At 40.0% G+C, this 485,734-nt stretch overlaps 3 protein-coding genes, 1 long non-coding RNA gene and 1 pseudogene across 8 annotated transcripts; 2 read left to right on the top strand and 3 right to left on the bottom strand.

Moving 5' to 3' along the window:
- Positions 1 to 79,302: 79,302 nt before the first annotated feature.
- VWA8 (von Willebrand factor A domain containing 8) lies at positions 79,303 to 413,030 on the top strand. 2 transcript variants are annotated; one of them, XM_059144520.1, is made up of 45 exons: positions 79,303 to 79,695; positions 92,684 to 92,761; positions 121,095 to 121,225; positions 124,183 to 124,293; positions 136,498 to 136,665; positions 147,498 to 147,662; positions 147,996 to 148,045; positions 149,379 to 149,487; positions 151,596 to 151,700; positions 163,202 to 163,333; positions 165,209 to 165,343; positions 165,433 to 165,510; positions 189,092 to 189,252; positions 191,980 to 192,093; positions 200,863 to 201,031; positions 203,627 to 203,704; positions 210,864 to 210,979; positions 216,208 to 216,314; positions 219,769 to 219,875; positions 230,680 to 230,751; positions 248,305 to 248,381; positions 275,150 to 275,225; positions 277,312 to 277,447; positions 279,763 to 279,882; positions 282,112 to 282,317; positions 283,542 to 283,693; positions 300,014 to 300,122; positions 301,657 to 301,795; positions 303,232 to 303,431; positions 308,993 to 309,103; positions 309,995 to 310,059; positions 310,539 to 310,664; positions 311,778 to 311,887; positions 312,531 to 312,685; positions 316,988 to 317,183; positions 324,408 to 324,489; positions 328,263 to 328,467; positions 369,158 to 369,266; positions 372,400 to 372,556; positions 378,828 to 378,936; positions 392,367 to 392,492; positions 394,156 to 394,314; positions 407,769 to 407,867; positions 409,107 to 409,345; positions 411,626 to 413,030. In XM_059144520.1, the coding sequence occupies exons 1-45, from the start codon at positions 79,533 to 79,535 to the stop codon at positions 411,732 to 411,734; spliced, it is 5,721 nt and encodes a 1,906-aa protein (XP_059000503.1). In that variant the 5' UTR covers positions 79,303 to 79,532; the 3' UTR covers positions 411,735 to 413,030. The 2 variants fall into 2 exon arrangements, with proteins under 2 accessions (XP_059000503.1, XP_059000504.1); XM_059144521.1 differs by lacking the exon at positions 165,209 to 165,343.
- LOC131813947 (COP9 signalosome complex subunit 2) lies at positions 131,835 to 133,642 on the bottom strand. Its single transcript, XM_059144522.1, has one exon. The coding sequence runs from the start codon at positions 133,632 to 133,634 to the stop codon at positions 132,303 to 132,305; it is 1,332 nt and encodes a 443-aa protein (XP_059000505.1). The 5' UTR covers positions 133,635 to 133,642; the 3' UTR covers positions 131,835 to 132,302.
- Positions 145,492 to 145,641, top strand: LOC131814166 (U4 spliceosomal RNA; annotated as a pseudogene).
- LOC131813949 (uncharacterized) lies at positions 412,469 to 443,149 on the bottom strand. 3 transcript variants are annotated; one of them, XR_009347052.1, is made up of 6 exons: positions 442,453 to 443,149; positions 439,460 to 439,812; positions 433,475 to 433,619; positions 431,319 to 431,490; positions 418,331 to 418,586; positions 412,469 to 415,882 (listed from the first exon to the last, which is right to left on the bottom strand). It is a non-coding gene; the product is annotated as an uncharacterized LOC131813949 (long non-coding RNA). The 3 variants fall into 3 exon arrangements; XR_009347053.1 differs by lacking the exons at positions 418,331 to 418,586; positions 433,475 to 433,619; XR_009347051.1 differs by lacking the exons at positions 418,331 to 418,586; positions 431,319 to 431,490; positions 433,475 to 433,619; positions 439,460 to 439,812; positions 442,453 to 443,149 and adding an exon at positions 416,602 to 418,324.
- A 13,751-nt stretch (positions 443,150 to 456,900) lies between these two features.
- Positions 456,901 to 471,158, bottom strand: RGCC (regulator of cell cycle). Of its 2 annotated transcripts, XM_059143963.1 has the most exons (5): positions 470,893 to 471,157; positions 470,200 to 470,385; positions 460,865 to 460,972; positions 458,808 to 458,870; positions 456,901 to 457,291 (listed from the first exon to the last, which is right to left on the bottom strand). In XM_059143963.1, exons 1-5 carry the CDS (start codon positions 470,939 to 470,941, stop codon positions 457,284 to 457,286), a joined length of 414 nt encoding a protein of 137 aa, XP_058999946.1. In that variant the 5' UTR covers positions 470,942 to 471,157; the 3' UTR covers positions 456,901 to 457,283. The 2 variants fall into 2 exon arrangements, with proteins under 2 accessions (XP_058999946.1, XP_058999947.1); XM_059143964.1 differs by lacking the exon at positions 458,808 to 458,870 and having other exon boundaries at positions 470,893 to 471,158.
- Between the last annotated feature and the right edge of the window lie 14,576 nt (positions 471,159 to 485,734).

Here is a 485,734-nt window from a genome sequence, read left to right as displayed (position 1 = left end):
GGGCGCTCCGGGAGCAGCGGGGAAAGCCCGGGCTGGGCGGGTCGGCGCGCTGGCCACCCGAGTCCCGCGAGACGCCCCCGGCACCCCTCTCCCTCTCTCCCCTCCCGGTGCCCGCAGCCCGCGCCCGCCTCCCTCCGAATGCCGGCTGCCGGGGCCGCGAGCACCTCCCCTCCTGCGGGCGCTGAGGCTCGAAGGAAACCGCACCGGACAGTTACCGACGTCCCCGGAGCAGGGGAGGTAGCTGCACTCCAGAGCCGCTCGCGAACCAGCTGCGCCGTATTCTTTGTGATGTTAAAAAGATTGTAGATGCGGTAGGGTTTGAGCTGGAGAGAGTGCTGCCTTTTATTCCTTTATAATGATTAACGGTTTCGTGAAAAGAAATCCTGCCACGGAGTCGATACGCCTTCCAGTTCCAGCAGTACATTCATATTAGAGAAAGGGACTGGTTCCCAGTGAGTGCTCAATAAATGGCAAGTCACCTCCTCCGGCCCTTTGAAAACGTTACAAATGGCGTTTCCGATCATCTTTCTGGCGTGGAAATCGGTTTCCATCTAGTTCCGAGCCAAGAATGGCTTTTCACGGGTTATTCCCTCTCCTGGACTTCCAGGCTCCTTTTATCAGCATCTTCCCAGGGCTCTTAATCATGTCAAACACATTCACACGTTTTTTAAAATAAACTGAAAATTAAGAACACTTACTGGATCCAGTCTGCCTCCAGTCCCCACCTCCTCCCACCTAAGCTTTTTGGGAGATAAAGGCCGGTTCCCATTATTCTCACATACATATCTTAATCTACTACTCATTTTTCCCTGCAGACGTTCTTCCACCAAGGCGGACAAAGGCCATGTGTGGCTTTAAAAATAACCTAAACAATGAGATTGTTGTGGTTTTTATTTTCAGTTCTCTTCTTACTTAACCCATCTGCAGCATTTGTCATTGGAGACCTGACTTTTGTCCTTGAAACTATCTCTTCCACTGGCTCTTCTGACACTTCTGTCTCCAAGTTCTCCAACCATTTCTTGTTCAGCCCTCTTGCCACCTCTTCCATATTGGAGTGCCAAAATAGTCGGCCCTTGCTCTGTTTCTAATGCTGCCTGGTCTGTGCACACCCACCCCTGAATGAATTCAACTACCAACCATGTGCTGATAACTCATAAATGGCCATCCCTACCCCAGATCTCCAGTTCCCTAAAGCCGATTTCTTACAAGAAATTTCTAGCCTGACGTCCCATGGACCTTAAACTCAGCTTGATTAAAACAGAAGGTAAATTTCCTGCCAGCTGGTTTTTCTCTCATCTTATGTTCTCAGTAAAAGTCTTCATAATCCATCTAGTCACCCAAAGGAAAAATCTGAAAATTGTCCCACACAACAGAACATTCCTATCACCCTCCTATCTACCTCCCTCCATTTCACTGTTCTTGCCTGGTTTCAGGTCCTTTGTTTTAAGCCCAGAAATACTGCATTTCTTTCCTTAATAATCTCACTGTCTCAAAGCTGGTGGGACCTCCACCACCACCATCTCTCACACTGTGGCCAAAGTAAGCCTTCTAGAATGCAAAATGGAGTGAGTCATTCCCTGAAGAAGCCCTTCTTAGAGCTCCCCACTTGTTACCTGTAGGATGAAGTCCCAGTATCTTAGCCAGTATCTATTTCTCCAGTCTCATCCAACAACTCTGAGCTCCTCACATGCAGTTACCTGTAAGGCCACTTAATTTTATGCTGTGCTGTCTCATGGGATACCCTATCCAAACACCTGCTTGTCAGGATTCAATGTAAGAATCACTTTGTTATGAAATCTTTTGACCCTGCTGCAGGTTAGAACTAGCCCCTCACTCTGGATGAAATGCACACCCCTCTACCCCCATCACAAGGCCTTGGAAGACTTTATTAAGCTCATTTTTTAAACTCATTTTTTAACATATAGTATCCCTGATGAAAAGTATTATGACTGACTTATCTCCATTTTCCTAGTTCTCAGTACAGTTTCTGATGTATCATAGGTACTCAGTAAAGGTTGAATGAATTAATTATGTGATAGAATTGGAGTTACCATATATTTTTTTAAGATTTTATTTATTTATTTGACAGAGAGAGATCACAAGTAGGCAGAGAGGCAGGCAGAGAGAGAGAGAGAGAGAGGAGGAACCAGGCTCCCCGCTGAGCAGAGAGCCTGATGCGGGACTCGATCCCAGGACCCCGAGATCATGACCTGAGCCGAAGGCAGCAGCTTAACCCACTGAGCCACCCAGGCGCCCTGGAGTTACCATATTTTTATAGCTATGGGAAACCAGTTTTCTGTGTATTATTTCATTTAGTTCTCACAATTCTGCAAATAAAATATTATCATCTTTTATACTGATGGAAATTGAAACTAGGTAAGAATAAAGCAATTTGCCCAAGGTGCCACTGTATAAAGTGCAAAGCCAGGACTATAATCCAGTTGCCTAGGTAAATTCCCTGCATGTTTATCTGCCCATTGTTTTTTCACCCTAAATCTTATTTTGCCCGCTACCATAGTTTTCTTTTTGTTATTGGTTGCCTGGTATATATCTTTTCATCTCTTTATTTCCAACCATTCTGAGTCATTATGTTTTATGTGTATCTTGTAAATAACGGTATTTGAATTTCGGTAGTGTTAACTCATTCTGAGAGTCAGCCTTTTAGTCGTCTATTTTAATCAGTTTTCATTTATCATGTTTATCAATTAGGGTAAAAGGTGATTGTAAGAAAGAGATCCTTCCTCTCTGGCTTCTCCCAATCACAATGTTTATTTCTCTTTCCTGAAACAGTCTTAGGATAAGTGGTCCAGTTTGTTAGGGTGGCCCCTTTGCTCTGGATTGCTATTCTTTCCCCTAGGGCATTGCCTTTATCTACCTGGGAGAAGCCTGTTAAAGGAGTTAGTTCTAGCTCAAGGAAAGAAAAGAGTGAAAAGGAACATAAGCCTGACTTCTTAAGCCTAAATCCAGAAATGACACACTTCTCATCTGCTCATGTGACACTGGCTAGAACTTAGTTATATGGTTACACCTAGCATCAAAGAAGCAGGAAAATGAAGCCATTAGCTGGGTGGCCATGTTCCAACCAGAACTCTATGACCGTGGAAGACAGAGAACAGACCTTGGTGAAAACTAGCATTCTTTGTTACACCAGGAATACCATCTTTGGATTTATTTCCACCTTCTCATTTTGTATTTATTTAACTTTGTTTCTCTTTGCTTTTTTTTTTTTTTTTTTTTTTCATCTTTCTTGCCTTCTATTCCTACTGTTTTGGAATTTTTACCTTTTATTTCAATTTTTAGTGGTTACCTTTAAAATATGAACATTTATACTTATCATCCAAGATTCCATAAAGAGCTTTAACCCCTTCCTTTAAAGATGATCTTAAACAAAAATAAGTAAAACGCCTTAGCTCACAATTCCTATAAACTATGTATTGCTATACAGTATCTTTTTTTAGGTCTTGCATATTTATTTCTTTTTTTTTTAATTATGTTCAGTTAGCCACCATATAATACATCATTAGTATTTGATGTAGTGTTCAATTCATTCTATCTAGTATTTTTTTATTCCCCATGTATCTTTTAGCTCTTCACTAAATTAGTCATCACCATTACTACTTTTATAATTATTTGATTAATTTTCCCAACATATTTTATCAGTGATTTTTCTTACTATTTGCTTTTTGTATCCCATCCTTTCCTTCTGGGCTCAATTTATGTCTGGTGAAGTAGGTTCTTCAGTATTGTTCTTCATCAGATCTGCGAGTAAAATTCTCTGTTTTGTCTCTCACTCTCATTTTATTTTCTCTCACATTTTTGAATCAGAATTTCGTCAGCTAAGGAATTCTAAGCTGGAAACTATTGACTTCAGTATCTTTTTTTTTTTTTTTTTTTTTTTTTTAAAGATTTTATTTATTTATTTGACAGAGAGAAATCACAAGTAGATGGAGAGGCAGGCAGAGAGAGAGAGAGGGAAGCAGGCTCCCTGCTGAGCAGAGAGCCCGATGTGGGACTCGATCCCAGGACCCTGAGATCATGACCTGAGCCGAAGGCAGCGGCTTAACCCACTGAGCCACCCAGGCGCCCTGACTTCAGTATCTTGATGTTACTGTTTAATTACCTTCTGGCATCTACTATTTGGTGATAAAAGGCTGGTCAGTCTCATTATTATTCCTTTATAGACTCTTTTTTCACCATAGTAACATTTTTCTTTTTTCCTTTCTTTTTTTTTTCCAGTTGATGTTTACATTCGTGATTTCTGTCTCGGTGATTTTGTTTTTTAGATAGCTTATTCAGGACTCAATATGCATCTTCAGCCTGAAGACTCAGGTCCTTCTTTAGTTTTGGACAATTTTCAGCACTTAGGTACTTCAAATATTCCTTCCTCCCACTCTCACCCCAAGCGTTGCTTTTTGTTTTGTTTTGTTTTTTTCCTCTATTTTATGTTTCTGGAACTCCTATCAGGTAAGAGTTTGAGTTTCCCTTTTCTCGTGTCTTAATTTTTCTTCCATGTTTCTGCTCTTTTTTCTCTGTGCTGCTCTTGGGTAATTTTCCCAGATCCCTTTGATTCTCTCTCTCAGATTCTCTTTGCAGCTGGATTATATACTCTTTAATATGGGCATTGAATTTTAATTTATTTACATTTATAAAATCTTCATTTCTTTTCTTTTAAAATCTACCTGCTCTTTTTGTTCATAATATCTTACTTTTGTTCTAGAGTCTATTCTTTCCTTTACCCATTTGGACATTTTAAACACCTTTACTTAAAAGTCCTTCAAATTGCTCTAATATATATCACTCTTACCACGACATATACTGAGTAATGTATAGAATCATTGAATCACTATATTGTATACCTGAAACTAACATAACATCATGTTGACTATACTAGAATTAAAATTAAAAATTTAATTTTTAAAAATTGTTCTAATATCTGTAGTTAGCAGAGTATAAATTCTCCCATTTGTTGCACTAGCTAAGTCAGAATTGTTGTGGTATGTTGCCTTGTGCGCTTTCTAGTGTTTTACTGTGAGCTTCTCTTCAGTGGGACTTGTTTTCCATGATGGGTGTGCAGCCTCTGTGAGGTATTACATTTGACCCAGGGACCTCCAAGTTCTCCTGGCTCACTTACATGTCCGGCAGCAGATGCTGGAAGGCTCAAGCAGAGGAAGGGGTTCCTTGGGTTTCTCCATTTCTAAGAGGCTTCTCTGTGATTCTTCTCACTATGGTGGCTTCTGGATATCTGGATTGACTTCTTACATATACAGGATCAGGGTTCATAAGGTGTATGTCAAAAAAGAACAAGCCAGATGGATGGTGTATTCTATTACGAACTCACTTCAGAAATCATACAGTATCAACTTTCACCAAGTGAATTGAATGGAGTTGTCACAAAACCCTGCCCAGTTTCAAGGGTATGGAACATATGGACCTCAAACTCATCAGTGGGAGGAGTATCAAAAATATTTTAAGAGGAACGTTTGGGATGAGGTATATCTACTCGTGCAGTGCTCTTTGGAACATCTGATCTACCACAGTGATATATGTTAGTGAATTTCAGTGTTACATGTCTGGGCAACCAGAGGTTAATTCTCAGATTAGATTATATTCATAGAGGGATATTCCTTCTCTCTGACCTGGGACCTGGAGAGCATGAGTTAGCACCCATGGAGAATCCAGCCAGCTAAAATGCGAGCATAGAGCCTTCTCCACAGTGAAGAAGCACAGGGCTGCCACATCTCACTGCCCCAGATGGATCTTTTATGGAGCCTATTGGAGTCTAACAAAACCTCCCATAGAAATCATCTGACAGAGACTCTCTGCTTAAGGCTTGTACTTGAAGCAAGTTTACAGATTACATCTTAGTAATAATGCACTACCTGAAGCAGGAAATAGAAATCATAGCCTTTGGTCCACTTTATCAAAGTAATGTGGAGCACACACACAAAGAAGTGCGATAGCAAATCCAACTCTTTGCGGCTCACATTGGCCGTTATCCCTGCTGCCTTAATAAAGAGACCCTTCGTGGCTTTTCAGGTAGCAGGGTGCTGCGGGTGTTTTCTACTTATTATAGACCACAACTTAGGCGTACGAATTCTACAGATGATTTTATCTCACTCTTCTGCCCTCATCCCACACAATTTCATGAGAAAAACACTTAAAAAATCAAACATTTGTTGACTATGAATATAGTTAACTAAAAAATACAATTAAGGGAAAAGGCAGGTTTAAAAAAACACAACATATAACATATGTAAATATTATGTAATGATGTATTAAGAAGTTTGGCAGGATATACCTCAATGTGGTTAGTTACTACTGGTGGGCGGGTAGATTCCCCAATCTCTTGTATTTGTCCTTTCTCGTTTTGTTTGATGTCTGGTAAGATTGTGCACGTTCTTTGATTTTCTTATCTTCCCACAGTAAGTATTTATTGCTTTTGAGAGAAAATTATGAACAATTGGTCATAATTAAACTAATAAAAATCATCATATTTAGGGAAATATAAATCCCTAAATGCATAAAAAGGAGATACATTGGGACTAGGAAATAAGGCAGAGGAAAAGTGAAAATAATCGGGGCCTACGGCTATGTCTTCTAGGCCCGATGAGGGTGAAGAATTGGGTCTAGAGTTTAAAAAAAAATGTGACAAATTTCACTGTGATTCAAACTGGGAAATTGTGAGGTTCCCACCAACTGAGCAAAGCCAAGGTTAGGGCTTTTGTGATCTCTGAGAATACAGTCAATGGACTTCATCTGGGTGGTGGCAGGTATCCAGCTACTTTGGATTCAGAGTTAGAGTTCTAGATCTCAGGAAAAGAGCTGTCAAGAGCCAAGTGGCAGAAATCAAGCCAAAGCAAAATGCCGGGAACTGGGACAAGAGACATGAAGGGAGCGCCGACCAGGTGGCTCAGCACCCAGTTCAGTGGTCCTCAGGGAGATGGGAGCAGGGGCCAATAGGCCAGAGAGGGCAATGGGAGCCAGTGGTCAGTGGTAGCCTTCAACATTGGGTGATGGGGCAGTGAATTTGAATAAAACGACCCCAGATTAAGGGACTAATGTTTTTTTGTTTGTTTGTTTTTTGTTTTTTTTTTTTTAGATTTTTTATTTATTTATTTGACAGACAGATCACAAGCAGGCAGAGAGGCAGGCAGAGAGAGAGAGAAGGAAGCAGGCTCCCCACTGAGCAGAGAGCCTGATGTGGGGCTCGATCCCAGGACCCCAGGATCATGACCCGAGCCGAAGGCAGCGGCTTAACCCACTGAGCCACCCAGGCGCCCGGGACTAATGTTTTTACAGTGGTTTTCTCAGAGTAGGTTAAAGGTATTTTCTTTTGGAAAACTGCAAGGAAGAGATGAAGGCAAGAGGGTGAGGTTTGGCACCCCGTCAACACTCACATTGAATGGAAAGCACACGGGATTTGCTGTAAAAGCAAACTGTGATCAAACTCTTGCTCTTCTACTTATTCCTTGAGACCTTGGGCAAATCGTTTCCTCCATTGTAAAAGCAGCATAACGATACCCATTTCTCAGCAGTGTGTGAGGGATAAGTGAAATACTGTACTAAAAATGTCTGGCTTGTCCCTTAGATGGGGGAAGCAGGGTGTTACTTAAGAACAACACCTGGGGGAGGGGGGAGTGCCTGGGTGATTCAGTGGGTTAAAGCCTCTGCCTTCCGCTCCGGTCATGATCCCAGGGTCCTGGGATCAAGCCCTACATTGGGCTCTCTGCTCAACAGGGAGCCTGCTTCCCCTCTCTCTCTGCCTACCTCTCTCCCTACTTGTGATCTCTGTCTGTCAAATAAATAAATAAAATCTTTTTTAAAAAAATGTCTGGCATAATATAGGTGTTTTTTACAAACATAACTAAAAAGGAAAAGGAATTAAGGGAATATGACTTTTATGTCCCACAAATTAGACAAGGACCATCCCCCCTTCATCCCCTCATTAGAGATGTCCTATAATCTTTGAAACTAGCAGCTACTGGAATTAGAAAACCATCTATTTTTTAAAAGCTTCAACATCACAGGTTTTTTAAAGTCCTTTTTAGATAAGTGACACTTAGGTTTCAATCATCACAAAATCCCTATGAGATAATTATTATTATCTGCATTTTACATATGAGGAGACTACGGTTCAGGGATTAAACAGTTTGCCTGCAGTCACAGAATTTGTCAGAGAGAGAGAGAGAGCCAGTTTGCATGGGGTTCTCACCACATAAGAGTCCCATCGAAGAAATGGAAGAAGAATCAGGAAATCAAGAGACCAATAAGGAAAATGGACCACATACACTTCAAGACTTTTGCTGGTGGGGGAGGAAGTTAGTGTTGTTTCATAGCAAAGGGAAGAAAATGTGTGTTTAGGCAAGTGGGAGGGAACTAGTAGAGGGAGACATGATGGAATGCCAAAGAGAGAGAGACAATTCGACCCGGCACGGGTCGAAGAATAAGGCTCATAGAACTCCCTTTCTTCAGAGCCAAGAGTAAAAGAGTCAAGGAAGAGAAACACATCTTATAGGTTAACTGTCGCTATGACCTGACTGGCAGCTAGGTCTAAAGTGTGTTTTCTTTCGCGTTACCCCAGGATACAGCAACGCACTCAGTAAAAAGGTCATAGACTGGCCGAGGTCATTCTTGGTCCTCCCTTTTTCCAGACTCTTGCACATGATGCCTACTTTCCTGGACACTTTCCTTTGTTTGCTTTCCTTGGACTCTGCTTCCGGCTCTACCACCTTCCCATCCAGCCAGGGGCCTGCGCCAGTCTACCTGGGAGCCTCTTCCTCTCCTCCAATTTCCCTACTCTAGCTTTATTAGCCCAGCTAGGGACCTGGAGGATCACAAGCAGAGAATGGGACAGGACCTCAAGAGCCTTTCCTGACCCTGCTGGTGTTGCCTCATGCCCGTCGCAAGCGGGTCCCAGTTGTGCCCAAGCCCAGAGCAAAGTGCACGCTATTTTATCAGTCCAATCTTGCTTCTCTCCCTTACATATCCCTGCTCCTAAGGACACTCCCAGTAGTGCTCTTAGTCAGGCTAGTGGCAGCCTGGGGATCACAAGGATGGTGGTCAAAGAGGTTGGGGAAGGGGAGCCTTTGGGAAATGGAGCTGTTTGCATTTAGTATTTATGGGTGTGGGGGGTTGTGTGTGCCATGTAGCAAGTCAGAGAGGATATCATAGGGCCACTAACCTCGATGTGAAAATCATCAAATGATACCTCTGCTTTTTGTGTCACCAAGAAAGTGTATCAATACCTTGTGTTTTAATTTCTCTGCCAGTAAGAGTTTATTGGACACCAACCTTGTGCAACTCATTAAAATTGGCTTGTTCAGGAATCATATTAAACAGTTCTCATTAGCTAAGTGTCTCTGGTCACAGGTGTGGAACTTTTAGAACTTTACAAACTGTTAGGCTGTTAAGTTAAGTTAACTTAACTTAAGTTAAATCAGTAGTTCATTTAATGCCATATTTATCATTTTAATGTTTTTGAATGTGTTAAAGGAAAATATTTTTCAAAATGTATTTACTCATAAAGTCATAGTTATTCAGTTCATTCATTCATTCGACGCATATGTGTTGGGCACTTACTACCCTTGAGACTTGGGACCAGGGAGATATCTGTACCTTTATAAAAGAGTCTGTTAAGTGCCAAGATGTAGGGATAACCATAGCACATGGAAGTGATGCCTCAAAGGATCTTGGGTCATTAAGGGAGGCTTCCTGGAGGTAGTGACATCTACAGTGAGACTCAACTCTCATGAATTAGCTAGATCAAGTTGGGTAGGGAGGGGCTGGGAGGAAGGAAACTAGTCCTAGGGGAAAAAATGAATTCTTTATAAAAGTCAAGAGGTACAAGGGAGCTCTGCTGGTTCTTTCCAGCAGAAAAGAATGGCGATACTATGGTTAACTGCAGCGTGAGGTGTGAGTATGAGATGAGGAAGCGAACAGATCATGGATTATGAAGGGCTTAGAACAGCAGCAAAGACTTTCCATGTTCACATCTTTAACATGATAATAATAGCAAGCAGCGAGCACATCATTTGATTGATTAATTAATCCTTATAACTCCTAGAAGGCAACTGAGTTTCAATTTTAACAACTTACTATCTTCCATCTTGAATACCCTGATATTATGTCTTCAAAACTAGAGAGCACAGGGACCATTTAAAAAAATATCTACTTCTCTTTTCTAATTTTTTTTTTTAAAATAGAGGCTGAAGGAGCCGAGAATCACAGGAATGATGATTGAAGGGGGAGGGAGCCATGTTGAACAGGCTTAGAAGTCATCTGACTAACCAGTCTGGCATCTTGAAAGATCTAAAAATTAACAGTTTCCTCCAGGGTGGAGTAAGAAATACAAGCTGGGACAGGCTTTACCCTTTGGAGAGCAGGTGGAGGATGAGGTTGGAAACCTATTTCAAACACAAGATTCTTACAATTTCATTTTTTAAAGCACCGCTTTGAATAAAGAAATCAAAGTGAATAAACAATCTCAGGTTCAACGGGCCTATTATTAGAATATGATATTCTTGTCTCACGGTCTGAAAAACACCGTTTCTATGACTAGACATCAGATGAATGTACCTTCAGAATGAACTTTCCTAAAGAGAAATTTCCTGTTGGAATCAGTCAGTGACTAGGCCACAGAATTAGTCATGTTGTTTAATTTGTTTAAGCATATCATTAACAAGATTAAAAGCTTTCCAAGAGCTGGGGTTGAAGGTAAAGGGTTATTAGCATTAAACACACAGACTCCAAAAAATGAAGTGGCGATTTATGAAATTAATATTCTGATGTTTTCTTGTTGATATTAAAGATAACCGCAGATTGGGTTTCTCAGTAAATAGAAGGAAAAACAAACTGATTATCCTGTTCTCCCCACATGGCCAGTCCCCCTAAAGTTTCTTCAGAAATGAAGTGCGGAAAGGGATGGTGTGCCTCCAAATTACTATGAAGCCTTTTTCCCAAACCGTGACGCAGTCCCTTGCGGAGCTGAGGTGGGCTAAGGTTGGTCTAGAGTCAAAAGCCTTCTTTCCTTACTATGCTCAAGGTGAGGAAAGAGCCATGCATAGAAAATAGTTCCCGTTTTCCAACCTCTCCTTAACTCATTTATCTCTACCACAGAAGCTAGTCTTGTCAACCTCACCGGCATCCCCCATGTTGCCAAAAACAAATGGCACTTTTCAGTCCTCACCTAACTTAGCTTTTCAACCATACTTGACCTTTCAACGCACTTGATTACTCCCTACTTTTTAAAATACTTCCTTCTTTTGACTTCTATGTTTACAAAGAACCATGATATTATTCTCATTTAGTTTTTTCCCCACCAACTGGGTACTCCTTCTCAATCTTCTTTGCTGGCTCCTCCTTTTTGGCTCAAACTCTGAATGTTGATGAGTCCCAACGCTCAGTTTTAGGCCCTTTCTCTTCTCTATCTACACCTTCTTTCCAGGTGCTCTTGTTGGGTCTTTCCATTTCAATTATATGGAGAGAACATCTACATATATATTTCCAACCCTGACTCTCCCCCAAGCTCCATTCTCATACACCCACCTTCACGCTTGATATCTCCAACTAGATATTTAATACGCATATTAACCATAACATATCCAAAATAGTTTTCACCTATAACCTGCTTCCCTTTCAGTTCCCCCATACCAATAAAAAAAAATCAATATTCACACAGAAGCTCAAGGGAAAGACCTAAAATGAGTTTTTTCCCCCACAAGCTCTGTCAACTTTTCCTCCAAAATGAATCTATCCAATTTCTAGCTCTCCCTACTTTCCCTTTGTATGAGCCACCATTATCTCTTACTGATTATCACACTGGTCTCCTAACTGGTCTCCTTGCTTCCACTATTGCCCCTTCTGTACAATCCATGTTCTATATGGCAGAGAGACAGAATGCTTTTGTAAAAGCATAAATCAGGGCACCTGGGTAGCAAAGTCAGTTAAGCCTCTGACTCTTGGTTTTGGCTCAGGTTGTGATATCAAGGTCATGAAATTTAACCCCATGTCAGGCTCCATGCTTCATGTGGACTCTGCTTGAGATTCTCTCTCTCCCTCTGCCCCTGCTCCCTGCCTCCCCACCCACTGCCAGCTATAAATAAATAAATAAATAAATATATTTTTTAAGGCATAGATCAAATCCTGTCAGTTATCTGCTTACAATCTTTTTGATAGGGAGTTACATAAAAATGAAATGCCTCATTCCTTTTTACATAATCTCTTTTCAGTGGACTGTACCCACCACCAACAAGTGTGTAATTTAAATGAAAGCAATATTTTGATGTCAGGCTTTAGATTCCCAAGACCCCTAAAGGGGTCTTTGAACTTTTAGTTGTCATGACCTGCAATGCCTCTTCCTCCTCTCTGTGTATCCCAAATGCGTTCTTAGTAGGCTGTCTGAAGTCACATTCCTCCCTCTATAAAACCTCTCCTGAGCAATCCAAATGATCATGTGCTTGATTTCCTATACCCAGAAGATAAATTTCTGGAAGGTAGAGACTGTTTTAGTCCTCTCCCACATTTCTTACCACATTAGGGAATCAAATACACTGTATGAACACTATTCTGAAAATATTTAAAATTCTAAAATTCTCAAGGTCCTTTTACTGTCTCCTGCCTACATTTCTGATCTCATATCATACCACTCTCTATAATTCTCTGTATTCCAGCTACACTGTCCACCCAAACATGTACCTTTTGGTCATTTTTTTAAATTGAAGTATAATTGACATATAATATCCTTTTAGTTTGAGGTTTATACCATAGGGCTTGATATTTTATATATTATGAACATCCCCACAATAAGTCTAGTTGCCATCTGTCACCACACAAAGTTATTACAATATTATTGACTATATTTCCTCTGCTGTACATTACATCCCCATGAATCATTTCTTTTTAAAGATTATTTATTTATTTATTTGACAGGGAGAGAGAGATCACAAGTAGGCAGAGAGGCTTTCCCCCAGAGAGGGGGAAGCGGGTTCCCTGTTGAGCAGAAAGCCCAAGGTGGGGCTCGATCCCAGGACCCTGAGACTAGGACCTGAGCTGAAGGCAAAGGCTTAACCCACTGAGCCATCCAGGCACCTATGAATCATATTTTAAACAACTGGAAGTTTATACCTCTCAATCCCCTTCACCTATTTCACCCATACTCCCAAAATCTCCCATATCTTGTAACTGATAATTTGCTCCCTGTACTTATAAGTCTTCTTATGCTTTATTGGTTCATTTGTTTCATCTTTTAAATTTCATATATAAGTGAAATCATGTGGTATTTGTCTTTCTCTGTCTGACTTATTTCACTTAGCATAATATACTTTAGGTGCATTCATATTGTTGCAAATGGCAAGATTGCATTCTTTTTTTTACAGCTAAGTAATATTCTATTATACATATCTCACATCTTCTTTTTCCATTCATCTATCCATGGACACTTAGGGTATTTCCATATCTTGGCTCCTGTAAATAATGCTGCAATGAATATAAGGGTATATATATATATATATCTTTGAATTGATATTTTTGTTTTCTTTGGATAAATACCCCAAAGTGGAATTACTGGATCATATGATAGTTTTATTTTAATTTTTTGAGGGACCTCCTTACCCACAGTGGCTACACCAATTTACATTCCCATGAACAGTGCATAAGGGTTTCCTTTCCTCACATCTGGGTATTTTGTTGTTGTTGTTGTCTTTTTTGGTAATAACCAATCTGACAGATATGAGGTTGATAACTCATTGCAGTTTTTATTTGTGTTTTCTTGATAATCAGTAATGTTGAGCATCTTTTCAATGTGCCTAATGGCCATTTGTATGTCTTCTTTGGGAAAAATGTCTATTCAAATCCTTTGCCCATTTTTAATAGGGTTGCTCTTTTAAATATCAAGTTGCATAAATTCTTTATATATTTTGGATATTAACCCCCTATTGGGGGTATTGGAGACTTTGCACAAGCTCTTCCTTTTGTGATGCTTCTTCCCCAATTTTCACATGGTTGGTTTCTTACCATTTAGTGTCATCTCCCCTAAGAGGCTATCCCTGCCACTCAAACTAAAGTAGTTTCTCAGTCTCTCTCAATCATTTCCCCTGCTTTATAGTCTTCATAGCACTTATCATTGCCAAATATGTTATTTGTTTGTTTATTTATTTACTAACTGCCTCCCTTCCAAAATGTAAGCATCATATGAGCACATACCTGTCTTGGTCACTTCTTTATTCCCAGCATAAAAGTGTCTGACACATAGTCGATGCTCAATAAATGATTATTGAATGAATACTTTATCACAACGTCTACAAGCCAACACGGTGTAACAGCTGCTATGAGCCAGAGACTGTTATAAAAGTTTTACACATATGCCCTCATTTCCACCCCGGAGCAACGCCAGAGCTAGGTACTACTATTTCTGTACTTTCAGATAAGGAACATGCAGCACCGAGAGGTCACACACCTAGTAAGGAACAGAGCTGGGATTTCACCCAAGAAGCTTCATTCCACAGTCCATGCTTGTCGATACTATATGACATTGCTTGGCTTAGGTTGCTCACCTGTGGCCTTCCCAGGTGAGGAAATGACCCTCCAGCCTGTCAACCCTAACATCGCTGACAGGAGAGAATCCTAAGAGAAAGCAATAAGATATGAGCACTGGGTTCAACAAAAAAACATGCCTACCCGGGCTTGGACTTTATGCCTTTTCTTTTCAGAGTGGAAATGCTCCAACCACTCTGTGCTTTGATACAATGTGCAGGGTATATGGGTAGAGGTCTTCACCCCTACCACACATGGGGGGGAAAAAAAAACAAGGGCCAACATTCCTCTGATTTTTGTCAACTCAGATGGAAGGAGAACAGAACGACTGTGGAAGAAACCTTTTTATAACCTCAAGAAGCTACTGCCTATGAGTTATCCACTCAGGATCCATGAAATGGGGGAACTCAGCTTCCCGATCCCCCCTCATGATCTTACTATACTCTCTAGCCACAGCGCTCAGAGGGCGCCTTTCATCCTCAGAAGTATCTGAGATGCTTCTTCAGTAGAGATTCCAGTTTCCTCTCTGAGATCTTCCCTCTGCCTCTGTAAATCATGTTGAGTCCAGTCGCCAGCCCTAACTGCAGAACAGTTAAATGCCCATGCTTCTTCCAGATCTAATCCCAAAAATCAGTTAGAACGAGATAGGCATTCTTCATCCCCCTTTCATAGGGGGACAGCCTGACCACTAAGTTCTTGAGTCATCACCTCTCTGGATCTTTGTCTCCTTCGACTCCTGTGGTCATGTCTAAAGCTAAGACTGTTTCCTGGGCAACAGCTCCCTGTGTGTTTGTAACACCCAGTGCTACTCTGCCAAAGACAGCCCACTGTTTCTCTACCAACCTGGTTCCCCATAGCCAAGACTTTCAAATACAGGGAGTTTTTTTAGTAATACTGTTGATGGTTTGTTTTTTCATGGTCTAATTTAGTCTTGCCTCTGCCCAAGAAGAAATTACTTTTGCTATGTGGCAAGTCTTCCTATTCTTTTGTATCTGATCACTGATTAACTTTTTATCACCTTGGGACCCTGAAATCCATACCCTCCATCTAGGCTTATTTAATATCCATGGGGGAATCTCGTGAGTCCTGACGTCAAATCATATGACCAACCAAGACTAGCCTTGTTGCTTACTTCTCTGCCTGTATCCACATATAATTATAGAGAGCAGAGATCTGTAACTAGGACCACCTGAGAGCTTATAAGTTCAGAGAGACCAGTGATAAGCCCCAGGTATTCCCATAGTTGGATCCTACTTTGGCACCTTCCTCAATCCTGGATTGGCCCTAAGATATTGGCAAATATAGGAAAACAGTAGGAAGTATTTATAACACGGAATATGACCCAGACGAACCAATCCAGAAGCATTTGGAATAACAATCAAGAGGTCAAGATTCTCATACACCAAGACTTTGTTTATCTGAGGGTGACCAACAGTGACCATACTACTATTACAGATGACCAGCAGTAGGTAACATGCAAGCGAGACAGACAAAATTAGCTAAAGGAAAAAACTGACTACAAGACAGAACTTTAATTTTGTCCATGGAAATGCATAATATCTTCAAAAGGGAAGGGTTCTAGGCATACATATATCTTTGAGTGACATTCCTCTTCTCCTTCAGTGATTTGAACCAAAATCAAGTTCAAACTCTTTCATGTGGTGTCCAAGATCTTCAGTAATTAAGCTTTACTTATGCCCCCTTTTTAGATTATTATTTGCTCACTAGAGTTCCCAGACTCCAGAATTTCCTAAAGGAGAGAAATTTTTAATTGCTAGACCAAGAGGAGGATGCGAAAGTGAAGAGCAATCATTCATAGCTGCCCCAAATCTTTTGAATAACTTTTCCACAGTGTGAGAATTCTCCATACAGCATACCTTCATTCCCAAAGTCCATAAAGCTCAATTTCCCAACCTCTCTGCTCTCTAGGCTTCAGACCTGGAACTGAGGATGAGCCAGTAAGACATATCCATGGGAGATTTTGATCCAGGCTCGTGCCAAGGGGTGGATCCAGCCACAGGCAGTGTGGTCCACGTTAGTAGCTTGTGTGTTGGCTTCTAACTGGATTCTTGATCCTGAGAGAAGCAGCAGCTCACTTGGGAGCCAAGTTTTGCAATGTGGTTCTGGGAGTTCTACCTAGAGTTCAACACTTTAGCCTTTAGGACAAGCTATCTGTATAACTTAATAAGTCCCTTTACACTTAGACTAGCTAGAGTACGTATTTTTGTTTGCAACCAAGGACGTGTCCAAGACAGATGCTTATTACTTTAGTTTGACAAATGAAAGTATTTTAAGAACAAACTGATTTCCCTTCCATTCAGATGGCATCATAGATTCATGCCTGCTTACAACTTTTCTTCTCTGGGGACAAAAAAGGCCAGATGGGAATTATTATTCAGAAATATGTAAATTGGAGGATGCAATGAAGTGAGATGTGGTCCCATATCAGTCCAGGGAGAGTCATGAACATGGAAAGTGGAACCAGAGAACAGTACTAGATTCCTCTAGATAGGTTCAATAAAGGCAAATAGCACAGCCATCTCACTTCCTCTATCTTTCCCTTACTGCTATCCTCTGAACAATACCCAGCCTGATTTCTGTAGCCGGGCTCCCAAAGGAAAGAACTCCATGAAAAAGTGAAGTTATCTTCAGATAAGTTGTCACCACCAAGTGTCTACACCAAAAGTAGTTTATCGCTACAAGATTCTGAATTCATTAGCCTTGATGTTGTGGAAATTTATTTCCTATTAATGTCTTTTCTTTTGAGATCCTTGTCTTGTGTAGAACAAGAAAAAATTAGAAAGAAGCAGAGAGGTCATAAGGAGAAGATAGAACTAGGGAGGTAAGTAGAGAAGAACACCAAGAAAGAGAAGGAAAGAACATATTTCAAGTCTAGGAAACATCCCAGACCAAATTCTCCTTTCTCTTTGCAGAACAAACATATTTTCATGTTTGCCTCCAGTTTCTGGGGGATTAGACCCTCCGTTCACTACCTAGGAAGGGAAACTAGCAAAAATACTGCTCATGGGTTACTGTTTTGAAATACTTCATTCTAATAGCCATCATTTAGGTGATAAATAGACTGACTTCACAGATCCCACCAGAATGAAGCTAATGGAGGTGCCATTTCCTTGAGGTTGCCTTACCTGACCTCTTAACTCAAGTTGATCCTCTTTACAAGCTCACACAGCACTGTATATGTCTTCATTTTAGTACTGATCATTACCTTTAAATAAATAACTAATTGTGCAGAAAGACACTCTCTACTATAGCCATCATTTCATAACAGGAAGGTCTTTCTATATAGTAATAGAAAGAGACAACCTTATTTGGAGAACAGAAATATGTTTTCAAATGTAGAAAAATCATACCTTACATAAAACATACATTTTATGTAAATTTTTTTGATACAAGTTTGTTGATTTTGGTATTTTATTGGACACTGCAAGAAGGAAGAAGAGCTCAATGTTCACCTTGTTTTAGTAATGTGGTTTTTAACAGGTTTACCAAAGGATTTTGATCAAATGGATGCCATAGTCTCACATGATCCAAAAAAATTCTGGATGAACTGAGAAAAGCTATGGAACAACCATCCCTACAATATTACTGCTGCACCTGTCTTGTCCTCAGAGCATCAAGCCAGGTGTCTCGCTGGCCAGGGCTGAAAGAAAAATCCTGCAGAAGACTGTCTGCCTGGGGCTGCCCAGCTCAAGCTTCCCATGGCCCCAAACAGTCAGAAATCCATCTCAGAGGGATGTTGTGGGCCAGAAGACAGGGGATGAGTCAGAATTAGTATGGAACAAGCGTTTGAAGATCACCTTATTCAGTCCCCCTAACTATTCCCTACATATGCTCCTTTCACTCCATTTTCCCTGGGTGTTGAGTTAGGAGCTTGTACTTTGTTCCAATGTAGTGCAGAAGTTTTAAACATTTTAAGTGATTTTTCATCTTCGCCAGCCATAGTGCATAACTATGATATTTTCCAATATAATTTCAAAGTTTAACTGAGGTATTTATAATTTACTTTGGCAGATGCTCTGTAAAGATCATAACGCTGTTCTTAGTTTGTGCATGCATTTATAAATGGCTTTACCATTTGTTGGAAGAGACAAAAACAATCTCTCTTAATTCTATATTACTTGCTTTCTATTCTAAACTTGACTTCTGTAAGACTCAATTCTATACATCAGTCCAATAGAATTAATTCAAATAGAAAGCGCAGTTTACAAATCAGGTGTTACTAGTACATAACTAGCTCTAATCTTAAGATTTATCAAAATGATTTGAAACATCTTCTTAAATAAATATAACAATTTTACAACTGACAGTTGCACACCAATATAAAGATCCAAAAGATAATGACTGAATTGGGTGTTAGAGTTTCACAATCAAATTTCTTGAGGGAAATATTTTAAAAAATCATCTCAAAACAGATGCCCTTAAAAACCACTTGATAAAATTCAACACCCATTCCCAGCAACACTCTGTATAAACTAAGAAAAGGGGGAAACTCTCCAACTTGTAAAAGGGCATCAATCAGAAATAATGGTAAATGTCACACTTAACATTTATCCATTAAAACCAAGAAAGCAAGACAAAAATGTTCACTATTACTGTTATAGACTTTTTTTGTACAAAAATATATAGTAATCACCCATTGTTCTCTTTAAAAATCCTATTCATAATGGTAACAAAATATATAAAATACCTGGGGTAAATGGAAATGTATAAGATTCATATGGAGAAAACTATAAAGTTTATCTAAAGGGCATTTAAGAAGATATGACTGAATCTTACTCTTGTATGGCAAGGCTTAAACATTATATATTTAAATGCTTATGTTATTATAGATTATTTATATAAATATTACATATAATGTTAATTCTCCCTAAGTTGATTTATATAATCAATTCCTAAAACCATTTGGTTACAGCCATCCATAGACATTAACATGCAAAAATGTGTCCAATACATTCAGAAACAACTTATAGAACAATATATACAGTATGATGCCACATTTAGGACAAACACAAAAAAACTGTGTGTGTCCATATATACATGCATACAAAGGATCTTGGGAGGCTGCACAGTAAACTATTCACAGGGTTTTATTAATTGAAAAAAAATTCTAAATATCAACATCTATACAACCAGTTAATATAACCAATATATATATATAATCTATAAACTTACATGTTATGTCACATGTAATCAATCAGTATAATAATATCAATTTACCCAATAAATCATGTACTAAAATTTTATATTTATTGAATATCCATTTCATAATATACCAAAAAGTTGAAGCTCCTTTTAAGATTTTTTGTTTGTTTGTTTTAAGGTTTTTTTCTTTTGAATGCTTTGAGGATTATTTAGCAAATTTACTTAACATATTTGAGGCAAACAAGTAGATTTTGAACTACTAATTGGAACCAGGACCAATGCTCTCATAATTATGAAATCAATCAGAGCATTTCACATTTCTTTGTCATCTCCTTTGTCTTTTCTATTTTGTTTTTTTGACGTGATGACCAAGAGGAAACAAAGACTGAGTATAAATGAAGTCATTTTCTCTGATAAACTATAAATGAGCAATCAGAGTGATACTTCATGACATATACCAAAATGAACTTGGATTGATTAGGGAGTTGAATGAAAATAATCAATTTAGCAATTGTTTCTGACCCAAGAACTAATTTTATAGCAAAAAGAGTGGTGCAATGTCATCATGCCCATGGAATTCACTGGTCTTCCCAAGTGTCCATCATCTAGAGGCCTCTAGGGAATGCTGACATGGTACAAGGTTGGAGACCTGCCTTAAAGGATGGAGTGCACGCTTCAAACCCATGATCAAAGTGACCAACATATAGTGGTGTTTCTCCCATAGCCAGAATGCCCAGTCCAGGAATCAAGGGATTGGGATCTATCCTTTCACGAATGTTTGTTTCCCATCCCTACAACTTAAGGCTCTGCTGGCTTAAGATCATTGTTCTCAAGGAAGTAATACCTCCTTCAAAACCTGCAACAATTTTTTTTTTTAATTGAACTGGAAGTTGAGACTCACCTGGCCATTGGGAGTTCCACAGAATTAACCTGCAGGGAAAAAATGAACACAGGGCCCTCCTCCAGCCTAAGCCCACTAAGAGACCAGTTGGTATCTTTAGAAGTTCAGCAGTAATACAAAATCAAATCCTAAAAGAGTTGATTTAAAATTTAAAGCAATTCAAAAGAAACCTATTGACCCAAAAAAAAATCTCTCCAATTTAATCTGTGAACAGTGATGCCGAAGAAAATCATCACAGAGATCATACTGAAAGAAATCACTGAAACTAACTTGTCCTCAGTTATGAAAGAACAAGAACAAGAGCATCTGAAGAATTATTCCTGGGTATCTCCCTGTTAAATTCTTGATCTATAGAGACATGTGATATTTAATGGAAATAAAGAGGAGATAGAGTTATCATTCAAAGATTCAGAGTAAAAGATGTTTAAATTTATATAAGAGAACATAAGTGGGTCCTAAGAATAAAATTACCATAGATCTCTTAAAAAACATTTGATTCTCACTATAAACCCATCATAATGTCAATATGCTATTTTTTTTATATTAGCTGTTTAGTTTGGGCTTTGGTTGTTGTTCATTTTTGTTTAAGGCAGAAGTCTTTTTGCAAATGTAGAGCCTGAAGGACTATTTTAACAGAATTGCATCTATAAAAGATTGGGCCTATAAGAAGGGACAATAAACTTGAGTGATTTAGATGACGATCACAGGAACAGTAATTAACTATATATATATATATATATATATAAGATTATATATATATATAAGATTATATATATATAATATATATATAATATATATTATATATATATATATAATATATATATATTTAAGATTTTATTTACTTATTTGACAGATAGAAATCACAAGTAGGCAGAGAAGCAGGTGGGGGGGAGGAGGCAGGCTCCCTACCAAGCAGAGAGCCTAACGCAAGGCTTGATCCCACAAGACCTGAGCCAAAGGCAGAGGCTTTAACCCACTGAGCCACCCAGGCACCCAGTAATTAAGTATCTTAAGTAAAGTATTATTGTTACAAAATCTAAGACACAAAAAGAGAACAGTGTGAAAATTGTTTCTGAATCTAATTTAAAGTTTGAAAATACTACTAAAAGATAAACATAATCTTGATCTATACTAAAACTTCATACATAGGGAGCTCAATAAATGTTAAATTCCTTCTTTTCTTATACCAACAGAATTTGGGAAAACACAGAGAAACACAGGAGAGGTCTTGGGGGGGGGCTTGATTTTTATTAAAAAAAAAAATAAAGACAAAACTTATTGGGAAATTCGGAAAGCAATTTTATTGATAAACTGAAGCAAGAGTTGTTTTTTTGTGTGTGTTACTAAAATTATTCAACCATAGGCATGACTCAGCCAAATGAGAGAGAAACCAAATTTAAAAATCTAAAATAAGGAAAGAGCTACAATAACTCATGTGAAAAGTGATTAGGAGACTATTATCTGCAATTTGTACACTAATTTTTAAATCTAGGTGAAAATTCCAAATATAAAACTTCCATGATATAAAATACAGAATTCTTCCAATGTCTCGGGTCTCAAAAATCTTCGCCTCCTTAAAAGTTTGAGATATGGTCAATTACATTGTTTTCCCTTTGTAAACAAAATTACATTGATTCTGACTTCCTGTAAGATATTGCTTGGTTTTCCCAAAGTTTTGGGGGGTCCCCAGAAGGTACTTCTAAGCAGGTGTGATCAGTCCAAGTTCTCACCTTGCTTATTGTCAGGCTCCGCTGATGACATTGCCCTTGCCCTTTCAAGGTAGATCCTCTCAAAGATGATGTTAGGAGAAATTGACATATTTGAGTGAATGGCAGCTCTCTTTACCTGAGTGAAATCTGATAAGGGATGCTCCAGTAAATTATCTGGGGGTAGAGGTAATCCAGAGTTTGTTACGGTCCGTCTTTTGGTTTACATACAGCTCTCTTCCTTCAAGGGACAAACTCTCCAACTCAATAAGACTCATTCATGTTGAGAACACTACTCTCTTTTGACTCTCAAACTCTCTTCCTCATGGCACCTGACTCCTTCTATGGTGGGCTCTCTGCCCCAGGGTCCATGTTTTTCTAGTCACTTATCACCTCTCATCACAGCCCTTACCATCATGACTCATTCACGTGTCAGTTCTCCACATGTTGACATCTGTGTCTACAACTCAGCAAGAACTCATTTCTCCCCAGGAGTCTCCTGGCTTCCATACAAGTCAGTGACGCATGTAGAGGTGAGAAGGGATAGGAAGTACCACTAATCTCCACCCACCTAGTGATTCAAACTTCAGCCAGGACCTAGCTCACATGCTCTGCATATCATGAGGGCCCAGTCAGGAACACAGAACCCACTCTAGGTATTTCAACATGCAAAGCTTAGTACAATGATAAAATGCATGTCAGAGTGTTCATAAAAACCACATTCAACAGAACCATTCTTAACAAACGAACTCTTTTACCAATGAACTCTTAAATGCCAATCCATCAGAAGTTTCTAGCATCAACACACTTGATAGGTGCTGGACATCTGCTTCTTCCTGAAACCCTCCCCTTGCTTTGTTTCTCTGATACTGCTCTGTTCCCTTACCTGTCCAACCACTCTATCAGGCTCTTCATCAGGTCTTCTACTTCTACCTACCTTATCGCTTGATAACTAAATTAATAAATTTAAATTTAATAAATTAAATCCACACTGATTATCAGAAAGTTTTATAATCTGATAGAAACAAACAGTTTTCTTAATTTTTTCATATCTTTCAGCAAGAAAATTTTAGGCTATCAATGCTTAAGCACTGTGTCTCAGAGAGTTATTTATTTAGTTAGTTAGGTAGTTAGTTAATCAGTTAGCTATTTTACTTTGCTGAAGAGGAAACCCAGACTTGGAAGGGAAGTCATGTGCTAATATCTACCAAGTGATCCAGAAGGTCTTACACAAGCCTGATGCCTGGTTCTGAGCTCTGGTTCAAGACAATGGTGCCTCTTCAAATAATAAGCAAATAAATGTTCCCAAGGAAGTGACAAAATGCCATCAGATTTTTTTTTCTTGTCATTTCCTTCTTTCTGTTTTAATTTGCCTATTTGTTTGTCTGTTCGGTGAGAGAGAAATTAAGAAAAAGCCATATACAACATGTATAGGTCTAGCTTGCCCATTTCTTTTTCTCCTCCACCCCTAATAATACTTTAAGTTTTGAAGAGTAGTGTTCATTTAAATAGGTTTAATTTAGTGAGGTTATAATAAAACACACTTATTCACCTGAACATCTTCAGCTCACTCAATAGTATACTTATTTTATAGTGTAACATACAGTGTTATATAGTACATGTACGTATATGTATATGTATATACATACAATATAATATAACATTACAGTGAACACTTGTTCACTGTAAATACCCATCTTATTTTGTATTGGAAAACATGAATTCCCAATTTAATTGACTGCCCATACATTACTTGAATTATTTTAGTGCTAGATGGATGAGTTTTTAAGTCTTTTGTACTATGAAAAAAATAATAAAAATGAGGTGTGATGGCTCCATAATTTGAAAGTAGCCTTCGGGGCCCGCGTGATGTGTGTCTACCCCCCCCACACACAACTTACCTCTCTGGCCTTTTCTTCCTGAGCCTTCCCCTCACTCATGCTGCTCTTCATTCCTATACCTTCAGTGCCCAGGCATGTCCCACTGGAGGACCTTCACGAGGGCTGCTCCCTCTATCTGGAATGTTCGTTACTCAAAAGCCCTTATGACTCACAACCTTGCCTCTTATAAACCTTTGCTCAAATGTCACTTTTCAAGGAAGCCTACTCTGACTGCCCTATTTAGAATTGCAACCTGCTCCTCCCTCCCCGGGCACGTGGGATCTTCCACATACCCTATTCTGCTTTGGTTTTTTCCACAGCACTTGTCATCTTCATACATTCCGTGTAACATTTACGTTCATGCTAATTTTGTGGGTTTCACGGTCATTGTACAGGAATTTGGAGCGAGCTCGAGGTTCACTCCCACTCTTGAGAAAGGTGAGAAGCCATCACCACCTGCTTATTCTGCTCAGAAAGTGTCAGCCAAGGAGAAAGGAAGATGCATTAGGCTCAGGACTCCAATCTTCCAAAGGGGTGGATTTTCTGGATTTTCAGAGCAAGCATTTTGGCTGTAATTTGCTCGGCATTGTGACACCGTGGAAGTCTCACAACCTTCCAACAGAACAGACTAGGAACACCTTTAGCAACAACCCTGGCACTGCTAATACAAATTGTGAGCCCTTAATAATATTAGCAGGACCTCCCTCTCTGGAGAGCATCCGTCTGTATCTATTCACAGGAACTCCGGTCCTTTGGGAGGAAGGCGAGGCAAGCGGTGTCATTTGCTTTGGTCTCCTCTCCTTGCCAGACACACATAAAAGCAAATACTACTTCTGCCTACTCTCTGGAAGAATTTATAATCAGGAATATTGGGAAAGAGGAAGAAGAGAAGACCCTGATTATTATAGATAATCTAATATTGGGAAAGAGGAAGAAGAGAAGACCCTGATTATTATAGATAATCCAAAAATTATTAAGATTAGATTATATAACCAAATTTAGTACTTCTTCCTGAAAAGTACACGATAGAAGATATATCATATTTAATAAATGGTACTGAAACATTTGAAAAAAGATGACATTATATCCCCACCTTATACCTTACACCTGAATAAATTCCAATAAAGTCTAAAATAGAGAAACAAAAAGGAATATAATGACACAGAAATTAATATTTATTTATTAGTAGAGGGGAGTACACTGTTCATTGATGTCATGAAATGTAGAAATGTGCCAATTTGAGAGATTTCATAGATTTTACTCTAATAAACATAAGCTTATTTACAGAAAAAAGACACAAGCAGAGTTAAAGCAAATCAAGAAAACTATTCAAGAGCCTAATTTCTTTCACATGTTAAGATCTTGTACAAATAAATAAGAAAAAAGAATGTTTAGTGGAAATTAGATAGTCTCAGGAAATTAATGAGCAATTTACACAAAAAAGAACCCCAAAAGAAACCAATTTCTAGCTTGACAAATGCCTAGTGCTGCTGAATGTTGTAGGAAATTGATGTTCTTAAATGCTTTTGGTGGGAGTGTAAATTGGCACACATTTTTAGAGACAGTGTGGCAATAAGAACCAAACTGTAAAATGGATATGCTCTGTGATATAGCAATTCTATTTCTAGCAAAGTACACTATGGGTATCTCATATAAATCATCAAATATGTACTTATAAGTATTCTCATTGTTGCTTTGTTTGAAAAGCTGAAACTTGGAACTACTTAAATATCCATCAACAGTGGACTAATTAAATAAACAATAGGATATATTGAGACAATGACATATTATGCAAATGTGAAAACATATGAGGTAAATATACATATCCCAATTTGGAAAAAATATCCCTGAAATTTCACTGACTGGGAAAAGCAAGTTAGAGAACAGTGAGAATGGACGGATTGCACTTGTGGGCAAAAAAAGGACTATCTATAGATATGGTGGGGTAATGCTTTAAAGTATTTATGATTTGTCTCCTGTCCCACCAACCCCAGCAGGACCATTTCCCTCCACCCATGACTCTAGCACTGGGGCAGTCCCATGCCTCAGGGGAGCAAGGCCACATGGAACAGAGAACAAAAGAATCAATTCTCAGCTTTTTAGTTTCAAAATAGACCTTCTGAAACTCTTGGCAGAGACAATAGGTTAAACAATAGCTTTGAAAAAATGAACGTTGATATAAGAGCCAGTTTTCCTGCTTGAAACTGGATAAAATATTACAAGAGAGAAAGGAGAAGCAGAGAGGAGAGCTGGTAGGAACCATACAGGGATGAGGGTCAGTCAGCACACTTGCCACACACCTTGGGCTGAGCCCCAGAGCGTGGGGGTCTAGTTTCCTGTCTAGGACTCCCACAGAATTTTCTTTGCTGTCAGGGAGGGCCCAGGAGAGAGGAGAGACAAGAATAAGTTGTGCCAGGCAGATGGGCCTGGGACAGCCTCACTCACTGGCTTTGCCCAGTGAGCAGTCTCTGGTTTTCCATAAATAATCAACAGCCAGTTGAGACCTCTGGGCCAGCAAGAGACAACCCCATCCGCAGACGTAGCTTAGCAACCTGGCTCGTTCCAGATGTCAATATGGAGGATTGACAGGCAGCAGCAGCCCGGGGCCAGATGTGGTGGTGGGCACCATGATCGATCCCTGTGTGTTCAGAGCTGGGTGATGGCTGGCCATCTCATCTGCAAAGCCTCCTTCCATCCCCCTGGAATCTAGCACAACAATCCAGGGCAGATAGGCAGAGAGGAAGCTCTTCACTTAACTCAGAAAACCTTGAAATGCCTGCGTTTCCCTTGCATTGACAAATATTTTCTGCCACTTGACAGAACTGGGACTCAAAACAAAGATTAAGATGTTATTTTGTTGTTGTTGTCTTTGTTGTTGTTTAAGAGTTTTTTTTTTAAGTCATATTTTTGCACTCCTAAATGTAGTGTCCTGAAAATAATCACGCCTGTTGTGTATAAATATCTGCTTGTTTATAAATCCAGGAAGGTATCCCAGAAATGTAACGGGGGATGCCTCTGGGGAGGAGACGTGAAGGGATGGGAACATCAGGGACTTTTAATTCTGCACTATTGCAATTTATTAGCATGTATTAATTCTATAATAAATCTTAAAAGACCCCATCCGTAAAGTGTTCAGAGAATATGACGTCAAGCAGACAGATAAAGACGCACTTGCACTGAAGCATGATACATCCTCCATTGCAACACCCACAGAAACACAAATGAGATAGGATACATGTTCCTTAGAGGTAACTATGCAAGGTTCAGAGGAATCTCAAGGATCCCAAGATATGTCGTAGGTACAGCATCCAATGAAAACAACCTCCATTAGGACTATTTCAGGTGTTCCCTGAGGACCTGGCCTGTGAGAAGAGGAGCCCAGTGCAGGACTCAGTTCCAGAACCCGGGGATCTCATGACCTGGGCCGAAGGCAGACGGTTAACTGACTGAGCCACCCAGGCATCCACCAAATGTAACTTTTAAAAAGATATATCTGATTGGACCCAGTTTTGCAAATAAGTGCCCCCCACAATTGATCTGTAGCCTTGAAATGGTTTTCATCATGTGAGATTCCCACGGTTGTATACATGAAAGAGTGGAGAATATGTGCCCTTAACTACTGCACTTCATAGTTTAAAAGATTTTATTTATTTGAGAGAGAGAGGGAGGAGCAGGAAGGGGGTGGTGGCAGGGGGTTGGGGGAGAGAGATAAATAATCTCAAGCAGACTCCCCATTAAGTATGGAGTTGGAGGTATTGATCGATCTCAGAACCCTGAGACCATGACCTGAGCTGAAATCATAAGTCGGACGCTCAAACGACTGAGCCACCCAGGCATCCTGCACTTACATAGTTTAAATTGTGCCTCTTCCCAAGAGGGCTGAGTGGAGATACCATTTGAAAACTTTAAACAATGGCAGGAAAGACTCTGTTTTTATTACTATTTCTATTGCTATTATCATCAATATTCTTCTTAATCGTGGGACTGGGTAGGGTGAAGAAATGAAAAATATCATCTGAGCAAAATTCAGACAGATTCTTGGGAGAAATGAATTCCAAGCTGAGGGAATAACAAGAACAGAAGCCACAATGTGGGAGCCTGAGGCATCTGAGGAGAGCGGGAGGCTGCACTGGTCACAGAGCTCACAGGGAGCCAGGCAGGAGGGCGCGATTTCACGGACTCAGGTTTTACCCTGAGCGAGATGGGGAGAGAAGGCTGTGCAAATACAAGTTAGAATTTAAAATCATCACCAGGCGGCTCGGATCTGAGTGGACTGTTGGTGGCAGGGGCAAAAACCATCTTTTAGTGGTTAGCAGAACATGCAAATTCTGGGCCGGGCAAAGTATTTGTCTTTCCTCTCTGGTGCTCCTAAACTGTCTCCAGGTGTCTTATTTTTCTCTTTAAAGCAGGCTTCATTATTTATCATCATTTAATCTCACCAAATAAAAATGGTCAAGAGGGTAGGTAGTAAGTGGGTGATTAGCCCATCATCTTTTACCCCTCTAATTTTCATAAAATAACGTCTCGCAGTTATGACTGAAAGCTACAGGCAGGAAGACCAGCAAGATGGTGGTCAATTAGGAAGGGACCAGACAGCCTTCAAGGATACAGTGGAGACAGAGGAGTCTGGGTTCACTAAGTCTGTGCAGATAGTTAAAGGAGTTCAGAGGCACTCCCTGAGAATTCAAACACTTAACGCCATTTTTTTTTTTTTTAAAGATTTTATTTATTTATTTGACAGAGAGAAATCACAAGTAGGCAGAGAGGCAGGCAGAGAGAGAGAGAGAGAGAGGAGGAAGCAGGCTCCCTGCTGAGCAGAGAGCCCGACGCGGGACTCGATCCCAGGACCCTGAGATCATGACCTGAGCCAAAGGCAGCAGCTTAACCACTGAGCCACCCAGGCGCCCCCTTAACGCCATTTTTAATCAATTTATTATAATTGTATTCTGAAAGCACTGGGTTTCTGTGGAGATTTGGGGATTGCCCTTTGTACATCATGATGTTGTTTCAGGCAGTGGAATTACTGTAGGAAATCATAGTTACTCAGAAGAGGAGGAAAGACTGTCCCCAAGGGTTGCCCTAAATAGAGTAAGTAGTGAGGAGTGATATGTTCTCTGACCCTGAAGAACTTCAAGCCAAAGCTACAACCACTGGGAATCCATGCCTGTTTGCCTACCCCCACAGCCATAACGGAATACCCTAGCCAGGCAGCTTAAACAATAGAAATGTATTTTCTCACAGTTATGGAGGTTGCAAGTCCACGATCCCAGGATTAGCAGGTTTGGTTTCCGCTGAGGCCTCTCTGCTGGGCTTGCAGAGAGATGGCTGCCTTCCTGCTGTGTCCTCACGTGGTCTTTTATCTGGGTGGGTGCATTTCTCATGACTCCCTATGGGTCTGCATTTCCTCTTTTTGTAAGGGCACCAGTCAGATTGGATTAGGGCCCACCTGTATGACCTCAGATAACCTTAACCACCTCTTCAAACACCCTACCTCTAAGTACAGTCACCTTCTGAGGTACTGGAGGTTACAGCTTGGACTTACGAATTGTCTGTCTGAGGCAGGTGGCGGTGGGGGTGGAGTGGGGTGGGCAAGTGACCCATCACACACTTCAGCCCATAACGCAACGATTCTATATGATTTTTAAGAACCACAAACACACACAACTAAAAATGCATTTGTACTCCAAAGAATAAGCATAGAACAGAGATGAAATTCAAATGCACTAAGATACATTCAAAAGCAAAGCAAGCAAAAAAAAAAAAAAAAAAAAAAAAAAAAAAAAAAGAAAGAAAGAAAGAAATGCTTAGTAGTAAATGAAAGAGAACCATTTCACCAAAGAGTTAAATCCCTGTCAAATCATTTCAAGCCAGTGGTAAGCTGGGTTAATTGTCAAATACTTCAGCAAGATCTGGTGGAGGAGTTAACAGCAGTTATTATCTTAAAAAGAACACAGTCTTTTGAAATGCTATTATGTTTTAGAAGCACATAAAAGGTTTCCAAGGAGAGTCCCTTTTGTGTAATGATGCAAATTGAGCTGAGTGGTATGCATCATTTCTGGGGTGACATCTGTGGGTAAAGTCAGAAAAATCCAAAGACTGCATACTCTGTGAAGGTACATTTGCTTGAAGTGGAAGAATTGAGATGCTTCAGAAGATGGACCACACAAAGCTTTGTAAAACAGAGATAATAGGGGGGATATGGCAGGTTTTCGAGCCTTGCAGTTTTCCTGCTGTTTACAAATCACAGATCCAAATACAGATGCATTTTAAGTTTTTAAAACATTCATTTGGTGCAAAACCCCTTTTCTACAGATTGTCTGCTTCCATGAAATCGGCAAGGAAAGGGGTATCTGTTAACTGTGCAGATGGGTTTAAAAGAAAATGCTTTGTGCCAAAGAGCCCTGACTATCTAGATTTTGTGAAAAGAAATTTTAAAAATTCCGGAGAAAGAAGAGTGAAATGAAAAACATTAAAACGGAAGAAAGGAAAATTAAGCTGCAAATTATTAAAAATTAAAAGGCAAAAGGAAACAAATCAAAAGAGAAATATAAGCATGTGCTATGATTGATTCTTACTTCTCCTAAATTACCATTTTGTTTCCTGGCACTAATCCCCTGCGGAGACCAAGAACGCAAAGCTCACTGATTTATGCTCTGTTACTATTATTCCTCCTGAGATTGTTATTTGGGTAGCAGGAAACTAATGAACATTTGCAAATGCCTTGGCAGTGGGTTGTTTTTTTTTTTTTTTTTCAATGTGAATCCATTAAACATCTGCGTTTATTCCATTTGTGAATACACCCTGAGTCTAATAGAGCTCTATATGTATCCAGTCTGAAGTGCCTAGGTGCCACTGTGAGAGCTTCGTAAATAATTATATGCTAGGTTATCACATTATTCAGTAGCGAAGCTTGCTCTCTTTAAAGTTGTTTTGAAGAAATCATCTGTGAAAAGTCAGTGAAAGATTCACTGGGGGTTTTTTAATACTCCTGAACCCAGCCAACTTGGGCTCCTGTCTCCCGTCACCAGTCATGCGTACGCCATCTTGCTCACAAGCGTCCTGAGGAAGTTGAAGACCTGTCAGTGGTGGACCCTCTGTGTATTCCATCTTTTTATCACTGTCTCACAGGTATTTTATTCTAATTGCAACCCCTGAAGAACCATTGTTCTCTTTTGTTCACGGCAAGTCTGAGATAGTAGCTCCCAGAGCCCAAGAGGGGCTTAGTCTCATCATCACCTCAATAGGAATGGAAAGAACAAGCCAAAAGCCCACCCTAGGTCTGTGTTTTACTTTGCAGATGATTTTTTTCAATAATATTCTACATATTCAATGTGCTCTTCAAGTTTTGTATTTTCTCAAAATGAAATGTGTAACAGTAGGAAAAACCAGCACTAAGAAAGGTCATGGAGGCCAAAGGTCTGTCTTCTTCCCTTTTTTCCATAGTTCTTTCTCCTCTGTTTCTCTCTCTCCCCTCTCTCCTCTACCTTTCACCCCAACCGCTTTTTTTTTTTTTTTTAAGATTTTTATTTATTTATATGTCAGAGACAGAGAGAGAGAGAGCACAAGCAGGGGGAGAAGCAGGCAGAGGGAGAAGCAGGCTCCCCACTGAGCAGGGAGCTGGATGCCGGACTTGATCCCAAGACCCTGAGATCATGAGCTGAGCCAAAGGCAGACGCTTCACTGACTGAGCCACCCAATTGTCCTGTACTCCATCTCCTTTTACATATTTTATGTAATGTCTTTTTTTTTTTTTAAAGATTTTTATTTATTTATCAGAGAGAGGGGGGGGGAGAGCAAGCACAGGCAGACAGAATGGCAGGCAGAGGCAGAGGGAGAAGCTTGCTCAGCAAGGAGCCTGATGCAGGGCTCAATCCCAGGACCCTGGGGTCATGACCTGAGCCGAAGGCAGAGGCTTTAACCCACTGAGCCACCCAGGCACCCCTATGTAATGTCTGTTTTAATCCAAGCCCTATGTTGGCGCACTGTGTTAAAGATGCAAAGATGATTAAGGTAAAGCAGCAATGATCATTTAGTATAATAAATGCAACAGCAGAGATATAGACTGGCTACTCTTAGAGCACATCTGCACTTGGGTACCCCACCCTCCTAAATCAGAGCCTGAGAGAAATATTTGGGACCGGTCATGTATTTGGTGGTCTCGCCAGGAAGCAGGGCTGAGGAAGTGTGGAGAGTGAGCAAGAAGGAGAAAAGCTGGTAAAGCCCATCAGTGAGCCATGATAACTCAGGCTACAGCCCCACTGCAGAGCCTCTGAAGAACTATGTAGAAAGCACCTCAGATCACCCCTTGGAGGAACTACCGATTTCCATCCTGTTAATTGGGAGCTGACTCCACAGGTACTAGCCTCTGCCACACTTCCACGTTGCTCCTGCAACCAGGCTAGGCAGTTTCCTGTGGATTCAGAGAAAGCTCTGAGGCAGTGAAGTGCAGAGACACTTCCGAGAGGAGCAGACACAGCCCATGGAGCCATCCCCAGAGAGGCCAGCATGCCATAGGTCACCTGCCACAGAGAGCATCAAGGGGCTCCTAATTAGATCTTGGGGGAGGAAATAGGAGGCTTCCTACTGGAAACGAGGTCTCAGCTAAATCTCAAAGAAAGAGTAGGAGCAAGCAAAGGAGAAAAGAATTAAGGGAGCTTGAATAAAACAGGGAAACAGTGCATGTGGAGAAGTGCATGTGCTTTGATTGGTTGGCTAATATGAAGGAATAGAAAGACATAAATCCAAGGGGCACCTGGGAGGCTCAGTCGGTTAAGCATCTGCCTTTGGCTCAGGTCATACCTGGGATCGAGCCCTGCATTGGGGCCCCCTGCTCAGCAGGGAGTCTGTTTCTCTCTCTCCCTGCTGCCCCCCGCTGCTGCTTGTGCTCTCTCTCTGTCTGTCAAATAAATAAATAAATCTTTGAGAAAGGAAGAAAGAAACAAACAAACAAACATTCAATGCGTTTTAGGCAGTAGACTGACAAGTCTTGTTAGGGGCAATTAGTGTTTTAACAGAAGTAAAAAAGAGAAAGAAATTTCTGGTTAGGATGACAAAGTAGATGGTATAGGGGGAGAGAGAGAGAACCCACTTGTATGGTGAGGAATATGATAAATTTGCTTTGTACGTGAAATGTCTAAGGTGGCTGTAGAACATACAGGCAGGTAGCTGGATGTTTAAAAATATGAGTCCAAAACCAAAAGAGACTCTTAATGTCACAAAAGAAACTGAGGGGGGTTGGGGGGAGGGGTGTAGGGAGATGGTGGTTGGGTTATGGACATTGGGGAGGGTATGTGCTATGGTGAGTGCTGTGGAGTGTGTAAACCCGGCAATTCACAGACCTATACCCCTGAGGCTAACAATACACTATATGTTCATTAAAAAATTAAAAAAATATGAGTCCATTAGATTCTTTCCTTTTTTGCATTTATAAAAACACTTTTGAGTCTATTTAAGCTCTGGGTACATCTGCCATGCATTAAACATCTCTGAGCTCAGGGGAGAGGTGAGGGCTAGGAATACAGATTTACATAAACTCACCCTCAGGGTTTACCCAAGAATGTGGGTATAAGTAAGATCATGAAGCCATAGGATGGGAAATAACAAGAGAAGAGGGTCATGGGCAGAGTCTTGGTGTTTAAATGACAGGCAGGCATAGAGAGAGAACTCTATGATGGATATTGAGAACCTATGGCTAGAGGTATAGAATGGAAGCCATGAGAAAGTGGTAAAGTGGTTGTCAATAGAAGAGAGGCAGTTCAAGAGAGAGAGGGCAACAATGTCAGACACTTCAGGCAGGCCAAGGAAGATAAAGGTGAAACGTAGTCTTTGAATTAGTGACAGGGAAGTTGTCAGGGGTCATAACGTGGTGAACAACTGCTATTCTTATTTCACACCAGGCTCAGGGGAAGGTGCTCTGTGTCCATTCTCTCCTATACTACAATTTTTGCCTGAGTTTGACAGATGAGGTGTGTGGGGGGCACAGAAAGATAATATCACAAGGCTAGGAAATGATAGAGCCAAGACTGACATGTAGGGCATCCGATTCCCAAGACCAGCATTACACTGTCACACCCCCTAGATGGCATAATCTGAAGAAAGGATACCTTTTCCACGGAGACAGGTGGGAGGAAGGTAAGGGATAGGTAGAAGCAGATGTTTGTTGTGTGGAAGTAAAGTAAGCTTTTGTAATTCACATCAGCCTCCGTTCTTTCTATTAAGATGTCCTGAGCAAAGAAGGCCAACATGAAGATATCATGGGGAGACAGGACAGAGACAAAACTTTGGGATAACTCATTGAGGAAGGAACAGACATCTCCAAATCTGGGACTTCAAAGCCCTTCTGTTTTTGAGAACTATCTTGTCTCCCATGCCATCTTTGCAGCTACAGTGGGATCAGCCATGTTATGATTTTTACCCTATACAACCTAACTCCCTTAATAGTCACAGGTCATCCCCTTAGGCTGATGGGTTAAGCTATTTGGGATCCAGCATCAGGTTCAATGCTGTGACTCTGATAGGAAGAGCAGTTGCCCCCACACACTGGGCGATGCATCATGCAGATGATGGAGCAGTCATGTCATCTGTGAATTCCACGCCCACCTGTATACCCTGTCCCTGCTAGCCAGTCCTGCCCAGAACCTTGGTGACACTTGGTAGAGTCTACATGGCTATGTCCACAATGGTGGTGCAGCTGTGCTGGGATGGAGATGCCATGTCTCAATTTGACTTAACCTTCTGAAACCATCTCTCTTTGATCATAAATATAATAAAACATAAAAGCCTGAGGGATGTTGGTGGCTTTGGGTTTTCAAGAGAATCAATACATAAAATATATCCATCCAAGCTCAGAACCATTTGGGAAATAGATACAGACTCAGACACTTAGAGATCAAGATATCATATTGATTCCTGATCAAAGCCAGCCTGGAGATCCTAGCAGAGTATGTGATACATGGGTCTGCTTATGTTCCATCCCTAAATTAAAGAGAATTACCCACCCAGTCATAGGCGCAGCTGCATGCGAGCTGGCTCCCTCCATGGGTGTCTAATCCTTTTAAAACTTATTGCTTGGAGGAGTGGAAAACGTGTGCTCCCTACAGGCTGAGTGATCGCAAAAAGAAAGGAGGAAGGATGTGGCTGAGTCACATAGATTCAATCCCTCTCCCCAAGCTCACAAATCAAATAAATCTTACATTTTTCTGGGGAGACCCTGGAGAGTCAGGCTGCAGGGAAAGGCAGGGAGATGAAGCAGGAAATGGAGTGAGAGTGCCCTGCTCCTCCTGGCACCAACCTCAGCCCTGGGCCTGTTCTTTCCAGGTGAATCAGAGAAGCTAATGAAGCTGCCTGAGAGAGACAGAGACAGCAACAAAGCAGATGAGATATGTGGAGAGAGTCCTGAGAGCATTTGAGTCTCTGGTTTCAGCTGTTCCTCTTACTTGTGGATTTTTCCATTTCTCTGTATTCCACGAAAATCCTATCAATGTCCTCCAACTCGGGCCGTGGTCTTGTTCATTTGGCTGTAATAGGTATCCTCCATGCATTTTTCTCCCAGCAGTCACTGAATTGGACCATATCTGGAACCACAGTATTGCATATTGGCCTGGGTTGCCCATAAAGCAAAGCCTCAAGCAAATGCAGTTCAAAAAGTCACAGAGGGGGCACCTGGGTGGCTCAGAGGGTTAAAGCCTCTGCCTTCGGCTCAGGTTATGATACCAGAGTCCTGGGATGGAGCCCCACATCGGGCTCTCTGCTCAACGGGGAGCCTGCTTCCTCCTCTTTCTCTCTGCCTATCTCTCTACCTACTGTGATCTCTGTCTGTCAAATAAATAAATAACATCTTTTAAAAAAAAAAAGTCACGGAGGAGTGGGATTTAGAAAGCAGGAGTGCAGGACAGGGGAGCAAAGCAGGGAAGTGGGGAGAGCCAATAGAAAGATGCATTCCCAGCTGGTGATTTGCCTTGTGAAACTCAGGGCTGCCCAGCCAGGGGAAAAGGCAGGAAAATCACTTATTGATAGGCTCCAAATCATCCGAGGTTTGCCCCTGCCTTTGCAGGCTGGTGCATGCTGTGGGTTCCCACTATGTCTCCACCTTTGCATCAGCAGTGGAGCCTAGGGTGGGGAACCTGCGCCTGTCTGCTTGTGTTTGCAGGAAAATGGAGCATGCCTCAAACTCGTCATGCCACACGCTGGGAGCTGGAATAAGAGATAGGTGAGGCCAAGAGAACTGAAGTAGGGCCCAAGAAGCATCAGATACAAAGAACTTCTATCCTCATAATGAGATAGATTCAACTATTATAAAGAAGTAACACACTTGTCTCTTAAAGTCATGCTATACATCTCTATTTGGAAACCTAAAAAACCCAACACAGTCCTTATGCAGTTGTAAATAGATATCCTTTTTCTGATAGGTTAAAATAAAACCATCGGTAGATTATCATTGCAAATTATTTTATCTTTAATAATATATCCTTAATATATAAGGCTCTTCCTGCATTCTCCTCACCCCCACTACCCTAACTAGTTATACAAAAGTTAGGTCTTTCTTTCTGTCATTAAACATTTACCAAACAAGTTTTACTAAAAACAAACCAACCAAACAAAGGAGTGACATTAAGATCCCTCCCCTTGACACAATTTACTAACCCCATTAAATGTATAATAAAAATACAGGCAGACTGTCATTTTAAGGACATTCCTCAGCCTAATGGGAACCCAAAGAAAGCACGTGAAAGAGATACCATGGTTGGATGCACAGTATTTAGGATTTATCCTAGATAGATCCTCTAGCAGCCTTAACACCACCGCAACTACAGACTCTTGTTTAAATAACTTTTTCTTTTGTTCCACCAAGTGTTAGTGGTTTCCTAAAGTTGGTTTTCAATAAACTCACTTTCCCCATTAGGCTGTGTAATTTTTAACACCTCCTATATTAAGTCTTCTCAGTTTGAATACGTCAAATGGTCTTTTTTTTTAACCTCCTAAAGGGACACTAATAGACATACACAGGTGTGTGTGTATGTGTGCATTTGGTTAAGATATATCCTTTTATTTGTACTGGTAATATCAAACTGTTCATATTGTTCTCTATTTCAATGTTTTCAATTAATACATTTGGAAATCTTTCCATATTAGCTCATGCGTGCTAGCTACCACATTGATTTTAAGAGCTGTAAAATATTCCCTTAATTGGATATACCATCATTTAAATAATTTAAATATTTATTTAAATAACCAGGACCCTACTCGTGAGCATTCAGTTTTCTTTTTCTTTTTTTTTAAGATTTTATTTATTTATTTATTTATTTGACAGAGAGAGACACAGCAAGAGAGCAAGAGAGGGAACACAAACAGGGGGAGTGGGAGAGGGAGAGGGAGAAGCAGGCTTCCTGTGAAAAAAGTAGCCTGACTCGGGATCCAGGACCCTGGGATCACAACCTGAGCTGAAGGCCGATGCTTAATGACGGAGCCACCCAGGTGCCCCCCAATCCGTTTTAAGATTCATTTATTTATTTCGGAGAAAGAGAGAGAATCCCAAACAGATTCCCCGCTGAGCACAGAGCCTGATGTAGGGCTCCATCTCAGGACCCTGAAATCACGACCTGAGCCAAAATCAAGAGTCACACGCACAATTGGCTAAGCCACCCAGGCAGGCACCCCATTTGGTTGTTTCTAGGTTTTTCACTGTTAACAATGGTTGCAACTAACAGCCTTGTGTATATATATTTGCATGCTTCTGTAAGTAGATTTGTAGAATGACATAGAATTTGGGGTTTGCTCCATTTTTTAAAAACTGCATTCAAGATTCAATCTCTGCCTTGTGGCCTACTTCCGGTAATTGAGTCACAGATTTGATTTTCCACTCGGGAGTCTTGCCTTTCTTTTACCAGCACTCTAATCCCTAAAGCACCAAGATCCTACTCTGCTTTTGTTAGTGCCCTACTGGAGACTCAAATCCTGTATCTGAACCTCTAGGCATCTTGCCATCTTGCCACTTCCTAACAGACTTCTCTGATGTCTACTTGAATCTTGAAATACTTCCCATACTTACATTTTCCCCCATGCTTTGTCTGCCCATTGGGATACCTGTTATATCCCATGGATATCATTTACACTGACTACCAGGTTTTTTTTTTTTTTTAAGATTTTATTTATTTACTTAACAGACAGATCATAAGTAGGCAGAGAGGCAGAGAGAGAGGAGGAAGCAGGCTCCCTGCTGAGCAGAGAGCCCAATGTGGGGCTCGATCCCAGGACCCTGGGATCATGACCTGAGCCGAAAGCAGAGGCTTTAACCCACTGAGCCACCCAGGTGCCCGACTACCAGTTTTTGCTTTAATTTCTGTACACTGCTTTATCTGCTGAACTGGATGGTTTGTATCTGCAAATGAACTTCTTGAAAACATAAAATTACACATTATCCTTTTGTAGCCTCGGGGGCCTGTCTCATGCTAGGGCCTTGTTGGATGCCGTGATGTACTTGCGAATCTGAGGATTATCAAAGATTAGAGGATACAGTGCTTGTGAGTGCAAAGGATACACCATCATTAGAAAGATGCATTTAGGATTAGGGTACAAAAAGGAAGTGGAGAGCACTGTTGAAATAGAATTTTTGCAATCCTTGGGGGCCAGAGAAATGAAACTGATGGTGTTCTTGGATTTTAGTACTACAGTCAAAGGAAAGGCAGAGCTCAGATGGTTGTGGGGAGGGAGCCTAAGAGGGTCTGGCAGTTTGGTATGAAGTGATCAGGAAGGTCATGTAACCTCTTGGGACTGGGAGTGGTTTGAGAAACACCTACTCTGCTCCCACCATTCCCTGTGCCAGAAACCCAAGTGACACATTCCACAGAAGAGTTGAAAGTTATAAAAAAAATCATGGGCTATTTAGGTGAGACCCCCGGGAATAAAAATGGGAGAAATTTACAAGCATCTCACTAAAACTGCAGAGGAAGGAAGTCCTTCAAAATTTCTGTTTAGCAAAGGGTGGTAAATACAGAAAACAGAAAGCCAGTCATTAACCATTGCCAATACTGTGTGTAGAATATCACTGTTAACTACCTTTATTTGGTAAATTACTTGTGTTATTTTAAGAACTATAAAACATTTGCGAGTACTCTTGTATACTTATTCTCACAATTTCAGCCTTCATAATCTTTTTTTTTCCATAAAATCATAAAATGGCTAACTGAAAATTCTTCCAGTGGGTTTTTTTTTTTCCAATGGTCTTTCAATGCCTACAGTCCAGAGGGACAAATACACAGTAAGTCTACCTAAGGAAGATAGTGGCATTTTCTGGTGGGAGTAATGCCTGTGATGTGCCTTGCACATAGTTTGTCCATCTGAACCGGTAAGAGGGGGTAGCCTAGGCCAGGAAATTTCATGAGCAGAAGTCTGCAAACCTGACAGCAAGCTCTGCTCAGGAAGTGCAAGGAGAGAAGGGTTGTTGGAACATAAAGGGTGGTGTGTTTCTTACCTATTGCTGCCTTACAAACTGGTTCAAACTCAGTGGCTTAAAACAACACCCACCTGTTAGCTCAGTTTCTGTTATTCAGGAATCTGGCACATTCTAGCTGGGTCCCCCTTTTAGGGTTTCTTGAGGCTAAAATCAAGGTTTTGCCTGCTGAACCTAGAGGCTAGACTAGGGGAAGATCTCAAGCTGCTGGCAGTCGCAGGACAGAGGTCCGGGATACCTTGCTGTATCTCTGCTGAAGGCTGCTGTCAGCTCCTGGAGGCCGCTCAGTCTCAGGTCCTCACCCTGTGCCCCCTCCATTTCAGCCATGGAGATCCTGCCTCATGGGGGATCCCTCTCACTCTGAATCTCTCTAACTTCTTCTGCCACAAGAAGGAGAAATCTCTCTGCTTTTAAAGGGCTCATGTGATTCGTTTAGACTAGCCTGGACGATCTTCCTATCTTACTGCTCAGTGATTAATAACCTTAATCCCATCTGCTGCCTTCAAGGGCAGAATCTTCGGGAATGCTGCCAAACAAGCAGCAGTTGGGGTGCCTCATTTTGAGTAGATATTGACCACCTGATAGGCATCTAAAGGAAAGCACAGTGGAAGTTAAAAGACCAGGAAACCACATAAAATAAAGTCTGTTGCCTCAGCAAAACTGAGGTATTTTGCCTCAAGTCAAATTTTAAAAGGCTGTCACAGAGGATGGACGGGCTTTACCTCTGCAGCAAGCGGCGGTGGGTGGAAGTCACAGGTTGCTCGAGCGCCGTACAGGACAAAGAACAATCTGTATTTCCTGCCTTCTTTCTATTTTTCAAAAAGGCTCTCGAAACATATTGATTGTGAGAACTTCCCCAAATCTGTGGATTCCAAAATTTCTGAGAGCAGAGCAGATGACTGTAACCAAGGGTCGAAATTGCTTCTTCTTTTCATGCCTCTCTCTATGCTTGGCCAGCCACCTCCCAATGCTCCACTGTTCTATTGGCTTTCTCTTAAAAGGGACTCAAATCACACCCCAAATCACACCTTTGAAGAAAACGGATATGAAATATTGTATGGATATAAAAAGACTCAGAGCCTGGGGCTGCTTCTTTTTGCTCAGCTTGTAGACACATGCTACCGCATAGATGAACTTTGAGGACACGATGGGGAGTGAATTGAGCCTGATACAAAAGGACACATACTGTATGATTCCGTTTACATGAAGTACCTAGAGCAGTCGAATTCATAGAGACAGAAAGCAGAAAGGGACTGGGGGGGAGGGGAAATAGAGTTTCAGCTGTAATGGGGGCAGGGTTTCAGTGGTGCAAGATGAAAAGACTTCTGGGAATGGACGGTGGTGATTCACAACCATCTGAATGTGCTTACTGCCACAGAATTGTGCCCTTCAACATGTTTAAGTTGGTGAATTTTAGGTTATGTATATTTTACTACAATTTAAAAAATGTTTTAAGGAGACCATATTAAGGAGAAGTGATGAGAGTTCCTTAGCAAGCTTCTTTTCCTGGGAAGTCCTGCCGTATCCTTACAGAACGAAAACACTTTGATAGAAAAAAATTTCCCACTCGATTTATGCTTTTAAGAACCCAGAGCTTCAGTCACAGGTTGGCCATGTGTTGGAGCATAGCTCTTTGAACATAGCAAATTTTAACAAATTTGTTTATTCTATTTTGTTGTGTGGTATAGAATGTTGAACAAGCTCTTGATTAGACTGTGGTGTAGAAAGGGAAGCACAAATGCCACAACTTGCTTTCAACAGTCAAGTCTTCAGTGTGAGAGTGGGTGGCACTCTGGACCTCTTCCTCCTCCGAAATAAATGTTCAAATATATAAAGATTAGAGTTCCAAATGCTACCTATCTTCATATTTGTGTGTAGGTGCTGGATTTGTCTTGTTCTAATCACAACCAGAGAGATGCCCAACATGATCAAGTCCTACCTTGAAACAAAAGCTGTTGTACTTGCAATGCTAATCATTATGTTTTCAAGAGAACTCTTATTTTACAGTCTATTTCCAAACTACGGTTAATCCCTTAAAAAAAAAATCCTGGGGGTGCCTGGGTGACACTGTCAGTTGAGCAGCAATCCTTAGTTTGGGTTCAGGTCATGATCTCAGACTTATGAAATTAAGCCCCATGTTGGGTTCTGCTTTGTGCATGGAGCCTGCCTTAGAGTCTTTATCCCTCTCTCTGCCCCTCCCCCACTAAAAAAATCCATTCTTCCTTAAATTTTTTTCTTTTTTTAAGATTTTATTTATTTATTTAACACACAGAGAGAAATCGCGAGTAGGCAGAGAGACAGGCAGAGAGAGAGGGGGGAAGCTCTGTGCTCAGCAGAGAGCCCGATGCAGGACTCAATTCCAGGACCGTGAGATCATGACCTGAGCTGAAGGCAGAGGCTTAACCCACTGAGCCACCCAGGCGCCCTTCCTTAAATTTTCATATGTAACATTAGATTTTAAAATTTCTACCCTGAAACAATTACTAAATTTGACACTGGCATAGTATTTGAAGCTTCATTCTTTCAGAAGCCCCCAAATATATGATTAGACATACCGAAATTCATTTTCCCTGCTTCCCATGCTCATCTTCCCAACACTCGGAAAGATTTTTCAGCAAAGAACCTCATCTCACTGGATTCCATGTTTTCCACAAAAGCCTCTGTTATTTTATGAGTAACCAAACAGCACCAGTATTTTGTTGCAGCTGATGAATAGATCTGACCTGGAGAATAAGTAAAATTTTAGCCTTCGCAAGCGAAACGGGATGTAAAGTAGCTACTTAAAGCCAATATAATATTTACATGAAATCATTTCTGTAAATGATGATGTCCATACGTGTTTATTTCTGTGGCAGGGATTGAGAGTTCCATATTTTCTGATTAGTCGTTTTGGCTTCTGCTGGACTCTGTTGTAGAAGGTACTTATTCTCCACCCTGAAGTCAGAAAGACGGCCGTCTAGGAGTTAAATACGACATCGTGGTTAACTGCAACATGTTCCGGCCTTCACAGAAGGCACTCTCTTCTAGCGCCTGATCTGTTGGCAGCCACAAATCCGCACCATGGCTCCCAGGCCACGGCCTCTATCGCTTGTCCAGGAGCACCAGGAAGCCAGCCGTGTTTGGCTCTGGCCCTTGGTGGGGCTTCATCACTGTGACTCTGCATGTGACTGTGTGTACATGATACAAAATTAGTACGGGCTTAAGGGCTGGAGAAGGCTCTGCTCACTGACCAAATGTTTTAATGAAACATATAATCTGAACTTGGGCTCTGTTCAATTATTTGATTCCTCAAAATTACTTACCTTTGTGGAAACCTGTCCGCAGTTACAATCCAACAGTTATTTTGTCTTATTTTCTCCCCTTGTTTTCTTATTTCCCCCCTCATATTCCCCCCTCCTTGCCTTATTTTTGGCTCTATGCCTAAGCTACAGATTTCTTTTCTTTTTTTATTTTTTAAAGATTTTTTATTTACTTGACAGACAGAGATCACAAGTAGGCAGAGAGGCAGGCAGAGAGAGAGAGAAGGAAGCAGGCTCCTCGCTGAGCAAAGAGCCCGATGCGGGACTCGATCCCAGGACCCTGAGATCATGACCTGAGCTGAAGGCAGCGGCTTAACCCACTGAGCCACCCAGGCGCCCTACAGATTTCTTTTGAGTTCACATTGGTAGCGTACAATATCAGAAGCTGGTTATTTCCTACCTAATTGTGGCATACATCTTCTTCTCTATAGTACCTCTATGTGTTTCTAAGTTTAACTTTTTTGGTTATATTATTTTCTTTCCTTGAATATATGCAGTTATTTTTCCCCTTTTTAAAGAAATCAAGCTGTTTTTTAATTTTAAAAAACTTTTATATTAAAACTAAAACATTTTTTTCTTTTTAAAAAAGATTTTATTTATTTATTTGAGAGAGAGCAAGAGCAAGAACATGGACTGAGGGAGAGGGAGAAGCAGACTCCCAACTGGCGAGGAGGCCAGGATCCTTAGACCATGACCTGAGCCGAAGACAGACACTTAACCAACTAAGCCACCCAGGCACCCCACCCCTCAAAAGTTTCTTTTATCCAGAAATTTTGGGAAGCAATGGGTTAAACAAGCTTTTTTTTTTTTTTTTTTTTTTTTACAGTGTGCCTTTTAGGAACATTTAAAACATCAATCTGCAGTGTATAGCTCTCAGAGTCAGATATAACATGCAGTATTTCTTTTTAAGAAGATTTTATTTATTTATTTGACAGAGAGAGAGGGACAGTGAGAGAGGGAACATAAGCAGGGCTAGTGGGAGAGGGAGAAGCAGGCTTTCCACAGAGCAGGGAGCCCAATGAGGGGCTCGATCCCAAGATCTTGGGATCATGACCTGAGTGGAAGGCAGATGCTTAACGACTGAGCCTGAGCCACCCAGACACTACAACATGCAGCATTTCTAACGTGCCTTTGTATGTTTCCTCCAATAGGACTGGTGTTCTATAAAACACACTTTGAGAAATTTTGGAATATCAGATGAATTCTCGACCTAGAGAAGAGTCTGGCATGTTACACAGTTAGTGAAGAAAGGTCCTGAACACATTTTAGTGGCTTTCTAGGAGCCACTGAAAAACTTCAGAAAAAATCTTAAGGTCCTAGATTGACCATTTCATTAGTTAGCTTCATATGATTTACACAAAGACAGAGAAGACATGGAAATGTGTGGCCCAATTTGAGGGTGGGACACAAACTGAGTGGATAGCAGTCCAGTGTGGCCAGAATGTCTAAGGTTTCCACACAGTAGATATCCTTGTGATACCTAATGGAGAATCTGTTTTCAGCTTGTACAGCGTGGACTGCATGGAGAGCGCCCCTCTCCACCCCACACCAGTTGCTGACTACAGGGAGTTCGGGTGGAAGGGACGGAAGGATAAGTGCACAGGTGTGCCTCTTCTCCTTCTTCCTCTGCACATAATGCTGACCAGAGGCTGGGAGATGCAGCAGCCACACAGTGATAGTGAGAGACAGAAGAAGAACAGCTGATGAGCTAAGGATGGCAAGAGCAAGGAGAGAGCGAGCGAGCGTGGGTCCCTGACAGTCTCCTTGAACGACTGCACTGGCCCTAGACTGCTATATTTGAATGTTTTGTAATGAGACACAAATAAAACCCTATCAGTTTCAGCTACTATGAGTCAGGCTTCATGTTATCTGCACTGGGAACACCTTCTTAACCAAACCAATGCTCCATCTTGGCTGAGAAAGGGCTACTGTAGAAATAATACATCTGTATCATAATGAAACTGAAAATCAGATGTATCTGAGCATAGTTGACAAAACAGTGGGATGGGTCTTCCAGAAGCACAGTTTCCTGAGCTCTGAAAATCTTCCTGGGGGAAACTTGTCCTGCAGAAAGCAGATGCGAGGCATTGTAAAAGCCTGACGCTTTTGTTGGTGGAGGAGGAGGGAACATTATGGAAACAGCATTGATATTCAAATATCAATCTCAAATATTCAATACTGATAATGAAATCTGTTTCCTGACCCAAAACTCATTGGAGTTATATTAGGAAGAGGGGAACCGTAAAAGAAAAGTTAAAGCAGAGAAGCTCACAGCACAAGCTTCAGCTTCCCACCCCCTTCCCACTCTCCCACTTTGGAACACAATGCTGGAAGCTTTAGCATCTCTAAAGCTCTGGTGTGTCCTCAGCTGTTTTGGAAAGCTGGCAGGCCAGGTATGAGAGGAAATTTGTCTGCAAAGCCTGTAAGACATTGTCTGGGGACTCCCAGACGTATTTGGGGGAGTCTTTGCAGAAGGACTTAGAGGTAAGCTGGAAGGGCCAAAAGTCCATTCACCCAAAGAAGTTTGGTAAATGCTATTAACATAACCTTATCTGTACATATAGCCTGGTGAAGTCCAAAGCAATTTCTGTCACAGAATGTGCGGAAGTGCCAGGCACACATGCAGCTTGACCCTGTCATCAGAGCCTCCTCAGGGAGGGTCTCCTCAAGGTGGAAGGCTACAGCACTTAGCGACAGGAAGAGCAATGGATTACAAAGGTCATCTTTCTCTCCATTCTCACCTGCAGATGCGTTCTCTCTTGTAGAATAAGGCACAGGCTGTCTGTGCCATCTTAGGCATTATCTTTGATTCAGGAATTTTAAGAGGAAACCAGGTAAGGCCAAACAGTAGAATGCACAAGTTGGCCGCTTAGAACTGGCCACAGGCTCAGGAAGAGGATCCACTGCGTTTCAGGTAGGTGTCTTCTCCAACTAGTTCAATAGGATAGGCAGACAGAGATCCGGGGGTGCGGGTTGGGGGGCACTCTAGGAGAATGTGCTCAGGCTGCAATAATTCCCTGTATTTCATTTCTTGTAAATCATAGCACAGCAATAGGCAATAGGCAGGACTGAGGTTCATCTCAGTGGGGAAGCTCATTACTATATACCCAGAAAATGAATGGAGAGGCAAGGCTGATATGTTTCATTCCTCCCTCCTCCAGAGTGTGTGCATTTCTTGCCTTGGATTCTATTTGTTGACATACAGAGGATGCTAACACATTTGACAGTTCCTCAGCTCCGCTAAGATAGCAGCCCTGCCAGGCGGGTGGTGCCACTCTGTTGGATTTCAGTCTTCTCTGAAAACACCTGTAGGTCACAAAATCCTTTTTCTGCTTCAGGAGGACAACTAGAGCTGATGAGAACTCAAGCCAGGAAATGGAAATGAATTCAGAAGACTTTGTGGGGTTTTTGTTTTTGTTTTTTTAATTTTTCCTCCCAGAAATAAAATGAAATCTGGGTTTTTGATCTCTCTCTGGTCCACTAAATGATAGCGTTCCTTTTTTCTTTAACTGATTTCCATCTCTAGAGGTCACATATGAACCCATATTTTGTAAGACACACTTGACTTGCCAAATAGAAAAACTGAAAAGAGTCCTATTTCTCCCAATATTGTCCTGGGAGCTGCTCAGTCACTGGGGGTGCCTCTGTTGAATTTCTGAAGAATGGCCAACCTCTTTTCCAAAGTTTTCTACATTCCTATCTGCAATGTAAGAAAGCCTTAATTTCTCCACATCCTTGCCAAGAGTTATCGTGATTGTCTTTTTTCTTACAACCATCCTAGTAATGTGAAGTGGTATCTCTTGGTGGTTTTATTTGCATTTCCCTAAATGATTAATGATGTTGAGTATGTTTTCATGGCTTCATTGGACTTTTAATATCTTTTTAGTAGAAATTTATATTCAAATCCTCCCAATCTTTTTTTTCCCCATGAAATATGAATTTATGGGGTGCCTGGGTGGCTCAGTGGGTTAAGCTGCTGCCTTCGGCTCAGGTCATGATCTCAGGGTCCTGGGATCGAGTCCCGCATCGGGCTCTCTGCTCAGCGGGGAGTCTGCTTCCTCCTTTCTCTCTCTCTCTGCCTGCCTCTCTGCCTACTTGTGATCTCTCTGTGTCAAATAAATAAATAAAACCTTAAAAAAAATAAATATGAATTTATTCATACTGGTGATGCCCACCAAAGACTACCCAGACATAGTTATGGACAAACAATGAAGGGTTATTAGCTGCTATCATGAGGGAGACCTCACATGATGGGGAACCATGGGAAGACTCAGGATGTGGATGCTAGGGAGAGCTTAGTATAGTATATGAGCTTCTGTTATGTGATTTGGGGGAGGGTACAAGGAAACTAGGGTCTGTTCAGGTGCTATCAGAGAGCAGGAGCAATTCAGTAATTAGCTTAATAATTTTGATCTAGGAGCAGGGCTAGAGCTGTCATTGGAGAAGCAGTAGTCACTCACATTAGCTGGGGATGGGAAGATTGGTCATCTTTTTGAGGCTGCACAATGTCTGTGCATGATGTGTGGACTATGGTTTCATAGCTTTATTGGACCTTTATGTCTTTTTGGAGAAATGTATATTCAAATCCTTTGCCTATTTTTAAATTGGATTTTTTTTTTTATTGATAGGTTGTAAGAGTTCTTCAAATATTCTGGATACAAGTATCTTATCAGTTATATGCTTTGCAAATATATTCTCCCTTCTTTGTGGCCTATGTTTTCACTTTCTTTTGAAGCAAGAATTGAGTATAATAGCAAAGTTAAAAGTTAAAATTGAGTATAAGCATACATAAAATTAAAAGGCAACCTACTCATTGGAAGAAAGTATTTGCAAATCATATATCTGATAAGGGATTAATCACCAAAATATATAAAGAACTCATACAGCTCAATAAGAAAAAAAAAAAACCTGATTTAAAAATGGGCAGAAAAGTTGAATAGACATTTTTCCAAAGAAGACATAGAAATGGCCAATTAGTACATGAAAAGGTACTCAACATCACTAATCATTAGGAAAATGCAAATCAAAACTGCAACGAGATATTACTGGCTGGAATGGCTATTATAAAAAAGACAAGAGATAACAAATGTTGGCAAGGATGTGGAGGAAAGGGAACCCACCCCATTTTTTAAGTAGGTTCCACAACCAGCATGGAGCCCAACATGGGGCTTGAACTCATAACCCTGAAATCAAGACCGAGCTGAGATCAAGAGTCAGATGCTTAACTGACTGTACTATCCAAGTGCTCCATGAGAAAAGGGGAACTCTTGTGATCTGTTGGTGGGAATGTACATTAGTATAGCCACTATGGAAAAACAATATGTAGGTTTCTTTAAAAGATAAAAGTAGAACCACCATATAATCCCATAATTCCATTTCTGAGTATTTATTCAAAGAAAACAGAAGCACTAAGTTGAAAAGATAATATGTGCCCCCATGGTTATTGCAGCATTATATAAAATAGGCAAGACATGAAAACAACATCAGTGTCCATCTAGGTAAATGGGTAAAGAAGACATGGTATATACATATATAATGGAATATTATTCAGCCATAAAAAGAAGGAAATCTTGCCATTTCTGACTTTGAAGGGATTATGTTAAGTGAAATATGCCAGGCAGAGAAAGACAAATACCATATTAACCCATGTGGTATCTAAAAACAAAACAAAATTCAAAGACACAGAGAACAGATAGGTAGCAGCTGGGGTGGGGGTGGGTGAGAAGGTAGGTGGAGTGTGGGGGGCAAATGGGTAAAAGTGGTAAAAAGGTACAAACTTTCATTTGTAAAATAAATAAGTTGTGAGAAAGTGATGTACAGTGTGGTGACTGTAGCCTGTAATACTGTATTGTGTATTTGAAATTTGCTAAGAGAATAGATCTTAGAAGTTCTCATCACAAGAAAAAAGGTATAATTATTTGTGGCAATAGGAGTTAACTAGACATATTGCAGGAATTATTTTGCAATATATACATTTATGGAATCATGCTGTGCACTGGAAACTAATATAATGTATGTCAATTATACTTCAATAAAAATTAAATAATAAAAACAGAAACAAAAAAAGAACTGAGTTAAACTTTACACATCCCATTTAAGAGTATCATTCATGAATTAAATAAGGTAGAGAAGGAATTGCAAACCATAAAGAGTGGGTAAAAGAATGGGTGGAAGTGCTGAATCTGGTAAGAAGGTAAGGAGATATGTACCTCAATTTTTATTTCATTTTATTTTAAAGATTTTATTTATTTATTTGACAGAGAGAGACACACACAGAGAGGGAACACAAGCAGGGGGAGTGGAAGAGGGAGAAGAAGGCTTCCTGCAGAGCAGAGAGCACAATGTGGGGCTTGATCCCAGAACCCTGGGATCATGGCCTGAGCTGAAGGCAGCTGCCTAATGACTGAGCCACTCAGGCACCCTCAATTTTTAAATATATAGAGGGCTTCCATGAAAAACAGAGAGCAGACATGATAGGAGTTACTCCCCAAGGAAAAACTGGTGCCAAAGGTGGAAGAACTAGAGCAGATTCAGGGTCAAAGATTTTAAATCGTAGAACTTGTTCAACAAAAATGGGCTTTCAGAGGCGTTCTCTGCAATGGAGGCATCCAAGCAAGAACTTAATGGGTACATCTCAATGATCTAGTGGAGAGAGAATCGAACATTCTATGGGAAGTTAAACTAGATAATCTCTTGGTTTAGACCTCCTGTCTAAATTCTATGATTCTTTTATTTTTTTATTTTTTAAAACATTATTTATTTATTTATTTGACAGAGAGAAAGAGAGAGAACACAAGCAGGGGGAGTGGGAGAGGGAGAAGAAGGCTCCCCATGGAGCAGGGAGCCCCAGGCCAGGCTGAATCCTAAGATCCTGGGATCATGACCCTAGCCAAAGGCAGATGCTTAATGCCTGAGCCACCCAGGCATCCCCCTATGATTCTTTTAAAATACACATTTTCAAATTATAAAAGATAGTATTTGTCAACATAAAAGTTTTTCTCAATCAAGGTATGTGAGAATCTTTAATAGTCAGGTTGAAGTTATTTTTAGAAGTAACCATTGCCCACCCCCACCCCAGCCAAAAGTCATCCAGTAGAAACCGTACTAAAAACCCAGCTCCAACCTTAAAATGTTTGTAGGGTTCAGCATCCCAGTGAAAATAGTATTATATAATTAATAAAGAATTATTTCATAGTACAATAGTGCCTGTCTGGTGTTAAATCACTCAGACAACACTAAACATGAATCTTTCCCGTTTAACTTTTTTTTTTTTCCACCTCTCAGTTGCAGAGGTCAGGTCAAAGTATCTTTATTGAGCAATACTACTCTATTCTGCTTCTGTGGTCATGACAGGTAGAAGGAAATTGCTAAACTGTCCACAAAGCATAACCACCAGGGAATAAAAGGTCCAAAAAACGTTGGTTAAAATATTTCCTGGACCATGCCCCAGAGAATAAAAGAAAAATTCCTTTAGATGAAAAGTCGGGTAACGAGCTTGAAGCACAATAAAGGTCAGTAAAATCATTGTTCATCTTGCTTGGAAAACATACAAAGCCCAGAAATAAAGTCCAGGGGAAAATTGAGCATGAAAAAAAAGAAATCCAAGGATAATTATTTTTACTCCTATAAAGCAGGCTTAGCAATAACTACTCAGTTGTTTGCCCAGGGCGGCTGAGAATTTATACCAGATGAAGACATAATAAAGAATTCCGACTACTTTACTCTTATGGGAAGGCTTGAGTAGCCGAAACAAAATCAGAAGTTGGTGAATATTTTACATTTATGTTCATTTTTATATAAGAAATATGTGAGGGCAGAAAAAATAAAATCCTCAGAGGACCGGAAGAAAGAAAAGAAGATACAACTTTTTAAAAACCAGAGAACGCAGTGGGAACTAGTAGGGCATAGACCATTTCTAGGGTTTAAACAAAGAAGCTTTGCTACAAATTAAAATGCAGCAACAGCAACAAAAAACAGGGACAGTAAAGAAAAGTTAGCTGAGTGACAAGAGCGGGTATTACTCCTAACAAGTTCACCAGAAAGGGAAAAGGATCAAGCGTTCCTTACCTGTAAGGAAATACTTGTAGGAAATAACTGAGGGGAAGCCCAGACAGCGGGAGGAATTACAGGGATCAAAGGGGATCACACAACTGGACTCAAAAATGTTTAGAATTAGGAGGAAAGAGGATTTTAACCTTAAATTTCTTTTAAATAAGATCAGAAAATACTTGCTTATTTAAGTCTTTCAACAAGAAGTCCTGTCATAAGATGGGTGAGAGAGTCAGAAATAAAGTCAGGGGCAAATATGTACTTTTTTTTTTTTTTAAGATTTTTATTTATTTATTTGACAGAGAGAGATCACAAGTAGGCAGAGAGGCAGGCAGAGAGAGAGGAGGAAGCAGACTCCCCGCTGTGCAGAGAGCCTGATGCGGGGCTCGATCCCAGGACCCTGAGATCATGACCTGAGCCGAAGGCAGAGGCTTAATCCACTGAGCCACCCAGGCGCCCCCTTTTTTTAAACTTTACTATTACAGACTCTCGTATTCTCCCATCAAACTTCCTGCGGTCTTGTTTAAACAAATAAATGAGAGTCCTGGTAACACTAAAGGCATCTAGTGATGAAAGGACTATGGCACTGCTCTGTAGACGACTAACTCCCACACCTAAAGCACTGAATTGTTTCAGATCATTAAGATGCCCTTTGACATTAGGCTCAATCATTTAATAGGAAATGGTGACCCAGGAGCTGCATTGTGTCGAAAAGGTTGGGTGGGGGGCAGACATGGGATAGTGACTTAAGTTAAGACACTATTAACTTCTCGAATGGTGTCTTCATTTTTTCATCTGTAAACCAGGGATAAAAAAATCTATCTTTTGGGTTCTCATGGTGCAACTTTGGTAGACTGCAACCCAGGATTAATGGTGTAAATCAGTCCTGGACTTACTACCAGGAACAAGGACGCTCAGAGTGATCCTAGATGTCTTGGAGGGGCCCCAAGGGGTTTGCCTAGGTGAGCTCTGGAGCTGAACTCTGGGGTGCTCTGTTCCAACCTCTTTGTCAAGCTGTCATATTGCTGCTGCTTTGATCAAGGCTCTCCTGAGCTGGCTGTCTCTGCTTTCCCAAGGGGCGGACACTTCCCCATCCCCACAACATGGTGGATATCAGCATGTAACTTTTAATGAGATTTTCTGACATTTAAAGAACATTAGAAAGAAAGTATGACACAGAGAATACCTTCTGTGCGGGTCCAGAGTCATTCCAGGCCTGCTTACAGTGACCATGCCCAACTGTGCGCCGGTTGCTTCCTTGTTGTGGCGTGTGTCAGTTAGACCCTTTGGAAAGCAGACGTGGGCTTGCAGTGCAAAAGGTTTACTGGGGAACAAGAACTGCTGGAAGGAAAAGGAGGGACTGAGATTGGGTGGGAGAGCCACCAGACTGAGCTGCAGATGTGACAAAGCCTTTCTTGTCCAATAGGAGCTCCAGAGCAAAGACTCTTTGTGGAGGTGGGCTTGGAGAAGTTAACAGCGGGAGGCTATCACCTAACCATACTACTTACAGCTGGGCAGGCATCTTTCTTGAAGGGGTCTCTGAGCACTGTGCATTCCTGTGTCTGCACACAGCTCAACCTCTAGGTATCCACTCTAAATCATCAGAAATGCCTCTGCATCACTTGGCCTCCCATGCTAGCCAAACTGACTGCTGACCTAAAAAATGAAAGTCCGAGGTTGATACCTACCTCCTCATGTCTTGCTTCATGTCCCACAGACCTCTCCCTCACATGACTGACAATGGGAAAGTCCATTCAACTCACAGAAACCCTACTGCCATCCATAAGAGTGTGGCTTGTTTAGGGCGAAATCACTAGACGCCTGCCTTCGGCTCAGGTCATGATCCCAGAGTCCCGGGATCAAGCCACACATTGGGCTTCCTGCTCAGCGGGAAGCCTGCTTCTCCCTCTCCCATTCCCCCTGCTTTTGTTCCCTTTCATGCACTCTCTGTCAAATAAATAAATGAAATCTTTAAAAAAAAAAAAAAAAAGAGCGTGGCTGGTTTAATAAGACAATCACACAAATGTCTAATAGTAGAATATTCCCCAAATATGGATTATTGCCTCTTGAAAAGTACCACATGTGGCATTTCAACAGCTAATCCAAATGGCAGTCTGCCAACCTCAGTAAAGATCCTTAACAGTCTTTTCTTTTCATGGGTACCACAATCTTGGAATCCAGTTGCATCCAGAGGCACCTTATTTTAAAAAATAATACATGTAAAAAAGTGCTTTGAGACTCATTTTCTGTGTAAATGCAGGAAATTATCTATATAGTGCCAAATATTTATGGATGTATGAAAACATTCTTGACTGAATTTCTCACTTTCCTTCTAAATATAGCTATCATGCACTTTCAAATAGTGAGTAACCAGCAGAAACATGCCAAAGTTTTAAGAAGAGAGAGTTTAAAGCATTTTCTGATTTTCCTCTTCATAGCATATACTTAATATGGTTAGTCTCGAGCTCAAATGTAGATTTTTTTTCAAAAGTTAAAGTTAATTTTAAGACGTTTGTTCGGAACTCAGAACATACTTTCCATCAAAACAATGCCATAAATGGCATTTACTTTCCTGGGTTAACCCAAAAGACAGAGTACAGGTAAAAATTTACCTCTTCTTCAGTTATAAAATATTCTTTTTTTTTTTTTTCTTTATTAGAAGGTGGGAGGGGCAGAGGGACAAGGAGAGAGAGAATCTTAAGCAGGCTCCATGCCCAGTGCGGAGGTCACATCGGGCTTGAACTCACAACCTGAGATCATGACCTGAGCCGAAATGAACAGCCTGATGCTGAACCGACTGAGTCACCCAGGTGCCCTTGTTATAATATATTCGTAGGGATGTTATGCATAGCAAAACATTTTTTTAAAAGATCGCTCACCTCCTTCACAATACAATTCAACATGGCAACTTCCAGTGTAAAGGAGACTCAAAACATGGGAGCAGAAACTCAAAAAGGAAGAAGGGACAAGGAGAGGAAGGCTAGGTGAGCTTTCCCCCCTCCCCCATGCCTCTCAATTTGTCTTGGCTTTCGCCACTTCCTATGTCCACCAGCCCCTCCATCACCTTGCAAACATAAACCTGTGCTTCTAGGGATGGTGTGAGGGCCGTGATGGGAAGTCTTTCTCTTTCATTCTCCCCTATCCCTCTTTCTCTGGATTCTACCTCTCACTTCCATTTTCTCTTCTCCGCTCCCTCCTTTTCTCAAAAGCCTTCTCTTTTCTTCTTCCTCCCTGAGCCACATGCCCATCGTGCCTTATGTTGTCTTATTTCCACCTTTAAATTCCTCTCTAGTTTATCTCCCTTTTGCATCCATGGCCACTGTGTGGATCAGGCTCTTACCATTTCTCCCTGGCAACCCGCATGGTTGTCCCTGTCTCTCCTCATGTACCCCATCCATTCTCCATCCTGGATGTAAGACAGATTTCATCATGTTGCTCTCCTGCTTAAGGACCCCAATACTTTGGAGATCAAATCTAGACTCATCGCTGGCTCCTGCCTTCCTTTGTGCCTCACCTCTTTACCACACATCCACTCTTTTCATTTGAGTCCTTCCTGTCCCCTCACGCTGGCTTGGGCAGACCCCTGTGAGCCTTCCTTGGGGGTATACCTCTCACTTAGCATTTGTAGTTGCTTCCTTCTGTTTCTGCTACGAGATGGTGAGCACTTTGAGGGTGGACACTAACCCTTTTGTCAGGAGTGCAGTGTTAAAGAATTGAATCCATTCTACTACCGGTTTGGGGCACAAGGACAAGAGGAGTGAGGCCCTGGACAGATAAGAGTGACCAGGAATGATGAGGTTTAAGGGTCTGCTGTAGCAGGAGGGAAAGGGATCCTAGTGAAGAAGGGAAATTCTCAGCACAAGATATAAGAGAGAGCAGGCAGCTGGAGCACAGACAAGGAACTTGGGCTCAATTGGGCACCAGCAACTCGGGAAATTCCTGTACTCTTGTTTTAATGTATCACAGCATCAACAGAAGCCAATGTTAAAAATCAGTTTCACAGCTCAAATGCCCCATTGAAAGCAAATGTTAAATATATACCTTGTTTTAAAAATTCTTCAAAATGCAGTAATTTTTGTGAAAAAAAATTCCCAGGATACATTCCTAAATCATATATATTCTGAAAAATGTACACAATAACATATACATAAATAATGTACCTTCTGAAACAATCTCTTTTGAATAGTGCTTAATAAACATTATTAATAAAGAGTATTAGTTAAGACCCTTTTTTGCTTAGAAGGCAAGGCCCTCCTTCAATCTACAAGGCTTCTGCTCCCAGGCAAATCTTGTTTTTAAAAATAGCACTTTTGACCAGAGTAACGCCAGACTCCTGGTAACAAGAACATTTACCTGGTAACAAGAACATTTCCATTTTTTTCTCCTCTATCTAAACCTACTGACCCACAACAACAACAGTAAAAATCAGTCAAGGCATACATAAATCTAGAGTTTAAAAAGAGAAATAGTGAATGTTCCATTTCATGCTTTAGTACAATAAATATTTAATAAATACAGCAAACAAAAAAATGCTTTCGTATTTTCTTTGGGTGACTGGGTAGGCAGAGGATAAGGAAGGATGAGGAAAGGAACAGAATTAGAAATAAAATGAGAGGAAAAGATGAAAGACTGATAAGCACAGAGAACTCAAGATACAAGCAGAAAGCTAAAAGACAAAAGCCAAACCATATAGGTAGAAGAATTGAGTTTCGGTAGTCAACTGAATGCGAGGTGTAAAAAGAGAAAGACACTGAGGTTTCAAATGTCAGTAGAAGGTTGCACCACTAACCGAGATGAGGAAGATCAAGAGGAGAAGCCTGGAGGGGTGAGGAGGAATGCTAAACTCTCTTCCAGACATACTGTTTGAAGGACCTGCCCCAGGATCAGGTGAAGACTGTATTTCAGGAGCTGGAATGACAAGACTCAGAGCAAGGGACTTGAATTGGGAGTTCATTCTTTTAGAGACCAGCGGTGTGAGAGCAAAAGGAAGAAAGTGCTAGGTGAAGAGTGAAGGAAGAAGAGGTCCACCGTGAATGCTACAGAATGACTTCATTAAACTCTTGTACTAGCTTTATCCAGTGAAATCCGTGTGGTTGAACACCCTGGGGTTTGACATTTGTGGTATATTGATCTCAATGCCTATTTCTAATCTGATTGATAGCTATACTTTGTTTTAATGGCAAAGTGTCTCCCAGATACACACGGAACCAAAGGGAAGAAGTGCATCATTGGCAGCACTTGCTAAATAATGATACTCATTTTTCTCTCCTATACATTAATTATGCAGAAGTTTTTGTTCAAATCTAGATGGTCGATTTCTGTCTTCCCTGATATCAAGTGGTTGTTCTTGCAAAGTAATTGAAAAGTGTATTTTAAAATTTTTTTTAAAAGATTTTATTTATTTGACAGAGAGAGAGAAATCACAAGTAGGCAGAGAGGCAGGCAGAGAGAAAGAGAGGAGGAAGCAGGCTCCCTGCGGAGCAGAGATTCCAACGTGGGGCTTGATCCCAGGACCCTGGGATCATGACCTGAGCCGAAGGCAGAGGCTTTAACCCACTGAGCCACCCAGGCGCCCCATATTTTAAAATTTTTAACCAGTAGGTTGAAAGCTTGCTGAAACTCTTCATTGGGTCAATGTTCAAATTGGTTAGAAAATTATGTCTCCAAGTTTTTGCCCAAATACTTTAGATGTACGGCCATGACAGTTTCAGTAGGTGTCGTGTTTACACTGATGAAGCAACAGATTCACTTCGTGATGAAGACTTGGCCAAACTTGTTTTCAACATGCTCTCTCCATAACACAAGTTCCTTTTGAAAAGTAATTAACTTCTCATTCTTTAGCTCACTCTTTCAGATCTGATTATACCTCGATTGCTTCCCTCCCCAATGTGGCTGATGAAAGAGCACTTACCCAAAAGGTCAACTCTGCCATTTTATGTTTCCTGAGCTCACAATATCAGTACTCTCTTCAATCAGCAGCTTCTTTGCAGGGATTTTTTAAAACCACTTGTCCATTTTTTGAGGATTTGTTCAAAGGTGGGTATTATTAAAAGAGAATGAAGGTAGATATTACAATCCATAAATCCATGCAAGCAGCAGTTTGTGGCAGTATGCTGAAAGCAAGTGAATGAATGAGAACACAAAGGTCAACTTCCTCATTATGCAAGATGTTCCACTCTTCCCTGGAACATTCTGTGTACCTGACATGACACACATCCAGTGGGGACAACAATGTCATTCTGTATACAAATATTAGTAAAGCCTTTAAAGTGACTTCCAAAATGTTAGGGAAGCATAATCTCCTTCTTTTCTGTAGATTTAAAAGTATATAGATAGAATTTCGATTATTTTCTTCCTGTAGCCTGGTAGTTTGTCTTCCAAACCCCCAGGAGGGGTGTGTCCCCACTTTGGAGATGACTGCTTCAGAGCAACAGTGCTCATACTTTAGAGTGTCTAAGAATCTTCTGAAGGTTATTTATTCATTTACTTAGTGAGTTCATTGAGAAATAGTTTACCTGTAGTGAAATTTACCTATTTAGGCATATAGTTCTTGGTGGTATGTAACCACCACCACCACAGTCAAGATGTGGAAAATTTCTATCATTCCTCCCAGAGCTCATGATCTTTTTTTTTTTTTTTTTAAGATTTTATTTATTTATTTGACAGACGGAGAACACACTTAGGCAGAGAGAGAGGTGGAGAGAGAGGCAGAGAGAGAGGAGGAAGCAGGCTCCCCGCTGAGCCGATAACCCGATCTCAGGACCCTGGGGTCATGACCTGAGCTGAAGGCAGAGGCTTTAACCCACTGAGCCACCCAGGCAACCCAAATCTCATGATCTTTTGTAGTCCATCCTCTTCCTCTAGCTGTGGTGCCTGACAACCTGATGTGGATTTCTGTCCCTACAGTAATTTTTTTTTTAATTGAAATGAAATTCTAAAACTTAAAATTGACCTTTGAGACCATTTTAAAGTGCACGATTCAGTGGGTTTTAGTATATTCACAATGTTGTGCAACCATCACCGCTGCCTAATTCCAGGAAATTTTTATCACCCACAAAAGAAACCCCATACCCACGAAGCAGTCTGGAAATATTTATTTTAGAAGCTTGTTCAACATGCAGATTCACAAGTTCCCAAGACTCTGACCTGGTAAGGATGGGGTGAGGCTCTAGAATCCGCATCTTTAACAAGCCCCTAGGCGGTTTGATACAGTTGGTTCACAAAACACATTCTGAGCATCTCTCTTCTAAAAATATTGTTATCACAATACAGCCCGATACCATCTGATTTCAAAAGAGACACACATATAGTAACTGGACTGTTTCCTTAGAAGTATAATCCAAATCTCCCTGGTACTTCACCATTGTCTTCCAACAAATGAGGTCTCCCTAGCTTGAAGAGCTAATTTTTTTTCTTTCCTTAAGCCCACCATTCATTTGGGACATCTGTCTCCTCAATAGAGATTCTTCAGATATTTCTCAGCATCTACAAGGGCTATTTCACATCTTTTTGCTTCCTGTAGTTGCAAAGCCACTTAGAGACTCCTAGTATCACAATTTATGCTGACCATACCAAGAATGGCAAGTCCACAAGAAGGGGTGCTGTCTTTTGAGCCTCCCTAACTTAGGGTGGGTTTCCTGGAAACAGACTTGAGATGGAGAGTTGTGTCGTACACGTGTTTTGGGAGTGCTCTCAGATGACACACAGGTAAAGAAGTAAGGAAGGCAGAGCGATGGAGAGGCCGAGAATTTAGCTAATCCTATGGCCAAATCTCAAGTGGGGGTGGGGGTGCCCTCAGTGTTGTTCTGTATTGAGGCAAGCCCAGCTGGGCCTTTGTATATCTGTAGATGTCAGTCACTGGCCAGGGGCTGCTCTCCAGGAGAGTGAACCATTTCCTGTGGTGGAGAGTATTTTTGTTTTGAAGAGGACCTATTTATTTACGTCACTATTTCTTTTATACAACTGTAATTTCCAATAATAATATTTTCCAGGAAACCAGGTAGTTTTAAATTAACATATTTGAACAAAGAAAATTTTCACAGTGTAATTTTTATTTACATGAATTTTCAAGAGTTTAAATAGTTCTTTTGAAATAAAACTAAGACCACTTATTGAGACCCTGCATTTTTTTTCCTCAAAAACATTGAGTAGAGGAAATTATGCTTATCCTTGTAGTTCAGATCCTTCTAGATGAAGATCTTGTTAACACACTTACAAACACAAACCTGCTTGGTAGAAGATCCACGTTTTCATGGTGAGGCGAGCCTATTTGACATGTTTTGTGGTAAGCAAAGATATTTTCTAGACAACTTAAATCTCTTCAGGAAGTTTTCTCGATCAGTCATACAATTGCTTAGGAGTTGTAGAAGCTGTGAAACATCAGGAAATGATAGTCACAGCATCTGAGGTAGGGGTGTTTAGGGCCCAAAGAGGGTTTCTTTTTCTTTTTCTTTTTCTTTTTTAAGATTTTATTTATTTATTTGACAGAGAGAGATCACAAGTAGGCAGAGAGGCAGACAGAGACAGAGGAGGAAGCATGCTCCCCGCTGTGCAGAGAGCCCGACGTGGGGCTCAATCCCAGGACCCTGGGATCATGACCTGAGCCAAAGGCAGAGGCTTTAACCCACTGAGCCACCCAGGCGCCCCGAAAAGAGAGTTTCTAAGCAGAACACTACAGTATCCACTACAGTCCATTTTTTTGAAAAGATTTTATTTATTTATTTGACAGAGAGAGACATAACAAGAGAGGGAACACAGCAGGGGGAGTGGGAGAGGGAGAAGCAGACTCCCCACTGAGCAAGACCCTGAGATCATGGCCTGAGCCGAAGGCAGACGCTTAATGACTGAGCTACCCAGGCGCTCCTACAGTCCATTTTTTAAGCCACATGCATTTTCATAGTAAATTCCTTTGTCTGGAAATAGCTTACCCAGGATTTTCGTTGGTCTCATTTCTTTCAGAATTTATCAAGAAAAGGTCAATGGGAAGAACAAAAGCCCCTACTTCTGCAGTGAATCTGGAGAATGTACTGATATTTGAGACGGACCTCTTCCTTTGCCCGTTCTAGCTTCCCCTTAACCCCAGCCAGGAGCTATGCTGGCTGCGGTGGCCCGCCTAGGACAGTGACCCAGACTCTCACCATGACCCTGCAGCTTCTGTATTTGTTGATTTCCTATTAAAACGGGGCAACTGAGAACCAAGAGACGCTCACAGGGATTACTTGAGCACCAAACATACCCTACCTTGCCTGGCTCCCATTGTGGAGCAGCAGCTCTTAGCTGGCCCTACAGCTCCCCATCAACCACCCGCCCACCTTGCTGCAACGGGGAGGGGATTTTGACAGAAACTATTATAATACTCCTCAACTCAATGGGGCCATGATTTGCCTTTAAGATGATATAACATGTAACTTGCTTATTAGAATAATTTCTGTGAAAAGGAAATAATTTGGCAAAATATTTCTGAGCAGCCCTGTCCTGACACTCCAAGCTTTTTCCATCAAGAAACCAAAACTCTTCACTGACCCTGAATCCTTGTCTAGCACCTTCCCACCACTTCCTTTTCTTTCACAGCCCAAATCTTCAAAAGACAGTCTATGCCAGCATTTTCCAAAGCATCCAAGGAATACTAGTCCCATGGTATTAAAAAGCAATTTCAGGGTAAATGCATTTGGCAATTTTTAAAAGCTAAGATTTGCTGTTGGCTTTCTACAAAGCAGGCCTATGCTGAGCTTTCAAAGTATAATCTCATTTATTTCATTCAGGCATTCACTCATTCAACAAACATTTATTGAGTCCCTATCATGTGCTAGCCACCATAATAGGTGCTGGGAATCTAATAACACACAACAACCACAGAAGTCGTAGTTTCTACTCCCACAGGGCCCAAACTTAGTGGGAAGACAGGTATTAATCAAAGAATCACAAACAAATGTAAAGTTGCAGTGGTGCTTAATGCTATAAAAGAGAGATACATGGTAGTATAAAAGAATATAATCAGGAAATTGACTTTGTCCAAAAAAGTTATGGAAAATTTCCTTATGAAATTGGAAATTGGTCTGGGATTGGAATAGTGAATAGGATACACACACACACAGAGTAAAAAAATCAGTTAAAGATATCATACAACAAAATGACATGATTCTATTTGCACTTTAGAAAGATCATACTGGAAAGGCTGTAGAGAAGAGATGAGAGAGTGACAAGATTAGGATGAGGAAAATTTAGGCGGTTTCTGCAGCAAACAGAAAAGTTAGCATTATGGTCTAAACCAGGGCAATGGCAGAGGGATTCAGAAGGAAGAGTAGATGGCTATGAGAGAGAAATTTGTCAGGATTTGCTTATCATTTGGATGTAAGAAGTACAGGTATGAAAAGGTTGAAGGGGTACCTAAGGCTTCTAATCTTATTAAAAGATTAAAGTGGGTTACTACTGACTACGATAGAGACAGAGGAGGAGAAGCAAGTTTTGAGGGAGACAGGATGAGTTCAGGTTGGAGTCTAACATACACATGAGTCCTTTAGATTAAGATTATTCGATTTAGGTAACACTGGCATTTTAGCCATTGTCCTGTTCACTGTAGGATGTTTAGCAGTATCCCTAGCCTGAGACCCACTGGATGCCAGGACCCCCCTATCCCCAGACCTGAAAATTAAAAAATGTCTCTGGACATTGCCAAGTACTCCCTGGGGTACAAATTTGTCTCTGTTGAGAATCCCTGGTTTAGATGGAGGTTGTTCCCAGGGTTTCCACTGCCTTGCATATGCTAATGTACTCATATTTGCATCTCTGCCCACACCTTCTCCTGAGTTCTAGACTCACACAATAAACAGCTTAGTAGATATTTCCAGATTGGCTGGGCAAGATGAGGGCCCCATTCAGTTCAGAATGGTATTTACATTCCATCTGCACAAATTCTATCCAGAATCCCGTGCAGGGTGCCAGTTCTTTAAAATGCATAAGGGGGCACAAACTGTTGTCAAATTTTTGTCTGTATAGAGAAATTTCTCTCAAGAAAAAGAGTAAATGAGAAAGGGAAAAAAAAAATTATTTTCAAGCCCTCTTTTTTCCTGGAAGCAATGGCTCCTTAGTAGCTAAATAGGTGGGTTTTTCAGGACCTTGGGGAAATCTATGAATTCAGAAACAGACTATTCTGTTGGCCTAAATTCATGGGTTTAAATGTGTCAAGGAGAATGAATCCTATGTGGGACTGGAGCTGATTCTTTCCCTTCATTTTATTATCTTCTCCAGTAATACAAAGAATATATACTTATTGTAGAAATGCTTAAAACATCAAAAGGATTAAAAAAACTTATAATTATTCATGAACTGCCCACTCATATTCTAGATTTTATATCCTTATTATACATTTTTAAGAAATTGGAATCATGTAAGATAGATGATTTTACTTTCTAGCTTCTTAAACATTATACTACGAAGATTTTATAACTATACTACAGTTAGTTATTCCTACTGAACAATTAGCTCTCCATATTTCAGGATTATAAATAACACCGTACAAAACATTCTTAGACCACCTCTCTGATAACATCCCTGTGTTATCTCCTCAAGCTGGAGTCCTAGAGGGGTATAAAATGTTTCTAGGTCCCTGATTCTTGTTGTCAGTTTGCATCCCGGAACAACTGTACCGCTTTACACACACACACACACACACACACACACACAATGTGTGAGGTGAGTCTCTTACCCTATTCTCATCTTAAATTAGGCAATAAGATTTGAGTTACTGGTCATTTCCTAAGGGGTACAACACCCGTTGTTAAAGTGGGAAAGGAAAAGTGTTCAGGCTCATCTGCTGCCTGGAGAGCCCAGGCCAGGTCACCGGGAGGAGGGATGCGCAGTGAATTTACACCCCTAAACTCCGATATGCACAGTTTCCTCCTAAACCTCCCCTGTCTTAGGGGCATCCAGCATCTTTATGCTGTTTTCCTCTCAAATGTTGCTCTCAAAAGGAATTAATTGATATTAGGGGAAGGCTACATTTCTTAACCATTGATGGGTATTTTTTATTTTTTAAAAGATTTTATTCATTGTCAGAGAGAGAAAAAAAGGGAGAGAGAGTGCGTGGGGGAGCTGAGTGAAGAGTCGCATGAGGGACTCGATCCCAGGTTCTTGGGATCATGACTGGAGTTGAAGGCAGATGCTTAAATGACTGAGTCACCGAGGCATTCCCCCTGATGGGTATTTAAATTTTGGTTTCATTTCTTTTACTTATAAGCACAGTGATCTGTTTCTTCTACCCTTGAGAAAGATGGTAGATATTAACAAGCCTTAGAGGGCTTAAGAGAAAGTCCCCGTTCCTGAAAGACTGAGCTGATCCCAAGAGAGTGAGATCAATGCCTGTAATGTTAAGTAGCTATTCCTGAAACCTGTCTGACCAAGTGTCAGATCAAATGGAGGGATTTAGTAGGTCTGCCCACCACTCCCCAGCCCCCGCCAACGGGGACAGGTAAACCTGTAGATGAGAGATCTCCTTTGTTCTGTTGTTGCTCTTTGGGTTTGGGATTTCAGGCATGCTGTGAGATATCCCTTCTTCTCTTTCACCTTCTCTCCCTTCCTTCCTTCGTCAAATTACAAAAACAACACATGCTTGCTTGAAGCTGCATTTGTTACAACAAGCATGTGTTGTTTTTGTTATTTAAAATAATATCAAAGGAAATAGCATAAGTTTTTCTCTTATCCCTTCCTCCATGCCTCTGAGGTAATTATGTTAACAGACTGGTATGTGACCCTCCATACCTCTCCCTGCACTCACAAGACACGTACCAACATGAGCATGGGGCGGTGCGGGGGGGGGCTGTTCATTTCTTTTCTTTCCTTTTACTATCATGTCTGTTGCTATTATTACTATTATGCCCATTTCTTGCTTTGTTGACTGAACAGTATGCCATGTGTATCATTTCAAGTCAATGCATATAGACTAATTTATTCCTCCTCCCTTTTAAATATCGCTTTCAATTTTTTTAATTTAAATTTTAGTTAACATGCAGGGCAATACTGGTTTCTGAAGTAGAATTCAGTGATTCATCACTTGCATACAATACCCAGTGCTCATTACAAGTGCCCTTCGTACTACCCATCACCCATCTAGCCCATCCCTCAGCCACGTTGTTGCAAATGGTAAGATTTCATTTTTTGATGGCTGAGTTTTATATATATATATATATATATATATATATATATATATATATATACACCACATCTTTATCAATTCATTAGTTGATGGATATTTGGGCTCTCTCCACAGTTTGGCTATTGATAGTGCTGCTATAAACATCGTGTTGTATGAGCCCTTTCAAATCTGTATTTTTGTAACCTTTAGTTAAATACCTAGTATTGCTGGGTTGTAGGGTAGTTCTATTTTTAGCCTTTTGAGGTGCCTCCATACTGTTTTCCAGAGTGACTGCCCCAGCTTGCATTCCCACCAACAGTGTAAGAGGGTTCCCCCTTCTCTGCATCTTTGCAAATATTTGTTGTTTTCTAACTTGTTAATTTTAGCCATTCTTACAGATGTGAGGTGATATCTCATTGTGGTTTTGATTTGTATTTCCCTGATGATGTTGAGCATTTTTTCACGTGTCTTTTAGTCATCTGGATTTCTTCTTTGGAAAAATGTCTATTCATGTCTTCTGCCTATTTCTTAATTGGGTTATTTGTTTTTTGGGTGTTGATTTTGATAACTTCTTTATAGATTTTGGATACTAACCCTTTGTCAGATATGTTGTTGTTTTCCAATATCTTCTCTCATTACATAGGCAGCATTTTAGTATTGTTGATCATTTCTGTCATTTGTGCAGAAGCTTTTATCTTAAGGAAGTCCCAATAGTTCATTTTTGCTTTTGTTTTCCCTGGTCTTGAGCAATGTGTCTAGTAGCAATGTGTCTAGAAGTTGCTCTGGTGGAGGTAGAAAAGGATGCTACTTGTGTTCTCTTTTCAGATTTTGATGGTTTGCTACCTCACATTCAGGTCTTTCATCCATTTTGAATTTATTTTTGTGTGTGGTGTAAGAAAGTGGTTCAGTTTCATTCTTCTCCAAGTGGCTGTCCTGTTTTCCCAACACCATTTGTTGAAGAGACTGTCTTTTTTCTCATTGGATATTCTCTCCTGCTTTGTCGAGGATTAGTTGACCATAGAGTTGTGGGTCCATTTCTAATTTCTAAAAATAAATAGCTTCTAACTGAATGAAGTAATAGATGCACATGGTACAAAGTTCAAATAGTACAAATGGATATAGTGAAAAGTTTGTCTGCCTCCCACCCCAGACAACTCAGTCTTCTTCCCTAAAGGCAACAACTGTGTATAACAACAGGACATTAAGAAGGGTTTTTCCTTTCTCCCTGGAGGTGGAAAGCAGGACCCAGAGCTAAGGACAGAAGCAACATGACTCCACATTCTATAGAGTCCTAGCAACATTTGGAGATGGACACCTTCCCCAGAGCACTTAGCACTCCCAGCAGGCCTTAGCACTCCCAGCAGGCATTGGCCTAACTGCCTAGCATGGAGGAGGAGGGCTGGGGAGGTGAGAAGAAATGAGAACCTCACCATCATCCGGGGCCTTCTGGGAGAGAAAGGCAGTGCTCTTGTACATACTACTCCTCCCACCCCCAGAGCCAAGTGAAGAGGGAAGGGCCCAAGGGAAGGGCAGTGACTGGAGCCGGCAGTGGCATGGCCATTTCCTCATGGCTCTACTCAGCGAGGTTGCTGGAACTTTCCTGTGAATCAGGGACACTCTTGCATGCAGCTGAATGAGACTCATATGGCCTCCCCACCCCCTGAGGGGAATCCCAGCTGCACAGGTTGTGGAATGTGCCATGGGGGCAGGAGCTGAGCTGGCAAGAGCTGACTGGTCTCCTCGGGACACTGTGTGGCAGAGAGGGGCTTCTGAAGAAGATGGGCCTGCAGCCCTTGAAGTGCCCACATTTGGGCAATGGCCACACAGCAGTGATGAGCACAATTAAGCTAGAACAACTGATAAGCAACAAGGAGAGGATTATAATTGTACCACGTAAATAAAGAGACTTTTGTTCGTTGCCCTAGACGTCGTCTTTCTAGTCTTGGGCAATAGCTCTCACTTGGACTAGTAGTACCTTACGAAATTTGTGGAGGTGGTTTTTGGAGTTGTCACAATGACAAGAAACCATTCCTGGCACCGTTGTCAGGGACTAGGTATGCTAGATGATCTATAGTGCACAAATGCCATCTTACTATCTCCCCAACAACCCAGTGTTCTGCTCATTCATGTCAGAAACCTATTCAGACTATCTGAGCCTAGGACCTAACTATGTTTTAAATATAAATATTTTTATATTATTTTACTGTTTATATAACTGTAGAAATATTAAATGCAAAAACAAAGATTGTTTGTAATGTTTTAATATATAGTGAATTTTATTATGCAGTGATTATGGGTTGTGATTTAACAGGACCCCTCTCCAACTATCCTAAACTTCTAGCTAGGGGGTCTTAAGCACACTGTGATATTTCTGCTCTAATCACAGTATCTCACTGGGTTTGTAAAAGGGTCTTAATAAACAGGATAGACATTGAACAGGCAGACATTCTTCCAGGAATCTCCCAACTAGCTTAATGTTAATACCTTGCTAGAGGGAAAACAGCCTTAACTTGACAATGGCAAGGCCTCTAGTATCTTGTAGATGGCTTGTACTTTGGTCCTCTTTAGTATATAAAAGTTCTTTTGAAACCTCCCTTTTCCTTACTTTCCCTAGCTCCAGAGTATATAATCACCACTCCTCAAAATCCCAAGGCAGCAGCTCTTTCTGCCCAGGGGTCCTATCCCAATGCCTTAACAAACCACCACTTTGAACCAAAGATGTCTCAAGAATTCTTTCTTGGTCATTGGCTCCAGACCTCACCCCACCAAATCTCACCTATATTCCAAAACCACATCACCTGGCAATGACTTTTTTATTCCTGAGAGATAATTTTTGAAGCTGTTATAAAATTTATATTTTATTAGTAGATATACTTGCTAATATTTCTATCATTCCAGGGATGGTCAGTGTATTTGGTGTGAAGTCATCCTAAGATGACGAAGTACACTCTCTTCCATTCTTGCCTCCTACTTCAGCTATAAATTACTGTTTATTAAGTCCATTTGGTTCTAAGAAAAATGATTTTTCCATAATATACTGCCCACATATATGGCTATTTCCTCTTTGCTACCTACATGGACTGTTTTGCCCAAGTCTAACCACTTCCATTTCTTCTCTAGCCTCTGTTCCATATTGTCTTCTGAAAATCACCACTAAATAGTACTCATTAGTCATCCACTGTATCAGGTATCATCTCTGTCCTTCAGTCTTAAAAAGGTAAGGCTAAAGAATCTAGCAAAATTGATAAAAATTGACACAAAGTGACTAAAATTAAGTATAAAAAATTAATAATCACTTTATACCCTTTAAGAAGGCTGCTATCAAAAACAAAACAAACAGGGGCGCCTGGGTGGTGTAGTCAGTTAGGCATCTGACCCTTGATTTCTGGTCAGGTTGAAATCTCAGAGCTGTGGGATTGAGCCCCGTGTTGGACTCTCTGCTCAGAGTCGAGTCTGCTCCTCCCCCTGCGCTCTCTCTCTCTCAAATAAATAAATAAATACAATTTTTTCTTTAAAGACAATAACAAGTGTTGGAAGGATGTGGAGAAACTGGAACCTTGCTCACTGTTGTATATACTGTTGTACACTGTTGGTGAGAATGTAACATGGTGCAGCCACTGTGGAAAATTAAAAATTAAAAATACAATTACCATGTGATTCAGAAATTCCACTCCTGGGTATATCTCAAAAGAATTGAAAGCAGGGACTGGAAGAGATTTTCATATACATATGTTTACAGCAGTATTGCTTGTTAACAGCCAAAAGATGGAAGGAATCCAGGTGTCCATCAGGAGACAGGTGGATAAACAAAATGTGGTGGATACATACAAATGGAATTATTTTCAAACTTAAAAAGGAAGGAAGTTCCGCAACACAAGTGTCCATCAATAGATGAATGGATAAGGAAGGTTTGGTATGTATATACCACATATAAGGAAGATGTGGTATGTATATACAATGGAATATTACTCAACCAAAAAAATGAATGAGATCCTGCCATTTGCAACAATATGTATGGACCTGGAGTGTATTAAACTAACTAAAATAAATCAGAGTATTAGATAGACATAGAGATGTCCAATCCCTATATTATACACCTAAAACTAATGGAATAGTGTGTGTCAACTATAAATCAATTTTTTAAAAATTTATAAAAAAACAAACTGTACTATTGTTGTTATTGTTGTTTTGCAAAAAAAAATCACAGAAGGAAATTCTGACATATGTTACAAGATGGATGAACTTTAAGTACATTATGCTAAGTAATAAGAAATAAGACAGATAACTGTGGCAAGTTATTTGCTTAAACATTCTGGGCAAGTGGGTGTATCTGTCATGGCGATTTCAAATGAGATTAATATTTGAATTGGCAGACTAAGAAAAGCAAATTGTCCCCCCTGATGTGAACAACCTTCATCCATTCTGTTGATATTGATGGTCTAAATAGAATAAAAAGGAAGAGCGAACTCCCACTGTCTGACTCTTTAAGCGGGGACTTCATTTGGCCCCTGCATTTAGACTCCAGTGGAAACATCAGCTCCTCTTGGGTTGTAAGCCTGCCAGCTTTTAGATTGGAACCACATCATCAGCTCTCTTGGATCTTTAGCTTGCTGACTGTGGGTCTAATGGTGTGAGCCCATTCCTTATAATAAATCTCTTTGTATCTAAATCTATGTCTATGTATATATTTATATAATTTGTTCTGTTTCTCTAGAGAACCCTAACACGTGTAAGGTACCTAGAGTAGTCACATTCATAGAGACAGAAGGTAGAACCATGGTGGGTAGAGGCTGGGAGCCGGGAGAATGGGGAGTCATTGTTTAATGGGTACAGACTTCCGATTGTGCATGATGAAGTGACTTCTGGGGATGGATGGTGGTGATGGTCATACAATAATGTGAATGTACTTAATGCCCCTGAACTGCATATTTAAACATGGCTAAGATGGTAAGTTTTAGGGCTGCCTGGGTGGCTCAGTGTGTTAAGCCTCTGTCTTTGGCTCAGGTTATGATCTCAGGGTCCTGGGATCGAGCCCCACATTGGGCTCTCTGCTCAGCAGGGAGCCTCCTTCCCCTCTCTCTCTCTGCCTGCCTCTCTGCTTACTTGTGATCTCTCTCTCTGTCAAATAAATAAATAAAAATCTTTTTAAAAAGATGATAAGTTTTGTTATGTGCATTTTGCCACGGTTTTTAAAAAATTTTAAAAATGTTAAAAAACAGCAACAACTAATGGTCTTAACTATTAAACATACCAAAGTTAGCTGTAATGACGACCACCAAATGTAGTGATGTGACTGTGTTATTTCCTAAACTCATTATCCATGGTTTGTATTATGGAATCTAGTATTGGTGGTTGTAAAGGCAGCTATTACCAACCTTTCCTAATTTCTGAGACTTGTTACGAAATGCTTAATGAGCACTTACTTGCCAAGGCATGTGCTAGGCACTTGGGAGAAGATGCTCAACCAGACAGCCCCCTGCCGCTTAAGACCATGTGAAGGAGAGAGACAATGAAAGATGCAAAATAACACTTCTGAGTTGTGATAAGGGCAAAGAGATTGAAAGTAGGAAAGGAGGGGCTACTTTGATACGGAATCAGGAAGCTTCTCTGAGAAGTAGCATTTTAAGCTGAGACCTGAAACTGAGAAAGAACAAGCTATGGGAAGAGAATTCTGGGTGGAGGAACAGCAAGAGTAAAAGCTTGATAATTCCTGAACTACTGAGAAAAGTGGTACTTATACATGGTTGCACACTTTGAATGGTGCTGAATGAAGGGGATTGCCATAATATTACAGATTAATGACACAGGAGATATGGGGCTTTTCAGCTATAAAATAAGAGGTTAATATTCTGTGATAACTAGATGCTTTTGAAGAACTATTTTAAGGAGAAATCATATACAAAAGAAAAAAATTGGGGTGCCTGGGTGTCTCAGTGGGTTAAGGCTCTGCCTTTAGCTCAGGTCATGATCCCAGGGTCCTGGGATTGAGTCCCGCATCGGGCTCTCTGCTCAGCAGGGAGCCTGCTTCCCTTCCTCTCTCTCTGCCTGCCTCTCTGCCTACTTGTGATCTCTTTCTGTCAAATAAATAAATAAATAAATCTTAAAAAAAAAAAAAAAGAAAGAAAAGAAAAAATCTCTGAAATAAATAGAATAGTTTTTGAAAAAAATGGGACAGGTTGCTTTTTATCAATTAATTGTATACACTATTGACTGACAATTTTAGAGGAATCTTATAGACAGTCCTTTTAAGCAGTGAAAATTGGTCTCTAATTTAGCTTCTTAATAAGGTCATATATGGTGAAATGGATTTGTGGTTGCGGTGCTCAGACCAAATTCAGTGTTGGAACAATTGACATAGCAGATATTAACTCAGAGTCAAAGGGTGGTGTTGGGAAAATTGGTCTCCAGAACGCTGGAAAGTGTAGGGTGGAGACCCATGAGCTCACTCTGCTCTCCCTTGCTGGCCTTTGAGATTCAGGGATCGAAAGAGCTTGACATAAATATTTCCTTAGCTAAAAGTACATAGATTGATTACGTTTTTCCTGAATAGGACTTGAATGTAATGAAAATTATGTTGTTAGAACAACCAAGCTTTCCACACTTGGCCACACCCTACCTTAAGCGAGCAGTTGTGCTAGAAGGATGTGGATCCACTAGGGATTTTGGGGGGACAAGGGAAATATACACGTGTGGCCATCTTGCTTCCACTAAGATTTTTTCCTTTGTTAATAAGTTAGGAGCTTGATGTGACTTGCATTTATAATCTACAGCTCATCGTGTTTTCGTGTATATAGACAGGTACTGCAAAGAGATGGATACCAAGGACAGCCACATGTCTCAGCCCAGCCACTCCTGCAAGGCTTCTGGGGAAAAGCTGGCATCAGTCAGACTCTTGAAATTACAAGTAACAAAAGCTAAGTCAAACTTACATTAAATAAATATTTATTTGCTTGCCGATGTCCAAGGAGATGGTTCAGATTTGGCTGATTCAGAGCTCAAAGTATTCTGTTCTCTTTGTCTTAATCATTTGTTTTGCTTTCCTCTTGTCACAGGCAGGTTTTTCCTGAATTATAGCAAATACAGCCTCAGCAGTTCTTGAATTACATGGGGGTTGTAAACACCTGAGATCTGAAGAAGGAAGAGTCCCTGCACCCACAGCCATCCTTGATGCAATTCTCTGTCTGGTGCTGGGTGAAGCTTTGTGGGTCTGAGTCCTACACCTAGCCCTCTGCCTGGGGAGGTGGGACCAGGCCTGGGAGATGCAGGAAAAAGGAAAAATGGTTACTTCCATTAGAAAAAGTAGAAGGGGAGTTCTGGCAGGCATGTATATAAGAGACTATCTAGCAGAGAAAGAAACCAATAAATTGCTCTTTTGGAGGAAAAGGCACAGAAGACTGTTGTACTCTTTTAGAAAAATATTTTTTTTCAAATATAACAAAAGCTATTTATCATAGTAATCAAGACTTCTAGACCTCCCCCATACTGAATTTACATTTAATATCCACTTAAAATCCTTTAAATTATCAAGTTGCCTAATGTCCAAGCTTGTTTACTCAAATTGTTAACATTTCCTGAATACCTATTGTGTGATCTGCTAGATACTCTCCATTTATATTGAATCCTCACAATATTCTATTAAATATTATTTACATTTTACAGATGAGGATATTGAGGCTCAGAAAGGCTAAGTCATCTGCTCAACATCACACAACTAGAAATGAAATGTGATCAGAGCCCAGATTGGCCTGGTTCCAAAGCCTATAGTTTTACTATTTCATGCTTATTCCTTAGTTCAACTTACCTGTTCACAAGGACTTGAGGATCGAGCTAGATAAGTGCACTGGGGGGAAATAACTATGTAAGAGTATTGACAACCTACCGAAAAAGTGTTAATATTCTTAATATGGAGAAAGCACTTAAAATCAGGACAATATTTTAAAAAATCAGAACAATATTTCAAAAACTACATGGAGTATTAGACCAATTAGTGACAAAAGTGCAAATGACTTTTAAACGTGTAAGTGTAATCAAAGGCATAAAACTTAAAATAACTATGTCAGTTTGGGGGTACCAAATGAATAATGATTTTCTTTCTCTTCCTTCCCTCCTACACTCCCTCCCTCTTTCATTCCTTTCTCACTTCTTTTAATTGTGTAAGGAAGGGATCAGGGAAGCAGAGACCCTCATACAAACTGGTGAGAGGAAATACTAGTACAATCCCTTTATTTTCCCCAAATCTAGCTTTTTAAATTATGAGAAAACAGCAGTACCCTGAGGCCCTCTCCCCATCAATCCATTTCCCACAACTGTTTTCAACTTTTTAGCTTATCCCTATTCTTAATAGCTCTAACAACATGATTATATCATTGTTGAATTATATATAAATATATAATTATATATATAAGCATATATAATATTTTGTGAGTTTTCAATTTTAGGTGTTTTCTTGAGTTTTCAGTTTTAGGCACTATCTATTGATTTTTGACTTTGGAAGAGGGGAGTTTAACTCTGTCCTCACTGGTCACTATCTTCCTATCCTTCTAATTCAGCTGTATCATAATTTGGCTAGTTTAACATTCCATGTTTATGTTATTATGACTACATAAATGCCAGTTACAGTTGACCCATATACTACACTGTACCTTTCCTGTACATTGTTTTTCTTGAATTTAATAATTATCTTTTGTTTGTTTATGGGTTTTGTTTTTTCACGGGCTCATTATTAACTCATTAACTAGTGTTGTTTTCCATTTTCTTGACAATATGTAGTGACCCTGCTTTTCTTGAAGTCTCTGAACCTTCTGATCAGATCCTCTGGAAACTGGGAGCTTTTTGGCCTGCTACACAGCTGTCTCCTTTGGCTCTCTCTTCAACAATTAGGAATTTCCTTTTCCTTTCTCCTGTGCCACATTTTTATCTCCCTGCATCAAATGTCTTCCTCTTTCTTGGCTTCTCTCTCTTCCTGAGAAAAGGTACATCAAAATACATTGTTTTTGAGATTTTTACATGTCTGGAAATGTCTCTTTTACCTTCAGTCTTAATTGATAGTTTGGCTGGGTATGTAATTCTTGAAAATAATTTTCTTCCAGAATTTTGAAGGCACTGCTTCTTTGTCTTCTGGCTTCCACTATAGCTGTAGCAGGCAAAATTATCCCCGGGGGCAAATGTAATGTATAGAGAATATACTTCTTGCCCTAATGTAACCCCAAATAAAAAATATGCCAATTATGCATTTAACAAACTTAAATGTAACTCAGTACAAAAGTAAAATAAAAAGTTTTCTTATTGGCATCTTTGTTATGTTTTGATAAACAGGCATGTGGGGTTATAGTGTCTCTCTCTTTTCCCTTTGGCTAGGACTTTGGAAGTCCAATGCTATTCTGATTCTTAATTCTTGATGTAAAGCTTGATTTTCTCTCTGAAAGCTACCAAATGTCTTTGTTGTCAGTTTACTGGAATTTCACAAACAGCTTCCTTTGGCTAAGCCTTTAAATCTAAACATTTGCTTTGCTTCAATATTGTTGATTTCCTTCCCTGTTCATTGTGTTCTCTACTTCAGAAACTCTTGAACTCTGGAACTCATTCATTAGAACTCCCGGACTGGTTCTTTAATTTTTAGACTTTTTCTTTTCCTTTTGTTAATATTTTTCTTCCTTTTTCTGGGGGACTAATGCAGCTTTATGTTTCAGTCTTCCTCTTGAGTTTATTTTATTTCTGCTACAAAAATTAGTCTTTATACATAGCTAAATTTTTTGTTGATTTTCTTAATTTTGTTTTTCAAGTCATTAATTTTTGTTGGTCTTTAGTATTTCTTCTTCCAACTTCCTTTGGATTTAATCTGTTATTCTTTTTTTATACTTAAGCTGAAAGATCAGTCCATTAATTTTTAGCCTCTAAGCACTGTAAAGCTTTAGATCCACATCACAGGATTTAATTGGAGGCATTTTCATTAATGTTCAGTTCCAAGTGCTTTCTAATTTTATTTTCTTCTTTGATCCAGTAGTATACAGAAGCATATCTATTTTTTAAAAAAGTCATAAAATTGATTTCTTGCTTAATTACATTAAGATATAAAATTGTGTTCTCTGTTCTTTGATATTTGTTGAAACTTGCTTTATGGGCTTTAACATTACTCATTTCTGATGTTCTATTTGTTCTTGCAGATAAGGTGCAATTTCCAATTCATGCTTTCTATTTTTTTGTATGTTAATCAAATAAAACTTGTTAACTGCGCTCTGCAAATATCCTATATATTTACTGAGTGAACTTAAATTAAAATTATTGGCTTATATTTTCTTAATAACAAGCAAATACTGTATACTCAGGCATCAAATCCATCTGAGTTTCAGGTAGAAGCCACAAATTCTTTTTTTAAAAAAAATATTTTATTTATTTTTTTTGACAAAGAAAGAGAGACAGCGAGAGAGGGAACACAAGCTGGGGGAGTGGGAGGGGAGAAGGAGGCTTCCCGTTGAGCAAGGAGGCTGATATGGGGCTAGATCCCAGTACCCTGGGATCATGACCTGAGCCGGAGGCAGATGCTTAAGGACTGAGCCACCCAGGGACCCTGAAGCCACAAATTCTTAAAGAAAAAAAAGTTATACCTAGAATCAAGCAGATAGGAGTGATGTCTTATTGTCTACCTCAGCAATTTTTTCACTTAGTCTACCATTTGGCTAATTGTGTAGCCCTTTTCCCACTCTGGCTTTATGCTGGGGTCTTCAAGCTACTCACTCCCTTTTCTGTGTGTCACCTACAGCTATAGTCACCTGGGAGAACAGATGTTTTCAGGGCATCCAGCACCTTTGGTGATTCCTCAACCTCCCAGACTCTTTCTCTAGCTTTATTCTTGGATTTAGAGAATTTTCTCACTTTCTTATAAGCTTACTAATTCACTTTAAATGCTGTTTTAAAACATTTTTTTCCGGCATTATGGAGTACTTTGCATGTGTGCTGGTGTTCTTCCAATATATATTTCTTACCTCACTCATCTCTCTCTTTCTCAGGGTCTCGTGTTCTTGCTCACTCTTATTTCATAAAGGCTACGTACTCTTACATCCTTAACCATGCAAACAGCACTTTTCCTCCTCATTACTGTAATAAGTTTTCACTGATTTACCTGCCTTCTGAATTGACATGCTATTTTATTTCCTTTGTCTCACAGTGTCTTTAAAATGGATTCCATTTTCCTCCTTTTTACTTATTTTTGGATATAGAATATTCCATTGAGCCTGACCTGGTCTTTGCCAACAGAAAGACTGGTTGAATTGTCTTCTGCCCTCTTGTCTGTCCACTCGTGTGCTAGCCAAATCCCCTTCACAGATTTTAAGATCTAGCTGGCTTTGGCTCTTGTGGTTCCTTAGGGCTCCTTCCCATACTCTGAATAGAAGGAGTTCAAGAAAACCTACAGTTCAAAGTATTGTCAGGGCTGCTATTCCTGCCATGTCCTTGTCTAACAACATTTCATGATATAAAGGAGTCGTTATCTGTTCTCTTCTTTTTTCTTTTCTCCAATTCCCTGCTCAGTTTTTATTTTATTTTATTTTATTTTATTTTATTTTATTTTATTTTATTTCGATTGCTTGTAGATAAGGGGAGAGTACTTACAAATTGTTTTAGAAGCAGTGCTGTAGAGGATAAATAGGAGGGCAGCTTTTTTTTTTTTTTTTTTTAAAGATTTTATTTATTTATTTGACAGAGAGAAATCACAAGTAGATGGAGAGGCAGGCAGAGAGAGAGAGAGGGAAACAGGCTCCCTGCTGAGCAGAGAGCCCGATGTGGGACTCGATCCCAGGACCCTGAGATCATGACCCGAGCCGAAGGCAGCGGCTTAACCCACTGAGCCACCCAGGCGCCCAGGAGGGCAGCTTTAACTACAAAACAGAACAATGGAGAGAACTATTACCCAGTTTTGTGACTAAAATGTGCAGCATGCGGGTGATCTCCTATAGGTATTGCGAAAATGCATATTCTTGGGCCTTTTCAGACCTTCTGAGTCAGAATCTCAGGGTGGGGGTGGGGAGTGAAGCCTGAGAATCCACATTTTAACAATTCTCTAGATGACCGGGATGTACCCTGAATTCTGGGAACCACTGGTGTGGACCTATGATTTCTCAGGAGGGTGAATAGTAAAGATGGACGAAGCACCTACATTTTTTTTTTTAAGATTTTATTTATTTATTAGAGAGAGATCACAAGTAGGCAGAGAGAGAGAGAGAGAGAGAGAGAGAGAGAGAGAGAAAAGCAGGCTTCCTGCTGAGCAGAGAGCCCAATGCGGGACTCGATCCCAGGACCCTGAGATCATGATCTGAGCTGAAGGCAGCGGCTTAATCCACTGAACCACCCAGGCACCCGAAGCACCTACCTTTTTAAAACAGCACATGGCAGGGATGGATTATTGTTGAATTTCCCATTCAGTCACATTAATATGGTAGGAAAAATAGTCCTTCTGGACTCTGGAAAAAAGATTAACAATCAATACTAGTTTTTGGTAGTGTGGTTTTAAAAAAGTAGATGACTAGTTATTTCAGTGAGAATTTGAAATTACACAGAGGTTGTGAGAGACATCTTTTAAAACCAAAGACTTCTGGTTAATCTTTCAAACATTGCTGAGGTTGACTTTCTCTAATTCAGACTCATTGCCACCCACAGGCGCTCATTACTGCAAGCAGAGACTATATTCTTACTACCACATAGCCAGAATTTGGTGCTTCCTTTGTTCCTTACTCAATTTGTAATTCATTTCACACCTAAAACATGATGGAAACATCCAGTGACTATGCAATCTGCCTATATGAGGAGGTCCAACTTTCCAACTGCATCAAGCCAGTCAGATTCTTCATTGTATAATGTTTTCTTCCTTCTGTCGTTCTCCTGAGATTATGCCTTTCTCACCTGGCTGGTCTCATTGTCCCTGTCAGGACTTGCTTGTCATGACTTTAAGCCTTTGCTCAAGCTCTGTACCCACTTCTTTGGTTAGCCAACTCTAAAGTAGCATTCCAGGTAAAGCTCAGGCATTATCTTCTCTCTGGCTCAAATTTTTCCTTTACACTGCAGATTTGTCACTCTAAGATATCTTCATTTTCCCATTTCCTGGAGGATAGTATGTAAACTCTTTTACCTCACATACAACATGGCCCCAATTTCTCTTCCTAGGCTTATCTCTACAAACTTTATGTACTTGACCTGCAGACACAGTGACTCACTCTCTGATTCTCAGTCTTGCCATGTATGTCCAGCTTTCTGTACCTTTGTATATGCTCTTCCCTCTGCCAGATACGATCTACCCTTTTCTCTACTTGAGAAACTCTCAAATATCCTTCAAGACCCATTTTAAACATTAAATTCTCTGTGAAACCTCACTGACCTCTTCCTGGTGAAGTACGTTACCCCAGAGTATCTTGAGTCTCAGTATTTTAAACATGGATCTCATTGTATCACAATTCTTCATTTGTAGCTTTGTCTTCAGTACTGGATGGTTGTACACAGTACCTAGGAGGGTACTGTTTATCCAACAGTTTCTTGAAAAATGTTGTTGAATGACTGAATGCTGTAACCTGTCTTGATTTTCCCATTGTCTCAACTCCAAGAGCTCTTAGTGCTTACATCAGTCATTTTGCTCGATTGCCTCACATTGTACTTCTACTCTCTCAGATGTGTGCCAGATTCCAGCAAGATTACATACAGGTGTCCTGATTAGGACTTCACTTTTCCAGCCTCAGTGTCTTCACCTGTAAAATAGAGGATAATAACAGTACCTCCGTCAAAGTTTGAAATGAAGTATTGCATTGAAGTGTTTAGCACAAGGACTGGCACACAGTATGAACACCAACTGGGACAAATATTTCAAACAGCATTACACCTTGCATTCCCATCCTTTCCCCCAGCAGTCACATAGGGCTGTAGCGAAGATATGAGAGCATGCCCGTGAAACTCTGTTGTCATGCATTATGCAAACATTGACTTTTACTTTCACTGTGTCCTCACTAGGCTAGAAGCCGGTTTCAGCCTTCACCTCGTACTTCCTCAGCAAGATGCACAAAGCCTTAGCTAACTCAGCTTTTCTTTTACATCCTCCTATCACCTCTCAACACCTGTCACAGGGTTGACATAGTAGGTGCTCCATATAAAGACAGTGTCAGATCCAGAATTACCAAGGTCTCTAGCTGCCCGGGAAGCCCTCTGCATTCTTTAGTTTGCTTTGTGGTAGGACCTCTTCCGCCTTTGGGCATGTGTGACAGGGAGGCAGCTTTAGACAGTGTCCTACTTTTTTCCTCTTATTAAAGACCTAAGTTATATTTATAGAACTCTTCTACTGCAGAATGACTGAACAAGTGCTTGATTGGGGTCCTTTCTGACATTTTGGCAATTTTTAAGAAAAGATTATTTATTTATCTATTTGATAGACAGAGATCACAAGTAGGCAGAGAGGCAGGCAGAGAGAGAAAGAGGAGGAAGCAGGCTCCCTGCTGAGCAGAGAGCCTGATGTGGGGCTCCATCCCTGGACCCTGGGACCATGACCTGAGCCAAAGGCAGAGGCTTAACCTACTGAGCCACCCAGGCGCCCCAGGCAATTTGTATATATCACTAAGTTGTCACTTTTGCATTTAGAATATAAGAAGAAATATATTTAATGTAAGAATATATATAATATAATAAGAAATGTAAGATGAAAACATGAATGCATGATGAAATAGATATAGAAATACAAATCTAAAAAACAAACCAACCAACAAACCAACTTAGTGAACTGACTAAGGCAAAGTGTTTCAATCAAGTAATACAAAACAAACACCTCACGGAAGGACAGGTAAGGTTACAGTGAATCGAAATCAGTGAAAGTTCCCACAATCTGGAGAATAGGGACGCAATTTCTGAAAGGGACTTGAAGCAACGTACAGGGGAGCGCAATATAGTAAGTCTGGGCCTTTACCCAAGAAAAAAGACTTGCCTCTTAAGAGTCACACCATTCAACGGTCCTAAAACCCTTCGGCACTCCCCGAACTCAAGAGTTTACGCGACTGCAGGGCAAGGACTGGAGGCCGGCCTGGGAAACCCAGGTGAACCGAGGCAGGTGCGGGCCAGCCCAGCCCTGGAGCCCAGGCCCCGCAGCTCCGCCGCACCGCCACCCGGGTGGCGGGCCGGGCTCAGCGCTCCGCCGCGCGGGGTCGTCCTGGGCCCCCGGCGGCGGGTGCGGGACCCCGGCGGCCGGTGCGGGCTCCTGCGACTCGCGCTCCGCAGGATGGGTCCGCCCGCGTGGGCCCGGCCGGCCCGACACCCGTGAGCCGACCGCGCCGGGGGGAAGGAGTTTCCGGCGGACTCGGCGCGGTGCCGCTTCCTGTCCCTCTCGCCGCTCCGCCTCACGCTGCCCGTCCCGGACGCGGCTCGCGTGGGACCCGCTCCCCGGCCCCGGCGACACGCCCGGTGCCATGCAATCCCGGCTTTTGCTCTTCGGGGCGCCTGGCGGCCGCGGAGCCCCCGCGGCGCGGCGCGTGCGGTTGCTCCTGCGACAGGTGGTGCGGGGCAGGCCCGGCAGCGACGGGCGGTGGTCAGAGGTCAGACTGCTGCATGCCGGGGCGGGAGCCGACACAGGTAACCCAGGGACGCCCCTACGGTCTGTGCTGGGGGGGGCCCCTGCGCTCCTCTGCACCCCACTCCCTGCTGCGCCGCTGGGAAGAAGCGCTGCGGGGGGAAGCTCAGAGAGAGAGAGAGAGAGAGAGAGGTTCAAGGCCCGGTCGGTCTCGGGGCTGACTGCTGTGTAGTGCGAGGCCAGGCGCTTGCACTCTCTGGGCCTCTTCTGTAACCCGAGGGAGCCGCGCTAAGGTTTCTGATGACCTGGAATAGTGCATTCCCCTTCCTTCACTGCTTTTACTCCCAGGATGCTGATTTGGATTACAGTACTCTTGGGGTTTACGCAGCAGCCCTCAGGAGTTGTTGAAACCTGGGCTTGACCTTGCCCTCTGAGTCTCAAGGGCCTGGAAGCCGGGCTGTGTCCTGTTCCAGCCAGGGCTAGTGATGACATGGAAGTGTGCATTCTCGCCAAGGATCCCATTGTTACAGTGTTCTAAACGTATACACAAGCCTTTCTAACTTTCCCAGGGGTTTTCCTTTCTCACAGCGCTCACATCTTATTGGAGCTGAACATCACAACTTAATTTTAAAACTCACGACTGTACAATTGAGTCATTGAGATCCAGAAGGGAAAAGTGATGTAAGACCACACAGCTAACAAGTGACTGCTTTAGAATCATATGCTCTAATTCCTAAGCTCAGGTTTTGGTTTTTGTTTCTTTGTTTTTTGTTTTTTATTTTTTTTGGTTTGTCTTGCTTTGCTTTGTTTTTGTTTTGCTTGTTTGTTTAGATCTACCAGAGCTGGTTTTAGGAATCTTTTGTTGTTGTCTTATGTTGGAATTAGAGCATTTGTGCTGGTTAAGAGGAGGGATGTATGTTGTCGCAGCTCTTGAATGGCAGAGTGATTCTAAGCAAGATATCAGTGTCATTGTTGCTTAGAATAATGGAGCTTTTTTACTAGGAAGGTGCAGGTTTCATTGTTCCTCTTGCAACTCTGCCCCAATAATTTTCCTTACCAGGAAGTTTAGGTCCCATACAGTTCGTTCATTCTTTCTTTCTTCCATCGTTCGTTCATTCATTCAACAAATGGTTTTTTTCTTTCTCCTATGTGGAGTTGTGATTTCAAATTTTGCCCCTTTATCTGTTATTGTGACTTCTGTGATGTTTATTTATTTGTTAGAGGTTTTTGTGTGTTTGTTGCTTCTTTGTTGTAGAAATCAGAGAGGACAAGGGTAGAAGTGCAGTGTAATCTCTAACTTAGGTTTTGGAGTGAAACACACAGGTCAGCGTTAAAAAAAATTTGCATTTTTTTTTTGCATTGTCTGGATCTGGACACTTGAGGGTGGGTGGGCTACTCAATTTTGTGTCCCAGTTTTCTTTTCTTTGCTTTTTAAAATTATGTTCAGTTAGCCAACATATAGTATATCATTAGTTTTTGATATAGTGGTCAACAATTCATTATTACTTGCGTATAACAACACCCCGTGTTCATCACACAGCAGGTGTTGTGTCCCAGTTTTCTCAACTGTAAAATGAGGATAAGGAGAGTATATTTGATAGGATTGTTATGAGGATTTACTTATTTCATGTAATTCCTGCCACATATTAATGTTCAGTAAAAGTTAACTTCTTTATAATTCTTTATATCTCTGTATGTTCAGCTATACAGTTGTTTTGTTTTGTTTTGTTGGGAGTTGTTTTGTTTTCTTGGCTTTAGATGAAATGAAACCCGTTTCTTTAGGTCTAGAACTGTCACAGCTAGCTGGGTGGACATGTGGAAAAAAGTTAATTGATATGAACTTAAAAAATTGTTCCTTGTACATGAATAATACATGTTGATTATAAAAACATTAAAAATGTCCTCAAAATTATGTCCAACAAGCCAAAGTACAAAGTTTGCTTCAAATGTGAGACTCATGATCACATTACAGACAACATACTAACTTTTTAGACTCAGTCACTGACCCTAGCAGGATCATACCAGGAGGAATAAATTGTGCTAAACCTACTTGCCTTGTTGTTGCAAGGTTGAAGGTAGGAGGACTATGGATGAATGCAGTTGGAACCTCACCAGAGATACAAACTCTATTAAAACAATTGAGAGCCAAGTAAACAGGAGGCAAGTGCTTGGCTATCCCGGTACATAATGTTGACCATGAAGGTTGGCCTGTATCAGTTTGAACCAGAGGTCATACACCGATAAAACCACAAATAGCACTATGCTGCAATGAATTACAGTTTAGGTTGGAAAGATCCTCCCAGCTGCATACACACATGACCAGTAACTCATCTCTCTGCATGTAGTTGACCTTGCTTGCTAGTGGTTTGGAAAAAGGGCAATAGGTACATAAATAGTAGATTCATGTTATCTACGGTTCTTGTCTCTCTTGGATTGTATGTATGTCTTATTTGTCTTTATTTTCCTTTTGGTACCTGTCAACATTTTGTACGTAATAAGCACCCAGTGGCTTTTAATGCTAAAATTCATACAGGGAAGGAGCAGGAGAGGCAGGAATTGCCTTGTTGGCTTTCAAGATAGGAGCTTTATAAAGCCTTGTAAACAGAAGGAGAAAGTCATTTATGTTAAAAAAAAAAAAAATCCCCATACCTACAGCTTTTATCTTTTGCTGTTGGATAGTTTAAGAATCTGTAATTTGTAAATTCTTTATATCTCTTTATACTTCAATAAATAGTATTTCTCTTAGTTTTAGGAACAAAGAGATTTATAAGGCGGTTAGCTACTGCTAAGATTTTTTTTCCTTTCTTTTTCTTTCTTTTTTTTTTTAACATTTATTTATCAGAGAGAGAACACAAGCAGGGGGAGAGGCAGGCAGAGGGAGAGGGAGAAGCAGGCTCCCAGCGAAGCAAGGAGCCTGATGGACAAGAGTTTTTCAATAAAGATTATTGGTGTTTTCACAGATGGAGCCAAACGAATTGGTTCAGTAAGACTCTGACATTAAATGGGTTTAGATATAAACCCATAAAGCAAAATCAAATGATAAACTTGGAAACATAATTGTATAAATCTACCATGACATGTTTAATAATGTCATTTAATACCATTATTATTAAAAGAATTCACTATTTTATCATTATGACTTTATGTATGAAATACATTTGCTTAAGGAAATATTTAAAAATGCTTTTTGTATAAGAAATTTGTGCTCATTCTATTGGGTATTTACCCTAAAGATACAAACGTAGTGATCCAAAGGGGCACGTGCACCCGAATGTTTATAGCAGCAATGTCCACAATAGCCAAACTATGGAAAGAACCTAGATGTCCATCAACAGATGAATGGATCAAGAAGATGTGGTATATATACACAATGGAATACTATGCAGCCATCAAAAGAAATGAAATCTTGCCATTCGCGACAACATGGATGGAACTAGAGCGTATCATGCTTAGCGAAATAAGTCAAGCAGCGAAAGACAACTATCATATGATCTCCCTGATATGAGGAAGTGGTGATGCAACATGGGGGCTTAAGTGGGTACGAGAAGAATAAATGAAAGAAGATGGGATTGGGAGGGAGACAAACTATAAGTGACTCTTAATCTCACAAAACAAACTGAGGGTTGCTGGGGGGAGGGGGTTTGGAAGAAGGGGGTGGGATTATGGACATTGGGGAGGGTATGTGCTTTGGTGAGTGCTGTGAAGTGTGTAAACCTGGTGATTCACAGACCTGTACCCCTGGGGATAAAAATATATGTTTATAAAAAATAAAAAAATTAAAAGTAAAAAAAAAAAAAAGAAATTTGTGCTCATTATAGGAAAGTGAGATACAAATCCCCTAAGACCTAATTCTCTCATGCAAAGTCATAATTGTCAACTTTTTTGGTGTTAATATTAGCAGATTTTGTAAAAATACATATAATATTTATTTATATAAATATACATTTCCTTTTAAAAAATGGGATCATGTATGTTTTATAATTTTTTTCTTAACCATTATTGTGAACATATTAACAAAGTGATAAATACTGCTATACATGATTAAGTATATATTAAGCTCATGTAATTATATTATTTTACCAGTTTCCCATTCTTAAACATCCATGTTGTCTACCTTTTTTAGTTTATTTGTTTTTTAAAGTAATCTCTACACCCAGTGTGGGGCTTAAACTCAGACCCCGAGATCAAGAGCCAGATACTCTACCATTGAGCCAGCCAGGTGCTGTAGGTAATCTATTTTTAAGTATATAAAAAATACAAAAGACATCTATCCATCCATGATGCATTTTTGTGTGTGTGTGACTTTAAGATTTGATTCTTGGGCTTCAATAGAATTAATGACTTTAGGGAGGGGAATAGGGAACTTCTGCTTTAACTGAGAAATACAGTATACAGGGAAAAACTCCACTATGTTTCAGTCTTAGCTCTGTATTTAGTAGGTATTGAGCTTTGGGAAAATTATTAACTACCCTCAACCTGAAACAGGTTATTGTGACTCTGAGGACACTGTGACCCTTGTATATTAAATAATTTAGCAGTAAAATCCTGAAAGAGATGTTACCTAATAAATTGTTAGGAAGATCTGTGTTGTAGGAACATGCAGACTAACCTGGAATTTGCTGATGTATTTGGTTTTCTCTTGGGTCTAATTTTTGTATTTTAAAAAAATGGTGACACTAAATTAGTGGTTTTTAACCGAGAGTGATTCCCTTTACTCAGGGGAAAACGTGTATAGAAAAACATGGTTTACATGGGCTGGAGGTCCAATGGTTGTAGGCTAGATACAGGATGTTCAAATATTTTTAGGGTTCTCTCTGCCTTTCCCTGTGGTTCCCCCACTTTCCACTCTCCATTTGTTAGATTTGCTTTTTGCTGTATTGGTTTCAGTGTCTGCCAGGATTTCTTCAAGTAGTAGGAGTGAGAGCCCCAGATTTTGATTGTCCTTACAGTTCACACTGTTAGAAGAGGAGAGAACATCTTTTCCTGTGAGGTCTGACAAAAACCCTTGTGAGAACAACTATTGGCCAATCTTGGATCCTGTGCCTAAACCAGTCATTGTGGCCAGTGGAATGTTCTGGTAACTGTTGTGTGTGATACTTATTTCTGGAGGCTTTGGTGCAGGGGTAAAGGGTGGGATGAGTGGTACTCTACCCAAACCAAATGGGTTGGGTTTCCCCACTGGAGAGAGGGATTCCATTGTCAAAAGGAGAAAGAATATTGAGCAGGTAAAACAAAACAGCTGTCTGGTAAAAATCAAGTACATAATATCCAAAGGGGTTAGTATAAGAATAGTATTATTTAAAAGATACTATTGATTATTGTTTGAATATCGAAATTATTTTCTGAGAAACCGTTGGGAAATTCCTTTAATTAGGATCATTGCAAGTGATAAAAGCAAGCCTTATTACTCTAAATGAGCCTTAAATTTAATTTCATTTGGGAGCTTTTATCTTTTGGATTCTTTTCAGGGCTTTTAATTTTCAAGTCCATACTTTCTATACCTGAATAAAATATATATCACTTTGTTGGTAGTAGTATTTATGTGATAGTTTGTGCTATACAGGATTTAGGTTAATCTGAGTTATGTGTGGTTATTTTTTTACATTATTTGTATTAATAAATGTAATTAAATGTTATACAGCATATTTTATAGCAATCTGTACTTGTTAATTCCTTCTTGTTATTCTAATATTTTCCATTATCTTATTAACTAAAATCTTTTTTAAAAATGATTGCATTTAACCAAAATAGTGTATTTGAGGAATGGTATACATTAGTCTCCTCTGCATAAGTTGTGTTACCTATTGTGTTATAAGTATCTTCAATTCTCTTTAGATTAGTACTTATACTACTTCATTCAAATGAATTCTTTACAAATGACTTGATTTCTGAGCATTTTGAAAGATAGGCTGTTCTCAAAGAATACAGAAAATGGGTGAACTAAGGCTTAAAACAATACTCAATAAAACAGTATTTAATTAACAGCTATAATCATTCATTCACATATTCATTTATCAAACATTTATTGAACACCTGCTTGGTTAAAGATATTATTTTTGGCACTATGAGTACAAAGGTGATTAAAACCTGGGCCCTGCCCACAAAATGCTATGGTCTTACAGACTGAACAGTGATCTTCAAACATTTTTCTCACTTCTCTCTTAAAAGGATTTTGCAAATATGTATCCCTTTGTATATTTTGAAGTTGATATCTAGAAATTTTCCTGATAAGAATAAATAGTTCCAGAGTATGGTGTTTTCAGTGTGTTGTAAATATTGACATTTAAAACAAAAATTGCTAACAGTCAAAGTGTATCTTTTAAATGGAATCAGAATACCCTAGTAATTTGTTAGCCACTATCTCTGTTTTGAAAAATAAAGAGCTCTTACTTAACTGTCAGAAAGTTTACGTTATTTTTATCTTCTTGAATTTGTATTTCAATTACACTTACTCCTCATAATTTTATCTTAATATTTTTTCTTGAAATGTTTTGTCTTTATCGTATTTTTCTGCAACAAAAAAAATCTAATGTTAAAACACGTCATTACACTTATGAAAGCACAGTTGTTCAAAAGAATATCAATATGTTTCAAATTTCTAAAAAACATAAAATTTTATGGAAACATACCTGTTAATAACATGAGTGGTGCTTTCTCCCAGTTAAATATTAATTAGCATAATTAATAGTCCCTAATTGTATATTAATTATTGCTGCAGTATGAACTTTGATATATAAGTTTTGATATACCACTATTGCTCAATTCTTTGTAGACTTTTTACTTATGAGCCAAAAATAGTATGTTGATTAACTATCAAAAATGTTGTTTTTAGTTATCTATCAACTGACAACTTGATTATAGCCTTTTCAGCTTTGTTCATAGCAAAGAATTGGAAACCACATGACTTGCATGTAGAGTTGCTGACCTAGCCAGTAGAATCACTCCTGCCTCCATTTCTGGGAGGTTCACTAAGAAGGCTTTACCAAAATTTATCAAATGGCTATGGTTATTTCCTCCCAAAGAGGCTGCTTGTTTAGTCTAATGTACTCAGAAAGAGTTGATAAAATTAACCCTTCATTCATCAGACCTTTGCCAATATAGTTGGTTTTTTCTTTTTCTTTTTTTTTTTTTTTTGAGAAAATGCTTCTCTCACATGTTTAAATACTTTTTCATCAAATTTTAGTTTTTATAATTTAAAAAGATAATCTGTAACTATCAATTCAGTCAGCTAAATTAGAGTTTCTGACAGAAAAAAGATTTTTCCTTTTAGTTCAAATGACTCTTAATATATATTTTAAGGAATGTTTTAAAAGCCACTGAAAGACGAAATGCCACATTTTATAGGCTGGATTACTAGATACAATAAAGACAAGAATAAAGCAATCTAGTAGTTACATTTTTAAATTACCTATTTCTTAATATATGGTTGTATAATTTTGTTCTTTAATATAATTTATAGTAAGTATTAAAATAAGTTATTTACATAATGAGGACTATGGTAGAAGACATGGTATTGTTCTCTTAAATGTGTAGTGAACTTTGTTTATGGGCTTTAGAGAACAGTTAAAGTCATGTATAAAAATCAGAAATAAATTAGTCAGTTTTAGACCTCATGATCAAACTTTTGACATTGTATTTAGTGACATGAAAACTAACTGGTTCAGAAGCTAGTGTAGAACATTTTCATAGTAAGAGTTAGAAAACAATCGTTATATAAGATAAGGAATGACTGTCATCAGAATGAATATTTCATGATGACATTTGAGAATAAATTTTTAACTACCTTTTTGAAAGATAAACATCTGATCTGAAGGAAACATGTAAAAATTTTCTCTGTGGTTTTTATCCAGTGTATTGTGAACAGTTCAATAGTGTTGAAAACTATTTCAGTTATATGGAAATGGATCAGCATCAATATATGTACTGCTTCAAATGTTCAGAGGTGCCTTTGTGTGTGTGTTCATATGAAGAGTGTGTTCTCAAGATAAATGTTGAGAAAAGCTGAAAAACAGCTTACCTTTACATATGTGAAAAGCCAGTTTTTGAAGCTTTCTCTGCTTTGCAGTCTGAGCTCTCTCATCTTGGACTTTTTGACCATATAAACCCTCACTTCCCTACCCTGCTATGTACTATATCTGACACAGGCCAAAACAGACCAGTCATTTCTAAAGCTACTCTTCACTTTTAGTAGGCATTTGTAAGACATGGAGAAACTATTCCCAGGCAGGTGTATGTTAACTTGAATAATTTTTAAAAGAGACTTCTCCTAAACCATAATGTAATATGCCTCATTTATTTAGTCCCCTGGAGCAATGCAACATCCACCAGAGAGAAATAAGTGGGAGGGCTCCTGAAAGGGCCTGTGGGAATGGAGAACCTGCAGGTCCAGTCCTCAGTTAAATCTGTGTTCAGGAGAACACCCGGAAGTGAGGATCTGGAAAACTGATCTCCTTGAGACTTCCGTGCTCTGTACCTTTAGAAATCATGTACCCTAATTTAAAGACAATTATCGTAGTGGAATAGTAGTCAATAATTGTAATACAGTGTGAGAAGCATGAACCAGATACTATGCTAGCAGAAAGACAGGAATGGGATTCTTTTTTTTTTTTTTTTAAAGATTGTATTTATTTATTTATTTGACAGACAGGGATAACAAGTAGACAGGCAGGCAGAGAGAGAGAGGAGGACACAGGCTCCCTGCAGAGCAGAGAGCCTGATGTGGGGCTTGATCCCAGGACCCTGAGATCATGACCTGAGCTGAGGGCAGAGGCTTAACCCACTGAGCCACCCAGGCGCCCCAGGAATGGGATTCTTGATGGAGGTAGAGAGCATGCAGAAGGAAAAGTTAGGGAAAGTTCAATGGGGAGATGAGGATATTTGAGGAGTAGTTGTCTGAAGCAAGATGGGTATGACAGAGATGTGGAAGACCTTTCAGGCCGGGGATAAAGCATCAGTTACTGAGATAGGAATATACGGGGTAGACCTGGTTGGAGTTGGTTGGACAACATACAACAGAAAATCTGGAGTTCTGTTTTTCTGGTATTAAAGTTATCTCTTGAATATATAAATATCGTGTCCAGTAGCTTACTGATAGGTATGGAACTCGGGAGAGAAATCTGAGCCAAAGGAGACATTTAAGACTTAGTTGTACAGAAGTCAGGTTGGGACATTGGCATGGATAAGATGGTTCATGAGAAGCATAGCATGGCAACAGAAGGTGGCTAGAAATATCAACATGGAGGCAGGAAGGACAAATGTCATTTTTCTCTTTGCCTGCAGCCAACATGACTAATCGATCCCTGTCCTATTTCTTAAAAAGTCTAATTTCCATTGTGATTGCTTCTTTGAATTTTTTAGAAGCCTTTTGCTTGATTTCCAAATGTTCAAAAACTTCCCAGTTATCTTTTTGTTACTCATTTTTAATTCCATTTTGATCAGAAAACATACTTTGTATGATTTCAGTCCTTTGAAATTTGTTAAGATTTGCTTTGTGATCCAGCATAAGATCTAGTTGGTGAATGTTTCATGTGCGTTTAAAAAGAATTCCGTATTCTGTCCTTGTTGGGTATAGTGTTCAGTAAAGGTCATTTATATTTAGTGGTTAATAGTGTTTTCAGATCTTCCTATCCCATTTTCCAATTGATCTTAGCCAGAGGCTGAGAAGTGATTATTCTTACTTTTCTCTCCTTTTATTTCTTCTTCTTGCTCTTCCATCAGCTACTGAGATATATTGAAATATCAAAGTATGGTGGTGGATTTATCTCGTTCTACTTTTAGTTCTGAAGTTTTGTTTCATATTTCTCCCCCAGCTTACTCTTTGCTGGGTCACCATCATAGATTTGTTGTGTTCATCCACAAAGGGTCACAGTCCTTTTTAGGAAGCTTTCTACTTACTCCCTCTGCTTGCACTAGGCCCCTTGAGGCCTGGTGGTGGTAGTGGCTTTCTGTTACTGCTGGTCCCAGGGACCTGAGCTATCCTTGCTGGTTTTCGTAAACTCTGCCCCACCTTCACAAATGGTTCTTTTATTGTGCAGCTTGAATGTACCGTCTTTTTGTTGGGCTCCTGATTGATAAATGGATATGTTTAGGAAAAACACTTCAGTCAGTAGGAAAATCCAGTGCAAAAACCTGAAATGAGTATGTGTCTGACATGTTCAAGGAATAGTTAGGAGACCAGGTGGCTGGAGTAGAATAATTTGGGAGGACACTGGCAGGAGATGAAGTAAGAGAGAAGATGGAGGAGCCAGATCAGTATAGCCCTTGGGCCATTGCAACAATGAAGATTGAGTGAGAACTTGAATTACTTGACTCCTATTTTATTTTGATCACTGTGGCTGCTCTGTTGAGAATTAGCTTCAGGTGCAAGGGTTGAGACAGATCTGTCAAGTGGGTAGGAGTTATTGCTGTTTGAATGAGAAAATAAGTCTAAGTAACCACAGACCTTTAACTGGCTTGGGTCAACATTGTGGTGCTAGAGAATATGGTGAGAGGTGGATGATAATAGATACATCTTAAAGACAGAGTCTGTGGATTTTTCTGAGGAGGCTAGAGAGAAAAGTTAAGAATGGCTGTAAGATTTCTGGTCTGACCCCCTGGAGGTATTGAGCTGCCGTTAGCAGAACGGGGGAATACTGTGGGTAGAGCATATTTTGTTGGAAAAGTTTTGAGTATGTCAGGTTTAACATATTTTAGGCATCTCACTGTCTGTTGGTATCCATGTTTGGAATTCTGCGGTCTGGGTTAGTGGAATAAATTTGAGAGCCAGGTATATGTTAGTTGCCTGAAAGGTGTAAGACTAGATGAGCTTATCTGGAAGAGGTGATAGGTGGAATAGAAAAGAGGCCGGAAAAGAGGATGTTGAGGAAAGGTAGAGCAAGCAAGGAAGACTTGGAATCATGGTGAGGTAGGAAGGAAACAGAGGAGGAGAGGAGCTGGGAGAGGGAGAGAAAGGGGGAAAGAGGCAGAATCCTCTGTGGTATAAGTGTTGAAAGGAGGCGGGGCCCCGGTTTTTCCCTGCCAAGTCCGGGCAGCCAGGCTGTGGGTAGTAACCTAGGCTTGGCCAATGAAATGCCCGGCCCAGGACTTTGAGTCATAAGGGAATGATGCAGAGTTTAGCACAGTTTCCCTGTGGCAGGGTCCTTACTAGAAGATGGATCTCTAGACTAAAGATGAGTCATGATTTCTATAACTTAAATAGTGTTTTCCCAACTTTTCTACAGGTCTGAAAAATACCAAAATGAAATGGGGGAAAATGTTGTCCTATGGTCGTGGCATCCCTGGTGTGGATCTAGTGGTGCCGGGGGTGGTGTCTCAGTGAGCCTGTCCTGGAGTGTGACTTTGTGTGACTGCTCTGTTTCTCCATTGCCTTCCCTGCCATGCTGTGGAATAGTTACTAAGCTGAGGTTTTCTGTCACCCTCGCTTTCTGTGAGCTCCCTCACATAACCGCTGTCACCGCAACTCCAATGACTTTTTTACTAAGCTAGTTTGAGATGGAGTTTCTGCTAAAGAAGTTATATGAAATAACTTGGGGGAACCACAGGTTACTTAGAGTCAAGATGAAATGAAGTAACATAAAGAATGTGTCTATAACAATATTTGCCAAGTAACCGGTATTCAATAAGTATTAGCTGATGTCTAGACTAATTTAGAGGAAAAGTCCTTTGATTTACACTCTAAACATACATGTTTTCTGTATTGGAAAGTATAAGTATACCTGTGTGTTTTTTTTTTTTAAACCTTTTTTTTTTTTTAAGATTTTATTTATTTATTTGACAGAGAGAGGTCACAAGTAGATGGAGAGAGAGGCAGGCAGAGAGAGAGAGAGGGAAGCAGGCTCCCTGCTGAGCAGAGAGCCCGATATGGGACTCAATCCCAGGACCCTGAGATCGTGACCTGAGCCGAAGGCAGCGGCTTAACCCACTGAGCCACCCAGGCGCCCAGTATACCTGTGTTTTACACAATGTTTTCTCTCAACTTGCCACATAGCTGTAATACATTTCTTTATCTATAATATATATATATATATATATATATATATATATTTTTTTTTTTTTTATTTTTATTTTTTTTTTCAACAGGGTTACAAATTTCCTCACTTGTGAAGCCTCTGTCTCACATGGTTATTCTGGAAATGTATAAAGTACTTAGAAGATAGTAATCATTCAAAAAATGTTGGCTGCTTGTGTTACTATTACAGTGATTAAAGGCCTTAGTCTCTCCATGTTACCTAACTAGCTCCCAGCTGGCAATGTTGAAAGTTGTGTTTTATACAGCTACTTTTTCTAAGTGTCATTGAGCCCTTTCTAAGTGAAGTCCCAGGTGCAGATGGGATCTCTATATTTATTTTACTGTGGGAGAGAACAAAGCAGAGAGGGTTTGGTTTAGTCCTACACTTTGGAAGATCGGCCAGAAATTAATGTTACTTAAATAAAATTAGCACCAAGGAGAAGTGAGAACTTTTGCCTCTTTTGCTTGTTTCATGTAGGAAATCTTGGCATATAGGCTGGGGCTTTCCTGGAAATATTGCATTTTTGGGTTATGTTGCTAGAAAACTTGAAGTTGTATATAGTAAAAATAAGAATCTATAAGGATGTAAAAAGTTACAATTTGTGTTAAAAGATGCCACCTTATGAATGCTTTGGATGATCTTAAGCAAAATGTATTCTTCTGTATTGTTGACTTTATTAGTATTATTCTTAATGAGAAAATAAGGCTAGTTAATAAAATTCTGTTGTACTTCAGGTTTTTTTTTTTGTTGTTGTTGTTGTTGTTTGTTGTTTGTTTTTTGTTTTTTTTTTTTCCTAATGTAGGGTTTAAAATGTGAATTTTACCCGTGTTTCCCTTTTCCATTATACAACTTAAACTTTGGATACAAGTTTAGAGCATAGTGGTTGACATAGGCTGGTGTGTCTATGGGGCTGAACACAGGCAGAGGTGGGTACATTTCTATAGAGTCCTTCTCTGTAGGTCAGGGCAATCATCATTGGGAAGGGCAGAGTGTGTAGTTTTCTTGTTTCTTGTAATGGTGTGTTTCCTTATTCTCTTTTTAGGTGATACAGTTAATATTGGAGATGTATCCTACAAACTGAAAACTCCAAAGAGCCCAGAACTTGTGCCGCAGAACTACAGTAAGGAATAGTCATTTATTTATGAATGAATAGCTTTTAACTTTTCATTATGGGGATTTTCAAACATATGCAAAACTAGAAAAAAGTATATAAACATGATGTATTTATCATTTATTTTGAACATTTATCCACGTATATCAATCTTTTAACTGACTCCCATTTTTTCTTCTGGAGTATTTAAAACCTATCCCAGACATCCTATCACCTCACCCTTGAATATTTCAGTAAAACATTTTTTTCGTGTACTATTCTTTCATTTTTTAAATTGGGATAAAATTTACATATAATAAAATGCACAGATCTTAGGTATTCATTTTGATTCGTTTTGACAATTCTGTAAAATTGTATAACTGCCAAGATTTATTTTCCTCATCCCTAAATATTCTGTGCTCCTTTCCATCTGCTCTGCCCTGGATGCCAGTGTTCTTGTTTTCTACCACGATGGATTAGCTTTACCTGTTCTTTAGCTGTCTATAAATAGAATCATATGATAGAGTTTTTCTGGGTATGTATTTGGCTTCTTTCTATCAAGATAATGATTTTGAAATTCACCCATATTCCCATACATATCAGTTTGTTTTTAATTGCTGGGTAGTATTGCATTGTATAAATATACTACAATTTGTTTACCTGTTCTGTCGATAGACATTCGGAGGTTTTCCATTTTAAGACTGTTATGAATAAGGTGGTATGAACATTCCTGTACAAGTCTTGTAGTTATAACTTTTCACCTCTCTTGAATAAATAACTAGGAATTGAATTGATGTGTCATAGGATGGATGGCTGTTTAACTTTATAAGACACTGCCAAACAATTCTCCAAGATAGTCATGCTGTTTTACCCTTTGACCAACAGTGATGTTCTATTTCTATATCCTTGCCAACATTGGAATTTCTAGTCTTTCCTTTTACTCATTCTACGAGGTATAAAATAGTAACTTGTGGTTTTTGTTTTATACCAGCATTATTGAAATATAATTAATATACCATAAAATTTAACTTTTTAAAAAAATTTACCTTTTAAAGTGTAGAACTCAGAGGTTTTTAATATATTTACAGTTGTGCAATCGTGCCCCATCTAACTTTAGAACATTTTCATCACACCCAAAAGAAGTCTTGTATCCATTAACAGTCACTCCTTGTTTTGACCTCCAACAACTGTATACACCACTCCCCCAACCCCAGCCTTTGGCAGTCACTAATATATTTTCTGTTTCTGTAGATTTGCCTACTCTTAGTAGTTCATATAGATGAAATCATACTATATGTGGCCTTTGCATCTCACTTTTTTCATTTATTATGTCTCAAGGTTCATCTGTGTTGTAGCATGTATCAGTACTGGATTCCTCTTATGACTAAATAATATTCCATGGTATGGGTCTACCACTTTTTGCTTATCCATTCATCAGTTGATAGACATTTGGTTCGTTTCTACTTTTAGGTTGTTACAAATGATACTGTTACGCCCATAAAAGTTTTCATAAAAGTTTTTGAACAGACATCTGTTTTCAGGTTTTTTGGTTATGTGCCTAGCAGTGGAATTGCTAGGTCAGACAGTAACTCTATGTTTAACATTTTGTGGAATTATCAAACTGTTCTCCACAGAGGCCACCCGGTTTTACATTCCCCACCTGGATGTCTGAGGCTTCCAGTTTATCCACATTTTTACTGACACTTACTACTGCCTTTTTATGATAGCCATCTTCACCAGTATGAGGTGGTTATCTTGTGATTTGCATCTCCCTAATGACTCACAGTCACTTGTTTGCTCAAAATCATGTCACTTCTTTTCTCAGAATTCCTTAAATGAACCAAGGTCACTCCTTACCTTTCTTGATCTAGTCTCAGCCTTATCTCCTGTTACTCTCCTTCCTTATTTCCAGTCACTGGACACAAAATAGATAATTTTTTGTTCACTCTTCAGATTCTTCCACTAGACTATGTGCTCCTTGAAGGAAGATATCACACTTTCATCTAATGTAAGTTTCCAGTGACTCTCCTAAATGACTCTGCCATCTGTCCTCTCCACTCTGTCTCATTTTTCTTTTACTGTATTTTTTTAAGTTATTTTCTCAGTAGTCACTCTAGAGACTACAGTTGACAATTTACCTTGAAACAAACTTGTTCCTATTAATAATAACTTAATTTCAATTGTGTATAAAAACTTTGCTCTAAAATAGCTCTCTTCCCTTTTACTTCCTTTTTGCTATTATTGTCATCCAAAATATATCTTTATATGTTAAAATCTATCATCACAATTTTGTATAATTACCACTATATGAAGTTGTCTTTTAAATCGGAAGGAAAGAATTACAAATAAAAATATGTTTATCCTGTCTTTATATTTACATATGTAATGGCCTTTACTAGTATTCTTTGTTTCTTTGTGTACATTTGAGTTACTATCTAGTTTGCATTCATTTCAGCTTGAAGGATGGAATTCTTTTAGTATTTCTTGTAGGGCAGATCTATTAGTGATGAATTCTCTCAATTTTGGTTATCTGGAAATTTCTTTCTTTCTTTCTTTTTTTTTTTTTTTTTTTTTTGGTAAGATTTTATTTATTTATTTAGCAGAGCTAGAGAGCACAAAAGCGGGGAGAACAGCAGAAGGGCAGGGAGAAGCAGTCTCCCTGCTGAGCAGGGAGCCCAAAGTGGGGCTCGATCTCAGGACCCTGGGATCATGAACTGAGTTGAAGGCAGACGCTTAACCATCTCAGCCATGCAGGCACCCCTAGAAATTTCTTGATTTTACCTTTATTGATAAAATAATAATTTTATTAATATTCTTAATTTTACCTTTCTTGGCTAATAGGTTTTTGTCCCCAGCACTTTGAATATGTCATCTTATTGGCCCTGACCACCATAGTTTATGATGATAAACTGATAAATCAGTTATTAATTTTATCAAGAATCCTTTCTAATGATGAGCCACTTGTCTTCACTCTCCAGATAGTCCATTTGTCTTTGTCTATTGATAGTTTGACTGTGATATGGCTAAGTGCGGTCTCTTTGAGTTAGACTTATTTGGAGTCCATTGAGCTTCTTGAATGTGCATACTAATGTTTTCCATTAATTTGAAGGAGTTCTTTTGTAATCATTCTTCATTCTTAGTTCTTCCCTTCTTTTTTTTTTTTTAAATTAATTAATTTATTTATTTGTCAGAGTGAGAGAGAGTGCGCGCGCCCAAGCAGACAGAGTGACAGGCAGAGGCAGAGAGAGAAGCAGGCTCCCCACCGAGCAAGGAGCCTGACGTGGGACTCGATCCCAGGATCTTTGGATCATGACCTGATCTGAAGGCAGCAGCTTAACTGACTGAGCCACCCAGGCGTCCCAGTTCCTCCCTTCTTTCTGTCTTTCTGGGACTCTCATTATCTTTGCGTTAATATGCTAGATGGTGTCCTGGAGTTTCTGAGGGCCTGTTAATTTTTCTTCATTCATTTTTGTTTCTGTTTCTTAGACTAGATAATGTGAGTTAACCTATTCAAGTTTGCTGATTACTCTGTCCTCTCACGACTGTTGTTGAGCTCCTTTGGTGATTTTTTTTTTTTCAATTCATTTATTATAGTTTTTGACTTTAGAATTTCTCTTTGAATCTTTTTTATAATTTCTGTTTCTTTATTGATATTTTCTGGTGAGATATTGTTGTCATACTTTAAGTTGTTAGACTTTTGGGGGGGTTCTTTGAACAAAAGCTAATTTAAAGTATTTTATACTGAGTTCAGTGTCTGGCTTCCTCAAAGATAGTTTATTGACTGCTTTTTTCTTCTGTGTACGCTATAATTTCCTATTTCTTTGTGTTTCGTACCTTTTATTTTGAAAAGAAGACCTATTAAATAATATAATTTGACAACTCTGGGCATCAACTTCCCTCCCTTGCTTAGGGTTTGATTTTGCTCTAGTTGTTTGTTTAATGATGTATGTAGACTGTTTCTCTGAAATCTGTACTCTTCGTCATATGCAGCCACTAAAGTTTCTGCTCAGTTAGCTTACTGGCCCACCAGTGATGGTACAGAGATTTCTTACATGCCTCAAACAAATCTCTTCTCCCGATTTTGACCATGGCCTGTGTGTGCATGTTGGACATGATTTCCAGCAAAGCTCCAGAGGCAGCTTATAAGTCTGTCTTCCTCCTTGTGCAAAGCTTCAGTGTCAGCCAGAGGTGAGCCATTAGACCCTTCTCAGAACTTTCCCAGACATGTTCATGGCCTTCTAGATTCCTAGACATATACTGTAGTTTTTCAGGCCTTCCTTTGGACATCTTATTCCCAGTTTTTCCTTTAAAGTTGTTTGTTTGTTTTTTTGGTCATCCTTTTGTTAGCTCCAACTGGTTTCAGTGCCTCAGGCAGCTGTGATGTTAAACAGTTGTTAAATTTTTTTTTTTTTTTTTTTTTTTTTTTTTGGGCAAACACCCTGGAGTAGTGTTGTTTACACACTGGGAGCTCTGAGTGGGTCAAATGAAGTCAAATTCTAAAAAAGGAGCTTTTCAGAGAGCTGTTAGAGGAGTCAAGTAGGGATAGTTTTCTAGGGCCAGGAGGATTAGGAAGCTGCAACCCTGTTCTGCCCCCTTCAGTGGTTGCCAGCCTGCTGGTTTGCACCAATATTGTTGGTGGTTGATATCAAGATTACTCCAGAGCTGGGGAGAGAGGTGGGAACAGGACAAGTTAAAAGACTACAAAACATACAGTTCATACAAGGTTCACACATTTTTCTTGGATAAATGCTTGTTAGATTGTTGAAAGTCTCTTGTTAATTTCTAGAGTTCTTAAAAAATGAATTTTGACAATTTTTGCCAGTGTTGCTATTGCTTTTATGAAGGAGTGGATTTTAAGTGGTCCTTGCCTTGCTGTGCCAGTGGTGCACATTTAGTTTACATGTCCCTGATGAGTATGATGTTCAATTTATTTTCCAATGCTTATTGATTATTTATATATCTTTTGTGATGTGTCTGTTAAAATACTTTGTTTATTTAAAAAAGTGGATTTTGCCTATTTATTGTTGACTTGTAAAAGTTCTTCGTATACTCAAGATACAAGTTCTTTGTCATATATATGTATTATAAATACTTTTTTCAGTCTCTCCCTTGCCTAATCATTTTCTCAGAGTTACCTTTTAGTTGGCAGAGGTTTTGATTACATAGAGTTTATTGTTTATTTTTTTGTTATGGTTAGTGCTTATTACGTCTTAGAAATCTTTGCCTACCTCAAGGTTGTGAAGATAGTCTTTTTTTTCCCCCTAAGAACTTTATAGTTCTGTTTTATTTTAAAGGGGTAAGTCCAATTTTAGTTTGAAATATTTTTGACTTTTTTTTTTCATAATGTAGACTTTATTATGCTTTAAATATCTGTAGAGTCTGTATTGCTAGTTCCTCTTTTATTCCTAATATTGGAAATGTGTGGGTTTTTTCTTTCTCTTCTTAATTAGTCTTACTAGGGATTTATCAGTGATAAAAATAGTTTTTCATTATTGATTTTTCTCTATTGTTTATCCATTTGTTATTTCACTGATGTCCATTCTTTAATACTTCCTTTCTTTTATTTACTTTGATTCCTATTCTTTGTCTGACTATTTAAGGTAGACGTTCAGATTATTGTTTTTGTCCCCTTTTTTTCTGATTTAATTGTCCAAAGCTGTAAATTTCCATTTAAACTATGCTTTAGGTCTGCCTCACAAATATTGATATCTTAAGTTTTCATTATTCCATTCAAGACATTTCTAGGGGTCACAGATTTTTTCTTTATTTAGAAGTATGTTGGCTTCATTTTCAGTATTTGGTTTGTTTTTCTTTATCTTACAGTTACTGATTTCTAATTAAATATTAAGGTCAGAGTATCTAATTTAATACTATTATGGTCAGGGAACATATTCTCTAGAGTTCCAGTTCTTTGAAATTGAAATTATTGAGACTTAATGATCAGCATTAAGAGCTCTGTTGGTGAGTGTTTCATGTTATCTTTGAAAAGAATTAGTATTCTGCTGATGTTGGGCGTTGTTGTCTGTAAATATTAATTAGGTCAGTATTGACAATATTGTTCAAGTCCTTTATGTTTTTACTGATTTTATCTACCTCTTCAATCAGTGGCTGATAAAGTGGTGCTAAAACATTCTATTATGATTGTTGATTGTAGATTTGTTGCTCTTTATTCTACTAGTTTTTATTTTGTGTATCTCAGAACTCTCTATAGGTATGTACACACTTATAATTGTTATGTCCTCTTTATGAATGGCCCATTTTATTATTCAATGCTGTCATTGTCTGGTAACAGTTTTTCTTCTTAAAGTTTATTTTGTCTGATAGTAATGTAAACCACACCATCTTTCTTGTGCTAAGTGTTTGTATGGTATGCTCTCTTTCACTCTTTTACTTTGAGCTAGTTTGTGCCTTTATATTTCAAGTGTGTCTTATGAACAGCTTATTTATACATTCTTACAAGCTCTTTCTTTGAATGAAATGTTCAACTCATTTATATTTAATATAATTATTGATGTAGATGTGCTTATGTCGACCATCTTGATTTTTTTTGCCTTTTTGTTTTCTTTATATTTTTATATACATTTTTTATTATCTTCTTTTCAGAGATAATTTTTCCATTTTGTCTCTTCCATTGGCTCTCTAGTTATGCCTCTTTTTCTAGTGTGGTTTGTCCAATAGAACTTCTTGAAGTGATGGATATGTTCTATATTTTTGCTGTCCAGTATAGCAGGAACTAGCCACATATGGTTATTAACCATTCAGAGCATGACCATTGCAGTCAGCAAGGAAAATAATTTTAGATTTTATTTAATTTTTGTTAATTTAAACAAATTTAAATAGTGACGTGTGACTAGTGGGTGCTCTATTGAACAGTGATTCTCTAGGGATTATAATATACATCTTCAACTTACCATAGTCTACTTTCAAGTAATAGGTCTGTTTTAGGGACAATGTGATAATTTTTCAACACTATACGTTCATTTACCTCTCATAACCTTGCTTGGTAGTCTTGCTATCATATATTTTAATTCCATAAATGCTAAAACACCACAATATTGTTATTTTTTACTTTAGGCAATTAGTGGAATTTTAAATTAAATATATATGTATAAAATAGAGAGGTTTTTTTTAAAGATTTTATTTATTTATTTGACAGACAGAGATCACAAGTAGGCAGAGAGAGAGAGAGAGAGAGAGGAGGAAGCAGGCCCCCTGCTAAGCAGAGAGCCCGATACGAGGCTTGATCCCAAGACCCTGGGATCATGACCTGAGCCGAAGGCAGAGGCCTTAACCCACTAAACCACCCAGGCTTCCCAGAGATGATTTTTAAAGTTTTTAATGTCTACCCATGTTTTATGCTGCTTTTCATTTCTTCCTGCAGATTCAGACATTCATCTGAAAGCATTTCCCTTCAGCCAGAAGAGTTTCTTCTAGCACTTCTTTTTAGTAGGCTTGTGATAGGAATTCTCTCGTGTGTTGTCTTTTTTTTTTTTTTTTTTAATATTTTACTCATTTATTTTGAGAGAGAGAGAGAGAGCATGAGCAGGGGGTTGGGCAGAGAAAAAGGAAAAGAGAATCTGAGCAGACTCCCCACTGGACACAGAGCTGAAAAGGGGCCTATGTCTAAGGACCCTGCCATCAGGAGCAAAGGTGAAATCAACAGTCAGTTGTTTAGCCACCTGAGCCAGCCAGGCACCCCTCTTTTTTTTTTTTTTTAAAGTAAGCTCCACACCTAATGTGGGGCTCAAACCCACAACCCTGAGATAAGAAGAGTTGCATGCCCTCTTGACTGAACCAGCCAGGGGCCCCTCATCTGTTGTCTATCTTGACATGTGTTTTTATTTCACTTACCCCCATCACTGGAAATGGAATGCCACTTTTTTATTCTGTTTTTTTTTTTTTTTTTTTAGTCCTTTAAAGATATCATTTTATTGTCTTCTGGTTTCTATTGTTTCTAATAAAAAGTCTGCTATCATTTTTGTTGTGCCCATAGTTGTTATTTGTCCTTTTTCTCTATCTACATTAAAAATTCTTCTTTTCATCTCTTATATTTTAATGAAAAGTTTGGCTTTGATGTACACAGGTGTGTTCTTTGAATTTATTTTCTTTGCTTTCTCTGAGTTCTTAAGTCTCTGGGTTAATTTGGAAATTAATTTGGAAAATTAATTGGAAGTTAATTTGGAAAATTCTTGGCCATAATTAATAATTCTTGGCCTGTTTTTCTTTTCAGCTTTGTGCAGTCTTAGTTTCATCCTGTCGGACGAGTCATTCATTTCTATTAATACACTTTTCATTTTTACCTCCATTCACGTTTTCTTTATATTTTCCATCTCACATGCTTGAATACATTCATGTTGTCCTCCTTTTGCACTAGATATTTTAACATATTTTTCATGGTCTGATAATTCCAGCATCTAGGCCACTTTTAGAACTGCTTTTATTGATTTTTGAGTATGGATCACTTTTATAAAAAATTTTTAAATTTTTTAATAAACATATAATGTATTATTAGCCCTAGGGGTAGAGGTCTGTGAATTGCCAGGTTTATACACTTCACAGCACTCACCATAGCACATACCCTCCCTAATGCCCATAACCCCACCCCCCCTCCCAAACCCCCTCCCCCCAGGAACCCTCAGTTTGTTTTGTGAGATTAAGAATCTCTTGTAGTTTGTCTCCCTCCCTCCCGATCCCATCTTGTTTCATTTGTTTTTTTCCTGCCCCCCAAATCCCCCACGTTGCATCTCCACTTTTTCATATCAGGGAGATCATATGATAGTTGTCTTTCTCCGATTGACTTATTTTGCTAAGCATGATACGCTCTAGTTCCATTCACGTCATCGCAATGGCAAGATTTCATTTCTTTTGATGGCTGCATAGTATTCCATTGTGTGTGTGTGTGTGTGTGTGTGTGTGTGTATCACATCTTCTTTATCCATTCATCTGTTGATGGACATCTAGGTTCTTTCCATAGTTTGGCTATTGTGGACATTGCTGCTATAAACATTTGAGTGCACATACCCCTTTGGATCACTACATTTGTATCTTTAGGGTAAATACCCAGTAGTGGATCACATTTTCTTGCTTCTCTGTTTGTCTCATAATATTTTATTGTATGCCAGACATTGTATATAAAAGAATGGTAGAGACTGAAGTAAATGATATTTACCCCAGAAAAGGGCATGCCTCTTCATCTGCTAAGTCCCATGTTTGTGGAGGTGGGCACTGGAGGAGGAATGCAGAGTCAAACCAGTATATGCTTGAGCTCTGACTGGGCTTTGTTGTAGATTAGTTAGATTCCACTTATCTCTACTTTCAGAGGTACTGAGGAAGAGATCAGGACTTTCTCTTTAGTAATGTCTGTCATGTGAATTCTGGTGAGATTCCAGAGCGTTCTTTATGCTTTATAGCTGAATTTCCAGCGCTACAAACCATGGCTCATTTCTCTTTGCTTTATGGCTATGTTTTTGGTTGCTTGGGAGCTTTGCCCTTTAGTCCTGCATTCTCCTTTCTCCAACCCAGATTTCTCTTTAAGCTGTTGCCCTTCTCCAGCCAAAGGCCATATCAATGAAGGCCAAGTGTGCCACAGAGGAATTTATCTCAGCTCTTCTGCCCGAACATGGTTCATGAGAGCTGCTGCTTTATACGGTATAAAGACGTGAAGTGCCTTGAAGGGATTTCTGTTGCTTTTTCTGTCCCACCCCCAGGCTTCACTGGGTTGTTGCCTTGTATTAACAAAAGGTGCAGTATGCTTCAGAAAGAATCTGTCTCAGTTCTTGCCCTTTGTCTGGTTTTTAGTGTGTACCCCTGTGTACTCAGTGAAGGCCAGGGGGAAGAGTTAGTGGGTAAGTGCCAATTCCTCTGTGACTGAGTCTTTTCAGTAGATGAGTTCATCATCTCAGCTCGTCTGTGGCCATTTTCGGTTGTTGGAAGTTCAGCTTGCTTCTCCTGATACACCTATGGCGGATTTCTTCCTCCTCCTACCATTCTGCCCGGGATGTACATGCTGTGCATCTCTTCTTTCCTTGAAAATGCTCATTACTCTCTAGAATTTAGTTCATTCAGGTTTCTTTGAATTCTTAGCTGTATGGTAGGTTTTAAGAAACTGTGATTTTTACAGATTAACTGCCTTGTTCTCATTGTCAGGTTGAAAGTAAAATTCTCTTCAATTCTCTTCTTCCTAACTAGAAGTGATTCAGGAGCATTTATTTCTAGTGTTCATTATTTAGTGGTTATGCCTAATCATATTATTGTAATTGATAGGTAATCTTTTCTGGGGGTGAGACTAGGGACTTAAATCTTTAATAAGTTGTTATATTTACCTAGAGAAACTTAACAAAGTAGATTTAGAACACCTTACATGATGATTGAAAACACTCATTTTTTTCCTGATTTCTGGACTTTATTTTTTTATTACGAATGTAGCTAACTTTTATAATGAACTTTGGAAGTGAGGAATAATATCCACTCTTGATAGACAGTAGGAAAACCATTATACCTAGTTTGTGTTCTGTATGGAAGTGTCTATTTGGAAGGAAAAGAATATGTTTGAGATTTTGTATGTACTATTTCCTAGATATGGATTTCCCTTCCTTCCTTCTCCTCATCTTCCTCCTCCTCTGCCTTCTTCTATTTCTGTAGTCATTTAACTGCTCTGATTTTCTTGCCAGTGTAGAAACAATCATTTCAACCTTATGGATATATTTTAAGGATTGAATCAGATAGCCTGTGTAAAATGAATAGGAAAATGCCTGGGACGTAGTGCTCAATAAATAAGAGTCCCTGACACAACCATTTACTCAGTCTCCTGATTCTGTACCTTCTTACTTCCTATTGCCCTTATAACACTGTTGAACATGGTTAATACTGAGGGCTGCTATGATTCCGCTTAAAAGATATGTTAAAAACATTTTTGTCTTCATTCAGTCTTACTTTTAAAAAATGAATCTGGAGGGGCACTTGGGTGGCTCAGTTGGTTAAGTGACAACTTTTGATTTTGGCTCAGGTCATGATCTCAGCGTTGTGAGACTGAGCCCACGTCAGGCTCCATGTTGGGCATACAGCCTACTTGGCAGTGTTCCTCTCCCTTTCTCCTGTTTTCTGTCTCTCTAAAAAATAAAGAATGAATCTGGAATCTTCTCTAGATTTGATTTTGAATTTGTCAATAGTTAGGTTGTTTCTAGGATCACACATGGTGGCAGTAGGCTCTTCAAAAAAGCTTCAATCTTCTTTCAAAGATAAAACTTTGAAACAATATGTTTTTATAGTGTTAAAAACACTGTGGTTTTTTATATTGTTATATATTTTTAATATAGTTTTATATATAGTTTTTATATAGTGTTAAAAACATAGTGTGTTAAAAACACACTATGTGTTTATAGTGTGGAAGGAATGTTGTCCTTTCAAGCTTTACCTAGACATGAATCATGGTCATTGCTTGGCTGCTGCCAGCAGGGGATAACACTATTCTTCCCTTTTAACAACTAAGATGGCACTGTGTCTCTCCTATTGAGGGTCTGCTAAAATATTTTATCATAGCTATAAATGCTTAATCATTTGGGAACTGGGGATCTTATTAAGTGAGAGAATGTATGATAAGACTATACCAGCTTTAAGGATTCAAGGGATTCTAGTAACAATATCAATTTTAAGACTTACAAACATATGCTTTGAATGAATATATCTTCATATTTTGCAAATGACTGGCGGGGAGGCAATTTAACAGTAGTTGGCTTAGATCAAGTTCCATGTGTAAAAGGTATCTGTTTTTAAATATAGAAAGACCCAAATATTTTGTTGCCAAAAAAACCCAGAAAAGCAAACAAAGAAAAACCCTCAACATATTCTCTTTTCAAAGAATTTTTTTTTAATTTATTTTTTTGACAGAGAGAGAGAGAGAGAAAGAGAGAGCGCTCACAAGTGGGCAGAGAGGCAGGCAGAGGGAGAGGGGGAAGCAGGTTCCCCACCGAGTAGAGAGCCTGATGCGAGGCTTGATCCCAGGACCCTGAGACCATGACCTGAACTGAAGGCAGAGGCTTAACCCACTGAGCCACCCAGGTGCCCCAACATTTTCTGTTTTAACATACTTTGAATTTCTGTTGCTGTTTTCAGAAATCTTTTATGCAATTAAAAATTTTCATTTCTTTTATGTTTAGGTGTTAGTAGCTTACCCTTTGTAATTTATCAGAAAAGAGTTTATATTGAAAGCAGTTGGATGGTGTATAGGCTTTGGTTTGCTTTTTCTGTGCTTGTCATCCATTCATCATTGTTCCCACCATATTCATAATAATATAAGTATCCTTAGGTATATTATGGTTTGTATATCAAAATAATAGTGCCGTGTTATATCCAGTAGTAAATTAACATTGTCTCTACTAGTCTTTTGTATGAGGAGCTGCACCCTTTTGTAGGGGAAAGACTATTGGGAGTTTGGTTAACCTGAAATAGGAAAAGTGGCTGAGCTACTAAGTAAACCAAAATCTCACATAGCCACATAAGTATTACATGGTTGTTATGTATTAATTGGGGTAGATATATTTATTTATTAGTAAAACATGTTTTGGAGCATCTACTTCCTATATTAGGGTCAAATATTGTATTCTTTCAACTACTTCTCCCTCTCTCAGCGACTGTTTCCAAGATAGAAAAATCATAGCTGTTTGGCTTTACTCTTGCTATTAGATGACTGATTGGAGATTATGGGTTTTGGTTTTGAGAGAAACTAGAGAAACTAGATAGTTACCCCCTCCTCTTTTGGAGTTACTTTTTAAAATATCTTAAAATATTTTGAAAATAGTGTTTTGTTGAATGAAGTTTTGATACCCTGTTGCTTTCCCACCCATATTTATGCTTCAGTTTAGCTCTTTGCTTTTGCATATTTAACATTTTAAAATGAAACATAAATGACAGATTTTTGTTAAGGAAAGGAATTTTAGCAATTACCATCCTCTCTGAAACTCATTTCATAACCAGGAAAGTAGGACCATAAGAAAGAGGTCAGAAGACTAATTAATTAGTAGCAAAGCCCAGATTTCCTGACTTCAGTTTGATTTTTTTTTTTTTTTAATAGTCTGTCCCAGTATTTCTGGCTACTTTAGAGTAAGTCTAGGAATGAAAAGAAAACTGGTATGTTAGGTAACTCTTTTGGAACTTAAGAGTGTAGTAACAATTGAAAATATTGAAATAGTTGAGGCATGGTGGTGCTATTTTATTTCTGTCCTTTCCAAGGTTATTCAGAGCACTGAAAATCAATTGTTGTCTTTTAGTAATTAGGAAATAAAAATCACAGTGTTGTGACATGAACCCCCATATTTAACACCTAATTTAATGGAAGTGGTAGAAATCCTGTTAGCCAACAGAGATGCTATAGACTGGGAATATTCTCAAGTGGAAGTCCAAAATTCAGTTTAAAACCACATGAAAGTGGTATTATGTCATGAAAATAAAATTTCTTAATTCTTTGACCATTTGACTAAGATAATGAATGCTTGAATCTTATAGTCAGTTGTCAGCTTCTCATTTGAATAGTGTTTGACGCAGCATTTACCCCAGTGCCGGCCACATAACAGACAGAGGAGTTGAACTGTTCTTCAGCTTTTTATTATCTAGGTCTTGTCACCTCCTGCCTTAACCATTGTTAACTCCCACTTATCATCTTAGTTCCTAGTCTCTCCCCTGCTAGTGTTGAAGTGAGTAATTGAAGATTTTTGCCTTTTTGAATGAAAAGCGCATCTCAAGGCTTAGATGAAATTGTCAACTGGTGAAAAGGGGTTCCTTCATGTTTTTGTTCTCGGAGTTAAACTATATTATATCAAGCTGATATTTCTTCCAGCTTTGCCTTACAAGGTGATGCTCCAGGGTAGCAGGTTTCAATAGATGATGACTTTAAAGTCGACTTCAGAGTTATATTTCTGCTTCCTTACATAATTTCCTTGTTGCAGTCTGTGAACCAATTATATGTGAGGTCATTTAAGGTTTGCTGGACACATGGAGCTCATATCCAAGCAATTAGGGCCCACAAATGTTTTCTGTAAGAATTACAACATTGTGCTTTAAAAGTGGTGTTTTTGGCATAAGTGTGAAATAGTGTGAAAGGTTTTCACACTATGAGGGGGGAGGAGGGGTGTTTGTAAATAATTTCAAGAGGTTTGAGAAATTCTTCAACATGTAAATGACAGAATAGCATGGAAAACTGTCATTTTTTTGGTCTGTGGATAATGTCGAACAATCACTGCAGCTACTTGGCAGTTTCAATGAATGAGTGGCAAAGCTTACACAAAAGTCCTCCAGGAAGGTGTTATCTAAGATCCACTTACAGAATAGAGACAGAGCTTCAATAATCTGAGGAGCAAAGCCTCCCATCCTGAAGATTTTCCATATCTTCAATAGTTAACTAATTGCTACTCATTACATGAGAACTTACTTGGAGAAAAGGATTTCATTTAAAATTTCTTAAGCTAGAATAGAGCCCTCAAAGGGAAGAGTCCCATCAACCTTTACAACCCTGTGACTTGGCCTGAAGTCTCCTCCAGAGTCTCACAGCAATCTTTATTCAGTGCCTAAATTTTTTTTAGTGTTCTTTCTCCCAGGTACCATGCTAAAGATAACTTAACGTTTCTTGGATCATTTTGTTGCTTTTTATTTTCTGTTGATGCTTTCTGCAACTTTCATTGCAGGTGTACAATTTTTGAACTATGTAATATTAAATAGGCTTCTTTGGATCTGTGTGGTCATTTAACCACTATGGATTACATTATTTGAATGAGAAAATGAATCGAAGTAGTAAACCCCTAAGTTAAAAGTCACATTTTAATGGATATCTGACACATATGATAGAGGATTAATACCCTTAATATACAAATATATCTCAGAAATTGCTAAGAAACACTGTATTATCTGGTAGAAAATAGGCAAAGGATTTAAATAGCCATGCCACAGGAGAGGGAATCCAAAAGGGTATGTTCTAAACCTCTTTAATAGAGAGATACAAATTATATAATTATATAAGAGCCAAAATTTAAAAGTATAATAGGGTGCCTGGATGGCTCAGTTGGTTGTGTGGGACTCTTGCTCAGGTCACGATCTCACGGGGTGTGGGATCAAGCCCTATGTGGGGCTCCATGCTCAATAGGGGAGTCTGCTTAAAGATTCTCTCCCTCTGCCCACACATGCATGTGTGCATTCTCTCTCTCAAATAAATAAATCTAAAAAACCAAAAAGTATGATAATGTCCAGTACCTACATTGACGTTGCTGGTGGAAGTGTGAGTCGATATAGCTTCTTTGGAAAGTAATAAGGTAGTAGCTATTAAAATTAAGAAAATAGGGGCACCTGGGTGACAGTCTTAAGTGTCTTCAGCTCAGGTCATGATCTCAGCGTCCTGGGCTCCAGCCCCAGGTCAGGCTCCCTGCCCAGTGGGGAGTCTGCTTCTCCTTCTCCCTCTGCCCCTTCCTCCCACTCATGCTCTCTCTCTCTCTCAAATAAATAAATAAAATCTTTAAGAAAATAAAATAAAAAAAATGTATATCTTTGATGTAGTTTCTTTGTCAGTTATGTTCATTAAGGAAAAAATCAGTTTGTAAAAGATATTTGTACACAATATGTATTCCAGCATTTTGGTGTTACATAGTGACAAAAACAAGAAGCAATTAATGTATCAGTAAAGGAATAGTTGAATAAATAATTGTTTACCCATGTTATGGACTTCTGCACTGCTAAAAAATAATGTTAGATTTATATCTGTGGATCTTGAGGGTGTCCATGCCATATTGTTAAGCAAAAATTGCAGACTAAAAAAAAGAGTTTTTGGACTTTGGGGTAGTGTATAAAGTCTGATACAATTTTTTCTTTTCTTTTTTTTTTTTTTTTAGCAACTTGAATACTTTCACAGGTATGTCAGATGTCTTTCTGTACACAGAAAAGTATGGAAGGCTAAACTCCAGGTTTTTAATTTTAAGTTTTTTTGAGGGCATTGGGTTAGGAGTGAGGCTGTGAATGGACGGGGTCAAGAGAGATCATTTTTCTTTTTACATTTTTGGATTATTTTCCTTTGTTACAGTAAGCATGTGTTAGATTATAACTTTAAAAATAGCTGATAAAACCCTTATGTTTAAAGTGAAACTTCCTAAAGAATACATCTATTATAACTGCTTTCTCTGTGAACCTGAGTTATAAAAATAAAATGTTCATGCTTTGTGTTTAAAGAACTCAGATTCATCTGACAGGACCTAAAAATTCTTGGTTCTTCTGAGATGTGTTCATAAGTAAAAGTCATTCCTTTGGTTTAATTTTGTGGTTTTGGTTGGTATAGTCTTGTCATAAATATGACCAGCTACCCTAAGGCCAACAAAAATATCTTCAGTAGATTATCACAATGTAACAGTATGTTATGGATGATAAGAACTTTATAAGAAGCTGAGTTGCAAATTGAATTTTGGGTGTTAAATTGTGATAAATTGGTTTGTCAAATATTCTAATAGATATTACCTGTCATATTACTGCTTTCCCTGTGTACCAGTTATTCTCTACCTCCAGAAAGGCTGTTGTTACTTTGCAATGTGGTTTTTCAAACTGTGTAACTTTTTGTTCCTATTACAAAAATAAAACATGATGAATACAAAAAACTTGGGATACTGAAATCCTGAAAAGCAAAAGGATAAAACTGAAATCATATATAAGTCTAATTATAACCACTGTTAACATCTTAATGTGTTATTCAAATCTTTTAAGAAAAATGTTGCCAAGTATAATTTACATATAATGATTTTCACATATTTCAATGTACAGTTTCATAAGTTGTTTTTCTTTTCAGTTTCATAAGTTTTGATATATCAAAACTTATGAACGTTGAATCATCATTAGTCAAATATTGGTCAAATAAATTCATCACCACTGAAAGTGTACTACTCAAGAGGGGTTCCTCCATTTTCTGGGAATCACTGATCTGCTTTGTAGGTATGGTTGTATTTTCTGGAATTTTATACAAATGGAATCATATATACTAAAATATATTTATTATATAAATATATTTATTATCTATAAATATATATTTGTATGTTCACTTTTATTTATATATTTATATATTAATATGTATTATTATATATAATTTTTTTTCTTACAGGCATTTTATATTATATGATTTCTGTCACTTAGCATAATTTTGAGATTCTTTCATGTTGCATGTCTCAATAGTTCATCAGTTTTTATTACTGAGTAATTAGTTTGCCTATTCATTCATTCATCTGTTGGTGGACATCACTGTAACTGTTTTGAGGCTCTTTAAATGAAGGTGCTGAACATGAATGAACATTCATGTGTAAGTCTTTATAGGGACATAATACTTTCTTTTTTCGTGTGTAAATGCCTGAGTGGAATGGTATATCACATAGTAGATATTTAACTTTTCAGGAAACTGCCATTCTCTTTTCCAAAGTAGTTGTGTCATTTTCCATTTCTACCAGCAGTGTATAAGAGCTCCAGTTCCTCTGCCTTCTTGCTAGCTCTTGGTATGGTCAGTGTTTTTAATTTCAGCCATTCTAATAGGTATATAGTGGTATTTCCTAGTGATTTTAATTTGCATTTCCTAGTGATTTTAATATGCACTTCCTAGTGACTAATGATGGTGAACATTTATTTATGTGCTTATTTGCCATCTGTATATCTTTGATGAAGTGTCCACATCTTTTGTCCACTTTTTTATTAGAGCGTTTGTGTTCTTTTGAGTCTTGAGGGTTTTTTTTTTTTTTTTTTTTGATTTAGTTATTTGACAGAGAGAGAGAGAGCAGGGAAGCACAAGCTGCCAAGGGAGAGGGAGAAGGAGGTTCGACCTGGGGCTTGATCCCAGGACTCTGGGATCATGACCTGAGCTGAAGGCAGATTCTTAACTGACCGAGCCACTCACGCACCCAAGTTTTGAGATTTGTTCATACATTCTGGATATAAGAAATTTACCAGATAAAAGATTTATAAATATTTTCATTCAGTTGGCAACTTGTCCTTTAATTTTTTAAATTATGACTTTTGAAGAGCAGCCATTTTGAATTTTAGTGAAATCCAATTTATCAGTTTTTACTTTTATGGATTGTGGTTTTTTGTGTCATACCTAAGAAATCTTTGTCTGATGGAAGATTACAAAGATTTTTTTCTTGTTTTTCTCCCAAATCTTTTCACAGTTGTATACATAGTTTATATTTAGGTCTATTATCCATGTTAAGTTAATTTTTACATAATGGCGTGAGTCAGAGGTCATTTTATATAGGGTGTGGGTCAAAGTTCATGTTTTGCATATGGATATCTAATTGTTTCAGTACTGTTTGTTGAAAAGACTATCCTTTCTCCACTGACTTGCCTTTATACCTTTGTCAGAAATTGTGAGTCTGTTTCTAGACTGTTCTAGTGATCTCTAAACACCATAGTCTCACTATCTTGATTGCTAAAGTATTACAGTAAATCTTGAAATCAGGTAATATTAATTAGTTTTCCATCTTTGTTCTTTTACAAAGATGTTTTGACTATTCTGGGTCCATTGGACCTTTATGATTTTAGAATCAGCTTATCAGTTTCCACAAAAAAAGCCTACTGGGATTTTGATTGGGATTGCATTGAATCTGTAGATTCAATATCTTAATAATATTGAGTTTTGCAACCCATAAACAAGGTGTATCTCTCCATTCATTTAGATCTTTAATTTCTCTCAGTGTTTTTTTTTTTTTTTCCTCTTTGAGAGAGAGGGATGGGGGTGGGTTGGGGAGGGGGGCAGAGGGAGAGAGAGAACCTTAAGCAGGCTCCAAGCCCAGTACAGAGCCAGAGTCAGGGCTCTATCCCAGGACCCTGAGATCATGACCTGAGCTGAAATCAAGAGTTGCGTGCTTAAACGACTGATCCACTTAGAGGTACCCCTTTTGTTTTTTTCAGTGTATAGGTTTTGTGTACATTGTCAGTCATCATTCAAGTATTTCATATTTTTGATGTTATTACTATAAATGGTGTTGTTTTTTTAATTTTAACATAGAAATACAATTGATTTTTTTATATTGACGTTGTATCTTGGCACCTTGCTAAACTCGCTTATTAATTCTAGAGCTTGTTTTGTAGATTTTATCACAGTTCTGGTATAAACAGTCTTGTTATATATAAATAAAGGTAATACTGCTTCTTTTTAATTGGGTGGGGCTTTTTCTTTGTTTGTTTTTCCCTTACTGTTTTTGCTAGTACCTCCAGTAAATGTTGAATAGCAGTGATGAGAACAGAGAATTTGTCTTATTTCTGATTTTGGGGGCAAGCATTCTACCTTTCACCCTGAAGTATGTTAGGCATAGATTTTTCATATATGTTGTTTATCAAGTTGAGGAAGTTTTCTCCCATTTGTGGATTGCAATCAGGAAGTGATATTCCATTTTGTCAGGTGTTCTTTGACATGATAATGTGTTTTTTCTTTTTTAGCTTGTTAACATGGTGAATTAATCGATTTTTTTAAAATTAACATATAATGTATTATTAGCCCCAGGGGTACAGGTCTGTGAATTGCCAGGAATTAATTGATTTTTAAATGTTAAGCTAACTTTGCATTTCTGGAATAAATCCTACTTGGTTATAATGTGTTGTTGTTTTTATATATTATTGGTTTCAGTTTGAGAGAATTTTGTTTAGAATTTTTGTGTCTATATTTATGAAGGATATTGATCTGTAGTTTTCTTTTGGTCCTAGATCCAGGTGCTATAACAAAGCATCATAGCTTGGGTGGCTTATGAAAAACCTGAAACATATTTCCCACAATTCTGGGAGCAGGAAGTCTGGGATGAGGGCACCAGTATGATCGGGTTCTGACAAGGCCCTCTCCTGGGTTGTGGACCGCTGATTTCTTGTATCCATACATGGCAGAAAGAGTGGAGAGACAGAGCAAGCTCAGGTGTCTTTTCTTCTAAAGGTTCTAATCCCATTCGTGAGTGCTCCTAATTACCTCCCAAAGGCCCCACCTCCTAATACCATCACATTGGGAGTTAGGATTTCAACATGTGCATTTTAGAGGAACATATTCAGTCTATAGCACTTTCCTTGTGATGTCTTTGTCAGATTTTAGTTTTCAGGCAGTGCTGGTCTCATAGAATGAATTGGGGAGTATTTCTTCCTTTTCCAGTTTTCTGAATGGATTTGTATAAAATTAGCTTTTTTTCCTTAAATGTTGGTAGACTTCATCTTGAAGGTATCTTGGCCTGGAGTTTTCTTCAAAGGAAGGTTTTTAATTAATTCAATTTCTTTGTTAGATATAGTTATTGAAGTTACCTTTTCTTGTGTTAGCTAAGGAACAGCTGACTTTTTTTTTTTTTTTAAAGAGAGATTGAGTGTGAGTGGGTGGGAGAAGGGGAGGGGCAGAGGCTCCATGCTCAGTGCCGAGCTTGAGTGGGGCTAGATCCCATGACTGCAAGACCATGACCTGAGCTGAAACCAGGAGTTAGACGCTTAACTGACTGAACCTCCAGGTGCCCCAAGAACAGCTGACTTTTTAAAGGAATTTCCAAGTTGTGGAGTGTGTTGTCATAAAAATTTTCACACTAATTCTCCATTTAATATCTGAAGTATCTGTACTTCATGTCAACCCCTATCTCATATTCCTGACCTGACTTTGGTAATCTGTGTCTTCTCTTTTAACATATATTGTATTTGCTTTAGGGGTACAGGTCTGTGAATTATCAGTCTTACACAATTCACAGCACTCACCATAGCACTTACCCTCCCCAGTGTGCATCACCCAGCCACCCTCTCCTTCCCACCCTGCCTCCTCTCTAGCAACCGTCAGTTTGTTTCCTGAGGTTGAGTCTCTTATTAACGATTTATCTCTCTCTCTGATTTCATCTCATTTCCTTTTCCCCTATGATCCTCGGTCTCGTTTCTCAAATTACTCATAGTGAGTGAGAGATTTCACTCATTAGTGAAATCATATGGTAATTGTCTTTCTCTGATTGACTTATTTTGCTTAGCATAATACCCTTTAGTTCCATCCACATCATTGCAAATGGCACGATTTCATTTCTTTGATGGTGCATAATATTGTGTGTGTGTGTGTGTGTGTGTGTGTGTATGTATCACATCTTCTTTATCGATTCTTCTGTTGTTGGATTTCTAGGCTCTTTCCATAGCTTGGCTATTTTGGGCATTGCTGGTCTAAACATTGGGGTGCACGTGTCCCTTCGGATCATTACATTTGTATCTTTAGGGTAAATGCCCAGTAGTGCAATGCTGGGCTGTAAGTTAGCTCTATTTTCAACTTTTTGAGGAACCTCCATACTGTTTTCTCTTCTCTCTTTCCTAATCAGTCTCTCCTGATTTGTCAACTTTATTGATTTCTCAAAAAATAAACTTTTGGTTTCATTAATTTTTAAAAATTATTTTGTTTTCAATTTCATTGATTTAAGCTCTGATCAGTATAAATTTCATTTCTCTGGGTTTCACTTGCTCTTCCTTCTTTAGTATCTTAAGGCAGAAGCTGAGGCCATTAATTTGAAATCCTTCCTTTTTCTCCACACTGGCCTTTAGTGTTATAAAATTTCCCCTAAGTACTCCCTTAGTGGCATGCCATAAATTTGGCTACATTGTATTTTTACTTTCATTTGTTCCAGTGTGCTTGGCAATTTCCCTTTTGATTTCATCTTTGACCCATGTGGTATTTACAAGTGTACTGTTTGGTTTCTGAATATTTGGAGATTTTCCAAAGATTTTTTTTAATTTTCTTTTTAGATTATTTATTTATTTATTTATTTGACAGATAGAGATCACAACTAGGCAGAGAGGGAGGCAGAGAGAGAGGGGGAAGCAGGCTCCCCGCTGAGCAGAGAGCCTGATGCAGGGCTTGATCCCAGGGCCCTGAGATCATGACCTGAGCCAAAGGCAGAGGCCCAACCTACTGAGCCACCCAGGTGCCCCCAAAGGTCTTTTTATTATTAATTTGCAATATAATTTAATTTTTGTCCGAGAATATACTTTGTGTGAGTCAGATCTTATAAATGTACCCAGTGTTTTTAAAAATGACTGTACTTACCTGCATCATTCAAGAAAATATTCGCTATGTACTATTTTGTGACCATTTTCACAAAGCATTATATTATAAAAATTTTCCTGTCTCAAGGGTTTTCTAAAACTTGATTTTAAAAAAAAAGTAACTTAGGTTTTTTTTTTGTAGGAATAGTACATTTATGTGTTTCAGAAACTGAAACAATATAAAAAAAATGCACACTGAGAAATCATAGTTTCACCTGTTTCTATTTACATTATTTGCAACATTATTAGTTGCAGGGGTATCTTTTCTGTATTTCTCTATGCAAATACAAGAAAAAACATGCATATATATACTCTTGTTCCAATATCTCTACACAAAAAATAAACAGCTTGACCCTTAATTATTGTATGTGGATATGCTTCCATTTATTTAATGTATATTGATGTGTTTTTCCTGTTTTAAGAAAAACTAAATGGCTTCTCTATTCTGAGGACCGTGTTGGCCAGTATTGTCTTCTCATTTAATTTGGATTACAGCTATATTGGATCAGACTCATCAGTCTACATTATAGATGAGTGGCTTTATATAAACTGGGCTTTAAATATATGCAGTGTTTTCCTTTGACACCTTCAGAGGACCTTATTGTATTCATTTTGGTGCTAAGCCCATAGAGTAGGTCCTTAACAAATGTAGCTCTGTAAATGATTTAATTTCTTAGTTTGGTTAGCCCATATGGTAAATGATGTAGGTTTCAGTTCTAAATATACTATATGTTGTTTTCCTTGACATCCATCATAGTCAAGTACAGAATGATATGTGATAGGTGACAGTTTAGTAAATGAACATGCACTGAGATTAGGTGTGATTCTTTTGAAATCTCTCACTGTGCTGTGGTAGGAGGGAATGCAGGGTAGTGTGGCAAACTTGGGTTCACATTCTTCCTGAACTATTTTGTGGGATGACTATGGTCAATACAGTGAAATGCCATGAGGAAGTACCTAACATAAGCTCTAGTAGTCAGGGATATGGTAAATGTTGGGTTCCTTTCTCCTTTATTTCTTCAGGGTGGGCTCTAGGTCCAGATGCTCATTTGAGTATAAACCCAGAAGCCCATTCATTACCACCGAGTCCACACTGTGCAGCCCACTGTCTAGGACGCACACCAGGTAGAGGATTTTGCAGGTGAGGATAAGGCTTTAATGTTCTTCCATTCGTGGTTGTCACTGGCTGAGGGGTTTGGCATGACGCTTTACCTGTAATCTTCATAATAGTCATACTTGATAAGTATTATTAATGCTCTCTTAAAAATAAGAAAACTTAAGCCCGGAAGATTCAGAATTCTTGTCCAAGGACACTGATAAAAGACAGGATGAGAAATCACAGCTACATCTGTTTGGCTTCAAAGGCATTTTTTTTCCCCTCCATTATATTATGTTGCCCCTTGGGATGCTTACAAAGCATCACTAGTTTTCAAGGACTTACTATAATGAAATGAGAACTATGTAATTTTCTGAAATTTTAATTTTAATCTTTACATGTATGACAAGTTTAAGTCTGCAGAGGGAGAAAATTATAATTTGGATTCCTTTAATAAACTTATTTTAAAGCCCTTGAATATGCCTGGGTAAAAATAGTACACATTTTTTTTTTTTTTTTTTTTTGTGAAACAAGTATTGGCTGGGGATTGAATAAGGAATGTAGCCCAACATGAACCAGATGTTTTATTTTTACCTAGAGAGGGAAATGTTAGAATATAGGATTAGGCTCTCTGGTTTCATTTTGACATCAGTTTATCATTATATGGCCTCCTGGAAGGTAGCATCTTGTGCCTGAAAACATGGAAGTCAGGGTTTCCTCGTGCACGCAGGGCTGTATTTATATGAGGTTATGCATGGCAGTTTGGCGGTTTGTTTTGCAGATGTTCGTAATGTACAGTCTTACATCTTGTTTCTATTTCTGGAATGCTTTTAAGTATGACTCATGTTTTCTTGAGGCCATCCTAAAAATACAGCTAGTTTCAAGCATTAACGTAAAATACACCACAGACACCACACAGCAGTATGTGATGCTTTCTCTCAGTAGTTTAATACAATTTTTGGACAAATTAAATATTTTCTTTGACATAATAGACTAAAGTAAAAAATAAGTAAGTAAAAATGGGAGTTTTTTTTTTTTTTAAGAGAAACATGTCCTCTCATATCATAGTGTAAAAATTGGAATTTTCAATAAAAGGAGTAAAACATGATATCATAGGCATTCTCAAAAATGAAGAAATAGTATTGATGTCCAGAAAAGCAAGTCCATTGAACTTGTTGGAGCCCCATGAGGTGCATACTTGTAGGGAAAATCTTGGATCTGAAGATAGAGCCTGTTAAAAAGATTTTGGAGGCGTAGTAGGACATAAAGGCTAGAGTGCAAGCTTTGAACTCAGAAGCTTAGGTCAAAGTCCTGGTTCATGCACAGAGCAACTGTGAATAAGAACTTTAATTTTCTTTTCATGAAACTTAGGTAATGAATATTTAAAGAATGCTTATATGGCCCTTACTATTACCAGACACTGTTCTAAGTGCCTAATTTAATCCTCATAATGACCTTATGAATAAGTACCTTTGTTATATCTGTTATACCGATGGAGAAACTGAGCACAGAGAATTGAAATAACTGTTGAAGTTTACATAGCTAGTAGACAGCAGAGTTGGGATTTGAACAGTTTGGCCCAATTCTGTATTCTGACACAGTAGAGTCTGCTGCGTCCTAGGGTTGGTGTGAGTTCCAAAAGAGATCCTGTATGAAAAATCATTTGTATTTTTACCCGGCACATGAAAAAGATGTAATAAATTATTGCTGTTATTATGACTGTTTATTGGAGAAGGACAAAATACGGGAAAAGAAGTCTTACTGAAGGTATAGCATAGACTACAGGGCCAGCTACAGGATTCAGAAGCTGCTTATGTGTATTAAGAAACTTACATAGAATTGAAATGTGGTGATGAGAGCCTTGGATATCTTGACATCTAGCAGATCAAACTAAAGGTAGAATTTCTTCACTACTGATTTGCCTTCCTGACAATTTCATCTTTCAGAAGCTAGGGGAAACGAAGAGGAACTCTTCCTCCAGACTTAATTGTGACTAGTTAGAAATAATTCGGTAGTGGTATGCAAGCAACAGAAACCTTGAAAAAAACCCAAACTCAGACATTGTATTTCTCCGCAAGGGTGCCACTGACATACTGGGCAATGGGACTACCTTGGACATTGTATTAAGCATCACTAAATGTCAGTAGTGTACCAAATTATCCCTCATCCCCCAAAGCTTTTCAACATCTGAAAGTACCCCCAGACATTTCCAGATGCCTTCTGGCAGGCATAGAGTGGTGGCAGTATTGTGGTTAGGTGGGAACCGCTGTTGAGTGGCAAGAGTAAAGGAAAGGATTGCTGAGAATTGTCAGATGTACCTTAGACCAGTGGTTCTCAACACATGAGGATCGTGCTCAGTGGATTCATTCCTGTGAGCATACTCGGGATTATACTCAGTTCCCACTTCAGATAACTCTCCTGCCTTTCTCTCCTGCTTGAGAAAGTACATGGCATATAAAGGGCTCTGTAATTATAGATATAATTGACTCTTCATGAGTTTGCTAAAAAAAAAAAAAGAAAATTATTCCTGTACCGCAGCACTTAATTGATACTGACAACTTGTGAGGGCCAGACCTCTCATTTGATTAGGAACTGCTGCCTTCAACTTTAAAAAAAGTCTTAAAAATGTCTATAGTTCCAAGGTCAAGGCATTCAAAATGGAATAGAACTATATAGAACTTAATGGAGACTGTAATTATGAACAGTTACAAGTAGTTATAAATAATAAACAGTGGGAGGAAGCAGAAGAGACCTACTTGGCTCTACCTTCTAGAACTTTGGAAATGGTCGTGTTTTAAATAGTCAAGTCCAGGTAATGGAAGGTCAGGCACATTGCCAAAGCTAAATACAAAGTGACACCAAACTGTAAGAACAGTGCTGAGAGGGCCTGTGGCCAAAGTAAGCTGAGGTTTGTAAAAACATAAGCAAAAAGAATCCCAAAAGTGTTCATGTTTTTAATTATATATTTGATATTGGCATAAGAAGAGGTAGTAGATCCATGGGATAGGGAACATTGTGTAATTTTATGACAGAGAAGCTAAAGCTTCTTAACTCTTTTATCTTGTGTCATCCTTATACAGCAAGCTGACTAACTCATCTTGAAATAAGAAAGAGTAAACTATATATCACAAAGATGGATTTAGGCCTGAAGTGGGAAAGAAAATAGTTTAAGTGGACATTTGATAGTTATAAATGAGGTCGAGTCTCCAGTCTCAGGTGAATTGCTTCCACAGCATCCTGAAACTGCTTGGTAGATTTTCAGAGGTCTAGGTCTTAGAGCAATGTTTCTCAATCTGTTTTTCATTATTGCTCGTCCAAGGACATTTAAACCCCAACTTGTCTTCCCCAATCTCATGAAATGTTAATACCACAGTTCTACTACATATCTTTTATGTACAGTATCCCTTTAGTGGACAGCAGACCATTGTAACATCTAACGATTTTTTTCAACCCCTTTTCCAAGGACCAGTGTTTGCCCCCTCGAGGGTGATAAGTTCCCTGTGCATGTTGTAGAGGATTCAGAGGACAGGAGAGAAGCCACGCACGTCCACTTAAGTGGTGAATCTCCTGATTTTCAGACATAGAGGCACTTGGTTTGGGGAAGTTATGAGATGCTTTAGTGTGAACCCAGTGACATGACAAACCAACCAGGCTGCCCCCCAAACCTTGTTCTTGATCATTTCACCAGGATAAAGGAAATCAGAAATTTCTCTTTATTTTTTCCCATGGTTAAATGTTAGCTTTGTGGGTGGGGTGGGAGGTAGACTACACTTGTAAAGTTGTGCTGTTGAGGTTGGTGGGGGAAGCACAGCTTTAGCCTTGGCAAGTGTTCTTAGTTTGATCTTTGAATTCTTTTATGACCTCACTGGGTGATTAAACAAAGTGTAAAAATTATGGAATATATCCAGTACATATAAAGGACTTATCTGGGATATATATGTGTGTTTATGTGTAAAATGGAACACAATAATAAAGGAGACACTGTAACCCACATCCAATTTAGGAACTAGAATATTACCAAAAACCATTGAAATTCTCTTGGTTTTTGGTAATATTCTCCCTGAGAATATTATTCTCCCTGAGAATTTCTATGATTCTCTGCCTAGGTATCCATTATCCTGAATTTATCATTCTCTTGTTTTTTTGCTTCTCAAGCACTACTTTATTACATATGTATGGATTTCTAATGAATTCAGTTTGCTAGCTTATTGAGTATTATCAAAACAGTATCATATGAGATTTATTCTGTGACTTAATTTTTTTCACTGAATATCTTTTAAGAGTTAAACATATTGGAAGTAGTGGTAGTTCATTCTGTTTTTGTCATTATGTAGTATTCCTTTATGTGTGTTTTATCCATTTCCAGTCTCCAGTTGTGTTTTTATTTTTTTAAGAATGAGTACGTTTTCCTTTTCTTTGCTGTATTCGGTTTTATCTTGAATGGCATTCTGTGAGTATTCCATCTGTCTCCTGATGTAGAAGGGCAAGAGTGTTTCTTAGATACTTAGAAATGCACTTCCTAGGTCACTGGGTGATTTACAAATGAGCAAACACAAATTAATTATATTAATTCAAACATTTATAAAATGGGTAGGCAGAAGATGAGCAGATTAATGGGTGATTTAATAGTAGACTTAGAAGGGCATTGGAATGAAGTAGTCTACTATTCCCAAGAGTTGCTGTATAAGAATAGACTTAAATAATAGACATCTGAAGATGTCAAGTCACTTAACCTTCTCACTGTGAAGTTTGGTGGATCTCACATCCTATTGACAATTTAAGTTAATAGTTTTCTTCAATTTTTTAAGATTGTGATAATCATTAATTGTCTGGGATGATTTGATCATGGTCCCTTCTTAGAACAAAAGCACTGGACTGTAAAACTGTGATAAAATAACAATTCCAGTGCCTTATATCGCCCTTGAAAATCGCTTTTATTTCTTTAGTGACACTTACAGGTGATCATTCAAATGTTCTTAAAAACTGTTAAATGTGGGATTATGTGCCTGTTTATGAGATCATAAACTTTGTCCTGTTTTAACATTGATAACAATGGTTTTACTATAAAGCAGTGTGAGAATTCGCCAGGTGTATCTATCAATGAGTATGTATGTGTGTACACATAGATATGCTTTTAAAAATATAATACACTAAATATATTGATTGCTTGGAGATTTATATTATAAGTAGTAGTCTGGTTTGCATTTCGTTTTATTTATTTTTTTCCTCTTGAAGTTTCAGACTCTGTGGCTCAATCTGTAATTCAGCATCTAAGATGGATAATGCAGAAGGATCTTTTGGGGCAAGATGTCTTTCTAATAGGACCTCCTGGGCCTCTTCGACGTTCTATTGCAATGCAATACCTGGTGAGCAATTGATTCTTATGGATTCCTAAGGGAACTTGGATTAATTATGTTCTAAAATAAATTAAGAATTTATAAAAATATAAGGATTATTCATTACTCAAAAAAATTTTCAGGTTGATAACCTGTTTAATAAAGATTTTGGAATAAGTATTCTGGGAAGCAAATGTGCATTTATCTTTCATAGCTTTAGGAAATTTTGGCTGCAACTAGAAAGTTCTCAACTTCTGGTAAAAAAGAAATTCAAATTCAGGCAATGAGTGGCAGATTGGATCATAAATTCTGAAATTACAAAACAAAACCCAGTTTTATATTATTCAAGGAATATTTATCTTAGATCCACATCCTAAAATGCCAAATAACTCTCTTGACTTTTTGATGTTGTATAGTCTTCAAGGGAAGCCACAAGTTTGTAAAATATCTCTTATGTGTTACATGCTTTTTTCCCTTTAGATAGAGAAAACGAGTTTATTAAAACTTGCTTACTTTATTAAACTAGCTTACTGAGCTTTATCCAGTTAGTAAATGATGGAGCTAGACTTCAAATCCTTTCTCTGACCTGTTATTCTCTTAAATGTTCGTAGTTCTCTGAGCATAGTTATAAAGTGAATTGAAATATTAAAATCTCAACATAGGTTTAAAAAAATGTATAGGACTATATTTCTACTTTGTCAGGTTTAATACACATTGTTCTATTGATGGGAGGAAGAATGCGATCAGATGAAGTTGTTCTGAAGATATTTTTTAGGATGAAGAGAAGAACTTTGTTTTCAGCTTCCTTGTGTTACTTGATTATTAAAGAATTGATTTCTGTGCTATTGAAATATGCTTTCTGTACTCTTTTATTTTAGTAGTAGATGTATTTTGGTACTTCTAATATCATATAGGGTGAGGATGATAAAAATACAATGGGCAAATAAGAACCTAACTTCTTTGAGCGCATACTTTTCATATTTTATGTGTGTTCCTAGAACCAGCTTGTGAGATATAATGGGTCATTGTAGTATTAGCCTTATTTTATTAATAAACAAGGCAAAGTGGTTTATCTAGGAATGCTGAGTCAGCTGCTGAGAATCCATTCTACCTGGTTCATTACAATGACCACAGTATCTTACTTTGGTTTTGTTTTTGGCAAGACCCTGAAGCTTGTTAGGAATGTGGAATGAGAAAGGCTGGGAGATTACAGGAGTCTTGTTGGTTCAAAAATGCAATATAAGTCTGTAAGTGTGAAACCTGTATTTCTAAAAAAAAACCCCACAAACTTTAAATTATGAAATAGAGCTGAGGCAGCTTTAGGATGTGGAAATACACATAAGAAAGCTTACTAGCCTAAGCTTCCTTGCAAACTCTGCAAGTGGGTACTGTTGCCATTAGATATCAGATCCTACGCTTAGTAATATCCAGAGTAGATGAAGACTGTACAGGCAGAGATTTTGGGGCAAGCCTGCTGAACCAATAAGAAATGAAGTAGAAATAATTTGACAGCTGTGTGTCTTTTATATTTAATCCATGTAGAAGGAATTTTATGATAGCTCCCAAAAAACTCAACAGACCCCTGCTGCCTCCTCCATCTGCTGCTCCTGGTACTGTTGGTGAAGTTGCTTAGACCATCCCTGGGAAGCAGCAGCTGGTGCTTGTCTGGTCTGAGCTGTCAGTGTGGCAGTTCAGGGTGTTACTCTGGTACAAATTAACAATAAGAGGTATGTATGACTTTGTCAACCAGTTTTGACAGGGTTTTCCAGTGACCACATTCAACCAATCAGTGAACCCAACATGATGATACCAGCGATGTGTTCCAGAAGCAAGAAGGAGGTATCCACTAACAAGAGGAGTTGCTGCTTTAATCCAAAAGTGTGCTTTCACTGGCAGTTCATTCTTATTTAGAAAAATATTGTTTGGTATCACCATATCTTCATCATTATATGTGTGTTTTCTCTATTTAAAATGTTTTCTTCTTTTCATACGTACTTGAATTTATGGGTATATGGAAACAGGTGTATATTATAAAAACAAAATGAAAATGACACTATATTTTTATCAGCATTACATGGAGATAAGGCAGAGGGGAAAAAATCCTATTGTATGGACTTATCCTCTTTTACCATGAATGGCATGCTCATTCAATTTTCTTCTTTATACGTCAGTAATTAATTTGTTCTTCCTGTTTAATAACAACATATTGTATGCCTTATTTAACTGGAGAGCAGCATTGTTTTTAATTCAATATTGTAAAACCAAGGATAATGTTAAAAACTTTTTGTATGTAATTGTCACATGCAGGGCAAAAAGACATTAGGGATGCATAAATTATTCCAAAAGAAATGAATTCTGGATGGTTTCCCCTTCAAACCAAAATGCTTGTTTTCTGTGAAAGAATTCTATTTTCCCTCTCCTTCCTCTCCTCCTTTCTTCTTGTCCTTCCTGAAGAGCTGTGTTTGTTTTCTTTCCCTTTTCTGTTGATCTTTGTATTAGTATTCACCTTGTTTTCACACTTGGTTAAGTGTGAACCCAACATATCACATACGGTTGGTAAACTGGTTAATGGACTTAATTAATGTAGATGCCCTTTAAGAAAAAGGTGAACATTACTTACTGAAATGACTATCATTTGTGAAAAAACTAAACAAGTTATTACTTGTGGTATTTGAAAAGAATTCTATAAAAAATACTAAGATTTACAAGACCTGACTATGATTATTATTGCTTAAGAAGTAAATAATTATTAAGTAGTGAACTATTGGATGCAGCAAAAGTAGAGCTCTGAGGAGAGGTACGTGCATGTTTTTCATTAACGTTCAATGTTTTGCATTTTTCTCACAGCTAAGACTCAGAAGGATTTAATTCAGAATTACATTTAGAATGCTCTTCTCTAGGGCAGTAACATTGTCGTATAACTGGCTTCAAAGCATATGTTGGGAATTGGATTTAATTTGGGGACAATTTCACTCTCTGCTCTATAGGAGCTGACCAGACGGGAAGTTGAATACATTGCCTTGTCCAGGGACACCACTGAAACCGATCTCAAACAGCGTCGAGAGATCCGAGGAGGCACAGCTTTTTACATTGATCAGGCAAGTTCTTATCACACTGCAACACATGACTGTTTAGTCCAGGTCTATGCAAAATTGATTTTTAAAGCAGAATAGAGCTAGCCCATGTGATAGTGAAGATAATGTACTGTGCCTTCTCTAGACAGATTTAATTTAGAATTTTGGTTTTCCTGTTCTTGGAAATGCCTTCTTGGTTTAGCACTAAGTAGAAAGTGTAGATGAAATTAATGGTTCTAAAATGTTACCTAAAGATCAATATGCTGATTTCTTAATTTTTAATTGCTTCCTAGTACTTGCACATAGAAATTTGAATTTTTAAAAAGGAATTAAGGAGATTTTAATATAGGAAATTGTCTAGCACATTTAGAAAGTATTCTCCATCTAAAAGTCAGGTAGGTAAAGGTGTATTAAGCATAGTGAAATTAAGTATATACTTCCAGGTACTACATCCTTTCTGGGGGAGAGGTAGGTTCTTAGGTGCAGATTACCAACTAAGATGATATTTTCTCAATATTATAATGAAGCTTGTTGAACATTTCTTCACACTCATGAGCACACTATTTATAATTAAAAGAGTATACACTTAACACTTGAACAATAAGTGGGTTAGGGTTGCTGACCCCTGAGCATCAATGACCTGCATATAAATTTTGGTTCCCCCAAAACTTAATACCCTACTGTTGACTGAAAGCCTTACCAATAACAAACAGTTGATAAATGGATTTTGGATATTATATGTATTATATACTCTATTCTTAGTTAGAAAAAAAGAAAATGTTATTAAGAGCATCAGAAAGAAAACATTTATAATACTATAATGAAAAAATCTGCATATAAGTGGATCAATTTCAGTTCATCAAATTGAATCTGCAAATCTGCATGTAAGTGGATCAGATTCAGTTCAAATGTGTTATACAAAGGTCAAGTTACTATAAGTGTAAAAAAACCACTGAGTGAAAGAATTTCTGGAGACCTGGATATTCACATTGTCTTATAGATTACTTTATTAGTTACAAAAAGGAAAAATATACTTAAGATGGGGAGATTTGGCAGTCTTCCCCTTAAAGGATAGTGATCATACTTAGCATCATGTAGTGAGAAAATCTGAGTTCACATTTCCAATTAAAAAGTAATCCTTTGTGGATGAAGCCCAGAAGTACATTTTAAAGAAATCTGTTTTATTCACCTAGTGCCATGGTTCACTTTGTACATTATTTTTAATTACATGTGGAAAAAAATACACTTTTACAATGCCTGCTTCTTTTCTGAATCTAGGGAGGCCAAGAGTAAGGAGTTGGAGAGAGCATAGAAAACGGAGACTATAGCCGAAGTAGTGGAGAGGGGATATGGGAACAGATTGATTGATTTATCTATTTATTTGTTTATTTAAAATATTTTAATTATTTATTTAAGAGAGAGAGAGCACAAAGGGGGAGGGGGAGGGGAGAGGGAGAAGCAGGCTCCCCTCTGAGCAAGGAGCCCAGGGCAAGGACCTTGGGATCATGACCTGAGCTGAGGGCAGACACTTAATGGACTGAATGACATAGGCGCCCAGATGGGAACAGATTTAATGACACTGAGAGCACTGGGTGTTTGGTAGAGTGTGGATTTAAAAACATATTTTGAATGAATTTTATATCTGGATTGATTGTTGTAATGCAAATAGTGAAGAAGAGAAAATGGACTTTTATATGTTTATTGTTTAAAGGAACCTTAAAACTTTTTATTTCTTGAAACAAATTATTTAGAAAGCACTGTGTAATATTATACTGTGCCTGCCATTTTAAAAAGCATAGTTCTGGATGATATCTGTTTTATAGTTCATGAAATATTTAAAGTGCTATTATAAGTGTATGGTAATATCTTACACTTTATGTTTTCTTGGCAACTCCTACTTTTTATGATGAACATCCGCTATTGGGGATGTAATCTACAGACATCTTCCAAGCCTGTAATTGTGGCAGAGGAACATTGGTCCTTTTCGTAAGATACTTCAGACTATTTGTTGAGATTATATCTGAGTTTCATATTTTTTCTTCTATCTCTTACTATTCTTTATTATTTGTTCATAATCAGATCTAACAGTTCCTTGCTTACATCCATGCAATCCTATTACACCCAAAATAAAGTCTGAACCCTTTAATATGGCCACAGTACTTTGCAGGACCTAATCTTGTCTACCTTAGCTCCTTTCCCTCTTTCCCTTGCTTTCTAGGCTCCTGCTTCATGGCCTTGTTTTCTTAAAAATAGATTGAATGCTTTCTAGCCTCAGAACCTTTGTATTTAATATTTCCTCTGCCTGGTATAATCTTCTCCCAGATCTATATATTCCTGCCTCCTCATCATTCAGATTATAAATTCTCAGAACATTTTAGTAAACACTGATGATGCCCGCACTCCATGCACAATACAGTGCTGTCATATTACACAGTGTGATCCTCAGAGTACCTGTCACTACATAAATTTACCTAATATTTCTGTGTTTCCGTTTATTGTGTGCATTTCCTACCAGAATGTAACTTTCTTGTTTATCTCTGGCACTTAAAAACTGTCTGGAAGATAATTGGCCCTTTTATTTGATGATAGGTTTCTCCTTTGGATAATCAGTCTTATTAAAATTTTAAGTAAATTAACAATAAAACGGTTCTGGATAAGACGAGAGGGCACATCAATAGAAAAGGTATTTATCTTTTTGACATCTATTTTGAGTGATTAGAAGGAATCAATCCCATCTGAGTTCTAGATAGATGAAGTTGCCCAGTAAGAACCAGCTGGTCATATGTTGTTAGACTGAAAGGTCTTTATTTTATTTGGAAATTTCTTTAACTTGTTTAATATTCTTAACCATAATAACAGAACAATAAGAACAATAAACATTCTTAATTTGGTGTTTGAGATCAAGGGAGAGGCAGTATCTTCATTAACCAGTAGGTGATGGCTCTAACCTACGAAGGCCAAGATGGGTGAAAAAATGCCTGTGGCCATCTGGTGGGTCCTGGGAGAGAAAGTTTGGGTTGTTCAGTGTGCCTGATGCATGCACATGTGACTAATGTTCAAGTAATTACTAATTGACTGTTCAGCTGGAAACCTTGACAAAACCCCCAATTCCAAGTTGAGGGTCATGACTATCAACCTTTTCACTTATCTTCATTCACACAAGATTAAGGATGATTGATCATAAAGTCAGAGGTTAAACTGAACTGTACTCCTGAAGGTTAGAATTAGGTTAGTAATTCTATAGTAGGGAATTTGTATTTTCTTTCTGATTAATAATATTATAAATGCTCTTTATAGATATATGTCTATTGATTTCATAAATGCTTTTATAGTACACACATACTATATAGAGAGAATTTCTTAAATGCTCACCAAAATGACTGTTACGTGTCAGACCCTCTCTAGAATGACAGCAAGAGAAACAAATTCCTGTCATCATAGAGGTTTTTTTTTTTTTTTTTTTTTTTAATATTCATTTTTGGAGAAGTCTAGACATTTTCAAGAATAATTCAAGAATTATGTGTATTGCCAAATTGCCTTTCAGAAAGGGTGTTCCAACTCACACTTAAGTCAGCGCACTATGCATGATTGCCTCATGAATTCTTGTCAGCACTGGGTATTTATTTGTATGTACTTTGCCAAATTAATAGGCTTTAATTTGCATTAAAAAATTACTGAGCAGGCTGAGTGTTTCTAATACATTTATTGGCTATCATTCCTATATAGATGTCAATGAATTGAGTGGATATAGAAAAGGAGAAGGGTACCGATGAAGTAAGTTATAGTCTGTTAAGAAAATGTTGAATTTTATACTATGCTTTATATGTAAATATTTGCCAAAACTTATCAATTTGTTCATGTAAAGTTAATTTAAGTATTTTAAGTACTTTTTATATAATTACCTTGCTAAGCGGATTACAGATTAATCTTTTAAAAAAGAATTGGTTAAAGAAGAGAAATAAGAAAATTTATATGATTGGTATTTTGACACCCATGGAGACATAAGGAGAGTTAAAGATATTTTGCTACCACATGACCTGTCCTTTGCCTCAGAAGATAAAATAACCTGAAAAAAATCTAAGTCATTGTTATTTTAACCCTTTAAAATCCTATTAATGTACTTCCCCCCCCCCCTTATTTGTTGACATTCTCTTTATTAATTCTGTTTATTGCCATGTGACTCCAAAGAGCTGGAGTGGAAGACTTTAAATCAATAGAAAATTGCTTGCATTACTCAAGTATGAGCCAATATAAATTAACTAAGCTACAAATAAATTACATTTCGATTTTAATATCTTACTGAAAGGAGACACTGAAGATAATTTGGAGAGTAGAAAGCCAGGATGGGGAAAGTAAAATGATTTTCTTTAACTTTTCCTAAGCCAGGAACTCTTTTCACCTTAGAATCTTATTGATACATTTGACACAATTCTCTCCAGTTCCATAATGTATGAGGTACATATTTAATGTTAAGCATAAAAATGCACTTTAAACAATTATATAGTATTTTAATGTCTTCTTTTCTGTTTGGGGTTATTCCTTTTTTTTTTTTTTTTTTTTTTAAAGATTTTATTTATTTACTTGAGAGAGAGAAAGAGTGCGCACAAGCTGGGGTGGAAAAGGAGGGAGAGAGAGAAGCAGACTCCCTGCTGAGCAGGGACCCTGAAGTGTGACTGGTTCCCAGGACTCTGAGATTATGACCTGAGCCAAGGGCTGATGTTTAATTCCATGAGCCACCCAGATGCCCCTGTTTGGGATTATTCTTGATTCTCTCTTTTTTAATAGAAAAAAATAAGGATTAATCTTTTTTTAATGTGCTGCTTAAATAGTAGAGGTCATCAAAACAACAACTAATAAGTTGAATAACAGTGCTGTTGATAAGAAAATAAGATTTTTATTTTGTCAAAATAGGGAAAAACAGTTACTTGTAAACTTAATCCTATTTGTGGATGCTGAAGCTATTTTCTACATGTAACCACTGTTAAAATAATAAAGTTGTATTTCAGAAGTTTGTTGCTAAATTAAGTATTTGGAATTTGAAAAGCATCACCTAGATACAAGTCTGTTGAGAGTGGCTAAATTTCTTGTTACTTGCACCAGACTCTTTACAGCCATATTGTTGTAATATGTTCTAATTGTCACTTGGACAGTTGGAGAAGGGCTCTCTGTTTATTCTGGCCTCTGTGTTAGTTGGAACTCAAGCCTTGGCTCCTTACCATATTGCCATCTTGCTTAGGCCAACTCTTGTGTACTCATAATTTTTAACTGTTTGACAGATTTATAGAATTTGTTTGAAAAATCAGGGCACATAATATAACACTGTAGGTTAACTATACTGAAGTTAATTTAAAAATCAAGACATAGTAACAACTTTTATTGAGACTTCTGTTGTGCTAAGTGCCTTATATGAGTGCATCTAATCCTCAAAACATCCTTAGGATGGCGATGACTTCCCCATCTTATAGGTAAAGTAACTGAGTCTTAGAGGGCCATAGTCATACAACTGCTAAACAGGAGACGTGGGATTTGAACCAGGATCTGTCCAGTTCCAAAGTTTGTATTCTTTGTATCATATCTATTTCCCTGAAAGAATGACAACGATGATTATGATGATGATGATAACAGCCACCATGACTAAAAGGATGAGAGTATTGACAATACAACAGCTAATCATTTTGTACAGGTTTACTTGAGCCAGAGGTTATCTTTGTTAATCTTCACCACAATCTGTGAGTTAAGCACCATAAATGGTGTGGCTTAAGAAAGAAATGGAAGCTCAGAGAGGTAAAGTGACTAGCCTAAATTGCCCATTGCAGGTAAGTGGTAGAGCACTGACAAATCCATCTGATCCTATTCTGATATTTTAAAATAAAGAACTTAAAATTTAATTATTTTTGTTTTTGTTTGGCTTCCTCAGTGCTGTTAAACTGTAGCCATTCCGAGTCCCTTGAAGCTTTTTCATTAAATTGTTGTTCTATCAGTAATAATTTCTATTTTAATTAGGTCCGATAACTTTAAATTTAATTTCCAGTACTGCTTTCTTTCCTAGATAGTGACAATATACAATACCCCTTGAGGATATTCTCATTTAGTAAATGAGGACACAGACCTCCAGATTAATTGTTTGCCTAGGGTCTTTTATCAAATCAGAAGCAAATCTAGAACAGAGGCTTAGATGGTTTTTGATTTTTAGGTCATGCAGCCTCCTTTATCTTGAAAACCTTCATGCCTACATGTTGGATTGTTAAAACTGGTATGGTTTGTCCAGAAAGATCTTGCTGTATTTTTTCTGATTTCTATTTGAGAAAATTAGGTCTCTGGTAATTCTATAGCTTGAAGGGCAGGAAAGGATCCTTATGGTTGATGTAGTTTCTGCTTTGAGTAACTATCACAAGTATTCATTCTACATAAAATATGTATGCATTGCCCCCTTCTTTTTTTTAAGATTTCAGGAGAAAAAGTATACCACCATTCCTTTATTCAAAAATCCGTATAGAAAATTTTTGAACTAGGGGCACCTGGGTTTAGCCTCTGCCTTCGGCTCAGGTCATGATCCCAGGGTCCTGGGATAGAGCCCCATATCAGGGTCTCTGCTTGGTGGGGAGCCTGCTTCCCCCCCCCCCCCACCGCCTGCCTCTCTATCTATTTGTGATCTCTCTCTCTGTCGAATAAATAAATTAAAAAAAAAAAAGAAAATTGGAAAATTTTTGAACTATGTAGCTTAAGTCATTCATGCTGATGGTTAAATTTGTTCTGTTCTCCTAACAAGTGTGGGCATACATAACTATTATCCTTCATATAAAAATCCTTCCTAAACTTACCTAACAGCATCTTTTAACTGAGAGGTTACATTTTTATTTCATAAACACCAAAAGCCTTCTGTGAGCCAGTTTTGCACCAGGATGACATAAAAGGCAGGGTTCTCACCCCTTGAACCTGAGAATCTTGCTGGGGAGATGAAACAGGCACATGGCAGAACAAGGAGAATTTGAGCATTGTGGCTCTACACTCATGTGCTGGGCAGACAGAGGGCAAAGAGGGCATCGATGCAGACAGGGTAGGCTGTTTGAGCCTCTGTTGGGCACAAAACCTGTAACACCTGTAACAATTTATTTTTCTCCAGCATGTCCAATTAAGTCTGAGACTCACCACATGGTACAATATGTTGATATATTCCAGTACTTAATGGATTTGGTATGTAGTTTTTTTTTTTAACATTCTTCTATACAAAGGTGATGAGATTGCATTACTAAAGTTTGACAGTACTGATTAAAGTATTTTCATACTTTATAGTTTCATACTTTTGTAGACTAAGGAACAATCAGGAAACAAGATTATGCGGATTAGTAACTAGTATTATTTCTATAAACTCAGTGATTCGGATTTAGTTACTAAAAAGTATCTTTTTTTTTTTTTTTTTTTTTTTTACAATTTCTGAGCTGCACTGTTTATTTTGCTGCTTGAAACCTAAGTGACAGTATGCCACTATAATTATGGGGTTTCATCTAAACCTTTACTACACTGCAGGTACAGAAATATACGGACACATTTTTGGAGAATTGACATTTTGCAAAATGCAGCAAACATTTTAATTTATACATGAGAAAAGGAAGTGTTCAAAAGGGTATGCATTTCAAGTTATTGCAGGTTATTTGTGAGAGAATTTCTGCAGGTAAAACATGTTTAAATTTAACCAACAGTAACATGTCAGTGTATTTAAAATCATGACAAAAATCTTCTCTCTGGTCATGTTGCCCATGACAAATTACTATGATGTTGTATATTTAGGGCAAGATGTCAATACAGCATAAATCCCATGGCATTTTGGTTTTCTTCTGGAGATTAAAGCTGTTTTTTCTTGGGATAAATGCAGCAGCAAAACACAAACCAGTTGATCAAAAAAAGCACTTCTGCCATAACTCCAATAATTTTCAGGACACATCAACCGACAGTAGTTTTGCCATTCCCAGTTCTTTTAAGGATTACATCTCTGCACTGTTGCATTAAGTACGTCTGTGAAAGCTTGTTCTCTGTTAAGCCAGTTTACTGACTACAGCCTGGTTGAGAGAATTTAGTTGGTTGGTCCATTTATCTAATGCAGTATATCGGGCACCACCCCTCTTCTGATGATCCAATTCAAGGAGTTGGTTGACTTGATCAATTCGGCCATGAATAGTGTTATCCAATATGCACTGCACCAGCAAGCTCTCCACATCAGCTACATCTATGTTTAACTCCTTAGAAATAAAAGGAATATGTATTCTTGTGTAAGGCTTAATTAATTTTATGAGCACTTGTGTTCTGATGTTTCGCAAAAGCTCTTCAATGTGTTCCCTAATGAAAGGATCATCCATGATGTTGCTGTGATTTGTTTTCAGAATCTTTTCAAATTCAGTGATGTCATTATTCTGATAGGCACTTACTAAATTCGTCATTGCTAGGATTTCTGGGTCATTTTTGTATGGTTTGGCCTCTTGTGAGTCAAATGGATTTATTCCCGATTTCATTAGCATATTTGCTAACACCAAATATTTTAAGCAAGTGGTTCGTCTTGGACTTCCCGATTCGTCATAATTCTTGAAGGCTTCAAAAAAATCAGTGTGTGCCTTTTCAAATTCACCTTCTCTCAAGTGCATTTTACCACCACATTCTCTGATGACTCCCATGATCAGTGGATGAGGGATGGCGGACTTGATGTGAAGCGACTGCTCATAGAGAGCTTTAAGTTTTTTGTTATTCTTCTGTGCCGTGTACATTTGAATTTCCAAAGCATATATTTCTAATAACTGTGTACCTTTTTTCAGGTCATCCTCTCCATCATCAGTCTGGCAAGACTGATGTAACTGGCGTAAAATTTTTTGAAGCTTTCCATATTCTTCTCGTTCTAAATATAATTTCCCAAGCTTTGTGTTTGTCTTAAACCACAGTCTATCATTCTTAGCATCTTTCAAAGCTTCCAGTGTTGTTTCATAGAATTCCTGCAGTAAATCCATCTGTTTAGAAGTGGAGATATAATCAAGAATAGAATTAATGGATTTTTCAGAATAATTTCTCGTGACTGCACTCCGAATATAGGTCAATAGTTGCTTATATCTATTCATCATTTCTGGAAAGTTTGTCAACTTGAAGTTAATCTTAATCATTTGCTTCAGTGCTTTAAATCCCCATTCTCCTTTTTCACCTTCAAGTTCCAACACCTTTTGAAAACTGCTTAATGCTGCTTTTGGGTCATCTTCTTTTAGCGCTTTGGAATTATAGTACTGATTTTCCAAATCCACATTTGGTTCGGAGTTACTATCTTCAGAGTATTCCAAGTCGTAGTCCTCCTCATCATCGCACATGAAATCATCCTCCATGTCAGACATCTTGGCCGGGAGGGCAAAAAGTATCTTTTTAAGGTTTTCTCCTTTTAGCCAGTACTCTTGCCTGCATTTAAAAATTTTAATTTACATATATGTACCGAGTCTATAACCACATATCCAAAGGGCAAGTCAGGAAGAAAGTTAAAAATCTTGGGTGATCCTTTGTGTGTGATTGTTTTCTTTTCAGTCTTTTTCACATAAAAAAAAAAATTACCACTCATAAGTTTATAATCCTCTTTTTATCATATTTGGATCTATTTGCACTATAAAGCATCCACTCATTGCCACTCAAATGGTGTGTAAATAAATAATTAATAAGAAAAAAGTTTAGGGGGATTTTAAAAAATAATATTCTTCATAAAGTTGAGGTAAGTTGTATAATCTTAGATCTCATAGAGTTTTCAGATGGCATGATTCAGTCTCTAACTTCCAGCAGGTAAAATAGGATTATCTTGAGCACAACAGAGAACGAGAGATATGGAGATATGGTGCCTGTTCCAATTGACTCTTTCAGTAAAATGAACAGGGAGTGAAGGAAGGCTCACTTTGAGCCTTCAATGTGCCTCAGTGTGAAGGCTCACATTGAGAAGGTTCAGTGCAGATGAACACATGAACTATTTAGAGGTTATACTTGCGTTGTCTAAGGAATTAGAAATACTGAATTTTGGATGGCAGGAGAATCAATGAGATTTTATTTATTTATTTATTTTAAAGATTTTTATGTATTTATTTGACAGGGTGAGTGAGTGCAAGAAAGAGAGTGCAAGAGTGGGGAGTAGGAGTGGGAAAAGCAGGCTCCCCACTCCAGGGAGCCCAGGTCCCTGGGATCATGACCTGAGCTGAAGGCAGACACTTAACCAACCAAGCCACCCAGGCGCCCTCAATGAGACTTTAATGGAAATCGCCACCAGGAAGAGGGCCTGGTTTAGAAAGAAGTCATATTTGATTCAGAATGTTGAGTTTGAACACGTCTATGGAGATGTTTAAACGGTATTTGGAAATGGGAGCATTGGAGATCAGGAGGAAGGTTGGGATCACATACTATGTTTCTCAAGAAAGAGGAGATAAAGAAAATTTTTAAAACGTTATGTATTGTTATTGCTATTTACTTAATGTAACGTATAACATAGCACCTGTCATATAATGGCTAGTCAGTGAACCAGTGAGGATTTATGGGAGCATGTTAGAGCTTTGCTAATGAAATAACAAATGAGGGAAGAGGAAGGGAAAGGGTAAGGGCAGAGCCTTAGGGAATGCTTGCTCTTGATTTTTTTTTTTTTTTTTTAAGAGGGTGGGAGTCAGAAGAAGGGTTGAGGAAAGCCAGAGGGAAAACCTACTTGGTAAATATCTTAAGACAGAACATGAAGCACAAGAGAGGATCAAGGGAAGAGGGTGGGAGGAAAGGAGAACATGATGATTAAGGAAATGCCTTCTTTTTTTGGTGCTTGCGAGTGAGCAGTTTTAGTAAAATAAGAGTGATGGAGGCTTAGTAGAGGCAGTGTGTATGGGACTATTCCTTATGGGGCTTGAAGGTAAATAGATGGTGTTGAGAGGTATTAGGAGACTATAGGTTTTCTTAAAGTGCAGACATGTTTGTAGAAGAGAAGGAAGTTAAAAGTTCAGTTAAGAGATGGTTGATGGAAGATTTTGGAAAAGGTGAGAGTAGATGCCTCTAAGCTCAAGGTGGAAAGGGCTGGCCTTGGAGATTGTCAAAGACAGAAATAAGAGTAAGGAAGACACAGAGGGATTGTGTGATAGAGTTTAGGAAAGCCATGGAATCGCAATTCTGATGACTTTAATCATCATGGTAAAGTACATAATAGAAAGAAATGAAAAGGACTGGAAGCTTGGCTTGGCAATAACTTCTATAAGAAATGAAGAAAGTATTTTCTAAGTAATAGTGATGATTCAGCTGAGGTTGACCAATGTCAATTTGTAGTGGCTTTTCCTCATGTTTTATCACAGATTTGTAATACAACTGCTGGAAGAAGCAAATGTCCCATCTCTAGAGCATTGTCATTGTCTTCCCCAATCCATCCCATGGACTCATGAATTAAGTACATTTTATAACAAGGTTCTTAAAACAAGAAGCATATTTACTTAGGGTTTAGTAATCAGGTAAGTGATGGCATAGTCCTAGAACAGATAGAGCTGTAACATTATTTCTGATAGCTGTGTAGTAGTCCATCACACTGATTTATTATGGTCTATTTTGCCAGTCTTCTAGATTGGCATTTGGGGTTTTTTTTATTTTTGTTTTTGTTTTTGTTTTTTTTAAATTATAAATCTTTCCATCTATGTTTTCCTGACTATTCCCTTAAGAAAAATTCCTTGAAATAGAATTGCTGGATTAATGAACATAACCATTTAAATTTTTGAAAATACCTTGCCATTTATTCTCCATAACATTGTCATTTTGCACATAGACCAATCGGGAATGAAAAGCGCCAGTTTCGTCTTAACCTTACCAACACTAAGTATTACTATTCTTTTTTAATCTCTGCTAATTTGAAGTTCTAAAAATATATTGTTTTACCTTGCAGCTCTTTATTAACCAGTGAAATGGAAAGTATTTTATTATGCTCATTTGCATATCATAGTGATATTATTTTCTTAATCTGAAAAATTCTTTTTATATTAAGTGTATTTACTTGGTCTTTGTTATGTATGTTATAAACATTCTTTTCCTGAACAGGCATACAACAAATTCTACTGCCTAGTAAAACTAGACTGTGAAGGTACTGATCATCTGTGGCTGCATTAATCGCTTATCTCTTACTTCTTCACTTACTTGCATTACAAGTAAAATTAAGCCATGCTCTGGCATCTTCCATATTCTCATATTGCTTTTGTCTCTTGGAAATAGTGTGCAGTCCGTGCAGCCACAGAAGGCAGAACCCTTGTTTTGGAAGGCCTGGAAAAGGCGGAGAGGAACGTTCTGCCCGTTTTGAACAACTTGCTGGAAAATAGGGAGATGCAACTTGAGGATGGACGCTTCCTGATGTCCTCAGAGCGTTACGACAAACTTCTCCAAGTAAGAACAGAAAAATTCAGCTCCTTTGTCTTGGCTCCTGAGATGTAGGAGGTGCCATTTGTGGTGAGACATGCTTGTGTGGGCACGAGGACAGCGTTCAGGTGGCTCGCATCTGTGGCACACTGCTTAGCTCATGAGTTTGCAGTTTGACAAGTTTTTCAGTTTGCAGATCCTATTAGAAGACCTCCCAGATTTTTTTAATGGCTTTTTTTTTTTTTTTTTGGCCTATGTAATAACTATTTGTTTCTCTTTTCCCCCCCTCCTTTTAATTCTTTTTTTTTCTCCCTCCTTTCCTATCTTCTTCTCTGTCTCCCAACAACCATGTACCAGAAGTCTAATGGCTTCTAGATGGTGCAAGAAAGATAAAGCTGAACTGAGTATAGTTCTTGGCCTCCAGAAGCTCAAAATCCAGTAGATATTGACAGAAATGAAACATATTTAAGAGATACCATGACGGTCCAAGCTGCCTGGATCTGATGCCTGAGTTGTTGTAAATACATGTCATTTTCATTCTGGCTGCCCTGCAGTGGTCCAGGATCACTTTAAAACATGGGGCAGATTAAAACTGTTCTAAACCCTCTCCTCACTCAAAAACCCAAAGGCCTTCCAGTGCAAAACAGATCTTGTCTGATCTGGGCCCTTCCCGCCTCTTTAGCCGTATCTCCTGCTGTCCTTGTTTATTCACTCCAGAGGATAGTATTGTCTTTACTGTACCTTAAACCCACCAGGAAGGCATTCTCCTAGTGCTTTGCAAGTCACTTTGCTCTTCCAGATACCTGGCTTCCTTCTATACCCCTTCAAGTTTTTGGTCTAGTGTTACGTTCTCAATGAAGCCTGCTCTCACCCACCAATTTGACATTGCAGTGTCCCCTCTGCCCTCACGCTCCCTGATTCTGCTCTATTTTTTCCTTAGTCTTCTAACATCCTACAGGAATTATTTCCTTGCTGTGTTTTTAGTTTTTTATTTGTTTTTTTGGTTTTTTTTTTTTTTTTTTTTTTAGTTGTTGTTGTTGTTTTTTTTTTTTTTTAATTTGACAGAGATCACAGGCAGAGAGGCAGGTAGAGAGAGAGGAGGAAGCAGGCTCCCCACTGAGCAGAGAGGGCTCCTAGGACTCTGGAATCATGACTTGAGCTGAAGGCAGAGGCTTTAACCCACTGAGCCATCCAGGTGCCCCGCTGTGTTTTTAGTTTATTCACTGCCTCCCTCTGCTAGATTACAACTTCTGCTACCAGGGATTTTTGTTACCAGTGTTATCTCAAGCTCTTAGAGCAGTGCCTGGCACTTAGTGGCTGCTCAATAATTATTTGTTGACTGAATGAATCAGTGCAATAAAATCTTTACATGCTGTGATGCAAGTTGATAGGAAGAAAGTGTGGGGCCCTTCGGAGACTTTGGGGAAGTTGTTCAGGTAATGTCACAAAAGGAGGAGAAGACAACCCTTGCCCATTCAGCGCCGTCTGTGCTGTACTGGAGCTCTCGGGCTCCAGAGTTCAGGGGTTGATGTCTCTGCCTCTGCATTCTAGGATTCCGTCTCTCTGACACTTGTGCAGTAGAAATACATGGATGGGAATTTTACTGCCCCAAGTAGGTTACAAATTGCTCAAGAGCAGAATCTGTGTCTCCTTTCTTCTCGATACAGCTGATGAAAGCCCAGGACACACTAGGTACTAAATAAGAGTTGTTGACACCAGAGGGTCTGATTGAACTGATGCTCCATGGCTGGTAGGACCAGAAATAGCTCTTTCTGATTCCCACTGTGTGAGTCTTTTCCCAGAAACCTGTCCTGCTACCCTTTTAGCAGTCTGTTTCTTTATTGTTTATAGGAGTCTCTAGATGGTGTTTTCACTGTTAGATATAGTTGTCTTGTTTTGGAACTATCTGAAGATGACATCATACTAATGTAATTAGAAGAGGATAATTGAGGGTTTAATCAGTAAGAAGAAAATTTATTCATTCATATTGTTAGAGTTAATTTACTGAAATGAAAGATATGTTTATTATTCATTTATTTAAATTTACTTTAAATTTTAATTAATATTATAAAATACAAATTTAAATAAATGTAAAAATGTAATTTATATTTATTATTTTTATTTTTATTATTTTTTTTTATTTTTATTTTTTTTTTAAATTTTTTTATTTTTTTTTTTAATTTTTTATAAACATATATTTTTATCCCCAGGGGTACAGGTCTGTGAATCACCAGGTTTACACACTTCACAGCACTCACCAAATCACATGCCCTCCCCAATGTCCATAATCCCAACCCCTTCTCCCAAACCCCCTCCCCCCGGCAACCCTCAGTTTGTTTTGTGAGATTAAGAGTCACTTATGGTTTGTCTCCCTCCCAATCCCATCTTGTTTCATTTATTCTTCTTCTACCCACTTAAGCCTCCATGTTGTATCACCACTTCCTCATATCAGGGAGATCATATAATAGTTGTCTTTCTCTGCTTGACTTATTTCGCTAAGCATGATACGCTCTAGTTCCATCCATGTTGTTGCAAATGGCAAGATTTCATTTCTTTTGATGGCTGCATAGTATTCCATTGTGTATATATACCACATCTTCTTGATCCATTCATCTGTTGATGGACATCTAGGTTCTTTCCATAGTTTCGCTATTGTGGACATTGCTGCTATAAACATTCGGGTGCACGTGCCCCTTTGGATCACTACATTTGTATCTTTAGGGTAAATACCCAATAGTGCAATTGCTGGGTCATAGGGCAGTTCTATTTTCAACATTTTGAGGAACCTCCATGCTGTTTTCCAGAGTGGCTGCACCAGCTTGCATTCCCACCAACAGTGTAGGAGGGTTCCCCTTTCTCCGCATCCTCGCCAGCATCTGTCATTTCCTGACTTGTTGATTTTAGCCATTCTGACTGGTGTGAGGTGATATCTCATTGTGGTTTTGATTTGTATTTCCCTGATGCCGAGTGATATGGAGCACTTTTTCATGTGTCTGTTCGCCATCTGGATGTCTTCTTTGCAGAAATGTCTGTTCATGTCCTCTGCCCATTTCTTGATTGGATTATTTGTTCTTTGGGTGTTGAGTTTGCTAAGTTCTTTATAGATTCTGGACACTAGTCCTTTATCTGATATGTCGTTTGCAAATATCTTCTCCCATTCTGTCAGTTGTCTTTTGATTTTGTTAACTGTTTCCTTTGCTGTGCAAAAGCTTTTGATCTTGATGAAATCCCAGTAGTTCATTTTTTCCCTTGCTTCCCTTGCCTTTTGCGTTGTTCCTAGGAAGATGTTGCTGCGGCAGAGGTCGAAGAGGTTGCTGCCCGTGTTCTCCTCAAGGATTTTGATGGATTCCTTTCGTACATTGAGGTCCTTCATCCATTTTGAGTCTATTTTTGTGTGTGGTGTAAGGAAATGGTCCAATTTCATTTTTCTGCATGTGGCTGTCCAATTTTCCCAGCACCATTTATTGAAAAGGCTGTCTTTTTTCCATTGGACATTCTTTCCTGCTTTGTCGAAGATTAGTTGACCATAGATTTGAGGGTCTATTTCTGGGCTCTCTATTCTGTTCCATTGATCTATGTGTCTGTTTTTGTGCCAGTACCATGCTGTCTTGATGATGACAGCTTTGTAATAGAGCTTGAAGTCCGGAATTGTGATGCCACCAACGTTGGCTTTCTTTTTCAATATCCCTTTGGCTATTCGAGGTCTTTTCTGGTTCCATATAAATTTTAGCATTATTTGTTCCATTTCTTTGAAAAAGATGGATGGTACTTTGATAGGAATTGCATTAAATGTGTAGATTGCTTTAGGTAGCATAGACATTTTCACAATATTTATTCTTCCAATCCAGGAGCATGGAATATTTTTCCATTTCTTTGTATCTTCCTCAATTTCTTTCATGAGTACTTTATAGTTTTCTGAGTATAGATTCTGTGTCTCTTTGGTTAGGTTTATTCCTAGGTATCTTATGGTTTTGGATGCAATTGTAAATGGGATTGACTCCTTAATATCTCTTTCTTCTGTCTTGCTGTTGGTGTAGAGAAATGCAACTGATTTCTGTGCATTGATTTTATATCCTGACACTTTACTGAATTCCTGTATAAGTTCTAGCAGTTTTGGAGTGGAGTCTTTTGGGTTTTCCACATATAGTATCATATCATCTGCGAAGAGTGATAATTTGACTTCTTCTTTGCCGATTTGGATGCCTTTAATTTCCTTTTGTTGTCTGATTGCTGAGGCTAGGACCTCTAGTACGATGTTGAATAGCAGTGGTGATAATGGACATCCCTGCCGTGTTCCTGACCTTAGCGGAAAAGCTTTCAGTTTTTCTCCATTGAGAATGATATTTGCGGTGGGTTTTTCATAGATGGCTTTGATGATATTGAGGTATGTGCCCTCTATCCCTACACTTTGAAGAGTTTTGATCAGGAAGGGATGTTGTACTTTGTCAAATGCTTTTTCAGCATCTATTGAGAGTATCATATGGTTCTTGTTCTTTCTTTTATTGATGTGTTGTATCACATTGACTGATTTGCGGATGTTGAACCAACCTTGCAGCCCTGGAATAAATCCCACTTGGTCGTGGTGAATAATCTTTTTAATGTACTGTTGAATCCTATTGGCTAGTATTTTGTTGAGTATTTTCGCATCTGTGTTCATCAAGGATATCGGTCTATAGCTCTCTTTTTTGGTGGGATCCTTGTCTGGTTTTGGGATCAAGGTGATGCTGGCTTCATAAAATGAGTTTGGAAGTTTTCCTTCCATTTCTATTTTTTGGAACAGTTTCAGGAGAATAGGAATTAGTTCTTCTTTAAATGTTTGGTAGAATTCCCCCGGGAAGCCGTCTGGCCCTGGGCTTTTGTTTGTTTGGAGATTTTTAATGACTGTTTCAATCTCCTTACTGGTTATGGGTCTGTTCAGGCTTTCTATTTCTTCCTGGTTCAGTTGTGGTAGTTTATATGTTTCTAGGAATGCATCCATTTCTTCCAGATTGTCAAATTTATTGCCATAGAGTTGCTCATAGTATGTTCTTATAATAGTTTGTATTTCTTTGGTGTTAGTTGTGATCTCTCCTCTTTCATTCATGATTTTATTTATTTGGGTCCTTTCTCTTTTCTTTTTGATAAGTCGGGCCAGGGGTTTATCAATTTTATTAATTCTTTCAAAGAACCAGCTCCTAGTTTCGTTGATTTGTTCTATTATTTTTTTGGTTTCTATTTCATTGATTTCTGCTCTGATCTTTATGATTTCTCTTCTCCTGCTGGGCTTAGGGTTTCTTTCTTGTTCTTTCTCCAGCTCCTTTAGGTGTAGGGTTAGGTTGTGTACCTGAGACCTTTCTTGTTTCTTGAGAAAGGCTTGTACCGCTATATATTTTCCTCTCAGGACTGCCTTTGTTGTGTCCCACAGATTTTGAACCGTTGTATTTTCATTATCATTTGTTTCCATGATTTTTTTCAATTCTTCTTTAATTTCCCGGTTGACCCATTCATTCTTTAGAAGGATACTGTTTAGTCTCCATGTATTTGGGTTCTTTCCAAACTTCCTTTTGTGGTTGAGTTCTAGCTTTAGAGCATTGTGGTCTGAAAATATGCAGGGAATGATCCCAATCTTTTGATACCGGTTGAGTCCTGATTTAGGACCGAGGATGTGATCTATTCTGGAGAATGTTCCATGTGCACTAGAGAAGAATGTGTATTCTGTTGCTTTGGGATGAAATGCTCTGAATATATCTGTGATGTCCATCTGGTCCAGTGTGTCGTTTAAGGCCTTTATTTCCTTGCTGATCTTTTGCTTGGTGACCTGTCTATTTCAGTGAGGGGAGTGTTAAAGTCCCCTACTATTATTGTATTATTGTTGATGTGTTTCTTTGATTTTGTTATTAATTGGTTTATATAGTTGGCTGCTCCCACATTAGGGGCATAGATATTTAAAATTGTTAAATCTTCTTGTTGGACAGACCCTTTGAGTATGATATAGTGTCCTTCCTCATCTCTTATTATAGTCTTTGGCTTAAAATCTAATTGATCTGATATAAGGGTTGCCACTCCTGCTTTCTTCTGATGTCCATTAGCATGGTAAATTCTTTTCCACCCCCTCACTTTAAATCTGGAGGTGTCTTCGGGCTTAAAATGTGTTTCTTGGAGGCAACATATAGATGGGTTTTGTTTTTTTATCCATTCTGATACCCTGTGTCTTTTGACAGGGGCATTTAGCCCATTCACATTCAGGGTAAGTATTGAGAGATATGAATTTAGTGCCATTGTATTGCCTGTAAGGTGACTGTTACTGTTTATGGTCTCTGTTCCTTTCTGATCTACCACTTGTAGGCTCTCTCTTTGCTTAGAGGACCCCTTTCAATATTTCCTGTAGAGCTGGTTTGGTATTTGCAAATTCTTTCAGTTGTTGTTTGTCCTGGAAGCTTTTAATCTCTCCTTCTATTTTCAATGATAGCCTAGCTGGATATAGTATTCTTGGCTGAATGTTTTTCTCGTTTAGTGCTCTGAAAATATCATGCCAGCTCTTTCTGGCCTGCCAGGTCTCTGTGGATAAGTCAGCTGCCAATCTAATATTTTTACCATTGTATGTTACAGACTTCTTTTCCCGGGCTGCTTTCAGGATTTTCTCTTTGTCATTGAGACTTGTAAATTTTACTATTAGGTGACGGGGTGTGGGCCTATTCTTATTGATTTTGAGGGGCGTTCTCTGAACCTCCTGAATTTTGATGCTCGTTCCCTTTGCCATATTGGGGAAATTCTCCCCAATAATTCTCTCCAGTATACCTTCTGCTCCCCTCTCATTTTCTTCTTCTTCTGGAATCCCAATTATTCTAATGTTGTTTCGTCTTATGGTGTCACTTATCTCTCGAATTCTCCCCTCGTGTTCCAGTAGCTGTTTGTCCCTCTTTTGCTCAGCTTCTTTATTCTCTGTCATTTGGTCCTCTATATCACTAATTCTTTCTTCTGCCTCATTTATCCTAGCAGTTAGAGCCTCCATTTTTGATTGCACCTCATTAATAGCTTTTTTGATTTCACCTTGGTTAGATTTTAGTTCTTTTATTTCTCCAGAAAGGGCTTTTATATCTCTCGAGAGGGTTTCTCTAATATCTTCCATGCCTTTTTCGAGCCCGGCTAGAACCTTGAGAATTGTCATTCTGAACTCTAGATCTGACATATTACCGATGTCTGTATTGATTAGGTCCCTAGCCTTCGGTACTGCCTCTTGTTCTTTTTTTTGTGTTGAATTTTTATGTCTTGTCATTTTGTCCAGATAAGTGTAAATGAAGGGGCAAGTAAAATACTAAAAGGGTGGCAACCCCAGGAAAATATGCTTTAACCAAATTAGAAGAGATCCAAAATCGTGAGTGGGGAGAAAGGGGATAAAAAGAGGTTCAAAAAGGAAGAAAGAAAAAAAAAACAAAAAGAAAAGAAAAAAAGAAAAGAAAAGAAAAGAATTTTTAAAAAAAGAAAACACCTAAGAAAAATGTAAAAAAGAAAAAATATATATATTAGATAAACTAGTAAAAAATCGTTAAAAAAGAAAAAGGTAACAGTTAAAAAAAAAAAATTTTACCCGAAGGCGAGAAAAAAAAAAAATGAAAAAGAAAAAATTAAATTAACTGCAAGACTAAAAAAAATCACAGGAAAAAAGCCATGAGTTCCGTGTTTGGCTTTCTCCTCCTCTGGAATTCTGCTGCTCTCCTTGGTATTGAAACCGCACTCCTTGGTAGGTGAACTTGGTCTCGGCTGGATTTCTTGTTGATCTTCTGGGGGAGGGGCCTGGTGTAGTGATTCTCAAGTGTCTTTGCCCCAGGCGGAATTACACCGCCCTTACCCGGGGCCGGGGTGAGTAATCCGCTCGGGTTTGCTTTCAGGAGCTTTTGTTCCCTGAGCGCTTTCCGTAGAGTTCCGGAGGACGGGAATACAAATGGCGGCCTCCTGGTCTCCAGCCCGGAGGAGCCGAGAGCCCAGGGCCCCACTCCTCAGTGCGCCCTCAGAGAACAGCGCCCAGCCCTCAGAGAACAGCGCCCAGTTACTCCCGTCTGCCTGACCTCCGGCCGCGCTCCGAGCTCACCGAGCCTGCGACCGGTTCAAGGTAACACCGAGCTGCGAGCTTACTGTCGGCTCTGTCTCTGTAGCCGGCTTTCCCGTTCCAATACCCGCAAGCTCTGCGACACTCAGACACCCCCGATCCTTCTATGACCCTGCGGGACCTGAGGCCACGCTGACCCCGCGTGGGCTTCGCCCCGGTTTAGCCTCTGGAGCGATGTCCCTCAGCGGAACAGACTTTTAAAAGTCCTGATTTTGTGCACGGTTGCTCCGCTGCTTGCCGGGAGCCGGCCCCTCCTCCCGGGGTCTATCTTCCCGTCGCTTTGGATTCACTTCTCCGCCGGTCCTACCTTTCAGAAAGTGGTTGTTTTTCTGTTTCCAGAATTGCTGTTCTTCTTCTCTTCGATCTGCCGATGGATTTTCAGGTGTTTGCAATCTTTAGATAAGCTATCTAGCTGATCTACGGCTAGCTGAAGCAGTCTCAGCTTGCTACTTCTCCGCCATCTTGACTCCTCCCCCTATATTTATTATTTTTAAAGTAGGTCAGTGTTATGCAGAACATTTTCTCATTAGATACTTTCAAATTACAAAAGAACTATTATTGGCTCCTATATCATTATTTAGTTATTTGGCATTGTTCGTAAATGATTTGGAAAAGAATACTCAGATATGGGATCATTTTTTTAAGTGTGGTGTTTACTTCACGATTAGAAGTTTGATATATTCTTTATTTGTGTTAGAATTTTATGCAAAGTTATTGAACCTGTTACTTTGGTTAAGAATTTGAAATATGGGGTCAAAAGAGTTTTAAGCTTTGCACAGTGGCAATATCGTAGCGATTGAGGTTTATCTGAGGCACGATTATTGCTAATTGAAGAGTTTTAGTATACAAGGAGTGTTTATTATTGAGAAGGATGTACTACATTGTTTTTTCCCAATGTAAGTATCAGTATACATGCTTAATTTTCATTGGTAAATATCGTTACTATATTCATAGAATCTGTCTCCTAAGAACCTCAGAGAAGATAGGCAAGATCCCTTCACAAAACACCACCACCTTAAGACAATTTCTATGATAAGAGGATTTCGGTACCATAATTTAAGTCCTGTTTATTTCTAGTTAGATTCAATATACTCAATTTGAATACTCCAAAATTTTAATGGTTTCAGAGAGGTGATTGTAGTAGGATTTTGTTATTGTGGAAACAGATACAATCATTTTGTATAAATTCTATTTATATCCTGATGATCTTTTTTGGGTAAGTGGGAAAGAAAAATATTCAGCTGTCTGAAGATGATGCTCTTGGTTTCTCAGGTAGGGCTAGATGCTGACTCTTGTCCTCCAGTGCATGGTGATATAGTATCTCTGTAGTCTGTTGATGAAAGTGGGGTCATAATTTTGGTTATGCTTGAAATAATCATTCATTATATTTTTAAATGTTTTCATGCAGTCAATTAACAGACATTTGTCCTATTATGTTTAAGAGATAATAAGTCCTCTCGAGAGCTTGGCTGCAGCATGAAGTGGTAATGGACAGAAGTCAGATCCTTGCATGGGATACAGTGGAGGGGGACAAAACTGGTTCTGATGGAGGGAGGGATTAGAGAGTGATGTTTTTTGTGCTAAGCTTGAAATGATGCCTGTGTTTATGCTGTGCAAAGTGGAAAGGGTGTTTCAGGCAAGTGGAGCAGCATTGGTCAAGCAGCATGATGTGTCTGGAGAGCCACGGTTGTGAGATGTGGCGGAGCACAGGGTCAAGGAAGGCAGGCTGGGTGTGCAGTGCTTGCTGGGACCGAGAGAATAGGACATGACTCGAGCCAGGAAAGTCCTTGAGTGTCGTGTGAAGAGCTTCTACACAGTTATATGGGTCGCATCCCCTGCGGATATGCTGAAAGCTGAGGGCGTACACGTTCATATAAGCTTTGTAAGCTGTACAGCTGAGGACAGTGAAGAGCCATTGTTAGGGTCAAGCAGAGAGAGAAGGAATGAGATAACAGGTACCTACTTGGACCAGTTGCTTTTGCACTGTTATATTTAGTTTTCCCATTAGGCACAGTAATTATTGATGACAAAGCTGAGAGTCAGAGGGCATAATAACATGCCCTTGGTCATGTTTACACCAAGTGCTAGAGCCAGGGTTTGTAACCCCAGACCCTGTACTGTTTCCAGTCTCAACTCTACCAGATGCAAGTTGTAGGGCCATGGGCAAGTTATAGAATTCCTTTGAACATTAGTTTGTTCATCCTTAAAAATGAATTAAATGTTTATTTGCATTCTGATAAAAGTTAAGTGAGCAAAATTCATTGAAAGTACTTACATGTAATGAGTTTTCAATACATGGTAGTTGTTACTATGTATTCATAGTTACTATGTATTGATATCTTGGCAGAAATAGACCCATAAACGTGGTTGTCTCTTTGAGGTCCATGGGCACTCTCTACTCAACCAGTGAGTGGTCAGTCCCTCTAGGACTACCTTTTACATTCTCTGGTCTGAATCAGTATTATATTCCTTAGACTCTTCACTCAGTTTCTCCAAGTTAATGACCACAGCTTGGAGATCTGACGACCCACTTTGCCTTTGTTCCTTGACTGTTAGCTGCTTCTCTGTTCAACGCCAGTCTTCATGGTATGAGCCTTCCTGGCACCCTGATCCTGATTTCACTTTGCTTCCTTCCTTGAAGGTTTGGTTTTGAAGCTTGTATTTGGTTCCCAAGTACAATTTACTCAGCAATCAGGGCCTAAATTCCTAAGCCTGGCAGTTCTTGCAGTTGTAATCTGCATCATTTATGCTATAAGTTTGGATCTTCTTTCAGGATCATACCAAAACAGAATTGGATGCTTGGAAGATTGTTCGGGTCAGTGAAAACTTCCGCGTCATAGCTTTGGGCTTGCCAGTGCCTAAGTACTCTGGGAATCCATTAGACCCCCCTCTCCGTTCTCGATTTCAGGCCAGAGATATTTATTATCTACCCTTTAAGGTAAGTATGAACAAGGATAATTTATTTCTTAAACAGATTTTCTATTTCTATTTGGTTACTATAAAAATGTTACTATGTTTTTATGTCCCTCTCAGTAGTTAATGGAGAGAAAAAGAGAGTGAAGAAAATCTCTGGAAACTAGGAGAAAAATTATTGTGGCATTATCTATCTGATGGATTAAAAAAGGCTAACTTTTAGAAAATGACATATATCAAAAATTATTTTTTTTTACTATTACTTAGTGTCTACTTAAAGTTTGAAGTGTGCCTATAAAAGTTTCCCTTTAGTCTGTTACATTCCTTATTGATTTGGTATGTTTCTATGTTATTTTAGGACCAACTTAAACTGCTGTATTCAGTTGGAGCCAATGTTTCTGCTGAGAAGTAAGTATTTTAGCCACACATACACACATACACAGATACACATACACGTGCACACACACACACATTTATATAAATATCTGGACACTTCACATCAAATTTATTTATTTTGTCCATTGATGAATTGGTTAATTCATCCATTCAATAAATACTCTTTGAAGAATTTTTTAGTAGTTGCAGTAAATGCTAATGATAAAGTTAATAAGACATGATCCTTGAAGGCAAGAAATTCAAGATATGGTAGAGTTTAAAGATATGGGACTGTATTAGTTTAATATTGTATAGTAGGGGCCATAATTTCAAAAAGGCATCAGTATTTGAGATGAATAAATACACTTTTGCCAGATAAAGATTGGAATTAAGGAATTCTGAGAAGTTATTTTTAAAGCATGGGGTATGAGAGTGTATGCCTTGTTCTTGAGGCTAATAGAAAGCTCCTTGTGGCTGGAATTCAGGTTTGCATTGAGAAGGGTGGGAAGGGAGGCTGGCAGGATAAATGTGGGCCAGGTTGTGGAAAGTCTCACATATTGTCATATTTTAGAAATATATCTGGGGACTCCTGGGTGGCCCAGCCAGTTAAGCATCTGCCTTTGGCTCAGGTCATGATCTCAGGGTCCTGGGATCAGGCCCCATGTTGGGCTCCCTGCTCAGTGGGGTGTCTGCTTTTCCCTCTCCCTTTGCCTCTTGCCCCAACTTGTGCTCACTTGCTCTCTCTCTCAAATAAATAAAATTTTTAAAAAATCTTAAAAAAAAGAGAAATATATCTGTATATTTAATCAGCTTCTGAGTTTTATTTATTTATTTTTTAAAAGATTTTATTTATTTATTTGAGGGAGACCGAGAGAGTGGCAGAGTTGGAGAGGGAGAAGCAGATTTGAGACCGGGCTCTGTGACCCAAGCTGAAGGCAGGCACTCAACTGGCTGAGCCATGCAGGCACCCCAGCTTCTGAGTTTTAAATGGAATATTATAATATGAAGCTGTTGTTTCTTGAGAATTTAATAGTAAGTATCATCTTTTAGATTAAATAAGTTGGTTCAGCTGTTTCATATTTTAAAAATGAATACATTTTATATATTCAAGCTATTAGGATAACATTTAACATCACTTAATTTTTTTTTGTTTGTTTAAAGATTTTATTTATTTATTTGATAGGCAGAGATCACAAGTAGGCAGAGAGGCAGGCAGAGGGAGGGATGTGAAAAGCAGGCTCCCTGCTGAGCAGAGAGCCCGGAGCAGGGCTGGATCCCAGGACCCTGGGATCATGACCTGAGCCAAAGGCAGAATGCCACTGAGCCACCCAGGTACCCCTAACATCACTTAATTTTTCTCCCCTAGAATTTCTCAGCTCCTGTCCTTTGCTACCACTCTCTGTTCCCAAGAATCTTCTACTCTTGGACTTCCAGATTTTCCTTTAGATAGTTTACCAGCTGCAGTTCAAATCCTGGTATGTATAAAATAAATTAATGATATGTATAACCAAATTAATGATGTGTATATTTTGTGGCAAAAAGTACATTTAAGAGCTAATCCTTGGGGATTGACCACTTCAGTTTGTCTTGTTGTATTTTATAAATATTACAAGACCTGAGCTTACTTGACTGCAGCGCAGTAAACTGTACAGAGCCCAGCTGCGTATTTTGAGCCCTTGAAGAGCTTCCAGCTTTATTGGGAGTATCAGGGGGAGGCAGGCAGATGTGCAGCTCAGGGAAAAGTCCACAGACGGAGGGAGGACTCAGCCTGAAGAGACACGAATTGCTGGGAGAGGCATGTTGCAGGTAAGCTTTGCCTCCACCTGGCCCACTGAGGCAGGGAGCTGGGGCGTTCACACTTGGGCACCAGCAGTCATTGCTCGTCACAAGGGACACTGATTTCCAGGCACTAGCTGCTCTCTTGGCCTGGAGCAGAGCTGGCTTCAGGACTTCAAGGGTAGTCTTCTTTAATAGCCCTGCCTCTGCTGGCTGTTGGAAGGGAAGGGTGAGAGGCTTAGAAAGGATAAAAACAGATCTGAGGGCTTTGGTGGAGCATAGACATTGTCCACTACGATTTCGAAGAGATCATGACGGTAGTGTCAAGAGTGGTGGAAATGCCCTCCATACAGGGGGCACAGCTCGTACAAAGCTGTTGAATCACAAAAGGGCTTGTTAATTTTGAAGAATGCTGAGTCCTATTGCTAGAACAGGCATGTATGGTGAAGAGAGAGGTTAGAGCTTTCGTGTGAAGTGTTTGCATGGTGAGTGCAGTTGTCTGGATTTTGTAGTGGGGAAGAAGGGGCCCACTAGGTATTATGAAGTAGGTGAGGTGTATAGTAATCAGTTATATATTGGAGGAAGATACCTCTGCTGGCAGGGAGGAGGGATGGGGAGAGCAAGGTGGCATAAGGGGGAAACTGTAACCATTAGTGAGAGATTTTGCTAAGGAGAGCATAATCCCAGGTAGTAGGGATCCTAAAATAAAAATAAAGTAAAATAAAATAAAATAAATAATATATAATAATATATAGTAATAAAATAAAATAAAAATAAATCCAAGAGATTTATTTCTAAACTATTGTTGCTATTTGTTTATATATCCTGAAACTGAGTAGGTTTCACAGGTATTGTTTACATTGCTCTATATATTTAGAACAGGATTTCTCCTCCTATTTATCATATCTCCTACATTTTGTTCTTTTTGTTTTTGCTTGAAACTTTTTACTTTGACAATTCCCAAATCTAAAAAAAAAGTTCACAAATAGTAAAATGAATACCCATAATCCCTTCAACTAGAGTCACTAGTTTTTAGCATATTGCCACATTTAATTGCCATCTCTCTTTTTTTCTGAACCATTATAAAGGAAACCGTGGTCAGTATTCTTATATACTTCAGTGTGCACCTTATAAGAAGTAGGACATTCTGCATGACCAGAACCACTAATCATACCCCTCAACATGTTAACAGTAATTCTATAATATCGTCTGATAGACATATAGCAAAATTTCTCTAGTTGTCCCTTTTAGTAGATTTCTGAAAGCAGAGTGAATGGAATTGAGAAAGCAGTTTGATTTGGGGGAAAGTTTTGAGAGTAATAAAAACCTTCTAGCTTGTAATTTATAACTGTGAAAGTAAGTACATTTGTGTATGAGAGTAACTCAGATTAGGAATAAAAGTGAAGGAGAAGGTACTTTGGGAAGAGTATGGTAGGGAAATGTGTTCAGACATTTAGTTTCAGATATGCTGAATGGGGGTCAATGGGATATCTAGATTCCTGTCTGGGTAATTGCGAGTTCAACTCTATAGCTCAGGAAAGTAGGCAGGATCAGAGACAGAGACATGAGAGCCATTAACAGATAGATGGCAAGTGCAAGGTAGGAGTGGATGAGCTTACCCAGGGAAAGGGTGTAGAATAGGAAGAGAAGAGGAAGTAATGAATATTTACTTTTATAGACTTCTAGAAAATATGAGAAACCTATTGTTATTATTTATAAGGCAATTTCAGTGTCATAGGCATTTCAGATAAATTTTCTGTGATTGTTTTAGATGTTCCTCATTCCTATGTATTTTTGCTCCTAATAGGATTCCTTTCCTATGATGTCAATCAAACATGCAATCCAGTGGCTTTACCCATACACTATTTTACTAGGACACGAAGGGAAGATGGCTGTGGAAGGTGTTTTAAAAGTAAGTATCTTGGGACACCTGGGTGGCTCAGTTAGTTAAGTGTCAGCCTTCGGGTCAGGTCATGATCCCAGGGTCCTGGGATTTAGTCCTACATCAGGCTGCTTGCTTGGCAGGGAGCCTGTTTCTCCCTCTGCCTTCAGCTCCCCCTGCTATGCATGCTCTCTATGTCTCTCTCTGACAAACAAATAAATAAAATCTTAAAAAAAAAAAAAGTATCTTATATGTTAACTAACTTGAATTTAAATTAAAAAAAAAAAAAAGTAAGTATCTGCTTTGCTTTCCTTTCCTTTCCCATGTCTCTTTTCATCCCTTCTGTTCCCATCTTCCCATTTCTCGCTTCCCCCTCTTTCCTGCTTTTTTCTTTCCATCTTTCTTCCTTTCCCTTGCTTTTCCCTCTCTTTTTTTTCTAGGCATGGAGGCACTGGCAGGCCAGTGATAGTGAAGCATGTACAGAGGTGACTGGTGTGGTTGGGATGTTGACTACATTGAACAAAAAAAGTAAATCAATTGAGCAGATGGGTCAATATATTGAGGATTATGAGAGCTGTGTTATTTACTGTTGGAAAAATAATTTATAAAAGTAGAAAGGGAGAAGGAAAGAAAGACTGCTGTGGTGTTAGATTGGAATTGGAGAAATCAGAATGAACTCTTTTTTTTTCAATATATATAAACAGAGTAATAGATACAGATAGTGTGTGTATATGTGAATGCAAACCCATACTTTCTAGTTCTCTCCTCTACAAAGGCCTAAATTAAACTGACGATCCAGTGGCAGTAATCATGCCAATTGCCGAGACATTGGTTTCTAAATACCACACTTTCTAAACTAAAAGTAATCAGGACTCCTAGGAAGTAGGGCTGGTTCGGCATCAGCACAGGGGAAGTATACAATGAAATGAACTGGGATCATCTTACTGTGCCAGAAAGTAAGGAAATGCCTACTAAATGATGCTGATGTGCCAAAGTTACAGAGGAACCAGCTTGAAGTGGCTCCCATAAGTATCAAAATAAACAATGATAACTGTTGATTATAAGCCATTGAACAGAATAGGAATCTCTAAGTTCATATTGATATAAATGAATATATAAATACAAGGGGAAGAAGAAAAATCTCTTGAATAAATGCAGAAGGAATTATATAAACAGAAAAATCACCATTTGGCAACCATCAGTATGGTAGTTGATTTAGGCAGAAGGTCATCAAAGGTTTTAAAGCTAGTGGGTGGAGGTTCTGTGAAGGATAGGATATTGGGGTGCCTGGGTGGCTTAGTCAGTTAAACATCTGAGTCTTGATTTTGGCTCAGGGTCATGAGAGTGAGCGCCACGCGGGGCTCCACACTCAGCAGGCGTCTGCTTAAGATTCTCTCCCTGACCACCATGCGCACACAGGCACGCACACACTCATATTCTCTCTCCCTCTCTTCAAATAATAAATAAATATCTTCCCAAAAAAGTATAGGATATTGATATAATGTAAGAATATCTCCTACCAAAATACTCAGTTGACTACAAAACAAGAAAATGATAACTTTTATGGTAAATGCCAACTTGACCAGGTGGAACAGATATTGTGTCCGTCCTGAGTGTTGAGGTGAGAAGAGCTCAGCCTCATTTCAGGGATGTTCTGGATAAGGATTCATGATGTGAATTTGGCCATTAGAAAGTATGGTATAGATCTAGGCTGAGGTTTATAATGAAAGTCCTGTATTTTTTAGAATTATCCACTCCATAAAAGAGAAAAAAAACTGAGGAAACTACTTCAGTTTGAACCTGACTAAAGAGATATGATAGCTAAATGCAACGTGTGCTCCTACGTTGGATCCTGGACCACATGGGAAAAAGTGACATTGGTGACAGAGTTAGTTAAACTTGAATATCTGCTATAATGTGTTTCAAAAAAAATTAAAAACAAATATAACTAATCAATTATTAACTTGCAAGTAAGCGCTTTATATAAAACTATGGAAGTGGCTAATGAAGTTATTTTTATCTTAAGTGGTTCATAATATGGAGCATGATTTTCTTTTGAAGTATGCATAGCATAATTTTCTTATTATATTGTTTAAAATAGTTTTCTAAAGGGCCGGTCACAATATATGATATCTTATAACTATATATTTGAGCATGTTGACTCTTGGCAGATCGACTTACCCAAATTAATTCCTTTTTATGAAAGACAGTTTTTATTTTTCTTTTACAGTTTGGCTTACGGAGTAGGTAGAATGTGAACACTAGGTTTTTTTCTATGTGTATAGGCCCTTCATTTTCTGGAGGCCAGGATTTTACCGCCCTGGGCAAATAGAGTGGTGTTTGTTTCTCCTCTATCCCAGAATCTACAAAGAGGGTACACAAAGAAGTATTCTTTATGTGGGTAGTAATAGTGAGAACTCAGAAGTAGATTCTAGGTGCTTTAGCAGGTTTTTCTCCACATTATCAGCTAGCCAAAGAAATATTATTTTCATTGATTGTTGGTGTCAATAACAATATAATAATAATAATAGTAATAAATAAAACTTATAAAAAGCTCTTCCTCATAGATGCTGAGAACTATAGTTGGGGACAGACTCTAAATGAAAAGCATAAAGAAGCAAGGGGAAAAATATAACTAGTTCACTTTAAGATTTATTCTCAGCACTGAAAAAAAGAACTAGAATTCATCTTTAATTTAATCAACATCTGAACTAACCTGGCATTGGTCATTGAAATAGAGCACCTAGTGTTTAAGAAAAAGGTGGTGATTCCTGATGTGCTCTCTTGATGCCCATCAGCACAGTACCCAATTCCCATGGAACAAGGGTAAATAGTCAGGGATAAAGAAAATGTCATGGGGAGGTCTGATAAAATGAAGCAATGTAAACTTTTTTGTGACACAACTGAGAGAAGATATTCAGTGCCTAGAAGAGTCAGTTATGAACAAAGGTATTTATTTTTATAAAGAAGCCACTTGGATGTGTTTCCGATCTCTGATTTCAAAACTAGTCCTATAAATTAGACTTCTAATGAAGATGGCAGAGTAGGAAGATCCTAAGCTCACTTTGTTCAGTGGATACAACTGGATAACACCCACATCAGTGTAAATAACCCAGAAAACAATCTGAAGACTGGTAGAACACACTCTCCGCCCGCAGCTAAATGTTGGGAAGAAGCCACATTGAAGTGGGTAGGGGGGCAGATATGTGGCAGGGGTTACATGGACCTGGGAGACTGTCTTTGGCAGAGAGGGACACCTTGGGCTCAGAGAGGGGAAAAGAATAGGCCATCACATGAGGTACCCCAGGCACCAGAGACCTGCACAGGGAACATTTGGCTTTGAAAACCAGACGGGCTGATTTTGTGAGTTCTTAAAATTAGCAGGGCTTAACACCTGGAACTTGGAAGATCTGTGGGCTCAGCTCTGGGAGGGTGATAGGAATCTGAGTGCTCACTCTTAAAGAGACAGTATACCAAATAGTTCCACAGAGATGCAGCATTGAAACAGCAGTTTGAAAAATACTGGGGTATATGGGAGGGAGATTTGTTTACTAATTTCAGAGCATGTGCTGGAGAAATAGGGGTGCTTGGAAGACCTCTCCAAGAGCAAAATTGCTGGCAGGTATCATTTCTTTCCCCCACTTCCCAGCCTAGATACATGGACACCTTCAAACACCAACACACCCTACCTAACTTGGTAACAGTGCGCCCTGCCCTGTGTTCTGTGGACACAGCTCCTCCAAAACATCTTGGCCATAGCACACCCAAAGTAGTGCCACAAGTCTGGCAGTGTGCAAGCAGCTCCAAGAGGTATGAGCACCACAACAAAGTGACTCTTGCTCTGAACTGCCCCAGATGGCTCCAGCCTGGTCCACTAACAGCACAGGGATCAAACCTTGCCTACAACAGGAAAGGAGAGCCACTGCAGATGACTGGATTGGAGGCAAAAGTGGCTCCGCCACAACAGTAGAGTGCACACAGTACACGTTGCCAGGTTCTGGTGAACAGGGGACTTTGCACCACAGGGCACTATGGCGTCTCTTCTTCGTAAGGCCACTGCTTCTAAGAGCTGGAGATGTAACTGACTTTCCTGAAACATGGAAACAGATGCAAAGAGTTAGACAAAATGAAGAGACAGAGGAGTATTTCTCCAATGAAAGAACAAGACAAATTCACAGCAAAAGAGGTAAACGAAATGAAAATAAGTAATAGAGAATTTAAACTAATGGTCATAAAGCTACTCCCTGGACTAAAGAGTGGAGGACCTCAGCAAGACCTTTAACAAAGAGATAGAAAACAAAAACCAACCAGAGATGAAGAATTCAGTAACTGAAATTAAAAATACATTAAGTGGACTAAATAGGAGATTAGAGGAAGCAGAAGAATGAATCAGCGGCCTGGAGGACAGAGTAATAGAAGGCAATCAAGTTGAACTAGAGAGAGAAAAAAATAATAGAAAATGAAAATGGGGAACTGAGCAACACCGTCAGGCATAATAACGTTTGTGTCATAGGGGTCCCAGAAAGAGAAGCAAGAGAAAAGGGGGCAGAAAATTTATTTTGAAGAAATAATAGCTGAGAATTTCTTGAATCTGGGGAGAAAACAGAAATTCAGATCAGGAGGCACAGAGAGCACCCAACAATATTAAAAAAAAAAAAAATCACTCACCACAATCAAGGGTGATTCAATATAAATCAATCAACATGATATATCAACATCAATAAGACCAAGGATAAAAACAGGATCATTTCAATAGATATAGAAAAAGCATTTGACAAAGTACAAATCTGTTCATAATAAAAACCCTTAACAAAGTAGGTTTAGAGGGAACATGCCTGAACATAATAAAGGCCATAAATGAAAAGCCCACAGCTAACATCATACTCAATGGTGAAAAATGGAGTGCTTTTCCCCTTAGATCAGGAACGCAAAAAGGATATCCACTCTTGCAACTTTTATTCAACATAGTGCTGGAAGTCCCAACCATAGCACTCACACAACAAAAAGAAATAAAAGGCATTATATTGGTAAGGAAGAAGTAAAACTTTCACTATTTGCAGATGACATGATATTATATAGAGAAAACCCGAAAGACTCTACCAAAAACTACTAGAAGTGATGAATGAATTCAGTAAACTCACAGGATACAAAATCAATATACAAATATCCTTTGCATATCTGTACACTAAGAATAAAGAAGCAGAAGTAGAAATTAAGAAGGCCCCATTTACTGGGACGCCTGGGTGGCTCAGTTGGTTAAGCAGCTGCCTTCAGTTCAGGTCATGATTCCAGCATCCTGGGATTGAGTCCCACATTGGACTCCTTGCTTGGCTGAGAGCCTGCTTTCTCCCCTCTGCCTCTGCCTGCCACTCTGTCTGCCTGTACTCGCTCTAGCTCCTCTCTCTGACAAATAAATAAATAACATCTTTAAAAAAAATCCCATTTACAATTGCACCCCAAATTATAAAATGCCTAGGAATAAACATAACCAAGGAGGCAAAAACACTTGAACTCTGAAAACTATAAAACATTAATAAAAGAAATTAAAGATGACACAAACAAATGGAAAACCTGTTCCATGTTCATGGATTAGGAGAAAAAATATTGTTTAAATGGTCATACAACTCAAAGTAATCTACAGATTTAATGCAGTTCCTATCAAAATACAAACAGTATTTAGAACAAGCGATCCTAAAGTTTGTATGGAGTCACAAAAGACTCTAAGTAGTTAAAGCAATCTTAAAAAAGAACAAAACTGGGATCACAATCCCAAATTTCAAGATACATTACAAAGTCATAGTAATCAAAGCATTATGGTACTGGCACAGAAATAGACACATAGATCAAAAGAATAAAATAGAGAACCCAGAAATAAACCCGCAATTATATGATCAATTAATCTTCAACAAAGGAGGCAATAGGCAGCGGGAGAAAGACGGTCTCTTCAACAAATGGTGTTGGGAAAACTGGAAGCTACATGCAAAAGAATGAAACTGGATCACTTTCTTACATATTTAAAAACAAACGCAAAATGGATTAAGGACCTAAATGTGAGATCTGAAACCATAAAAATCTTGGAAGAGATCACAGGGAGTAATTTCTCTGACATCAGCCATAACAACATTTTTCTAGATATGTCTCCTGAGACAAGGGAAACAAAAGCAAAAATAAACTATTGGGACCTCATCAAAATAAAAAGCTGCTGCAAAGCAAAGGACACAGTCAAGAAAACCAAAAAACAAACTACTTAAATGGGATAAGATATTTGCAAATGACATATTCAATAAAGGGTTCGTATCCAAGATAAATAAACAGTTTATACAACTCCCCCAAACAACACCAAAACCCCCAAACAAACCAATTTAAAAATGAGCAGAAGACATGAACAGACATTTCTGCAAAGAAGACATACAGATGGCCAATAGACATCTGAAAAGATGCATGGCATCATTCATCATCGGAGAAATGGAAATCAAAACCACAGTGAGATATCACCTCACACCTGTGAACATGGCTAAAATCAAATACCCAAGGAACAGCAAGTGTTGGGAAGGATTTGGAGAAAAAGGAACACTTACACAGTGTTGGTAGGACTGCAGACTGGTGTGGTTATATATACAGTGGAATATTTATTACTTGGCCATAAAAGAGAAAGATGTTGGCCATGGGTGAAGCTAAAGAGGATAATGTAATAAGACAAGTAAGTCAGAGAAAGACAAATACCATATGATTTCACTTATATGTGGGGTTTAAGAAACAAAACAAATGAACAAAGGGAAAAGAAAGACTAATAACCAAAAACCCGACTCTTACCTATAGAGCATAAACTGATGATTACCAGAGAGGGGTGGGTGGAATAGGTGAAGGGGATTGAGGGTACACTTACCATGATGAGCACTGAGTGGTGTATAGAGGTGTTGAATCACTATATTGTACACCTGAAACTAATATAACATTGTATGTTAACTCTACTGGAATTAAAATCAGCTAGTCATACAAATGAGTTAAAGTTATAGAATACCTTTAAGGAGTTGAGTTTTCTAAAGAAAGTAGCTAATACTCCTTCATTTTGTTTTATCTTTATTTTGACCTTTATAATTATGGGGAATAGAGAAAAATGACTGAAGGTCTATATTACAAACAAAAACCATCTAAATTTCATTTCAGAGTCTTAAAAATGAAAAGGGAATGATATTACTTAGATAAGATTAGAAAAAGTGGTTATCTTTTTTTGCATTAATAATGTATATAGCTAGTTAAGAAACAGTACTTCTTTTTCCAACTTCTTAGTAGATAAATAAGGGTGGGTGGAGAGCTTAAATTCATTCATCTGAACCTAAAGAACTTTCATTTTATACTATTATTGCACACTGATACATGCAACTAGATCAGAATGTTAAATCACTCACCTTAAAAATGGTAGCAGTCTAGTGATTGGTGTAATTTTTGTTATCTGTCCTGGACAGTCCATTTGGCCCATTTGTTATTCTAAGTTTCTCTATTTTCTCAAGCTAATATTCACAGAAAACCAAAATTTTATATGTCCTCAAATAATTTTGAATTTAGAGGTGAAAATTAAGGCAATATTCTTGAATTGGAAAAAAAAAAATACTGAACTAAGAATTAGAAATATCTGTTGTAATAGCAAACCAAGAATGTACATATGTACACATAATAACTTTTCCTTGATACTCATTTTCTGACCTGCATTGTTATAGAAGTTAATGGATAGTTGAATGTGAATTAGATATCCATTTGAATTCAGGAAAAATTATTACTGAAAATGCAGTCAGCTAAAATTAGGAAAACCTTTTTTTTTTCCTAAGCAAGCTATAAAAATAGCTAAAATGTCTTTCATTCCTTGGATAGTACTCATCATATGATGTTGATACTCTGAAAACATGTTTCTGTATTCATAAAATTACTCCTAGATTTTAGTTGACATCTTAAAGAAAATACTCTTCCTCTGAATCTGCTATCCTTTGAGAATGGTATACTTTTCTTACAGTGTAGTAACAAGTACATTTGTCTTCTAGTACCATGTCTTGGCTCTCAGTCCTTCTTAGGTAAGACTGAGTGGGTCTAATAGACTTGAAAACATGGGTATAGATCTGGAGGTGTTTTGATATTAAAGATAATACTTGAGAGTTTGTAAAGTACAAGTGTTAGTTGAATTGGTCACATGGATGGAAGAACCAAAGAGGAGCATATATGGTGAGAAATCCTGCCTGAAGATTGAACACTAGAAGAGCCAATGTTTAAGGATTGGACAGAGTGCCAAGAACCTTCAAATAAGGCAGAGGAAGAGCAGTCAGAGCATACAGATGGTTTGTAGTCTCAAACTGGATTAGATTATTTAAAAAGTGAGCATAGAAAATACAAAAGTTCCACTCCTGAAGTACCCTGATGTGTACTGGTCAGGTAAATGAAGAAAAAGAAGAACCTGCCAGAAAGACTGAGAAGGAAGGAGCAATAGAATAGGAGGAAAACTTATTTATTTATTTAGTCAGTTAGTTTGGCAAATAGGGTATTACTGGTGAGCTTAGCAGGAACAGTGCTCATGGAGTGGTGGGAATGCCAGCCAAGAAAAATCAGTGGGCTGAATAGTAAATCAGAGATGAGGAAAGGAGACAGTGATGATCTACTACTTGTAAAATAAGTTTGGTGGTGAGAAGCTGGGTCACTCAAGGATTATGTAGAATCAAGAAATGACATTTTGTTTGTTTCTTGAAATGGGAAGACAAACATCTTCATAGGAAGGAAGGATGTAATCTGTGGAATACATGGAAAATATCTATGGAAATATGGTCTGGGAGAGACAGGAAAGACGTTTCCAGAGCACCACTGTGCCTTGGTTTGGAAAGATCGAAGAACATATTTTTCTATCCAGCATCTGGAATGATGGAATTATCGTTAACTGAGAGGGAGAAAGCAGACTTTCAGTGGCTTTTCATTCACTCATAATTAAAGCAGAAGTCCTTTCTACAGAGATGGTGGGAAAAGAAGTGAGGATTGATGGAAATATAGAAGATTTTTTTTTAAAGATTTTATTTATTTATTTGACAGAGATAGATCACAAGTAGGCAGAGAGGCAGGCAGAGAGAGAGAGAGAGAGAGGAGGAAGTCCCGATGTGGGACTCGATCCCAGGACCCTGAGATCATGACCTGAGCCGAAGGCAGCGGCTTAACCCACTGAGCCACCCAGGCGCCCCGAAATATAGAAGATTTTTAAATTAAAAAAAAAAAAAAGAAAAGAAAATATAGATGATTTTGAGGATTAAAGGGAAAGGATTTAATTTGATTGTTCATATAACAAACGTTTATTGATCACTGACTGTGTCCCATGTATGATTCTAGGTTCTGGAGGTTTGGAGTAAACCAAATAGATACATTTTAATTTTGCTGGTGGAGTTTATATTCTAGCAAAGAATGGAGGAGTATGTGCCTGAAGGCTCTGTGGTTGGTTGGAGGAGACCTGAAGATGACCTGCTGACACAGGAATGAATTGGTTCGGATGACTCCTAAGGGAGAGTAGTGTTAGTTTGTATTAGTTGCTGATTGGCTTTGGGAAGGAGCCTAGCAGAAACCAAGGGCTACATACTTGTTTGGTAGCCAGGAAATAAGGTATGGAGAATTTCTTTTTTAGTGCTCCACAGCCTAGAAAAAGGTATAAAGAAAATGAATACTTTGGAGGGACAGGATTGGGAATTGTGAGGGAGAGTATGGAGGCTTTGCAGATCAACATATAATTAATATTTCCTTTTATTAAATTATATTTCATAGTTCAAATAACATAATCTGAAAGAAAGTGTTTAAAAAAATACATGAGAATTGTTTGTTTAATTGACATTCCAGAATAGGAGCTACTCATTAATGTTAAATGGTAAAGTAAATGAACTTTGGTTTATTTGATATTCTACTTCTTGCTAACATGTGGTCTGTGAGAATTATATATGTATTTTATTCCTCAGTTACCTTTTTGATTAACAGTCCTTTAAATTTCCTATGCCAGCAGATGGTAATTCATCTTGCAACTTGAGTTCTTTTACTATCTTAGGGTATTCTAGCCTACTATTTTGATTCTACTGAAATATTTTAGCTTGAATTATTTATAAGGACATAACCAGTTATAGCACGTGGTTCAAGGCATTAGTGTTCCTTTTGGGAATACAAGTGCTCTGCAGTCAGTCTTTTATGAAGTTAGGCTGACATTATTATAGGTGGGGTTAAGAACATGCCTTTAGCTAATATTTGTTTTCTTAGAATTTAACAGTTCTGGGTTCTAAATTCTAATGAATTTAATTACTTTAATTACTTGACTAAGGCCTTACTCCATTGAACCTCCCTTTAAATACAGTGTTAACTTTTTTTTGCATGAAATTAAATTGTCAATAATTGTTATTGTCTATAGCACAAAAGGAGCCCCTACCGAATTATGTGATACTCTGAGAATTTGCATGTATAAAAGGCATACTACATAAGACTTACATTTTTTAATGGTAGCACAAATAGACAATTTTTCTTAGGCTTGGGTAAAGGAATAAGTATTGTCCTAAGTACTTCTGACATCAAAAAGACTTGAATTGGGTTGTTTGACTTAGAACATTGAGCTTGAAGATAATTTCTTCCCCTAAATCTATTTTCTGGATTTGGGTCATTCTGCTGAGTAAGCAGTGATCTGTTCTTGCATTGAGGGTCAGTTCTTTCACTATAGTGCTAATGTTCTAAAACTAAGGTAGGATTTTGACGGGGGTGGGGACCATTTCTGCCTGTTAAATACTAAAAATGAGTTAATCTTTTCATATCTAACATGCTGTTATTCTAGGGCATAGGATTTAATTAATTTTCAATTACTATTCTCATTTTCCATAAATTTGTATTCTTTGTGTGCATTCTTTATATAACCAGCTGGAATGAGAACTATAACCAAGAATTAGAGCATTGATAATTGGTCCACATGGAGAAAGAATCAGTGGTCTTGGTGTTTTACATCCAGTTTGACAAATACTGAGAACATACACCAAAGCAGGCACTGTGCCAGATACTGTGGAAGACTGTTAGAATTTATTGTAATCAGTTAGTCTAACCACACAAGCAAACAGCGGAATGGTGTCCAGGAAGTTCTGGCTTCATGAATTTCAGGCAACATTAACGTAAGTTGATTTAAGAAGTCAACCAAAATAAGTCTTATTTTACTTTAACATGTTGTCAAGAGTCTCATCGTCCTTTCCAGGAAACTGGAACCTTTGATTAACAAGAAGTGTAGGCTGCAGACTGTTACCAGCTCAGGAGTTCAGCGACTCCCTTTCCTGTCATTTAGTAAATTTTAGGAACTATTTGCATATCACCTGAGTAATTGGCTTAAGGAGAATGGCATTTGTAAAAACAGGAAGAAAGTTGTCATTACTTTTTTACCTCTACTTTTATACTATAGAGTGAGTTTCAGTTCTAAATGGTATCCAGAAAACTGGATATCCAGCACTAACACTAAAATAAAAAGTAAATCACACAATTTTCTTGTAATTTTGTAGCGCTTTGAACTCCAAGATTCAGAAAGCTCTGTGCTTCCTAAAGAGGTGGTGAGAGTGGAGAGGCTGACGGAGAGTCCTGCCCCCCAAGCTATGGTCACTGTCCAGATAGCAGACAAAGAGGTGACCATTCAGGTAATGGGTTGAGCTTGATACTTTCTAAGATGTGCTTTGTTCTGCCCATTTTTATGACCTAATTTGGTTTTTGATCTCCTTGTAAACCTCTGGTTCTGTAGGGTCACATCTGTATATCTGTATCTTTATCTATCTGTGTCTCCACAGTCATGTATATTTGTAAATTGGAAAAGTTCAGGAAAAACATAGGGATAACCTTTCATCGAAAACCAAAGTTGACTTCTGGGAAAATCATATCAAGTACTGAATAAAGCATTGTGTATTCCAAGCCCTTGGTAAGAAATAGTGTTTTCAAACATATTTTAGGAGCTAAGGAACACTCTTTTCAAATAAAATCGTTCTTAGCTACATGCACTATTTAAAAGAGGAGCTATTCTAGTTGTGCAGTGTTTAGAAGAAGGGAAGGATATTTGGTCACAGAACTCCATCTGCTTGCTCTGCCTCCCTTTCTTGTAACCCTTTGAGGGCCCTGAGAACCCCAAGAAGTGATGAGATACTGTCCCTAGAAAACAGAGCATGAAAAACATAGACTTAAATGAATTGTAAGTGAATGTAGGAAAGAAAAATGCTTGCCTTATGTGTCAGCGCACACTTTAATTATAAACTTTCAATGTGCTTTAATGGGATATTATTAATATTTATTAATGTTGCTGTATTTATTCATTCGTCAAATTGAACGTTGATTATGTCTACTATAAGCCAGGGTCTGTATTAAGAATTATTAGTGCCCACTCTGTATTAGTCACTGTATTTGTCTCTTTGCATATATTATGCCACTAAATCCTCCAATAACCCTGGAGGCAAGTTTTATTAGGTCCATTTTATAGATTAGAAACTGAGATGTAAAGAGGGTAATCAGTTCACTCATGATCACTAGGTAAGAAATGTCATAGATGAGATTTCTAAACATGATCACTTTCATTACACTCTTCTGTCTCCTTCAGATGAATGACCTTTCTAGGCTGATGGTCTCAATAGAGACAGATGAGTAAGGGCCGCATTGGAATGTCTGTGGAGATATAGAATGACCTGAGTCTTGAGGGATGACGTAGGAATTCTCTAGTGACTCAGGAGTGGAAAGGTGATAGGACACTTTAGGCAGGTTAAACAGTATGTCCAGAGGCATGAGATATGAGCAAGATTTCATTATTTACTTCCCTTTGGTAATGGCTTTCTGACCTCATTGCCTTCAGGCTCTTCCAGTCCACCTTCTATGTCAACACCAGAATGATCTTTCCTAAACTCAAATCTGATCTTGTCGTTTTCAAACTTACAGTTCTGTAGGGTTCATGTTGTGTACAGTATGATCGAGTCCTCAGCAGAACAAGGAAATCTTCTCACTGTAGGGTCCCCAGGAGACTAATAAGGAGTAGTTGGGAAACAAAAGAAGTAGGTGTGAGGGATAGGAAGAGAGATTCTAAGAACAGGTGCTTCTGAGTGGTAAACTCAAAGTGGAAAAGGATTTGTAAACATGGATTTTAGAAATCAGGAGATCATTGGTGACTTTGGAGAGTCCCAGTAGACTGACTCTAAAATTCAGTACTTAGCACTGGAATTTGGACAAAAACCTTCATTTTCAAGTAGTGATATTATTATTATAAGTTATAAATAGCCTAAAAATGACATGATTCTTATGAAAATATTTGACAGCACTGGGCTTTAATCTTAGAGAGATGATTGATTTGGAGGGCTGATGGTAATGATCACATCTGTGAATGAGAAAGTAGTTGTTGCTCTATTGAAATATCAAAACCAGTATAGAATTGAATTGAGCAGGGAATTATTAGGGGCTTCTAAATGGCAGTTATGTGCTTCCTTTTACTAATGCTTTGAGAAAAACATATGCATATTATATTTACTTCTCTTTAATTATAGGTGCCAGCTGGGACCAGGCCAGTAAATCAGCCTTGTACATCAGACCATTTTATACAAACTTTAAGCCATAAACAACTACTGGCTGAGATGATGCAGTCTCACATGGTTAAGGACATATGTTTAATTGGAGGAAAAGTAAGAATAGCAGTTTCACTGTAGATTTCTCTTTGCTGGCTTTTGGATATTTTGACTTATCCCTTGAATGATTGTATTTCCATTTGTAGGGTTGTGGAAAAACGGTCATTGCTAAGAACTTTGCAGATAACTTAGGATACAACATAGAACCCATCATGCTCTATCAGGTATGAGACTCATTGTTAGCACTTGGATTATGAACATACATATGTGGGCCATCAGTAGAACTTAATGAGTATTCTTCCTTGAGTTATGACCTGTTAATTTTGATGTATATAAATAACAACAATCAAATTGGGATACAATGATAATTATTTGGAAACTTTTGAAAGTGCATTTTAGGAGATCTCATGTGCACAACATATCGGGGTCTGCTTTTCAAGAGAGATGTAATTTATCTGCATGTGCACACAAACACAGAACACATTTAGTAGTAATTTGAAAATCTAAACAAAATGGCAGATAATTAGGTATTCATTGAATAGACTATTTTTTATTATGGAAAAATACATAAAATTTACCATTTTAATCATTTTTAAGTATATAGTTCACTGGAATTAGGTGTTATGTAACCATCACCACTATCTATTTTCAGAACTTATTATTTTCTTTCCTGTATCTCCCTCTCCCTTTCACCCATTTTGTCCTTCCCTCCACCCCCTCCCCTCCGGCAACCACCAGTTTGTTCTCTGTGTTTACAGGTCTGTTTCTGCTTTTTGTTTGTTTATTCATTTTGTTTTTTAGATTCCACATGTAAGTGAAATCATATGGTATTTGTCTTTCTTTGTCTGACTTATTTCCAGAACTCTTGTATTCCAAGTTCTATATTCATTAAACAATAACTTTCTACCCCACCCCCCACCCCCACCCCAGACTCTGGTAATGTCTGTATTACTTTCCAGTCCTTATGAGTTTGCCTATTCTAGTTACCTCTTTTTAAATAATATCAAACACTTTTTGTCATTTTGTCTCTATTTTACTTAGAATGATGTTTTCAAGGTTCATTCATGTTATAGGACATATCAGAATTTTATTTCTTTTCATGGCTTGATACTGTTCTATTGTATGGATATACTACTTTTTGTTTATTCAGATGTTGATGAAAGCTCTGGTTGTTTCCACCTTTTGATTATTGTGAATAGTGCTACTGTAAACATTGGTGTATGAGTACCTATTTGAGTCCCTGCTTTTAGTTCTTTTAGGTATATACCTAGAAGCGGCATTGCTGAACCATATTGTAATTCTGTGTTTAACTTTTTGAGGAGCTGTTAAACTGTTTTCCATAGAAGCAGCACCGTTTTGTATTCCCACCAGCAGTGTGTGGAGTGGTAACTCCTTGTACTTTTGATTTGCATTTCCCTGATGACTAATAAGATTAGGTATCTTTTGATGTGTTTATTGGCTGTTGTATGTCTTATTTGGAGAAATGCCTATTCAAGTTCTTGCTTGTATTTCAATTGGGTTGTCTTTTTGTTGCTGAGTTGTAGTTCTTTAAATATTCTGGATATGGGCACCTGGATGGCTCAGTGGGTTGGGCTGCTGCCTTCAGCTTAGGTCATAATCTCAGGGTCCTGGGATCGAGTCCCGCATTGGGCTCTCTGCTCAGCGGGGAGCCTGCTTCCCTCTCTCTCTCCCTGCCTCTCTGTCTACTTGTGATCTCTGTCTGTCAAATAAACAAATAAAATCTTTAAAATATAAATCTTTAAAATATATATATATATATGTGTGTGTGTGTATATATATATATATTTTTTTTTTCTGGATAATAACCGATTTTCAATCATGATTTGCAGATATTTTCTCCTATTCTGTAGATGTCTTTTCACTCTTAATACTATCCATTGATGCACAGAAGTTTTTAATTTTGAAAGTCTGATTTATCTTTTGATTATTGTTGCCTATGTTTTTGGTGTTATATACCATAAATCTTTGCCAAGTCCAACATCATGAATTTTCTCTCTGTTTTGTTCTAATGTTATAGTTTTAGGTCTTACGTTTAGGTCTTTGATCCCTTGGTCCATTTTGAATTAATTTTTGTATACAGTGAAAAGTAAGGGTCCAACTTCAAATCATTTGGATGTGAATATCCAATTTTTCCAGCACCATATGTTGAAAAGTCTTTTCCTCATGGGATAGTCTTGGCATCCTTGTCAAAAATCAATTGACCATATATGCCAGAGTTTATTTCTGGGCTTTCTCTTCTATTCCCTTTGTCTGTCTGTCCTTATGTCAGTTCCACCCTGTTTTGATTGCTATAGCTTTGTGGTAAGTTTTAAAGTCAGGAAGTATGCAACCCCAACTTTGTTTTCTTTTCCAGGGTTGTTTTGGATATTCAGGGTTCCTTGAGTTTCTATTTGAATCTTAGGATAAGTTTTTCTATTTATGAAGAAAAGTGCTATTGAGATTTTGAGAGAGATTGTGCTGAATCTATAGATCACTTTGGATAATATTGTCATCTTAATATTAAGTCTTTCAATCTGTGAACATGAATGTCTTCTCAGATATTTGTCTTCTTTAATTTCAGTAATGTTTTATAGTTTTCAGTCCATGAGTCTTTTATCTTCTTGGTTAAATTTATTCCTAAGTATTTTTGAATAGATTATTTTTGTGAATGTACATGTTGCATATAGTATGAAAAAAGCAAACTTACAGTTGGTAATTTTATAGAGTAGAATTTTCTCGCATGTATTTGTTTGTAATGATACCTCCTAAGATATTTTTATCCTGCTAATTTATTGATTCTATATTTTAGTCTTTGGGTGGTTATGATATCTTTTTACTTCTAGTAGAGTCTCTGTTTCTATTCTTTGAACAATTTTTGAAGTAGATGTGATATTATTAACTTACATTTTAGGTTGTATTTTGCATTTTTTGTTTATTCTTTAATTAAGCTTTCTTATTGTTACTGACACTAAATATACTGAACATTAAGATTATTTTTATTTTTGAGAAATGACATTTAAACCAGTTACTTATTGTGACTTTGGGTTATAGAAAATGTTGGCAGTTCATATTTCAGAGTGTTGAGAAGATTCCTTTCTGTGCTGCTTTAGGTTACTTTGTGCCTATTGGTTGAATTGGCCAGAATTTAAATAAAATCTATGAAGAAGCATATGATCCAAGTTTATGAAATCATGAAGAAAATAAAGGTGATGAGATTAAAATAGTAGCCTTGGTTTTTAGATATAAACATGTAGAAAAAAGAAAATAAATTTCTACACTGTACAGGAGATGGCAAGTCTTGGAACCCACTGAAAATATATTTTGAAATGAGTTTCTATAAATTGATTGTAGACCTACTGGCTTTTTAAAGAGAATTAAGGAAATTGGGAGAGGGAGTTTATCTTAAACTTTAATGTATGGAAGATGCCATGAAGAATACCCTGCCGTCATATAGAATCACTCCTCTTGATGTCTGCAGAGATCAGAAAGCAGATGGTTAGCTCAGTGTGCTAGTTCATATGTCTCTGCCCTTACATAGCTCATGTTAGAAGTGATCTGAAGATGGCATTTTATCACCTTACCAAATGCTTAACTATCACCTTTCTAATTTCCAATGCAAATACTTTTCTACCAAATAATGGGTGGGGCCCAAATCATTAATTATTTGTCACATTAGTTATATTTTACTCTCTATTTTATATTCCACTTAAAGTCAAGGATAAATACAAGCCTAATCTATTTCCCAGGTGCTACTGCATTCAACTCATATGGAGAAAACCTTTTGAGGATGATACTTCTTTTCTCTATAACTCCAACCTAATTTATTATTACTATTCTAATTTGTTTTTTCTATCTTTCTAAAATTAGACACATTATTATTTTCTCCACATTAAAAAAAAAAAACTGCCATTCTACTGAAAGCTGAAAATAATTTAGCTTTATAAATTTTTCCAGATAATACTGTTTCTGTATTAGGTTTTTGTAGTCAGTTTATGGTGATTTGGTAGTGCTTAATTATCCTAAGATTATATGCTTGAACTGTGAAAACTATGGTCACCTTATTCTGCTATTCATTAAAAAGAAGAACCAAGCAAGAGAGTATATATGTATTCACCAATTCAAATCTCAGCTCTGCTGGAAAATTACCCAAAGTATCCTGCCAGCGAGAATGTTTTCTTTATATGTGAAAGAATTACTTTAAGAGACCAAGAACAGATTTCTTATATATTTTTGGAGAGTGACAGCAAGCTAATAAAAATACTATTTTAATGTTTTTTGAGGGGGGTTGTTTGTTTTTTACTTTCTTGTTCAGTTTGTTGATTGATGCATAAACAAAGCTAGGAAAATTCTACCATTAAAGATTGGGGAAACTGGCACAGAGATAATTATGCAAATTAATTGCATATTCTGGAAACCCCTTTTCTAATTTTGCTTTTCTTCTAGAAATATCTAGAAGAAAAGTGGTTTCTGAAAGCATAGACTTCAGAAAAGGATAAAGAAATATAAAAATGTAGGTGAGATTTGATTCCCTCCCTCTCCATATAGATTCTTTCCTGAACTGGATCAAAGCATAAATTAGGCACTGTATGGTCATCTGCAGTTTTGTAAACTGTTAATCAGTTGGTTTTCATGATAGAAGCCAAGCTCCTGAGATCAAATATAAGACCCTTTTTTGTTCACATTTTCATATGTAGAGCTCATTGATCTCTATGGGAGAGAGGAATTAATTTAATAGAATTAAAGATGGGTTTGGATTTTATAATAACATAATCTATATTAATGAAAAATTTCTGAACGTTTGAGCCAACATAGAGAATTTAGTGGGATAAGTAATCCAACATCTGTTTTCCTAGAAGATGTGAAGATTTCGCTGTTATTTGTACATGTATAAAGCTACACTTAATCTGTGGGTTTTGCTTTATTTTTAGACTTGGCTATTTTTAGAACTGGATTTCATATGAAGAAAAAGAAAAACAGAGCCTTAACACAAATTTGTGGCAGTACATAAAATAAGTTTTATAATAGGTTATAAAAATCTTAAATCACTTGGCTCAAGTGTTAGGTCAGATTCTTTTAACTGGTTATTCTTTTTTTAGTGTTGAAGCCAGTGATTTCATAGTACTGAAGAAATCCAAGTTATTATTCTTTTCCTTCACAACAGATAAAGGCGTGTTTCCAGATTTCTTTCCACACCATCATAAACAGCACCAGATCTGAGATATCTTTCTTTTGTTAAAGTACTAGTTGGATGAAAGCCCAGTCAACTCCGATAAAAATTTTAAGAACAAATAAGTTTATGGCACTTTTAATGAAAATAATCACTATCTAAAACATACTGAAATGTTAGAGTCATTTTTAATTTTTAGCTAAGTTTTTCTTCCTATAGCTAAACTCAAACCAAATCCTTTTTTCTATCTTCCGTCTAATCTACAATCTCTACTTCTTCCTGTTTATCCAAATACAGTGGAAAGTATCCTCCTTTCATTCTCTGTCCTTTGTTGTTACTGCTCTATGTCTTGGATTTATTTACTCACTTCTTGTCTTTGCCTTGACTTTGTACTTTTCTCTCATCAAGATTTTAAGATAGCTGTATTCACTTAAATGATTAATATTTAACCTTGAGGCTGACTTTCTACATGATTCCGTGTAGCTCCTCTTGTTTTCTTGATTCCATATTTTGCTACCATCTGTCATCCTTCCTGTCTTCTTTGTATTTTTTTCTTTTCCCACCTACTAACCTTCATAAGGCCATCAGAGATTTTACTTACCTCAGCTCCTTCAAATTTCTTCTATTATAAAATTTATTTTTAAAGAACAATATATGTCATCATCACATAAGAACTTGAAAATGGTTGACTTGAGTAATCCTTTTCAACTCCCAGGATTACTAAGGCTCCTGTCTCATGTCTTCTTCAGATTTTTCTTTTTAATGATGTGGCTTTGACTCCTACCTCCTTTGAATAGAATGTGCTTTGAAATTTATTGCAGTCCATCAAGGTATAAAATTTAGTGCATGTAAACATTTAAAGATTAACAGAATAAAATTTCCCTTCTAATTTGAAGGGATGTTTTTATTCAATATGATTCCATATTTCTTGCCTGTAATGTCAGAGTCATGCTACGTGGACCAATAACTAAATGTTGTTTGCATAATTTCATAGATAAGTTATTGTGCATTATGCTATTTATAATTACAAAATTATAAGTATTATACATCGTACGGAATAGTTACCTCAGTAAATTTCATCAGGGTACTAATAAGCAGGAGGCAGTTGCACACACAGGGAATTTTACAAGTCAAATTGTAAAGCCACAAACTACAGCTGTACTCCACAAGCTACTTCAGAAATATATTTTATTGGAAACAGAGTATAAATGACAGATATCATTTGTCATAAATGACAGGTGTCAGATATCACCATTTTTGGAAAAGGCAACTCAAGATTATGCTCAGCTAATTTCAAAGTGGCCATTGTGTTTATTGCCTGTGTTTATTTATTACATTTCTTCATTTTAGAAATGAATAATGAATACAACTCATATACATCAAAATTGTTTTTAGGCACAGGTATCATTTCTTTCCTTAACTTGTTTTTAAGATTTTCACATAGTGCTTATGCTTTATTTTTATGTAAAAATGCCACAAGCTTTATTATCCATGTTTTGCAGCTTCAAAGAAATGAAGTAATAACGTCTCTAATTATTTGAATGCACACTTCATACCTCAAACACACGGGAAAGCTAGTTGTTTCATGCAGAAGTTATATAAAGAAGCAGTTTTAGAGTGCTAGCTAATTACTTCAATAAAAAGCCAGTCTCTTGTCACTTTAACAAGAAAAAATATCCATCAAACATATAATTTAAACAATAGGTTGAATCAGAAGATGTGGTAATATAATGGGAGGGTTCTGTGAACATTTCTAAAAACAATCTGTGGCTGTTATTTAGAACTGAATATATACTCTCTTCTTCTGGAGATTTAATTCAGGATGTATTTAGAAAACAACTCATTTCTCTCTTCTAGTTAGCCTGAACAGCATGTTTATGCACATTCTGTTACTGTCTTCCTATTCCTTTTATGGGCAATTAAGGGCTTTTTTTTAAAGGAGAGCCAAACAAAGGGGTGATATTACTCTATATCAGGGTTGATGACCTCTTTCTTTAATGGGCTGGATCATAAATATTTGGACTTTGTGGACCAAGTGGACCCTCTTGAAACAACTCAACTCTGCTCTTGCAGTAGTAAAGGAGCCACAGGCAATCCGTGACTAATGTATCTGTGTTCTACCTTATCACAGTTTTGGTGTTTTTTTTTTGTTTTTTTTTTTAATATTAAATTAGGGACACCTGGGTGACTCAGTCAGTTAAGCTGCTGCCTTGGCTCAGGTCATGATCCCAGGGTCCTGGGATCGAGTCCCACATCAGACTCCTTGCTCAGCAGGGAGCCTGCTTCTCTCTCCACCTCTGCTTGCTTGTGCGTGCTCTCTCTCATTCTCTCTCTCTCTGACGAATGAATAAAATCTTTAAAAAAAATATTAAATTAAATTTTTATTTATTTATTTGAGAGAGAGAGCAAACATGAGTGGGGGGAGAGGCAGAGGGAGAGAGATGAGCAGACTTCCCACTGAGGAGGGATACACGGCTTGATCATGGGACCCCGAGATCATGACCTGAAGGAAGGTGGATGGATGCTTAACAGACTGAGCTACCCAGGCACCCCTTTGGTGTTTTGTTTTTAATTCAGGTTTTGGTTTTTGTTTTGTAATTGAGGTGCAATTCACGTATAGTAAAATCATACAGTAAAATTTGTGTATGTTGCAAATGACAGACACATTTGGTCATATAACCACTACCACAATTGAGATAATGGAACAATTACATAAGCTTAAAAAATTCCCTTGTGCCTCTTTGTAGCCACTCCTCCCTGACATGAGTAACCACTGTTCGGTGTTCTCTCTCTATTTTGCCTTTTCTAGAATGGCATATAAATGGATTTAAACAGCCTTTTGAGTCTGGTTTCTTTCACTTACATAATGCATTTGAGATTCATCAGCACTGCTGCATGTTTCAGTAGTTTGTTCTCTTTAATTGCTGAGAACCCTATCACATTTTTCTAAAGATTTTACTTATTTATTTATTTGAGAGAGAGATAAAGATTGAAAGAATGAGTAGGGGGAGGGGTAGAGGGAGAAGCAGACTCTCCGCGGGGCAGGATGCCCATCGTGGGACCAGATCCCAGGACCTTGGGATCATGACCTGAGCTGAAGGTAGAAGCTTAACTGACTGAGCCACCCAGGTGCCCCCCTTATAACATTTTTATTGATGTTTGTGTCAGTACTTCTGTGTGTTCCTGCTACCGTAGCTTTACTTCTGGGGCTCAGCCCTTCTCACCTCTGTTATCAACTCTTAACTTTCTCGGCTTTCCACCCGTGTCAAGTCTGGGTTTTTCCCAACCTATCGTTCCAACACTGAAGTTTGTTCTTTCTAATTTTCCCCCTGCTTTAAGCCTTTGAATCACTTCTAATAATTTGGAAGCTAATATTCAAATTCTGTTGCTTGGCACACTGCTTTTTTTTCCCCCCGGCCCGTGCAAACCTTCCTTCACTGGGTTTGAGGCTTCAGCCCGTGCAGCTAACATTCACCTTTTAACTCCAGACATACAGAATGGTTTATGGTCTCCTGGGCGTGACTGGCTGTGTGAGGCAGCCATACTTTCTTGCTTTGTTCATGCTGTATGAACCTCCTTCTGTGGGCCAGTTTGCTTACTCTTCAGAGTTTAGCTCCACTGCTGCTATCTCTGCATTTTCTGGTAAGTCCCCAGTTTGATTTATATGTACTTCCTGTGTGTTTTACTGGATCTTAAATCTATGGTTCTGTACTATAATAATACTGTATTTCATGCAGGCCAGTATGCCATCAGTTGTAAGACATGCCATTATTTTGTGTTCTGCTAAGAAAGTCATGCAGCAAATAAAATTAGGACATGACTTTATCAATTAGCATTTTTATTTTATTCTTACTGAAAGAACTCTTTTAGACTTAATTTAGGTCATGTATCTCTGGTGCATGCAGAAAAAGGAAAATATAAATGCAGGAAATGCTGGAAACATTTTTAAAACTTCTTTACCTTCAGTCTGACTTTTCTAAAGCACTTTTTGGTTCAGCTATAAAGGTAGTATATGTGTTTAACATACTATTCTCTGCATCTTCCATGCTTTGTCAAGAACAGAATGCTCTTCCATGATTTCCAGCATATTCTTCAAAGTTGCTGATAGCTGTTTGGATTTTGATATTGGTCTTAACTTTAACAGAAGGGATTGACCGAAATGTTTTAAGGCAATAGCTATGACTCATATTCTTTTCCCAAGTGGTCTTTAATTTGTTGACCAAAACATGAATGGATTATAGTTTCCCCTTTTCACCACAAGTAGATATACAAAACCAGGTTCAGACATGGGCAGAGAATAATTAGCTGACCAGCAGCTGTATTAAGATTCTGTCCGTTGAAGGTGCATCCTGATTTAAAAAGTGTGTATCTTGAAATTGATGGAATTTAGCTATTTGTCTCTCCTATCATTTGCAAATTCCTTGGGGGTAGGACAATGTGCTGTTTGACAATATGTTCCTTTCGTGTGCATATAGTAGATGTCAAGATGAAAAAGTAAAACTTAAAAATTCTGTATCATCTGTGAATTTTGTAATAGAAAGTGTAAACTAACTAAGGGCAGATACCTTTTCAAAAGTGATCTTTCTCATTCTTCCTCATTGTATTTGCATATTATTCCCTCATATCTAACCAATGCCCTATATACAGATAATTGGTTTTATTCCCAATATTTTATAATCACACACGAAGTTGCAGTTAATAACCTTGTGTGTATGTGTTTTTTCGTTATTAGAAGTGTATCTTAAAGATTTTTATTTATTAATTTGAGAGGGAGAGAATGAGAGAGAAAGCATGAGAAGTGCTAGAGTCAGAGGGAGAAGCATACTTCCTGCTGAGCAGGGAGCCTGATCCCGGGACTTGATCCCGGGACTCCAGGATCATGACCTGAGCTGAAGGCAGTCGCTTAACCAACTGAGCCACCCAGGTATCCCTAGAAGTGTATCTTCAGGATTAATTCCTGCCACCCAGGTATCCCTAGAAGTGTATCTTCAGGATTAATTCCTATAAGTGGAATTGTGAGGTCAATAGATAAATGCATGGGTAGTTTTGTTAGGAATTGCTAAATCTGCCTCTATAAATATGATACCATTTTGCTTTCCCATCAACAATGCCGACAGACAGGGCTACCAAGCTTTTTAATAGTTGCAAGTTTGATACTTCAAAATGGTATTAAGGAGTAGTTTTAGTTTGTATTTCTTATATTAGGAGAGAATTGAAAATCATTTTTCTTTCTTTCTATTTTTAGACTTAATTTATTTATTTGTCAGAGAGAGAGTGAGAGAGAGAGAGAGAGAGTGAGAGCACACAAGCAGGGGGAGCAGCAGGCAGAGGGAGAAGCAGGCTCCCCACTGAGCAGGGAGCCTGATGTGGGACTCGATCCCCAAATCCTGGGATCATGACCTGAGCCGAAGGCAGGCACTTAACCGACTAAGCCACCCAATGTATCTCTGAAAATCATTTCTAATTTTAAGGGACATTATATCATGTCTTTTCTTACTAAATTACCTATTTTTTTTTTTTTTTGCCCATTTTTCTATTGAGTGGCCTTTTTTCCTTTCTGTTTTTGAATTATTAATGTGTTAGCCATTTTGCTTTTTGCCTGTGATATATGCTACATGTATTTTCTCTCAGTGTCACTTGCTCTTTGGCTTTATTTTTCTTTGCCTCATAATAGTTTTATTAATATTTTGTTCTATTGCATCTAGGTTTTGAGTCATGGGTAGAAAGTCTTTCCTTATACCCAGGTTATGACAGAATTCATCCTTGACTTTTTCAGCTTCTAGATTGGACTCTCTCCAGTCCTCACACATAATGCCTTCTGTTTTAGAGCCAGCAGCAGAGCACTGAGTCCTTCTCAGGCTGCCCTCTCTCCCTCTAACCCCAGCTGGGAAAGGTCCTGCAGCTTCACGGACTCATGTCATAAGATTGGACCCACATGCGTAATCAAGGATGATCTCCTCTCCTCAAGGCGCTTCATTTAGTCATATCTGCAAAGTTCCATTTGTCATGTGGACTAACATATTCACAGACTATCAGACATCTTTGTGTAGGGACATTATTCTGCCTACCACCCTGACCATTTTAGAAGATCGCATCACTGAAGGTATTGCCATTCATGGTATTTGAGTTACAAATATAGCACACCTACATCAGCCAATAGAGTTTTCATATCCATAGTGATTCTCTCTAGCTGTAAGCACCCAACTTCAACATTATATTTTTTGGTGTAGTTGTGACCGCTTATTGGTTGAAGTTATATAGTATTTTATAACAAGTTATTTTCCTTGTACTAAAGGTTAGGCATTGTCCTGTATTTTTATTTGAAATTATGTGTGGAGGTGCATTGTATTGCCTGTGGATTTTTTCAAGCTTATAAAGCAAATGTTTGAAGGTATTGTTTGTAAAATAGGGATATTAGGCCCAACAGAATTGAGAACCAGTGGGCTAGACCACGGCACCATGCTTGGCAAGAAGTAGATATTCGCGGAAATATGCAGCATCTTAGCAGCTTAGGAAACCTAAAAATATTTTAAGTGGAAGGGCTTTTATTTTTATGTATGTCAGGGATAGGTGTGATTTTTCAGACATTGTTCTCATTCTCCCCATAAAAACATTTAAGAGCTTTTCTATTTATAGTGTCCTATAATGTAGAAAAAATGAGATAATTATTTAGATCAACCTGATTTCTGAGAACAAGTTCTTATAGAATAAAGCAGGAGACTCTATTTTGAGACAAATTCATTTCAGTTCTAGAATTATAATTTTCTATGTATTTCTGTGTTTTTCCAAAATAAAGTTTTGTGATGATATAATAATCTCTTTCTGTAGCCTCTTTGAAGTGATCAAAGTGATTTACCAAAAGTTAACCAAGTAGTTACTCTAAAATATTCCAGTAAAGTGGAATTTCCTGACTTTCAAAATTAAGGATGAGAAAGGTTAAGTGCTAGAGTTTATACCTCAAATTACCCAAAGCTTGTACAATAGTTTCTAGCTTATTCATTTTCAAGCCTTTTTTTTTTTTTTTTGCCTTCTAGCTTGTACATCTTTAAAAACAATAAGCAGCAGACAATGAGGCTCACTCTGAGATAAGAGGGAGCTGGGTTGAGGCCCTACACTACCATCTGTTTTTATTTGGAATGCTTTCCCTCACATTAGCTTGATTTGCTTTGGCATGCCAGTGTTGTCACATCAGTTTGTTTTTCAGTATTGGTCTGTTTTTCTACTTGCTAGCTTTTTAAAAACAACATAATGGAATGGAGGAATTTCAAAAAATCAATGGTTGTCTTCAGCTGATAGAACTCCATGTCAACCTTGTGTTATTTTTATAACCGAAACTTTGTAAAATGCATCTTAGGTTCTCATTTTGACAGAGACACAGTCAAAAGTTGTACAAAGTTATGTATTGAAAAGGCAAGATATTAGCTGGTTTAACTCAATAGTCCTTTCAACTTATATATTGTAAAAAATGCAAAGTACACATTAAAGTTTAACTGTGCAACTGTAGAGGTTCATTTAGAAGGAAGAGTCTTATGTTACACTAATTTGCCATTTAAAAGGCCATAGGTTTTATATTTGCTTTTTAAAAAAATATCAAAATTTGATATTCCATCTTTTATAATTTTTTTGAACTATGCACTGGACTCCTTATTTAATTGAAACTGTGTACTTCTTAAGTAGTAGACAAAATCTTTTGTGTTATCTTAACAAATTTAGTTATCATGAGGTATTTATTAGATTTGTAACAACACAGTAGGAGGCCTCTAGGAATGTGTATAAAAATAAACATTACAATAAAACCAAATCCATTAGTCCAGGGAAGAAAACAAGTGACCAAGGAATCCTACCAAATAAGGAACTCTAGCCTGAAAGGTATTTCATTTACCATCCTTGGTGATCCAAAAACATGGGATCTGTAAGCTTGAGGGAAGGATTTGCAAATTTGGGGATTCTCTGTGGAGTACCTCCGAATTTAAGGACACTGTGTAATGAAATCCAGCACTGTTGGTAAGAACACGTCGTTACACTTGATCATCTCTGTTAGTATTTTTGTTTTAAATGTACTTTGCAGTAATTTTGATTAGGGTCCTGGGGCAATTTTATTCCTTTTAATTTTTTTATTTGAGTATAGTTGACACAATGTTACATAGCTTCAGGTGTACAACATAGTGATTCAACTTTTCTACGTGTTATGCTATGTTCAGCACAAGTATAATTGCCATTATAATAGTGTAAACACTATTACAACATCACTGACTATATTCCCTATGGTACTACTAATTTCTGGGTATTTATTTTGTAACCTGCAACTTTACTGAATTCATTTATCACTTCTAATAGTTTTCTGGTGAAGTCTTTTGGGTTTTCTATATATAGGATCATTTTATCTGCAGATAATGACAGTTTAACTTCTTTATCAATATGGATGCCTCTTACTTCTTTTTCTTGTCCGAGTGCTATCTGTGGCTTCAACTTCCAGTACTATGCTGAATGAAAATGGTGAGAGTGGGAATCTTTGTCTTGTTCCCAATCTTAGAGGAAAGCTCTCAGTTTTTCACCATTGAGCACAATGTTTGTGGTGAGGTTTTCATATATGGTCTTTATTACATTGAGGTATATTCCCTCTAAGCCTACTTTTTTGAGAGTTTTTTTTATCATGAACAAAGGTTGAATTTTGTCAAATGCTTTTTCTGCATCTATTGAGATGATCATAATTTTTATCCTTCATTTTTTTAATGTGGTGTATCATGTGGATTGGTTTGTAAATATTAAACTATCCTTGTATCCTTGGAATAAATTCCACTTGATCACGATAAGTGATCCATTGAATGTATTGTTGGATATTGGCCTGTGATTTTCCCTTTTGTGGTATCTTTGTCTGGTTTTGGTATCAGGGTAATTTTCGCATCATAGAATGTATTTAGAAGCTTTCCTTCCTCTTCCATTTTTCAGAATAGTTTGAGAAGGATGGGTACTAACTCTTCTTCAAACGTTTGGTAAAATTCACCTATGAATACATCTAGTCCTAGATTATTACTTTTTGGTAGCTCTTTGATTACAAGTCCAATTTTGTTACTAGTAATTAGTTTGTTCAGATTTTCTACTTCTTCCTGATTCAGTTTTGCAAGATTGTGTTTCTAAGAATTTATTCATTTCTTCTGTGTTGTCCAATTTGTTGACATATAGTTTTTCATCGTATTCTACTATAATCCTTTCTGTGGTGTCAGTTATTACTTCTCTTTTTATTTGGGTTCTTTCTCTTTTTTTTTCTTGATGAGTATGGCTAAGGGTTTCATCGATTGATTGATTGATTGATTGATTTTTGGTCTCTGTGTCATTTGTTTCTGATCTGATCATTATTATCTTTTTCCTTCTACTCACCATGGGTTGGTTTGTTCTTCTTTTTCTATTCATTTAGGTGTGAAAAGTTATATTGTTTATTTGAACTTTTTCTTGTTCCTTGAGATAAGTCCATATTGCTATATATTTCCCTCTTAGGACTGTTTTTGCAATTTTGGACCATTGTATGTATGTCATTTGTCTCCATGTATTTTTTTTTTTTTTAGCTCTTCTTTTATTTCTTCATTGATCCATTGGTTATTTAATATTTTCTAGCCTCCACATGTTTGTGGTTTTTTCAGTTTTTTTTTCTTGTGATTGATTTCTAGTCTCCTACCATTGTAGTCAGAAAAGATGCATGGTATGATTTCATTATTCCTACATTTATTGAGACTTGTTTTGTGGCCTAACGTGTGATCTGTTCTGGAGAATGTCACATGTGCTCTTGAAAGGAATGTGTCATCTGTTGTTTTGGGTGGAACATTCTGTATGTATCTGTTAAGCTCATTTGGTCTAATGTGTCATTCAAAGACACTGTTTCCTTATTGACTTTCCTTACATCCATTGATGTAAGTTGGGTGTCAAGTCCCCTATTATTGTATTGCCATTAATTTCTCCCTCTGTATTCAGTAATATTTGTTTGATGTATTCAGGTCCTCCAGTGTTGGGTGCAGAGATATTTACAATTGTTATATCCTCTTGTTGGAGTGATCCCTTTATCATTTTGTAATGCCCTTCTTTATCTCTTGTTACAGTCTTTGTTTTAAAATCTGTTTTGTCTAAGTATTGCTACCCTGGCTTTATTTTTATTTTCTTTCATGTCCATTTGCATGGTAAATGTTTTATTTCATTTTGTATGTTTCTTCATGTCTGAGGTGAGTTTCCTATAGACAGTATATAGATAGGTCTTTTTTTTTTTTTAATCTGTTATGTCACACTGTGTCTTTTGATTGGAGCATTTAGGCCATTTATGTTTAAAGTAGTTATTGATAAGTGTGTACTTATTTCCATTTTGTTCATAGTTTTCTGGTCATTTTTGTAGTTCTCTGTTCCTTTCTTGCACTCTTTCTTTGTGATTGATGAATTTCTATAGTATTGTGTTTGGATTTCTTATTTACTTATTTATTTATTTTGGTATATATTATACTTTTGGGTTTATGGTTACCATGAGGTTCATTTATAACATTCTAAATATATAGCAGTCTATGTTAAGTAGATAGACACAAGCTCAAATACATTTAAAAAACCCCTTTTTTATTCCTTCCTCCATGTTTCATGTATTTGCTGTTATACTTTATATCTTTTATTCATAATATTCTTATGAAAATTAATTATGGCCACTTATTTTACACCTTTAAGTCCGTAGAGCAATCTTTTAAGGGTCCTCAGGATTTTGTAGTTATCGAAGATCATGGCAAGAATGAGTTTGCTAGAGGTTAATGAGATTAGTGGTGATGTTATATATCTATAATCTTTTTATGTGGAGTATGTCAAAAAACAAAAGAAAGAAGGATATAATTTAGATTTGATTTTGAAATTCACAATTTTTGTATGTACAGTGTATTTTGCAAACATTTTATTCTTAGAAATAAAAAGTAAATACATCTCTCAGCTTTATTGTCTAGTTGCCTTTGGTGATTCTGAAATGCTTTGGTTTTCTATTTTTACCCTGTTAAAAAAATATAACTACTCAGGATCCAAACCACTTTCTGAACGTGTAGAACTTTATTGCTGATTTACAAGCCATCTTGTAGGAGAAATAGGACTTTCTGAGGTATTTGAAATGAAAGCCATTTAACAAAATCATAGAGACAGTCAAAAAGGACAGCAGGGCACCTGGGTGGCTCAATTGGTTAAGCATCTGCCTTCAACTCAGGTCATGATCCCAGGGTCCTGAGATTGAGTTTCGCATTGGGCTCCTGCTTAGGAGTCTACTTCTGCCTCTCTCCCTTACTTGTGTACATGCTCTCTCTCTCTCTCAAAAATAAATAAATAAAATCTTTTTTTTTTTTTTTTTTTTTTTTAAGAAAAAGGACAGCAAAGGGAAAGGTATTCTTTGGCAGATTTCATTTAGTGCTTCTGCACCATGTTTATCTGTTCCACTGTTGTATCCTCAGCACCTGGAAGAGTTACTTGAATGCAATAAGCAGTCAGTATATGAAGGAGTGGATAAATAATTCTGAAATATATACATTATTTTTAAAGGACCAGCTAAAATCTGACCTTTGCCAACTTTTCTTTACCAATCCCTACCTGCTTCCATATTATCTTTACTTTAAATCCTGAAATAAGAATTCCTTGTTGTAGAGCATTGTCACTTGTCTTCTTTTAAAATCTTGGATTGTTAACTTAGACTTATTGTTAAATTTCAATTTCAATGTATTTGTATTTTTTTTTCTTCATTCGGGTTCTGATTTAGCTGTTATTTATCAAATACCCACTAGGTGCCAGACATCTCATTTAATTCTAAAGTTGTTTTCCTCACATGATCCATTTATCTTATTACAAGGAAGTGGCAGATTTGGATTGAAACACTGCTTTCCTCGTACTGTACCTGCTACTCCCACATTGGCCCACCAGAAGGGGTTTTAGTGTGACTAAATAAGCCAAATGCCGTATCTGTTTCAGGTGTCTTTACTGAATTTTGAACTGGTTATTAGTACTTATGACAACCTTGATTTTTATATCTTGTTACTTGCTTCTTAAAAATTTGTTTAAGATTTTATTTGATACAAAGAGAGATCACAAGTAGACAGGGAGGCAGGCAGAGAGAGAGGGGGAAGCAGGCTCCCTGCTGAGCAGAGAGCCCAATGCAGGGCTTGATCCCAGGACCCTGAGGCCATGACCCAAGCCGAAGGCAGAGGCTTAACCCTCTGAGCCACCCAGGCGCCCCTTGTTACTTGCTTGTAAAAACTAATTTAATGTAAGGCAAATATCATTCCGAATATTTAAGCTAGAATTGATGGCAACTTTCCCATGTGTTCTAATAGAATCCTACCCTTGTGATAAAATGCAGCCAAGTTTGCTGTACCATCTGAATAAAATGTGGTTCTTCAGTTTATGTATTCCTGGGGTTCTGCTCAGTAACATCTCTGCTTTTTCCCTTTCTTTTGGAAAGTCTTTTCACCCTCTTTCATAGACTTCGTTGTTCATGAACATTTCTGCACAAGCTTTAATAAGTTGGCTTGTTAAAATAATATTATCCTTAGGTTGTGGTTTTTGTTGTGGGCAATAGAGTCCATCCTGGCTATCTAGTACTGAGAGGGACTTAGCACTGGGTATTAGGTAGCTATCAGAATTTCTGGGAGAGACAGGGAACGATGTTTAGATTTTACCCAGTTAGGAATGAGAGTGAGAGAGCTTCAGCCATGAAGCCATGGCTGCCCTAGAACAGGTTCCCTAGAGCTGGCTGCCACCTCCCTCTCATTGCTCATTGCCACTTTTTTTTCAGTTCCCAGATGTGTGCATGTGCGAATGCTTGGTAGAACCTGGGTTATCCACAGAATTTTAGTTGCAAAGCATCTAAGAAATAATATTTCTTATTTTCTAGCCTCTGTAGTATAGGAAGGTTAGAGGGGTGTTTGGTTGTGTATCTTCACTGAATACATAGGACATTTTCTGTACATATACTGACCTTGACCTATGTTTTATTTTGCAACTTTATTAAGATGTTCTTTTGTTGGATCAGTTGTTAGTGAGACAATGGGTTTGACTTCTGGTTAGCTTTGGTAAGAAGAATTTTGTTCTTAGAATTCTTAGAATAAGTGCTCATAGAATAAGTGTGTAAGCAGAGGAGATCATCTTGACTAGATCCCACTGGTTATAATGAAGAGAGCTACAAGTGATCCAAAAGCAGCTTCTTCCCATCCATAGCAGAGTCAATTAAAACAATCATGGCAGGCTTATGTATACTTCGTGGTATACATAAAGGAAGCATTTATTATACATGTGATGAGTTAAAAGTAGGTCTTTAAGAGAGGAACTTGGGGGAGAAGCATGGAAAAGTTTATAGATAATTTTACAATATATAAAATGAGAGGCTTCTTTAAGATCAAACATAAATGACACTGAGGAATGTTGGCAGCATGCCTTGCATTCTGTTCACTGAGCATGCTTAGACTCTAAAGAATGGCTTCATTTCTATTCTGGGACCTAAAAATTATTAACATTCTATGTTTATACAATGTTTATGTAATATTCTGCCGCTAGTAGGTATGGACATAATTAATGCCTTATTGCAAAATTGATGGCTTACATCAGCTAGCCTTGGTGTATTCGTTGTTTCTCTTAAATCTGAGATTATCTTAATGTTTATACTCTACGGGCAGGATATTTTTGGCAGGATATTTTTGCTTATTTGAGTGAAACTTATTTGAGACAGACCTGGAAAGCCCATAGAATTTCAGCTAGTATCTTTTGGGTGAAAAAAAAAAATTGATAATACTTAGCCCAGTCAAAAAAATTTGAATGCCCACAGTGTATATTTTTGATTCAGAAAGAAGAAAGTGAAAAATCATATCCACCTAGAGCTATAATTATTGTTAGCTAAAACATCTTTATTTTAATCTTTTACACATGTGTACAAAGGTATTATTTGTTTATTTATTACTATTTTTTTGTTGTTGTGTTATGTTAGTCACCATACAGTACAGTGCTAGTTTTTGATGTAGTGTTCCATGATTCATTGTTTGCGTGTAACACCCAGTTCTCCATGCAAAGGTGTTTTTAAACCGCAGTGGAGACTAGCTGTATTTGGGGGCATTTTGGAGAGTGCCCCCAGAATAAGGCTAATTCTAGTCTTATTTTAGCCCCTTGACCCACAAGATGTTTATTGAATTTATTTCATCAAACCAATGACTTACATCCAGTTTTCTCAAGGAAATGTCAGAAAAATTAACATATATCATTAGAAGGTACTAAAAACATATAAGGTACATAATTACTTTAGGGTTCAGATCTATGTTTTCTGATACATTTCATGCAGCCATGCTTCTTATTTTAATGGGACTTTTTTTCAGTAGGGTTTCTCCTTTGCAAATCAAAAGAGCAAAATTATAAAAAATAAAAATAAAAAATTCCAAATGACACTGAATTAAGAAATATGTGGATGTTTTCCAGGGATCTGAATGAGAAGGTGAGGTGTTCAAGGTTAGACAATGGTAGTGCTAAAGGAACAGAATTTCATGTCCTGTTGTTTTAAAAATTTTAAGGAAATACAGAAAGAGGAAATGGTTCAGGCTCTATGATATCATTAGTACTATTTTTACTCTCTTAAGTTCAAGAGTTTCAGAGATAAGAAAAATATATGCAAAAATTGGGACATTCATCTTTTTTTATTTTTATTAGTGTACTTTCAAAATAATCATAGGGAGTAAGCACACTCTTTTTAAAATTTTGCTCCAGGAAGAATAAAGAAATGATATATTTTTAGCAATTTCTTGATACAGTATATATTAAAGTAGATATGGATATTACAACAATTTCACAGTACTAAAATCCAAATACTCTATAAGACGGAGATGCTGTTACTCTATGTTAAAGGTTAGTTTATTATTGAAATTAATTCATATCGCTGACTCATTCACACTATGCTAAAAAATTCTGTCAATAGTTAGGTTTGATTAGGTTCAGTTGCCCAGAAGTTCTCTTTTATTTTGGTGTTCTTGCACTATCACACAATCAAAAATAATTTCTGATTTTAATTCATATTATGGAAAGAGGGGGCCACTATCTCTTTAAGGCAAAGCAGGAATCTTCATCTTTGCTCTCTATACAGGAATTTAATTACGAAACCTAGCAGCTTGTATTTAAAAGGAATGCTTTTTTCTTTCTCGCAGAAAAGTTTTTATTTTAATGTGAAGACATACTGGAAGTGAAGAATGACTCTTTTTTACCACGAGAATATGAAAGAGTTTAGGTGGTAAAACTGGACTGAGCTAGTCTTGTAGGAAATGCCAAGTGTTTTCCATTTTTTACTCCTGTGAGGATTGAACAAAGGGAGAATATTTCTGGTCTGTGGTTGTGGTTGGCATTAGCAGTGCTGAGCTCTGTTGATCTGTTAGTCCTTGGTGTATTGCAAAAAATAATCATACTATGTTCAGAATAATGGAGTCTCTAACTGCCGGGTTGTAAAAGAAGAGTCCTGTGTACTGGTTGTCTTTCTCATCATCTTTACTGGTAAATATTTACTCATTTGAATGAGGCAGCTATTGTGGCCAGTGTGTGAATTAACAAGATATGAAAGGATTTTGGCATCATCAGCCGATGAATTAGTGCTTTTTCATAGTGTGTGTAGAACGATGATGCAGGATATCTTGGTATGAGATTAAGGAGTTTTCTCTGTTGAAACTTTAAAAAATGTTACCAGTTGCTAGCCTCAGCTCCATATGGGTCTGAACTTCTCATGCTAGAGTCATAGTCCTTATCTTTTCCTGGGCCCATGCAAAAGACTCAAGAGCTAAAATGGGTCAGGATACCATAATTTTCAGTGTGAAGCTGGCATTTTCAAAACTAACGCCCATTCATTTCTTTAAAAATACAGTATCAGTGGGATTCTTTCTTCATGTTACCCCTTCTCTGAACACCAGTAGGAATATTTGAAGGAAATAAGACTTACTCTTTCCTCTTCTATCTTCTTTTTTTTTTACCTTTTAATTTATACTGTTTTGTTATAGACTTCATAATGTCCTCGTGTAATCTGATAATTCTTACTAGAATAAGAGAGGGGTGTAAATAAGTAGGATGAGACCCAATTTCACACTGAGTTCATATTTCTGCTTTAAAGTCATGTTTCCCACCTGGGGGACATTTAATTTTATCATCTGTGTAATTAATGTCTAGTAAAATCCAGGTGGTAAGCCCCACCATGGATCTACTGAACCCAGGTGTTGGGGTGATGGGGCATATGCTTATGTATTTTCCAAAAGTTTCCCCTACTATTTCTGATGTATCTTTGATTTAGAACTACTGTGTTAAAGCATGTTTTATATGTGCTTTATTCCCTAGAACAATATATGATGTAACTCTATAGTGAATATTTTTCTGAAATAATTACTACCAAGAGTTTTCTTTAAATTTACCTGTTTTTATATTAATTTTAAAAAGATTTGTGTGTGTATTTGGTTGTTTTCATAATTTCATTATGAGAGTAATTTGCAAACATTTATTTTGATTTGTCCTATTTTTCTTGCACAGGAATTCCTTTCCTGGTTTTTGGGTTTTTTTGTTTTTGTTTTTTTTAACCTTACAAGATTTTATTTATTTATTTGAGAGAGAAAGAGAGAGAGCACAAGTGGGGGACGAGGAGAAAGTGGACATAAGGCAAGGAAGAATTAGACTTCCCACTCACCAGGGAGCCTGAGGTAGGGGATGGTCCCGGGACCCCAAGATCATGACCTAGGCCGAAGGCAGATGCTTAACCAACTAAGCCATGCAGGTGCCTCACCTTTCCTGTTCTTATGTGGCATACCCATGAGTAGAAATAAACCATCTCATTAAACACTGATGATAGCGCTGAATTTAGTATTGCAGATATCATTGGCAGCTTGGAATGCCATGCTCATATAGTTTGCATAGAGTTTAAAGTTCATTTAAAAAGTTAAATAAAATTAACGAATTAAGCCAAATTTTGATAATGTGTCAAAGCCAGACCTTTAGGGCTGGGGGATTTGGTGAGTTTGAATGTTATTATTCTCAAGTGTCTTTGTGATTCAATGTAAACCTATTTATATTCCTAAGTCAGTACTTTTTTAATAGTGACAAAATTGAAATAATTAAGACTTAGAGTTTTAATCTTGGTTTCAGTGTAGATCTGTTGCCATTGTGAATATAAGCAAATTTTTTTAATTTTCTTTTTTTTTTTTTAAGATTTTATTTATTTATTTGACAGAGATTACAAGTAGGCAGAGAGGCAGGCGGAGAGAGAGAGAGGAGGAAGCACGTTCCCCACCCAGCAGAGAGCCTGATGTGGGACTCGATCCCAGGACCCTGAGATCATGACCTGAGCCAAAAGCAGAGGCTCAACCCACTGAGCCACCCAGGCGCCCCTAGTTTTCTGTCTTCTTTAAAATGGAGTTGGATATTGGGCACCTGGGTGGCTCAGTGGGTTGAGCCTCTGCCTTCGGCTTGGGTCGTGATCTTGGGGTCTTGGGATCGAGTCCCACATCAGACTCTCTGCTCAGCAGGGAGCCTGCTTACCACCCCCCCCATCTACTTGTGATCTCTCTCTCTGTCAAATAAATAAATAAAATCTTTTTTAAAAAATAACAAAAACTGGAGTTAGATATCAAAGAATTTACAAAAGACTGAATTTTTGAATAAAATTGATGGTAGAAGTTGAAATTTTGTTTAATATAAGTTACACAACAGTTATCTGAAGCTGAGAACAGAAAACAAACTAGTTATCATTAATACATATAAGAAAAAATTGTTGCAATTACATGGCACGCCAAATTTTTAAAAAATGAACATTTTTATGCCACTGCTATTAATAGTTTGCTTGAATCTGTCACACTGTTTTAGTGTTAGTGCATTGTGTGTGTGTGCTTTTAAAAATTGCTTATGGAAATGCCTGGGTAGCTCAGTTGATTAAGCTCTGCCTCTGGTTCAGGTTATGATCCCAGGTCCCTGGGATCAAGTCCCATATCAGGCTCCTTGCTTAGCAGAGAGCCTGCTTCTGCCTCTGCCTGCTGCTCTCCCTGCTTGTGTCATCTCTCTCTGTGTCAAATAAATAAATAAAACCTTTTAAAAAAATTGCTTATAACTGCCATGTTATTGTTTGTCAATTCCTGTACCTCATCTGATGACTGTCCTCCTCAGTGTCCTGCATTTTCAAACCTCTTTAAATATATGGAGTCCCTAGCATGCATGGCCTTTCAGGAGGACTCACTACAAGAAAAGGGCTCCAATTGAGTTTGTGTGGCCTCTCATTCTTAAAAAGGAACCCGTACAAAAATAAAGATGATTGAATTAAATTTCATTATAGTCAAGTGGCAATGACTGCCGTCATCTGTGTAGATATCAAATGAACATTTTAAAGGGGGGGGGGAAGCTAAGTTAAAAAAGAGTGCTGGAGGGGGCCCTCACTCTTACTGTAATATGTGAATGAGTAACACGAAGAACTTCAAATGACCAAGAAAAGCTTTTGAATGTTTTTCTTTTTAGCGGATTAGAGAAGGTGACTTCCCAGTTGTTATATGGAATGTTTTGGTCAGAGTGGTAACTGTAAAGCTAAATAAGCTACCGTCCATCTCTTTTGAATTCACCCTGCATTTTCTTTGGTGGGTGCTGGGACTCGGGTTTAGGACATGACCGCACGTGACCTGCTCCAGCAGAGATATACTCTTCCCAATGGAGACACTGCATGGCGGTCCTCGCCCCTTGTGAACGCTGCCCTGGAAGGAAATCTCGTCCTCCTGGATGGCATCCACCGGGTCAACGCGGGCACACTTGCCGTATTGCAAAGGTTTGTATGAGTCACACACACAGAAAAACTCCCCATGTAAACAGTAGACATGGAACCCTGTCATCATTTTTTTTAAGCTGGGTCACGTAGATCACAAGAAACTTACTTATGTATCCAACCAGAACTGCAGAGGCTTTTATTCGTTGTAAACACAGTACAGTAAAACTTCCAATACTGAGGATTTGGGGGGAAAAAACACTGCTGTGGCAAAGTTCTCTGAGTTAGAATTGAAAAAAGAAAACTTTTAGGTAGTAATTTTGAAAAACTTCATATATACTGATTGATACTTACAGTAAGTCCCGCAGCTCACGTTTCTTGCAATTTGTTAGTCACAGCATCACTGTTTACAAACACCTTGTGAATCATAGATCTAAATTACTGGTTAATCCTGTTGGAATTTTTTTTGAGAGGAAAAAGTATAGTTCCTTATATAAAGTGTGTAAGGGAGGGGCACCTGGGCAGCTCAGTCAGTTAAGTGTCTGCCTTGGGTTCAGGTCATGATCTCAGGGTCCTGGGATTGAACCCCACTTTGGGCTCCCTGCTCAGCAGGGAGCCTGCTTCTCCCCTCCCTCTGCCTCTCTCCAGCTTGTGCTCTCTCTCTCTCTTTCTCTAATAAATAAATTTAAAAAATAAAATGTGTGATGGATGTTTGATGATATTTTTATATAGACTAAACTCACTTTGTGTTTATAAACTTGAACATTGTGTATCTGTCGTTTCCTTATTTCAATTTGGGTGGAGAAAAATTCCCAATTAACTTCTCTAGAATATAATGTTAAGAGAAGACTTTTATGTATAACTTTCATGGGAAGTGTTTCTATCCTGTCTCATTTTGAAAGATTAATGATACCAATTTTTTATTTGATCTGTTTTGATTCTGTCACTTCTATAGTTGATTTTTAACTATGAATAATCCGTTTCCCCAACCAACTATTCAGTTTCTTGTCCTTGACAAGATGCAGATACTGAGTATATTTAAAAATTCCCCAAACAGGGATGCCTGAGTGGCTCAGTGGGTTAAGCCGCTGCCTTCAGCTCAGGTCATGATCCTAGGGTCCTGGGATTGAGTCCTGCATCGGGCTCCTTGCTCAGCAGGAAGCCTGCTTCTCTCTCTGCCTCTGCCTGCCGCTCTGCCTGCTTGTGCATGTTCCCTTTTTCTGACAAGTAAATAAGTCAAATCTTAAAAAAAAATTTTCCAAAAACATTGTGTTACTCCTTATTAAACCTGAGAGCATTTGAAAGTGATAATCACAAACTTTTAGTGACTTGCCATAAATATTCCACAGATTTACAGTAGTTTTTTTTCTCCTAAACAGATAAATACAGACACAAACAAAAATAATACTTACTCCACCCCTTTTATCGGTTATCTGTTGCCTATTAGGCCAAGCACTTAGGAAAAGGAGCAGCTATCTTTAACTGAGTCCTTACTCTCTGCTGGGCGTTGTGCTAGGCCAGTGCCTGTCAGGCTCTTAGCCATGGAATCACCTTGTGGCGATGCAGCTTAGAAATTACTGGTGCCTGAGCTTCACCTCTCGAAGTTCAGATAGAAGTGATCCATATAAGTGAGGTCTGAGCACTGGCATTTTTAAACCCTTCCCAGAAGATTCTCATGTGCTGCCAAGACTAAGAACAATTATAGTAAGCATCTGCCTTACTCTAGATGTTTAATTTTCACAGCAATACTATGAGGTTGGTATGACAGCCCTGATTCTATAAAAGAAAAACATTTAGAGACATGGAGTAGTAGTGCTCCCCTCCCCAGGCACTCCGCTAACAAGGTACAGAGCTGGAATTGAACACAGATCTGACTGTTCCACCGCCCATGCTCCTAACCCCTGCATTATGCAGTCCCCCCCTCCCTCCATGGCCTCAGTGCTTACCAAGTGGGGCTCGTGTGGGGCAACTGTAACGTAGCCATCAGGAGACTTCAGTGGTTGGTGTGCAATCTAGCAGTAGTGCTTTTCAGCCTCTGCAACATCTGGAAGATAGTGCTATTTGTGCTGTGGACGGTTAGGTCACCATCAGAGTTGGTATATGAAATAGCACCACTTATTTCATTTTAAAGATTTTTGATGTTTTCAATCCTGTAATTCCAAAGACAGAAATATGTTGATCATACTATACTACCCCTTCAAGAGTTATGTTAGACTCCGGGTGTGTACCGCCCGCCTTGTTCATCAGTACACACCTCCTGTTATCCTGAGTCTCCCCTTTAGCTGCTGCTTTTCATCTCCTTCCTCCATCCCCTTTCCAGCTCCTCCTCATTCTTCTCCTCCCCACTGTCCACATGTAGTAACCATGACTACTGCTCTCTGGTACAGAAACCAGTAATTTTGCCAAGTATAACAGCACTAGCCAACTTGAAATTTCAAAAGGTGCGTCTAACAAAATTGTTAGACTCAATTGCCCACAATAATAGCCACGATTAAAATGTTAACTGATTCTGGGGTGCCTGGGTGGCTCAGATGGTTAAGCGTCTGCCTTCAGCTCAGGTCATGACCTCAGGGTCCTGGGATCGAGCCCCGAACTGTGGCTCCCTGCTTGGAGGGAAGCCTGCTTCTCCCTCTCCCACTCTCCCTGCTTGTGTTCCTTCTCTCAATGTCTCTCTTTCTGTCATACAAATAAATAAATTCTTGGGGGAAAAAATGTTAACTGATTCCACCTCTAGTGACTTCAGTGTTCGAAACCGATGAATTTGTTCCCTGACTTTTCCCTCTCCCTTAGGCTGATCCACGATCGGGAGCTAAGCCTCTACGATGGCTCCAGGCTGCTGAGAGAAGACAGGTACATGCGTTTAAAGGAGGAGCTGCACCTATCTGATGAGCAGCTACGGCAGAGGTAATGTTGGGTGCCTGGCTCTAATTCTCATGGTCGGATGGGCCTTCTTTGTATTCTTCTTTGGAACCTAGGGTCAAGCCAAGCTAACTTCGAATCATTTAATTATTTTGTGTCTTGAGCAGGCTCCTAATCTGGCATTTCTTACAACTTGGGTTTGCTACCCAAGATGTGTTCTGCACTCTCAGCCTTACTTTCACATGTGTGTAAGAACAGTAGTTCTAAGAAGGTAATCCCCCCTCCCCTTGTCCTAACAACTCAGTTTTGGCTCCATACTTTGTACCCCTTCAGGAAAAAAAAAAAAGCCTCATAATTTATTGGGCCCTACCTTCTAAGAAGTGATCAGTTATTACGGAGGTAAGCCACCTGATGCAGGATTACCCTTTGTGGCTTACTTACACATTCCTTTCAAAAATGTCCAAACCAAATGCTACATATGAGTCTTGACTGTATCAAGAAATAAAATGGAGACAGCTAGAAAAGATACTTTGGAACAATTGGAAAAGTTTAAATATGGAAGATATATACCACCTGATATTGAGTTAATATTAATATTCCTAGATATCATAATGGTATTCTGGTTTTGAAGGAGAATATTCCTCCTCTTGGGAGATGCACACTGAGCTATTTAAGGGATAATATAAAAAGAGGTCAGTGACTCCCTTCCAGATGTTTCAGGGGGAAAAAAAGGACATGCACATGTGTGTACATGTACACAACACACAGAAAGAGCAAGTGGGAATGAGAACACAAGGTGGTAAAATCTTCATAGTTGGTGAAATCTAGGTGAAGGAGAAAATAGGTATTCATATTCTATTCTTTCAAATTTTCAATGTGTTTGAAAAATGGCAGAATATTTCTTCTAGCTAAATACTACTTTCCTTTAGAGAAGGTTTGGCAAACACAAGTTTTCTGTCTCCTTACATTTCCATGGATATTTTGACGTAATTAGAGATTGTTACCTTGGCAAATACCTAGTCACTTGTTACCTTGACAAATACGTAGTCACGTGATTGAATCTTACTCAATTGAAGCTTCCCCTTCCCACAAAGGGCTTGATGACATATTTAACACATTAAAATTTTACAAATGATAATTAAGTGTATTTTTTATTGTGTTTCTCTTTTAAGGAGAGTTTTGTTTAAAAATTTTCTTGGACATATTCTGTAGGGAGGACATATTAAATTCCTTACGACCTCTGTATAAGTGATTTTAAAAATTCACTTGATTATACATAGCTATAAATGCTTCTGGGATACACATCATCAAATTCCTTTAGCCCAGTAAATAGTTTGGTGGAGTGTCTAGGGAGGGAAGTTTTAAAGATCCCTCTCATTTCATACCTTTACTTTAACAGTTAGCTTTTGTATATTATGTGAGTGTGAACCACACATCAGGGAACAGTTTATATTTTCAGGGAGCTGAATCAAAGCAGCTGGGCAGTGGCTCTCGGCAAGTCTGCTTGTCAGGCTCCCTTAGGACTTCGGCAGCACTGTATCTGTAGTCTGATGGCCAGAAAATGACAGCTCTCTTCCCTGAGAAGTACCCAGGTTCTCCCTAATGGTTGCAAGAGGTTTTACAGATGAGAACAGTTTCGGCAACAAAGTGGCCCTGAGCATCGTGTTGAGGTTTTGGCTCACACCGGTTAGAAGTACTTCCTTCTTGAAGCGCCCCATCTTCATCACTGTTGATTGTCATCACTCCTCTGAATACAAACCAGGCTCAGTTCTATTTCTAGAGGCCACTCTGAGTAGATAGAAACAAGCCATAAGAACATTAATTGGTTTTTATTTTTATTTTTGTTTTAATTTTGTATCCTTGTTGATCATGCATGAAAGTTGAGCCAGATAGCTTTTTCAGGGCTTTTTATGAAAAATACCAGTCCTCTATCATCTGCCCTCAGACACTTTCCCATTTCCTACAGCCCAGAGACTACTCCTTTTATCTTTGAGGTGTTTGCTTTTTCATGTACTTACCTCTGTACCATTAAATAATATACTTTTTTTTTTTTTTAGAATAGTTGACATACAATGCTACATTAGCTTCAGGTGTACAATATGGTGATTCAGCAAGTTTATACATCCCGCTATGCTCACCACATGTGTAGCTACCCCATCCCCATACATCACTACTCATTACTACTGCAATATCATAATATGCTTTCATTGATACTTCTTGATTTATTTTTCAGTGTTAGGCCTTACTGATTGATTTCTTCCTATGGAAAATTAAGGTTTAGCTCATTTTACCACTCCTCCTCCCAGTACATATATATACTTCCCATCTCTCATTCTTCCTGAGTAGTTGTGGAATAATTTTCTTTAGAACTTCACTCAATGTCTGCATGATTATCACAGGATAAGGACTGTACAACAGCTGAGTCGTTTGGTAAACTACAGTTGTTTTTCCTTTCTTGCATACGTTTTATTTTTCCTAAAGTTAGCGATTGCATACATATGAAGAGAGGCAGATACAGAGATAAATAATTACAATGCAGCTTTTAAATGTTAGTTTGAGATCTCTGCAATAATGTTATGGGAACACAGAAGAGGAAGTTGACCTGTTTCCTGTAAATTTATCCCTTTTTCATCCTAGACGCTTTCCCTCTTAAATAAATCTCTCAGCATGTTGAGGCACAAGAGGCTTTTATCAGTTTCATCTTTGTCCCATAGCGCGTTCCTACCAGCCCTGATCTGTACCTGCTGCCCTTCGTACTTGTAGCTCACATGTCATGCTAGATCTCTGTCCATTCCCACTTTCCCATTTTCTCTGGTCTCTTCTTTTCGCAACTTTCATCAGTTAGATGTTGAACCTCCTGGGCTGACCTTCTGATTTCCTGTTCTTTCTTAATGATCTGTCAGTTTGTCAGGCCTTCACTGACTTTCAGACACAAGATGTCTAACACTTGATTCTCCTCTTTCTGAGGTATTTTCACCAGTTGAAAGTCTAATTCCTTTCTTATCAGTATTCCTCCTCTTTTTGCCTGAAAAACACACTATTTTCTTATGATTGTAACCATTTCATTGCTAAGTAGTCATGTTACAGAATCTGCTTCACTCTGATGAGATGGTTAGTAAATTTCTTTCTTTTCTGGCTAAGCTTGATTAATTTTGTGGCCCATTTTTGACTTTCTGAGAATAAATGTGTTCTCTTTTAGGATTACAATAGATTCCAATAGGGTGGAATACAGTAAAATTTATGCTAGTTGACAGTATTTCTTTCAGGGCTGTGTTTACTAGGCAGAAAGCTGACAGGTTGACCAAAAGGACATAGCATAGCATAAAGTGGGGTCTTTGTACTCACTGAGGAAGTTAGTTCTTCATGAGTTGCTCTTATAAGTAATGTGACCCATTATCTAACAAGGGTTGATCCTATATGCTGTGCATATCTAATATGCCACTCCTGGCATTAGCATTCGAACTATAAGTTAGAAACTCATCATCTGAATCACCTATCCTTTCATTTTTCTGACCTAAGCACAGAATTGAAGTTCAGCGAAATAATTATTTCAGATAGTCTTTAAACAAACTCAGCTATTAATGCTTTTTTCCTTGGAGAATTGTGAGACAGCAGAAAAAGTCAAAGTTAAAATGAAGGGAAAGCAGATTTAAGAGCTTCTTTGTCTCTAGACCCAGTTTGGTAAATTTCCATACCTATTTGTTTTCAGATGGGAGTCTTCATATTTATATCTAGCAGGACTCCTTTAGTTACAAGTAACCCAAAAAAGTTGAATTGTTGCAACAGGAATTTATGGGCATTTCACATGGTCAGAGGAGAGGCATGGATGCAGTTGGGCCTCAGGATAGACTGGAACTTAGGACTTTAATGTCCCAGGACGTTGTTACTCTATCCTTCATCTCTTTGTCTCGAATGTCGCAGTACCTGACACATAGTAGACCACTTAGTAAATGTGTTTGAACAAGCGAATAAATCTTAACTTGCGGAAATTCTGGGAAACTCGAGGTAAAGGTATTTCTATTAATCTGGTTTTAGATGACCTTCTGAGCTAGTATGCTTTCTTTTATGAACCTACTAACAGGAATACTTTGCCTTTATTACAAGTCTGATACCACAGGGTCTCATAATTAACAGCTACTGTCAGTGGGCTATGGTCCCTTTCAGCTTTATAGTGTGAAACCCAATTTCTAAACAGTTGTTTTTGACTCCTTTGCTGACCTATTCTAATTCTTCACCAAGATCATCTGTCTTGATCAGAACCCTCTGCAGGCATTCTTTGCAGGTAATTACAAAGCCAATATGCCCTTAGATATGGCATCAGAAATGTTAGCAACTTTCCTTCTCTTGTTGCAAGTCACCAAGAATCAAGTGGGCACGGTGGTTAGAAATAGCATGATGGCCATGAACACCAGACATTATGCCTGCATTTCTCACAGGAAGTAAGGACCAAAATAGAACCGCTTCCTTTGATGAGAAAAACTTCTTTGGGGAAAGGGGGAGTACAAATATTATAGGCTGCTAAATGTGTCCCTTCCTGCCGTTGGTCAGACCATATATGAGGAGACCAAGAGCCTGTGCATTACCCATTGTTTATTTTGCCAAGAAAGAACTTACGGTTATCTCAGGGAAGCAATAAAGATTAGTGGCCTAGTCTCAGTTATAATTATATATGTTCTAATGTTTTTACATTTTTATCATATATTTTATTTGTATTGATTGTGATTGAACACTGAAAACAGTTTATAATCTCCCACTTTTTCTTGACCAGTGATGAATCATAATTGGACATCAGGTGTAATCCTTGATTGATTAGCTTCTCTGGACCCTTTTATTTCTTACTCCTATGCTTGAAAACAGGTAGGATCTGAGCATTCTCTCTTGCCTTCCCAGAAACCTCAGCATCTTATTGCTAGCAAATTAGGCCATGTAAGTTTTTAACAAAATTCAAGGTAGATCCAGGATTTTATGCCCAAGTCTTTGTGTTTGATTCTCAAAATAAAGAGCCCTAAGCAAATTCTGATTTTGAAAAAGAACCATTTTTTCCAAACTCCATGTCTGTGAAGAGTCTGATCATTATTATGTGTTTTGGTTTGGTGTTTTTGATAGAGAGGATGCACCTTCTTTAACATATTCATTCCAGACCACATTTAGATTAGCTGCTCTGCTTTTGGGTGAAAAACCATTATTCCCAGTTCTTATCAGTTACCTTTCTTTTGTCCTTGCCATCAAAGGTCTTCAAAAAGCTTCTTGTAGTGATGTCTCCTAACAACAGCAATAACATTTATTTATTTATTCAGCATCTGCTCTCTTCCAAGTATCACCCTAGACCTTGTGTGGTATAAGGATGAGTAAGGAATGTGTCCATGCAGTTTGCTACATTGCATAGGAAATAAAGGTGAAATACAGGCTGCATAGCCTGTAGGTTCAGAATGGAAACACTAGTAATAGTGTAGAAGGCCAGTTACAAAATCCTCTTCTGGCTTATGATTAATGTCTTTATAAAAACTTTCTGTGCCATTCTTTCAAATTCCTACACATTTGACAAAAATTACCCTCTAATTTCCTTTTCTATGTTAGAATCTTTCTTCTTTTATTGATCGCTTTTTTGAGCTATAATAACATGTAATAAACTGAATATTTAAAGTTTTCAGTTTCATAACTTTTGATATTCATAGATACTTATGAAACTATCACCACAGTCAAGATAATGAATATGTCTATGACACCCCCCCAAAAAATGTCATCAGACTCCTGGGGAATCCCTCTCCCTTGACCTGTGTCACCCTCCTCTCCCACTCCTAGGAATCTGCTTCCAGTTACTTGATACATCTTATATTTTCTAGAACTTTATATAAATGGGATCACACAGTATATACTTTTTTTTGTCGGCTTCTTTCACTCAGCATAATTATTTTGAGATCTTTCCTGTTGTTATGTATATCAGTAACTTACTCCGTTTTATTGCACTGGAGCAATGGAAGCAGTGGCGAGCGCTTTACTCTCTAAAACTTACATTTACGCCCCCAGACAAACATATTGACCTCCATATTTTCACTTTAGAAATTGTTTTTTTATAAAGAGCATTTTGCTTTTTCAGTCTTTAATCTTTATGAAATATTTACTTATCTGAAGCTAAGCCATAGCTTTGGTTTCATTTGTTATTCGTTGTGAAATTAAAGTTAACCTTGGTTTTAACTTTTGACTGTGCTTGTTTCCTAATTCTCAACTATTTACCACTTACCCAGCCATCATATTACATGCAGTAAGTTAAATCACCTGAAAGTACATGGCAGATCCTCAGGAGTACTCTGCTCTCCAACTTTCAGACGTGGAGATCCTATCATTATCAGGAAATGACTTTCCATATGACCTATTTATATGTAAGGAAGCCTTTGGGGGAGACCTAGCAACACAACGGTCCTTATCCTGTTATTCAGTAGTTTGCGGTTGTTTTTATAGTCAGTGTACACTGCTCTGCCTGACACATCAACTGACCACTTTAAATTGGGCCAGCTAGAGTCAGTGTCCAAAAGCAAGCCAGGGACAGTGTATGTTCTAAGCAATGATCATCACCTATTTAAATTCAGACCACCTAGCTTGCTGTCCTGTGGCTTGTTCTTATGTTAATTGCTCTTCTAGTCCTAAATTCACAGTTCAGCTGTGGTACCTGCTTCCTGATCTTTTAAGGACATAAATTGGACTTCCTCCTTTGGCTTATGTGTTGGATTTTGGCTTTGTTTATTCCCTGATTTAGTATCCCTCATTATCTTGATTAAGAAACTACATCTGCAGATTTAATTTTGTGCAGTCAGATCACACAAAAAAGGCAGCTCTGTCTCTCCCATCTTCTTTTGTCCCAGCTAGGAAAGAGGAGGATCAAGGATGAATCCAACATCTGTTTTTGGGCCCCGGAGCTGAGTTTTCGGGAATATGGCAAACCACTTGGCAGAAGTGGAAAATGGAAAAACCTTCCCTTTTAGTTTTTAGATCACAGAATTTTCTGTTTCTAGATTCTTTCGTGTGACTGTCTAATTGCTGGCAGTCCTCAGTCAGTGATCATGCTATCCTCAGGACTTTCAGATTCTCCTCATGTTGTTTTTCTTTCCTGTTTTCCCAGAACAACTCCTTTGGACAGATCATTCCCATGCCCTGCTTGAATATCTGTAAATAAGGATTTTTTTTTTCCTACCTAGCAAAATGAAGTGGTATCTGGTAGCTTTTATGAATACTTCTAGACCTTTCATATGACCATTCCTAAAAACTGCTTCTCCCTGGTTTGCAAATTATGGTGTGGCCTCTAAAATTACAGATCATATAGTCAGGGACTCAGTTTACTTACCTGTTGTATCGGGAGGGCATTTCTTATCTTAAATCTTCAGAGTACTTATCTGATTTTCTCTACATATATGGTACCTCCTGATATTCTAGCTGTTAATCACTTAGCTGTTGGGTTCTGTTATAATAATTAATGGCAATGAATAGTCCATTTCTGAAGAAATGCCAGTTATGTACCTGAATTTTTATTTTTGTGAAGATCTTGGTGGGTGTTTGCATTTTATCTTTTGTTTCTCATAGCAAGGATGATATTCCCCTTTAAAGTTATATTTCCACTGGGGTTTAGAGGACAATTAATAAAAACTGACAATATCACCCACATGATTATATCATAAGGGGTGTTTAGTCTGTCTCCAAAACATACTCAAGTCATTTTGCAAATGATGGAAAGTCTTAACCTTATTCTTCTATATGTCCTAGAATATTCACATCCTCAGATTCCCTAGCAGGGATTTATAAAAGAGGTCACTTTAAAAACAGTATTTCTGGGGTGCCTGGGTGGCTCAGTCGGTTAAGTGTCTGCCTTTGGCTCAGGTCATGATCACAGGGTCCTGGGACTGAGCCCCACATGGGACTCCTTGCTCAGTGGGGAGCCTGCCTCTCCCTCTGCCAGCTGTTCTCCCCGCTTGCTCACTCTCTCCCTTGCTCACCCTATCTGAAATGAATAAGTAAAATCTTTTTTTAAAAAAAATCACAATATTTCCTATAAAATGACAAAAGAGTGAATTATATAAAAGTTTAATTTTTTTCTATCTTTTGAAGACCTAAGTATTCTTATTGTCAATCCAGATTTTAAATTTAACCTAGCCCCTTATGCGGCTCAAATTTTTCTGTGTTGTGAAAAATGTTTTCATCCTGGATCTTACTCCTTGGTCTTTCTCTGAATGACATAGAGTGGGTTCCTTGCAAGACAGGAGATATTTTGAATAAAGAGAAGGAACCTAGGTAATGAATATGAACTGGATGGAATTTTGTCTCAAGGGACAATGGAGAAAATTTACTGGAAACATATCCAGATAGTGGTTTGTGCAGGGATAGAGATCATCTGTGCAAACAATACATCATGTTTTAGTAGTAGATGACTCTTTTTTCCTTTTTTTTTTTTTTTAAGATTTATTTATTTATTCGAGAGAGAGGAGTGAGTGGAGGAGTTGCAGAGGGAGAAAGCGAATTTCAAGCAGGTTCCACACTCAGCACAGAGAGTCCAGTGTAGGACTCGATCTCATGACCCTGAGATGATGACCTGAGGTAAAATCAAAAGTCGGACTCTTAAGAACAAGCTACCCAGTCACCTTTCTTTTTCTGTTTTAATAAGTTCCTAGGATATCCTGATTTTTTTCATCCTGATTTTATTCTGTGGGTAATGGCTCTGACTATCTTAACAGCAGTAAGCTTATTGTTACCTAGGCTTTAGCTACCATGACCTAATTTCTAATAAGAAAGTTTATGTTTGTTTGTTTTATTATTTTTCCCTTTTAGATCCATTTTTCCTGTTCACCCCTCCTTCAGAATCATCGCCTTGGCAGAGCCCCCCGTTATTGGAAGCACAACACAGCAATGGCTGGGACCAGAATTCTTAACTATGTTCTTTTTCCATTATATGAAACCACTTGTCAAAAGTGAAGAAATTCAAGTGATAAAGGAAATGGTAAGAGTAAGGCTACCTCTAGGCTGTTGCGTTCAGCTATCGGAGCAGAGGTGGACATTTCTGGCTGCTTCTTCCCGTATACTCCCAAATTTCCTGATATAATGGTTCTCACACTTAAGAATTTTTCAGAATCGCTTGGAGGGCCTGTTAAAATGCAAGTTGCTGAGTCACTAGGTCTGGGGCAGTATATGATAATTTGCATTTCTAAAGTTCTTCGGTGATGCCCTTGCTGCTGATCTGGAGACCACACTTTGAAAACTGTGGATGTAAGCTGTCTCTCCACTTTCCTCATGTGGAGGCAGTTTTAGGATTCATTTTCCTTCTCTATTCAACCAGAGATGACTATTTTCAGTTCCTAATCCAAAGGGAGGCCAAATATATTTTAGTTCCTTAGATTTTAGAAAATACGAAGTTGCCCTGTTCCCCTCAGTACTGTATGGTATCCTGTACTTACTAGTAATCTGGTGGCGTGCAGTGTGTGCAATGCATTATTTCAGTGTCTGCCTTAAGTGCTTCACACTTCTGGAGTTCTAGAACTGCATTGTTTAAAGTAGCACCAGCCACATTCAATACACTTTTTAAAATATTTTATTTATTTATTTGACAGAGATCACAAGTAGGTAGAGAGGCAGGCAGAGAGAGAGGAGGAAGCAGACTCCCCGCAGAGCAGAGAGCCCGATGCAGGGCTCCATCCCAGGGCCCTGGGATCATAACCTGAGCCAAAGGCAGAGGCTTTAACCCACTGAGTCACCCAGGCACCCCCACATTCAATAAATTTTAAAAGTTCAGCTTCTCAGTCATATTTCAAGTGGTCAGTAAACACCTGAGGGCTTTTGACTACCATATCAGACAGCATAGGTAAAGAACATTTCCATCTTCGCAGAAAGTTCTATTGGGCAATGTTGTTCTCAATCACAAATAATTAACCTTTTGCATAAATATATTCATTCCCTTTGAAATACCAGAACAAGTGGATTAATTTTAGGTCTTGTGAGCTTGGTGGTGGATAAGGGCATAGGCTTTAAAGAGTCAAACAGCTTACTTTTAAATGCCAAATGCCAAACTGTTCCTGGGTGGCTCAGTCGTTAAGTGTCTGCCTTCTGCTCAGGTTGATCCCTGGGTCCTGGGATTGAGCCCTGCACTGGGAATCCCTGCTCAGCGGGGAGCCTGCTTCTCCCTCTCCCGCTTACCCTGCTTGTGTTCCCCCCCCCCCCTCTCTCTGTGTGTGTCAAATAAATAGATAAAATCTTTTTAAAATAAATACATAAATAAATAAATGACAGATCCATTCCTTATCAGCTTCCAGATCTTGGGTGAATTACTCAACCATAGTTTCTTCTATGTTTCTTCTGAAGTTGGGGATAATACTGCTGCTTGTACGCAGGATTTAAAGAACGAATAAGATAAAATATGTACTGAAAAGAATGTAGAATTTTCAAGTGCCTGTTACTTATATGACCAAAGAAATCCTGAGCAGTTTCGTTCTGAAGTGGTTACATTATACCAGTCATTATTCTGATATCTCTCTGACCTTTTTAAATTAAAATTATAAAACATGTCATTGTTTCAGCTTAATTTCTCATAATTTAGTTCAGTTAAATATTTAATTAAAGTTGTCACAGTTCAAGCAACCAGCCTGTATTAGTTAGGCAGCTATTCTCCAGAATTCATTGATAAACTGATTATTCCCTTAGTTATGTGGTTTAAAAGTCCTTGAAAAAATAAACAGCGTGGGCATCCATTCTTTGTTGCAGAATACCTATGTCACTTGGGAGATAAAAGATTACTACTAAGTGAAGGAAGGAGTTTGGTTTTAGTAAGAAAAATGCTTAAATTAGAGTTTAGAAAATCTTGCCAAAGCTAACGAACAGGGAAATAATTATAAAATGTTTTTTATGGGTATACTTTATGCCAGTTTTTAATTGAGTTAGAGGCTCCTTTCAGTTTTATCCTGGTGATGGAATTATAAATGAAGAGTGGCTTGGTTTCAACTACCTGATTGTTAAAGAGAAAGAAGAGGCATAAGTGTTTCCTGGGAAAATGAATAGGCAGATTTATCCAGGAGTTAAACATGTTACCCATTACCAGAGACTTTTTTTTTTATATATATTTTATTTAGGGGCACCTGGGTGGCTCAGTGGGTTAAGCCTCTACCCTTGGCTCAGGTCATGATCTCAGGGTCCTGCTCTCTGCTCAGCGGGGAGCCTGTTTTCCTCTCTCTCTCTCTGTCTGCTTCTCTGCCTACTTGTTATCTCTCTCTCTCTCTGTCAAATAAATAAAATTTTAAAAAATATATTTTATGTATTTGTTTGACTGAGAGTGAGAGAGGGAACACAAACAGGGGCAATGGGAGGGGGAGAAGCAGGCTTCCCACCAAGCAGGAAGCCCGATGTGGGGCTCAATCCCAGGACCCTGGGATCATGGCTCAGGTCATGGCTCAGACACTTAACCACTGAGCCACCCAGGTGCCCCACACCAGGACTTTCTTAAAAATATAATTCTAATATTGTTTGCCAGGTAGCCAGAATTTCTGGTTGATTGATCAGATATCCCCACTTAGTCTTTCTGTCTTTTCTCAATTCTCTCATAACATAGGTCCCAAATATACCTCAGGAAGCTTTGGACAGATTGTTAACATTTACACACAAACTCAGAGAGACACAGGATCCCACGGTAAGTCTGGGTTTTTTCCCATAGGATTTTTTGTTGTTGACATGCTGCTGCTTTATGTTCTCAGAGTTTAATGCTTTAAAATCTATTTTTCAAACTGGTATTTTTATCTCTTATGCTGTGCTTTGCCCTATGCATATATTTTACCCTTTCGGTGGTTTGAACACTGACTTCAGCTACTCATGGTTGGCCTCGTAGAAGAAAACTAGCTTTAGAGCTCGGTGATCCTAGCGGTTCGGTTCTGGCCCCTGATCTCCTGTGCTGAGCAATCTCATCTAGTCTTATGGCTTCAAGTGTGACCTCTTCTGTTAACGGTGACCTCTTTCTCTTCAGCTTCTAACTTCTCTTTTCTCATCGATTCTATGTTTGTAATTGTGTTTCCTTTCTGGGATGGTGTAAGGGTAGAAAACATTTCCCTTCTTTTCTTCTATATTCTTTGGCTGGCCTAATGATTACATTCACACGAGACAGACCTATTGGAGAAAACCCAATTTAATTCCATTTGTACAGGGCCCCATAAAAATATTAGACTTACAGCAGTGATCAAAGCAGACAGCTTTTATACTTTAGACAGACAAGAAGTTTGTAAAGAATTAACAAGACCAGGAAGTTTGGCCTTGAGGTAGTAAATGAGGGACGAGGTAACAAAGTTTGTTTATATTGCCATCTTGGCCCTGGGTTCCTTATTGCTGCTGATAAGGATGCCTCCCTCCTACCCGCCTGGGACAGAAAGGGTTCCTTTCATAGGGGAGATTTATTTCCTGCTTTTGGGGGGCAGAGGAGGGTTAGAATGTCCTTCTTTTAATAGCTGTTTCTTATGCAATGTTAATTGAAATTAACAAATACGTCAAAATGGCATATTTTGGGGTGGCATATCCTGCCCCTCCACCCCTTTGAAAATTTTTTGCCTAACTTTTATTTTAGCGTTCACAGTTGAAAACGCTTTTGCACTATAACCAAAATTTCCCCCTGCTGTCAAAAATCCAATACCCTCAATATAATTCATACCGTATTGGGGTGAAATGAAAAGATTTTCAATCTGAGGTTTTTAAGCAATAATTAATATTTTAAATAGACCAAGGCAAATTATGTATTTGTGCACAAAGGAATAAAAGGACTAAGGAAATATTATTTGCTTTGGGCTGGAATTTTAATACTGAAGTGTGGTTATATCATGCCATCTAAAGCATGGTTTGTGATTATATGTGCATTTGGAGAGCAAGAGATGAAGAACTAATTCTTCTTTAACAAGTACAGTTTGATAAGCAAAGTCTTTTAAAACACAGGGCACATGGGGAATAAAAAAGAGGGACTTGGTGTTTAAAAAGTTGGAAACCACTGCATCTGTTGGAAGGATCAAGGACTGTCACCAACTGTGAATTTCAGTGTTCTCATCTCTAAAATTCAAGTGCCATATACTTCACTTCATAAGGAGGTTATGATGTTTAAACATGAAAATGTGTGTGAAGAATCTCTTTCTTAGTAGCTGCTTAATAAGTGGTAGTTTTTTTCACTTCCCAACTGGCTATTCTGAGATCACTATAAATCCAACATACCTTGTCTTTCCCCCTTTAAATCTATTTGTATTTCTTATTTAATTTTCTGGCTGCCTTAATACTCTGTCTCCTTGCTTTCCCATGATCTCCACTTAACCTCATAGCAGACCTCATCAGTTTAGCATCATGATGTCTCATCCATTCTCTTACCTATTGCCGGTAATTGTCCTAGTATTTGGTTTCATCATCTTTTGCCTGAAATACTGCCCTTTCCTTTTGACTGCCGTCACCACCAATAGTTCATTCCTCATGTGGCCTTCGATTATTTTCCTGGGCCTGTTATAACAAATTACCATAAACTGCTGGTTTATAGCAACAGAAATTTATTTTCTCGCCATTCTAGGTGCCAGAAGTTTGGAATGCGTATTACTGAGTTAAAGTCGAGGTATCAGCAGCACTCCCTCAGGGGCTTAAGGGGAGAATCTGTACCTTACATTTTCAGGTCCCAGTGGCGGTCAGCATTCCTTGACTTGGGGCCTCATTATCTTAATCTCTGCCTCTATCTTCAGTTCACCTTCCCTCCGATGTGTCAGTTCAGACCTCTGTCTGCCTCCCTTTTACAAGGGTTCTTGTGATTACATTTAGGGGCCACCCAGATAATCCAGGGCAATTTATTCATCTCAAAACTTTTAATTTAATGTGGTCTGCAAAGTTAACTTTGCCGTATGAGGTAAAACTTGCACGTTCCAGGGATTAGGATGTGGATATCTTTGGGGAGGGGACCATTTTCCAGTTTTCACAGGCCCCTTGTTGATAGCCCCTGGGATTGATAACTTCATCTCCAGTTTGTCCATTACTTGTTCTTTCTCAGCTACACCATTCTCTCTCTTGTTCCTTGAACGCACTCATGTCTGCCTCAGGGCCCTTGGCACTCAGTGTTTCCTCTGCCTAGAGTGTTCTTTCCCAGATAACTCCAGATTTGAATTTGCTCCGATGTCACCTTTTCATCAAGGCCTGCCTTACGTACTCCATTTATAATCACCTTTCCCTGCCCCCTATTTCATTCCTCTCTCTTTTTCCTCTTAAAAGTTCTTTGTAAGGCTTATTACCCTTTAACGTAATATATGCTTTACTCACTTTTTTTAATTGCCTATTTCCCCTCACTCAAATTTAAGTTCCAAGAAAGCAGGGGTTTTTTTGGTCCCTGCTGTATCCGCAGCATCTGGAATTTCGCCTGCTGTGTAGTAGCTGGTCAACAAGTGTCTGTTAAGTAAATGAATGAATGGCTCAGCCATAGTATCTCTGGAGGGGCCATTCCTGGATCCAGTTCCTAAGTCCTCCCCCCTCATTAACTGTTAAGGGATGAAGGACTGCCTGCTGAATAAGCATGCCCACCCAGTTCCATCACACTGCATGCTGCCTTTCTAGCTTCCCTTCCTACAGCTTCTCCTGAAGCACCCTCAGCCCTCCTGCACTTCCCTTCTCCCTGCTTGCCATGCCTGGCCTATACCCAGATGCCTCCGTTGCCAGGGACGCCAGGACGCGCTTTCTCCCTGTCCCCTTTCAGGTCTGTCTCAGCCACTCAGACAGCAGTAACGTCTCTCTCCAGTGTGCTCTCCTAACACTTGACTTAGGACTCTGTTACCGACCTGTGGTAGCTATAGCACGGGTTTATTTTCATCTCTTCAGTTAGTACTTGAACTCCCTGAACACAGTGTCATTTATTCTTCTTTCTCATTTTCTAACCTGGTGCCAGGTCCTTAAGAGACACATAACAAGTGTTTCGTGGATGAATGAATAAAGTGATTAAATAATTGCTAATTTATTAGTGCATTGTCCCTAGAGTTTGCTCTCCCTGAGAATAGTATATTTTCATAAAAGGAATGATTCTTGAAGAGGAAGAAGAGAAAATTTATTGAAAAAAATTTCTGATTAGATCCTTCATATTTTTAAGCTGAATTACTGTAACTCATCATGCTAATACAAAAAACCTTTGAGGTATGCTCTTAAACTCCACATAACCATGGTAACTAAGGGAAATGTGCTCATATCCGCACACTCTCTTTTTTCAAGATAAAACTGCAATTAGAAATTTAATGCTATAAATGTTAAACACATGAGGGATTTTCTAATAAAGTTCATTCTCAATTTTTAATTGGTAATGTGAGAGCAGAAATAAGCAAACCCTTTATTCAACACCTTACATGGCTTGACATAAAGCTTTGCTATGGTTTTTATTTATTTATTTATTTTAACACTGGGTGTTAATTGTAAAGCATTTCGGTGTTAGTAACTGAGAAAGCTGGTATTTTTCAAATTCGTGAGATGTCCTTACTGATCACTGGGATGAAACATGAAGGCTGTATTCAGTGTCCTTCTTGGGTGAGGCTAGAATAGTGTACGTTACACGAGGAAGTTACTGTATGGCCAATTGTTGGGACTCTTGTCATGAGAATCCTCAGGTTGGAGTGATTTATCAAACATTTTCCGTGATTAAAGTAGGAATATTTTGTGGGTCCACGTATTCAGAATGGGAATTGCTGAGTCATATTTCACTTCTGATACTTTAAATCATACTGGCTCAAATAACCTTATCCTTCTTTCTCATATCTATCAGGCGCCAAATCTCTGAAACGTTTGTTGATTCCTTCTCTCCACTCCTTTTTGCCAGTAACCTTATTGCATCTTATCATTTTATAGACAGATCAGTGCGGTAGCTTTCTGTTTCCTGTCTCAGTTCTCTCTGTCCTTCAGCTACTTTGCTTGCTACCACCAGATTAATTGTTCTAAATTCATATTACCACTTCGCACATGACTAAGTCCTGTTGCTTTTAGGAGTAAGGCCAAACTCCTCCAAGGGTCAGTCCCAGGTCTTTGCTACTTAGGACTGAGTTTTCCAACAAGACCCTCTAGTAAAGCTGAGCTAGTTTCCTCACATTTCTGCATCTATTCCTGTTCCTTTTGCTCTCATGCCTTTGTTCATAGCATTTCTTGTGCCCCGCTTGAACATTTTCATTTTAAGCCCCTCTAGCAGTTGTCAAGTGCTTCACTTATTTTGGCATTAAATTGTATGCTATTTTGAATTACAATTTATGCTTTCTTATATTTAAATATTGTCTCCATGTCTAGAATGCAAATTTCTTGAAAACAAGGATGAACCAAATGTTTGCTTATAAATGGGTTCTTTGAGACATAGAATGTGTTTTTTAATAGAAAAAGGGATATATCACAAATGGTGATCATGCTCCCAACCTAGTCCCCAGAGGACCATTTATTCTGTGTTGTAGCTGAGATAGAATATTAACCACAGCACACCAGCACCTCATGGAGCTGCAAAATACACACAGGAGGAGAGATCCCTGCCCTTTGTTCTTCCTTGGGACCTACTGAGATCACCTTAATTGAAATGCTGAAACAAGCCAGTATGCAGTGTGTCTCCAGCATCTTGGCACCCTCCCACCATCCATCATGAACCCTCTGCGAACTTTACGGAGTCCTCTTCTGCATTCCCTTAGGGGCTCAGGGCCACAGTACTCCCCCCATCACTCCCGTGACATTTCACCCTGGCCTCTTCTTTAGGATAAAGGGCGCGTTGCTTTGAAAGTTCTTCTCTCTTCTGGTTTTTAATGAAAACTGCTGTCTCCCAATGCTGCTGATCTAAATTGGGAATTAATCCAATAATAATCTGATGCATTAAATTCATACTAAAATGCAGGTCACATCCCCTTCCTATGTTAGATTTTTTTTTTTTTTCATTTTGAAGAGGCTGACTTTTAACAATAATTGCTGACATTTGTTGAGCACCCCTGCGTCTGACCTCTGCTAAGTGCTTTAGAACAATTTTCTTTTCTCTCTCTTTTTCTTTTTTTAGTTTCAAGTTTCTTATTTTAATTCCTATTTGTTAACATACAGTGTAATATTAGTCTCGGGTATAGAATTTAGTGATTCAGCACTTACATACAATGCCCAGTGCTCATCACAAGTGCCCTCCTTAATCCCCGTCCCCTATTTATCCATCCTCATCCACCTCCCCTCCAGCAACTCTCAGTTTGTTCTCTATAGTTAAGAGTCTGTTTTCTGGTTTGCCTCTTCTTTTCCTCCTATGTTCATCTGTTTTGTTTCTTACATTCCACATGTGAGTGAAATCATGTGTTGTCTTTCTCTGACTGACCGACTTCGCATAATATTCTCTAGCTCCTTCCATGTCACTGCAAATGGCAAACTTTCATTCTCTTCTATGGCTCAGTAATACTCCATACACACACACACACACACACACACACACACCCCATACCTTCTTTATTCATTCATTAGTGGACGTTTGGGCTCTTTCCATAATATGACTATTGTTGATAATGATGCTATCAACATTGGGGTGCACGTATCCCTTCAAATTGGGATTTTTGTATCCTTTGGTTAAATACCTAGCAGTGCAATTGATGGATTGGAGAGTAGATCTACTTTTAACTTTTTGAGGAACCTCTGTACTGTTTTCCACAGTGGCTGCACCAGTTTGCATTCCCACCAATAGTATAAGAGGGTTTCCCTTTCTCTGCCTACCCACTAACAATTTTTGTTTTCTGTGTTGTTAATTTTAGCCATTCTGACAGGTGTAGGGTGCTTTCTCACCATGATTTTGATTTGTATTTCCTTGGTGTTGACTGATACTGAGCTTTTTTTCATGTGTCTGTTAGCCATCTGTATGTCTTCTTTGGAAAACTGTCTATTGATGTCTTCTGCCCATTTTTTAACTGGATTATTTATTTTTTAGGGGTTGAGTTTGGTAAGTTCTATAGATTGTGGATACTAACCCTCATAACAACCTTAAAGGTAAAGGCGTTTTTGTCACCAGTTTAAAGATCAGAAAACTGAGGCTTGAAGATGTTGAATAATCCATCAAGCTAATGCATGGGAGACCGGTTTGTCTAATTCCAAAGCTGATAAACTTTGTCATTACATTACGCTGCCCACCAAGATAACTTCAAAATCCCATCGATAAATATTTACTGGTACTCACATATCCTGAGTTGTGTACTAGTAACTCTATTAATGGGATTTCTTATTTTTTGAAGAATAAGAAAACAAGGTGAAATTCTTCTGGCAGTGTAAGGGAAGGATTTCAGACTGCAAGCTGCCACCCACGGGGCAAACTGGTTCACACCTCTGTGGTTAGCAAACTAAACTGTCCACGATTCCTTGTCTCCATTTTTGAAGCCATAGATTTACCTAAAGCTCTGAGCATTTTCAGACTGTCTGAACAGTTCAGCTTTGTGTAGGCAGGGGAAAAAAGAATAATTAGTTAATGGTTCATAAAAGCTATTTATAAGTCAGGTATGGCCTGTATTGTGTAACATCTTTCCTTCATTCATCCTCTTCTCCACCCCCCAACCCAAAAAACATGTATGAACAGCACTTAGTATAATGAAAGCACTAATATATCACTGATAAACATGTTTATAGATTTAAAAAAGAAACTATCTGTAAGGCTGCCTTAAGTGTAAATTGGTTTTCATTTATTTTTATTTGTAATTCATTAACAGTATGTATGTATTTGATGCTTGGCCTTGTCCTTCAGGAATAATGAATTCTGCTCTCACACCCACCTAAAGGGACTCTTAGCCAAGTTGAAACAAGACTCTTAACAGTCTGTCTTTGCCTTTTGATAGGCACAGTCACTGGCAGCATCACTTTCTACCAGACAGCTGTTGCGGATTTCTCGTCGGCTGTCACAGTACCCTAATGAAAATCTTCACAGTGCAGTTACTAAAGCCTGCCTTTCCAGGTAACTGTGTTCTCCTTTCTCAGTGTATTCAAGTTTCTGGGTCTTTGCTAACAGAGTAATGTAAGTTTAATTAATAGTACCCACACATCTGAAGAAAGTATTGCCTGAATATTTCAACCTCATATTTCAACCTCATATTTAGGCATCACAACAATTTTTTTTAAAGATATTACTTATTTTACAGAGAGAGAGAGCACAAGCCAGGGGAGTATCAGGCAGGAGAGGGAGAAGCAGGTTCACTACTGAATAATGAGCCCAATGCAGGACTCGATCCCAATTTGGCATTGGAACTTTCAATAATGAGCCCAATGCAGGATTCGATCCCAATTTGGCATTGGAACTTTCCATGCTTGACTCTACTCCCTACTCTCCCGTTGCCTAAACTTATCAAAGCTAATATCTTTTCAGTCTACACTAATATTTCTTATACTTTTTTGGAAATTATTATAAAATATTGGCTGATAGAATTTTCTTACAAAATCACTCTTGCATGAAACTATTTTAAAAGGGTAATAAAGGCAGCAGAGGTATCTGGGTGGCTCAGTCAGTTAAGCCTCTGCCTTCAGCTCAGGTCATGATCCCAGGGTCCTGGGATGGAGCCCTGCATCAGGCTCCCTGCTCAGTGGGGAGTCTGCTTCTCCCTCTCCCTTGGCACCCCCACCACCACTGCTAGTGCTCATGCTTGTCATCTCTCTCTCTCTCTCTCAAATGAATAAATTAAAAAATCTTTTTAAAAACAAAGAATAATAAGGATTAATAACAATGCCCCAGAAGCTCAGATTTCTTTTAGACTCTTTTCATATGATCTGCCAATTATTTTTGTGGTGGTTATGACTATTGTCCATTTATTCCTTGATTTAAAAAAACAGGAATTAAAAGAACCTATTCTCAGCTTAGGAGAATCTGAAATTGCCCTCTATCAATTTCCAGTTTAGCTGACAATTTTTCTTATAGTGAAAGTATGCTTCCTGTGTTGCAAATTAAATTTGTTCTCTCTGTGGTGTATTCAGGTAAAATAAGGCTCCTTTCTAGTGTCTTTAGAGTAATTTTTTTAAAACTAATAATTATGAGAAATAATGGAATTGGTTCTTCTTTTCTTTTAAGTAGAAAAATATTAGGCTTCCAAATGAAAATTAGAAAAAAAGCACTTCAGTTGCTTATTTTTCGGCATCATGATGTGAAAAAAAATATATAGACAGAGAGATAGATTCATTACCTACCCAGTATTTTCTTAGTCAGAATCTTAGTCTGACTAAGGGTCACTAAATACCCTTAGTCAGAATGGGTATTCATGTGTGTTAATAGGAATAAATATTCAATACTAACCAATGTAAACAGTTTTGGAACCTAAGGGGAAATAATATTTTAGATATCAGAATGAAATAATCATACCCAAAGGATTCTACAAACTGTTCCAAAGAATAGACAGTGAAAACAGCAATTCACTTTGAGTCTAGCATAATTTTGATACCTGAACCAGACAAGAATAATATATGAAAGGAAAATCATAAACCGGGAAATATTTTAAATCATGAGCAATTTTAAATTATTTCAAGAATGTGAAGAAAGTTTAATATTTTTTAGTTCACTATATTAGTGAACTAGAAATTAGAAAAAATATTATTTTAAAAAATGAATAAAAAGGATTTGATAAAACCTAACGACCAAACCTAAAAACAAACCAAATTCTTAGTAAACCAGGAATATTCTTAGTAAATCATGAAAAGAGGGATACTTCTACAATCTGATAAGAGGTATATACCAAAAATTTAGAGCAAACATCTTTATGATAAAATATTCATATTTCCTTTAAAGTTAGGAACAGAACAAGAATGTCACCTTTTTGTACTTTCAGCCAGTGCATTTGCCCAAAGTTATCTGATTGGCTAGATTAAAATTATATAGAATTATATAAATTATATAGAATTATATAATATATATATAAATTATATAGAATTATATAAATTTATATAATTATATAAAATTATATAAAAACCATATATAAGTCATTAGAAAAATAGAATTTAGTGAGATTACTTATAAATCCAAATCAGTGATATTCCTATATTCCACTAACAATCAATTGAGGAGATTTTTAAAATCACCCCATTTGTAATAATAGTAGAAAGCTTTGAGCACCTAGAGCAAATCAAATTACATGTAATATTTTTATGAAGAAAAGCATAAATCTTCATTGAAAGTTGTAAAGGACTTAGGTAAAAGGGAAGCTATACCATGTTCATGGAAAGGAAGCTTCAGTATTGTAAAGCTATTTTACTCCAGATTTTATTTTTATTTTTATTTATTTATTTTTTTTTATTTTTAGAAATGTTTTTTTTTTTTTTTAAAGATTTTATTTATTTATTTGACAGAGATAGATCACAAGTAGGCAGAGAGGCAGAGAGGCAGGCAGAGAGAGAGAGGGAAGCAGGCTCTCTGCTCAGCAGGGAGCCTGATGCGGGACTCGATCCCAGGACCCTGAGATCATGACCTGAGCCAAAGGCAGCGGCTTAACCCACTGAGCCACCCAGGTGCCCTACTCCAGATTTTATATAGATAGCTATGACCTAGTCAGATACTACTAAGGTTATACAGAATTTGACAGGCTGATCTCAAAATTGGCCTGGAAATAATAGCAAAGGAGATTTTGAGGAAGATTAAGGTGTTGTACTTTTTCTTTCTGATATCAGGATCCATCATAAAGCTATATTCATTGTTATAGTACGATATTGGTGCAAAGAATGACAAATAGACTATTAGAATAGACTACAGAGACCAGAAACAGGCCCACATACATCTGTAGGAAGTTAGCATATATCAAAAGTAACATTATATAAATCAGTGTGGGAATGGATGGACTTGTCAATAAATTATTTAAAAATATCCATTTTATGCCATACAAAAATGTAAAAACCAGATATATGACAGAAACACTGTAAGCCGCTCTACAAATTGTAAGCCACAGACTAAGAGATGTTTGATAAGATTTGGAATCACAAAAGGATTAGTATTCAGGGACTATAAAGTATTCAAATTATTGAGATGAAAGACTCAACCCTAAATGGGCAGAGGATGAGTGCGCATGCATAGAAGTTAATTCAGATGACCAAAAAATATTTGAAAAGATACAGGGAAATGAGATTTAAAGCATTAATCAGCTATAATTTCAAACTTCTCACTTCTCTGACAATGACATAGTTAGCCTGAGTTAGCCTCGGGGAACATCTTCTGTTCTTGTGTTTCCCATAATGTGGTTGAATCTTTCTATAGTTTTTTTTTTGTTACAACCAAGATCATAGAGATTGGAGCCCTTCGATTGTATTTTTGCTGTAGTAAATGAATATAATGATGATAATGACTTTTAAAAGGCACTGTGATGCTCATGATGATAAATAAACTTGAAAACTTCACAGTAGGATATGTATTTGCTTTTGTTCTGGGAAAGTAGGATAGATTAATGATATTTCACTTATTTACTCCCTTATTTTACAAAAGGCCACAAGGGGAGGAAAACGCAAGCAGAAAATATCAGTGAGCAATGGAAAAAGAAGCCATTAACTAGAAAAAATTGAAAGCTAGAAAAATAAAGGTTGACCTCATATTACCTGACATACTTCCTTGTCATTTGTGGGGTGAGTCAGTATCTTTTAAAATGTAAATTCTAGAGGTAAACATACTTCAGCTTCCATACTACCTCTGATTATTTGGTAGTGCTGTCTGGGTGTGAGATTGAAAATAACTCTGAAACATGTTCAATGTCAGTAGGAAAGAGTATCATATTGGCAAGCAATGTATGTCACTGACGTTGGAAGGGAGGCATTCGTGCCTTTTTTGCTGTTCTCTATAGGCTTTGGAGGACAATCTAGAAAGGCTCCAGTGTGGGGACAATTGAGGGTGTGTTGAGAGAAGACTATATGGATGTAAGAGGTTTCTGGGACTAGCACACAGTCCAAGCTTGAATGTGTAATTGTCACTCAAGGTAGTTTGACAGGAAGTAACAGAGAGAGCTGCAGAGCCTAATGTCAGCAGGCCAGACTCAAGTTTATGGTCTAGTGCGGAGGAGCAGGTCGGGTGGGCAAAGTGCCAAGATAAGGACTCAGGAAACAAGATAAAAGCCCATTTATTGGGTCTGAGAGATAAAGTAAGGCATTGGTTTTAAACAAGGCAACAATCTGATGAAGGGCCAGAGATGCACATTAGTAAGTCTTACTTGATGCTGTATTGATGAGCTACTGACCCAGAGTGATAGAAATCCTCCCATCATAGCCTGGAACCAGAACGAGGAGGTAGCTGGGAGATAGGGTCAGCTATGTCGATTCTATCACACAGACAGGAAATCCATCAGTTCCTCACACACTCATTCTTTTGCCTTCTCGCTCACACCGGCATCTCTTTTATTAGAGCTTATACTCAGGGCTGTGGAAATCACCACAAAGGATTTTGAGCTATGGAAAATCTAAGTTAGAAGTGTGATGTTCTTAGTATGTTTTCTTGGGATATCGTGGCATGTAGTGGTTAGTTTATGGTAGTATAGCACAGGTAATAGGTTAAAAATCATTTTTGCAAGCTCCCTTGGGATCATAAATTCCAGATACAGTTTTATTTGTGTGGGTGGGAAACTCCATTTTCATGATCTAATAAGCCCATGATGTTCATACCATCTATTTGTAGATGAAGAATGCCTCTGTCACTCACCAGATCGTTGCTTTGACAACATACATATAGAATAGACAGGCTGTATAATCCTAAATTGAATAATTTGTGTTAAGAAGTAAACCTCATTAATTCACTTCCACTAATTTGAATTTGTGATTGCTAAGTTGGAGCCAATTCAAATGTTGTTTTATCTATTTAAGAAAATTTGATAATCCAGTTAAACAATTAAACAAGATTTATGAGGTCTACTAAATCCATTTTGAAAAGAAAATCATTTTAAGTCTTATTCTGTAAGATTTGTATGTACATGAATACTGCTAATTACATGTAAGTTTTGTTAAAGGAGATCAACAGATACTCTTCTTCACAGGTACTTGAAGTTTATATTTATTGCAAAATTTTTTACTATTTGGATTTCACAGCTCAAAACTAAGCTTCCTTAATTGGTTATCTTGAGATAGAGAGAGAGGAAGAAGAAGAGAAAGAGAAAGTTTGTGTGTGCACATGCCAAAAGCTCTTTAGGAACCACAGAAAGCTTTGACTTTATCATTCTGTCCTTCCTGCCCCACCAGGTTCTTACCAAGCCTTGCAAGGTCAGCGTTAGAAAAAAACTTGGCAGATGCTGCGATAGAAATAAGTACTGATAATAATCAGGAACCAGAACTGGAGGATTACAAATGTAAGTATTTGACTTGTTTCTTTTTTAAGTGAAATAATAATTACCAAACATTTGTATTATTTATTATTTTAATTTAAATAAAAATTGGTTTTGTTTCCATATACTTTGTTTTATGTACTTGGTTGAAGAAATCAATCTTTATTTATTTTTAAATTGAAACCCATTTACCAATTAAATCTTAGAATATTTGCTTAATTTCAGAGCACCTGGGTGGCTCAGTTGGTTAACCATCTGCCTTTGGCTCAGGTCATGATCTCTGGGTCCTGGGATCATCCCTACTTAGTGGGGAGTCTGCTTCCCCTCTTCCACTACCCCTGCCCCCTGCTCATGCATGTGCACACGCTCTCTCTCAAATAAATAAAAACTTTTAAAAAAAGAATATTTTCTTTATTTCAGTGCATACCAGATACAGGTCCTCCTTCAAAGAGTCGCAGTTGACACAAACATATTCATGGCTCTGAAAATCCTTGCTGTAAAGATAACGCCATGATTTGGTTTCACCTTTTCTTCCCCCCAAATATATTTCACCATAGGATCTAGACTTCTCCTTCCTTTACATAACATTTACATTTTGAGGACCACTAGTCCTGTGGGATATGTTCAGGAAACTGTTCTAGGTTCATTTAAACTATAGTAATATTTAGAGTACCACTTCATGCCTTCTTACTCTCCCATTTCCACTCATATTGTCTTTTGTGGTACTTTTTTTATGGATAACCATAAGTATTTTGAATTTGGGGAAGATTTAGCTCTTCTATAGAAGTTCCCTATTTTTCAATTAGATCCCAACAATAGGTTCTCTACTGTTTGAGATTAATACCTGTTCTATCAAAAATCCAATGTGGGACCCCTCTCTAATGAGGACATATTGTGGCTGTCTTTGTAGTAGCTGTTTTTAATAGTTGGGACTACACTGAGACAGGAATTTGTGTTAAAGAAATGAGATGACTTTTTTAGAGTAAAATTAAAAACTCCACCTACTGATGGATCTGGGTATACATATGCAGAGCCAGCGCAAAGAGACAGAACCACTCTGGGATCTGTTGACTCGTAGAGTTACTTGACTGAATCTCTTAATACATATCCAGCGATGGACCGAATTATTCTGACTGTAGACTGTTCAGTCTTGGTAACGGGCCAGTGTCAGCAGTTCCCATCTAAGCCTTGTGTAGGGAATAAGGAATCTAAGAGACTGTTGATTCATCTGGTACCATTTATCTTTAATGTCATCTCTCTTGAGGAGGATTTATTTAATGCACTCTCCTTGTTCGAGAACAAGGTTCACCAAATAACCTTCTGATGAGGATTTGGCTTTCTGTATAGTTCTGCCTCCAAATAATATGCTGATATGGCCATCAGTGTATCATGGGGTCCATATGAAAGTTGTAGCTTTCATTACACTGTAGTATTTTCAATTCTTGTTTCTATAGCAGAATTTATGTATAGATCAGAATATATGTCTTTAATATTCTCCTGAGAGTCACATTTATGGTCAATAGACGTGACAAAATTGGGTTTTGAATCTACTGGACTAAGGACCTTGACAGATGGACTAAAATAATGCCATCCTATGAGATTTCTTAGCAGACAGGTAGCCAGTTTCTCCCAGGGAAGTATAAGCATCACCATCCTCTGAGGGCATTTCTCTTTTCAAGCTTGAAGTTTTGACAATAAACATTAGATGAGTGGATTTAATTGTCCTGAAGCCCTAAATCTACTGAACAGATGTGTTCCATAAACCACAGATGATAACAGATGCTACTTGAATCTGAAATTACGTTTGTCATCTTAACATACAAGCATATACTAAAGTCCCTGCCACAATCCTGCTCTTTGTCTGTTCAGTTTTATATTGGGTCTGTTTCAGAGCCCCTGCCAGTAGTAAATAAACAGTAGATTCTCTGTGTGACAGCTTATAGGTTTTCTTCCTTGTAGAACTTGTAAATAAAAAGGGAAATGGCAAGGATCTATTGGAGAGAGAGGTCTCCTGTGCTTTGGCAAATGTGTAGCATGATTAAACAGGGTTTAATCAGGGTGACAGTTTAATTATTTTTAGCTCAAAATCGTTCATGGCATTGCAGAACGCAAGCATTGCTCTTCTCCACTTGTGTTTCAAAATGTTTTAATGCAAAAGGGCAGTTTTCTTATTTGAAGCGTGGAGAGGTACAGGGGTGGTGGATGGGTCAGTTGTTGAAGGCATTGTGATAATCTCTCTGCTTGCATGGGTATTTCCACAGGATGGAGTGTTATTTGGAGTCAAAGGATTAAATATACCCCACTTGGCAGAAAGAACATTAGACTATACAAGTTCTATTTTTAGTTCTGCCCATGTTAGCTGGGTGGCTTTAAGCAAATTACTTAATTTATGTCCTAAGCTTCCTCATAGGTCTTGTTTCATTGTTAAGAGAATTACATGAAATTATATGAAAAAACAGTGAAGCTTCTGGCTTGAGATGTGGCCCATAGAAGTTCCTCAATAAATGATAGCTTTTGTTGTGACCATCAGTACTACTGTAACAACTACCACCATTAATGTTATGATTATTAACCATGGAGAGAATGCATATGAGATGTACTCCCTGACTTCAAATTTATTATTATTGGGTTTGCTGACTGTAAGGAGCTCATATTCTGTTCTAGATCAACTATTTAAAGCAAAATAGGAGATAACACAATAGTAATAATCATCATGGAATAACTATATAGCACCTGGCATGCTTATTTGAAAATACAGATCTCCTCGACCATCCCTGGAAATAGTAATTACAGAGGTCTGTACGGGGTGTTTTTTACTAGATTAATCAGTATTTTTTACTAGAATTCTAGGAAGTTCTTACTTGGAGTTTTTCTTTCTTTCTTTTTTTTTTTTTTTTTTGGATAGGCAGAGATTACAAGTAGGCAGAGAGGCAGGCAGAGAGAGAGAGGAAGAAGCAGGCTCTCCGCCGAGCAGAGAGCCCGATGCGGGGCTCCATACCAGGACCCTGAGATCATGACCTGAGCCGAAGGCAGCGGCTTAACCCACTGAGCCACCCAGGCGCCCCATTACTTGGAGCTTTTCAATGGGTGATCCCCCAAAATGATATTCAGAATATTTCAGAGCTTCTGAATGTATATTTGGTTTGCTTTATGTGTTAAAGTCTCTGACAAAACAAGTTTAGGAAGGTGGTTTCATGGAGTTCTGAGTGGGGAGTGGTTCTTTAATTTCATCTCTATGCTGTTTGCTCATGTGCAATATTTTATATAGAATTCATTATCTTTTGGAACATTTTAAACATTTTATGTAAGGCTATGATGTTTTATTTCCACTTTCAACCTTACTTCTTTTAGATGTTAAATTGAAATCCCTTAATGAGATATTAAATTAAAGATGCTGTGTTGCTTTATGTTCACATTGGACTTGGCTTCTCTCAGTACAGAACTACAAATAATTCTCTATCCTGTGTGAAATGTTTAGGTGAAATAGCATCTGGATCTCTGAGGATTGGGGCTGTTAGTGCACCAATCTATAATGCCCACGAGAAAATGAAAGTGCCCGATGTTCTGTTCTATGACAACATTCAGGTAAGATCACTGCTTTGCCTTTCTGGATAAATCTCTTCTTACATTGTGGTAATTAACTCTGCAGTGAAACTAATGTTTAATTATTTTTCTAATTTGCTAAGTTCAATTCAGATGATGCCAAATGAGGTGTTGACACATCTTTTATTAAGGCATTGTAAACTTTTAAATTCTTTCCCAAGACACCTGAAAATTGAAGAGTTGCTACTATGATTAGGGTAATATATTTTATATGTGCACTAGACTCCATGTAAATAAAATGAATATATCATTAAATTTTAAAAAAATGAACTATTCCTTATCCTCTCTTTTGCTTTCCTGTTAAATCATTTCACTGGTTCAAAGAGGATGTGTCTTGTGCCCTCTCTTCTTGATCTTCCTTTCCTTTTCCTGAAAATTCCTAATATTTTACTGTTTTTTACTTTTCCTTTTTTTTTTTTTCCTTTTTAAGGGAGGAAGGTAGATAATTTCTCACTTGTAAACTAACCAGAAATTATGGACCTTCTTCTAAGACACAGAAATAGTGTATACCCAGAAAGCTTTACTATAGATATTCACCTTAATAAGAATTTTTTCAGAGAAAATTACCCGTAATGTAGGAGGGTTTTTTCCCAAATTTTCTGTTAAGTTGTTATATATTTATTTTATAAAAAGAAACATACTTAATTTTTCTTTAATATTTGGTCCCTAATCTGAACAGAAATAATAACCTTATGTTAGAAGAATTTTTACTTACTATTTTTTTAAAGATTTATTTATTTACTTTGAGAGAGAGAGAGAGAGAAAAGACATGAGCAGAAGGGCAGAGGGAGAGGGAGAGAGAATCCCAAGCTGACTCCTCACTGAGTGCGGAGCCCCACTTGGGGCTCAATCTCATGATCCTAAGATCATGACCTGAGCTGAAACCAAGAGTCAGACACTTAACTGACTGTACCACCCAGGTGCCCCACTTGCTATTTTTACTATATTAAGGAGTTAGAAAAACGTAAGCTTTTTGTCTGCCATTTTCCAATCATATTTCTTATTCAGTGAGTACCATAATTCTTTTCCCTTTATTATATTAACAATACAGAAGGCATCTGGGAAAATCCTTCTCTCTCAGTAAAAATCTTGATTTGGTATTTTGAAATCTGTCAAAACTGTAATTACTACCTCTGACATGCAAAGACATAACCTGGATAGGTTTTGTATTTATTCTATAGCCCATTAATTAATGTAGGTTTTACTTCTCTTTCAGAGCATTAATGCTCTTATGCAAACAGTGGACAAATCAGCAGACAATGAAGTTACCTTTAAGACACAAAGAAGGGGGCGCCTGGGTGGCTCAGTGGGTTAAGCCACTGCCTTCGGCTCAGGTCATGATCTCAGGGTCCTGGGATCGAGTCCCGCATCGGGCTCTCTGCTCGGCAGGGAGCCTGCTTCCCTCTCTCTTTCTCTCTGCCTACTTGTAATCTCTCTCTGTCAAATAAATAAATAAAATCTTTAAAAAAAAAAAAAAAGACACAAAGAAGGGGGACACCTGGGTGGCTCAGTGGGTAAAAGCCTCTGCCTTCAGCTCAGGTCATGATCTCAGGGTCTTGGGATCGAGCCCTGCATCCAGCTCTCTGCTCAGCAGGGAGCCTGTTTCCCCCTCTCTCTCTGCCTGCCTCTCTGCCTACTTGTGATCTCTCTCTGTCAGATAAATAAATAAAATTAAAAAAAAAAAGAAAAAGACACAAAGAGGGAAAACAATCTTACCTATCAAAGAAAGACAAAAACATAATTGTAAGGAAAATAGACTGTTTCTGAGCACTGATGGTATCACATTCTGCCCATGTAGTGGAAAGACAAAGGTATAAAGAAAAAAGAGCCAGAAAACTTTATTATAAGTGACAATTTGAAAAACTCCATGGTACCAAAGGTTGAAAAGACCTCCCAGCATATGAGAATGTAGAAAATTCAGTAGCAGGGAGGGCCATTGTGCCCTTGAACACAGTGTCTGTTGCCATGGTGTCTGTGACATAGCCACTGAAGACCACAGGGCTGCTGTGAACTTTACACAGCGGCCCTGAGGGACTTGCTGTAGCCTGTCTCCAGATGTACCTTTGCTTCATAAAGCATTATGACTTAACCACTAAGGAAAAATTTGAGCTGTACCAATTCAAGGAACTGTGGCTTTGGATTACATTTGCTTTTGTTGCGTATGTTATGGTTTCCTTTTAGTCTGTACTTCCTTTTGAAGCAGTAGTCTTCAGTGTCTCTTGAATATGTAGGAGCTTCTGTACCATCCTCTTCCATGTCCTGTGGTCCCCTTTCCACATGGTATTGAGATTGATTTTTTAAATGTGTTTTCCACACCACTGAAGTCAAGTCTGTTTTTCTTTAGAGCCTTCAGCAAATAGCATGTGCTTGGCATATCATGAATGCTGAGCAAGTATGCGGTGAGTGGGTTAATAAAGAAGGAGTAAGATTTTGAATGTTCATAATGAGGACTATTATTAAATCTGTCATTAAAGAATGTTATACTTACAGTAGTAAGGAGAAATTGGAGGAAAGAGCAATAGCCTGAGGTATTTGGATAAAGAGATTAGTGTACACATACATACACACATATACTCCTGTAGCTCCAGGACTCTGAGGGAGAAAGACAACAAAGTATACATGATTCCTGTACAGTGGGATGGAAGTACACACAGGTTACTATGGTAGCACTGAGGAGATGATGGTCCCAGGTTGGAATGATTGTGGAAAATAAGTTAACCAGGCAAAGCTGACTCTCTCAGGTAGACGGACTAGCATTTGCAGAGACTTGGCTATGTGACAGAGTAGTTCACTTAGGAGGCTACATTTAATTAATTGTCACTGACACAGAACTGAGGTTGCAAATGCAAGAGTAACAAGAGATGAGGCCAGTAGGTTAGGAAAGGGTCAGAACATCTTGGCCTTGCTAATTAAGGAATCTGGATGTGATTCAGAAGAAGTGAGGAAGCCACTGAAAGATTTTAAGCACATTTTCACTTGCTAACTTTGCATTTGCTCTTTAATGTTGTCTATGAGTTGGAACTAAGGCAAAGAGAGACTCGTTAGGGGGCCATTGCAGTAGTCTAAGTACAAGTTACGAAGGATCTGAATGAAGGGTATGACCGTGGGGATAGAGTGGAGAAGACACCTGGCAGGACTGTTCAGGCGGTGGGTAGAGTCAGTGGAGCTGTGTGTAAGATGAAAGCCAAGATTTGCCCTCAGGGAGCTCATAGTCTGCTGGAAAAGCAAACCGAAGAGAGCAGAGAAATTATTCTGAATTTTTGACTGAATATAGTGTTGGAGGAGAGTGACAGGAGATGAAGCCAAGACTAAATCAAGAATATATGAAGGGGAGGAGAGTCCTGGGGGCAGGCTAAATTTGTGAAGAGAGTTAAGAAGTATAGATTTCCAGTTATAAATTAAAGAAGTCATGGGGTTGTAATGTACAGCATGGGGAATATAATCAATAAAATCATGTCAACTTTGCAAGGTGGCAAATGGTGGTGATCATTTCACAGTGTTTATAAATGTTGAATCATATTGCACAACCTGAAACTAATTTAACTTTATAATGTCAATTATACCTCAATCAATAAATAAGTATCCTTTATGGGGTGCCTGGGTAGCTCAGTGGGTTGAGCCTCTGCCTTCAGGTCAGGTAATGATCTCAGGGTCCTGGGATTGAGCCCCGCATCGGCCTCTCTGCTCGGCAGGGAGCCTGCCTCTCTGCCTATTTGTGATCTCTCTCTCTGTGTCAAATAAATAAATAAAATCTTTAAATAAATAAATAAATAAGTAGCCTTTAGCAAAAAAAAAAAAAAAAAAGATGAACCTGTGTTTCAAAGGTCTTAAGAGTCATTTAAGGAATTTTGAAAAAAAATAAGTGACGTGATTTTTTTTAAAGATTTTTATTTATTTATTTTACAGACAGAGAGATCATAAGTAGGCAGAGAGAGAGGAGGAAGCAGGCTCCCTGCTGAGCAGAGAGCCTGATACTGGACTTGATTCCATGACCCTGGGATCATGACCTGAGCCAAAGGTAGAGGCTTTAACCCGCTGAGCCACCCAGGTGCACCTAAAGAAGTGACATGAATTTGAATGAAGAGGTAACAGTCAGTTACATGAAGAACACATTGCCTCAAACAGACACTGAAGTCAGAGAAGCCAAATTGTCTGATAAAAATCTAGGCCAGAGATGTAAAATACTAAATGAAAACTGGGGTAAAAAGGAAGGGATAGATACCCTTGACGTTAGGGTGGCTTAATAGCTTACTCTTGGCAAGGGAGGAATGAAGTGTGCAGGAAGATGATGGTAGCAGTTTGGTCAGGTGATAGGAAATGATGCTATTAAAGAGGATAAAAGATACAAGATCAAGAATGAAGTTGAGAAAAAAATAAAGAGACAAGTTTTGGGTATGTGGAGGTTGAAGAGACTGGGAAATAATAGTACATAGTTTGATAGTCGCTCAGAATATGAGGCTGGAGTTGAGGAGGATAGTTTTACTCTTGAAGATCAGCATAGAATTGGTGCCTGAAGCAGTGGAACGGAGGAGAGGACTTAGGACGAGTGGTCTGAAGCAGCTCTTCAAGCACAGAAGTGGATACTCAAGTCTCGCACAGCCCACCCTCGCCCTTGTGTACAAGTAGGCACAAGCTACTCAGCCCTAAACCTTGACCCCTGGGGAGAGCATGTAAAAAGGCACTAACAGAGAGCAAATGAAGGAACGTGGGGGAAATCAGAATCGAAGGAATTGCTACAACAATTAGGTTGGAAGATCCAACCTAAAAGATTATGGAAAGAAATTGTTAGAGAGGAAGGAGGGATTCAGGAGAGATGGGCAATTAACTGGAAGAGGAAACTTACAAGAAATTGTCTGTGGTTGGGGTGCCCGGGTGACTCAGTTGGTCACGTGTCTGCCTTCAGCTCAGGTCATGATCCTGGAGTCCTGGGATGGAACGCTGCACCCCCCCCCCACCCCCAACCTCTGGGCTCCTTGCTCAGCAGGAAGTCTGCTTCTCCCACTGCCCCTTCCCCTGCTTCTTCTCCCTCTCCTCCCCACCTTATTCACTCACTCTCTCAAATAAATAAAATCTTAGAAAGAAAGAAAGAAAGAAAGACAGAAAGAAAGAAAGAAAGAAAGAAAGAAAGAAAGAAAGAAAGAAAGAAAGAAAGAAAGAAAGAAATTAATTCTCTGTGGTACTTAAGTGGGTCAAGAGGTTAAGGGAAGAATTACATAGGCAGTGACAGTGACCTTAGCCTTAGCTAATGTTTGTTGATTTGAATAATCTAGTTAGATGGAATGAGGGTGTGAAGTAGGGAGAACATGAGTACAATACAGAAGAATACAACTATAGTTTGAATTATTTTTCAGTATTTACACTGCTTTTTTATCTGTCTATACAAATGCTTGTTCCAACTTTTCTGTCTGTTTTTCATGCAGATTAGCCCCTTTGTTACTGGAAGACTTAAATGTCTGGAAATTGGCCCTGACTTTTCATCTTAGTTAAAATGAAGAGGTCTCCAGACCACATTCTCATTAGAACCCAGAATAAAGGGGTATTCTAGGACTCCCTTTTAAGTAGGGTAACAATACAGGCTTGCTGAAGATAGTCCCTAAAATAGTTTCTGTTTGCATTTGTTGTTCATTATTATTAATAGTGTCTCTTTTGAGCTTAAAAAGTGTTCCAGAGTGGACAGTAAATTGACAAGCTTTTTAAAGCTCTAGGTCAATGGTGTATCTGCAAGCATTTCAGAAAAATAAAAACTACAAAGATAAACATTTAGGAAATACTCATCCATTTTTGAAGGAAAGAAAAAAAACTTTGTTTTTCTAAGAAAGAAACTGAAAGAAAGTACAGCTTAATTTGACAAGTTAAAAGGAAAATGTTTGAGATGTCAAAAAAAAAATCCATAAAGCAAGTCAAAAAAAGAAAAGCAAGTAACAAGCTAGAAAATATCTGTAGCATGTATTAAATACAAACAGTTGATTTGCCTTTTCCATAATTAGGGAGGTTCAATAACTTCAGTCTTTATGAGGCTGTAACTGTTTTGATACAGAAAACCAAGAGAAAGAAATAGGGATATTAATTGTTCTGGGATATATTTCTTCCTCCAATACTCCCCATCCCCCACAATGAGCCTTTGTGACCTACTTACGGTTGTCCTATTTTTCCAGATATAAAAGAGCAATGTAATTTCCTTTGTGGCTGTTGTGAACAACTTTAATCTTGTTCTTTTATTATATTGTGTTTTAATTCAAATAAAATGTGGAAGCTAAATACTACATTTCTAATTCTAAAATTGCACATCCTTTGAAGGTAATGGTTAAGACCAAGTTAGTGTAAAATGTTCCATGGAAATCTCCAGTTATTTTGGAAAGCCTATGTATATTTACATTATTAGCAACTACTAATTTAAATAGTAAATTATAAGCCAACCCTGCATAGAGCAGTAGTTAAAATATATTTGAGTTAAATTATGAAAACTCTTTGAAATAATGGTGAGTGGCTTATTCTTGCCTAAGTGGACTACTTCAAGTTTTAAATACCAGTGACCTAACTGGTTATATAACTTATAATCACTGAATTAATTTTTGGTTTTTTAAAAAATCAAATTGTTTTGAGTATGGTCTGTTATTATAGATGTTTACTTTCTTTTTTATTCAGTGTATTTAAACTAAAAAAAAAAAAAAAAAACAATTCACCCATTTCTCCCACCCCTACCTCTAGCCTCTAGCAACCTCCAATATGTTTTCTATTATCTATGAGCTTGGGTATTTTTTTAGTACATATATGTTATATATGTGTGTGTATGTACATATATGTATTATTTACATGTTACACACGTGTATTTTTTACATTCCATATATAAGAGATAATACAGTATTTGTCTTTCTCTGATTTTTTTCAATTTGCATAAAGCCCTCAAGGACCAGCCATGTTGTTACAAATGGCAAGATTTATTCTTTTTATGACTGAATAATATTCCATTATGTATATATATATGCCACATCTTCTTTATCCATTCATCCATCAATAGACATGTAGGTTGTTTCCATACCTTGCCTGTTGTAAATAATGGTGCAGTGATTGTGGCGGTGCAAATCTCTTTTCAAATTCAAACAAAAAAATTGTTTTCATTTTCTTTAAAAAAATACCCAGGAAGTGGAATTGCTGGATCATATGATAGTTCTATTTTTAATTTTTTGAGGAACCTCTATACTGATTTTCATAGTGGCTACATCAGCAATACACAGTTTCCCTTATCTTCACATCCTCACCAACACTTATCTCTAGTCTTTTGATAATAGCCATTCTAATAGATGTGAGGTGACATCTGTTTATGGTTTTGATTTATATTTCTCAAAATGACTGTGATATAGAGCATTTTTCCATATACCCATTGGTCTTCTGTAAGTCTTCCTAGGAGATGTCTCTAATCAGATCCTCTGCCCATTTTTTACTTGGACTGGTTGTTTTTTTACTGTTGAGATATATGAGTTCTTTCCATATTTTGGATATTAACCCCTTATCAGATACATGATCTGCAAATATTTTTTGCCACTCACTATGTTCCTTTTCATTCTGTTGATGGTTTCCTTCACTCCACAGAAGCTGCTTAGTTGGATGGAGTCCCACTTGTTTAATTTTGCTTTCATTCCTTGTGCTTTTGGTGACAGATTCTAAAATCATCACTAAGACCTATATCACAGAGCTTATTACCATTTATGTTTTCTTCTAGGAGTTTTATGGTTTCAGAGCCTAACATTCACGTCTTTAATATATTTTTGTTAATATTTGTGTATGGTGGAAGATAGTGATCCAGTTTCATTCTTTTGCATGCGACTGCCCATTTTCCTAACACCATTTATCAAAGAAGCTGTCCTTTCTCCATTATTTTCTTCCTTCTTGACTCCTTTTTAGTAAGTTAATTGACCATTGATGCATATGGGTTTATTTCTAGGCTCTCTATTATGTGTCTTTTTCTGAAAATATTATAATTTGATTGACTACTGTAGTTTTTTTATTACTATAGCTTTTTTTATTGACTACTATAACTTTTTAAATTACTATAATGTAATATAGTTTGAAATCTGAAAGTGTGATGCTTTCAACTTTGGTCTTCTTTCTTATGACTTTTTGACTTTTTAGGATCTTTTATGATTCCGAATAAATTTTAGGATTATTTGTTTCTGTGAAAAATGCCATTAAGATTTTGATAGAGATTGCATCGAACATATAGATTATTCTGGGTAGTATAACATTTGAACAACATTAATTTTTCTAATCCATGAATATGGAGTATCTTTCCATTTATTTGGGTCTTCAGTTTCTTTCATTAATGTCTTGTAGTTTTCAATATGCAGGTCTTTCACCTCCTTGGTTAAATTTATTCATAGGTGTTTTATTCTTGTTGATGCAATTGTTGATGCAATCTCTTTCTGATGGTTCATTATTAGTGAATTGAAAAATAACAGGTTTTTTTTGGTATTGATTTTGTATCTATCAGCTTTGCTGAATTTGTTTATTCTAACAGCTTTGTGTTAGTGTCTCTAGGGTTTTCTGTATATTAGTACCACCACCTGCAAATAGTGACAGGTTTACTTCTTCCTTTCCTATTTCCTTTTTTCTTTTTTTTTTTCCTTGCCTAATTTCTCTGGTACTGTGTTGAATAAAAGTGGTGAGAATTGGCATCCTTGTCTTGTTCCTGATCTTAGAGGAAAAGCTTTGAGCTTTTTACTATTGAGTATGTTGTTGGCTGTGGGCTTGTCATACATGACTTTTATTATGAGATATATTCCCTCTATACTGCTTTGTTGAGAGGGTTTTTTTTTTAATCATAAATGGATGTTGAATTTTGTCAGATACTTTGTTATATTTATATTCTTTCTCTACTTTTTGTGAATTTACTATAGGTTATTTCTTTGTAGTTACCATGATGCTTACGTATAATTTATCTACAACAGCCTATTTTAAACTGATAATAACTTAGTTTAATCCCGTTGTAAATCTCAATGTAACTGCTCCCTTCCATGTTTTATGTTTTATGTTTTTGCTGTCACATTTTGCACTTTTTATCTTGCATATGCCTTAACTAATTATCATATTTATAGCTATTTTTACTACTTTTGACTTTAACATTCATATTATCTTTATAAGTGATTAATCTATCATTATATATATTTACTTTCCAGTGAGATTTATTTTCAAATGTGTTCTTTTTTTTTTTTAGATTTTATTTATTTATTTGACACAGAGAGAGAGATCACAAGTAGGCAGAGAGGCAGGCAGAGAGAGAGAGGAGGAAGCAGGCTCCATGTTAAGCAAAGATCCTGAGATGATCCTGAGATCATGACCTGAGCTGAAGGCAGAGGCATTAACCTACTGAGCCACCCAGGCACCCCTCTTTTTTTCTTTTTGATGCTTTGATTGGGTTAGTTCCACTGCCTTTTCTTTGAGTTGACTGATCCTTTCTCTTGCTTCATCTTGTCTGCTCTTGAACCTTTTCAGTTCAGTTATTGTATTCTTCAACATTGTGACTTCTGTTTGACACTTTTTAAAAAAATATTTTCTATTTCTTTATTGAAGTTCTTACTGCATCCATCCATTCTTCTCAGCTTGGTGAGCATCTTAATGACCATCACTTGAACTCTTTGTCAGGTAAATTACTTGTGTCATTTCATTAAAGTTTTTATTTCTGAGGTTTTATCTTGTTCTTCCATTTGTAACATATCCTCTGTTATTGCATTTTGCTTGGCTTTATTGATTTCTATACAGTATGTGAAATGACTATTTTTCCCAGTCTTTCAAAGGAGTGGCCTCGTGCAGATGAACCTTGTCATTCAACCCTGCCTTAGCTCTTGATTGGCTCTTAAATCTTTGTGCTTGTCCAAGCTGCCCATTATATTTTTAATAGTTCCCAGTAATTGAGGATGTGTGAGGATCTCTGTATCCCACATGGGAGTATCTTAGCACTTAGATTCAGACTGACTGGAAACCACATCTTTGCGTGTTAGCTTTTAAAAGTATGCAAATATATATAGTCCTGTGTATTACGACTGGAAGCCTCACTGACCGCAAAAGGCAGGTGATCTGGAGGTGTCCATTGGGTGACAACCATAGAGATTGGGGTTCCAGACAAGTGTATAGGCCCTTTCCTGGGTGATACTGATGAACTCAGGCAAGGTCAAGAAAGAAAGAGAGCCAAGATGGCACCCATAGCCTGTGTTCCTTGAGAGTGATCCATTGGCCTCTAAATGTATGCCAGACCCGAAGCTTGCTCCTCAGGCTGAAGCTCCAGGACAAGCAAAGGCCTCCTTCACAGAAGACTAAGGATTGTGCCTCAGTCCACTGTCTATGCAGTGGACTGATAGCCTGCCTAGAACCATCTTTACAATTGCCATAGTCCCATGGGACCCAGAAATACAAGACTCCCCCCACCCAGCCACCATGTGATTAAGGAGTATCTGTGGGGTGATAGCTGCACCAGACATACAAACCAGGACACCAGATGCGTGTAAATCTCCCCTCCAGGATACACTAGTGCTTTGGAGTGTCATAGAGGGTGAGCACACATCCTCTAGAAAGGGTTACAACTAGGCCCCAAGATGCCTGTTAAATTAAATGATTTCATATGTTGCTGTACAATCTGCATGTCCATGGGAGGAGGTGAGTTCAGGATCTCACACTGCCATCTTGAATTGAAGTTCTCGATGCTTTACTTAGCACGACGATACCTTTGTTGTTAACTTTATTATTCCATCTTGATTATACAAAACTCAATTAACTTCTAGTTTTTTTTTTCTAGCACATGGTAGTGATGGAAGACATGCTGAAAGACTTTCTTCTTGGAGAGCACCTATTATTGGTTGGTAACCAGGTGAGTTATGTGTGGCTGGAACTCAGGTATTAATGTATAAATGATAGCAAGCTTAAAAGCAGTAACTTTCTTCTCCTTGTTGGGATATGTTTTTAGAGGTGATTCTTCGTTTTCTGCTTTAATGACTGCTTTAATTTGGCACAGATTATCTTCCACCTTCTAAAATTTAGAATTATCTCACAGCTGAAATCACCATTCAGTCACCCATCGAGTTCTGTCCATTCTGCCTCACAGACATCGACTCTTCTTTCACACATCTGTCGCCCTAGCCCAGCCTACCATTGCCTGTCCCCTGGACTATGGCAGTGCTTTGCTAGTATAGCTCCCACTCTGATCTGCCCTTCACTCTGCAGCCAGCTGATACTTGTGGAACTAAAATCTGACTAAGTCTCTCTTTTTGCTTAAATTGACGTCCTACTGCTCTTAGGTATAGTCTTCAGTATGGCTAATGGTGTTCTGCAGGATCTGGCCTCTGCCCACCTTTCTAGGCCTGAGGCTTGGCTCCCTCCCTCCTTTGTCTCACTCAGTGGTAGCTTGAGCCACTGTGAACTTCCTTCAGTTTCTTATCTCTGCCCTGGTCCTTGGTGCATGCTCTTCTCTACACAGAGTACTCCCTGTCTCCTCCACCCACTTCCCCTAACTCCTAAGGGGTCTTCCCTTGTTCCTAGCCAAGTTAGGTTCCCCTACTTTTATACCCTTCTATCTCCCTGTCATCGCACTATCACAACATCACAGGTCGTGTTACTCTGTTTATATACATACAGAGTGATTGTCTTTTCAAATTACCTATGTGATCCTCAAGGGCAGGGACCATAGTTCTCTTGCTTATCTCTGTATCTTCAGTTCCTAGAACAGTGTCTGCTACATAGTAGATATTCAGCATGTGTTTATGGAGAATGGACATTTTCTATTTAGAAGCTTCTGATAATGTTTGGACATTTTCTATTTATCTGTCTATCTATAGATAGATAAATATAGATAGATATCATTATCTTCTGATAATATTCCCCAGTTGAATTATCAGATTTAATAAACTTTCCGAAGGTGTTTGGTCCTAATTTTTCCTTTTATTTAAACTTATAAAAAATACATATTCTTTATATATTTAGTCCCTTAAACTTATAATTTAAAGTGTTGATTTTTATTATTTTTTAAATGGGCCAATTGAATGGCTTACTGATTGAATGCGCAGGTTTGTATGTTAGCTGGCTAGAGGTGCAGTAGAAACCCTCTCCCGGCTCGCTGTGACTGTGGGCGAATTGCTTATCTTACAAGGCTGGGTTCCCTGCTATCTAACCTGGACATAAAAATAGCACACACTCAGCTAAGAGCCATGTGACTCTGAGGACTGAGGAGAGCTATGCAGGATGAGGGTGAGGTGGAGCAGTGGTTTGCTTCTACTTCATGATAAATGGAAAAGGGGAAGTGTGCTTTGAAATTACTCTAGAGCGCTGTACAGATGTTGATGGGAAATCTGGTGTGCTACCACTAGTCTATTTCCGGTCCCAAAGAAAAGAACAAGGCAGCAGGACAAAGCGCTAGGCAGTGGGGCGGAGTGAAGAGCAGCTGCCACTCTGCAGGTCCATGCCTGGACCCCAGCGCCTGGTGAGGATAGAAGATCCCACTGATTTTCAGGCTTGCCTCAGGTTGGCTCCGCAGCCAGCGGGTAGAGCTGGCAGGTTGAGGATTCTCAGGAGGAGCAAGGCTGGAGGCATGGGGCCCCACAAAAGCCTCTCAGTCGCTGCTGGCACAGACTGCACCTTTCATCAGCAGATCATGTGTCTTGCCTTCTTTTGTCCTTGTTCTGTCACCTCAGCTTTGGAGAAAGAAAAATTGACAGAGGGAGTTTGTATTCAGTATAACTTGGGCTACATTTAACTAGCTTTTTCATATCAGAAGGGTCTTTTGTTCATTCTTTAGAAACCTCTGAGACCATCAGTGTCATGTAATAGTACCAGTGTTGAAGGAACTTGCAGATTTACTAAGTAAATTCTGCTCATGTGTTCATTGAATTATCTCGTGGACAAGACTAACTCTTTTAGGCTGTCCTCCTGCCTTTTGATGTCCTCCATTGTCTAATCCCACTGTGTTTACAACCTGTCTCAGCCCTCCCCTCAAACTCCTGTCCTCAGATACATTTAACACTGTTTTCCAAAATGGGTCTTCTTATCAGTGTCATATCCCAGCCATTGACCTTTACCAGCACTCTCTCTTCTTTCCTCATCTTTGCCTTTTGAAATCCTTCCAACCCCAGAGTGGTGATGTGCTCTCATTGACTGAATTCCTTATTTTATAAATTTGCAACTGTCAGTGAAGGAAACAAATAAGTTAGATAGAATCTAGGGAGGGCCTACTGAAGAGAGTAAATAGTTAAGTGGTCCATTCAACTGGATAGGTTTATATACCGACAGGATCAGAAAAACACAAAGTTGGGAATCCAGAGACCTACCTTCTCATCTAGGCTCTTCAACTCTCTAGGTGATATTAGCTACATTGTTATTACTCTTCAGTGGGCTTTTTCTTTTTTCTTCTCCCTCTCTCTCTTTTTTCCCTTATCTGTAAAATGATGGGATTGGAATTGGTATTTTGTAAGGTGCCTCTGGCTATAATATTCTATAATATGCTTCTTTAATAAAGTTTTCCTGAACACAGGCCTGAAGCTTTGGCCCCATTCCCTGAGCTGTGATAGCAGCCCACTTACTGATTTCTTTTGACTTGCCTTAGACTTATGGATCTATCTGCCATCTCTACTACACAGAGAGAGAACCCCTTGAGAAAAGCTTTAGTTATTTTTGAGTAGCATGCAGTAGACATTCAACAAATGTTTGCTGAATAAATCAGAGCCTGTTCATCTTATAGATGAAATTTGGTACCTTTCACCCACCTCTTTCTGTTACCCTACCCCTAAGCCATTTCTCTACTCTGTTTCTGAGTTTGACTTTTTTTTTTCCCCCAATTCCACATATAAATGATACCACATAGTGTTTGCCTTTCTCTCTCTGGCTTATTTCACTTTGCATGATGCCCTCCAGGTTCATTAAAGTTAGACTCTTGACTGCTTCCATTTCATACGTACAAAGCAGTGTGAAGCCGCTTGCAGTATTTGTTGGCAAATGCAGAGCAAGAACCCCACAGAGATGTGTTTTGCTGAGGATGGAATGGAGTTTCGCATTCTCTTTGCCTGCGCTTGCCTCAGAGTTCTGATCATCTAGATTTCTTTTTCAGCAGTGTGTGCTTTTGCAGCCATAGTAACTCAGGCCATAGTAACTCATCAGCAGCTTTGAAAATGCCTTGCTTTGTTTATTAGTGACATTTCAGCACCTCCCAATAATCTGTGCACCTTCTCATCTGCCCCCTTATTTCTATCTTGTGAAAGAAAATAACAAATACAGAAAAAAGGCAGAGAAGTAGAATGAGGACTGCTGAATCTGATGGGGCGATGTCATTGGTGTTTTCACTCAAATGCAAAGTGACAAGTGAGAAAATGCCTACTTTAATCATATGATTTGCTTTGCTTGATTTTTATTTTGTTTTAGATTTCATTTACTTATGTGAGAGAGAGAGAGAATATATAAGCAGCAAGAGGGGAGAAGGAGTAGGAGAAGCTGACTTTCCACTGAGCAGGGAGCTCATGCGGGGCTCCATCCCAAGACCCTGGGATATGACCTGGGTAGCCCTTTAACCGACTGAGCCACCCAGGCACCCCCACATGATTTATTTTGAACCTGCATAAATTTTTAGCAGTTGATCAGGCTCCTTTCTTTCTCTTTCTAAAACATTAGAAATGAGTGATGACTACTCAAATATAAATAAATAATCTCAGAAGTATACTTTGGGGATGGAAAGTATAGATTTGCCAATTCAGTATTTGCAGAGAAGCCAGTAGCGGGCTGGTATAATTCCACAATAAAGTGTGATGAATGTTCTTAATACAAACTTCCTATAGATACATACAGTCTACCTAGCCTTCTGTTTGCAAATTAGAAACTGGCTGAAATCCAGGAAAGAAACATTTTCATAGTTGAAGTTATACCTTTAGAGATGTCTCAAAAGATCGCTCTGTTACCAGGAGCAGCTTTTGCTATGAGCAAATTCAAGAGCAAGTGGTGATCTTGAAGTGTCTCAAGGTTTATCATCTTCAAAAGCCTAATCACACCTTTTCTTTCCATATAATACTATCTTTTCGAAGAAACCTTATATTAGACAAGGTTTTATAACTGTTGGGAAGCTGAAAACAGTTCCATAAACATTACTTAAATTGCAAAATGAAGTAGCCCACATCTTGTTTTGGTGAAGTAAATTGATTTTTTTTTTTATCCTTTCAATTTTCTGTGTCAGATTTTATGGCACAGTGCGGCAACTTTCTAGTAGGAGAAGTGGAATTGCTCCCTGTCAGCCAGAAGGAATAGGTGCCAGAAGTTACACATGGCCCCTTAGGATTAATGCTGCATACTGTAGCATGACTTACGTGTGCTGCTACATGCATTATTTTCCACGACTATAATTATAACATTGCATGTGCCTTTCATGCAAAAAAAAAAAAAAAAAAAAAAAAAAAAAAAAAAAGCCAGCCTGCGAACTGGCATGAGTTTCTATTTATTTTATCTTTACTGAGGTGGAAAAAGAGAAATGCTTATTTATTTTTGACTCAGTGATGCTTCTTCTGTCCCAACTCTTTTCTTCCCATATTTTCTTTTCTTTTGATTTATAGAAGGGTTGTATTCTGTTTGGTACACAAAATATTGCTTGTGAATGTTTGGGGTTATAGAATCAACCTACAGGTGAATACTTTTTGATGTTGTTTAAAACCTCCCTAAGAATAAACTTACAATTTTATGTAAGAACGCTTGACTTTTGAGAGACAGTTGCATTTGAAGTAAGAACTCTTCCAGCAATATAGTGTTCCAAAAATGCTCAGGTATCCCCTTACATAAGACTTATTTTTCCAATATGTGATATTTTAGGGGATAAAAATCTATATATAATGTTAGATAAAATTACAAAGCAAGTCATCAAATTTTAATTTGTATTAATGAGACATAATAATTCACAATGACTTCTAAATGAATATAATCTAGAAATTTGCCAGATTTGTTTCGTTTCTTCCTGTCTTCCTTCCTTCCTTCCTTTTTTTGTTTTGTTTGGTTTTGGTTTTGGTTTTGTTTCTTTCTTCATTTTTGAGCCAGCCCTTTGTATCATTTTACCCATGATAGCGGTCTGGTGAAATTTTCACTCTTAGGTTCTCCTTGGATTCCACAGTTCGTATTTGCTCTTAACAAAATTCTATTGCGTTCTGTGTTCATTATCAAATGAAAACTCAGCTCTGGCTCACTTTCACGTAGGATATCTTCTCTGTCTCTGACTTTGATGTGCTTCATGTTTTTACAGTGCTGATTCTTTAGATATTCTTTTCAATTCCATCATTAGAAAGTAACTTTTAATTTTATTTTCCTGTTTAAAGTTATAAGTGGCTCCTCCTTGCCTATCAGATAAAATCTTTTTCATAGGCAGACACACAAAACAAACTGTGACCTGGCTCCAAACTCCTTTTATAATTTTAGTTCTTCCAAATTTGAGTTTTTTACCCACCCAGAGTAAACCAGGCCTTTTTGTCTCCCCTCCCCCCTGCCATTTTCATATTGTTTGCTTCATACAGAGCTTCCCCTTGTCTTTGCCAAGGAAAATCCTGCCAGTTTTCAAAAGCTCAGATGTTTCTTCCTCAGTGAAGGCTTTCTTAAGTCTTCCTCAAATAGAAATAATCTTGATTTTTCCTGAAATTTTATAGTATTTGTCACTCTTTTAAAGTTTTTGTGATATATATTTGATTTCATGTACAACTGAGTTAGAAGTTTCTTATGAGTAAGGGCTAAAAATGGTAATATTTGTACATTTTATAATTTCCAATTTCCTTTTTTTAAAAATCTCATTTAGTTCTACAGCAGCCTTTTGGGGTAAATATTTTTATGTTGCACATTTTATAAATTAGCCTTCTAAAACTCAGAAAGGTTAAAATATTTGCTCGAAATCTTATTAGCTAGTTAATGGCAGAGGTAGGGCTCCCAAGCTCAAACTTATTTTTCACCGTAGCACACTAATGCTTCCACTATAACAGTAATAACAACAGCAACAAGAGTAATACTATGTAATTGCTAACTTTGGTTGAGTGCTTATAGTAGGCCAAGACTATGCTTCACATACAGTGTATAGGGCATTTTTTAATTTTCTACAAAAAGTAGAGTATATAAAACCCCTTTGTACTAGTTATGTATCCTCAAAAGTTAACAGATTTTATCCAACTTGTTTTATCTATTCCCCTGACATGTTGTCTTTTATGTTGTCTTTTCATACATTATTCTTTTACATAATGCATTTTTCTCACAGATATTTCAATATTTATTTCTAATATGCCCACAATTCATTATTACACCTAGCAAATTGATAATAATTCCTGAATATACTCTGATACCCTATTTTCAGTTTTCTTCCGTTATCTCCAAAGTGTCATTTTTACAGTGTGTTTATTCCAATCAGCATTTAAACAAAGGCTGGTAATTGTATTTAGCTGCAAAAGAAAATATATAATCTCTTTGAAAAAGGAAAGCTACACCCTCCTGTTCTCTTTATCCTGAGAGGTGCTAACAAATGTTCATGAACATAAACATTTTATTCAGAATTATACCAATATTGATAAACTTCTGAGGAAATATTGTGTAGAGTATATTTTGTGAAGCCAATTTAAGTTCCTGATTAATTTGTACAATGAGTCAAGCTGTATCCATTTTTTTCCAGACTAGAAATAACTGCTTTCTTTTCTGATCTTCATAGCCTTTGACTTTAAGATATTTATACACAATGAAATCAGTAAACATATATTTAGTGCCAACTAAGTAGAACTCTATGCACATTGTTACTGTATAACTCCATATAATTCTTTGCATCGCATTCCACCTGTTAGTCATAGGCTTACTGTGACCATGGACTTAGTTTTTCTTCTGGTAAAGTCATGTTTATTGAATTATTTAATATTATTTAATATTTAATATTTAATATTCTATTGCCAAAATGAAAGAATGTGAGAATTTTGCTAATTAATCATTTGAACCGAGCCCTGGCAGGTTACTACCGTGCAGCATCAGAAATACACCATGTTGCCATGCCAGCATAATTGTCTAGTGTCTTGGAAGGGACTGAACACTTTGTCCTGAAATCTTCTTGCCTGTAGTACCCAGCTGGTTAGTGGCAGCAGGGAATTTGATAACAAAGTATGCTGTGCTTCTAGTAGCCCCAGCAGCCTGGGAGTCCCAAGCCCACGAAATACTTGGGTTTATCAAATACAGTGACATTCAGTTTTATTTTATGTTATATTGTGTTGTGTCCCTTCTCCAACCCTTTGCTTAGTGAAGTTGCTTGAATTGCAATCTGGAACTTTTTTACCATTCTACCACCTTCTCTCTAACATTTAGTCTGTCGATCCAGTGTTTCGTAGTGAATTTTTTTCCTGCACTTACTCTGAATCTGTATTTTTTTCTTGCACATACGTTGATTCTTTTTCCCCCACAGTGTTTGTCATGGCTCCTTTGGTCAGACCTAATGACCAACTAACTACCTAAGAGTATATACCTTAGCCATTTAGAGCAACACAGTATTTCAAAGAGAAATTGCAGGGATGTGGCTTGTGTTATTCCCATTTGAAAAAGAGGTTATGACTTTGACAGAGAGCTTTATAAGGCAATGTATTTGTGAGCCACGCAAACTTGTAGTGTAGTAGAAATGTATGTCTTCTCGTCTGACTTCTGGGTACTGTTCCTTGGCTCTGTGACAGGGAAGACATTTGTGCAAATGTGTACGATCATTCACATCAGTTTTATTCAGTTTTAATAAATTTTTTTTATTACCTAAGTAATGTATATTCACTGAGAGAATTTGAAAAATAGACTTCCAGAGATTCATAGAGCAGTAATTTCACATTTTATTATGGGATTATAGAATATTAGAATAAAAATAGTGTTTAGAGATCAGCTTGTCTAGGTCCTCTATATTCAAATGAGCAAATCTAGGCTTAGATGGTGGTAAAGACCTTCATCTGGGGACAGATGAAGCAGAGAGCGTAATTCAAGTCTCTTAACTGCTAGTATATTAAGGTTTTCAGGTGGAAGCAAGGAATTAGAAAGTTCAACATTTGATGGACATTTTAAGGTTTAAAAAAAGCAGCTGTAATTTATTTCTCCTGGTTTTACTGTAATACTAGTCTCTTTAGTTTGTTATTTTTTACTGCTGTTAGTAGTTGTTAATGATAATCATATAGTAGCTTTCTAAAAAAGGATATTAGGACACTGCAGAAATCATCTATACATATTATATAGATTGATCTGACTCCACGAATGTTATTAAAGAATTAGGGTGAACTGGAAGGAATGCCCTAAGTTCAGGGAAACACGTGAGGGAAGTGAACAGTAGCAGTGGTAAACACTCGCTTGGAGTCTGTTTTAGAAATTACTGCAGAAGGAAAGATCCAACTTGACTTTCTCACTGCTCTCCCTCTTGAACCTTGGATTTCATACAGGGAGTTCCTGGACTCATGTTCTAGGCTATTATAACCTTGGAGTAACTGAAATTGACTCTGTGACATCAAGATCTAAACTCTCATGCACATCAGTTCAGGAAGGCAGCCTCCTGACATTCTCTTTTGCAGTATGGCAAAACAGAAAACAGCCCAGTCCGTTCAGTCAGAATGGATGCGCCTTCAAATCTCACCACGTGCAGGATTCTTAACTACTTAGAATTAAGTTTGCGTCTTTCCAAAACAGGTACTTTACCTTCGACTCACATGGGCTGGCGTGAGGATTCAAGTGATTAAGCACTGAAGGGGTGTGTATGTGCACAGCAGAAGGCACCATAAACGTTAGCTTCCTCCTCTTTGTTTGCACAAAGGGAGCAGAAGCTTCCTGGAACAGCTTTCTACCTCCTTTAACAGGAGCACATTGCATAACTTCCCTTTCCTTTCTTACTTTCTTTTCTCAAATTTTAGTAGTTACTCCCTGCAGGTTATATGTGAGGTGCCCGTGGGGGGCACATGGACTGGGGGCTGATCCTGGCCTCATGGAGCCAGTTCTCTTGCCCAGGCACCTGACGTATTACTAGAGTACAGTGTGCTGAATGCTGTCAGACAGTGGTTTAGGAACCCAAAGGAGAAAACCATTCTGGTGCTCAGAGCAGAAGGGGAGAAGTGAATGGGAGAGTCAGGCACTTCCGGGAAGGGAGACATTTTATCAGAACGCTAAGGAGTGAGTGGATGAAGATGGCTGGGTGGCGGAAGGATGGGCTGTTCTAGTCAGAAAAAGCAGCATAAGCGAAGATGTGGAAGCACAAAAGTTCTGGAGGCTGATTAGGGACATGCTTGAGTGAGGGGGTGCCTGGGTGCTCAGTCTGTAGAGCGTGTGCCTTCAGCTCAGGTCAGAATCCTGGGATTGAGCCCCACATGGGGCTCGCTGTTCAGCAGAGAGTTTGCTTCTCCTTCTTCCTCTGCCCCTCCTCCTGCTCATGCTCGCTCTCTCAAATAAATACAATCTTTAAAAATAAAAAAAAGTGCGTGCTTGAATGTGTTTACAGAGGGCTGACATAGAAGCTTGCTAGTTTACCTGCTAACGCAGGGATCCTTCAGCATTTAATTCCGGACATTTACTCTTACCCCAAATCTCATCCCTAGACTCATCTTCTCTTGCCTGCTCTCCATTCCTCTTTACGCCTTTTCCCCTGCTCTACTTCTTTCTCCTCCTCCTCCTTGATGAGATACAGATGGTGTTTTCCAAGTTCTGATGGTCTTCTTGTCCAGGAAGACAAGTCTACTACAGCCTTTTCCTTTAAAAGATTTCACTGCTAATCTCTCTGAGGAAACAGGATAACTAAAATAATAAACCTGAGGAATTTGAAAGAATCCCAGAATCTTGCAAAGTTCTTAAAGTCATGGCCCCTGGTATTTTCTCTCACAGAAACTGGAAGCTTGTTTACTTCCTATCCTCAGTTTGATTCCTATCTGTGGGACGTAATATAGTCCCTACTTGTCTTAATTCTATAGTTAAAGGGACATCAGATTCCTACCCTTCGAAGGCCCTTCTCTCTAGTAGATTGTCAGAAAGAACACAGTGAGAACAGTAATGTAAAAGAAAGGCCATTCTCATGAGACAGTTTGTATTTTTAAAGATTTTATTTATTTGTCAGAGAGAGAGAGAGCACAAGCAGGGGGAACAGCAGGCAGAGAGAGAAGCAGGCTCCCTGCTCAGCAAGGAGCCTGATGTGGGACTCGATCCCAGGACCCTGAGATCATGACTTGAGTTGAAGGCAGCTTAACCAACTGAGCCACCCAGGTGTCCCGAGACAATATGCATTATTTTGAATCTCTCATTCACAGCTTCCTTTTCTCTGTTTAAATTTTCACTCACTAAGTATTATCCTCAGTAAGAGTTAATAATGATGTAAAAACTGTTTATTTCATGCTAATTTCTATGAAAGAACACACATTTTTACATACAGAATAATGACAAGTAAAGAGAAATATTCACAGGAACAAAATGAATATGGTAGCAGATTTGTTTTGGCAGTTGCACACTGGGTAATGTTTTGTTTTTTTCCATTTCCCAGTGAGGAAAATGAGTATGTATAACTTTTATGATGGAAAAATAAGATATTATTTATGTATTTATTCAATTACAGTAATCCTGGGATTTCCTGTTCTAGGCGAAAACTACGATTAGAAAGAACAAATTGAGCTAAGCAAGGTCAGGCCTGGTTACTACTTGGATGGGAGAAAGAGCAAATCGCTATAATTGTTCCTATTTGCTCAGAATATTTACAGAAATCCCTTCTGAGATTATGCTTTTAGCATTTCTTCGAAGGAGCTATCAGAGCTTTTAAATGAAGTCAGGAATGACCTGATGAGATCTCTGTTTTAGAAAAATAACTAAACAACTTGTGGGCTGGCCTGTTGTGAGTCCGGAAGAGGGACACTAAGTAGGATCTTTTCTGAGAGTTGGAGCAAGAAGATGGGTTGCCCTTGAGTAGGGACAGTGCATTGGAGAGGAAGGAGCAGATATGGGAAGCAGGCACTTCAAAGTAAACAAAGCCAAAATTAAACTGTCTTTTTTAAACTAGACTTCCCTCCCCCACCCAGCAAATGTACTTCTCCTGCCCTGTTTCATTTGTCAGTAAATAGCCGCGCCCCCCCTCCGCCCCCACCCGCCGGGTTGCCCAAGATAGAAACTTTGACTTCTGTCTCATCTCCACATCCAGTCCATCACCAAATCCTATTCTTTTCCCTAAATATCTCTTAAATCCCTCCATTGCTTCTGCTCCTTAGTTGAAGCCACCATCATCTCCTATTGGTTGAAGGAGTTTCCAAACTGCTTTTTTGTGCTTTCATTCTTCCAGATCATGATACCAGAGTGATTTTCCAAAAATCAGCATTTGATCCGATGACTCCTGTACTGCAGTGGCTTCTCAGTACTTTTAGGAAACAGTCCTGGGTCTTTTAAGTGGCTTCCAAGGCTAGACCCTACCTGCCATTTTTGTTTTGTTTCTTACCACTCTATTCTCTCGTTCCTGGCTTAACCTTTGACTTCTCTCAGACCTGTCCAGTGCTCCAGCTCACAGTTACCTTCAAGTCTTCACATATACTGTTCTCTCCTGGAACACTCCTCCTTCTCCTCCTCCCCTTTACCCCTTTAAGTCCTTGATGTCCCCCAGTAGACATCACGGTGGGTGGTGGGCCTTCCTGAGCCCTTTGCTAAATAAAATCTTCAGGCATCTTGGGTGTCCCATATCGTAACATTTGCTATGGGTATTTATCTATCATAGTTGCTTACTTGTCTGTGTTTCCTACTAGATTGTAAGCTGTGAGTGTGGCCATGGGTTGTTGCTGTTCTGTTTACCTTCATATCTTGCTCAGTTAGTACAGCACCTATAAATTATGTGTTAAAATAGTTGATGAATTTGGAAAGGGAGGGAGAGAAGATAGGAAGGAGAGAAAGGAGTGAGAAGTAAGAATAAAAACATTTTTCAGGTAGAGACCACACCGGTTCAAGTGACATTTTTAATAGGGTCATGGGAAAAAACAGAGTAGTCAAAAGCATTCCAAGATTCATTTACTGAGCATCTGGGTACATGGCAATACGCTTGTTTACTGGGATTAAAAAGCAAAAGGAATAGGTTTCGGTGGCAACATAATGAGTCCAGTATGAACATCTGCAGAAGTTCAATCGGCAGTTTGGGACAGGGGATCTCAGCTGGAGCTTAGGAAAGAAGTGTGAGCCATGTGTGATGACTCCAGTCATGGGAGCGAGTGAGAGTGCCCAGAGAGAGTATATGGAGCAAGAAGACAGCTGAGGTTGACATTCCGAAGACCCGAATATAAAGAAAACAGCAGAAGAGCTCCCTAGTGGCAGCTGGGGACATCATGTCACATCCTACATTATGGTCCTTGTAAGGCCCTATAACAGTGTGTTGCTCAAGAGCATTCTGAAAAAGCCTGGCTGGTTCAGTAACTTTGGAGGCGCGACGGGAGCAGGAACTCCTGAGAGTAGCTTTTCATGATTTGTTTCTTTCAGGAAATCCTCTATATTTCTGAAATTACAGTGCATTTATGATACTTGCTTTTCTTTGGAGTCATTGAAGTTAACAGACATGATATATTAACAAACACATTTTACTCATCTGAATGTATCTACTTAAAATTTTATGTTTGTTGTAGCACGCCATTTAAAGCTTATAGAGCTTTGTAGTAGACATGCAAATGTGAAAATATTTTCCTTCTCTTTGTTTCCATGTTAGGCTTATAACTATTTTGGGAGATATCCAGTTAGATATCAAAAAGATTGCTAGAGGGTGAAATGATCCATTGTTCTTACTTTTATGTGTTCGCCAGTCTGACAGTCATCTCTTTTGTAGGTGAAATGTATAAATTGGATCATTTACAAACCTTGTTCAGTTTTTACAGGTCTATAACTCGTCACAGTTTCCAGTATTCATTATCTTTTTAAACTTGGTCATAGTATTTATCTTACTGAGATTTATTCCTTTTTCTGGTACTTTCCAAATTCTCTGTTTTCATTCAATCATTGGACACATATTTATTGAGTACATTTTTTTGTGTCAGATTCTGTGCGAGGCTCTGGGAATAGAGCAGTAAATAGGCCTGGCCTCTGCCTGCATGGCACTTTCAGTTCACAGAACAGTGGATAAGAGACATTTTAAACAAGTTGTCGCATATATAAATCTATTTGCACTTAAGAAGGAAAATTACAGGTAAGTATGGGAGATGAGGAAGGACCTGACTTACATGAGAAGGTAGTAAAGTTTGCTTTTGTGAGAAAGGGAATTAAGATAATGAATGAGAATAGCTAGGATGGTTAGTGAGAGAAAAGCTCCCTAAGGAGAAGGGTGTGCTTGTGCAAAGCCCCTGAGGTAGGAAGAGCTTGGATTCTTTTAAGAACTGGAGGAAGTTGAGTGTGACTAGAACAGTATTTGGGAGGAAAAGGGTGACACAGGAGGGCTGGAGGGATGGGTAGAGCATAGGAATTTGCAGGCCACAGGAAGGATTTTCAGAATTATTCTAAATGCAATGAGAAGCTATCAGATGGGGTTGAGCTTATCTAACTCTTGATCTAAGACATGATCTAATTTATCCATTAAGAAGATTATTCCAGGGGCGCCTGGGTGGCTCAGTGGGTTAAGGCCTCTGCCTTCAGTTCAGGTCATGATCCCAGGGTCCCGGAATCAAGCCCCACATAGGGCTCTCTGCTCAGCGGGGAGCCTGCTTCCCTTCCTCTCTCTCTGCCTGCCTCTCTGCCTACTTGTGATCTCCCTCTGTCAAATAAATAAATAAAATCTTAAAAAAAAAAAAAAAAAAGAAGAAGATTATTCCAGCAGCGGTTTGGAAAATACATTGAAAATAACATGAATGAATGTAGGGAGCTCAGTTCTAAGACCATTGCAGGTATGTATTCTTGCTGCACAAAGGATAGTCTGCAGACCAGCAGCATTGGTGCCAACTGGGAAATGTCTTAGAAATACATTGTCTCTGACCCCACCCCAGACCTACTGAATCAGTCTGCATTTTAACAAGATCACAAAGCTGCCTCATTTGCTAATCAAAGTTTGAAAAGTGCTGTTCTAGACAAGATATGACATTCCTTTGGTTTAAAACGATTCCAGAGAAATTTGGCAGACTTAAGGTATATTTTGGAGGCAGAAATGAGAGGAATTGGTTACACATTGAGAGGTGGAATGAGAAGTACTGAGGACGACAGGGGTTGCTGTCATAAACAGCTATAGAGAGGGAGATATCATTAATTCATCTGACCAATAGCTGAGTGCCTACTCTGTGCCAGCGCTATTCTAGACACTAGCAATACGATAGTGAACGAAACAAGCCTCTCGAGGAGCTAACGTTTACAGTTGAGGAAGAGGATAACACAAGTAAATACGTTGTTAGAACTGTAAATGATAATAAGTGCTTTGGAAAAAGATAACGTTAGCTCTTAATTTTCCTGTGGGAGAAAAGTCTTCCTCCCCTAGTCTTTCCCATCTTTTTGGTCAAGGAACGATCTAGAATTAATCTCTGGTGGTTCTTCTCCTTTATCCTTCTGTATACAGTCCATCAACCAGTTTTGTCACCTTTACTTGCAAAACACCTGGAATCTGTCCTTCTTCATTTATACCCCCCTAATCTAAGCCATCCCCATCTCTCACCTGGACTCTTACAGTAGTGTTCCAACTGGCTTCCCAGTTTCCTTCCTTCCTCCTTTATAATTCACTCTTCGTACCTAAACAAAGTGATTTTTTAATAATCTATATTAGTTCATGTCACTTCTCTGCTAAAAATGCCCCTCCCCCCATCTCATAGAATAAAATGCCACTTCTTCACCTTGGCTTGTAAAACTTAGTTGATTAGACTCTACTTACGTTAAAAAAAAAAAAAAAAAAAAAAAAAGAAAGCAGGGTGTAGGGGCAGAGGGAGAGAGGGAATCTCCAACAGACTTCCTGCTGAGTGCAGAGCCTGACGCAGAGCCCCATCTCACCACCCTAAGATCATGACCTGAGCCAAAAAAGAGTAGGATGCTTAACCAGCTGAGCCACCCAGGTGCCCCACAGCCCTACTAACTTTTAGTTCTCTTGTGTATTCTTTTCTTGCCCACAACACTTGAACACACTGGCTGTTCCTCAGATATCCTGAGCTTATTTCCACTTTAGGGGATCAGCTGTAGCCACTCTTCTCCTGGAATGCCCTGTCTGTAATCATCCTAGAACTGGCTCCTTGTCATTTAGATCTTAGCTTTCAGTTACCTAAGGAAAAGTCTTCACTTCTAAATCAATATTAATGACCACCCAGTTGGTATTGCCTCACCCTATCTTAATTGTATATAGAGAATATAACTATTTGATCATTGTCTCATTTATTTATTTAGTTGTCTAATTATATCTTGCTGCCTTTCTACCTACTTTTCTAATCTACCTTCCAGTCTGTCTCCACGCTCTTGAAATGGAAGCTCCATAGGAGCAGTGCCTTATTCACTGCTTTCTCTCCTGATACATACCAGCACTCAATAAATGTTTGTTTTTATGTTGAATAAATAAACAGCCCGTCTCCTGGAGCCAGTTTCTCCTTTTGTCAGTCAGTATATTTTGCATATTATTGTCATATTGACCTTCTTTAACCATTGATTTCATTGTGTTTCTCTCTGAATTGAGGATGTACAATGGACCTTAATTGCTTGCTACTGTCTATGTGTGCTACATACCTCTGTCTTATTTATTAAGTAGTTGGTAATCAGTCCAGTCCCCTTAACCTCTCTTACATCTATCATCTTATGATATATTTAGTCAAAGAGAAGAGAAGAGAGAAAGATTCTAAGGCTGTGAGAACCTGTATCATAGGGGGCTTCTAGCTGGCTCAGTTGGTAGAGCATGTGACTCTTAATCTCAAGGCTGTGAGTTCCATTGGGTATGGAACCTACTTAAAAAAAAAAGGGGGGGGGGAAAGAACTTGTATCATATAAATTAACAATTATTTATCTACCCTGGTGGCTTGTCTTCTGTGCTCCACATGTGTATATGTGTCTTGCCTCCCTTTGAGAATTGTGAAGGACAAATTCTAATAATTTCTTTGAGAATTTGTTTATCTTAGAGGAACTGTCACAGTTCTAGGACTTTGATGATGCTCAATAAATATTCATTTGGTTGATTTGAATTTCTATCCTTAGTGCTTATTAGAATGGCTTTCTTTATAAGATATTTGAGGATATAGCAGAAATACCAATTTTAATGCCTGTTTCCTTCTATTGGGCTTCTTCTGTCCTCACTGCTCAGCACCATGCCTTTCCCTAATCTGTCTATTTCTTTAGGATGGATTCCTGCAAGTGGGGAAAGAGAAAATTCAAGATCTAGTTTATCTGATTAAATTTCAGACTGAAAGAAATATAATCCATTATGTTGGGACTAAAAGCATGAGCATCAGAGCTGGACAGACCCGGATTTGAATCCTGGTTCCCCTGTGATTAGCTGTATGACCATGAACATGTTGTTTGGCTTTTCTGAGTCTTGGGATCTTGATTTGTGAGGTTGGAGTAATCATACTACCTACCTCACGGAACTGTTATGACGATTAAATGAAAGAACACATGCAAATACTTAGGATAGAGTCTGGCACAGTATAAGAAATTAATAAGTTATTTATTGCTAGAACATATAATATATGGAATTTAGCTTTTTAACCACTTCTACTCTCCTCATGCAACCCACTTGTTAACAGAGTCCCCCTCTACTTGAAAACTTGAAAATGGGGAACTGGCATGGGAGCAGTTTCCATTTTTAATAGTCTGTCTTCCACAAAAAGACAGCAACTTTCAGCATCAATAAGTGGTAAGGAAATGAGGACATTCCTGGCAAGAGTAGGTATGGTTGAGACTTATTAATTAATTATATTAATAAACACTGGTTATAATTTAGGTTTCTACTGTTTTGAAGGACTGGAAAGTAGGATAGAAAGAGAAGAAAGGAGTGTTTGATTAAAACAGAAGTATAGTATTATATTTATCTGCCTGTAACTGAAAACCATACTTCCAAAGAACCGATAACAAAATTCATTATTTTTATACTTCCTTTATTCCTTTTGATGCCTTTCTTCAAATCTGAAGTGGTTAATATTGTAATGTCTAAACATAAGTGTAAAATTATGAAACAGGAAAAAACAAGCTGTAGAAGGGTAAAAATAATTATGAAGTTCCTTTTAAATAAGAAGAGCATGTTTAGTATATTTGATGTAAACAAAGCTAGTGTATTTAGAAGTAAATTTGTAAGAAAATCTTTGTATAAGAGAAGTTGTATTTGTTTGCTATATATAATAAACATGTATGTGTATATATATGTATATGTGCATATTTTCATTAATAATGAGCGGAAACAGTGCAAACTTTGATAAAGTAGGTTTTGGCAAAAGATCTTCTGACTTGTTTTACCTCCAAAAAAGTCTCTTTTTACTTAATGTTCTCTTTGTAATTACAGGGTGTCGGAAAAAATAAGATTGTTGACAGATTCCTTCACCTGCTCAACAGACCCCGAGAATACATCCAGCTGCACAGGTAAGAGTAGAAGACCCAAACCTCTTGAGATCTAGTTTAATAGTTTATTTTTCTCCCAGCACAATTTAAAAATACTTTCTTAAAAGCGCATTTTATAAACCAGTTTCATTTCTGTTCCTCCTGTCCTTATCTCTCTTTTCCTTAAAAGGCAATAAAACATTGCAAAATTTGTTTTTTTTAGTGACTAATGCTTTATAAACATGAATTAATAGATATTTTGTGAACAGAGAGTGTTGAACATTATATTCTAGGAGCAGATTTCGTCAACATAAAGGCTCTTAAATTAGAATAAAAATATGTAGAGACTAAACCCTTCGCTAAAAGGAAGCTAAAATAGCTCACAAGGAGAAACAATAAACTATATGATCTCAGATATGAGGTAAGGAATCAAAAATGTAGAAGAAATAAGTTATTAGTCTCCTTGCCTTCCTTATAAACACTTTGTGGATCATTTAGTTTTGTGTGGTCAGAATGCTGGTTCAGGGACACCTTTTAATCAGATAGATATTCTTGACATGAACTGTTTTTAGCTTTCTCAGTTAACCTGCTCTAAATCTTTCTAAAATAAAAATAAGTAGCAGATCACCAAAAGAGAGAGAGAGAGAGAAAGATGGGGAGAAAGAGAAAGAAATAGAGAAATCAAAGAATATACCAAGTAGTAACCACTAAAACTAGATTGAATTATTTTAATTCCAGGAGATAAAAAATATTGTGTAGTGTAAAAAAACATTGGGTTGATTTGTAAGAATTAATTTCTCATTTGGGTCCTTTGATTGAATAATGATTCATTCTTAGAAGAAAAATGTAGGAGAAAAGAAGACAGAACTAATGCAGCATAGGAAAAAGAGAAGAGAACTAATATAAAGCTGAGAAGTGGTCAAAAGCTCCCTCTTGGGATTTACACCTCTAGCTGTAACAGAGTAAGTGGTATCTGATTAGTCCTACCATAATAAAGGGTTATAAAACAAGACTCACAAATAGTAGGAGGTTTACAACTACAGGGATCTGTGAGCTAAACAACTGTCAGAGCTCCAGGTGGTTAGGAGCTTTCATTAAACACTCCTGGTATTCAGAAGATACTCTATAAAGCATGTGCATTAGAAGTAGAACCAATCTGCCCCTAGAGTAAAAGCTACTCTATGCCCATCCTTAATAAGTTAAAACATAAGCCGTGAGAAATTAAGAATCCTTGCAATTTAGTAGTATTTTAGAAGTTTTTCTCAAACAGAATGACTTTAAAAACAGATGTTAGAGGGGACAGATGTTAGAGGGGAAGTGTCTTTAAAAGATCAATCTTATTCAAAAGTGTGTTAACTTCTTAGCCAAACATACTTAACATTAAATGAAGGAAGACTACAAAATCCATTCAATAACACATAGCATTCAAAATGTCAAGTATTCAATAGAAAATTACTAGACATACAAAGAAGCAAGAATATTGGTCAATAGAAATAAACCCAAAAGTGACAGATGGTGGAATTAGCAGATAGAGACTACAAAACAGTTGCCATAAATATATTTAGGCATTTAAAGAGGGAAAATGAACATAATAAGGGAATAATTAGGAATTCTCAACCCTAAAAAACAGTTTCACATATAAGCAATTGGAGTCTCAAAAGAAAGGAGAAAGAATAGGGCAGACCAATACTTGAAGATATAATGGTGAAAATTTCCCAAATTTGTCTGAAAATATAAAATCACCAACCCAGGAAACTCAGTGACTATCAAGCAAGATAAATACGAAATCACAAAAAAATACATTATACTCAAATCATTGTTAAATTGAAAGGTAAAATAAGGGCACCTGGATGGCTCAGTGGGTTAAAGCCTCTGCCTTCGGCTCAGGCCATGATCCCAGGGTCCTGGGATCGAGCCCCAAATCAGGCTCTCTGCTCAGCAGGGAGCTTCCCCCTCTCTCTCTACCTGCCTCTCTGCATACTTGTGATTTCTGTCTGCCAAATAAATAAATAAAATCTTTAGAAATAATAATAATAAATTAAAAGGTAAAATCTTTAAAACTGTCAGAGAAAAAAAGACAAATTACATATAGGGGAAAATAATAAAAACAACTGCTGATTTTTCATGTGAAATAAATACCACAATTCAATGAAATGATTGTTTTGAAAGTGCCAAAAGAAGAAAAAAAGTGAATGTAGAATAATGTATTTGGCCAAAAATTCTTTAAAAATAAAGACAATTTCAGAAAAACAAAAGCTGAGAATATTCTTTCAGCAACAGACCTGCATTATTTATAGTTCAGCGCTTTCCATGAACATAGATACAAAAACCTTTAATGAATATTAACAAAACAAAGTCAAGAATATATAAAAAGGATAATACATCATAACCAAGTGAGTTTTATCCCAGGAATTTAAGGTTGACTTAATATTTGAAATTAAATAATGTAGTTCATTTAATTTACAACATAAGGGGAAAACCATGTGATTGTCTCAATCATTGCAAAAAAAAAACACTTGAGAAGATTTAATACCCATTCATAATAAAACATGGCAGCAAATTAAAAATAGGAAACTTCTTCACTTGAAAAGAGGCCTTTTAAAAAAAATTGTTTGTTTGTTTGTTTGTTTGTTTATGTGAGAGAGAAAAAACAGAAGCAGAGGGAGCAGGAGAGGGAGAAGCAGGCTCCCTGCTGAAGAGGGTGCCCAATGAGGGGCTCAGTCTCAGGACTCTGAGATCATGACCTGTGCTAACGGCAGGTGCTTAACCAGCTGTGCTACCCAAGTGCCCCTTGTTAAGAGGCATTTATGAAAAGCCTGCAGCTAACTTATATTTAATGGTGAAAATCTAAATGCTTTCTTTCTGTGATGGGGAAAAGGCTAGGATATTCACTATTCAGCATTATGCTGGAGGCTCTAGCCAGTGCAATAAGACAAGAAAAAACCAAAACCGAAATAATGTTAATTTTTTTTAAGATTTTATTTATTTATTTGATAGTGATCACAAGTAGGCAGAGAGGCAGGCAGAGAGAGAAGAGGAAGCAGGCTCCCCACTGAGTGGAAAGCCTGATGCAGGGCTTGATCCCAGGACCCTGAGACCATGACCTGAGCCGAAGGCAGAGACTTTAACCCACTGAGCCATCCAGGTACCTCTGAAATACATGTTTAAATGGAAGAAGTAAAATTGTCTTTGTTTAAAGATGACATGATTGTATATATAGAAAATCCTAGGAAATCAATGGGGAAAAAAACCCATCAGAATAAGTGAATTAAGAAAGATCACAGGATACAAGGTCAATGTACATCAGCAGTTGTATATTTATATAATAGCAGTGGGCAGTGGAAAAATAGGTTTTTTTGTTTTTGTTTTTTTAGTTTTTAGTTAAAGAGGGCATGTGATATGACAAGCACTGGATGTGTTATTTAACTAATGAATCATTGAATATTATATCAAAACTAATAATGTAGTATACATTGGCTAAATGAATTTGAATAAAAAAATTTTTAATATTATTTATAATAGCATAAAAACATGAAATACTTAGGAATAAATTTAACAAAATATATGTGAATTTTAATTTGCTATTGTAAATTAACATGGCAAGGCCAACCCAACTCTATAACTTTTATAGGTCACCTACATAATTTCAGAAAATTTCCAGCCTATTTCCACAACTTCTCATGATATTCTTTATATGAATGAATGATGCCTTAAGAATTTCAACTCCCTTTTTTTCTTTTTTTAGGAATTTACTATGTCAGACTATAGGACTAGGTGTTTTAGGTGATACCAAAAGAGATAAGAAACATAATTTCTATCTTTAAGAAGCTACAATACTATTCTTACTTAAAATTATTTCAATATTTTATGTTCCCCTGAATCTGAAAAGCTGACTATTTTTACCCTTTACCTTTAAGCTTTAAAACCAGTTTTTCGACCTTATAGACCAAGTTTGAGGAAAATAATGAAAGAATCACGAAGTTTGACTCATTTGTTATTTCTTACCCGAGTAACTTTTTTTTTAAGATTTTTATTTATTTATTTGACACAGAGAGAGATCACTAGTAAGCAGAGAGGCAGGCAGAGAGAGAGGGAGAAGCAGGCTCCCTGCCGAGTAGAGAGCCCGATGTGGGGCTCGATCCCAGGACCCTGGGATCATGACCTGAGCCGAAGGCAGAGGCTTTAACCCACTGAGCCACCCAGGTGCCCCTCACCTGAGTAACTTCTGTTGATCACATCACAGTTCTAGTTTTTGAGCCACAAGGCACATGGAAAGACCCATTTTTTTACATTTTAAGTATGATACAGTGAGCATTTCAGTTGTTCGTTCTTAGGAGAATTTGAGCTATTTTATTTTGGTTGCATGTGTTTAGTTTCTACCATACAGTGGTACCGTTAAAAATACGTAATTACTTTTAATTTAAAACTTTTCATTAGTATGTACTCTGATGCCACTTAAGCATGTAATGTTAACTTAGAGCAAAAACAAATGAATTTAAATTTTAGAATTTATGAGATATTAAGGACATTGGGGAGGGTATGTGCTTTGGTGAGTGCTGTGAAGTGTGTAAACCTGGTGATTCACAGACCTGTACCCCTGGGGATAAAAATATATGTTTATAAAAAAATAAAAAACTAATAAATAAATAAAAATTAAAAAAAAATTTTTAGCTTTTAAAATAGTCAAGCGAAAAACCAACTTCTCTTAAAGATGACATCAGAAGTTGAAATTAGCTCACACATTTATGCCCCAGAAAGAAAGTAGTCACTTTAGGTGAAAGTCCCTTTGTATGATGGGGCAGTTTTTCCATTTGTATATATTGAACACCAAAATATTTTTAAAGAAAGATGTATTAGGCTGAATTGCATCAGTCAATTCTGATTGTAAATTATGGAGCACAATCAGAAAAAAAGGAGGCAAAGAAATAAAACAGATACTTAGTAATTATTCCTGGGTGTATGTCACCGTCACACTGATTGTAAACAGGCCTTTTGCTTATAATTCATCATCTTTAATAGTTATAAGAAGTTTTGATGTCTTATTTTTCTAGGAATTGTTTTTCTCTAATTGTTGGTTTAAACTTGTTTATAATATCATATGATATTTTACTGTCCTTAGGCTCAGTAATGATATCTTCATTTTTATTCCTGGTATTGATTATTTGTCTTCTTTTTCTTTTATTCTTGATCAGTTTTGCCAAGAGGTTATCAACATTATTGCTGTGTTCAAGCAACCACCTTTTGGCTTTTGTATGTTTCTTTTCTATTCAATAATTTCTGATTTTATCTTATTATACCCTTTCTTTTATTTTCTTTGGGTTTAATGTGCTTTTCTTTTTTAAGCTTTTTTATTAAATGCTTATATAATTGATTTTCACTTTTTAATTTATGTATCTGGAACTGTGTTTCTTGGGGTTTCCCTTTGGGTCTCAGTTCTTTCATCTCTGATTAAGAAAGGTAGACAAGGTCATTTCTAGTATCTTTTAGCTCTATATTTTAATATCTTTAGACAAGAAGAAGATGGTATTCAAGGTGCTTTAATAGTTTAGAAGATTAGAGATACCACACCGTACTTTCTGCCTACAGTGTCTTTTATACTAGCCTTTTGTCGTAAGGTAACAAATGATCCGTAAATAGTAAAAAATTATGGGCTGCTTATTTATGTTCTGTGGTAATTTTGACATTGCCTACACAACTATACAGATATGTTATCTATGAAAAAACTTTCTAAATTCAAAGTATAATAAACTTCAGAGCCTAATATTTGTATTATTTTTGTTTATAGCACCCATTGCTACATATATGATTGATGATTTATTACAAATAAAATATCTACTCATTTTAACACAGACACAGGTATCTCTGGCAATATTTGATATTTAATATATTATATAAAGTTGGAAATAAAAACTCTGTTTCTATTTAAAATACAAAATATTAAAGGATTTTCATTAATTAAATTTGATTTCAATATGGGGAGTTTTTCATTATATTCAACTTTAGGGCTATATTTGCCATAAAATTTAAGGTCATAAAATTCCTTTAGGAAAAACATGTTTTAAAGGACCTAAAAACAGTAGTCCAGAAAAATGTTCTGGACTTCTCTGATCTATGGGTGACGTACTTAACATCTTTACTTTATTTTAGATTCCTTTTCATGGATTTGTGATGTCACCATCTAAATAATCAGTCACATTCAGTTTAGTTTATAGATGTCATTCCAACAAAATTAGTTATGGGCCACTCAGCACATTCTCTTGATAAGTAAAACCATCACCAGACATACATGAATAAAACATACAACCAGTGTATTTTTTAAGTATTACCATCTTATATTTGAATGATCAGTCTCATAAAAATGAGCAAGCTGGGCAACTTAATTCATTCTTTAATTAAAATCAAGATATTGTCCTGCATATGATTTAATTTAAAAGATTAATGGATATGATTACTTTTATGGTATGTATTACAATCAGAAGAGACTCCATATCTCATATTTGTGAAGTATGTCTTTTAATTTGTTTTTCCACAATGTTATGTTACTTTGACAAATAAGAGGACACTTGATATGTCACCTTCTGTAGCTGTATTTCCTCTAAAAGTATAATTCTATATTAAGAACTATCATAAGGCTTTGAAATACTTAATTTACCAGGGTTCTTTTTCATTTGCTCCCCTTCATATATGAAGATGACAGCACAGATCAATCATTAGCATTCCCATATGCTCTTGGTTGATTATTTTTCTGATAGTGATGCCCGTTGTGAATATAGAGTTCCCAGGTTCCCAGTACAGTTCAGACTTTTTCTTTAGTGGGATTTACTTCATGTCTGCTCAGCTTATTCCAGACTGGACCATTCTGTGTCCTACTCACAAGTTTTGAGCTTGTATCCATACCTGTCTTTATTCCTCCATCTAAAATTTACTCTGTTTCTCTTCTAATCTTTCAAGATTTGGTTCATTTCTACCTCTACATGGAAATTTTCTGATTTGTTATTATGAATATAACTTTTCCATCCTCTGAAACTGCACAGAACTAAATTTGTACCATTGTGAAAGAAAGAATAAGAGTTTTCGAGATCAGGTCCTATCTGTGCCATTAACTTTTTCGTAACTTTGAACTTCTTGAGTCCTAATTTCCTTACTTATCAAATTGAAATAATAATATCTGCCAGGCTGCTTGTAAAAATTAAATGAGAGACTGTGTGGAAAGGACCAATCAGTGTCTGACATAATTTGGGCACTTAAGTATTTAGGCAAACTAATAAACATTAGTTTCTTGCCACATAACCTACTTTCTTTTCTCACTCGGATTTGCATTATATTTAATTTCTCCATCTCATTTGCATCCCCTCCACTTTCCCCAGCCATGCCTCCCCATCTAAATAGGACACTTTTTGAGGTCAAGAGTCTCTGGTTTATTCACAATGTATTAATTCATTTATCTAATTTGTACTTACTGAATTCTTGTTTGTCAGTGGCTTTTAAGGCACTGATGTATAGATGATGATATCGATCTTGACCTAGAGGAGCTTGCTTGCTTGTCAGTGGATGAGACTGCAACATTACAGTACGATGCTGGATCTGAGCTAGGAAAGAAGCATGTGCAGCTTCTGTGGGAACGCTGGGGAGAGGTGCCCAGCTCTGAGTATACACGTGTGATATAGTGAAGGTGTCTGAAGAAGGTGGTACTCAGATGGAGTGTTAAGGGATCAGCAGGAGTTTTCTAAGTACAGAACAGAGAACAGAGCATTATGGTTATTGAAAACGTACGATCTAAAAACCAGGACATGAGAGGCAGCTTGGTATAACGTGGACTGTATGTGCATAGAGGCAAGGGTTGTTGCCAAGAGGAAGATGCGGGCACAGCATAATTCAACATACAAGACTGTCCTCGGGCTGAAGAAAACTGAATGTAACAGTCTAAATTTAGAAATTCACAAAGTCCCAGAGGGAAAATGGATGTATTGACAGAAAATAGAAAAACTAAGAGCTTTTCTAAGTCTCACAGAAAAAAACTAGTATTGAGCCATCAGGACATTCTTAGCACTGATAAGAGCATTAGAGGACTGGAGACACGCCACATGTCAGCTGCTCTGCAAAACCTCTGAAATACTCCTGGCTCATCTTACCCACTCTGAACTTGAAAAGCTATTATAGAATCAATTTTATCAGTCATTGGACAGTAGTTTTCCCACTAAGAATGTCTTCTACTGCCTCTTTTTCACTAAAGGAATTAAGCCAGTCCCTCTAACCTTTCCACATAGATGTTCAGGTTTGTAATAATTTTTTACTCCTTTCTGGATAATCTTCAAATCCATTTAAATTTCCGTATTATTTTTGTTTCTTTAACAAACATGTACACAGCTGCTGCTCTGAATTGGACACTGTTCTAAGCTGTTTTCAAATTGTAACTCACTGTTGCTACTATTCTCTGAGATCAGTATGGTTTCCCTCTCTGTTTTGCAGAAGAGGACACTGAGGCACAGAAGAGTTAAATAACTTGGCTGAGGTTACAGAGCAGGCTTCTTATGACCTGGCATCAGCCCTATGCTCTAACCACTGCACCATGTTGCTTCTTGACTTTGTTGTGTTGATTGAATATTATTTCCGTGATGCTAGAACTTCAGTCAATTCGTGGGGCACCTGGTTAAGTTAAGTTTCTGGCTCTTGGTTTTGGCTCAGGTCATGATCTCGGGGTTGTGAGATCTAGCCCCGCGTCAGGCTCTGCACTTGGTGCAGTCTCTGCCTGAGACTCTCTCTCCCTCTGTCCCTGCATTCTCTCTCTATCTCTCTCTCTCACTAAAATAAATAAATCTTTAGGGGTACTTGAGTGGCTCAGTGGGTTAAGCCTCTGCCTTCAGCTCAGGTCATGATCTCAGGATCCTAGGATGGAGCCCTACATCAGGCTCTCTGCTCAGTAGGAGGCCTGCTTCCCTTCCTGCCTTTCTGCCTACTTGTGACCTCTGTCTGTCAAATAAATAAATAAAATCTTTTTTAAAAAAAATAAATAAATAAATAACAAATCTTAAAAAAAGAAAAAAAAAAAAAAAACTTGAGACAGTTCCTCACTAAAGTACCAGCCATGTGGTAAGATTGTCAGTAAATAAGTTTTACTTTCTAGACTTCAATCCATGGATAATAGCTTAATTTTTTTTAAATTCTAGCATGGTATTTCTAACCCTTGCTCATCTTGACCCCAGGGTCTTTCCTTTGGCCACTTATTCCATATTTTTCCATTTTTTCAATAGTAACATCTTATAAAATTTCATTTTATGTTTTCTTGACCAGTTTTCCTGGTTATCCAACTTATTTTGCCTCCCCGGAGGAAGTTCATCAACTGTCACCCCAGGAATTCGTAAGAACTGAATGAATTCCTGTGGCCTTGTATGCAATGTCCCCTTGCAGGCCGATGCCGCGTCAGCTCTCTCGGTGCTCCAGGCACAGGCTGAGGGTTAGAGAGGTTGCTCAGTTAGAGTTGCACACAAACCCCTGAATCTAGAAGTCCCAGCCATCAGCATGCCGCAGGCTGTTTCAGAAGAGAAGACTGGAAACAAGGAAGATCTTTCATTTTTATTTCCTAAGTCACAAGCTAAACAAGCTTGAGAACCACCGATCCCCAGTGCATTTTGTCTTAGTTTTGCTATATCTCTTGCCCCTAGAGAAAAGCCACAATCCTGTCAAGTGTTACGTACTTTTTTAGATTGAGGAAAACTTTTAAAAATCCAGAAAATGTAAATAGAACTATATAACACCTACCCAGATTTATCACTGAGATTTAACAACTGTTAATATTTTTCTCAAATTGGATTCTGCTTTTCCTTTTACAGAAATAAAATGCTGTAATTATAGCTCAAGTCCCCTTCAACCACCACCCCAATCTCATCTCTCCTTCTTCAAGTCAGTCACTAATGTCAATTTAATTTATAACCTTCCAATCCTTTGTGGGTATTTTTTTTTTTAACTTGTAAAACACATTTTTGCTAAGAGAATTATTTTCTCACATGACTCCCATTATAAAATTAGGATTACTCTGATGGGGGAATGATTAAAAAAGGTTTCGGTCCTTAGTTGTAACAAAAATAAAAACAAACTCAAGTTTACAGTTGTTTCCATATCAGATTATCTGAACAGACTTAACATCACATCCTAACAAGGTACCTGCTCTTTTCTCTCTCTCGGCCTCTCCAGTAAGCTTGAGTGGCCGCTTTCTCACAGCACCCTTAGGTAAGCAGAGAGACTAAAGAAGTATCTTGGGCCAGTGCCCTCTACTTCTCAGGAGTCTTTCTATTTGTTAAAATCTAAAATGCTTTATTAGGTGCTGCTCCTTATTAGTGAGGCAGATTCTGCTGTTGGCCAGACTCTTCAGATGCTGGCAGCAATGACAACAGCAGACAGGGATGGCATGAGGTGCCTACATTAATTAAGTACATTTGTGTCTTAATAGGATTGCTCAGTTCACAACTCCGTTAAGGATTTTCTGGTAACTGCAGTGTGTCTGTAGTATTTTGTACAGGAAGAATTCAGCACATTGCTAAAAAATCTAAGAATTGTTTCTGCTTTTTACGTCATTCATTCATTCGGTCAGTCAACAAATATCTAGAAGCAGAGCCTAAGATGAAAGTGTTTGTGTAAGTAATTTTAGAGGGAGTGCCTTGAGGTAAAACTTGCAGAGAAGTGAAGGAGTTAGGATGCAGCTGTGGAAAAGAAATGGTTTTAGTTGAAGTCTGACCTCAGCCTCCTCATACAGAGCTCTGGAGCATGAATGACACTACCCAGTTATCCATCTGGAAGCAAGAGGGTAGCCTTTTTTGCCCCCATATCAGTAAGTCATTGGTTATGGGCCTCCCCTCACCCAGGAGAGAATAAGGGGAACGTGTGACCTCCCAGGCATTTCCGGGCACAGTAGCTCCCCACTGGTAGAGGGCAGTTCTTTGGAGAAGGGTACAGCTATGAGCTTTCAGAAATTATTGCTTGAATAGCCGGGGGCTAGGTGCATTTGGTGGTAAAGGCAATCTGTGGAGGGCACCGACACCATATACTACAAGAAACCTTTATGGAGGGACAGTGCAGTCCCTAGCATTGCTCTAGGCCTTGAAAAATACAGCAGTGAACAAGACAGACAAGGTCGTTGCTGTCATGAAGCTTTGTTTCTGCTGGTGAAGAGGAAATATGCAATAAATAAATAATACAATAAACAGAAGTATTGATGCTAGAATGGAAATTATGTGAAAATGTTTTAACGGCTAATGTGATAAGGATACAATGGACACATTTGCCAGCGATGACCATCTTCATAATTGTGGTGGGATTTGCAGCAAGACAGACTAGCATTTCAGTAGCTCTGTGTGTTCTGGAGACTCCGTGGATAAATTGGCCCAATGCAAGATGCATCCATAAAAGATTATAGGTGACAGTGACTAGAGAGAGGGTGGTGAGAACTTAGGCTAGTGATAGGTTGAAATAAGACTCCAGCAAACCTCTCAAGGTACTGGGCCTAGCTAGGGTCTGATCCAGGGGAGTAGAATTAGAGGGAATTAGGGTACTGTGGGGGAATATTGGTGTGATAACCGGAAAATGGGGGACACAGAGGCAGAAGTATACGCGACTTGTTATAAATCCCCAGATATGAGATTTATAACCTCTTTGAGCAAGACCAGTGAGTCATGTATCTCATTCCCTGATTAGAACAGGAAATCAGGAACAGCAGGGTGAGCCTGCAGCCAAATGAAACTGATTAAAGCAAGGGATGGGACTACGAGCTTTGCACACTGTACCAACAAAGGTGTCCTTTATATTACATGCGCACACACATTCTGAATGTAAGGGTTTTTTAACCAACTCTCAGTGACAGTAGTATACAATTGACTATCATTTTTCCACCAAGGACTCTTATTCTGCTTGTGCATTACTTAAACAGTGTTACTAATACTTTTTACTGGTTTCTGATCATAACTGGTTAGATGGCAATAATGCTGCAGTCAACCCTATTAATATGTTTTAAGATACGGTTTTTAGGAATGTGCTGTCAAAAAATCATAAACCATTTATTATAAATGGTTTATTATAAAACCATTTATTATAAAACTGAGCTAAAATAAAATGGAAGCCTCACATTTAAAAAAAAAATAGTTATTTGAAAGAGAGAGCATGAACAGGAGGGGCAGCTGGAGAGGGTCAGACTTCACGCTGACCATGGAGCCCAGCTCGGGGCTTGATCTCACAATCATGAGATCACAATCTTAGCCAAACCAAGAGTCGGATACTCAACTGACTGCACCACCCAGGTGTCCTGGAAGCCTCACATTTTTAAAAGAAAGAAAGCATGAGTTTGGGTAACCTCTTTGAGGCCAAATTTTATTAGGGAGTTATTATAAAGATTAAATGACATATGTCACATGTAACTAGGACAGCGCCTGGCATGTGGTAGGGAGCCAGTTAAAATTAAATCTCCTCTCTATAAGTCTGTGTTATCTTCTATCCATATATAGGTGAGTGCCACATCTTCTGCCCCTTCTTTTCTTGGCTTTGTATCTGCATTCTTCTTTTTAAAATACCAACATAGGTATCTCTGGGACATTTCAAATCTAAAATAGCCATCTTTTCATACCAAGCTTCTTTTGTCAGTGTCCTCCAACTCCCTTTCTACCTGGTTAATGGCAAGTGTCAGTAAAGGTGTGTTAATTACGTGATTGGGAATTGGTAAAATCATCCTCTTTTCCTTTGCCAAGGTCACTGGTAATACCTGGATTATTGCATTAGTTTCTTTTCCAGCACTCCAGAGCTGTAACCAAGTCCTTTCAATTCCACCCTTCTATGAGATTAGTATCTCCCTCCCTTCTCCTCTGGGCCGTAATTCTATTCCTCTATTCCATCTTTTGCCTAGATTATCACAGTAGTCTCCTGGCTAAGAACTCAGCCTCCAATATATCTTTCTCATGTTTCATGTTGTTCCAACTAATAAATTCGATCACTTACTGTCTTACTCAGAACCCTCTGATAACTCCCACTGCCAACAGCACCCAGTCCATACTCCTCAGTTTGGGCCCCATCTGCTCCTTCACTGGTCTTCTACCCTTTCTCTCCCACATACTTACGCGTAAGCCATATGAACTGCTTGTGATTCCCAAGTATCACATCCATATTCATGACTCCATAACTTGCCACATGCAGCTCATATAGCCTGGAATGCCCTTTCTCATCAACTCGGCCTGGAAAAGTCTTACCCTTGCAGAATGGACAGTGGTTTAAAAGATGCTTGAAAAATAACTCTGGTTTGAAAAGAGTATTGATGTATAAACAAAATTGGCAGAAAATTATGTAAGTAACACCATCAGATAGTACATCTGATCTGATTGAAAAGCAAAAAGTCTCTGGAGTAAGGTTACAGAGGACATCACACATGAGTAGTGTTCTCTTCATAGTGTTTCAGAACAAAGATGGCTACAAAGAGGTTGAAAGCAGATTTGCGCAAAGTGCTACAGGAGTCTCCACTTTGATACTGCATATAAAACCAAGACTTTTAAAATAAAGCCAGAATTATTTCAGTGTTTTGTAAGGAGATAGAAACTAACCATGGAACATTTTTACACTGCAGTCTCACTTGCAGTCTTATTGTGAAGTATTTAAAAGATCTGTTGAAACTACTCATTTGTCTTCTAGAGTGTCAGGAGGTCACAATGTGTTGATGTGTATTCAGAGACTGTCAGAGAGATGCCCCATAACAAATATTTTAAAAATTTAAAAAAACCTTTAATTTGATCCTTCAGGGTAAAGTCATGCTTTAGCAGTAAAGTAGGAATAACTACTTAAAAAATATCTTTGGGGCATCTGGGTGGCTCAGTTCGTTAAGTGTCTGCCTCTTGATTTCAGCTCAGGTCCTGTACCCAGGGTCACGCTTTGAGCTGTACCCACGCTTTGAGCTGTGGGCTAAGTGTGGAGCTTTCTTGGTATTCTCTCTCTGCCTCTCCTTCCCCTGCTTCCTCTGTCTCTCAAAGCAAAATAAAACAAAACAAAACAAAACAAAAACAACTTCTTTTCAGAGAGCATTTTTAAATCAGGTGTTTATAACTGTTTCAATGGTTAGACTTTTTTGTTGCTAAAAATAATGTATTTCACCCTGTGATATTGTGATAGAGTAAGAAATACGTTTGGTCTTCATTCCCATTCCTGGCGTAGGAGCTTCTAAAACCCTGTAAGTTCCTGAGTAATAAAAGTATCATTCTTTTATAACATTGATCTTCTTCCCCAGTTTTAAGACGCTTGTAATCTCTGGAGTGAGACTGTGTCTTTTTGTATGCAAAGAAGGTAACTACTGGGCTCCTGGATAGCTTCCAACTGGGTGGCTGGTTGCCAGAGGAACCAAGCCTACTGATTAGAGGGTTGGAACTTTCAGTTCCACCCTCCTACCTCTGGGAGAGGAGAAGAGGGGCACTGCAGATTAAGTTCGTTACCTGTGGCCAACGATTTAATCAATCATTCTACTTAATGGGACCCCTATAAAAATCCTGAGCAGTGGAGTTTGGCAAGCTTCTGGGTTAGTGAACACACTGACATATTGGGGAAGGTGGTATGCCTAAAGAGAGCGTGGAACCTCTATGCACATTCCCCTTTCTTTCCTTAACTTGCCTTATATCTCTCTTCCATTTGTCTATTCCTAAGTTGTATCCTTTGTAATAAATCAGGAGTAGTAAGTACAGTGACTTCCTAAGTTCTGTGAGCTATTCTAGCAAATTGTAGAACCTGAAAAGTGGGTCCTGGAAACCCCTGATTTAGAGCTGTTCTGTACAAAGTGTAGAAGGCCTGGGACTTGCCATTGGTGTCTGAAGTGGGGGCAGTCTCGCAATACTGAGCGCCAGACCAGTGGGGTCTGTGCTAACCCCATAGTTAGTGGAAGAATTGAATTACCCTGTAGACACCCAGTTGGTTTCTGCAGAGAATTAGAGAATTGTTGGGTATGGAAAGCCCACACATGTGGTATCAGAAGGTGGAAAATGTAGAAATAGATCATATATTCCCCAAGTGTCTCATCTATACACTAAAACAAATTTGAAATACAATTTCCTGATATGTTTAAAAATCTTACAAATGAAGAGTTGCCATGAGTTTTGAACTCATTTGTTCAAAATATAAAATGTGACATTGATTAGTTTGCAGAACCATTGATAGACATCAGGAGAGATGGAAATTCCCAAGCTTGAGTAACGAAATTGTTTATATGTCTGATAAATGAGAATGAAAGATGCATGTTGTGCAATAGGGAGTACAATCAATGTTGCCCTTCTATTCAGATCTCCATGTCTTTGTGAGTGCTTTTTCAGCTACAGTAGCCATTAATGGGTCTCAAAACGAACTGAATTTAGGACTAGACCTTTACATCACACAAATACTAAAGTATTTCAGTCATCTGTTCTTCTGGAAAATATCCTTCTTTAATTTTTTTATTAATATATTTTTTATTGATATATAATGTGTTATTAGCCCCAGGGGTACTGGTCTGTGAATTGCCAGGTTTACACACTTCACAGCGCTCAGCATAGCACATAACCTCCCCAATGTCCATAACCCAAACACCCTCTCCCTACCTACCTCCCCCCAGCAACCCTCAGTTTGTTTTTTGAGATTAAGAGTCTCTTATGGTTTGTCTCCCTCCCAATCCCATCTTGTTTCATTTATTCTTTTCCTACTCTCCAGACTCCCCACATTGCATCTCCACTTCCTCATATCAGGGAGATCATATGATAGTTGTCTTTCTCTGAATGTCTTATTTCACTAAGTATTGTACCCTCTAGTTCCATCCACGTCATTGCAAATGGCAAGATTTCATTTCTTTTGATGGCTGCATAGTATTCTATTGTATATATATACCACATCTTCTTTATCCATTCATCTGTTGATGGACATCTAGGTTCTTTCCATAGTTTGGCTATTGTGGACATTACTGCTATAAACATTCGGGTACAGGTGTCCCTTCAGATCACTACATTTGTATCTTTAGGGTAAATACCCAGTAGTGCAATTGCTGGGTCATAGGGTAGCTCTATTTTCAACTTTTTGAGGAACCTCCATGCTGTTTTCCAGAGTGGTTGCACCAGCTTGCGTTCCCACCAACAGTGTAGGAGGGTTCCCCTTTCTCTGCATCCTTGCCAGCATCCGTCATTTCCTGATTTGTTAATTTTAGCCATTCTGACTGGTGTGAGGTGGTATCTCACTGTGGTTTTAATTTGTATTTCCCTGATGCTGAGTGATGTGGAGGAGCACTTTTACATGTGTCTCTTGGCCATCTGGATGTCTTTGCAGAAATGTCTGTTCATGTCCTCTGAACATTTCTTGATTGGATTATTTGTCCTTTGGGTGTTGAGTTTGATAAGCTCTTTATAGATTTTGGATACTTAGCCCTTTATCTGATATATCCTTTACAAATATCTTTTCCCATTCTGTCAGTTGTCTTTTGGTTTTGTTAACTGTTTCCTTTGCTGTGCAATATCCTTTAATTTTTAATGAGAACAAGTTTTTTGTTTTTATATATTTTAGAATGTATCTTATCAGAAAAAACTTTCACTGATAGTATATTTAGAGCCACTGACCTAGAACAGTCTTTGCTATTGTGCATGTCATTTATTATCACATTTCCATGCTCCCACCTCTGTCTCCTCTGCTGATCATAGAGGTCTCCCTAAGGGCAAGGATGTGTCTTTGAACTGCCTCCTTCAAGCATGATGTCTGGACAACGTGGTGGATGTTTGATAAATATTTGTTAAACAAATGAATAAATGCAATGTCTCCTCCTTCCCATCCATCTTTGAGATATCCGGTTAGAGTCCTCTCTCTGAAATGAACAGGTGATTGGTGCTTCATTTCCATGAGATGAAAATCAAACCTTGAGCATGACATTTAAGAAAACTGAACACTCTAGCTCATCTCACCTGGCCAGCTCTACTCCCCTCCCTGCAAGTATATTCTAGACAGTGTTCCCCCAAATTTCTCTTGTATCATTGAACTTCTATCATTGAACGTTTGTCTGTTCTCTGCCTGGAAGCATTTTCTCCCTATACCTGCCAGTTAAAATAATATTTAATCATCAAGACTGTTCTCAGGGCACCTGGGTGACTTAGTCATTAAGCATCTGCCTTCGGCTCAGGTCATGATCCCCAGGGTCCTGGGATTGAGCCCTGCATTGGGCTCCCTGCTCAGTGGGAAGCCTGCTTCTCCCTCTCCCACTCCCCCTGCTTTTATTTCTTCTCTTGCTGTGTCTCTGTCAAATAAATAAATACAAATCTTTAAAAAAAGAAAAAAAAGACTCTGTTCTCTTTAGTCAAAATTAATTGCCTTTTCCTCTGTTCCCACTGAACTTTGTTTTAATTTCTGTTGTTGCCTTTCTCACACTCTGACATGAATTATATTTGTTTTATACCTCTCTGTCCTGTGTGCTTCTTGAGAACAGCATCTCTGATCTTTTAGAATCCATCATAGCTAATAATCTGCCTTCCGTGTTGGAAGTAGATCATACTTGTTTAATATACTCATGCATTCATTCATTCTTTGAACAAACATTTATTGCATGCCTAGAAGGTATGAGGCACGGTGGCAGGCACTAAATATATAGATGGTACCCCCTGTGTATAGATGGTATGCTTTGTCCTCACAGTCTAGGAAAGGCATATTAGCAACTAAAAAGTTCTTCAGTGTAAAGTACTTTCTATCAGTTAGTTCAACCAGGAGGATAGAAGGATAGAAGTGAGAAACAAGTAATGCTTCAAAGAGGAGACAACATTTGAGCTGAACCTTTAAGGGATGGCCTGAATAGTTTGCCAGGCAAAGTGAGAAAAAGCAAAGAGAAACTTATCAGAAAAAATATACACAATTTGCACAGTGCTTAAGAAACTCCGAATAATTCATTACAGCCTTAGAATGTGTGACTGAAATAGTTGAGTGGAAGACATACGTTTCAACAAACATTATGGAACACCTGTTATATCCTGGTCACTTCTCTAGCTTGAGTGATTATGTCAGGAACAAAAGAGTTAAGAACCCCAGCCTTTATGTTTACATTCTAGTTGCTCGTGAAAGAGAGAGGCATGGAGAGAGTGAGAACAAGGTAATTAAAATGCATAGTGTATCAGGTAGAAAGTGCTGTGGGGAAAAATAAAGCAGAGGAGGGAGCTGGACAAGGGCTTATAGTTTTTAATAAGCTGACCAGGGAAGGCCTCACTGAGAAGCTGACATTTGAGTAGCACTGATGGAGTAGCCTGTCTAATCTTTTGCCTCTTATAAACACCCCTTTTATTTTTGTAAGTTTCACCTTAGTATTCTTTACTAAGAGTACTGAGTACTCAGTACTCTTTTCCTTTTTTGGTATGGTTCTAGATCTCTCCTGACTAACAACCATAAATAAACACCAATAATCCCTAAACTCAAATGAGAGAACAGGACAAATGAACCACAGCCTCCTGTTCATCCTTTAAAGTAGAAGAGATCACCCAACAGGTGAGAGAACTTTTCAAGTCCCAACGGGACACAGGCTGCTTGGAGCTAATGGAAGGCCCACCAGCACGAGTCAGAGAGTGCTGTGACGGCCTTTGCAGTATCATTCTGGAGGCCCTCCATGGTGATTAGCCTGAAGAGTTCATAAAGCAGTGGAAACATGATGGCCACTTATAACCTCTCATTTACTTAATTTGGACTCAAGAAATAAGATAGCAAATGGGAGAGCAAAGGTGGCTAGAGGCTGGCCTGGCTCTGCTGTGCCAGCTCTCTTCAGCTCAGCCCAGTTTCCTACAGGTATTGGCTCAACTTCTCATGGCCACTTCTCTCATGGTGACTGAACTGTCTTTGTATTGAAACAACTGGGTATGTTATGGAATAGCCTTCAAAATCCCCATCAAAGGGCGCCTGGGTGGCTTAGTTGGTTGGACAACTGCCTTCGGCTCAGGTCATGATCCTGGAGTCCCAGGGTCGAGTCCCACATCGGGCTCCCAGCTCCATGGGGAGTCTGCTTCTCCCTCTGACCTCCTCACTCATGTTCTCTCTCACTGTCTCTCTCTCAAATAAATAAATAAAATCTTTAAAAAAAAATCCCCATCAAATTTTAAGATAAAACTTAAGATGACAAAGAAATGTACTTAGAGCTCTGCTCCCATCCTCTGACCTCTAAGTCCTTGGAGGTATGTGTTCCTTCTGTGCCATTAAAATGACACTAGAGGTGCTCCTGGAGGGTACGGTCCGTTAAGCATCTGACTCTGGGTTTTGGCTCAGGTCATGATCTCAGGTCATGACATGCAGCCTCGTGTTGAGCTCCACACTCAGCATGGAGTCTGCTTGGGATTCTCCTTCTCCCTCTACCCCTCCCACTTGTACCCTCTCTCTCTCTCCCCCTCTCAAATAATCAATAAGTAAATCTTTAAAAAATAATAATAAAATGGGAGTGCCTGGGTGGCTCAGTGATTTAAGCCTCTATCTTGGGCTGAGGTCATGACCTCAGGGTCCTGGGATCGAGCGCTGCATCAGGCTCCCTGCTCAGCTGGAAGTCTGCTTCTCCCTCTGCCTCTCCCCCCACTTATACATGTGCACCCTCTCTCTCTCTCAAATAAATAAATAAAATCTTAAAAAAATAAAGTAAGTACTCTAAGTAGGCTTGCTGAACATAATAATAAAAAATAAATAAAATAAAATGGCACTGGAAAATGGCTAAGGCTGAAATGAACTCTTCAACTTTTGCTTCTAAAAGCAATATAGCTTATAACACCCAGTGCTCATCTCCACACACTACATCAAAAACTAATGATGTACTATATGTGGGCTAATTGAACATAATTTTAAAAAAAAAGCAAATAGCTTATAAATAAATAAATGTGATATATCTTGTTTTTCTTATGATGCAGTAGCATTTTCCTTTAAGAAAAAGCTCTGATAAAAGCTTAATAAATTAGTAGGTATATTACAGAAAACTTAAACATGGATTTCCTTTAAGAGTTCTCCAGCTACAATGCTTATTTACATCCTATTTTTCTACTTGACCTGAGTACTTGAAGTGTGATAAATTTAACACTGAGCATTGTGAGTTTTTTAAGTTGATGAACAGTCAGAAATGAGGATAATTCAAGATTATAGTATACCGAATAATATTATGACATATACAAAATGCAACTTATGTAGCGAGTTTTAGGCAATAAGTATTTCATGGAAAATGTATTCCGGATTATTAACCAGAAGACACGTGCTGAGCCAGCATCATGGAGGGCTGGCAGACATAAGTCTTCTGATGGCCTTCAGTAGCAGCAGGCTGTTTCTCATTTGTCTTAAGAGATCAAAAATAGGTATTTCAGGGCACCTGGGTGGCTCAGTCATTAAGCGTCTGCCTTTGGCTCAGGTTATGATCCCAGGGTCCTGGGATCGAGCCCTGCATTTGGTTCCCTGCTTGGCAGGAAGCCTGCTTCTCCCTTTTACTCTGCTGCTTTCCTGCTTGTGTTTCCTCTCTCACTGTTTCTCTCTCTGTGTTAAATAAATAAATAAATAAATAAAGTAGGTATTTCATTTTCATTTTGAATAAAATGAGAAAATATCTGGTAAAAGATCTTTTGATATTTAATCTCACGCAAGGTCTAGTTCATACCGTACCAAAGATGGCACATTATTAGTGTGTCGACTTAAGTTCACTTAAATATATTATGAATTTAAGCTCATTGGGGGAAGGAATTTCTACCTGTTTTGTTCACAGATACTTCTCCAACATCTACAGTGATGCCCGTTAGTAAATGTTCAATACATACTTACTGAGGGAAGGATTCAGTAATATCCTGATATAGAAGGGTATGCACTTATTAAATTTTGGCTCTATCACACTTTTATGTTATTACCCAATTACTGAGGCTTTTAAAAAATATAAAATATTCATTACTATATTTTCTGATAAAGATTTACCCAGTTGACACTGTGTTCCCCAGCCTTACACATTTTTATCTGTGTGTGTATTTTTGCCCACTCACTCAGCTTTGCAGCTGAATCTGCATTTTGTTCTTCTATTCTTTTTTAAAAACATTAGTAAATGCATTGTTTAATGTCAGGGGGAAAGGGAAATAAGGGACCGCTATAACCATTTTTCTTTTTTTGCTGGAAAAGGGGAAATGAAGTTCCCACAAAGAAATTAGATCATGTTGAGTTCCTTAAATTGACCAAGTCGGGGAGCTAGTTTTCAGAGAAGAGACAGAAGATCCAGTCTTTAAGTATATCATTTTAGTTGATTTATTTTTAAAGGCTGGACAGCTCAGAACTTTCAGATTTAGTTAAAAGATTTGATTATCAGCATGGCTTTGCGTATTGGAGGAATTTCTTTTTAAAGAAGTGTTAATATAGTGCTAGGAGATGTGAGGAGGGAAGCAGATTTTGAAAATGAGGCATATTTTGAAATGTTTAGCTTCCATTGCATGACTGCTTTGCTGTGGCTGTTTTCTACCTGCTGTTCGCAGTGAGAACCTACCCCTGAAGGGTGGAGTGTTGCATCACAGTGGACTTCCTTCCATAAATATTATCCCCCTAATGTCTTCCTTTCTTTTATGGTTTGTTAGGATTTTTTGCATCTGGACACATTAGTGATGAGTGATTGACTACTAAATAAACTGTTTGTCCTCCCAAACAGCTATTTTAAGAGCTGGAGTCTTTTCAGTCACTTTGGCAGAAATAATATTTTGCTTATCTTATTAAAAAGACTTTTCCCTCAAAGCATTCAAAGCACAAACAATAATACTATTTCTCTCTCCATTTTGAGCTTCCTTGCTTTCTACTCTACTACATTCCTCATATATTCTGTTTTAATTCCCTTTGTAGAAATGAGTAATCCTAGGCTTTGAGAGATTAAGTGATTGACCAACGTTGGAAGACTCAGATTTAGGCCAGTGCTGGTAATCACAGTAATCACAGCTAATTTGTGTCTTTTTTTTTTTTTGTATTGTATGCTGGATTGCTATATTAGTGGCTATTTCTGTTTGAGGGCCTTGGGAAGTTTCTTAACATGACAAAATGTTTTTGCCTTTTATAGGCAAGGGTAGGAAATGGTGTGTTGCTATTCAGGAGAGCCCAGAATGTTTGTAAACATTGTTTAAATCTTAAATTTGTTGCCATTAGCTATGTCTAAATACCACTCTCTGTTTTATTGGTGAAAATTACTATTTGTTTCCCTTACCTTTATTTCATTGATTATTTAAAATAAGCCTGTGGAAGTGATATTCTTGATGATGCCATGAACTCTTTTTCACTTGAAAATATCTTTCAGCATCATTTACTTTTCAATCAGTGATGTTATGCTTATCTATTTTTGGCAAAAATTACTCTTTATTTCTATTTTCATGATCATCCCTCTTTTAAAAATATTCAACACATATTTGTTAAGTGCCTCCTGTGTGCCATATTCTCTCTTTCCTTTCTCATGTTTGACTTATATTAGCAAGCAGTCTGTTCCTATAGCCAATTTTATTTAATGAACTATGAAATTAGAGATAATTTTTATTAGCTGTTTGAAACTCTCAGGTGTCTTCTTTCTTCCTTCAGTCCTATGTTTAACTACTGTTGTTTTCCTAAAAGAAAGCTGACCATAACCAATTTAAACGTAACTTACTAAAATACTGTTTTCAAAATAAACGTCACTATTTTGAGATCACTTGCTCCTCTGTTAATTAGAAGGTATTAGCTTAATGTACCTTTACAAGCAACATTCCAAGAACAGATTGGGCTTGCTCTCCAGAAGCTAATTTTCTTTTTCCTTATTTTGACAAAAACCTGGTCTTTATATAATTACTTCCATTGCATCAGGAATAAAATTAAATTTCTATCGAAACATTAATAACTCTAATTTTTTTAAAAAACTCTTAAATAAAGAGTTAAAAGACTAGAGTTTAGCACCTTTATCTACACAGGCCTTAATTGATAGACAGCTTTGGTCTGCAGGATAGGGAGAAGTGAGAACATTTATGTCAGCAATTAGCTGAACAGTCTAATTAATTCAGTATTACAGATAGCAGTTATATACTGGAAAACCATCTTTCAATTAAACCTTAGGCTAAGGAAATGTGATTTAGGTGTGTTTTAAATTTCCTTCTCCCCAATATTGTTGAAATCATTTAAACTTTTATGAGCTTTTACTTCAAAGCTGTTCTTGAGAGGAAAAAATCGTAACAGAATTAAAATTGTAGCAAATAAAATATTTTCTTAGGTCTATTGCCTATTTGTATGGAGAACTAAAATCTTTTGATCCAAGATGTTCCTATATACAGAGCAATGATTTTAGTCAATGTTTCTGCAAAAGAATCATTATATTGACTTTAAGAATCCGTTCATATGCTACTTGTGACAGTGATGATTACCTTATCACTTAACTAAGTTGAACTTTATAATATTGTAAGGTACCTTGAAAAAACAAGCTTTTTTCTTGTTGTATTAATACTTTACAGTAGATAGTAGGGTATTTTCCACTCTTATGTAACTAGTGAAACTTACTGTCATATAAGCTGAACATTTTTTCTAATTGCATATTATTTGACATATTTTACTAACCTTTGCTTTTCCTTTGATGTATAGGATGGAGGATCAATAAAAAGAATAGAACAAAACTACTTTTTTTCCTATAAATTCCTCTTTCTCACAGAGTGTTCCACTAAAAGCAATGTTTTCCATTTGTATTCATTCTCATTTGTAGTCCCTTTTGGAAATCATCTGATTTGTGCATGTTCCATCAAACTATGGTTTTTATTTCTAGCACAGAAGTCTTTTGATAAATCTAATTTGGCAAGTTGTATCCTATCTGAATTCAAGTGTTAGAGAACAATTATATTTGCCTTTTTTAAATTGGTATTCAGCTTGAATTTCCTTCCCACTGACAATGATATAAGAGTTCCTTTTTCTATTTTGGTGCTGGAAGGTGTCATGTTGTTGCCCATTAAATATGTGGCGGATGAGGTGAGAAATTCATTATATTGCTATAAAAATCTGTGTGAACACATCTCTTTCTCGTCCTCACCCCCCCTTCTGTATTGCTAGAATATTAACAGTGAAATTAGTTAAACTGTGTTCTTATTTGTTTAAAACTCTAAAAATTAACTTTTTAGTAGAAGATAGCATAAAGTATGTCCTACAGGAGACTTATAAGACCCAGGAATACGGAAAATGAGTGTATGACTAGTTATCATTACAATATATATTATTCCTACTAAAAGTTGATAAGTACCAAGAAAGTGTCACAATATGCTTTCACTTTTCTTAACATCTTCAAGGATTTATTTCAAACACATTTTAATTTTATTTTTAGCCAATATGAAAGAAAAACATGGATTTCTTTGTAAAGTATAGTGCTTGGGCTATAGGAAGCAGTAGATCACCGGACAGGCATCAGACCCATAGGATCCAGAATCTTGAGAATGGGAGCTTGGAATAGAGGTCAAGAAGGGCAATAGGCCAGATCTCCAGGGAATTCACTGAAGAAGCCAGTCGCCAGTTAGTCAAATTCGAGGGAGAAGCCTTTCAAGCTAGGCACAAAGAAGCTGGATAGTCTAGAAATTGTAAATGCCAATAATTGTGTTGCCAATATACCTGCTCAGGCCCTGGTAAATGAGGACTCTAGTGGAGGAGTTACTCAGAGTTACTCATAATTTAGTAATTTAGTAAGTCTAAATTCAACTCAGTTGGAGTCCATGATGGACATAAACCGTATTCTCAGTAATCCCTTGACTAGCCAACCCCAAGTGTCCGTCTTGATATGACTGTACTTTCTAATGTGTACTTATAAATTAATAAAATATATATAATATATATTAAATATATAATAAAATATTCTATATTAATATATTGTTATATTTTATTATAATATTAATAAAATAATAAAATATTATAAAGATTCCTAACATCTAGGTGAGTAAGTCTTAATCTAATCCAACATTTACTAAAGTAGGCTCTATATTCAAGATTCTTTGTTAAAAAGGGGAGGGAGTTCCATGATCCAATAAATTTGGAAATCCACATTCTGTATATTGTATTATAAGCTACAGTGTTGATTTTTAACTTTTAGCATTTTTGTCATTTTGTTCATGCATTCATTTATTCAACGAATATTTACTAAATACATCCTGTGAGCCAGACATCCATTAGATGCTAGGAACAGGAGGAGGGACAGATAGATGTGGTCCACAGTCTTAAATCTTAGAGTCTGTGTAGAAAGATATTAAAATAAGTAATTACAATACAGTGTGTTAGTGGAATAAGGGAGATCCAGCGCTCAAAGGGGACATAGAGTAGGGTCACCTAACCTGTCTCAAAAGGGTCAAGGAGGGGATTGCCTAGAACCAACTATGCTAAAACCTGAAGATAGGTGGAAGTTAGACAGGCAAGAACTTTCAGTCACAACAAAAGCAAGAATGAGATTAACAAATTGCCAAAGCTGACATGTACATAGACTCTTTCTGTCCTCCATACGCTGTGCCAGCGACTTTCCCAGTGTTCCATCATCAAGCCTCCTGGTGGGGGTTGTATTACTAACCGAAATCAGATGGCTAATAAATAACAAGAACTAGAATTTCAACCCTGATTGGTCAGACTCCAAAATCATCTTTCCAGTACCCCACAACTGCTTCTCAAGGTAGTTGACTGATTTTGATTAAATTTGTCTTGCTAAACCAAAAACTCGCTAGAATGATGTCTCAAGTTTGCTTTATTTGTGAGTGTTGTATGGTATTTATTGTTTTTTTTAAGAGATACACATGTGATAAATGGTAGCATTTGGGGAGAAATTTCAGAAGCACATTATACCTCTAAGGCCTGAGGTTTACAACCCAAGTCTCACACATAGTAGGTACTCAAAAGAACACAACTGTAACTCCATTCATTACTTGAATAAGTGGTAGGGTAGTTTGAAAGGATGACTTTGAATTCTTATAAAGAAAGGTGCTATTCACATTTTTAAAGTAATTTAATTCTCCATGTGACATGATCAAGATGGCTGTAGGATTTTTTATTTTTAAGAGTATATGTAGAAGATGAAGATAGAAAATTGGTCCCCTTGAACATGTATAGGACTTCCTATTACCTGTAGTTTATGTACATATTTTTGGAAAAAATATTATTAGGTGATATGAACTTCATATCTCATCATGTGAGGAAGTCATAGCTCACTATTAATAATTCGAATATCCTGATCTAAGGAAGGTCTGGTACATACTAGCAAAGAGATTTAAGAAAATGAAAAGGATTGCTTTAATCCTAGGAGAAATGTTCAAAAATCTATGGTTCTGGGATTGAGGTGAGACAGTCTGGCTTTTGCACACAATGATGGCAGTTTGGGCCAGAATGTGTAATTCACAGAATTGCTTTTAATTGGCCACATGAGCTCACCAGTCATCACCAAACCCGCCATAAAAATTCTTTTCAAATAATATAAATATTTTTTCTTTAATGCAAGATTCTCTGTTTCTTTAATGCAAATATATCAAGATTCTCTGTTTCTTTAATGCAAATATATCTTTTTAACCTCTCCTCTTCACCCTCAGAAGGTAATTTTGAGGAGTGAAATGGTCACAAGGGAAATTCCTAGAAGGAAAAAGAGAAGTAAAGAACCTGAGTAATCTGTAAAACCTGAATGGATTCCTAAACACTTGTAATTTATATTCACACCTACAAAATAGTGTTGCTGAATGGGATTGCATTTTTTATTATTCATTTTGAGAAAAGTAGGATGGTGAACAAAAACTTAAAAAGAAGTCCTCCTGTGCTATATTTTTACTCATGTCAGTATATTTTCTTACTAACTATAAAATGTTTTGTTTTAACTTTAGGGACACCACAGTACAAACTCTTACTCTTCAGCCTTCTGTTAAAGATGGACTAATTGTGTATGAAGATTCACCTTTGGTTAGTAATCCAACTTTATGAATATTCTCGACTATATTTTTCTGAATGGTAGTTGTATTTCAGCCTTTGAGAGGGCGATTTGTGAATTTCCCCTGTATTTTGATAGATTTCAGTCTTAACAGGAAAACATTCATATGTCACTTGGGGAGTGGACATTTAAATACAGATAATTGAGAAAATAAAATGTTTTCTTATTCTGTTCCCTCTTTGGAGTGATATAGGGAATGAAAGAAATCCTCTAATGATTTCTTTATCATTCCAGAATTTTTTTTTTTAATTTGCTCTTTTCAAATATGTAGGGTTTGAAATTAGATAACACTTCTAGAATTTTTTTTAAGATTTTAATCAATAAAATATTAGCCCCATGTTTTGGGTAGCTGGAAAGACCAATTCCTCACTTTCTCACATAAGACCCAAAGAAATGCTGGCCTTCCACGTGTGTCCCTCTGTGTGCCTTTGTATCAAAGGCACAAATACACCAACATGAGAACCTCTGTGGTCAGAGGTTTTCGAAGTGCTTGAAGTCTTTGGAATCTCCTTCCTGAATTCCCCCAGGTTGGGCCTGAATTTCCCTGAACAGAGATGTGAAGGCTGAAGTTGGATTATTGTTAAAAAGTTATTTATTTTCTCCCTCTTTTTAAATTTGGTTTACTTTTGCCCTAAAATTAGAAAGAAAAACTCTTACCAACTTTTTTTTTTAGAATATGAATAAAATATTTGTGGTAGAGGGAATCAACTATTTCTCAATCTGTATTTCCTTAAAATTATTTGCCAAAACTATATAATGAGAAAATTTTATTGTATGGTTTATTTTATGTTATGAGAAATTTCTTACTATTAAAAAAATAAGCTTTAGGTTTACATTTAAATTCATTGAACAGGGATGCCTGGGTGGCTCAGTTGGTTGGGCGGCTGCCTTCAGCTCGGGTCATGATCCCAGCGTCCTGGGATCGAGTCCCACATCGGGCCCCTTGCTCGGCGGGGAGCCTGCTTCTCCCTCTGCCTCTAGCCTGCCACTCTGTCTGCCTGTGCTTGTGCTCGCTCTCTCTCTAACAAATAAATAAAAAATCTTTAATAAATAAATAAATTCATTGAACCTTCCCCCTTCCTACCTTCTTTCTCTTCATAGTGTCACCATTAAATCAGACTCCTAAGACCTAGAGCTCCTTCCTATTTTTCCTTTCCCTACTTCTCATCTAATCAGTTGCCAAGACTATAGCATATACCTCCAAAAAACTCTCAGATCAGTTTAATGCTTTTGATTTCCACATTTCCATGCCTTTTCTAAAATCAGGTCCCTCAAACCACTTTTCTACCAAATTATTAGAGTAATCCCCTTTTAGTCCATTTGCATATTGCTGCCAGATAGAACATCTTAAAGTGTAGCTCCAAGCTTCATTTCTATCATGCCTGAACTCATAAGTCTTTATGAATTTATTATTTTATGAGATAAAGTACGTATTTCTCAGTCTGGCAACTAAGTTTTTAGTAGCAGAGACCTGACCTACCCTTTCAGACCCTGTTCTCTCTTTTCTCACATTTAATTTCTGCCTCAGTGAAGATAGACTACTCATACTCACTCTTCCCTAAGTATGCCCAGGATTTCTTGAGTTTCACCATTGATTCCCTTTTATTTTGAATGCCCATCTCACCATCCGTTCTGCTCTATTAAAATCCTACACTCTTTTAGAGCCCTAACAAATGCATTTTGATAATCCACTCTTGATTATGATGTCTCGGTCTTCTTAACTCCCAAGGCACTTTAATTTCTGTATTTGTTATACTTATTTTAAATCTCCCCTACTCTGGGGTGTAAAGTGCGGACATCACCAACGTAGGAATAATTATGGTGCTAAAGGGAACTAAAGTGATTACCGCACAGTTAACAGTTTAGTAACAAGGTGAAGCTTTTGGTGGAGATTCATAAATTTTGTTTCCAGCTCTGCTACACACTTTTTTTTGTGGTAGTACATCCATAACTTAAATAAAACTAGCTACTATTATAAACCCAAAGCAATGAGTGATAAAAATGTTTAAACATTTGCTTTCATTTTGTTTGTTTATGATAAATGTCCTGTCGTTAAAGGTTAAAGCAGTAAAGTTGGGTCATATTCTGGTAGTCGATGAGGCCGACAAAGCCCCAACAAATGTCACCTGTATTTTAAAAACTCTAGTGGAAAATGGAGAGATGATTCTAGCAGATGGAAGACGCATTGTTGCAAGTGAGTATAAGAAAGCTTTTATTACATGCAAAGTTCACATCTTTGGTATCAAATCGCACACTTAGCTGGCCACTTATCTGCAAGTAACAAGTATAAGGTCATTAGAACTGAAGTTGTCTGTATTGACAGTCATTTATAAAAGTCAGTACATGGGAATCTATCTTTGTCTGTTTGACATTTTTATTGCTGGAGTGCACCTTTGAAAATTTTCATAGTAGTTTTAAGATAAATCGGCTTTATATTTTTCTACTCTGAGAATACCAACTATAATCCTTTTATACTTATTTTTCCATTATTGTGTGCAATTTATTTTCTTTTGTTGTTATCTGGATTTTTTAAAAGCTCTAGCATGTTTCTATGACTTATAATATTAAAATTAATTTTATTATTACTCAATTAGAAAAAATTACCAAGGATTTTATATGGGTGAATCCATATAAAATGTATACACACACACACATGCACTTGCACATACACACACACCCCCCATCCTCACTTTGGACTATCTTCTTCCTTTTATTTATTTATTTACTTTTTTTTATTTGTTGTTAGGAAAACTGTAGATCCATGAGTCTCATCAGTCTGTTTAACCTAAAGACAAATTGTCTGATGTGACATGAGAATATTTTCTAGTTTCTAATTTAATGCTTTTGTGTGATGAAAAGACTTGAACATCTGTAACTAGCCATTGAAAATATATATAGCCAATAGCAGGGTAACCATAAAAAATTGAGACAAATAACTAAAATCTTCCAATAGTCAAAGAGAATATATAAAGAAAACCCATTAGAAATACACAGGTACATCACGAGAGGGGTTCTTCTTCAACATTATCATTGGAAGATGGCAATTTCAAAGCCTAGGAAATTAGCATAAAACATAAATAATATAAGCATAAGTAAATAATAAAAATATTCCAACATGCCAGCTTCACAGTGAATTTATACAAAAAATGAGAATTTGAGCTAGATAGCCTGAATGCTACCTCTTAGATCATTCAGTCTCTCAGGATTAAAATTCTGCCTGCCCTTTTTAGATACATTTTGAGGATAGTGACTGGAAAACAAGAACTGCTGAAACAAAACTGTAGTTAAAGAATGATTATCTCTTGATGACTGTCTACATTTTCTAATACATTTTAGAAGAGTAATCTAGAAGAAAAGGAGTCATCCTAATTTTTAAACTCCCAATTTAATTGTATACAGTATTTTAAACACAAGATCCCCTAAGGCCTTCTAAACATGGTTTCTTAAAGCCTCACTTCTAGGGCCTTGTTTTCCATTTTCTTTCCTTTTCAAGTTTTCATTTATTATTATTATTTTTATTTTAGTTAACTAATTAAATTTTGCCTGTGAGGCATACTCTTTATTTACCACAACTAAAATTAACAGGGATCAAACATTAAGGATATTAATTATATTTAGCATATGAATATATGGCATATTTGAAAGATTATATTAAAAAGGATAAGTGTAGGTTCTTATAGACTCATCGCAAATAAAATTACAGGTGTTTCACAGCTATCCTTTTTAAAAGATGGCCAGCCTAAGGCTGGAATTTAAATAAAACCAGATGACAAGTGCTCCTGAAAATAACCACAGTAAAGTTTTTACCAACTGAAATTATCGTCTAGACTAGCAGTTCTATCTGAAATGTACATCAGCCAGTAGAACATAATACTCAACTTCTTTACTACCTTTTTGACATTTACACAAAGGAAGCTTCCATGAACTTGCAATTACTTATTTTAAGAACTGAAGTAGAATCCTTTAATTGGAAATAAATCAACATTGTGAGCTGACTAGGTGCTTATGGCCTTTACTCTGTGTTAAGTTTCAGGGTAGGTAATCTAAAGTCACTCCTTAACTGCATAATGACAGGCAAAGTGATGCAGCTGCTGATCTCATGAAATCTAAAGGATGTTTGGGTCATCCTTTGAGTGTCCCTTGGATTATCCTTTGTTATGGATTCTTATTTTTTTTTTAAAGGGATAATAGCATCACAAGTCAGGTTTCAATACTGCAAGATAATATTTGGACAAGTTTGCCTTTTAGATGTACACTGAATTTACATAAAAATAAATAAATAAATAAATAAATAAAAAAAATTGAGTATATGTTTTATCAATATTCTGTTCTTAAGCAAACGTTCTCAAGAAAGTTTTTTTTTCCTGTAACCAAATTTTGACAACCAGATTTTTAGAGTTTTTTATGATGGAGCAGCAGGATTCCTTACATTATTTTAAAGGCTATAACTTGATATTCTTAAGAATTATCAAATATCAATGAAGACTAAATAGAAATTCTGTTTTTCAGATTCTGCTAATGCTAATGGAAGAGAAAATGTTATTGTGATTCATCCTGACTTTAGAATGATTGTCTTGGCCAACAGACCTGGATTCCCTTTCTTAGGCAATGATTTCTTCGGTACTTTAGGTAAAAACAATAATGAAAACAATAACAAAAATATTAATAACACTAATAATCTTAGTAACAATGCTGAAGTGGCTGTCACTGAATGCTGCTGTGTACTGTGTCATCATCACAACTACCTTGTGAGAATATTTGTTATCCCCACTATAGAGAAGGAGAATATTGGATATTCAGAGGGATCCTTTTTTTTCTGGCATCACTTAGGTAAGGGTATTGGAGTTTGGCTTCATATCGAAGTCTCTCTGATTCCAGAGCCTATTTTCTCAAACAACTACATTATACATTGTTGTTCAGGGCCTCCTAGTATAAAACACAAAATAAGGAATGGTTTGTAGTCTTTTGTTGTTGTCACATCCCCCTGAGAGTTTGAGACCAGCTCTGAGAAGACTGATTCGCATGGATCAGAATGGTCCTGAGATAAGCTTCATCATCAGGAGCCTTTTAGAAGGACTTCTCTTCTGTATAGCAGGGAGGTAATTCTGGATAACAATAATTCTCATACTCAGTATGAAGCAGGCACAGACTCCTAGTAGGATTCTTGATCTAGCAATTCCATATCAACAAATTTATTCAAGAGAATTACCCGTGCAATGATTTAAGTATAAAGATAGGTGATAGAGCATTGTTTACATAGCCAAACAATGGAAAGAACCCAAATGTCCATCCCTGAGATCATGACCTGAGCTGAGATCAAAAGTCAAGAGATTAGGTGATGGACATTGGGGAGGGTATGTGCTATGGTGAGTGCTGTGAATTGTGTAAGCCTGATGATTGACAGACCTGTACCCCTGAAACAAATAATACACTTTATGTTAATTTAAAAAAAAAAAAAAGCAAAAACGAGGCAAGACACTCAGGATGCCTGGTGGCTCGTTCAGTTAAGCAGCTGCTCAGGTCACGATCCCAGCATCCTAGGATTGAGACCTGCATTGGGCTCCCTGCTCAGCGGGGAGTCTGCTTCTCCCTCTCCCTCTGCTGTTACCCCTGCTGTGCTCTTTCACTCTTTCTGTCAAACAAATAAATAGTCTTTTTTTTTTAACTTTTTAAAGATATTTTTTATTTATTTGACAGAGAGAGAGAGAGGTCACACGTAGTCAGAGAGGCCAGCAGAGAGAGAGGAGGAAGCAGGCTCTCCGCTCAGCAGAGATGCGGGGCTCAATCCCAGGATTCTGAGATCATGACCTGAGCCAAAGGCAGAGGCCTTAACCCACTGAGGCACCCAGGTGCCCCATAAATAAATAGTCTTTAAAAAAAAAAAAAAAGTCAGACACTTAACCAGCTGAGCCAACCAGGTACCTGTATGATTTAAATGATTTTTAAGAACTAGGAAGTTCTTTCTGAAATGAACATATTAAATAATGCAAACCTATGTACTTTAACTTCCTTTGGCCCCTGGTCTCTTGGATTGTGAATCAGTAAAATTACATGAACTTTTAAATGAGAAATCCATCTCTCTTGAGCATAGATTATGCTGTTCTAGGATTATCTCAGTTGCCTAAATTACAGTTGAAATATTTTGTGTTTCTACATTCCTTTCTTAATTTTAGTTTAGACATTGTCTCTGAAGGCTTACTTTTCCAAAACAAACTTCCAAAGTGTATTCTAGCAATCTGCATAGGATATAAATTGTGTATGGAGTGATGATACCAACTCTCCCTTTTTGGTGTACGTAAAGAAACGTGTGTGAGATAGATGTATATAATATTTGAAAATATTCAACGTGTGTTAAAGTTAAAAACACAGTCTCAGAACAACATGAAGAGTATTTTACAATGAAAAGAAAATTAATCACTAAAACTATGAGTTTGTATGTGTGCATTTTTACAAAGACTAATGCAAGGGTGGAAGAATAAATACACTGAACTGTTAATCATGGGTGCCTGTAGGGGAGGGAGAGGGATTGGTAGAGCTATAGGGAGACTTCCCTTTTTTGGCTTTTTTATTTGAGTATCTCCCAGTGGGATTGTATTCAGATATTATATAATTTTTTAACAGAAAAATCCGTGAAGAATAAACCACACGTCACTCCATTTCCTTTTCTCATGCTTCAGTCATTTGCTTGCTTCTCTATACCATCCTATTGTTGGACAGGCTTTCTGTACAGTTTTACACATTTAAAAATGGAAGTGCTTTGGTGAACAACCAGTGACTCTTTAAATGGTCATTCCGTATTTCCTATGGCATTATAATGGATTACTTGCATGCTGAATGTGAATCTCTTTTCTCCTCTAGGTGATATTTTTAGCTGCCATGCAGTTGATAATCCCAAACCCCATTCAGAGCTCAAAATGCTCAGGCAATATGGACCAAATGTGCCTGAGCCCATCCTTCAGAAGCTTGTGGCTGCCTTTGGAGAGCTGAGGAGTTTAGCTGACCAGGGGATTATTAACTATCCTTATTCTACCAGAGAAGTTGTCAACATAGTGAAACATTTACAGGTATGCATATGCCTGTGCAGAAAGGTTTAAAAGAAACCATTAATCTTGGTGTTTTTTTAGACTGCTTAATGTATACCAAGTCTTTCCATTTCTAAGATATAGTACGGATTCAGATAAAATATGAAGTGTTTGTAATCTAAATTTTAAATCTGGAAGACTGATGAGCAGTTGACATTTAGCCTTTGAGTTGACTTAGGCAAGGTTCTATGCCATGGCCATTACCAAGGAGCTGGGAAATTTGGTGGGGTTTTTTGAGGGGTGAGAGAGGACAAGAGAGTGAGATGCAGTGAAACTTTACCACTGTTCAACTTTATACAACAAGCATGTGGTATCCTAGCGAAAAGTATTTCCATTTTGAAAACAAAAGACATGAAGATAGAAAACTTACTAGGAACTAACAAGGTTAGTAAATACTGCAAGAAGGTTCTATAAGATAGAATAACTGGACTGGAAAATGCAGTTCTTTGTAGACAAATAAAATGTATAGTCCACCATGGTAAAGAAAACAAAAAAACTGAGGTCAGTTCTACTTGTGTAATAAATAATAGTCTCTGAGCAGAAAGTCACAACCTAATGACTCATGACCTCTGACCTGTCCCTAACCCTTTAAGGAAAATCTAGAAAGAAAAATAGAAAGCTTCATTCTGCATATTAAGCCTTGAAAAGACCAGTTCATTTCCCAGAGCCTAAAGAAAATCAAGACAAAGCCACCAGAGGACCCAGAGTATCCAGCCAGTCTGAATCTTGCTGTTAGTAATATTTTTCTTTCCCTCTATTTCCTATTTGTCTATTCACTGTACTTACTATGTTCTTCTTTACTTCTTTCTTACTCCTTTACCTTTCTTTCATTTATTCATAGACCTGTGATTTCTCTAATTACTTCTGTATGGATATTCAACACTCCTCTATCTATATAAATAGCAAATTTTTTTAATTTTGTCAATCTGCTACTCATTTTAAAGGCAGTGGAAGTCACCAAACAGGATCTAAGCACTGATTTAGCATTTGAGAGAAGGAGCTATGCCCCCTCAAATTCTAGTATTTATTTGAAAAAGAAAATACTAAGTTTTCAGAGCAAACATTAAGAGAAAAATGTGTATATTCCTCCTATCTTGTTACCTGACAAGGCTTGTAAATATTTGCTAAAGTTGATTCAATCATTATTGTTCTATCAGTTTTATAAATCACATGTGTCCTAAGGAATTTTTTTTTTTATTAATACAGAAATTTCCCACTGAAGGTCTCTCCAGCGTGGTTAGGAATGTGTTTGACTTCGATTCCTACAACAACGACATGAGGGAGATTTTGATTAACACTTTGCACAAATACGGAATACCTATCGGAGCAAAACCAACCAGTGTGCAGCTGGCGAAGGAGTAAGGCAAACTCATTATTGTCAAATACTCTTGGGGTTACTATTCTGATTCTTAAATGGTGATAATTCTGAACTACTGTTACATGCTGCTAAACTGGCATGGGGTGGAAATTCCATGAGTAAGCTTTTCACATGTCTGTTGCTATTTGCTGGCTGGATTTCAGTCGAGTAGCATTATTTATAGGCCTGTAAATTGAGAATTTTAATTATTTTGACTGTCTTATGAGTAGATGTAATGTTATCAAATAAAGGGAAATATTTGTTTCTTTAACAGTCTCTGTCCTTTTGTTGAATTACTATGACTCTCATTTCCTAATCTAGTGCAAAATCATGGTACAAACATGAAAGCTACAAAAAGGGGTAATATGTATTTCATTAAGATCTTGTTTATGTCATCATATATTTTTCTGTTGTGATCATTTTCTAAATTATAATCATATTAACTTAAGAGAATGTTGGTTTCTTATTTCAGCTCGACAGATTGAAAGAGGTAGTGAAAACAAGTGGGTTTGTTTCACGGAGGCCAATTGCCTGCCTTTTATTTTGTAATTATGGGCTACATACTTAACCTTAGTAAAGAATCTGCAAATATGTTGTTTACAAGAAAGTTTGTAATTAAGTTCAGTGCAAATTCACTAGAACACAGTTTTAGATGTTTGTCACTCAAGTGATAATGCATCTAATGCTATCTTTTCTATTAAAAAATAGTCAATTACCATAATTCTCAAGGGACAATAATTACTTTTAAATTATTACTTAAATTTAGTCTCATGTAGGAGGCACTCTTTGACATTGTCAGAATATATACAAATAAAAATAAATATAAATTGTTAAAGCTTTAACAGTTTTTTCAAAGATTCTTAAAGAGAAACAAATATTTCCCTTTTGTGGTAAAAACACAAGATGGAGTTATGTTTGAAATCGTCAGTGAATTGGTTTATATTATTAATGAAGGAGTAAATTTTTTGAAGAGTCATTTGGTGTCTGTTAAGACATACGATTTTCTCTACGGTTTTACTGATTGATTAGCAATGTTTGTAGGCATTTTGAAACTAGTTTGCTAACTTATTAATAGCATACCTTTTATATTGGAGAGTTCAAGATACTATCTTTAATGTACAAACTTCTATAAGTGCTCATGTTTTTTACTTCTTTTTTATGAACTATATCTTTATTTTCAATTGAAAGTAAGATGGTTTTTATTACTGTTAACAAATTCCTATAGTGTCTTGGCTTCATGGAAACCAGACTTATGACTTAAAAATAACTTTTTTTTGGACGCTTGAACAACTTGAAATAAAAATTAAAATATATATCAGCTGGTAAGATCAATCAAAAGAAAATGGTTGGCATTTTAAGTTTCTAAGGAAGACAGATAAAATGATTTAACTTATTCATTTCAGTCCTCAGCTCTGAACTGAAAAATTCTGGCAAGTTAATGCCAATTCTAGTACTTATCTATGGAAACAGTACATTGAGCCTAGAAACAAGATGGTCACACTCATGCCTCTGATGGGGATGGAAACAGCTAGTTGTCTACCCACTGCTTATAGCTAAAAATAGACTCATAGAGGAGTGAATTTTCCCTTGGGTTGGAGATAATAGTAGACTACAGTTTGCACATTTACAGCATTATTTCCATGCTGGTAAATTATAATGACTGGGGCAGCTCAAGAGTTGTGATGCCATTTTGTTGGTTCCATGCGTCTATTACTGTTGAACAATCGGTCATCTACTTTGGGTAGGATAGCATGGTAAGTGACAAAGTAATGGCCTGGGAATTCAACAATTAGTCACATATTGAACCTGTGTGCCTGGTCAGTGATGGAGAAACACATCTTAGCCTGTTGACAAAATGAGGGCATTTTAAATACCATAATTATAGTCGACAACATCTAATTAGTACATGTTTAACAATGGAAGGGGATGCATGTAATAATAATTGTAAAAAGAGATGTAAAATAAGACTTTCCTAGTGAAGCCAGAATATAGGGTCATTTTCATAAAGTTAATAAGGTTAACTTTATTGATAAGATTCCTTCCTTTTCTAACATCCTTTGCATGTTAATGTAATCTTAATTTTCTCCCCTTACAAAAACAAATAAGAAAGGAGTGATACTGACATTTTCTTGTTTCTCCCTAGAGTAGCACATCATTAATAGTAATCACATAGACCTCTGAAGTTTTAAAGTTGTCCCCATGTGGTCTTCTAATTTGCTTTGACTTTTCTAAGCCTTTTGCTAAACCTTGTACTTCACTAGACCTTTTGCTAACCCAGTTCTTCCAGGCTGCTTCTGCCCACCTCTGCATATATATACCAGTGAAAAAGGTCTTCATTGGACTTCTGTTCCTAAAAAAGAAAGACAAATATTTTAATTATTGTTACTATCACTTTGCCCTGAATGAAAAATCCTTGCTACAGCCTCTTCATCTTGTTCTCTAATCCAACCATAGTGTTTATTGGATGGGAACAAAATTACATTGAGCAGAATAAGGTGTTCACATTCATGCTCAAGATGGGGATGGAAAAATAATTGGCACCCACTGTGTATAACTAAGAAGGGATATAAGGTAGACATCGTAGAAGAAGGAAGATTTCACATGGGCACAGATGATGGTAGAGCACTGTTGGTACCATTTTCTACAGCACCTTCTTCCTCAGCTGCAATCAGACTGTATTTTGACTGTTCAGTGATGTTCCCATTCCTGCTCTTTGGTGAATTCCCAGAAGAGATGCTGTCACTTCTCCTTTTGTTCTCCTGAAGAGTGTAGGATGGTACCTATCTCATAGGTTTCTGCACATTTTTAAAAGGCCCAGTATCCTAATATGAGGTGAATATGACTTATCTTCTTTATTAAACCTTTGCTGAACCTGGTACTTTTAGACTGAGTCGTCCTAGGGGGCTATTTTACCATGCTTGTCAGGTGTAACACAGCTCTTACTGATATGCAATATATCACCAGTTCTTAGTACTGAGATCAGAATTGGCCACCTCAACCCCCTCATTACATTAGCCTCTTCCTACCAGTACTTCCTGAGGTTTTTTGTTTGTTTGTTTGTTTATTGTTTCAAGTTTCTAGTACATGAGATAGGATAGGCCAAAGAGATGGGAGACCTAGCCAAATAAGGAGTCACACTGGGAGAAATTTAGGCAGAGATAGAAAGATTTGGCTTAAATTCTGATCTCTTAAAAAAAAAATAATCTGATCTATTGAGTTTCAAATGCCATTGTTGGAGGGAAAAATGAGTGCACACACAACTAGGTCTAAAGACCCAACTAAAAGCATATCAGTTATCTGCTATGGTAGGGATAGATAATAAATTTCAAAACAAAGTTTTCTTGTTTTTTCTTAAAATGAGTTTTTATTTTTGACTTCAAAAATAGTATCCTTTATTTAGGAATAAAGATACTATTAGCACAGTGATTCTTCTAAATCTAAGTGTTTTTCAGAGTAATTTATGGTCTCTAACATGTTGGGCGGAAGCATTTGTTTTAAAAGAAAAAATCTTGTTTTTTTTTTAACATAATATTAAGTGACTTATACAATATTTTAAATCTTACATTTATATGCCACTCTCAACTTCACTTTTTTTTTTTAAAGATTTTATTTATTTGACTCAGAGAGAGAGATCACAAGTAGGCAGAGAGTCAGGCAGAGAGAGAGGGGGAAGCAGGCTCCCCGCTGAGCAGAGAGCCCGACTCGGGGCTTGATCCCAGGACCCTGGGATCATGACCTGAGCCGAAGGCAGAGGCTTAACCCACTGAGCCAACCAGGTGCCCTCAACTTCACATTTCTTGAGAGAATTATTATTTCATAGATTTACAATGGAGTATGAATACTCTAAACATTAATTAACAACAATAATGTTGATGATAATAATGTGATGATGATAATGTAAACAACTTATAGATAAGTATGTGCCCAGCGCATTGCCAGGCACTTGTTTACATGAATTTAGATAATCCTCATAAAAAACCTATCATATATAATATTAGGTATATATGTGTGTATATATATATGTGTATATATACATAAATATGTATATATGTGCATATGTGTGTGTATATATATATACACAAATACAGATGCACACATATAGTATTAGTATTACATTTTATAGATGACAAATTTGAGACACAGAGAAGCTATGTCAATTGCTTAAGGTTAGAAAGCTAATGGGGGCAAATACTATACATATACATAATTTTTTTAATTTATTTATTTATTTATTTATTTTCAGCATAACAGAATTCATTGTTTATGCACCACACCCAGTGCTCCATGCAATATGTGCCCTCCATAATACTCACCACCTGGCTCTCCCAACCTCCACGCCCCGCCCCTTCAAAACCCTCAGGCTGTTTTTCAGAGTCCATAGTCTCTCATGGTTCATCTCCCCTTCCAATTACCCTCAACTTCCTTCTCCTCTCCATCTCCCCATGTCCTCCATGTTATTTGTTATGCTCCACAAATAAGTGAAACCATATGATAATTGACTCTCTCTGCTTGACTTATTTCACTCAGCATAATCACTTCCAGTCCCATCCTTGTTGATACAAAAGTTGGGTATTCATTCTTTTTGATGGAGGCGTAATACTCCATAGTGTATATGGACCACATTTTCCTTATCCATTCGTCTGTTGAAGGGCATCTTGGTTCTTTCCACAGTTTGGCAACTGTGGCCATTGCTGCTATAAACATTGGGGTACAGATGGCCCTTCTTCTCACTACATCTGTATCTTTGGGGTAAATACCCAGTAGTGCAATTGCAGGGTCATAGGGAAGCTCTATTTTTAATTTCTTAAGGAATCTCCACACTGTTCTCCAAAGTGGCTGCACCAACTTGCATTCCCACCAACAGTGTAAGAGGGTTCCCCTTTCTCCAGATCCTCTCCAACATACGTTGTTTCCTGTCTTGCTAATTTTGGCCATTCTAATTGGTGTAAGGTGGTATCTCAATGTGGTTTTAATTTTAATCTCCCTGATGGCTAGTGATGATGAACATTTTTTCATGTGTCTGATAGCCATTTGTATGTCTTCATTGGAGAAGTGTCTGTTCATATCTTCTGCCCATTTTTTGACATGATTATCTGTTTTGTGTGTGTTGAATTTGAGAAGTTCTTTATAGATCCTGGATATCAACCTTTTGTCTGTACTGTCATTTGCAAATATCTTCTCCCAGGTTGCCTCTTTGTTTTGTTGACTGTTTCCTTTGCTGTGCAGAAGCTTTCATCCTGATGAAGTCCCAAAAGTTCATTTTCGCTTTTGTTTCCTTTGCCTTTGGAGACATATCTTGAAAGAAGTTGCTGTGGCTGATATCAAAGAGGTTACTGCCTATGTTCTTCTCTAGGATTCTGATGGATTCCTGTCTCACGTTGAGGTCTTTTATCCATTTCAAGTTTATCTTTGTATATGGTGTAAGAGAATGGTCGAGTTTCATTCTTCTACATATAGCTGTCCAATTTTCCCAGAACCATTTATTGAAGAGACTGTCTTTATTCCACTGTATATTTTTTCCTGCTTTGTCGAAGATTATTTGACCACCGAGTTGAGGGTCCATATCTGGGCTCTCTGTTCCACTGGTCTATGTGTCTGTTTTTATGCCAGTACCATGCTGTCTTGGTGATCACAGCTTTGTAGTAAAGCTTGAAATCAGGTAACGTGATGCCCCCAGTTTTGTTTTTCTTTTTCAACATTTCCCTAGCAATTCGGGGTCTCTTCTGATTCCATACAAATTTTAGGATTATTTGCTCCAGCTCTTTGAAAAATACCGGTGGAATTTTGATTGGAATGGCATTAAAGGCATAGATTGCTCTAGGCAGTATACATATACATAATTTTAATTCCAATTCTAAGGACAAATGAAGGCAGACTGATATGCAAATTACAACTCAAAGTTACTCTTTGGATATTGAAAATTAACTGAAATTGTTTTAAAAGTGCCCTGAGATTTTAGTTAAGCAACTTGGAAACATCACTGTCTATGATGTCATACATGTGTAACTCTTCACAGAGTTTTGATAGATTCAGTGATATTTCACAATGATGATAGATTCAGATTTTGAGGGGGTGTAGCCCCCAGTGATATTTCACAATGAAAAGTAAGTCAGAAAGTAGATCAACATAGACTTTGGCATAATAAAGATCATTTGAGAGACCTCTTCATTCCCAGTTAAGTTTTCTTTTTTTCTTTTTTTTTTTTTTTCCTGTGAAGGATCATGAAATAAAATACAAGGTAATTCATTAGAAAATAAAAACAAACTAGAAAACTTTATTTGGCTGCCATACATAAAAAACATACTAGCCATTATTCCTTCCTGATTTGTAACACAAAACTAATTTATGGAATCTTCTCAAAGGTTGTGGTCATTTTTAAATAAAGCAAACATTCAGAGAAATTATCTCTACCCTGTGAAGTTAGCATCATGCGTTTTTCTCTCCCTGCCCCTAGGAGACATACATGTCTATAAAATATTTAAATATTAAAATTCTTTGTCCTGAACTCTGTTGATCTGTTTTTTTAAGTGCTGCTTAGTTTATTCTTTTTAAAATTAACATATAGTGTATTATTGGTTTCAGAGGTACAGGCCTATGATTCATCAGTCTTATATAATACCCAGTGCTCATTATAACACATACCCTCCCCAATGTCCATCACACAGTTACCCCATCCCCTCACCCCCTTCCCATCCCACAGCCCTCAGTTTGTTTCCTGAGATGAAGAGTCTCTTATGGTTTGTCTCCCTCTCTGGTTTCACCTTGCTTTGTTTTTTCCTCTCTTCCACTATGATCCTCTGCCTTGTTTCTTAAATTTCACAATTTATTCTTAAGCTAGTTTCTTTTTGTGTGTTGGCTTGTTTGTCTTGTGGTGTTTTGTTTTTTGTTTGTTTGCTTGTTTGTTTGTTGTTGTTGTTGTTGTTGTTTTGAGAGAAAGAGCACAGGTGCAGGAGTTGCAGAGGTAGAGAGAAACATGCTTAAGCAGGCTCCCCCTACAGTGCAGAGCCCTCTGCGGCGCTCGATCTCACAATCCTGAGGCATGACCTGAGCCAGAATCAAGAGTTGGATGCTTAACCAGCTGAGCCATCCAGGTGCCCCTTAAGCACTGATTGCCTGTTTGTCACTGACTACCTATTATCTACCAGTCATTAATTTGTAGTAGCCAAAGGGAATACAAGTTTGAGGAAATTAAAAAGGTTTTATATGTGTTTCCTTATGATGTATATTTGCTAAATGAAGAATCCTGTCCATTTTATTTATTTATTTATTTATTTATTTATTTATTTATTTATTTTTTAAATAAGCCCAGCACAGGGCTTGAACTCACAACCCTGAGATCAAGACCTGACCCGAGATCAAGAGTCAGATGCTTAATCGACTGGCACCCCAGCCAATATTTTTACTGAACTTCTTAAATGGGTTCACATTTTAAACTTAAAAATGCAACGGTAGCTGTTCAGAGTTGCCTTTGAGAGAGGCCCCCAGATTAGAGATAGGAAGCCCCACTTTCCGTACTGTTTGAATATTCTAACATATGTATTTTTTTCTATATTTTATGATTTAAATGTCCACCAACTATCTAGGCACTGGAATTATTCTTTTCATTTTCTTATTTAAATAAAATAAAAATGATGAAGTAAAGGTCTATTCTGAAATCGCTGTATCTGGGGATCTTTGCCTCTGGTACACCAACTGCAATACCTGCCCTCGGGGTGGAACGTTTGCACCCTGACCAATGGCAAAGGAGAAATCACATTAACCAGACATTTCTATTGCATTTCAACACAATATCAGTAAATTTATGCATTGGTTGACATCAACATAAACCTCTCAAGTGAGGGAAGACAACACTTTTAAAGCAACAAAAATAAAAATAGTTGTGCATACGTGCGGACAGGAGAGCTTCATCTAGACTGAATGTCTTTGAAAGGGTATCTGCCTGGAATTGGTTTTCTATGTTAAAGACTTATCCTGTGTAATTAATTGGAACATCAATAGCAGCTGCATTCCTCACCAAACCAACTTTGGCGTACCACAGGCATCCAAGAGAACATTCCAACAGGGACATCTCTTTGGAGTAATTTCTTTAATTTTATTTTTGAAAATAGGAATAATGATTGGTTTACTATTTATTACTATTTATCACATTAAGAGTCTCTTCTTAAAGTTTTGTGCTTCTCCTTCCATTTTTCTGAACTCTTATATGCTATAATTTTCTTTTTATAGTCTTTGTTTTTACAAATAAGCTCACAATGCTGATCGTGGAGTTCTAAGGTATACAAGTCCACTCTACATGATGATTTACTTTCATTTCATAAAAGAGCTCTTAGTTTTCAAAAGTAATAAGATTTACATAATGATATCCCAGAACTATTAGGAGCAGAAGGGTGGTATTGGGTTTTATAGTTTCATAGCCTTTGCCCCATATTCTCTTGATATATGATAAAGTAGCTTTACAACCATTTTATTTGTTTTCAGCTCCTTTATGAAGATGCAGAAAAAAATTAAAATATAACCAGTCTACAGAGAAATCATTAAGGTCTATGAATCTTCTTTCATACCCATCTTAAATAGTCTCACAGAATATCCTTGGATTCCCTTGAGCATTTGCAGGTGATAATATGTCACCAACCTGCACAGAAATTCCCGATCTCCACCTATAGCTGGTTCTTCCAAATACACAGTAGATCGCATCATTTATTCAGTCATGTAATCAGGATGCCATGGGGGAAGAAAGCTGTATTGGTTTGCAACTTGCCATTGAGATGAGAAACAAGCAGGTGAAGATGTTGGCAGTTCTGATGTAGCCAAGTGTTCATTTATTTAAGAAACACTTGAGCATTTATTTGGTAAATGATGCTGTTTAAAGTGGTGGGGTTTGGAGCCGATGGCTGAGACCAAATTCTTGAGATGTCTTTGGAGTAAAAAGTGGTCTTATTAAAGCACAGGGACAACACCCATGGGCAGAAAAGAGCTGCACTGAGGTCACAAGAAGTAGCCCATTATATACTTTCAAGTCCGGAGGGGTTAGGGACAGCACAAGCCTCCAGTGTGTTTTGGAAACAAGGTTTCCAGGATCGTGAGGGGGCTAGCTATTGTTAGGAAAAGGTCATTTATTACTGTTTAGTAAACCCTCAATCAGGAGACCCCTCAGATGTCTATCAGTGGGCCATATTGCCAACATGTATATTAAAGGGAAGAGATAAAGGAAGTTTCCAAAGGAATTTTTATCTGTTAAAGAGGATCCTGGGGATCAGGCAAAGATTGCCTTTTGCCTTAGGAAAGTGTCAACATCCAGGCAGCTGAGCTCCCAGAGGAAGGTCACACTACCTGTTTCAAAGACTTGTCAGTGGGCTGTCAGCAGTAAGGAGATTTAATTTTTTCTTTTGCCTTTGTTTCTCACATCAATACACACTAGGTAGGGAGTCAGAAATACAAAGGTGATGAAGTGTTCATACCTGCCTTCAGGGAGCTCAGGGTTAATTGGGGAAGTACTCAAGTAAAGAGTGACTTGTGTTCTGTTAAAGCCACACTAGAGAGAATCAGAGAGGTAGGATTGCTGCCTTCTGCCCTGGGGGAGAGTCAGGGAGGATTAACCAGGCTGAATGCTTAAGGGATGACTAGGCCTTCTCCATGCAAAAAAACAAGAAAACACTTCAAGCAGAGACCATTTTAAGAGGCCAGGGTACACTTTAGAAACTGCGGTAGTTTGGGGCGCCTGGGTGGCTCAGTGGATTAAGCCGCTGCCTTCGAGCCCCGTATTGGGCTCTCTGCTCAGCGGGGAGCCTGCTTCCCTTCTCTCTCTGCCTAAATCTCTGCCTACTTGTGATCTCTCTCTGTCAAATAAATAAATAAAATCTTAAAAAAAAAAAAAGAAAGAAAGAAACTGCGGTAGTTTGGTGACTCAAAGGGTGGAGTAAGGGCATGCCTTGTGATGGGGCTAAAAGGGAGAGAAGAGTCAGAGGGAATCCCAGAAGAATTTGATGCCAAAAGTAGCATGGTCAAATGTGTAATTTAGAAGGATTCCTTTGGTTGCTTTTTTTTTTTTTTCCTTTAAAAACAACAACAACAACAAACTCAAAGCCAATGAAAGTGAACAACAGGAAGACCTGCCTGGAAGCAGCTGCCTTCATCTGGGTGATGATCAGTGAGGGCTGGCCTCTGGCAGTGGGAAGGAAAGGAGGCCCAAGAGCAAGAGAGATTTCAGTGGCAGAGGGAATGGATTCTGAGTAGCAGAGAGTCAAGGATTCAAGTAAAATGTAAGCCTTACCCTTGATGAATTCATCTCATTGGGAAAATGGGTAAAGTACCAACCTTGCTATGCAGTGTTATATTCAAAGTGCTATATTCGTGTTTGGTTTATCTCATCCTATTAGTCCTTCTAGTGGCAAATAACAGAGGTTTTCTGTGGGGAGGGTCGGAAGGGTGGGGAACTTCCAACTGGGGAAAATTCAATCCCTGTCATTCTTGATGTGGATAATTAGAAAAGGGAAGAACTGAAGATGGGAAAATACTAAGGTGTGGTTGGTAAAGCAGATGGCAGACAAAGAGAAGTTTTTGCAGTAAAACTTTAAGAAAGAGGAGAGAAAGGAATCCCAGGCTCCAGAACCGTACTGTGGCACCTTCTTCCAGGAGGAAGGAAGCCAGAGATGTGCTGAGCAAGTTGACAGTGTCCGTTCTGGCACAGAGTGACTCGAGGCACCAGCACTAAGACCACACAGTCATTCTGGATATTGGGGCGCATATTTGAGAACCATCAGCCAAGAATAGCAAGTTTCCCCCGATCTTTTTCCATCTCATGCATCCAAATTACTCTTCATTTCTGTGACGTCAGCAGGACCTAGGCAGCAGAGGAACATGAGTGTAAGTTAGAAAGTGAAAGCCATCGTGTCTAATGCAGAGCCAGGCAGAGACGGGAAACACACCTACACATACTCCTTGTGCGCGCAGCATATGCAGCAAAACAAAATTAACTTAACAGCAACACAAGAGATTATAGGGCAGGGAGATTCAGAAGTTTCTAGCAAGTAAGGGAGAGTAACTGGGAAATAGTAAGATCCATTATAACAAAGTGTTTTAAGGTGCTTTTCTATTTCCTTTTTTTAAGTATGCTGACTTTTTCTTTTAGTAAACACAAATTTTTAGAAGGATTCACTTCTGACTTTGCTTTCAAAAACTTTATTCTCTATCAGGCCTTAAATTTGAAAATAGCAAATTCTACAGAACTGTATCCTAACAGTTTCTAAGAGCTCCAAATGTGCAAAGTTCCATGGAAACCCAGAAGAGCAAGAGATTCATTCTTCTCAGAAAGAAATATGGGCAAAAGATGCAAGGAGAAGTGATGTTTGAATTGGGCCTTAAGAATGAGAAGGATTTCACCAAAGAGGCAATAGCAGAGAGGAATTCTGGGAAAAGGTAATAGCCTCATGGAGGCATGAAAATGCATAGCTTGTTCAGGAAGAGCAAGTAGCAGTTCAAAGTAGCAAAGGCCTAAATTGGCTGGAGAGTGAGAGGAAGGCATAAGAGCCAAAAGTGGTAATATTTGTCAGGGTTATTCCATGAAAGGCTCTGGTAAACTCAGTGGGACAATCCAAACTAATTTTTGTGAGAGGTTAGATTTAAAACATCAGGTGTGTGAAGACTGCTAAAATCAGAGTTGATCTTTTTCTTCTTCAAGATGGTAGTTTTTTTTTTTTTAAAGATTTTATTTATTTATTTATTTGGCAGAGAGAAATCACAAGTAGATGGAGAGGCAGACACACAGAGAGAGAGAGAGAGAGAGAGAGGGAAGCAGGCCCCCTGCTGAGCAGAGAGCCCGATGCGGGGCTCAATCTCAGGACCCCGAGATCCCTTCGAGCCAAAGGCAGCAGCTTAGCCCACTGAGCCACCCAGGCGCCCCAAGATGGTAGTTATTGATGAAGTTTTGAGAGTTGGTGGAACTACCCCGAGGGGTTCCACTATTCCCATGAAAATTAGTAGTTCTTGTGGTAAGGAGATGTTTTAGGAATTGTTGCTAATAGGTACATCAACAACTTCCAATTGCATAATGCCCCTAGAAAGATACAAATCTTTTTCATGTGTTTCTTTCAGACTCCAGAAATAGTACTGGCAAATGTTCAGAGAAGGCAGAAATTCTCCAGAACATACTCTTTAAAACCCCAGATCACCTCTTTATGGAAACAATCTTAGACAAATCTCTTGCATGTCATTCAGACTCTATTACTCAGCTTTGGGGTCCATATCCATCATGTTATGAATTGTGTGCATGCTTAGAAAAAAACTTTGGTTTGCCTTCTGTATAATTTGATCTGAGTCATAATTTTGGTATTCACCTTTCTTTCAGTTCAAACTTTTACTTCCAGATCTTTATTAATACTTCCAAAAGGGATTAAGAAACATCACAACATATGAATTGAAATACTTCATTGTTTTAAGAAACAGAAATTCATGAATGGCATTGAAGATAAAAAGTAGTGCTATTTATAGGCCTTAAGTTCATCCTCCTCCTCCTTAAAATCAAATCCAAACATCATTCCAGCTAAGACTTTAATAGAGTTAAACAACACAAGTGTCAGGATCTAAAAATCATGGAAAATGCCACTGTCATTTCCGTGAAATCAGGTGTAAACAATTTAAGTGTGGTTAAAATTGGATGACAGATTTCAGTAATGGAATATATGGCATTTTGTTAACTGGTTATTCCTTTAGAGTTAGCCCCGAATTAGTGTTGATTATATTTCCAATACCAAAGCTTGCTCATGCACCCAATACACTGCTTCCCCTTCCCCTGACTACTGACTTATTGAAGGGGAAACAGTTAGTAATAGATTTTTCCACAAGTTATTGGGAGGACTAGTAGTGAAAAATTAATGAGGGGCTTTGGTTTACCTCAGGTGGCCAGTCTGGAGCCCACAGCAAAAGTCTTAGGACAACACTTTGTGTTACCAAGAAGCAAGATGGAGTCAGTTTGTTGTATAACTCCAGAACACCCCACGTGTGTCTTTTGGTTTTAGCCATTATTGCCAAAAGCACTCTTGTTACATGGTTCCAGATAGTTTCTATATGGGGTACCTGAATGTCCTTCCCATATGCTGCCAAACAAACAGCTAGTGCTAATTTTTGTTGGAACCAGGCACCCTGTAATTTCCATGAATATTATGTTGAATGAGTTTGCAAGTTCAAACCAGATTTCATGAGCATCCCAGAAACCGTGCATAAAAACTAGAAATTGAATAAAGTTAATTTTTCTCAAGTGGACAAAGGTTTGTGGGGTTTTTTTAAGCATCTGTATATTTTTTGTGAGATTATTAAAGGCTATTAAATCCATTTTTTAGGGTAGATATCAACCTGTCAACCAAGGATCTTTTTTTTTTTTTTTAAGATTTTATTTATTTATTTGACAGAGAGAGAGAGAGGCAGTGAGAGAAGGAACACAAGCAGGGGCAGAGGGAGAGAGAGAAACAGACTTCCTGCTGGAGCAGGAAGCCTGATGTGGGGCTCTATCCCAGCACCCTGGGATCACGACTGAGCCAAAGGCAGATGTTTAACGACTGATCCACCCAGGTGCACAGGGATCATTTTTTTTAAAGCAATTGTCCACTTCTAATTAGACTTCAAGATGTGTAACTGATTCTGTTGTCTTCAAAGAGCTAATTTGGGATGTATTTAGACCCTCTTTTTATAAGCTTTAATAAAGCAAACTTGTCTGTCAGGGCACTGATTCTGTTGGCAGGTATAGGTATTTTCATTCTATTTTCACTTTGGAACGCGAAGGTACTGGAAGGCTGTTGAATTTAGCACGGACGCTTCCCTCTACCCACTCCAGTGATCCATCATCAGAGACTCCTAAATCTATAAGGAAACTTGCACATATCATCCCTTTCATTTCACAAAGGAAGAAGATAACACTCGGAGCAGTTAGCAGACTCTTTCCTTCCCGTGTTTGCAGAGCTAGTTAATAGAAGAACTAGAACTAGAACCCAGGCCTCCTGCATCTTGTTATACTAAGTCTTCTAGGTTTGAGGGAGATAAGGTGTGTCCTTCCTCCGTTTTCTCCTTTGCTTTTTAGAGATCTAATTCTCCTTTAGTGAACTGCTGAAACCAAGTGAAGAATGCTGCTCATTCCCTAACAAGGAGAGATTCTACTCTGCAACACGTTTTCAAGATCTGCCCTTTTGACGCTGAAATGTGTTTTTATTACATTTAAAAGAGGAAACACGGGGCGCCTGGGTGGCTCAGTGGGTTAAGCCGCTGCCTTCGGCTCAGGTCATGATCTCAGGGTCCTGGGATCGAGTCCCACATCGGGCTCTCTGCTCAGCAGGGAGCCTGCTTCCCTCTCTCTCTCTCTGCCTGCCTCTCCAACTACTTGTGATTTCTCTCTGTCAAATAAATAAATAAAATCTTTAAAAAAAAAAAATAAAAAAAAATAAAAGAGGAAACACAATAACTGTAAATCCCCTGATTTGGTGCCCCTCCCACCTCATTTCTAGTAAACAGGGAAGTGGCTGACCAATCAGGATAATTGTCCAGACACTTAAAATGTGTTTTAGATGATAGATTAAAAAAGCAAAAAACTCCTTTTGAAAGACTTATGTCATAGGAATTAGAAGAATTTCTCTGTAAAATTCTTTTGTGTGTATGGCAGACATTAGCATTTCAAAGGGACAAGAAGCATATTCCACCAGAATGCTTGGTTCCATTATTTTATGTAAAAACTGTCTGAGCCTTACATGGTCTTATTAAGCATATGGAAATACTGTGTACTCCTGTTAGTGAAAATAAAATAATCTCTAAATATAAATATACACTCTTTTAATGATCATCAAACTCATTCCAAGCATGTATTTCAGTTGATAGTCCCACATGCATTTTTTTTTCCACATGCATTATTTTTAAACAACTTTTTAACTCTGAATCATTTTTTTAAATCGTTTTTGCCATGGAATAAGAAATTTATAATAAATTAAGTGACAAATTAATGGTTCTTTTTTTTTAAAAAAAGATTCGAAGAATAGATAATATGATTAAAATGAAAAGGCTTTATTCTCAAAAATTTGTGGTTTTCTAGGATTGCTGTATTTTGACAAATTGCTTTATCTAAAAATAACTTTAAATAAAAAAGAATGTAAACACAGTAATTCCATTGAAGTCAGGACAGTAGCTCCCTTAGTGGAAATAATGACCTGGATACCGAGGTGCATTCAGGGCTAAGTGATACATTGGTGTGAATATTTCTGTATGTGTATCATACATACAGATATTATGATATTATGATATTATGTATATCATACTTAATTCAAAGTATAAAAAAAAGAAGAAAAGGTTAAAGTGGTAAAATACACTCTATAAAACTTGCCCTGTACAACTTACAAATATAGGACTTGTAGTATTGTGTACTATTTATTATTTGATTTTATTATTTTTTATATTTTATATGTATAATATATTTTTATATATTATTATATTATTTTAATAATATAATAAATATATATTTATATAAATATATTTTTATATAATATTATTATATTATTTTATAATATTATTTGATTCCAAATTTTAAAAAGCAGACTAAAAAATTGTTAGAATGTTTCATTTTTTTTCTCTAAATCTTTTCTATAGTTTATTAGGAATTGAGGTATTAAATCACAAAGTATTTTACCAATTCAAAGAAAAAATATGTAAACCTTAATTATTGTCATCAAGTTAAAAACAGAACAGGACTTTACCTTCTGAGTTTTAGAAATGTGAAAATTTTTTTTTTGAGTTTTTATTTTAATTCCAGTTAGTTAACACACAGTGTGGTATTAGTTTCAGTTGTACGATATAGTGATTCAGGAATTCTACACACGACCCAGTGCTCATCAGAACAAGTGGACTCCTTAATCCCCATCACCTATTTCCCCCATCCCTCCACACCCCTCCCTTCTGGTAACCATCACTTTTGTTCTCTATAGTTAAGAGTCTGTTTCTTGATTTCTCCCTCTCTCTCTCTTCCTTCTTTGCTTGTTTTGTTTCTTAAATTCCACATATGAGTGAAATCATATGGTATTCAGTCTGTCTCTGACTGTCTTATTTCGATTAGCATAATACTCTCTACCTTCATCCATGTCATTGCAAACAGCAGGAGTATCATCTAATTCTTAAAGTATATTCTAAATGTTGTACTAAAGACTATCTTTTAATAAAATAAAATATAACTCACTCCTAAGTGAAGCATTCTCCAAATTTATTCATGTGGTTGATAATAGACGGCTCACTTTTTTTTTTTTTCTATGACTTGGAAACAAGAAGAAATGTTGACTTTTCAAATCATCCTTGCCAGGTTGCCTCTGCCAGAGCAGACGTTCCTGGGCTACTGGACAGTTGGCCAGTCAAGAAGTGGAATACAAAAACTGTTGTGTCCAGCAGAAACTCATCATATAGACATAAAGGTTGATATCATTATTTCTTCATTAAAATATTGAATGTTACAGATTTTTTTCTCTGTCTTCCCTGAGAAAAACCCATATAATCTCAGAAATGACTTGTTCTAAGGTAATTTTAGATTTCGCTTCTGCTCCCGTCTCAAGCCAGTCTGGCCTCCAAGGAGTTCAATGTAGATCATTGCTAATGGCTAATAGAATTCCTAAAAGCTAACCTGAATTAGAGTCAGGTATGTTGTGTGTTATCCTAGAACACTGGCTCCATGATATTTGTTTCCATGTAAATAGACAAAGGGAAAGAGTATCAGTCATTAGTTGTAACAGTAGCTCCTTTAGATATTTGAAGCAGAAAGGGATTTACTGTGGGGAATTGGATGCTCATTAGAAGGGACAGAAGGAACAGAAGTCAACAGGTCACCACTGGATTTTCAGTCTCAGGATGAGTGCTTCTGCTACTCCCACCACCCCTGTGGCTGGCAGCCACATAGCCAGGCAAGATCAGCGAGGTTTTTCTGGAAGGGGCCACACAGTAAGTGTTCTAGGCCACACAGATTCTGCTGCTGCAGCTACTCGCCTTTGCTGGGGGTGGCACAGCCGTAGACAGTATGTTAGCAGAGAAATGTGGCTGTGTCCTCATAAAATCTTATTTACAAAAGCAGGCGGTAGCTCAGACTTGACCTGTGGACCGTTCAAGTGCATTTCATTGGCAGAACCTCAATACCTGGAACCCTTACTACCAGAGAGGATGAGGAACGTAGTTTTTAGACTTCCGGCTCCTGAGACTTGGACTAGATCAAAAGGGGCAGGATCGAGGGTGGCAGGGATGCCACAAGGGTCACTATCTAACCCAGACATCTTTGATTAATTAAGAACAGTACAGATGCAGATATTGAAAGTGTGGTTATGTCTATATGTGTTCATGTCAAAGGACCCAGCCTTAATATCAATAACATTATTAAATTAGTTCCTCTCCTTCTGTTTATATGATTGTTCATTAAGTGTGTTATGGTCTGCCTTTTGTAAATAATGGTAGTGGTTATCAGGAAGCTTTTTTTTAAATTTAGAATGTCACTTTTTATGTATATTTTATTTCAAGGACCCAGATTCAGCCCTTACTTTCTATATAATGATATAATAATCATTCTTTACAATGGAATGGTATCAGGCCCTGATTCATACAATTACAGATTATTCTCCTGGTTTGGCCAACCCTGGGTCCTAAGACTTACAGTTCAAAACTTGCTCTTGACTTAGGAAGGGATACAGTCATGAGAAACCTATGGGATTTTATATCAGGTATATTTTGTCAGTAAACAGAAAAGAAAGTGAGAACTTAAATAAGATAGCACAAATGAAAGCATTTATAAATGCAAGTATGTGGTATTACTATTGTTATAGGCACCATAGCAGTCAATAAAATTAGACGAGGTAATTTAATATGTTGAGTATTTGAATTTAAACTCTATATTTTAGAAAAACTTTAGCCTTTCTACATTTTGGTAACTACCTAAATTCCTCAACCCAGATAACTACTTTATTATAGGGCCCAGCCTTTATAAACATACAGGAATATCCAATAGAAAGATATGAAGAAAGAGCCCAAACCTTTACTGAAGAATGTGCCTCCTGGAAGTTACCATTGGATGAAATTAACTTAGTCTGTGACATTGCTACATCACATGGTATGTCAATTTACTCTTTTGATTTTTCCTTCCTGCATTGATTTTTTTTTTAAAGAGGGACTAAAAGAACCTCTAAACATCAAGAAGTCTATGATAGACTCAGGAACTGTGTCATTTTTGGATTAGATAGTAATTGTATGTAATTTAGAACTAATTTCCTATAATAACCTAACAAAATACTATTGTGGAATCCACTTACGCCCTGCTAAGTTTGTGAGCATATATCTGTTTCTCATTATAAGTGTAGCACAAAGTTAAACATACCCAGGCATGTGCTAAAAATAGAAGGGGAAAAGAAAAAGAGAAACATTGGATATGGGGGCATGGATTCCAGTTTGATGATTACATGAAATATGAAAGAGCTGGAGTGATTTGCAGTCATTAAAGTTATTGTAAAGAATGGCGAATAAAGGATGTGAATTTTTGGCATCTGCTTTTCTGGACTGTTGCCATTACCTCCTGATTCATGCAGCGTGCCCTGGCTACGTTTTGGCAGAAGTTTTCAATTGATGGCAGTTACTAAGGTCCTATAAAACAGAGATGATGACAGGAGAAAGGGAGAGACTCACTTGCCTAAAATGGGGATTGCTGAGGCAAGTTTTTGCTATCAGTTCAATGAGTATTGTTTATTCCTAAAATCAGCTTTGTTAAAAAAAAATATGTGTTTTAAAAATATACAGAGATGGGGTCCCTGGGTGGCTCAGTGGGTAAAGCCTCTGCCTTCAGCTCAGGTCATGATCCCAGGGTCCTGGGATCGAGCCCCGCATTGGGCTCTCCTCTTGGCGGGGTGCCTGCTCCCCCCCCACACCCACCTCTCTGCCTACTTGTGATCTCGATCTCTCTCTCTCTCTTTCTCTCTGAGTCAATTTAAAAAAAAATACAGAGTTTTTTTTGTTAACAGACTGGTGCTCTTGTGAAGATATCTTACATTCACTAGTAGGGACTATATATGGATTTTGAACTTTGGCCCCTTGTTGCATCTCTTGGGATTGGAAATGAGTATGCCATGACCCTCCACCCCACACCTGTGAGAGGCTTCGCTAGTCAGGAGCGCTTTTGTGGTTAGACTTTGTGCTGGCCTTGACCGTTTCCAAACATCCTTCCAGGCAGCTGCTGTCAGTCAGAGTTAGCCCTTAAAAACAAAACCCAGATGCTGTCCTTCCTATTACTTAACTCTCTCTTTCAGTATTGTCCACTTATTCAAATTAGAGTTCTGTTGCTTTTTTCCTTTGGTTTTTTCCCTCTTCTGTAGTTGTTAGAGAAAAGCTTAGAATCAGAGTTAATTTATAGATATCTGTCTCCTAATCAGTCCATCTACAGATCATCGGCTGAGTTCCAACTGTGTGCTCTGTCTCGTGATTCAGATTGCACTGGACATGTTAACCAGTCAGAAAATCTTGTGCAGACCACAAAATTAACACCTTTTGTCATTCCAGAAAATGAGGAAAATACCCTCTACGTAGTTGCATGCAATCCCATCACCTTATACTTCATGAACATGACCGGGAAAAGTGGCTACTTGGCGGACTTCTCTGACATCTTCCCAAGAATAGCCGGTAGGGTTTGGCACCCATTTGTGACAGTGGCACCTCTGGGAAATCCCCTCAAGGGTCAAGTGATTCTCCATGAGCAGCAGGTAAGGCTCGTGTAAGGTTTTTGCATACTTATGGTCACCTAGTATCCACCATACCGAGCATATTATTCATTCGGCAAATATAGATCATGTGCCTGTTACTGGAGATGCTGCAGCAAACAGAACACAAAAATCTTTGGCCTGAAAAGCTTATATTCTGGTGCAGGAAGGTAGGAATCATTAAATAAACAAAAGAAATCATTAAATAGTATCTCAAGTTAGAAGATGAGAAGCAAGGGAGAGTAAAGTAGAAGGCTGGCAGGAAGATCGACATTTAAAATAGGGTGGATGAGCAGGGTTTGCCTAAATGAGGAGGGGATGCCTAAGCAAAGACTTAGGGGAAGTGAGGGGGAGAACAGATATCTGAAATAAGAGAGTTCTAGGCAAAGGGAATGTAAGTTCAGAGGCCCAGTGGCTAGAGCATGGTTTTGTTCCATCTTTAAAGAAATATGGTGGGGAAGATAGTGTGAGGGGGAGAGTATAGGGAGGTGAGGTCACAGAGATTGCTCAGCTGGCTGGGGAAGGGGCATGGTGCCGGGGATGGAGAAGCAGATGGTGCAGAGCCTCCTCAACCATTGTAATGTCCTGGGTCCTGCCTAGGGGAGGAGGAGGAACAAGTTAGAGCATTTCAAGCGGAGGAGTAGCATGACCTGACCTACATTTTTTTTTTTTTTTAAGATTTTATTTATTTATTTGTCAGAGAGAGAGCGAGTGAGAGCAAGCACAGGCAGACAGAGTCAGAGGGAGAAGCAGGCTCCCTGCGGAGCAAGGAGCCCGATGTGGGACTTGATCCCATGACGCTTGATCCCATGACCTGAGCTGAAGGCAGCTGCTTAACCAACTGAGCCACCCAGGCGTCCCCTGACCTACATTTTTAAGAATTTCTCTGGCTCCTCCACAGTGAATAGTCTTTAGGTGCTGAGGCAGAATGAAGGAGACTAGTTAAGAAATTTTTGCTATGATCCAGCAAGAGATCATTGCAGTTTAGAGAAGGAAGGTTGTCGGTAATGATGGATTTGGGATGTATATTGAAGGTAGAGCCAACAGGATTTCCTACCAGATCAAATGCAGGGGGTGAAAGAGGGTAGAGTTAATTAAGGGCAACTTCAAGGTTTAGGGCCTGAGCAACTGAAAGGATGGAGTCACCATCAGTTGAGATGAGGAATTGATTTGGCAGGGATTAGACCTTGGGTTAAATCTGAGATGCCTGTCAGACATCCAGTAGATGAGTCTGGAGGTAGGTGGAACTCAGAATAGGAAATATAAATCTGTGGTCCTTCGCAGACAAATGTTATTAAAAACCATGAGACTGAAAGAGGTCACCAAGGGAGTGATGGTGAGGAGAGAAGTCTAAGCTCTGGGGCAGTGAAATACTAAGAAATCAGGGAGACACAGGGAAAATCAGCCAAGGGTATTAAAGATGAGTGGCCAGCGAAGTAGATGGATGGACCAGGGGTGTGGTGTCCCAGAAAGCAAGTGATGAACCTTTCAAGGATTACTAACGCTGGCAATGTACTAAATAAAGTTGACATACTTTATTTCATGTTATTCTTCCAGCAGCACATTTAGGCCTCCCTTACCCTTATTTACATGGGAGAAAGTGGAGGCTCAGAGAGTTCAGATAACCTGCCCAGTAAACACATGGGAAAACTGAGATTCAAACCTAATTGGATTGGCCCCACCAGAATTAAATTTCATCCACCCTCCCACTCGGCAGCCACTTGGGGAAAAGAATAGCCTGAATAATTAAAAAGTATTGACAATAGGAAGATATTAAAGAAATGCAAAATTGTTATTTACAAGTATTTAAAGTCACCAGGAGAGCAAAGTGTTACCAAGAAACAATACTTTTAGACCATGTCTAATCAAGAGGAAATACTGCATAAATAACATGTTGGTGTTTCACTGAGTCAGTAAGTCAACTTTAACTTTGGGCCTCTCATAATTATCATAAATTCTGAGTTAAATTTTTTTCTGATTATCACTTTTTAAAAATTTTTCACTTTCTCCTCCAGGCAAAGTTTATAAATATCCATATATTGCTTATAAAAATTTGTGTCCAGCGCATAGAATATGGGTTTTACTTTTTAGGTGTCTAATAAAATATCAATGCCATTGAATTGAATTCCACAACGAGAAGAATCTGTCATAAAAAGCACAAGATATCTTGGCAATTTTTAATTCAGTAAGCCAGTCGCATTTCAGTAAGAATCTAAATTTGGAGTATTTATTCAAACAATCCTGCCTAATTTTCAGCTCTCAAATTAACTGTCAAATCTACATAAACCAATTCTTTGTTAAGTCCTAGGTTTTTATGTTGCTAGCGAGTATTATATTTTCTCAAAAGAGCCAACCATTTGGCAACATTGCTGATTAATACTCTTGAGTGCAAAGAGGTGCCTAACTTCCATAGCAGCCCTTGGCCTCCTGGCATTCTTGCATTCTACCACCTGACTTGGCCCTTTGACTACAGTCTGAACCGTTTTCTAGAAAACTACCTCAGCACCCTTGAGCAAGCATGCACAGCTTATGAGAATACTTCACTGGACTCTGAACTGCCTCTTTTCCCAGAGAGGGTATCTTAGCTGCCTATTCTATATTATGGCCCTGTTTAGGAGGTAAGACCTCTTTGATTCCAAATGAACAGCATGCATCTGTAAAATTTAACAAATGGCAAATAATTTTGATCAACTAACAAATGAGTGCACTGCCCTCAATTCCTTTTTCCCCATTCTGCCCTCCCTGAAAGCAGAGCTAAAATATTGTAGAGAAATACTCCCATTAATTCTTCTGTGCCTTGTCTTTATAAAGCTTTGCTGTGGATGTATTTCCCTGGCTTAAAAAGTTGCTCAAAACTTCCTTGCTAAAATAAAATCATAAGTGAGGAAAGGGAAACTTTGCCATGCCTAAAAATAAAGACCCTCCTCCATTCCCCCTCCCCTGCCATGAGATTACTTATTTCATCTGTATAAAGTTTAGAATTTCAGACTTTAGGACATTGAGGTCATCCAGAGGTTACTTTTCTCCCAGTCAGATACAAACATAACGAAATTGCTCCCTTGCTTCTCCTCCCTCCCCCCTTGAAGGAGCACCAAAGCCACGGTTACATGTACTCAGATGTGACGCAAAATTCTATTTTTAAACTCAGACAGAATATATTATTAGTCACTTACAGAAGGAAACCATTAACATCTAAAAGGACAGAGCAACAGAACTCCTTCATGTTGCCGATTGCTTCTAAAACAGTCTAAATACAACAATGGCTGGAAATTTATATATTTTCTGTCACTTAGAAAGATACAGTTTTTCAGGCCACTTTTGCCAAATTATGCACATATGAGTATTAGACCTTAAAAAGGAAGAAAAATGCAAAAGCATACTTATTTTTTCTGCTTAATCGTATCTGTTTAATCATCTGCTTATTCTTCTGCTTAATCATGTTTTGGAATCAAACATTATTTTTAGGACTTTCTTTTGCTTAGAAGAGTTAATATTATCCCGATTTGCTAAAGTGCTAAGAATTCATGTTAATGTTCATATTTATCATACGAGAAAGATTTTCTCCTTTAAAAAGTACTTTCTAAAAAAAAGATTTAACCTAGAATGGAGGCTGTAAATTTTTTAACTTAATACATTTTCTTAAGTAAAACTTTTAAGGTATTGTCATCATTTCCAAACTTATAGAGGCCAGAAATAATACTTCTTATAGGAAGTGATGATTTTAATAATATCCCTAACACATTCTGAATGGGGAATCGCATATTATACCAATGATGCACTCGAAGAGTGATGTTTGCAGAGAAGCTTAGGTTCTGTCAACATGCTTAGTGGGATTTTTTACTACACCCAAGATTCAGAGTGAAGGAATCTATGTGGTACAAATACGACTTTAACGCTTGAGCAGTTCAATAAAATTAGCTCATCAAATAAACTTGAAACCACATGATGAGGTCGCAGATTTGCAGATGAATCATCAGACTCTTTGCATTTGTTTTTATTTCCAACTGGACTATGTAAGTCAGAGTAAGGGTCATGGTTAATTCATCATTGTGTTCTCCTCTGTGCTTTAAACATAAGCTGCCCAGTAACTATTAAAGGACAAGGAAACAGACACTTCTTACTTGTTTCCTATATTTTGCAGACTATATATTAATTCTTGGGTGCTTCATTTTCCCCAAAGAAAGTTTTTTTTTGTTTTGTTTTGTTTTGGTTTTTTTTTGACAGACAGAGATCACAAGTAGGCAGAGAGACAGGCAGAGAGAAAGGAAGGGAAGCAGACTCCCTGCTGAGCAGAGAGCCGGTGTGGGGCTCAATTCCAGGACCCTGGAATCATGACCTGAGCTGAAGGCAAAGGCTTTAACCCACTGAACCCAAAGAAAGTTTTTGAAATGAAAAGTTCATAGGGGTTAGGATAACTGGAGGAGCCTCAAATTTAAACAAAACAAAACAAAGAAGACAGTTGCATAACAATGAGGCCTGACTTAAAGGTGCCCTTTTTGTAAACCTTTTTGTTTAATCTTCAAGGGTCTTTAAATTTTCACCAAAGAAAGCCAAGTTCATTGCATCTCTTTAAAATATTTCATCTTATAGAACACCTAGGTGGCTCATTCACCTAAACAGCTGCCTTGGGCTCAGATCATGATGCCAGTATCCTGGAATTGAGTCCCATATGGGGGTGGGGGTCCTTGCTCAGCAGGGAGCCTGCTTCTCCCTCTGTCTCTGCCCCCCCCACTGCCCTTCATGTTCTCTCTCTCTCTCTGTGTCTCAAATAAATAATCTTTTAAATAATGATAATAATAAATAATAAAATAAAATATTTCATCTTTTCTGACTTTCTCAATTTTAAGTTCTTATTCATATGTTTCTGTTCATTGATTTTAATGCTTAAGGTTTATTTTTTTAAAAATTTCTTGAAAAAATGCTAATTACTGAGATTATTACTTCGTTTACAAAACTGTGATTAATAATACTGGAGAAATCTCTTTGTATATTATTGTGGTACCAACTCTGAGTTATTAAAGCTTAGCGAATTTTAAAATGAAGAAACACTCATTATGAGCTAGGTTCTTAGGATCCTTGATCTTTTCTTGCTAACCCATCTTTTTTATCATGTACGTCTCTTCTGAAATAAACCTGGATGTGAGAAGCTAAAGTGAGATTTAATATGCACAACATAAGACAGTTTTCAACAAAATACTCTTTAAGTGTAGTTTCAATAAAACTAAATGGACTTTAAAAATTATCGATCCTCTTAGTTTCCTCAAGAATACAATAAAACAGAATCATGGTTAAAGTAGTCTATATTTAGAAGGAGATGGTTTTAAGATAAAATCTTCAAAGATAATACATTCTGCATTACATAATTTGAAATACCTTCCTATAACCATCTCATACTTTACATTCTATATTAAGGAAAACCATTCAGTGTCTTTATTCACTCAGTATTGTCATCTTTCCTTTGATTTACCACTGTATCTTTTATTACCAGGTTGCCAAGAGGCTGCTGCTTTTAAAAAAAGAAAAGAAACAAATCTTGAGCTTCTAACTCTTCTCTTTATTTCCAGAGCAATGTCATCCTATTATTGGATACCACTGGCCAAGCCCTTCGACGTCTCGTCCTCCCTTCAGAAGAGAGTCCATCTAAGAAACCTTCCTGGTGGAACAAGGAGGAGACGGTAAGCTACACCCAACTTGCCCAGCAAATTGCCAAGGATTTCTGGAGCTTTCTACCTTAAAGATACATGCCTGCCTATCTCTCTCCATACCTGTGGTTTACTACTACACCCTACAAGAGAATTTTCTTACTATGCACGCATAGATGTTCATGTCCTATAAATAGACATAGATACACATATAATTAAGTAACCAATAACTTCTTGTTTGTAGATGTCATATGTACATGAAGACTTCTCAGGACTGAACTATAATAATAATAGAACATCATGAACTTTCTAAAACATGATATTCGTGACAAGTTCCTGACCATGTAGACACTGAACTGTTTTCAAGTTATATGTTTATATTTTGGATTTATGTAATAAACTGATGTCTAAGATACCTGATTGCACCTACTAGATGAATAAACGTTTGAATACATTAACTAAATTAAACTAGTAAGTTAAGTACAAGGCCAGTCCAAGAAAACTTATTAGAAAAAGTAAGACTTACTTTTTGCCCTGCAAAAGAACATAATTAAGTCTTAAAAGACCATGAAAAAAAAAAAACAGATAATTTAAATCCTATAAATGTATCCAAATCTACAAAAAATAACCCAGCATTTCTTGTGTGTTTATGTCATGGTATAAATTCCATAGTTAATCACCAGATAGCAGGTTTATTTCTAACCCGTATTTGGCATTATTTTTAAAATCTTTATCCTAAAGATGAAATAAATTTTAAAAATATATTTTGATCCACATTACCATAAGAGTCTCGAAGCAAATAAAGAGGTAGCTTCTCAAGGAATTACGTGTTTATATGTCAAAGAACTTTATTTAAGGGAAAAGAGCCGAAGAGACATGACTGCATCTCACACATTTAATGTGAATATTTTGTTTTTTCTTTAGGAAACTTATAAAATGTGTAAAGAATTTTCACACAAAAACTGGCTAGTATTCTACAAAGAAAATGGGTGAGCTCTTTGTTATAGAAGATTTAAACTGGAATCTTTATTTTGCCCACTCTCTTTCCTCATTTAATTATACTTCCTTATTATAAAACCAATGTAACCAAATTGCAAATGTTTTATTGTAAAAGCAACTCTTCCCACACTGTAGAACATTTAAAAACAGACCTAAGAACAGACAGTGCTGGGGGTGCCTGGGTGGCTCAGTTGGTTAAGCTTTCAACTCTTGATTTCGGCTCAGGTCATGACCCCGGGTCGTGAGATTGAACCCCATGTCCAGCTCTGTGCTGGGTGCTTAAGATTCTCTCTCTCTCCCTCTGGCTCCCCTCCCCAGTTGTCTCAATTACCATTTTTCTTTGTCATTATTTAGTTTTGAACACCTTCTTCTTAGCATTTGCGTGATAGATCATGAAATGACTGTGCCATCATTACTCAACCATTATCCTCACCATTTCCTTTCAGATAGTTTTCTTCTCCTCTTTCAGGAACAGCCTGACTGTGCTGGATGTCCTAGAAGGGCGAACTCACACCATCTCACTTCCCATCAACGTCAAGACAGTGTTTCTTGTAGCAGAGGACAAGTGGCTTCTGGTGGAAGACAAAACAAACCAGTGGGTAGATCTACATGGCATCTCATGGAATGTACCATAGCTCAGCCATATTTATCAGTTATCCAGAATCCTTACTGTTCTGACTTCCAGTATCCATCTTTTAACAGTTTCTGAATTTGGTATCTCTGTAGGAGAAAGAAGAAAGGGTGGGGAAAAATTAAAATAAATATTACTTCACAGAGTAATTATGAAAGTGTTTCAGAGAATGACATGGAAATTAATAGTAAAATCATAATGACTTTTATATATGATCCATATTCTTCAGATTTTTTTCCTATTAGTACATTGGGAATCCTCAGTATTCTTGCCAAACTAGAGATACTTCAAAATAGATTTTTGATTTATCCTCTCTTCAGAGGGCCTTAGTCTCTGTCCTAGAGCTGTTGCCTTTTGGGAGCTTCCCAGAATTCACCTCTTAGAAGTTTCTTCTTCATTTTATGTTGGTTGCTCTTAGTTACGTTCATGTTTGTGCTGCTTCCCCACACTTGACTGTATATGTCTTGAGGAAAGGGACATTAGCTGCACTTGGCATAAGTAGGGTGCACAGAGAATTTTGAGTCTCCCTGCCTCATTCATTACCTCTACTGACTAAATACAGATTCTCTCTGCCCCTAGGGCGACAAGCAGAAATATCCTGCTGCAAAAGATTTCTGGCTATTTATACATCCCTATTTTAGAATTCTTAAAAATAAGTAGATCAAGGGAATTACAGTGCTGAGGGCTTCTGTCCCTCAGCTAGTCACAAGTAAGAGGCCAGATTCTCACTCGTTGTGCTGGCTGATCAAAATCATATCAAGAGCAGGTTCCATGATAATGGGGGTGTGTCACTTTAGGGTTGCTCCTCTCCCCCCCACCCCGCAAGCCCTTCCTCTTAAACGAAGTACTGGATTTTAGTTCCTATTTATTACTGCATTATCATGCACTGCTCCCTGTCGACAGTGCTGAGAAGTTATGTGTTAATTCACAACAGAACTCTGAAACTGCAAATTATACTCAGAATATAAAAACAAAGCTTTGGAGTTGGGGGGGTGTGGAATTCTGACCTTTCATAGTCTGGACTCACAATTATTAAAGAGGAAAAACTATTCACATAGATGTTTTGTTTATTTTCAGGAAATATCTTTTAAGTAAGCCTGCACACATTGACTCTGAGGTTAGTGGGGTTTGCCAGCTGTACGTGTTGAAAGAGGAGCCACCTAGCACAGGATTTGGAGTTATACAAGGTAAATTCCCTTTGCTTTGTGCTTAGGGCTGTGTGCTGTGCCCTTAGAGTCCTCCAGAATCATTTAAGAACAATAACATCAACATATGTTAAATTTATGCCCAAAAGAAAGAACTTAGTAATTACATTAGAATTAGTAAATAAGAATATACTATCTTTTCACTTCTTTGAATTTTTTGAACTGAGAAATCAGAATTTCTCTATGCATTTAGGTTCCAAGTCCATTAGTCTTCTAGTGTAGCATCTTTTCTTTTTTTTAACACAGGCCCTCAGGATTTCTACTTAATTCATCACCATTTGGGGGGAGTGGGGGCGGTGAGTAGTACTTAGAAAAAACCTAAAACATACCATTACCAGTGGGGTGGGTCAGTTTCACGTCTTTATTGCAGGGTGCTATTAATGGTAATATAAATATTGCTAATCAAATTTTGAATTCAATAAATACTTGCATTCACTTAGAGGAGATGCCTTGATTGTAAAAACTGACTTTTCTCAACCAAAAGGCCATGAATATAATTTAAAGTGTTTTCTCTTTTTTTAACTTGTGCTTTTCCTTTTGAGTTGGTGAGAATGAAATCTTGCAAAAATTAATTCCTGAAGCATTTTAGGGGCATATGGTATCTAATGTTTCTCTGACACTTCAGAAGCAGATCTCAGCATACCTCATAAAATTTCAAGTGATCAACTATCATCTGAAAATTTAAGTTCAGCTGTGGGACAAAAGATTGCCTCTCCTAACCGAATTCTCTCAGATGAGAATAGTTATGCTACTGTTGTTATTGGCTTCCCAGATCTCATGGTAAGCACCAGTTTTTTTTTCAATTATTGAATAAATATTTCTTCTCTCCAGTTCAGGCTATGATGTGTAAGGCTGTTTGAGGGTTAGTTAAAAATGTAATGATATTATGGTATACATTTTAGATCAAGTCTGTATTACAAATCAGTCATTAGAAAGTACATTCTACTTTCATTGCTTTTTTAAAATTGGCATTTAAAGGGTAATGTAATTATGTAACTTAGTAAGGGGAAACCAGTATTCTCCATACATGGGAGTCCCTGTGACACAGTGAAATGTTTAAACTACTGATGGTAATTTTACATCATGTCGTCTTAATGTGTGCTCATGTAATCTGTCAAGAGGAACATTTGAGACTAACAAAATAACATGTCTTCTAGAGTTTTTTAAAGTTTAATTAGTTGGGGGGTCTCATTACTATAGATTAAATGTTTTCAGCACTTGTGAACATCAGTTCACTTTCCATTGAGTTTTGCTCTGCTTTATCATATGTTTGCAGTATCCAGATTATGGTGATAATTTCAGCTTAATTTGTTCTTAGGTTGTCCTTTCTGCTATTATGTACTGTTATCTGTAAAGAAGGGGCTATTTGTAATTGACTTCAGTGAAACGAGGCACCATCTTCCCCTGATAGAAATGAGGGAAAATTAAATATAAAGGTTATTTAAGTCTAAGATGTCATCTAATAACCTTAGATGTAGCTCCGTGTATTTTGATTTAACATTTAATTTTCATAATTTCCTTTGTGGCTTTTATTTTTTTAATAGAATCATTTAAAGATAAAAATAGCAGCTCTGCTTGATGGTATACCAGTCTCACATAATCTCAGATTTTTAATGTAATTAATGAATGGTGACTATTTCAGGGTATAAGACATCTGAAATCCAAAACCCTGTGGCTTAGGATTTTGCCATATGTCTTCCTAATTATCAACTAAAAAGCATTTGCTATGGTATTATATAACTGAAAATGAAACATGTTGTTGAAATACAGTATCTACAGCAGTCTTGACTGAATGAGAGTTATGTTTAATATGATTTCTTAATGATTGCTGCGATCAGTAGGGAAAATATTAGAGTTGTGTTTCTGAAGGTGGAGTCATTTAAAATATTGATCTTCTGATTGAAGAAATTAGTATAGAAATATACTGTTACTGTAAAAAAATGGTTATAAATTAAAAGTATTTGGCACTGAGTATAAGACAGTTTGTATTAACCCTATAGAAATCCTTTATAACCAGAAGGACTCGTGACCTTATTAAATTAAAAGTTTTATCCCCCCTACTTAGTATGGTAACCAATACAAAGGAGGTGTTATTGAATATTTGTTAAGTGAAAAACTAGGGTCAGTTAGGCAGCCTTTCAACATTTTATGATAACAATTGTATTTTTTAGACCCTAATACAAAAATCAGGCATTGCACTATTCTAAACCCTTTCATACATGACAGGTAATTTTTAAAACAATTTTATAAGGTTTTATAGATGAAGAAATAAAAACAGAGAAGATATATCTCCTAGGCCACAAAAATTATGAGTAAAGGAGCTGGGATTTGAGGTCAAGGGTGACTTACCCTTAAACCTGTATCCTTTCTCCCATACCACAGTGCATTTCTGCTTTGATGTGAATTTCTTTTGACTCTTCATAAAGCTAACAATAAAGGGATATGTCACCTATTAACTTTTTATAACATTATCAGAGGCACCTAAATTATTACAAACTTTTTATCAATTCCTTAACCTAATGCCAAATAGCCATAAAAAACATACAGCAAATATCATCCTTAGTAGTGAAAAATTAAAAGCATTCCTTTTAATATTAAGAATAAGACAAGGGGCACCTGGGTGGCTCAGTGGGTGGCTCACTGCTCGGCAGGGAGCCTGCTTCCTCCTCTCTCTCTGCCTGCCTCTCTGCCTACTTAAGATCTCTGTCTGTCAAATAAATAAATAAAATCTTTAAAAAAAAAAAGAATTAGACAAGATACCATCATCACTTCTATCAAATACTCTATTGAGCATCTCAGATATGATCCATAACAAAATTCTGATAAATTGAATTTCATCAAAATCTAAAACTTCAGCTTTATAAAAGACACTATTAAGAGAATGAAAAGATATGGCTGGGAAAAAATGTTGGCAAATCATATTTCCAACAAAGGACTTGTATCTGAAACATACAAAGATTGCTTAAAACTCGAGAGCAAGAAAACAAATCATCCAATATAGAAAATGGGCAAACAGTATAAGGTGACAGAGGTCAGAGGCTGAGGAGGTGAGGACACCCCATATGGGGGAAGGTGTAACCACCTGTGATGGAAATGAACTCCAGGTAGGATGCAGGTGGTGCCCCTGAGGAGGTGGAGGTAGGGTGTAGGATTTAGGAGCCCAAGTAAGGTGAGGAGGGCGTCCATTCAGGAGCATAGCCCAGTGTTGACTGTCAGGACCAAGCAGAGTAAGGAAGGCATTTGCCTGCGAGGGAAGGTTGGTAGTGGGATGGAATATGAGTCACATTTGGTGGAACTCAGCAATAAAGTAAAAATTTTAAAGATCATGAAGTCTAGTTTCTCACTATTGGAAAAAGGAGTTACAGATAGAGAAAGGAAGAACACTAGAATGAATCCTATAGTCAGCATTGGAATTGAATCTATTTGTGTGAATTCACAGTTTTCAATATATTTAGATAGATACAGAGGTAACAAGGTAAATATAGGGGGGATGACAAAAGACTTGAACACTTGATTTAAGAGGATCCAGAGATTAAGTACAACATCATTAGTTGTACTAATTAGTTGTACTAATGATGTTCAACATCATTAGTCATTCAAGAAATGCAAATTAAAATCAAAATGAGACACAACTACATGTCTAACATAAAAAAATACTGACAAATATCAAATACTAACAAGTATGCAGAGCAAATCCAACTCTCATAAAATTTTATGAAAGAGCAAAGACAATAACCAAGATGTTCCTGAAGAACCAAGTAGAAGCAGTGGTATTTGCCCTACTAAATTTCAAGGCTTACTGTAAAGCTTCAGTAACTAAGACAATGGTATGGACATAGGGGTAGAAAAATAAATAAGAGAATGGAATGATCCCTGGGGCTAATAATACATTATATGTTAATTAAAAAATAAAAAAAGAGGGTGGAATGAAGTGCTGAGCAGCAGATGCATACATACTCAGAACTGTATTTTATAATAGCAGTGTTGATCAGTGCTGTTCGGTATTTGACAGTATTTGGACACTTAGCTATCCATGTGGAAAAAGGATGAATATTAATCTGTGTCTCATGCCATTCACAAAAATAAATCCCAAATGGGTTAAAGACTTAAATGTGAAAGACAAAACTTTAAAATGTTTAGAGAATACATAGGAAAATATCTACGATCTTGGGGTATGTATATAAATACATATGTGGTAAAAAAAAAAAATATATATATATACATATATATATTAAGTAAAGCAAAAGGGAATAAATACACAAAATTCCAGAAGATTTTTAAACATCTAGGGCAGACTGAAGGAAAATGTGAATGGAAAGACACACTCAGGGACTTCAGAATGCCAGAAAGTAGATGAATCAGATATTTATTTCATTTTTAAACTATATTGTTATATTCCCTCTATTAGTTATAGTTCATTTCAACATAAAAAGTATGTTGTGTATTTCACATTTGCCTGAGAAATATGATTACTGGTGAAATAGCTATTTTCTATATGAAATTCAAGAAGGTTAAGAAGTAATTTGATTTTCTTACACTTGTCAAATATAAGTTTACCTCTGGTACCTACTTAAAGGGCTGCATTGTACCAGACGTGGTGAATGTAATTTATAGTACAGTTGGCACTTGAACGACATGGGAGTTAGGGACACTGAACCCCTTCACACAGTTAGAACTCCATGAATAACTTTTGAGTTCCCAAAACTTAACTACTAATAGCCTACAGTTGACTGACAACCTTGTTGATAACATATACAGTCGAGTACACATTTTGTATGTTACGTACATTATGTATGTACAGTAAAGTGAGCTGGAGAAAAGAAAATGTCATTAAGAAAATAATAAGGAAGAGAAAACACATTTACTGTAGTGTAAAAAATCCACGTGTAAGTGGACTGGCACGGTTCAAACTTGTGTTCTTCAGGGGTCAACTCTATTTCAGTACTTCTTTTTGGAGCCCAGCATGGGGCTTGATCTCACGACCCTGAGATCAAGACGTGAGCTGAGATCAGGTGTCAGACACTGAACCGACTGAGCCCGGCACCCCTATATTTCAGTACTCTGATCTTTTCTTTCTTTCAGTCACCCAGTGAAGTCTATTCTTGGAAAAGGCCATCATCCTTGCATAAACCAATTGTCACTGACAGAACATTTTATGGAGGAAAGAAGAAAAGTGAAACTCCAAAACAGAGCAATTGTGTGACTCTTTTAGATACTAATCAGATAGTCAGGATCCTGCCCCCAGGAGAAGTCCCTCTAAAAGATATCTACCCAAAAGGTAAGAAATTTACCAATTCCTAATTTGCCGAGGTAGTAAGGGTAGTTTGCTTTGGGTAGGGATATTTAATTGATTATTATCATTCTGTATGTATAAATGTGAATAATTCTACCAGCATCTGGTAGCTAAAAAGACCTCTGTGCGTACTCAGAAAGTTTTCACTCAGTTTCTCACAGTGTGGTAGAAGGCACTGCTGTTAAAACTCTTCTTCCTTTGCCTTACAGTCTACACAGTAACTTTACTTAGAAGATGCTTTCAGGGGCTTCTGGGTGGCTCAGTCATTAATCATCTGCCTTCAGCTCAGGCTATGATCCCAGGAGTCTTGGGATGGAGTCCCGCATCGGGCTCCCTGCTCAGCAGGGAGTCCGCTTCTCCGTCTCCCTCTTCCGCTCCCCCTGCTTATGCTTGCTCTCTCTCTCTCTCTCTACCTATCTCTGTGTCAAATAAGTAACTAAAATCTTTTTCCAAAAAAAAAAAAGAGAAGAAGCAGATGATTTCAAAGAGACTTTTAGAAATTATTAGACCATAAGGCACAGAAAATGGGGCTGACTTTTGTCTTAAGCTCCCATGATGAAAGGGAGTCATGCAGACTGATCCCCTAAGCAGTGCTCCCAAGAGTCATCTTACATTTATTACTGCAAAACATAGGCCAGGTCCTGTGCCGATCCCTTTTCCTTACTCTTATTTAATCTTCAAATCTCCATTCTGTCATCAGTGTACTCTTGAACTTGTATGCAGGGAAGCTGATGAAGGGAGATAAGATGGCATGCCAAGGGCTGCCCCACCAGTGGCCGGCAGAGCCCAGATCTGCATCACATCTTCCAGTCCCAAGCCTAGGGCTCTTCTCACTGAACTATATGGGCTTTCATCATCAAGGATAATTATGAAAATATTTGCTCATTGAGCCCCTGGTAGTAACATGTTGTCCTATGTTTACATTCGTTATCATCACTGTGGGCTTAATAAATATAATGCTAAATGTATTATATTATAATCTGCTACTGGGTTTGACAAGTCCTGGTTATATCGTAATATTTAGAATTAGTTCCTTCCAAAGAAATCACCGTTTCCTCAAAATGTTTCTTAAGGTAGAAGAGGCAGGTGAATAAAATGACAATCTCAGTACAGTGCTGTGATAGGAATGTTCACAAGGTGATCTATAAAAGGAGAAGCTTATGGTCCAGACTGGTGATTATGAGCTGGCCCTTGAAAAGATGAATGGGAGTGAATCAAATGAAGGAATTATTTCAGGAAGAGGTACCCTGTGTGAAAGGTACAGGGGCATGACACCACTCCAGGAAATACAAGAAATTCTGTACTAGAACTCAGCACACCTGGGAGGCTTCCTTGATAGCTCTTCTCCCTCATCCTCTCTATCTAACCCCATCATAAATTACCTTGTCCTTTTGATACAACCTTACTAATATATTTTGATTCCACCCACTTGACTAAAGTTCTACTACCAATGTCCAAATCACTGCCATCTTAAACTAGAATATTGCAACAGCCTCTGGTGTTTCCTCTTCCATTCTTTCCCATTCTCCACGCATCAGACACAGTGATATTTTTGAAGTATGCCTTTGTTCTTAGGCAGTTAAGGTTAGGTTAGGTTATATATTGTTCAGTTTGTGGATAGTTCTATGAGTTTGACAAACACATACAGTTCTGTTACCATCACCAGAACTGACAGAGAACAGTTCCATCTCCCCAAAAACCTCCCCCAGGCTACTTGCAGTCAGCCTCTTCACCTACTCCCTGTCCCCTGGCCAATCTGATTTCTGTCCTTATGGATTTACCTTTTCCAGAATGGTCATATAAGCGATATCATACAGTATATGGTCTCTCAACTCTGGTTTCTTTCACTGAATATCATGTCTTTGAGAATCATTTCTATCGTTGTGTGTGCCAGTAGTTCATTTTATTGCCAAGTAGTAGTCTCGTGTGTGGATGTGCACACTTTGTCTGTTCACTCACAAGTTGGTGGATAGTTGGATCTTTTCTACTTTTTGACAATAATGTAGGAATGGCATTTTTACATTATATGACAGAAGTGCCAAACTGTTTTACAAAGTGACAATACCTTTTGCATTCCTGTCAGCAAAGAAGTTCTGCTGTCTCCTTGCCAGTATAGTCTGTTTTGCCATTCTAGTGGGTGTGCAGCAATATCTCATTATGATTTTAATTTGCATTTTCCCCAGTGCCTAATGATGTTGAGCATCTTGTCGTATATACCTTCCATAGTGAAATGTCTCAGATTTTTGCCCTTGGGTGATTTGGGTGTTTTTGCTTTTTTTAAGAATTTTGTATGTTCCCTATATATTCAGGGTACATGTCCACTATCCAATATATTCTTTTCAAATATCTTCTCCCATTTTGATGAAAGGAAAACTTCCCTTCTAGAAATTTTATAATTTTAGATTTTACATTTAAGGCTCCATTTTGAGGTAATTTTTTAAATACAGTGCATGGTGTAAATTAAGACTCATTGTTTTGTATGCAGATATTCACTTGTTCCAGCACCATTTGCTGGAAGATCTGTCCTTTCTCTATTGAATTTCAGCTGTTGGACCTCTGCTGAAAATCAACTGACCACATATGTTTGCATCTATTTCTGTATCTTCAGTTGTGTTCCACTGATCTCTGTATCCATCCCTCCACTACTAGCACACTGGATTCCTTTCTAGCTTTGACACCACTTGATAGTGAGTGCATAGATCTTGTAACTGTTGGTAGGGATCAATAGATAGAAAACTACTGAAAGGAAATCAGGGAAAAGGAAGACTTGCAGCTAAATTGACCCCGGAGAATACTTGCTGAAGGCAGGCCAGGATGATTATGGAGGGTGGAGGGCGAGGAACCTGATCACATGTGGAGGGTGGGGGGTTCTGACTTAGAAGGACTCTTGCTGAAAGTGAACGGTACAGAGATGAACACAGAAGCCCAAAAGTTGGAAGAGGATCCAAAGGAGCTCACAGGAGTTCGGTCAAAGGAGATGGTCTTTGTCATCATCTTTATTGATAGCTTCTTCATTGACTTTCACTGGAGAACATTACAGTTGATTCATCTAGTCTCTGTTACACACACTTTCCAGTTTTTGCTGTTACAGATAATGGGCAACAAGTATCCTTGTACCCCTCTCCTTGTGTACATGCTGAGAGTCCACAGGGTACATATCTAAGACTAGAATTACCAGATTGTCTCCCAATGTTGTTCCAGATGCATTAAAGAGGTCCTGATGCTCCCCATCCTTATGTATTCTTGAAGGGATCAGACCTTTCATTATGGTTTCAGTTTATCTTTCCCTAATTTTTAATAACCCCGAGAATCTTTCCATATGTTGTGATTTACTCTTCTGAGAATTGCCTGTTTATATCTTTTGCCATTTTTCTCTTGGTTGCTAGGAATTTTATTTCCCCTCATTTGTTTAAGTAATACTCCTTAAGTATTTCAAATGTACATGAAGTGCTTAGCATGGTATCTGGTACACAGGAAGAATTTTATAAATGTGGGCTGTTAAAAAAAAATTCCTAGGAGAATGACCAAGGGAGATGCCAGGAGGATAGCTGTGCACAGGCCTAGGAATCAACAGTTCAGATGAGGACACTTGAGAAAGTAGTAAATATGTGGCTAATAAACATCAATTATAAGAAACAAAAATAATAAAAGTTCATGAAATTTTAAAAAGCATATATCAAAACTATGAGACAATTATAATCCACAACTTAGGAAGAGGAGTGACTAATGTTAAAGTGTTCTAAGTGCCTTACTTTGTTCAGGAGGAAGGATAACGATGTTAAGTTTGTGTGTCAGTAAGTTAGGAGTAGAGTATAGAACTTCCAGAGTAGTAGAGGAAAGATAATGGCATAAGAAATCTTTGCCCTGGGGGCGCCTGGGTGGCTCAGTGGGTTAAGCCGCTGCCTTCGGCTCAGGTCATGATCCCCGGGTCCTGGGATCGAGCCCCGCATCGGGCTCTCTGCTCAGCAGGGAGCCTGCTTCCTCCTCTCTCTCTGCCTGCCTCTCTGCCTGCTTGTGATCTCTCTCTGTCAAATAAATAAATAAAATCTTTTTTAAAAAAAAGAAAGAAAGAAAGAAATCTTTGCCCTGGTTAAGAAGCAGTCATTGAACTGACACGGGTATAAAAAATAGTTTGGCCTTTTTTTAAGTAAATAGAGTCCAACAGTCTGATTAGTCAGGAACTAGTGCAGATCAGCCTTTTATTAAAGAAATCAATGGAAACTATAGAGGTTATTCTCCTGGTGGCTTTCATAAAGATGGCATAATTTTTATTTAATGCAGACAGGGAGAGATTTACTGCTTTCTTCCATTCTTTTTTTTCCTAGTTAATTGTTAGCTGCTTTTTTTTTTTTCTTTTTTTCTTTTCTTCTTTCTTTCTTTCTTTCTAATCACAGACCTCAGCTCTTCAAACACAAAATAACAACTCTGGATTAAAAGTGATAATCTGTGTTTTGAACTTTGAGTAAATTCAAAGATTTGGCATTGGCATGATTGGAGGGCACACATCACTCTTAATCTGTGAACACAGAAATGCATTAAACTTGGTAGTTAACAGATGTACATAGAATTTCATTGCTAAAAGTAGTGAATTTTTTAATATAATTTCATCTTCCTTTTGAATTTGTTCTTGGTTGTTTTGCCTGACAACTTTTATACCTCCTCCTAACCTTGGCGCTGTGCACATAGCTGTCCCAACCGTTTGCGGGAACGGTGCGCTAAATACGCAGCCGTGACTTCCCTTTTGACGTTAGTGAACTCATGCTCATGCATAGCTTATACCTATCCTTGAAATCCACCTGGATTATAAATGTAATGGAAATTTACTGAGCCTCTGTCCTCTCTCCAGAGTTGAAACGTTTAAAATGGATAGACAAGGATTTGGCCAAGTTTGGAGGGAAATCTGGCCACGGTGTTCGCTTCCTTAATTCAGTCATGCATTCTGAGCCGATTCGTTTTCAAATCAGTAAACATCAATGCTGATTATTTTTCAAGTGCTCCCCATTACCATTTCCACCACCACTCCCTTAATACTGCTTTCAAAAGTGCTTTATAGCCACGAAGTGCCTTTTCTGATACGTGAAAATATTTTTTAGCACCAGGAGTAAAATTCTTACTTTCCCCTTCTTGAAATAGACACAGCCATTACTGCATTTTCTCACCCTCTTTATGCCATGGAATTAATTTGCACAGTGAAAGAAAAGATATTTTAAAATAAGTTGGCTTACTTCGCTTTCACGGGCCGTCTGAAAGCTCTGGTGGCCACAGCCCCAGCTCAGCTTCTCGCTACTACTTACGAAGAAAAAGCACCCGTGAGTGACAAGCCAACATGTAAGTCAGTTAATGAGGCAGCCGCTTCAATAACTGGTCATTTTTGGCAAAGAACCTGGGTCTATAAATAATTCAAACCACTTCGGCTGGGTCTTAGCAGCAGGAACTGTCAAAAGTGATATATGGTGCAAAACTTTATCCAAGACTGACCTCCCGTCCCAGGCAGCGCTTCCAATGCAGGCTGTGTGTGACTGACGATAAGCATGCTTGTTTTATATAAATGGCCATCTAGGGATGGCCAATTCAGCCGGGTGGTCAGGTTACCATAGGAACTCTCTTTTCTTACCCTCTGCTGCCCTGGACATTACCTTCCTTGCCTCCTAACCCTCTGATCTCTGGCACTCCTGCCTGCCTTGCTCTGCAGCTCATACCTAACCCCCAGGCCTATGGGTTTCCAGAGGCCCACTTAGTAGGTTTTGTTTTGTTGTGTGGGGTTTGTTTTTGTTTTGTAAGGAACTTTCCTGTTTCTGCTGTGGGCTCCTCAGATGAGGCAGGAATCCCATCTCCTTCTTTCTCCTCAGTACTTTGTATAGTGTCTGGTACAAAGTAAACCTAACCTTGTTTGTTGAATAAATAAGACATATTTTGAGTTTTTAATTTTTTAGAGGGTCTACTCAAAAATCTCTGTCTACAAACATGAATAAAAATATGAAGTTTCTTACTTTCTTATTTTTTTTTGTAAACTACATTGGATAAATTCAGTGTGAACGTCCTGGACATCTCATTCAAACCTGAAGTTGTAATAAGAGATGGACAACAGACAAAAAATCTTTAAAAAGTATGGGTTCTGTGTAGGGGAGATTTTTTTTTTTTTAAAGACACTAATGGCCCATATCTTCTAAAATGAGGCTATTTTCAAAATCATAACCCTCGGGTCAGCTTAGGCAGGAGTCACCTGGAGGGGCGGACAGAGCAGAGATTGCAAAGCCAAGAAGGCCTGGATTTGAGTGCCATCTCTGTCACTCTCCAGCCGTGTCACCTCAAGCAGGTCACATTACCCTCACACTTCTGTTAGCTTCAGTTCCCTCCTCACTCAAGTGGGAATCATGAGTCTTTGCAGTTAGGATTCAAAACTGCCCAGAAAGACAAGACGGAGCAGAGTTTCTGGCACACAGTAGGGGCAGCACATGATGGTCAGTGGTGGTTCTCAGGGCTTTGGAAGAGAAGTCAGCAGACCCCTGGAATTGGCTGGGAAACAATTCCACGATCAGAGGGAGGGGGGCCTGGCCTCCGTATATCAGACCCTGTCCCTCTCCCCATCCGACCCTTTCATCATTTCCATGGTCCAGAGTCCTCATTGCACAGACCTACCTTCACCTCACCCTCTCCTGTCTTGGTGGGGCCAATGATCCTCAAAATAATGTCTGTGCTGCTCAGATGCTGTTGTGATCCCCATTTTACAAATGACAGAAGAAGCGAGGTACCTAACCTGACCAGCATAAAACACGGTTCGGAAATATCAGAGTCAGGATTTTATTCCCAGCCAGTCCAGTTACAAAGTGGCTGCTTGTACTGTTGTTTTGACTTCCTAGGAAGGAAAGACAGAATTCAGGTGAAAAAATCTTTTTAAATAAACTGTAAGTGCTAAAATGGCTCGTCTTGGAAAGCTAGCAAAGACAAAGAAAAGAACTCAGGTCATTTCTGGACAGTAAAGAACCATGGTCTGATGTGCATGTATTTGACAGTCTTTGTGTTTTCTTGACCAAAACATAACCCTACAGACTAGATTTGGCCCAGGACCTTGTCAGGTGGGTCTCAGAGCTCTGTCCTAGGCTACTGGTAATTTCATTCAACTTCTAGCAACATTCGTGCTTTCTGCTGGTCTTACGTTGGTATCATGCAATAATTTAATACTCAGCTCATACCATGACTTGTTTGCAGATGTGACCCCTCCGCAAACAGCTGGTTATATAGAAATCACTGACCTTCAATCAAAGAAACTCCGATATATCCCTGTTCCCAGGTAAGCCACGTTCACCTTTATTCTCATTTCAAATGTCAGATCAAGAGCAAGTCAAGTCTTACTCTGCATTCCAAATAAATCTGTGCTTTTGTCTCCTGAAAGAACAAAGCTCTCCCCCCTCCACTTGCAGTTAGCTTGTATCTTGCTGCTGTTCTGCATGCTTTACTGCTATTTTTATTTTCATTTGGGAAAAATGTTCAAACATTATATAGGTATAAGTCTAACAGCCTTTGAAGGCTTCATTTCTCTATCATTGATCTAGTCATTGACTGATCCCCAATGATAAATTTTTCTGTACTTGAAACAGTGTTTTCAGTATTGGAGAAAATTTTCATCTTATTAACTTTATTTTTTTCTAAGTTTTAATTTGAATTTCCATTAGTTACCATACAGTGTAATATCAGGTACACAGGACAGTAATTCAGCACTTCCATACACCACCCTGCGCTCATCTCGACAAGTGCCCTTCTTAATCCCCATCACCTGCATCACCCATCCCCCTCTGGTAACCATCAGTTTGTTCTCTACAGTTAAGAGTCTGTTTCTGGTTTCTCTCCTTCTCTCTCTTTTTTTTCCCTTTGCTTGTTTGTTTTGTTTCTTAAACTCCACATATGAGTGAAATCATATGGTAATTATCTTCTCTGACTGACTTATTTTGCTTAGCATAATACTCTCGAGCTGCAACCACTGTATTTTTTAACTTTATATATTAGTTTTCAGAGGTGAATGTGTTCAAAATGTCAATGAATTTAAATAGCATTTTTTAAAACGGTTTTTAAAAATGCTGTGAAAGCTATTCAGTAGCTAAAGTCTTCCAGAGTTTCTGAATGGAACTCATGACCATTCACTGCTTCTGTTATTGTCCAGTGATGGAAGCAAGGTACGTAAATCCACTAGACTGAGGACACAGAAGGAAAACTACATTCTTGGTTTCTACGCTTGAGGATCACAGTGTCCTCACTAGTAGCCCATCCCTTTCTGGATGCATCCGTTCCTGATCTCCCTCTCTTACTTGAACCACACACCTGCTCTGGTCTATTTGGTTCAGCTTCCTCATTCTTCCTTACTTTGCTCCCCAGCCAGCACCTCCTTCTTCGAATCTTTTCCTCTGCTTTGGCCTAGGTTGACACCACATCCCCTCATAACATATACTTCCTTATAGGCGACTGAGCCCTCACAACACAGGGAGAAAACCTCACCTGAACTCTTTAACAGAGGAGCCTGGAGAGCCTTCCAGCATGAGAGAAAGTCACCCTCAGCATCACCAGGCCACTTTCCAGCCACTCCTCCAACCCCCTAGAAGAAACCAGCCCAGCGTGACAGTACACAGTAACTCAGAAACACAGTTTCATTTCTTAGGAGCCTTAATCGGGTTCAATAAATATAAGTAATCAAAGCATTACTCAAAAAATAGCTTTACTTGTTCCAACATATATAAATATGCCTTCTTAGAGCACCTTAATGTGTCAGTTTAATGGAAAATGGCTTTTAGTCATTTGGGGAAATTCCTCGTTCCATATGAAGTATATGCTTATTAAAGTACACTATGAATTCAAGCAACAAAAGCAAAGAACAACTTTGTGTTTTTTACATTTCTAAAACCATTAATAATTTTTTCCCAGTATTTCTCTTAATTGCTCTCTCATTAGCCCTGGCTTTTATTTCATTGCTCTTCTCTTTTAACTTTCTGTGTGAACCGTACGTGATACCTGCCGTGCAAGGAACATCTGGCAGAGCAGCTGTGTAAAGAGCCCAGGCCAGCTGGACACCACAAGGCAGTCCTTCAGAGCCTCCATACTGCCCACCAGAGACAGAATGCAAGCCAGATGTGTCATTGTCAATTCCTTATTAGCCATATTTTTCCAAAGGAAAACAAGATAGGTGAAATTGACTTTAATCACATTTTATTGACCCAGTGTATTTAAAATATTATCATTTTATCATGCACACTCTCCTTAAAATAAATAAATATTTTTTGAAAAAATTTAAAAACATAAAATGTTATCATTTTGACACATATTCAATATAAAAATTTTAATGAGATATTTTATATTCCTTTTTTCTTCTTAGTCTTTGAAATCAGTTATGTATTTTACACTTTTGGAACATCTCCGTTTGGACTTGCCATATTTCAAGTGCCATGTGATTTGGAGTCTGTTCATTATCAGTATATCCTGAATTTCTCTTGAGATTAGCTATTGCCATTTTTGGCATATATGCAATCCAAGAGAACAACCCATCTGGATTTCAGTTTTCCTGCTAGTTGCTTAAATTTAGCATTCCGCTAGATAGCTGGAATTTTCCATCTGATGGATAACTTCAAATAACAGAAAATACAGTAACACTGTAACTACAGGGCCAAAATGAATACATCACTTTTGCCCCTAGTAAAGCTTGAGTCTTTTTCCTCAAGTTTTTGTATTATTTACATCTGTAAAATGATACTGCCTAGCTCTCATCTGTGGGTGTTTGGAAATCTGGGCCTCACTCTACTATAATTCTATGCATTCTTCAGTGACCTTGCTATAATGTAGTAAGGAGAAGATACATTTAAAACAAGGTAAAGAAGAGATTCTAGAGTTGGGGAGCAAATTGTGGTAAATACGTGACTTTTTTTCAGCACTGTTTTTTGACATATTGAAGAAATTGCCCATAGACTTTTCAAGTTTCATGGTAAAAAGAGTTAAACATTTAGCCAGTAAATACAGTATTCCACAGTCTTACTTCTTGAGTGCTCTTGGAAGACTCTCAAAAATTATTGTTTCATGTAGATAAATTTCATTGTTCTGGGAGAGCCCTTTACTTCACCATCTGTACCTATTAATTTTCTTTACTAAGGCACATGTTCTTGGGGAGAGCACCATGAGGTAAATCCTGTATTATATCAAATGTCACCTTCTTTGAGTCCTTCTAGCCCTGTAAAGTAGTTCTGAAACCCTGGGACCCATACTACTGTTATCATCCTCTACATATTAACATTTTCTAAAACTTCTGTGTCCCAGAGCAGCTAGCTCGGTCACTCTGTCTAAGGCAGACTGGGAAGAAAGGTCAAAGTAGCCTTGGTTTATTCTTTAGAATATTAGAAGATTTTATCCAACATATAGTGGTTTTCCCAGGTCTACACTGATGGTTTATTATGTTTTTATTATCTGATCAGACTATCCCTTTAGTCCATTTATTTCATATAGAAAATATCAGATGTATTTAGACAGCCAACACTGGTAATTAGAACTTCTAATCTGTTTCTTTTGCACAGTGAGAGCTATATTCAGAAAAAGGAAGTATGCAGTTGACTTATAGGCAAAAGCTGCATCCCTAGAAATGAATATATAACAAAGGAAATATGTATATGTATGAAATATGTAATATGAGAAATACATAAATTCCTTGTTATAAATTCCTGTAACTCCCTAAGTTAGAAAATGTAAAATATTAAATACAAATGCAATTAAAGCCCATAGACAAGATATCAGTTTTCAGTTTCAGCACTTACACTGAAACTTAGAGCCCTAAGGAGTGAGCCCAGCATTGCAGGCACATGAGATCTGAGACGGTTTAGCATTCTTTTCCTTCTGACAGTGAATGCTAGCATCATCGGGAGTCCACAAATACAGAAAACATGTAAATAACCAATAGATAACTGTGGATTTTTTTTTCTTACAGATGACTCTCTTGCTGTCTTTTAATGTGCTTGCTACTAGAGTATTTTATGGCAAGTTTAACGAACCAAAATTAGGCAAACTAGCTACTGATTACTGTAATTTCCTTATCAGATCAGAATATCTCTCGCCGTATACCACATGGCTCTCTACTATTTCGGACACAGATGCTCTGCTAGCTGAGTGGGGCAAAGGTGGCGTTGTTACCGTTGACATGGGAGGTCATATCAGGCTCTGGGAAACTGGACTGGAACATCTGCAGCGATCCCTCATGGAATGGAGAAACATGATTGGACGAGAAGGTGACAGACATATGCAGGTACCACTCAAACTGGCCTCCCCTCTTATATGCAGGGGCATATTCAAGTATATCTTTTAGTTGCAGCTGCCACAGTTGTGGAAACTTCTGGCCCCAAAACTTAAATATGGTTGCTTAATAGCTAAAATAATTTCTCATGATAGAGAAAGACAAACCTATCCCTCTAGAGAGTGAAAAAGTTAAAATGTGCCCCTTTTATGGTCAGTGCCTAAATATTCAGGTCCCTCACATCATAGCATGAAAATACAATCAGCTTTTGTTGTCTAGCCTCCAGTAGTAGTCAGTTTCCAGCACCACCTTCACATCTGTTCTGACCGTTACTGCGGTCATCTTCAGCATGTCCTCATGCTACCAAAGAAGCAGAGATACTGATGTAAAATATAGCCCATTACCGTAGGGCCAAAACCTATAACCTAGAGAAGATGAGTAAATGGCACATCCGGTAGAGATGCATCTTGACTTAGCAGTGGTCAAAAGTTGCCCCAACCCTGCACTGAAAAGAAACATGGCAACAGGGCACCAAAGTGAGAGGAAGCTCCAGAAATGGCTCAGTCCACAGCTAATCTAGTTGCTGTCTGGAACTCCCATGAACAACGAGGAGAGCTGTGTGCCCATAAGTACTGAAGCATATCATTAAAGGATTTATTTGTAATTGATTTATTTTAATCTTTAGAAGAAAACTTCGCTGTTTACATTTCATTTTTATCCAGCAAGGTAGGAAGGAAAAATAGATTCCTGCCAGCTGTGTTGCTCTGTAAAGAACCAATTAGCAAGATAAAAAATTTCCACCAACTATTCCACTGATATCTGATTAATAATTACTCCTTTATGTGGTTATTTTTGTGATTTCCCTTAAAGGAGAAGGTTTAGATTTGTGAATGAATAATACATATTTTTCTCAGATTCTTAAAAGTTTATAGGAACATGGTCAAGATTGGCAAGCAACCTCAACTTTTTGAAAGGGTATGAATATATTAATTTAATTAAGCTAAAACAAATGTATTGCTCTAAAATAAACATGTCATTAAGTACAGTGATGCTATCATGGCAACAGACTGACTGTTGGTCACTATCCATAACAATAATTAGAAAATTAATTAACTGTGGTTCTGATTCTCTTATTATTCTAAGCATTAGTTTCTTTTTCTTGTGAATTAATCTCCTCTTTTCATTACAGTGCTTGAGGCCTAAGAGTAAATACTATTGTGTTTGTATTTCTTATATTTTATTTCAATCTCTCATATGTCATAGAAATGAAAGGTCCTAGTTTTCCAAGGGTCAAGATTGTGGCTTCTTCCACAATAGAACTTTAAAAAAGGAATTTTATTCATGATTTTCATAACTGGTCTTGACTGCTACAAAAGTTAACCCCTCTTTGCATTTAAGCCATATACTCTTCTCTTCCCTGACTTCCCCGACTCTGTTGTTCATCTTCCTTTTCCCAACTCCTAGCATAGTGATTGATACACAGTAGGCAGTTAATGTGTTTGTGTATGTCACACTCGTATATACTAATTGCACTGGCCACTGAAGCTATTTGATGAAAATGGAATTGTTCTTTTAAACTGTCACAAGTTATTCATTTGTTTTTAATGTAACCAAATAAGTATTTAGTGAAAGAGTATCTATAGCTAATAAGCTAGAAATGAACAGAAATATATTCTCTAATATTTCAAAAATAATCAAAATGCTTGGCTGAGGTTTTCAAGGCAACATCTGATCCTTCCCAAACCAAATTTTTTGCAGGAAATGTATAACTTTATGTCTCCAGTTCATAGTTATGCTGTAGCAGAAATAAGACGTATTTAGAAATAAAGTTACATGTTTGAGAATTGGATGTTAGTTTCCCTTAGAAACTTAGGATAGATGTTATCCAACTTTCTCCTTCCATTTCTGTGTTCCTGAATCCATTTTGGTCGATATTGAAATGTATATTTATATATGTACTCAAACCGAGAAACAGACTGATCTTGCATCTTTATGTGTAAACACAGGATTAATTGTCCAAATGGTTTTGGGTCACATCTCTCCTCTTCTCCCTGCTTGGTAAATAATGAGACTGTATATTTAATCGCTCTTATTTAGACCAGTTGGTGTGATTATTTATGAGTAGTTTACACAACCAAATCCAGATAGGAACCATGACGGAGCAATGGTTCTAACAAGCAGAAATGTGCCTTTTTCAATTCCTGTACTGTGTGATCCCTCAGGCTATTCCTCATTAATGGGCCCTTTATTCGGCATATGTCTACTCCTGGTTTTGGACCTTGAAAAATGCCTTTCTTGGAAATATTGAGAAAAAAGTGTATGTTCTCGGGACTGTCCTTAATGCTGGCTGAATGCCCACCCCTTCCCTGCTTCTGGCAGAGCAACCCGATCTCCACCTAGTGGCGAAATGGATTTACTTTACATCCTGGAAATTTGAAAGGCCTGCTTGGCACTTCAGTCCTTTAAGGCAGCCCCAGGCCTGCTTGCATGGGGGGTGTACACACGCCTGCCTTGAATGGTTCCTGTTGGTCACGAGATGTTCCTTAAGGTCAGCAGTGAAGGCAGGCAAACAGCCTGGCAAGCCATGCCCCACTTATTGACCCACTTTTTTCCCTGATTCTTCTGCATGGGATCAGAACTGCTGATACTTAGATAAACGTCAGCTACACACTTTATCACTCTACTTTACATCTTGCTACATTTCAGCCTTCTAGAGTTATTAGTTCTTAGCCATTGTTGCTTTGAATTTTAATTTTTGCCGAATGAATTCATTGATAGTTTTCTTTCATGAGTACAGTTTGAAAGAGAGTATTTATTGAGCTCTGCATATAAAATGTGCTCATTAATTTTACATGTTTTGATAGGAACATGTGTTTTTCTCACAGCAAACAACAAACTCAAAGTGTCAGCATAACTGTAGTTCTAAAAGCCCATAATTAAGAATTCATATTTATGGGACGCCTGGGTGGCTCAGTCGGTTAATCATCTACTTCTGGCTCAGGTCATGATCTCAGGGTCCTGGAATGGAGCTCTACATGGGACTTCCTGCTCAGTGGGGAGTCTGCTTATCCCTCGCCCTCTGCCCCTCCTCTTGCTCATGCTCTCCTTCTCTCAAATAAAATATTTTTTTTTTTAAAAAGAATTCCTATTTGTTATTTTTAGACTCCATATTTTCAGAAACATGTGTTAATTGTAAGTCAAAATGTTTCTGACTGTGCTTCAGTGTTCTCTATAAAGTATATTTTTCCATTTTTGTTTAGCTACATTTGGATTTGTCCCAAGAAGGCTATTAAAGCTACATCCCACTTTTCTTCAAAACTCAGATCCTCTTCTCTAAAAAGCTCCTGGTGACTGTTCTTGTGGGAGCACAAAGGCTAAAAGGTTATAGCTGCCAAATGTTATTGTCTAATTACAGTAAACTAATTAGAAAGTAAATCATCTATATATTATTGGTAGAATCTCTCTGAGACCTTTGTATACTTGTAAAATGGATAGAATCTTTGGAACACACTGTGGGACTAGAACTTACTCATTTGTACAGTGAAGATAGTGCCCAGTACACAGTAGATGCTTAGTACAGGCATGAAACAAATACATAGAAAAGATAACTAATTTATATTAAGCACCATTAATCCTTTCCCCCATTTAAAGAAGACATTCTAGCAATATGAGTAAAGGTGAATTGCTGCACTTTGGTAAATAATCCTGTCCTTTTCTTTAACTACTAGCTCAACAGGATTTTTTTTTTTTTTTAAGATCACGGTAAGATAGTAAGTCCTGCTTCTGGTTTTAGAAACCACTAGATCATTTCACTGGACCTCTAATAGCACATTTAGTTTTGCAGTATGCAGACTGTTCTCTCCACATGTGAGGGGGCTTGTAGTTCTTTTTTTAAGGAGGATAGTTTGTAGTTCACTCTTATACTTCATTCTTCACTTTGGCCAGTAACTCTGAAAATACTTAACAGTCTAATTCAGTGGGTCATTATTACAGAGCAACCCATATTTTATAGGATTACTATATGTACATGTATCTTTGGGAATCTTCCTTGGCTCAAAAGGTAATGCTTTTTTTTTTCCTTTTTTTTTTTTTTATAATTTCCCACCATATCTCCTAGCAATATGAGTAGAGCTGGTTTTCAGCAAGATGTTCTAGCCACTTGCCTATGCGGTAGCATTTGAACAAGACCTCTAATGATTTTCCCATGTTCCTGCTAGAGAAATTCCCAGCCATAGAAATTCATTTTGAATCTAGATTCGGAATAAGACTTAAAGATTTGAATAAGGTCTCTAATGAAAATGCAAGATGGCAGAGGAGGAGTACCCCGTGGTGTGCTGATAGACCAGCTCTTTGAGGAGGGAAGGGGAGGGCCGTTTATAATATTTGCCAATTTCCATGGTGTAAATACTCCCTCAGTGGCTGATTTCAAGCAACCAAAGGTTAAGAATCTAGTTGCTAAATGCCTGAGTATTTAGCAGCTATCTCTCACAAAGAGGTACAGTCAGGCTCCAGTGTGCCGCTGTCTTGATTAAACCTTTAAACCCCACCCCCTGCCCCACTAGGAAAATTATCACAGTTACCTATCTGCAAGGTCTTTCAGAAATCAGGCAACAGAAATGTAGGTGAGAGAGAGAGGCAACAGAAAAAGGAAAGAAGTACTAAGAACACGGGTAAGTTGGTGTCGCATTATCCTTGGGAAATGTTGAAGCCTGCCGCTGTCCCAGTCATAGATTGGCGATGCTCCTTCTGAACCAGGAATTCAGTCTGAACAAGGAATTGGGAAGAAGTCTGCGCTCAAGTACGATGACGCTTGTGGGTTCATGAGCACAAGCTGCCGTTTTTTAGAAACACCATTTCCAAAGGAAATCACCAGCTGGTTTTGACATTCATCCAGAAGCAGTACTTCCATTAGATCACAACTTTGTTGGTAACTGCTAAATATAACTAAAATTAAATGAGCAACCACCTCCCCGAGACAAGCAAATCAACAAGCCTATGACTTTCAGGGAGGTCATGAGTTTTCATTAACCTTTTACACATATCTATCTGACAAAAACAATAATCCTCTAAATCACAGTAACTGTGGGCATTATGGTGCCTTAAACTAACATTAAAAGCAGAAATATCATCTTGCCTTCTCATTGTAGAAAAGACCTAACCTTAGGAAGTTGCTTTTCAAATCATCAGCAACAGAAGTATTCTGACTCCTTTCTTTCATGGCAAACCTTAATATCATTATTCTATATGTTACTATACCCCAGTGCATATATTTTTTTAAGATTTATTTATTTGACAGAGGGCGAGATCGCAAGTAGGCAGAGAGGCAGGAAGAGAGAGGGGGAAGCAGACTCCCCGCTAAGCAGAGAGCCCAATGTGGGTCTCGATCCTAGGACCCTGAGGTCATGACCTGAGCCAAAGGCAGAGGCCCAACCCACTGAGCCACCCAGGCACCCCCCCCTGCTCCAGTGCATGTTATTTAACAACATGATCAACAAGTAAAGAAGTGATCTTAGCAATATTTAAAGTATATGAGGAAAATAAATTAATTCTGTAATATATCAGTTATAAATTGAGATGTCGAATGCAATGAATATGTTGACAAGCAATGGGTCTAGAATTTTTAGGATTCTGAGCTCATTATCTATATGTTTTGTGAAATCACAATGACTCTAGAAATAAAACTTTGCTGTTATATTCGTAAATAAAATTGTAATTTTATTCATAAACAGTACAACCTGTTGGCTCTACTTTCCAGTTATAATATAAAGACAGTACAATGCACTGTACCTTACAAAGTTAAGAATGAAATGCATTAGGGGCGCCTGGGTGGCTCAGTGGGTTAAGCCGCTGCCTTCGGCTCAGGTCATGATCTCAGGGTCCTGGGATCGAGTCCCGCATCGGGCTCTCTGCTCAGCAGGGAGCCTGCTTCCCTCTCTCTCTCTCTCTACCTGCCTCTCCATCTACTTGTGATCTCTCTCTGTCAAATAAATAAATAAAATCTTTAAAAAAAAAAAAAAAAGAATGAAATGCATTAGTACCTAACACAGAGATACTCTATAAACAAATAAAAATTAGAAACTTAGAATTTAGGTAATATTGGGCCATAGAACTCTTTTATACTTATATGGAAACAAAGCCAAATTAAAAAGAGGTTTTCTGTTCCTCAAACAACTAATATTAAATCATGACCCAATGAGTTACATAATTCACCATCTTAGTGTTATAAAATGTGTGGTTTACTTATAATCCTGTTTAAGAAAAGTTTTGTCAGGCCCAAAAAAGGAATTAAAAAGGGTCTGTGCCGAAACCTGTCAGCTTGAAAAAAAGCAGGAAATCAATGATAAAAAAAATTCTCAGCAATGAATTATGGTGTTTAGCCTTATTCAAAAGACAAATTAGGACAGGACCAAAAAATACACAGTAAAATATACATCATCTTTAGCCTGAGTCCTGAAAACAGTAGAAAGAGCAAGTCAAATTTGGAATTGTCTTTCTTAGTTTTTCCATATGCCGTACTCTTGTCTCTCCTTACAACATTCAAAAAAATGTCTCTCTTTTTATTTTCAATTTTCTCTCAAGGTCAGGTCACAGACAGCATTTCTTCTTTGAATAATTCCAACTATTCTTTTGTTTATTTAATTAACATTTGTTGAGCACCCAGAATTGCTAGGAGAAAGAAAGAAAGAAGGTACAGGTACTGACTCAGGGAACTTACAGTCACGTAGAGCTACAACCAAGTAAACTGTAGTACAAGGTGGTAAATAAACTGATGGGAGAATGATCAAAGGCTCAGAAGACAGTGCAGAAAAATTTGACTCTATCTTTGGAAGGAGTTCCAAGATGAAATAATCCCCAAACCCAGTTTTTCTGGAAGAGGGAAGGGACTCCTGATAAATCCAATACATGTGATTAGTTTTGTCTCTTGCCAAAATCCCAATAAAAAAACAGTGAAGGATCAAAAAGAAGTACAAACCCCACCAGACAAAGAGAACTAGAGACGCAACAGCACTTGGATGGAAAATAAATGGGTGGGTGGTAATGAGTTATCATCCGGAGAGAGCTAAAACCCATTCCTCCAGAAGGGGAAGCCAGTAAGACCCAAGATGCTATACTCTGCAGAAGCCCACGAAGCATCAGGACATCAGGACTTGAAGACACCATGGACCTCTGAAGGTTGGAGAATGCAGAGTGGCACCAGAAGTTGGAAGATTAATTGAAAGGCTATATAGGACAATTTAGAGAGCCAAATTTTCTCCTCTATCTTATGCATCTGGGCCACTGGCTCTTCTCTAGACTGATCAGAAACAGGAGCTGTCATGGAGATCTATACAATTTAGGACAAGAGTGTGACCACATAGAAAACAAGAAAATAAAGTGAAAGTCTGCTTTTCTTATTTGGATCCCATGAAGGTGGCATCCATATTTATATACTTTGAGCAGAAGAGTAGAAAAATCCTTTCTGGAAACTGATATGTCCAAGAGAAAAGCCTTTCTACTACTAATATTTGAAAGTTTCTTCCTAGTTACCTTACATGAAGACCCACTTGTTGTCAAGACCTACCTTGTGCAAAAATTTTTCAGCCCCTTATTCTTAAATATTAATGGATAGCATCTTCTAAAAAAAAAGAAAGAAAGGAAGAAAGAAAAATGGAAATCAAAACAAATGAACAGAGAAAATAGGATGCAGAAAGAAGAATATTTCACAAAGTGACAGTTGATATTGTCAGAGAAAGAAGAAAATATCATGGTCATAAAACAAAAACATGGTGCTGTTTTAACATAGGACCCTTCAAAGAACAGGAAAGATGTCTTGGAAATTGAGCAGAGTCAAGTGCAGAAGTACTGAATCACTATATCCTATACCTGAAACTAATGTAATGCTGCATGTTAACTCTCCTGGAATTAAATAACCAACCAACTAAACAAACAAACAAATGCTACATGGAGGAAAAAAGTAGTAGCAAAACTAAATTCTATAGAAGGGGTTGGCCATTCATTTGCTAGTAGTCTCCAATTTCTATAACATATTTAAAAGTTAAAAGACACAAGGCCTTGTAGGGGGTTAAAATGATTTTCTAGAGCGTGTTTCATATGAACCTCTGTAGGACTTGCTGATAGGAAGACAGAGGTAGGAAAATGGGTCTCTCTCACAGACTTCTGGTCACTTCGCAGGCAGAGCACAGCCCGTATATTTCCCCCATGATCTACAGCCTAGCAAGGCTGTCAGTATTCTCCGTTTCCATCAGAAAACTGCTAAAAGCATTGGATCCCCTAGAGAAACGCATAGTATTTCTGGAGCAGGAGTGTGAAGCTTACAAGCTATAGGGCAGAGCAGAAAACTGTCTGGGACCCAAAAGCCAGAGAAACTGGACTCACTGGTCTGTCCCAGAGGAAGCTGGCCTTTTATTCACTTAGAAGTTGCTTTTCTTTTCCAAGCTGCTGTGTTCTCGTGATTTTATTTAATTAACCAGTCAAGGATCAATCTTATCTCAGCCATGTTTGTGTACCCCCCCCAAAAAAACAAAAAAAAACCCGTCCCTGTGCTTTTTAAATTAATTGATTCATCAATAATTGTCTGCATATAAATATAATGAAGACTTTTTTAAGTATAATCTCAATATGTACTAATGAATGGCTCTCCAGCAACAAATTTCCATCAACAATTGACACCTGTAGATTCAAATATGATTACATATTTGCCATCATAAATACTTTTTTTGGTGAGGAAGAAGTTTTCCTGTCATGTCGATCTACAATCTAATGGCTCTGTTAATTGAATCTCAGTTCTTTAAAAGCTCTGTTGGTCCCCCCCCACCACCATACCCCATATTTCTAGTTAATTTTCATGTAACAGTGCATATACTGTAGACCTGGCTTCAGGAAAGTCAACAAACCATAATCTCCCGGAGAGATGGTGGTGATCCTAGCTATAGAGTTTCTTTGTGAGATGGGCTGGTGGTTGTCTGTTGAATTATGGAAATTATGGACAAACAATAGATATTCGAGTCCCCTGGGACCCAGCCATCCAGAATGTTCCAGTTGAGCACTTGCTCTATACCCACCAACATAGGACCTGTGGGGAGATGGCAGAAATAGCGAAATATAGAACATGGTTTTTCTCCTCAGGGAGTTTGTGCTATGTGATTGGAGAGAATGAGGCTGATAGTCATGAAACAGCAGGAAGTAGTATCAAAATTGGGGAGTTTGGGCCCTGTGCCATAATAGTCCAGGAGAGAAGTTGGTATGCAGACAAAATTTATAAGTGAAGGAAATGGGGCTTGGACTGCACTTTTATTTTACTTTATTTTATTTTATCTTTAGATAGTTCAAAAGGAGAGGTCAGAGCATTCCAGGCATTCTAAAATTCATGACTACAGGCATAGATACAAATGAGCACTATGTGTTTCCTTAATAAGATGAATTTTGCCATAGGCTTGGATCATACCAAATCCAGGAGTGAGCTGGTGCAGATAGCAAAGGAACAGTAAGCAAACTTCACAGCCAGTGTGATGCAAGCTCAAAGCCCAGAGGGCAAATCCAGGTTGAACACCACCTATGCCAAAGAGACAGTGGAGGGTATACCAGAGCAGGGGCAGAAGAAAGAGCTGGGTCTGTGGCCACCAGAAATGTACTCTGGCTGGGGGGATTTCAGAAGACTGGGTGTGATTTAGTTTCAGCCCTGTCTTGCTAGTGCAGGACATTTTTAAAGGCAATTGAAAGGATGTTAGTCTGTTTATGTGTATCTGTAGCAAATTATAAGACAAACCTAACTAAAATGCAAAGGATATCTTTTGGGGATTGGTGCAAACAGGATTCACCTGAAGGCTTCGTGAAGGTACAATGAGGCTTCTAGGTTTCTTTGCCTCAGAGATGCTGAAGGGCATTGAATAGGAAAAACAGAAGATTGAAGGCTGTATTAGGAAGATGGACTTGCTAGTGATGTGCAGTCTGGGAAAGAACCCCAAGTAAACTAGGGCAACTATGAACATGGGTATGATCTGATGGAGGAAGGCTGCATATGGGACATGGAGCCAGACATGATGGACGTTTCTAATTTGGATACCTGGCAAAATGGCAGATCTTTGTAGGAACCAGGAAAGTTGGAGAGGAGATAGGATTCAAGCATTTTGAGTATACTTTATCTGAGGTAATGGTGAGATACTTCACTGACAGTGTACATTTGGTAATTAGAAATAGATCACTGGACCAGCTAGTGAGAGTTAAAATGATCTTTAGCACAATATTGAGGTTTTAGCTGTAACCATGAAAATGGTTAGATGCTAAGAAGAGTAGAGAGAAAATGATCGTAACAACTGAGCTTTGTTTTTAGAAAAACCTACCCATATTTCCAAAAGCATATTCTCAGAACCCTCTTTAATAACAAATCCATCTTCAAGCTGTTGGAAGACACTGTATAATTTAGCTGCCTCTTAGAATTGAAATGGCAATTAGGAAATATATGGCTTTGAGAAGTCCCAGTAAAGAAACCTCTTTAATTTGTTTAACCCAGTAGTCTCCAGATCTGTTCAAAGTCTTTTTAATACTTCAGCAAATTACCAGTCTTTAAAGATTTATTTATTTATTTATTTATTTAAGAGAGAGAATGTGGGATCCAATCCCATGATCCCAAGATCTGAGCCAAAATCAAGAGTTGGATGCTCAATCAGCTGGGCCACCTGGGTACTCCATTTGCCAGTCTTTATATTCCTGGTTTCCTTCACTCACTTCATCATGGACTTTGTGTAGTAGATCTCTTAGGACAAGACCTTTATGCTAATTCTGAACCTGATTCAGGTTAGGATACAGCCACATTGCATGGCATTTATGACCTCAGGGAATAAATCTGCAATGCAAGGGTTGACAGTTAAAAGAATAATTTATCCCGGATCTCTGAAGAGAGGACCTATTATTGCATTTGATTCCAGATTTATTATGGAAAAAGTATGATAAGTGATGCTTACATAGAGCACTAAAAGTGACAGTAATTCAGCTCACATTAACATAAGCTACAAAAGGGAATTTATTGGCTCATGTGCCCTAGTCTCTCCCCTCATGGCTCTACTTTTTTCTGGAGTGGCTTCATTCTTACAAAGCCTTTCTCCATCTGGTGGCAAAGTTAGCCCCAGTAGTGCTAGCAATACATGGTTCTTGTAGCTGACAATCCCAGCAAAAGGGGCACATCTTTGCCAGTAATTTCAGCAGAAGTCTTGAGGGATACTCCAGTAGGCCTGTGAGGTCACCTGCCTATCCTGAACCAATCACTGTGACCAAAGGGGTCAGATAATCTTAATTGGCCAGACCTAGATCATGTCTTTACTCTTAAGAGTTTGGAATGAGTGAGGACCCTATCGTTCCCATCTGAACCACAAAATTAGGAATTAAGAATAAGGGAAATACCCCAAAAGAAATGCTGAATAAGCAAAACCATGATCATGTGATTTTTTTTTTTTTTTTTGGTAGTTTTGACAGCTAGAGCCACCCTCTTACAAGTGACAACTAATGACCTTTCTAGGCTAGGGCTTCCTGAAGGCTAGAACTATTGTCAGATTTACTGTGTTTTGCACTCAGCATGATATTCATGAAACATTTGTCTTAGCAAATGCAATCTGAAGATAATTAGGCCAATGATTGATCTATAGCATTCATTAATTTCATCTTTCATTTAATTCCTAGAGCAAATACCTCAGACATATATGCTTGGTGTTCTAAGCACATGTAGGACAGAAATAAACACTCTAGTTACAAGTGTCTTGTGAGACTTTCCAGTTGCGAGGGTTTTGAATGAAATTGTCAAGTCTTTTTTGACAGTGCTCTGATGCCATTACTGTGGGTCTTTCTCCCAGCGAAAAGAACTTCGTGATATTGGATCATTTTCATTATTTTTTTCTTTTAGACATTTCTGTTCTAAGAAGTGAACGCAATGCTGTTAAAGGCCCTGCATTTCGCAATGCTGGTATGGGTTGAATAATCCTTTCCATAAAGAGCAATGACATCCCTAGAGCCCCGGTAGGGAAGTCAAAAACATAACTACGTTTTGTGCGAACCAAAGGGGAAAGTGCTGCATTTGGCTGTGAGTCATTACCTCAGCCACTCTACCATCGTATTTACATATATAAGTCATTGCCCAGAAAGGGGAAACCCTGTCAAAATATAAGAAACAAATTCATGTGTTCTAAATCTGGTTTGAGTTAACCCATAGAGTTCCAAACAAATATGTAAGGACTGTTTCACAGCAATAAATAGAAGCTATTATTGTTACTGTGGCTCTCTTAATACTAAAGTACAATGTTTTTTCCTATCCTATAGCCCATACTTACTTAGAAGTTTAAAAAATTAGCTGCCCTGGTGCCTGGGTGGCCTTCAGCTCAGGTCATGAGTCCCCTGCTCTAGTGGGAAGTCTGCTTCTCCCTCTCCCTTTGCCTCTTCCCTTTGCTTGTGAGCTCTCACTCGCTCTCTCTTGCTCTCTCTCGAATAAATAAATAAACTCTGAAAAAAACTATCTATACATCTCTCTGGTTTGACGATAGGGATAAGCTTCTGACTGCTCTCGCAATTAAACAGACTTCAAGATTCTGAATATAATTCTCCTTCTCACTCAAGCCCAGCTCCGGAAATATTTAGATAGGAAGGTAGGTAGGTAGGAAGTATTTTTATATTTACTTATTTTTATGTTTATTAATATATGTCTTTATATATATAACCTTTCTAAAGTTACAGTAGAGTATTTTTTACAAAATATGCCTTGACTCTCCCACTCTGAGTTTTTTATTGTCACTTCTGAATTTTGGTCAGTTTGAAAAGAGCATATCGTTCACCCAGGACAACTGCTGATAAAAGCAATAGAAAGGGAAAGCATTTCCCCCTCAGAGCCTTAAACTCAAGCCTATGTGTAATTTCTGTCTTCAGGTGTCAACAAATAATTTTTAAAATTTTTCCTCACCATATCTAATTATACGTTTTAAAACTTCTTCTTTCTCTCCATGTGTATTTCTTCATGAACCGCTTGAAAGTAAGCTGTAGACATGGTACCCCATTACCTCTAAACATGTCAGTGAGTATTTCCTCAAAACAAAAGCACTTTCCTACATAACCACAGTACCGACCTCAAAATCAGGAAGTCGGTGACCAGACACATCATCATGTCTAGTCCACAGATCTTCTTCAAATTAGCATCCTTTTTAGCACAAAGACACAGTCCAGGATCACTTTCAGTGTTCTCTTTCAATCCAGAACAGTTACTCATCTTTTCATGGCTTTCTTGACCTTGACATTTTTGAAGAGCATAGGCTAATTCTTGTGTAAAAACATCCCTCAAACTCTTAATCTCACAAAGCAAACTGAGGGTTACCGGGGAAGGGGGAAGGAGAGGGTAGTGGGGTTATGGACATTGGGGATGTATGTGCTATGGTGAGTGCTGTGAAGTGTATAAACCTGGCAATTCACAGACCTGTACCTCTGGAGCTAATAATCTATTATATGTTAATGAAAAAAATTTTTTAAATTTTAAAACATCCCTCAATTTGAGTGTAGCTAATGTTTCCTCATTTTAGATTCGGTTTATACATCCGTGGCAGGAATATCACAGAAATGACGCCATGTTTTTCTCTGTGTGTCCTGCAAGGAGGCACAGTGTTGGTTTGTCCTGTTACTGGTGATGTTAACTTTGAACATCTGGGTACAGTGTTATCTCCTCTGTGTTTCTCCACTGTGAAGCTAATAGTATTCCTCTCATAATTAATGTATGTCTTCTGTGGCCATTGTTTCAAGACTATATAAGTCTCTTTATTTCTCCTCAAGCTTGCTTTCTCTAATTTTACCATCCATCAGTGATTCTTATTTGAATCAATCATTAGCACTATGGTTGCCAGTCAGTCCTCCTACATTTATCAGTTGGCATTTTATGCTAAGAAAGGACCCCCACCCCTTTGTTTTTTATTAGTATTACCTCATGGGTTTCTATCTTATTTAACAGGTTATAGTCTATTGCCATTCTTATTTATTTGGATGTTCAGATTGTTCCAGATTTAGCCAATGGGAACCCCTTCAAGCCAGCTTCTTTATCCTTTTGACATGCCTCATTTTTTTCCTACTTCTTTAATATGTGGCACCAAAAAATAGATCCAGTTACTTTTGCCTCTGATTCTATGTCCTGGTAGAAATATGATTTCTTTGGGCAGTTACTTTGGTGACTGCCTATTGACTTAGATCAACCTGTTAATAGAAAAGAAGCATTCTAAACTACTTCCATTTAACCAACTCACCAAATTAACCTACCCTCTTGAACGGTTCTCCAGAGTAGCTTGAATGTTTACAGTTCATCAGCTTCCTCTGATAAACCCTAGCCCTTCTACTCCTACTAGTTGAGTTGTACCTTCTAGTTGAGTTTGACAGGAGACGTTTTAGTAGAACCTTCAGGATGAACTACGTATGCATACCAGTTACACTCCGAGAGTCCCAGAGTGCTCTGTCATTCATAGTCCTATATAACAGAGGAAAATCTACAAAGATGTGAGCTAATATAGCCACTATATGTATTGAATATTTTTCTTAATTGTAACAAAGTTGTCTTGCGAACAAGGTCTAAGAAATCAACCATTAGAATCTTTAAGTCTTGTTAGAGATTTGGTCAGAGACAGAGAAATAATTTTTCCTCTGGCCATTGGCCAGGGCCTAAAATAATATTATTATAATGACTGTTACTCTTATTTGATGGCAATCTATCCATCTTGCTATAGTTGATCATTAAGTAGGCTTCAAATTTTTCTTGTTCATTTGGCTGAAATTGGTATTTCTGCTGACCACATGAGGGTGTCTGTGAGCTTAGAACAGGAATATTTCAGATAATTTCAGGTGACTAATAGAATTTCAGTAACTAATAACTGTTGTCATTTCTCTATATTTGGAAGTTGTAATTAAAAAGTGTAGTTAGGGTAACCAGAAGATTTGAGTTAATGTTCTTTGCATTTGAAGATCTTTTGATTATTAAATGAAAGGCTTTAATGGGAAGAATTCAGCGCTTTTAGTGAAGTTGCATACACTGAGGTATTTTCTCAGGTCAAAAATTAAGAGATCCAGATCCTCTTCCTGGTTCTACCACTCATGTGTGGCTTTAGGCGGTCACACTGTCTCTCTGGGCCTTAATCTCTTGATATATAAAATGAGATAGATTGTAAGTTGATCCTTTAGGCCTTTCTGTGAAAGGCAGGAATGAAGATAAAACCTAAAATTGAGAGAAACATCAGAGAACTTCTCCATAGTAGTGATTCTTTTTTAATTGACTGCCAGGATGTGCCAGCCATTATCAATACTTTTTCTCGAACAATCATTACAACTGCAATTTTATTGTTTTATTCTGAGGTTGGGTAAAATAATTTGCCCAAGGTCACTTTCCCAAGCAATGAACAAAACTGACATTTGAGCCTTGATCTTTCCAACCCAGGAGGCCATGTTTTTATTCCTCTTCATCACATGGCTTCCTTAGGGCCAAAAGACTGGTTTCAGTGGAGACTGTACACTTAGAGAAGAAAATCATTCCTTCTCTGCCCTGGAGATCAAGTGCTTACAGGTGCTGGATGGGGGACATATGCCAGGAAGGTCTGAGGTAAACAGGAAGTCATGCCCCCAACTAAGAAAGAAGGCTCAACTTGGCTATTTCCATATGAGAATGTAGGGTCAATTTGGCCATTTTCAAGAGAAGACCAAAATCCAGATTTTTAAGTGAAATCTCGTTAATTTAAAAATATGGCAACAAATTCAGAATTTTTTGTGGGTGGAGGGATGACAGAATACTCTGGGACCCACACATCTCTCTTTCTTCTCACCAGGGAGGGGCTGTGTCAGGAAATGAAGCCCTATTCCCTTACAAGCTTTTTTCAGGTAACTTACCTCTGTTGGTCAGTTCCCTTGCTCTGCAAAATGTTTACGTTCTCCTAATGGAATTAAGCAAAATTGACAAATTACACCACTGCTTTCGTATGGCCATAAGCTAAGAATGGTTTTTAGGTTTTTAATGGTTGAAAAAAATCAAAGAATAATATCTACTGACATGTAAAAATAATATGAAATTGAAATTTCAGTGTCCTTAAGAAAAAGTTTTCATTAGAACATAGCTGCATTCATTCACTGTCTATGGCTGCTTTGCACAAGAGCAGAATTGGGTAGTTGCAACATAGATCATAGCCTGCAAAGCCTAAAAAATGTATTACCTGGCTCTTTACAGAAAATGTTTGCCAACCCCTGGTTTAGAATATAAAAGCCAAAATGATGGACAATCTACTTCTGTTTTCTGCCCTGTTATATTCCTACCCTGAGATTAAAAAATGGAATCTACCTAAATCTGAGGAAAGGAAAACGGGAAAATGAGAAAAATAAACATAAATACCTCAAAATATTATCCAGGCATAAAGAGACAAAAATTGTGTTTCTTCTTCCAAAGTTATATGCATATCCTCTAAGAAAAGTCATAGTATATCAAATTTTTAAAAAATTTTTTTATTTTGTATGCTGCGTAAGTTATAATGAGAAACAATGTAGCTCTTAATTGTAAGCAGAGGAATCTAATTGGTCTCAGAGTGATTTTGTTTAATGCATTTTATGAATGACAAAGCAAAATTCTCTGCTCTTAACAAGGAGAATGATGAAGCTAGAACACTTCCACACACTCTTCACACATCTTCATGACCTTTCCTCACACTGTCCTCTCTGACTGGAATGCCCACCCTCCGCTTCTGTGTCTCACCCTTCCAGACTGAGCACCCCCAGCTGAATTCATCTCTCCTTCCTTGATGTCCATGCGCCCTGGCCACATGTGATCTCTAACAACATGCTGGTGTCAAAACGGCAAGCTCCCTGAAGAAAGCAGAATCCATGTCCCATTGAGGCATCTGCTTGCTTGGGAGCCTAACAAGGGGCTAGAGCTGGGTCCCCATAATGGAGAGAAGTCATATACCGGTCTTCTCACTTCATCAAAGTAGGAAATACCAGGGAGCCTATTACACATTGAATGCACAATGACTCTGCACCCTCAAAAAAAAAAAAAAAAAAATCTAACCCAATAGATGTCCTGGTCTTTGACAAGCCAGATTGGCCGTTCTTCCCTGCTAATTGCTAGGAAGGGAGATACTGGCAGACGAAAGCTGAGGGAAACTCTGCTCTTACAAGGAACAAAGCTGTAGATTATGCCTAGTTTATTCTTCCTGTAGAAAACTCATGGTTCCTTTTTTGTAACAAATGACTCACACCCATTCATTATTGTGAAAATCATGGAATGGGGCAATCTGGCCTAACTCCGAAAAAGAATCAGACAGTCTAGACTTTGAATGCTGGCTCCACTCCATACTAGCTATGTGACAGTGAGCAACTTACACTACTTCTCTAAGCCTCAGTTTCCCCATACTAAATGGGAATGATAATATGTGAAAGAGGAGCTATAAAGACATGAGATAATCCGGGCATAGAGTATATTTCACTATATGGAAAATATATTGCTTAGTAAATGTTTGATATTGTTACTAACTTTAGGAATCTCAGGGATCTCAAGGCATTCCTGATGAGTAAACTGAGTCCCAGAAGTGACTTACCTGAAATGATACATTTATTTCATGGCAGAAGTTGAAAAGACAGTTCTGTACTTTTAGGACTCTTCCTTTCCTTAAGAAAAGGGAAAAGGAAGAGGGAATTGGAGGGATGATGGTTCTTTCTTACTGTTTTTAGAACGTGAACTTCGTGATTCCTCTGCCCATCTGAGTCAGTTCCAGGAAACTGAAATTACATGCTCTCCTCCCCCAAGAGAACTGCCGGACCCACTCTGGCCAGGGGTGACTTCCAGGAAGTGTCATCACCTGCTTTAGACATCATAATCTCTTTCTTCCACATGGAGTAAATCTTTCAGGAGCTCCTCAGTGCCCCCTACTCTCCCAAAGACTCTAAGAAAGCACCAAGTTCCTTTCTCAAAGATTTGACTAAATGACACGTTCCTTCCACATTCCTGGTAAGAACTGACCATGCACAGACCCATGGAAGTAGAGGTACAGAGGGACTGTCACACAGAGGCGGATCTCTGCAGCACAGAAACCTTGCCTCTGTCCCCACACCCTCAACCCCCACCACCAGAATGTCCTGGAGAACAACTTACTGCAATTTTATACTCCTTGTTTGAAAATAGAGAATCAGAAATAAAATCTCAATGTCCTCTGACTCATTCACTAGAACTTGGGCAATCCTTCTGTAATGGTGGGAGATAGAACCCCAGCAGTAGGCTGCGGTAGGGTCTGGATTGATAATAATAACAACCTGTTTAGTTTAAATAACTTGAAAAAAGAAAATCTGTGGATGGGTAAGGTCCATAACAATTACATAATTTGGTTATAGTGTATAGCTCTGTTAAATATTATAAACATCATTACCAGGATCAGTTTTAAATTTATTAGAACAAGGAAGTTTGTGAAGAATAAAACTTCAATGTGGGAAAAGTTGAACATTTATACTAATCGCTGTCTTGTAATTCCTGCAGCTTAAAATATTAATAGTTCTTTTCTATGATCGTAACAAAATCTGTTTTAAAAATCTAGTGCCCTGTAAGTTTTAAACTCTTATGCCAAATGCAAAACATCAGTCTATTATTTTAAACTTTCTTCTAAAGCATTTCTTTATTCCTGTAGAGCCTAAGCACAAACGATACAACTTGTAACTTACAGCATTATTGCCTTTAGCAGTACTGTGATCTATGCGTTACTACTGTTGCTGTGGAGGTCATTAGAATTGTATCATTCCTGAGACGATTAAAAAAAAAAAATTTGTAGGTCTGTATGCAAAGTATCTGAAGAAAAGATTATTTTCCTTGCCTGCCAGATGCAGCTTCCAGCAAGAAGCATTGTGCGGGACCTTTTATAGACATAGATGAAATTCCTTTTGCCATTTGAACAGTGTTTACATTCAGGAAAGTTCACAGTTAAGTCTTTGACATACTGTGAAAGGCTCTTTTGTTCTCTAGAAAAACATACTTCCTCATCCTTTGAGTCACCTTGTTTTTATTCCCTTGTTTGCTTTTCAGGGGAAATAATGCCCACCTCCCAAGTACTGTCAAGGGAAGAGCAGCTTCAGGAATCAGGGCTGTTCTCTGGGGGGAAAGAGGGCTTGGTTATTGGCAGAAAAAGTCAGAAACATTTTTAAAACCCAAAAGAGATAAATAATGTCATCTCAAGCTTCAAAAAAGCTATTTGGGTAGGATTTTTTCCAAGGCTAAAAAAAGGGATTCTTTTTTTGTCATCATAATTAACAGTGATCAGGCTCAGGAAATAGGAGACCACTCTCTTGGGGCTATAGACAGAGTCCAAAAGCCCTTTTCTATTGTGTTGGGGAAAAGCTCCACTGCTAACTGTACAGATGCTCTAAGATATGTGTCGTTTAAAGTTTGCTCCCACTTGGTGGGATCCAGAACTAGTTTTACGATAAATTCAGGCTTAGACAACTTCGATCTGAATTCTCTAGCATTACTTATTTAACAACAAATACTGTGACTGACTCCATATGTGAACTGATTTTTTTTTTTTAAGATTTTATTTATTTATTTGACAGAGTGAGAGCATAAGCAGGGGGAATGGCAGGCAGAGGGAGAAGCAGGCTCCCCAAGGAGAAGAGGGAGCCCATGAGGGACTCCATCCCAGGACCCCAGGATCATGACCCAAGTCAAAGGCAATCGCCTAAACAACTGAGCTATCCAGACGCCCTGTGAACTGATTTTGAAGGGACAAAACATTGCTGTTTCATTCATCCCCATACACCCTGTGCTAACACAGTGACCTGAGCTTACAGGACACCTTGTCAACATGTGCTAGATGAATGAATGAAATAAATACATACCCTTCCAGGATAGCAATTTCAAATAAGTCTTTTACGTGAATATGTGTTTGTTTTTTGTTTTTTGTTTTACTCTTACTGCTGTGTAGGTATACTCTCTGTGTTAGTGTTTCTGTAAACATACTTCATCTGCATAAGTGGGAGATTACTTGTGGTTTAGGGATTAGTTATTCAAACCCTTCTTCAGTCACCCTAAACCTGAGTCACCTGGAAATGTATCCCAGAAGCTTCTAATCCTCCTTTATGTCCAGGGTTTTGCCATAAGCAGGGCGTTGGAGTCCGTGATCTTCATGCTCTGGCACATTTCCACGGAAGATATTTTTCGTCTGCAAATGCCAAACAGAGATAGGCTTTACGGTTGTCGTTAGAGACACTGGGGCGTTGTGGGGGGGGAAGGGGAGAGGCTGGAGCATGCCCCCCCCTGTTAATAAGCACTTTATATACTTTCCTGCACTTACTCTTTGTAGCTTTCTGTAAGCTAGGTGGCGATTTTTACAGATGAAGAAACAGAAGCTCATTAGGACACCTAGTGTCCTGGGGCCGGTAAGTGACACTGTCAGGTCTGTGTTCACCAGAACAGGCACTGAGTTTGCCAGTTAGGTTCAGGATCATCTGGTATAAAACCAGTCCATACCGTATATCCTGTATGAGTGCTATCTTTTACCAGCCTGCTGAAAACTGTGCTAGCCCATCCAGGGTCCCACTTACTGGTACTCATTGTTCTATAAATCTGATGTATAGTAAAAAGGAAAAAGCAGTTGCTTTGCAGAAATACTCCTTGCTTTCTTCAACTATGATATGCTTTAAAAACATTGAATTCTGTGACTTTCAATAACACGTCTATTATTTGAAGCCAGTGTGATACAGTAAAAAGAATCTAACGAACCTAAGCTTTTGGAATGAGGTGGACTGGGGACTTGAATCCTAGGTCTACCACCTACAAGCTGTGTGACAGTAATTTGTGTTACATCTCCTGGCCTTGGATTGCTAGCCTACAAAGTAGAAACAACAGTGCCTCCCATGGAAAATTGAATATTAAACATAATATGTGTAAAGTACTTAGAGAGTGAACAGCATGAGGGCAGGGATCATGGACCTGTCGTCCACATCATCTTCCTAATGCTTGGACAGGCTTATGGGGTTCTTGTCACCGGTATCCACTGAGTGAATGAAAGACTGAATGCATGAACTTTCTTAAGCAACCAGCTTAAGTAGTTTCCATCATTCAATTTCACATGTATAAATCAGGAAAATTCTATGAGACGTTTTAGCAGAAAGAAAAATGGTACACATTTTTATCTTTGCATTTTTGGAAATGCCTTTCATTCTTCCAAATGCATCCAAAAGAATATGAGGTAAATGCAAAACTCATATTTCATATTACCTGATTTTAAAAGAAAAATTTTTACTCTAACAAGTGAATAAGCCAAGTGCATTTAAGTGCAAATCCTAGGGTGCCTGGATGGCTCAGTCAGCTGGGCATCTGACTCTTGATATCAGCTCAGGTCTTGTTCAGTGTTGTGAGTTCAAGCCCCACACTGGGCTCTACACTGGGCTTAGAGCCTACTTCAATAATAATAATAATAATAATAATAATAATAATAAAGTGCAAATCCTAACTTGAAATTTGTAGTCAAAGAATGGTCTTTTCCTTGGCACCCCGCCCCCCATTTTACTCTCATTTTTTAAGGTATCCATTTCTCTCAAGTTTTGCTTGGATCAGCTACATAGCTGAAAATGTTTTGAGTCCCCTTCACGTCACATCTCTTGCAGCTGAGAGCAAACATGTTTTCAGGAGCTCAGAAGTAATCAAGTTTTCATTCCAGCTGCCAGGACCATAAAAGAGGCCTGCTCCATTCTGGGCAGAGCGCAACACTAGGAAACATCAGTTTGGTATTTGTAATACTTGCAGCAACATTGAACTTCCTGTGTGAGGTCGTGAATAAACAGCAGATCATGAGTGTTAGTATAAGAATTGGACAGGGTGTTGAATTCTCATTCAACTTAAATTTCAGAAGATATCTCTGATTAAAATCCTGAGTTACTTTTCCCTGATGCTGATATTAACTTGATACATATCTGGCACATCTCTGCTGAAAAAGGAATATTTTATACTAAGCAATACCGTTTGCACTCTCAAAAAGTAAAGCAGTGGTAATTACAACTAACCTGTACAACACTTACTGTGGCCAGGCTCTGTTCTAAGTAAGCGATTAGGAGGTGTACTTTTTAACCCCCACAGTGACCCTATGAGGTAGGTAGCGTGGTCGCCCACATCTTACAGATGAAGTAAGTGTCAACAGCCAGGGTCAGAATCCAAGCAGTCTGGTTCATGTCTTTGCTCTTACCCACTGCAGTAGAAGCCATTTTTGAGTAGCGGTAATACATATCTCTATTAAGATTCATTTCTGTTTGACCATTCTAGAAAAGTACACAAGGGCAAGGCAGACCACCTCCCTACACTCTGCTTTTCTTCATGAGCAGCATGCCTGGCTTTCACATGTGGCTTAGAGGCTGCTCTAAGGAGATCCTACCAAAAAGCCCTCCCAAGGTTCTCCCAAGGCTAAGGGTCACTTTCCTGGGGAAAATACGCTTTAATATAATGGCATAATCAAAACATCTACGTTTCTGATGACATCTATCTCTGTGAACTTTCTAGCAAAGTGACTGGGTTTTGCCTACAATAAGAAGCAAGAAAAGGAGATGGTAGGTTCACTCCTTCACAGGTGCTTGTTCTTTAATAGCTGTACTTGCCAAAACTCACGGAAAACCTTTCTCCCTGGGAGTGACGGTCCTACCAGTGCCTCCTCGAGCACATGGGGCCACCAGACACTAGTGGAAAAAGGCTCTTCCCCAGAGAGGATGGATTGCCAAGGGGCCCTCTCTGGATGAACTTCAGCCCCATTCACACCACCTCAGCCGAGAGAGTGGCTGCCTGGTGAGGGACATGCCAACCACCCCAGCATTCTTTAAACTCCATGCCTGTTGTGTCTCACCCAATAGTAATATATGCAGACAACATTCGCTCCCTGAGCCCTGTCAACAATGAAGAGAGCCGAGGTGGAAGTGGTACTTGGAAGGAAACCCAGTTCCAGTCAGTGAGAAGAAAGCTGCAGGGTTCACTAATCATTCATTCACTCAACAGCTGTTGTGGAGAATCTCCTAGCTCCGGGCACTGTACCAGGTGCCAGCTATTCAAAGATGAAAAGTCCTGAATGTCTAGCCTTACTGTCAACAGCAAGAGCAAAGGAGAGAATCAGGAGTGTGACACGTGACAATGGTGGGGAGCCCAGGGAAGAAAGGTTCAGGATCAGGCAAAGAGATCCCTAAAACTCCAGAGAAAGGACAAGCCAGGGAACCAAAGCATAGATTCATATAACACAAAACTGAATTGGGACCTGGTTACAAGAAAAGGGATTCAAGGTAGGCACTTGTTCTCAAGGGAAAAGCCAAGAAGGTCAGTTAAGATGTAAAGTGCAAGAAAGAGGGGACCCACGGCAGGACTGACCTGAGGCTGAGTGGCATCAGGGGCTAAGTGACCAGAGCTGTCAAACTGCCTTAGACCAGAGCCTATAGAATTACCTTAAAAGGCTGAAGTTTGTCTATTAAATTTTCATAAAGAGGCCCTAGAAGAAACATACCAGAACATTTACCTGTGAATTTTGAAGACAAATATAAAACTTCAAATTTTTTATTTCAAAATTCAAAAACTTCTGCATTCTACAAAATTACTATTAATATGGACATGGAATAAACAAATTTTTATAGACAAGTAGAGACAATCAGATACGTGTTCTTCTATCAGATGGCAAGATGGGTATAGCCCAGCGTTGCCCTTGGCAATTGCTGCCCAGAAATAGAGTTTAATTCAATACCCAAGTGGAGTCATAAACTCCTCCAAGGGGCTCGGTTACATTACAATGAGCAGTTATTACAGGATGATTGTATAATTCCACTTAGGAGACTGAAATGGTACCATAAATAATTACCCTGGGACAACAGGCCTTAACTGGGGACTGTCCCAGCACAGCAGGACATTCGCTAAACTGGTTATTAGTCATCTTATTCTCATTTGTTATATTTTATTTAGAATGCAGTTTTGTAGGACTCCTCTGGTATTTTGGAAATATAAATCCAGAACATATGATAATATAAAACATATTTGCGTACCAAGAAAAGGTTTTGCCCGCTCCTCCCGCCTAAGGAGTTTTTTAATGAAATTCTTCTTGGCATTATAAACTTATAATACATTCTAGAACACCACACAGTATGAATACAAATTAGCATAGCTGACTCATTACCTAAGATCCTGGAGTTGCCAGGGGAAACATCATTCCCATGGTCAGAATCTCCCAAGACTGATGGAAATTGCTTTCTTTTAGTACTAAGAGAGCGTAACAGCCATCTTAAAACTAATAATCAGCAACACAGCATTACTGGCCCCTTGCCAGTAAACAGATGTTATAATAACTCTTTTCTAAAAAGCTGAGCCAGTACACATAAAGGGATTCAGAATTCCAGACAAACATGACCTTCTGTGGTCCCCCAAACATTAAATTTCTGAAGAGATTTCAAAGTGAAATAATCTACCTGACTTAGACTGGCATTGTGGTTCTCTCAAAAACCTGTAATTTCTAACTGCTTTGAAACCTAATTGTTCGTCATAGAATTACTATTTTAGTTTGAATTGGTTTTGTTTTACAGATATTTAATATTACCTTTTTTTCTGGAAGGACTATAATGCTTACTTTACTTGTACACTCTGGTATGTACTTTCCTCCAGAAAATGCCCCCCACCTTTTATCCTTATCTTGTCCACAAACAATATAACTCTCCTGCTCTTCCTTCTTACCCTTTGTCTTTAGTCAAGCTGGTGCTTGAAGGTCTTTTAAAATATGCACATGTCACTAGGAAGAAGGAATGAGGGTTCTTCAGAGGAGAGGGGCAGCTGCCCTTCAGTATCACAATTGCATATAAACCCAGGGGTTATCGGAGACGGGGACTGGACAGGAGGACTTCTGAGAACCTTTCCCCTGCTGCTTCCTCCAACCTGTTGATGTATATCATGTCCTCTTTGTTTTTGTGGGGTTTCTTTGTGTTTTTTTCTTGTTTTGTTATTAAGGTTTTCATTTTAATTCCAGTATAGTTGACATATGTCTTTTTCTTTTTAAACAAAATGAAACAATTAACTATTTGGATACTTTGCTTCAATAAATTAGAAATGTCACTTTCTTCAAAAATCTAAGATTGTCAACATCATCAGAATAATTCACTAGATTAATTTATTATCTGGTAATAATTGCCACCAACCAATAGATAAATCTGTAAGAAGCCTCAGACCTGAAATTCACTGTACTTTCTATTTTAAATATAAACAAGATGGAAGGTCCAGTTTTAGCATGAAGTAGCCAGATCACTAGCTAAAGCTCTACTAATGTGTTTTAAAATAGGCAGAAAATTAAATAAAATCTTTAAAAAGCGGGGGAGGGGGGTGGTGCACCTGGGTGACTCAGTGGATTGAAGCCTCTGCCTTCGGCTCAGGTTGTGATCCCAAGGTTATGGGGTCAAGTCCTGAATTGGGCTCTCTGCTCAGCAGGGAGCCTGTGTCCCCCTCTCTCTCTGCCTTCCTCTCAGCCTACTTGTGATCTCTGTCTGCCAAATAAATAAATAAATAAATAAATAAATAAATAAATAAAATCGTTTAAAAAAAAAGGGCAGAAAACTAGAAATGGAGAGTTTCACTAGCAAGCATATGATTTTTAAATCACTGAATTTGATCTCTCCTATGTTTCAGTTAATCTACCAACACGTAGAATGATTGCTTTTTCTTGCCGGATTGATTTATTTTTCCCTCATAGTCAAGCCATCTTTCAAGTTTAAAAATTCAGGTTTATTGAGCAAAGGGAGTATCCTTAAAATTTTCACTGCATCTTAGTTTATGTAAGTCTACCAGCAGGAGAATTTTATCACTCCCCAAGGGTGAGTATGAGCCGTTTGGGTCTGGCTGCCTGTTAAACTGTGCCTATTTATTTATGGTCTGTGTAACATGAGGGAGAACGGAAGTTGGCTCCTGTGAGCATTCTCCAAGCCTGGACATGGCTTTGCTTTTGCTAAACACCATGACGTGAATAGACTCTGTCACAGACGCAAAGGTCACTTCTCCATTTTGTTCATATTGAGAAACAATTTAGATAATTATCTGTCTTTTGTATCTCAGAAGAATAGGAGCATGGGGGAGGGAGTTGTTAGATTTCCTTGAATTTTCTTTACTAGACTACCTCAGACTCTTGAAATTGTAAAACAGAGCCGCAGTGTGGCCCACGTAAAGAGCAGATCGCTTCCCAAGCCATGGCCCACCCATTTGTTATGTTGCTGTTTCTGGAAAGCCTTTGTTCTTACAGAGATACCTCACGTCCTGCCATGAGAGGGTGCCTCAGCATGTATCAGGCCAATTTGTAGAACTCAGATAATATTTCCTCTTGATTATAGAACCATTTCAAAGGTTGCAAACACATATTGAAAGACAGACTGTACAATTACGCTCCAAGCTGTGGGCTTTTGCCTGTAAGGTGCTCAAGGAGGTCTATAGGCAGATAGGGATACACGGGTTGTGGGACTGTTAGGGCACAGAGGACAGTGTGGGGAAGGACTGTGAGAGTCCAGAGGAATAGAAGCACCCTTTGGGAATTCAGGAGCAACTTCTAGAAGGTAGCATTTTAGGATGGCTCCCTTCCTGTGCAGATAACTTGCAGTTTGTCCCAAATTAAAGCTGGAGATTTCACTAATCCAGCCTCCTTATCTTTTCGTCCACAACTGACATTTCTAATATTTAATCTCCACACAGATGGTTATACTCACAAAACTTCCATTTAAAGGAACATGTTTGGAAATTTTAAAATTCTTTTGAGATGAAAAAAAAAAGTCTTTTCAGCCTCTCTCCAGAATGACTTTCATACAGCTTCTACTTTCCTTCAACTTCAGGCTACTCCCGTATTCTCAGACAATATATTCTAATCTCGTGTTTCTGAAATAAGATAGAAGCTTCCAGAATGCAGCTCTTCCAGATGGGCCAGTGATTAGTGTATTCTGCTTCGACCTGGCAGCAGGGGTGGGCTCTAGGATGGGGTGTTTCCATCGTCACAAGCCTCAGTGAATATGTATTTACACAGGTGGATTGTTCCAGGTGTTGTAGCAGGAGCTGTGTGAGCACAGACAAAGAGTTCCCCATGTCAACTATCACTTAACTCCCTTATTTTCAATTCAGCACCCCAACTGCTATCTTTTCTGCCTGAAATCTCCAGCCTTCTATACTGAGCAACTCTTAGGCTTCCTTCAGGATTCTTCTTGGGCATTTCCTCTTCCAAGAGACCTTCCCTGAAACTTTCCCAGGCTGTCTTGACCCCCAGCCTTAGGAGCCATTCTAGTATATCCCACTGACACACTGTGCTTACCCCTGGCCTGGCACTCCACCCACTCTCTGCACTGACTAGTAAAAACAGACCTACCTCCTCCTACAAGCCGATGAAAACTCCCCAGGGTACAGCCCTGTGTCATGAGTCTTTGCATCCTTAGCTTCTTGCGGAAGGCCCAGCTCACGGTCTGTGCCTGCTGAAAACTGCTAGAGGCAAGGATGCAGTCTGACAGGAAAGGATGAAAGGGAGGCAATTGAAGGTTCATCTAAGTTATATATGGTTTTAAATTTAAATTCAAAAGACTTTTGGGGCATCACGGTGGTGCCATTACATGTCCAACTCCTGGTTTCAGCTTAGGCGGTGATCTTAGAGTTGTGAGATCAAGCCCTGTGTTGGGCTTTGCACTCAAGAGGGAGTCTGCCTGGGACTGTCTCTCCCTCTCCCTCTGCCCCTCTATCCGTTGCCCACTCTCTCTCTTTCTCTAATGAGTATTTTTTTTTTTTTTTAATTTCAAAAGACTTGTTACAAAAAATAACTTGGACAAACACTTTCAACTCCTTTTGCCAATTTATTTTTTTTGCCCCCATTATCTCTCAATTACGTATTTCTGTTTCTTCTTTATTTTCCATTCTAAGTATTATCTCTTCACTTCAACCATGAGAGTTCAAGGGTAACACCCTTACACTTTCCCATCCCTGCTCTGTGACCCACAGTCTGTACCTCTCTATCCCTGTTTTATGATACATGCCCCCCCCAGGCCCCCACAAATTTGTGCTGGCATTCTGGTTAGACAAGCATTCAGGTTCCATATGACACTCTGCAAAATGTTATCAACCAAAAGAACCACGTAGTGTACTTGAATTACATTTCTGCCAGTCACCCCCTCATTTTCTGGGTGAAGAAAGCGAAGAGAAAATAAATAACTTTAGCCAAAACCATTTTGCCCGTTAGAGCCAGAACCAGGGTCAAAAGCCACCCTCCTAATTCCCAGTAAAATGGTTTTTCCATGACATCAAGCTGCCTCTCAAAAAACATTTCTTTTTCAATTTAAAAAATCTTAGCGAACCCATCTGAAGAAAAGCCAAGCGTTTATGTGACTCTATCAAAATATTCTTTACACTTAACTCTGGTTTTAGTCAAATTGATCCCTGGTGACAGCTTATATTTCTCGTCAACTAGAACCAACATAAATGTAGATAAGGGCCCAAGTAAAAAACGTAGAGCTAGAAAGAATTCCATCTGGTTTTTCGTTTTGAAGATGAGAGGCCTAATGCCCGGAAAGGTTAAAATGACTTGCAGAGTGTCACACAGTGAGTTTGGAGCCCCATGGGGCTGAAATTCCAGTTCCCCTCGGAGCCTGCTCTCCCTTGGTAGTGCACCCCCGGCTCCTAAGACACCATTCACCTCCTCGAAGGCACCTTCCTTTTATAAAATCTCTCTTAGGCATGCCTCAGCTTTAAACTTACTCTCTACATTAAACTGATTCATCCCCCAGAAATGACGTTAAAACCTGTCAAAGTAAGTCAAAAGCAGGGTATAAATACACTTCTTAAAACCAGGGTTCTGTTAAGCAACCTCACATGACTGCACATAGGTCTCCGTGCTGTGTGGTGACCAGGAATACAGTGATGTCAGCAGAAGGAGTGCGACAGCAAAACATTCCTAAGTGTCAAGAAGAATTAGTGTCTTGAATAGAAGACAGTACCAGCCCTGGGAGGGCAAGGGGGGAGGACTGGCTGCATCCCTCACACTCACCCCAGTTCACCCCCGAGGCCCCGGGTCAGAGTCCCTGTGGAGTGTGGTCTCTCCTCTCCCCTTCTGGGAGATCCCTTTCATTGCCTGTGACCCTGTCATGTCACTCTTGGAAACACACAATTTCATCTGCCTCTTGCCCTTGACCTCCAGGCTTCACAAGAACTGGAGCTGCTGGGGGAATCCTCAGATCCCAGCCGCAGAACGAGGTATAGGGAGAGAGGCAACTTCGGGAGGCAAGCGCAGAGGGAACTTGCTGGAACGGCATCCGAGGCTTTTGTCTTTGGGGGAGTATGAGTTTTGGGGTGTAAATGGAAACCACTGAAAAAAACAAAACTAACACAAAGGAGAAGATGACAAACTCACTTAGGTCTGGTTATATAAGCCTGTAATTAATTATAGTCATTGTTAGGAATCATTTGTTTGTATGTAATTACTATGTAGCTTAGTATCCATGATACAGGACATAATTTGTGTCCTACAGCTCTGCCCAAATTTCATTAGAAAGTTTTACCCATTGGTGTTTAGTGGTCTTAATGTTGCTCACATAGTAGGCACAAGTTAAAAGAATGTTTTGCAAAGCAAGATCCAGTAGTATTCTTTTCTCCTGCCCCAGAGTTCTGCTTTGCCACTTGCCTCCTAAAGTCCCAGGAGAGTGGTTACCTGGTTCCTAGATATCCTTGTGCCATATATACCCCTGGAGCCATCCTGCTGCTTTGAAATGAGCGTCTATGGTCATTTCATGCGTGCATGAAGGTGGCACGAAGATGCTGAGACCTAGCCCTGCCCTCTGGGTGTTCGCAGCCTAGAATCCGTACCGTGCGCCTCTCTGGCCATGTATTCCAACACGCCCCCTGTGGGGATTCACGCATTCACTGCAATGCTGTTTATCACACAAAGAAATATTTTCTTTTAAACATGTACACATACATGAATGTACTATAATAAAATGTCCATCACAGTCACTTAGCATGTGTGTTTTGCCCACGTGCGCTTCAGCCCACTTAGAGGGCTCTCAGCCCTCCCAGCATAGCAGCTGGGAGCACCCCCTTGACGCTGTGAGCCTGGGAGCACCAAACCCTAAGTGTTCGGCTGTAAGCAACACACAGCTCTATCCTCAGCTCTGTGTGTGTGTGTGTGTGTGTGTGTGCATGCGTGTGCATGCATAGGGCATCTAGCGTCTCTCTCCCTGACCTCTCTTTATGCCATTATTTTGCATTCTCTGATTACTACCTTTGACCCAGAGTAGCTGTCAAAAGTGTGTGAAAACAGTGGGTCCTGCTGGAAGCAAAGGAAGACTGCGCTGCCGGATGTTACAGCTCGGGTTCTACCCGAACTCCGTGTGCCTGAGGAAACGGTTCAGGAAGCGCAGGGTAAACATCAGTAGGTGATGTGTTATAAACATTATTATAGCCACAGAGGAGGACCCAACTGCTGTATGGATAACCGGAAGAAAGGGCATTTGCGTGGGATTGCAGTCCATGTTTCTGAGAATTTTTAGAACCTGGGTCATACTAAAAGCATGTATTGCTTCCACCCACTCTAGTAGCATGGCTAGCTTTTGTACCTTCCTTCCTTTTCCTTAGCTACACAACCCCTTGGAGAATTCTGTTGACCCGGAAAGCACAATAGCTTTAAAAATCACCAAATAGGTTCGGTGTCTTAGAACACAAATGTTCAGTCTAAGACTGAAATCCCCTGGCCAGGAAACATCACGCGAGATGGTTTCGTGGCAATAATGATAAAAGTACATAGCGGTAGCTATCTCTCCCCGGGGCTCCCTCATATAGACCAGAACCGAAGCATTTGCACACACTTTGCTGTAGTTGAGGTAACCTTTTCCTTGACTGTGGAAGCCTGATGGCCAGGCTTCAGTTGACTCTGGTGTTGTTGGATCTTAGCCACTTGAGAGCTCCTGAAGATTAAAGAGGCAAAAATAGAAAGGAAGAGAATATATTAAAAACCTGCCGGTTTGCCCCCCCCCCCACGCCCCCACGACCTGAATTTAATTAGCAGCTCTTTCTGGGGGAACGCTGTAGAAGGTGCTCGCAAGTGACAGCAAGAAGGACGTGTTTCCGTGCCAGTCAGCTGTGGCCATGCCAGTGATTTGTGGTTTCTTAACATGTGTCTCTGACACTCACCTACACAACGGTGGTAACATTTGGTTTCCCGGAAAGATTTGTCTGTGATGGCAGCCTTTATCCCCATATCCCATCCTCTCTCTTCCACAGTCTCACGTTTTCCAGAAGTCTCCTTCATCTTTGGTTTCTGTTTCAACTGAGGTAGCAGGAAGAGAGGAATACTCTAGGGAAAGTAACAGGTTGTTCTGGACGGACTCTGCAGCCTCGTAATTTGATTTCGGTCAGCCATTCCAAGAGCTCTATCTGGGTGGGAGAGCGGGGAGGCCACTACCACAGACTCAGAGGCCACGGGAGGGAGTCCTCCCAGGCCCAGTGAAAGGTCCAGCCAGAAACTGAGCTGAGGCCTCGCAGGGATCAGAGTCAAGCAGAGGGAGGAACAGGGTCAGGATGTAAGAGCACGCAGAGCCAAGAGGGCCATGGGTTCCCGGCCTCTGTTAGGAGACGGCCTCTGCTGCCCAGCGGCTGGGCCCTGCTGTGCTGGTTGCCACAGAAGCATGGGCCGGCCGGAGAGAGCCAGGAAGAGTCTAGCAGACACACAACCGACCGCTTATTGTGGAGAGGTTTGTACACGGAGAACTAAACTCAGATTCTGTTGCGAGCAGTCTCCCACATGTTCATTTAACATATTTATTAAGCATCTCTGATGTTTAAGGATATATGTCTCAGGCACTGTGCCAGCTACTGCTGTCAGATAACAAAATGCAAAGTAACAAAACGGATACTTTGCCCCCCCATTTTAGCCCACGTCGGTGAAATCTTTAAAATGTCCTTTCTTTTGATCTAGTGGGGTATTTTTGTTGCATAATAGTAGACTTCGGAAGAGAGTCATTTCAGTGAGAAAGTTCTTTATCAGAAGCTGTAAACTCAAATAAAAAAATAACAGAGGATGTATATAGGTATGTGTTCCAGAACGTCCTATCAGATGGAGGAAGGGAGGTGTTTTAGATTTATCATTTCAGATGTTTTAAAAATACTTACCAAGCACATCGCTGTGCCAGGAAGCAAAATACATGTACATTTCTAGGAGTATTCAAGCAGAAAGGAGGAAGGTGAAACAGAGTTGGTTGAGTCTGGGGAAGTGGGCAAGGAGTCTAGCCCAAAGTCAGGAGAAGAGAATGTGCTGGTTGACATGAAGAGAAGCCCATGAGAAAGAATAGGAATGTTTTCTATGCCAGAAGAGTCCATCCACTCCATCAGAGCAAGAGCTCTTACCACCTGTTCTGCTTCTTACATGTAATATGACAATCGCCCCAACAGGCATTTGTCTTCAGGACCAGGGATAAGACCTAGTACACCGCCCCATCCCCTGTCCCATCCACTCCAGGTGCCACCTCTGCCAGCTTGCTCATTCCTAGACTTTCAAACAAAGGAAAGACCTGGTTTTTCAGTTTGTGTGAAAGGCACTTAGAATGTGAATGCTCTTTGGGGTTAACATTTAGTGTGAATGAATATCCACTATGGTGTAATTTTTTAATATTTATGATCACAAATCAGATCCTTCCCTGCTTTTTAAAAATGAAGAGGGATTAAAGAGGGCAGGAGGGGGCATCTGGTGGCTCAGTGGGTTAAAGCCTCTGTTTTCGGCTCAGGTCATGATCCCAGGGTCCTCGAATCGAGCCCTGCGTGGGGCTCTCTGTTCAGCGGGGAGCCTGCTTCTCCCTCCCTTTGCCTGCCTCTCTGCCTACTTGTGATCTCTCTCTCTCTCTGTGTCAAATAAATAAATAAAATCTTTAAAAAATAATAATAATAATAATAAAGAGGGCAGGAGGCCATGGAGTATTTGAAAGCCGATGCTGCCTTCAGCCAGGGAAGACCTGAAGATGAATTGCTCACTTGATGGTTTGTCAGAAATTGAGATCAGAACACATAGAAGGTACCCAAGGACAAAGGCATCTTTGTCATGCATCTCATAATAGAAGCTACGTGTTATTTATGAAAACTGGGTGAGAGTCAGCTTTTTTTTTTATATATATACACAGCTGTCTTCATATGAAAAACCATCATTCCTAGGGACATATTGACGTGACTTCCATTGTATCTAGGAAAGACATTTCTAATCTGTGAGTTAGAGTGACCTCAGACAGTAATGTGTTTGAGGCAGGTATGTTCAGTACCTTATGGCCTCTGTCACCCTATACTGTGACTTTGTTCCCCTTTATGTGGTATCTTTCTAGAAGCAAAGATCCTGTTTTAGGTATCTCTGTTTCCCAGTGAATAGCAGATGTGCCATAACCATATGCAGAAAGGTTTGGGTAAGAGAATGAATAAATCCATTCCATTGCCCGCTCACCAATCAAGAAAATTGTAGGCAACTGTAATAAATAGGATTTCTTTGCTGGTATTATTATAACAATTTTGATGTCCAAAAATGCAAAGAATGTCTTCTTGTTAGAAATAGGACCTGCTCCAAAAGGTCAGGACAGTAGCTTCTGCCCTGCTGCCTGTCATTCATCCTTCAACACATGGGTTTATTAGTCCGCATACAGTTGGCTCCAGGTAGCAAAAACTGACGGTAGCTTGAACTATCTGGATATTTATTATTTGCTTGTGTGGAAGATCAGAGCGAAGCGACTCTGGGGCTGGTTCAGTGGCTCCACTGTGCTGTCCGGGAGATAAGCTCCTCCATCCTTCCAACCGCCACCTTTGTCTCACTGCCACAGGGTTACCAGATGTAGGCGGTAGCTCCCTGCATCACATCCCCGTGTTTCCCAAGGCAGTGAGTGTATGTGTGTCGCAGGGGAGAGCAGCGCGTTCCTTCCAGAACAGCAAGAGAGCTCTTCTCTTCCCAGAAACCTCCTCATGGCCCTTCTCTCCCATCTCAGGTCACATCCCCTTTCCCTAAACTAGTCATGGGCAGAGAGCAGTGGGATTGCTGTGCTTAATTCCACTCAACAATGACTCATCTGACTTCTATTTAGGAAGAAGAAAGAGGCAGGGGTGCCTGGGTGGCTGTCAGTGAAGCGTCTGCCTTTGGCTTAGGTCACGACCCAAGGGTCCTGGGATCGAGCCCCGCATCAGGCTCCCTGCTTGCTGGGAACCTGCTTCTTCCTCTCCCTATGTTCCTCCCCTCCCTTGTGCACTTTCTCCCTTTCTCTTTCTCTCTCAAATAAATAAAATCCTTAAAAAAAAAAAAAAAAAAAAAAGGAAGAAGAAGAAGAAAGAGGGCATGGATGTTGGGTAGGCAGCTAGAAATATCTGCTGGACCACACCTAGTCTCCAGCTGGAAAATGAGAATCAGCTCTGTTGTCTCATCCTACCTCCAAGAGCTAACTTTTCTTCCAGGATTATATTCTGGCTATTTATATCATTTTATTGATGGTTTTTAAAAATTCTGAACTTGAGGAGGAGCCTAAAATACATAAGCCTTGCCCAGAATTACATGGTTTTAGTGAGTCATGTCCCTCCCCAGCCCTGATTTTGGGTTGCTTTACTCCGGAACATTTTTATGAGTTATATTTTACAAGTTCCGTGTTTTTTTCCATTTTAATTCATATGTAAGAGGATTTCTTGGATTATGGTTCTTAGGATTACGGTTCTTAGGATTTCAGTACCCTTGCCTAAAAGGAAGTAGATGTGTCAGCTGCAAGAAACACATCAAGATCTCAGCACATACATCAATTTGCACCAAAAGTTGTAAGGATCTGGGGTGCCTGGATGGTTCATTCGGTTATATGTCGAGCTCCTGGTTTGGGCCTAGGTGGTGATTTCAGGGTCCTGATCTCAGGGTCATGGGATCGAGCCCCTTGTCAGGCATCACACAGCCCGGAGTCTGCTTAAGACTCTCTTTCTCTCTACTCCTGCCTTTCAAAATAAATTTTAAAATCTTTAAAGAAATTATGTAAGGTGGGGCACCTGGGTGGCTCAGGGGGTTAAGTCCCTGCCTTCCCAGGGTCCTGGGATCAAGCCCTGCATCAGGCTCTCTGCTCAGCAGGGAGCCTGCTTCCCCCCTCTCTCTGCCTACTTGTGATCTCTCTCTCTCTCTCTCTCTGTCAAATAAGTAGATAAAATCTTTTTAAAAAAATTTTTTTGTAAGGGTCCATGATAGTTGTGGCATGGGGAGAATTTTGATCTGTTTAAATGAATATAGTAGTGTCAATTTCAATAAATGGAATGATTCCCTTAAATTCTTTCTAGGTGAAACCAACCCTCAAAGGAAATGCATTCCAAATCCTCAACACATACTTCAAAGTATTCAGCTGTTTATCAACTTTCAGAATGACCAGTGGCTTATGTCTGTCTGTCCCCAGGAAACAAGCTTCCTGGAATGATAGGCCTTCCCTAATATCTGTTTCATTTTCTCTCCTGGTTTGGACTGTCTTAGACTTCCTGACTTGGACCTTTTATGAACTGTTATTAGTTCATGTAGGAGATTCCCCCAAAATGCCTTTGAAAACCCTTTGGCAGATGCGCTAGAGAAATATATTCCTATGAGTATAATGGCATTCATAAAATGACACAAAATTGGAAAAACCTCCAAAATGCCTTTTTTTTTTTTTTTAAAGTAAGAGCCCTGGGATTTTGTGGTATGTATTTCTCGGAATAAATCAGGTCTGGGCTGATGATTGTTTTTGTCAAGAATTTGTCAATTTTGAAACACCTTTAGATTCTTGGGATTAGTCCATGGCTGCCTTTTTGTTGGCAATGTAACCAATGCCCTCTCCTGTGCCTGGGAAGACACAGGTGGTAAAGAACATTCCAGTTCCTTTCTGCCCAGAGGTTTCATAGCCAATTTTCTACCTCCCTGTTGCCCATTATAGCTGTCTTCATAGCTCCAAGAGCATGATTTCAGAAGTCACTGAAAGGGGCAATTTGAGAGGCTTTTTCTTTTGTCTTATGCCATCATTTTTAGTATTTGTTCTTTTTTTTTTTTTTTTTTAATTTGATAGAGACACAGCAAGAGAGAGAATACAAGCAGAGGGAGTGAGAGAGGGAGAAGCAGGCTTCCTGCCTAGCAGGGAGCCCGATGTGGGGCTCAATCCCAGGACCCTGGGATCATGACCTGAGCCGAAGGCAGACGCGTATTGACTGAGCGATCCAGGCACCCCTAAGTATTTGTTCTTAAAAGGCTCTTTGCTTATACCAGAATATCTGGATTGTAGGAAATACTAAAGAAGATAACTCATTTTCGATTAAAATAAAGTGACTAGACACATAGAATTTACTTTCTGTTTTTCTTCTGAAGTTCTTTTATTTATTTTTAAACAAGGTACCTGAATATACACACACATGCACACGCACGCACACACACACACACACTCACACCCCAAAGTGAGGAATGATGCTTAGAAAGGTTATTGAAATAATGCTGTCATTGTTCAGACCATTTTTGGAACTTCATCTTTTAGAATTGGCCTAAAGAAGAGTCACAGCTCTTGTAAGTAAACTAGTCTCATTATTATATAAGCGTACCTGGTTTTGACTAAAACCCTAGCTTGAGCACGGTATACACCAGATTTGGAATCAGAGCATCCTGACACTAGGTGGGATGGTAGAAATAATTTAGTCCAGCCCCCTTAGTTCCTGATGAGAAAGTTGAGGGCTAGAAAAGTTAATTAACTTGCTAAAGAATACATAACAAGTTAGCAGATAATTTACACCAGACATCAACTCTATCCTCTGGCTGTTTATTAAAAATCAAATTTAGTTTTAACACATAGTTGCCACCATTAAAGATATTAAAGAATCTTTCACTGTCTACGGGACTCTGTAGATCCTTCCAGAAGCAGTCCAGAAGTGTTTTGAGCAGTGATGATATTGTTGTAATAAATGCTTCTTTTAAAAAGCTTATATTCTTATTATAGTAAATATATCTGTATATGTTAAGTTCCATTATATTTGTTTTAAAAAAACCGGTTGTATATGGAACCAGAAAAGACCTCGAATAGCCAAAGGGATATTGAAAAAGAAAGCCAGCGTTGGTGGCATCACAATTCCGGACTTCAAGCTCTATTACAAAGCTGTCATCATCAAGACAGCATGGTACTGGCACAAAAACAGACACATAGATCAATGAAACAGAATAGAGAGCCCAGAAATAGACCCTCAACTCTATGGTCAACTAATCTTCGACAAAGCAGGAAAGAATGTCCAATGGAAAAAAGACAGCCTCTTCAATAAATGGTGCTGGGAAAATTGGACAGCCACATGCAGAAAAACGAAATTGGACCATTTCCTTACACCACACACAAAAATAGACTCAAAATGGATGAAGGACCTCAGTGTGCGAAAGGAATCCATCAAAATCTTTGAGGAGAACACAGGCAGCAACCTCTTCGACCTCAGCCGCAGCAACATCTTCCTAGGAACAACACCAAAGGCAAGGGAAGCAAGGGCAAAAATGAACTATTGGGATTTCATCAAGATCAAAAGCTTTTGCACAGCAAAGGAAACAGTTAACAAAATCAAAAGACAACTGACAGAATGGGAGAAGATATTTGCAAACGACATATCAGATAAAGGACTAGTGTCCAGAATCTATAAAGAACTTAGCAAACTCAACACCCAAAGAACAAATAATCCAATCAAGAAATGGGCAGAGGACATGAACAGACATTTCTGCAAAGAAGACATCCAGATGGCCAACAGATACATGAAAAAGTCCTCCATATCACTCAGCATCAGGGAAATACAAATCAAAACCACAATGCGATATCACCTCACACCAGTCAGAATGGCTAAAATCAACAAGTCAGGAAATGACAGATGCTGGCGAGGATGCGGAGAAAGGGGAACCCTCCTACACTGTTGGTGGGAATGCAAGCTGGTGCAGCCACTCTGGAAAACAGCATGGAGGTTCCTCAAAATGTTGAAAATAGAACTGCCCTATGACCCAGCAATTGCACTATTGGATATTTACCCTAAAGATACAAACATAGTGATCCAAAGGGGCACGTGCACCCGAATGTTTATAGCAGCAATGTCCACAATAGCCAAACTATGGAAAGAACCTAGATGTCCATCAACAGATGAATGGATCAAGAAGATGTGGTATATATACACAATGGAATACTATGCAGCCATCAAAAGAAATGAAATCTTGCCATTTGCGACAACATGGATGGAACTAGAGCGTATCATGCTTAGCGAAATAAGTCAAGCAGAGAAAGACAACTATCATATGATCTCCCTGATATGAGGAAGTGGTGATGCAACATGGGGGCTTAAGTGGGTACGAGAAGAATAAATGAAAGAAGATGGGATTGGGAGGGAGACAAACCATAAGTGACTCTTAATCTCACAAAACAAACTGAGGGTTGCTGGGGGGAGGGGGTTTGGGAGAAGGGGGTGGGATTATGGACATTGGGGAGGGTATGTGCTTTGGTGAGTGCTGTGAAGTGTGTAAACCTGGTGATTCACAGACCTGTACCCCTGGGGATAAAAATATATGTTTATAAAAAATAAAAAATTAAATTTAAAAAAAACGGTTGGACTGTAGTTATAACTTTTAAATAAATTTCTAAAATTAGCAACAAAGTAAAACCCTACCCCAGTTCTTAAATGTTCCTTGTTTTTGTCATTTCTCATGGAGAACATCTGATGCTACAAGAGCTCCAAACAGTATCTACTGGGCTGAAACAAGATTGTCCTTGTGCTGGGCTGTGAAATAGCTAAGTGAAATAACCATTACCCACATGTGGTTATTTAAATGTTAAATTTAAATTTATATATAAAATTTAATTTTAATTAAAGTTTAAAATTCAGATTCTCAAGTACTCAGTAGCCACATTGAACTAATAGCCACCATATTAGACACTGCAGATGTAAACATTTCCATCAACAAAGAGAATTTAATCAGTTAGTGCTGGTCTAGAATTCTTACAGCCAATATACATATTTTAATTTACTGCTTATCTATTATATTACCTCTGGACAAGTTAGAAAGTGAGGATAAGTTCTGGGAAAATTTTTTCAAAATATTTGTTCTCTAGATGTTTCTAGCTATTCTGCATAGCTTAATTTTAAAAAGGAGAAAATACTTATTTTGACCCATTTTTAGCCATGATTATGTGTGTGGAATTCATATCAATTGTTATATGATAGCTAACTTTTCTTGAAGTATGCTAAAATTGTGGCCAAAACTCTTGTTGGTGTTGCCAAAGCTATTGGCAGAGATCTCTTTATGATGTTGTAACTTTTGAAATTAACTAGTCTGGACAGAGACAAAGGAAGTTATGTTGAATTCATTCTTAATAACCATTTATTTGCAAAGACTCCAAATTACTTGCCTACCTTCATTAATCCAACACCTAGAATGAAAGTCCAGGCACGAACAAGGAGTGGGTCAGCTCTAAGAGCGATCTGGCATCAGGCTTTGGGTCCATTTGCAAGCCCCCGGCTCTGCCCTTCACAGTTAGAGAACAGTGACCAATCCCCAGTGGCTTTTGTAGGCCTCGCGGTACTTTGCATGATGTCCTGCCAGTGCGTCTTCTCTAAGTGTTATTGGACAAATAAAGGAATATTTGATCTGGTCTGCCCTGAAAATCATTACAGTTGGCAGCCAGCTCTTAGGATTCATGAAGTGGGATTGCTTTGAGTTCTTTTTATTGTCAAATGACATCTATTGGAGTCACTTAGTAGGGTTGGAATTCTTGGGTGATTACCAGTCCTTTTGGTGAATCTCTGCCGAATGCAGTTAATGACCAGTGAGCCAGAGGAGGGCTAAAATGCAGTTTATTCTCTTTGCCATTACAGGAACAGTAAATCCAGTTCTAAAGTAAAGCTGAATTAGGAAAGCTACAAAATACCATAATAAAATTACAGAGGGTCTGGAAAATAAATAAGCAGTCTTTCGTGTCTCTATGTATAGCTATGTCACTGAAGCATACATAGATACATTTTCTATTTTTCTTTTCCATATATTTTACACAAAGTATTTCTCAGAAGAGTGGGATTTCTTCAAAAATTAAATAGGTAAACATATATCCTCTTACTTGTCTGGAACAGCTGGGCAGTGATCCTTTTAAACCATCTGGGGGGTGTCGGTCTCTGGTGAGATCCACTCTCCCTGCTTCTGGTAGGTATTGTTCCTTGTATAGATCCTGGAGGCATGTTCTGCACCAGGAAAATTCTGAAACTGTAACTCAGTCCAGTTTCTTCTCTTTTTAAGGAATTTTTAAAAAAATTAAATGTCTCCTTCCCAACTAAATGGATGTTAAACCTGATAAAAGTCCTTGGCCGGGGTGCCTGGGTGGCTCAGAGGGTTAAGTCTCTGCCTTCAGCTCAGGTCATGGTCTCAGGGTCCTGGGATCGAGGCCCGCGTCGGGCTCTCTGCTCAGCAGGGAGCCTGCTTCCTCCTCTCTCTCTGCCTGCCTCTCTGCCTATTTGTGATCTCTCTGTCTGTCAAATAAATAAATAAAATCTTTAAAAAAAAAAAAAAAAAGAAGAAGTCTTTGGCCAGACACCAAAAGCATCTGCTGTGTTCTGTGGCCTGAAGTTAGAAGATACCTTAAGGGTTTAGGAGAAAAGAAATCTTCTTTCTATCCTTGCAGTTTCTGGTGTTGGACATGAGAGAGTGATAATGTCTCAATCCTTCATTTGTAGATAACAATCAACAGAGACAGCGGTGAAGATGTGAGCTCCCCCAAACACGGGAAGGAGGACCCAGACAACATGCCCCACGTGGGCGGCAATACGTGGGCTGGAGGAACAGGTTGGTAGCATGGGCATCCTTGGGGCCGAGTGTCCTGAGACTTCCCAGGCCCAAGGACACTGCACATCACCTCTGAGAAGGCTCAAGGACCACTTGCCTTCCCTGCCTCCCCGCTTAGTCAGATGGACTGTGCCTTTGCCCTGCATCCCGGCATGATATCAAGGCATGGAAAAACTCTGCCTTTGGAGTCCTACAGACTCTGCCACCCTGTACCCAAGACTGTTCTGATCCTCCCGTCACTGCCACATCAGGAAAAGGGGGAAATGAGAGCTGCCTGACAAGGTTGTGGTGAGGATTACACGAAATTATGATCGTAAAGTGCTGAGCATGGGACCTGGTCTGGAGAATGTGTTCGTTAAAAATGTTAAGCCCTTCTTTTAAATTCCATGCACTTGGGATCACGCCGGCAGTCTATAGTAAATTCTTTCTTGAGCAGCTGACTTGGAAGAGAAATGGGCCTTGCCTTCCACATCTCAGAAGTGAGTATGTTGAGGATGCAGGGTTTTGAGATAAGAGAGTGGGCTGCAGTTTGAGCCAACGGCTGTGGCCCATTCCTTCCTCTTGGCTGCCTGGCGGGAGCATTGTTCCATGCCTGCTGTCTTCCTCTTTCCTCTGCGGCAGCTGGGACAGACAGACACATCTGCTGGGCTGCAGGAATAGGGCCAGACTGTGTGTGCACTGTCTGATCTTATCTCGGCTGGGAGCCGTGTTGGCCTGAGCTCCATAGTTCACCTTCCCTGAGGATGCTGTGTGCCTCTTGGCCTTGACAGCCTCGGGAGGAAATGGGTCTCTGTGCTGAGACAATGCGCTATCAAAAAGGCCTGGAGACTTCTTGCCTATTCTGTTTATTCATCAAGCATCAGCTTTAAAGAAAGCGTATTTTTAGAAATGTCCTTTGATCTTGAAATTAGTGTCAAGCCAGCAGGACTTAATCCATATGGAATGCATTGTGGAACGAGTAGGCCAGATGTAGGTTTTTTCCCAGCGGTAGACTACTCTGGAGCAGAGGTTCTCGCTTTTTATTCCATTTGAATCTGTTAGCTCACCTTGGTCCAGATTGAAGATCCTGCTTTTGTTTCCCTCGGCCTTTATTTTTCTATCGAATTTTTTTTGCTTCAAATTCTTTTTCGGTCTGCCATTCCCTCTCAGAATTTTCTATGTGGAGCTTAGCTCTGACCCAAGTCACCTGATCCCTCTTTCATCATCAGAGCACCTCCCTTGCTTATATTCTCCCATATCTTTGGAGCTGATTTAGGGTGTTCAAGATTAGCTTCAAGACTATGCCTTGAAGTTTAGAACCCCTGACCAGCAATTTCATTTAAGTAGTACAAATTAAAGGCTCTGAGAAGCAGAGGTCATGAAGAGCTCCCCACTCACACCCTCTCTACCCACTGGTGGGAGGGACCCTCTGAAGGTTCCCATGACTCATGTTGAATATCACTCATACCAGACTCTGAACAGTTGTGGGTACTTTCCTCTTCACCAAAACTGATGTCATCTCAGCGCCCAGGAAATGTTAAGTGCTAATCTGTGACCCACCCATGCCTAAGAGGAACTTCCTATAGGAAGGAAATCAAGTCACAGAAACAGCTTTTCTGTCTCTGGAGCTCATTGTCATTGTCCAGTTTCTGGTCCCCTCTGCCTCCAGGATGTCACTGAGTGGGATCCAGGAATCACAGACGCCTAAGAGGGAATTTTCCGCCCCTAATTTCTAAAGAAGAGTGAAATCAGATGTGCTCAAATCGAAGGGTAAACATATGATCATTAATGGGCTGTTCTCATGGTATTTCCCAGAAGGAAGTGACCTGCCTGACCCTGGTAAGGGACCAGTGCTTACTGAATTTTACTTTTAATTTATCACACTGATGAAGGCCCCAAGGGAGAAAAGATAAATGTAACATTATTTAACCAAAAGCCTAAAAGCTTTCAAAATTTCCACTTTATGCAACTCAGAAATGACCTCATTCTCTGTGACCAGAAGTTGTCTAAATAATAATAGTAAGAGCAACCACTTGCATAGTTCTCATTTTGCTTCAGATACTGTTCTAAGCATCGTAGCCCCGTGGCAAATGCCAAGAAGTAAATCATGTTAGTATCTCCATTTTACAGCTGAGGAGACTGAGACACAAAAAAGTTAAGGAACTAACTTCAAGGGCAGACAACTAATGGATGGGAACAGGATTCAAATTCAGGCAGTCCAGTTTAATTGTACAATGTTCTGCCATGTAACAGTAGTATACAATGATATGCTATGTTACGTTACTGTCCCTCCAACGTTAGTTCTCTTCTCAGTGCCCACGTTATGTGTGAATAAACAAAAGAAACTGACTGCTAGTATTTTAATCATTATAAAGCAGAGGTAATAAACTGGTAGCCCAGAGGCCAAATCTAGCCAATATTTGTATTTTGGGGGTCAGCACAGTACTTTAAAATAAGTTGAATTTGAAAATATTGAGACAAGGCAAGCTTTGTCTAGCCAGCCAGAGTCCTCCCCACTTCTTAGAGTGTTGCCTACCTGGTCTTCCAGGCATTTAACTTATATTTACAATGTAAACAGTTTATACAATGTTATACAATATACACTTACCAGCATGTAGACTTGAGTTTATATTGGAAAAGCTGTTCTGAAACTGACAGTACGGAAAGCTAACTATATCCTCTATCTGAGCGTCTATCTCTTATTTTAGGGAAAAGTAAGGTAATATGTGAGGGATGTGGAGTTTTGCTCATTTAATTAACAAAGGCATCCCAAGTTGTCTGTGGTGTTCAAGCTGCTCTTATAGGAATAGATAAGATATAATCCCACCCACATAGGGTTAGTGAGAAAAGAATAAAATAAATATTAAAGGTAATAAATAGTGGCCAGCAATGATCACTGTGATGTGAAGTCATCCGGTGAGGTGTCCTGGAATGTGGGCTGACCCTTGAAATATGGATAAACTTTGGCTGGATGGAGAAGAGAAAAGGCACCTGAAAGGGGCGTACCCTTTGTTTCCAGAAGAAAGGTCATTTGAATATTTAATTACTCACTAGGTACAGTTAACATGCTTCATGAAACTGCTTTCAAACCACCATCTGACTTTTGTCTTGTGGCGTGGATGAGACCACCTGGATTTTCCTGGTTTCCTTCCAGGGGGAAGAGACACCGCAGGTCTGGGTGGCAAAGGAGGTCCATACCGGCTGGATGCAGGCCATACTGTGTACCAGGTGTCAGAGGCTGAGAAGGACGCGGTTCCCGAGGAGGTGAAGAGAGCCGCCAGAGAGATGGGCCAGAAAGCCTTTCAGCAGCGGTGAGTGGCTGCCGCTGCTCAGGCAAGGTGGTCATGGTGGTGCTGAGAGGCAGCCGACCCCGAGCAGCCCCGAGCCCTCGGGTTCTTTACCTTGCACAGCACAAACAGACCCATAGAGCCCACCTCCCCAGCAGAGACAGTGCAGTGAACATAATGCCTTTTTCTCTTTGTTTGACGTAATCAGTTCAGTGCATTGATCACACATCACTGAGTGGGAAAAGGAGCGGAGCCCATGAGAAAGGAAACCCAAAAAGACTGCTCTTCAGAGAAATTAAAGTTCAGATGCCTCCATCCACATCCATTCCTAGGTCCCAAAGGGAAGTTAGAAAACTATAGGCGTGGTTCCCTTACTGTCCTCAGATGTGTAGGTGTGTAGGGAGCGGGACTCAAAAACACGCACACTCTTTAGGGCCACAGTCACGTGGTAGGGAGGCCGCGCCCCCTGCCGGTGTAGACAGGGTTAAGTCCGTGAGCTGAGGCCTGAGCTCAGCCAGGCTTTGGATCTTCCAGGAAGGGAATCCTAAATGAGCAGGATAATAAGCATAGGGTCTGTGGCGGAGAGAGCCACCTTGCCTATCCAAGAGAAAGGGTTCCAGCTGGGGGGGTTGAACGTGGAGTCCCTGTCGATGGGTGGAGGCCTTGAAATGCAGAACCATGAGCCTATGGCTTTTAGATGATCCGGAACCCATCTGGGCCACTTGGATTGGAACCATCTAAAAAATAAGAATCCACGTTGTGCTTTCACTAGACATTCACATGTGTTCTTTAGCTAAAGGCCAAGAATACCAAAGGCCGGACAGTACCTCCTGCGGGAGTGAGGGAATTGGTAGTGGTTTGGGAGGCAGCTTTACATTGTGCTCAATGGAAGGGGCTGGGTGCCCTTAGAAAAAAGCATGCTTGTGTGTGTGCTGTGTGTGGTGTGTGTGTGTGTGTGTGTGTTATGAAGTTCCTCCCACGTACAACATCTGGTATTACATTACACACTGTGCTTACACATCCTGCAAGTAAACAACATAGAACAATAGGAACAAGAATGCAGGCCCCTCCTGCCACACCCTCAGGAAAGCCAGGGAGCAGTGGGAGCCTGTGTCTCCAGCAGGTAAATAAGGGTCCCCCCCCCCCAGCCATTCTGCTGGCTTCCCAGGAGCCCTGAAACAATGTATTTACCCTCAGTGTGCCCGAGTTGGCTCTCGCGGAGATGGGTGACTTTCCTCTCTCCTCCTCCCAAAGAAGTTAGGGGACAAATACCTATGTTAGAAATGAAAGCAGTTTAAACTTCTCAAAAAAAAGTGGGAGGTATACAAAAGATCTTGTTCGAGTTCGGAGACTGCTCAACATTCCTTATAAGCAGTGAAACATCCGTTTAGGGAAAGAAGTAAAACATGAGCTATGCCTCATTCTCCCATCCCCGACTGAGTTCCTAGGGTTGCCAGGCTCAGAGTGGTTTCAGTTTTTGCACAAGTGGACAGATACAGTGCTTTGACACACATAGCTCACAGGGAGACAGAAAGACCTTTCAGTAGTGCTTGGGCACGAGCGTACAACCCCTCCTCTGATTTCCACAGTAGGGATAGGGGACCTGGTTCTATGCACCACCGCCCTGCAGTGGGGAAGAAGTCAAGGAGCATTTCTGATAATAAGGCGACTAAATTTAGTGGCTGTGGGAGAGGAAAGGGGAGAAACGGGGGGGGGGGGGGGGTGGTAAGAAAACTAAACACGTCTTCTAATTACTGCAGAGAAGAATCTAGTCCAAGTAAAAGAGAAGACCATAACGTGGTTGAAAGACAGGAGGTAAGCAGGAGTATGAAAAAGGGGGGAAGAAATAAAAACACATGGAAATCCTGAGAAGCTCAGGGCATAGCAAAACACAGAGAGCAAAGAGGGTGCTTTCTACTTTCATGGAATAAATACTCCTATTTGATAAGTATCCAGTTTAGTACTGCTGAAGAATCTCTTTAGCTTTTTATTATGAAACTTTTTATTTTATTTTATTTTATTTTATTTATAAGAGAGAGAGCAAGCAGGAGGAGCAGCAGTAGAAGGAGAGGGAGAAACAGGCTCCCTGCTGAGCAGGGAGCTCAATGCGGGACTCTATCCCAGGACTCTGGGATCATCACCTGAGCTGAAGGAAACTTTTCAAACATAAATAAAAGGAAAGAGAAACATATAGAGAACCCTATGGACCTGTTCTAGCTTCAGGAAGAAAAATCTGGCTCCACTCCCAGTCCCTACCCCTGGGTTGTTTTGAAGCTAATCCAAGATATCCTGTCTTTTCACTGTAAATATCTTAGAGTATATCTCTGAAAGATAAGAACTCTCTAAAAAAATAAAAACATACAATTCATCTATCATATCTTTAAAAAGTAATAATTCTTCACTATGATCAAAGAGTCTGTATTAAAGCTCTTTTGCAACTCTCAGCATATGTAGAATGAGGTCAGGTCCCTCCTTTTGTGTCCTCTTTCTCCACGCTCCTTATCACTGTTTCACACTGTATTATTATTTGTATGAAGATTTGATTGCATCTCCACTGACTTTTAGTCCCTTGAGGGCAGGGGATTTTGTTCTCTGATACATCCCCAGCCCCTATACCTTGAACCCAGTGCACGGCAAACACCCATGCACACATGTGGAATGAATAATGCACAACTGAATACCGATGCTTTGTTCAGAACCTGGAGGATACTTAATTGAGAAACTGGCTAAAACCAGGCTGGGTGGGGGATGGCTGAAATGAGTGATGGGGATGAAGGGGGGCTCTTGCCCTGATGAGCACCAGGTGATGTATGGAAGTGCTGAATCACTATGTATTATACACCCGGAACCAATATAACACCGTTTGTTAACTAACTGGAATTAAAATAAAAACTTGAAAAAAAAAAACTGGCTGAAACCAGAGTGACAGCCAGACCCATCCATTAGTCTCGAGGTCCCCCATATTGCCTTAAAGAGCTTAATACTACTGATAGGCTCTTGTTATCATCAGAATAGCCTCTAGTTAGCATTCGTTTGTGTCTGGATTCCAGTCCATACCTCTTCCCATACTCAAGAATTGACTGAAACCACACACCCAAAACTAATATTGCACTATTAATTAACTGGAATTTAAATTAAAACTTAGGGGGGGAAAAAGGATTAATTCGGGAAGACCCACAGAGGTAGACATGTGTAAGACATGCAGAAAGCAGGACAGAAACATTAAACCAACAAAACATGAAGGAAATTGATGGTGAGGTTTTTTCCCATGCCTCAAAGGGTGTTGGAGGTGGGCGCCAGCTCATGGAAGGTGTACCTATTACCATTTGTAAAACGAATCAGTCCTACCCATTAGGTCTCAGCTTAGGTTTGTTTTCCTCATAACTGATCCAAAATTATAGTATTTAAGTCTGACCTATAAGAAAAGTAAAATGAGAACGAAAATTCCCAGACTCTTACGTAACAATAAATATACCCTTTAAAAATATGCTGTGCCAACAAAATGCAGTTAGTCCACATAGATTACTGGGATGTGAAGCAGCTGTGCCCTGTAGTTTTGATCAAGGTTAAAGCAGCAAAAAGACATATTTCCAGCTAGTCTTGTGGGCTTTGCGAGTATTAGCACCAGGAAGCTTATCTGATCCAAGGGCTAAAATTTCCTATTTTCTTTCCCCGTTCCCCACGTCAGTCTTCATCTCTCAGAATTTATCAGCTTCGAACACCTTGTAGGTGATCTTTCTGAAAGCTGACACAACCTGGAATATGATTTCCAGATTTCTTCATAATTAAAACAGCATGTGGTGTGTTTTTGGGTGCAACATGATCACGCCAGAAGTAGCCTTATAAATGGGGCTGATTCTGATCTCACTACAAAGGCCGGTCTGCCCAAGGTGACCTACCAGTGACCTGACTCCTTTCCTGATGCACGCATGTGTGTGTGTATTTCCCCCACCCCTGCTAAGGACAAGCTATATCCACATTTTTTTTCTAACCTCCCTTTGGAAAAGTACTAATCTTCCTTCTTTGGGAAAGAGCATATTAGCTTCCTGTGTTTGACGGGGTGGGGAAGTAGCATATCCTGCAATGTTCATGGTGCCTAGCTTCTGTCAGCCTTGACACTTAAGACATAACTTAATCTAATGAAAATTTATAGAGAGGTTTAGGAGATTGCCTAAGCCAAACATAAGAGGTATTTTTAGGAGGTCAAGTCCTGTGCACGTATTCCTAGCTGTTCTTCAGAACAGAGAGTAAATTAGATTTAGAAGTGCCCCTTGGCGGGTCACCTTGGGAAACACCATTCAGCTATTATTTACCTTTTGATAGTCAGAGTTTTCAAAGTGCTATCTAACAGCATTTAGGCATTGTGCTAGGAACTGGAGATTCAAAGAAAAAGTGAGACTATTTCTTCTCCCAGAGGGATAGAAGAGAAAATATCCATGTAGTGAATCATATGTAGTAAATGTATTTTTTGTTAAATTTTTTGTTTAGTTCTACACACACGCACATGCGTATGTGTAGATCCGGATCTTAATATAAAACATACATCCCTCTGTGGAAAATAAAGTTTGAAAAACACTGTGATAGAGGGAAATAGACATATCTAGCGAAAGCCATCACGTGTGGAGGTTTCGCAGTGGGTATCTACAGAAGAGTCATGAATGGAAATGGTCAGGTTTACTGAAGGGGTCGAGCAGGACTTCAGGTGGAATCGTGCAAGCTGAGTTGGTATCAGCCAACCCCTCCAGGTGGTAGGGCAGGAATTGCAGATCTGCCCATGGCGGTGAGGGTCTAACATCATGCAATGCTAACAAGCAGCCAGCCCCCTGCCCTGTGTTGGCTGGATTCTCCTCAGTGCTTGGCCTGACACAGAGGAGTAGAGACCATTCACTGCCATTAAGCATTTGGGGTTTCTGTTCCAGCCCAAGAGGATAGATCTGCATTTGAGATAAGTGTTTCGGGTATGGACCTGGGATTCATACCTTCCAACACTGCGTGTGTGCATACACACACAGCAGTTTAGAAGACTGTGCTTCTTTCAATGTACGTTCATTAGTGCCTATCTGAGGATCAGCACCTTTACATGTATGGAAACTGACAGAAACATGTGATCAGATTAGTGTATTATGGCTACAACCCTGTAAAACCCAAGAGAGCCTCACTCGGTAAAAGAACCTTCTCCTTATGATTAGTTTAAGATGCTGCATTTTAAATATTCCTGAGTCTTATTTTTATTTCAGTCATTCATTTAATTCCATTTTGAGCACCTGTTAAGTGCGAGGTACCATGCTGGGTGCTATACGCTAACAATGAGACTCAGTCCTTCTCATAAAGGTGCCTTGCTGGGAAGACAGGCAGCCGATGGATAAAGCAGGGGGAGGAAATGCTCTGATAGTGAGAAGCATAATGGGCTGAGGCCTCTGAAGACAGATCTGGGATTAGTGCAGGCTTCCTCGAGGTGGTCCTCATTGATCTGACTCTTGAAGAGAAAGTGGGAGTTACAGGCAAAGAGGCAGAGAAAGGAAGTACCCAGTCGGGGAGCAGCCCAGGCAGGAGCCAGGAGGTGAGTGTGCCATGTTCAGGGGTCTCTAAGTGCACTGGCGGGGGCTGCAGTGGAAGCTAATGAGGAAGAGTGATGCGCTAGCAGGATAGGACTTCAGAGCCACAGTCACATGAAAACACAATTATCCTGTTAAAAGCACACAGCAACTTCAGAAGACTCTTGTATTCTCCATAGCAACACATTAAAATACATTCTCTGGGCCTGAACTGTTATCTTGGTCAACCAAATATCTGCCCTTGGTCTCTAAAGGCAACCCACGGAGCTCTTCTAGGAACCTGCCACATGAACTGACCAGCTGCCAGCACTATGACGCGTCTTTGGGATCCGGCACTGGTTTGCCCTAGAGCTGACTCACTGGTTCATGAGAGCCGATTGTTTGCCTTTCTTTCCAAGTCAGTGCTCAGCGATCTTACTGTTAGTAGCCTGGAATTGATCAGGAGGAGAGTATCTACACCACATAAATCAGCAAATACTATACATCAGGGCTATCTGGTTGTTTGGTTCACTTTGTTTTGTTTGTTCTAGAAGGCTCCCAGTTCACCATGTACCGGCCCACCGGTGGACTTTTTCTTTCTTTGAAACTCCTAGCTGGAGACATTCCTTCTCGCCTTTTCTCCTCCAGGGCACCCTCAGTGTCCAAGGACTATGCTACAGTTCTGGCAGCAGATGAATGGAAGTAAAAGACCACATGTACATGATTTCAGCTGTTATCTTTTCTTCTCCCTCTGGTTTCAGGTTAAAGGAGATCCAAATGAGTGAGTATGATGCCACAACGTATGAAAGGTTCTCAGGTGCTGTCCGACGGCAGGTGCACTCCCTCCGAGTCATCCTGGATAATTTACAGGTAATCCTCCCACAGTGGACTAAGAAAATAATCTGGGTCCAAAGCTGGACCCACCCCAAAACTACTCGAGAAAGTTATCCAAACCCTAATCAGCCAGTCAGAAAATACTAATGCCAAAATGTTTGAGTGAGACTGTGAGTAATTCCATGGCCTTCTCAGGTGAGTTCTCCAAGGAAGAACATTTGACCCCACCTGTCCTGTCCAGAATAATTTGACGCACAACTCTAGAAGACACTGGACTTCCCTGATTCCCCTCCTAGAAGATCTGTGAGCATCCCACCTTAACAAGAAAGTCATAGATAGAATTCTTGTCCTACAAATCATTGTACTGTCATGGACTAGAGAGACAGAGGAGCATTTTGGGTCATCTAGACCATGCACTCTTTGTGTCTCCTGGCATCTCCTCCTGCGTTCCCCCTACCCCTGTTTTGCCTGCCATTTTTTTAGTTTTAGACTGTGCTGTCTCAGAATCAGTTAATACTGCTCTTGCCCCCCTTAAAATGCTAATTAAGATGCTTCAGGATTTCCCAAACAAAGATTTGTTATTTGAAGAATTTGCTTTAAAAAAAAATCCATGGGCAAATTGTGTGAACAAAGTTAACATGGAATGATTTTTTTTTTTCCCAGCAAAGACACTCACTGTACCAGTTCTTATCACCCTAGGCATTGAGGCAGCTTCTGGGTAATCTCAAGGGCAAGGCAAGAGGTGAAAAAAAAGCGAAAATGAGTGGTTCAGAGGAGATGAGGTTGGTGAGAGGCTGTGTTCATGCTAAGACTGAACAATGAGTGCCTGAGTTAGTCATTCATTTCTGAAGTTCTTAACATTAGGGATAGAAAAAAAATGCAGTCCCTCCTCTCAAAGAAGGAACTCAATGACAAAGAGGCAAACGGTTTCTCACTTTCTATAGAGAAGTATATGCACAATGCTATGGAAAGCACGAAGGAGGGCTTCGTGGCGAATGTGATGCTTGAGTTCACACTTGAACGATGCTAAGGATTTTCTAGATGGTTGAGGAGTCAGGGCATTGCAGACATAGGACACAGGGTGTACAAGTCCAGGCTGTTCAGTGGGACTGAGAAGAGCCTGTGTATGGTAGGAGACAGTGTCAAAGAAGGCTATCAAAACTTTAGGGTGCCTGGGTGGCTCAGTCAGTTGAGCGTCCGGCTCTTGATTTCGGCTCAGGTCATGATCTCAGGGTCTTGAGATCAAGCCCTGTGTCTGGCTCCACACACAGCAGGGAGTCTACTTGGGATTCTTTCTCTCTCCCTCCACTCTGCCTCTGTCCTCTCTCTCTCTCTCTCTTTCTCTAATTAATTAATTAATTAATTGGTCTTTTGAAAAAAATCACAGAGACCAGATCACAGTCTGGCCATGGATTCCATGATTACATGCAGACAACACAGAGTGTTACCCTGTGTACAAATGGGCCATCCAATGATTCACAGCATCAGAGAGGAATACGAGAATACATTTTTTAAAGATTTTTTATTTATTTATTTGACAGAGAGAAAGATCACAAGTAGGCAGAGAGGCAGGCAGAGAGAGAGGGGGAAGCAGGCTCCCTGCTGAGCAGAGAGCCCGACACAGGGCTCCATCCCAGGACGCTGGGATCATGACCTGAGCTGAAGGCAGAGGCTTTAACCCACTGAGCCACCCAGGTGCCCCACAACAATACATTTTTAACTGAAAGAATGAGAATCCTTATCTGTTATTAGTTCATGTCTTGATTGGTATTCACTGGGCACCAGGCTCTAGTTACTTCTACAAGCACCACCACATTTAATTCTCACAGCAGCCCTTTAAGATAAATGATACTATGTTCACCAAGTCAGCCAAAGGAAGAAAAGGTAGACCCACTACTGTGACTTCTTCAAGTAGGCCACCCGTCAAGCCTAGGTTAGAGTTAGGGTTGCCATTAAGGAATGACTCCTGCTAAAGCCCACAGTGATGAGACCAGTTTCAGAAACAGTATCCAGTTTTGCTTCCCATCTTCAAAGAGAGATGTGCAAGAAAATCGCAAAGGGCTCAAAGAAAAGCAACAAATACAATTAAAGGGATAGAAAATAAGAAATAGACTCCTATTTAAAAAAAAAAAAAAACAACCATAAGCTGCTTGGGGTTAATAACTTTCTAGATATCCTCAAATAGAGTAACTTAATTATTTCAAGGATATTTTTATTCTCTTCTTCCATGAAAATCTGAAAAAGAGAAACTAGGCTTAAATAATAGCAAGAAAGAGTTTTAAGATAGACGAAAGGGAATAAAAATGATGTGATCCTCAGAGGAGAACCTAAAATTGTTGTAGAACTACCATCTCTCCAAATCTTCACAAGTAATACAAGCATGTTAATACTAGCAAGCATTTACTGAGCAATTCCCATGTGCCAGACATTATGCTGGATGCCTTACGTTACCACAGCATTCTCACAGTCTCTTCCATCATCGCCGTCATCGTTGTCTCTTAGTGACTAAGAGCGTCAGCTCTGGGGCCTGACAGCCCAGGTTCTGGAAGATGCAGATAATAGGACAGATAATAGGGCAGGTATGCAGATTGCCTCAGATGATACACGCAGACCATTTAAAAGAATGCCTAGCATGCAGCGCTCTCTGCAGAAGAATTTGTCTCATCCTTACTTCCCTAGTTTTTGCTCTTCTTCATCAGCCTGGGCTGCAAGCCAGACACCCAGTCACCTCCTTTACATCCATTTCTTGTGTTGGTGAGTCCTTACGACAACCAGTAATAGCTATTTTCTACATTGGATAGATACGGAAGCTGAGGCATGTAACCCGTCTATTCTCACAATCTTCTGGAATGTAGCTACTTTGTTCCCACTTTGTACTGAGGGAACTGAAGAGTAGAAAGATGATGAGACTCTGCCTGGATTATGTGACCCGTGAAGCAGGTATCTGAGTCCAAAGCTTAGGTCCCTGTTATCTCTTAGGCCTCTGTTATCTGCTGCCAACTATGCAATTCCATGAAAAGAATCATTCTCACATATACTCATAAAGCATTTTGCATCATTATCCAGATACCAACTTTGCATTGTCAAGTGTTTCCACTTTTTTTTTTTTTTTAAATCCACAGATATGTTATTCTTGGGGTCTTCTAGTCTTCCACGTAGACAGATAGTGCTACTTCAAAACACAGCTACTGGCCAAGGGTAGACAGGGCCTCAGTGGAATATGAGTCTTTAGATTGTAACCAAAACAAGAAGGCTTTGTTTGGTTCCCCTTTTGCCACCGTCTGCCAGTCCTGTGTGGCTCTGATTGACTAATAGCTCCCAGCTGTGCTGAGGTTGCTGTGGAATCCCGGTAACCATGGGTGTTTCCTTGGTGAACAGCAGAACGTCTAGCCAGGAACTAGCAAATCATCATTTGTGATGACTTCTCAAAGTATGGCTTCAAGCCTATGCGCGGGCTCCGGACAGCAGGGCTGAGATGTGAGGAAAAGGAGTGTTGTTGTCACTCCTGTTACAATGCCTGCTCCAACACATGTGTCTATTGCAACTCCTGGCTTTCTCAATTAAGATCGCCGTCACCGGTGACCTCCCGTTGCTTCTTGACTGGATTCTATATGGGATATCAAAGGGTCCGGGGAATTGGACGTTTTAGGAATCAATAGCAAAAATTGTCTTATTAGAACAGAGTCTGTCTTAACTTCAGTTGTGCTTGGTTCAGAATCTGAATGTCTGATGCCAGCAATCCCTGACAAAAGAAAATATCCATTCCACAAAAAGCCACTGATTGTAATCATCTCTTCTCTCTAGCATTTTGCTGATGTACAATCAGTAATTTCATTCTCAGGCTAAACGAAATTAGCCTTTCTCTGATTGCTTTGACTAGCATGATATCTCCATGAACCAGCAATTATGTTCTTTTTTTTTCCCTTGAGCAGTTCGAAATGAGCTTAGGCTGAGATAAACGGTGTTTTTGAACATTGATGTGTGATGTGCACTGTGCTAGGGCACTGGAGCCCCAGAGATTCACGGGATGCCATCCCTGTCCTCAAGAAGGCTATAGTTCTGGGGAGTAGGAAAGACGGGCACCCAAACAGATCATTTCAGTTGAGTATGGTAGGTGTCTAGGTAAACAGATGCAGAGAAGGCAGTGGAACCAAAGGAGAGGGGTTCTAGGAGAGATTTGCCAGGAAAGGATACATGAGCTGGCTCTTGAAGGGTACATGAGTATTCATCAGTTAAAGGAAAGAGTAAATGATGCCCCAACAGAGAACATGGTACGGACAAGGGCATGACACTGAGGTCTGAGGTGTGAGCCGATGGCTGATCTCAAGTGGGAGCAAGATTCCACTTAGTGGGGCGCCTGGGTGGCTCAGTGGATTAAGCCTCTGCCTTCGGCTCAGATCATGATCTCAGGGTCCTGGGATCGAGTCCCGCATCGGGCTCTGTGCTCAGCAGGGAGCCTGCTTCCTCCTCTCTCTCTCTCTCTGCCTGCTTGTGATCTCTCTCTGTCCAATAAATAAATAAAATCTTTAAAAAATAAAAAATAAAATAAAATCTTCGGGAAAAAAAAAAAAGATTCCACTTAGTGTAAAATGCACCCAAGGACTTGGAGCTAAGAGGCAGGTCGGTGCCAGGCAAAGAATTTAGACTTCATTCTGAGCACCCACTTTGTTCATATGTAAAGAATGGAAAGCATTTCCCCATTCCCTTTATTTAATTAATAATAACTGCATTTCATCCAGTAGACATTTGTTGAATATCTCTTTTGCCTAAGATTTCTTGCCTTCAATGACTAAGGAAAAAAAATACATGTGTAGTTGTAATAGAAGACACAATATGGTAAATGGCACAGGGGTATTTTAAATAAAGTGCCATGTTATGTAGATAAATGTGTGATCAATTTCTAGACTGTGCAGTTAGGGAAAAAGAGGAAATGCCTTTTGAGCTGGGCCATGAAGGATGAGCATGGTTTCGATGGCAGCTCTTCTCAGGATGGGGATGGAGGAACAGTCTTGACCAGAGCTTCTCAAACCTTCCTTGGAGAGAGGCCAGGTTTTGTTCATTGACCTTGAACTAATGCTTTTATAAAATAAAATAGAAATGAACTCCTGAAGAAAAGATGTAAAAATGAACATACAAGATACAAACCCGTATTATTTAATATTAGATTCAGCAAACATAAAAGCACTCTGTCAAATAGCCATGCCATTTTTAAATGCTTGCTGTTCACTTCTGTAACTTATTTCCTCATGGATCAGTAGCAAGTGTTTACTCACCAAGGGCAGTCTGCATAGCTCTGGTCTAGATGGAAGGAACCTATGAGCAGAGGAAGAAGCCTTGAATACAAGGCTGTTTGGGGAATGACAACAGTCCAGAAGGACTAGAGTTCAGAGTTTGGGGATGGAGCTGGGGACAGTGGATAGCAGGAGAAAAAAACGAGGGGAAGCTGAACCCCCAAGGGCCTTGAGCACCGTGCTGACTGTATTCCATAATCAGCAAGGAGTGTGACCATGCCTGAGAAAGGGAGTTGTAAAGTTGCACCTTCTTTAGGAGGCTTCTTAACCATGGAGAGAGAAAGTATGGTAGAAGAGAGAAGTGGGGAAACCCTGAAATGAAATCATTAAAATTACTTTCAGTATCCAGGTAAGAAGTGATAAGAACCTGAGCCAGAGTCATGGAAGTGAAAATGGAAAGGACAGGACAGTTTGAAGGTAGGAAGGGAAGACAGTGACTGATTGAATGTGAGGTGAGGGGAATGGTGAGGTTTTCAAGCCCTAGAGAACAGCAATAGGGAAGTCAGGAAGAGGAGAGGCTTGTGGAGAAAGCAGATGTTTGGTCTGGATGTCCTGTTTTCTCACTCCTGGGACACCTACTTTAAAATGTCAAGCATGATATTGAAAGATTTTAAGACGTGAATCTGGAGTTCAGGGGCAAGGTTAGGACCAGAGAGGTTGCGTATCTGTATATATATCTATGTCTACATTTTTAAGGTCATCTGTATGGGGCAACAACCCAAGCCGAGAGAAAAGGTGTGTTGGCTAATGTGAGAGTACAGAGCAAATGGAGAGGAAAGGTGGAAACGGCCACATCAGGGCACGTCTGCATTTCAGGGAGAACAGGAAAATGCCAGTTACTCTTCTTAGCACACAAATGGCTCATCACTCAGTACCTGACCTTAGTGGCCCCTGAGGGAGAACTTCAACCAAGTGCAGCCTAAAAGTACAGTCCTGACTTCCAGGCTGCTTGAGCTCAGTCTTCACCAGATGACTATGAACATGTTAAAATAGCAAAATGTTGTAAATGGTGAAAACGCATATGACAGGAGAAATTAGGGAAGAATGCATGTGACATGCAAGAAGCTTTGAGGAATTTTTGCTAAAGGGAGTGTGATGAGACCCTATGAATGACAGTACTAGTGACAACTCAGAAACCTCCCTAAGAAATAGCATTACTAGCCAGGAAGTGCATGAAACCCAGTAGAATCACATCGGTCTCCCTTACACAGAGAGGCAGGGAATGGAAGCCAGAGCCCTCAAGCCGGTGAGGAGCAGATCACTTCATCTCCGTGTGGTCATGGCCAAGCAGCAGCAGTTTGAAGGCAGCAACACCAAGAGCAGTGGGGGTGGGGAAGTCTCGATTTTAGGCCGTGGCTACAACAGACAGAAGGCTGGAGAGGGAGTAACACTGGGGAAGGGGCCAGACCAGTTAACTTTATACTTGGCTTGAAGATGAGATCAGACAAATGCCAAGTGGGCCCCTTGTGATGGCTTTTCCAAACCAAAGTAAGAAATGATGTGGAGATGACGTCCTCATGCTGTGACAGTCCACAGTTCCAGCTCTTTTCCCTACTGAGTTCCTGAGTTAAGTAGTGTAGATTCAATTCAGGTAAGAATGCCAGTTAAGATCTTGAAGGAGAGCTCTGGTTATAACGAATTGGCAAGTCAATGCGAGCAAGGAGAGTCAGATCCCAGTCTGTTCCCAAATGGTTTTTATAAAGCCGTCTCATCATTCAAGAGTAGGGACACCCACGAACAAAGTAACATGGGATCTAAGAGAGGATTCTGCAGTGAGGTAGAGTGACATGCATCCAAGATGTAGGGGAAGGTGATGCTGCTGGGCTAGAGTATTTTCTTCAGAAAACACCAGAGTTCTCGAAAACATCTGCTTTGTGCTCTCACAACAAAGAAACTTGAAGTATGTGAAATAAGGCATGGATTTTTTTTTTTTTTTTTTAAAGTCTGGCTAAGAAGCAAGCAGGAATAATAAGGGAGTTGAATGCAACAAGGAAAGATTATTTTAAAAAAGAAAAAAAAAAACTAAAAATACAATCCCAAAACTGAAATTTACATTCAAAGTAGAAGGAACAGACTCAGTCTAGTCTTCAGGCTAAGTACTAACATACTTAGTTGTTACTCCAGAGTTGTTACTCCAGACTGTAGAGGCAGTAAAGAGATAAAAACCAAAAGAAAGCTGATCAATGAAAGCTAACACACCACACCAGGAGCCCTCCTGAGAAGCAGGAACCTTGGCACACCGTGAGCGTTAGTAAATGCATGCCGAATGAGCCAGTGATATTCCCAGAGAGGACCTAAAAGAACTCATAAACAGTAATCAGAATAACAACAACAACAACAACAAACTGTACTGGGCTAAAGACAGTCCCAGCTCTGTGGACGAAAAACATTTCGCTGAGGACCCAGCGAAAGTAATCCAAAGAGAGAGTGCCTCACCGCAGCCTCACGGAACGCTAACATTTCCAAAACAAAGAAAATATCCTAAAAGCAGCCCAGCAGACAGAAAACAAGCTATCATTAGAAAAAATGTAATCTTATACTAGTTGTCTCTGAAATGTTGAATGCCTGAAGATAGTGAAAAAACATCTGCAGGATTTGGGGCACGGGGGTGGGGGGTTGGGGATGTGAGCTGAGAATTCTGTACTCACCAAAGTACAAGGAGATCAGAAAGACACTTTCAGATATTCAGAGACTTTAAATATATGTCACTTAAGTACTCTCTTTGAAAATAATTGTGAGGTAAATATGTAGACGCACACATACATATATAAAAAATAAGCATATGTGTTTAAATATGCAGCCAATGAGAAAGGGAATTAGAATTCCTTTTTTTTTTTTTAAGATTATTTATTTATTTCTCAGAGAGAGAAAGCACAAGCAGGCAGAGTGGCGGGCAGAGGCAGAGGAAGAAGCAGGCTCCCCACTGAGCAAGGAGCCCGATGCGGGACTTGATCCTAGGACCCTGGGATCATGACCTGAGCTGAAAGCTGAACTTAAAACTGACTGAGCTACAAGAAGTATTTAGTGATGATCATCTATATGTCTTATTCTGTAGAATGTATGTGCTTTCTATAAAAATTGCCACTTAAATCTTTCTAATTTCCTCATTAAATAAATTGTGAAGGCATAATAGAAAATCGGCTTACTTGTAGAGTTTGCAGATAAAGGAAGTCCTGATTAACCACAACCCAGATAAATAAAGACTTAAGATTAAACAGAATACTTTCAGTGCTGAAATCACAAGATCAGGTGTCACAAACCACAAGATAATTGGTTTTTGTCAAGTGTCTTCCTCCTAAGGTCCCCACTGCCACAGGTAAGTATGGATGTCCTTTCTGGTTAACCAGTTATTTCCCAGAAAATAAGTTAACCAGAATATATCATCCTCTGAGCATTTCAATTAGTGTAGGTGTTCTTTACATGAACATAATAAAACCGTGTTTCTTTTCTAGAAAGTCTGTAATGTAGATTTTTACTAGTGAAACCTAGCTTTGTATGTAATATTCTCATTAGTATGAACTTACTGTACGAGCCAAAACAGATGGACATATTTATAAGAATACTTAGCTTCATGTAATGAATATACTATAAAGCTCATGTTTGGACCTTTGTTATACATAAAAGCATATCTTTAAATCCAGTAGGAACTTACTAGATAAGGACGTATCTCAGTGAGTCCCATAAAATACACAGTCCATAATAATAAATATTTCTTTTCCAGCCCACAGTAAGTTTTTAAAGCATTCCCCCTCCAGCCCCTTGCCTCCAAGAGTATCCATTCTGACAGGCCTCTTCCTGTTTTGAGTTTCTTAAAATTGGTGGGCTGGCTAGATGGCAGATAACAAATTATCTGGTCATATTTATCTGCAAGTTCTAGACTTGAAAACTAATGAATAGTGCTACTATTATAAAATGACTTTGTGCCCAGTAGCTCTGGGTCAAAAGACTAGTACATACTTTACACTTCTCAAAAACAAAAACTACTGGCTCATGTTCCTAAAAATATCAGTGACCCTCAGAACCAAAATTCATTTTTCCACAGATAAAAATAAAAAGGAAGGGAACATGTTATACACCCACCAGAATGGCTAACAATTTTTTTTTAAGCCATCAATATCAAGTGTGGGTGAGGGTACGAGCAGATGAAACCTTCCTACTGCTCATGGGAATATAAGTTGGAAAAAACACTTTGGAAAGCTGTTTAGCAGTATCTCCTAAAGCTGAACATATCCAGGATTCCTGTCCAACAGAAATACCCACACATCTGCTCCAAGAGACATGCTCAGGACCACTCCTGGTGCCATTCTTCTTCATAGCCCCAGAGTGGAAACAGTGCCATTGTAGAGTGGATAAATTGTGACCAAATTGTAGGATTAGCTATCACTATAGCAGCGAGCGAGAATTAAAGAACTGCCGCACATAGCAGCACAGGTAACCTGACAGCAGCCATGTGCAGCCAGAGAAGCTAGACACAGAAGAGCACATGCTGCGTGACACCATTTTTATGAAGTCCAAAGCCAGGAGAACCTAAGCCCTGCTGGCAGAAGTGGGAAATTCCAGAAGGAGCCCTGGGTGCGCTGTGGAGGTATAGGTGGTTACATTGGGGTGTTCACTTCTAAAGGTCACTGAGCTCTGCACTTCAGATGTATGCACTTGACTTACAAGTATGTTGTACTTCAATTTTAAAAGTTCATCCAAAAAAAAAGGAAGAAAGGCAGAGCAGATTTATTGGAAAAAGCAGATTCCTTCCCTCACTCTTACCCTAAATTTTACTAAATTATTTTCCTTCAGTTGGCACACATAATGGAAATCGTCTTCAATCTAGAGAGCACCTTAAGGAATGATAATTGTATCTAGGAAAAGAAGCAACATTGGCATAAGAAAATCAAGACCTAAAATCCCTAGTTTCTTCCATGATGGTGAATCCAGAGACAGCAGACAAATATAATATTCTAAAGGAAAAGCATTTATTTTACAATTCTGCAGCCTCCCTACCATGGGCAATAATAGGTCTCCTAAAAAGAAGGCCCTCTAAAAGGGGACCATTTTCACTAATTATTAGCAAAAGAATTCCACAGTGCTCTTGGACCAGTTGTTAACAAACCTACTGAACAAAAACGGCCAAATCAAACACTGCATTTTATCAAGATCCCTAAGTTATTTGTATGCACATTGAAGTTTGAGAAGACTTGCTCTCTATGCTAGTCTCAAAGGCATATTTCATAAAAACACAAAAGGATATTTTCAAGTCCTTTCAAGAAAAAAAACTTATTTTTGTTTCAGGTTTTAAAAAGTCATGAGTTCATTATATTAAAACTGAAGGGGTGCCTGGGTGGTTCGGTTGGTTAACAGTCCAACTCTTGATTTCAGCTCAAGTCATGATCATCTCAAGGTCCTGGGATTGAGCCTCTTGTTGGGATCCGCACTCAACATGGGAGTCTGCTTGAGATTCTCTCCCTCTCTCTCTCTTTCCCTCCCCCCAGCTCATGCATATGCTGTGCTCTCCTACTCTATGGAACAGAAGGGAGGGAGGGAAGAAGGGAGGGAGGAAATTGGAAAATACAGAAATTAAGGGAAGAAAACAATATCGCCCATAAATCACAACCCCAAAATAACCATGACTCTTAATACTTTCATTTTCTCCCACATATTTTTCCTTGCATGTATATAATGTAGATACATATACATTGAGATAATACTGTATGGACATGCTTTTATATGGTTATCATGTAATGTTTTATAGTAGCAATCAAGTTTCAGTAATTTTTATCAAACACCAACTTCGTATGAAGCACTGTTCTAGATGGTGCAGGAAGGGCTCTTACCCCATAAGTCTGACTTTCTAATGGAACAGATAGATAATAGAGACAAAGAGGTAAATCAGACATTTGTAAATAGTGATAAGGATAAAGAAAGTAAAACAGGGAGGAGCTACAAAGTGACACAGTGCTTTTTTTTTTTTTTCCTTTTTTAATAACCGATGCTCATGATTCAGACCTCTTCAAATCCTTTAGGACTGATGTGTACTTTCTAGCCTTATTGGAAACTGTGATGCACTCTCCATTTCCGAGTTTGTTGAACTGAAAGTTCCATATTATACTTAGTTGAATTACATATCACTGGAAACCGAACAGTTTCCCTTGAACTTCTTCAATGTCATTGTCTTGTCAACGCATTGATGAAACTTCAGAAATTAAGGCTTAATGGTAACAGTGGCACAGCTGTTCTGTGACATGTCATGTAATCTTGTTTCTGTTGTAATCCCATCTTCCTCTTAAACCCAGCTCTAAGTGCCACTTTGATGACAGCTAACTATTGCTACCACATTCTCTTGTACTTTCTGTGGTCCTTATGTTCCCAGTCTAGACTGGTCTGTGAGGGTCTGTCCTCATCTATGAAAGGCACTAGAAGCCAGTGCTCTGCGGTTTGGTATCTCCAAGGATCACAGAATCTCAGGATGGAAAGGTACCTCAGTGTTCGGCCCCAAATGCATCTCCTTGCATAAAGCATCCTGAAAACATGAAGAATGATCCACTCTAGACCTCAGGCATAATAGGGAAGAGGAAAGAGGAGCCAGGTCCCAATCACTGTTGCAGGGGAGGGAGCCTGAGAAGGCCAGCATTGTGTTGTCAGACTTGTCTGTCTGATCCAGAGTCCAGGAGGAAAGGATTCTAGAAGACTCTGCTCACCCCTTCCTCCTACCACCTGAAGCTGTATACCTATCTCACAGAGTTTCATGAGTTCATTGAGCTATGCGCCAACGAATCCCATTTTCCTATAAGGTTATGGTATTCTCACCAAAAACACGTATTAGGGAAGAACATAGATCTAGGGGGCACATCTAAACTAATTCCTGGAATTAACTGCCCACCAAATGTAAGCTCTTTATGCTGGTGGCTTAGGAGTGTCTCTGTGTCATGCTCACATTAATATATTTGTATTCAAATGAGGGGATTTTGCACCTGTTTGCAGCAAGGGTATCAGGAATAAGAAATTAATATAGGTAGTCCTGCCTAGAGGTAGAGTGTCTGGAGCTTCTTTGTGTAGTGGTTGGTCCGGGCTGCCTAAAGTTTGACTTCGTATTTTCAATAACAGTGCTGTCATTAAGCTACCTCCTTAAACTTAAACTCTACCTGAAATGGTGATGGAAGTGTGCTTAAATTAATCTGGGCTTAGTTGTCCATAATGTGTCTGACTTGATGATGATGACAACGATCATGGTAACAGCTGACATGGATTTCCAGGCTTTTCAGCTAATGTAGTATCTCATTTACTCTTCACAAAAACTCAAAGTTGGAACTAGTGTTACCCTTATTTTAGAATTGAGGACACTGAAATGCAGACAGATTAAGTAACTTGCTTGAGGTCATATATCTGATCATGGTGAAGAGAGGATGGGAACCAGACTCTGATCTTAACTACCACTCTCGTTTGCACACATGAAAATATTTTAGCTATTCCTCCTACTTCTTAATATAAATATAGTCGTTGGCTATAACAGATTCGTGCCTTGATTTGGGATATTGTCCTTCTCCACTGTTCTTAACTACCATCTTGGTCCACCTGGCATAGTTGTAAGTCATTGTATCATGTAGCGATACCTTTGGGAAAGTAATTCAGACAATATCTCATCAGAGGGTCATGGGGGACGCAACACATTCATGAACTATTACTTTCAACTGTTTCCAATTGCAACCTAAATCACAGAGAACTCAAATAACAAATTGTTTTTCCAAAAGGAAGAGTTCTGAAGATCACATTTTCTCTGTGCCTGCAGACAATGTTAACAAGTTCACGCTGATTGTTTTGTTACCTAAGGAATTTGCCAGAAGTACTGTGACAGAATATGCATAAGAAATGTATCACCACTGCATTTCTGGGCTGTGCACATCTCTCAAGGGCTCATTTGCATACTGCTTTCCCATTTCATGTGCTTTAAATGGGCTCATTTTATCATTCCCTGTGTTAAAATGATTAAAACAGATGAAATCTACCCAAAGGACATTCTTTATCAGCAGAGCAGAAACCAGTCCGTCAATTAAAGTGTGTTCCTGCAGAAATATCACTTACTTGAAAAGATCCTGGGTGTGTTTCCTGTTTTTCATGCAGAGAGTGTGTCAGGTACCCTCCAGAAGTCATTAAAATAAGAATTTGTGTATGTGTGTGTCATTGTAGGCTAAAGGTAAAGAAAGACAGTGGCTAAGACACCAAGCTACAGGAGAACTAGATGATGCCAAGATCATTGATGGGCTGACTGGAGAAAAAGCCATCTACAAACGCCGGGGCGAGCTGGAGCCACAAGTAAGTAATGGTGCACGAGTAGCCTCCGGTCTGTAGAGTCCAGCCCTCATTACAGACAGACAAATGCTTTCTTGAGTTGCCATCTTTGTCAAAACGCCATAAACCCTGATTATGGCAACCTGATCTCCTGACAGGGCCTCCCATCCACAGACTCCACCAGAAGCTAACAGCTGAGAGAGAGGCTGATGTTGTCCACGCAGTTCAGCTCCTAGGACACAGAGCAGATCTGCCCCTGGAAGGGAAATGGAAGACACCCAGTGTTCTAGAGCAATCTTGGTGGCCTTCTACTGTCCTGTGACTTTAAAGGTCTGTTCATCCTATACCTGAAGAAAATTTTAGAAAATAAGAAACTCTCCCTTCAGTAGTTCCAACCACAGTATGTAAAGCTTTCGACAGCCCTGATATTAAAATATCTGCTACAGAGGGGCAAACATAAAATGGCAGTAGGTGAAATATTGCAGCTCTCCTCTTGGAGGGCTCTCTATGATCTTCTGTGTCCCAGAATAACCAGAATTGCCAAGCAGCTGCTGAGAGCTGGGGGTGCGGTGACTGGTGGGGAATGGCAGTCACTCGCTCCATTTAGATGTTTATTCAGAAAGGATCTTTTGGTAATTTGGGCTGTACTCACTTCTGTGTCATTGGCGTGAGTCAACAACTATGTTCTTTACTGACTCATCGCGGTCAACAGCCGTGTTCAGATATATCTGAATTGCGAGTGGTCATGGAAGCATATGTGGCACTACTTTTTGTTTTAGACACTCAACAAGTTTTTAAAGAAATATATTGAATTTTGCCCTCCAATACCCACTCTGTGTTTTGAAAATTACCGACCATGCTCATTAGCTTTCATGCATGTCAGTGGGTGTATAATGACAGAATAATCTGGAAATTTTCCTCTAACTTTTTTCCTGTAAGTAAAGCTGACAAACATATTTTTGTTTTTAATTCTGCAAACTGGCAGGCATGAGTCCAGAATCAAACTGAAACTCAGAAGATTTTCACATTTTAATTGACATTTGTCACTCAAGTATGGTTGGATGCTACTTTCGTGCTTTAACGGCCAAGAAGAGTAACGAGGAGTAGTAATGCAGGAACTGGAAGGAAGAGAAACATGAAAGCTTACTAATAACAGAAGATACTGAGGAAACATATTCCCTCAGTTCTTCGCCAGACCCCCCCCTCTCCCATAGCCTTGTTTTAGGAATCTGACATTACTGGCGGGCTTTGTGGAAAAATGATTTGCAGGTTACTACATAACAGGTAGGAGTAAAATCGATGTGGCCTTCCAGAATAACTCAATCTTGCTAGTGTAACTGACTCCGAGGCATGACATGAAAATGACATGTTGGGGTTTCTATCTTTCCAGATTATTATTTTTAAGAGTAATAGCCTCAGTAAGGCGGTTTTACTAGCTGAGGTTAGGCCTTGAAAGGACCAGATTCGAAAGGAAAATCTTTCCCATATGGCCTCAACTACCAGCCTGAGTTTGCAGTCCCGTTTACTGAAATACAATCCTTTCCACCTACCAGGTCAGCCTTGCACCCTGCCGAGCCCCCAGCTGATCGGTCTGCCCCACGGCTGGCACTCTGAGGCCTTTATGGGCCCCTCGCAACAGCAACCAGGGGTGGTTTTCACAAGCCTGTTCTGTTGTTTCCCCGCTCAGCTGGGCAGCCCCCAACAGAAACCCAAGCGCCTGCGCCTGGTGGTCGATGTGTCTGGCAGCATGTACCGCTTTAACGGGGTGGATGGACGGCTGGAGCGCTCGATGGAGGCCGTGTGTATGGTCATGGAAGCCTTCGAGAACTATGAAGAGAAGTTCAAGGTATGGCATGAACCAAGACTGATGAGAGGCATCACTGACCACATCTGCCCAAGAGGTCCCCCCACGTAGGGCATGATGAGTGCACAAAAATCCTCTCCTCATCAGGTCACTTACCACATAGCGAAAGAGAACCTTTTATTTTATCTGTCGTAATTATCAGGAAAATGATTTAAAGGACCAATACAATTTAAAGGACTGATGACTCCAGAAGAGAGCACTGCACTATACGTGTGATGTTAGTCATAAAAAATAGGCATAGAGGGGTACCTGCATGGCTCAGTGGGTTAAGCCTCTGCCTTTGCTCGGGTCATGATCTCAGGATCTAGGATCGAGCCCCTCATAGGGCTGTCTGCGCAGCAGGGAGCCTGCTTCCCCCTCTCTCTCTGGCTGCCTCTCTGCTACTTGTGATCTTTCTCTCTGTCAGATAAATAAAATCTTTTTAAAAGGGGGGGCATAGAGAGACACCACAAGTCTCTTCCCCAAATTTCTCAGAGCCTCCCTCCTCATCATAGTTCCCGCCACACCCCATTCTTGCCTCATCGCCAAGCAGACAGCATCCCAAGGTTTGAGAATACCCTCAAAGAGCATTATTCTCAGCCATGCTGTGCCTTTCCATGTGGGCAAGGATTACACAGTAATAGAGGACCCTCAACAATGAAGACAGCAACCCTGGGAGAAATGCAGTCTCCCATTTAAACTACGTCCTTCTGTGGTTGCTCGGTTCGCTCAGAGTCCTCCTTCAGAGGTCAGAATATGGAGAAGGATGCCCCATAACCAGGTGGCCACCCAAGGTGAGCCAAGCAGTCCCCTCTTAACTACCTGCCCTCTGGCCTTTACCAGAGCAGATGACATATCACATGCTATGTGGTTAATATCAAAAGTGCGGCAGAGAGAAATGATGTATGTGCTGACACATGTAGCAGGTACATGGTCTAGCCATGGGTATTCTAGATTGTGTTCAGAATCACCGGTGTCCTGCAGACATAGGCAGTCGTAGATCATTATTTAGCTCAACATCCCACCCGTACGATCGATGTCCTGAGACATGCCTGCATGTTATGATAGAAACAGATGGATGGAACCTATCACGTCATTTACTGGAAGCCTGTTTTAGAGCTCCAGGCCTCCAGGAGTCCCTTGTATGAAGCTCTGCATGAGAGATTCTTCTTCAAATAAAGTGGTAGGAAAAGGTGGCTTTGCCCAGGGAGTGGGTTACCAGACTCTGTACAGGGGCAGAATGCGAATACAGATAGAACATGGACTTTCCATGTAGGGAGCAGCTTTGCTTCCCTCGAAGAACAGGGTGCGTTTCCATTTCCCCCTGTGATTCCTGAAAACCATTGAACTATCCCTCGTGGTTTTAGTTGCCAGAAACTCAGAGCCAAACTCAAAGACCAGTGGTGACAGCTTTACGGCCTGTGGCTTGTGCCCTGGTATTCAGCCTTTTCCTTCCCCTGACCCTCTGTCCCTTCAGATGTAAGTTTCTCTTTATTTTGATTTTTTACTTTTTTATTTTTTATGGTTTTCTTGAAAATATTTTAGATCCTTTCTAGTAGGAGGTTGAGTATAATTCCTAAATCTCTTGGACCATGGATGACCAGAGAGGGGATGGTTAAACATCCATCCATCACAACCGCATGAATCTCAATAAATGCTTTAACACCCTTGGGTTCTGCTAATATTGGCATCAGCCCAACTGCCTCTTGTGTGAATCATGAAGGTCTGTGTTCCTCAGCTTCCTCTGAGTTATATGGAGATGTTGCTCCATTATAGATGGTAGCAAACACATCACTATTAAAATTGCCATACCTGGGGCACCTGGATGGCTCAGTTGTTAAGCATCTGCCTTTGTCTCAGGTCATGATCTCAGGGTCCTGGGATCAAGCCCCAATCAGGCTTCCTGCTCAGCTGGAAGCCCGCTTTTCCCTCTCCCACTTTGGCTGCTTGTATTCCCTCTCTCGGTCAGTGTCTCTCTCTATCAAATAAATAAATAAAATCTTTTTTAAAAAATAAATAAATAAAAATGATAAAATTGGCAGATGTGTTCATATTATCCAGAATAAAATTTCCAGTTAGGAAAAGGATTTCTGTGCCTTTGAGAACAGGACTGCTCTGACAGGTAAAATTACTTCTTCTAAGTTTTTAGAAAGATTTTTTTTTTAGGAGTTCACCAGGAGATCGATGGACACAGCTCCCCAGGACTGGGTAAAGAATTAGAAGGCAGAAGGTGGCAAAGCTAATAGGGGGTTCAGAGAGCCATTCCCACAGCCTGCAGGGAGATGGCATGATTATCATGGGACACGCTGAATATTTCCTTCCGTCTCACACGGCGGAGTGTACAGAGAGATCGAGATTTGTCCAGTTCTCACTATTAAAAGTCTGTTGTTTGGAACAACTATTAATGAGACTGGACATACTGCACCAAAACTACAAACACACACACACACACACACACACACACACGGAAATGATCATGTCCCAGATGTTGTTTTGCTTTGTTTCTAATTGACAATTACAAGTTGCTGCCATATGATGTACTGGATTTTCATAAAATGACTAACCTAGATTTTGCACTTGCTAAAAGCAGAGTACTCTGCCAGGTGCCGAGTTTCCTGCCATCTGTGAGCTGAGAGCGTAATGAGGGGGACACAGAAATCGAAGATTCGAGAGAGACATGTGGTCACAGAGGCATGAGCAGAGTTCCCTCCTCTCCAGACATCCCCCCTTTCGGGGTATCACCCCCAAAGTAGTATTTTGCTGGTAGTATTTTGCTGATAGTCTTTGATTCCCACCACAGTACAAACCATTTCCTCAGTCTTTATCAGTAAAACCACAGATACACTGAGAAGATAACCATAAGTAACTGTGGTAAAATAAATTATTACCAAATCCAGTCACTATTTAGAGCAAGAAATTATAGCAAGACACCAAGATAAGATAAACTTCTTCAAAGTTTGAAATATCTTTGGGTTTTTTTTTTTTTTATGCTATTAGATTCTTAATAGACAGCACTGTAATTGTTTGGGGTTTGTGCATTTTCTCGTACTTACAGACATACCCCTTACATTCATTACAGTTCCTTTATAACTTTTGTAAGAGCACAGAAAGTCTCCAGTGCATTCAAATCTTTCCAACAAAAGGAAAAGACATTGAGACTTCACAAAACAAGCTCTTTGAGGAAAAGCAGTTTTGGGGCAAGGACATGGAGGCCCGGGGAGAGGCAGGACAGGAAAGGCACAAGAGTCGCCTTCCTCACTGTGTCCATGGACTTCAGAAGGGGACAGCTTTCCCAGGTCATTTACTCAGTTGCCTCGTTCCTCACACAGGAAACCAAGACCCAGGAACATAAAGGAGTTTTCCCAAAGTCAGAAGGCTGGTTGGAGACAGTAGGATAGGGCCAGGACTCCCCTTCTGTTTGTTTTCCCTTTCTGGTACTTTTTATTTAGTTTTTAAATTTTCCCCTTTATTTCCCAACTTTTTTATTTTGGAAGACATGTGTACCTACAGAAAAGTTGAAAGAACAGTAATATGAGCACCCATGTGCCTTTGCTAGATTCGCCAATTGCTGGTATTTTCCCTCATTTGCTTCATGTTTCTCTCTAAATATATGCTCTTCCTTCTTCTGAATCATTTGAAAGGAAACCCGAAATGTTATAATGCTTTACCTCCAAATCTTTGATTATGCTTCTCCTAACAGTGAGAACGTTCTCCAACACAACCTCAATACCATTATCACACCTTAGAAAATTATCAGTGATTTTGTAATACTTCTAGCATCCAATCCAAATTCACTTTCCCCAGCTATCTCAGGGGTGTCTTTTTTCTGGAAGCATAGTGAACCCACAGGGTTATATTCCAGCATGGAAAATATTCAGCAGTTCCTTACATTACTCTGTGCTCACCACCATACGTGTTTCCCAGAACTGTCTTTTCCAGTTGGTCTCCCCGCGACACACACACACACACACACACACACACACACACACACACACAATCGAGGATCCAGTGAAAGCCCACGCTTGTTTCTTTTTTTTTTTTTTTTAAAGATTTTATTTATTTATCAGAGAGAGAGAGGGGGAGAGAGCGAGCACAGGCAGACAGAATGGCAGGCAGAGGCAGAGGGAGAAGCAGGCTCCCCGCTGAGCAAGGAGCCCGACGCGGGACTCCATCCCAGGACGCCGGGATCATGACCCGAGCCGAAGGCAGCCGCCCAACCAACCTACCCACCCAGGCGTCCCCCCACACTTGTTTCTTGGTTGCAGTGTCTTGTTAGCCCACCTCGCCTGCCACTGCCCTCTTGGCTTCTCCGGATGGGGGCTCTCATGAGAGTTCAGATCGGTTGTCTTGCAGCACGTCCTTCATCCTGGATTCATCGAGCTGTTTCCTCACGGCACCTTTTACCTTGTGCCACTATTCCCTGTGTTTTCAGAACCCCCGACAGGCTTTGCCCCGCCCCCTCCCCTGACGCTGGGTGCCCTGGAGAATTCATATAATAATCTCACCACCCCTGCCAACATGTCTGTGATGTTGAGTGCCCACTGGCTCCCCAGTCTCTGCTGGGGCTCCCGGGTGTCCTTTGTCAACGGTGAGAAGGTGGTGGAATGGAGCCTACTGACATTCTGTGAGAGCGTTTTTTGTAACTGAACATGTAATTAAACATGCATAGAAGAGTGAGAGTGCGACCTCAGCTCCCGCGGCCCCCTGCAGTGGTGACCACTGTGAGTGGACTTTTTTGTGGTATCTTCTCAGAGATATTCAATGCGTGTACATCCAGCATGCCCCATTCCCCCGCTTCTGTATCTGTGCGCCCATGATCACCTTCAGCTCCCTTCCTCTGTGTGTTCACATTCTCATTTGTGAGAAAAACATGAGGCCTAGGAATAGCAAGTGAAAGTATGTAACTTTCTCAGCAAATATAAAATGATGCACAGGCAAATGACAGTTTCAGGAGTTCCTAGTGAAAACTTTATATTCCGTAGCCCAGGAGGCCATCGCATGTGGTATCTTAAAGAATTAGCAGTGTGCTCTGAGACTCCCCCTTCCTCAGTTCCAGATGGCTCTCAAAGTGGGCCGCCTCCAGTTTTCCCTCCTTTGTCAAGGTGTCCAGTCTGTATTTGCTTTGAAACCTTCAGAAGCCACTGGCCTGGCCTGGTGATCTGGGCTCTTCCCCAAAACCTCTCTCTTGGCGTCTCTGTGTGTCTTGTTTGGCTCGGGCTCAGCTCCACAGCCCTGGGTCATTATAGCCCAGTCCAGGAGGCTCACTGGGAGGCCGCCTCCACTTTCTGTTCCATCTTAGCATGGTCCGTGCCAAACCACAAGGATCCTCAAGTAAGAATCACCAAGAAGAAAAGATAATGCCGTGGCAGGACACATTTCAGAGCCATCTGGAGCTTTAAGTTTCTCATAATTGGTCTACCAACTGCATTCAGTTATTTTCAGGGACAGCATTTACGGTCAGTCTCTTCAGACAAGAATAGCATTATTTGCTAGTAATCATTATAAACTCCTCTAATCTTATAATCAACAAAATTGTTAATGTTCACAGAGCACTGAAACACCAAAGTGAACAGAGCAATAGTAACAGTTGTGTGAACCACTTTATTGAAGTCCAGAAGCATTCTTTGCCTTTATCTTCATTCCAGTTTGTTCCTTGGGATTTTTGCAAGCCCCTGAGAATGTTTTCACTGGAACCTTAAAGTAGACTTCCTTTTCTAAAAGCTCTTAATGCCTTTTTTTTTTTTTCCTTCAAAGTACTCTACCTCATCAAAAGTTAGATTACTGTTTCTCCTCAGAGCACTCAAGTAGCAACACCCTGGAAAACAGATTTGTTTAGTTACCGAGAAGTTGCGCTTTGAAAACAAGTCCTCAGATTTATCGTTTTTGTGGAAAATAAATCATACTCTAAGGCCACGGTTTCCTAACGGAGTAACAAGGAACCCTCGGAGGGTGCTGGGGAGCGATGGTGGGTGGACAGGACTTTTTATCCCTTCCCCGTCCATCCCAGCAATCCCACTTATATTGATTTTGCAGGATGTTTCATAATCTGGGCTTTTGTGCAATATTTCATTTCGAGAAAGACTTCCACTGTTTAAAAATATTTTAAACAGTTAGAAAACTGCTCTTCTAAGAGAGCCAACATCGGATTGTTATTTCTTGTAAGACTCTGAGGCCTTTCTTTTTAGAAAAGACTTCAATCCTCAGGTGCATTTAGGTGATTCATTCCTTTGACAAGAGAAAGCAAGGCACAGATTTTCCTATGAGTAAGTGAAGCAGACTTTTTTCATTCTGTTTCTAGACTAAACCATTGTATCTTTATAGAACCTGGGGAGTGGGAGGGGTGTTGGCAATCATTTTCACTAACCTCTTTGTTTTACATAAGAGAAAATCAAGATCCAGAGAGGTTAAGTCCTTTGCCCAAGGTCACACAGCTCCGTGGTAAAAAGCCAGGACTTCAGACTGCCACTTCAGGGCCTTTAGTGGATGTTTTACCCCTGGTTTTTTGCAGCCATTTTATTTCTGCCCAGTCAGTATTTTGACAAAGCTGTGATTCAGGAGCAAATGTACCGTTTACATAAAAGACTCTGTCTTTTCCTCCCCCTTAGCACCTCATCATTCATGTGAGGTGTAATAGGCATGACTTCTCAAAGATATCGTGGTCAAAAAGGCTGGGCTAATTCTCAGAAGGATACGGAAAGATGTGACTCACAAACTGGCACCTGCTGAGAAAATTCCTTGTATCAACAACTTAGCTCAGTGTCCATAATGAACCTTCTTCCGATGCCTCAGGAATGTTTCACACATTTGGAAATAGAAGCTAGTCATCTTATCATGCTTAGGCTTTAAATAAATTCTTACTGCAACTTGAAGATAAGACCAAAGAAGGGTGTGCAGAGTTCTCTGGGTCAGTTCGACATGAAGGAATTCAGAATGGACTCCATTGTTGTGGTAGAAATATTGACCAAAGAGGTTGGGGGTGGGGGGGATGACAGGGAAGGGAACAGCTGGGGAATGATTATTTATTTCTCTATGGTAAAGACTTTGGATTGAGAGTCAGGGCACCTGGGTTCCGCTCCCACCTCTGCCAACACTCAATTTCTGACCTTAGGAAATTGCTGTTCATCTCTCCAGGCATTCATTTCTTCATCTGTGAAATGAGGTAAAGAATACCCACCCCAATGGTTGTGAAGAGAATCCAGATGAAATGAGATATATAGAAGCAGTTTATAAACTATGAAAAAGTATACATTGACCTTCTACTCATTAAATGTATTGCTCTATATTTGCAGTGATCCTGTGAGGTTAGATAAAACAGAGATTATTCCTATTTGTCAGAGAGGTTAAGTGACTTAAAAGCATATAATGTTAGAGGTCATCTATACCAGCATCATTTATAAGGTAGAAACAAGATTTAGAAAAGTGACTTGCCCTAGGTCAGAAAACTTATTAACATCAGAGCTAAGTCTAGAATCCTTGACCTTCAGGTCATCACTGTTTTTACATTGACTTCTATGATACGATGGAAGGTTAACTAGCTACTGTAGCTTATTGGCTAGCTAACACCTTAGGATTCTGTTGGCACTTCTCTTGACTTTTGAAATCACATATTCATCTCCTAAGCCTTGCTACCCACTGTCAGTGGTGCCATCTTAGAATGGTAACTTGGATTTCTAGAAGGAGATGAGAATTTCACACATCGTCGGTCTTCGAAAATAGCCTCAGACGCTGTCTCATACCTAGTTATAATGTGGATGTGTAATAAAGCATAACCTCTCCTAAAGTTAGCAGATGATTATCCTTCTCCATAGAAATCTAAACATAAATCTTACTCATTAAAAAAAAAAAAAAAAAAAAAATGCTAAGGATGCCCGGGTGGCTCAGTCGGTTAAGCATCTGCCTTCAGCTCAGGTCACTGTTCCTGATCCTCGGAGCACTGGGATCAAGCAGTGTATCAGTGGGGAGTTTTCTTCTCCTTCTGACCCTCTCCTCTCTCGTGCACATTCTCTCTCTTACTCTCTCTCTCTCTCAAATAAAATCTTTTTTAAAAACGCTAATAGCTCTTGATTCTAAGCTGAGATCTCTTTGCAATCTCCGTATCATAAATCCGCCTTATTACTTGGTGATAAATGTGACTTTGACTGAAACTCAGCATTTGTTTTCATTTGTTACACCTTTCTCTAAATGAATGAGATTTTCAAAAGAAAATACAGCAAAAGGGCATTTAAGCAGGCTTCTAAAGCAAATAAGTATTAAAATTGGCCTTCTCTCATTGAGGCTGTCCCTTACTACTGTGGTTTATTATTTATGTGTGTGTGCTAAAAGCAAGACTCTACAAGGACTCAGGGGAGACCTTGAGAAGTAGAGAAATCATGACGATATAAATTTTGAGCTGCTCAAAAAAGGTTACGATCTAAACATTAGGGGGGTTGATAATGACAGTGAGGCTCTTATTTAATGACTCCATGATCTTCCACATGCAGAATGTGCTTGAGATCCTGGCAAGTCTGGTCAGCCCTGATCACAGCAGGAACCAGACGGGGGTGGGGAGGGGCAATGGCAGGATCAGGGGTTAGAAAAGGGAAATGAATGAGTTACTGTACTTCTTTCCTTTAGCCTAGACAGTTTTGAGGATTAGCAAATTTCTCTCTGTGAAACGCGCTGGGGTCCTTGGAGAGCAGATACTAGATAATTACGACATAGAAGTATTGGTCTTAATGGAAGCTTAAAATGATCTACAGTAACACCAGGGAACGGTCCACATTTGGACGTACTTTGGATTCCTCTCAAGCATTTTATTTACTTTGGGCGCAGAATAATTCCCAAGCCTGTCTGGAAAATGAGAACCAGAGCCTGCAAACCATTTTATAAGCCTCATCCTATTCTTTAGGTGTGTCTTTTCTTTTTTTCTTTTCTTTTTTTTTTTCCTAAAGATTTTATTTATCCATTTGACAGAGAGAAATGACAAGTAGACAGAGAGGCAGGCAGAGAGAGAGAGGGAAGCAGGCTCCCTCTGAGCAGAGAGCCCGATGCGGGGCTCGATCCCAGGACCCTGGGATCATGACCTGAGCTGAAGGCAGAGGCCCAACCCACTGAGCCACCCAGGCGCCCAGGTGTGTCTTTTCTGCCTTTGCAGTGCTAACCCAGCATAGACAAAGGCGGATCCTTCTGCAAATAGCACTTTCCTTACCATAAAGAAAGAAAGGGGGGGGGCAGGAAGAAGGAAGAAAGGGAAGAAGGGAGGGAGGAAGAAAGAGAGATGGGTAATTCACCTATCTTTATCTCACTTGTGTGAAAAAGTATAGTAAGCTTTCTTCTCCCGGGCAGATAACTAAATGATAGGTGGGTAGATCAGTCAGTCAAATGATAGATGGATAGTTACTAAAATGTTTCTGAAGCATTTAATCAACCAGTATCTGTTTTTGATAAAGACCCTCCAGAAGCAACTTTGGCTGCTCTTTGTTTAATCACCAGCTCTTTTCCTCGTGGTAACCAGTTACATCAGCCCGGTGAGCAGACCACGCGGTCAAATACATATTCGTAGAGGTTCATCCACAGTGATCTGATTAGGAAGAATTTCAACCTTCAGTTAATAGGGAGGGAAACGTCTAATACATTTATAGCCCTGTTGCCTCGGCCAAATAAGAGAAACCCACTTCAGTTTCGAGGAACCGATCTTCTCCCCTCCTGTGTAAGATCCCGCCGAACAGATGACTTCACCAGGCTCCTAACAAAAGCCAGTCTGCCTGGCACCTTCTCAAGACAACTTTAGTCTTGGCTTGAGACAGTTCCTGCCGTGACCATTGTCCCGTCAGACTTGATAGGGCCTCGAGCAGGTGTCCATGGAGGAATCGGGCAGGCTTCCTCCACATCCGGGCCAATGCTGCTGCTGAAGGCAGGGACCTTAGGCGCCTACTGAAGCCAGGACAGCAGTTAGCCACTGTCAAGAGCTGTGCAGCTTGTAGGGTTCAAATTCTGTTACCTTTTCACAGACTGATAGCAAACTATCCTAAGGAGATACTTTTTCACATGTGGAATTTATTACATCCCTAAAAAGCATTTGCTATCAAGCTTTTTTAAGGTATTGGTCAGTTTCTCTTCAATTCTCTTGTACCATCTTTAGTATTAATTTTAAAAAATATTAAAACCAAGCCCAGAATATTGTCCCAGCCCCTGCGCAAGACCCTACTCTGGCTCTTCTCTGACCATACCCCTCCCATGAAGTTAAGACTCTGTGGGGCCAGTGGGGTACGTTCAGTTAGAGCCAGTTTTCCAATCATGCTCCTGGTTTCGGGGATTCCCCAAGAAAACTCAGATGAGCCCAAGCCTGCTTCCAGGGCCTACGCGGGGGTCCCTTTCGTAGGTCTGTCTTCTTAGGGCAGACTAGCCAATGTTGTGAAGACCTGGGCCTGACGTAAGGCCCAGGTCTGACTGTGTGGAGGGCGATGATGGCGTGTGGCTGCGAGAGAGCTAGGTATGCACGCGTGTGCTGAGGAGGCACCTCACAGAATGGGACAGAGCCGAGTCCAGCAAGGGAAGGGCCTGGGCTGTGAGCCAGGGGCCATGCCGCCCACACCACCCTGTTCTTGCACAGAGTTTAAGGAGTCCTGGCTCTCCAGGTCATTCGTTATAATCTGTATTTGTCGATCAAAGAAGGAGGATAGAAGGATCTTATTTAACGGTCTGTAGCCTGATAGATAGTTTTTAGATATTTAGATATCTTACGTGGGCTTTCATTCGTCTACCTGCCCCTTCCAATTATACACTTGTCTCTGTCCGTTCCCATTCTTTCTCCCTTTTTTCAATCTCAGAAAAGGGAGTGTCCTCCCTCCTTGTCTAAACTAGAGCCCGACTGTGACTCTGAGCTCCTTCCCCATGACACCCTTTCTGCTGCCCACAAAATGCACCAACAGCTGTCCCCCAACACTCCCTCTAGATGCTGTTTCCTTATTCTTTCATATCCCACAAACTTTTCACTGATCTTTTCCCCACAGAGGTCGCTGTGGATTCTAAGGCCCAGAGGTCACTAGTCCCCATTCTCTGGGAAGGCTGTGGTCAGCGTAATTCAGCACAGTTGCCAACCCCTCCCTGAGACCCTACAGACAGTTTCCCCACGGCTGTCTCCTTATCCTGCTTCACCAAGTGCTGCCTCCCCTGTCTTCTCCATTCAGCTCAGTGTCCTTCTTCCACCCACGGAGGAGGATACTCCCCAGGGTTCAGTCAAAGGGCTCCTCTGCCCTCCTCTCTCTGGGCATTTGCCCTTGGCAGACATGTCTGCCTCCTGGGGAGGACAGCCACATCTCTGACTCCATGAACTTGACTTCCACTCTCATGCCTCCCCAAATGCACAACTCCAGCACACTCCACAATGAATTCAGCTTGCCTTCTGACTCCCTCTTTTTTGCACAAAATTATTTCGATGGGAGTTTTTCTACGTCTCGTATTTTAAGTACAATGGTTTGGGTTCCAGTACAGGGATTTTTGTCAGCTAGCTTGGACTAACCACCATTTATCGCATGGTGGGGAAAAATGCATTCCAGCTTCCAAACAGATTATTTGTAAAAGAATGTAGCCCACATGGGAAAGGAAGACTTCTTATTGCCCCAATGTGATTGCATCTTTGCAATAAACACACCAGGCATTCTTACAGATACTAAAATTCAGAGATGAATAAGGCATGGCCTCAAAGAACTCAGCAGTTAAAAAGGAATAGACATGAAAGGAAACTACTGCATTCCCCTACTGCACCTAGAGTCATGTTTTGCACATGCTAGGTGTTCAGAAGACAACTGTTGGTGGGCAGTCAGTTCGGCAATAGAAAACAGTGAATCTTAGGAATTTTGTCCCTCTGTGGGATTCCCAATACTCCCAAAAATCTTTGCCCACGCTCAAGAGTTTTCTTTGCATATTCCCAGTTGGCCCAGATACCCTGAAGTCTCTTCTAACTTTCACATCAGCATTATGAACATTCTTAGAGGGAGATGGCAGAGGAGAGGGGAATTTGGGAGCAGAGTCAACAGTTAAAAACCACCTTGCTCCAGTTAGAGTTGCTTCAAGGTCCCAAACTTCTTTCCAGATTCCATAAAAATGCTGCACCCCACTCAGCTCTGGCCTTTTCTCATATGCATTGTGAGACAGAGAATTAAGAAGGTATTTCCTAAATTCAAAAAATATATGTCATACACTAGAGTACAAAAGCAGATTATAAAACCCACATGGTGAACGTCATCCATTTCAGTTGAAAGTTCTGTTGCTGTAGATGTGAATGTGTGTTTGTGTGTGTGTGGGCGCGCGCGTGTGTGTGTGAGTGTACAACCTCTTACACATACATTGAAAGGAAATAAAAGCCTCGAAACTTACACAACAAAACATTAACAGATGTTATCTCTGACTAATGTGATCTTGAATAATTTTCATCTTCTTTTTTGTGCTTTTCTGTGATTTCTGTGGTGAATACATTTCACTTTTGCCTTCAGGGAAAAAAACCTACGTGTTTTCTATCGCTGTGTGACAGATTAACTGCAAATATAGCGTCTGAAAGCAACACCCATTTATCAGGTCCTGGTTCTGGAGTTTGGGAGTCTGGGAAGACTCAGCTGGGTTCTCGGCTCAGGATCTCCTAAGGCTGGAATCAGGATGTCAGTCAGACTGGGCTTCCGACCTAGAGGCTCTGCTGTCAAGCCCATTGGATTGTTGGCAGAGTTCAGTTCCTTGTCATTGTAGGATTGAGGTCCCAGTTTCCTTGCTGGCTATTAGCCAGGGTCATTCCTAGATCCCCATCTTCCCCCGCCCCATCTCAGCCACAGATAATTCTCACATGTCCCATCCCCCCATACTTCAAGTCTCTCTGTCTTTCCCTTATGCTACCAGCTGGAAAAAACTTTTTAGGACTTATATGATTAAGTTGGGCCCACCCAGATAATCTCCCTTTTTGATGAACTCAGAATTGATTGGTTAGCAGGCTTAATTACATCTGCAGAATCCTCTTTGCCACATAAAATAAATAATCACAAGCAACATCCTATCATATTCATAGGTGCTGCCCTCACTTAACACTTAAGGGGAAAGGATTATGCAGACCTTGTACACTGGGGGGCAGGAATCCTGGGTGCTACCTTGGAATTCTGCCTACCACTCTGTGTGTGTGTGTGTGTGTGTGTGTGTGTGTGTGTGTGTGTGTGTGTGATTTTTTTGAACTCTCCCCTGAGAGTTAAGAATGGAATTCTTGGTAGCGCCCAAAGCCCTCGTCATACTTTCTACCTCCTGTTGGGGCAGAAATCACAGAAGAGGATGGACCAGAAGCCTGGAGTTTGTCTGCCTTTGTGGATAAACACACATCTGTCTCTCTGGACCCATCCGGGGCCGTCCGTGGAGCCCTTATGTCTAGTGGCCGCCCAGAGAGTCGGAGGCTTACAGGTCTGGTGACAGTTCTGTTAACTCTCTGATTCTCTCGTCTGTAGTATGACATCGTTGGACACTCCGGAGACGGCTACAACATTGGTCTAGTTCCACTTAACAAAATGCCCAAGGACAATAAGCAAAGACTAGAAATTCTGAAGGTAAATGCATTAAGTCACCTCTCTGTTGTGAAAACTTCTACCAGATTAGGTAAAGTATCTGCTGATCACTGAAAAGATTCACCGAGGCAGCAGGAGTTACAGGAAAGAAAAAGACTTCCTGTTTTACAGGCATATTCATGCATTAAACTGGGAAAACACTCATCATATTCAGGCATTAAACTGGGAAAACATTCATCACACCTAAAATCCTTTTCTCCACCCTACAAATTTTCAACGTTGTTCCCTACAGATTCTCAGTGTACTTGGGATTGTATCTGTATTCTACAGCCTGGGTCGCCTCCTATACCCTCTGCAGTTCTGCTCAGCCCCTGCACATTTCAGTTAAAGAAAAAGAATGACCCTGTTTAGAGAACTCTCTAAGCCCAATTTTATGTCCTTAGTATCTTCTGATGATAAGTTCAATTTCCCATACCTAGAGCTACAGTAGAAACACATACACACCAGGAGCTTAAAGTAAGTTTCCTCCATAGCTGTTGTTGTAAGTGCGGTGCTTAGTGTTACAACTTTAAATAATTTTTTTTTTATTGATTTCTTTTTTTTTCTTATAAAGATTTTATTTATTTATTCGACAGAGAGAGATCACAAGTAGGCAGAGAGAGAGGAAGAAGCAGGCTCCCCGCTGAGCATAGAGCCTGATGCGGGACTCGATCCCAGGACCCTGAGATCATGACCTGAGCTGAAGGCAGCGGCTTAACCCACTGAGCCACCCAGGCGCCCAGTGTTACAACTTTATTAGGAATTCAACCCATTCCTCATTTTTCTCCCATGTCATGTCTGCTCACAGGTCTTGCCCACCTTTAAGGGGAAAGGACTATGCAGGCTTTACATGCCAGGGGGTGGGAATCTTAGGGACCACCGTGGAATTCTGCCTACACACTGTGTGTGTGTGTCTGTGTGTGTGTGTGTGAGAGAGAGAGATGCCAAGTTTGATGTTTTCTTAGATTTTTTTGCTTTAAGTGGCACCTTGAGTTTCAAGAGTCAGTGCTTCTGGGGGAGTCTGGGAACATTTCCTGTTTCTAACAAAAGTCTTAACCACATACAAATATCACTGTGTACTGTTGTCCCTCTAAGGTGCAAATTAAATAGAGCTCACTTAGATATTTCCTGTTCGAGTATAATAATCGGTATTTGTGCGTTCTCCTGATTAATGGAACTCTCATGATGTTTGCTTACAAAGTTTCTTACTCGTGGCTTCTGTGCCCCGTCTCTTCCTCCCAGACCATGCACGCCCACGCTCAGTTCTGCATGAGTGGGGACCACACTTTAGAGGGGACAGAACATGCCATCAAGGAGATTGTCAAAGAAGAAGCCGACGAGTACTTCGTCATCGTCTTAAGTGATGCAAACCTGTCGCGATACGGAATACATCCTGCCAGGTTTGCCCAGATCCTGACAAGCAACCCTCAAGTAAATGCTTTTGCCATTTTCATTGGATCTTTAGGCGATCAAGCAACCAGGTAAGGGCCACCTCGGGATACGGCAAAGGACAAACAGAGAGACACTTGAATACCTGCCTGACACATGCCGTCTCATGGGATCGGTGTTACAAGGGGCAGTGGCAGGGAGGGGGGCAGCGGGAAGAGTACCCACTAGGGCTGCTACCCTCGAGGGGCTGGTGGTCCAGTTGAGAGGACAGAGCGCCCTCTCTTACGTTTGGATGAGCAATAATAGTCTTAAATTAATTATTTTTCATCTATTTAAACCAACAATAGAATAATTAACAAATTGATTTGTCCACTGATAAATTAGACAATGTTTTATATATTTGGCACTGAACATTGAGGTCTCAAGCTCAGTTCTAATCAGTTCAGTTACTCCAAATATGATTTCATGTTCAAATCATATTCAAAGTCGCAAACATCATATCCAAGTAACAAACTTTTCCCAGTATGAGAGATGGTATATATGTATGTGTGTCTATAAAATGTGTATATAAATGATATAGAAAATGTGTGTGTGTGTATATGTGTATATATATAGTATATATCTATATATAGACACAGAGAGACATATACATAAATATGCATGGGTAGACATGCATGGGGAATATATATACATATCTATCTATCTTGGATAACCCCCCTTATATGTGTATTTGTCCCTTCTCACTGAGGAGACAGGCAGGTGAAGCACTGGGAGACAATGTAAGACAGAGTAAGTGGGCTATGGTGAGTGCTGTGAAATGTATAAGCCTGAGGATTCACAGACCTGGGGCAAATAATACATTCGATGTTAATAAAAATAATTTTAGAAAAGAAAGAATATATAGTAAAACACTACACTGAACGTGTTGAATATTCACTAGAGAAGTTTATGGTCAGATAACAAATGCCACTGTGGATGAACTGAAAGGAGAGATCTGGAAACACTGATTTCTCAAACACACCAACATTTATCTTTTTGAATTATAAGCAGAAAGAACTTGTGATTTTTCTCCATTTGAAATAGTTGTATGAAGCAGAAAACACAAATGAAAGTAGAGCTCCCCCACCCCCCAAAAATAACATTCCTGCCCAGAACACATAGCTTTTCGTTCTTCCTGTCTTTTACCTGTCACACTCTGAGATACAGAGTGCTGTATAGACTAGGACACGTTTTAGCTTCCAAAGAGCTGGCATCTTTTCTTTTCCCTTTGCCACTGCAGGATTGCAGAATAAGCTTAAGAACTGCCTTAGTTTCATGTCATTACTGTCAGTTTATTACAACTAACTGCATTTTTCTCAGGTTTATATTTTAGCATCTTCTGGAATGTTGATGTTCTCGAATGCAAGCCATCCCTTTTCCACCCAGATTTCTTTCAGGACCAGCCCAGTATTAAGCAGACAGCAAGTTCAGCAAATACTGGTTGAGCTGAAATAGCTATTTTGTCTTTCTAGTGAACAGATCCTGTTTGAATACTTAAGAAAGTACAATAATACCCTTGTGGTTTCCTAGGGAAATGGTCCAACATCCACTGGCAAAAGATATGTTGCAGAATTAGCTGGTCTCCCAGGCATGCCAAATGTATGATACGACACAGGATGGTTGACTTTTATGAAATGTCATTCCAAAACCAAACTTTGTTGGCACAGTGAAAGGAGGCGTTCTTTTGGATAGAACTGTGTCTTGTACTTTCATTGCTTTCAGAAATGGCCCTTTGTTCCAGATGATAAATCGCCATTTAAAAGAATTATCATAAGCCTATATAACCTTGGTGTCATCAGAGCTGCAACTGCGCAAGCCAGATTGCCCTTCACACTGCATGATGTGAGCGCCCCCCCCCCCCAAAAAAAAGAGAGAGAGAGAGAAGGAAAGAAAGAACCACCTGGATTTGGCTGGGCAGCGTTTTTCCCGGCCTGAGTTCTAAGGCAGGGAAAGCACTTAGAAGCACAGGGTGAGGTCCACGTATTTGCTGGACCCAGGTGAGCTAATCCCAGATTCGTCCCTTGGGCTCTGTTCTGCCAAGGGAATACCGGGAAATGACAGTAATAAAAGGAAGGAAACTTCTTTTCAAATTAACTGATTTTCTCACTGAAGAGAGCTTTCTTTTGGTTCACTGCTCTCAGTGTGCTTCTCTCCCTCTGTTCTGTGGCCCTTCCAAGCCTTTTATTGCCTGCTGACAAACCATTCCGTGGTAGGCAGGGGCAAGGTATTAGAAAGTAAAAACTTCCTTTGGATGCTGTGGTTACGGGGGCAGGAAGTGGAAGGGGAGCCCCCATTTGCAATGGTAATTTTTCTTTCCCTTTCCATCCGGGCAGGCTTCAGAGAACTTTACCAGCTGGCCGGTCCTTCATTGCCATGGATACCAAGGACATCCCCCAGATTTTACAACAGATCTTCACCTCCACCATGCTGTCCACTGTTTAGGGAAGGCCCTTCATCACCCTGATGACCCCGGGACTTAAAATAAGATGGGAATAAAGAGCCCGCCAAAGAAAAGACGACAGCTGTGACCCTGCGCGTTGCCTGGAGGACTCTGGCACTCCCGGCTCTTCCTGGGCTCGCTCAGGAATCAGAATGCAGGAAAGCAGCAGGAGGAGAGCTTGTGCATGGAAATCTACCACCGGGGATGGGTTCTTGGGTAAAGCGAGTTGAGCTGAGTTTTATAAAAAAAAGGTCAGGAGTCAACAAAGGCAATTTGAGAACTATGGCGCTTGGTTTATATCCAGAAACCAGAGGGGAAGAGAATTCCTTGCTTTTGCCTTAACACAATGACTGGTCACCTGAGGTAACAGAAGTGATTTCTGATGCCATGTTCCGCCATTGAGATAAAAGTCTGTGTAAACTCACCCAACTTGCTCCTGTCCAATAATTTATTTTATTTTTTCCTCCATGATTTTTATAGTATTTAACCTACTGCAAAGCCTCCTAACAGCAGTTCTTTTAAAAAAAGGTTAGATTTTTTTCAATAATTCCATTTTCTTGGCCAAAGCCAAAAGGAATCAAAAGATCCCTGCATTGCTTCCTTTCCCATTTGACTTTTTAAAAGACTCTTTAAATAATGAAGAGCAAATGTCCTATTTCCATGCTGCCATCATGGAATGCTAAAGGCTGTCTTGCCTTGAACTTCCTGTATCTTCTTGTTCTTCCAGTGCTTCTCACAAGTTCCACATACTTCAGTGTCAAAAACGTAATGCTTGAAATAACAAACGCTTATGGTTTTACTTAAAGCAGAGTAAAAACAAGGCAGCATGTTTGAATTAATGGGAACTGGAGATTTCTTTAGCTGTTAAAAAAAAAAAAAAACGCACACACACACAAAAAAAAACCTTTTTTTCAAGATTCGTTCTTTTTTCTTTCCAAGTGTACCTTATTTCCACCTACCTTAGGCTGACCTTTATTTATCAACAGGCCTGATGTCATTTTGTTTACAATCAAATGCTACAGCCAGAGTCAGGCTCTGTTCAACCATAAAAGAAGTTCCTCTCCACCAGTGATGCAGGCAAAATGGCGGGGAGCACCAGTGGATGGGTACTTGCTTGTCGCAAGTTGGAAAAATCAGTCTTGTTAATAATATTACCTTATTTGCCTATATAGCATGAAATTGTACAGGCTCATTTCATTTTAGTCAGTCAGAGGAAAGAAAACACCCGTTTGTTTCTCCACCCCAACTCCCTATCAGCTGTCAAAGAAATAAAAACGATCAGATTCCCATGCAGTCCCGTCCAGTGAGTTCGCATGGCTCGTCTTACTTTTCCTCACAGTCAGGCGGGGCAGCTCAGGGCTGGGCTAGCCCCCTTCGTGCTTTCTTCCCACCTCGAAGATGAGCTCTTGCAGATTTTGCTCCTTTTCTTGCAGCCTGACCACGGTTCAGAGAGCTCTCTTCTCTCCCCGGGACTCTCCGTGAACCCATTCAGGCACTCAGAGGAGCGCGTGGGGACCGAGGGTAGAAGCCACTGCTGGAGGGACACCTCCCACTGGGCCTTCCTAGGCTAAGCAACAACTTGAACCCCTTGAGGGTGTCCCCTCTGCGAGAGGGCCACAGCCCCAAAATGCTTTGCCCGGAATCCGCAAGTCCCTAACGGAATGGCCTTTTAACAAATCCTGCCTGTGCCCTAACTACCTGAATTAGCAGAGGCCATTTTTTTAAACATGGGAAGAATGTTCTCACGTAATTCAATTTCCCTTTCCCCACTGGCCAGACATCCTTGCAATTATCATTTCAAACAAACAAACAAACAAAGAAAAACATGTGACTCCTGACTTATTTGTAAAAGGGAAAGATGGTGGGGGAGGGGAGTAGAGAGAGAGGAGCTGAGAAGAGTATAATTTTCACTTCTTGGAATACCTAAGAAGTTTGTGCCTTTATTATTAAATGTACTTAATTATAGGCCACTCCAATCTGTTCCCAGGCCCTTCTTAGGGCCAAGACATTATAATAAATGCATTGCTAGCCTCAGGGGGGGTTCCATTGAAAAGCTTCTGAACCGGCTCGGTCTTGTAGTGCCCGTGTAATGCTGAGAAGGTTCATTGTGACCCGTAAGCACCAGGAGGAATGAAGGCTATGAATGGCCGCTGTCTAGTGTGTAACCCCCTCACCCCACCACCACCCCCCACCCAGAACCTTTTGTGTGCCCCAGCAAGATGACCTCATCACACATGGGGCACCTCCAGCCAGGAGTGGATCCGAGCCGGAGTACTTGAGCCTGTCCCATGTTCAGCATGAATCATTTCATTCTTTCCAGAGGAGGAGAGATCCATCAATGCCAGCGGGATTTTCTCTGAACAAACCCGAGGGCTTTGAAAGCCATTTAGAAGCAGTTCTCCGTGGACAACACGGTCAGTGTTCCCGAACGGCCAGCTCCAGAGGCCTCAACCCTCCCTCCACCTGGCTCCTTCCTGCACCTGTCAGCTCAGCCAGAATTAAACTCCCCCCGAGAAGGGAGCAGAGAGGTATGGGACTGGGGGCAATACCAGGGTGGTCGCCTGTGTGTCCTGTTGCCGTTATGGCCCAACAATCACAGTTAGGAGAGAGATTCCACAAATGCTAAGCCAACAACTCCTGCCTGGACAAACTTTTTTCTGGAATTGCATCAAAGAATAGTCACATGTACCTTTGTATTTAATAAATTGTGCCTTGCTTTTTTTCATCTTAGGAAATAAAATGTCCATTTCCAGAAAAATTCTTCCAACCAGTAACATGTCTGGCTTTTTAAAATGCTTCGATGGAGAGCCTAATCTGCTCCCACTTTCTGGCCAGGGTGTTATCATAAGGGTCTTAACCATTGCCTTGCCTTTACTTTTCTTTCGCAGATTTGCTACGGCAAAAGTACTCTAGGTCATGGAAAGGAATTCCAGTGTTTGATCTTGTGGTGGAAGAGTTTATAAACTCCAAGTAGGATTAGTCAGTGGAAAGGAAGTTCTAGATGCTGCTGTGATGTGTGAACTTGGACTTGTCACTTCTGGGTCTCAGTTGCTTCATCTATTTAAAATGAATTTAAACTTGAAAAGCTGAACCAAATTATCTCTAACACTCTAGTCCCTGCTTCTAGATCTCACAGAGCCACTGAGTTGACTGTGCATCACACATCTTACAAGAACCACATCATGTCAGTGTGTTTTTGCCTCCCACGAACAGAGGATTTGGGCACCGACACCCATTGCCCCAGCAATACAGTGTCCCTGACAGCATATGCTTTCTAAAAGCTATAAAAAATGTCATTCAGTTTGGACAAGCAGGGCTTTCCCCCATCAGCTGGACAGATACTTCTGTTGGACAGTCATTCACAACATTTCTACCCATTGTCTCTTACTTTGCATTTTGCTGCCTTAAAATAAAACTCCTTATCTGCTGATCTGCACCGTGGGATCAAAAAGGGTCAGAAATTGGAAAACTACTGGGTGCCCCGAGCTGACCTTTGTGCCGCAAGCCGAACAATGAGCAATTGTGTGTGTGTGTGTGTGTGTGGTTTTTTTTCTTTTTTCATTGTTAAATCCTGTAAACAAAAATCTCTGGAGGGGGGAAAAAAATGCTTTGCCAGGCAATCCTCTCCAGCTGAAAATGATTTGACACTCTCTTTAGACACCAGTGCCCGTCTGGGGCTGACACCTTCGAACAGACACCGTGTCTGTCCTCACAGCCACATGTCAGCTTTGGAATGTCGGCGTTACATAATCTCAAAGTCGAGTGACGCTTGTGGTATTTGGCCACTCAGAGCAAAAGAGAACTCTGTCCTGAGGTGGTTCGGATCCAGACTGTGGCGGGAACGTCCTGTTCGGATCAAAGAAATCTCATCAGGTGACACATCAGCTCTGCGGGGCTTCGCCCACCCCCCAGGCATGGTCCTCTCCCCCAGGTGGGCGCCAGGCTTACCTCAAGTCTCCTCTCTTCTCACTGGCTTTGTCAAAGAGCTTTGGGGCTGCCCGCTCTTTCCCTGAAAAAGCAATCCGTGTTTGCCGATCAACTCTAACTCTGGAGATGGTGGGTGTAAGCCCAGAAGAGTTTCAGGATAATATCGGGATTTCTTAAAATTCCAGGGAACTCTGAAGCCTTAGAATCACTGGCCAAGTTTGACCTGGAAAGGGAAGGGGGAGATGTCAGTCCAAACATCCCAGAGCAGGTCTGTCCCTTCATGCTGGCCAGAATGGTGCAAGCAAATAATGAGCCTGTCAGGACTCCTCTGTGTAATTGGTCTCATGATGCCATACGTGAGGCCTTATTAGTTGAAGAAAAAAAAAGTATGTTTATTCAGGACATTAAAGTTGGGTTTTTAAGTGCAATATATTTATATTAATAAATCCTGATGCTAATTTAACAAGACTGAACATTTCTTCATTCCCACACTAATTAAGACTTTTTTATTTTTAATCCTTGGGGCTCCAGGAATGGACTGAGTCTTAGCAAAGCTAGTAGGTCCATTTCCTCTTACCAAATATTTTCTGGCCCATGTAAAATTCAGCCCCGAAAACACTGGCCCAGAAAGGGGCCCGTGCAGGCCCAGTGGAAAGCAAGTAACGGCACTGGGGAAGCAGCCTGTTGACCAGCCTTGGCCTTAGCTCCTGGGGGGGTTAGGGAGTGGGGTGAGGAGTTTCCCACAGAGCGCAGGGCTGGTGAGGAACCCACGGGCTTCTGCAGCATGCCAGCCAGGACGCTCGGATTCCAGGGTATTACACACAAAAAATAAAGAGGGCATAGGACAAGGCATACCCGGGAAGGTTTGGGACTTAGTTAACTAATACATGGCCTGGGAAACCCACACATTTATTTTGCAGTTGACAAAGAAAGGATTTTTACCTGAAAAGTGTCCTTTGGGGCCTCAGATGTCTTTGAACAACTATTTTCAACACTGATAGACTATGCATGTCCATACAGTGCCAGCTCAAGCACAGAGATCTACGATTCAGCATGCAGGGCCCAAACCACAGAATCTCTTTTTCTCTCTGACTCTCAGTGTGGACTGGAAGAAATGGGAAGGCTCTCTGCAGAGCTGGGAGTTTGTGGCAGTTCCACAAGACGGCCTGAGAGCAGACAGTCAGTCACTTGGCTAGAACACAGCTCCATGCAGCTGGCCTGGCTCCTCGCCCCTAACATCTGAGGTCTATCTTTGGAGCTGCATTTCCCAGAGAGAGGGGCTTCTCTTTTAAAATACAAATAGCCCTGAGAGGCTATCCATCACGCTCATCTTGGTTTGAATTCCTTCATTCACACGCTTTCTTCCAGGCCCCAGCTGAGAGGAAGGTTCCAGAGAGGGACTGTGACCAGGCATGAAGCAGAAGGGAGTGAGGGGCTTGCAGCTTGGGCCTGGGACACAGCATGCAGGCATGAGACGGGCGCATGGTGGGGTGAGGTGTGCCGGTCTTGCTTGAGGCTACATATGTGGTCTCTCTATTCTCTCGAGAGGGCACGGAGAAGGCTTTGTCAGGGCAGTGGCTTGCTTCTCTGTCGTCCTGCTTTTTTGGAGACACCCAGATTCGCACTTGCATTTTGTGCTTCTGCTTAGGGAAGCTCCACCTTTCTGGCATCTGGGTTACAGAGGTAGGCACAGCTGATTCCCTAGCAAGGACAAGGAACTTGAACTTGGGGCCCTGCCCCACAATACCTGGGCCCTATCTCTGGGGAAGCCAACCAATTGGGTTTGTTTGTTTGTTTGTTTGTTTTTTCATTTTGCCAAGAGAACTTTTACCCTATGCTATGGGTTTTTCCAAAGAGAATTTACACCCCTGAGAGGCCACAATCCTGCTTGGAAGCCACTTTCTTGCCCTGCAGAAGTAGGGCTGATCCACACTCCATAGGACGCAGGTAGAACAAGCCATGGGGAGGTTCCAGAGGAAGGAGCCATGGAATTCCCGAGTTCCATCCTGGTGAGGACTGGAATGAGATCAGCAGGAGCCTCTTAAACCCAGAATGTTCCTCCTGTACGATGGGAGTATTAAGGTTACCTCTAGGAAGCATCTAAAGAAGTCTGTAGAAGCATCTGTAATTCCGACTTTAGGAAGAAGCTGTTTTTATAACAGTTCCTAAAAACACTCACATATTACTAGCATTAAAAAATCAAAGACCTTTGAAAAATGAGTGTGGCTTCTTAAAAAATTTTCTTTGTTTCCCTTTGAGTTGGTTCTCTTTTCTCCCTTTCCAAAGAGAACCAGTTTGGTTTTTTTTTTAATTAAGGTATAATGGACATATGACATTATATTAGTTTCAGGTGTATGACATACTGATTCAATATATGTAGATCTTGTGAAATGGTCGCCACCGTACAGCTCATTCCCATCCGTCATCGCACATTAAAGAGAGCCAGCTTTGCGTTTCCTGAGCCTGCTAATGGCCCCCTCTCTTCATGACTTGCCATTCCCTAGCTGCTTATAAAAACCATGACATCAGCTTCTCTCTGAAAACCACATCAGCTCCGCCCTGTGACGGTCTCACTGGTCCTGTCACTTGAGCATCATTAAATCAGACTCTCCCAACAAGGTCTGATTGCAAAGCCACACAGCTGGCATCATGAGAATAGCACCTAACTCACATGAGCCAAGGGATGAGCAGAAGACAGACAGAAGCCGGCGTCTGTGATGAGAAGGCCTCCCTGGTTTCCATAGTCAGATGCACCCGAGAACCTCCAAACGCCCCTCTGCATGATGCCGGCTGCAGAGTCAGGGCGGAAGCCTGGTGGCCCCTGCTCACAAGCCGCGTGACTTCAGGCGTGCTTCCAACCTCTCAGATGGCTGTCTTCTCGCCTCTGAGATGAGGAGAATCACCTGATGTCTCAGGGTTTACGAAGGCTGAAATCAAATAAGAAAGGCATCTCATAAGCAGAAAGTGCCAGCCAGTTCAGGCGTGTCCCCAAGAGGGAAGTGACCCCTTGGGAGGTGAGGGACTCTGACCAATTTTGGCTGGCAGTTAGGACATCCTTTGGCCTGGTCAGACACCTCAGAATGGATGCGGAGTGCAGGGCAGCCGCTCCATCAGGGTGAATGTAGTGGGGACCAAAGAAAGAAAGACACTGGCTGAAGGGTGGGGTTCCTGGGGCAGGCGGGAGGCCACTCAGCTCCAAGGCTTTCGTCCCTCCAGGACAGACAGAGCCCGAGCGCTCTGTTTGCAGACATGGCTGCAGTTTGTCCCGTGGTCAGAACCTCGTTTCTCAGGCTTCACTACAGCCCGCCTTGGGTGAGGGACAATGGCCTTTCTTAGGAGTGGCCCAAGCCATGTGTCCTGCAACCACGGCTTTCCCTGCAGGAGGCTGTTAGCGCCAGAACTGCTGTCAAAGTCAAGACTATAAGCGGAGTCCATCTGGATGTCTCCCCGGCCTGTGCCCCTTCTTCAAACCTGGGGAGAACGCCTGACCCCGCTAAGCATTCAGAGAGCCCTTGACAGAATCGGTGCCTTTAACTGGTCCCTTCTGGGAGGGTGACTGAGGAGTCTTGGAAAACTAAGCCTGAGCCGCCATGTTCTGTCATATGCAGGGAGAATAATAAAATATTATCATCATTATTATTATAACACAAAATAATACCAGCTGTTATCTCGCATTTCCCACATGCCAGGCATTTCTAAGCACTTTGCCTAAACAAACTCATTAAGTCCTCACAACGACTTCATGGGACTCATCCTATTCCCATTTTGTTTCAAAAGCGAAGACCACCGGTCTACCCTGAGAGAGCAAAGAAGAGGCCGACTGGCTGACTGAGGGAGGGGAGCGCCTCGGGCACCGTGAAGGTCAGCGGGAGTAGCTCTGGGCACTCAGCACGCCGGCCCCTTCCTCAGTGCGGGCAAGGGCAGGCTTCCAGGCTTGCCCGTCTTTAGCCGGGCCCTGGGAAGGGGCTCGATAAACTGTTGTCGAATGAAGAGTTGTGGGATGCGGAGGCTCCCTGGTCCTGGGAAGAAGAACTTACACTGGCTCTCAAGGATGAGCAAGGTTCTGTGAGCCAAGAGCACTGGTCAGGGAGTCCCGGAGGAAGGTAGGGGTAAGAGTGATTTGAGCAAAAGCGTAAATTCAGAATGTACCAAGGTGAGGTGACAGGCCTGACAGGAATGTTCTCCTGTTTTTGGCTGCCACTGACCAGCTAGGAATTTCTAAGTGAGGCCCAAAAAACAGCCTCTCCTCCAAGGCTCCAGGGTGGCCTTCTGGGCAGTCCGGCTGCTGACTCCAGCCCTGACTGGCCAGGGCGAGGTGGGAGGCCAGTGGGCAGTCCAGACCCTCCCGGAGCCCAGAGTAATGACAGCTCCACAGAGCAAGCCTCATTACATGGAGCGACTTCATGATGTGGCTGTTTTGTTTTGCTTTGCTTTTTTTTTTTTTTTTTTCCTCTTTGAAGATGAGTGGAGAACCTTCTTTTACCCAAGATTACAAGTTGGGTTGGTGATGAAAGGTCTGTGCCATGCAGAAGGGGGCCTCAGGGAGGAGCTTGTACATTTGCAAGCCCTTTTGTTGAAAATGGCTTGCTCTGTGGGAAAGGAAAGAAAAGGAAAGAGAAGGGAAAGAGAGAAGGAAGGAAGGCAGGAAGGGAGAAAGGGAGGAAGGCAGGAAGGAAGGAAGGATGGAACAAAAAGAAGAAAAGAAAAAGAAATTAGCAGGAGGATCAGAATCATTTCTACCTTTGTGAGGCTGCCTGAGACCCCTGGCTGATCACCATGACTGCCAACGACTTCAACCCTACACACAACCCTCCTTAGACTCTGTCTCCCTAACTCCTAAATCTCTAGAAGACTTTGAAAAAAAATTCAGTTGGCCCATGTTCCCAAACCCAGACAAAACCGCTTCAGCGGGTAGCTTTGCAAAGAGCCTCGCACAACATGGATTGTTCAAACTGGATGTCTGGATGCCTGGCTGGATGAGGTGGCGGATGGGTTGAAGAGGAGAAATGTTACCTATTTAAAATGTGTCAAGGAGCGGTGCCTGGGTGGCTCAGTGGGTTAAACGCCTGCCTTTGGCTCAGGTCATGATCCCAGGGTCCTGGGATGGAGCCCCACATCGGGCTCCCCGCTCAGTGGAGAGCCCGCTTCTCCTGCTCCCACTCCCCCTGCTTGTGTTCCCCTTCTGGCTATCCCACTCTCTGTCAAATAAATAAATAAAATCATTTAAAAAATAAAATACCTCAAGGAAAGGAGATTAGTACCAGCTTCAGCCTAAGCAGGAATTCTGTCGTATCTGCTAGACTGAGAGCGTAGATTTACCCCTAATCCGTTTACATAAGAGATGAGGAGCCACGGGGAGATGTCATCCCAAGAGAAGAGCAAATCAGACACCCAAGCTTGACCCTGTGACACAATCTTAGTAGTGGGAGGGGCAAGGATGCCGCCTGGTATTGAATGTAAATTTGTGTCCAGGTCAGCCACTGGTGACAAGCAGACATCCAGACAGCTGTGCCCAGGAGACACAGTGACACCCAACAGAAACCATTTTTCTATGGGTAACTAAGTCAGCTCCAAGGGACCACATGCTGCTTAGCGAGGTACAAAGGACTTGGCAACAAATGTCCTTAAGCTCACTGGGCACTGGACTCAAATCATGACTTTCATACTAACTAGTCTTCTGTCATAGGAAGTTTTCTAAACATTGTTTTTTTGAAATACAATTCATATACCATAAAATTCACCCTTTGAGAAGCACACGGTTCAGTGGTTTGAAGTATGTTCAGAAAGTTGTCCAAATATCATCACCATCTAATTCCAGAATATTCTCATCACCCCGGGCAGAAATCTCATGCTCACTAGTAGTCATTGTCCATTGCTGCTCCCCAACGTCTGGCAACTTCAATCTACTTTCCATCTCAATGGATTTGTCTGTGCTGGATATTTCATATAAATGGATTCATATAACATGGGACCTTTTTTTGTTTCTTTCATTTACCATATTTTCGGGATTCATCCTTATACCATAGATCACTACTTCACTCTTTTTTTTTTATGGCCAAATAATATTTAGTTGTAGCAACACACTGCATTCTGTTTTTATAAACTGTCATTTATAAGCTGACAGATATTTTGGCTGTTTCCACTTTTTGTCTGATATGAATAATGCTGCTCTTTCACATACAAGCTTTTGAGGGGACGTATGTTTTCAGTTCTCTAGGGGTGGAATTGCTAGGTCATATTGTAACTCTGTGTTTACCTTTTCGAGGAGTGGGCCAACTATTTTCCAAAATGGCTAGACCATTAAATTATCACCAGCAATATGAGGACTCCAACTGCTCCACACACTTGCTATTTTCCATCTTTTTTGTTACAGCGATGTTAGCGAATGTAAAATGGCATCTCATTGTGGTAGGATTTGCATTTTCCTAATGACTAATTATATTGAGCATCTTTTCATGTGCTTATAAGCTATTTGTATATCTTATTTGGAGAAATGTCTATTTGAATCCTTTGCCCATTTTTTTTAATTGCCTATTTGTCTGTGCGTTGCTGAGCTGTAGGAATTCTTTATGGATTTTGGATATTAGACCACTATCAGATATATGATTGGTAATTATTTCTCCCATTCTGGGGGTTGCCTTCATTTTCTCAACCAATGCCCTCCAAAGCACAAAGGTTTTTAATTTCAATGAAGTCCAATATGTCCGTTTTTCCTTTGGTTGCTCATGCCTTGGGTGTTATATCTAAAAAAAAAAATTGCTGGGCTGCCTGGCTAGCTCAGCAGGTCTGGCACACAACTCTTGATCTCAAGGTTATAAATTCAAACCTCATGTTGGGTATGGAAATTATTTAAAAATAAAAATTTAGGGGCACCTGGGTGGCTCAGTGGGTTAATCCTCTATCTTCCACTCCAGTCATGATCCCAGGGTCCTGGGATTGAGCCCCACATCAGGCTCTCTGGCAGGGAGCCTGCTTCTCCCTCTCTCTCTCTGCCTGCCTCTCTGCCTACTTCTGCCTACTTGTGATTTCTCTCTCTGTCAAATAAATAAATAAATAAATAATCCTTTAAAAAAATAAATAAGTAAGTAAATAATAAAGATTTTTAAATCTTTAAAAAAAAATTGCCTAATCCAAAGTCATGAAAATTTATGCTTTCATCTTCTTCTAAGAGTTTAACAGTTTAAGCTCTCACCTTTGATCCTGTTTGAGGTAATTTTAGTGTGAGATGAAGGTATGACATCTCATCTGCAATCGGATGTCCAGTTTTCCCAGCACGACTTGTTGAAGAGACAGTTCTTTCTCAATTGAGTCATCTTAGCATCCTTGTCAAAAAGTCAGTGACCGTAAACATATGGGTTTATTCCCGGACTATTAATTCTATTCTAATGATCTATATGATTATCCCTATGTTACTACCATGAACTCTTGTCTGATAGAGTTTTGCAGTAAGTTTTGAATTTGAAAAATATGAATCTTCCAACTTTGTTCTTTTTCAAGATTATTTTTGCTGTCTTAGGTCCTTTATGTTTCCGTATGAATTTTAGAATCAGCTTGTCATTTAAAAAAAAAAAAAAGCCAGCTGGGATTTTAATAGGGATTGCATTGACTCTCCTGATCACTTTGGGGAGTATTGCCATCTAACCATATCAAGTTGTCCAATCCGTGAACACAAGATGAGTTTCTATTTTTTTTTTTAAATTTTATTTATTTATTAGACAGACAGAGATCAAAAGTAGGCAGAGAGGCAGGCACAGAGAGAGGGGGAGAAGCAGGCTCCCTGCTGAGCAGAGAGCCAGATGTGGGGCTCGATCCCAGGACCCTGGGATCATGACTGGAGCCGAAGGCAGAGGCTTAACCCACTGAGCCACCCAGCGCCCCGGGTTTCTATTTCTTGAGGGCCTCTTTAATTTCACTCAACAATATTTTATAGTTTTCAAGTGTATAATGCTAGCACTTCTTTCATTTTTGCTCCTAAGTATGTATGTGTGTGTGTGTATTTATTTCTAAGTATTTTGTTCTTTTCAATGCTTTTGTACATGAGATTATTTTCCTCATTTCATTTTTCATAGTGGTCATTGCTCAGGTATAGAAATACAAATGAGGATGCCTGGATGGCTCAGTCAGTTAAGTGTCTGCCTTCGGTTGAGGTCGTGATCCCAGGGTCCTGGGATCGAGTCCCACATCGGGCTCCCTGCTCAGCTCCCTGCTTCTCCCTCTCCCTCTGCTGCTCCCCCTGATTGTGCTCACTCTCTCTTTCTCTCTCTCTCTGTCAAATAAATAAATCTATCTTTTTTTAAAAAAGGAAGGAAGGAAGGAAAGAAAAGAAATATAACTGAATTTTGTATATTAAGCTTGTCTCTCGCCAAACTTGTTTACTAGCTGTGATAGAGCAAGTCAACACACCACGAAGCTCACCATTCTTACTAAGATTCTGCCACTTTTCTTAAATATATGCTCTCGATTTTTGCAGTCTTTGGTTATTTCGTAGAATTTTGAAACAGTTGATTCTGACCTATGTATGTATGTATGTATGTTTGGATTGATTGATTGATTGATTGCCAGTATTCTCATTGGTTTTATGGAGGGGAAGATTTTCAGGTCCTGACCCCACCATTTTCATTCACATTACCCACCTTGAGAAGTTTCTCATACCTCCATTTCCTCAACTATATTATTGTCTTTCCATCATTCGTGGGGGATGATTAATAAGGTAATGTGTAATTTTCCTAAAACTGCCTGGTGCTAGTAGTTATCCCATAAAGTCATTATCACCAGGGAAAGAGGAACTGGCAGGGAACGTGCTGGTGCTCCCTAACCTTGCTCTCAAACACACAGTGCAATCCTCTAATGACTCACTTTACACCTAAGGAGCCCTCTGGCCAGCCCCATCTGGGCTTCCATTCCATTCCTCCTAAACCAAACCGCCTCCTTTCTTCCCACCTCCGTGTTGGAGCTTACTTTTCCCAGGCTCTGCTCCCTCAGCTGTCTGATTTCTGCTGGCTGGTGAGGTGCTGATTCCCCAAAGGCCACATCTCCAGGGAACCAAGGGTCTAACCCAGTTCTGGTCACGGGTCCCAAGCCCAAACACAGCCACAGATGACTTGTGCCACAGCAACTTGGAGGAGGCAGAAAAACCCTGCTCTTCTCCAACCACCCCAGCCCCCCACCTTCACCTCAGGCCAGCCCTGGGGAGGGAGACATTTGTAGTTCGTGAATGATTCTAAGAAGACTAAACTTGGGGATTATGTGGTCTGTTGTATCAACCAGGAACAGCAGCTAAGTAATGACAGTCAACCTTGACTTTGTGCAGAGCCTTTTCCGGGCCGTACGGGCCAGTGGGCACACTCCCATCATCCCCGTATCATGGCAGCCCGGCAGGGTAGTTAGGTAACAAGGCACTGAGCCCCTGGACAACCCAGGGTTCCTCCAGCCTCCTCTCCAGATACTCCATCCATGCCGTGCCCCGAAGTCTGGCAAAGCTCAGGATGGACCGTGTCTATCCGCCCCTTGGCTGGAAACACCTTCCCACACCATCAAACACCTGCCCGCCCCTCCACCCTTCAAAGCCTAGTCACAGGACCTCCTGAGAGGAGGATTTCCCAAGAATCTTCTTTGCTACCACTTCACCTCATCATTTATTCACCCATCCAACAAATATTTGCTAAGAACCTGGCAATATCCTGGTCTGGGTTACAACAATGGACTTGCTCTATGGAACTTACAATCTGGTGGCAAGGCCAAAAATAAACAGAAAATATGCAGGTAGTAATAAGCTCTGAGAATACAAATAAAAGAAGGTTAGGGTTGGGTTGGGGAGCATTATTTCAAATAAGGTACTCAGGGAAGCCTGAGTCTGATAAGACGACAACTGAGAAGAAACTGGAAAGAAGTAAGGACCTGGGCTGCACAAATATCAAAGATAAGAGCATTCCAGCCAGAGAGAATAGCATGTACAAAGGCCCTGAGGTGGAAGCAGATTTCACAAGCCAAAAGAACAGCAAGGAGATGGGTATGTCTGGGTTGGCGTGAGCAAGGGGAGAGTGTCAGACAATGAGGCCAAAGAGATATCGGGCCCCACACTATGCTGGGCCTTACAGATCATGGAAAGAATTTTGGATGTTACAGGATGTAAGTCTGGAAGCCAATGGAGCATTCTGAGCACAATAGTGACATACTCTGAACTGCATTTTGAAAGGAGCCCTTGGGCTGCCATATTGAGAATAGACCATAGACGGTCCAGGTAGAAACCAGAGGGACCAGGTGAAGAGCTTGCTGCACCATGGCAACTTGGTGCAGGGACCTGGGTGAGCAGTGGAGTTGGTGAGGAGTGGTCAAAATCTGAAGATATTCTGAAGGTGGAGCCAATGGGATTTGCTGATGGATTAGATGTGGAATGTGAGAGGAGGCCAGGAATCGAAGATGAGTCCGAGGCGTTTGGCCCGTGAAACTGAAAGCATAAAGCTGCCATTTACTGGGTTGAGGAAGCCAAGCAGGTAAAGAAGAAAGGGTGAGCCTTCCCCTGCACCTTCCACCTCCAAGGCCTCCTCCACTAACAGCACAGAGACCTTCTGCACTGTGACAGGCCTTCTGCGGTGGCTTCCCTAGCCATCTACAGACACCTGCAAGTTGTGTCCTTTGACTCTCCGCAGTTGTGGACCGAAGGCACTTTGGACATCTCCAGCTAAGATCCTCTTTCTGCGGGTCACGCCGTGTGAATACACTGGGAACCAGCAGAGTCTGACCAGGTCCCAGGGGTTGACGAGAGGCAATGCCATGGACACCCACATGAGCAGCTCCCAAGCCGAGGCATGGACAGGCTCAAGCAGGGCTGGCAAAGGAGAAGGCAAGGACATTGGAGTGGGAGCTTGCCACCTCGTCTGCACGCCGGCATCACGTGGGGCGCCCTCATCCAGCTGGCACCCAGTTCCTCAGAATCTCTATGGGAGGGAGTCTGGCTTCCGTGTTTTGCAGATTCCCAGAAGATTCTAACATTCAGCCAAGGTTGGGAGCCATGACCTTGAATCAAAAAGAGCTCAAAAAGAGCTTGGTACCTCCTGGTGTTTGCTGATTCCAGTTGTGATTAGCAAGGGGCTAAATGAGGATGCCGGACGCGGAAACACCCCGTCCCTGTAAAGTAAGCGGAACCACACAAGGGCTGCCGAGGTTTCTTTTGCTCAGAACTGAAAGCAAATGGTTCTCTCCAAGAACACATTGCAAGTCTACCTGAGCTCACTCCACGCCTCCACCTCCAGTCCTGCTTTGAATATGAGTGTATTTCAAAGACTTTTTAAAAAACACTATCCAGGGGGCGCCTGGGTGGCTCAGTGCGTTAAAGTCTCTGCCTTTGGCTCAGGTCACGGTCCCAGTGTCCTGGGATCCAGCCCCGAGTCAGGCTCTGCTCAGCGGGGAGCCTGCTTCCCTTCTGCTCTCTCTGCCTACCTGTGATCTGTCTGTCAAATAAACAAATAAAATCTTTAAAAAAAAAAAAAAAAAACCACTATTCAGTCACCCTCTACCCGGGAGTGTCTCCCGGCAGACCCCAACTGTGTGTGGAATGTGGCAGAGAAGGGAGAGAGCGTGGGCCTGAGCCCGCGGTGTTAGAGTGTTCATTTTCCACCTAGGCACTGGGACAGATGGGAGTGGTGGCCAAGAACCACAGAAGAGTGAGAGAATGAAGGATTCCTTCAAGGCATATGGACTTGGAAACAGGTCAAATCTCAATTACAGGCCCAGGAGCCGGAGCAACCTGCTCCCCTCTGCTCCCCTGGTGAAGCCCCTGGGTCAGCCGGTCCACGGCCAGCAGACAGAGAAGCCATTCATGGCACACACACTCTCCCCTCCAGATCTGCGGGTGGCTGGGACCCCCTGCCATTTATCCAGCTCCCCAGACACTTTGTGGACAGAACCCAGGTAATCTGATTAAGGTAAGATGAAACGAGAAACATTTGCTCCTTGAAAATTGAGAACATCTGTCCCAGGTAGCAAACCAAAGAGAAGGCTCTTTGTAACTAAGGAAAGGGAATCCCGAAAGAGTCTGGGCATGACAGCAGGGCGGATGCCCTCTACGCTCACCTCCCCGCCCACCCAAAGGCAGGCCATGGGGACTGTGTCTGGGGCTATGGGGGGAGATTGGGTGCAGTGGCCTGGCAACCTGGCCTTGACCCTTGACTCCACCATGACCACTTGGAGACTCTTTTTTTTTTTTTTTTAAAGATTTTATTTATTTATTTGACAGACAGAGATCACAAGTAGGCAGAGAGGCAGGCAGAGAGAGAGGAAGGGAAGCAGCCTCCCTGCTGAGCAGAGAACCTGATGGGGGGCTCCATCCCAGGACCCTGGGATCATGACCTGAGCCAAAGGCAGAGACTTAACCCACTGAGCCACCCAGGCACACCCCACCCCTGCCCTGTGCTGTTCTTAAGTAATGCCCTACCTCCCCATCTAAGGGATAAGCCCATGGGGACCTGGGAGGCCCAGTTGGTTAAGTATCCACCTTCAGCTCAGGTCATGATCTCAGGGTCCTGGGATCGAAGGGATGAAATCCAACGTCCGGCTCCCTGCTGAGCAAGGAGTCTTGTTTCTCTCTCTCCCTCTGCCCCTCTCCCCTGTTTTGCTCTCTCTCTCTCTCTCTCAAATAAATAAATAACATCTTTAAAAAAAGAGAGGGAGACAGACAGACCCTCCAATCAAATCTGCACCCGTTCCACATGAAGCGTAAATGCAGGGGACCCTAGGGGATGGGACATCAAGTACTGAGATACTGAGACCGGGGCTGCCTGTTTCTTGGTCACTGTAGGCAAGTTTAAATCACAGGAGTCATCTGTGATCCTGATCCTGAGTCACCATCTGCTCACTCTCTCTGCCCGGGGGGCGCTTCTAGGTCCCATCCTCGTAACCCCGAAGGCCAACATGTCCTCCTCCATTCCTCCAGACCCTCCCGCCTCTAGGGCAGCTCCAAGGGGTGGACTCCAGCCCCATCATCATGGCCTGACAGACCCCTCCTCCGCCCTCCCTCCTCTCCCATTCCACCCGCACTGCCCCCCAAACACACCCACTGGACAGGAGTCCTAATCTTCCACATCAACAGGACACGGCATTAAAAACTCTCATTCCACACCCAGGCCTGCAGTCGAAATGAAATCAAATAACACTCTGAAAGAGAAGTAGGAGGTCCCTTCATTCCGTCCCTCCACAGACTTGGCACTCACCCCATGCCCTGCCCAGCTCTGAGGGTCAAGCATGGCTTAGAGATATTTTACGGAAAATTCCAAACATATACAAAAGCTGAGAGATATGCACAGTAAACCCGCATGGACCATCCCCCAGGGCTCACAGCAAATCTCATTTTCTGTCACCTCACCAGCTCTCCCCAGTGCCCACCTGCAGATTATTCTCATCCACATCACAGACCTCATATTGTTTCATCTCTAGAAGCTAGGACTACCCTTCCCAACCACAGTGCCATGCACAGCGCATAGGTTTCAAGGAGTCTAATCTGGGTCACACCTGGCCCAGGAAGGCCTCCCCGAAAGTAAGGCCCACCTGTGGAATGTGGCAGAGAGAGGACAGAGTGCTGGGATGGCCCCAGGGGGTAAGCTCCGGTTCTGGGTGCCAGATGGAACACGGGCAGCCCGGGAGCCGGAGGACAGCAGGAGAACCACAGACAAACAGAAGACTCCCCAGAGCTGACTGGACTCGGAAGCAGCCACACCCCTCTTCTCCTCTTCTTCCATCGGAGCTGCAGCTCAGGGCCCTGGCCCTCCTGGGTGGGTTCAGAGCTGTGGACCCCCTAAAGGTAAAAACGGGTCCAGTCGTTCACTGGCACCCTGAGGAGAGTGCAGATCCTGGGAACAGCCCCCCAAGACCAGTCACACCCATCGCCTCAGCCGCTGGCTCTGCCGCTTCATTCTTACCCACAATGCCTTACTCAGGAGCGGGCCAGGACTCCTGTCCTCTCCATAAATCTGAAACATGGGCCAGAACAAGACATGTGGAAGAGACAGTCTGTTTCCATCACGCAGCATTTTTTAAAAAATGATTTAGCTCTGAATGTCTAAAAAATGCTAATTATGCCTCGTGCTTTTTAAAATCTCTCATAGTGTCTATGCCACAGATGCTCAACCTTGGCACTACTGAATTTTAAACCAGATAATTCTCTGTTGCAGGGGCTCCAGGAAGAGTAGTCTGAGCACGGGAGCATGCTGACCCGCATGCCTAGCCTCTACCCGCGGAGGGCTGGCAGCAGCCTTTCTCCTGGGTGGGTCAGGCAAGATGGCTGCAGGCAGTGCCAAAGGTTCCCTGGGAAACAAAACTGCCTTCAAGGGGCACCTGGGTGGCTCAGTTAGTTAAGTATCTGCCTTTGGCTGGGGTCATAATCCCAGGGTCCTGGGATGGAGACCTGCATCGGCTCCCTGCTCTATGAGCCTGCTTCTCCCTCTCCCTCTGCCCCTCCCTCCACTTATGCTCTCTCTCCCTCTCAAATAAATAAATTAAATAAATAAATAAATAAATAAATAAAACCTTTTTTAAAAACCTGCCCTGAATTTGAGAGCCTGTGACCTATATAATAGTGGGTAGTAAGTTTGTTCATTGGTATCTTTATTCCTCTAATTCATCTTAAATCCCTTCTCAAAGATTCATCAATTTACTGTTAGATACATGAGAGAGGAGTGAATAACTGGGGAAATTCTCTTGAGAAGCCTCCGGTCTGTCTGCTGTAAGGGTTTTGATCAAACTTGCCAGTTGTTTGGCAATCATAACCGTTATTTAGATTTCAAATATGTAAGTGATATTTAAACCAGAAACGGCTCAAGTAAATTAAAACCAAGCCATCCAAGCAAATAATCGTGGCATGTTAAGTCACAGGATTCTGCGTAAATTTTTTGTTTGTTTGTTTCTCCAATATTTACTTTTACCATTACAAAAACAAGAAGAGACCATCTCTGGGGTTAGGGATAGGAATAAGTCAGCGTATCATGACATTTTTCCTGTGTACTCTGAGAACTTGGGTCTTGATTCTATAAGCCTTGACTAGAGTTTCCAATCACCTTCTTGTTTTATTTTTCTTTCTTTGCATTCCTAAATGCGGCAAAACACCCTTCCGGATGCTCCCTCCTCAGCAAAAACTGTAATAGCTGTGGAACGATTTACACCCGGCTGAAAATTTTAGCATTTCCTGGAGCTACGGGTCAGACGTTTGTCTCACTTCCACGGACGACTCCAGTTACGATTTCGCTCCCTACTCTACCACCGGAAAGTTAACCTGTCTTATTTGAAGCCACAGACACTGGCACCAGAGAAGGTTCCCAAGTTAACAGATCTTCAGGCCGCGGGCAGGCTGGCCTGAGTCACCACAGAAACACTCACCATGGCATCCCAGACGCTCTGTAGTTAGCTCAGCACACACGTTGTTGCCCCAAACCTCGAGGGCCTTGTAACCCCGAGGCCCCCTGCTCGGCCACTTCAGGGTCAGCACCCAACTGCCACCAGCTGGAAAAGCTCACCTGAGCACCCTGCTGGGGAAAATGTCCTCAGGTAATGAGCTGAGGTAGTGAGCTGATAACAGGCAGGGCTGAGGCCGAAATAGAGCAAAGGAAGGTGAGTATCTGTGGCTTTGAGGGGAGGCAGAGAGGCCAGGATGGAGAAGACTTCATGCTCACCTGCCTCTCAGATCTGTGTGAGATTGAGCCTCCCTCTGGCCCTGGGCCCACGGCTGCCTGTCCCCATGGTGGCACTGGGGTGGAGGTGGCAAAACGGCCCTCTCCAGAGGCACATCCAGAATGCTCCATGTTGTCTGCTTCTCTGCCTTGAGCCTCCAGCTCAGACTCCGCCCTGGAAGGTGGAAAAAAAAAAAAAAAAAAAGGACTCCTGTCAGAGACTTCAGAGACTGAGTCACAGCAGGAATTAAGGCAGAAGATGGAAATTTTAACCTTTTCTGCTTCCTGAGCAGGGCGGTGAAAAGGAAGACTGTTCTGAAGGAGAGGGACTCTGGGCACACACTGGGCTTCAGTCTGGCAAGGGACATGATGTGCCCTTGATCAGGGCTCCCAGGGCCAGGGGTGGAAGGCACTGACCCCCGGGGACAGGAGAGGCATTCAGGCCCCTGGGATCCCACAGTCCTGGAGGGATCAGCCCCTTGAAGGGTGCCTCAGCGAGGTTGGGAGCTGCCCCTCTCCCATGGTGAGAAACAAGGCCTTGGGGGGCTGCCGCAGACCACACAGTAAACCCCACGTGCTGGGCCCAGCTCAATCCATTGCCGCCACGGGGACCCTGGGGACTTGAACAGAAGCCCATGTCTTCCAACAGAGAGGACTTTGTTTCCTGGACGGGGCTGGGCTTTTTTCTCTTCTCTCCTCAGGGCCTCACAGGGGAGGGGAGTTTATGTTATTGTATTTTCCAACTTGGCAACAATGTAAATGTGAGAGTTCACACTGACAGGAAAGAGATGGCCTTTGCTCTGGGGACCGGCGGCAGCCATCACCCACAGCTCAGACCCAGGCCCCTGAGAGGATGTGAGGTGCCAGCAAGATGGTGCAGCCAGTTCTCCTCCTCCTCTGAGGAGACCCAGGAGGCCACATGTAGAGTGGGGCCAAAACTTCACACACAGGTCAGAAGTGAGAAGCCGCCTGCCGGGGTGGTACCACCTGGTGTGAGAAGCACCTGGAAACCTTCCCGCAGCAGCACCTGGGCTCTCCCACTGTGCACCCGATGCTCAGAACTGGGCCTGCCCCCGCCGAGCTGCTGAGGGCGCATCCACCTCCCAGATGAAGAGCCTCTCTGCGCCTAGAGCTTTCCCAGCACCTCATTTAACTGTCATGACAAGTTCATTCATTCCGTCCTTCATTCATTCATCAAACAATATGTATTGACAGTCAGTCTCTGGGGTCAGAGAGGAGGATGGGGCAGATACAGAGCGAAGAGCTACTGGGGAAGACAGAAAGTAAAAAAATAATTACAAATGGGAGGAGTCAGTGGTCGCACCAACAGTAACAACCACTAACCATGAAGAACTGGTAGTTGAGGGGCTTGCTTAGCCTCCCGATTCCAGGTCAGAGGACTCGTACCATCCCAACACGACAGAAAGGGCAAAGTAACTTGGCCAAGGGCACAGGGTTGGTCAGTGGCAGAGCTCAGGGGACAGCCTCAGAAATGCACAAAGACTCCTTCCCCCAAAACAACCCGCTGCTTCCAGAAGCCCAGGGGTGTCAGCTGTGGTCAACTGTGGGTGATACTCAAAAGCTGTGAAGCCCACGGTGGAGACCCAGGAGACCCTCTGGGGTCAGGCTGTTTGCACAGCACTGCCCTGTTCTTTAGGAGCAAAGTCTAGTCCTCCTAAGAGTTTAAGTCTGGCTTAAGGAGAGGCAAACACTGCTGACTGGATTTCTGCCCTCCCACTGCCTCAGTCTTGCCAAGGCAGAGCCCCAGGGATCCAGAGTCAGGGTCTGCTGACTGGAAAGGACGGGTTCCAACCAGGTGCTTCGAGAAGAGATAAGGTGGGGATGCCAGGTGTTCATGGCCAGCACCTTAAGAGCACGGGAGTTTGGGCAGGGAGTCACATTTCGGAGGGGAGGTCAAGTCTCTGGGGGGTGTTACACAGGCAGGGAGGCTGGAGCACAGGAGATAAGCAGGACTGGGTAGTGCAGGGTCAAGTGAGAACTGAACAGAAGTCCCATTTGAACCCAGAGGAGAAGGTCTCCCTTTGGTTTTATTTGTTAGACCAGTGAGATTAGGAGAGAGTTGCCCAGCATCTCCAAAAAGCAGCAGTCCAGAGATGGAACCAAACACCAAAGTCCAACATATCAACCAAGGTCCATACCTATAAAAACTGTAAGTCTGCAGGGTCCAGAAAAGGTGTCAGGGTACAGGCACTGTCGCTAGTCTTCAGCTCCTTCCCGGGCACCTGGGGAGACCCGAGAGGCACTGCGTGGACCTGTGGCTGCTGGGGGAGCCCCTCCTCCAAGCTGAGAAGAGAGGTTCAGGGAGGGGCCTCAGCCTGCTGTCCTTCATTGATTTCAGTGAGAACTTTTTCCTATTTCTCATAATCTCCCACTTTCCTTGACAAACGAAACCAAACCATAAACCATTGCTTTCTTGAACATGAAGCCACAAATGAGTCATCTCCACAAACCACGTTCAAATCCAAGGGCTGGGAGGACGACCCCTTGAACAGCAGCAATTGCTCAATAATGAGACCATCCAGTGGAAAACTCTCCCCAGAATCTAGGTTCCTGTTAAGCAAGTGCTCTGGGGAGGGTCATGTGGCGAGGCTGGCTGGCGGAAGTCAGTCATGTACCCGGGATGTAGGTGTTTGCATGTCCCCTTGCAACACCGGCAGGGCAGAGGATATAAGGGAGAGAGACAGGGATGGGGACAGGGTAGGGTAGGGGGAGTAGTGGAGATGCAGTCAAAGAGGCTGCAGACTTCCGGAGGCTGTGCCAAAGGCTGTAGTTTATTCTAGATGCAATGAAAAGCCGTTGGAGGGTTTGAAGTAGGGGAAACACATGATCTGATTACAAATTTTTTTTAAACAGTCACACTGGCTAGTGAGTGGGAAGTACTTGGAGACAGGGAGAGATATCGCCATGCTTCCGGTGTACAATGAAGATGTGAAAATGGGAGCCATGGGGTAGAAATGGAGACAGGAGGAGGACTCAAGATGTACTTTTGGGGCTAGACCCAACAGAACTTGCGTATGAATTAGGTGGTGTACAGGCTGAGGACCAGAGAAGATCAGAGGGTGACATCTAGGTTTCTGGCTTGAACAAATGGGGAGAGGATGGTGACATTGCCTAGGACGAGAAGACGAAGATGAAGTGGGGGGTTCGTTCATCTGTGGTGGGAAATTAAGAGTTCCATTTTGGACATGTTGAGTTTGAACTTTCTGCGAGACAGCTGAGTGAAGATGTCAAAAATATAATCTGAGCATGTAAATAATGAAGGGCATTAATGAGTGATAATCCATTGAAAATTTGAGAAGTCCATTCCAATCGTAAGTTAATATGGAGGGAGGGTAGGAGGGGTGACTGGCTGGCTCAGTTGGAAGAGCATGGGATCTTGATCTTGGGGTCATGAGTCTGAGCCCCATGTTAGGTGTAGAGATTACTTAAATAAAGAAATAAACTTATAAATTTTTAAAAAGAGAGGAAGGTGGAGAAGAAGGAAGGGACGGATGGGGAAAATAGAGGGCTCTTACTTATAGTAGCATGTCAAGGGTTGAGAGGTCAATGTGTAGATAGTGCTAGAATTAGAAATACATCATTTTCCAACCATTCTAGTAATGGATGGATCAGACAAGAATCAGCAATGGATATTAAGTCTGAGGTGAGTTTTGATGAGCAACAGGATGCTTGAATGGTTTTAAAGTGTCTCCCCACAGACCATGTGTTAGTTATGAGGAAAAGAAAAAAAAAGAGAGAAATTGCATAGTGGAGAAATAAGACAGCACCTTGACAAGGTGATCAAAATTAACATCACCCGTGAGGGACAGTGTGCTTCCAGATGTGATCCTCTGAGAACAACACAACCTAACCCAGGTAGTATTCCAGAGGAGCATAAGAAACCTGACCCTAATCATGAGAAAACATCAGACAAACTCAAAATGAGGAGTGTTCTATTTAACAAAAATAGGCTCCATATTTTGGGGAGCCTATTTGTTGGGCTGCCTACTCAGTGAGGAATTGCTTCTCCCTCTGCCCTTCCCCCTGCTCAGGCTCTCTCTCTCACTCAAATAAATAAATAGAATCTTCTTTAAAAAAATGAAGTCCTGAGAACTGATGAGTAATGGAGGAGAGACATCAAAGATAAAGAGAAGGGGCCAGGACCATGTCTAGGGAACACTGATGTTCAAAGATCAGGCAGAGCAAGCAGAGCCAGCCAAGATGGCAGAGAAGGAGGTGGTGGAGGGGAACCAGTGGGCTGAGGTGTCATGGAAATCATGAGAAGCCAGTGTTTCAAGGAGTGACTAACTGGCAAATGTTGCTAAGAGGTTGTTCAAGATGTGGACAGAGATATGACCACGGAATTTAGCAAGATGGTGATCACGGGAGACCATCACGAGAACAGTGTCAGTGAAAGAAGCCAGAATATAGTGGTTCCCAGAATCAACACAAGGTGAACAAGTACAGTAGCACCAGAAATACCTGCAGTCAGCTCCTATCATTTCAAGCCTTAAAGGGGACAACTGTCATCTGTTTGGTCACTAAGGTTCTGCACCTTCCTCTGTGCTTGTGCCCTCCCCCTCTCCCACATGTGAGGCAAAGCCCACATTTCACTATGAAAAGCTAAGGGGCCAGACACTGGGTTTTCCAGCTCCCTGACAGGTATACAGGGAAGTGGCCTGGGCTCTGTCACCTACAAGGAGAACCTGGAAGAGCTCAGAATTTATTCTGGCAAGGGGTAGTGGTGGTCATGGGGGGGCAGGACCTCTAGTTTCTAGAGGCAGCAAGGACTCTGTTACCAGCCAGCACCCAGGGTCTAGTGTTGGGGTGTTGGCAGTGGGCCCTACAGCAGAGCAAGTGTTTCTTCACCATCCAGGTCCTATGGCAGGAGTTGGAGTGTTATACCCGGGGTGTGGCTTCCAAACCAGGCTCCCAGAGCTCCTGGAGATGCTGTGAGTTGCTCGGTATCTTGTTAATAAGTTCTGCCCCTGTGTAATCACCCAGGGTCAGTTGCTTTTGATTGCAACTATGATCCCTGACTGAAAGAGGACTTTGCCTTTTCTTGGCTGAAGAGGAAATTCCTTTACGCCATCTTCCCAAATTCTGCCTCTCAAGAGTATGTCAAGTATCCAGGGTCCTTAGCCAATGGACAGTGTGGACAGAATGGCCTCCCTGTGGTCACATTCTTAAGGATATCCCTCAGCACTATACCTGATACCTCCATTTTCATCTCCCCTGATCTCAAGTCACTGGCCACCTTTCTAACCATCATGGAAGCGAAATGTCCCCCATGTGGATGGGATGCCTGCTCCCCCACTTTATCTTGGCTTTCTAGAAAACAAGCTCTAACCACCACCACCACCACCCCTTCTCCAGAGACTCTTTGGAGCCTGTGGTTTTCTAGCTGTTTTGCTGCTGAGTGTGGGAAAGGAGATAAGGGAAGAGCACAAAGCTGAAATGCTTCCAGAAGCATCTAGAAGGATTGTCTCTTATTAACACGGGTTTGCTATTCCCTGCCTGAAATCAGACTATGTCTGTCATCACCCTGGTCTGGAGTCGGATGAATCAGATTCTGCAGATCTGGACCCTCAGAGGTCTCCCCAACCACACTTGGCACAGAACCCAAAGCAACCGAACAGACCACAATGGATTTCTAACCATGACATTGACAAATGCCAAAACCATGCATGAGAGCCACCTCCTCAATCCACTGAGTGTCCTCATTGTGGGACTTTTCCCTCATATATGACTGTGTCTGAAAACCTGACGCCCTCCCTGCACTGATTATATGTGTCGTCTCTGAGGGAAGTTCACATTGACCGTGGGGCTTGGAGGCGCTCAGCATAGACAGCAAGAGACACCGTGCTTGTTCTGCTCCCATGAGCACAAGATTGCCAGGTCAACATTCTCTTCTCCAAAGAATTCTTTTACCACATGCCTTATCCATTGATGTACCACAACGTGCTCTGGAGTGGGAAAGCACAAAGATTTCAGAAGCCAGCTGGGCAGAGTGAGACCTAGAGAAGACAAGAAGGACTTCAGTGTTGCAGAACCTCGCCAGCTAAGGGCCGCTGCGGCCAGTTCCGGAGATCCGTCCACATCAGCCATTGATGACATCGTCCACTGTGCTCACCTTTTGGTGGATAAAGGCTCCCATTTCCTCCCTTCTGTTCTTCCTCTTTCAGCCAGTAAATAAAGCCTTTTTTGGAAGTGCATAGTTCCCTGAAGATTCACCAAGGCAAAGGTATGATCACTAGAATCAAGACCCACAAAAGGATGTTGTAGCTTTGCCCTCTAAGAAGTGGCTTGTTCTCCAAATTAAATCTGTCATCTCCTGGGTCATTGATCTGCTTCTCTTAATGGGACTGGTCTACACCAAACCTGGTGCATCTTCCCACCCACAGAGCTACAGGAGGCTAGCCAGAGGGTAGAGCTGGGGAAGTGGAGTCAACCATGAGGCTAGAAGATACCACCCTCCCCAGGCTGTGAGAGGTGTTGCCTGAGGCCAACTTCACCCATCCTCCTTTCGCATCCTTCCTAAGGGTTGAGCTAAGCAGAAGAGGCCTGAAAATGCTCTGGCCTCATTGTTTCTGGCTCCAAAAATTTCTCTTCCAAGTCCCTTTCCCAACCACAAGCCATGGCATTTGAAAGCTGTAAATCTTTGAGACTGTTCCCAACCCTTCATTTTACAGTCAAAGATGACCTTTGCTCCAGACGTGTTGCAAAGGCAGACGGCAAAGGCATGTTCTGGGCTGCAATGTGGAAAATACACTTGGGATTCATACATGGTGCCCCTTGGCCCGGTCAAAAGCCCAGCATGTGGCATAAAGGAGAAGAATGGCTGGAAAGCTCTCCAGAGCTGACCCTGCAGTTCTTCCGAATTCTCCCCACCACAAACCTAGCCAAATGTGCAAAATGGATGAGAAACAGATTGGTGGCCCTTTGGTGCCAGAGTCCAACTATGATGTTCATACTCCCTATGAGATGCCCATGCACTCTGACCTCAGAGTTTCTGAGACTCTGATGTCTATGAGGGTCCTCAAAAGCAGGGAGTTTGGGGGGCACCTGGGTGGCTCAGTGGGTTAAGCCTCTGCCTTTGGCTCAGATCATGATCTCAGGGTCCTGGGATGGAGCCCCACTTCAGACTCTCTGCTCAGCAGGGAACCTGCATCCCCCTCTCTCTCTCTCTGCCTGCTTCTCTCCCGACTTGAGATCGATCTCTCTCTCTGTCCAATAAATACATAAATCGTTAAGGGGGGGGCAGTGAGTTTGTAAGGAAAATCTGAGCCTCTACCAGCATCTGGTAGACCTCTAACAACATCTTTTTTAGCTTGAGAACACACAAGGTCCTTATTTCTCCTCACTTTGAAGTAACTAAAGTTTATTTTGTATCCACAATTCCTGTCTCTCTCTGACCCAAGCTCTCCCCTCCCACCAAGAGCAGACGCTAGATTTGAGTAGAGTTTCCCTAGTTGGTGGTGGGAAATATCAGGTAAACCATGTCAGGTTGGGTGGTGTCTGTGCAAGCCATGCCCTGAAGGTGACATCACAGGAACCACCATCATATGTAGAACCAGGAGAAGGTGCAAGGATCTCCTTTGGTGAAAGAGAGCATTAGGCTGAAAAACACCCTCCCAAAGATGTCCATGGCCTAATATGCAGAACCTGAGAACATGCCACCTTACATGGCAAAAGAGATTCTGAAGATGTGATTAAGCTAAGGATCCTGGGATGGTGTGACTATCCTGGATATCTGGGCCCAACTAAATCACAAAGATCCTTACAGGAGGGAGACAAAAGTCAGAGTGATGGGACGCTGGGACCACAAGTCAAGGGATACAGGGGCCTCACATAGTTGAAAGGGCAAGGAACTAGATCCTCCAGAAACTTCCATAAAGAATACAGCCCTGGCAAAACCTTGATTTTAAACTTCGGACCTCCAGAAAAGGTAAGAAAATACTTTTGTTTTGGTTTAAGCCACTCTACTTGGTGGAATTATTGTAACAACAATAGGAAACAAATACAGAGATTTAGGATAAGGATTCATAGGAGCAGGAGAGAGAGCTAAGAGTTGCCCCACCAGGTCATAGATCTCCTAGTATGGGTGATTCAGTGACAGCAGATAATATAAAAATCCAACTCACCTGGCTTACAGACAAGGGGAAGGCCAAAGGCAGATGGCCCCAACCAAGCTGGGTTGGTTTGGTGACTCAGAGATGTTATGGAGGACCTTGGTTCTTCCTATCAGTCTGTTTGTTTGTTGGTTGGTTGGTTGGTTGGTTGGTTGGTTTGAAGTGAGCTCTACACCCAACATGAGGCTCGAACTCAAGACCCTGAGATCAAGAGTTGCATGCTATACCAACTGAATCCACCCATCAGTCCACTCTTGTAGGCTCACTGCTCTCAGTCACAAGATGGCTGCCAAAGTTCTAGATGTTGCATCCAAGGCACACCATTGCCAAGATTCAGGAAAGAAAGCTCTTTCACCTTGGAGTCTCTGTGAGAGTGAGGAAAGCTTTTTCTGAACATCCACAACCTTAATTTAGAGGACTTCCCCGCCCATCTATCTTGTTGGCCAGAATTGTACCACATGCCCCCACTTAACCCAATCCCTGGCCAGCAGCATGGGAGCACTTTGATGGGTTTAGACCAAGAATCCAGAAGCCAGCCTTCTTGAAGCATTTACCTTTTAGACCTTTAGGCAGGGAGTGGAAACCTCAACTAAATCCGCAAGGAGGAAGGGAATCAAGCCATGCTGGGCAGGTGTCCAGAAGCGTCTGCTCCACGGGCTTCACAGAAACCCAGAGGTGTCTCTCTCCATTCTCCCACACAGCTCTGGAGCTCATAGAGCCTGTGCTGTGTTCACCTAGCATGTATCCTTCGTCTATGCACGGGAAGGGCTGGTCAGCTTGTCTCAGTCACCCTCTCTGAGCAGCAGTCCTGCCAAGCCACCTCGGTTCTCCAGCTCTCCCTAACCTGGCTCGCTGTCTTGCCTGACACTGTGGCACCTGATCAAACCACCAGGGTCCCAGGAAGCAGGGCTGATGCGTTCTGCCTCTTCCCTAGCACACTCCACCTGCAACCATGGCTGAGATGGGAGTCCTGGGGCTACTGTCCTCAGAAAGTGGCTCCTTAAGCTTCCTGGGTTTTCTCCGTCCTGTCTTATTATTCCCTGGATGCACACAGTAGCTCTCTCAGCCTGCCGGGCTCCAGGCTCCTCTCCCTGCTCGTGATGGGCCATCAGGTCCCCAAGGTCCCCATCCGGCCGCACTGTGGGCTTCTCTTCCTCGAAGCCACAGCTCAATTCACAAAAGGCATCACAGTGACTTGTGCCCAATAGAGAGGACTCCCGCACTCACTTCGCTGTCCCCCTCACCTACCATAAGGGAGGAGAATAGGAGGTACACACACACATGAACTGGGGGTGAGAGAGAAGGAAGGAAAAAGGACAAGCTCAGTGTAATGTGGTGCTCCAAACTGGGTCCCGGAACAAAAAGAAGACATGGTAGGAACACAGGTAGGGTCTGCCTGGGTGGCGTTGTCAGGTAGGCATCTGCCTTCTGCTCAGGTCATGATCCCAGGGTCCTGGTATCAAGTCCTACCTCGGGCCCCCTGCTCAGTGGGAAGCCCACTTCTCCCTCTCCCACTCCCCCTTCTTATATTCCTACTCTCGGTCTCTCTCTCTCTTCTGTGTCAAATAAATGAAATCATTTTAAAAAAGAAAAAGAAAAAAAAAAAAAAACAGGCACAAACTGAATGAAGTGTGCAGATGGCGAATTGTATGGTCCCGGTGTTCCTTTCCCAGCTCTGACGAAGGTACTGCGGGGTGTATGTAAGGCGTTAACATTAACGGAAGCTGGGTGAAGGGGCGATGGAAACTGTCTGGACCATCTTTGCAACTTCCCTATAAATCTACAGTCATCCCAAAATAAAAAGGGTCTTTTATTTTTAAGGTTCTTTTTTAAAAAGAGAAACAAAATAGTGTCAGGCCCTGTCACATTCCCACGACGTGCTCCTGCAGCATTCCCCCCCTGTGGCCGGGCTGCTCCCAAGCCTGCCGTCCCAGCCCAAGCCTAAGACCAATGCTCTCCAGAGGAAGCAGGAATTTAGAGAATTTTAAAACTGAAATGGCAGGGGCCCCTGGGTGGCTCAGTCGGTAACCATCTGCCTTGGGCTCAGGTCGTGATCCCAGGGTGCTGGGATTGAGCCCTACATCAGGCTCCTTGTTCAGCGGGGAGTCTGTTTCTCCCTCTCCCTGCCACTCCCCCTGCTTGTGTTCTCTCTCTCCCTGACAAATAAATAAATAAACCCTTTAAAAACAAATAAATAAAACTGAAAAGGCTTTGGCATCTCTAATTCCTAAGGATGTTAATTACTCAGGAAAAGGGGGGAGGTGGGTTAGGACAAGCAGCAAAGCTGAAAAAGGCTTCCAAATGTAGGACTCTGAAAGCCACTGGTAGGTTCCGGTTTTAAAACTCTTGGGGGGGGGGGCTGTATCATGAGACATTTCCCCTCCCCCAAAGTATTTAACAACGTCCCTTCCTTCCCTTGGCCACCTTGTGGAACCAGTCTCACCACCTCTGTAGGAGGCCCGGTTCCAGTCTGGTCCTGTGGGGAAGAGGGGGGCAGGTGACTAGCATCATGCTGGCCCCACCCCGAGGCCCAGCGCTGACCTTAGCCCTGCCTTCTGGACCCAGGCCACGCTGGCGCCTCCGCCCCAGAGCTGGGTCTGCACCATGTCGCAAGAGCAGCCACCCAGAGCCCCCGCCCACCATCACCTTAACTCCCTCATTTCAGTGGGAAGCCCAAACCCGCCAAGGACATAGCCATCCTTTTGTGGACAAAACGGAAGCCCAGGGACACCTGGGTGGCTCAGTTGGTTAAGCGGCTGCCTTCGGCTCAGGTCATGATCCCAGCGTCCTGGGATCGAGTCCCGCATCGGGCTCCTTGCTCAGCAGGGAGCCTGCTTCTCCCTCTGCCTCTGCCTGCCATTCTGTCTGCCTGTGCTTGCTCTCTGTCTGATAAATAAATAAAAAATCTTAAAAAAAAAAAAAAAAAAAAACGGAAGCCCAGAGAAATGAACTAACTTGCCAAGCTCACCAACGTCCCCTGATAAGGAAGGCTATGCCTTACCCACCTGTCACTCTCCTCGGACACCTGCTCCCGGCGGAACCCCTGCAGAACATGTATACGTGTCTGTCACTGGACTCGCCCCTGCCATTCTGCTATCCACACACTGGCCAGGACTCGCTGTAACTTGGTGGTTTTGCCCGCTGCCAGCTGCTCCCTGCCCTGTCCTTCCTGCTCCCACACCTGCTGACCCGAGAGTCCCAGCTCCACCGCCCAGGGAGGTAGGGGACACGGCAGGAGTCCCTGGCTCCTGTTACCCTGCCCTTCCCCCAACCGGACGATGACCAGAGAGAGGACAGGGGACAGAAGGGAGGGGGAAGGTGCAGAACACAGGGATCCTCACTGCTAGGCACCTGTGATGGCCCCAGGGGACAGAAAAGGGATGCTAAGAACCCAGACGCCAGGACACTGACCTGCCTGCTCTCATCACTGCACAGGGCACAGAAGCCTCCTTATTTGCTGCTCTCCTTCAAGCAACCCAGCTGTTGACCAGGAGATAGGACAGGACGCTGTCTTGCAGATGTTAAAGCTCAGGGGGTTGGTGGGTGTGAGGCTGATGTGACACTCCACAGTCTATAAGCCAGTGGCACTGGGCCCATAGAACTCTTGAAATGCTTTTATGCTCCTTATGTTTACTTTGCAGAGTATGTTTATGCTCCTTATGTTTACTTTACTTTGTGCAAAAGCACTGACCTTTCTCTGGTATTTACTTCCAATTGCATGAAAACTGGGATGTTTTCCCTTTCCATTCACACCGCATCTCAGAATGACAAAATAAATAAACTAACAATAAACTTTTCTGGAGAAAGATCCATAGCTTGGGGATGCTTAGCAGTGGGAATATTGTGATTCAAAAGTTATATGATTCTTTGTTTCCAAGGGACCTCTTTTCAAGTAGAAGTGGTATCATTTAATGTTAGAATAACATGCATAGTGAATACCCGCACTAAAAGTCTGACATCACTGGACAAATGGGGAAAAGATTTTCTAAGAAACACTCCTGTATGCATTCAACATTCAACGCTAAGACTGCCACAAGCGTGGGGCGACTTGGGTGAGGTGACTTCAAGGGAGCTCCCTTCACAGCATGGGGGAGTGGGGGGCAGGGACCTCAGGATGCAGACCGTGAGGGGGAAGCGCTTAGCTCAGGATTGTCTCGATTCCTGAGGTACCTCCTGGCCCCCCACCCTCCTGCGCCCCAACTGCTCATTCACACAGTCATCCCTGCAGTGAGTTTCCTGAGCTCCTCTCCTGTCCTCCTCGGTCACAGCTCCCTGCCTGAACTTTCCATGGCATTGGCCGCTCTCTGAAGTTATTTTGTCATCGATGTGTTGTGGTTTTGGTTTTGTTTTTTCCTGTCTGCACTAGAATGTAAGCCCCGTAGAGCAGGGGCTTTGTTCTCCCGCTCAGGGCTGACTCTGAGAACCCAGAACAAGGCCAGAGCAGAAGCCGTACTGTGTGCACGTTCACGTCGTAGTCATTATCTCCACTATCACCATAAACAGGTAGGGCCAGAGGGTTCGAGTTCAAACCCAGGCTCCGCGGCTAATGAGCTGTGTGCTAAGTGAGTTACTTAACTCTCTCGTGCCTCGGTTTCCCCCAGGGAACCATGGGAACGTAATAATGGATCCGCCCCCTTCTGTGAAGCACTTTGGGATGATTCTGGCATATAAACACTTAATACGCCTTAGTTATAGCTATTTCATCAGGGCTAGCCCCGGGGCCAAACTGCTTCCAAACCCCATCCTAACTCCCACATTACCGGTCAGGTCTCTCCTTACTGTCAGCCCAGTTTGACAGAGCGCCCTGATCTCCTCTGGCTTTTCCAGCCTCTGAGAGCCCCGCCCCACCCCCACCGGAAGTCTGATCTGGGACGCTCTGCAATGAACTTCCGGCTGCAACACCGCTCCTCAGAGTAGTCTCCATCCCATTCCTGAGGACTGAAACGACGGATCATCCAAACCCCGTCAAAGTATTTCAGCAAATCTGCTACGTCCCTTGACAAAATAGCCCCTGGATCATCCCAGGTTGGCAGGGGAGTAAAAAGCCCATTGTGAGTAGACTCGACTGGAAGGCCTAGCCTCATGTCCTCCAGAACTCCTGCCCCTTGGGGACCTCTCTGTAATGACGGTCATCATCCACCGGCTCAAAGGGGAGGGCCCAAGTGCAGGCACAGGACGCCCCATTCCCCCACAAGAGAACCCAGGGCAGGTTGCTGCTGTCTGTCAACTCTCCTAAGGCTCAGGGATGATTAGCACATTAGGTCCTGCTGCCGCCCCCGTGAGGCCCCTCAGAGGGTTAGAGAAGGAGTAACTTCCTTCAGCCCTCTGAGGGTGGAGCAAAGAATTAAATTGATGAGACAGATCAACAGGAGAAAAGGGTACACATTTTATGTGATATTTTTCCTTCAAAAGGAAAATAAAGGCCTGAAGAAGCCGTTGGGCCCCAAAACTTATTCACCTTTTTTTAAACGAAGTATGACCAATGGTGGGGATGTGGCAAGACAAGGTGCCCTGTTTTGTCACAAAAAAAACAGGAACCAGGAGCACCTAGGTGTCTCACTGGGTTAAAGCCTCTGCCTTCGGCTGTGGTCATGATCCCAGGGTCCTGGGATGGAGCCCCACATCGAGCTCTCTGCTCGTCAGGGAGCCTCCTTCCAGCTCTCTCCCTCTGCCTGCCTCTCTGCCTACTTGTGATCTCTGTCAAATAAATAAATAAAATCTTTTTTATATAAATAAATAACAAGATAACAGTGTACAAAGAAATAGTGTTTATTGAAACTAATATTTACAAAGTCTTTCACAACGTGAAAAAATCCTCAAAATAAAAAGTTATGTACTAAAAATAAGTTGGATAAAATATATTTTTAAAAAAGACTTATCTATTTTATTTTTTTTTTTTAAGATTTTATTTATTTATTTGACAGAGAGAAATCACAAGTAGATGGAGAGACAGGCAGAGAGAGAGAGAGAGGAAAGCAGGCTCCCTGCTAAGCAGAGAACCCGATGTGGGACTCGATCCCAGGACCCTGAGATCATGACCTGAGCCGAAGGCAGTGGCTTAACCCACTGAGCCACCCAGGTGCCCCAGATTTATCTATTTTAGAGAGAGAGAGTATGTGCACAGGGTGGGGAGGGGCAGAGGAAGAGGGAAATAAAGAATCTCAAGCAGACCCCCTGCTAAGCAAGGAGCTGCGCTCAGGGCTCTCATGATCCCGAGATCATGACCTGAGCCAAAATCAAAGGTCAGACACCTAATTGACTGAACCACCCAGGCGCCCCAGGATAAAATACAGTTTTTAAAAGTCACCAGGAAACTTCCAAAATATTGGTTGTAATTATCTTTGGGTAGCAGGATTACAGATGATTTTCATTTTCTTCATTATTGCTTTCTGTATTTTCCAAAATGGGTGTGTATTTCTGTCAAATCAGAACAAAAATACAATGTTTAAAAATATGATCCTTCCTGAAAGCAGGTAGCTGTATGGACTTGAAGGCACTGGGGTTCTTCCTAGTCCTGGGATTCATATAGAGTCTCCACAGTCTGGCATCTCAAATTGTGCAAATTCCAAGCACATTCAAAAACTCCCTCCCAAGCCATCCATTTACCTCAGCAGAGTTGAACATTCTAAAACTTTAACCTAAAGATAAAATGAGTATTTCATTTACAATGAATTGTTTATTCAAGGTGTAATAACAGATTCTTATTCTAGAATGATTAGCATCTCCCAACTCTTTCATTTCCAAACTTGCCCTAGTCCTCCCCAGAATTTAGAGGAAGCTTTCTAAACTTGGGAACATCTAGATCTAGGAGGCATCCTGACCAAGGTTTGTAAAATGATTTTACTCATAAATTCAGCAAAGAAAACGTTAGAGTACATTAAAAGGAATTCTATTAACGTATCAATCAGCTATTACTGCATAATAAATAAACATAGGATGTCAAGATTACACAATAATAAACATGCATTTCACTCATGCATTTGTGTATTGGCTGGAGCCAGTCTGATACAAACTGAGCTTGACTGGGTGGCTCTAAGCTTCAAACTGGGACCAGATCTGCTCTCTGTGTCTCTTATCCTCCTTAGACCAGTGGGCTAGCTTGGCATGTTTTCATGATGTAGGCAAATGCATGAAAAAATAAACCGACCCACACAAATACATGTCAAGTCCCTGCTTGTATGTCTGTTAAGAGTCCATTGGCCAAAACAAGTCACGTGACAAGAACAAATAACTTCTCCCTAGTGGAAGAACCTGTGGAATCGCACAGGAAAGGGCATGAATGAATACCTGGGAGACGTGAAGAATCTGAGCTAGTTAACCAATCTACCATTACCAGTAGAGAAGGAAAAAATTTAAAAATGTTAATGTGGAAGGTAGAAATTAATTTACGATGAGTAAATGCCTTAAGCAAAATCTAATAGTGGACAGTTCCTATTCCCAGTTACTTTCTCAATGCCCCTATTGAAACTCCACCCCTAAAGTCCTCACATTCAGTCCTTGAGCAGCATTTCTCATATCCTTCCCCTCCCGAGGAGAGACTTGAGCCAGAAACCGAGCCTAGGTGGGTCAGCAGGGTAATGGACATCAGCCTAGGGAAGAAAAAGAAGTCGTGGCTTTTCTCTATCCTGGGCATATACCAGGGGCTGAAGCCTCTTGGAGCCGTCCAAGCCAGCCTCAATGCCATCCAGTCTTCCCTACAACCCAAAGCCCACTTTAATCTTTTCTAAAGGCTGAAGCCTGAGCTACCTGCTACCAGGTTCCCTCAATTGAAGATTTGGTTTGGGGATTCTGTCATCATACGGGGACTGCCATTCATCAGAAACGAAAAGAACATGCATTAATGACACTATAATATGCTTAATGCAGCCTGAAATTGTCTCCCCCCAACCCATCGCACACTTTCCCCTTCTCCCTTTCCTTCTTCTTCTCCTTCTCCTCTCCAAGCCTGCTTCCAAGCTGACCTCAACCTCCAGCAAAGACCCTGAGTCAGTCCAGCCACACTGCCTGGGGCCCAGAGGTGTGCCCTAGTCATGATCTCTATCTCAGCATCATACTTGTATCACTCACACAAGTCAGGGGTTGCACCTTCTGCTGTGAAACATGCTGGTGCAGAGCACTGGGCTTTGGGGTCAGACAGACCCAAATGGAAACCCGTCTCCCCCTCTCACCTACCATGTGACATTAGGCAAATTGCTTAACCCCTCAGTGCACTTTTGGGGTCTAGCCAACAATATGCAAAAACGCAGGTGTCTGTGGCCAGTGAACTGAGACGTGAAACAACTATCAGCCAGTAGCCAGCGATAAGCCAGGAACACCTGTTGGTATCTGTCAGCTCCCACCACGTGGCACAAACCAGCTCCTACCTTCTGCATCACTGGGTGGGTCAACAATCTTTTCCGTGCTTCTGGTTAAGATACGAGTCAGCACAACTCGCCTTTCAAAATAAATTGTGCCCCATTTTAGTCAATTCGGTGTACTTCTTAGCACCCTTGATTCCATTCAGTAAAGACGTGTGGGGTAGTTACACTGTGGCAACATTGTGGGTGATTAAGGGCAGAAAGAATAAAAAAAAAATTTTTTTTTTTTTTTTTTTTTAGTTCTTGCTATAATAACTTCATGGGTATCTCTCACCCCTGCTTGACTTTGTTTAAAGAAGGCGGGTTCAGAGTAAGATTATTTGAGTGACTAGGAGGAAGGGGGTCAAAGGGAAAATACTAATGCTTTGTGTAAGGAAAACAAGGCCATTTCAGTGGCCTAAGACAACAGAAGTTGGTTTCTCACTCCTATATCAGCCCAGGGGGGGCGTTCTGGGTCAGCCTATGGCTTCCGTCCATGTGGCGATTCCAGCACCCAGGCTCCTTCCATCTCGTGAAGCTGCCACCCTTTATGGCCTCACAGTCCCTGATGCTCAAACCAGGCAGAGGGAGAGGGAGAAGCAATCTCCCCACAGAGCAGGCAGGCTGACAGGGGGCTCAATCCCAAAACCCTGGGACCATGACCTGAGCTGAAGCCAGATGCCTAACTGACCGAGCCACCCAGGCATTCCAGGACTCATGTTTTATGCCAGAAACTCAAACCCTTGTGGATCAAACAACTTGTCCAGAATCATCCAACTAGAAAGAGTAGCAGAGCCCAAATTCGAATCACTTTTCCTAGCCTGTAGTTTAGCCATATTCTCCTTAGTCCCAGTTAGTTTTAAAAAAGGGGAGCTATTAATCTCATCTTCCAAACACCGTGTGTGTCAAGTAGGCCCAAGAAGCATCTCTTGGCTGTTTCGGACATGAACTTTTTTTTCTTCAGTTCAGCCAAGCTTCAACATACCATGTGCCGGGCCCAAACCAGCTTCCGGTGGAACCCAGTTGGGGGACACCACTCTCACCTGCAAACAGCTCATGGGGTCCTAGAGGAGACAGTTGTACAAGCCTGGGCGTGGCTGAAGCAGAGTGTGAAATAGGTCCCATACTAGGGACACAAAGTGGGTCATAAGGCTAAGGAGGTAGCCATGGTTCGAGGTTGGCACGAATCTCATCCCAGTAACTTTGGCTACCTGAGAACCAAGTTGGCTGGCTGCCCCGTTAGCTGTCAGCATTGCTTGGCTCCTAAAGAAGCTGGTTCTCTGCACTCTTCAGGTAATTTCTCTGTTTCTGCTTTTCCACGTTTGACCTAGGGCCTGGCATGGGCAGCAGAGCCCCACTCATCAGCCCCTTCTCTGGAAGTCATCTGTTACCCACACTGAGACTGACTTTGGTTCTGAGAGTGTCAGCCGTTGGCTGGAAGATGAGTCAAACACTAAGTTTCATTGACAAGGGGCAAAGTCTCCAAAAGTTCTGCCTGACCAAAGTCCCCAGGAGGCCAGCCTCTGAGACTTAAGTATCAAGAAACCAATTAACCCAGAACTTTCCTTAAGGGCTGGCTGGTATGATTTAAAAAAAAAAAAAGAAAAGAAAAGAAAAAAAGCAGATGTTTAACCCGGCTGGGCCCATCCTTCTCAGCACTACGGTGGCCTAAGCCTCGTTTTCCTTGTCTGTGGGCTGGGGATGGTAAGGCCTGCCTCACCGGGCTGCCCTGGGAAAGAGATGAGGCCCCCTCTGTCCAAGCCCCCATACATGGTTCTGTTGTAATTGGCACTGAATGCCCGCCACGAGATCTCACAGAGCTCCTCTTGAAAAGCTCTAGAGTGGCTTCACTCAGCATTGCCTTCATGTAAACATCCCTCCTTAAGAGGCCATCTTTGAGGATTACTTCACACTCCTTGAATGCCAGACTTACCTATTTAAAACCCAGAACAGGATGTCCTTGCCTTTGGAAACCCTGTCGTGACCTCTGAGGCTGTCAAGCTACCCTGGAAAGGGCTCACTTCGCTTGACTTTGCCTGTATCCCATGGCCGAACGGGATGTAGCTGAAATTGTGACATTAGGTGGGCCTCACACCAGATTCTCATTTTTAGCCTGCCCTGCGGGCTGTGTGCACCGAGGCGCCGTCAAAGTCGAATTCCAAGTTCTAATGTAGAAACAGCTCAAGAGGCCCGCACTCTGAGGATCCGAGACCTAGAAAGCCCTTTCCCACAGGGCTGGGAAAACCTGGTGGTCAAGGCCACCCCTCTCCTTTCGGAAGGGTTCTTCCCTACATCCTTTCAAATCAATGAGCATCTATCCTTTAAAAATGACAAAGCCTCAGGAAAAAGCAAATCCCGACCCTCCTACACACTCACCACCAGATTAGTGTGTCCAGCGTAGCTCCAAATCCCTTTTCCCTCTTTGGTGATACAAAAAGCATGGCAACCTCTCTTAAGTGGCATTAAATTGCCAGTCAGTCTTTCAGGAAAGCAGAACAATGTAAGCCCAGCCCTCTGAAATGAGCGGTTTTATTTCCTGATGCCTCATAACTCCCTTCAGATCATCTCCAGGTTTCCCTTGTCTCTCTCCGGCCATGCGGCCGATATGCCACTCAGAAAAAGAGTCTCTCTGCACAAGCCAAGAAACACAAGCCAGGGTTTGATCATCTTAAGAGAAATAAAGAAGCGATTCTCCACACAGAGTCTTCATTATCGGGAGAAAATGTTAATCCGACCTTTTGGATAATGACAGCACATCTGTCTCTTTTTTCATTTCCAGTGAGGAAACCATTTGCCTTCTAAAACAGGACTGACTACAACACGAAGGGCATTCTGAACCCCAGAATGTGGGAATTAAAAAGGCAGGATTCACACAAGGAAAACTTTTCTTCTTTGGTGTCTCAGATCACAAATTAGAACAGTGTGCGCAGTCTGAAAAACACCGTTCAGCAGCCCACCCAGGAGAAGCAGTCTTCACTGTCTCAGTCAAGATTTAAAAATCAGAGATGTGGTGGGGATATAGCTCAGTGGTAGAACATTTGACTGCAGAGAAGATGTGGTACACACACGCACACACACACACACACACACAAAATATTACACAGTCATCAAAAAACGAAATCTTGCCATTTGCAACAGCGCGAATGGAACTAGAGGCTATTATGCTAAGCAGAATAAGTCAATGAGAGAAAAGCAATTATCCTATGATCTCACTGATATGAGGAATTTGAGAAATAAGGCAGAGGATCATAGGGGAAGGGAGGGGAAAAATGAAACAAGACAAAACCAGAGCGGGAGACAAACCATAACAGACTCTTAATCTCATGAAACAAACTGAGGGTTGCTGGGGGGTGGGGGGTAGGGATAGGGTGTCTGGGTGATGGACATTGGGAGGGTATGTGCTATGGTGAGCTCCGTGAATTGTGTAAGACTGATGAATCACAGACCCGTACCCCTGAAACAAATAGCACATTGTATGTTAATAATAAAAAATTTTTTAATTTAAAAAATAAAATAAAAATCAGAGAAGGATCAAAATCTCATTTTCCCATGTGCCCTGGGCCTCACCGGCCATGGCCCTCACCAGTGTCAGAGCCTCTTGGAGTGCAGACTCTAATCTTAGTACAATGGGCTTCCTCAGATCAAGGTGGCTTCCCTCCCACAGTGTTTTCCTGGTCTGCGTGCTCCCTGGCTCTCTAGCCCTCTGGCCTTATGCAACTTCTCTTATCTGTGCTCAAGCAATTGGTAAACCAAGGTCTTTCTGGGCTGGGTTAATCTCTCTATCTGGCCCAGATCTTGAGATAGTGACAGTTAATTGTAATTTGGATTTGGGGAGCTCATTTTCTCCCTGGTGCATTTACGTCTCTGATTTCCCCTTCCTGAACCTCCTTTGTCTGAGACTTTTGTCTAAGGGTCACTTAACCAGTTGGCCCCGTGTCCATTTTCTGGTGCTTAGAATGAGACAGCTTGACTAGATGAGCTTTCTGTGTATCAGCCCAAGGAGATACAGCCGGTCAGGGGCAGGACTGGGACAAGTGATCAGACGGCAGCCCTTGTTTGGATTGAAAGTTGTGCCTTCCAGAAGGATGCTGAACTCACGTCAGCTCCCTGAGTTACCCTAGGAACTTACTCCACACTCCTGCTTTCCTAAGCAGGGCAGGCTTCCCACTCAGAATCCCTTCCTTGAAGACTCTGCCACTCCCCCCCTCACCCACGGCTCCCAGGACCTCCTTCCTGCAGCTCAAGGCCTTGCCCTCCAGATACACTTGACTGGTGATGGGCCACCCCCTGGTCCTGCCCCTCCCAGACCTGTTCTGGGCTGGATAGGGGCTTCCTTTGGCTTACAATGTACAACCAAGTCTTGATCTTCTGGTTCCAGAATAGGCTTTGGCCGGGAGCCTAGGACAACAGGTCACACGTCTCCCAGGAGTACAAGCGAATGGGCCCTTCCCATGTGAGGCATGAAAACTCAATTACAAAAGCAATCCTATTTTGTAATGTTGATCAGCAAGGACAAGCCCATCAGAGGCAGGGAGGGCCAGCCCAGGCCCAGAGAGCCTAACTGGCTAGGGAGCAGTTCAACCTAGACCCTCCCACGGCCCTGCATTTTCCCATGGGTCTTCCAAACCAGAGCCTATGTCTTCTCCTTCCTTCTAACTAATCCATAACACACACATGCACACACGCATGCACACACACATACACATGCACATCCAAGCAAGTACACGCAAGCATATGCACACATATACACACACGGACACATTCTCATACACTCAGTTTATTCATCATATTCTCTCCACAATGGGGCGCACATTTTATTGACTTTAGAATTTTGGAGTTCTAGGAAATGGTATTGTGTCAGGGGCCCCTGGATGACTCAGTCGGTTAAGCATATGCCTTTGGCTCAGGTCATGATCCGGGGATCAAGCCCCACATCGGGCTCCCTGCTCAGTGGGGACTCTGCTTCTCTCTCTGCTTCTACTCTTCCCCCTGCTCATGCGCTCTCTCTCTTTCTCTCAAATAAATAAATAAAATCTTAAAAAAAAAAAAAAAATGCTATGTCAGTGTCTGGGTCTGCCTAACCTCAGACATCTCCCTAGTGACTAGGAAGTCCGCCTCTTTCCATGTAGTACCAGTTAGGGTGTCTGAAATTCTACCAGTAAAGATTTGTTCCTTTGGGCCTCAAAGGTCTTTCTGTCTTCAACAACCCCTTCTCACCCTATAAATGAGAAGTAGCTGGGACAAGACTGGCATGGGCCCTTTAATGCATTCTTGGTCTGGATCAATCCTTCAGATGCTTTGTAGGGTGGGAGCAAGACCCTGGGAAGGGAAGCAGAAAAAACCTGTGAGGGGACAGCACAGCCAAGGCAAACAAGCACCCCGCCGACAATGCCTTATGCCCGACCTTCCTGGGTCGGGGAAAGGATGAGAAGTTTCCCTCGTTCCTTGAATAGGTACAGACTGAACACTTACTATGTACTAGGAGCCGTGTCAAGCACTGGCAGATACTGTGGCACGCCAAACCCAGAGATGGTCCCTGCCTTGGTGGAGCTTCTGGTCCACTTGCAGTAGGGTAGGGAAAAAGTGATCCCTGAAAATCACACTAATGACCATTTCATTGAAACCAGGATGAGTGTACTCAAAAAGGGCTCTATCAGAAGAGCAGCAAGGACCCAGCCTAGACTGGAGGAAGGGAGGACAGGTAGGAAGATTTTCTGAGGACATGACCCTCGAGGTAATCGTAAAGAAGTAGAATTAACTAGAAAAACAAAGGAGAGCGAGCCTCGGAGGCAAAGGGAACTGTAAGTGCAAAGGCCCTGTGGTGGAAGGAAGCCAACTAACACTGTCATTGTGTATAATCCTTAACCTTTAATAAACTCTGAACTTCAAGGAAAATGTTCTTTTCTAAAAATATATTTCCCTTTCCCTTTCCCCTTCCACTTAGCCCTGCATTTAAATCAATACCAAGCAACACAGAGAAGGTGAGCTATGCAGGAGAAAGCCTAAAAAAAAAAAAAAAAAAAAGAAAAACCAGAGTTGCAGACAGCAGCTATGACAGCCATTTCCTGTTTGGTGTCTGTCACCACAAACCTTCTTAGCCAAATAAATTAGCAAAAGGAAAACATTTTGGAGAAGAAGGGTGTGGAGGAAACACATACTAAAAAAAAACAAGAAAAATACCCCATCTGCCTCTCAGAGAAGAGCTGCCAGTCTGAGGTCGGGCCAGAGCCCACTCGATTATAGGGGCTGAACCTGGAGGAAACTGAGGCACAGAGAGAGGCCCAAATCCGGTACGTTGCAAGGCAGCGGCTTGAAGCCTCTCTCCCTTCCCTCTGTCCTGTGTTCTCTCCTGCCTCGCTCCCGCTGGCCCCATGAGACCAGAGCATCTGGCTTTCTTCGATCAGATGAGGAACAGTGGGGTTGAACTGCCCTCTGTGACCACTGGAGGTGGAGCTTAATTTTGCCCTCAGTACAGGAGCCCAATATCTTTGTGGTATCAGGAGGAGGGGTAGGAAGACTGCTAGAGGCTTTACATCTTCTATATTTGTTCTTCACAATGACCCCAGGGAGACACGACTCACACCGCCATTTTATAAATAAGGAAACAGAGCCTCTGAAAGGAGGATACACTTGCCCAAGGTTGCCCAGATGCAACATGGCACCAAGAGATTTTAACCTGGTCTAGTCTGAAAACCCATAGCTTCTCTTTTTCCCCATCCATACCCAAAAGGATATTTCTGCGGCAACATGTCAGCATCCCCAGTCTTGGCTGATTGCCAGTAGGCCACCCATCACCACCAACCTCTCCCCATATCCCTCACCCTGGCTCAGATGTGCCATCTCACACCATAGACGGATGTGCTATGTGACCAGCCTCCATCATAATTCCCCAAGAAGAGGTGTCTATTGGTTCCTCTGTCCCATCCCAGAGGCTGGCTGGTGTGTGAGTATTTGGGCTGGCACGCTGTGCTCTTACTTCGGTGTCACATTTTTTTGTTTTGTTTTGCTTTAGCTGTTCCTCCCAGAAGTTAGAGCGCAAATTTCCCAAGCTCAAAAACAGACTATTCACTTCCTACGAGCTCTGCATGCTCAGTATCTGGTCTTGGTCTGTTCAGAAAAGTCCACTGGCTGACACTTATTCTGCATAACAATTCTGCAGTTTGCAAGGGCCACGCTGTTGGCTCTCAGGTCTTGGTGGTGGTGGGCTGCAATAGATTCACTGAAGCAAGATCAAGTACAATGGCATTTCCCTTATATGCTATGGATTATTGGTAGGTTTTTTTATTAAAAAATGTCTTTTGGCTATAGGATTTCTCAAAACCTTTGACATTCTGTGGCACACATGACCAGCTGTCCTCTAGCACCATCCACTTGGTCTTTATTTAAATATAGAACTCTCAAATTTTAGCCCAGTTAGAGACTTTTTTCCCCAGCCTCCCTTATAACTGGGAATGACTATATAATTAAGATCTGGACAAAGTTATATGAGCTGAGGAATCTGCATCCCCTCTAGCCGTGTCATTGAAAGAAATAAGCCTGTACTTGTCTAGCTTTTTCTCCTTTGTGCTGGACAGAATGTAAATGTGATGACAAGAGCAGGAGCAGCCACTTTGGACCAGTGAGGCACTCAACCCTGTACTGCTCACTTGTTAGTGAGAAAAAAACTTGTATATTGTTTAAGCCACTGTATTTGGGTTCTCTGAGAAAAAAACTTGTATATTGTTTAAGCTACTGTATTTGGGTTCTCTGACCCATCAATTTAGACTGAACCCTAAGTATTTTATGTACTAATGTGCATGAGAAATCTCAAAGTGGATCATAGATTTTTCAAGTACCTATGATCTTATACCTATTTTTCAAAACAGGTTAGGAATGTGCTTCTCAAAATGCATCCTGGGAAATACAGAAAACACTCTTTTTAACATACCCAGAACCTCAACCTATGGCCTCAACCTATATGGCCCACAGCCTTCTTGTCCCCAATTATGCATCTAACAGATTGTTTCTAAAATACAAATACAATTGTTTATAAAATACAAACTACCCTCACCCCAACAATGCCCTAAAGAAATGCACTTCTTTTCCCCAAACCACTGACCTTCTCCTCACAACAGTCCACAAAGCCACATATGCTATAATTCTAACTTTGGGAATTCCAGTTCCAGGAGACCATAGAGAAACAGCCTGACATGGGACGGGGCTCGATCTCACAACCCCAGGATCATGACTTCACCCAAATTCACGACTTTGTTGCCCAACCAACTGAGCCATTCAGGCACCCCTACTTCAGGGTTTTAAAGATAGAAAAACACAGATTTAAAAAAATCAGGAACTTTCCTGATTTTGTGCTCTCTCCATCCTCCCCAAAAGGCAGGTGGCAGGGAGTGCAGGTGGTAACTGTCTTCCACATGCAAAGCCCATGACTGTGGAGGACCTTTCATCAGGACCCTCTGGCTCCACAGAAGACACCTGAACACAAGCATCAAGGCCAACACCATCAAATCTTCCTCAGCACACAGATCTGATAAGAGCACCATCATTTTCAAGTCCTCCAGCTGCCCCAAAGTTCCTTCATATTTCAGTCCTGGATTTTGAGTGCAACAACTGTTTCCCTTAATTGAAGGAAAGAGCCCACGGCCCCTGAAAAGGTGGTAAGATATGAGGAGAATAGAGATGGAGGTAAAACCCAACTTCCATTAAAACCACCACCCTCAGTCAAAGATGAAAAGTGTAGTGTAGGGAATATAGCCAATAATATCCTACTACTTCGTACGGTGACAGACTTATCACCATGAGCATCCAGTAATGCATAGAATTGTCAGATCACTACGTTGGATACCTGGAACTAATGTAACATTGTATGTCAACTATACCTCAATAAAAAAGCCCCCAATCCTCAAATTAAAATTTCCCACGAATCATATGTTAGCATTTCCCTCTGGAGTACTGAAGGAGCTCCAAAGAGATCCCTAAGTTCCCCAGCCTATTGTCTAGAGCAACCTGGCAGCACCCAAAGCCCTTGTTTGACATCAAGAGGTGTGTTATTCCCACCAGAATATTATTTAAATGAAAATATATTGAAAGAAAGAAAGAAAAAGTTTACAAAATACAGACTACTCTAGTTCAAATTTTATTTGCATACAAAAATATATTATACTGGGAAAAGCATATTACTGTTTCCAACTATATATAATTAATTACAAATATGTTCATAAAAGCACTTTAAATTACGGGAAAGCTAAGTTCCGAGAGAAAACAGAATATTAGCGTGGATCATCCGTTCTAATACGCTGCAAGCTGGTAAACCAAGTCAGTGTCACTGTCTAAATTGCCCAGAGATGATCTTAAAGGCTGGTGTTAGGACAAGCCGGAGCATGGCCCGGGGGTAGGTGAGCGCTCATCTCCGCTTTGGCAGCAAATTCCGTCGCTGATTTTACCAGGTCCTTGGAGCTTTCCAAAGCTTCTCCTTATGATGGAAGGACCCAGACCTTCTTCCGGTTTCACATGCCTGTGAAGAGGGAAGAAATAAGTTCTCCACTCACAAAGGTTTCCGATTCCTATGCTTAACCAGATCACACCACCACAGACAGGCATAAAGGCACCACACGTCATGGCGGGCTTCCCACGTGATGTATGTCGGATTAACTGGTACAGCTGGGCAGCCGGCTGCAGTTTCCATGAAGAGGCAGGCTTGGTACCTGGGTCTCACCTGAACTGCGCTGTAATTACTATAATCTCTGTCAAAACAGGCCTTAGTCTTCTGATGTGGGCTGGATGGTACGGCATGGAAGAGAATGAGCCATAAAATTCTCCAATGAATAGGAAAAACACCAGGACTTTCCTACCCACAGTTAGGTCTTGGTGTCAGAAACAGAGTCATTTTTAATTAACAAACTTCGGATCTAATTTTTCAGGTTTGACTTGGCCATTTAGCAGAGTACAGCAAAAAAATATTTCTTAGGGGAAATCAACACTTTCATTGAAAAATTAAGAGGCTGGGACAAAATTCTTCTACTCTATGACTGCCTAAGGCCCGCCAAGAGTACAGCTGGTTAGATTTTTATCCCAGAAGCTCTAGTTGATCCTTCTGGCTCTTAAGATCCTTTCTTTTTAACCCACCATGGGTTTTTTTGTTTTTTTGTTTTTTTTTAAGATTTTATATATTTACTTGACAGACAGAGATACTAAGTAGGCAGAGACGCAGGCAGAGAGGAAGGGAAGCAGGCTCCCCGCTGAGCAGAAAGCCCGATGCGGGGCTCAATCCCAGGACCCTGGGATCACAACCTGAGCCGAAAGCAGAGGCTTTAACCCACTGAGCCACCCAGGCGCCCCATGATCCTTTCTTTTTAAAACTGAGTGGGTAGATGAATTCTGAGGGCTCCATCTTCTGCCCCCATCGTAGTTATGGTCTGCTATCTTCAGTTCCCCACATTTTTAATCACACAAAAGGGGTACCATTACTGTAACCGCCAAATGGGAAACAAGGTAGTGTGTACTTAAGTCTTTCACCAGTTGTCATGGGCCTTTGGTTACGGGGTCTTCCCAGGCCAATTCTTTCCTTTGGGACCCAACCCTGTAGAAGTCAGACCTCTCCAAGTTCCTGGATCTAACCTGAGAGGACCTCCCCGGTCCGTGGGATGGAACCATCTGTCGTGTTAGCACATTGCTTTTGCAGTCAGTCGGCTCATTTCTCCCCTGAAAAGCCTGCCAGGCTCTCGTGGTGGTAAGGCTCCCATCTTCCTCTCACCCCTACTCTGCATTTCTCAAACAAAATGTCATTGTTTGCTGGTGGCCTGTTCTCCGCCTTTGGAAAGGGCCAAGATCCACATGAACGCAGGCTTATCCTCAGAACTTCTTTCTGAATCACTAGAGTTCTTGGGTTTCAGAACCTAAAGAAGCCTGATGATGTAACTTCCTGCCCCAGGCAAGCTGGTAAATATTATGGCACTTTATCAGCAGGGGTGGTTGGTTTTCCGTTTGATTTTTTTTTTTTTTTTTTTTTTAAATACCAGGCATGTACTCACTTGCTAATGTTCTATCCAGATCAGCAATAAAGTCTTCTAGCTCTTTCGTGTCTCCTAGTTTGGCTGAAAAACAAGAGTCGACCTTCAGTTTCCATTATCAACAACAGCTCAGGGCGCCCTCGGTTCCCAGGGTAATGTGGCCCCTTTTGCCTCACTCATCTTCAGGGACCTGATTTTCAAGCGTCCTGTACCAACCCTCAGTGCTCGGTGTCTGCTCCACGTTTACTTACAGTCAACTCAGACGCTGACTTTGAAGACCTGCTAAAATGTCTCCTCCTTGTGTTTTTCTGTTCATCAGCCCTCACGCCTCCCCCACCCCAACAACCTGGAAGGAAAATCTCCCTTCACTGCCTTAAAAGGGCAGGAGGAGTGAGGGGCTGCAGGGGAAGAAAAGAAGTTCTGATTTGGCTCAGTAGATTAAGCGTCTGTCATCCGCTCAGGTCGTGATCCCAAGGTCCTGGTATCGAGTCCCACATCAGGCTCCGTGCTTAGCGGGAGTCTGGTTTTCCCTCTCTCTCTCTGCCCCTCCCACCCACTTGCACTTGCTCGCTCTCTCTCTCTCTCTCTCTCAAATAAATAAAAAAATTTTAAAAGATCTTTAAAAAAATAGTTTTCTTAAAAACGTTTTGATTTTTTGACTATGTAGGATTCATCTGTCAAAAAATACTCGGTAAGCATGGCACTGTGCAGAGCAGACACCCGGAGTCAGTGTTCCCGCTCCGCCTCACCTCTGCCCCATTATTGTTCCTGCTGCCACCCCAGGGCCACGGTGCAGCGCTCGGAGTCCCTCCAGTAGCAACGGAAGGGAAAGACACCGAGCTTTGTCAAAATGGTGCGGGGAAGGTGCCGGGAGGCTTCCGGGTCCGGGACAGCCTGGTCCCATCCTGGTGGCCGCACAAGGCAACAGGTTCTTATCTCTGGATCCAGAGATATATAGGCTTTCCTGTAGAGCTCATTATTCATGCCTTCTCCAAAATGCATTCCTGGAGAGCTTTATTAATTAACCCTTGCTGGCTACAAACAGCTCATTGTTCTTAGCTTTTAAAGTCAATCCGCCACTGGAGCTTTCTCTCCCTCTAGAGCTTTCTCTCCCTCTTTAATTCCTATCTCCGGAGGATCAGGTGGCAATCTGGGCACCGCTGAAGCCACTTCCTAGACTGCTCGGTCGCTCTGAATTCAATAGCTCTGTTTTACCCTCAGGGAGCTGGACAATTGCAGAGTCCCCGGGGGCTGATGCTAACACTGCTCAGTTGAGAGGAGAATTTAAAAATCATTTTTTTGAAAAAGAGGGAAATTCCTCCTTAATGCCAAGAGTGAGAACATTAATAGGATCTTCATATTTCTTTTTTTAACTCTGCTCCATTTTTATAGCATTCTGCAACTATTTTCAGTAAGTATAATGTTTCTTGAGGAAAAAACTCCTTTTGTTTTCAAAAGGGCACTTGTCCAATATAACAGAACATTCAGCTCTCTAGCTGGAGACACTTGACAAGTGCCAAAAAATAAGAAACTGCTCATGCATCTTTAAAAACTTTTTTAGGTCTATTAATATCACAGGAGAGCCGGGCTGGGGCCTGCTATTTTAAATCATGTCAGATCATTGCTTGAGGATGACCCTAATTTACTGACTTGTTAAATTAGTAATCTGAAAGCGTTGATCAACTAGTTAATGCCAATGGAAAGAAACCCACTTTCTGCAAACCCCAACTGCTGCTAAGTTTTCAATTCTAGAACCAACCAGTCGGGGAGAGAGCTCTGTCATTTGGCAGCCTTGATCACACCACGTGAGAGAGAAAGCAGAGTCTGGGGAATACAGGTTTTCTCTCTCCCTGCGAATTTGGCTTCTTCCATTTATCTGATTCATTTTCACACTGATCAGAATCCTGAGAAAGAACGAACTGCCCTTCACACCGTCCCCTAGGAGGATGTTAGTTCTATTTGTTTTGCACATTTGGGGTAGATTGATCAGGGCTGAGGGGGAGGAGAGGAGAAGACTGAAGGAGGGGATGGCAGTAAGAAGCTAAAACAAACACTCACACCGCAGCTAACCAGCTCACCTTTCCGAGGACTGCCAGCCGGGGAGAGCAGAGCCGGAGCGGAGTCTGTAGGAGAATTCAGTTTCTCATCACTGAAGCTGAAGCTGTTCCTATAGAGCGAATCTGCACCTTTCAGGAAAGAAAACATAACTCACTCAAGGTGGTTTTCAGCCCACGGTCTATTGGTAACCAAGAGCTCCTCTCCAAAAAGAGCAAAGTGGTAAAGAAAACAAGCTGATTTCCAGATTTTATATTTATGCCCCCAAAATGATCTGAGACAGGGACTGTGCCTGTGTGTGTGTGTGAATGTGTGTGAATGTGTCATGCACACCAAGGTCCTTGCCTACCTGAAGAATGCAGAGTAGGCTAGCATTATCATGACCGGACCAGACTCCTTTGCAGCACATAGGAGCCCACTGCCCAGGTGTCTGACAATCCAGCCAATGCTTGGCTGACGGGGTGGGGGGTGGGGCGGCAGGGTTGGGATTTTAGACCTAATGGATCATCTTTCCTAAAAAAGGTTCCTTCTGCCCTCTGTATTTCCTACAATACAAATACAAGGTTGGATCCCATCACCTAATAACCTCCCTCCTGGGAGTGCCTGGGTGGCTCAGTAGGTTAAGAGTCTGATTCTTGATTTCAGCTCAGGTCACTATCTCACAACTGTGAGATCCAACCCCTGTGCCAGCTCCATGCTCAGCGGGGAACCTGCTTGAGATTTTCTCTCCCTCTTCTTTTGCCCCTCCCCTCTTCTCCCCCCCCCCCCGTCTCTCAAATAAATAAATAAATCTTTTGAAGAAATGTTTAAATAATAATAATAATAATTCTCCCTGCCTGTTCAAGAGTCTCTGCCATGGTTCTCCTGAGAACCTACACTCTGAGAGAAGTTAGAGGGTCAGAGATAAATAGTTCTTCTAGAGATTGTCAATTATAGACAGTTTGAGTGATTTGGTGGCTCCCTCTGTTGTCAGACCCCTAAAGACCAGAGCAAGAGCCAGTCAAGGTCCCAGAAGCAGGGTTGTGCTAGGAGTCAAGGGAATCTGCTCAGCTACTTCGGGACTTGCCCTTGAGCAAGAGAGTATCTCTGAGTCTCAGCTTAGCCACCAAGAAAATGGGAAGGCTTCCTAACCCTTCCAGTCCCTTCCAGCTCTTAAGTTCTGAGAGTCCGCTTCTCTAGGCCCTACCAAGAAGAGGGAAACGAACCCACAGCCAGCCCAGCCACGCGGCTGTGACACGAGAAGGGAGCTAGTGGCTGAGCTGCACCCACTTGAAGGGCTCAAAGGCAGAGCAGCCAACGAACGGAAGCAGGATGTGGCATCTGAGGTCACAAAGTAACAACCTTCCTGGTTAAAACCAAACACAGAGCCAGCCATGGTTGTAGCAGAGATGAGCCCCGGGGAAGGCTCTTCAGGTGAGAGAAGGCACTACACCGGGCTCCCTTTCTCCCCAGCCTCCTCTGACCCAGTGGTCCCAGCACCATCTGTCTTCCTAACCTACACACCCATCTTGTCCACTCTTCCGAATATGCCCAACCTTCCCAATTTTTCTGCCTTCAGAGGTCCAGCTCACATTACCTAAAAGGACCATAGTCACTGCAGGGCTTGATGAGGAACACCTTCTGAGATCCAAAATACCAAATCTCACACTTATTATTTCCCCAAAAATATATTCCTCAGAACATTGGTCCTTTGGAAAGAAGAACCATACGATCAACTAAGTCTGAGAGACACGGAGCACCCCTGGAGATTCCTACTGTGTCCTCCCACTTTAACGTCCCTAAAAGGTCTCAGGACAAACCAGCTTATCCTTACTTCTCAAATTGAACTACAGGGTGCATTTTTCATGGCAGCGCCTTAATATTTCTCAGGACACTTGCACTCCATGGAACTCAACTGTAGTAACACTGAGCCCAGCTCTAGAGCAGTCTGGATTTTCCCAAGGGAAAGGCTTTCCCTTACATACAAGAAAGTGGTCATGTCTGATCGACAGCAGAGCATTACTATGTGACACCCCGCAGCAGGGAGGGGAACTACCACAGGCAGAACCTGAGAAACTTGTAGGGAAAAGATGACGTTAAGACATAGGGTCAGGAAAACCACAGAGGGCCTGGGGAGCCCAGCCTCATGCCCAGGCCCCTGAGCCAGAAGAAGGAATATAAGGCATCTGGCACATAATCTGTGGTTCTGAGGGACACAACGAGCATCACCCCCATCCCTGGCCCAGAGGCCCAGCCCAGAGACTTGGGGCCCAGACTTCAGTGGCCACACCTCTGGCCTCTATCTTCCAGAAGCAGCTGGTCTTTGAGAGCCAGTTTCACCACACCTCACTCCACCCCACCCTGACCACCTGCCCTTGCCCTGCTTTGGACTTCAACTCTTTTCTGCTCCAACTCAACAATTTTCCAGCCACATATACTCATTCTTGGGGGGAAATGGGGGTGAGGGAGGGGGAGACACACACACACACACACACACACACACACACACACACACAATTTGTTTTTCCTCATAGCAAGTAGACCCGTGTCATTGCGTTTTCGGGGAAGGAATGATCTCAACATGGAAAAGGCCATTGCAAAATGGTAGGGAAAAAAAAGAATCCAGTGAAGATTCAGGGAAAATTCTGGGTCACTCAGGTGATTTTGAGACTCTGTAGAGAATGAGTCATAGTACCAGGACCTTGCCACAGTGGACCTCTTGGCCTTTTAAAGTCCGGTGTGAAAATGTCTTTTTGAGCCAAATATTTTCCTCAAACTTAGAAAATATATAGACAGGGGGGTGCCTGGGTGGCTCAGTGGGTTAAGCCGCTGCCTTTCGCTCGGGTCATGATCTCAGGGTCCTGGGATCGAGTCCCACATCGGGCTCTCTGCTCAGCGGGGAGCCTGCTTTCTCCTCTCTCTCTGCCTGCTTCTCTGCCTACGTGTAATCTCTGTCAAATAAATAAATAAATAAATAAATAAAAAGAAAAAAAAAAGAAAATATATAGACAAAGTGGCTGTTACTTGCCTAATAAAGTCAGTTGCAAACCAAACTTAAAATAATCAGAAATTCCTTTTACTGCTAATGAACTCAAGTTATTCATTCCCCCAATGAGGGAGAGAAAAAAATACGAGGTTCCCGTATCTATATATAAATACACACACACACACACACACACACACACGCGCGCAGGCATGTGCTCACTTCCCTCCCCACTCCCCCTCTCCCCTTACACCTCCCAACCACCCCCCCCCACCCCACCACCACACACACACAGGCTCACACACCAGCACATTGCCACACCTTGATTCCTCTCTCTTTCCATGAGTTTCAGGGCACAATCTGAGCCAGACTTGATTCCAGGCTCCAAAATATTCAACCATCAACAGGAAATGGCCCCCAGCTTCCTTGAGCCAAACCTGCCCACAGTTTAGTTCCACCCTGTGGTAATACTGTACGCACGTCATTCACGAAAACAGCAACTTCCAAGAAGCCCAAAGCTGCTAAGAAGCCCAGCAGAAGCTGCCACAGTAGAGACAGCTGGGATTGGAGGCCATGACAGCTGTGAGACCCTGTACAGATCACTTCACATCTGAGTTTCAGTTTCTTCTTCAGCAAAAGGGGAAAGATAACTAGGCATTCCAGGTATGATTCCTATGGTGTTCTTGTTATTTTTTTCTAAAGTTCCCGGCAAAATGGAGGATGACATGTTCAGGAGAGGAGAGGTCACCACAGAGTCTAACCCTCAAGACTACGGCCCAGCTTCCTCCTCCTCTTCAGAGAGTAACAAAATTCTTCTTCTTTTTTAAAAGATTTTATTTATTTATTTGACAGAGAGACACAGTGAGAGAGGGAACACAAGCAGGGGGAGAGGGAGTCGGAAAAGCAAGCTTCCCGCTGAGCAGGGAGCCCAATGCAGAGCTGTATCCCAGGACCCAGGGATCATGACCTGAGCCTATGGGAGATGCTTAACAACTGAGCCACCCAGGCATCCCAAGAGTGACAAAATTCTTAAGAGAAGCTTATCTTCGGAGGCACTCGAGAATAAACCTCCGTAAAACAAACCATCAACACAGAAGGAGCCTAACCTCTAGACCTTGCTTCCTTTTATCCAATAAAATTTTACTCCACAGATTTTTTGAAGCACCCTCCATGAAGAAGATCTCATGGAAGGCATTGTGGTCGATGAAAAGGTAAGGAAAGCCTGACTTCCTGATCATTTCACTCCTCTGCAACTTCATCCTGCGCAAACAGCCAGTCTGATAAAATGATACCAACATGTTGCTCACGGACAGCATATTAACATGTGACCGCCCCACCCCAGTGTCAGATGCTGCTATTAACAGGGGTCTGAGAGGCACACACAGTGGTGATTTGGGGAACACTGGTAGGTGATAAGACTAGATATTTCAAGGCTCCACAGCATCGACTTCAATCAGCTCTAAAGCCCCATCTCACAAGCATCTCCAAGTCCCACTAGAAATGACCTTGGCAAGGCAACTTTGGCGAGCTGAAGCCAGGCACCTCACACTCAGGGACCAAGTTTTCCAAGACCCCAGCTGAAGAAATGTCAGCATATTCGATATACAAACAGCCTGCTTTAGTGCTCACCAACAGAGCTTTAGAAACTCTGTCAAAACAGACGCTTGTTTAAAATGTAGTTGAGCTTTTGGAGCATGGGGGCAGGGGAGAAAGGTAATTTAGGGTTAGTGCCGACATGTGCTACTCCAGAGGGAAGGAAAGCCACAGACAGTAAACCTTGCCCAGAGCTCCTGTAAATATAGAACAATCCCACACGTTGAAGACAAGCAAACTATAGTAATTAACTGGGAAAAAGAAAGCCTTGGACCTGTTTCCCTTTTGCCACAGGGAATGGGGGTGAATCTCCCTTCAACACTATAGCCCCAGCTTCCCTCTCGACACCTCTCCAGGTCTCTGCCAAAGTGAGCCCCGTTCCCCCACCTGGAACCCCTACCATCATGCCAGGGCCACCTGAGGGCTTCTAAGCTTCCATTCTCTCCTGGCTTCAACAAGTTCAGATTCTAGCCTCTGGAGCTCCTATCCTGGATCTGCCAATACACTATCAAGCTGGCACCCAGCGTCCAGCAGGTGCACACGCTGAAAGAGTCTAGGCAAAGATATACAAATGCTCTGGTCTTGCGCATGCTAAAGGAGCCAGTTCCTCATTCCCTAAGACGGTTCTACAATATCACAATAGCCCTTGCATACACAGGAGACTTTGGATCCTTCCTGTTAAGTAGCAAAATACTTCCCCACCCCCATTCAAAGGAAAAAGGTGTGTGAAACCCCAACACGGCAAAGACGGAAGTTCCTACCACCTTTTAAAGTTCATATAAAATCATTCGATGAAAATATAAATTAACACATTGGTTAAAACTTGGTAATCCTGAGTGAAAATTTCTTTGAACATATTTGAGGAATCATGGTGTGCATGTACAGTTTTGAAAATATGGAAAAAATCGGAGCACCTGGGTGGCTCAGTGGTTAGGAGTCTGCCCTCTCCCAGGGTCCTGGGATCAAGCCCCAACCCCACAGCAGACAGCGGCAGGCGGCAGGCACCCGCTTGGGCTCGCCAGGAAGCCTGCTTCTCCCTCTCCCACTCTCCCTGCTCCTCCTCCTGCTCTCACTGTTTCTCTGTCCCAGAAATAAATAATATTTTGTTTAAAAAATACTAAAAAGCAGTATATTTTTTAAAATAAGTTTAAACCCAAGAAATTTATAGCCTCTGGGGCAAACCTCTAAGGATCAAGTTTGAACAACATTGCCCGAGCTCCTAATTACACCGCCCTTTTACTGCTGACATTAAGACAGCTCCCACCAAAGTGTCTGTTGGACCCAAGTCTAGGGGAAAGGAACCAGCCTGTTTTGATCAAGCCCCATTTGAATGCCATCCGAATGTGGCGTGATCTTGCAATTTTCATTTTGGTCCTCTTCATGTCTCTAAAGGACCCCCTGTAAGTGGGAACAGGGAGTACTTATTAAACGAACATTCTTCTATCTAAGTAATTTGCTTCTTTGGATGGAAGGAATAGTCTGTTTCTTCTTTGGATGCAAGCAATCCTTTTTTTATTTTAGTAAGAAAAGGAAGGGTTCTTTTCTTTATTTCCTTTTCTTTTTTGGGGGGTAGGGGCAGAGGGAGACAGAGGAGAAAGAGAATCTTATGCAGGTTCTGCATGGCGCCCACACGCGGAGCTCAATCTCACGACCCTGAGATCATGACCTAAGCTACAATCAGGCTGATGCTTAACGAACTGAACCACCCAGGCGCCCCTAAGGAAGGGTTCTTCAAAAATAAGAATTGCTGCTTTGAGCTACTGAGTAAGGTGGCTACCTTTCTTGAGTGATAGAGCCCTAGATGAGGCTGAGTGAGAATCAAGGACCACTGGCTGATAGCTCATTTGTAACATTTCCATTTAAGACACTTGAACAATTGTATCTGATCTATAGAACAGAGCCTGGTGCATGCATTTTAATGTTTTCCTGAAAGCATGAAACAGAGCAAATTTTTTCTCCTAAATCGTTGAGCCTATGGATGTTTCCCACTAGCACTACTAAGCAGCATCCTTTCAATTTCGCAGCTAGAGAAACTGAGGCCCACCTACTGCCCAGGGCCCCCAAAGAACTCAGCCTGGGCCCCACTGACCCAGGCAGATGACCACTGCCTTGAAGAGACACCTTCAGGCACAACCACTATAAAGAGGCACAAGTGACCCAGGTCCAGTAGGACCGGCTAACCATCCATGGTGACCAGAGCAGTCTTTAGGACTGTGGTAGAGATCCTATGAGATAACACATGTAAAGCACAGCAAATGGACCACTACTAGTAAGAGCTAATAAATAATAATAATAATCCTAATAAAGAGTAGCTCGTAAAAGTGAGCTACTTTTATGATCATTATCCTGGTATGTCCTCCTTTGGTAGCCTAAATCTCAGTAGGATCTACCTCTCTCATTGTCCTCCTCAGAAAAGCAGTGAACAGGTAAACACATCGAATAAGTAAATGTCTGTGCTCAGTTCTTGGTGGTAGTTAAGAGACAAACATTATGCTTCCTCAAGAAATTATTATTTGACACTGCTTCTGCCAACACTATTTCTAACCAGTCTTATGGGGGACAAACTACACATTTATAAGGAAGACAAGTGTCATCGGAGCCTTCTTTAGACTGTCCTTACTATGCCTCTAGCCACCAAACTAAAGGTCAGCAAAACAGTTAACAACAAAAACAGAAAACAAAATACACACGTGCGTGCAAGGGCATGTCCCCCCTCAAGAGAAACTGTAGACAACTCCAAATGTCTCCCCCCAAATCGTTAAGAATGTGTTTCTGAGTGCCTGGTCTTTGAGGCCCCTGAAAACCAACACTGAAATCCTACTCCCAGGGAGTTGCAATCACCCCTGATGGGCCAGCTCAGACCATATCCCAGCCAAACGCTGCTGTGGTTTAGAAAGGAGTTGTTCTTTGCAAGAGCACAGCACTGGACAGACTGTCCCAGCTTTCTTTCCTGTGGGGGAGAGAATTGGTACTTGATGAGTAACTCGCTCCATGCCCCAGGAGACATAATAAGTTTGGCCCCAGATAGTGAGACAAATTTCAAAAGTTTTTAGATTTCCCTTTGAAATTCAAAAATAATTGATCCCATCATTACCCATAAAGTCCAGAAATACAAAACAGAAAATTAACAGCACACTATTCCATTCCCGTTCACCTCAAAAGCTGCAATTAAATCTAACCCTTGGGCGGGGCTGCCAAGGAGAGTCAAGAGGGACCTCAGGTTTCTGACTCAAACCCTGGACAGGGTGATGAGTGCCTTTATTCCTTTTCAGGAAGACAGCTCATGTTGAGGTCTGGGACTGTGTCTTTGCCCTGGAACAAGGAAGAGCTTCAGATTTCAAAAGAAGAGAATCACAAGGAAAGGTCACTGTGTCATGTTTTCACTTCCAGAGTCAAGGGCAGCAAAGGGAGTGATATTCATGATGGTAACCGGTCTAGGGAATGAAATCTCAAGAATTATTCAGAAAAGTTCACTTTGAGAAATAATAAGTCATCCAAAATTTGAAAACTAACAATTAGATAATACTGAAAAGTCACCAAATTCGTTGGTTAGTGTTTTTGTTTTTTTTGTTTGTTTGTTTGTTTGTTTTGTTTTTAAGATTTTATTTATTTGGGGCGCCTGGGTGGCTCAGTGGGTTAAAGCCTCTGCCTTCAGCTCAGGTCAGGTTCCCAGGGTCCTGGGATCGAGCCCCGCATCGGGCTCTCTGCTCAGCTGGGAGCCTGCTTCCTCCTCTCTCTGCCTACTTGTGATCTCTATCTGTCAAATAAATAAAAAAAATCTTTAAAAAAAAACTTTAAGATTTTATTTATTTGACAGAGAGAGAAAGAGCACAAGCAGTGGGGAGCAGCAGACGGAGAGGGAGAAGCCATCACAGGGCTCCATTCCAGGACCCTGAGATCATGCATGACCTGAACAGAGAGCAGACCCTTAACCAACTGAGCCACCAGGGGTTCCACCAAATTTGCTGTTTGAAACCGAAACAGGTATCTATATAATCCTTACAGACCACTTGGTCCTCGGAAAAAAGCTGTCTCACTCCTTGTAAGGTTGTTTAAGACAAAGAGACCCAGGGGTAGTCTTGCTTATGAGAAAAGCTGCCAGGAGGCACCTCTATGCCCATGTGCTCTGGCTCCCTCTCCAGCCTGAGTGGGTGGGGGGAGATGTGCAAGCCTGCAGTCCCCGCGGTGGGCCCGCCTGAAGGAAAAGGGATACTTGAACTCTGTAGCGCCAGAGAGTCTTTCAAAACTGCGGGCAGTACAGCAGCAAGTCTGGGAGCTCAGAGCCAGAAGAAAATGCAAGAAGTTATTTCAAAAATCCCAAGAACAGCAGCTTATGAAATCTTTCCTGGTGTCACAAATTTTTTCAGTATTGTGCCCTGCCCTATCTTCCTCCACCCCCATTCCTGTGGCACTTGACCCACACACTCTGAAAAAAAAAAAAAAAAAAATGACTGCAGAAAGAGAGAAAGGCAGGGGAAGGCAGGAGAGGTAGCTGAAAACAAGCCTGGCTGGGGTCCCAAGAGTCCCGTCTGGCTAGAAAGGACAAGCTGCTTTATTAAAACCCTCAGGCCTCCGGACACCTGCAGGTGGCAGGTAGCCCAGCTGGCCCTCCGAGATCTTCCTAGTGACAGCCCCCGGGGTCTTGCCCTCGCTGCGGGCGTCCTAGGACCGCGCGGTGTCGTGGGCTCACTGCGCTGGGCGCCATCCCTCGGTCTACAGATCGGCAAACTGAGACCCGAGCCCCCCCGCGCTCCTTACAGGGACTTCCCCCGGCTCCCGCTCCTTCCCGACTGCCACACTTACTCTCGGAGTCGCTGAAGCCGCTGCTGTCGCTCACGCTGGCGCTGCTCCGCCGCTTCATGCGCTCCAGGTGCTCCTCGTAGTGGAAGTGGCGCTCGTGGAAGGGCGACGCGAAGTCGGCCAGCACCGCGTCAAACTCGCACAGCGCATCCGTCAGGTCCCCGGCGGCCGCCGAGTCCAAGGCCGGGGCTGGGGACGGGGAGGGCGGGCTCAGATGCTGGCGCGGCGCGGCCGTCCCGTCCCGGGGCCCGGACGGGGCCGCCACCATTCCCGAGGAGAGCCGGCATTCACGGCGCGCGTGCCGAGTGACAGCCACGCTGGCGCTGCCCGTCGCTCATCTTTGCTGCTCTCAACCAGCCCCTGAAGCGGTGCTACTACCCTGCCCATTCCACCGACGCGGAAACTGAGCCTCCGCCGCGTGGGGGTGCCGACCAAAGGTCACCCAGCTAATCGACGCAGCGGAACTCTTCCCACGCGTGGTCGGGGACTCGCCGCCACTCGCGTCCCCCGGGGGCGCGCGCGAACCGGAGGCGGTGGGAAGATTGGGTGGGGATGCGTCCGTCATGGGTCCCCCAGCCCGGCGCCGGAGGACGGCCGAACCCGCCCGCAGCAGGGTCCCGCGGGTGAGGATGGAGACGGACGCCGTGGGACGCCCTTTCTCTCGAAGGGCCGGGGCTTTAGGGGTCCCACACTCACCTGCCGCCGCGGCGGCCGCGGGGCTGCTCTGCGCGGCGGGCGGCTTCATGGGCGGGCTCGGCCCCGCGCGCGCGGCGGAGGGTCCTGCGGGATGCTGAGCCCGGAGACTGTGAGACCGCTCGCGCCGAGGCCTGCGCCGCTACCCGGGTTTATGTCCGCGCTCGCGCCCCGCGGGTCTGGCTCGCCTGGCCGCGCTCCTGCCGCGTCTCCCCTGGGTCCGCGCACACTCCCGCTCTTTCTCCCGCCGCCGCCACCCTCCTGCCCCGGTCTTATAGCCGCGGGCGGAGGCGGGCCGGGGCGGGGCCGGCGGGTGTGTCCCAGCAGCCGCGCCGGGGACGCCCCTGTCCCCCAGGCACCGCCCTCGCCACGCGCCCACCGCGGAACCGCAGTGACGGCGAGTTGCCGGAGCCCGGGTTACAGCCCCAAATATTTACTCGCCACTTCGCCCGCGCGCCCTGACAACCTGCCTCGCTGAAGTGTCTCTGTCGCCACCGGAGCCCCAAAGAGTGTACGGCTGGGCTGGAGCACCCCCCCCCCCCCGCTTCCTGCCGCGTGCCCTTTACCTCCTCCAGTCTTAGTTTCCTCATCTGTGAAATGGATGTGCTGAGCCGCTGGGGTTTGCTGCGAAGAATAAAGTAGCCCTAGGAGGCCCAGACGGGGGTCACACACGCTGAGGGAGGCTCCCGCGTCCTCACCCCATTTCCCCAGGGGACTTAAGCGTTGTGGGCAAACCGAGTGCAGAGATAGAAGACAAGAGGGGCAGAAGGCGTGGAGTGCACGCGGTTACAAGCCTTAATTGCTCCCATCTGAGAGCCCGGAGTCTGACCTTGTCCTGGCCTTTCACCCCAGCCCTGACTTTATTCAGGAGGAGTTTTTGTCAGGGAAAGAAATTACTGCTTAGATGTAGCGCATACCCGGTGCCTTTCAGCGTCTGCTCCAATGGGCAACCTACCCAGCCATCTTGCTGGGGACCAGTCATGGTCAAGAATAACTCTCCCTGCACTGCCCCAGGAGGCAGCCACTAGCCACAGGTGGCTATGTAAATGTAAGGCAGCTAAAACAGACTACAATAAATACCTCGTCTCTCAGGCTCACCAGACACATATTAAGCGCTCAACGGCCACCATTGCAGAAAGTCCTATTGGACAAGGCTGCCAGGGTCTCTGACCCACAAAACTGGCCTGGGAGGGTAGAGAGGCCTCTTACCCGGTTATCAAGAGCCTCCTGGGTCAGATTCTGTTATGCACCATTTCCAGCCCATACAGCAATCCTGAGAAGTGGAATTATTGCTAGTTTCACAGGTGAGGAAACTGAGGCGCCAGAGATTAAGTAGGTTGCCATTCAGGTAGTGATGGAAAGGCAGGTCTCCCTGGTTTCGGAGCCACTTTGGGTTTCACCACACTTTCCCTTCCTCCATGTGCACAGTGAAGAACGGGCCCCCAGGAGGAAAAGGCTCGGGCCCCCAGGAGGAAAAGGCTCGGAGTGACAGAGCGGGTCCCAGGCCCTTAAAGCGACAAGGCATTTTTCATTTTACCTCCTTTTCTTATTTTTCCCACCTCCTTTTTAAATTCTTTTTTTCCTTCCTTTCCTCCCTCATGCTCTTTAACTTGCGTGGCACCCAGTGATGATACCCGGGGCTAACTCAGCAGCGTCCGATCTGGAAACTGAGGCCAGGGAGCTGCTTTCCAAACGCAGTTCTGCCTTCTCATCTGGGGCTGGGGTGCAGGGTGGTGGACACGCCCGCCCGCCTCCTGCAGGAAAACTCTGAGTCCCCGTCAGCCAAAGAATCAGCCAAGTTGATCTTCCGAAGAGCCTAGAAACAGCCCTACTTTTTAGCAGCTGTTGTCAGTTTCCTGAGTGACAAAGAAGATAACCTTGTCTCTTCTAGCAGAGATTGGTTGGCTGTTTCATCTCTACCCCTTTGTAAAAGAACTCACCCAGACATCGGGGAGATGGCTGGGCAAAAGGCCCTTCCAGGATGGGTGTCCCTTAGGCTATGGAAGACTACTGCTCTCTCTTTTTACTAATTATAAATTTTAAGAGAAAATTAGGTAATAGTACTCTGTATCCACACTGAGAATTAACACATGTTAATATCGTTATTTTTGCCTTGGATATTTTTTGAGACAAAGCTAGCATATGATAAAGTACACAAATCTTGAATGTACAGTTTGATAAATTTTTACCTATGTATACACCTGGGTGACCAACCCGATCAAGATGCAGTATTTTGACTTCATCCCAGAAGGATCCCTATGCCGTGTTCTAGTCAATAACACCCCATTAGCAACCGTAATGGTAACCCCTATTCTGAATTCTGTCGCAAGGAATTAGCTTTGCCAATTTGAAGCTCCTTAACAAAATCACACTGTATGTATTCTTTTTATATCTGGCTTCTTTTGTTTGACATAATGTCTTCGAGATTCAACTTTATTGCTGCAGTATTAAGCCATCTTCCTGCTGATGGACATTTGGACTGTTATTTTGCTCTTGTCACTGTTGCTATGGTAAGTGGCTCTGTAATGCGTATTCGTGGGCCTGTCCCCTTGTGTACATGATAGTCTCTAGGATATGTATCTAGAAGTAGAGTAACAATATGGGTTTGATTATCTCTAGTCATTGCCTAATACAAACAGAGCCACTATGAACAGCCTTGTATGTTTCTTTTGGGGCACAAAATCACTTCTCTTGGGTTTATACCTAGGAGTGGCATTTCAGAATCATAGGATAGACATATTCCGCTTAGCTTTCAAAGATACTGCCAAACCGTTTTCAAGCCAACGGTGGTTGAATAAATCTACGTTCCCAGCAATGTATAAGCATTCCAGTTGCTCCATATTTGTGTCAACATATGATATTGTTAGACTTGTTAAGTTTAGCCACTCTGGTGACTGAGTCTGGTACCTGACTGCAATTCTTCTTCGTCTTCTCTTTCTCCCCCACTTCCCCCTTTACCTTCCTCTCTCCCACCTCTCCTCCCTCCTCCTCCTCTTTCTCTTCCTTCTTCTTCTGGCTTTAATTTACATTTTCCTAATAAGTAATTAAATGACCACCTTTTCATGTGCTTCAAATATTTTTTTTTTTAAGATTTATTTATTTATTTATTTGACAGACAGAGATCACACTTAGGCAGAGAGGCAGGCAAAGAGAGAGAGAGGGAAGCAGGTTCCCTGCTGAACAGAAAGCCCGATGCGGGGCTCAATCCCAGGACCCTGGGATCATGACCTGAGCCCAAGGCAGAGGCTTTAACCCACTGAGCCACCCAGGCACTTCTCAAATACTTTTAATAAGAGAAATAGAACAATACAGACCAGGTCGAGATCCTCTTGGTTTTCCTTCCCAGCCCTAGCCCCCTCCCTCCCCAGAATCAGCCACTACCAGGAATTGGTAAGTACCCTCCCAGTCTGTGTTTTTGTACTGAAACTATATGTGTATGTTTATGTAAAAAAAAATGTATAGTAATACTTTATGTGGTTTTAAAATTTACATAACTTGTGCTGCAACATGTTTTGTTTTCACTCAACATTGTCTTTACATATGCTGATACACACAGATCTAGTTTATTCACTGAATCTGCCCAATTGAATTCCATTGAGTGACTACAGAAGGCTTTATTTAGCCACTTTCCAGTTGATGGACACTCCAGTTGATGGACATTTGGACACTTGGATTGTTCTCAGTCTCTGTCACAAACAATGCTTCAGTTAACATGCTCCTACCTACCTCTTATCGCTTACATGAGTCCACTGTAGTGTGTTTCCTACTGTAGAACCAGACAAAAGGCAAAGGTTAATCCTATAATCCATTGAGCTTTTGACTTGTTCCATTTTCTATTCCAGGGGCCCCTATGGTCCCAGCCACATGGCCATACTGACAAAGATGATAAGTGACCTCACAGTTCAAGTGTGACCTTGTCCTTTACTGAGGAGGGGTGGGGAACCCTGTGTTTCACCAGCCTTGAACCTGAATTTAACCATATAGCCTCACGATGGGATTTACACAAATTTCTGCTTCCAGAAGGTCACTTGGTCCTTCTGTGAAGGAGACCTGTGTGGTCTCCTTCCAGAAAAAGACTGGAGGCAGCTTATGATTTTGAAACAGGGCGACTTCTCACTTTTTCTTTCTTTCTTTCTTTCTTTTTTTTTTTTTTTTTTTTAGATTTTATTTATTTATTTGACAGTCAGAGAGATCACAAGTAGGCAGAGAGGCAGGCAGAGAGAGAGAGAGGGAAGGAAGCAGACTCCCTGCTGAGCAGAGAGCCCGATGCAGGGCTCCATCTCAGGACCCTGAGACCATAGCCTGAGCTGAAGGCAGAGGCTTTAACCCATTGAGCCACCCAGGCACCCCAACTTCTCACATTTTTAACACTAGTTCTTTATCTTAATTGGCATCTCTTCTGCATTCCATTGACCACTTTCTCCTGAAGATTTGTTCTGAATATCTACCTAACCACCTCACCATTTCTCCTCAGGGTCCTATGGAATCCTCCTCTGTGAAATTAAATTCTGACCTCCCTACAAGGCTCTCCTTGACCTTCTTTTGAGAAACCAGACTTCATCAAAATATAAAACTTTTGTTCATCAGAGAGACCATTATGAAAAGAAAAAAACAAGACACAGACTGAAAGAAAATATTGCAATACATATATTTGACAAAGGATTTGTTTTTAGAACATGAAAAGCCATCTACAAATTAATAATAAAAAGGCAAAACCTGGGCAAAACACTTGAACGGACACCTGACAGAAGTTCTATGAATGACCTGTTAACATGTGAAAAGTCAAATACAGTATTACCCTGCAATCTAGCAATTTTCCTACATCTTTACCCAAAAGAAATAGAAAACACTCTAAAAATACTCTGAAAATGCATTTTTATTCATAGTAGCCAAACACTGGTAATAACGCAAAGATCCATCAACAGGATAGATGTACAACTGTGATGTGCTTATACAACAGAATACTACTCAACAGTAGAAAGAACTACTGACCCACAGCAACAACATAGAGGAATCTTGGAAATACTGTGCTTACAAGGGTCCTGCAGTTGGCAAAATAACAGCCCCTCAAAGATGTCCAGATCCAAATACACATAATCACGTGGCAAAATGACCATCATGTGATGAAGGTTGAGGACCTTGAAATGGGGAGAGAACTCTGGATCACTCGAGTCCTTAAAAGCAGAGAAGCCCTCCTTGCTGTGGTCAGAGGAAGATGTTACAATGGATTAACGGTCAAAGACACAACATTGTTGACTTTGAAGATGGTGGAAGGGACAACCAAGCCAAGGAATATGGGTGGTCTCTAGAGGCTAAAAGAAGGCAAGGAAAGAGACTTCTCTAGGGAAAGGAACAAAGTTTGGCCAACACCTTGACTTTGACCCACTGAGAACACTTACTGATAATAAACTTCTGTGGTCTTAGGCAGTTAAGTTTGTGGTAATCTGTTACACCAGCAACTAGACACAATCTTCAATGGTTTTCTTATTTTGAGAGTTGATTCAAGCATATGTTTGTTTGTTTGTTTTTAATTCCTTCAAATAAATATTTTCCTATTTTTTTTGTTTATTTCTGTGTTTGTGTTTTTACTCCTAGCCTTTCTATTTCTGCTCATCTGTCTGTGCTCTGTGGCTGTCCAGTGGCCCTCTATTCATTTGTACTGCCTTTTCTCTTCTGCTTGGTGTCTAACTCTCCAGTATGTTTTCTTTAGGCACACATTGGTGTATATGCTTTGAGTAGAATTATGCCTCATGATCATAATCTGGGTTGATAACCTGGGACCAGAAGATCAGTTTCTATGTCTTTGAATATTGCTTTTCATCATTTTAATGGCTAATGCATAGATTAAAAATTTAATCAGTTCCCCACTTTCCACATTTAGATTGTTCTCAGTTTTTCACTTTTATAGATGACACTTTGAACAACACTTTAGTAACTATATACTTAGGCTCATTCATTATTTTTTCCTTAGACTAAATTCATAAATTGCTGGGTCAAAGAAAATACAAAATGCTAAGTCTTTCAGTATGTAATTTCCAACCAACCAACCAATCAACACAAAGATTATATTAATTAAGACATAGCTTCTGCAGAAAATACAAGACAATATTAGCACATCAATCAGTTTTTTTTTCTGATACTCTCCTACCAACCAATCGTCGGGAATGGAAACATTCTGAACTGTTTTCCTAAATAAAAAATTGGAAATAAAATAGAATGAGCTCACATGTTAACAATCAGATACAAAACAAGTACCTACTTTCTGAAATGTCACCTTTATCAAACCAGTGCTCTTTGAGGCCCCCTTACAATGTAGTGCCTGTTTTGTAAAAGCACACTTGTTTGGTTTTGAGGTCTGACTGTGCAGGGGGCCGGGGGCATTCTCATCCTCTTTTGTGCTCTGATTCTCCCTAACAATGCCGACTAAGCACTTTGTTTTCAACCACAGGGTCTGGGCTCTGCATAGTTATACCATGCCTTTTAGATTAAATCTGATTTCTTCCTTCAAGTGGATACTTTATTCTTATAGCAAGCAGGGTGTAGAGTTCAGAGAAAGGAGATCCTGTTTTATAATGTTTATTAATGTCTTAAAACTTGTGCCCATCTGTTCTGAGTCTGAAAGAAATCAAAGTTAGGCTTACAGAAATCAGGCACAGTGAATCAATCAATTAATTAACCTTTGTTGACTGCCAACAATGCGTAAGGCAACAGGAATAACAAAATCAGAGAGTAAACTTAAAATACATTGGTAAATATTCTACTTTCCTTTAGTTTTAGTTGCTTTTCCTGGAATATTAGAGGAATGTTTAAGTTTGCATTGTGTTCTTCTAGATGCTTCTTTTTTTTCTTAGCCTGGAGGAAAACCATGGTAGCTTTTAAACTTTCTTGTTTTTAGTCAAAAGATGCTTTCCAAAATTAAGGAAAATGGAGTTTGCCATATGGGTGTCGCCTTTATATGTCTCCTCTTTTGCCTATTTTTCTATTCAGGTGTTGTCCTTTCCTTACTGATTTGTAGGAATTCTTAAAGTATTTTTGATATAGATTCTTCTTTGATGTGAGACATCTTCTCTCAGTTTGCAGTTCATCTTTTTATTTTCTTTAACATGTCTTTTGATGAATACAGGTTTTTAATTTCATTATAGTTAAATCCATCACATTTCCATTTTATAGTGAGCTTTTTTGTGTCCGGTGTTTAGGAAATCCTTCCCTACCCTCAAGACCTAAAGGTATTTTCCCATGTTTTCTTCTAAAAATTTTAAAGTTTTTCTTTTGACATTTGAACCCTTAATCCATCTGTAGTTGATTTGCGTGTCTGATGTGAGATAGGAATCTGATTTGCTTTTCGTATGGATAATCATGTTTCCCTGTCCCATTTCTTGAATCCCTCATAAATAATCAAAAAATGCAAATGAAGACCATAAAGAGATACGAATTTATGTCCATTCGATGGGGAATAATTAAGACATCTGGTGATACCAAGTTCTGAAGAGGACAGATCAATAGGATGTCTTAACGTGTCGCTGGTGAGAGCATAAGCTGCCACGACTGCTTTGGAAACGGGTATGGCATTGTCTTGCAACGTTGAACGTTCCCACACCCTATCACCAACCCACATTCCATTCCTGGTTCTAAACCAAAGACGGTTCCAGGTATGCACCAGGAGAGAGAACCACCTATGAAAATCTCCAATGCAGCTTTCTTTATCACAGCAAGAAATGTGAAAGCCTGAACTCCAGTATCCGGCAGGCCAGATAAAGGCTGGTATATTCATCGCATGAAACACTACAGGGCGCTGAAGATGAATGAATCACAGTAGCCACAACAGTAGGAATGACTCTTGGTAATAGAAAACTAAATGGAAACAACGTCCCAGAAGATTAAATAGGGCATGATATCTTCTCCAAAAGAGTTACAATTAAAACTAATCATTATATGGTTTGCACACATGTATATGTGACTTAAAAATATTTTTTAAATCAAGAATGAATAAAAATAAAAATACAAAGTTTTGAATTGTGGTTACATCTAGTGGGAGTGGATAAGGTAAGTGGGTGAGGTCAGGTGCACTCAAAAGATGGAAGATGATGGTCGGTGTGTTTCTTCTCTAATTGGATAGTGAGCTCATGGGTGTTCATTATATGATCAATGAATAAACATCCAAGTAGATACAATAAAAGAGGGCTGAGCATGGACCAGAGATGAGTGGGAGGTAAACCAAGGGTAATGAGTTCAACTTAGTGCCTGAGATCCATTGAAAATACAGTCGGGGGAGAAAATTCGCACAGACCCTTTGTGAAAGGAGCTGGCGTAAGGTTTGAGGTCATGGTGCTTAAACACAACGATCAAAAGTGTTAGGGATGAGGAACAGGTATGAACAGATTGAAATTCCTCACCCTAGTAATTTTTTCCACCAGATCCTGATTAGCTGCTAGTTAATAAATATGCAGTCTGGCTAAATTCTATGTGTTTGGGGGCCTATTCAGACCAGAGTGGGGGGGAAAAAAAAAAAAAAGGTCTATAAATCAATTCTCCAAGTAGCTGCTGGATTGAAAGAGAAGCAAGCTGACTAAGAACACTCCAGATTCTTTATGGACTGCCATTAGAGCACAAGAATAAGTTAAAGATTGAGTTTCCAAACTTTAAATCATAAAAGCGGCTTACATTTTCCCATGATTTTACAGTTTACGTAGTGTTCTCATATAATGCTTCATTTGATCATGGGGCAAGAAGCCTGAGAACTTATAAAAAATCGAGGCTGTCAGATGTTTGTGACAAAAAAGTAACAATAAAAGTAAAACTGACTTCTGATGTTACTTCAAAACCGAGTCTCTGGATAAAAGTTAACTAAAGGCATCCCAAAAAGTGGGATGTAAATTTCAGTGTGATCTTCTTGTGCTTCGACTTCTTTAAGTCTTCATCTCAACAGGAGGTTATCTTACTGCTGTTCTAAAATTCCAATTCAACAAATATTTGTTGAGTGGCTAAAATATGCAGGGACTGTGCTTGGATCCAGGAATAAAAAATGAACAAGGAGGACAGTAACCATGGAGCTGTAGAGAAACATGTTGAATATAACTAATATATTTCTATTTTAATTTTTTAAAAATGTATCATGTGTGGGGGCACCTGGGTGGCTCAGTGGGTTAAGCCTCTGCCTTCAGCTCAGGTCATGATCTCAGGGTCCTGGGATCAAGTCCCACATCGGGCTCTCTGCTCAGCAGAGAGCCTGCTTCCCTTCTTCTCTCTCTGCCTGCCTCTCTGCCTACTTGTAATCTCTCTCTGTCAAATAAATAAATAAAATCTTAAAAAAAAAATGTATCATGTGTGGTATCTTCTACAAAGCTTTATTTGGTGTTACCTGGAACACATCCAGTGAAGTCAATAAACGCTTCTATGTCCCCAGTGGACCTTGCCGTGTTTCCTTTAGAGTATCCATCCTGCTGACGTGCAGTTATTTGTAGATGTGTCTATAGCAGACGCTTGTTACCTTTGTTCTGGCCAGGATTTTTTCTTCTCAGAAACTCCTTTCTCCACTTTTTAGGGCTGTCAGTTACCTGGCCCCCACCTCTCCCACACACAGGGGAGGCAACCCACACAGACTGACCACACATCGGGGTGGATCTGTGGCCCACGCCTCTCTCTGGAAGCTTGATTTGGACCCTGGAAGAGAAAGAATTCATCTCTCTTCCTCAAATTACTAGTACTAACATCACAGACACCTAGAACTTTGGCTCTGTAGGAGAATCTAAGAACCCATTGGAGAGCAGAGTTACAGGATGAACAAAGACTTAATTCTGATGCTACACTTGAAGCCTGAATCCAGTGGTGTCTGAAGCCCACATCCTGGAAATTTCCAATTAAAAGAACCAAATAGGGGGCGCCTGGGTGGCTCAGTGGGTTAAGCCGCTGCCTTCAGCTCAGGTCATGATCTCAGGGTCCTGGGATCGAGTCCCGCATCGGGCTCTCTGCTCAGCAGGGAGCCTGCTTCCTCCTCTCTCTCTCTCTGCCTGCCTCTCTGCCTACTTGTGATCTCTCTCTGTCAAATAAATAAATAAAATCTTTAAAAAAAAAAAAAAAAAAAAAAAAAAACCAAATAGGGCGCCTGAGTGGCTCAGGGGATTAAGCCGCTGCCTTCAGCTCAGGTCATGATCTCAGGGTCCTGGGATCGAGTCCCGCTCGGCAGGGAGCCTGCTTCTCTCTCTCTCTCTCTCTCTGCCTGCCTCTCTGTCTACTTGCGATCTCTCTCTGTCAAATAAATAAAATCTTTAAAAATAAATAAATAAATAAATAAAAGAACCAAATATGTTGACTTCTAACTTCAGCTTGTTAGATGATGGAGGAGCTATGGGTAAGGCTTAATGGGCGCCACGTTGACCCTGCTCACACAGCATGCATAATACCTGGATGAAGGTGCTCAGCTTCTAGAACAGGTGCATGTAACCCTAGGTGCACAAACTCCCAGGAAGTTCCATGAGAGGACATGTATATGCAGATTTTGGGGGTGAAAAAGTAATACCTGTCATCGGAGTATTGCTTTGAGTATCAAAGATGCTCAAAGGAATCGCAAACCAAAAAAATTCAAGAACTCCCCCTGGTGTAAAGGCTCTGACTAGCAAACTCAGCCTGGTTTCACTGACAGCAGTCATCACATCTAGAGGCATAGAGCCAGAGGAGAAAGAGCTTTGCAAAAGCTTTCCAAGCCGAGAGGATGCAAAAGCTTGCTATATTCCAGATAAAAGCATGCCATGTTCATTTGGTTGGTTGATTTTTGTATGGAAGGATGCCTTCTGGTTTGTTTTTCCAAGCCCACTGAGGGATACAGCCTGGCAATGTGAGATAAGACAAGAAATTCAACTCCTCCGGACCCCACCCCGCACTCCGTATCACATGACAGAATGCCTCCTGGGCTCCCTCGCAGTCCATGCGATCCCTTGAGCACTGACCAAACCAAATCTAATTCTCTTATTAATCTCTAACTGCCATTATTTTTTATTTCTTTTTTGTCATGATAGTGGTGGCAGTAAAACACACATAATATAACATCTTGACCATTTTCAAGGGCCCGGTTCAGTGGCGGTTAAGTACATTCACGTTGTTGCGCAACCCTCCATTCCCAGAACTCGGTTTCCTATGACTGCTATAACAAACATTACCACAAATGTGGTGGCTTGCAACAACAGAAGTTTATTTGCTCACAGTTCCAGGGGCCAGGAGTCCAAAATCAGGGTGTCAGCAGAACATGCTACCTTCAAAGACTGTAGAGGAACATCCTTCCTGTCTCTGCCTGCTTTCGGTGGCCCCAGACCTTCATTGGCTCATGGCTTTATCATTCCTGTTTCTGCCTCTGTCCTCCTACGATCTTCTCTGATCACGGGCCTTCTTTTCTTTCTCTTACAAGGACATCTAGTCTTTGGATTTAGGGACCCTCCTCTGGGTAATCCAGGATAATCTCCTCCTCTGGGTAGTCCAGGTTAATCTCATCTTGATATTTTTAATTAATTTTGCAAAGACTCTTTCTCCAAATAGGTCATATTCCCAGGTTCTGAGGGTTGGGACATGGACCTGTCTTTCTGGGGGTCACAATTCAACCCACTGCTGCTGGGTTACCCTAGAAGCAAATGCCGTATGAGGAAACTGATCTCAGGAAGCACCAACAGGAGAGCAGGAAGTGACAGGGAAGAGAAGAAAGCCAATATGGAATGCCCTAATACGTCAGTACTGAGAAACGAGTAGCACTCACTTCCATAGGGAACCCTGGGGAGATGGCATTGAACACACCTCAGGACTACCCCACCTACAAAACAAAGATGCTCAGAATCTCTCATCACTGACTGAAGGCTGTCCCCAGGGACATCAACTCCCTGACACTTGTCTCCCTCACACTCAGGCTAAGGGAAAGCTCTTGGAGACAGTGATATATATTTGCAATAGGACACCATTGTCACATCCTAAAATGCTAGTGCCCCCCAGGAGTGGGTGGGGCATGGATAGTATCTGCCAGGAAGCAAGTCAGGAAGTTTCCACTTTATTGCTTATAACAAGATGAAGAAGGAGCTACTAGAGTTGTCCACTGATAGATCATTAAAAGAATATTTGATAGAATATCACTAAAGGTAAGGGGTGCCTGGATGCCTCAGTCATTAATTGTCTGCTTTGGGCTCAGGGGTCCTGGTATGGAGCCCCACATCAGGCTCCCTGTTCAGCAGGAAGCCTGCTTCTTCCTCTCCCATTCCCCCTGTTTGTGTTCCCTCTCTCACTGTCTCTCTCTGTCAAATAAATAAATTAAATCTTTTTTTTTTTTTTTTTTTTTTTTAAGAAGACTATCACTAAGGCATTTGGGGCACAAAGCTGAGAAGAATGTCAAAGAATTGAGTGACATTAGCATACAAACTACTTCCATTCTCCTTCGCACATTTATTTGGACAAAACCAATCATTATATATATCGATTATAGATACGTAGAGTTAAAGATACGATCTTGAAAAATGGGGATAAGTAGGAATATTCGATATTTATCAGTATGGAGTGTTTATCACTGAATACATGAGCCAAGATTTTAAAAGACCAATAATATTTTACTTTACATTGAATACTTCTGAAAATATGTAGCATATTTACTTGTTTTTAACACAGAGCCTTAGGGTCACTGCAGATTTTTAAATTTCTAATTTGAATTTATGTAAGTATTTTTGTTCTGGAGATTGAAGATACTGTGATAAAAAAAATCTTAATTTGGAAAGCAAACATAGGTTTAAAGAGGAAAAAATGATGTATAATGTCTTGCTCTTAATAAAGTACTTTTTCTTTTTTTATGGATGAATTTAGATTTCACTGGATAAGGGTAAAAGAGTGATATTGTTGTTTTATTTTAAAATATAAGAATTTATAAAACCCAGGAAATACTCTCCTTTGCAATTCCATATAGACACAATGAAAACTTTTACAAACCCCTCTAAAATTCTTTTTGGAAACATATAAACTAACCTCTATATCCAAATCCCTAACTTCCAGGAAAGAGATGACCCCGTGTGGGGCAAATAACTTCCCCTGGTGGAATCCACTGTGGCCAGTGACGTGGGATCACAACCCTTGCTGGGCACTCGCCACCATCAATAGTTTTCAGAGAAGAGGGTGGTATGTTAGAAAAGCTTGCCTACCTAAGGAAGGTTTTTATTTAATATGAAAGTGGTTTTTTATACACAGACCCTAGTGAGCTGAATTTTCTGCTTAATCCATTCTTTTTTTTTTTTTTAAGATTTTATTTATTTATTTGACAGAGAGAGAGATCACAAGTAGGCAGAGAGGCAGGCAGAGAGAGGGGAAGTAGACTCCTCGCTGAGCAGAGAGCCCCATGAGGGATTCGATTTCAGGACCCTAAAATCATGAGCTAAGCCAAAGACAGTGGCTTAACCTACTGAGCCACTCTTTTAAACCAATTTTTTTTGAGGGAGTGGACTGCAGCCACTCAGAAATATATCGGGACCAACTCTCCCCCCAAATCTCTGAGGCATGCTGATTTTCAGAGACAACGGAGGACGCTGGATATGCGGCCCGTCCCCATTACCTCCGTCTCCGCTTAGGCTGAGAAGCAGGTCAGCTCTTTGTTCGTGGAGGGAAATGCTCAGCACATGAAGTATCACATAAACCTCCCTCATGTAATAAATTTCCATCCTTCTTCCAGGCAGCAGGCCAATGTGTATTTTAGATTCCTTCTTGAGCGTCTGTCAGCGTCTCCACCTCTTATTTCATAAGCCAACCTATATTCTGCTCTTATATTTTTAATCAGGTTGAGTAATGCAGCTACCATTCTAGGACAAAACTGGATTGATTTGCTGTGACTATGAATAACGCAAGAGGGAAGAAAAAGGAAAGGTGTACAGACGGTGTGTCTCCGGAGAGGTTCACGAGATTGTCTGAGGCACATCGGGCTCCAGTGCGGTGTTTCCCAGAATTGCAGACATTTTTGTACTCTCTTCATGAATTTTATTATATCCACTTACTACCTGTGCTTTAAAATTAAAAAAAAAAAAAGAAAGAAAGAAAAAAACCCACCTCTTTAAAGTGTACAATTCCATATTTTTAGTATATGCAGAGTTGTGCAACCATCACCATAATCTAATTTTAGAACATTTTCATCCCCTACAGAAGAAAGCCCATATCCATTAGCAGTAGCTCCCCCATTCCTCCCACACACCTACTCCCCAGCCCTAAAGAACCATTAATCTATTTTATGCCTCTGTGGATTTGCCTGTTCTGACTTTTCATAATTCGTAAAATTTGTGACTGGCTGATCTCAAGGTTCATCCATGTCATAGCATGAATTAGTACTTCAACCCTTTTTATGGCCAAATAATATCTCATTAAATGTATATTCCACTATATTAGTCAGAGTCCCCCCAGAGAAACAGAACCGACAGAATATATATAGAGAGAGAGAACCCAAGATTTATTCTTAAGGAATTGGCTCATGTTTGTGGAGGATTGATGAGTCCAAAATCTGATGGAGTAGGCTGACAGTCTGGAGATCCAGGGAAGAGTTGGAGTTGGAGTCCAAAGGCAGTATGCTGGCAGTATTCCTTCTTGCTCAGGGTAAGTCAATCTTTGGTCTTATTTAGACCTTCAACTGATTGGATGAGGCCCACCAACATTTGGGGGTAACCTGCTTTACTCAGAATCCACCATTTATGTATGTATTTATTTATTTGTCAGAGAGAGAAGGAGCAAGAGGGGGTGGCAGGCAGAGGGACCAATTTAAATGTTATTGCATCCAGGGGCACCTGGGTGGCTTAGTCATTTGAGTGCCTGACTCTTGGTTTCAGTTTAATTTTTTATAAACATATATTTT

This window comes from Mustela lutreola, chromosome 13 (assembly GCF_030435805.1).
Source record: "Mustela lutreola isolate mMusLut2 chromosome 13, mMusLut2.pri, whole genome shotgun sequence".
Classification (NCBI taxonomy): Eukaryota; Metazoa; Chordata; class Mammalia; order Carnivora; family Mustelidae; genus Mustela; species Mustela lutreola.
Note: the sequence above shows the minus strand (reverse complement) of the source record. Positions and strands in the feature narration are given on the sequence as shown.

What these genes read in the sequence shown, in the direction of transcription:
- VWA8 (XM_059144520.1), top strand. Translation starts at nt 79,533, where the DNA reads ATGCAATCCCGGCTTTTGCTCTTCGGGGCGCCTGGCGGCCGCGGAGCC. An exon ending in TTCAAGTGATAAAGGAAATG is followed by an intron (nt 201,032 to 203,626) that starts GTAAGAGTAAGG and finishes CTCATAACATAG; the next exon opens with GTCCCAAATATACCTCAGGA. An exon ending in TGATTCTCCATGAGCAGCAG is followed by an intron (nt 303,432 to 308,992) that starts GTAAGGCTCGTG and finishes CTTTATTTCCAG; the next exon opens with AGCAATGTCATCCTATTATT.
- LOC131813947 (XM_059144522.1), bottom strand. Translation starts at nt 133,634, where the DNA reads ATGTCTGACATGGAGGATGATTTCATGTGCGATGATGAGGAGGACTAC.
- RGCC (XM_059143963.1), bottom strand. Translation starts at nt 470,941, where the DNA reads ATGAAGCCGCCCGCCGCGCAGAGCAGCCCCGCGGCCGCCGCGGCGGCA. An exon ending in CGCGGCCGCCGCGGCGGCAG is followed by an intron (nt 470,386 to 470,892) that starts GTGAGTGTGGGA and finishes CCCCGTCCCCAG; the next exon opens with CCCCGGCCTTGGACTCGGCG. An exon ending in GGCTGGCAGTCCTCGGAAAG is followed by an intron (nt 458,871 to 460,864) that starts GTGAGCTGGTTA and finishes CTTGTTTTTCAG; the next exon opens with CCAAACTAGGAGACACGAAA.